Source organism: Rhinolophus sinicus, chromosome 5, assembly GCF_057876585.1.
Source record: "Rhinolophus sinicus isolate RSI-liver-muscle chromosome 5, RSI-T2T, whole genome shotgun sequence".
Lineage (NCBI taxonomy): Eukaryota > Metazoa > Chordata > Mammalia > Chiroptera > Rhinolophidae > Rhinolophus > Rhinolophus sinicus.
Genome location: NC_142505.1, coordinates 21,494,718 through 22,071,433, shown reverse-complemented (window position 1 = coordinate 22,071,433; position 576,716 = coordinate 21,494,718). Strand labels below are relative to the sequence as shown.

General features: G+C 38.2%; 2 protein-coding genes, 2 long non-coding RNA genes and 3 pseudogenes across 36 annotated transcripts; 5 read left to right on the top strand and 2 right to left on the bottom strand.

The window, feature by feature from the left end:
- Positions 1-93,076: 93,076 nt before the first annotated feature.
- LOC141567097 (small ribosomal subunit protein eS8 pseudogene) lies at positions 93,077-93,699 on the top strand (annotated as a pseudogene).
- Positions 93,700-101,046: 7,347 nt separating this feature from the next.
- On the top strand, positions 101,047-105,336 carry LOC148758226 (uncharacterized). Its single transcript, XR_016021433.1, has 2 exons — positions 101,047-101,128; positions 104,402-105,336. It is a non-coding gene; the product is annotated as an uncharacterized LOC148758226 (long non-coding RNA).
- A 73,641-nt stretch (positions 105,337-178,977) lies between these two features.
- Positions 178,978-360,401, bottom strand: NEK10 (NIMA related kinase 10). Of its 7 annotated transcripts, none has more exons than XM_019745290.3 (37): positions 360,197-360,401; positions 346,645-346,756; positions 346,301-346,361; positions 339,485-339,615; positions 337,703-337,801; positions 326,559-326,643; positions 317,703-317,744; positions 316,090-316,168; positions 314,878-314,945; positions 312,810-312,889; positions 310,376-310,462; positions 307,170-307,394; positions 304,001-304,140; positions 302,618-302,679; positions 300,721-300,798; positions 298,829-298,893; positions 297,341-297,443; positions 297,119-297,247; positions 296,453-296,590; positions 293,343-293,388; positions 288,932-289,053; positions 288,696-288,798; positions 275,338-275,413; positions 251,927-252,056; positions 251,313-251,383; positions 242,934-243,147; positions 226,476-226,659; positions 226,295-226,381; positions 224,765-224,819; positions 216,248-216,285; positions 216,008-216,148; positions 205,484-205,584; positions 197,382-197,492; positions 189,534-189,642; positions 187,538-187,590; positions 187,400-187,455; positions 182,140-182,733 (listed from the first exon to the last, which is right to left on the bottom strand). In XM_019745290.3, the coding sequence occupies exons 2-37, from the start codon at positions 346,716-346,718 to the stop codon at positions 182,685-182,687; spliced, it is 3,492 nt and encodes a 1,163-aa protein (XP_019600849.3). In that variant the 5' UTR covers positions 346,719-346,756; positions 360,197-360,401; the 3' UTR covers positions 182,140-182,684. The 7 variants fall into 7 exon arrangements, with proteins under 7 accessions (XP_019600851.3, XP_019600849.3, XP_074168841.2 ...); XM_074312740.2 differs by lacking the exon at positions 360,197-360,401 and adding an exon at positions 360,037-360,134; XM_019745292.3 differs by lacking the exon at positions 216,008-216,148 and having other exon boundaries at positions 178,978-182,733; positions 360,197-360,391.
- A 7,000-nt stretch (positions 360,402-367,401) lies between these two features.
- On the bottom strand, positions 367,402-467,171 carry SLC4A7 (solute carrier family 4 member 7). 25 transcript variants are annotated; one of them, XM_019745246.3, is made up of 27 exons: positions 466,836-467,145; positions 430,739-430,820; positions 426,375-426,521; positions 420,361-420,499; positions 419,642-419,802; positions 417,481-417,630; positions 414,585-414,953; positions 408,013-408,128; positions 406,800-406,859; positions 405,904-406,061; positions 404,402-404,489; positions 401,600-401,746; positions 397,284-397,390; positions 394,815-394,989; positions 391,063-391,196; positions 389,601-389,846; positions 387,528-387,633; positions 385,179-385,340; positions 384,695-384,808; positions 382,043-382,204; positions 381,578-381,829; positions 379,107-379,175; positions 377,563-377,736; positions 373,130-373,261; positions 372,424-372,521; positions 369,578-369,685; positions 367,402-367,633 (listed from the first exon to the last, which is right to left on the bottom strand). In XM_019745246.3, exons 1-27 carry the CDS (start codon positions 466,881-466,883, stop codon positions 367,552-367,554), a joined length of 3,786 nt encoding a protein of 1,261 aa, XP_019600805.3. In that variant the 5' UTR covers positions 466,884-467,145; the 3' UTR covers positions 367,402-367,551. The 25 variants fall into 25 exon arrangements, with proteins under 25 accessions (XP_019600805.3, XP_019600803.3, XP_019600806.3 ...); XM_019745244.3 differs by having other exon boundaries at positions 466,824-467,024; XM_019745247.3 differs by lacking the exon at positions 466,836-467,145 and adding an exon at positions 439,293-439,340.
- On the top strand, positions 410,292-410,676 carry LOC141567189 (ATP synthase F(0) complex subunit g, mitochondrial pseudogene; annotated as a pseudogene).
- Positions 431,477-432,545, top strand: LOC109454519 (dnaJ homolog subfamily C member 9 pseudogene; annotated as a pseudogene).
- Positions 467,172-525,917: 58,746 nt separating the features above from the next.
- LOC141567196 (uncharacterized) lies at positions 525,918-569,413 on the top strand. Of its 3 annotated transcripts, none has more exons than XR_012489639.2 (5): positions 525,918-526,019; positions 530,165-530,242; positions 531,201-531,345; positions 546,361-546,502; positions 561,202-569,413. It is a non-coding gene; the product is annotated as an uncharacterized LOC141567196 (long non-coding RNA). The 3 variants fall into 3 exon arrangements; XR_012489634.2 differs by lacking the exon at positions 561,202-569,413 and adding an exon at positions 547,373-547,619; XR_012489637.2 differs by lacking the exons at positions 531,201-531,345; positions 561,202-569,413 and adding an exon at positions 547,373-547,619.
- The last annotated feature ends 7,303 nt before the right edge of the window (positions 569,414-576,716 follow it).

Genomic DNA, 576,716 nt, shown 5'->3' with positions numbered 1-576,716 from the left:
ATTAATGATTCATTTAAATAAACTGCACATTAAATTGCATGGCTTATGATAGGAGCTTAATAAGTGGTAGGTTGATATGATGATAATGGAGGAAATAACCAGAAGAGCCCTAGTGAAAAAGGGAGACAAGATACATAGGCTCTGGATTTGAGAGTACCGGTATCTCTAGAATGCTTTAACTGATGGATTAAGACGTTGGTTACTATCATACTCATTTTGGTAATGCCAATGCATCTGCTAAGGAGATTGAAATTAATTTGTTGGCTTTTACCCTTAAGGCAGATATACACTCCCATGTTTATTCTACCCATTTGCTCAACAAACCCTTTGGTCCATGGATTTGGTCCAGAGTGAAAAGATAAATTTCAACCTAACCCTCTGGAAACACAGAGAACTGTACACGAGACGATTCCACACCAGTAGTCTGTCTATTATAGGATGAAGCTTTGGTATGGATGATAGTGTCATTTTCTGAGCCAGGGGTAGAGTCCGTATCCTAGGCTGCATTGTTAATGGCAGCATTAAAAAATGTCAAGACTAGACAATCCTGGATCTTGTGCAGCTTTTCTGTAGTAAATCAAAGCCTATTTCTTCTAGGGCTGACAGTGCTACCAGACTATAGACTTCTGGGCTGGGTTTGCTACTAGTAAATTGTTAGCAACTGCAAAGTTAATGACCAGCAGCTCTAGTATCAATACAAAACAGAGTGGTTGGGTTATTAAGACTTTTAAGGTACCAAGGCTCTGTAGAGACTACCGAAGTATAAATAAAAACCTCCCCTGATCACTTCTCCAAAAACCAACCAGCGTTTTCTCTTCTAATCTCATTTCTCCATTTCACAACTGATGGGAGCTTCTTTTCTCTGACCACCAGCTGAAGTGCAGATAAATGAAAAGGATTTCGTTACACTGTTTCCAAGTCCCACCTTTAATTTTATTTTTAAGCTGTCTTTCTTCGCAACTCAAATCCAAATTTACTTCAATTCAGTTTGACAAGTATTTAGTAAACATTTTCAATGCTTCTAGAACTTTGTTGGCCATTGTTGGGAACCAGGATGGTCCAAGGTATGGGGACTGCTATGGTAAATGCACAAAATGCTTCCTGCTAAAAGAAAAATTCAGGTTTAAAGCCTCTAATATAGATCAAAATTGTGATGAAATCTGAAAGATGTCAGGTAGACTGTCTTCACTCAAGACTCCCAAGGGATGGTTGTAACTTGGTCAGTATTTTGAAACATACTTGACAAATTTGATCGTGTCATTTCATTTAATGGTGAACAGGCACTAGGGTATTGATTCTCAAAGATACTATATTCTTTTTGTACCTCCAATATTGTTCTTACAACATTGTTTTGCAACTCTTTTACCTGCTAGGATTTAAGTATAGGAAACCTAGTAATTATCTCTATTCATTATAATTAAATACTAAAGGATTAAATAAAAAGACAAGTGAATAAGTAAGTATCAAAAATGAAGGACTGACAAAATTAGTTGGATAATTTGGACAAAAATCTGTTTTCTTTGAGTGAGTCCCCCAAAGATGTCCACCAAATATAAATATGTGCTTATTCCAGAACCTATGGATACATTATCTTACATGGCAAAAGGTATTTTATAGATGTAATTAAGTTAGGGATTGCTACCATGTTTCCCTGAAAATAAGATCTCACCGGAAAATAAGCCCTAGCATGATTTTTCAGGATGACATCCCCTAAACATAAGCCCTCATGTGTCTTTTGGAGAAAAAATTAATATAAGACCCGGTCTTATTTTCGGGGAAACATGATAGGTGAGAAGGTTATCCTGGATTATTTGATGGGCTGAATATAATCACAAGAATCCTTGTAAGAGGGAGGTAGGAGATCAGTGAGTCATAGAGATGTAACAATGAAAACAAAAGACTTGAGTGATGTAAGAAAGGGGCCATAAGTCAAGAAATGCAGGCAGCTTCTAAAAGCTGAAAAGGGCAAAAAAACAGATTCTGCCCTTAAAGCCTCCCAAAGGAACAAAACCAGCTAACGCCTTGATGTTAATCCCATAAAACTCATTTCAGACTTTTGACCTCCAGAACTGTATGAGAATATATCTGTGATATTTTAAGGTGCTAAAGCGATCCTTTGTTGCAGCAGCAATAAGAAATTATTATAAATTTTATATGCTGAAATGGGGTGCTGTTGTGACAAATGCCTAAAAATGCGGATGTGGCTTTGGAATTGGGAAAAGGTTAAAGGGTGGAAGAATTCTGAGGCACATGAAAGAAACAGCCTACATTCCGTTGAACGGACTACTGGTACAAAGATGGATATTAAAGCTCCTGCTCATGAAGGCTCAGAAGGAAGTAAATAGCATGACACAGAAAACTCATATCATTTTAGAGAGCATCTAAATTGTTATAAAAGACTATTGATAGAAATATGGACATTGAAGGGGCTGCTGCTAAAGGCTTGGAAAGAAATGATATCATGTTATTGAAAACGAGGAGAAGGAACATTGACATTTACTGGTAGAAAGCATAGCTGGATTGTGCTTTCAGTGGAAAGCAGAACCGATAAACAGTGAACAAGCAAATTGTTAAAGATGCATCCCGGTTCACTTTGCTGCCTATAGTGAATGTGAGAGCAAAGAGAGAAAATGAGAGAACTGTTAAGCGAAAAGGAACCAGGACTTGATGATTCAAGAAATGTTTAGCCTGTTCAGATTACAAAAGATACCCAAATTAGGAGATTCACTATCAGGAAGGTATGCTCTGGAGAGAAATCCAAGGGTGTCGCTCTAATCTTTTGCGAGATCCTTGGAAGAGACAAAAGTTCACAATATTCAGTCACACAGAAGCTTTTTGAAGTGATTGGTCATGTGAATTATGGACCCCTTCAGCCCTCCTAGCAGAAGCCAAAATTAGAGATGCGATTATCTAGAAAAGACCCATGGATGAACATATTGTCTAATAAAATAAATCCCTGAGATATAACAGGAGACCCAAAAGTTTTTCGAGGATGTTATATTAGCAGAAACACTATCCATTTGGACTAAAAGGGACTAAAAGATGAATTTAAAGGAAGTTTTTTTACTCTCAAAATTTTACAAGCAGAAAACAGGCTGATATGATTTCTCAGCTTCAAACTCATACTGCCCTTAATAAAAGAAAAAAAAAAAAAAAAGGAGACTTCTGTGGGCAGAACAGCAAGACCAGAGGACAGAACCTTGGGTCCAGAGGTGGACCCATGGACCACAGAAAAAGCAACTGTTTCTGGGCCTTAACACTGAATGGCGTTTACCCAATTGAATTTCAAAATTGCTTGGGATATCCTTTTTTCCTTTCCTCTTCCCCTTTATGAGATGGGAATACATATAACTATTAGTCTATGTCTGTCCCATCATTTTATTTTTGGAGTAGATAACTTGAGTTTTGAATGTCATAGGTACACAGATGGTGAAGAAGTTTGAGCTAGGATGAAATACATCTAGAGTCTCATTCATACCTAATTTAGATGATTTAATGATGAGATTTGGGACTGTAGAACTAATGAGATTTAGATGAGATTTTGAACTTGAGTTAATATTCTAATGAGTTGAGACTTTTGAGGACCTGGGGGTAGGGTGAATTCATTTTATGTGTGGGAAATACATAAATCATTGTTACAGTTGTAATAGGAAATGAACACATTGACTTATTAAAACATTTCAAAAAGACCCTGTATTTCTTGTCAGTTTGCTTTGTTCTGCTTCCAGTTACAACTGTTTGAAAGTGAATGTGGGTAATTCAGGAAGAAATTCTCTTTTCCTTAAGTATTCTAGTAATTGAATGTCTGCTCTGGACTAAAATATTCAGAGAATTATTTTATTTATTGTGTAGGTGTGTGTGTGTGTGTGTGTGTGTGTGTGTGTGTGTGTGTGAAAGAAGTTAGTTCTTCATTCTGACATTGTGATTGAATGTTGCAGTATCAGGAAATCCATACATTGGATTCTTCCCTTTGGGTTAAGACACAGTCCTTCCCAGGTAAATCATTGCCAGAATTTCATGACACACTACCACAACCACTTTTTTTTTTTTTTTTAAAGCATACAGGCACATTTCTCCTTAGCCTATTGTTTTCTAGTCACACATATGAAATGATAGCTTCAATTATGTTTTTGATTGACTAATTATCATAAATCCTCAAACCTAGACAATATCTCAACACAAAGGAAGCTTTCAAGATATGTCAGTCTTATTGATTTTCTGCTGAGAAAATTAAACCCAATAGAGATTTCTCCTCTTGATAACTAAGAGAAAAGCTTCATTATTTCTTCAGGACTGAGATATTACTGATTTAAGCTGATAATTTATTAAACTTTTGTTGTTTTGATACATTTATAAAAATACAACCCAGTCCATAAATAGATACTGAAAATTCCACACTCTATAGTCCAAAGTGCCATCCACTATTCTATTGCGAAGTGTTGTAAGTCATTTATATAGAAAAATATTTAGGGGCCTTCTGCGACCTATAAAAATTACAATGGCCACCTAATATTCAAATTCAAGATACTAGGCCTAGTTCAGTTTTCTGAACTTACAGAGAATTTAATAAAAATTTCCTGAATAATGCAGTGTTGCTACAATGAACTCAAGGATTAAAAAAAAAATGAATTGACTAATTGGTGTCAACGAGATAAAAAAATAATTAATGGCATTTTATTTTTACTTCTCATTCAGGAATTAGGATGTGTTTGTACAGCCAACATACTTCTGGTCAGCCAAGAAAAGGGACTCTGCCTTCAGATGCTCATGGGCTTCAGATTCTCATACCCATTTCTGAATGGCTGGCGGGTGAATCAGGAGGCTTCAAGAGGCAATTACAAAGAAAATGGGGAAGGGGAACATTTTCCTCAGCAATTTGGGGTCCTGTTAGTTTGTGTGGAAGCAGAAAAGCATCGAAAATTTATCTTATTATTTTTTTCCCTAAGAGCGGTCCAGCTTTGTGAAAATAAAAGGAGTTTAATGTTCTATTTATGTATAGAATACTGATCTTGCAAGAAAGAGAGGAAAGAAGAGACTATTACTATGTCTTCTGTTAGCCAATTTTGCTTTTCTGTCCTGTACCCCAAACTTTTTCTTTTCTTTTTTTAAATTTTTTTTTCCTTACAAAAAGAGGTAAAAATAAAAAAAAAAAAAAAAGGAGCTTTTGGCCACAACCTTCTTCTCATCCATCGCCATTCATCTTCGCTTGGACATCTTGTGCTTAAACAGCTTAAATATCAGCTAGACACAAACCATTCGGAAATATAATCTCCAGCCCAAACCACTCTGTTGAACTCCATGCACAGGCCCCCAATTGCTTACTGACAAGCACCACCTGAATGCCACACAGATTTCTCAGATGCAGCAGGCCCCCAAAAGAAATCATCTATTTTTTCTACAAACCTCCCTCCCTCAGGCATTTGCCATCTTGGTTAACAGCACTACCATCTACATAGTTAACAAAAGCAGAAAACTCAACATCAGAGTGGACTTCTGTCTCTCCCTCTCACCTCTCATACCTAATCAATCACTGGGATCTATTCATCCCACATGTGCAATGTATCTTATATTCACACTTTCTTCTCCATTCCCTTTGCCACTGCTGATTGCAACCTCTGGGAAGTTCTCATTTGAAATAACTCATTAGCACTGAAAGATTCTATTAACCTCTGGTCCCACCACCTCTACTCTACCTTTTATATAACCACCAAAATGGATTTTTTTAATTTTTAAATTAGAATTTTGGGGAATGTAAATAAAATTCAAATACAGTCTCATTGAAAAAAAAAATATGGAAATACACATAATAAAGTCGCTCACATTTCCCCACCCCACTTTCACCCCAGAAGTAACCATTATTAACAAATTAATAGTGTCTTACCAGACCTTTTTCTAGACATTCATATAAATATGCACTTATGCACATAATTGTTGTAGTTTGAACATAAATGGAATTACAGTGTCTTGATTTAAAACTGGGTGTGTTAACAATCTCTTAGAGATTATTTCATGTTATGATAATATACACGAAGGGTGCCAAAAAATGTATACACATTTTAAGAAATGAAAAACCTATTAAAATTGTAATACACAATATATACCGATAACAAAAGATGACTACAAGTCATGTTTGACTTCTGCAATTACAAGAGGTGCTCAGAGTGGTTAACATCAGAGTCCACACAGTTCTGGTTACAGCAAACTACTGCTTGAGCAATGTTGACCAAAGTGTCCACTTGTGTACATTTTTTTTGCACCCTGGTATATATAATTCTTATATAAATATAATGATATCTAATATTTATTTAGCAATTATGATGTGCTAAAAACTGTTCTAAATGTTTGCTATGTATTAGCTCACCTAATTATCACACTATGTCTGTGGAGTTAGAACTATTAATAGTATCCCTATTTTACACATCAGAAAATAGAGGCATATACAAGCTAACTAACTACAGATAAAAAAGAGACTTAAACAATAATAAACTAATTTAGCTAAGTTGCAAAATACAAGGTCAATTTCAATTTCCATATACCAGCAACAAACAGAAAATATTAAAATATACAAAAGCATGAAAAAAATCAAGTAACTAAGAATAAATATAACATGTTGCATACGTAAAGTTATAAAATATAATTGTGAGGACTTTTTATATATCTAAATAAATAGATAAATCGTGTTCCAGGAAGATTTGATTTTGTAAAAAAATTAAAATTCTACACAAATTGATCTGCAGAATCAATATAATTCCAATTAAAATCCCACAGGGATGTGTGTGTGTGTGTGTGTGTGTGTGTGTGTATGTTTGTGTGTGTAAATTGGCAAGATGATTTTAAAATTCATATGCAAACACAAAGGACCAAGAATAGCCAAAACAATACTAAAAGAAAGGTCAAGTCTGGAGAACTCTTACAGTTAAATATCAAATTTATTGTAAAAGAATAGGAATTAAGATGCTATGGAGAGCAAAATAGATGTCACAGAACAAATTTCTCAACAAAGGACCCATGTTTTTACAGTCAGTCACTTGATATATGAAAAGGGTGCTACTGCAGAGGAAGTGATAAAGGGTGGTCTTTTCAATAAATGGTGCCAGAACAATGGATATCCCATGAAAAAATAACACACACACACACACACACACGGGAGCTGCACAACACAGGAAAAACACTTTAAAACCACGCTTGTGAGGGGCGTGTGGTAAGGAAGGTCAAAAGGTAGAAGAAGAACTTGCTTTGACAGGATGAAGAATGAAAGAGAAAGCCACAAGGATGGGATAAAAAGAACAGGAAAGTGTATAACATGGTTCTTCCAAGTTTTCATTAAAGTTTTAAAAGTTACAAAGTTGTGAGTATGATTCAATTTCTCATGAGAAACGGCAACAGAACACCTGTCTATTTGCTGGCCTGGGTCTCAAACAATGTGTGCACTGATGCATGAAAGCAAAGTCAGAACAAAATGAGGAAAGAAGTATTGGAAATTATTGGAAGGATTCTGAAATAAAATTACAATTGAGATTAATCAGGTTTGCATGTGCAGGAGGCCATAGCAGATGTTTAGACTATATTCAGATGCCCAGTTCTTATCACATTGGTTGGCATAATGTAGGCACTCAATATATTTATGTTAAATTGAATCACTGCTTGGAAACTGAGGATAAGAGAACATTCCATCCTCTTTTACAGTAATCAGCGGATTCTGGAAAATATCCAAGGGGATGGAATGGACAAATGAACCATCAGTTTACAACCACAAAAAGTTGTTAGATTCCTATTCTAAGCATGACACAGGCTTCTGACAGGCTGATTGAGTGACCCAAGCCCCATCATCACATCAAGGTCCAAGAAAAAGAAGAGAATTTGGGAAAGGGGATAATAAAGTAGAGAGATTTATTATTAAGATTTAAGGATTCTTTCAGAGAGCAGATGTGTGTAGAAAGGAAATTCATTCAGCTTGTGCTACCTAACTTTCCATCAGACATATTCTCAGGGTGCCTTCTGCCTTCTGTTTTCTTCAGCTTGAATGTTTCTGTGTCCATTCATTTTTCTAGCCAATTTCAAGCATTGTGGAATGTAATTAACCATTAAATCAAACATATAAACATGATAAAATGTGTATTTGCAGCTCATTTTTTGGGCTACTCCAGAGAAAATGGCATTGAAAATGACTCTCTAAACTCTTGGGCCATTTATTTATTTTTTCCTTTTACTAACATAGGCTTCCAATCATGTGACTTTTAGGGTATAAAACTGTGCCCTGATAATTTTCGACAAAGGAGCCAAAAACATATAATGGAGAAAAGACAGCCTCTTTAATAAACGGTGCTGGGAGAATTGGAAAGCCACATGCAAAAGAATGATTCTGTGCAATTTTCCCCAAAGAATTATGACCTAACCTATCTGATTTTGAAGTTGAAACAAATAAATTGATTTGTTTTTCCTCATCAAGGATTTCAAATTATGTATAGAAGGCTTCACTTGGCATCCAATACATTTATGTGTAGTCTAAGTATTTATTTCTACAAGGAAAATATTCTCCACCTTGCTCTCACCACTACCCAGAGATGGAATAGAAAGGAAGAAGCTTATAGGTGTGGACTAAGACAGACACCTAGACAGGGCTATCAGTGATACGTGGTGGTGTCAGCTCCTCTGGTGGAAGTCATAAGCCATGGTGGATGGTTCCTGCCCGCCATTCTTGGGAACCTCTCCTGGAGTGCCATATTTAGAACCAGGGTTGGAAGAAACTTGGTATTACCCTGAGTATAAGAAATAACTAGAAAAAAGCTCTCCAAATGTGTCCAAGTTTTGGTATATAGCTGTTAAATTCTATTGCCGAAAGTTTTACCTATGTTAGAGAACAAAATAATCAGGTGTGAATCTTTGGTCCAACCAGGTGGCCACATTTGAAGCAACCAGTATACCAAGGCCTCTGTCAATCACAAGAGAATCTAAACACAGATCATGAATAGACAGAAGATTGAAAGTTATACCAGCAGGCTATTAATTAGGTAGGCAAAACTCTCGGGATGGAGAATGGATTACTAAAGGTAAAAGATGAGCAATCCTGAAATTTTAAAATAATCCAATTCTGATTAATAGATAAACAGCTCATGCTCATGCTAATATATTTCATCGTATCCTAAAACAAGGCTTTAGGGTCTGACAACCTTATTTTCATCAAGAAGGGTTGATACATTACAAATTTCCTTGTTGGGCTAAATAGAATATAAGTTCTTTACTTGGGAAGTTTTAAGGAAATTTGGCAATCTTGGGAATGTTTCTAATGTTTGCCACCCCTTAAAATGGTAAGTAATGGTAGAACAAAATGCTATGGGCTCACAAAAAGATAGGCAAATATCTCCCAAGATATCTGATATCTAAGAATTAGAACAAAAACTGCAATGCTTCCTCCCATATGTTCTGATAGTGTGCCTCCACACATCAAAATTTAGGTTGTTAGTATGTTTGAAGGGAAGTTGAAAATGCAGGTAAGTGTGAAATCTTGTTACATAAGCATAGTTTCTCTTTCTTTATGATACTTATTGAGAATATCTGCCAGGTGCAGAACTGGACCTACCTCCTGGAAGGTCTATTAGGGCAACATTAAATCAATAAATCTCCTAAGGTTCTCCTCGGCACAGCAAAAGACTACTGAAAAGTTAGTTAGGGTACTGATATTAGTATCTATGAAAAATATCATGCAAAATTATTGATTTAAAAAGAGGTGAACATGAAGGAACATGGGGCAATATAATATAATCAATCTAGGTCAGTGACTATGTCTTGCTCACTATTGTATATAAAGCATCAAGTACATGCAGAGTACCTAGTGTTTGCTCAATTACCATTTGTTAAAAGATAAATGAATTAGGGCAGCAGGTTAGCTCAGTTGGTTAGAGCGCAGTGCTCTAAACTACAAGGTTCCTGATTGGATCCCCACATGGGCCACTGTGAGCTGCGCCCTCTACAACTAGACTGAAACAACACTTGACTTGGAGCTGATGGGTCTTGGAAAGACACACTTAAAATAAATTTAAACAAAAAAGATAAATGAATTAATGAGTGAATGAATAAAATGATTATGAAGTCAGACAGCACATGCACAGTTATAAAATGTATAAAATGTAGGCAATGAGACTTGCAAAACTCTCATTACTGAGGGGGGGAGGGTGTTTGGAGAAGGACACAGACAAGCAATACAGATATCAGCTCTAAAATAAAATTAAATATGATTTTTTTCTTTAGTAAACACTGATACATGCAAATTATTTTCTCTTAAATGAAATATAAAAGGAAATAGATGCCAAATGAACGAAAATATAGGATAAAAATGAGCAATAGAGATAAACATGTGCAAATAAAATTATAAAGAAAATGGTTAAACAATAAGGTGATGACATGGCATCCAAGGATAATAAAAGAGTTTCAGTGACAAATCATAAAAGGTCAAGGATCAATAAATAGCTTATTACGTACAGTGGCAATAATTTTAAGTAAGTGCTGGGCTGGCCTGAACAAATGTTTATGTTCCAGTAAATGGACCATTATTGAAAGTAGAATCATTATTTACTAATTTGCTGATTATTGGAATGCATTAGCCAGTTGATAGGTGTTATCAAACAAGAAACAAAGTACTGTGCAGCTAGCAAATTATTGTTAGCAAATTCCTCTGTGGATCTCTAAAACGAAATCAACATAAAGTCAAAAATGCCTTTAAATTACATTTTTAAAGTGTTAGGGACTTCCACTTCCAAGAAGGATGAGTCAAGTCACTAGGTACCGTTGCTTCCATCCTACCACAAACAAGCTAAATAAGCTATAAAATCATAGGGTTTTTTTCCTCAAATATGTCAGAGACCCGAGGATACAAAGACACCCAAAAAATCAACTAATTTCCAGAACATGACAATTCATTCTTAGTAGTGAAGCTACTCATGATCAGTTTCATGCCTTGTGAAGCAGTGAGAAAAAGCAGAATCTCCCCTAAATATGGATAAAGAGACCAAGAACAGTTTTTAACAACCTTTTTTAAGTTGCATGTTGGATGATATGATAAACTGGAATCCTAAGCAGCCCAAACTACAGAGTATCTGGACTCACTCACCAAATATTTCCCCTGAGCCTTCGCTGACTGCCTGGTGGAATAGCATGCTGAAGGAGGGAAGCAGGTAGGAGAGCTGGGATAAACCCTTCCCTCCAACACATCAGGCCTTCTCCGAATGCACTGTGTTCAGCCTTCCAAGGCTAGAGATAGAGCAACAGGATAGATCTTTGTGAAAACAGAAAGACAATGGCAGCAATGGAGAACAAAGAAAATTCCTCCGTTATCCAGAGAGCAGATGACAAAGAACTAAGCTATAATTCAAAGTGCTATGAGTGGTTTAGAAAGCTGGCAGCAGGGCAATAAAACATAAAGTATTTTCTAGAATCTAAAAAGATGCTCAGATCCTAAGCCCTGCTGAAGAGAACGTCCATGTCCTATTATCGAAACATTCTAAACCAATGGTGAACTAAATCTAACGAAAGTTACAACAAAGCCCAGACCTCCCTCAGATACAGATTAGATTAGCCAAGCTCCCAATTCCAGCAGTCCTACAAAAAATGGTGCAAGCCCTTCTTGAAGGAATAGATACTTATTTCTCTATCCACACAAAGATCAACATAAAATCAGAGATTATGAGACACATAATGAATCAAGTAAATGAGACCATGGTAAGGCAAAGATACTCTCAATATAAATAGCTCCAGAGGTAGGCCAGATGTTGAAATCATCAAAAATGTTTTTTTTTTAATAACTGTGAAGACTATATTAAAAGATCTACTGAAAAAGTACACAACCATGCATTAATATATGAAGACTTTTAGCAAGTATGCGGAAATCATAAAAGGAACCAAATGCAAATGTTAATAATAAAAATACAATATCAGAAATGAAAAAGTCACTTAATGGAATAAAGAGCAAATTGGACACAGCAGAAAAAGACTCAAACATCTAAATACAGGCCAAAAGTTTATTCAAACTGAAATACTGTGACAGAAAAAAAAAAAACTGAAAAGAAAACATAATAGAGCAAGATCTGTGAGACAATCTCAAGTCTACATATGAATAATGGAAGAAATAGAACAAGAGAGAAATCAAGCAAAAGAAATATTTGAAGAGATAACTGAGGATTTGTCAAATCTTATCAAAGAAATCAGCACAGAGATGCAAGAAATAATCTCATATAAACTTTAAGCAAGATAAATTACAAGAAAATTACATTAAATCATATCATAGTCAAACTACAGAAAACCAAAGATGAAGAGACTATAGTAACAACAGCCAGGGAAACATGCTGGTTACATACAGGGCACAGTGATTAGAGTGATGGTTTCCTTCCCATCAGAAACAGTGTGGTCCAGATAGAACACCATCTTTTAACATGCTCACAGAAAAGTAATGTTAAACCCAAATTCTACATTCATTAAAAAATAAGATTAAAGAAGGAAGATGAAATAAAGACATTTAAAAATAAATTGCAGCTGAGGAGATTTACCAACAGCAAACCTACACTACAAGAAATATTAAAGTAATTTCTTCCAGCTGAAGTAAAATGATGACTGGTGAACATTTTTGGATCTTCAAGAAGTGATGAAGAACACAATAAAGTGAACTTTTCGTCACTTATATGTTTGTTTGTGTGTGTGTTCACAGGTACAAAAAAATATACTGAGGGTGCCAAAAAAATGTGTACAAGTGGACACTTTGGTCAATGTTGCTCAAACAGGAGTTCGCCATAATCACAAGTGTCTGGACACTGATGGTAACCACTTTGAGCACCTCTTGTAGTTGCAGAAGTCAAACGTGACTTGTATTCATCTTTTGTTATCAGTATATATTTATCGGTATATATTAAGCATTACAATTTTAACACCATTTTTTCCTTCTTAAAATGTGTACACATTTTTTGGCATCCTCTGTATACATGTACACACATATATACTTATATACACATACATTTCTCTAAAATTTCATTGGCTGTTTAAAAAATAGTGATGACATTGCTAGGTTTATAGCACATGTAGAAGTAAATAGGAGACAAGAACAAAAAAGAAGGCAGTAAGTGGAATTGTGATGTTATCATTGCTTGGGAAGTAATATAATTATTATTTAAAAATAGACAATAGTATATTAAAAATACATATTGTAATCTCTAGAGCAATCACTAAATAAATAACACCAGAAACATAATTAAAATATCAATAGAAAATGAAACAAACATTACCAGCAAAAATTATTTTCTCATCCAAAAGACAGCAATAAAAAAGCAACATGGGAATAAATAGATAAGGCAAAAGCAAATACCCACATGGCAGGCTTAACTCCAACCACGTAATTGATTATATTAATTAGAAATGGACTGAACAATCAAATCTATGACATACTAAATAAAAAAATATAAAAAAAAACAATTTCCAGTTATGTTGTTAACATGAAGCATACGTTAAATATGAAGACCCCAGAAATATTAAAAATAAAATAATGGGAAAAGATACACCATGTAAATTCTTTAAAATAAACTGGTGTGTCTATATTTGTATTAGACAAAGTAGACTTCAAGACAAAGGGTAATATTAGAGATAAAGAGGGGAAGTTCATGATAAAAAGGTCAATTCATTAAAAAAGATATAATTTTATGTGTACACCTAATATATACCTAATATAAATCCAAGATTAAGATGCCAGCTGATTTTATTTTTGGTGAGAGCTCCCTTCCTGTCTTGCAGACGGCCACCTTCTCGTTCTGTCCTCATTTAGTGGGGAGAGAGAGAGCATGGGTTCTCTACTGTCTCTTCTTATAAGAACACCAATCCTATAGGATCAGGGCCCAACCATCATGACCTCATTTAACCTTAATTACTTCCATAAATGTCCTATCTCCAAACGCCGCCACATTGGAAGGTGAGAGCTTCAACATATGAATTTGAAGAGGGGAGATGGAAACATTCAGTTGGTAACAAATAGTAATGAATGTTTTCCTTAAAAAAGAAGACTTGAATCCATTGAAGTTGATTTTGGTCATTTTGTTGTTGTTTTTATTTTAAAGACACACTCCCATGGAATATCAAATTAGATAAAATACATGAAAAATAAGTATAATTCTGCACCTGGAAAAGTACCTAGAATGTGCTAAGAGAAGTTATTTATTTTTTGAAGTAATTCTTCCAATTGCAAAACAGGCAATTAATTTAGCAAATGAATAAGTTTATGTAACAGCCTTTAAATTATGAAGATGTGAATCATTCCAAACATTTGTAACAACTCAAAGTATTTCATGAAATAGTATTTTAACACCCTTCCTCAAAACATAGGAGCAAAACAAGCCAATCACCAACTAAACCAAATAAATTTCATTTTAAGAAATATTGAAAAACTTCATGGCCATAATGAAAAATAATGATTTAATCAGATATTGTACTGAAAAAATTCAGAGAAAGAATTCTATACAAAGAATGTTTTGGAAGAAAAATAATCTGAAGTCACATACAGTCTGTTCCTAATTCCTAAAATAGATCTCAATTTCAAGAAGAGAACTGCCTCTTTTTCTAGTATTGTATCTAAGATATTCAGGGCACACACTACAAGGCTGAAACTATGAAAAAGGGACATAGCTCCTGACCTTTCATACTTTCTCAGGAAATGTTTTTGTTTCTTTTTCTTTTTCCTGGTAAATTGCCTAGGATGTAATCCATGATACGAAATAAATATAGGGATATGTACTGAATACAGTATTGCTCTCAGCTAAAATTTGATGTGTCTTATGTATGCATGGTCCATAAGAAATCAGTCTTTTCCAGGTAGATTCTTTGCCCCTCAGCCCCAAAAGCAGCAAGGATTTTTAATTGATTCCCCAGCATATGTTTTGGCCCAACACTAGTGAGGAATTTTCCTTTCCTCCTCTAGTTTATTTGACCCTCAGAACCTGCTTCTATTTATAAGACTTTCTAAGGTTTTTACATTAAAATAAATTCAATATTGGGATCAGCATCATCTTTGATCTTAAATATTGGTTTTCTGGAAATAAAGATGGGATCCAGTTAAGACAAGAGAAAGTTATGATCACATTAAGATACATTTTCAAATAGTCTTGGGAAAAATCTCATAGAATATAAATGAAATCAGTCTTTGCCATGAAACTTGATTCCTGTGCAAAGATTATCTATTTAAAAAATAAATAAATAAAGTTTATTGTTATGGTCTTTAACCAACTGTGGGGCCCACATAGATCATAATCCACATAGTAAACCTAAGGAAGTTAATAATTCATTATGTGTAGTAGATGCCATTGGTGCTCCACCCAAACTCCCTAGCACTTCCCACTCAGTGCAAACCTGATACATTTCCCACTGTGTTCCTGCTTTCCTTGAAGCATTTCCCTGGTTCTTGGAGCTCATTTTGCTGCCTACATGGCAGATTGGAAGTGCCAGGGAGCAGCCCGTTAGAGCCATTGTACGAATGCCCCGCTCACTCACACTTAGGCAGGGATAACTCTGAGGCGTGTTCTACATTGGCTCCATGGTCCCAGAAGGATTAATCTCCACTTACCCACAGTGGTTAATTTGATTGATATTATTCTTTTTACTGGCTGCTTTCCTCCTCTGTCTCACTTCCTCACCCCCTTTCTAGTGTTCTCTGGCATCACCTCCTACATAGGCTTTTATTTCTTTAATGCCTGTCTCCAGGTTTGCTTCTGGAGGACCCAAACAAAGACTTCATGAACCTATTGCTCATTTACGCTCCAATTCTTCAGACATTTAGTTTTCACATATAAAATGAATCAGTACTTTTTGCAGTCAGTTATAAAATTGACACTTTTAGCGGCTGAGCCCAAAAGTCTTAACCAATGAGAATGTGTTGCAAAAGGTCTATAACAGAGCATATTTAATGCAATTTCAGCCTACCATTCACATACAGCCTTTTAATTATGGCACTCCAAATGTCAGTATCCATAGGTTTTTATTGGGGGACCCATTAGTTTCTAGAGAAGAATTCTAGCGTCTCCTTTCTGGGGAATTACAAGCCTTGATTCTGGCATTCTGAGAACTGGGAAGAAGCTTTGCTGAGAGACTGATAATTTAATGTAATCTCCCTGTTTTCTCACCTTTGATTTTACCTATGTTGTGTGTCTAAATCTTCAACTCTCTGTTTCCATTTTTCCTAACAATGAATCTCCACTTTTTTTCAGGGATGGGGGGAGATGCCTATAGAAGATGAGAATGGTAAACACCTTATACATAATTTAACTAACATTCCTTTTTCAGTCTCATGCTGTTATCCATATTCCATTGGTTCTCCAGTTCCTAGGGTATTCTAGGATGGATCAAGGGACACTGATTTTTCCTTAGTATCTATCCTGTAAGCTCTTGTGTTTCCGTTTCCTATGTCAACTGAGGCCGTGCTTCTCTTACTGTTGTTCTCCTCTCCAGTTCCCCTCATCCTTGTAGGCTTATTCCTTTCTTGCTTATTCCTTTTATGTCATTTTACTGGGATTTCAAACAGAGAGAAACATTTAGATTGAAACCACCATGTTTCACAGAAGCTGGAAATTTTTATTTTTTTATTTTTTTCAGAGAAATGTGGGCAAGGTTATCAAAGCACCATGAATCCCACAGTCCTTCCAATTTTGCAAAGAATATGATCTGAGGGTGTGCTGTGCTATGAGCATTCTCTAGAGAGAAGTTTTATTTTTATAAGATGGAAGAATAAAGACTAGAAGGTAAGCGCCTGACTTACTTATTAATACTTTGCTGAAAAATCATGTCGAAACATAGAAGCCCTTTACATTTCTGTGGAAGCTGTGCTTTTTTTCTGAACGAGTAAAAGGTAGTTTCATTTAATCTGCATGAATCTAGAATATTTGGTGCCAAAAGGTTTTGGTGTTTGCCTTAAAGGAAAAGTAAAAATATTAAGAGTTTGAACATCTACTCACAAAATGAGTCTTAAAAAAAGTCACACAGAGTCAGTGGGCTAGATCAACAGTACCATTTTAAAGTCAACGGTTTGAGAAACACTGAGGGCCAAGAAAAAGAACCCGAACAGAGATTTATTAAAAATGATCTAAATTAATGAAAATTAAGATGTGCCTAATGAAGCATGAACCTAGAATGTAAAAGAGGAAAACAATTATTACATTAAAAATAGGGTGACCATATATATATATATATATATATATATATATATATATATATATATACACACACACATATACACATGTATATGTACATATATATATATACATATGTATATACTTATATATGTGTATATGTATATATGTGTATATATAAATATATATACTTATATATGTATATGTGTATATGTATATGTATATATGTGTGTGTATATATATACCTGTATGTCCAGTATAGCTTGCAAACAATGGCAGCGAAGACCCAGGTTGGAAGCCATGCTTTGGAGTACTTTCTTACCACGAAAATCAAAAGTCTACCATGTTTTTATCCAAAAATCTCAATAAAAGTATGTGACTTTGTTCTATATCAAAGGAGAAAATTGCCTATTTTAAATTTGATTCAGATTTGGCATGTCAAAAGAATAAAGAAAGTGTTTCACTTAAAGGAAACATAACGGATTTCAAGAGATATAAATATTAAAATGCAGTTTTAATATTGAAATTTCAGTTGCACTTCCTAAAGATTGCCTGATTCACCAAATATAGAAATATTTAATTTTTCTATCATGAGTGCTGCCACTAAGATCATTAACTCCGGGGGTTTCAGTTGGAGTTTAGTCTTTCACCATGGCATGGATATATTATGGCTACATTAACAGTAACTAAGTGGTACCGTGTGTCATATATGCCAAGGGAATGTGGTTCAATCTTGGTATTCTTATTTTCTTTTTTATTTCTAATTTCTTTTGGTCATCTGAAATACTTGTACAGTGTGGTAATAGGGGAACTAATACAAGTTAACTATTGTGTATAGAGCCTCCAAATAATACATGCTTCATGTTTTATCAGCAATACAGGCAAATTGTGCAAGAAAATATTAGCATATTCTAGCTTCTTCCTTCAATTGCCTGTGCTTGAACTGTAAAATTAGAGAAATAAAAAGGAAGATGCTGTGTTTTACATATTATATTAAAAGAGTCTTAGAATAACAGCAAATACTAAATATTTTACTGAAATATTCAGTTGCAGAGTAAACTGAGGCACTTACCATCAATGAAAAGAAAGGGCAGGTTCATAAGAGATAGATAGATGATAGATATAGGTAGATAGGTAGATAGATGATAGGTAGATAGGCAGGCAGATAGATAGATAGATAGATAGATAGATAGATAGATAGATAGATAGATAGATAGATAGATGGGGAGGGGAGAGAGAGAATGAATATCTCATGTAGTTTATAAATAAATGTTCTCAATAAATCTAAGAATCTAAATAGATAAGTTGTTTAGGGAAATAAAAGGAAGACAAGTCTCCTGTTGTACCTGATTTACTTGATTATTTAAAAAATAAACTCTAAATTCGGCCTAAGTTTCAGTAACTTCAAATGATAGAGATTTATTAAGTATAAAGTTTGGTATACGTGATATGCACCCTTGAATTCTTCCATGAGTTTTTAAGAATTAGAGTTGCCACTCATGGGTAAGGGCCATCTGGTGCTTAAACAAGCCAATGGAAAGAACATATGCCAAGGGGTGACTGGTTAGCTCAGTTGGTTAGAGCATGGTGCTAATAACACAAGGTTGTTGGTTTGATCCCCCATGGGCCATTGTGAGCTACACCCTCCTTAAAAATAAATAAAATAAAATAAGAAACATATGCCAAAAGAAGACCATCACCATCACTGCGACCTGTTAGGAGGTGTGTCTGTCCAATCAGGCAGTGTGGTAATACCAGGGGTCAGACAGCAGATGTGCATGCACGATGCAGAGTTTCAAAAGAAGTTTTTCCCTATGAAGGACCTCAAAGTATATCCAGTAGCATAACGTGTACATGCTATAGTCAAAGATTAAACACCAGCTAAAACTCATGGCAGGGAGCACATTTAGACAGTCAAATTTAGCAAATGTAGCAGATTCATGAGCCTAAATAAATAGTCCTTTTAAACCACTAGATTTTGGAGTGATTAGTTGCACAGCAATAGATAATCAGAGCAGCGACTAATTATCTACCCATGACAATGAATTTAATATGCAGTGTGTGAAAACACTTGGGATCAGAAATGTAGCTTTCAGAATTATTGACATGTTAAAAGATAGCCATAGACTCCATCTCCTCCATAAGTCATCCTTAACCACAACATGAGGAATCCACTGAAATTCCACTTTCAGGTCTAACTCGACTGAGTTTTCTTGACTATTAAAATCCTCAGATGCACACTCATACACACCTACACAGGACTCTAGTGTATTGATGCTCTACAGTTAGGATTTTAAATCTATTTTTCGTGAATCTAGGAATGAAAATTTAAGAGTAACCAATATAAAATTGGTTTTATTATAAAAACAACCTTCAAAATAAGAAATATAATGAAGGGAATAGAAGTTGGAGAATGAAGAAATCTTTATGTGAACAGGAGACAGGAAAGAAGAAAAAAGAAGCAAACAGAAAAGATGGTAACAAAAAATAATATGTGGTTGAAAATAGTTTATTATGTTAAAAATAAAGAATTGTGAAAAAACTCAATTTTTTTCCAGGTATCTGGAAAGAGTTAAAATTCTAATCTATTATAATTTAAGGGACATTCTGGTTCCTTCATAAAGGGAGAGGTATATTTATTTTTCAAGAGTATAGCTTTCCCAGTTTGGACATTGTAGTTCTTTGTAGTCTTCATTTTATATAAAAGATCATTCCATAGACCAATAACCAACTCATTTCATACAGGTCATTGAACAATTAGCCCATAGTAATAATCCTGCATTCTGACTGCCCTTTGCTAAATTTACTTTTCAGAAGAGGCAGGAAGAAACATGTACTATAGTCTCTCTCTTAATCTCAACCTCTCTTCCATCCCGTCCCAGGATGAGATGCCTAATGAATACAATTAAGATATCATTTCTTTCCTAAAAATCATGGCTTTCATTTTTGACCATGTTTCTTTCTGATAGGTCTATACAAAATTTGCTTATAGCAGATACTAACTCAAAAAATTCAAACTCAGAATCACAGTTTCAGGAACTATGTGGTGCCTTGTGGAATTATTTCAAAGATGAGTTCATTACAGCCTACAATGACTAAGGGCATGCAACTACTTATCAATAAAAGTGAAACTAGAGCCCAGGCCTTATAGAATGTATCAGAACTGTGCGTACCTTTTTATAGGCCTATCTCCATAATACTAGAGCAGCCAGTTGAAAAGTAGAGAGATTGCTTTTATCAACTTGTAGTTTTGTCTACATCTGATATAAGCAATATGGCTCCAAGCTACAGTACTATCTGTATAGATGAAATGTAAGTTGCAGATGTTATCTGTGAAGTCTGGTCTCCTCCAGGCAGGAGATGGGGGCTGGGGGTTATAGCCACCTGTCTCCCATTCTTGCACTAAAGAATTTTTAGAAACTTCTATGACATTATCCTTAAGTAAAGTTCAGAGATTTCAACAATAGCTAATCTGTTCATTAACTCCACCTCCTGCAAAATTTTATAAACATTTACCATAATATCAGACTAATAAATTCTCCTGTTTCCATTAACAATTATAAGACATTAGAAGTAGAAGCCATCTTAGAAATCTCCTAGTTCCTCACTGACACGAAGAAACAGAGGCCTAGAGAGGTGAAGTGACTTGCCTGAGGTGTCACAGATAATTCATACCAGATCATTGACCAGAATTCAGATCCTTTAATGTCACTGTAGGGGCCCTTTTACTATTATTGGGTGGGGAAAGAACAAGTTTGGTGTAGGTATTCTGTTTTTCGTTCTTCCACTAAACTATTTTTGATTCAAGTGGTGAGGAACCACTTGACTCAAAAAACACTAGCAATAATGCTTATAATAGAGAGGAAATAATACATTCATTTTAGTCATTCATTGAATAAGTGGTATGTGCTGTTCCAGGAAAGGAGATGGATCCACTCCCTTTATAGAACTTGCATTTTAGGGGGTAGGGAGAAAGCTGGAGACAGAGAGTCTAAAGAAAACAAATAGGCCAATTGAGTTCTTATGGTGATCCATCCAAAGAAGAAAATAAAACAGAATGAAAGGGAGAGGGTGACTACTTTAGATTAAAAAATGTCCCTTTGAGACATCAACTCTTGCACTAAGAACTCTTGCACAAGGAGTCAGCCACGTGAGGATCTGGAGAAGTCCACTCTAGACCATGGATGCAAAGGGTCTAAAGCCAGAACAACTGGCAAAATAATCCAGGAGGAGAAAGGCTAATGTGGCCAGAGTATGTGACTGAAGGAGAGAGTGGAAGGTGGTGAGATCAGAGAGAGATAGAAACCCTATCATGTCCATGATAGCAAGTTTGAATTTCATTTTTAATGTTAAGGGGATCGATGTAAAGATTTTACACAGGGAAACATCCTTCCTCAATTGATTTGTTTAGATCACCATGACTGCATATGTGGAGAGTAGATTACAGTGATGCCACTATAATTTGGTCTATATTTTGTGACATGCAACAGAGTAAAACAACCTAATCAAATATGACAGCAAAAATAACTAGAATTATTTGAACATTATTTTGTCAAACCAACTGGAGAAAGAAAGTTACAGAAAAGGACAGTGGACATCTGAACCCCACACATGTATTTCATAACAAACGAAGGACCCTGACATCTGGTGACACTCAATGCAGTTTAAAAATCCAGAAACACTGAAGATACGTGTTTCCCCAAAAATAATACCTAGCTGGACAATCAGCTCTAATGTGTCTCTTGGAGCAAAAAATTAATATAAGACTGGGTCTTATATATATAATATAATATAATATAATATAATATAATATAACATAACATAACATAACATAACATAACATAACATAACATAACATAACATAACATAACATAACATAATATAATACTGGGTCTTATATTAATTTTTGCTCCAAGAGATGCATTAGAGCTGATTGTCCAGCTAGGTCTTATTTTAGGGAAAACATGGTAGTCATGGTTGTCATGTTTAACTCAGGGTACAAATTATGTGGTCAAGATCAGTCTATTTTGCAAAAGTCATGGTAATGAATCTTAATGAGAACATTAATGTGTTATATTCTCAGTCTATCTTGTTATCACATTCTTTTCTCTTGACTTTGATCATTTATTCATGATCTCTCCTTGAGGGAATGGAGAGGCTTCATAAACCATTTGCCTCATTCCTTCTGGGGACAAAAGTGCTCACCTATTGAAGCACCATTATAAGCGGTAGGTCTGACACCTATAATATATGTGAAAAGACTCCACAGGAGATAAATAGGCAGCATTTGTCAGTAAGGGACTGTGTTAGTGTTTGACATATGCCATCTCATGAATCATAACAATGAAATCATAAGATCGGTATTGTTTTTTTTCATTTTCCTGATAAGAAACTTGCGACTCAAAATGTTTGGTAAATTGTCTTGGGTCATAAAGCCAGTAAATGGCAGAGTTAAGATTTTAATTCAGGATACTATGACCCCAGAGACGAAGACCTTCTCCTTGAGGTAGTCCAGAAAGAATTATTCATGCTGTAAGAGAATCTTAGGTAGAGTTCTGCCTGGCCTTCTAGTAGACTTGTGGAACCAATTCTTGGTCATTATTAATCACTTCTTCATCACTAATGGGAATCTTTCTACATAGTTTTTTAAACATTAGTGATAATTAATTGGATACTAATGGTGATTCAGAAAATTAGTGCAGTGTTATAACAGCTTTAAAGTTGTCCTTTCTGAAACAACTTTAAAAAGGTTGGATGCTGGTGAATTCCTCCCCTACTCCTAGTACAGTTCAGTGATGCAAATTGTTTTCCTTTTGTATGGTAATTTAATGCTCCCTTGAACTGACTCCCATGATTTCAGAAACTGGCCTCCAAATAGTCATGCTTACCGATATAGACTTACAATGAGAAATTTGTTTTCTGCTTGACTTTGTAAGCGAAATTACACTCTGACACCACTCATTTCTGCTGTCACTGAAAGGTATTAATGAAACATGACAGCAGAAATTTATTTGCAAGGTTGTCTCCTATTAGATCTTTTGATCTGAAATGCTTGTTTAGATCCCTGTGATGAGGGGTGGGGGAAGAAGACTCTAAGTGTAGCCAGAAAATCATAGAAATTGTTTGGTCTCCAGATTGAGAAGAAGGCAAATTTTCAGAGATGTCTTAAAATTATATAAGAGAGCTGTTCTCAGATAAAAACTATATAGATGTTTATAGTCTGCTATTGAATCTCAAGCTTGAAGTTGTCTTTAAATAGGATGCTCCTGTTTCTCATATGTCAGAAATTATTAGCCTACCATCCTTCAGAAAGGGAAGTTGTCTTGATAATGACACTCATTGTTCAGGGTATGGTTACAGAAGCAAGCTGTTTAACATCAAGATGAAGTTTCTTGGAATATTTCCCTGTTGACTGACTCCTTATTTTCCCCATTCTGAGAGAACAAAACTGACCATATTTAAGCAGCAGCCTGTTTAGCTACTCTGATCCGAAGACAACTCACTGAAGATTCTTCCAACATCCTGTCCATTTCTTTGCCAATTCACCATGATTTAATAATTACACTGACCTGACCAACATCAGCCACCTTTCTATCCAATCTGTACTCAAAGGTAATCTACACATGCTCCAGAGTAAGCAACTTACAACCACATCCTTGTATCACTATCTTAATAGAATATGATCAGTGGTTTGGTGTCCTGGGTAACCTTGGTTGACAGTTAGTCATGGCCTTCATGGTGATTGCTGTATTCCTAGCAAAAGCACATAGTAGAGAAAGGAAAGATATTTTTTGAGTAAATAAATGAACAAATAATTTTAGGGTAGTTTTTCTTCCAAAGTACAAACCAAGTTAAGCTTCCAGAATCAAAATTATAGAAAGAACCAGACCTTAAATTCAATGACATTTTCTAGGTTCTGTTGGGATTTGAATTAATCTGGTTTTCATTGTCCTTATACTTTTGGTTTTGTTATTTAGTAGTTGCAGGTTTTCCCACAAAGTGTTGACTATTTTTAAAATGCTACCTGAACTTGAATGTAGGCTATTGTTTCGTTCGCTGTAGACTTGTTCTATTGTTAGCTTTAATTTTTACCAGTGGTAAGACTCATAGACCAACTTCACTATGATAGTTCATTAAAAATAATCTGTTTTTCTAAGATCTTTCAAGGGTCATGGTTTTTCCAGTAGCTCTAACATAATGGTTTCCAATTAACTTGCCTTCATCCCCAAGGCTGAGTTAAATGGTCCTTCCCTGGCTTTCTTAGCATCCCTTATCACTGCACTTATTATTACTTTCTGTTAAATTGACTATTCATTTCTCCCACTTGAGACTGTGACCCATTCACTATTTTCTTTTTTCTCCAGAACTCAGCACAGTGATTAAGATATAGCGAAGTCTTAATATCAGTTTGGTGAACAAATGGGTAAAGAAAGAAAGACTACAAGATAGATGATAGATAGATAGATAGATAGATAGATAGATAGATAGATAGATAGATAGATGATAGATAGATAGATAGATAGATAGATAGATAGATAGATAGATAGATATTTGTTTCTGGGGAGATTTGTTTCTGGGAAACTGTCGGGACTCCCTTTGGGCTCTGGTATAAACCTCAACAGACTTTCGCTCCCAATGAATAAATTGATTTGGGAGTCTACACTAAAAACTGATAGCCATTGGCCAGGGCAGTATAATATAAAAAGCAGGAGTCCTGAGGACTGTTTACCAACTTCTCATATACTAAAGACATTCATGTCTAAGACCTAAAATTTCACATGCTTTTTGCCCAAGTTGTAAAGATAAGAAAAGATCCCCTATATCATCAATTCCCTTAATGTGGAATTAGAAGAGTTTGATGGAGTTTATAAGTTTGCACTACTTTTTTAAAACATCTTCTGACATAAGGATATGTAGGCAACAATTGTAACTCCCTCCCTCATGCTCCTAAACAAATTCTATGCTAGAATGGAAAAGGACAGACATTTATTACGTGAATTACTATAAGATATAATGGGGAAGCAGTAATTTCTTCTATCTCAAGTGCCCAGTCTCAGTTCTTACTGCCTGGAGATCATTATTATTAATAATTCTAGACACTGGGCTAAGTGAGACTGGTGGACATTAGCATATTTAATGCTCATGATCACCCAGTGATATTCAGGTCTATTTACATTTTATGGAAATTGAAATCATGCAAATTTTAATTATGCAAATTTGGAATAATTTAATATAAAATGATCAACATATTCTCACTTTATTTACAAAATTTCAAATACAGGAAATGTCTCCCAATTTTAAAGAGTATAAAGAACTGCCTAATTTAAATGACAAGCCTGGAGAATTTTAAATAGTATTTATGCTTTGGTAACATGGGTGTGCCACTTTTGCTGGAAAATAATAATTATTGGAATGAAAGCTAATACGTATTGAACACTAACTAGCACTTCATAGATATCATTCCCTTTATTGTTCACACGCAAAAAAAAAAAGAACATTCCTATGTGGTAGGACTATTATTACGTATTCCCATTTTGCAGATGAGGAAACGGTGAGTAGCAGAAGTAGAATTTAAACTCAGGCAGCCTGGCTCCAGTCTTAATGTATGCCTTGCCTCACTTTTCAGGATTAGTCTTGAATTATGTGCATTTTGAATTAAATATAACCTTTAGGAACTCACTTCTCACATAAAATATGTCTGCATTGTAGGTACTATATTCTCACCTTTGAAAATAAAGCTTTAAAGTGGTGAAGTGACTTGTTCAAGACTTCAAAGCTGATAGATGCCAAACTCATCTGCCAGGAACATTAACTGTATGTCTAGGTAAGGTCACAGACACACCTGGAAGATCAACCTGGGACTTCAAATCTGCTTGTTTTTTTACCTTTGTGAGCTCTCAGCTGTTTGCATAATATTGGGTCAACTTAGCCCTCGCAGTCCTTCATATCTAATCCCTAAACCTCTTTTCCTTCCCCAGGACCATTCAAATACTAACCTCATCCTAAGAAAAATACATGTCCCAAATTCCTGACTACCCTAGCTTATCCTCCAATTAAAGCTCAGAAAAACAACTCCCTGTGTACTTTCTCTAAGTACCCACACTCCTCACAAGGTCTGTTGTGTAATTATAACAGCATCTTGTCCAACAACACTGAGAATCAATACATGTTTGACCCAGACAAACATCAAGGAAGGTAGAGACAGTCTCTATTAACCCCACCACACACTCTTGTTATCAAACTTAGATAGATTTTTGTACTGTATGTCTTACCCAGTGGAAAATATAAGATGCATTCTCTCCAGGTTGGCTTCAGAATTGACAAAAACTGTGACTTATGGAAGTTGAAAATTGAGGACATGTCCTTTTACTGTTCTCTCAACAGAACTCCACAGCCAATAAAGCAAAGCTTTTGTGTGAGGACAAGTTCACAGTCATGAATTGTGTTGCATAACAATGTGCCATTTTAGCATGGGAGGTGCTAAAACGTTCTGCCTTTCGTACTGCGGAATAGAGTTAATATTAATTAACCCAGGTGTATGTGTGTGTGTGCAACAAATGACAAGAAAGAAAAACAGTTTTCTCAAGTAAGGTGACCATAGCCTACTAATTATAAATCCTCTGGCACAAAATAAATTTCTTTTTTCAGAAGAACAAAAGATCCAAGAAATAGCAAAGATCCTAGCCATCATCAGCGTGGGTCATGAGTGGATTTGGGCATTGAACATTGATTTGCAAAAGCATTTGTTTCCAGGCCATCTGGAGGAGCTACTGGAATCAATGAAAACAAAACAAAACAAAAAGTTTCTTCAAACTAAGTGCACAGCCAGTTTCTTCTTTCTTATCATCAGCATCATTATTCAACATTTAAAACTTTCTGGTATGTATAAAGTACTTAACTTATAATACTTTTAATTGTTTAACACAATACACTTATGAGTTCCATGTACAGAGGTTGACATTGGGACTCAGACAGGCTAAATTACTTGTCAAGATCATACAATGGTGGCTCCAAGGCTGAAACCAGGAGCCTACCGCTTGCTCTGTCACATCTGCAGCCTTCCCTCCTGGACTGAATACTTAACACATGAAAAAATTTCCAGATTTCTTCTGATCTTTGCTTCCAAGACCATTCTCTCTCTTCCTGAGCATTATTAAGAAGAAAATGTACAGTATGAAAAAGGGCAGAGGACCATGTGCTCAGAGGAGCCCATGAGGAATAAAGAAATGAAGACAAGTCATCAGCACTTGTGATGGGAGGCAAAGTAGCTGCCTCTCCCTGTCCTCAGACAGGAGTCTGCAGGGAACCTGGGTCTTTGAGGAAATGTCAAGGAAATGAGCTATTTGTTAAAGGTCAAGACTGAATCATTTCAGTTTAGTGTAAAGGAGAGTAGTTGTAATTTTGTAATGACAAAAAAAAAAAAAGGTAGAGAATAAAGCTAGGAAATTTGGAGGCACTGGGACATCTCTGCAGACTGGGCCATGACAAGAATCTCAGGGCAAACAGCTCTCAGTTCTGTGACTAGGACTCAAAGAAAACCCAACCACAGAAACTCTCCAGCTTTCTATGGAAGGACCTTCCATAGGTTTGGGTCACGTGTGGTAACAAATGGCCACCTCAGTACATTAAAAAAAAAAAGGAAAAATCTAAGTTTCCACACATATTCTCAAATATCACATGTATTACATTTTAAAATATACTTTCAAAGTATTTTAGAAGCTATTATTTAATTTGATTCCAACAAACAAACAATATGCAAATAAGTAGATATTGGCATTCTCACTTTTAATGTGAGAAAAGTGAAGCTCAGGGATGCCAAGAGATACGTGTACGGCCAAGTGGTAGTGCCTGCAATGCAAGCCAAGTGCTCTGAGTTCTTAGAGTCACCACTTCCCTCCACTCCATTATATTATACTGATGATGACTTGTCACGTCAGAGAAATAAAAATGGAATTAGGTCACTCCCAGATCGACTAATAAGAGTCTCCATGGGAAGGACCCAGCATTGTGGATTTCTTTTTTCTTAAAGTTTATTGGGGTTGACAACTGTTAGCAAAGTTACATAGATTTCAGGTGTACAATTCTGTAATACATCATCTATATATCACATTGTGTGTTCACTACCCAGGATCAGTTCTCTTTCCATCATCATATATTGGATCCCCTTTACCCTCATCTACCACCCCCTCCCCCCCTTACCCTCTGGTAACCACTAAACTATTGTCTGTGTCTATGAGTTGTATGAGTTGTTTCTTCATTTGTTTGCCTTGTTCTTTTGTTGTTTTCAGTTTTATATACCACATATCAGTGAATTAAAAAGTGCCCCAGGTGATCCTAAAATGCAAAGTTGAGAACCACTGTCCTAAAACATGTATTATTTGAATGTCTAAGGCGAAAAATAACTCTTAAAACTTGAAATGTTAATGGTATGTTCATAATTTTATTGCGTTTTCCATTTAAATGATGCCCTGTTCCAATATGAACTCACATTTATAACTGCCAACTCTGCAAAAGACAACAGTTTGAGGAGAAGTTGGGGTTGCTAGGGGTAATCCAATTTACCAAGGAAACCAGCTGAGCCATGGAACAACACAGAGTGGAGCAGCCCACCGTTAGAATGCTATCTGTGAAAGGGCATACTCTCTTTGTTTTTTAAACACAAATTGGAACACTATTCTTTTATCACTGGAAAAAGAGCATTTCACTCTTTGCTGGAAGATGCATTTATGTAACCAAGACCTGTGTTTTCTGCCTCTGCCTCATAGAACAGTATAGAAGGGGAGCAGCCAGAAATCAGAGGTTGGTCTTTTTGCTTCTCCCTGCTGCCCCTTACTCCACGAAGCATTTCAGTTCTTTTTACTTAAGAAAAAGAGTGTGTGTCACTGGGAAGTTCCTCAGGGAACTGAGCTAGTGTCACTTAGATAACAGATCTGCTCTCAACTCTGATGGAAAATGTCATTCCCAGTTGGATGTGGATAGTAGAATCAGTGTTTTCCCTCTTATGTGCAAAATAGGTAAAGGGAAGAATTCAGTAACAGTAAACAAGGTATTTTTTACTACCTAATCCTTTACAATAATGTACATTATCTTTACAATATGTTTGTGCTTTCAGTGTTGTCATTTGTTGCTTAATGATCATTAATAAGTGATTTAAAAAAGAAACATTTAGGAAATCTATGGTTTTGATCTGAATCTCAACTTCCAATGTATGCTTCAGATCACATACCTAAGATTCCAGATAACATGAGTTATAGTGTGTAGGAGAGAAATGAAACCAAGTGATAAACGTGTGACTCTAAACCAAGTAAAGGTTGATGGCAATTTTATAAATGAATATCCCAGAAATTAGTCATGTCAGTATCTCATCTGTGTAAATACCACAGTTCAAAGGATTTAAATGTGATGATGAACCTAACCCTAACCCTAACCCTAACCCTTATGGTAAAAGGTGTTTTTAAGTTAATTTTGTCTTATGGTAAAAGGTGTTTTTAAGTTAATTTTGTTTTTTGGATGTGTACTTCTCAAAGTTATTGTTCTAGCTAAGTGTACAGATGAGCACACGACCCTTCCTTCATGGCCATGATCAAATCTAAGTCAATTGTTTGCACTTTAATTAGTATCCTTATTTTGCCTGACCAATTCCTAGTCAATATTTGGGTATCTGCTTAGCAACGTCTCCTCCCAGTAGAACCCCACTCCCACTCTCAGTTACAAACTTTTCCAGGGCACTCCATTACACCCAATGCTGACCTTTCCACAGCACTGATGACACTGTACAGACATTTTTCAGTTTAGATTTCAAGTTCTTTGATGCGGAGATTAATTTCATCCATTCATGGGCTCAAAATACATCATTGCCCACTATGTGCCAGGCACTGCCCTAGAACTAGAAGATACATCAAGATAAAAATCTCTGTCCCTATAAAGCTTATGTTTCAGGGAAGACAGAGGGGTATATGAAATGTATGTGTGTGATGGTGATGCCATAGAGGTAAATCCCTGGAGTGGGGACTCAGACCCTGGGCTAAGAAAGTTCTTGGCTTCACATAGGAAAGAATTCAAATGTGAGTCGATACAGAGTTTATAGTGAAAGTAAGTTTATTTAGCAGAGAGTAAGAAGAGAAGGGCCACCCCAGGGACGGAGTGGTAGTCTCTAATCACTAATGGAAGACAGACTCCCTCCGCCCCTTGGGCTAGGGTTTATATGTGTTTCTTGTTTCTGTGGTATTGGTATGGGGAACTTTTCTGTGGTATTTGTATGGGGAAAATTTATTGTTATGGGGAACTTCTGCAAGGTGCAAGAATAGGGGCAGGTTTACCTTTAACTTTTGTAAGGTACAAACGAGCCTGTGGTTAGCTGCTAGTTTGTAATAGGTTTAATTACAGGAATGGCCATAACAGAATCTCTTTGCTCAATAGGTTTCATATGGTCTGTTCTGTGTGATTGATTAACATCTTACCAAGTTCTCTGTCTGGCAGTATGTGGGTAGTAGGCTTCAAATCCAACCTCCTAATTCCTTCTTTTGTAAAAATAGTCCCCATGCCCCTTCCCTATATTAGTCGTGTGTGTGTCAGGGGCAGAGGGCATTTTAGATGGGAGAGCCAGAAAAGGACTCATTGGGAAGGTGATTCTTGAGCGACACCTGAAGGAAGTAAAGGAGTGAGTCAAATGAAATTCTGGGGAGAAAGGGCTCAGGCAGGGGAACAGTATACACTAAGGCTAAGGCTCTGAGGAGGATGCATGGCATGTTCAAAGAGAGGCTAGATGGCCAGCAACTTCCAAGTAGAAAGAGAGAGCAAGATTTGAATATGTTCACTTTGCTGCTGTGCCTAGAATACAGAAGATACTAAGTAACTATTTGTTGAATGATCAACAAATAATAAAATTAATAATAAATTTGGTAGAACACTAGATGATTAATAAACTTATTCTCACTTAATCTAGCATACATTCTGATAAGAAATACTCAGCTGTTCTCTCTGCAAAATGAAGAGATGATCATAGACTCATTCACATTTCTCGGAAATGTGGGGTTTTATGCACCCGATTATCTGAGAGTTGGTGGGCTGTGCTTAATGATAACCAAGTTTTATTCATCAAATTTAACTCATTTCATGGTGGCCTCAATTGTTAAATCAAGCATCACTTTTACTAGTTGAATTTACTCCCCATAGCGCTCATCTTTGGAGCACATCATGGTTTTTGGGTGAGTGCTGACTACTCTTGACTCTCCCTCTTGAGCATTCTTACTCCCCAAAGGTTCATTCGTCTGTGATTCATTTTTTCTGTAGCCCTCTGTCCAGAGCAATGAGTTAAAGAGAGGGTTTCTGGCCACAGCGTGATGAAATCAAGTAATGAATAAAATGTTCCAGCTCAGCGTGTTAGCAGCTTTGACATGTAAAACTAGAAGAGAAAAACAGGCTTCTTCACTCTGCCTCAACAGAACCATTCCAATGGGTATGAAGATGTCAGGGGTATGTGGGATGGGAGGGGGATGATGTATTTCTAAATAACTGCAAATGAAAGGGCAAAATGAGGACACTTTTCATCTGATCCATCTCTCTTGTGCTCAACTGGAGGAAAACAACCTGATGGATTGAGCTGTAAATCCCAATTTATAGCTTTATTGGCCAGGCAATCTTGGGTGAGTCATTTTGTCCTAACTGAAGTTCAGTTTCTTTATAAAAACTGGAATCAGCTCGGTACTACACTTATTGGGGGATCATTTCATAAGTTATATAAATGTCTAATCACTATGCTGCACACCTGAAACTAATACAATATTGAATGTCAACTGTAACTGGAAAATAAAAATTAAAAAGAAAATCTGTATTGCTCATCTCCCAGGATCAGGATGAGGATCAAATGAAATAATATGTATGAAAGTATTAAGAAAATAATGAAGGATTATAAAAAAGGAAAGCATTCTATGGATTGAAATAAATATAATACGGAAAATAAAACAATCTGGTGACAGAAACAGGCAAATATTTTCCTTAAAAATTCCTTTTACTGTTTGGAACATAAAAGATGATGATTGTTCTCAGTTAAACAACAGTTTTCTGGATACCAGATGCTGTCAGCTCTACCTCCAAAATATATCTTCCATCTGTCTGCTGGTTCCCTTTTCCAGGGCTACACAAGCCAGAGCTGAGCAATAGCTCCTGAACTACTACTTCCAAATTCCACTTATTCCTCCTCTTTTAATCCTTTCTCCACAGAGCAGCTAAAGTGATCTCTTAAAATTGTAAATCAGATCCTGACACCTTTCTCTTTAAAATCCTCCAATGGTTTATAATCACACTTAAAATCCCAAATTCGTATCATAGGCTTAGACTCTACACACTCTGGCCTCTGCTGACCCCTCCAGTTACATCCATGACTTTTGTCTCTCTCTTTCATGATACTTTCACCTCATGGGCTTCTTTCTGTTCCTGGAACACACCTGCGCCTTAGGAAACTGAAGTAGGAATTTGCATTGCTGCCTTAAAAAATTGCATTGCTATTTCTTCTGTATGGAAATCTTCTCTAGTTTGTGTTCAAATGGCTTCTTCTTATAATCCTGGCCTCAGCTTAAAGATTCATTTCCTTGGGGAAGCCCCCATGACTGCTTCATCTAATGGTGCCTCCTCTCCCCCTGTCATTCCATCACTCTTTCTTTTTAACACTTAACACTTAAAATTAACTCTTAACACTTCTTAACACTTAACACTTTATTTGTTTACATGTTATTGCCTTATACTTCAATTGAATGTGAGATCCATGAAAGCAGTAGTCTTATTAGCCTTTTCATCAATGAATCCCCTGCGACCAGATATTTACCTAGAACATAACAGGTAGTTAGTGAATATTTGCTGAATGTATGAGTTAGAGAAACTGGAAGTCTTACGAATGGTTATGAAGTGACATTTGAAACGATGAGGTTTCAGATCTTTGGGATGAAATGATCATTTCTGATTTTTTTAGAAGGGATAATGAGGTGAGCGTGCTGAGGATGATGATGGCTTTGTTTTTAGCATGTGTGTGCCATACCAGTTGGAAGCAAGCCAGAAACTTGTAGTTAGCGTTTTACAAGTCTGGGATGTCTACCCCAACTTGAACCGTCATAATAATAAAATCCAACAACAGAATTGGAAGCCTATGTCCTTATTATAACTTCCATTTCAGAGAAAACACATATCCACCCACCAGCTCTGGGTTGGCACAGTACTGATTCATAAGATTTAATCATAAGCATGGTAAGCAGTTAAAATATTAAAAGTGTAAATACTTGTTGAAATGTTAAAAATTGAACGCTAACTTTTCAATAATAATTAACTGGATCTAAAATCCTAGATGATGTTAACAGAATTCTTAAGGTGAGTGGATTAAGATGAAGCTTCCTAATTAAAGCTTTTATCAGAGGATGTCAAGAAAACTATTTTATTGTCTCTAAAAACAGTTTATTTAAGTAAAATTGAAATGTAATAAACTGCATGTGTTTTAAAGGTATAAACTGGGAAGATTGGGCATTTGAATACACGTTTGAAACTGTCACACAATCAAAATAATGAACTATCATCCCCAAATGTTTCCTCATGTATGTTTGTAATTTCAACCTCTACCCCTCCCATCTCCGGGGAACCATTGTACTGCCTACTGTAACTATAGATTAGTTTGCATTTCCTAGACATTTACATGACTAGAATCCTAACATATAAGTCTGTTTGAGATTCATCTATACAGTAGTGTGCATCAATAGTTTATTTTTAAACTAAACATTCAGAATTCTTCCATAGATACAGGGCTGATAATCCCTGCCTTTTAGTTGGAGTGTTTAAAGCATTTACATATAATGTTATTATTTTTATAGTTAAGTTTAAGTCTGTCACCTTACTATTTGTTTTCTATTTGTCCCATCTGTACTATGTTCGCTTTTTAAATGTTTTTCAGTCTTCTTTTGTATTGAGTATGTATCTGTGTCCATCTTGTAGTTTTACTATTCAGAGGCACTTTATTTTCAGCTCTGCCTCTTATAAACAGCATGTAATTATTTTTTTCTTTTAACAGAATACTTAACCTATTTGCACTTATCTTAAGTAATATGTTTGGTTTTCTTGTTATATTTTTACACTTGTTTTTCATTTTCTCTTTTTAAATGGGTTTCGCTTTTTTCTCAAATGATTTTTCTAGTGTTTTTAATTTTACAAATGGCTTTATTTAAATTTTCAAAAGGTATTATTTAATCCATATGTGATATGATTTACATCAGACAAATTTAATGCAAAGTAAATTTCCCTAAACAGGGCAAAGAGAATCATTTTCATCAGGAAAAACAAATCATATTCAAGAATTGTACATGGAAGTTTTGGACCATACTGACCAAGATACAAATATGTACATAGATCCCTGCAGTCTTTACATTAAATTAGGCCCCAAAGCACTACAGATATGGGGGGAGGGGGTGGCATAGGCAACTGCAATACTTGCTCTGTATGAAATTAAATCCCAATGGATTAAATTAATAAAGGCCAAAAATAGAACTATTTAAAAAGAAGCTCTCCCCTGCCAAAAAAAGTATAAGTGAATAATACATCTCAGATTTGGAAAGATTTTCTAAGAATCAAACATAAGAGAAAAATACATAATATTGTCAATAGTTCTAAATAAGAAGACTTTTGGAAAATAATTTATCAATCTGTATAATTAGCTAAAAGCTTATAGCATTTGACTTCATGATTTAACTTCTAGGAATGCTTCTTAAGCAATAATTAAATACTTATGTTCATAAATATTCTCACAATAGCCAAAAAATTAAAAATAGAGTTTAATGTAAAGCAAGAGCTAAATATTTCACTAAAATTTAGTATATCAATAGAGTGCCATGTAACAGATATTTATTAAAATTCTGAACTTAAAAATAATACTTATAAAAATTTAAGTGGAAACAGTAGCGTATAAAACTTTACATATGCATATATAATTTTTATATTATATATACACATATTACAGATAAAAAGAGATACAGAATGAGAACGAGAGATATGAAGAAAATGTAAAAACATCCATTAACTTGTTTGTTGGCAGTAAAGATGGTTTAAAAGGTAGTATCCCTTCTAATTTATAATTTTCTGAAATTTATAAATTTTAAATTTCATAAGAACCAAGCATTTATTAATTTTACAATTAAAAAACATCTCTATGTAGTGTTTCCCTCCAATGTTCCCTTTGTATTTCTTTTTTTCCCATTTAGCTCTTTTATCTCTGAGTTACTACTGTTGCCCTTCAAACTTTGCCTATTGGTTTTCTAGGCCTTCTAAGCTTGGATAAATTTGAAGTGAAAATTCTTATAGAAGCGACACTATATATTCAAGAAAAAATGCAAATCCAAAACAACCTGTGTTTAGGAAACAGAAAGACAAAAAATGGGCCCTAAAAATCAGAGTCATGGTCTACCCAATTTGTCTTGGGACAATATTTAAGGGGAGCCAAAAACAACTCATTAGTCAAGATAAATACTATTTTAATGTATTTTTTAAATGATATTTATCCTGACAAACTTTTTAGCGCCCTCTAATGTTTAGTACTGAAGGTAAGTTCCTGCCTTACCCACCCTGGTTCCAGCAGATCCACCCAGATAAGTAGCCTGATCATTTGTTTGCAAAGGGATTATCTGGCATAAAAATGGCTCTTCTCCTGCCTACCATCCACAGAGTGTGTGGAAACAAATCCCTAGAGATGTCCATGACATTTGTATGTTGTTAAACTAGTAACAATCTGTCATGACCAGAGAGCAGAGAATTGCCAGCCAAGTGCGTACCTTCCAGGCCGCCTCCCTTATAATCACCATCAGTGGCCCACTTTAAACTGCCAATTACAGAGAACCTGGTTAACAACACACAGCCTGTGTTTGGTGTAGAGAGTCAGATGAGAGGGAATTGCCTAGAAATGTCTTTCGATTTTAACCTGATCTTTGGCAAAATTGGCCCCAATGTAAAAGGTCAAAGGAGACCTACCGTCTCACATTTTTAAAAAAATGTTTGTCAGCAAAAAGTGTAAAAGAAGCCAGGCCTTAGTAAAGTTGATTCTTCAAGTAAGACTGAAAGGAAATCAGAATGCAGGAAACCATGTAGTTTTTGTCAGGATTTATACTCGATTTCAAGTCTCCTAACACTCAATCAAAGCAGTCCTTACATGGTGCTATTTCCCAACCATATCTTGGTTAAGAAAATGACCACCCAGCATAGACATACTTTTAGTCATATGTACTTGATTTATTATTTGTAACTAATGAACAAAACAGGGAAAAGGCAGATATATGAACATAGAGAAGAAAGTCAAGTTAGGGCTCTTAGAAAGAAATAAATGTTATTAAATGAATCACCACAATACTTACAGAAAGAACACTAGCAATATCATTACTTTAAAAATATATAGCTTCATAGAGGCCCTATGCATTTTAGGACTTCATAGAGTCCACATGTACTTTAAAACTGTGATAACCAGTGAGATAGTCAATATATGAGTGATATGTTCTCTCCTTGTGCTTGTTTATCGGAGCTCTCACTAACTGATCACAACCATCCCACCTGTCAGGTCTGGATGCAATCAATTATTTTTTTTATTCAACTCCAGGAGCAGACACCAGACAACTCTCTATGAAAAGAAATCCTTTGCTATCCCTGATTTAGCTTGCAGATAAAATAGAAATAAATACATTTTAAAAGCTTTTTATTAAAGTATAATGTATATACATTAAAAAAGTCATAAATGTACTGCTAGAAGAATTTTCAAAATTCCAGCACCCAAATCAAGAAACAGGATATTACTCCAGAAGCCTCCCCTTCATGTTTTCTGCCAATCGTGATGGTTAATTTTAAGTGTCCGCTTGGCTCGGCTATAGTGCTCAACATGCCATCAAACACTAATTTAGGGGTGTTGTGAAGGAGTTTTATGGATGAGGCCAACATCTATGACCCGGTGACTTTACATAAGGGAGATTATTCTCAGTAATGTGGGTAGGCTTCATCCATCAGTTGAAAGGCCTTCAAAGCAAAACTGAGATTTCTTTGAGAAAGAAGAAATTCTGCCCCAAGACAGCAGCATCAACTCATGCCCTAGCAGGGGTGTCAAAACTTTTTTCAACGTTTTTTACCAAGCGCCATATGCGGTAAAATACACAAACAGCCGGGCCACTCATTCGAGGTGAAGTACATATTGACTCACCTGGTTTATTTAAGTAAACTAAATATATTTTTGGAATTTGCTGCGGGCCAATTAACAATAGATCGCTGACCGAAGTTGGCCCGCGGGCCACAGTTTGGACACGCCTGTCCTAGAGTTTCCAGCCTGCTGACCTGTCCTACAGATTTTAGACTACCCAGCTCCCAAAATTATGAGTCAATTCTTTCAACTAAATCTCTTTATATGTATCTGTGTGTGTGTGTGTGTGTATATATACATATATATACACACACACACATAAAATATATAACACACACACACACTCTGACAATTAAGTTCACGAACTCATCCTAGTAAAAGTGCGACATATTTCATTCATTACTAAATATCACTATGGTCACCTTTGAAGTACTCCCCTTGGGAAGTTATGCACCAATGCCAGTGCCTAATCCACCCTTCAAAGCGATTTGGGAATTCTTTTTCTGGAATGGCCATCAGAGATGCCATCGTATTACCCTTGATGTCCAGAATGTCATCAAAATGTCTTCCTTTCAATATTTCCTTTATCTTTGGGTAAAGAAAGTCAGTGGGGGCCAGATCAGGTGAATAGGGAGGGTGTTCCAATACAGTTATTTGTTTACTGGCTAAAAACTCCCTCACAGACAGTGCCATGTGAGCTGGTGCGTTGTCGTGATGCAAGAGCCACGAATTGTTGGCGAAAAGTTAAGGTCATCTAACTTTTTCATGCAGCCTTTTTAGCACTTCCAAATAGTAAACTTGGCTAACTGTTTGTCCACTTGGTACAAATTCATAATGAATAACCCTTCTGATATCAAAAAAGTTTAGCAACATCGTTGCAATAAGTTGGCAAACCTAATTGTCAGATCTTGTATATGTATATTCTTATATAGCTATCCTACTGGTTCTATTTTCCTGGAGAAGCTCATTTATACACAGTCATTACTTCCTGAGAGTAACTTCTTTTCTGACTTCTATAACATAGATTCATTTTATTAAACACATATTTAGAAGAAAATGTGTTAATTTTAGAGGGGATGATTTTAACTATTGATTATTTATGACACCATCTTGGCAGACACTCTGTTAGCCCTTTACATTTTTTATTTAAACCTCATAATTCATGCTTATCCTGTTTGGGTTTTTTTCCTTCTAATTTTGCATAAAATGGAGAAACAGAGAGGTTAAGAAATTTCTCCAAGGTTTTCATAGGGAGTCACTGACTTCATTGCCTCTTTTTTCTATATAGAATAGTTGTACCCAACTTTGTGATGAATGAAAAACCAGCAAAGTAAACTGGTGCAAATATTGCATGAACTCCACTTTACTCACAAGTATGAAATTTAACTTTAAGAACAATTAACAAGTTGTTTCTATTATCCCCACAGATTCTGTTAAATTTAGCCTTTAAAAATGGGGCAAGGATTGTCTAATGCATGTTATATTTTATAATAAAAATGTGCAAAGCAAAAGAAAAAGGGAAGGGGGGGGAAGAAAGCTCTCTCAGTGATCGATTGTTGTCCTAAAGTCCTTAGAATTTCTAAGGTAATAAAATGCAAATAGGATGACACTGATTATCATAGAAGTACAAAATATGAGAGCTGCAAAGGAATTTGCAAATTATTTCACACAATCCTCTATCTGTGCTTCATTATTCAATATATTACTGCACTATAAAAGCAAGAGAAAGGAACAAACATCCTTACTGCATGCCAAGCACTACACTAGGAGTTTTTCAGATGTTAATCTAATGCAATGTTCATATCAGCCACGACATTTTCCATGATGAACAGGGAAGGAACTCAAGGCGTGGATATTTAAATGCTACCTATCTACCAAACTTGCAATGCTTGCCATTCTCATTGACCCCTTCTAAGGTGTCCCCACGGAGGTAGTCACAATTAAGTGGTTTATTCAGCTTAGGTGGCTCCTGTTTCAGAATCTAAATCTAAAATTTGCCCTGGTTAACCAGCACAATTCCTGTTCTCTTCTGAAACAATGATGCTATCCAGAGCAATGGAATGTGCTGATTGGCTGAAGCCCATCACCTGGACAGGGATAAGGAAGCATGCTTGTGGGAACTGTAGCCATTATCCAGTCCCTTTGGTTGAGAAGACACTGTGGAAAGCAGAGAGGTGGGATGGAAATTGGGTCCTGATGTCATTGCTGAGCTACTAAACCAAACCAACCATGAAACATAATCAGTTGTTCATCTAAAATCCCCTTTAGTGAATATACAACTGAAAGCTTAATTTTCTGTCAGTACTAACTAGTACATCAATCCCTTTTAGATCTTATAGGGCAGAGCTGCAGCTGTCTGGTTCCAATATTTGTGTACTTTCGACAACAAAATCCTGCCTTTAGGAGTATTTTAAATGGAAGGAAATGTCCATCTTATAATATTATTCAGTCCATTAGGATCCATGAAACACGCATACAAGAAGTACAGGCTGCCCCTTAGGGGACTTTTAGTTGTGATCTGTACTCCCTTGAACAATTCCTTTCACTCTGTTTCATCTTATCGCTTCACCTTGTCTCATCTCCCAACTCTACAAATCTTGAATTTCCAGCTCTGTGGCCTTCAAACCAGCTGAATTAAAACATGGAGGAATGAGAGGCCAGACTCGGAATGCATGGGCCAGGCCATTCTAAGCATGCAAGACTGAGACACTAACTAGATTCTTCGCAGGGTGGGAGATAGGTGACAGCAGCCATGGCTGCTGACCTGAGGATAACACCACAGAAGTTACTGAGGTCCTTAAGAGTGTACACTCTATTTGATGATGAGGTAGCTACTTCATTCAACCCTGCTACATTGTGTGTGCTAAGTTGCGACTCCTGTGGCCTAAAATGTTATGATGTAAATTATAACATTAACCACAATGAGATTCCAGTTCTAAGATTTTAGGAAAGAAAAGGAGGAACTGAAAATGTTTTCTTGAAACAACAGTTGACCTTAGGAAGTGCCTGGACAGAGATGATTTGATTCTGTTTGAGCCTGTAGTCCTGTCCTTATCTTGGATGCTCTGAATTAGGTTTTGGTGACTCCGTCACCACTCATCTTTCTCTTCATGTCCCAACCTACACTGTTCCATTGTTTTTTGAAGATGGTTTTGCCTCCCATGTCATGGATTATACCAGATGCAAACATCATCAGCATCCTCATCCAACCCACAAAGGTAACCATCTAGGTACCTTTGAGCTTGTAAGGAACAGTGGACCTCTCTTTTATCCAAGCCCTTTCCATTAATCTCTTCAATGGATCCCACAGTTACATCATCCCCTCAAGTTTTACCTGCACTATCTTTAAAGAGAGTATAATTAAACTTACCTATCTCAGCTTAACTTAGTCAAGCATAAAACAAAAAGAGGTCATGCATGGAAAATTATTTCTGGCCACATCAGTCAAGTGATAAACAAATGTAAGAGGTTACCATCACTACATTAAAGCAGACAGACTATATTTACCATAACCCACTCCACCTCCCCTCCCAGAAAAGTTCAGGTAGACTATTCCAAATAAAAATTCTCAAAGCAATATTCCATTTTGACATTATTATTTTAACTTGGTATCATTTTCTCCCTTTTCAATGATGTCTGTTATGTTTCTTGGCCTGAGAAATGTGGGGAAATAGCATTATTATTGTACCAACCACCTTACAGCCATTTTATTGCTCTTTTCAATTCTGTATGTGAGGATTCTCAAAGAGTGAGCGATAAATAATTACTTTATTTCAATAGAATACTCAGATTTCCATCATGACTCCTCTAGGAAACATATTTGCCTAATAGTCATTTGGGACTATCATGCTCTCCAAGTAAAAAAAATAATAATGATAAAGAAAAAAAAGACATCTTTCTAATTTGAAGCTTTTGTACCTTATTAGGAAGAGAAATAGCTTAGCTCCTCTGAAAACTTTCCTAAATGATTAACCTCAAAAATGAATATATGTGTATGTGAATACTATTTGCATTAAGGACATATATTTGCATCACAGAACTTTGAAATGATAGGGTGTTTTTTTCCTTCAGCAATTTATACAAAAAATTTATTTACAATAGGTTTTACATGTATTAAATTATTTGGAATATCTTCCATTGGATACCCTATTAATTAGTAGGAAAAGGTGAAAAGTACTGGTGTTTTAAAATCATAATGTTTAACAAATGTGATGGAAGGAACAGTGAGCGAAGTTGCAGTGAGCATGGGCAAGAAGTGGGTTAGAGTTTTTATCTATACCCATTTTGCCACTTCTGTGAACATCTCCACAAGACGTCTAGACTAGAGTAGTGATGAACAATCCCCTGGTCCCAGCCTGCCTAGCCTGGCAGATACTTTCCAAAATGGCCCATAATTTTATCTACTATACATTAAATAAATATTTATTGAGTACCCTTCCAGCCAGGGACTTAACATATTTTTATATGATTTAACACTCCCCATTCTGTGGGGCAGTTAAAGACACTCCCATTTTACAGATGGGGAAATTGAGGAATATTAAGTCACACTGACATTGCCAAAAGAGAAAGAAGCCAAAGATGGTTCATTCTAAGCAAATGTTTTCTCTGTGCCCACAAACATTTCCCCAAAAAGGAAAACCAAAAACTTAAGTAGAGGATAATTGAATGAGACAGTGCTAAAATAATATAAAGTAGTTAATAAACATAGACCAAATGGACCCACATAGATGCTACAAGTTGAGGGTTCGTAGTTGAGGGTTCATACACCATAAAGTACAGGTGTACAATGAATGTACAGCTAAGAAAGTACAGCAGAAGGGTAGGTGCTCAATCACATGACACCAATGTCCCATGTCCTGTTGGTACTTTCCCTTCCTTTAGCAACGTGACAGACAGTAGTTTGAAAAATATGATACTAATTGAGTTAGGGGAAATTGAGACACTCTAACTTGGCAAGGCATTAATAAATACTGGGAAATGTTTAGAAGGCCACAGGCGAGATCTTTCAGAAAATTTGTCAACAAAGAACTCCCTGAACACTCATACAATTGCTAAAAAGTCTTTCCAAAGGTAAATTCAGTGCTGGCAGGGTGATGAAGGTTCTGAGTGATTTCTGGGACCTCCAGTACTGTTTCTGTTATAATGGGTACTGAACTTATTTCTCTGTGGGGAAAACTAGAACAGCAATAAATTCAGACTCTTTGGTGTTTAGAAACAGATCCGATGCCCACCCCACCTCATTAGTGGTAGCATTTGTCTTGGGAAGGGAGGGCCATAGATTTCCTCTGCCACTGAGATAAGAAACAGGAGTCATTTCAATTGCAGATAGAGTATAAGGAATTACTGAGTTTGAAGGAGTTTTGCTCTGCTGTGTATTTTAGAGGAGTTAGGCAGACTGGATTAAATCCAGTCTATCCCCTACCCACACTAAAGAGGTTTATCACAGCCAATGTTAAGTTAGAACTTAGAGAATGTAATTCAGCTCTAAGAAAGCCATGAAAATAGTCACGAATAGCACTGACCTTAACTGAATACCAGCTAGATAACTGACCCATAAGGAAGATATAAAAAGAGAATAGATTTATGAAGAGGATTTATTTGGAGAGAGAGGTCTTCTGAATACCACTCTCACAGGCTAATAAGAAAGTAGGTATGGAATCTACTAATTGTATGCCTTGTAAAGGGGCTGTAGTGAGTCCCTGGGAAAGCTTTATATGTGTTCTTGCAGTTGGGGAATTACTAGACTTGAGAAGGCTAAGGAAATCTACTACAGCTGAGTCAGGGGCTTCATCTGACAACTAGCTTTAGACCCATCTGTCCATAGAGCAAATATGTCTTATATGCAGAGATCAGATAGGAAACACCAGGAAAGAACATAGGATTGCAGTTGTATTAAAAAATATATTGATCTTGGGAACTCTGTATTTCCTTCTAGTGCCTACCTTTTCCATCTGCCCATTTAATATTTAATATTTATTTATTTACTTACTTACCTCTTAATTCTCATGATAATTTTCCAAAAAGTCTCATCCAAAGCCCCCCACCAGGAGCTGCAAATTCTAATGGCCACCATCCCAAACCCAGGGAGTGAGCAAGAAAAACTGCAAACCAAGCTAACTGATTATGAAGGAGAAATTACTAGGAGGAAAGAATGAATTATTTCACTGTAGAGATTTGGAGGATGAGAATCAGGTTATTTTATCCATCATCTCTACTTATTTCCCTGCTCTCTCCCTCACTCATCCTTCCTCAGCTTCAGGAAAAAGTGTTCACAATATTATATCCATTTTCAGTTTCTGCTCCTAGGTCTGTCCTGAGTTCTCAACAACCTTTGGAGGGAACTGTCCCAGTCCGTCATGTGGAAACCTTCCCTTCTTTCTTCATTTTCCCCCATCTTAGATTTAATTTTTCCCTGACCCAGGAAGGAGGAAAGAGACCTACCTTGGCGTCTTCACCTTAAGATATGTCTTCCCCAGTCCTCACCTTCCTTTACCTACCACTCCCCCTTCACCCACCCATCAAACGTCCAGAATAGCAGCCCAATCAAAAGGAAAGGAACTCATTGCCACTTATGAAGAAAATAGCCTCTGGAGGGAAAAAGGCAGAGCACTCTCTACCATCCTTCTGTAGTATTTCATCTCTTTGTTTTGCTATTGCCCCTTATCCTTGGCTTTACCCATTCTACCTTCAACTTGCATTTTTTCATGTTGGAAAAGCTGTGGAGAGAGGCCAGAGGAGAGACTGCACCTGAATCGAGAGGGGGATGATCAGTGAGGCCCAGCAAGGGAGGTTCCTGAGACTCTACCAAGCACAAGTGGGGAGTCAACTTACAGCGTCACACGGGGCAGGGAGCTCCAGGCTAACTCGGGTACTCAAAACATTTGGCCTCTCTTGCCTCTTCTCCCTCACTCCTCTTCTACCCTAGCCACTGGCAGGGTCAGAATCAATAGCTAGCAAACACAGGAGAAGGTGAGGCTAGGAAAAGACCACATGCTCCACCCTTCACCCTAGTCCTCATGGAAGAAGGGGGATGACCTAACAATCAAGCTCTGTGTTTTGATGATTATTCGGTGCAGACCATTTTTAATTGCTAACATGAGGTGACAATTGTGACTTAAAGTGATCATGAGGTTTTCTATTATCTAAGAGTAACTGGAAAAATCGTGGAGTCGTTCCCTAGCTTCGGCCTAAGTTGTCATCCAGGAGCAGGGAAAGGACCATTCAGACCATTTCCACTGCATACATTTTAAAAGAAGAGTGGGAAACAAAAATAAATGCATTTCCTGTTCACTTATCATGAACTTTTCTTATTTAATGCACTGGCTACAATAATTTCCAGGCCTGATATAGTTGAGCATTATCTACTAAAACATTTTTCCTCCTTTGCACTTAGATTGCTTTAGATTTATATATTTCTGATGGGGGAGGGGTCTTCATTTAAAAAGTATCTCTGGTTGGTTTGCTAAATTACTTAACAGAGTGTTAATTTGACACTTCATCAATATACAAAATGTTCTGTCACGGACGAATGTTATGGGAAAGTGCGGACATTAGAGGTAGACAGCTATTGCTTGTTGATAGACATCAACAAGGGCTGTATACCTATGGATTGATGTTTAACTCAGAAACCAATTGTTTGATTGTCTTTACTTGTCTGCTAATGAAATTAGTCATAATAAGAGTTACACTTGTTCTTTGGGCTTTTCTATATAGTCCAACTGTTTATGATTACTGAACATGGATAAGATAACTGTTAATACTCTCTTTATTGTGTATGTAAATGTTATACTAGAAGCAAAATACAAAAAATTTAAACAGAAGGCAAAACACGGATCATGATAGTTCATAGGATACAATTGATGCAGAGAGTTTTTCACAATGAAGACCATAAGACCTGACTGCCTTCCATTTACCTGCCTTTTCCTTTTGGGAAAATACAACCTCAACTCATATATAATGGTGACAGTATTGCCCTATCCCCGGTGGTCCACTGTTTCAACAAGATGACTTCAATACTAGGCCTTCCTGGAAATGAGCCTTCCTAGAGTTGTGAGACCATACCATCCAACCAAAGGCTGATTGCAATGCATCCTTCGGAATGATCAAAAGAGGGGGTTGTGGATGAAAAAGGGATGCTGTAATGAACCATAAATTCCTAACCCAGAAGGTCATGGTTGGTAGTCACACCCCAGGGCCTATAACTTCTTTCCTGAAAGGTTTTTAAGCAAGCCCTGTCCTTTATCGTTTTGCATCTAGGTTAACATACCTTTGATATACCAAAAATAACAGAGTATTAATTTGGCCCTTCATCAGTACACAAAATGTTCTGTAGCTGGTGAACACTATGGAAGTTTCCTCAAAATGGTTCTGCCCACTCAGCTTGGCCTAAGATGAACGCCTCCCACCAGCCCCTTTTCCTCCCACCATACACAATGTGTACACATGCTCCCAGGCACAGAGAATTTCATTTACTCGCATGTCCACAGCTTGTTCCACAGAAGAGCTCCCAGTTTTGTAGGCATAATTGTTTGTGTATTTTCCCCCTCATTCCCTTGGTCATTGGTAACCACAAAATCTTCATACACTTCATGTCAAAGCCAAAATAAAATTTCAGTTTATTTTTGTTTATTCCAATCATTGTTTTTTGTATTTGTGTCTCTATTTTTCAAATAAAATGTCCCCATCATCTGTAAGGCATTGGAACTCTCTATTCTTCCTCTCCCCTAGCATGGAGATATTAATCCTTTGCCCCCAAGGAGCGGGAACTCTATTGTGACACGAGGACAAAATGTAGTCTCAAGGTCACAAGACGGGGTCATTACAAGAAAGAGTGAAATGTCTATGGCCATACCACCCTGAACACGCCCAATCTCGTTTGATCTCGGAAGCTAAGCAGGGTTGGGCCTGGTTAGTACTTGGATGGGAGACAAAAAAGAGTGAAATAAGTTGTTGTTGTGTTTGTTTTGTATGTATGAGTGAAGTAAAGAGATTAGTTTAAATAGAACAAGATATAATCACAATCTTCTTTTCTTGGGACCTTTTGATTTCTGTGGCTGATGAATGTTATGGGAAGCTTTCCACTTTTCCATGAAGCTGGTTGGAGGGAGGCTGCCCGTGACAGATTTGCCTACCTACCTTCTGCTCCCCACAGGCCAAAAATAAAATAAAATAAAACCAAAAAAAAAACCAGGAATACTCCAAAGGGAACATAGAATTTCTGGTACCAAATAAAGGCTTTGAGTTTTGCTATAGTCAAGATCAGCTCAGCTCAGATGAAGATTTGGGGCTGAGGCGATAAAGAGTGAAAATTTTCCTAGAGTATTTTTTTTGCATGTATTCCCTAGCTGAGGTAGCAGTGATGTGGGTAGGTACTGGTCTAGCATTCGAAGTCAGGGCACTAGCTGTGTATTTACTTGTAACACAGTTTCTTTATATCGTTAAAGACCTGGCCCATTTATTACAAAAAAAAAAAAAATTGTTCCATATCATTAATGCCCAGTGACTATTAGTGGTTATTTTGAGGAGAAAAGAATAGTCAACTGGGTGGATTTCATGACAGAAAATAGAAATAACATATAATATACAGCTATTACATGGTGCCACATTACTAACAGATTTGACCTTGAATCTCATTCAATCCATACAACTTTAATCATGATTCAGTCTCATTGATGTCTCAGGACCTGATGAATTAAATGTATTGATCTGCAAGTTAGTTATTATTACTCTCATTTATCAGACAACATGAAAATTCAAAAAGTGTGACTTGTATGAGGTTATACTTTAATCTCTTCATCATCTTGGACAGTTATGTCTGTGCTGTGAGAAAAATTCAGTCAAAATTCACTTTGTCCATGTTTTGTTTCCTCAACAATTTGTCTAGTAAAATTGGCCAAGCTATAGAGGAAACAGGCAATTGACAAAATAAATGTTTGGTGGTTTTTTTGTTTTTTGTTTTTTTTAATCTAATCTGTTATTGTGGTGTTATATACACAAACAATGCTTGGTATACAAAAGAAAATAAATACGTAATTATTATTGATAAACACATAATACATCTATAAATAATTGTCTGGATTTGTCTTATACAAGTTCTCCCACATATATGATAGTTTTATGATTCCTAGGTTGTCTATGCATTCTTTACTTAAACCATTTTCTTGGGTGTATGAACCCTGAGGTAATTCAAAGCTTATCAATTATACCTTTGGGAGAAAAATGAAAAACTATGCTAGAGTTAGAGACTTTTACACAACACGATAATGGAATTTTTTCTTTTACTTTAATTTCATTCTCAACATATTATTTTCCTTTCTTCATAATTTTTAAAGTTTGTTCTTCATGACCATTTTCCTCTTAATTTAAAGTATAATTATCTTTGGGGCTCAAGGTAGGGATAATTAGGTCAGATACCGAGTAGATGGACACTGAAATCAACATGTCCCATGAGATGGCATTTTGTGACCTCTGTTCTCCTTTCCTTGAACTCCCTCATGTTTATATATAAATTGTAGTTATTGGCCACAAAGCAGGGTGGAAATAGATACACATCAAGATGCTCAATGGCATCCCAATGCTCAGGATCAAAACAAAATGGTACAGACTACTCTGAAATACAAGGCATCGAATTTGAGGAATTTGCAAATATTTAAGGACATATTGGTCAAGAGGTGCTTTCTCCAATTCTTAGCTCACAATTATCACTATGCAAAGTAATAATACCTTATTATATGTTTTTGTTCTCTATAATTTATATGACTGCTTCATATATAGTTACCAAATTTGATCCTTAAAACATCTAGTGAAATAGTCACTATATTTGTATTCCATTTTATAAATAAAGACACTAAGACTCAACCAGCTAGAATGAGCTGCCCAATATTACACAATTGATAGGCTCTAAAGCTGGGACTCAGCTCTAGGTCCTGCTAATCTCATGACCTTTCCAGGAGAGCAATGGCCTGGACAGGTCATGAGACAGGCTGTCTCCTGTCTGTACACATAGCAAACTTCGGTGCCAACATCAATACGCTCACAAAGACAACACTTATTTATTCAACTTCTACTATACAAACAGTGGATGACCCATTTTTAAGGGACCCAACACAAAGTAAATGGGAAATTGAGGCATGTGCCTTTAAGAAACTCATCAATAAAGAAGAGTAATTCTACTTGAAAGTCTCTTTCTGTGCCTAGCAACTTCAGGAAGACCTGGAGAGATGGTCATTATACATTCACTTTTAAGGCTCCTGCTTATTACAAAGAGTGGTCAGACATTACAGGACTCAGGTATCTAGGTAAAGAACACTGATTAATCCTAAAATGCATTCCTAAAAGACAGCGCCACACTCATATTTCAAATATCACTTATGTCTAAATCTTAGCTATTGCATTATAACTAACTTGTATTAACCTGTTTCTATATAAGGGCTGTAGAAGGATTTTCTGATGACCAAAGTGAGAAAAGCATATTGCAAAGTGATGGATGCAAATGGTATAGCCCTGCAAAGATCAAAATGCTTTAGGAAAGCTTAGGAAAATGAGAGTCAGAGACATAATCATGGGTTATGCCCATCCAAACTTTCTACCAGGATGCCAGACTTAAGAAAGGCTAATGCAGTGGGGATATGCAAAGAAGAGATTGGTGCTTAGAGCATGCAGGAATGTTTTTAACATTGGTTTAAGCAGACAAAACCACAGAAAAAACATTTTGATTGAAGTGAGAAGGAAATTAATGTTTACCAAGAGCCTACTATGCTAAATACTTTATATAAACTTTCTGGTATACCATTTTCCCTTAATTCACCACAAATAATGAAAACCCATTTTGCATTAGTGATCACTGGCAACTTCCAATAATTAAACTCTAATTTATTTGTTTATTGAATTGTATTTAATGTATTCATTACGGTATGGGGGAAAGGTAAGCACAGGATTGCTTTGAAGACTTGATCAGAAAGGTAACTAAAAACTACACCCACAAACACAGAAACAAGCTATTTCCTCATTTCCTCATATTCCAGTTGCCTTAGGTATTTGTGATATGTCAAACAATGAATGCTTTGATATCATAAGTAAAGAGAATTGTTTCTTCATATATTCCTTTCAGCAATATAGTGCTGGCAGTGATTCTTAAAGATTTTACTATAACCCACCAAATTTTTATCTCCCCTTTTCTACTCAACAAAGAGAAGGAAAACTAGGAAGGCTTACGGATGACCTCATGCTTTTCTTTCTTTCAATCACTGCTACAAACATAGCCAGGAGAGGAAAATGAATTCAGCTAACACAATGTTATCTCCTTTATTCTTAGAGACTGAGAGAATTCTGAAACTGTACAGAATTTTGCCCCCTGTGGGAGTTCACAAAGAAAACAAGAGCTAGCCTGAAGGATAAAGGTTACATTAGATTACATTTTTGTCTATGCAGCGAATGTACCAGTCAGGGTTCAATAAGGAAAAGAGACATGACTAAATATTTTAAATAGACAGAATTTAATTCATGGAATTGGAGGCACAGGTGATAGAAGACCTGGATGAAAACAGGAGACAATGAGAAAACCAGAGATTAGGAAAATTAGGAAGCCACATGCACCCGTAGGATACAGTGTGGGTGTTGTAGTAGAACTTCAATCCAAGGGCTAGGTCATTCATGGCAAACTGGGGCTATGGTGGGCTCTCCCAGCCTGAGTTGGAGCCATGGAGCAGGTGAAGCCTGATGCAGAGAGAAAGGTAGATAATTATGCTGACTTATCTCCTCTCTCTATCCTCTAGTCTCTGGGAAACACATCCTTGGGGTTCAGTAGAGGAAGGGCAAGGAATGGAGCTAATGGCAAACAGGTCCGAATCAGTAAAAGTACTTAGAAACAGAACTCTTTTGTTATGATGTATTTCACATCATACCTACCAGAACTGAGCTGCACGAGATGCACATTTTGGTGTTGGCCCCATGAAGTTCAACACACTCTCTGAAGCCCAGGCTAACCCCTCTCCAAGATGAGAAGCAGCTACAGGCCTGAAGTGGAATATGTGAGAATTGTTTGTAGACTCATGTCTGACACCTGAAATGCCCTCCCCCTCCAATTTCAAGATTCCAGAAATCGCTGGGTGAGATTAGGCAGCTATAGGGAAAAGGAGTACTAAAGGGTCCCCAAAATTCAAGGAGATGAATTCAGTGAAACTTCAATGATTACTATAAATAGGACCTAGCATTACCTCGAGACTGACAATACGTGGGAAAAGTCAGATTACTTATGCACTTAACTAAAAACATATATGTCAAAGTGTCAGAAGTGATTATCGTGTCAGTACTTTCTGAAAATTCAGATATGGGTATGTGTTACCTCTATTACTTTCTAAGGTTTTGAAAATAAGATATTGTCATTTATTCAATTCAGAATACTTGCTATTTTCTGTTTTCCTGGGTAGGCTTTGACATAGACCCTCTCTGAGTAGTTAGCGTTTGATTATCCTTCTCAAGGCAGTTCAGCAAGGGCCTGTCTTCCAGAGCACTGCTTGCTGTGAGAGGATTGAATTGGCCTCTTGTCCAAACCAGTCATTCATGCTCTGACTCTTGAGCTCCTTTGAAAAGCTCTGATCAAGATGGGTTTAACGGCTTTAATGTTCCCCTCTGCATGACTAAACTTTAGGCAAGTTTCTTCCTGATGGTAAGCCCCTGCCCTCCATTTTCTTAGAACATTTCCTTTAGAAAACTAGTATTTGCAGATTCTGTCTCTGCTGCTTTTGAGATATATAAATATATATATATATATATATATATATATATATATATATATATAGTCCTATATATATACATATAGTCCTATATATATATATATATAGTCCTATATATATATATATAGTCCTATATATATATATATATATAGTCCTATATATATATATATAGTCCTATATATATATATATATATGTCCTTAGAAGCGTTTCTCCAGTTTTGGGACCCAAGAAATGTCTTACATCTTTCGCAAGGACCAGGGAACCATGTCTTTGAAACGTGAAAATAAAAGGAGATAGCTCCCTATCTCACAGGGTGCCTTGTTCTAAGCTGTAAAACTACCTCCTGTCATGCAGATAGGAGAAAGTTTACTTTTTTTCTGTGTAAAGACACTTAGCAAATACAGGTGGCTACAATTTCCCCATCTCAGTTCTTGAAAACCCTCCAGGGAGCAAGGTCTGTGAACTCACGTTTGACACCTGCAACATCCCCATCTCCAGTTGAAGTCAATCTCTCCCCTTTTGCAATAGCCTTGCATAAACTCTTCTTTGCCTGCTTAACTTTTTCAGCATAATTCTTACTTTGACACTTCCTGTTCCCTCCTGGGCTCATCCTATATTTATGAATCACTAATGGCTTTTTAACAAGGGAAAACAGGATTCTCAGTTGACTCTTTCATCTCCCTGGGAAGCTAAGGGAAATCACTTAGATGCATACTCAAAAAGGTCTTACCTAAAGCAAATTGCACTTTGTAAAACAAGTTTCCTTTACTCTCAAAAAGCCTCCAATTAAAAAAAAATGGTATTAGATTCCATTTTCTCCTCTCTCCTTTTTTCTCCCCTCTCTTGTCTCTCTACAAACATACCACACACACACACACACACACACACACACACACACACACACACACACCTTTCTATCTCATTTGAAAAAGTGTGTACCCTTCTCATTTATTTAGAAAAGAAATTCCAGGCCTGGTATAAGTGACAACTACCAGATCCTCCTGCAGTGAAGGATTTGTCACCCAGCTACTGGGAGGGCTGTTGGAGGAAAACCTTCAGCTTCCACCTCCTTCAGCAGTTGCCTCATCCAGAGAGCACTCTTGCGTAAGACCCCTTGTCCTTCAGACACCAGCACCCTCAGTGGCTGACAGATGCAGGAGTATAACAATTTGGGCCTGTTGGCCAGACTCAGGACAATTCTTCAGCATACTGTTCCAGCTCCAGAGTGCCCATGGAATTAACCAAAACTATCACTGGGCCTGCATCATAGTTCAACTTCTCCCTCAGGCCCATCCTGCTTCCTTCCCCCTCTTCCCTCACTGTTGATGCCAAGGATGGTTTTTTTTTTTTTGTTTTTTGTTTGTTTTTGATAGTTCTTAATAAACAACCTGTCTACTCAGATATCTCAGAGTCTGCTTCCCAGGAAATACAACTTGCAACAGGGTTGTTATGAGAATTAAATCAAATGTATGTGACATTTCTGGAGAATCTCGAGTGGAAATCAGTTGAAAGACAAAAATAATGATGACCACTTATTTAGCACGGTGTTAAGCACTTTAATATTATTTAATTCTCACAACAACTTCAAGATAGATATTTTCTCCTTTGCTTCCACATGAGAAAACTAAAGCTCAGAGAAGTCAAAATTTGGTCCAGGTAACCCAGCTAGCTACCAAGTGGCAGTGACGAATTAGACCTGAGGTCTCTGGGACTCCCATTTATCCTGCTGCCTCATAACCTACTACAACCTCATCCTACTTGAGACAGCTTCTTGGTTGTGTGCAGTCTATGGACTTGAAAGCTATGACTTTAAGAAATAAGATGGAAGATAAAAGTTTTTTTTAGATGTGGAGAGTGTATTTGACAACAACCAGTGAAAAGTGTAGCCCCAGCCACTCCAGGATGTGCTCCCTGCTGAGAACAAAGAAAGGTTGTCAGGTCTATTAACCTCCGCAAATGTAAATGGGGACCCAGATGCTCTCATCTAAAACAAAATCCTCCCCAACAGATGGTCATGTTTAACAAGTTGGTATTGAAACTGAAGCTTCCAAACCGCTCATCTGTACAAGAGCAGAATCAAAAAGAACCAAAAAAACTTCTCCCAACATGTTTTCTGGGGATTCGATGTTGGTCCCAGGAATGACCAGCTGCTAAAAGCAGCACAGCACCTCTCACCGATGCCAGTATCCGCAGGGCAGACTAGATTGTTTTATTCTCTGATCAAGGAGGCCTGATGTGGTGACCAGGAGACTATCTAATGTGGGACAACCCTGCAGAAATAAATAATTCACTCCTTTAAACAATGTGTATGGAGCAACTATCATGATTCAAGCACTGACTCCGTGGCTGGGGGTACCAGGTAAGGAAGTAGCAGTACGTGTCATGAAGGAGGCCACGGGCCAGTGAAGATCAAGAACTAAGTAAATGGGCAGTTTTGATCATGTGCTTTAAAAAGGTAGTAGAAATGACAATGGATACAGTGAGAGAACATAGAGGACATCTTCTAAGTAGTTTTTCTCTGTCAAAGCCTGCTCGCCAGAGGAAAAGCCTGAGAGATTGAGACTTAAACAATGAGTAAAAGCCAGCCAGGAAATATTTAAAAGAGGAGAAGGAGAACTCATTATAGGCAGAGGCAACTGTTTTTGCAAGCCTCAAAAAAAAAAGTTAATTGAGAACCATAGACACAGACAATAGTTCAGTGGTTACCAGAGGCTAACGGGGGAGGGAGGATAGAATAAAAGAGTAAAAGGGGTCAAATATATGGTGATGGAAGGAGAACTGACTCTGGGTGGTGAACACACAATGTGATATGTGGATGATGTATTACAGAATTGCACACTTGAAACCTATGCGACTTTACTAACCATTGTCACCCCAATAAATTTTAATTTAAAAAAAAGCATATCTGGAACAGTAATCAGAGTTCATTTTGGATAGTTTTTGAATATTCTTTGAAGAATGTAAAATACTATAATGTATTACTTTATATACTTTATGAAGCATGACAATTCTATGTAATATTCATTCCACAGATATTTACTAAGCTCCTACTAAGTGCCAGGTTCTGTTCTAGGCCTTATACTTACAGTCACCAGTAAAAAGAGCTGACCCCACCACTAATATGGTTTGCACTGAGTGCCTGCCATAAGCTAGAAACTCTAAATATTAGGACAGAGCTATGGTTCTCACTCAGGGTAGAACATTTGAATCACCTTGGGAGATTTTAAATTCTTCCATGCCAAGACCACACTCTATCAATTAAATCTGAATCTCTGGGAAAGAGATACAAGCACCAGTATTACCTACATCTCAGACGATTGCAATGTGCAGCCAAGTTGAAGAACGCGTGGACTGGAGCAGTGGTTCTCCAAGTTTTAGCATGCACCGTAATCACAGAGGACTAATTCAGTAGGTCTGCCTTGCAGAGAAGTTCACAGATGACGCTGATGCTGGTGGCCCAGGGACCAGACTTTGATGAGAATCTGTGCACTGGAGCAGGGGAACTTGTTTGTAGCTATTTATCTTACCAGTAAAAAAACATCTTCCTAATAGACCTACACATGAATGCTCTCTCTCTACTTCAGTAACAGACTCCCCTTTCAAGTGCATTTTGTTCCAAGAGGGGGGTGAGGACACAAACTTGGAGAAAATAAACATCTTCCTAATAGACCTACACATGAATGATATCTCTCTACTTCAGTAACAGACTCCCCTTTCAAGTGCTGATTTTTACATTAAGTCTTCTTTGCTTGGAGAACTTCCAAAGAGGAAGGCACCGTGATGAGACAAAAAAGACAGAGCTCCCTTTGTCTTTGCAACACGATATAGAGGTTAAGAGCAAGGATTTTGGAACCACTGGGGCACATCTCTGCCACCTACCAGCTTTGTGATCTTCAGTGTTATGGATCCTTTCTGGGTCTCAATTTCTTCTGGGTCTCAAGTTCTGGGTCTCAAGAGTTATATAAGCATTGGCTATTACTACTCTCCTGAAATCAGCCCAATACTCTTCTTGATTAGTTTGTGATAATACTGCAAACTGCATAAATCCTTCTTTCTTTCTGACTGCTCCATGGTTTAGCTATCAACCACATCTTCCTAAGATTGTACCAGTGTCATAATATATCCTATGAAGAGACAAAACCCATTCCGAACACCATGTTACAAATGCCAATAACCTTTCTATGCATTCAGTAGGAGCTATGTGGAAAAAGAAGACATAGTATCTATTCCCAAGGAATTTAATCCAAGTAGAAGAAAGAAGGTATTATTTGCAAATAACTATAGCCCCAAAGCAAATTTTATAAAGACATTAAGAAAAAAAAAAATGTGGATCAGAGACGAGAGAGCAGACATCTGGTTGCAACAATAGTGGCCCATGGCTACGACTTCTTGGAGAAAATGACAGTTCACACAGGTCAGGAAGGATGAATAGATGCTCAATATACAGAGATGGTGATGGGAAGGGCACTCCAAGGAGAAGGGATGGCAATGTGCAAAAGAATAAAGGCAGAAACACAACAGCTGTTGTAGTTCATGAAAACATGTAAAAACGTAGTTTCTGCATTAAAAGCTAGAACCAGTCTTACAGCATTTATTTTATCCTTTACAAACTGCAGAAACAGCCCTGCCTTGGTTCCTACTCTAGCAGTTGAATAATTTATCTTAATAATAAGATACTGATGCAAACCAGTGGATAAAATTTCTATTTCTACAGTGAAAAATCAAAGGAATAAGCCATATACTTAAATGTCCAATTGAAGGTGTTTAATTTATGTAAATGGGGTCTGGGACTTTTCCAAAGCAAACCTTAATTGCTTTTCACCTCTTCTGATTGCATATTTAACATATTGACAGAAAACACTGAGGCTGACTTGAATCAAATCATGAGCCTTTATAACTATTGGCCATTTGGAAATTCTCATGTGGTGAGGATAAAAGTAATGACTGTCCCACACACGCTGCATTGTCCAAAGATAGTACTCCACTATCTGTGTTCAAAAAAGACGGGGTGGGAGTAGAATATCATGATACTTTCATAACTCTGCCTGGAATTTGGACCAGAAGTGGGGGAGTGGGGGTGTTCAGAGGACGGTCTGGAAAAGGTCAAAAAGGTCAGGGAATTATATTTCCAGTCCTGAACAAGAGTCGGGTCTGCCCCATTATGTGATTTCTCATTCTCCTCTCTCTCTCTCTCTCTCTCTCTCTCTCTCTCTCTCTCTCTCTCTCTCTCTCTCTCTCTCTCTCTCTGATCACCTGTACACTGTCACTTATGCTTTATTCTACTTATTAAAAATAAGTCACCAAGTCTAGCCCACACTCAGGGTAAGGGGAATTAGGCTCTATTTCTTGAAAGGAAGGGTATCCAAGAGTCTGTAGACATTTGAAAACCACCACACAAGTTTGCCTTTTTAAGAATTTCACATAAATGGAATCATACAGTATGTTATTTTTCATGTCTGACTTCTTTCACTTTGCATAATGTTTGAGATTCATTGTGTGGTTGCCAAGGGTCCATGATTTGTAGCTTTTTATTACTGAGTAGGATTTCATTATACAAATGTGCCACATTTTGTTCATTTATTCACTGTCTGTTCTCCAAGGACAGAATTATCCTATGTTTATGGATAGTCCAGTAGTTTTCTGCAGTGCTTTAATATTATTTACATGAAATAATTTAAGTCAGTATTTTGAGCAATATGTCTTCTACAGAGCAGTTTTCTTAGAAAGGAGCAACTGGTCTTGTCAGGTATTCTTACTTCTTTGTCCCTTCTCACTTTTATTTCTTGACCACTATCTCACATCTACCCTTTTAGCTCATAGACAACAAACAAACAAAAAAGCCCTTTAATTTCACTGCATTTTTTTATTTGAAGTGGTGTTATCTGCCTGACCCATTTCACAAGACATCACTTTTATTGGTCATGCAAAGGTCTCTCTGCCTCTGGGTAATACTCTCCCTAAAGGAAGGGACTCTCATCTAGTTTTAGTATATGTGCTGCCGAAGCGAGCACAGGACTCTCATCTAGAAACTAAATGCACCTTTGAAGGTAACTTGTATATTCACATGACTCTTTGTATACCAGGGGTATTTGTTATACATAGGCTGCCAAAAAAATGTATACACATTTTAAGAAAGGAAAACTGTATTAAAATTGTGATACTCAATATATACCAAGAACAAAAGATGAATACGAGAAGTCACGTTTGACTTCTGCAATTATAAGAGGTGCTCAGAGTGGTTACCATCAGCATCCAGACACTTATGATTACGGCAAACTACTGTTTGAGCAACGTTGACCAAAGTGTCCACTTGTATGCATTGTTCTGCTCCTTCCCCTCCCACTCCCCCGAGTATTTTTGCTGTTGTTTTGGGCATTCCGATAATTGTCAACTGTCAGGATGAGCAAAGCCTGCCTCTTCATCTGGCATTGCTATTTTCTGCCTCTTTTTCATGAGTGGCCGGCCACTTTCCTCTGTTTTCCTTTTCCTTGCATTGCCTGGATACCGCAGCTCACTTGCAAAACTTTTCTAAGGTTATGCATATTAAGAATATTACACTGGCTGGGCCAGTGGCTCAGGTGGTTGGAGAGCCATGCTCTTAACACCTCGGTTGCCAGTTCCATTCCCACATGGGCCAGTGAGCTGCGCCCTCTATAGCTAAGATTGTGAACAACGGCTCTCCCTGGAGCTGGGCTGCCATGAGCAGCTGGAGGTCCCCGTGGGCTGGTACTGCTGCTGTGGGCTACCGGGGGAACACAAGGCTCATAATACTAGCATGGGCCAGGGAGCTGTGTCCTACACAACTAGACTGAGAAACAATGGCTTGAATGGGGGGGGGGGGGGCAGGAGAAAGAAGGGGATAAAACAAAAAAGAATATGACACCAACTCTGAATAACTCTGTGCAGGAGGTAAAGAAAATTATGCAAAATGAGGCTAATTTTAATTGTTTATGTGACAAACAGTGATGACTAGGTAGGGGAACATCATTGTGAAGATAGAGCTTTTTTTTTTTAATTTCAAATTCATCAATAACATTGTGCAGAGGTTAAATAAGTCTGTGTAACTGGGATAAATAAATCATACAGAATACAAAAGAAATTATCTCCACAGTGAAGAGAAGGAGCGATTTTAAGCCTGAGATAGAGAAAAAGGTAGAAATGTGAGCCATAGAAACTTAGGCTGAAATCTCTGCTCCCTTATCTACCGGTTTTATGGCTTTGGGTAAGTCACTTAATCCTTCTGACCTTATAGTCGTTATCAATAAAATGGGACTCATTCCTATTTACTTTGCAGAGAAATGATGTCTGCACTATATTAGCACAGGGCCATGCTTCAGTCAGTGGCAGCTCTGAGTGTTATGGTGCTGGATTTATAACACGAGATAATAATAATACTATCCTCCAAGCTATGCACTTCACTCACATTATATTATTTAATTCTGTCAAGCTCACCCTAAAGAAATGCTGTTAATATAATTTTATAGATGAGAAAACTCAGGCTAACTGGGTACAGTACTTATCAAATGTCACAGAAATGAGAACTAGTACACTCGAGCAGATTTCTCTGGTAGTAGCTTAAAACAGTGCTTTTCAAACATGAACGTGCACACAAACCATGCGTAGATTTTGTTAAAATGCTGATTCTGATTGAGTAGGTCTGGGGTGGGGTCTGAAATTCTACATCTCTAACGAGGATCCAGACGATGCTGCGGCTGCTGCCTGCAGACAGCAGCAAGGATGTGACGTGTTCACAGTGGCGGTGGGGAAGTACAAAATTATTGTGTTTCTCTCTGCCCCACGATTGCCTTTAGAGCGGATCAAGTTAACTTGAGCCAATCAACAGTCTCATAGCTGCTCAGATTAACTAGCCCATCCCACCACCACATTTCAGTAATGCTGACAGAATGCCAACATTTAGAACTTCAGTGAGATAACGATTATTCATATTTCCAGCTGGTATAAAAATAGGTGAAAGCCACAAGTTTCCATGAACTCAGATACTTACAAACTTCACGATAGAACCCCCAAAGACTAAGTTGACTAATCAGTTTATATCCGGCTAGGTTAACATACCTCCCTCATTTGCCACAGCTATAGTTACCCATTTCCTCAAGCTTGGTTTCATGATATTCACACAAGAGTCCCAGTTTCATTCAGCAGAGATCCCGTGGCCCTGCAGAAGGTGTACACCTGAAAATACAACTGAGCTTCCCTGAATCCCTCCCGTAAAGCTCTAGAAAACCCCAACCAATTAGAAATTCTGCTAGCTATTCCAGACAACAATAAAACAATATGATAAAAACCAAAGAGAAGGTCCTTAAATCATCCATGTTGAAACTGTGTCATGGTTATTTCAGCTAACACATATGCTTCTACTAGAGAGAATAAGGAAAACTTATCTTGTATGCAGGGAAATAGGCTCCCCATGAGCTAGAGGGAATGGTAATGAGAAAAACCTTTCTGGGCAATCATGCAACTCATATAAATAAGCCTGAAAGTAAATGTATGGTCTACTTCTGGAAATTCATCATAACCAACTATTGAAAGGGCCCCCAAATATTTATTCATTATGCATTCATTTTCATAATTTAATAATTACATATTTATTTATACATACTATGTATTGTGTATCTATGTTTTGCCATGTACTATTCTGAGTGGTTTTTACTCAGTTTATATTCAAAATGGCAAAAAATAGAGAATGTAAACAAAAAATATATTTTCTTGGTGAAGTGAATTAATAAATACTAAAAGTATTCTAAAACAAAAAGTTCATTTAAAAGACAACATATGAGTCTATGAAAATGATTTGTAGCATAAGTATTTGATGACTCCAGTTGCCACTGCTGTTCCAAGTGCAGTTACCTTACGGGGGCAAATCAGCACTATTCCTGACATCTGTCAACACTGTGTGTTTTTTTCCCTATCCTGAAAAGCAATTGTTTTTCCTGCTGTTTTGAAGTTTACATATGAAAAGAAGGTATATATGGGTGCTGAAGTAACTAATATGGAAGATGGACATACTCAACATGGTTTTTTTTAAAAGCAGGAGCCATGCATTCATTTTTAAGTAAGAAATACTATATGTATTAAATTGCATTTGAAAATACACATACATTTAAACAATAAAAATAATATTTGGAAAACTCCATAATGTAAAATGGAATTGCATTAAAAATAAAAATTCTGTATGTCCCAGAATCTCTTCAGGTTGAGGTTTCCTTATAATATTTGAATTTCACTAAGACGGCGCCATGAATTTCATGAGTCTAAATTCAGAAATGTCTTAAGTGGAGGGAGGACAGAAGCATGCAAGGTATCTGTTTTGCTAATGTGGATATAATAGGTATGGCCTGGCTCTGAACTAGTAGCAGCCACCCTACCTCTGGATTTCAGCTAAGACAGTATAGGCTGTCAAGGGCTTCCTGATTCCAGGACCCAGCGAGAATTGAGAATTGCGTGATACTGGCACAGCGGGTTCTTCCTGAGTGTAACAGAGGTATAGCTGGCCTCCAATGGACTCAGCTCTGTGCTGTTGGCTGGGAGACAGTTATGGAGCCCTGGTCTTTCAGACTGACAATGATTCTGTCAACACCAAATTATCTCTATTAAATCATTTCCTTCTTAAAATGCTAGAGTCATTTTCTGTTATCTTTAACTGAACAATGATTCATAAAAGGGACCAGGGAAAGCGCCAAAACTAAGTGACTAGAACCTTTCTTAAATGCTAAGAATATTTTACAGAATAATATGGTCTTTACCATTTTTAAAATAGATTCCATTCCTAATCTATCTTTCGTTTCTCCTCTTTACTAGACATATTATAGAACTATTTTTTGTACTGCAAGGATAAAGGTCACTGTGCAAACAGGGGGCTAACTGGCATTAGACAACTGGCCTCAGCTTGGGGCATGTGTGGAGCATGGTGTGGACTGTGGAAAACTCACAAGAGAACCCTGAGATGAGAGGTAATGACAAAGGAGGATAAGGGCAGCAGAAGAGGAGGAGGGCAAGTTGACTGCAAAGTAGTGTCCCAGACTGTCACACACAAGATAACATCCTTCCCCGAACTGCTGTGTTTTCTTCTGCACAATAGGCCTCTTCTATTTCACAAGTGAGTATGGCATTGCATTGCACGAGACAATGAAGTAGAATTCATAAGCTGATGTCCTACAGGCTGGACTTACCCCTCAAAATCATTCAGTTTGGCCAAAATCATGTTTAAAAAACTTGAGCTCACATTGCAAAATGAGTAATATGTTCAAAAATATGGATTTCTAGCTTTGCTTAGAAATGAGATCTGATAATTCTGGGAATACTTTCCCACATGACAATGAATAGTTGGAGCTGAATCCAAGGCATTCCCCCACATGACCCATACTTATCTTATTCACACAGATCACACTGAGCTGTGATTATTAATTTGCTCATGTATCTTTCCTATTGGATTATAGAGTGACACTGTTTCTTTTACACCTATACCCCTCCAGCCAGGACTCACATCGTATATACCTGTTAAAAGGTTAATAAGTGTTTATTGAGTGAGTAAATAAATACACATATAAGGAGCCAAGCTATCCACTATTAACTATGTTAAAATAACATTTATTGAATTCCTACTCTGTATGAGGCACTGAGCTGGGAGCTTTTCATGCACCCTCTCATTCATGTAGTAAACACAATGGAAGTGGTACAAAGTAGTTAAGAAAATCAAAGGAAACAAAGTTGAAATTAATCAGATTCCTTCATCAATAATTTGAGATTTCAAGGAAGAAGAAGACTTTAACAGATGAGGTAGGCATGGGGCAGGGTGCTATTCTAAAGAGAAGAACATAACCTTGGTACAAGGTACACCTGAAGAATGATGAACAGATCTGTTGATATAATCAACAGCCTGAAGGAGATAAAGCTGGAACAGGATATAAGGGCTAGATGTTGGGGGCAAAGAAAGGCCTGATTCCAAGGCTCAGATCTGATTCTATATATATTAGATCTACCATTTAAGTAGATAGGATGAAAGATGGGGTAGAAATATTTAGCTAAACACAATTTGTAGAAAACATTACAGATGGAAAAACTGTGGCTTATAAAAGCAGGTGATTTTCAAGTATAGACATATATCAAAGCTTATCAAGTTTTACATTTCAAATGGGTGCAATTTATTGTACCTCAATTATATTTAAATAATGCTGAACAGAAAGCAAGAACACCTTCATAAACATCAAATTCATATTCTCAAAGACTGCAATGTTGTAAGGTCAGAAATGAGCTAATATGTATTAAAATCCTACTAAAAGCACAGCACCATGCTAGGGACGTCATTCAAGCTATCTTAATTAGTCAGCACAACAGCCCTGTGAGTGAGACACCATCACCCCTATTTACAGAAACTGAAATTCAGATACCAGCTCCAAAGACCAAAAAATTAGTACGAGATAGAGTTTAGATTTGAACTCAGCTCTACTTATCTTCAAAGCCCTGCTAATCCAAGTGGTTGCACACACAGTAAATATTAGCATAGAACCTAAACTGGATTCACTGTCTCCTCTGATGACAAGTACCGAGGAAAATTGGTGAAAACATACATAATCCAATTTAAAGACTTAGATCTGTGTTCATCTGGAATATTAGCCTGGGGTTTTTGTTTTTGCCTTGTTCTTATCTAGCCTTGGTATCAGGGTAGTGCTGGCCTCATAAAATGAATTTGGAAGTGTTACCTCCTCTTCGATTTTTTAGAAGTGTTTGAGAGGGATTGGCCTTAATTCTTTAAATATTTGGTAGAATTCACCAGTGAAGCCATCTGGTCTTGGGCTTTTATTTGCTGGGAGATTTTTGATGAGTGATTAAATCGTCTTACTCCTCATTGGTCTATTCAGATTTTCTATTTTTTCATGATTCAGTCTTAATAGGGGTTGGGGGGTGAGGAAATGGGGAGATGCTGGTCAAAGGGTAAAAAGTTTCAGTTGTGCAGGATGAATAAGTTCTGGAGATCAGATGTAAAGCAATGTGACTATAGTTAATAATCCTGTATTATATACTTGAAATTTGATAAGAAAGTAGATCTTAAGTGTTCTCACCACATAAAAGAATGTTGTAACTATGTCAGGTGATGGATATGCTAATTAGCTTGATTGTAGGAATCATTTCACAGAGTATACATATATCAAAACATCACATTGTACACCTTCAATAAACTTTGTCAATTATAACCCAATAAAACTGGAAAAGAAATTAATGACTTAGAAAAATGTACTCCAAAAGCTTGTTTTAAATTTTCAATAGATTTGTCATATCCTAAGACGTTCTTAAACTGACTGGAAATTCAGTGAACTTGAGAGCGAGAGAACAGAAAGAGAAAGAGAAAGAGAAGAGAGAAGGGGGGGGTAGAAAAGGAAAAAAATATATAGAATGATGAAGACCGTGTTTTTCTCTAGATTTTTATGCCTTATTCACACATTATAGAAGTTCTATTAAAAGCCTTAGACAAACCAATCCAATTATCATGAACGCCACCAATTGCACCAATGAGAACTCATTTACAACATCCATTATGCCAATTAATAAGCCAGTAATTTCACCAGTGGACACCCACAGGTTAGTTACCAATGCCTCTGGTGTTGATCAGAAATTAAAATCGCTGCACTGCTGAGTGTGGACTTTCTGATAAGAATACTAGCACACCCTGGGGTGGCCAGTTAGCTCAGCTGATTAGAACGCAGTGCTCTTAACAACAAGGTTGCTGGTTAGATCCCCACATGGGTCACTGTGAGCTGTGCCCCCCACAACTAGATTGAAACAAGTACTTGACATGGAGCTGATGAGTCCTGTAAAAACACACTTAAAAAAATAAAATTAAAAAAAAAAAAAGAACACTAGCACTCTTCCTTGAGTAGAATTCGTCTTAAGGGAACTGACAATACTAATAATGTATCTAAAGTACATATGCACACAAAATATGTGGCTGCCCATGCTGAATATTTAAAAATAATAAAAAGTGTTCCTTAGTTTAAATAAATTAAAAGGTGGCATAATAAAAAATATAAAACACATTGAATAACTCTGGATTTCAACATACTGTCATTGAGTTATGACGTTTAGGCAGGAAGCCATTTTAATTACATAGCTATGATAAGTCAAAACCTGGATTTAATATGCTGTCATTTCTGAATTTTAGGAAGTTTGTTTTTTCATTCTCTTTCATTTGCTCTCAAGTGGTTCAAATTGTTATGGTTCATTGTGGTTGATTTGCCTACAAATTATTGGCTTCTTGAGTCTTACATTGGGGAAGTTTTGTTGATTTTCAATTTGGCACTAATCTCCTAGAATATTTCTCTACTAGACTTCAGCCTCATTGGACCAAATGAGAAACATGTAATGGTGTTGAAAATATTTTTTAATTTGGCTGCTCTCTATTGCTGACATTAATCAAGTATTATGTGCTTCAATATCATCATTTATTTCTCAATTATCTCTTTAAATCAGCATGAATTCCTTCCTATAATAGAGAAGATAATCATTGCTTCTTTACCATTAAGAAAATGAGGCACAGATATATTAAGTGACTCCATTTTCTCCACTAAAAATGCAGACATGAACATTTTGGTTTGATCTGCAATGTCATATCAGGTATACAGTCTTGTCAAACATTATGACACAGACTGAGAATATTCTCTTAGTAATTTTAGTACATAGTAGCATCGTCTTCCCCATTCCCCACAATTAATATTATTTAATATTCTACATTGTGTGCTTAAAAGTCTATGAAGTATGTCAGAAAAAGATTAAGATTATTAATCTCAAAGAATTCTACATCTAGTCTGTACATCTGTGGCACTTCTGGGGGCAGAAAGGGAGACTCATGATACCAAATTTTACAGATAGCAAAATAATAGCAATTCTCATTTAAGCTGGGTTTCTTGTTATATCTCTCATTTCAATCGATCTATAGACATATAGATATATTTTACATCATTCTTAAACAAAGGGGAAATGAAAATGTGACAAACTTTCAAGTTTCTACTTTATTCTTTCCTGAGACACTATTTTAGAGTCCCAAGGCTATATAAGAACATTAAAAAAAAAAAAAAATGCATGCTTTGTTTTAAATTAACACCTTTTCAAGAAAGATGATACATTATTTTTAATTATCATCATTCGAAATGATATTCAGAAGTGAAGATGAGTGGTGCAAGAGCTGATAAGAGAGTTGAACAATGATCTAATTCTGAAACAACTAAATAATTGATTGTGGTATGTCCTTATTAGAAGCCAGTGTCAAAAAATAACTTCCAGGAATGTGATGAGAATATTAGTCAGAATTGAATTAATTTCCCAAAGAATAAAGACCTCTATTTTGTCAACGTACAGTAATTTTATCTTCTCATAAAACTTTTACTGCAGTAAAAAGCATGTGTATCATTGTTAACATTCAACTTTTGCCCAAGATCTGAATAGATATTTCCCATTTTATTCCATTGTTCCTATGCAGGATATCCTGGGCAATTTGTCAATGTACTGAAAATTCCTTTTCCCCTCTGATTTTACCATAGTATAAATTATGTGTATTTTGGCTAATGTTCACCGTTTAAATGAGAACTGCATAAACATTTCCCAAATTGTATTATTGTTCCATTTCAAAGGTTATGTGTAACTCAAATTTTGCAAGGTCAAAAATATACATACTTTATGTACCTAAGGTACATAATGATTCTGGGGTACAAAGTGGAATCTAACAGAACGTGAATGGAGATAAACTCTCCAGAGATCTTGGGAAGCTTAGAGTATGTCAGGAAGGAGCCTCAGGCCTGATCACCACCCAGTCTTTTAACAAGGAGAGGGAGATCATTCAGGATCATGAGAGAAGCCAAAGTATTTGGATACCATCCTCACTTAAAATGCCGTTGACTTCTCTTTTCACTTGCAGCCATGCACCATCTCCACAGTCCTGAATTTCAAAAATCATCAATGATTAGGAATAAACTGTCTTTTTGTGTTATCTACTAATTGCTTGCAATCTCACTTTGAGGCCTTGATTCATGAACCTGACAACTTTGATTTTCTATACATAACACAGTATTGTCTGTTTCTAAAAATTAACAAGCCTCATGGAATAAATTCTACAAGATTTAATTCCTGTGTGTCAAGAGTTTTATGACCAAGAAGCATTCATTGAACTTCCAGAATAATAAGTATAGCTCAACACACACACACACACACACACACACACACACACACACACACAATATAACATATGAGCACACACTTTTAGTGTTAGGTTTGTGTCTGTTAGATTTTTATATTTTATTTGGTGAATTTTTAAATCAGTCTGTGCAAAACATGAAGAGGAGAGAATATTTTGAAAACTATGCTGATCATTTAAACTGCTGTACTTCAGCAATAATATTATGCATAATGTTTAGCAATTGGCAAATATTTATCTAGAAAATATGATTAAATGAAAGAGCAACTAAAATTCAATGTATTAAAAATTATTTTCATTTCCCAGTTAAATCAAGAAAGACATAGTCAATGAATTTAACATGTTCGTATTTCCATTGGTTATTTTACTTTATTCTAAACAGTAAAATTATTCAGTCTTTTTTGCTAACTGTCCTAGTATTCAGATAACCATAACAATAACTGAATAACCCCTTTCCTTATATTTTCAGATGTCTATGTGGAAGACATAGATCTATCAAATTTTTATACAACTTTGACCTCACCGGTAATTTAAACTAGCATTGTTCATGCCCCACATAGTATGAATCAGTATATCAGGTTTCACTCTGGGCCTGTAATTCCTCTGAGGCAATATTGATTGATACACATGTATCTCCACTCTCCTGAAAATGTTTAGAAAGGGGACTGAGAAACGCGAATGGAATGCCTCCAATGCGAACACTAATACCAACGGTAGTACCAAATTTAACACCAACACTGACTCGAATCCTAACAATCGACTTTTACTGTGTGTCAGGCGACTAGGTATATTGATTACATGAAGTATCTCCTTCCCTGCAACAGAAATAGTTCTTATCAATTTCATTTTTCGGATGAAAGAAACTAAAATAAAGAAACCAAGTTTCCATAAGTAGCGGGATGAGAGCCGATTTTGAGTCCATATCTGTCTGAATATGAAAGATTTATGCTTTCCTCTCTACCTCAGACAAAACCAAGCAATCTGTCACTTGACATTTTTTACTACATATTGTTGAGAATACCATCATTATTTTCATTTCAACATGTTTCCATAAACCCTTCGTTTTCTCTTGCAGGGTACTCTAAAACATCTTAGGATAGCAAGGATTCCTGGTTTAAAATATTTGTACCTTAAAAATAAACCTTCATTATATTCTGTAGAACTTTACCGATTTAAATTCCCTGTTTTTATTTCCTGTCTTTTATTCAAATTTTTTTTCATCAATTCCTCACCTTGCTATCCGCTGACATTAGTTAGTTTCTAACTATCGCAGTCCCGACTATCTTCCTCATCTCCTTAATTCCAGTCTACCTTTTAAATTATTATTCCATGGCATTATGTTTTTGGATTATCCAAATACTGATGCTATTTATTTTTGCCTTGACCAGATTTACGCATAGTTTGATCAGTAAGAGTTCTAACATTGTTTTTAAAAACCCGACACATGTATATGTGATCCAAAAGGTTGTTATAACTCCCTCTTATTTTTTAAAAGAGGAAACTCAATAACTATCAGGTAATTAGAAGGTTGGTCATGATCTGTCTTGCAAATGCAGTCACTGTTGGTATTGCACACTTTATGGGTTTGGACATAAGAACACTAATAAAAACTATGGACTTTGGATAATAATGATGTGTCAATATAAGTTTATCAGTTGTGACAAATGACCACTCTTTTGCAAGATGTTGGTAGTCGCAGAAGCTGTGCATGTGTAGGGGTAGGAAGTATATGGGAACTTCTGTACTGCTCATTTTTGCTGTAAACTTAAACTGCTTTAAAAAAATAATAATAAAATCTATTTAAAAGGGAAATAATTAGAAAAGCCCCAGCTTTTTTCTTCTGGGCTATTTTCATTTCAGTCCCTACCACTGGCAACTGAGCCTGAGAGTTTCTTCTGCAGAAAATCTTTTTTGTTTGTTATTTTTCAAACACACTCTAAAATAACCCCACGTAGAGGGAAGATTATTTTCTCCATTAGCAAGTACTTACCTGCCCTTGGAGTCAAAGTGTCTTCATTATTATGTTTTGTAGGACTTCTGATTTCTTTTCTTCTCTATTCCAGATGCCAACTAAAGCCCCCAAAAGCTCTATTAGTCTTGAATGTCTTTGGATACCTGAGGAAAGGTAATAATATAGATTAAATTCCTTTTATTCTGAGGCCCTCTGTGATAGGAGTCGAGGATCAACAATTTTTCCTGTCCTGCCTTACATTTTTAGCTTGCTCTAATACCATCTTTCCTGATAACAGATGATTAATTTTATTCCTCTCAAACAGCAGCAACATTGAAAGAAGGGATGCAAGCAGTTCTCCCTATTTTCAATAACTTTCTTTACACTACGAGACATGTTTTATCAAAAAAAAAAAAAAATCATTGTGTGCTTAGAATATATGAGAATACTATTCTATAAATTTGCAATAGAACTGTATTAAAAATTACAAGGCAGATATGATGAAAATTGATTATAAATGGTTCAAGGCCAAGCAAAGACATCCTCTTGTCCCACATCAATATCTACCAGAATGCCAGTTTTAATAGAACTTAGACTTTATTTACTAGACTTTGCTTTTTCAATAAAAATATGATAATTAGCAGTGACTGTGAGTAATGATAATAAAAGCAGCTCATTTTGACCTTACAAATAAAGGCTTTTATTAACAATTTTTATTCAGGAATACCAGAGAATTATAATTTGGGACATGCAAGTTATGGCCAAACCAGAACAAAGGAAAGTTGTTTCATAAAAGAAAGGGTGAGGAAAGGGGAAATTGGGAAGCTGGAGGAAAAGGGGAGTTTGGAGTATAGTGGCTTTTCATGGGCTGGGTTGTGACAGTCTCTCATTGGCTGAACTGTTGCTGGGGTAGTAGAGTAGAAAACATCTTCCTAGTGGAGATGTAAGACAAAGTCTCTTCCTGTTTGGGGCAAGCAAGGATGAGCAGTAGGGTGTGAGAGCTCCCTCTACAAGCCCTCCTGACTGCAATCTTGGTTGAGGTCTCCTTTATTAATTTTCACAGTCAAGCCTCTCCCTGCTGGCCAGTCAGCACACAACCTTGGGTGGGCTCTCCTGGACTAACAAGGCCCAATTGATGTTTTTGTTTTTCTCTCTGCTTTCCCTTTTCAATGACAGAAAAGCTCCTTTCTTTCCTACCTTGCCACACCCTTACAGCCCTTTAGTGAAAACAGCGTAAGAAAAACAGCAATCATTATTCCTTTTGAGTCAAACAAAATAGAACAAAGTAGGTTGTTTAACTTTGGACTGACTAATAAGTTACTTTCTCTGCGATTCAGCCTTTTCATCTTCAAAGTGAGGAAAGTAATGTCTTCCTCAAATGTTTCACAAATATTCAATAACCCTAGTAAATTCCTTGTTACCTTGTAGAGAACACTGGAGAAATGATCATTTATTATTACTGTACGTGGCTCACTTTACACATGTCAGTTTCTGCCTCCTGCAGCCTTGCCATAGTTAACTGTAATATTTATCAGATATGTGCAGGCACGATCCTGTCCAGTCTTGGAATTAACTAGAGAGACAAACCTACTAGGCTGCAAGTAGCCTCCTCTTCACTAGGAGGTGAAATCTGGAAAGATTTGACCACTGTCCCCACACTGTCCCGCTGCCTGGAGGTGAACGGACATAAGAGCATCTCATCCTTCACAGACATCTCTTCCAACCTTCCTTTTTCCCCGATGGTAGGGTTGCCTGATTTTCCAGTTAGTTCCACTCCCTCCTAGTGTAGACACAGGTCTTTTTCCTGCAAACACTCTCCCTTTTCAATTTTTCTCCCTTTGTCTAGATATATTCTCTTGCTTCCAGACCCACATGGAGGCCTTTAACATCACCCACATTGCTGGTGCTGAACTTAGAGGCAGTCCCTCAAGGGTAATAAACATTCATTGGGCACCCACCATATGCTCCATATTAGTACAAGACTTCCTTTTAGAAAACTGAGGTCACACTCAGTTACTCATACCATATCCTCCAGTCCCCTCCATTACTTCCTTGCATTTTCAAACATGTTTTTGTTTCCTCTGGGGAACCTTTTGTACATATGTGTGTACACACACACACACATACCACAGCAGTATGCACCATGAGGTATCATCTATGAGAAAAACTGCAAGTAGAGACACATCAGCATCTCACTCACTTGAGGTCCATCTCAGGGGACCTGATGTCAGTATAGGTAAGCCCAAATGAGCAGAACAGAAGGAACCCTTTCTCTGACATGAGGACTTAACACAAAGCAAGAACAGCCACACAAGTTGCTCCTGATGGGGAGGCGGAAACACTAAATCACTGGTGCCCAACAGCACAGAGGCTCAGACTCAGCAATATGTGCCTCTCCGACCGCCATCCCTGTGTCTTTATAATTCTCCCCCATCCACATTATTGGACCCAGAACTTGCAAATTAAACTAGTGGCTCAGATGTTAAATCTAGCCAGCAGATGGCCAGAAGGGTGTAATAATGTGCTTTGGATTAGTTGCTAAAAAGAGGAAGGTTAAACATGAAAATCTGAAACTGCAGATTCCCTCCTCAGTCATTTCAGCCTGCCTAGCCCCAGGACGCACTGGACCTTGCAACTCTGATATCACACCAGGCTGCTTCTTAAAGAGAGTTTTTTGTTTGTTTGTTTGTTTGTTTTTAATGCACCCTTATTGGGACTGCCAGGAGTCTCCAAATATAGTCCTTTCTAGCAGTCCTTTAAATGTCATAGCCTTCCCTGGCTGACAAAACGTTTATCACACACAATTCTCCACTTTCCCCAAGCTCAGAGCATGACAAAGTGGGCCGGAAGCAGCTGCCTGGCTTTTACAGGAAGTAGGAGCCAGAGAGAGTCTGGTCTCCTTGCTCCAAACTGCTTCATTAAATAATTCATTTAACAACTCCTGCCAAGACCCTGGTGCTGCTTAATTACTTGCTTGCTTTCTTCTCTCTCTTTTCAACTTTCTTTTAATTGAAAATCCAAGCCAGGCTTGTTGCAGCCTCGGAAGTCGGATCTCTTGGAGAGATCTGACTCTGGCTCATTAGGTGTCCAGCCACTGAAAAATGTACGACAGTTGGAAAGAAGGCAGTAGGAGCAAACAATTACAGAAAAAGCAGATTTACCAAGAATGTCTAATGAGGGAAACAGCACTTTGAAACAGAACTCGGTTTACTATTTAAAAAGCAAAGCAAAAAGTGCAGTCATACAAATGAACTGGAAGCCTAAGAATGATTCCTGGCACTTGAGAGCTGGAGTCCATAATAGGGAAAACAAACAGCAGGGGGTGGACACCGCCAGTAAATCATTGTTGTCTTAAAGGGATGTGAGACCAAATGAGGAGTCTCAACTCTAGGCCTGAAGAACAGGGGAAGGGTGCCCATCGGAGCAATTTAACCAGAAATGGGAACACAGTGTTGTGGTAGTGAAGAGAACACTTTGCTTTACAACCAGACTCATGGGTTTCAGGAGAGCTTCTCAAGATGCACTCTCGGTGGGAATGCCAGAAGTGGCCCAAACACATACGCTTTGCATCCCACGTCCTATGTTATGTTTCCTATATTGAAGGCTGCAAACTATTTTCACAAAAATTAAAAATGAAAGAAGTTTGAAAACAAATGCAAACTCTTAACACATGAGCACACTGAGATGTGGTGTCTGTCTCAAGATTCTGTAGCCCATTTCAGAACTGGAACTTGTATCCTTTATCTTTTATCCCCCATACCATCAGCCTCTCTGAAATGAGCAACTGCACCTTGACCTAGTAGCAGCTGTATGAGCTGAAATTCTGATAGAGAAGCTGTCTCTCTGACCAAAGACTTGTATCTCTCCAGGATCCCATTTTATTTTAAAAGAAAAACAGGAAGAACCCTCGTACTAGGTCCCGTGCTAAATGAATTAATCTTTCGTTTAATTCTCTAAACAATCTTATGAATTACCCATTTTTATGTTGTAAAATTTCAAATTCTGACAGATCGAGTAACTTGCCTAGAATAAAAGAAGTACTGAACAGTGGAGCTTGGATTTAAATCCAGGTCTTTCCAATCCCAAACTGGTGCTGTTTTACTAACCATCAGGTATGTGCTAATTCAAGAGCTTGAAAACGCCCGTAGGTGTTTGGGGAATCTAATTAAGCAGAGCCAGACACAGCACCAAATTTGATCAGTTCATTAAATTTGTTTATCTCAGGTTTTATAATTGACAGAATAATGCCTAGTCACAATTATTAAAAATCTAAGCAGTTTAATGATTCATATTTGTCATGAGGGTACTATTCTTGGCAATGAGATATAGTCTATTAGCAAAACAGAAACAAATCCAACCACTGTCATCTATCTTCTAGGGCATGGATAATGGGGAAAGTAGTAAGATTTTCTATTTACTTTCTGCACCTATTTTCCTATTAGCAAACACAAATTTTCTACTCCCAACAATACTGTGTTTCCCCGAAAATAAGACCTAACCGGACAATCAGCTCTAATACGTCTTTTGGAGCAAAATTAATATAAGACCCGGTCTTATTTTCTATAAGACCAGGTCTAATATAATAATATAATAAATATAATATATAATATAATTAATGTAATATAATATACTGGGTCTTATATTAATTTTTGCTCCAAAAGATGCATTAGAGCTGATTGTCTGGCTAGGTCTTATTCTTGGGGAAACATGGTACTTCTCTCTGTGGCATATAGATCAATCCATGAGCCATTCCCATGAATCTCTCATTAACCTGGGAAAGATTGCCATCAGTAGATAATAAGAGAGGATTTCTAATATAATCTTCTTTTGGGCATATTTCTAATAAGATATTCTCCTCCAGGAATTACCTGGGTAGATGATTTTCCAAATCCTCTCATTTGCACCTTGCTTCCAAATAAATTCAATGGAAAAAAAATAAACAGAAACCTTTACTTTTTTTCCAGACATTAGACTTGAACTATTTCAGAATGTATCAATAATGCTTTTGACAAGACCATGAGAATCTAACCCACCTTACAGTTTTAAAGATTAATATGTGTGCTCAGGAGCAGGTCTCTACATGATTTTTAAATCCTACAGGAAGATTTTAAAAAAACTCCTAAAATTAAATAATAACCCCTGGATTTTAGTAGACCACAAACTTGTTCCAGGGAATGACATCAAAATGATAAAATGACATCCCTCAGCAAATTTCAGTGCTGGCATCAAAAGAGCAAAGACTGACTCACGTCTGTTGATGTGCTAAGTACAATTTGACCTAATTGAGAGATTACTACTTTCTGTACCCAGAGAGTCCAGAAATCAATGTGAGCTCCACATTTCAGTAGCAGAGCAGTGACTGAACTAAGAGATGTTTGGGGCTTTCCTGTTATCATTTTCTTTCATGATAAATTCCAAGGATAAATATAATGTGAGCTTAGTGAGGGGAAAAGCCATCAAAGCCAAACTGTCACAGAACAGACAGCACAATCCCAAAGTGCTATTCTCATTAAGCAGCTTACCGTTTTTGGCAGGGACTTTTTCTACAGCTGTGTACACTCCTTTTATAAAGTAAGGCCTAGCTAATAGTAAGAGAAGTGATCATTAAACCATATACATGATACTGGGGTTGAGTGACCATACTTCCCTAACCTTATAATAAACAATACTGGGACCAAGCAAAAATAACTTAGCTGCTTGCTCCAAGAAACCTGCACCTAAAGTTAAGTTTGATACCCAACCAGACAGCTAAATCATAAAACCTGATGGCTTGTTCATCCAAGCCTCCATCTCACTGTTGCCATCAATCCAAAGACCTACCTTAAAGTCACCCCCCTCAGACTCTAAAACCCTATAATTACCTTCTTGTAATTTCCCATGAGTCTCTAAAGGTAGCATTCTCCCTTGATGTAGTAAACCTGATCGATTTAGTTTTTCTGATCAATAGGTGTTTCTAGTGGTCAACAGTCAAGAATAGCTGCAACCTTGTTGGTTGGGAGTCTATGATACTCCACTATAACAGGCTCTGTGCTTTATACACACTGTTTCCCATCTTTACTATAGCTCTGCAAGGTAATGCTGTTTCTGATGTACAAAGAAACTCAGGGTTGGTAAACTGACCATTACACAAATAGGAAGTGGCAGATCCAAATATCAATCCCAGAGTGTCTGGCTCCAAAAACTTTTGACCCACCAGGTAGGTCACTAGTCATTTGCAAATACAGCATACAAAATTACATCTCTAATTCATTTCTTACACTAAAATTGATTCCAAATGCACCCATGATTAAAATGTAGAGAATTACTATATTATTTCATTCCTTCATTAGATTTTTGTGGTGACTTCAGATAATGATACCATGAATTTTTTACTTATATAAAGTTTTATATAATTTCCAATTTCCCAGGAAAACACAAAAATCCAGGACTCAACTCCACTTACCCTCCGACTTTATGCACTGCTATTGCTGTGAATTTTAATTCTATAAACAGTTTAAACTACGTAAGATAAAGTATTACTGTCATATCTAGCCAATATTTATTTTTATTCACCCACATATTTAACCTTTGCTGTAATTTTCTGCTTCTATCTTGGATAATTTTTCTTCTAATTGAAAAACCCTTTAGGGTTTTCTTTACTCTCAGTCTGCTGGTCACATATTTTTTGTTTTATGTTTGAAAAATCCTTTATTTTGCAGAACATTTTCACTTGTACAATTTGAGGTTAGTAGGTATGTTCTTGTATCAATTTGAAGACATCATTTCATTGCTTTATCTTTCTTCCTATATAGAAGTCAGTCTTATTTTTGCTATTTTGAAGAAAATCTGTCCTTTTCCTCTAGCTGTGTTAAATATTTTCTCTTTGCTCCGAGCATTTTACTGTGATGTACTTAGTTGTGGTTTAATTTTTAATTTATTTCCCTTGGGGTTCACTGTTCCTCTTAAATCTGTAGCTCTTTTTTTTTCTCTTTGCCTTGGGTAAATTTTGACCATTATCTCTTCAATTATTGCTTCTGACCTATTCTCCGTTATTCTTGGTACGCCAACTACACGTCACATGAGTCTCATATACACTTTTCTACACTTTCCATCCTTTCACTTCTTTGTTCTTTACCTTGAATATTTTCTTCTGACTTATCTTCTAGTTAACAAATTGTCTTGTCAGCTGTGGATCTTACATTAAACCCATCATTTGTGTTTGTAATTTTCATTATTACATGTTTTACTTACAGAGTTTTCACTTAATTATTTTGATAATTTCCAAATTTCTGCTGAGAGATGCCTTTTAATTCAGTGAACATATTGATCGTAGTTATTTTAAAGTCCACATCTGTGGGAAATGCAGAGGTTAGGTTTCATATTTATTTGCATTTTAGGACCTAATTTTCATATATTTTTTTTCAAAATTAAATCTGATTTATTTTCTGATTCTATAAATATATTTATGTTTGATTATGTAAATTATACATGGTTTATTGTATAAAGAAAAATCAAGTAATATAAAAGCAGATAAAGAAGAAAATCACCAGAAATCTCACCATCTTGACATAATCACGATTATTTTTTGAAGAATAGTTTTAGAGACTACATGATATAAATATGTGTATTTTTAGAAATTTGGACTATGTTACACATGCTATGTTTACAATATGCTTTTGGCATTAGACAATATAATATAGTTTTCTACTACTGTGGAGTTAACAGTATATGAGTACTATGAGTACTTTAACCTGTCTTCTATTGATTGATAGTTTCTAATTTCTTACATATAATCCCAAACGAACATCTTCTGCACTCTTGCCCATTATCTCCTTAGAATAACTTCCTAGAAATGAGATTTTCAGATGAATCAAAAGGTATCCATGTTTAAAATTGACATATATATATTATCAAATGAGCTTTCATAAAGATTTTTGTAAATTTACATGCAGTCCAGACTGTTTGAGCTATAAGTATTGCCAGAAAAGAATAGTTTCTTGGTGAATGCTGCATGGAAAGAATTCAGGGGTGCACTGAATAAGCCAAGCAAATGGTAAAATTATTAAAAGAAAAGAAGATAGTATACTCCCAAAGAGGTGGGAGCAGGCAAGCCAGGAGAAGAGCAACTACTCAGAAGAATAAAGAGGCTTAGATTTTTATTGGAATGAAGGCTTGAAATATTCAAGATGTAGGGGGTAGTTTTATAGGTGTTCCCAGGTGGGTCCTCACTGACCACTCCTTCTTGTTCGGAGGAAGGATTCTTGTCCTTATTTGGCTCTTGCTGGAAATGTCATGGCGGCACAGGGGGTGGAGATTTTTCCCTGCTTATAATGCTAATATTAGAATCCATTATAATTAGCCAAAGTTCACCCTGAGGGAAATCTGGGATCCTGGATCTATTCTCAGCCACTGAAATCTAGTTCTGGCCAGTCTGGTAGCTGCACCTTTTCTTAAGAATAATCTTATCTCCTCTCTTCTTTGTCTTGCCTTGCTCCTTGCTTCGTCTCCTCCCCCCTCTCTCCCTGTGGCCCTATTTCTGTCTACAGTAACACAAGGGAATGCTTGTTCCCTTCCCCTGACATTTCCTTCCAGCTGAGGTAGCTCAATTAGTGTAATACTTTTGGCTTCTCTCTTCATTTTTTTCTATCTTGAGGAGATTGAACAATTTGTCTGGTTGATGTATTTGAGAAGAATCAACTGGGCATGCTCAGATTTGCTCTATCATTTTTAGTCATGGAAGTCAGCCTTTTCACAGAAAATTGTAAGGGCTAAAAAGAATGAATACTGTTCCCTTTACATTATAAGTTTTTCTATCTGGGCCAATAACCAAATTAACATGGATAGATTAACAGGAGAAAATTAGATGTTTAATACATGCACATGAGGAATTCATATAAGCATGAAAATTCCAAAGACAGGGAGGCAAAATGAGGTTGAAAAGGCTGCGTGAAAAACTTAGGTGACCTGAACTTTTTCCCAACAATTCATGGCTCTTGCATCATGACACTGCGCCAGCTCACAGGGCACTGTCTATGAGGGAGTTTTTAGCCAGTAAACAAATAACTATTGGAACACCCTCCCTACTCACCTGATCTGGCCCCCAATGACTTCTTTCTTTACCCAAAGATAAAGGAAATACTAAAAGGAAGATATTTTGAGGACATTCAGGACATCAAGGGTAATATGACAACATTTCTGATGGCCATTCCACAAAAAGAGTTCCAAAATTGCTTTGAAGGGTGGACTAGGCACTGTCATTGGTGCATAGCTTCCCAAGGGGAGTACTTCGAAGGTGACCGTAATGATATTCAGCAATGAGGTATGCAGCACTTTTTCTAGGATGAGTTTGCAAACTTAACTTTCTGACCTCATATATGCCATTTTGGACAAAGGAGAAAAGGGCAGATGGGATCTTGGATTTCAAAGGGGAAATAAGCAAGCCACAGGTAGCCAAGAAAGTGGCAAACAAATTCTTGCTAGGCAACTCAAAAACAATGAAACAGAGGGGACTCTAGGGCACAGATTTTGCATGGGCCCTTCTTGTCTACCATACTTAATTCATACGCGCTAAAGTGAATATGCTGAGGTGATGGTGCTAAGGTTCTTTTCCTAAAGCAGGTTTGTATATCTGAATCATTTTAGGCAGGAATGGGGGAAGTTGAAAAAAAAAAAAAAAATGCTTCCTGAGTTTGTTGGGCTTTCATTGTTTTCCGCTCAAAATAATCTCTATGCCATGGTGGCATATCCTGGGGGACTTGCTCCTGACCCCTAAACAGTGTTCAGTGTTTAGGTGGAAAGGAAGATGCATACCAGCTGTTCTAAAAAAGAAAAGCAGGTGGTCCCCCCCACCCCCTTTCAGTGAAAACAACCTGAACTTCTAGGAGGAGAGTCTGTGTTGACTCAGAAATGGTTTTATCCAAATCACAACAAGAAACAGCTCTGATTACAGATCTGCTTCCTCAGGTCCTAATGGGTGAACAGAGCATCCCATCCCTACTTCCTGCAACTCTGGGTCCAGCGGGAAGTTGCCCTAAGGAGCCTTGGCAAATGGTGCTGGACTTTGCCTGTGGGATTTCTGCTCTTAGAACAGCCTAAAGGAGAATGAATATTCATGAAAGGAAGAAGCATAATCCAATAATTGGGAACCCTGTCTCTAAATATAGTTAATTTCCATTTAATTGGCCAGTAACTACATTTAAAATAAACACGAGTTGATAATCAAAGACAGGAGGACAAAGAATGAGTTGTGAAGGCAGAATATAATCAAAGTGGGTGTGGGGGCTGAAAAAAATAATAATACTTTTCCTTCTATCTTCTAAATTCTTCCAGCTGAGATAATAATCAAATTGACAGAGACAGATTAACAGGAGAAAATCCAGTTTTTAATATATGTGCATAGGAAATTTACATACTCATGAACATTACAATGACAGAGAGGCAATATTGGGTGTATATGACACTTTGGACAAAGGAGAAAGGGGTGAGGGGATGGGGTATTGAATTTCAGAAGTAAGAATGGGGATTTACAGTAATTGAGGAAGACCAAACATACATGGCAGGTAAATTCTTGCTGGGCAACTCAGAAACAATGGGACACGGGGTATCCAGCTAAAAGATATGTGCCTGATGTCCTCTTATTTATCACACTTAATTCAAATTAGGCTAAGGCAGCATTCTAAGATTTGCTTCCTGAAGCAGGTTTTTCTATCTGGATCTCTTGAGCAGGAAAGGGGGGAGGGTCAAAGGTTCTTTCTGAGTTTTATTTCTTAATAAACAGCTTAAAATCAATATTCCAAAATGGCATCTTCAGAGTGGCAAAACTTTGGTTCCTTTCGAAGCACACATTTTCCCTTGTTCCTCCATGCTGTAATTCATATGCGGAGGCAAGCCCTGGCCATGTGGTGCATGTGTTTAGGTGGGTAAATCAGCTTAGTTCTGAGGTTTAGTATGAGTAAAACCATTTGCTGCACGTACTACACTATATCCTCCAACTGAAACTTTGTCAGAAACCAAGGTAACATTTCAGTCTTCACTCGTCTTACTTTTCTTTTTCAATCTGTTCAGAACCTGAGTAGGGAAGAGATGTGCTACTTATTGGACCTTCTTAAAAAATCCCAACATTAGAAAGCCCAATTTACCACATTCATACCAAACCAGGTTATTACCAACGTTTTCAATTCTTGCTAATTTTATAGGTGAATAATAATATCTCATTATTTTCACTAGACCACTCTCAGTACTCGTGTCATTTTCCATGTTGAGATGTACGTCTTTTTTGCTATTGATTTACAAGAGGTTTTTTTATAATTAAAAATATGAACACTGTTACTGTTACTGTAGGCAGAAAGAACAGGGCCACAGGGGGAGAGGGGGGAGGAAGCAAAGGAGGAAGTGTGGGGAAACAAAGAAAAGAGAGGAGAAGAGATCATTCTTAAGAAAAGGAGTAGCTACAGCTAATTGTACTAGATTATAATACTACGTATTAGCATTGGGGCCAGGGGAAAACATCCACCTCCTGTGTCACCATGACAGTTGCAACAAAGGCCACATAAAAATAAGGGAATCCCAACTCCCCCCAGGAAGGAGTGATCAGCAAAGACCCACTGGGAATGCCTTTGATGTCACACCCTCAGTCAAATAAAATCCTAAATTTCTTTGTTCTTCCATGCAATTGCTCTTTTGCCTGACCTGCCCCTGCCCATTATTTTGGGAGTGTATTCTTTTTTTCTTTAATAAATCCACTTGCTTGCTTGGCTTTGTTCGTGTGGCTTTGTACATCCTGGAATGCCTTCCTGCGAAGATACAAGAACCCTTTTGTTCTCTGGTAACATCATATATTATTATTGCAGTCTAGACTTCTAGATTAACTCAAATACTACATAATGAACATATTTCAATTTATCTTAGGCTACCTTTATACTTCAACCATGACTGGGGGATGCTGCAACCTGGCATTGCATTCATCCTTTTTGGATGCTACCCTGAGACTCTGTCCTACTCTTCCATCTCCTTGGTCCAACAGGTCGGGCCATGATTCAAAAGTCATTATTGACAACACAATTACTGTAATTCCCAACTATCTCAAAGAAAAAACAAAATACTGGTCTATGAATGTATCTAACCCACATACCAAAAGCATGCATAGTAAATGAGGTACAGGTACTGGTTTCATTTTTTTGTATTGACACGACCAAACTATATGGGACTCCTTTAATTATCCCTGACAAAAACATGCTCCAATTTATTAAAGTTGCTAATGAAATCAGGATAATTTTATTTCTAGCTTTTCCGATTCAATTTTATTTTTAATGTAACTTTTTTGACGTATAGCATACATATAGATAAATAAATAAATCACAAGTATAAAGGCCAATGAATTTTAATGAACTGAACCCATACACACATTTTGTGTAATTGGTACCCCAAATAAAAGCAGAATTTTTCTTCAGTACCAGAAGATCATATGTCCCTGCTTTTAGTCATTCTCTCCCAAAGTTCCAAAGTTAACCACAATCCTGATGTCTAACACAATAGATTACCTTTGTCTGTTTTGGGGTTTTATATGAAGAGAATCACTGAGTATGTGCTTTGTAGTACCTAGCTTTGTTACCTCAATATTTTGTTTGTGAGTTTATCAATTGTACTAGTATTTCAATGTCAACTGTGACCTAATTCACTGGGCTCAAAGCATGGGTCTATTTATTTTTTATGTTTGTCACATCCAAGTACCAATGGTTCTATCGTTTTTTTGTTTTTTTTAATAAAATGATCCACCTTTTAAATAAAACTTCATTCTACTCTCTGAAATCTATGAAGCAATGAGGTTTCCTGTGCTAGTTTTATTTTTAATACATTTAAAATAAAAACAAACTATCATTTTAAAAAAATATTTGTATGTGAAACATTTCAGATAATCTCATGCCACACTTTGCACCAACTGTCCAAGAGGCCCAGTTGCAAAAGAATTTCTCTAAAAAAGTACATTTTCTAGAAAATTCATTATATTCCAAAGCAGCTCTTTCACTTGGCTCAGAAAGTCACAAATTCAGATCTTGTCTATATCTCCCAATTGTTCAAATTATAGGAAGTGAATCAAACTGACAAAACTTCCAAGACAACTGTGGAAAGCCAGAATGCCAATTTGAGAACAAGCAATGAAAATTGCAACTGCCAGCCTGCCTGGAAGCTCACATTAGTATGACCAGAACACTCTCTCCCTATAGACAAGCTATTCAGGAGCCAACTAACAACCCTGAGGTTTCTCCTGAGTGAGGAATCCAAACAAGGGAGCTGTGTAATGATAGACAAGCTTCCCTAGCTTGAAAGCAAGCATTCCTGACTCTCTGCAGTGACTTACAAATCACTTCTTCAGCACACAGAAAGTTGACCCCTGCTCTTAGCTGCCAGTAGCATTTCTAAGTGATGGTGGTGTTGGGAGGGGGTGGGGAGGGAAAGGTCAGGGTGGGGGAGGTTGGGGGATGGAATAACGTATTATTAGTTTCATTTGCTTTGAGTGAGGAAACTGACACTCAAAGAAAGCCATTCACCACGCACTTAATAAATGGTGAGGCCACAGTTCTTTCACAGATCTATTTATAAAGTATATGGTTTTTCTGTTATATGGCTTCGCTAACTAGCTATGTCCGCTTCTCCAATCTATTTCAGTTCTCTGGAATTCAGTTTTTAAAGTTGCAAAAAGATGTTGATTTTGTTTTGTTTTGTTTTGTTTTGTTTTGTTTTTCTTGCAGCATCACTTGTTTAGCAGATACAAAACCTGAATCTTTGATAATTCAAAGTTCCAACGTGGAGGCATGAGCCTATGACAGCCCATCCCTTTTGCTGATTACAACTAAAAGTTCTGGACACAACACACCAAAAAACTATCCAAGGATGCTGAAAAATAAACAAAAGCAGGTGGATTTAGGATGGATGTCAAAACAGAGAAGTGACCACACGGCATGAGTTTCTCTGTTTTATTTTGTTTTGCTTTCCCTTTAACAGCTACACCCTAAGATTGAACTCTTAGCACAGAGCTGTGAGGTGGTGGCAGCAGTACAGTAGCTAATACTTGAATAAAAACCTTGTATTTCAGGCCAGAGAAACCAGGGAAAGGAGACCTTGGTGGCTAGGAAATGAGTGGAGGATCCCAGATTGGAGAAGCCAGAGAGGACATCTCCTACTAATTGTGTGTTTGAATCTGCGCAAGTCCTCAGGCTCACTGCCCAACTACACATGTGCCGGCCAGACACAAACCAGCATGGCAAAGCTTAGGGACTGAAACTGGAATTTGAACTGCTTCCTACAGAAGGCAAGACAAAGCTTTCAGTTTGAATCTAACCAGGTTAATTGTCTGCTAAAACAAAAGCATCAACATTCCCCAGAAATTATAACAGGACCCAGAGTCTAAACATCATAACATTCAAAATATCCAAGATACAATCCAGTTACTCAATGTGAAATAAAATATATGTGCACAAAAGTAATAAACAGAAGCCAGCCCCTAGAAGACCCAGATGTTGGAATTATTAGTAAAGCAACTATTACAAGTATGGTCCATGACATAAAGGAAAACATACCTGAAGTGAATAGAAATGTATAAGTTCTTAGCAGAGAAATAGAAATTATAAAAAAAAGAGAAAAGTAGAAATTTCAGTACTAAAAAATAGAATATTGGGAAAAAAAATTTCTCTGAAGCACTGGATGGACTGAACAATGAAGATCACAAAGGAAGTCAATGAACTTTAAGGTGTGTAAATAAAATTATCCAATCTAAAAAACAGGAAAATTAAAAAAAAATTCTCAGAGATCAATGAGATAATATCAAAACATCTAACATGAGTCAATGAAACCTTAGAAGGAGGAGAAAGAGATTGTAGAAAGAAAATATTTGAAGAGATATGGCCAAAAACTTTCCCAAGTTTGGTGAAAGATATAAATTTACAGGTTTAAGAAGGTGTGTTATCCAAAATAGGATAAATTCAGGCAAAACCACAGATAGACAAAATCACAATCAAATAGCTCTAAAACAAAAATAAATAAAAATACCTTGAAAGCACCTTCAAAAAAATGACATATTACACAGAGGGAAACAATGATTTAAATAACTGAATTTTTCATCAGAAAAATATAGAGGCATGAAGACTAGAATAATACCTTAAAAGTACTGAAAGAACTGTCAACTCAGAAATATATATCCAGTGAAAAACACCTTTCAGGAATGATGGCAAAATAAAGACATTCTCAGATGAAGAAAAATTAAAAGAATGTATCCCAGCAAAGGAGCTCTAAATGTTAAAGGAAATTTTTTAGGCTGAAGGAAAATGATATCAAAAGGAAATGATATCAAAATGAGGATCTCCAGGAATGAAGGAAAAAAAAAATGGAAATGATAATTATTTGGGTAAACGTAAAATCATAAAGTAGTAAACATATGACTAGTAAAAGTAAAACTCATAGCATTGTCTAATGAGGTCTTCAACACATATAGATATAATCCATCTGACAACTATAATGTTGAGGTCAATTGTGGAGTGTTATGTGGACCTACATGGTTGCAATTTGTGTACATTTCACTTGATGTGGTGCAATACTAACTCTGAGTAGGGTCTGAAACTATAGATATGTATATTGTATCTCTTAAAAAAATACATATAGACAGAGCCAAAATGTCAAAAGATAAGTTAAAATGGAATACAAAAAAAATATTCAAACATTCTAAATAAAAGCAAGAAGGGAAACAAAGAAACAAGAATCAAGAGTAAGGAAGAAAAAAAATAATAAAATGCTCGATCTAAATCCAACTGTATTAATAATTTCATTAAATACAAATTAAGCAGGACAATTAAAAGATATGTCATCACATTAGATAAATTAGATTTATTATATGTATTAGATAAATATTTATATATTAGATAAATATATATTAGATAAATAATGAAGACCCAACTATACACTGTCTACAAGAAACCCACTTTAAAGATATACATAAATTAAAAGTAATAGGTGAAAAATGATATAGCGTGCAAACACTAATCAAAAGAAAGCTGGTCTGGCTGTAAATAATAGACAAAATAGATCTTAAAATAAATATCTTGAGGGATAAAGAAGCACATTAAACAAGAGTAATTAAAAATATGAATGTTTGCAACTCAACAGAGCTGAAAAATATTGAATCTGAAACTAACAAAAGTAAAAAAAAGAAAATACACCAATCTACAATCATAGTTGGAAATTTCAACATTTTTCTCTCAGCAATCAATATAACAGGTAGACAGAACACTAGTAAAAATAATAGAGTGCTTGAACAACATTAGCCACCAACTTAACGTAATTGACATATACGAGTATGTAACACACCACCCAACAAATGCAGAATATGCCTTCTTTTTCAAGTGAGTACGAAGCAATAACAAAACTAGACAATATTCTGGATCACAACACAAACCATAACAAATTTTAAAAATTAAAATCAGACAAAGTGTGTTCTCTAACCATAACATAATTAATGTAGAAACCACTAACAGAGATATATTAGAAAAAGCACCAAGTAATTGGATTTTAAAGGATTCTAAGTAATACAGGGCTTAAACAAGAATTCACAAGAAAAATAGATAATATTTTTAATTGAAAGAAAATAAAAACACAAAATTTGTGGAATATAGCTTAAAGACACAGGAAATTTTACCAAATTTCAAATTGATTATTGAATTAATAATTTAAATTTCCACCTTATCAAACTGGTACAACTAGAGCAAATTAAACCCAAAGCAAAGAGAAGAAGGAAATAATACAGATAAAAGTAGAAATCAATGAAATTGAAAACAGAAAAACAATAGAATAAATAAATGAAAATGAAAGCTTGTTCTTTGAAAAGATCAAGAAATTTGATAAACTTCTACACATATTTAGGGGAAAAAAGAGAATGAATATAAAAAGATATATCACTACTCACCCTACAGACATTAAAGGATAATAATGAGATATTATAAAAGATTTTGTGCCCAGCAATTTGAAACTAAGATGAAATGTATAACCTGAATAACCCCCATATATTAAGAAATTGAATTCATAGTTAAAACTATTCTACAAAGAAAACTCCAGGCTTTTTTGTAAATTCTACCATACACTGGAAAAAATAATACCAATTCTACACTAACTCTTCCAAAAAGTAGAAGTAAACGTTTCCTAACTTATGTTACGATTTCAGGATCATCGTGGTACCAAATCTAGACAAAGTAATTACAACGAAAAAGAAAATGTTAGCATATTAAATCCAGCTATATTTAAAAAAGATAAAATATCATGATCAAGTGATATTTATCTCATGAATGCAAGGCTTGTTCAACATTAAAACCAATTAGAATGGCTGAATTGTTAAAAACAATTAACAATACCAGCCAGAACTTGTATATGTCACTAATGAGTATGTAAAATGGTACTACTACCTTGGAAAATAGTTTGACAGTTTCTTATAAAGTTACACATATACTTGTTATGTAACCCAGCAATTGCACTTCTTCGTACCCCCAATACAGAAAGATTTATGTTCACACAAAAATCTACAAGCAGATGCTTATAACAACTTCATTAATAATACGCAAAAACAAACAAACAAACAAACAAAACAAAAAAAACAGAAAAATAACAAAGTGTCCTCAGACTTGTGAATGGATAAGCAAACTGTGGTCCATCTATAAGCCAGTATACCAGAATTACTAATGCATGTAACCATGTGGATGGCTCTCAAATTCACTATTTCAAAAAAATGGGATACATAAATGGTTCCCTTTGTATTGCAGTCTGGAAAAGGCAATATTATTGAAATAGAGAACAGATCAGTGGTTGACAAGATCTGGGATAGAGGTGGGGGTTGATTACAAAGGCGTGTGAAGGAGTCTGGGGGACAGGTGGGCGACAAAACTGTTCTGTATCTTGACTGTGACTATTACATGAATGTATGCTTTTGTCAAAACATACACAATGGATTTTATTGTGTATAAATTTTAGTTAAGTTGAAAACAAAAGTAAATGGGTTAGAATAGAAGGATACATATTTGGAGTTGATTGTCCACAGAAACACGAAGAAAAAAACCAAATATTGGAAATTAAGTATTGCTTTTGACGGAGAAGTTTTAACTAACAAATGTTGAGTATTTTTTGACATCACACATTCAAATTGTCTAATTTGGTCATTCCCCAACTCTGGTGCAAGTCCAAGTGTTACTCTTGATTACATTGTCAGTCTGATGATGTTTTCTTTCTTAATATTAATACAGTTTCTAAGCAAAACAAAATAGGTGATTAGGAAAATAAGGAAAAGAAGAAATACAAGGAGAAAAAGAAAAAAGGAAAAGGAAAAAGAAGAAAAAAGACTAGGAGAAGATACTATTTATAACTTTATACCAACAGATTTGACATCTCTAATGAAACGAACACGTTTCTTGAAAATTACAGCTTACCACAATTGAATTGGTTATTGAAACTGCCTCTCCTTACTACACAGACACACATACACATCAAAAACAAAAACTTTCAGGTCCAGATGATTTCACTGGGATATTCTATGAAACACACCAATCTTACCCAAAGTCTTTAAAGAAACAGAGAAGAGTTATGAGGGCAACATAACTCTTGCAAAATCTGACAAGGACATTGCTAAAAAAGAAACAAATATAAGTATCCCTCACAAACATAGGCACAAAAATTCATAACAAAATATTAGTACATGAACTACAAGGTACAAATATTTTCATATATTATGACCAAATATAGTTTGCCCAGGTGTATAAGGTTGGTTTAGCAATTGAAAATCAATATAATGCAATGTGTTAATATAATAAAGTGAAGAAGACAAACTATATGATCATTTCAATAGATGTAGGAAAGAATTTGAACAAATTCAATACCCAATCATAACAAAAACAGCAAGTAATAATATAATAGGGAAATGTTCTGAAAATATTCAAAGAACTATATACATACATGAGATGTTCCTATTATTACTGAATATATCTAGTCTTTAGTCTGCTGAGAGGGAATTTTTTAGTCAATATTGACCTTTATCTGGAGTAGAGTTTTTCTGTCTCTCTTGTAAATACCCTAGTTGAGAAGAAATTTTATTTTAATTTGAAGAAATTTAGCTCCAATTTGTTTGTTTGCTTTGGTAGCTAATGATAGAGAATTAACAATGTGTTTGAAGAAAAACATTCTGGCAACATAGATATTATTTTCTAATACTCAGACTAGCCAACATTTATTCTCTCTCTGTCTCTGTCTCTGTCTCTGTCTCTGTCTCTGTCTCTGTCTCTCCCCCCCATCCCCCACCATTGATAATACCTAGTTGTGGGGAAACAAATAAACCACGAATATAGAAAATTATTTTGTCTTGAAACAGTCTCAGAGACATAGAGGAAAAACTGAGGGTTGCTAGATGGGGGGGGGGAGTGGGGGGGGGATAAGGGGGAAGGTGAAGGGATTAGAAAGCACAATCGGTAACTACAAGATTACCACAGGGATACGAAAGTCAATTTGGGGAATGTATTCAATAATGTTGTAAAGATTTTGTAGGGTATCCGATGGACACTTGTCTCATTAGGGAGACCACCTCAGGGATGATGTTGATGCCTGATCACTGCATTGTAGACCTGAAGCTGAAGCTGAACAATAATGAATGTCAACTACAAGTTTATATATATATATATATATATATATATATATGTCGTGGGGGGCATCCGGTGGGGTCTCTGCTCCCGCTCCCCACATAAGAACTCAGGATATGGTGAGGCCAAAAAGGAACACCCACGGAGCCATAGGTAGAGGAGTCATACCACTATATTCTCTCTGGCGGTTGGTTTGGAGATACAGGAAGCAGGAGCCACACTGTTCGCAACCCTCACTGCTCCGCTTGCAGGCTCAGCCACCATCTTCTTGCTAGCCCCCATTTTCTACTAGCAAAGCCATGGCAGTTATATTAGTGGCCAATGGCTCACTGGTTACAGCTGACGGCCAACTAGCCACAGCTGAGGGCCATCCAATCAGTTGATGGCCATTTACTACCTGAGTGAGCACCTTTCCATGTGAGGCCGAGAGCCTGGAAACTGCTCTTTGGAGCCTGGAAACTGCTTTCTGGGGCTCTGTTCCCACAATATATATATACAAGAAGCAGAGTACAGCATTAGGAATAGAGGCAGTGGAAATGTAATGGCTGTGTGCGATGTCAGAGGGGTAGGAGATAGGAGAAGGGGGGTTATCACTGTATGAGGGAGATAAATGATAAATGTTTAACTAGTACATTATTTTGCACACCTGAAACTAATAAAAAATGTTTAAAAAATTATTTTGTTTTAAATGATAAACATTATTTTGACCTCACTATAAACCCAAAACAGGCAAATCATAAGAAAAACAGCATTTTTTTTTCTGGAAATTAGACACAAAAAAATTTTAATGTTAATACCAACACTGGTAAAGATGCAAGGGAATTTTTTCATTTGCACAGTAATGATAAGGTTGTCAAAACTCATGAGGCAAAGAAAGGACTTGGCAAAACATAGCCATAGACTTGAAACACATTGGTATGTCCCTTACCCAGGAATTCCATTTTTAGAAATTTATCTTAGTAAAGTCTTGAAAATGTGCCCTTTTGTTTTAAAATGTCTTTATTATGGTGTTATTTTTAATGTAAAAAATTAGAAACAGTTTGTATTGAAAGGAACCAAAATTTTGCCACCCTGAAGCTCCTTTTTGGGATATTGATTTCAAGCTGTTTATTATGATACAAGCCTCAGAAAGAACCTTTGCCATCCCCTCATTTCCTGCTCAAGGAACTCAGACAGAAAAACCTGCTTCAGGAAGGAAATCTTAGAGTTCTCCCTTAGTCTAATTTGAATTAAGCAAGGTAAATAAGAGGGCTTCAGGCAGATAAATCCTGCCTCTTAGCTGGATACCCACTGGGTCCCATTTTTTCTAAGTTGCTCAGCAAGAATTTCCTGCCAAATATGTTCCGCTCTTCCTCAAGTACCAGTAAATCGCCCACTCTCACTTTTGAAATCTAATATCCCTTCCCTGCTTCCTTTTCTCCTTTGTTCAAAAAAATGTCCCATATACCTAATATTGCTTATGTGAATTCCCCATGCACATGTATTAATCATTTGATTTTTTTTCCTGTTAATCTCCGTTAATTCGATTATTAGTCCAACTAGAAGAATTTAGAAGGTGGGAGGAAAAGTCTTAACTTTTTTCCCCCTCACTCTATATACTGAAGAATAGAACTGCTTAAATTCTACATGGGTACCTACATCAGTGGATCTCACTCTTCTTTAACAGTCTTGTTGCAGGAAAATGTCTAATGAGATCAGAAAATGCCCAAGATTTACTAAGTGGAGGAAAAATAGGTTACAAAGTGCAATACACACTATTATCCTGCGGTGGGCAGAATAATGCCCCAACCTCACCCAAAGACGTCCATTCTCATCCCCAGGACCTGTGTACATGTTAGTTTATATGGCAATAGGGGCTTTGCAGATGTGATTAAGGTTAAGGATGTTGAGGTGGAGAAATTATCCCGTTTTATCCAGGTGGGCCAGATCTAATCTCATGAGTCCTTAAAAAGGACCTTACTTAGCTATCGTCAAAAAGAGATCTGACCACAGAAGAAGGGTCAGGCAGATGGCCACTTTATTAGCTTTGAAGAAACTAAATGGATTCTCCCTTAGAACCTCCAGAAGGACCGTAGCCCTGCTGAAACTTTGATTTTAGCCCCGTAAGACCAATGTCAGACTTCTGAACTGCAGAACTGTGAGACAATAAATCTGTGTTAAGCCACTAAGTTTGTGATAATTTGTTACATCTGCAATAGAAAATCGAGTCACATACTAATTTTGTTAAACAATATATGCATGTTTTATTTACAAAAAGAGAAGAGGGTTATAATATTTGGCCAAATATTAACAGCGGTTCTCTCAGAAATTGTGGTTATTTTAATTATTCATCATGTATTTCAAAGTTTTTCTGAATTTTTAGAAATAGAATTCTTTAACCTTTATAACCAGAAAACACGTTAAATTATATCTTTTAAAAAAAAGAAAAACAACTTCTATTTAAGTGATAATTGTGAAATATTATTCCTAAAAATATAAGACACATCTTTTCAAATTATTCACTTCCTCTTTCAACAGACACTTACGAAAACCCCCTAAAATGATCTGAATTAAACAAGCATATGTTTTGCTTTCTGAAGGAAAAAAAAAAGGAAAGTGAAATTTCAAGTGAGTCACATAATCTCCATTGTCACTATGAAGGTCCAAAAACTGAGACCTCTGACCAATTTTGAGAACACCAGGCGTTCCAACCTCCTTGGGAGAGGGGAGTGACACCTCAGCCCTGAGGTCTTCCTGGCTTCCCCACAGATCTCTTTCAAGATCAACAAGTAATTGTTCAGGTGGTTGCCTGGGTTAAAAAATAAATGTTTGTTCCAAAAGGACAGTGCAGTCCTGAACAGATACCTCTGATAATAAAAATGATGACATTTTATTGGTGCATTTTCATCTCTAATGTACTTCCACATATAGGTCATGTAATAAGAGTCCAGACACTTCAGACAGCGACAACACATCATAGCACAACTTTGTGCGGGAAATAAGAGTTGAGCATGACCTCATCCTCTCTACCATGTTTGCTTCCAGACCGCAGCAAGGAACTGCACCAAGGAAATCAAACAGATTGGCCTGGCTTGAGAAGGTGGTGAGGAGAAGGGATAGGAAATAATACCTATCAAATGACTACTAAGTATGATGTAGGAACAGGGTGAAGTATTTACTTCTGTTCATTTATTATTATATTTTAAAATTAATAGCTAGGTGTCTTTTATCCCGAGGGCAATATAAGAGGGTAAAATAAATGGCTTTGTATCTTCACTGTTTGATCCTCTGGCTCAGATTTCTGTTACTATGCAAATGTTGCCTGTCTGGGACAGATCTGGCCCCAGGCATCACTTACTGCAGTGGTTCTCAAAGCCCCATCCCTGGACGAGCAGGAGCAGTATTACCAGGGACCCAATAGACGTGCAAAATCTTGGGCCCCAAGAATGCTGATTCAAACCTACTGAATCAGAAACTCAGAGTTGGAACAGAGGAGGTCCATGGTAATCTGTGTTTTTTCCAAGTTCTGCAGGTGGTTTTGATGGGCCTCCAATTTTAAGAAGCCCTGGCAAACAAGATAACATGTTAACAGGCGTGGTGGGATAGTGTTTCTAAAAATATAATCATTAGAATCTGATACTTCTCCATTCCCTTAGTCCTTCTCATCTAAACAGCTAGTTCAGGTTTGCTCTGTTTCAGCAGCAGAATTCCCTGCAATGGAGTCAGGAAGGAGGTGTGCCCAGGAGAAGCTTCAAGGGCTGGGGGAGGTTGCAGAAGCCAAATGGGAATAATCCTGAAGAGGCTGCCTTTAGCCTGGTCTGGCAGGGAGCATGAAAGGTAAATTATTACTCTTTAGAGTTGTCCCCCGCCCCACCCCAGGCAAAGGGGAGGGCTTTCATACTTCCACACCTGTCAGTCATTGCCTAGGGCCTGCCCTAAGGGTGGGGTGGGGAGTAAGGGGATATCAGGGGATTTCCAACTCTCTGCCAGGACAGGCAAAATGGTAGCCTGAGAAAAAGTGGCAGAAAGAGCCACAGATGCGGAAAGCGAAGCACACCAGAGCTTGGGAAGGGAGCACAGAAACTACAAATAGGATCCTTGGGGAAAATGACTCGAGGCCCACACAAAGACTGCCGCAAAAACATGCCAAAGAAGAGGAATTCCTCCCTCCTACCATCTGGCCCCAAGCAAGAAAAGGATTCCCTGGGGAAGAAAATGAGTGGAGGAATGCAGTGAGCAGATAAACGTCGATGGACTCCGAAAAGTGGGGTTCTGCACACGACCCTCTGGGTGTCATTGGCTTGACCTCAGACCTGTGACCTCAGAGTCATACAAATAATAGTGTTAATCACAATGATCATGATAATAACCATAGCTCACCTGTATAAGGCACTTGATGTGTCAGACCCTGTTCTGAGTCCTCTGTATTTATTAGCTCATTTAGCCCTGACAACAACCCTGGAAGGTAGGTACCACTGTTATTCCTGTTTTATACATAAGAATACCAAGACACAGAGCAGTCCAGTGACCTGGGTGAGGGTCACACAGCAAGGAAATGGGTCAGCTGGGATTGGAACCTACGTAGTCTGGAGCCAGAACTCATGGTCATGGTCGTAACCACCTCATTTTACTGTCTGACTCTGAGGTCACATGAATGACTGACTTGCGTAGCATTTAAATATCTATATAATTTTTGGTAGTAACACATAGGAGGAATATGAATAGAAGTTAGAGGAGAAGAAGGAGCAAATAGATTAGTCGAAATCGTAACAAGTAGTACAGCCACTTCTGTGTGGAGACATAAGAAATAGGTAATATGGAAAGTAAATCTGGGGGATGTGGGTTGTGAACTGAGAAGGGCAGAAGGAACAAGTATAAGACATATTACCATGTTTCCCTGAAAATAAGACCTAGCCAGATAATCAGCTCCAATGCGTCTTTTGGAGCAAAAATTAATATAAGACCTGGTCTTATTTTACTATCATTTTACAGGTGAAGCCCAGGCTTCACCTTATTTTACTGTATTTTACTTTAAGACCAGGTCTATATAATATAATATAATATAATATAATATAATATAATATAATATAATATAATATAATATAATATAATATAATGTAATGTAATGTAATATAATATGATACAATACAATACAATACCGGGTCTTATATTAATTTTTGCTCCAAAAGACGCAGTAGAGCTGATTGTCTGGCTAGGTCCTATTTTCGGGGAAACACGGTAATAGCTCAGGACTCTATGTTTTCTCTTTTTGGTCGGCACTAAGCCATGGGTCTCTCTGGGGACAACTGGTACAAGCGCCGCGAGACCAGGGACAAGAGAAAGCCCTACCACAAGAAGCGAAAATAGGAGCTGGGACACCCTGCTGCCAAGGATAAGATTGGTGCCCCCTGCATGCGCACAGTCCGTGTGCGTGGAGGCAAGAAGAAGCACCGTGCATTGAGGCTGGGTGTGGGGAACTTCTCCTGGGGCTCTGAGTGTCCTACGCGCAAACAAAGGTTACTGATGTTGCCTGCAATGCGTGTAACAAGCAACTGGTCCAAGATCCTAGTAAAGAACTGCCGGATGCTCATTGACAGCACACCTGCCCACCGTGGTATCAGTCCCACTGTGCACTGCCCCTGGGCTGCAAGAGGGAGGCCAAGCTGACCCCTGAGGAGGAAGAGATTTTCAAACAAAAAAACAATCAAAGAAAATTCAGAAGACATATCATGAAAGGAAAAAGAACGCCCAAATCAGCAGTTTTCTAGAGGCGCAGTTCCAGCAGGGCACGCTTCTTGCACGCATCGCTTCATGACCAGGCAAACAGGGCGGAGCAGGTGGCTATGTGCTAAGAGGGCAAGAAACTGGAGTTCTAGCTGAGGAAAACCAAGGCCTGGAAAGGCAAATAAATCCTCCTCCCTCCTAGCTTCGTCTGTGTAATACAGGTTTTTGGTGTTCAAAAACAAAACAAAACCAAACAACAACAACAAAACCCACCTAGCTCAGCTTGGCAGTTGTGAGCTGTAGGGAAGAATCCCATCGGTATCTCAGATGAAAACTTCATTAAGTCATTGAAAACCTCAATCAGCTGTATATGTAACCTCCAGAATTATTTGGAAACGGTACCCTAAATACTTTGGTTTAGCATAATTGTTTCGGTAGCTGCTATCATCTTTCAATACACTGAAGATTGAAGATTCTTCAGTGTAGAAATATTTAAGAGAATCCAAGCCATGATACCAATATTGTTTTAAATTTGTGCATATTTGGTGCGTTTGAGTATTTATAATAACTAGAAAAATTTGGTTTATTAAAATAATAGATTAGACTTGCAATTCAAAAATTAATATGTAATTCAGTTATTGGTTTATACATGAACTTTTGAATCTTTTTTACTTGTTAAATCATACCTTTAAAAACTACAAAAGTATATTAACAAATAGTTAACATTCCCACAATTCTTATCCTCTTTTTAATTCTCTACACCACCCTTTTGCATCCTTTGGCGAAAATACTGTTAAAATTGTGTTTATATACTCACAGACTTACAGGTTTAAATTGAAGTCTTGCTAAGTTATTGTAAATCGTTTTAGAACACTAAATAAAACTGAAGACTCGCCATATATAAAATTGAATTATTAGATTAATAGGAAACAGTTAAACACTAATTATTTAGTATTTAAATAATAGAGATGCTTAAGTATCTTATTTAATAGAGATGCTTAAATAAGAGATACTTAAAAGTAGATAGAATATTTAAATTTACAGAGGCAATTTAAAATATTTAAATGAGTTTAATTACCAGAGTTTATAAGTAGGACCAAATAATAATTGTAGTTGAAATAATCTTGTGTTCACTACACTGTTTATCCTTCCTGCAAACTCAGGAAAATTATATCTCCCAGCTCCACTAATAGTTAAGGTAGGATCTTATAACTGAGTTCTTGCCTATGTGAATGTGCCCCTTTGGTCTAAGATGGTTAAGAGCAGAAATGAATGGAAGCGAAGTTCTTCAAAGTGCAAAGTTGCAAAAAGAAAGCCCAAATCCTTGAGTCACCTCAGGAGAGGGATATGCCCAGGAAAACCATCTTACCTGTATCAAGCTGTGATTAAAGTGAGACATACACCTTTCTTGCAATTACTCACAAAGAAAAGTACTCAATATCATTAGTCATAAAAGAAATGCAAATCAAAACCACAATGAGATTCAATTATACACACACCTAAATGGCTCAAATTTTAAAAATTGATAACAAATGTTGATGAGGTTGTAGAGCAAACAGTACTCAAACATCAGCTCAATGCAAAATATGGACCTTGCTTTTTGTAAAAGAAGGAAAAAAATTACCCTGTATCGCCAAAAAGAAGACCTAGCCGGACCATCAGCTTTACCGCATTTTTGGGGGCAAAAATTAATATAAGACCCTGTCTTATAGTAAAATAAGACCCGGTATTATATTATATATTATATTATATTTTATTATACTATACTATACTATACTATACTATACTATACTATACTATACTATACTATATTATATTATATAAGACCCGGTCTTATAACAAAATAAGACTGGGTCTTATTAATTTTTTCCCCAAATGCTGCATTAGAGCTGATTGTCCTGCTAGGTCTTATTTTCAGGGAAACACGGTAATCATGAAACAATCAGAAAAATTTTAATACTGACTAGTAACTTGCTAATATTAAGGAATCATTGATACATTTTTAAGTGTTCATGTTGTGATAATCCTAAAATAAAAAATCATATATTTTTGTAGTATATACCAAAGTATTTGTAGATAAAACTATGTGATATCTGGGAGTTTGTTCAAAATAATCCAGTTATGGGGAGAAGGAAGAATGAGAAGATATAAAAAATATAAGATTGGCCATTTTCGAAGGTGGGGAATGAGTAAATAGAGATTCATCAGCCTATTCTGTCTACATTTGTTTATGTTTTAAAATAAAAACTTAAAACGATTTTAGAAGCAGCCAACAGGAATAGCATGACTTTGCTTCTGAGTATTTGGGGAAAACACCTTTCTGATCAAGATAAAGAGAATAAATATAGAGTTGTGAAATGCTATTAAAACAATTACTATATATTAAAAAAAGTGATTCAGTAAAGCCTCCCCTTAAGCTTTTTCCAGAGGCAATGTTTTGCTTTTTGATTTGGCCCACACAGAAATAGCAGTCAGCGTTTTTGGACCAAAGGACTAGTTAAATTAGATGCCAGGCAAAAAGAAACTACACATTACCCTGTCAAAGCTGCATCTCTGCAGGTGATCAGTGATGGATGTGGAGTGCCTGCATCTGTTCCTCCCAGAGCTTACCCCTAATACACATCCAAATCTGTAGGAGAGATATCCAATGTGTAATTGGAAAACACTGTCAATTCTGGACTCTGCTCTACATCTCATTTTTATGCCTGAAATCTCAACTTTTTTTTCAACTCTTTTTACTTGACATTTTTTTCAATTATTCACTATCCTCTTAGTGAGAAAAGGAATTGTTTTGTTTGTTTAAGTTGGACATTAAATCTGCTCAGCTACAAAAAGAGAGAACACACAGGCAACGGGAATGGATGCTCCTAGTTTATTACAGAGTGGGAAGCATGCAGGTCCTGACTTGCTGGACTAATGGTTACAACAGCATCTTAAGAGGTTTGGTGCATACTCACAGATTAGCTAATTGATGTCTGATGAATTCTATCTCTTTTCCAAAACTAAGCTGGAGGTATTGACTCTCTTCTGACAATTAGATAGATGTTCAGATAAGGAAAACTCACTGCAGGCATTCAGTTCAACACAACACAGATTTCAACTCAAAACATCCCAATCTGTAAATAAGACACCCCACTTTCTTTCTTATTCTGATCCCGATACCCAATGGTTTCAATCTATTTAGGTCAGTGTTTTCTACTTATATCCTTTTATCCTAAGCATCAACCAACTAACAGTAGGCAGTAAAAAAAAAAAATTTTGTTTGAAAATATACAAATTATGTAATCTCACATTCCCTGAAGTGTTTCCCATGAGATGTTTACTGCTCTTAGGAGGGAATAAAAGGGTGGAAAAGCATGCACTCAAATAAATTTAAGAATCTCAATTAAACTACAACAAACAGGTGTTATTTATGGCTGGGCTTCTCAAAGCATTTTATATATAAATGCACCCAGTAAATTGCTGAAAGAGGCATAGATGGTACATTTTCCTAATTTTATTTGACTGCATACCTGTTTATTTTACAGAACAAAATATTTTTTGAAAAACATTGATTTTAATTTGATCCCTTATTTTAGAGGTGATGGAACCAAGGACCAGAGAGATTTCATGTCTTTTCCAAGGACACAGGGCAAAGCCACCGTAGAGCTGGAGCTCCTCACCATTTCTTGAGCCCCATATCAGAGCACTCCCACTACTTGATGCTCATGTCATAACAATAACTGACTCTTGAAAATATTACCTCTTAGGCTTATATACTGATCGTTGAATTTTAGCCTCACCATAACCAAGTTTTAGAGACCTAGGAATTTTATTTTTTCTTACAGGTAAGGGAAAGGAAGCCAGAGAGGGTAACGTCTTCTTCCTCGGTACCCCAGATCTTTAGGTGGAAATCAAGGTAAGGACAATGCTGAGTTCATCACAAGCTACCACTCATAGCAGGCACCTAACCACTGAGGAAAATGACAATTTAATTCCATAAGCCTCTAACTACTTGATGCAGGAGCTCTCTTCTCATGAGTGCTCTCGCAGAGCAAGCAAATTAAGTCATTCTTCCACTCCAACTCCTCCACTAACTGACTGTGGAACCCTGGGCACATTATATAACATCGCTGGGCCTGGATTTCCATATCTGTTAAATAGATGCATAGAGTCTCTGTGATGATTAAATGAACTAATGTATGTAAAGCTGAGAAGAGCTGTCACATACTAAGTATCATAGGTGGTCGCAACTGCTTAGGCACAAAACTGTAGGCTAAACCAGTGAGGGCTGGCCCCCAATTTGCCATGTGATGCCCAAGTAGGCAAAGTGAGAGACCATTTCCATCCAATTGTATAAAATATGCAATATTTACTAAAGGGTCTGTAGAAAATGAGCACCAGCTATCAAAAAGAATTGTCCCAGAAATGTAATAGGCATAGAAGTTAATTATGTGTAAATAATCAAAATGACTCTAGCTCACACATCTTCAGACTGATATGTGAAGTTTATTTTTAATTTTTATCCTGAACGTGTTTTTGGCTGACCTTCATTTTTACCATCTTACAGCCATCTAATTATAAGCCTCCAGCTACTCTTTAGGTCAGTATTTTAAATAAAAATGTTCTACTTGTGCTAGTTATTAAATAGAACAATTAAGAATTACCTGGAGGTTTTTAGGGAATAGTTCTGGCAAGAAGTGGTCTAATGTGTAACTAAATGGGGAGAAAAATCCTAGCCTGCGTTTAATCTGTTTCTGTACCCATTCTAGTCTAGTCCGGGATGGCTGGAAAATTTCACCAGGAGGAAAAACATGATTACTTCTTCAGAAATGTGAGATTAGATAAATAATGTACTGGAAAGAACCTAGAAATCACCGATAGAGTGATTCTCAAACTTGGATGTACATCACAAGTGCCTGGAGAGAAAATGCAGAACCTCAGGTCTCATTCCCAACAATTCTGACTCAGTAGGTCTGGAGTATGATCTTAGAATCTGCATTGTCATAAGGAATTCCTTAGTAATGATTCTGGGTGAAAGCTTGAGGACTATTAATGTGGTCTCCTGTCCTTTCAAAGTCATAAGGAGAGAAACTGAGGCCACACAAGGTAAATCAGTGACAGGATCTGAGCTCAAATTCAGCTCTCTTGATATTCGGATTAACGCTCTTTCCATAACTATAGCTTTGACTTATGGGGTGTCACCAAAACCAAAAGATTCTTGAAGTCTCCTTTCAGAGAGACAAGTGATCATGGAGGTTGGGATAAGCTGAAGATGGTTGAAACCTTGAAAGAAAGATCTCTGGAGGGAGCACATTCGAGTTTGCCTTGTGATTCCATATAGTGGTATTTGACCTGGTTAGACCTGCTTCTGTGCCGACTGTTTAGGGATATTCAGCAGTGGGAAATACCAGTCTTGTTATCTATGAGGATTCACAAACCTGAGGGCTCTGTTCTGAGTTATGGAATGAAGCAAATGACTAGCTTGCCAGAAATATACTCTACCGAATTAAGAACCAGTTACAAACAAAGACAAATAATCTACCTATATATATTTAGATTTCTGCTCCTGCCAGATCTTTCAACACAGTTCTTTCCCCCAACTCCTGTCTGTTATGAGGATTCTAACATCACAAATTGTGAACAAATATCTGGACCCTTCTGCAGTTTGGTCTCTGACCTTGCTCAAGTGACTAGGCCTTTTGATAGTTTAAATTCTGACTCTGTCTTCCTGACGAACTGCATTGTTTGCATTGTCTGTTTCACTACAAAACTTGTTTTACTAGTTTATTTTGCAGATTCCAAGAGAAATTGAGTCACTGGCCACTGCCTTGTGGCCCCCCTGCCCCCTTTGCTGACAACATCTTATGTCTCCAGCTATTGGCCATATCCCGTGACTCTACCTGCTGAACTTGAATCAATCAAAACTACCTATTGTCCATATCTTAAAACCCCACTTGCTGACCGCTGAGTCAGCAGACCCCTGAAAATCCAGTTGCCCTCACCAATTAGAACATGAATAATGTAAGTTTACGGTCTTCTTTCTCTAGCAATCCATCCTTTTGATCAGCAACTCCTTGCAACGCTCACCTTTAAAAAACCATCACCTTTAAAAAACCATCACCTTGGGGCCAGCCTGGTGGCTCAGGCGGTTAGAGCCCCATGCTCCTAACTCCAAAGGCTGCCGGTTCGATACCCCCATGGGATAGTGGGCTCTCAACCACAAGGTTGCTGGTTCAACTCCTCGAGTCCCACGAGGGATGGTGGGCTCCACCCCCTGCAACTAAGATTGAACACAGCACCTTGAGCTGAGCTGCCTCCTGGATGGCTCAGTTGGTTGGAGCACGGGCTCTCAACCACAAGGTTGCCAGTTCAACTCCCGCAAGGGATGGTGGACTGTGCCCCCCTGCAACTAACAATGGCAACTGGACCTGGAGCTGAGCTGCACCCTCCACAACTAAGACTTGAAGCTGAATGGCACCCTCCACAGCTAAGATTGAAAGGACAACAACTTGATTTGGAAAAATGTCCTGGAAGCACACAGTGCTTTAATAAAGCTTTAATAAAGTCCTGTTCCCTTTCCCCAATAAAAACAAACAAACAAACAAACAAACAAAAAGACCATCACCTTATTCTTCCCACCTCAGAGCATGTCTTTGGTTTATACCAAAGGCTACATTCTCTGATTTGCAAGTCATATCAGACTAAAACTCTATTTTATCCCTCAGAAGAGTCCTGTGGAATTTCCACTTACAGTTGTTACAGGGGACCCATGTCAAAGGAGCGTAAGGCCTTTGCCACTCAATAAATTTAGAAATACAATATTTCCTTTCCATGAATAAGAATTATACAACTACACCACTTCTGTTTCTTCACTGGATGTCAGGAAGCTCAGAAACAGATCGGAAACACAATTCAGCAACCATATTGACCACAATGACCGAAACACTAGGTGTTCTTTCATACCTAGGTTCCTGATTTTTCGTTTTCCATTTATTTGTATTTTCTGCTTGATAACATCATCAAATGTACTGTCTGTATTTTTGTTTTAGCTTTTCCAAATTCTCTGTGGACAGAGGCAAAACACAAATACAAATAACTTCCATCATAGTTGGAACTTATTGAACTAGACATGAACTAGTTGAACCAGACAAGTCAATTATGTTCCTACCTTTTTAAAGCTCCTTACAAGGGGACAGGTTTAGGTAACCACCTTGGGTTCCAAGTGGTTTGACCTTCTATTCGAAGATTGCGTTCTATTTTATTTTATTTTATTTTATTTATATTTTTACAGAGCAGGGGTGGGATCCTGATCCAAAAGCAGTCAAGCTTTCAGGGTTATAAGACCCCTTGGAGTGAAAAATCTTTTGCCAAGTAAAGATCCCTTTCGACCATCAGAATCTCATGTCCTGGAATTAAATTGGGGAATCAATGAGAAAATCAAGCAGTTGCCAGTGAAAACTGAATTAAAGGGATTCACACAGAGAAGCCTGTGGAGCCACCGGGGGGAACGTGAGCTGTAGGTATAAATAAACAAGAGTTATAAGGCAATAGAAACTATCAAGAAGCAAGAAGCTACGGGGACAAAAGAGATGCAGAACAGTGAGGATCCAGAAGTCCAGGCCACACAAAAGGGTGAGTAGGTTGTGCCTTGTACCTTGCACCTGGCTTAGGGGGGGAGTCAGGACAAAAATCCAGTGTGCACTCTTCTATCCAAACTGTACCCACTCGGGCGTGGCTGTGCCCACCAGACAAAGGTGAGCACAGTGGTCCTGGCCACAGGCACCAGGAGAAAACACAGAGTGATTCAGAATGAAGCAAAGATCTAACAAAAGCTAAGTACCACTAATGATGTACAAACTCTTCCTGGTGAGGTCCCTAGATCTGCCTTGGTTCTGCACGATCTTTCTGTTTACACTCTTGAGACCTGGGTCTTCTGTGATTCAGATGCTTCTCATGCAGCCTGGATGTTTGGTTTTTAGTAGGGTCCCATGAGACTTGGTGGAGATTCTTATTTTCCTCACTCTATGTGTATGCTTAAAAGAAACCACCAAAACTTATACTGTCAGTTAGCCTGATCCTTCCATTCATTGAGTCTACCTAAAATAAACATCAATGTGAAGTGGTTTGCCTACCCCTCTATGATACTTTGGAATAATATGCTGACGTTACAAATTTCCTTCTGAGATTGAAGTAGTCTTCTGTGGCTGCTGTGACACATGACCACCAATTAGTGGCTTAAAACAACACAAATTTACTATCTTATCGATCTATAGGTAAGAAATCCGACGCAGTTCTCAGGAGGCAAAAATCTAGGCTTCATTTCTTCTGGAGTCTCCAGGGGAGAATCCCTTTGATTTCCTATCCCAGCCACGAGAGGCTGCCTGCAGTCCTTTGCTCTCAGACCCCTTTCCCATCTTCCAAGATGACACTCACATTACCTGAACTCTGCTGCCATCGCCCCTGCCTCTGACTCTCTTGCCTCCACTTTCATTTAGAAGGACCCTTGTGATTACGCCGGCCCTGTCAGATAATCCAGGAGAAAATTCCCTCTCAAGACCCTTAATTTAGTCACATCTGCAAAGTCCCTCTTGCCATGTAAGGTAGTAAATTCACTAATTCCAGACATTAGGATAAAGACATCTCTGGAGAACCATTACTCTGGCTGAGGGGGGAGTTGGAATTACCAGCTTACCAGGGGGATCAAGTAAAAGCCCCTGATACTGGCTCACTTTCTCAAAGGCCTTATTGTGGATGATCAATTAGTCTTTGCATTAAAAAAATGTCCAGAACAAGGAGAAAGACCAAAAGACTTCATATAAAGTTTCCTCTTATTGAGTTTCCTCAGTGGAACTATGAAGTCTCCTGGGTTTGCTTTTTTTTTTCCCAGCATTACATGTTATGAAAATGTTTAAACACAGGAAAGTTGTTGAAAGAATTATACACTAAACACCTTTATACCAATGACAGATTCTATTAACATTTTGCAATATTTGCTTTATCACATAGCTGTCCATCTGTCCATTCCTCTATTCATCAATCTATCTTATTTTTAGCTACATTTCAAAACGAATTGCAGACATCAATATAACCATCCCTAAATAATTCAACATACATATGACTATCACTAACTAAATTTCAATGTTTATTTATACTTTTTAAAGATAAGGTTTATATACAGTGAAATGCACAAATCTTAAACATACCAATCCATAACTTTTGTGATAGCAACACACCTTGTAACCTAAATCCCTATCCAAACACATAACATCATGACCCCCCCTGACAGCTTCCTTACGTGCCTTTCCAGCCAGTCCCTGCCCACTCATAAGCAATGACACTTCTAAGATTTTTCACTACAGATTTGGGTTTGAGTGTTGAAATCACCATATTTAAGACTAGGGAGAGTGAGGTCTTAGTAATCAATTACCAGTTTGGATCTGGTTTGCTTTCCTAGCTTGTCTTTTCTCTGTTGCACTGTCAACAATACCTGTGGCCATTTGCTAATCGGTTGTTACCTGGGACTTTTTTTTTACTGGAACTTTCTATGAATAAAGATTAGGCTTGGTTCATAAACATAAAAATACAAAATAGTAGTAACTCAATATTATCATCTAATATTGACAAAAAAACAAGGAAAACAAAAACAGACTGAGCCTTTCAGGAGGTTTTTTTTTGGGGGGGGGGTGGTTGGGGAGGAGGAGGCAGTGGGAGAGAAATCTTCCACTAGGAATTTATACCCTAGGAGTCCTTATTCAATGCACTGGAAAATTCCTACAGGTCAGTGTAAATGAGTACAGAGTCTGAGAAGGCAGCAACACACACTTGAAACAGTACGAGCTTTGGAGTCGGATAAACCTGTATTTCACATTTAACAGCTGTCTGATTTTGACATTTCATGTAACCTTTCAGAGTCTGGTTATATATCCATAAAATGAAAATAACAATGTCTATTTCCTAATGCTGTGGGAATTTGAGAAAAATCTTTTGCCTAGCCAAAAATCTGGCACACTCTAGCCTCCATACCTCATGGATGTTATTCTACCACATCGTACTACGTGATCGTAATATCAGTGTCATCACGTTATTGTGCCTATTCAAATGAGTTTGGTCAAAGGAGAAAGAAAAATAAATTTACAAAAACTGGAGAATGCCAGCCAATCTCATCCTAATTCCTTTTTGTTCAAGCAAAATTTTTGTTCATTTTGGAATCACAAAGTAATTTCTAAAGTTTCTGGACCACATACGTGAAGAGGAAGACTGAAATTTCAAGAATGGCACAGAGAGCGGGAAGAAGCCATCACTTGCTGCTTGATTTCCTAGAGGTTATTCCAGGACTTATTTCTTGGAACAGGTCTTTTTCCTTTCTCTGAAATGGCAAGAAAAAGCCAAAGATGAAGTCAGCTAGGAGAAAAACTCATCAAAGGAAATGCTGCATGCAATGTTCTGATTATGAGGTTCAGTGGTCTAGAGAGTTTAAGTTGTGATGGTCAAACCTCGGCCTACTTTCTCTTCTTTTATTTCTAAAAGAAAAGTTACCCTTAGGAAGCAGAATCCATGGCAAACATCAGTAGCAGCATCTGATGCAGGGTCCAGTACTAACAATTTGTTTCCTGCCAGTTTCAGCAATAGATCTACATCCTAGCCTCATGCGTAATTAAATACCTATGGGACCTAAAAAGCCTCTGAGATTCACTGACCAGCTACCACTCCTGTCAAAGAGGGAGAATTTTTGCACTGAAAATTATATCTTGCATCCATCCACATGTGTAGCAGATCTTTTTGGTACCCTATACCACATGCCCTCAGGCCACCTCTGATTCTACTAGCTGCCTCTGTGATAAACAGTTTGCTGTACCCTGACAGCATTCCACTTCAAGACTCAGCTATATATTTTCTCATTTTCAGCTCAGGTCCTTCTCAAAAGCTATGGGAGTCTGTCTACTCAGTGTGACTGAATCCAGAAGTGCATGGGAATGAATATTCCAAGGATAAGCCTCCAGAAACGGTGAAAGGAGATCTGGACACACTGTATAAATGCCCCAGCCTCCAGGTGTTTGGATGGACTCTGCTGGGAGACATTCTATCCCTAGAGGTCCCATTGCCTGCAGTAATGACCTTGATATATCTTCATGTTGACTTTTTCTCCTTCCCTCTCTCACTCACCTTGATCTCTCACTTCTGCTTCCTGGGATCACCTCCCAGATAAATCATCTGTACCTGAACGTATCTCAGTCTCAGCTTTTGGGATAAACCAAGGAAGTTAAAATCTTTTTATTGCTATCCCTCCAGCCATTGCCCTCATCTGTGTCCCATTATCCCTTCTGTAGAATACTGTAATAACCTCCTAAGGAACCTGCCTCTTCTACCTCAAATTCATGCTCCATACAGAGATCACAATCATCTTTTTAAGACTTATGATATCACTTCCCGGCTTAAAAGCTTTTAATTACTTCCTTCCTCACCTAGAATAAAACCTAAATGTGTTGCAATGGCCAGTGAAACCTTTGATGTGTAGTCTCAGGCCTAATCTCCAACCCCATCCCACACCACATCCCACACCACACTACGCTCCAGCTGCTATATTATAACCTTCTTCCATGATCGTGTCACAACTTTTGCACTTCCACGGGTTTATACTTACTAATCTCTTAGCCTAAAATTATCAACTCCCTGATATTGGAATGGTGAGTTCTTCATATGACTGGCTCTTTCACATTTTTAAGTTCAGCTTAAACTTCTTTGCAAAGAAGACTCTTTGAAACGAGTCCTTATACCTTGTAAAGTATTATACTCATCAATCCTATGAATTTACTTAATAAACCTTACAACAATACAAAGTTGTTTACTTGTTGGTTTTTCCATCTCTTCCCACCAGGATAAACATTTTTTAAGGGCAAAAACTCCAACCTTTTTTCCCCACTGCACCCAGCAGCACATTACTTGGCACAATAAATGTTTTTCTGAATTAAAAATAACAATGATTAAAATGGATAGAAATAGACAACTTATAAAAGAAGAAACACAACCAAAAAACACTCCAAAAGCATTCCCTTTTTGAGTAACCAAAGAAATGTTATTTAAAATAAGAAGATTTTTATATAATAAATCCAAATAAAGATGTTTCATTCTTAATCATGAGCAAGGGTTTAGTAATTATCTGTAAACAAGTACAAATCTTCTAGAAAGCAATTTGGTAACTTTATCAACAATAATAAAAATGTCCATACCCTTTGACATGGTCAATATTACATTTAAAAATTTATTCTAAGGAAAAGATATAAGTAAATATGTGGAAAAGCTCTATGTTTAAGGATTTTTATTAAGGTATTTGCATAGTACATATTGAGAGCAGATAAATAATTCTATGTTCACTTGTGTAAACAGAGATTAAAAACAATAGTTATGAAGGCAAAGTAGTAGCATGCAGAAATAACCATATTATAAAATTAAATGGAAAAAGATTCCAAAATGCATGTATACTGTGGTTGAAAATATGAAAAAATTATGAAAAAATAAAATATTCAAAGATAATAGCAGAAAAAGCTGATGAGATTAAAACTGTTTATTTAAATTTAGTTTTCCAAATGTTTTGTGTTTTCTTACTTCCATAACAAAAATAAATACCTGTCCTGCCAACCTAAAAAGATTGTTTTGAAAATTAGACAGTTCATGTATCCACTCTTTCAACATTTAGTCCCTGATATATATGTCAGAACCTGCTAAATCCTATGGGTGAATATGCTCATGTTTGTCTTCAAGACCTAAGGATGAGTACAGAGAGAAAAATATACCTAACCACAATGCAAAGTAGGGTCTGAATAGGACTATAAGGATGGCCCCTGTATATAAAGAATACACAATTCCTACTCACTCATCATAAGTTATTTTGTAGCTCTCAATATGTTGCTAATACTGGAAAGTGTATTAGTCAGAGTAGTCTGTTACATGTCCCCAAATCTCAAAAGTTCAATGTAATGTAGATGTTCCTAGTTAGTATCTGTTTGGTAGGGAGATGGGATTTTTTTTTTTTTCAAAGCAATGACTCAGGAATCAAGAGCTTTGTATTTTTTGTTGCTGGCATCTCCCAATATCTCCTGAGGAGGGAGCAAGAACCAGGAGAAAGTCCAGGTGGTTGGGGAAATACCCACCCACCTGTCTAAAACGACATATCACATCCACTCTCTTTCCATTAAATTGTTGAGTCATGTGCCCCGTCCCTAAAATCAAGGTGCTGGAAACTATAGTTCCTGGCTGTCCGATAACTCTGTACTATGGAAGTGGGAAGGGCACATACATGGTCGGCGGTAGCCATCTCTGGAACAGAAAGCAAGGTGAGGGTGAACTCAAGTCAGAACCACTGGGTTCAAATCTCTTCTGTGAAATAAAAAAACAAACCCAGACTTACGTAGGAGAAACTTTATTCTAAATGATATTGAAAGAGGAAGGACAGGGATTACAGCAATAGGTGGAATGCGCCAACCATGAGATCTGCAAGTATCTGAGTTAAGTGTCTGATCACTTTTCTTCTACAGGGAGACAGAAACAAGGTTGGAAAGAAGTGGGAATGGGAAGTGGGATGATTGATTAGTGGGGACAGAGTTTAGCTAATCATTTCTGGGAAAAAAGTGGGAATTTGGAGGGTCTTTGTCTGTCCTTGTCACAGATACACAACGGGCACCTCTGAGTCTTATCTAAGGTCATATTAGGAGAAGTGCTTCTTTGTGAGAAGCCATTTCCCAAAACACAAAAGGGTGGGGGGAGGGGGTACTTCTTAATTGTTACTATTTTCCAGGAGCATAGCACTCAGGTGAAATTCAACATTGTCGCTGCTCTCCTATTTACTAGCATTGTGCTTTTGTAGCAAAGACTTCTAAATTTTCATCAAATTGATTTCCACTTCCTTCTGGTTTGTATTTCCCAGTCATGTGACTAAATTTTAGACAATGGGATGTGAGTAGAAGCAATTTCTAGGATTGGCCCATATAAGCTTCCCACATGTGACCGTTCAATGGCCAAGCCAGGAAGCTACTTGTTAAAAACAGCAGAGCCACAAGGTGGAAAGAGCCACATCCGTAAATCCCCACTCCTCCTGCTTATAAGGAACACTTACTTAGATTTTATAAGGATAAGAAATAAGCTTCAAGTCTGCTAAGCTACTGAGATTATTTCTTGTTTATTTTGTTTTATTTATTACAGAAGCTAACATTGCTTAATCTTTCCAAACCTTGAAAGGTTTTGGTTTAAATATTTACCAGAAACTTCTTCACATTATCCTGGTCCATAGCAAGCCCTCAATAAATGTTAGCTGTCATTATAAATATCATTCAATATTAGGAAAGAAAGGCTTGGCTGAGGAAAGGGCATTTGAGTCATGCTTTGAGATACTGGTAGGATTTTAACTGGCAAGAAGTCTAAGGGACAGCCTTTCAAGTGGGATTTATGATGTATGAAAAGCGAAAGAAAACTAGTCATTCCCATTTTCACTGCACAGTTGGGAAGATGGAAGGATTAATGAAGGATAAGATAGGAAAATTGGTTGCTGCCCAATATGGGAGAGTCTTAAATTAAAACAAACTGAGGCTTGGGTGACATCCAAGCACAGGAAAAAGACTATTAATATGCATATTAAGGGGACTGTGTAGTTTGTCCCAACTCAAGTTTCTAAAGAAAACAAGAAATCTGCTAATAATTGTTGACTTCATTAAGGAAGCTTAGACGTTTGCAAGGTAGGGGAAGTACGAGGTCTGACAATTAAGTTTACGAACTCATTCTAGTAAAAGTGCCACATACCTCATGGCTGAATATCACTACGGTCACCTTCGAAGTACTCCCCTTGGGAAGCTATGCACTGACGCCAGTGCCTAGTCCACCCTTCAAAGCAATTTTGGAACTCTTTTTCTGGAATAGCCATCAGAGCTGTTGCTGTATTATCTTTGATGTCCTGAATGTCACCAAAATGTCTTCCTTTCAATATTTTCTTTATCTTTGGGTAAAGAAAGAAGTCATTGGGGGCCAGATTAAGTGAGTAGGGAGGGTGTCGCAATATGGTTATTTGTTTACTGGCTAAAAACTCCCTCACAGACAGTGTCTTGTGAGCTGGTGCATTGTCGTGATGCAAAACCTCCTTCGGGACCACTTTGAACACACCTTTCTCATGCCAAGATTTTCAGTTAAGATTTTCCTAACTGTTTCTCTATTGATGTTTCCTTGGTCTGCTATGCTTCTCACCGTCAGCCAACAATTTTGCTGCACAATTCGACAAATTTTTGCAATGTTTTTGTCAGTTCTGCTCATTACTGGCCGCCCTGACCTCTCTTCATCAGTGACACATTCTCTCCCCTCAGAAAAATGTTGAATCCATTTGTGCACTGCCATTCTCTTCATGGCATTATCCCCATAAACTCGGACTAACATGTCCCTGATTTCACTTCCACTCTTGCCAAGCTGTTTGTTTATTGCTCTCATTCAAGTTCAGACATTCTCACAATGGCACACAAAAACACGCAACAACAATGAGTGTCACTGAGCAAGACACCGCCACACGTCGACACAAACACAGCTGTGAGACACTGATACACCAGGCTTATGAAACCTTACCGAGCTGTTTGTACAGTGCTGCCAATGTAAGCACACGGTGGCAAGTGCATGAACTGATTTGTCAGACCTCGTAATGCTTAGTTTTCTACTTTGCTTCCTCAGGAACTATAGTATTACCTCTGTCTTTCTTCACTCCCTTAATGAAGAATGTATTGAGTAACTACCCTGAGCCAAACATTTTCCTACGTGCTAGGGATACAGAAGCAAATCAGACATTGTCAGCCCTCAAGAAGCTCCACATGCTAGTGACTTGTCTTCCCTGAACTTAATTCTACTGTCTCAGAAACATTCCCTGAAGCAAGGATCAAGTGTAAGTAGTTTGTTTGGGAAGCACAGGAAGCATTAGCAAGGGAGTGGAGAAGTGCAGCTGATGAGGAAAGGCAGCAAATACGGAATGCTTCACCAATCCTCCTCCGATGGTGGATAAACTGGAGCTTCTTCTCATGGGAAACATCGGGGAAACCATACAACACACACTCTAGGGTTATCCCATGTGAGGGGAAGGAACCTGAGGTTTTTATACACCAGCTTCCCTGAGGGTATTAACTCCCAGCACGCCCAGCCTTCCTTGCCAAGGGGTCTTCTCCAGCTACTGAGAAAGCCATTGAGGGAAGAGATGCAGATGTTGACAGATGGAATATAGCTGAAGAGCACTGAAGTGGAGAGGCCCAAGGGACTCAAGCTAAGCACACGCAGCAATTGCCTTATGTCCTAAAATAAGGAATCCCTCATTCCTCAGCTTTAGGTGGTGGCAGACTCTCCTGAGCCCCATCTAAATGGGAAAAGATCTCTAGCTAAAGGACAAGCCGAGGCAAACTACAGGCTCTATTCTAATGATCACCTCTTTAGTTGACTCTGCAAACATTTTTCCTCATAATGTCCACAAAGTTGTTTAATCCTCAAGGTTTTTTGCAGAGAAGAAACATGGAAGGCAGAGGCAGACCACAAATGTAATAGCTATCATATGTATATTGGGTCCTTCCATGAGTGAAGCATTGGGTTACTTGTTTTCTATGCATTATTATCCTTCAACAACACTGCTACCCTCTTTCCCTGAAAATAAAACCGAGCTGGACAATCAGCTCTAATGCATCTTTTGGTGCAAAATTATATTATGTTAGAAAAGACTTGGTCTTATATTATAGTAAAATAAGACCACATATTATATTATGTTATGTTATATTATATTATATTATATTATATTATATTATATTATATTATAGACCCAGTCTTATATTACAATAAAATAAGACCAGGTCTTATGTTAATTTTTGCTCCAAAAGACTCATTAGAGCTGACTGTCCGGCTCGGTTTTATTTTCGGGGAAACGCAGTAGGTAGGTATTACTATTTCCATGTAAGTCCAGGAAACTGAGGTTCCACAAGGTTAAGTGGCAGATCTGGGACTTGACTCCAGTTAGGTAAAATGCAGAGGAAAACACTCTTAACCATTATGCTAGATTATGCTGTGTTGGAAGGAATGAGTTTAGACCTATGGGTTCAGCCACATTCTCTTTCCATGGCACTGGTCGAGAGGTACAGCTGCCCTCCAGGGGCTGGCAGAGCTGGAAAGACAGAAGTCCAAAAACCTCGTACAGCAGAGAATCCTGGAGTAGGAAGAAGTGAACACACATCAGGGCTTACAACAGGAGAGAGACCCCGCCCCCCAAGACGGCCTTTCTGCTCAACCTGGCCCTTCCTCTGTATCTTGGCTCCTGAAGCTTCAACATCCTGGAAACCACAGGAGCCTGGAACATCCCTCCTCTAGCCAGGGAGAGGCTAATCAACTAATAATGTTATCTGCACTCCTACAAAAGGGCTAGAGTTCTAAGTGATGTGCATTCTTTGAGGCAGCCATCTGTCCCAGCAAGCCCAGCATTATATAACAAAGGCTCCTTCCTCCTCCTTCACCTTTCTCCCTCTTCACTCCTTCACCCTTCAGGTGAATGTCTGATAAGCATTCTTCTCTCCCAGGCTGAGTTTAGACATCTGTGAGAGATGATGAGACAGAAGTACTTTGTTCTTACTGGCCTTTCCAGAGCCCAGAGAGAACCAATATTTTCCTTAAAGGCAGTAGTAGCTATTGAGGACCACCTATGTACCAAGTCTTTACGTATCATCTGCACAGCATTTCATCTATTTATAACAGCACCTGAGGTCCTATGATTCCCATTTTTCAGATGAGGGATATTGGTTTACTCTGACCACGAACTTTCAGTTTGCCTTTTTTGAAGTTTTTCTAAGACTCTTCACAAAATATCCACTCAAGACCTCTCCTAGTGGGCCAGCTTTAGGTGGTTGCAGAATTATCTGACCTTCGGGGAAGAGAACTAAGAATGGACAATGTCCTGGATGAAAATATAACTTCCTAAATCTCTTCTGTGGATGAAAATAGATCACGGATTGAAGTCCTGGGTGTGGAAATTTCTAGGTTAATGGCTTTGTTTTTAGGCAGGCACATTTAGGTAGTTTTCTCTGAGTGCCTCCCTTGGAGGGAGAGTGTGTGTTGAGATTATTAATTAACTTCGCATTACATTGGAGCAGCATCTAATTCCCTTAGCAGTGTTCAGTGAGAGGATAGTAGCAAAAAAGAACCTGGGGAGATATGTGCCCCATATGGAGCCCTAAATTCTGCTTTCTGTGAGCCTTGAATATAAAGAGAAAATGGGGAGCCTTCCTTGTTCCCTAGGGGTTCCTTCCTCTTCCTAGGAGCAACATTAAGATGGTTTTATGTCCCAAAGTGGCAGGAAGAACAGCCTAATTCTCAATTATTGCTCATAGCAGCAACATCCCCTCAAAAAACTCAACTGCAAACGCATACACCCTCGATGGTTCCCCACCATCTGACACTAAAATAAAAAGTGTGTCTCTTTCCTGTTTCCTGAACTTTATCTCCAAATAGAAGTATCTAAGAATCTTTTATTGCTTATCATGCTGCCTGATCCATAATTTATGTCCAATAATGGATGAATGGATGGACAGATGGATTAATGAATGAATGGGAATATGAATAAATGATTGAAAAACTAAGCTCTCTTCTCTATTGAATCATGCATAAAGCATTGACTCGGACACGCTCATCATCCTAGACTCTAGCCTCTTAACAGCTTGGAATGGCTTGCTGATGCTTCGGGAATATTTCAGTTGACAGAACAAATTCAGAATTGCAATGCTTGTCATAGTTCAAGCAACATCGTGAAACCTGATTAAACAGACTGAGCTATTAGGGAAAATGTCAGTCTACATATCAGGAAGGTCGTAGATGTTTGCTTTTGACTCTCAGAGTGTGAAGCAATTGATTGTAGTTTCTCTGTCATTTTCCCCCTAACTCACTTGTCCATATCAACCCCTTTGAACAATTCCTGGGACTTCTACTGGTAAGGATTTAGCATGCTGATTAACTTAGATAACCATCAAATTCATAAGTAATACATTTAGAGAGTAGTTTTCCAAGAACTTGCCCATCTTTTTAACTAATGGTGCAACAGCAATTTGTCATACATCCACTAATCCAGGATGTTAAAGATTTAGGTTACATGCTGCCATTCATTCCCTTCTGTGCCTTGGAGTGTAAACATTTCCCTAGATCCAGATCCTAAAGAGGTTAAGATTTTCTTGATATAATAAGTGGCACTAAAAGGAAAAGCAACATTCTGTTGCTCTTGGCTTCAGATTCATAGCATGTTAGAGATGAAAGAGAATTTAGAGATTATCCAATCTAGCACATAGATTGCTGCTGGTTCGAATCGTTTTTGTATGGAAACTGAACTGTTCTGCTTTCTTCCTTTTCTTTGCAGAATCAAAGGCTCTGTTTTTTTTCCACACCTCCAAGGGAGATTTGAAAATTAAACCTACCCTACCCCCTGAGAACATAGCAACAAGTCATTTAGTTATAATTGCTCTAGGCCCAAATTAAATAAGTTATCAAGCTTTATTGGGAAAGAAGGGGAATGTGCTAAGGAAGTTTCCATTGCAGAAAATGCCAGCTACATAGGAAGAGCTAGGGGACTGGAGCTCACCAAGTTCACTGCATGACTCAAGTGTTGAAGAGCTTCATAGAAGCTGATCTATCATTGCCCACTCCCCAGGCTGTGGAGGTGAACATTTCATCTCAGGTTGGGGTGCTTTTACCAACTCTGCCTTCCAATGGATGCCCAGTAAGGACCTAACTTTGTCAGTAGGTATCACTACCGCAAGGACTGGCCATCAGGAGTGGCATTCAATCATGAACCACAGTCCACTTCTAATTACTTCCTGTGGATAGCCCCTGCAATACAGCAGGAACCTGGGAACTCAAAAGAAGGGGTGGAATCCTATGTCTCAACAGGGATGAAACGAAAATTTCAAGGCCCTCTGAGCTGTGTGACAAATGTTACCTCAGTAATGTTTTATTTCATGTATGGGAAAACAAGTGTTTAGAGAGGGTCTTATGATTTGCCCAAGTCACAGAATCTGGTAAAGACAGAGTCAAACTTAGCATCCAAATTACTTGGGTCCATGGGCCTCAAAGCTTCTTTCACTGAACATAAGTATATGTACATAACTATTGTCACTGGTAGTGCCCATCTTAAAATATTTTCTAATAAATTGGAAAATCACCCAAAAAAGTCAAGGAAGGCAATCCCAAAGTTTGTTTAAGGGACTTGTTGGTGGGCAGGCTCTCTGGAAACACCTGACTCTCCGTTACATGAAACCCTGGGTGAATTCTCTTCCTTCACACTGCCCAGGAGCCAGGCATCCTGGACCTCCCGGTCTCTCATCTTAGACTCTTCCCACAGATCAAACCAGCCTTTCCTAACAATGAATGACCTCTCTGAGGTGACACTGGCCTATTCATAAATTTTAAATTAGGGCCTACAATTTTACTATTCAAGTTAAAAGGCTAGGTACCACGCTCAAGCAGGGACAGCCGTCCCCTCTGAATCACTTTTGTATTTTGTGAGGTCTATTCTTTTTCTATCCCTTTTCTAACAGTCTGAACTGTTCTAATTTTTCCTACAGGTAGGTGTATTCCTGGTCTTTGCAAAAATGCATTCCTTTTTTGTATCCGTTGTCTTTAATCTCTGTCAACTGCTCTCCTCTTTGGTAATTATCAATGAGATAATATCACACATACAGAGTCCTTCTCAGGACAAAAATGCAGAGAAGAGTCCCATAGAGTCATCAGCTAAACTAACTCGTTTTCCAGGCTCTGGTAGATGCACAGGAGCACAGGACTTTGGTCATTGTAGCCGATGTCACAGATCTTTCCCACTTGAAGGGCACAGTCTTGATCTGTTTTTGAAGTACGCCTAGCAGAGTCACACTGAGTTTCTTATGTTCTTTTGTTCTTTTCCTCCAACATCTTTATCTAACCAAGGACACATGGTTGTCAGCTATCAAAAGTCACAGAGCATGGTCACGGACATCGTCGAGTCCAGCAAAAGAACAAACCCATGGCTTTGGAAGACAAAGAATATTGACATTTACTGTGACATGCATTCTCATTTATATTGTTTCCAGGTTTATAAACAGAAAGTCAAAAAAAAAAAAAAAATGCGTATGTATTCATTCAAGCCATACATACAGAGTATCCATTATTTACCATGGATTTGGGGCACATTACAGACAAAACAGATATAATCTCCCTACCACGGGCCTTGCAGTCTGTTCTCTAATGAGTAACTAGAGAAGCAATAAGCAAACCAAATAAAAAGTAATTACAAATCATGGTGGCTTCCATGGAGAAAAAAACCATAGAGGCAAAATAACCTAAGTAGTTCACAAATAGTGGAGGCAGTCTTCCAAACCCATGTGTTTCTGACCCAGAGCCTGTGCCCTTCACAGCTTCTCGTATTTTAATCTAAGGAAGCTGAGCCAAACATCACCAAATTATACATTTCCATGAAAAGAAAGAGTGGATGTGAGATGGTGGAGGATCTGCATGGACTACAGCCTAACAGGCTATTTAATTACAGAAGTTTTTGTATAGATCAATGAGAACTCCCTGCAGGTTTGAGTTGAGTTTGCTTTTTGTGTCACTCAGGTGTCTGCTGACACCACCCTTCAGGATGTAAAGAAAATTGGCTCAAGACCAGTGTCACATATCTTGTGAGTCTTCCCTGGGATAAATTCCCGTTCTTCCTTTATCCATGGTCTCATTTTCACTTCCTCTCCTGTGACTGGTCTAGTCACTTATTTTTTTGCTCCAGGTTTACCCAGATGGGGATTCAGTCCTCTTTCTTAATTACACTCCAAAACTATGATGGTTTGTATGTTGCACATATCCTGGAGGGTACTGATGATAATAATGATTACATTGCAGGGAAATGAGAGATAGGTAGGTAGGTAGACAGACAGACAGGTAGGTAGGTAGGTAGGTAGGTAGGTAGGTAGGTAGGTAGATAGATGATAGATAGATAGATAGATAGATAGATAGATAGATAGATAGATAGATAGAGAGAGACAGATAGACAGATAGATAGCTAGATAGATAGATAGATAGATATAGATGATTGATAGATAGATAGATAGATAGATAGATAGATAGATAGATAGATAGATAGATAGATAGATAATAGATAAATAGATACTAATAATTAAAATTGAACCTTAGACCTCTCAACCCTCTGGCACACTTCAAGGTCTGTTTGGCCACCATCTTACTCCCATCTTATCTTCCTACCATATTGCACAATTTCCTCTCTTCCTCACTTCTGTCTTTTCCCAAATTCTAGTTTGCTTCTTATGCAAAATATTTACATAAGAGCTTGTTTCCTCATAATACTATTGCCTTCCTACTCATTTCCCCCCAGGTTTCGCTTCCTACAACTTAAGTGTTTCATCAAGGCATTTGTCTAAATTGATGTTGCTCTCCCAGGAAGAGAAACTGCTTCCAGTTATTCAAACAATGCTATTTTTCACCCTGCTACATTTGTTTGGAAACTCCAAAGGGTTCTGTTCAGCAACAGAATTCGAAGTCACTTCGTATTTAGAGAATGCAAGAGAAAGAGAAACAAAGTCACAATTCATTCATCCCAACATTCTGAACTGAGGCTCTGTATATGCCAGTGAAAGAAAGGGAGAAAAATATTCCCTCCACCACAGCCTCTCACACAGTGTCAAAGATAACAATCATATCTGGGGGGGGGGGGGGAAGACCAAAAGGCAGGACAAATGTATTCACACCTTTTAATTAGTGTCATTTGACCCTTGTCTCAGTGGAGTAGAAACAGTTGCGAATCCATCCACCAGGGTGGCACTGTCCTTTCAGGGCCACATCAGAAGGGAAAGCAGTAGGCCGTGAATGTCTTTTTAGAAAGCATTGTCCTTCCACGAAAATGGACTCACTACTCCCCCAATTCTTTGGATCAATCATGCAGATTGAACTGCGTAGCTGAGGATTTCAGCACCATACTGCACACTGCACACATCCATTAGACAGACACAATAAATGTCTATCCTGCTTCAGTTCACCTGATAAACTAATAGGCATCTAATCTGTAAACAAAGCAAGGTGCAACCTCAGAAGTGAGTTATTGGAAATACCATTTGGCTGCAGCTATCTGGCTCAAGCTTGGCATTAAGAACATGTCTCACTGGATACCTCATTGCCTTGGGGAACACAGAGAAATCTGCTAAAATTTTTAAGTGCATCACACACATTTTTAAGTGCATCACACACATTTCCCCCCAGGTAGTTTGGCAACATGGTTAAGAACACAAGCTGTTTGGGTCCATGTCCTGTCTTTGCCATTCAAAACCTAAGTGATCCTGGACCACTTGTCTAAATGTATAGGCTTCATTTTCTCATTTGCAATTACAGTATAATTATCATAGCGACCTCAGAGTTGCTGTGAATACATGCACTACACATAGAACAGTATCTGGCCCACAGTGTCAAATATGAGTGACTATCATTATACAGACAAGCAGACCCCTACTATTGCAGGGATAGAAGACCTTACTTCCATAAATTCTTATTTCTAATTGAACTAATGTAATACTGGGGACATGCAGCAGAACGCCAGGAACACTCAAAGGCACCAGACAAATGTAGTTCATCTTTCTGGAATATCAATTTGACTGCTAAGAAGGAATTTAAAGGAATTAAATTAAGAAGCAATTTAATTTGATCTCACCTATCCGTATCAACATGGACAGAAGTCAAAAATGTGGTTTTTGAGTGAAAAAGTCAAGCTGCAGAATTTTCTACAATGTGATATTTATTTTTAAAACATGAAAACATGGCATCTTTTCCAGTATACATAACTGAGTGCAAATCTATAAGGATAAACCACAAATAAGTAGTGAATATTTCTAGGGAGTTGAGAGGAGACAGGGGTTCTTTCTTGGTGGCACTCAAGGGAGACTTCAGTCTATAATGTTCTCTACGATTTTCAAAGTAGGAGAATAGATGTATAAATTACTTGTTTAATAAACTTTTTAAAACGCAATTTAAAACATTATTTCATTTTGCAGCCAGCCCAGATATATAATGGAATAGAAAATGGAATTTGCATAAGCTTTCAAAATAAAACATGATACCTCAAAGAAGGTTTCCAGGTGCAGGGTGAGCTACCTACAGGAGCGTCCCATGACACACACGTTTACTTTGTTTTGTTGCTAAAGGAGATTTGAAAGAAAACTTTGAGGAACACCATATTGATTGGAAGGGATCCTACTCCATTTTGCTCACACGTGGTTGGTAACACAACATTCACCCGCTTCTCCAAGCCAGAAGGTCAGCTAGTCTTGCCTTTCCAATCTCTTCGTGTTCAGCTGATCTCTAAGGCCCACCTCCTAAATTCCTCTAAAACATACCCACTCCTCCTAACTCTCCCATATCTAGGGCACCTTCATCTCTTGCCTGAATTACTATAAAAGGCTTAAGACGGGTTTCCTTCCTGCATTTTCCTGACTCCCTTCCATCCACTGACACACTGATGCTCTCATAATCTTTAAAATACAAATATTATCAGGTGACTCTACTGCTTAGAATTCTTTAGTGGTTCTCCACCATCTACTTGTACAATCCATCTAAGTACCTTGGTAGCAAAGGCAATTCACGGCATGAAAGGGTGGCTAACTAATCAGCAGACTGACCTTGTCTTCATTAACGTAGAGCTTTAGCTCGGAGACAGATGCCCAGAGGAAATTGATTTTGCAGCTCCCCTTGCAACGAGGTGGGGCCAGGTAACACGGTCGGCTGGGTAGAAAGCGAGCTCGCTTGTCACCCTCCCCATTTTCTCTCACAGACATTTCCCCTAATAAAATCTTTACATGTTTACTGTTGTCTCGGTGGTTACTTCTCAGAAACCTGAATTTAAATACAAGATAGTGTGCCAAGCATTTTGTACAAATTATGCAATTCTCAAAAAAAATCTTCTAAAATAGGTACTATTACTGTACAAATATCTAGACTGCGACTTGGAGATACTGAGCAATTTTTCCATCATCGCCTGTCTTCACCTCCCCGTCTGCCTGGTGAACTTCCTTTCACCTTCAAAACTCAACTCAGGGGTCAATACACCCTCTACTTCCTGTGCTTGAAAATGAAACCACTTTATCTCTGTATAAACTCTTCTTTCTTGCTCCTTTTTTTTTTTTTTTCTAAGATGACTGTCCTCCTATTAGACTATGAGCACCTTGATGATTGTGAGGGTCTGTATATCTCAATATTTGCACCACCAGTTTTAGCATAATACTTGCAATAAGCTCAAGAATTGGATTCTGTTGAATTGTGTTGAGTTCAACTGAATTAATTCTGAATCAATATGCTACATGTGAGAAAATAAATTTTGGATGGGTGGATTGAACACAAGAATATTGAAACTGAAGTTTCAAGTAGTTACTAACCTTTCGATAAGTATGAAATTAAAAAGCAAAAATTAGTACCGGAAGAATTTATAAAAGAATTCTGAGGATGGGTTCAATCACTCTTGGACCCCTCAGCCAGATCAAGCCATTTGCATGTGGAGGACAAAGATTTGCAGAAAGATTTCTTTGAAGAGAATGGTTACTCTGCTGTGTGTCCACCCTCCGGGGAAAAGGGTAAACAGTGCTAGTGCCTGGTAAGAGAAGTTTCCATGTGTCTACTTGGAAAAATGAACGTGTGATATTTTCCAACTGGACAAGAATTAGTGAACTGAGATTTTCCTCCTCCCTTCACCCCACCCTCCACACCGCCCCAGGAAACTTACAGCATGAGGAACAAGTTAGCTAACTGCCTTAGTGGTACTGGGAGAAGGCTGCACACTCAGGATCCTTACAGACTCTAAGTTCAGTCAGGGCAAGAAATGCATGAATTCTTCCTGTGATTAAGAAAAGGGTTGGGTAGGGAAAGAGAGACCCAGAATGGAGTTACTCTGGGTTCTTTCCAATAGGGTTCCCTCAAGGCATCACGTCCCCAGCAGCAAAAATACAGAGGTGAATTGCCAGTTCCTAAAAGGTGAGGAAGGAATTCCATAAAATTGCTTGTTATAGAGATGTATCCATCCAGGTTGAGGCAATTATGAAAGTGCAGGATGAAGCCAAAAACCTCCAATGAGTTAATACAAGTGTAACACAAAGGAGAGTTAGGCTTGAACGTCTGCTTGGCCCAAGAGCGCCAAGCCAAGTAAGAACCATCCGGTCCTCTTCATCTCCTCCCACCTCTTTCCTTCCTATCTCACCCAACCCCTTTGGAAACCCAAACAGCATCTGGTGAGGAAAAGTGGAAAGCCCTGGGCTGAGACGTGCAGGGGAGACTATCACACCTCACTCACTTCCTCATCCACAGACTTGTCACCTGCAGCAGAATGAAGCTGAGGGCAGGGCAGAGTAGTGCTCGTTGAAATCAGCTCAGGGCTTTAGGTAGCATCTGGAATGGAACACTTTAGGTACTAAAAACAAATAAACAAACTATCTTTTCACCTGTTAATGGAAATGAACAGAAAAGTCATAGACCTGCCAGAGTTTTCACGTGGAGAGAAAATGATCTCCCATGAATACTGTTGTGCAGGGTGTCATGCGGGGTCTCTGCTCCCGCTCCGTGCACAAGAACGCAGGATGTGGCCCAAAAGGAACACCCACGGAGCCATAGGTAGGGGAGACACACCATTATAGTCTCACTGGAGGCTGGATTTACACAATGTGAGACCTGCTGTCCGCTTTTCTGCCAACCTACCGACTCCCCTCGACTCTGCCGTGCAATCCTTGCCAACCACCATCTTCTTGCTAGCCCCCATTTGCTGCTAGCGTAGCCACAGCAGTTATATTAGTGGCCAATGGCTCACTGGTTACAGCTGACAGCCAACTAGCCACAGCTGATGGCCATGCAATCACAGTTGCTGGCCATTTACTACTGAGCCAGCACCTTTCTATGTGAGGCTGAGAGCCTGGAAACTGCTCTTTGGGGCTCTGTCCCCACAAATACATTAAAATGAGATGGTAGAAACTGAAAATAAATTTGTACTTTGATTTGTGAATGTGAACTTCAGAAGTTCTGGCTATTCCTTATACCAGTTTCATCACTATCAGAACCACTGAGATAATTACAACTCAAGAATTGGGTAAACTCAAGAAACAGGCTTTTCAAGAAAGAGAAATCTGGAGGTGGAAATATCATTCAGGCCCATCCAGGCATGACTATACTTTCTCTTACTGGAAGAAGAGCTAATTTTTATGGTATTGAGTATGATTCAAGAGTCCCAATATTTTTGAACATCCTCTTAAATGAAAGTGCCAAAAATTTTAGTATAGGGCGGACTTTCTTAGGCCCCACCCAGGCTTACTGAATCAGAAAGTAACGGAGTGGGCTCAGCAGTCTGTGTTTAACAAGCCTGTCAGGTGATTTTGATACAGCTAAGTTTTGAGAAACACAGGTATAGAATATTCCAGAATATTGACATAAGGCCATGTATAAAAAGACAGCAATTTAACTAAATCTCAGTTGCTTTTTTTTTTAATTCAGGCAGCAGAACAGTACCTGAACTTGAAGAGGACTGTCCCAAAATATAATGGGGGACATGTAGACAGAGCAGAGGAATGTAGCAACAGAAACCATGCAAGAAATTATGCTCACCTCCTTTGACAAGTGTTTCCTGTGCCAATAAACAGTCAGGCGAGGATAAAGCCACATGCAAAACTGTATTCACTCACCTACATCACCTGAATGTCATGACCATGACTATTATGAATGTGCAGTTGTTTTCAATTATTAATTAGATTCTTCACTGAACACTTCAGGGTCCAGGTAAGGAGCTGGAAGCTTGTGTCTTGCTACATGAATGAGTAACTGAATTGTTTCTCTCTCTCTCTCTCTCTCTCTCTCTCTCTCTCTCTCTCTCTCTCTCTGTGTGTGTGTGTGTGTGTGTCGTGTGTGTGTGTGTCTCTACACACACACACGACACACACACACATCCATTTATTAAAACCTGCACTAATATACAAGTAAGTGCAGAACTACAGCTACAGATCCACCTAATAGAGGATGAAACAAGTCAAGAGTCTCAGGATTTTGAAAGAACAGGTCTGCCCAATATCATTCATTTATTCATCCTGCATTTGTTGGGCATTTTACTACTTGCACCAGCAGCATTATAACTTTCACAGCTAATTTGTAATACACCTTGTTCCATCTCAGGCACATCATGCTTATAGGGATTTTCTCGTTTAATCCTTATGACGATTCACCTTGGGAGTACTATTCCTATTCCCACTCCAGAGAGGAAACTGACCTTAATTAACATCCAAAATCACCAATCAGGGAAGTGGCAGAATCAAGTTGTCAACCCAGGCAGGATACTGTCTGTCCTCTTAACCATTACACTGTATTGCTTCCTACGAAACTGAGAACACTTTATACATCAATCTATAGTAGTATATAGACTGCCTGTTGCACATAGATTATCCATTCTGTGTCTAAAATTTATCAAGCCCTGGTTCTACCATTCACTACTTGTGGTAACTCAGACAAGGTACCTTTTCTCAATGAGCCAAAGTTTTTACCTCTAGCTTCTAAGGCTGTTATAAAGATGATATAAATTATACAGCACACTTGGCACATAGGAGGGCCACAAAATTCTTAGAAACACTTTGAAGAACAAGGGCTCCACCACAACCACAGTCAGAGCCGACTCAATCAAGACCGTCCTGCAAAATCTAAGTGGAGGAGTGGGCCATCCTACATATTTCCAACTTGGAAACTGGTCAGCTTAAGAATGTCTCCTGTGAAAAGGTGGATTTGTATGTTCAATTGAAAAAAAAAAACTCTAAGAAAATCCACATACCCCCCCCCCCCAATCACATAAAGGGGCACACCAAAGCCAGAGGGCCAAAAGCTACTATGGATCAGCTCAGACATTCAGTCATGCTCTGTAACAGGATTCATTTACCTTCCCTTATTTAATCCTCATGACATCATCCTGAGTTTGATACCACATTCTAGATGAGGCATTTAAAGCATAGAGGGTAACGGACTTGTCCATGTCACACACTGGTAGAGCTGGGATTCAGACCCAGGTCAATCTGTGTTTAAAAGTCCATGCTATCGATTTCTGGCCAAGATGGTGGAATAGATAAATGCTGTGCTTGCCTCCTCTCACTACAATATCAGAATTGCAACAAAACTACAGAGCAGCCTTCAGAGAATCTGAAGTCTAGCTGAACAGAAGCCCTACGACTAAAGACATACAGAAGAGGCCACCTCGTCTAAAAATGATGAAATGGAAAGATGATAAAGAATCTTAGTCATTGATAAGCTCAGTCATGGGGGTCACCATTTTTTTGATTTCATGTTATGAGAAACAATCAGAATCTTGTTTATTTATGCTGGTTTTTTTAATTTAATGCAATTGGGGCCCAAAACATCCTATACAATACAATGATCTTGTAGAAACCATTGTAGATTCTGAACTAGCATACTTCTTACACTTAATTGGATATGAATCACCAGGGGAACTTGTTAAAGTGCAGATTTCTGATGCATGCCTGGGATCGGGTCTAAAATTCTGCATTTCTAACAGGCAGGTTTGTTGATGTTTCTGCTCTGCAGCTGATCTGCATTACAGATTGAAGAGCCAGGTGCTAACCCACATGTGGCTACCGTATGACATCGATCAAGTCACATCACTTCTCCAGGCTTCAATATTCTCAGACAATTCTACATCTTATGATTCTAAGTATTATCAGAAGAAAATATATTCATTACCTCCACAAATAAAGACATACACGAAAAGTGAACCGAGGAAGCATGACTGCTGTGATTTATTTTAAGCCTTCTGCCAAATGGTCATTAATCTCATTACTTGATAAAAATTGCATGCAGGACCAGGCCACGTAGGCCAGTACTTGTTTCCATGACTGTTCAACTGCCCCACCTACACAGAAATATTGTGGGAACAGAATGTTAAACTTAGCTCCCTTTGCAGCTTGTCTTTAGAATCTCATTATGTATAATGTGTGTGCTAATAAGAAATTCAATTAATAAAGATTTGAAAAGATTTAGAGCAATCTATCCTCTCTTCCACCCTATTCTCTTTCAATGACAATGAAGAATGAATGTGGTTATTTTAATAACAACAAAAAACATCCATCTGCCTGCAAGAGTGACTGCAGTTTGGTACCCTCTTTCCCAGGTGCCCCTGGAAGCCCACAGACATCTTGGTCCAGCACTGAAACCTGGCTGCTTTTACATCCTAGAGTTTTTCTCTCCCTGTTACAATTACGGTGCTGCAGTTATGCAACCGGTGGAAAATAACCTGCCCTCCTTTGGTACCTTTCAAACCAGAGCCTATGACTTCCCATTTAGTATACCCTGAAACATGTCAGGTGCCTGGAAGGAATGGAGACCAACAGCTCCGTTCTACCATGAGTGTGGAGATGAGAGATAATTTTTTTCTTTTTAATAGATGTATTTCTTAGAGCTGTTTTAGATTTACAGAAAATTTGAGAAGATAGTACAGAGTTCCCATTTACCTCACATTAGCTTCCACTATTTTTAACATCTTCCCTTAATATAGTTGTTGCAAATAATGAACAAATAATAATACATTATTATTATTATCGAAAGTCCATAGTTTATTTAAATTCCTTGGTTTTTATCTAATGTTCTTTTTCTGTTACAATATTCCATTTTACATTTATTCCAATATTACATTTATAGGTATGTCCCTTTAGGCTCCTCTTGGCTGTAACCATTTCTCAGACTTTGGTTAGATGACCTTGAGAGTTTTAAGATGTACCGATCAGATATTTTGTAGGATGCTCCATTGTTAGAATTTGTCTGATATTTTTTATCATAAGATTGGGGTTATGGATTATTAGAAAGAAGGCCAGAGAGATAAAGTGCTGTTTTCATCACATCCTATCAAGCATATATACAATCAACATGATTTATGATCACTGATGTTTGCCTTGACCACCTGGCTAAGGTAGCATTTGTCAGGTTTCTCCAGGATAAAGTTATTCTTTTTGTGCCCTTTCCATGCTGTACACTTTGAAATGAAGTCATGGGCAGTGTCTGCCTAATAAGTGGGAGTTTATGCTTCAACTCTTTGAAGGTGGAGATTTGCATTAACTACTTAGAATTCTTCTGTGTGGGAGACTTGCAAATTCTCCCCCATTCATTAATTTAATCAATCATTTATTTATATCAATATGGGCTCATAGATATTTATTTTTTACTTTGGGTTCAAATCCAATACTACTTTATTTGTTTACTCATTCCAGTTTGGGCCATTGGGAGCTCTTTTGTTGTGCCTATTACTCTTTGGTATATCCTCCCTACTGTGAGCTTTTCTTCCCCCTTAGTTTCTGGTGCTACAAGATGATCCAGGGTTATCTTACATATTTCCTCTCTGTCATGGAATCAGTCATTTCTCCAAGTAGCCCTGGTTATTTTTATTGGAGAATGGTATGAGAAACCAAGATTTGGATTGTAGGTGTTTTCATTGCTAAAGGGGTGTAGCTTCTTTCAGTCCTTCTTTCAGTCCCTCTCAGCTGACAGAGCAAAAAACTATGTGTTTATACTAACCCATGTATATACACATATCTATGAATATTTTCATATGTAAACACCTGTATCTATATTAAGCTAAACATGAGTTCATACTGATGTCTCCAACTCTAATCCATTGCCCCATGGATCATTTTAGCTTGCTCCCCTTATCTGTAACCTCTCACTCATACCATCTGTTATCCATTTAATTAATTTTTTCATTCCAGGATACACGTATGGTAGTATCAGAATTGTTAACTATATCCCCATGGAAACAGCTTTATCAACTAGGTCTTATGTGTAGTCCTTTTGCCTTGAGTCTCACAAACTCCTATTTTCAAAGATACTTAGGTCAACAGCTTTCTCCCGATCTTCAGTGTGGTTGTTTCATACATTTATAACACAGTTAAATTTTTGTCACTGTCTGTATTCCTTCTTGGGATCCCAAGATTCTTTATTTATATGTTTATGTATTTGATGATAATTTGGAGTTCAAAGTGAATAATTCAGTTCAATGTTCTGGAAAAGAACTCTTATTTACACCACTACCCACACAATTTTTCTGCTTTTCATTTCATATCATGGAAGAACTAAATTATAAAATCAGCTATTGGGAAGCTCAGGCGTTTCCTTACCTGTTTAGCCAAGGGAAGGCAGGCCAAATAAATAACATGATTTGTTCGAGGACTCAGGTAGTTAGAGACAAAAGCAGAAATATAATTCCGTCTTCTTGGTTCTCAATCAAAGCCATAATATAGACACATAACATGTAGTAAGAAGAGTGCTTTCTGTAAGAGAAATAAAACCTTGGTTAATTCTGATGCATCTAAGTTCCCAATTCCCAATGACATTGTACTACAGATGAAAACTTGGGCTGGCTGTGTTTTATCTTTTTACACAATATGTTTTCAAGTCAGTTAAATGTTCTTCTTCTTCTATAAGAACATTCATGGCCATCCAGTCCTAATGCATTCACTTTTAGGGGAGTCTCTAAGTACATTCCATTGGACTTAGATTATATTTTCTTTCCCAGTCTTGTGAAAAGGAAGGGGAAGAGGTGGGGCTCTTTTTGGAACAACAAAAATAAGATATCCTTAGTTCTGACTGTTCTGAGCATCATCTCTGACATTGCCTCTTCCTAGAGCCTTCCCTGATTCATTTATCTCTGCCCCAGGGTGTCTTTTTCTCTTTTCTCTGTGTTTCTATAGCATTTTTCACACTATCCTCTGTCATTAGATTGGGAACTCTTGAGGTCTGGGACCATGGTATTTATTTCAATTCCTTCCTCAACTGACTTTAAATGTGGCAAGTGAGACCCATTCAGTTAATATTTGTGTAAGCTAATATGAGCAAAGGATGAATTAAGGGAATGGAAAAGACCATTAAAAATTGGAAACAGGGGCAAGATGAGAAAAAGAGAAAGCCAATATCAGCAGTAAGAAGAACAAGAGAAGGATGAAAAAGAACAGGGTTGAAGTTGCCTTAGCAATTGTAGGACCCAGACAGGAAAGGGGATTGACGCTACCTAGAAAGTTTGTACTTTGCAAACAACATAGATGTGAAATTCTCATTAATGTACAGTCCTTCCAGAATGCTAGCCACCCATGATATTGCTGAAGGATCCTTCTGTGTCTCCAAGGTAGAGGTAGTTCATAGACCCTTAGACTTTAAGGTTGGAAGAAATCCAAAAATTACCTCACCTACCTTTCTCTTGCTCACTTCTCTGCTTCGAACTGCCCTAGCCCTGGGAATAGAAATCAGAGAATCAGAGGGTCCCAGTGAGACACAGATCCCTGATAGGACTAAAGGCTGTGAGAGGCAAAGAATCACACTCCCACTTGAGGCACCTTTTGGCCAAAGGAAAGAAACTGATTTGGGGGTTCAAAGTCAGAGAACTCCAAGGATATTTCCAAAACAGTGACCGGTTCCTTCATAGGGGTAAGAGGAGGGTGACAGTTAGAAGTTGGACTAGGTTCAGATGAAAAAGCTGAATAAAATAAATTTTATGCTATTGATATTGGACCCTGGGGCAAGAAAGGACAAACAGACTGATGCGAGGGACTACTAATTTAAATAACTTCAGAAAAGTGAATAAAACTAACATAGAATGGCTAAGAAAGTCTATAGAATCACATGGACATGGATGCAAATTGGACCACTTCTCACTAACTGAGTGGCTTGTACCTTTCCTAGCTTACCCTCATTTCTTGTAAAATGGGGATTATGTTATTCATCTGGTAAGATTCTCATGAAGGTGAAATATAAAACACTTAACACAAGAGCAGAAACCTAGAGAAAGAAGTCATCATCATTGCCACTCTCATCTTCATCAAATCCATAATCACTAAAATGTATCAAGTCTTCATTATTTGCTAAACGTTGTACTTGGTGTATTACTATAGTTGTCACGGCTCGAATTACTTTTGATTAATCAGTAACATCAGAAGGTGATGGATTTTCCTTCTTACGAGGTCATCAAACCTGAATAGTTTTCTTCTGCCTGGGAGAATCTGTATGCAGCAGCCTAAAGGCAGGAGAATAGCAAAGATTCCCCCCCTGCCCCCTCCCGTCTTTTGCATTCTTACAATTCATGATAAGATGAGACCTCCAGGGCAATGTTGGTTACAAGATAGACAGGAAGAAAGACTGGCATTTGTATGATTGCTCAGTCTTCTGAGGACATCCTTCAACGTCTGCAGCACCCTATTATCAGGCCAAAGAGCTGGTTTCATGAACTGTTTTATTTTTTCCTCAGACTCAGGCAGCTGCTGCTCTGTGTCTCATTAGAGTTAGCCCTCATTGTTAGGGCTGCATTTCTCTGTAAGGGCACTTCTCCATAACTAGTAACAATTTCTTCTAAAGAAAAGGAAAGCAAATTGCCATTAGGAAAAAATAAATAAATAAATAAGACAGAAAAAAAAAAAAAACATGCACAAATTGCAGGAGCATTAATTACTTTGCCTTTAGGCTCCTGGGAATTCATGCTGTCTTTCCATGGTGATTAGCATGATTACATGCTATTTAATTGTATATTTAGGTCTCTACAGAAATTGCAGACATGTTTCAGTTTAGCTAGAGCAGTCTTCAATCAAAATGAGTTAACATACTGTTTCTTTTTTCTAGATTATGGTTAATATATTTACGTTCATTTTAAATGCAGGGTCACATCGTTGTGCTTTTCGATGGGAAATTGTGGATGTCATTATCTGGAAAGCCTTGTGAGATCATTTGGTCTAGGTCCCGACCTTTAGTCCCAGGCTAGTCCAGTGAGTAAATGGCAAAGAGGCCAGGCTGGATCCTTCTCCCTCACCAAGCAGGAAGAATTTGAAGCTAGTGTCCAAATCCAACTGGGTCCTATTTTCTCTGTTCAGATATAATACAGTGAGAATTTCCTGGTCAAGTAAAGGGACAGACCATTCCTGACAAATCTGGAAACTAGACAAGTCTCCTGTCCAGTGCTTTGGTGGCCCTGCTATCTCTTCAAAATGGAGGTATATATTGCTAAAGTCAAGTGAGAAACAGGGGAGTGTGGTAGGTTCCTGATTCCGTAGGGGTGCTTCTTTACTGACCACGACTGTACTCCCCAAACTCAGAGAACATAGGGCTGAATGACAAGAGTCTATAGTAGTAGCGACTGAATGAAAGGCAAGGAAGAGGAAAGAACTCGTTTTGGAAAAGGTCTAATCCACTGATCACTAGATCAGGACTCATCAGCCCACCAGTAGGTACAGTTTGTTGTTTCAGATTTATGACATATTGCCAAAAGAGCTCAACCACCATTCTAAATGACACAGCTCATGTGCCCATTCGTTCGTGTCAGAAAATGAATAACATCCTACATAAGCAGCAAATAATTTATGATTTAAGCCACAATGGAAAATCTATTTCCCCAAGCACCCGAAATTGTTTTTACATCAACTTTCTAAAATAAGTGAATTTTATTTATGTTTTTACTCTTGGAGCTGGTGACAGAAAGCTCAGTCTGGGAAATCCATATTGGTACCAAGAAGTAGGCTCTACAGCAACAGAGAGATTTGCTTTGGTCAAATCTACCGACAATATAGGGACTTTTTGCCCTTGAAGTCTCACCTGACAAAATAGACAACCTCTGCAAGGTAACATGTATTTGTCAGTGATAGGAACGCCTGACAACAGCTAGAAGACCTGGGTCTAATCCTACCTCTACCAATAATTGGATGCATGTACTTCAAGAAAACATAATCTTCCTGGCTTGCAATTCTCTCATCTATGAAATAAAGTAGTTGGACTACATCAGTGTTTCTCAACCCTGGACATATTTCAATCAATTGGGAAGATTTTCAAAAATATGATGCCCAGGCCTTACCCTAGACTAATTGAATCAGATTCTCCTAAGATGGGGCTAATAGAATCAGGTGAGTCTAATGTTCAGCCAGGGCTGAGACCCATGAGGACAGATTATTCCTGAGTCCACACTACATGGACGTTCTGTCATTTTCAGTTTTACATTAACTTTTAAATGTTCCATCATCTCTGAACTTGTTCTCCTGTGGCAGGCAGAATTCAAAGATGATTCCCAATGAGTTATGCCTTTGTATCAACCCCTTCTGAGTGCAGGTGGAACCTGAGACTTGCTTCTGGCCAAGAGAATATGGTAAAGATTTGAAATAATCACTCCCACAATTATGTCATGTATATAACATATAACTATACCTAAAGCAGGCTGGAGTAAGAGTGCTCCTGTAGGCAAAGAAGAAGCAAACTGCCATGTTGAGAAAGGGTCTCTGTTTTAGACTGAATGTTTGTCGCCCCTTCAAATTGATGTGTTGAAATCTAATCCCCAGTGTGGTGGTATTTGGAGGTGGGGCCTTTGGGAAGTAATTAGGTCATAAGAGTGGAGCCTTAGAGAATGGGATTAGTGCCCTCATAAGAAGAGGCCAGAGAGCTAGCTCACTTTCTTTCTATGAGGTGAGAATACATGAGAAGCTAACAGTCTGCAACCCAGAAAAGGGGCCTCACCCCACCATGCTGACATTCCCATCTCAGGTGCCTAGCCTCCAAAACTGTAAGAAAGAAATTTCTGTTTAGAAGCCACCCAGGCTCTGGTACTTTGTTGTAACAACCCAAAAAGACTAAAACAATCCCTGAGGGAGCTAACCACACAGCAAGGAAGTACTGTGCCCTCTAGGAGCTGAGGGTGGGTCCTGGCTGACAACCTGCAAGAAAGTGGGGACCTCAGTCCTATAGAGATAAAGAAATGAATTCTGTACAAAATCATGTAAGCTTAGAAGAGGACCCAGAATAGCAGAAAGCAACAGTATACACTTAGACTGCAGCCTGTGGAACCCTAAGCAGAGTTCCTATGGTCTGTGACTGGTCTCCTGACGCACAGGAACTGTGAGATAATACAGTATATTGTTTTAAGTTGCTAAGTTTGTGGTCATTTGTTACACAGAAATAAAAAATGAATATATCTTCCAAAGGGTGCATCTGTATTTAGCGTGACACAGTGCCTGGTGGTATCTTACAGAAAAGTATGAGGTATGTATTGGAGCAAACCAGGACTTGTAATGCTGAAGAATAAAATGTAGGATTACGCTTTTAAATAAATGAAATGAATACATATCTGAAATGTAAGTTTTAATTTCTCAAGTAGGAGTGCTTAAAACTTTATTTTTAATTCAGGAAAAGTTCTATTATTGACATCTTTACTATTACAAAACGAAGTGGTTTAAGGTTTATTCTTCCCATGTTTTGACCTCACGGCTCCCACTTGTAAAACAGGGCAGGAAGAAAAGTTCCCGTTCAGTTGTCAAGCTCTACAATCCCATTCTCTTAGCATAGTGAGCACATCAGCATAATGACTAAGGGTGTGCAGTTGGAAGTTAGTCTGACCTGAGTTAAAATTCTGGCTCTGCTATTATCAATTAGAGATCTTTGGCCAAGTGATTTAGCAGTCTTTCTAAGCCTCAGTTTTCTTATCTATAAAATGGGAATAATAAACCCCTCAATCTTCTAGCATTTAGGGGTGGGTTTATTATATGAGTCAATGGATATAATGATCTTCATTAAACAATGGACTTAACACATAGTCATGACTCAAAAATGGTAGTGGTGGTGGTTGTGGCTTTAGTTACAAACTTTGTGCTTGACTGTGTTAGGGAAACTTGGTTTATCATCGCCTATTATGAGCCTGCCTAGGAGATCACTCAGAAAACCTGGAAGGTTCATGAGGCACATTTGAAAGCATGAAGTTGGGAGAATGCAGCAGTGATGCAATGTCTGCGGAGAAGGTCAGGGTCCTGCTCCAAAACCAGCAGGTCGTAGAGGCAATCGCCTCTAGGGCCCGTCCTCTATTTTCATGAGGCGAACTTCAATAGCAAGAGGGCTGATGCCAATAGGATGGACATGGCGGAGATTAATAATGCATTCCTAGTTTACCTGGGTTAAAGAAGAAACCATGAATTTTACCCCCTAATCTATTCTTTTTCTTTACACTATTAAAGCTAATCTGTTTCAGGCACTGTTCTGAACTATACTCAGAGACCAGATGTAGTCCTTTTGAAGTCAAAGGATGGGAGGGTATTTGACAGCCTTGAAAGGCCTTTAAAAATTGTGTTTGAGCATCCAGGAAGCTATGGCCAAAAAGCATACTCTTTGCTCGAGCAGAGCTGTAAAAAAAAAAAAAAAAAAAAAAAAAAAAAACGTAAATAAACTACTTTCGAAAGTTTGCTTTTGAGAGTCTCATACTACATGTGGAGAAGAGAACTAGAAAGCTGAGCCCCGACAGAGGCTTTCTGTTGGGCTGTGAAGAGCTTTCAAGAAAGCAGCCTGACAATCCCCAGAACTCACATGTACTTGGCAAAAAGCGGACTGCTTTTAAACTAAGAGAGACAAAACTAAAATGAGAGATAACTTCCCTTCTGTGAAAAAAAAAAAAAATTAAGGATAAACAAAAATTCTTAGAGGATAAGTAAAGGAAATACTAAATTATATTGAAAGTTGAAAGTAAGAACTTAACATTCATTACCAGAAATTTTGCTAAACATCAAGAAGTTTAGATAAATTCATGAATACAAAAACCTTAAGGAATAATCAATTTCAAATCAGAGGTCTTGAAGGTGTTCAGAGAATCTGAAATACACGTCACAAACATCAAGCACACAGTCTCATAAAAGGTCCCTTGGTGATACTGTCAGAAAAGTAATTCATTGCAGATTGACCTCTGTGTTGCATTCTTATTTTCCTGGACACAAAAGAATCGGAGAAAAGAATGACAGGCTTTTTTATGAAACATTTTTATCTAAAGCATACCTACTTTCAGTACCATGGTATTTATTTGAGGCACATTCGAAATACAATTTGCCTTTGTTGAGTTGCTATAATCACTGCAAGCTTAATGATTAAAATCAGAAGCAAATGTCCCATGAGAACCATGTTCAGATGTATGATTGGCCTTTGCTCACACAAAATAGAACATGACTGCTGGCCTCCAGAGATCTTATCTGGTTCGCTCTGTAAATGCAACACTGAAAATAGAGCTGTCTAGAAGGCTAAGGAGGGAGAGAGTAAAAGGATGAAAGAAAGGGAAAAAGAATTTGGAAATTGTGCTCAAGATGGCCTCTTGTCAACTCCTGCTGTGGAAATATCGTGGAAGAAAAAATGAGCTTTAGGACCTACCACACATACTACAAATCCCATTGGGGAGATAGCTTCACATTAAAACCAAAGGCTTGGATCAGGAGGGTTAAATCACATGACTCAAGGGGTAGCGGGTTATGAAGACGATGATTCAAGTATTCGGAATGCTCTCCTGGCAATTCTGGGACTGTATCAAGACACTGTTTCAGCATTTGTCCAGGTCTGACCCTTCTCCAAGCAGTTAGAAATCATTTATGAAACCCTGATCATGCCTTGCATCAAAACAGAATTTAAGGGTGGCCAGATGGCTCAGTTGGTTAGAGCGTGAGCTCTTAACAGCAGGGTTGCCGGTTTGAATCCCACATGGGCCAGTGAGTTGTGCCCTCCACAACTAGATTGAAGGACAACTTGACTTGGAGCTGATGGGCCTTGGAAAAACACACTGTTCCCCAGCATTCCCCAGTTAAAAAATTTAAAAACCAAAACAAAAAACTGAACTTAAAAGAACAACATTAATCACATCTTTCCTTCTTAAACTGCAGAAGATTTAAGAGTAGGAACTGTGACTTATTTGTCCTAGATTCCCACCATTAAGCTGAATGTGTGTTCCACAAATACACCTTGAACATTTATTTTCCCCTTTCAACCATGTCAAATGAGAGTTGTTCATAATTTTCTCCCATAAGTCACAAAAATGGCAGCCAATTAGATGTGGTGTTCTGGATACATGATGATATATAGTGTGAGGCAACGGGGTCAGGTTTTTGCACCTTGTTTCAGTTAGTCACCAGCTGTTAAGAAGAGGCCATAACCTCTCAAGCATCTCCTGGAAATATAGGTTCTGCAGTAGAGAGGAAGTCTCTGGAGAAGGATGCAGCTTTCAGCTCTTATCAGGCAAACTCAGAGTAACTGGGGACAGGTACGTTCATTCTATAAAATGGGACCAACAACATCTGCTACAGCTACTAACTTGTTCCAAAGGGCTATCTCTGTAACACCTCACACAAGCGCCTCCATCTCCCACCACGTATTCCAAATATGCCCTCCAAATAGAAAACAGACATTAAGTAATATGTACTGGAAAAGTGAATGTTAAGTATGTGGAATTCAGAATTTCTCTTTTATGTAGATGCAGTGGGTCCTTGAATATTACATCAGGAAGTGGGAACCTAGGGAGTACACCAGGATATTATAGATAAAGCATCACTCTTTTCTCTTTGAATAGCTCTATAACTATGATGATAAGGCAGATTTTGCTAAACTTTCACAAAATTTCTCCTCTGGGCTAAAATCAAGTGGGATAAATTTCGAGGAGAAAGGATCATTTTTTTTTTTTTTCTAAAGGTTACAGGCCTAAACTATAAACTCACATCAATAAGTTAGACTTCTAAAAATTCTAAAATTAAGGTTGGATAATAAGAGTGCTTTCTCAACCAAAACTACAACCTTGCTTCTGCTGCACTCAGAGAAAGCAGCAGAAACTAATCTTTCCCCTCAAGTGGAAAAATGGGTAATAGAAATCTACCAGCTGCCTTGGATTCTGTGCACTGACAATGTACTTTCATCAATCTCATTTATTTTTGCCTGAAGTGTTGTGTTCAGGCCATTTTCACAATCAGGCCACATCCACCAAATGCTCTGGGGGCAGGAAATGCCTTTTGTTAGCAGGCATGCTCATTTTCTGGTTTTTACCACCCATGATGACAATTGTCCACTGAAGGAAGAAGAGATGTTGGCTCATAGAATCTTAAATAAGCAATTTTGATAGAGGTTTTTGGAAACAGGGAGAGGTCTAGAAGTCTCTGCTACGGTGTTTCCCGAAAATAAGACCTAACCGGAAAATCAGCCTAAGCATGATTTTTCAGGATGACATCCCCTGAACATAAGCCTGAATGCATCTTTTGGAGCAACAATTCATATAAGACCCGGTCTTATTTTTGGGGAAACATGGTAGGTGAACTTTAGACAGGGTATATAGGAGGGCTTTGTCAAAAGGGACGCCGCTTCACCAAATGGAGAGTTGGACCATAAAAAAAGAGAAGAGGGTTCCAGCACCATGGTGATCCAAATGAGATGGGGTGGGAGGCCAAAGTCCTGTCCAGCTGGCTTCTTCCCAAACTCTACCACCTTCAACAAATAACATATATGATTGGGTCATTTGGCTAATTGAATTAATTGAGATAATTGAGGCCAGAAAGGGAAGAGAAATAAAAGGCACACTGCTATACAGCTATCTAGAGAGACAGCCCAAACTAATCCAGAAGTGCAATGTTCTTTCTAAATCATTGTTCAACAATTGATTAACTACAATTTTATTCTTCTCAATCCAGGTGTTATGTGTACATATTTTTAGAACTTTTTCATATAAATTAATTCACAGAATAGCAACAACGACAAGAATATGTTAACAGATTATGTTTTTGATTCGGATTTGGACAATTCAGTTGCCTTCATTTTCTCCGTGTAAGGCTTGCATGGAGGCACACATCTAACAAGATAGTTTTTTGTTTCTAAGCTTCCAATTCCAATTCTTTTTCAATCTCCCCCCACTCCTTCTTTCAGTCTTTCTCTCTCTCTTTCCCTCTATCACCCTCTCTCCTCCTTTTCTTACACTTCAATAGAGTTTGACAGACTAGTTTCTTCCCCTTCTCCCAGGGGCTCACCACAAGCCATCTGGTCATGTGATTGCAGCGGAAGGCTGGTGACACCTCTGGGAGACCCATAGGGTAACAGCAGTCCTTTGAAGATGCCAGCTGTCCTTCCTATTTCGGAGAAATTGAAGGAGACAGCACCACATGCTGACACTTCCTGCCCCGGAGCTGGCTTCGGAAGAGTGAGAGCAGCATGGGTCCTGTGATGCTGGCCTGCAAGCTGACTCCACCGGAGTCAGGAGGAGAGGAGGGGAGAGTATTCATAGTCCTGGGGACTCCTTTCCTGGCTGTGGCTCTTCCAGCTGGCAGGACACAGCAGCTGCCAATGGACAGAAAGATGAATATATTCTAGTTTTCACTTCAAAACCAGAAGTTTCAAGACAGTTATATTCTAATTACTCCACTTAGAACATATCAGGTGAAATCAAGTGAATTGCCAATATTGGACTCCTTTGACTTACAAAAATAGTCAAACCTAATCTCATGTGATTCAACCTGATCTATCCTGTATGATGTCTCTGAATGACAAGGAAATCACAGTAGAAAAAGAAAATCTGTAGAGGGCCTCTATTCATCATTTTGACTGTATAGCAAGCAAAACCCTCTGTAAGGGACTCCTCTCAATAGTATTCATTCCTACTTCCCAGCACCCACCCTGTCCTTTCAACCTCTCCAAACCTTTCTCTCCCTCCACCGCTTAAAATGTCATAGGAGTTTGTGGAAAGTTCCCAACTTTCCTCCAATTTATTTACACATTCAATTTAACCTAAAAGCAAAGGTTAACAGAAATAAGAACTGGAATCAACGTATGATGAAGAAGTTGACATTGTTTTCCAGACCTTGAATAGTTATGTAAAATTGACCTCACAAATTTAAAAGACAATTTTGAATTTCCATTCAAATAGTAACGCATGGCTTGATCGTCAACCAATAAAAGGAGAGATGTGTCAGGAATAAGCCTCAGTCCAGGGGATTCTTTCATAGAGTTGAGGAAACTAACAACTATACATTTGCCAGGACAATATCACCCAGAACCCCTGAGAAGGAAAAATAAACAAATGTTTTCCCAGTACCATAGATGGATCACTCCTGTTGGATCTTCCTCCAGTGATTGGTTTCACGGAAAATTGGCCTTTCTGGCATCATGTCCTTCTAGAATAGTGATGGACTATCTCAAGAATGAGCAAGTCAGTGCCCAACTGACTGTGTTGATAATATTCACACTATAAGGTTATTGGGGCTGGTCAGGAACTGAAAATATGCCCACTACAGAAGCCCAGTGTCCTTGATTGGCTCACTTCCCAGAGTTTCTACAGACCATATTCCCTATGTCGTGCTCTGACCCTGACAATAAGCATGTGGTTTATTTTCTGTGGCATTCCTAATTAGAGCCATTTTATATGATATATTCCCTTCTATCAAAACTGTTACCCCTACCTCTTTGTACCTACCTCTTCTCTTATTTTTTTCTAATAAACACTTTTCTCCTTGATATTTTTTTTTAACTTTCACTTTTTTAACACTGAATCAGGGTTGATGAAAGCCTGGTTTTGTTTCTGTTCCCCCAGAGGTATGATTTGTGCACCTCAAGATGTGGATTGAAGTACAGATAGTCTATCTGGGAGGTGATCTCATCAAACACCTGGAAGGGGATGGGGAAGTGAGACAGGTAAGGGAAGGAGCCAGGAAAGAGTGCAGTGTCAATCAAATTACCCCTGTGGACCATGGGAGCTGAACTCTCTAAGGAACTTCGTGAGCCTGTGTAGGACACATGCTTCAGAGTTACCCCACCTGAGGGCTACAAGGGAAATGGGATGTGTACACCAAGCCCCCTCAAGTCACTGGGGGAGAGCTGCTGGGAAGTGGGGAAATGGTGAATTCCACAGAATTTTCGGCTATCTGGCAGGTGCGCCAAGTAAACTTGGGGGTCAGAGAAAGATGTTAGGAAAAAAAAATCACTGGCAGTTGGAATGTAAAGGGAAGCACAGCTGGGAGTTGGGAAATGAGTACTATTGTCTGCTGCAAAGCTAAAACTCAATTTTAAAAAATGCAAAAAAATAGTTGAAGATGATTAAAGATACCAAGAAAAAGTAGAAAAGTGCCAATGAGACATGGATAATAAATCTCCATGTCTATTGTATTAGAAATTAAAACTTAAAACATTTAATATCAGTGAAGTGGTTTAATATCAGTAAGAAGCAATCTCCATACATGAAGTACTGAAAAATAGTGCCAGTAGGCACTCAACCAGGCTTCAGGTTACTTTCCTGAAGGATGTCCTTAGGTTATCAATTTCCTAGCTAAGCCCAAGACTGCAAAGTCACAAACTTTGGGGAGAAGAACGTGAAGCTGTTTGATTTCCAGAAGCCAGGACACACCATGGACTCCCTGTATGAGACCAAAGCAATTTGACCTCTATTCTCCTAGGGCAGTTGGTGTAACCATAGTAACCACACTTAGTGAGTAGGACCTTTAAGATTATGTATACAAAAAGGCAACTATTTAAGGAATCAGTTTGGTTCTCCCTGCAGTGTCACAGCAATGAAGAGTTTGATGGTCTGAGAAATCGTTTGACAACCTACCCAAATAATAATAAGCACCCTACTAACCCTTTTTCAGAATCCTGGGGTAATATGTTCAGTGTCATTATGACAACTATAGAGAAATGACCAGGATTTGAAAGGTGTAAACTTTAATGATTAAGAACGAAACAAAATTTAATCAAATTCTTTCTAGGCAGTAGAGTAAGTGCTGGGCTAGACAAAGCACACCTGAAAGCGAACACTCATTTTCAGGAGTATGTGCCTGTCGTAGGCTGTTTTTCCAAACAGAGGCTGAGAGGGGTGTTCAGCTGAAAATGATTAATTGAGGGAGTAATAAGGGGAAAACCATAAGAGAGTAAGAGAAGCAGAAAAAGTGTGTATATCATTTTTCTTAAAGAAATATACAATAAATAATAGGTTGGCATACCACACATTCTACCTGCATATAATATATAACATTAGATCATTCTCCAGACACCTGGTGGACCAACAGCTCAGTAAATAGACAGGTAGACAGCTGGACAGCAAGCCAGCAAGCCTGGAAGGAAATGTAGCAAAATGGTAATGTGATATTTTCTGAGATGCTAGATTTACATGTGATATTAATCTTTACTTTGTTTTGCTTACCTGTGTTTTCTAAAATGAATTTGTTTTACTTGTGTAAAAAGAAAAATGTCGTTGCCAAAAATTTCTATTCCTAATAAGATGTATCTATCAAATACCAAGCTAGTCCTAAAAGATTTGCCCTGTGATAGTTGTCACTCAGAGGAGCTGCCCGTTGCAGTGACTCTCTGTAGTAGCTGGAGTTACACCCCCCCCCCGGCCCCCCCGGCCCCCCCAGCCTATGTTGAGGCTTCTGTGCCCTGACCCCTTCCAAGTCACTGCTTGCAGATCTTAGAGCTTTGGCAAAGCTTGTAACTTCCCCACTCTTCTCTTTGTTTATGTATGCAAGGGTTGTTTCCTCCCAGTAGCTCTCTGGCCCATTTTGTTAATTTGGTTCACTGTCCTCAGATTTCAGGCTTCTTGGCACAAAAGCACAATATCAGAACTCCTCAAAGTGGCAGAACTCAGCAAAGGCTGGTTACAACCCATTTGTAGGCATAAGTTTTCCTTCCCCAGGTCCCCCTTCCAATGCTTTCTTTCCTTTAAATTCCACATATTTATATTTCCAATCGGTACCATGTTGCAGGAAATGCCATAGCATGATTTGATTGACAATAGCCCTCATGTGGAAGTTATTCAACTCATAATAGACTTGCAGAAGATGAAAACAGATAAAAAGGAAAGGGTTTTTCAAGTATATATGCTATCATGATTCCATTATGGGTTTTTTTCTTTCTTTCTTTGAACTATTAATAGGAAGAATAATGGCATTCAAAGCATTGAAATATTGAGTTATCCTGGCACTCATGAAATAAAATCCATATGGTTATGATGTCATATGAGTACTAAATTACATTTGCAGTTAGTTTATAAGGAATTTTGCATCACTGTTTATAAGTGAGATTGATCTCTTCTTTTCCTGTCGTCCTATTCAGGGCACTTTTTATCTTTTTTCCTGTTTAATCAGTGACTCGTCATTTAGAGAAAAAAATAAAAAGCTTTTCGTTTTATGTCATCGAAGCAAGGACTGAAACAGGGATTCTGTGTCACGATTTACTGAGACATTTTTTCCCAGGAGAAACCAGTAAGGCTTGGAACGGAAGCAGGAGAGGAAGGGAAAGAAGTTATACCAAGCTCTGGCTTGAGCTGCACTCTAGGCTCCACATAGACCCACAGGGAACGGTGGCACATAATAGAGCTACAAAGCTGACCAGCCTTCAGGGAAGGGGGCTGAGTGTTGTCCCCTCACAGTAGTCAGTTATTTGCTGTGGGCTGCTCGAGGGGAGTGAGCAAAAGCTCTCAGGTATTTCTTGGTGAGGTGGCTCCCAGAGGTCAGGGGCAGTTCTCCTGAGAAGTGTGTGAGACATTAGCAGCCAACGCTCCCAGTAGTTCAGGGATGGGTGCTGCTAGGTGGGGAGCCAACAGCATCGACTATTTCCTAACCTTTCTGTGCTCTGGAACACTTCAAATATACTCAGAATCATCTGTTGCTTAAAGAAGTCAAGAATCAATTAATGGAAAAAGTATTCGTTGAGTGGGAAACTCTTTGAGAGCATGCCCCATTGGGTCCTTGGTAATTGGTCTGCTTAGGTTTTCTGTTTCTTCCAAAGCCAACTTTGGTCATTTGTGTGTTTTTAGATAACCATCTACTTCACCCAGGTTTTCAAAAATGTTATCATAAAGTAATATATCACCATAATTCTTTTGGTTTGTTCCTTTCGCTCGGCTTAATCCTCAAATTGTAGCTGCTGCTGTGTGGCCCCTTTCCTTCTGGTAATTTCTGTCCACTGAATTAAAGGAGTGTCTTCTCCCTTAGGGGTGACCTTCTGATTCTAGAAGAAGTGCCTACTTGACTCCATTTCATGAATTAATTTCCAAGTCCTATTTTTCTTTTTCCTTTCACCAAAGACACCGATTCTACTAGACTCAGTCTGGGATCAAGTGAGCAGAGAAATAATGCCTCTCCCTGAGGTGTGGTTCATATCGATGTGCATCAAAATGGACTGAATTCACTGTTCCAGTTTTCACTCATAACCCTCTCTTTCCCAAGGCCTCAATTAAGCTGGGGCTGGCGTCCGTTAACAGCTTCCTTGCTATGCTCAGAAGCCTCCTAAGGCTTTGTTCATAAAGTGACGACTTTATACTGTGTCAACCATACATTTCCCAGAATCTCTTTTCTTAGGTGGTTCTAGGTTAGCTTTAGCCTCAGAGAAATTTACTTGAGATTGGAAAGTGGAAGTATATTCACAGCAATCTATTAAATTCTGAAGGTTAATGTGGGACTGGATATTGATGCAACTCACACACATTGTCACTGGTCTCCTGGCTCACTATTTGGTGAGGGCCAGCAGCTGGGTTTGCAGTTCATTCAATTGCTACCTGATATTCTCCTTCAGTTTCTCTCTAGTCCTGGATCACATATGTTTCAGCAACATGGAGAAGGGCATCAGCACCTTCTAAATGTCACCTTCATCACTGGGCTTACATGAGGTGAGGGACAGCATGGATCTCAGCTCATTTTTGCAGGTTTCTTCGCTCCTGGTCCCTGCCACTTCATTCCATCTTCCCTTCCCAAGTCTGCCCATGACCAGACAGGGTCACCAACCTTCCATAGAGCACTTAGTAAGCGTCCAAGACTGTGTAAGTTCCAATCCCTTAGAATGTAGGGTGGCCTACTTTCTGGTTGATCTCTGACTGATACAAATAATTAAGCTCATTAGGCCTGGCTCCTTCTTATCATAAGATAAATGTTTATTTGGAAGCTTCCTTAGAGTTCCTAAAATATACTTCTTCTGGGCCAACCCATAAAATTGACAAATGTTAAACCCCACAGTAGACCCACTCTAGTCTTAAACAGAGATCCCCTTGCTATGTATATTGTTTCAACTAAAACTCACAACACTGTGATGCAAGTATTATTTCTCTGAATTTATAAATATAAAAACCAAAGCTCAGAGATTAAGTGATTGGCTTAAGATGACACAGCTGATAGGTGCCAGAGCAGAGATTTGCATCTAGGTCTATCTGAATCTAGGCAGGTCCTATAGCTGCCGTGTCAAGTCCAAAAATCAGTCAAGACACAAGTAAAACAGAGCAAACAACAAGAACAATCCAGAAGTCTACAGGCCAGAAAGATTCCCTCTCCTTAGAAAGAAGGCAGGTGACCAACAGTATTCAAGGAGCTCACTTCTTCCAGACTCTTCTATAGTGCCTTTCCTCCCAACCCCTAACATGTCCCTTTCAGTAGTGTGAGCTTCCAAAATACCCTAATGGGCAAGCAACTAGAATTTGGGAAATGTGGCCTGATGGTTTCAGATACTTCCTTGCCCAGATGAGCATGAACTGGAAATTTTCTTCACCATCTTCTAACTCCACACAGGTTCTAATTTGTTGCTTGGTCCTTGCCCATCGTTTTTAAGTTACGACTCCCTCATCTGACCTTTTGAGTATAACATAGTTTTAGTACAGAAGGTGATCTTAGAGATAGTATCATACAAAACCTCCTTTCATAGGTGAGAACAATGAACCCCAAGAGGGGAAGTGACATTTTCAAGGTCACACCTGGTGATTTGCAGTTAATATTGAGGGAAAACCCATTGTATGATTATTCTTAGAAGCTGAGGGAAATGTACAGCTGTGGAACTGACATGGGTTTAGCACATTAAAAGCTAGATTACCCTACTAACTCCTGACAACGAGAACATCAAACACCTTCAGTCCTGTTATACTGACTGAGCAGAACATTTCGCGTTGTCATACTTGGTTTAATCTCTTTGCCTCCAATACCCACAAGCAGTCAATTTTTTTTTTCCCAGTGTCACAGCCAGCTGTGCTCTAACATTTTAGCAAATTAAAAAGTAATTACCTCAATAATGGATTAGTTGCTGAGTTTAATCACTCTGAAAAAGTACTTGGCTTTTCCATTTATGGAATAATAAAATGTTGCATTTCTGTGTGCCCCATCATTTAGAGGTCCCTGAGAACTTCATGCCTCTGCTGAGGTAGGCTGCCATTAACAACAGAAAAGCAGTAGATGGATAGAGCCAGAGATAATGCAAGAGGAAAAAAAAGGCTGGTAATCAACAATATTCAAGGAGTTGATTCTATAATTATCCAGGTAAAGGGTGACAACAAAGGAACAAAACAAATCTCACATCCTGAGGGTCTTCAATAGACACAATCAAATGAATACGATACAATCAGTGTTTTTATAAATCATAGCCTCATTCTCTCTCCTTCCATCCATCAGGTTTCATCCAATTTCTCCATTTCTGCTTAACCATAGTGAAATTCCCTGCTATTTCTGTTGAGTTCCACCTTAGGCAGAAAGTCATGTTTTCCCTTCATGCCCCAATCCACCCGAGACCCCTAAGTTCCCTGCCATATCTCTACAAGGCTTACAAGTATCCAACACGACGAAACATCAAGTTATCCATAAGTAATATGTTGTCAGGTATATCCATTTAGCCATGCAGTAAAATAAACCACCCCCAAAAATCAGTTTGGATTTAGATAAACAATCATACATTCTATATCTCTGTGAGCTGTGATCTAGCTGATTTAAGCTGGGCTGGGCTGGGCTCACTTACTCACTGGGCGGCTTGCTGGCGGCTGACTGATCTAGGCTGGGTTCAGCTAGTCCTTTCTCCTGGGACTAGTATGTAGTCCAGACATGCTGTTATGGAGATGGCAGAGGACTAGAAGTAGAATGAGCATCAGGAATTAGTCACCCTCATTTTGCTGTGTTAACAAGAACACTTCTTTAAGCGGCTTCTTGGGCAAGAGATGAGGGCAAGTGGAGGCCAGAGTAAGAGCAAAGCATACTTGGGCGGCATTCCTTTGGGATCGCAGCAGATAATGTCCAATTTGAAGAATCATTCAAATAGTAAACTAAGTCATTTAACATTATTGAAATCTTTAAATTAAAGGAATATTTAAAGTAGGATTAACAAAAGATTAATGGTGGCACTTGTTATCTAAATTATTACTCTTTGGTTCATTTTTGATACCTACAAACAAAAGGAGAAACAGGGAGTGAAGTTTAAGAATCATTAACTGTATAATCCAAGTAATTCCAAATATCTGATTTTAGGTAAGTTCATTGAAAAAACAAACAAACAAAATGTACACATTTGAAAAAGAAAAGAGCTTTTCCTTACACGTTTCTTCTCTCATTCATTAATTAATGTTAAAAAATATAAAAATATAACCTGTCACATTTCTCTAAGATTTCAAATAAGATCAGATGTAAATATAGCCACAATAAAGGTAGCATGACTTTTGCTTCTTCCCAAATTCACACATAAAAATAGAGCAACTTGATAGTAATACCAGAAAACATGAACAACACTTGGAGCAAAACTAAGTACCAAGGTATCCCTCAAATATATCCAGGTTCCAGCACTGAAAAGGAAGAAAAGAAATGACAAGCCCAGTAGCAGGGACTATCCCTAGCATCAGATTGTCATCGGAACCAGGAAATGTACAATAAGTCTGATAGTAAGGAAGACATCAAAAACCAATAGGTTCATGTGGAAACAGAGTCATGAGCCAACTTGAAGAAGCTCCCACTGGCCAAATTTGGGACAGTCTGAGCTTCGATAATGATAAGAATTGCAAACTCATCAAATATTTTTAAATCAGTGAAATAATAATGATATAAAATATTGGTCACTTTCAAAGGATGATGAAAAAAATCATTATTTTAAAAACTGACAAATAAAGAAATCAATCATCTAATCTGCCTTTCCTACATGAACTGTACCACTGCGTAGCTAAACAGTAGATGAAGGGAAGTTTCTCCTTAAACGGAAGTGCAATGATAGAATTACAATATCACCATTTTACAATCCCCAAGTGATTAATGGACCGAGGTATCAACTCCTGCTGGAAGGACAGAATATAAAAGAGTGGATATGCACCCCCTGATAAAAGAACACATCACCTAGAGTGTGGCCAAAGGGAGTAAAGTTGAGTCGGATAAAGCTTCATTTTGTTGTAAATTTGCAGAAAATACAGAGGATGTATGTAGTTGAATGGCACCATCATGATTCGATCCATAAAATCCAGGTCAAATGACCTATGTTTTTCTGCAGATAAAATATAAGGAAAAGAAAAGGATGGAAGGGGAACCTGTAGATTTAAAAGGAGACTTTAAAAAATGAAAAAAATAAAATCAATGGGCAAAATTAAACTACTGTATTAAGGAATAAATATTTGGCAGCTGAAACATAAAGACATGCAAGGAAATTATTATTCAAAAGTTAAGATGGCGCTTATTACAACTGGGATGAGGCACATGGAAGCTTTCTGGGGTGTGAGCGACATTCTCTTTGTTGATCTGGATGTGATTGTATAGGTTTCCACCTTGTAATAATTCATTGAGTTGTACGTTTATTTTCTCTGGTTGCCTTTATCTACATTTTCTTTTACAATAAAATAGGTGAGCTAATTACAAAAACAGGGAAGGACAAATAATAGAAATGAAAAACAATATAGTAAGATCACCTTAAATATAAGGCCATCTTTTTTTTTTTTTTTTTTTTTTTTTAAGGAGGTCACAGCTCACAGTGGCCCATGCAGGGATCGAACCTGCAACCTTGGTGTTATTATCACCACTCTTTAACCAACTGAGCTAACTGGCCACCCTAAAGTCATCTTTTAATCGGAACACCAAAGCCAATGATGTGGGGGCAGAAAAAAGGAGCCAATGTCAGCTATTGGCAAAGATGAGACACTGAAGATAGCAAAGTGTCTGAGAGGAAACCGCTGCTGGGAATCTATAGCTCACACCAGACAAAGCACACTGACACCCAGTCCCCAAACACAAAGAAAGTAATCAAATCGATACTTTTTAATATTAAAAAATATGTATCACCAATTAATTTAATCAAGGAGTTGAGAATTTCCCCCTCACTCCACATATCCATATGTATCAAATGGGAAATACAATCCACTAAATGGAAATGTACTTTGTCACCAACTTTTCTGGAATACCTCTGTGTGGGAGGCCTGAATTGCGTTCTGTCAGTCCTCTTACAGATGCCAATCAAACTTTGTAATAAACCCCTCCCCCATAGAGAGCAATAGTGACTCCTCAGTGAGTCAATTTAAAGTGAGTAACACAAATGGGCAATTGAATGTGTCTATCCTATGGCCCTTCAGGATAAAAGGAATTTATATACTGCCCTCTCTTGAAGTATGTTGCTCTTCATGTCACGTCATCCCAAAGGAATGAAACTTGAGTCCTTGACCCAGTGGGCATATGGTAGCGTTATCCAGTCTTCCCACCTAGACATTTCTAAAAGCATGAGATGAGAAGTTGAGAACACAGTAATTGTGGTAGATTGAATAATGACTCCATGCCTTTACCCATCTTTGTATCCACACCGTTTTCCTTGTAACTGAGTAGTTCTTCCTACTAGAATGCAGTGTATTTCCCCTCCAACTTCACATCGATATCGACAATAGCCAAGAATGGAATGGGGCCAAGAGTGGTAGGGTGCCAATTCCAAGCCTAATCCTTAAGAGGCATTACTTGTTTCTGTTCTCTTTCTCGGATTTCTGCCATCAACATGACAAAAGTTTCCCCAAGTTACTGCTGCCCTCTTAGCCTAGGTCCTAGAATGAATATACATGAAAGAGACCAACCAAATGGAGCCCGATATGCAATAAGAAGCAAAGTCCAGGGATACTCACAACCTGAAGCAGAGCTGCCAGCCAAACCCAGTCTCAACCGGGCAACTAACAGACACATAAACAAGACCAAATGATTGTTGTTCTAAGCCCCTGAGTTTGGGGTGCTTTGTTACATAGCAATAACTAGCTGACACACCAACTATGCCAGTGCAATATGTGATCCATCCCCCCCTCCTTAGAATTTCAGCCTTTCCCTGACTTTTTCTATAACCAAAAGCCCACAGTGTATCATTTTCCATATCTCATTCTCCTCTTATTTTTCCCTGTCCCTCACTTCCTTATCTGAAAGAGAGGATAATGCAATCCAGGCTTCAGCAATATAATTCATATTTATTCATTGCAGCCTTCATACCTGGTCTCACCCTTTACGCTTTTCCTTCCTCCCAATTGTGTGATTTTGTGATTTGATCCCACACGTGGCCCATGTGAGTGGAGTGCATGTTATTCCTCACTTCACCTTTTGTCTCTGTGCCTAGATAAAGGTTGGAAGTAGGGGTGGAGGGGAGAAAGAATAAGGAAAAGAAAACCTTGTTATGTTCATGTTCCATTTTAAACTGCATCCCACCTACAGCCCATTTTGTCACTTCTGAACCATCACTCTTACCTATGATTCATTTCTGCATGTTTTGTCATTCCCAATTTTACAGTTTCAAGACACTGCAGAGAAATATGCCAGGCAATAAAGAAGATCCTCATAAGGAGAAAACTAATGCTGTCTTCCACAACCAGATACATTACAAGGAAGGGAAATTTCCAACAATCCTTCTGGAATCAAACAAACAGAAATAAAAAGACATCCATGTAGGATTCCCTTTCATCCTAGGAATCAGTATGAAATGGCAGGTGCCTCACATCCATCCTGGGGTATAAGCCTCCTCCCAAAGGGGAAGCCTCTGGCTACAGAAGGCTGGACCAGCAAGCATCAGCCCCAAGAAAGAGAGTGACCTTGGCAATACGTGCTGCCTTCCCCTAGAAATTTCTCTCCTCCCCCTTTCTGGCTGGGTTACAGCCTGATAGCAGCCCTGGCTGCATTTCACGTTCCTGTGCTCTAGGAATCTCACATATGGAGTATCCTATATTTTTGATTTAGGGAATTCTTTGGATGACACTTTCTTACAAGGACTAAACAAAAGGTTGTATGACTACATTGCCACACCTAGGACCTGCCAGAGAGCACTTACAAGCCAATGTCTTTAAATCTATGCAACTATCCCAGAGATATTTGCTGAGGGAAGGAAACTGAATATTACTTGAGTGCCCACTGTTTGCCAAGTACTTTATATATCTTACTTTATTTAATTCTCAGAACATCCCTATAAGCATGTATGTATTTTTATTCCCATCCTACTGGTGAGAAGGATTAAGGGCCAGGAAGATTCAGTCACCTTACTTAAGGTTCTACCACTGATAAGAGGTAAAAACTACTTGTGGGAACAGCAGGATATCTCGCCAATTTCAGTTGTAGTAAAGAGAAGATTCATTATTCTGAATGATATCACATGGTACTTAGGACTGCAAGATGTGCTAGTCTCTTCCTCCTCATCTCCCAATACCCACTAACTTACAGGACCCTACTCACTCACTCGTTCATTCATTCTTGCACCAAATTCATACTGATACCTTTTCTTTCAGAAACTGTGTGAGCACTCGGAGGCTCTACCCTCCAAGATAGATACAGAAATAAGAAAAAGGTTTATTTTTCTGATTATGCAAAATATACTTTGCAGGAGGCTTTTTGATTAATATGAGCTCAACTCTTGCTAAAGTAACCAGATGAGGCCCAAAACGGAGTCACTTATGCTAACATCAGCAAACCAAAATTCAACTAAATGTCTTTGCTCAGCTTTCCCAGAAAAGGAAGGCCTGGGTCAACCAATCAGTGCTTGCCTGCTGGCACAAGTTACCTAATTCAACTTTGTGACTTCCTTTTGTTCCATCTAAGGAAAGTAACCCGCTTTAACCAATCTGCAAATGTCCGGTATAATACCCTTGTTCCTTCTCACTTTGGTCTATAAAAATCTCTCGCTTTATGGAGGACTTCAGAGTTTCTTTCTATCTGCTAGATTGGATGTTGCCCAGTTCATGAATTACTAAATAAAAGTCTACTAGATCAGTAAATTGTCTGTGGAAAATTTTCTTTTAACACCCTAAATATTGACAACATCATCTGCCAGAATAATTTGCCACTCAGGATTATCCTGGTCTCTCCAATGTGGGTGCCAAACCCAGCTTTCTTTCCTCAGGGCTGGACAAGCTACAATTTCCCCTGGGGGGAAGGGTGATGTGTGTTTGGAAGGGGGATAGATCGGATCCAATCAAGGTCTCCACAGGCTTCAGTTCTTTATGTCATATTGACATGGAAACTTTAATTTGAATTCACCTCTTGTTTGTAATAATAATGATGAGATGCAATCAAGCCTGATACTAGCTCAAATCAGGGGCCTGTTAACTTCCTAATTAGCTCATTGTGTTCACTATGCATATAAAAAGGCAGACCCTAATCATAAGCATTTAAAGTTCACTTTGTCTTGCTCAATTTTAATTATTTGGGTCTTTCTGTTTTCACTTCCATAGCAAACCCTGCTGAAGCCCAGCATGGGCACTGAATCAGAAAGCAGGTTTCAGCTACTCAGGTTATATTACTGATGTCCTACATCTGTAGCACACCTACCCACCTCCAGCACAAGGCCGTAACCACGCTCCTCTCCCTCTTCAAGCTCTAAGAGGCAGTCAGTCGTCTGACCCAAAGCCACTCGGTCACAATCTCAGGCTTATAGCAACTTTCCATTCATTCACGCAGTTCTTCAGCTAACAAGTCTTTATAGAGCATCCACTTGGTGTCAGCTCTATGCTAGACTGTGAGCATAGGAAGAACACATTCCTGCCCTCATGAAATGTTTAGTATAGTTAGAGAAGCAGACAAGTCAACAGGCACTTGTCATACATTATGACAGGAACCATGATAGGGAAAGTAAAGGTGCTATAAGGGCATGCGAGAAGGGGACCTAACCCCGTTCAGGAAGAGCAGAGTATGCTTTCTTGAAGAAGTGACATTCTAATCCTACACCTAAAGGATAATTTCATTCTCACACAAGAGGACTGTGCTTATGGTAGAGAGATGTGCATGAAAATGGGAAATAAAGGAAATTTTAAGAAAATTTAAGAAAATAAAGACATTTTAAGTATAAGGGAGATGTGTATGCAAAAGCCGCAAAAGTAAAAGACAATGGTCCTCTCTAGATATTAAAAAAAAATGTATTCAATATTTTTATTAAAAGATATAGCACTGGACGAGAGTAGACAAGATAATGGTAGAAAAAAGAAAGACTTACTTGGATCTCCTTGCTCCATGTGAAAGAATTTGGACTTAATTATGAGCCAGGATCTCACCATACGGCCTGCTAGAATAACAATGCTTACCTATATTCTACTTTTGGAAGTCTGGTTCACTGCGTTCTGTCCATATGTCCAAAGCCAGTTCAGACAGTGGAGATTATTTTGAAAGCTCTCAACTGAGGCCTTTCTCATCTCTGGTAATATTATAGCAGTTATCGCTGCCTCCACCCTCTCCATATTCCATCACATTGACCCCCCACCTTCAAAGGGCTACCTGTTCTAGTGGGATGGACTAGAGTGTGTACTGTGTAACCCTTATAAACCCTGGTACTCGCGTGATCCAGTCTCAGGGTAATGCCATGAATCAAGAAACAGTGAAACAACTAAAACAAATTTCATCATAAATCAAAGTGTTTCTTAAATTAAACATTGAAACTAAAGTTTCTTCAACACTGAAAACGGGATCCAAAGACAAAGTATATAGAAAAACTTAGTAAGTTTTTCCCTTTATTTACTGTCCACTTGATTTCATGTGCCACAGCTGATCTAGCACTTCTTTTATACACACCACCCTCACGTTCCTCTCCCACTCCTGATTTTGAAAGGTTTCTTTTCTTCATCAAGGAAAAAACCTCTTCACCAGATCTAGCCTGCATGTCTCTTGTTTTCTTTACTCTTCCCTCTTCTCTGTCTCCCTGTTTTTATCTCAGTAGCAGTTTGGATGCTTTGGGATGTGAGTTAACAGAAAATCTGGCTAAAAGTGGTTCAACAATAAAGATACTTAATATCTGTAACAGAATCCAGTAATGTTATACCAAAAAAAAAAAAAAAAAAATGTCCCCCATATTTGGATCACAGCTAGACTGTATCTCCCAGCCTCTCACGCAGTTAGACAGGGGTATCTATAAATTTTCAGTTCTGTCCAATAGAATGTGAGTGGAAGTGAAACATCATATCATGACCTGGCCCATGAAAACCTTCTACTATGTATATCTTCCCATGCTCTTTCTCTTTCCAATCGCTGATGCAAAGGAGAAGGCAGAACAACAAGATGGAAGAAGCCTGGGTCCCTGGATGAGTATGTGGACAAGAATTATCCAAAATGGCTTGGATAACATTATGTGAATAGGAAATTATCCGTGGCCTTAAGCTGCTGAATTTAAGGGGCTTGATATTTTTTAACAGAAAGTTAATTTACCCCAATATATTACTTCACTGTACAAAAGGAAAGAGATGGGGTTCAGTTAGACTCAGTTTCTTCCTACTTTCTCGCTCTGCTCAGCTTGCTCAGTGTGTGGGCAAAATCTCCTACCATATCTGTAAGATATCTGCTGCTGCTTACACCACATCCTCACCCAAATTGTCCAAAAGGAAAACTGAAAGAACTTCTCATATATCTCTTTTATCAGGAAGCAAAACTCTGTCTAAAACCTCTCAGAAAACTCCCCCTGACATCTCATTGGCCAGAACTGGGTCACCTGCTGCCCCTTGGTCATTAGCAAAGGAATTGAGATCACCGTGACTATATAAAGCTAACTCTGATTCATCCCCTAGCACTAGAGAGGGGCCCTCCTTAACTAAGAGCTCTGCTACCTGCTTGATACCTGACTCAAACTCGGTTCTGTTAGCAAAGAATGAACTGGTGTTGCATAGGAAAACAACAATGTGGCCACAACCCCTCCCTTCCAAGCCTCCAAATTCTACATTATGAAGGCCCAGTGAAGTAGTCCACCAATGCTGCAATCCCATTAGGAACTGGGAAACATACACAGGCAAAGGCAAAGTCTCTTTCGCAGAATAGGGCAAGGGCCTGTGACCTCTTATATGTTTATAATGTCTGTTGTGCTATAATTGTAATGCAGGACACACAGTGCTGAATGGTATGGAGGAAATATATATATATATATATATATATATATATATATATATATATATACAAAAGGACTACAGGAGATTAGAAGCAGGAGAGAGAACCTATAATTGAAGAGGTTGGATAGGTCATTTGGAGTAGGCCTTAAGAGTTCACCAATACTAGAGGGAAATATTAAATACAATTGAGAGGAAGAACATAATCAACTTCACAAAAGAAAATTCTGAGAAGAGAGGAGGATGAAGCAGCAGAGAGCTCTAACTTCTTGTGTACCAGGAACGCTGGGAGAGTAAGCACACAGATAGTCATACGAGGATTTCTCAAATACAGTCTTGATCCTGTCACTTGAACCTACTACTTTGCAGCATATACTCAAAGCTCCTCCAAAGTATTGTGAATATGTGACACCTGACTTTGCCCCAATCCTATCATTGACCTTAGCTCTTGAGACTTCACTAGACAGATGTTTCCTGGAAACAAACAAACACACTTTCCATCTCTCCCCCAGACCTAGAGAAGGTTTGCTTCCCCCTTACTCCCCACCTGATATCTGCTATAATTCCTCCATCAGGAAAGCCTGATGCCTCTTGCTTTGAGTCTATAATAAAAATAATGTGCACTGTTTATAGATCTACTTTGCCTTGAGCCCCAACTCAGTATCAAGTACTGTACCAAGATCTTTAGCTACATTATTTCATTTCATCTTTCTCCCAGTGTTATGAGATAGATACTAATATCTTCATTTTACAGATAAGGAAATTTAGATTCCAAAAAGTTAAACAGTCAGCCCATAATCACAGAGTTAGTATGTGGTAGAGCCAGGACTCAAAGCCAGCTGTGTCTCACTCCAAAGTCAGTGATCTTTCCTGAATTGCACACTGCTTTGTTGAGACAATGATGGCCTTAATACATTTTATAAAAGAAATTTTCTTTTTCTCTAACCTTATACGTTTTATGATGATCATATAATGGCAGAAGTTTCAGGAGGCAGTAAGTCACAAAAGGCTTTGAAAACAGAGAAGGAACAAGAAAGAAAAAGAGGAGTTTGACAGAGTCTTAGACAAGGGTTATAAAGATACCAGGAAGAGAAACCCACTTAAAAAAATTCATGAAAAATGGAAGGTTCCATAAGAATCTCATAGAATCCAATTGTAAAAAGCAAAGCTGGGCTCTTGGAAACTGGACTGTCCCCATGTCTCTCTTGCTGAACTTTCATGGTCTAAAGCTCCATTTTGCATTGCCAGTGTGCTTCATTCTTTTCTTCTCCTTCTGCAGGAAAATGTATATGCTCACTCATGTACATCCCAATGTGGCAGCCTCAGTCTTTATGTCAACTGGACATTCAAAATCAACTCCTTAGAGATAAAAGACTCATCCTTCCGGTGTCCCTCTCAGTTGAGTCATAGGGGACACACTCCATTCACCCAGCAATGATGTACGACAACATATGTACAGTGTTATCAACGAGGAAAGCTCACTGGAGCCTTGGTGTTCAAGAATTTTCCTGGCAGGTCAGTCATGTAAGCACGCAACACTCATATGACTGACCTCAGTTACTCACACTCCAGCCCCCCAAAGCAAAAACAGGCATTCGCCATAAATCACACTGTTAGGATAAACTTACCTGGTCCCACTGGTGCAGCGGGGCCCAAACCTTCAGACATACAGAACACTATGATCAGGCAGAATATTCCAAGGGCTCAGAGGTCATCTCTGAGGAGCTGGCCAAGGACCAGTCCTGAAGACCAGCCTTCCTTTGCCGTGTGTAGGGATTGAGCAACTCAAACCTGCTGGGTTCACCCTTTGCCTGCACGACTTGCATCTCCCTGTCTTCCCTGTCTGTGCCAACAGCTACCTCTTCTTTCCAGACAGCCAAGCCAACCTGGGGGTAATTCTTGACACCTCCTTTTTCTCTTTATCCCACATCATATGCATCAGTAAATCTTTTTAGCTCTAGTTACATAATTTATTCAGACTTTCAACCCCTTCTCCCAACCTTCATCCAAGCTACCATTAAGTATCACCTAGGTTATTAGAATAGCCTCTGACCTAATCTCCACAATTACATCCTCATCCGTCTACAGTCCATTCTCAGCACAGCAGCGAGAGTAAACCTCTTATACTGGAAGCTAGATCAGGTTCCCCCTCTGATGAAACTCTCCACTGGCTTCCCGTTTCAGAGGCCCCTCTCAGCATCCTGGATGCCTTCCCTTCCTTCAACCACACTTCTGACCTCATTTCCTCCAGTTCTCTCCTATGATCACTTCTCATCAACGCATAGTGGCCACTTGACTTCTTCAAAAACATACACCATACAACTGCCTCAGAGCCCTTGGACTTGCTATTTTGCTTGTGTAAAATATTTCTTCCCCAGATATCTGCAAGTCTGGGTCACTCTTTCAGGTTTGTGCTCAAATGTCACTATACTGGTGAATTCTATCTTGACCATAGTGTGTAGAACAATATTCTCACCACAACTAGGTGCCGCCCTTCTCCTGCTTTAATTTGTAACGTTACTTATCATGCTACACACCTATTGTACTGCATATTTACTTATTTGTTTATCGTCATCTCTTACAACTAAATATAAGGATTTCGTTTCTTCACTACCATGACCCAGGTCTACAGAAGTACTAGACACACGGTTTAATAAATATCCGTGGAATAAATGAACGTGGTCTGCAGAAAAGCAGCTGTCAGCATCACCAGGGAACTAGTTAAAAATGCAGATCATCAAGCCTTCCCCTGCCCAGTCCTGCTGAATAAGAAACTCTGGGGGCAAAGCCCAGAGATATCAATTTAACAAGCCCTCCAGGTGTGACTGATGCGAATACAGTTTGAGAAGCAGGGCTTTTGCTCGTACTTCGCTTACATATAATGAAGTTTGGAGAGAGGAAATTACTTCCTGCGGTGACACACCTGGATTATAACCACAGGCGTGTCTGGTTCCCGAGGCTGCCCACTTAACCACAATACTGTGACGGTTACGGTTGAGATTATTTTCCTCTCAGAGAAATTTTCATATTTCCCTCATTGGAGGCAGGCTACCTGCACCATTTCCTACTGGGAGGGCACAGTGTGCTCTTTCAGTTGCCAGAATGAGGCAAAGATGAAGACTATGTCAGAAGCTACCTCCCTGAAGGCACAGTTATTCTTGGAAAGTCTGTTACCCCATCAAGACGTGTTCTGCATTTAAAATCAGGTTGGCAGAAAGTCCCTGCCCACCAGCTCTGCAGGGGCACCTATTCAAGCAACTATTCTGGCTGCTTTCATCACCAACCAAGCACATCCACCACTACCATCCAGAACTGATGGTTAAGAGAAACCAATAAAGTGAGCTCTGTGAACTTGGTGATTAAAAGGTCTTGGTGATTAAAATAAAAAAGGCCCACAGCCTCCACTGTCTCTTCCTTCCCCCGCTGTTAGCTGCAATGCTTAGTCCTAGTCCAGGGAGAAGCATGGGTGCTGAAATTACCTGCAAAACTGCGATTGACAAGCATGGGAGCATCTGGCCTCTGTAGCCTGTGGCCTCCTAGCCGCCAGTGGTTTCGTTAGCATAGCACATCCTTTTAAGGGGCTTTCCGATTGCTTAGTCCTTCTCAGCTCCCCACTCTCTTCCCTCTCTCTCCACCATGCTCTCCATCTCTGACTTCTGTAGTAGCCTCTGGCCTTAGTGAATTTTAGTAAGAAGAGGCAGCCTGATTGGCCTAGTGTGGGAACAGAGGCAGGAGTGCAGTTTCCAGGCTCTCGGCCTCATGGGGAAAGGTGCTGACTCAGGTAGTAAATGGCCATCAACTGTGATTGGGTGGCCATCAGCTGTGGCTAGTTGGCCATCAGCTGTAACCAGTGAGCCGTTGGCCACTAATATAACTGCCGTGGCTACACTAACAGCAAATGGGGGTTAGCAAGAAGATGGTGGCTGAGCTGGCAAGCAGCGGAGTGAGGAGAGTCGTCGGTGGGTTGGCAGAAAAGTGGACAGCAGGTCGCACGTCGTGTGAATCCAGCCTCCAGTGAGACTATAGTGGTATGACTCCCCTAGCTATGGCTCCGTGGGTGTTCCTTTTTGGCCTCACCACATCCTGCGTTCTTATGTGGGGAGCGGGAGCAGAGACCACCCCCGCAGGCTGCCCTGCGTGACACCTAGACTCTCCCTGGAGATTAAACAACCAGAAGAACAAATAGAGTTCACGTTCTACCCTACTGTGTTCACACAAGCCACCTGCTTCGTTTCCTCCTTAAAACTCAGTCTCACTTGAAATGTTTCCTGTCCTGTCAGGCAATCTTCTAAGGTTTAAAAATGGCAAGAGGAAATTGGCTGCCGAGACCCAGGAACCTAATTCCTTTATTTATCTAAATGCCAGTGACCACTGCAGCCCAGCAAACCAAGAGAAGAAGGGGTGGGTTGGGGGCTGCTGTCTTGACTACATTCAGGCCTCAGCTAGAAGTGGCAAAGGTGTGGCAAGGGCCACAGAAACTTCATCACAGCTACATATGCAGTTTGAGGTTCTGGAGGTATGCAGGAACATGCATCCTACAGCCACTGGGGCTCAACCAAAGCAATACTATGAGTGTCTTTTGCCATGGACAGTTTCTAGAAAATCAACCACATAAGAAATAAGATGAAAAAGGCATAAAATAAAATAAAATTAGTTAACATAGTGTGCCAAGCTCTTTAAATATGTAAGCTTTTATGCGATGCCCTCCAATTTCCTGCGAGACTATAGTTGAAATGTAAACAAGAGAGCATCAAGCTTGGAAACTAACAGATTTGCATTCAAATGTTCCCTCCCAAACCTACACTTGGCTATTACCTTGAATAAATCAAAATTACTGGGCCTCAAGTGCCAATGTCCCAAAGGGACCACACTGTGCAATGGTTCTCATCCTGAAAAATTTAAATCCCCTGGGAAGCTCAGAAAATACTAAGGTCTTGATCCTGGGGTATAGCCTGGATACTGGAATTTGTTGAAAACTTTCCCGGGTGATTCTCATGCAGTACACGTTAAGTACCACTGAGCATAAAACGTAAATGAGATAATGAATATAAAACCCTGACAGCTGCTTAATAACTGTCTCCACAAATTTTTTTACTGCTCGTCATCTCTTCCATCACAGAAAGAGTCCAAAAAGAGAGCAGAAACATTCTAATTGTCTAGCCATCAGATGTGCAGTTTATTCACATCGAGACAAAAACACTGACGTTAAAACTGCTGGCCAAGCAGATTCTGAGAATTACCTGTAGATTTACATGTTTTTCTAGGTCATCCACCATATCCTGTGACAGACAATTAACTATCTTAAGCAAGAGAGCATGTTATTGAACTTCAAGGTGATGTCAGTAAGATAATCATAAAGGATGACACACATGTGAGGAATTATTATTAGACCTAGTAAGGAATTGGGAATGTGTATTTTCCCCTTTGAGAATGTTGCATATAGATGCCTCTAAAATTAGCCATTGAATTAGCTTAAGAAATAAGTTTAAATCTAGTCATGATGACTACATAACGCATCTCCCAGACAATACCAGGCGATTACAATGTTCTTCAGGTTGGGATCACTACTCCCTAAGGATAGAATCCTAATAGAGTTTAAAATGTTAACGCTGAACTGACAGCTGACACATGTAATTCTTTATTTTCTGTTCCAGACTACACGAATTCTCAATTCTTCTTGGCTTCTCAGTTCCCCATAAAATTTTGTATTCATTCCGAAAAACTAAACAAACCGCCCAAAACATAAACTGAATGTTACAGCATGGTGGCAACCTGAGTTCTTCCTAACGTCATGGCTCTCAAACATATGAATAAATTGGTAATGATAACCTGACGTGATAAATGAACTTAGTCTTCAAAACTCACCTGTGAGAAAGCTAAGCATAAGAAAGTGTTAGGCATACATTAATTTGAAACTGCATTGCATCATTTAAACTTCACTTTAGTAACGTTCAATGCATTTGTGATTTTTAATGAGATGAACTAGATTATGTTTGGTCATTGTGAATAGATGTGCATTTTAGTTCTCTATGATAAAATATCTGTGCCAAGGATGCCCACGTTTGGTACACTTCGCACATCATACCCCCAGGCTGTGTGTGTCTATATGGTGATGGGAGCAAGGAGAGGACAGACAGGGAATACAGGTAGAAAATGAGTACTGAAGACTGATGGGCAAAAAGATAAGGGCTTCCTGGTGGCTCCATGAACCAGTGTAATGCAAAACATGTCCACCTGAGAGCAGACCAAGAGAGAAAGCAGAAGAGGGAACCAGACAATAAATGGGAGTTCAGTTGGGTCCAAGGAGGCATTAATGAGTTGAAACTGAGGGGCATGTGGAAAAATCCTAAAAGAATACTACCAGTAAGGGAACACACACACAAAAGCCCAAAATAAATGCTACCTGGTGCCTTTAGGATTAAGGAATGAACCATGTCTTTTAGCCCCACTTGTTCTATATGCAAGTGTTTCTGAGGACAAGCTCTAATGGTTCCGGTGGACACATATGTATATTCTTCTCTCTCTTGGTAATCATAGCTCAGGAAGGACTGAGAATGGGACATGCTGAAATTTCAATAGCAAAGGATTTATGAACACACGTGCCAGGACTAAATGGAAAACGGTCCAGGAAGATAGGACCAGTCCCCAGAGGCAGGCCCACGAGGGTCAGATGAGTTGCAATAAAAAGAATCACACTAATAGGCAACATGTGCTGACTGTGCCATAGTATTTTAAATGCTTTGTTCTCAGTTAGTACTGCCAATAATGCTACTGGTAAGTTAAGATTCTTTTGGCTGCAAGAAATAGAACGCCTTTACTCAAACTGACTTAATTAGGAACTACAGTATTCTCTCTATGAGAGGAAATCCAGAAGTAGAGCGGATCTCAGGACTGGGTGGATTCGGTGCTTTAACCATGTCACCCAAGAACTAGGTTTTTACCTATGCCCACGCACTTCCATCCTCAGTGGTGGCTGCATCCTCAGAGTGTAGCAAGATAAGAATGGCAGCTCTAGGTTGTCCCACTCAATATCTAGATGGACAAGTGACTCTTCTCATAGCTCTCTCCTAAGGGTCGGGGAGCTGACCAATAGCAGATTTCCCTTCACTTCTCAGTGAACATAATTGGGACATGAAGCAAATGCTAAGAGACTCACTTTCCCTCAGGTGTGTGGCTCTATGGAGGAAGGATGGAGACCTGAACAAAACCGGAGTTCAGCTAGGAAGATACGATGAATCCATGTCTATTACATAGAAGCCTCAGAAAGAGAAAATGGGGCCTAGGGAAAATGTCTTCCCAGGAAGTCTGACCGCAAAGCCCACACTACAGACCCTTAGCCATACTGCTATGCTAAAGAGAGAGGAGAGTTGAAACCAGAAGCAACTATCCATGGATATCTGGCAGTAGTCTTGGGAAGCTGACATGCAACGCCCTAGAGTTTTCAGCATTTGGTCCCTCGTCATCAAGGACTCCAGTCAGTAGCTGTGTCAAAGGGAGCAAAATCCAACCTCCTCAAAGAATTGGGCAAAAAGTATGGCAGAGTCTAGGGCTGCCTACAGGCAAAAACACTGCAGATGGGACAGGGTAAGCTCCACAAGAGAGAAGACTAAGGCCTCCTGATTCACTGAGGGCCCTCCCAAAAATCAAGGTGGCCTGAGGTTGAGTGACACCTACCTCAGGTAAGGGGTGGGACCAACTGGCTCATGAACCTGGAAAGCCAAAGCTGGCTGGGGAAGCCAGGGACTGACTCTGGTTTCCCAGCCCTAGTCAACGTTGAAACCAGCAAAATGGGGGAATCCACAGCCCTGAAAGGACCTTGCAGTTCCTAAGGACTTGCTGAAACCTGCAATAAGCAACCCCTACCCACTTCTCACATCACAAACCTCTAATCGGAAATGGACTATTAAGTAGGTAAAACATCCACAACTGGAGTAATGACAACAGAGTTTAGAAATAATAATAATAATAATGAGGTCACTGCAGGATTTTCTTTCCCCAGTAGGGTGGCTGCCAATTACTCAAACTCTATCCCGTATCTCAATTAAACACACAGAGGTTTCCTTCAGGGACATATTTGAGAATAAACGAGAGTCATCCTTGAAAGACACAGACAATATATTCTCCTTAGGTCCCTATTGGTTTTAGAACATGCTCTTTTTCTCACTGCTTCTCTCAGCCGTGAGGGCCCTCATCAAATTCTCTCTGTTTCTGGGTAGGTGATACCTGAACAACCCACCTTAATACAACCTATGAAAAGATACAAAGTCCCAGTGCTGTTTTCTAAGAATATTCTTCCTGTAGAAAATATCTACATATTTCTCCTCCTGGGTGAAATCAATTATATTCAAATCACGACAAAACAGCTTATGGAATGGAAAGTTGAATGAGAGTCTCACTAATTTAAGTAACAAGGCCCCCATTTCTCGTTAATTATTTGGACAGTTTGCAAACATCTGGGATGGGCGGGAGGTGACTTAATTCTCTGTGTAGCGAGATAAAAAGTTTTAAATTAACCTATGCATTATTCTGCAGTTCAGTCCACCCCTCTACACCCCCCACCTCCACCCCTTCACACAGGGACAAGGATTTCTGTTCTGCCTGCTGCTCTCAGGGTACAGCTGTTACAGCAAAACGCAGAGAAAACGAAAAGGTGGCGGCACAGCCTTGAATTTCAAACTACACTTCTGAGGCCCTTGGCAAAGAAAGTTGTTTTCAAAAGGAAAAGCTTTCTTTGCAAAAACCTGGGTATTTTGAGTAGCAAAAGAAAAAAATGTTTTATGATCAGTAATCGATTTGAGGATGAAGAGCTGGCTCCTCTGATAGAATTCTAGAGCACTGGGAAAGAAGAGACCAGAAAGAGATTGGGGAATGTGACAGAGGGAGCAAGGAGGGTTGTGTGGAAATGCTGGAAGGGACCATGTAACCAGAAGCAGAGTTAGTGTCAGAAGGTTCCTCAGAATCTGCCTGAGAGAGGGGGTCAGTGGGCAGGATCAGGGAGCAGCTCTCAGGAGCTGAGTTGGTATCTAGGGGGCTCTGGTTGCCAGGGGAGGGTGTACGTCCTATTGTCTCCACCAGGTACCAGCTGTCCTTCTCAGAAGAAGACTGAGGACAGGGGCCAGGAGGCCTAGAAAGTTACTGATGTTGGAGATGGGAAAGGCTATACTAGGCTGGTTGCACAGAATTGAGATCCCCTCTTAAGCCCTTCCAAAGGGGAAAGATCCTGCCTTCCTCCTTTCTGCATAGTGGGCGTACAGCTTTGGTCTATCTAGGTCAAGTCCACAATACCAGTTGTGAACCTGAAATGTATCAACAACCCCTCCGTAATATCACCATAATTTCCTTTAGCTACCACAAGTGCTCACAAGATTTGACCTGAAAGACTGAGAGTCTTCCTGTTCCAACACAAGTACAATATGGAGACTCCATTTTCCAACTGAATTCCCTGTGCCCTGTGAATTCCCTGTGGAACTCCGCATGCCACAGCCTCAGAAAACCCCTGTGCACTCCCAAGCCCTTGCCTGTCCGTGAGAGAAAAGCTTTGTAACGTCACAGGCCTCAGATTCCTCCTCTGCCAAATGAAAGGGGGTGGAGGGTGGTCAGAGGGCCTCTCCAGTCACTGATTCTGTGATTTCCAGAGTCCTTGGCTGGACTCCAACAGGAATCTTTCATGTTTATTTATTCCTGTGTCCAAGACTAAAAACTGCGAAGCTATTTGGCAATCACCAACAAAATCGAGAAATTGGTGAAGAAAACCACATCTACACAAACTGCCTGATTCCTCCCTGTCATTGTTAAGGACACAGCCAACAGCTGGAGTTCTGCTGGCATCGGGCACCTATTATTGCCTTGCAGCTCCTTCCACCCCCTGCCTAACGAATGGGTCCTGTGAGAAACAGAGAAAATGGGAATATACACTGGAGAGGAACGTGCTTTGCCAAGTTATCACAGCAGGGTTGACAGATGAGTTGTCATCTTGCATGTAGGCAAGGTCTCAAAAGTTTGATGAGTTCTTCCTTCTGATTCTCCTTGGTCTGGGGCTTATTTATGGTTCCTAGTGACTCTGGCAGATGATGTGATAGACCTAGAATTTCTAAGACCAGAGGTCATAAATAACAGGGTACCACGGGCCAGATATAATAAGGCCTGTGGACATGCTTCTGTGCTAAACAGGCCACATGGGCCTGAATATTTTTAAATTAATTGCAGTATATGACATTTGTTTTGCTGTTCTAGGCCTTTGGGAGCTCAGCCTTAAAAGAAAGAAGAATTGTTAACATCTTTTTACAGATGTGTTGCTTAGGAGCAAACTTCAACAGCTTTCATCAGATTCTTTAGGGGTCTGTCATGCTATCCACCCCAAAAGGGTTAAGAACTCTTCTTTAGTATATTCTTAATGCATTTTAGGGACTATTGCATCTGTGAGCATTAACACCCAGGAAATAAGAGGAATACAGCAGGCCTTTGTTCTGCAAGCCCAGTAATATTCCCAAGAGTTTTAAGAAATGAAACTAAGCAGTTGCCTGTCATCCGTATACGACACCCCAGGACTCTTATTTGGTGTATTTTCCTCTTATTTGGTGTATTTCAGCATTGTACTATCTTCAGATACTAGACTTTGTGTCTTTTTTATTAGGTTTGTGCAAAAGTAATTGTAATTTAAAAGGGTAACAATAATTGCAAAAACGCAATTACTTTTGCACCAACCTAATACTATACGGTATTGTGGGTGGTTTTTTTTCCCTACTAAAATGGTAATGTAACTACATAATCCAAAAGAGACAAAGAGATGTAGAAAAGGACAGAAATAGTAGCATTGTTCGTGGTCCTTGGAGTTAGGAAATCTGGGCTCCTTTGTGGATCTTCTGCTTGGTTTCTGTACCCTTGAGCAAGATATTTGACCTCCTTGTGCCTTTGTCTTCCCCTATAAATTGTGGATAAGCATGCCACATCACAGAATGTTTCTGAGAATTATGCAAAATAATTAATTGGAAGAAGTGTATTATTCTCCTTCTCCTGATCCCATTAGCCAGAAACAAACGCTGGTGTATTTTTATATATTTCTTCCAAATAATTTCCCAATAAATAAACATTTCATAGCACTAAGGAGAGCATAGATATGACTTTTAACGTGCTTTAAAAAAATCTAATTTGAAATAATTTTAGACTTACCAAAACGTTGCAAAAATAGCAGAGTTCCTGTAGACCCTGCATCTATCTAGCTTCTTCTATCGTCAATATCTTACAAGGATAAAAATAGCGCAAGTATAAAAAATAAGATATTAACATTTGTTCAATACTTTAAACTACAGATTTTATTTGAATTTCACCAGGTGGTTTTGTATTGTTCCAGGATCCACTCCAGCAATCCCAGTTTGCAAGTTGTTGTCACATCTCCTTAGTTTCCTTTAACCAGTAAGAGTGTGTCAGTCCCTCTTTGTCTTTCATGAACTTGACACTTTTGAAGAATACAGATCAATTTGTGGTGCATATCCCTCAATTTGAGTTTGTCGGCTGCTTTCTCATAATGAGTCAAAGTTTTGCATTTTGGGCAGGAATACCATGGAAATGATGTGTCCTCATTGCATCATATCAAGGGGTACAAGTGTCAATATGCCATATTACTGGTGACGTCAACCTTATAAAGTTACTACTTTTTACTTTGAAACTGATAAATGCCTTGTGACAGATACTTGAGACCATGCAAATACCTTGTTTCTCTTCAATCTTCTTTCATTAATTTTAGCATCTATTGGTGGACCTTTTCTTGACTGCAAGGAACAATTATTACTAAGGTGTTTAATGATGATTTTCTGTTTCCTTTGTTTTTCTACATTTATTCATTGCAATTATTCTATAAAGAAGAGATTCCTTTCTTCCCATATCTAGTCATTCAATTATTATTCTATAACTATGGGTTCATAGATCTTCATTTTATGATCTACCCTTGTTAACTATTTTGTTGGTCAAATTGTTCCAGCTTTGGCCATTGGGAATTTGTTTAGTTTGACTCTTGTTCCACTTTAACGTGTCCTCATCCTTTTTTGGGCACTACAGAATACTCTAGGCTCAGGTTGTATTCCTGCCCACCCTCAGGGGTTAAAGTGTTCCTTTTTTTTTTGTTTTCTGTTCCTTCCCCATACCCCACCCCCATTGCAATGGGTTTTGCCAGCACCCCAGAGTAATGCTTTCTGTTCCTCCCCTTCCAGATTAAGTATTTATTCCAGAGGGGAAATAGGGAGGGAGCAGGGTCTAAGAAGAGTTTTGTGCCTCTCCTGTAGCTACTGGTTTTTTGTGTTTTCTTTTTTGTCTCTCCTAGGCTTTCGCCAGATATAGGCTTCCTCAGGAATCTTCCCAGTTTTTCCTAGTAAGTTTAGAGAAAAGCCTGCAAGAGGATACAAACGTTCCCTATGTCTGCAGCCCCCACAAGCTTCATACTATCCACCAGCCCATACTTGGCCCTCACCAACGTGTCAACTCTTTCAGCTGAATTCTTCTTGCCGGGGATCTGCTGGGAAACATCTCAGATAAACACCTTGCAGGTGTCTGTCTTGCCCAAGATTTTAGGTCAGTTGGCGGCCCTGTGACTTTAGTTATCTGATGAGTTCAAGAAAAGTCAGAGCCTTGTATTCTCTGTGCCCGTATTCTTGTTGTAAGGGTGGGAGTGATGCACTTCCCGACTCTATTCTGAAGGGAACCCGGGAGACCCAGCATGACTGGGAGCTTACACCCACTGTTCTTGGCAAGTTTCCTTCCACCCAGGTCAGGGACCCTCATTAGCCTAACCTTCTTGTTAGTACTCATCACACAAACACGGCAACTCCCCAAGTGCTATTAGGCTGAACTTGTTATAATTACAAATTTGGTTGACCTTTGCACCGCTCTGTAATTTTTCAATAACTGCTTCTTGCTATGCTGGTTGAAGTCCAGGAAATCTTTGCATAACATTGTTAGTTCTCAGAGAACGTGTCAGTGCAAATAGGGGTTGGGAGAAAACTGATACATTCCAGCCATGTCAGGGTAGAGTGAGGAGTTGAGAAGGGGAAGTCAATCCAAAATTTTTGAGTTCAATAAATATTGGGTGCCTGCTATGCGGCAGGTGCACACGAGGCAAGGGGGCCACGTGGATTGGAATGACATGGGCCTTGCCTCTTCTACCTAACACATAAATAAATAATTGCACTAAATTGCGATAAAGGCTATACCAGAGGTATGCACAAATGTTATAGGACAATAGGTGGGAAGCAATTATATGTCCTGAGGAGTTCTCAGAGAGCCAGAGAGGAGGGAAAGTAGACCTTGAGGCAAGGATATGAGGGTAAGTAATTTATTTTGGAGGTTATCCCAGGAATCACCAGTAGGGAAATGGGAAGAGAGACAGGGAAAGGAAAGCAGTAAGGGGCATATTATCAAGATCAATATTGCTGGAGAATCTGGTGGGGTGGGAGGGGGGTCCATGGGCAACCCACATCTTGGGGTTATTCAGCCCAGAAAGCAATCATGCTGGTTTTTGGTGAGGGCTGCTGAGTCCTGGGAAAGGGACTTGGAGCCAGCACTGCACATGGACAGACCAGACTCCGTGGCCTCTGAGAGCTCTCAGGAAGTCACAGCAACTGGCAGTTGGAAGTCAAATTGACACACGTAGAAAAATGTGCCCTCGGGATATGGGTGGGCTACTGATAGAATCAGCTGTAAGATGTGGCATTTGAATTGAACCTTGAAGGATGAGTAGCACCAAAGAGAGGAGATGCCCATTCTGGGAAGAGGAAATGGCAGGAGTAGTGGATGAGAGACAACCATCTTGCAATGTGTTCAAGAAAACAGTTCAGAGGGCATAGAATGAATGGAAATGATGTAGGAAAAGCCTGAGTGTGGACCACTTGATGGTTACTCTGGAGGCAATAAGAACCATCAGAAAAGAGCAGGTGCGGGAGAAATGGAGAGCTAAGAAAAAGGGGGCATGGTCAAGATGTGTTGTGATGTGTTGTCTCTCTCATATGCCTGTGTCTACTTCCAAATATATTTTCAGATTGCCTCTGTATTATGTCTTACCCTACCTATATCCCCAGGGCACATAGTAGGGCTTAGATTTCAAAGGAAGATAAGGCAAGATCTGGTCCTTGAGGAGCTAACATCACTGAGTTTTCCCTCCTACCAACTTGAAAGAAGAGACTATCTCCTTTTCTTCACTCCCAGAGAGCCCACAGCATGCCTGGCTCAAAGCAGTCTCAATATACATTTGTGGGAGAATGAATTAAAGTATGTCATCACCCCTCAGCAATCAAAGCAGAAAGGAAAAAGCAAGAATCAAATTTCAGTCCTAGCTCTGGCATACACTACTTATAGGGCAACTCTGGGGGATAATAATTAATAATAATAGTAATTAATAGTAGTAACGAACATTAAGTTTTAGTATAGGGAGGTAGGGAAACAAAGCAAATAAGTAGCAGAGCTATCATATAATCCAGGTCTGTTTCTAAAGCCCAGTCACTTATCAATATGCCATGGCTATCTCAACAACATCTTCATTCTTTAATGGAAATTCACCAACAAACTCTGACAGACCAACCAGCAAGTAAACAGACCAAATGCCCCCCACAAGCTCCCTGCTCAGGGCCCCATAGCAGTGAGTCTCAGACACGGAGTGGCCTGGACAGCGTTCCTTTCTGCCTGCTCACCCATCACCTCTCCTGGGAAGTGGACTCAGGCAACTCCATTTGTAGACGCGACTGCAGGGTCAGCACAGCTCCAGCTGCTGCACTGCGTCCCAATCCCCTGAGCTCAACATTCCTACTGGACTGTTTGTCTGCAAGAATTCAAGGGGAAGCATTTCTGTTCCTTGGGCAAACAAAGTCTATTTTTTACAACAGCAAGAAAGGAAATGATTCCTCAAATATTTCCTAATGAAATAGGACCTCTCTCTCTCTCTCTGTATCTAGTAAAAAAAAAAAAAAAAGTTTCTCTCCAGTCTAAATAAACCTTGACAGCATTCCAGAAGCAACTGCAGCCTGTTGAATAAAACAGACAACATTTGAATTCACATTCCTTAGTTCTCTCAGCACGCAATAGTTTTTCTTTTTTCACTGAAAAATGAAAAACAATTTTAATGTGATGTAATCCTTGGTTTCAGTAATCCATGTTTCTTCATTCTTCCAACTGGATTCCGGAGAAAAATTGGTGGAAGCAAACAGCAGGACTTAGGTTGATCTGAAACTGCACGTCTCAAACTTTAATGTGCATAAGAATTACCTGAGGGATCTTGTAAAATGCAGATTATGGTTCCATTGGTCTGGAGTATGGCCTGAGATCCTGCATTTCTAACGAGCACACAGATGATACCATTGCTGCTGGTCCATGGGCCACACTTTGGAATTACTCAGCTGTGCCATTGTAGCTCGAAAGCAGCCAGAGACAATACATAAATGAATAAGCATGCTGTGGTCCCATTAAATTTTAGTATTTACAAAATTAGGCAGTGGCCAGGCTTTGGCCCTCAGGCTATAGTTTGCTGAAACCTGGTATAGATGACGGTTTCCTGGACATATAAAGGTGCCCACTTATCTTGATAAGGGGGGTAAAATGGGTTAGAATCATATATACTATCTTTAAAGAATAATAACAACATATCAGCCTAAATAAAGCTTTGATTGGCAGGATTATAGGTGTTTTACTTTTTTGTGTGCATGTGTTTTGTATTCCTTTTATTCTGGGGGATGTGGGATACCAAAGGGTGTTTTAACTTAAAAAGAAAGATAACACCCTAGAGCGACACTGTCCTGATACATAGGTAACAATGACACTCAAAATCTTCCAGTTTTTGGCCATTGTCATCCAGCTCAGAAGCCGAAAATGTCACATTGTCAACCTCACATTGTCAGGTACAGCAAAAAAAAAACCAACACTAATGTGCATTAATGAAAAAGCCCCATCCAAATCACTTCTAATTCAAGTATGGCCTTTTCAATACATCCATCCACATTCAACTTGAGGGTTCCCCCCAGTCTGTGCTCTTCCATGAGTTTGAAGTCGTGTGTGATATTGGACCGGTTTTATGACCTGCAGAGTGGAGCCCCAGGACGCTTCTCTCCGGGCTTGTCTTGCAATGAAAGTCCACAATTTAGTGATTCTGTGGAGGGACCATTGCTGTTTACAGAGAGTAGTTTCGGTCCATGGATGCCTGTTAAATGTACAATGGTTATAACAAGTAGGACATTGAAAGTCTGAGGCCAGATGCTGCCCACTGAAAAAGCTGTTGAATGTCATTGGTTGTCTACTAAAGCCTGCCGAATGGTGGTCCAGGGACATAGCTATTTTCTATTCATGACCTCAGGTGAGCTCAGGTTGACAGCAGTTTAAATTGAAATGGCATGCCTGCTGAACAGGAACTCTAATTTAATCCACTTTCTATTTAAATTGGAAAGAGAGCCCATCCCAGAGAGAACAGATGAAATTAAACTTGTTGAGGGGTGAGGTTTAGGAGCAAAGCCAAAGTTGTTTAAGGTGCTGCTTATAAGAAACCTCACCATTAAATTTTACTTTCAAAGATATGCCCTTCAGCTCAACATAACTGAGAAACCAGAGGTCTGCACAATTCCTGTCTGGGGCTAGAGCATCTATAGTCCGCAGAAATGTAGCAAAGGAAGTGTGTGGCTGGCAGGCAGGACGATAACTAATGCATGAACATTCTGTCACTTCCAGCGAGTTAAGGGCAAATTGTTCATTATGTGGAGAGCCAGGGTTCTGAGGTAGGAATGACAGGCCTAGCATTTTCACCAAGCATCATTATCCTCCTCTCCTAATCCCAGCCTCCCTTCTAGGCCTCTTGGGGACCTCTAATGAGCTCTCCAAGAAGCGAGATTCTTATTATCAAGAGAATAGGCTCCCAGCTGACCTCTGTGAAACAGCCTACCTTTTCTTCCTGTGCCCCTTCTTCACAGAGCAAGCCTCTCCACAAAATATGCTGTGAGCTAAAAAAGGAACTTTCTGAGGGTACAAAATTGTGTTTGCTTTGTCTAGCTAAGAAATCTGTGTTGGCAAAGAAATTGAGCCGGAAACAGTAAAAGAGGAAGAAAATAAATAGGGGGTGAGGTGGGGAGAGACCTTGTCTCTAAGGTGATGTCCTGGGTACCTTCCATTTTTACTTGGATTGAGCTTCTGCAGGATTGGCGGTTAATCAGTTAGATGTGAAATATCATAAAAAAGTTTTGTTTTCCACTAGGGTTGGGGGATATAGGTTACTGGTTACACCAAAATCACTGGTAATTAGGCAACATATGGTGCGTGTGCGTGCGAATGCAAAGCTGTGCTTATACGGAGCACCTTGGAAAACTGAGTATGGTTCAAAAAAAACAGGCTGAAAAAAAATCAAATAACTGAAATGCTAATCTGAAGCTGGTTCTGGTTCTTTAGCAAGAGACAGGGCAGTGAGTCAAAGGCAAGAGGCAGGGTCAGTGGGTCAAAGACTATAAGGATGGATAATGAGGGGAATGTACCAGGGAAGCCTCAATTGGCAAAGGCGAAAGAGTTTGACCTATTAACTGTCATTTACCAATAACTCGCCAACATTTTGCCTTTCTCTTTTCTAATTATCTAAACTGAAACTTTTGTTTGAAACTTAGATTCAGGTTTTCCTTTATTTAGCATTCAGCAAATATTTACTGAGTTCCTGTATTCCTTATTACTGAAACACTTATATCAGCAACTATATCATCTGAGAGCTTATTAAAAATGAAGAAGCCCAGACCGGATCCCAGCCCTCCTGAATCAGAACCTGCATGTAAATAAGACCCACAGGTAATTGGTATGCATACGAAAGCTTTAGAAGCACTGGGCTCTGTGATGAACATTTGTTGTATGAATAAATAAAAGGGTGAATGAATACTCGTGGCTCAGGAGAGCTTCCCAGTCCGGATAACCCAGCTTTGCTGCATTTGCTTAGGGTGAATTCTCTCAGGGCCATCAGTCATGTGAGCAGGTGTGGCACCCAAACCCACTGGGACCTTTGAAGCAGAGTACAGAGTTATGGTGCGTGAACAGGAAAAGTTGGACCTCTGTAAGCTGAGGGAGTGAGGGCTGTGGCCCAAAACTCATTATCTAAAGGAGCATTGAAAACTTGGGCTTGATATGCATATCATTATCCAAGGGGTTACTCTGTTGTCTGGTGTGTAGCGGGCTGTATATTAGGTTCCAGGTGGTTTGTGTTGGACTCAACCAAATGGGTCAGGGTTGAAGGTCAGGCCAGGGCCTGGGTTATAGTCAGGCAGATAAGCCCGAAAAGAAGGTTCGATGACCAAGATAACAGGGGACACTGTGAGGAATCTAAGAGCTCTATCAGACATACCTGACTGGCCAGCAAGAATAATGCAAGATCCCACTGGTAGTGGGTTAAGGAAGAGGTTTTGTGTGGTTCTGAGCTTCTAGTAATATATTGGTTGCCCCACCAGGATGGGCCCAAGAGTGGGAGGGCCTGAACCTGGAGGTTAACAATCAATGGTGCAGGCTGAGTAGAGTTTGGGGAAAGGTTGGGCATGCTCTGGCCCAATGGAAAAGAGTGGTGGAGAGGAATAAGGATAGCATCCCTGCACAGAAGCCTATGCAAAACCCCTGGAGAACAAAAGAACTGGATGCTGTAAAATTGAAGAACAAGGGATTAGCAGGTATTACTATTAGAAAAGCTGGAAACTGACCACAGGGAAGGATACATCTGTTCTTCCAGCTTGTTCAGTGTTACCAGTCTGCCCACCATTAATTACCCAGTGGGCAATCTGACTAACGAAATGCAAGAGCTATGCAGACTATTGTTCCCCAGGCTTCCTGATTTGCTTTGATTATATTTCTTTCCTGCTGAAATCTTTTGATTAAGAGATGGTTTATCTGAGTACCTGGAAGCAAACTGAGGGGATGGAGTAGTGGGGCAAGAACAATCAGGCCAGAAATTCCTGTCAATGGTCAGATATAAGTGCTTCTTGGTTAGACTAAACCAAGTTTATAAACATTTGCTTTTGTCGCCGAAAACCCACCTCCATGTTATCCTTAGATTCATCATTTCCCCACTATCATTCTTGGATAACTGCTCCTTTATACTCTCAAATCACGGCGTTCCATGTGCTCCTCCACTCTGGGCTCACATTTCCCTGGCCAAGATGATTGGCTAAGGGTTGGGCACATGACCCAGGCCCAAGCCAATTAGCATGTCCCATTATTCTCTATGAACCTGTTACCCAAGTTGATCTACTGAGATTTAATTCCGGAACTTCTGTCAAACTGACAAGAGAATCTTTCTAATGGCCTGGGAACTGGAAGGATGGAATCTTGGTGCTCCTAGGAACCACTGTGGGAAAAGGATCTGCTTGGAAGTAAGGCCATAATGAAGAACAAAACTGAAAAATGAGTATAAGAGAAAAAAAGACAGGGAAAGGTCGAAAGACAATGAGAGAGGGTCCTGTTGCTAGCTTCAGAGCCCTTGAATTTAGTGATGCCTCAAATTTGTCCTATCCTGAATATTCAATTATATGAGCCAATAAATTCCCTTCTATTCTTTGAAACAGTTGGTACTCTACCTCCCACAACCAAGAATTGAAAGGGTGCTGGGATATCAGCAGACCCTTCAGGCACTGTCCCACCGGAACAGGCCATCTTCAGGGTTCTACATCCTCAAGGAGGCAGTGTTGGCTGGGTCACTTTAAAATTAGGAAAGAGACTTAAATGAGCTAGCAGGGTTGCCTTTCAACCTTTGGGAAACTACAGGTTAATAAAACTAATAGTTTCTATTTATTTCATGTTTCCTTGCTCTATGCATTGAACTAATTATTTCTCATATGTGAGCACCTTTAATCCTTCTGATAATACAATAAGAAAAGCACTGATTCTGAATGGCTAAGTCATTCACCTTAGGTCACACAGCCTGTAGTATATCTCTTTTACTTTGTCTCTGAAAGGAGCAGCTTCAGTCCATTGATTTTGTTTTTCATTGACTTTTAAAGCCAACATGCCTGATTGATTTTTGAGCCATTTAATTAGAAAATCTTATTTGAAAACTTACTACATATCAAAAGGTCACATGATCAGGATTATCAAAGCACTTTATGGAAAGTTGGGTCCTAGTGAAAACTTTAAAAAGTGGGATGGATTATGAGTCTTCTGGGGTAGCTCAGGCTCCAGCAGTGGAAGAATTATTAAAATGCTAGTGTAGTCTACATTCGTGCTTTTGAAAAGGATGAGTAGAGCATTTTCCCCATAACTATTTAAGTTGTTCATTAGTGACACATACAAAGCAGCCACTAGGAGCTACAGACAAGATGATTCCATTCAATGGGGCACACAGAGAATTCTAAAAATCCCATAAATTTAGTAATCCTACCCCTACAATATGAACTGAAGATTTTGCTTGGTGGGATAAAAAGAGTATGGGTATTGCAATCATTCAGAAACTAAGTTTTCTCCTGGGGTTCTAGCTTTTTTTTTTTTTTTTTTTTAACCACTAGCTATTGGCTTCTTAACTTCTCTAAACCTCAGTTCTTTTCATCTCTAATAGTGTTAGTTATAACCTCTTCTACAGTAGCTGTTATGGTGACTAAATAAAAATATGGAAAGTGCCTCGCCCAGTATCTGTCACACCTTAGCCAATCAACACATCTTTCCCTTCCCCACAGAAAGTAAAGAAACTGAGAATTTTGAGGTGAGAATTTTAGAAATTATTCTCATGAACTTATTACTCTTGATAAACCTAGTACTATGTAAAATTGATCTGATTAGCCTTTACATGAACAAAAGACTTTCTGGTTCAAATATTATTTTTCAATCTCATTCATTTGTGTGTTTGTTTTTAATCCATGTAGCTCAATAAAGCTTTTTAAAATAAAAATGCTAGTTAAAGATGAGGCCAGAATTTTTTTTCAAAGTTAGCAATTCACATCAATTGTTACTAAGGAAAAAAAAAAACAAAAAAAAACGATGTACTGTAAATACTCTTGAGGTTGTGTTATGAAGTCTATAGGATAAAGTGGGAAAACAAATAATGTTTCCATGACATTTTTTATCCCTTAAAGTATAAAATACACATTACAATATTAAAAATTTAGAAAAAAGTCGGAGAGAAAAGATGACAAGCTTTAATGTTAAGTAATATAAACAGTGTTGACTCCTGAAGTCATTGTGTTATGTAGACTGAGAAATGTTTCCTATTGGACAGAGTCAGCATATAAACCAATACACTCCAAATTCTAGAATAAGAAAAAAAGAATGAGTCAAGTAGATATTTGGAAATGTAGCCTGGTGCTACATCAATTGACTAATGAAAATGCTAATCAATCAGAAAATGACAGGGAAGACTCTGTTTGCCTTCCTAAAAGACTGGTGTGTGTGTGTGTGTGTGTGTGTGTGTGTGTGTGTGTGTGTGTGTGTTGTGCAGGGACAGAGCAAGTATAAGGAGTAGAAGGAGCCAGGAAATGGTTTCTAGTGGCAATTCTTCTATTGATTCCTTTGAGAGCCTGGCCAGGAACCAGAGGTCTCCTCCACTCTGCTCACATACAGGCCCTAGGGGCAAGTAGATTTGAACAACCAACGCCCCCCTGTCTGCATCACTGATTTGAAATACTCTTTCCAAATGAGGACACCTATTGTCAAAATGCTAATGGTGTTACTGCTAAAGCCCTACCTGGCAGATGAGAGGAACAAAATGGCACACGTCAACCTCTGAAAAAAAAATTTCCAATGAAAATAGTTCCTGATGTGTAACTGATCTGAGATGCTGATAAGCATTTGAAGAGAATCAATAGTCATTACATACCTCATGCTCAAAGTTACATGTGTGTCATGAAAATGCATTTTTTGGAAATGCAGAAAATAGGATCATCTAAAAGTTTCACAGGAAGCTTAATCAGCATCATTCAAAAACATTTTTTAATAATTAGCCAACCCTAAGATGCTCATTACTTTGGTTGAGGTTATTTGAAGGAAACACTAGTGAATGACATAAGAGAAAAGCATCCCACCTTTCTTAGAGACCAAAGTAGAGTCGGCCAGCCTTCCCTCCATCCCAGAGAGCAGGGAGGTTTCCCCAAAGCTGAGCTCATTCCATTTGTGTGTGGTTAAATGGAGGCAGGGGATGGCCATTTCCTCCCTGTCTAAGGGCTCTCCTGTGACGTCCTCTCCTTTTCTAGGAATTTTGACCTCACTTGATTTAAAGTATAACAATCATTCGCAGCTGGCTCCCCAAGGACAGGAAGGAATGCTCCAAGCCGTTTTAGGAAGCTAGGGAGGAGCTTTTCCTATGCTGAGCATCCGTTATCCCACTGACAGCCACAAGTAACCACCGACCTGCGGGGTAGGGAGAGGAAGCAGGGAGTGTGGTCCCAAGCCCAGAGCCTAGTGCCTATTTTCAGTCCTGCTTAATGGGAACTCTATACCAGGACACACTACAGTGAGACCAATCAAAGCATCATTTCCTCAGATGCGTGTAGAGATTGTCAATCCACACTCATCACAAAAAGTTTAAGGTAATATTAATTTGGCCCTTTATATTCTGCCAATGCCTTCCATGGGCTCCTGCAGAAGCATGTCCTGAGATGTGGATTGAATTCATCAGGAAGTGTTGACAGGAAAACTGACAGATGAGTGGGGAAATAAGGCAGAGACAAGAAGGAAGGGAAGCTAGGGTACCTTATCAGGCACAGTTCCGGGGCAGGTGACTTTGACTCAGTTCTGGAGGGGAGCAGTGAAGAACACACCGCAGAGCTGTCCCATCAGGCATGAGGAGGTTCGTTCCCCTGAAGATTTCAGTCATTGGTTAATGGCCGCCTCTGAAGGTAGAAATTTCCAGGTGTTACCATTGCCAGCAGGCCAAACCAATTCCCGCAACCTGAGGACAGTTGCCATCAAAGAGCCTCAGATGCAGGCTATTGGGAGAGAAAGTGCCCAGGAGGTCACGTGTACTGAAACAGTTAGAGGACCTGTGGGACCTGGGTAGACACGGGCTAACATTATACTGAGTGCTGTACCTCCATTGCAGTGTTTAATTCTTGCGTCCAGCTTTGGCTCGATACACTTTTAAAGTGGAATCTCTTATTATCTTCATTAGAAGGATGTGGAAGCTAAGCCTCAGAAAGGTTAAATCCTTGGTCTGAGGTCATCCAAGTAGGAATCATGGAGCTGGCATTCCAAACCAAGTCGACATGAGCCAAGGGCCCAAATCCTGAATCATGTTTACTTCTAGTTTAATGTGCAAATAAATTTAGGGAAGTTTAGACTTTAAGTGGTTTGTTTCTTGATCCTTGAACAATTCACGATATGTACCTATATACTCACTAGGGAAACTACAATTAGTTTTCTGGGTTAAATACCGTGTTTCCCCGAACATAAGACCTAGCCGAGCAATCAGCTCTAATGCATCTTTTGGAGTAAACATTAATATAAGACCCGGTTTTATTTTACTATAATATAAGACCCAGTCTTATGTAATATAAGACCGGATCTTATATTAATGTTTGCTCCAAAAGACGCATTAGAGCTGATTGTCCAGCTAGGTCTTATTTTCGGGGAAACACGGTAAACAAAATTTTTTGCACGTACCAAAGATGGTTAAAATGGCTGTGGCAACACTCCATGGCTCACGAGATAAAACCAGTGTGTGCACAAAATTAATTCATGCCATTTTAGTCTTTAAAGTATAAGAGCAAATTAAATCTACATTATAGGGGCAGCTTCATATAAAGCGTAAAATGAATATGAAATTACACTCTCAATCTTGAGGAGAAAGAGAATCTTTCAATTTAGGAGATATTTTCTTTTATTCATTGCTTTTTTTTAAGATTGCAGTTTGTAGCTATATAAAACTATACTCTATAATTCACTTATTTAATTTCTGTTCTTTGCCATATAAACATAATTACTGAGAACAATCAATTTGTTCCCATTTGACAAAGAACTAAATTAAGAATAGCAGATTCTTATTGGAATTCTGGGTTCTGGAAGAATTCTCATTCCTGCTTCTCATGCTAGTGACTGAGGTTTGTCTACTTGCTGTGTTAGATCTGTCTTTCAAATAGCATGTTTGAGATACCTAACTGAATCCTGGGATGGGGAGGGGAAATGTTCTGGAATTTAGGTCCTATAGTCTGAGGTCATTTTCATGAGACTACCTAACACAATTCTTTCTTCTCCAGGTATTTTGATATTTCATATTTCATGGCCTTAATTTTTCAGGTCTACCTATATGTGTTCCCTTTGGTATTGCACTCTGTGGTAGACACACCCTAAAGTGACCCCAAACACCCATTCCTTTGTATAATCCCCTCCCTTTGAGTGTAGGCTGCACCTGTGACTTGCTTATAACCCCTAGAATATGGTGAAGGTGCAGAGATGTCACTCCCTTGATTTGGTTATTTCACCAAACTCTGTCTGAGTCAATGAGAGAGATTGATTTTCCCACTGGCCCTTGAAGAAACAAGCTGCCTTAATATGAACTGTCTGTGGACAGGGCCATGTGGCAGGGGACTACTACAGGTTACATGGAGGTACCGGAGACCTCAGTCCTACAACCATAAGGATCGGAAGTCTGCCAACAATCATAAGAGTTTGGAAGATGATCCCAAGTCCCAGATGAGACCCTAGGCTCCTGCCCATACTTTGATTCCAGCCTATGAGAGGACCCAGTTAAGGCATGTTCCAACTTCTGACCTATAGAAATTGTGAGATTCAAAAATGTGTGTTGTTTCTCATTGCCTAGTTTATAGCAATTTGTTACACAGCAATAAAATAGACTTCCCCACTGGGTATGAATATGTGATCTGCTTTGGCCCAGGAGAATGGGGAAAATGTGACGTAAGCACAGGCTTGACACAGGAGTCTTGCATTTCTGTTTTTCTTCAGCTCTTGCTGCTGCCACAAAAACACATCAGCTAGGTTGCTGGAGGGTTGTCAGAGACACATGGAGGAAGGCTGACTTGTTCCCTCTGTGTCCATTTGAGACCAGCCAGACCCCAGGCAACCTGCCATCTGAGCAGACACACTTTAGGGAACCCAGCTCAGATGAGCAGAACATCACCCCGTTGACCTACAGATTCATGAGAAATAATAAGTGCTTGTCATTTTAAGTCATTAAGTTTTGAGATGCTTCTTTGTGCGCCTTTTTGGTAGCAATAGCTAATTGCTACAGGGACCCACCAATTAAAACTGTGGGACACATTTGAACTTAAACACATATGTGATTGCCTATTTGGAACATATACATATTTTTTAAATCAAAAGACTGAAAAGCTTAAAAGGAGAGAGTCAGGGAGCTAGTGAGAGAAAAGAGATGACCGTTTGCTATGAACTCTTGATAAAAGAGAAATTCTTTTCCAGTAAGATTAAAAATACATTTTTAATTTCCTGTAGCATTTTATACAGCATATTTAAGCAATAACAAAAATAAAGGCTGCTTGCGTTTTTTATATAAATCTTTTATAGAGGCATTTCATTTTTTCCTCTCTTCCGAGGCCTTCCGGTTCATCAGCACGTTAGAGTTTCATTGTGCTTGTGCATAAGTGTTTTGGAGGTTTTGGACGGACAGAAGCATATGCAGAGGAGTCCATCATCCCTCTGCCTTCACATCACACAGTGGTCACAGAACTATCGACGTGTCCTCCAATAACACAGGGGTCTCTGCAGGATACCTGGTAACAGTCTCTTCCTTGGGTAGGAATGGGGAGGGGGTCGTATTCCAGACAGGAGAGAGGCCTGGGGATGGGGCTGGATACTGTCTCAGAGGCAAAGGGGAAAAAAGCAAATTGAAAGTACTTTTCCATTTTGTGGGCACAGACCTTTGTCAGACCTTGGTTGTCCAGATAATAGACGTGCTGGGCAAAGTGAGATTAGGGGCTACATGTCTTTTCAGAGAACAGCTCTATTCCCTTTGATCCTTACGAACTTACCACTGGGGACAATAAAATGCAGGAAGCATTATAATTCAGTTTTGATCCACTAAATGTCAGTAAACAAAATGCACTCAGAGGATTTTCCTTTTAACTGATTTTTGTTTCCCATTTTGGAAGAGAAAAATGATGGAAATCTTTCCACAACCTATCAACTGGTTTGCTTGAAAACAACTCAAATACCTTAAAATGTTTCTTTTCTAATCTAGCTAAGTGTAAGCATATTCAAATCTGCCATCATTTATTTAAGTTCCACATATATTTCTCACAAAATTTGCATTGTCAGATGAAATGGGCCTGAGGCCATGGATGAAAGAAGGGGGAGAAACCACAGCACCCAGACAGAACTGCATTCACTTAATGGCAGATAAGATTGCTTCTTTGAAGAGTTTAATGTCTTTGGAATGCTTCCTAGGGACCCTGTCCTAAGGACTCGACCAACAAGTTACTGAGGAGCTTTAGGGGCCATTCTGGGTGGTCACCTTACTGGTGACAGCACAGAAATAACAGTCCAATGATAACTGCACTCTGGGGAACAATATGAAGCATTCAGGTTTATGGAGTACCTGGTCCCTGGTCAATCACTCACCACTTTGTGACCAGCCTGTTGGGCAATGTCAGACATTGGGGAACCGCTTGCTTTCTACTTTTCCTCCAAATTCTCAAAGCCGTTTTTATTTGGGGGTCATCCCACGTCCTTGCAAGATTCATCTTTCATCTTGAACAAGTTGGGGTTTCACTTCTGAATACTTATATTTATGCACCTCCCTCAATTGAATGTTGGCTTCATACAAATACTTCAGATATTCCTTCTTGACATCTCCTCAAACCGGCTGCATTTCCTTCCAAATTCACTGAAGGACAAGGTAAACACAGAGAACATGGAGGGCAAGGAAAGCTGAAATGTTAAGTCATTTATAAGCCTGATATTCTTTTTCAGATTCCTGACTCAAATGGTGCTTGAAATGCCGAACTAAATCACGAATTAAGAATATTATTGTGTAAGTGACCTTCACAGTCTGACATAAAGGTGCCAAGGCTTTAAGCTATGCGTTCCCCTTGGTTTGTTATTTCTAGTCCGAATCTCTCTCTTCTTGTTTTGTGGGTCCAGTTTGTCACATGATTGTAAACATGTCAGCTAATTTTTCATTTGTGAGCTCTCCAGATTCATTCCAAGCATCCACGTAGATTTGGTGATTACGTGTCAAAACGACAATGATTTTCTATAAAGACAAAACTTCTATCTATGTTCAGAGGAAACAAAGGTAAGCCACTTCCAAATGGCAGCATTTAAAAAAGTAACATATTTGCTATAATATGCTCCTGCTACTTCTAAATACATTTTCTGGGTATAGTGCAGAGCTTTATGGTACCAAACGGGAAAAAGGCAGCTTGTCGTGTTTAGAGGAATAATTTTTAGTTTTCAATTGAGAATAGAATTTTAATTATAATCAAAAACCATATTTAATTTTTTGTATATAATTAGTTAACTGCTGCATATACGTGGTCAAAATAAATCTAGCATACCTCACATACCAAGAATGCTGCTCTGATTTTAGGGTGTGTGATCTTCATTTTTATAAACACTACTGCCCATGGACCCAGAGGGTGTGTAAATTTACAATATCCATCAGTCACCCCATCAAAGTCATAAAATCTTTCCTGTCCCTCTTGCAAATCTCAAAACAACATCCCAGCCAGAATATAATCAACCCTAGCACTTGTATTTACAATGTGCAATTTAACTGTAATGACACACATAAGAATTTCTTTATAACAAAGTTGTTTCCCTGAGACATTTGAGGCTTCCTATCTATATAAAAAACAGCATTCAAGGATAAGCATACTGTTAGCACACTTGAAGTGAAAAAATGTCTCCAAAACGATGCCAATTTCCATCAATGGATGCAATCTGAAAGATATCATAGAGATATATAAAACACACTTATTATCACATTTAATTTTTGAACATGGAGACCTGCGTGTTTACATAGAATTTCACCCAGAGTCAAGTATCGAGGATTCGTTGCTTAGGAGGCCTCCGTGTCTGCCTCTTCAGGGTGCTGAGAAGCTGTTTCAACTCTAGTTGCTTTTCATTGCCTCTCCCATTGATTGCTGAGCTTGTGAATATACATTTAAAAAGTAAAAGGTAAACAATAAAAGTGGCTTATAAAGAAGGATTTTCTGCCTTCAGATAGAAGTTGAAGCTATTTCCAAAGGAATTCAGCATATTTACTATGTACAGAAAAATAGCAATAAATATATTTTGCAATTCAGCGGATCAAAAACAACGATGTGGATTCTATGCATATTAATACTGATAGAATTGACTAAATTATATTGTTGCTCTCACACATCTTAAATATGAGTGGTGATTAATCGAAGACATTGCTGCAATTGCACATAATCAACCAGTCCCGTATCTGTTTTTGAACATCAAAATTCACAGCATTTATTAACTGATAGATGGAACCTCTAGGAAGACCTTAACCCCGAATCAGTTCCATTGTTAGGGTAAACTTCATAACAGTGATTGTTAATTAATTCTGCTTGAGAATGCCAAAAGAGACTGTGCATGCTGCCCAGTGCCGTACAAATATCCGTATTAAACTCAAGCAGCATTTCGCTAGGAGGTTTCTGAAATTCATCCATGAGCGCTGGGTCTGTGTCCATGTTACTATCCCCTAAAGATCTCTAATTAAATCTCGCACATCTGGACGAAGACAAGGTTAACAACCAGTCAGCACACGGGCCTGCTGCAGTCACTTCCCTGAGCATGGGACATTTTGCTTTTAAAACGTGAACTAAGGTTTCACATGCACATATTTAGATAGGGCTGGTGGATCACAACATAATCAACTGAAGTATTTGTAAAAACAAAAGTGATCTGAAAAGACTGATTCATATTCTGTCCCATACCAATATTCAGTGACTGAGAATTAGATGAGTGCACAGGGATTTCATCGTACAACAAATAAAAATTATACAAAAGAAAGAGAAAAATTGTAAATGCAATCAAGGAAAGAATATGAGGTCTATTAAATGCAGGTAACAACTTCTTTGCACTAGAAGACAGTTCAGATAGTTAAAAGAAAATGACCATTCTTGTTTTATTGTAAGGGGGAGGGGACTTGTTTGAAAGTGACGGCTTTTGATAAGTTGACTTCACAATTGGATGTGCCTCCGTGCACAAAATGATTCCCTTATCAGTACCTAACTTTCTCTTAAAGGCGTGGTCTTGCACTGGGAGAATGTTGATTCAGTAACTGGTAGTTTCAGCATGTGTGTATGGGGGGAGGGGGCGGAGGCGGGATTCAAATAGCACACATATATTATTTTGGCAAGAGAATGCATCTCTTGATGGTAGAGTTGATGGGTCTAAAGCTGCCTTTCAAAAGGATGCGTATTTGCTTATTTTTTTAAATTCTCACTGGTTCCTAGCATAACACATGCCATTTGTATGGTCTAAAAAATTTTGTTAGACATCTTTTGCTCCAGTTCTCATCAATAAGATCAATAGACTATGCATTTAAGAACACTTTCAAACAAATAATTTCTCTTTTCCAACCAAGGTGTGACCTCTGAATACTATTCTACTCTATATCATCATTTGGAAAAGAACTTTATTCTTCAGACTTTCACTCCACAGCTTGGTTTGTTTCTAAATACTGGCTTCTACTACAATTAAAATTTGTGTCCCTCTAGGCCTGTGCCTCCTACACAATGAGAAAATGTGCTCATTCCATACATGGAAAGATATAAAAATAATATAGTTCAGGTTCAAATTAAATTGAAATAGGGATAAAATTTTGCCTAGTTTAACAAAATCATAAATTTTGATTTCACATGTAAATTTCACATATGGATGGAATTGGTTTGAAATCTGAAACTAAAATTTTCATCACTGTACTTGCATCTATTATTTTAAATTATAGTATATTTTTATTATTAATTTGGCTTAAAGGCAAAGATTCATTGGCAATTTTCAAAGGTATTAAAGGGAATTTGTGTAACATTTAAATGTTAAACATACTAAATGTAAAAACAGTCTGGATTCACATTAAAAAAATTTTCCTGTACTATACAAAAGGTTATTGGGTTTCAACCACTGTAAATATATATTGAACTAAGCTTTATTCCATCACGCTAAAAATATATCAATGTAAATAAAGATAACAGAATTCAGTGAGAAGTAAATAAAAAGCATAATTTCAGCTTTCAGATTACTAATTATATAGCATTAAAATGCTCTTTAAGTAATTAGAAGTAAAGTCTGATTTGGCAATGAGGGCATTTCTTGACATGCCACCTGTTATAAGAAGCCAGTTGTAGAGATTTTTAGCCCAATAAAAATCTAGAAAATTTTCATCATAAATTCTCCCTACAGAAGAATGAGACACTGTTTGGCATTCTGATTTCTCTTCTTTTAGGGATGTCTCAATGAATAAAGAAGGAACTTATATTTTATTACATAACTTATTTTCATTTCAAATTCCCAAACAATAAAAAGTTTAAAACAATGTAGGTAATTTTAGTAAGGAAGGTCTTAGAACAAGGGATAGTGAATCTCTTTCATAGACTCAAAGTGCTCTAAAAATACTATAAGTCGGATCAGCAGCGAAGCATTAGCCAAATCAAAACCTTCCCCTCTCCCATATACACGAACATATACACACAATGTAAATTAATATCTTCTATTACTGTAACTTAAATCTGACAATTTGACAGTTATTCCCAGACGCTGTGCAAGGTTACAAATACTGTCTACACAGTATCAGGGTTCAAGACCACTAGCACCCAAGTGGTTAAGAGAGAACCAATCCTTTCATTAAAACAAAACAAGCAAAAAAAACAACAACATTCAATTACATATTTTGAATATCTTTTAAGATTTAAAAAATTGGAAGATAACAGTGAATCACCAATATATTATTATTCTGAGTCCTATTAATTTTCTTTGTGTAAAACTATTTTTGTACATGGAAGGCTAGATGCCTTTGAACATAGATTCAGCAACCCTAAGTGTAAAATATTCCTTTGAAAACTATGACAAGGATTTTTCTTTTTTTCTTTTTTTCTTTTTTTTTTTTTACTTGGAGGGAAGTTCTGTGAAGAGTGTATTTTTTTTCCACAGATGAATTTTGTGGTATTTTCTCCCAGGAGCACACTGAGGGCCCTGTCATCCTGTGTATAATGTGTCCTAGGAATGGAGCCTCCAAGCACTGCAGATGTCACATGGCCTAGCACCGGACCTCCAGAAAGAGGTCCTGCAGGCACCACGGCATCTTGGTCTCTTCTCGTCCACATTCTTGTAACAACACCCAATCTCTGGGCATCTTGCTTAACGGCTGAAGTCCAGAACTTGAACTTCACTGGGAAAACCAAGTCCATTCATTAAAATGTAGCATTTTCATCTTTTGGTTGGGTGATTCTTGGTCGCCCATGGATAGGAGTGATACCTAGGAGATTCAGAAGTGGAAAGAGTCCTCTATAGTCACAAATCTTTTCGTTCACACATTCAATTTCAAAAGCAGTAGCTCAGGTATTTAAGTAAATAAATTACAATGAATAAAAAGCTGATTCTAAACATAAGAGAATAGGAACATTTTTAGAAAGCTACCTTTTGCTGAAGTTCAGTGCTAACAGTGTCTTTATCAAACGATGAACTCAATAGGAACTGATAACCCTTCATAGTAGAAAAATTAACACCCATTCGAAGTATCTTGTACATTTAAATGTCTATCTATGCACATTAAATATCTATTTTACATGTTCATCAGTTAATTGGAAAAATCAATGCTAGTTGATTCAATGTTGATTCATTTTTATCTTGTATATCATTATTTATCAACACATGTTTCATCACTACAAAATAAAATATTAATGTGGACTCCTAAGTATATAAGGATGATATGCTTGTCATCCTCTATTCACTCTCAGGACTCTCACAGGACACTATTCACTTCCACAAACAACAATGAGAAAATTAAGGCATGCTAGGCTATATCCTTTGGGTACAACTGAATGTTTATGTGTGTAAAATATGATTAATCATACAACCCTAAAAATGACTAACAATAGAGCTGGTCAAGTCTGTGTTAACCTTGTTTCGTTTTCTTTACCGTGCTTTCTTCCTCTCAAGTCATGCCACCTCCTCTTCCCACAAGCCCAGAAATCAGGAATCCCCTGTTTGATTAGGGCTCCTTGCTGCTATTTCTGTTTCTGTTACCATTTTCTTTAACTAATGCAGCATATTGTGCCTGAGACGTTCTTCCTACCAACTTCCGAAGCAGTCTCCCCATTATTTAAACAGTTCTAGATATCCCCAAAGATTGCCAGTAGCTAGATAATGGCTTTATCCTGAGACTTTCTGTTTGAAAATGGCATCTTTCTATCCCTAACTAAATATAAACTCTAAAATCTAAGTTGAAATATGCCATATTTTGGCTTAATGCTTTAGTTGTTGTCTGGATGCTTTGTAGACATATGCATGGGTTTGAACTGGCAGTCTTAAGTTGTAAACTTGAGTAATGCAGGAATTAGGTATGTCATTCTCTGCCCATGGTGATTAATCAAGATCACTTAATAATATTTTACAATGATGATGATGATGATGATGACAATGGGAACATTAGCAGATCCTGGTAGATATTAGCAGAGGAGTTAAAACAATGTCTCCCATTGTTAACCATATTGCTAGGGCAGCTTTTCTCAACTTGTGTTCCAAGTAATAGCTGAGCAAAAAAGACGCATTAGAGCTGATGGTCCGGCTAGGTCTTATTTTTGGGGAAACACAGTATCTAAAGAAGTGAGAAATTAATAACTGTGTGGCTAAGACACTTTCCCTTTGCTTTCCCACTGGTTCTCAAGAGGAACCATGTTGATCTTGTTGAGTCTGTGTCCACTCATTTAGAGGGAAGAAGAAGCAATTTTTATTTTATTTTCAACCAACATAATTTATCTTTCAATGATATCAAATTCAGTCAGTTATTCCTCCACATCTTTTACACTGGTCTATCCTTTTATAATTCTACTGCATTACACTGTTTAGATATTCATATTCATTTGGATTATTTAAATGGTCCTCTAAGTAATTTTCCTTCCTTTTCTAATGTTATAACAAATTTGACATCCCCCCCAAATTATTTGTGTATATCACCTAATGCTTTTTTAAAAAAAAGATATGCAAAATAAAATCCCAATTCGTTATGCCTCCAATTAAAAAAAAAAAAGTAACAGCTGAGGAATCACTGGGGTAAATAGAATCAACAGATTTCTTTCCTACAGCCCATCTCAGAGTCTTTAATATGGGAATGTGTGTCAACATTCTCCAAAAATGCAAAATTCCATGTTCAGAGTTTCCTAAAGACTGGGGGTGCCAAAAAAATGTACACACATGACTTGTATTCATCTTTTGTTATCGGTATATATTGAGTATATACTGATAATACAATTTTAACACAGTTTTTGCCTTTCTTAAAATGTGTATTCATTTTTTTGGCACCCTCTGTATATTTACATCATTTAATATCTATTAACATCATTGGCTATTCTATGGAAACTATTTGGGAAAATACAATCTACTGATTCTAAACACCTGTCCATGTTCTGTGATATTTAACATCCTCTATCCTGTGATGATGAAAAAAATCAAAACTGTCACAGGTGATCTGATTAGTATTTGAAATTATGCGTGTTTCCAGCTTGTGAAGTAGGAGGTGCTTCTGAGTAGAGCATTACTTATTTCTTGGGGATTAATTTGGGACACCAGCTAACAAGTGATGGCTTTAAGTAAAACCAAGCGTTAGTTTTACCAGTAGATTGCGAAGAGTCTTTCTCCCAAGGTATATTCTATCATTGCAGTTAGAAGTGGAAAAAGGAGTGCTATGGCTCCATGTATTTTTAAGTGGGTGATTCATTTTAATTTGGAGCATTTTAAGAAAATAAATGTCATATCCATCCTATGTTGCTTGAACTTGATCATTTGAATCAAGTCTTCCTAGTCTATTCACAATTCTGAATAAAACTGTGAATAATTTTTTGCTTTTGTTATTAGGCATCTTATTATGTGTTTTTCACAATAAGAGACCTTGCAATGTCTTTTAAAACAGGAATATGTCTTTGAAAGTAGAAGTAATGTGTTTTTTTAGAAGTAATGATTAAAAAAAAAAAACACTTGACAGTAGAACTGAAACAGGAGAACCATAAATCTCAAAATAAGACTGAAATTGTTTTTCAAAAAGGAAAAACAGTTCTTGAAAGTTTCCTAAGTTCCTTACACACCTGTTTTGTTTTTTTAACAGATATTTAGTTGATTGTATGCAAAAATATGAAGACATTCACTGCCCATGATCTTGAGTCTCTGAGATAATGTGGATTAAAAAATGACAAGCATGACTTTTGCCTCCACTTAAGCCAAGGGCACTTGAAATAATAAGATGCTGAGAGTCAATAACAGAGACATTTATACTACCCATGGAAGGTGGGACATTCTCAGTCCATGAGTAGAAAATGAAAATTTTAAATCTTTCCAGGAATGGTGGGAGGAGAGTAATTATGGAGATGGTGATTTCTATTAACAATATACTTTTGTAAAATGAGAATTACTCATCATTTCTCTGCAGTTACAAATCACAACAGAACTAAATTTACAAAGGTGGTATTTTGGAAATAGATTGTCAAACTGAAAGAGCGCAGTTAAATAATCTTATGTGTGATTCATAAGAACAACTCATTGAAACAGAAGGAAGAAAAAAATGTTGGAGACTGAACTAACCTCAGAAAAGAATCTAATTTCCGTATAATGACCTTAACAGAATGTTCTTGAAACCTCTTTCCCTTACCATGGCCAATAGTTATCTTTGGGGAAGACTTCTTGAATAATTTAAATCGTGGTCACAAGATAGCTTCACTGGCTAGAGAGGAAGGCAGTTCATTCCAGGCATAAAAAGCCACTGTGGGAGAACAAACTCCACGGGACTGTGCCTCTTACAGCAACTTTCAGCCATATAGAATGTGTATGTGGTTGCTTGTGAGCAATATACATTCCATATGGCTCCTTGGAAAAGTGGGCTCCCTGGAACAGCCAAGGGGCAACTCTTGTGTAGTAGACACTGTCCATGCCCATAGCCCCTCATCGGTACCACTTCAAAGCGTGCTAGCCTGATTTCCAACTGCCAGTACCTGCATTTCTTTCCCTGAGGATTTCTCTGGCCTCTAGAATCTGCTCTGTGTACCCTACAGAAGGCCAAAATGCCAAGGAACTAACACCCCTTGAGGGAAATGCCGCAAGCAATGACTGATGGAAATTGGAGGATAAATACCCCAGAGGGGAATCAGAGAGGTGCCTATTCTATACTGGAACTCAGATTTCCCCCTCTGGGATCCAGCTCCAGTCACCTCCAATGGTAAATTGCTTGAAAACGAAACCTTTATTATTTCTTCACTCCTCTACCAGTGTTTCCTGGAATTGCCACTCAAATAAATTAATTGTACTCGGGTCTTTATGCCTGACACCATGCCTAAGAGTAAAATTTCAGGAATCCAAAACTGGATGAAATTGATAAAATAGAAGTTTGTTTTTTAAGTACCAATAATGGTTACATGAGAAGATAATATACAGCCCCTCTAAACATATTTCTTATTTAGGGTAAGCAAATGGCAACACATACCAACAAATCCCTCTCTCACAAACATATCTTAAATTCACTGGAAGTGATTCATTCTTTATTTAGTTGCATTTTCCCCTTTGCACTCCATACAAACAATGGGTAGATTTCAGTGATAGAAACCTGATTTCACAGCCCTTCTAGCAGGGAACAAAGAAATGCTTAATTTTAAAAAACAATCTAGAAATGCTTCTCCATTTCATTATGTCCATTTTTTTCCCATGGGAGTAAATTACTACTAAGCGACCATCCTTTCTTTTTCAAAAGAGAATACAGCATCCATAGAAAACACGAGCAACATATATTCTAGGGTCGTATCTAGTCTAAGCAAAGATATTTTACAAAAATGTTTAAAGTAAAAGTTGAAAATAACCCTGCTGGAATCAAGTATAATCTGACCTAACATCCAATGATCTCAATTGATTTTTCAAATTTGAAAGCAAATTCTAGAGCTCACCTGTTAGAAGTAAAATTGTAATAACCACTTTCCTCTAGGACTTCTTCAATCACAGTCTAAAGTGGAAAAAAGTCAGGTTAGTATTGAATTGAAAGCAACAAAAAAAAAAATCATTTAGAGGGACTGCAAAAACCTCACCTGCATCTGCTCATATGTTATTCCCTCCTCCAAATCAAAACTGGTGGGTAGGCCTGAAATAAATTATGGAAAGTCTGACATTTGGTTCACATTTTCTTAGTTAGATTTTATTGGCAATTATGACTCAAGTGCAGCAAAAACAGGTCAATTTCTTAATGATGAGGATGACATAAGCACATTCCAAATTACCTTGGCTTTCAACATTCAAACGCTTTGTTTCTCTTCCTTTAAGAACTGGCTGCTTTTGGGTGGCGATCACAAAATAATACACAAAGATTTAGGCATTGCTTATGGTGTAAGTTATCCCATTAAGCTTGTGTGTGTGTGTGTGTGTGTGTGTGTGTGTGTGTGTTAGGTGAAGAGTGATTCCAAACACAAACTACCAGATAGGTGAGTTTTCTGATTAAGAAAAGTCTCCCTAATCCACAAGGGAAAGAGTAGATATGTGCTAAAAAGAAAATAAATTTTTAGAGGGAGGCAGAAATAGACAGTGAAAGACAACAAAGACATGACCCTCTCCTATGGCTGCCGAGAGGGAAACAAAATACACACATTTAATGCCAGAAGATAGTACTTCTTTTGAGGTTTGTTCTGAGTGTGATATACCAGCACCTTAGCTCACCGCGACCCCACCCAAAGCAGTGGTAACCAGCTTCCACTCAAATCAATCAACCCTGACTTATGTGGAGGCCCAGGAGTGCCCCTGCCACTTTGGGGAGAAAAGAGAGAATGTATTGAAGGTTGAGGGGAGACATGAGGATGTGAGTCCTGGGAATCTGTATTTCAAGCCCAGCTTAGAGGTGTCCCCAGAAGTGCCCTGCAGGCTTTGCTGTCTATTTCTGCCCAGCCTGCTGTGACAAGGGACACACCTGGTCTGCTCTGGGGTAGGGTGTTCAGCTGCCCTGGAAGAGTCTGTCAGCTCTCTCTCTGGCCTCTGAGAGACTTCAGCCAGAGCTCTTCCTATCATCAGAGTTGCTACTGTAAGAAGTCTGGCCTGCAGACAGACTTACCTGCCCTGGGAGGTGCTTTCAATAGCAAATTACTTTAGACAACAGTTTATCTTGACTTTATGGACTTCTCAGGAACTGTTTTAAATGAAATTCTGCTTACACAGGTTAGCTTTATCACAGGAGTCTAAGACGTAGGGGCAGTTTAATAATTAATACATGAAATGATTTGCCTCAATTAGGCAATAACCAAAACACAACAGAAGTGAGTGCTTTTCTAGGCTGAGGAGATGGCAACTATAGTTTATACGAACTCAAAAATTATCTAGGAATTCTCAGAGTACCTTGAAACCCTCTTCAGAGAGTTCAAATATCACAAGAAAAGTTACATCTTGCTGAGGCCCTACTAATGGCCAAGTACTTTTTATACGTTTACACGGATTCTCACTACAACCCTGTGATGCAGCTACATTTTTATCCCCATTTCACAAGTAAGGAAACTAGAATTCAGAAAGGTCAAATAATTTGCCCAAGGTCAGCTACTAAGTGGTTGAGCCAAGATCTGAATCTAGGTTTTGAAAATCTGCATCTATGCTATATTGCTATAATCCCCATGTGAGACTTATGCCAAAAAAAAAAAATTTAAATATGTCAGATGGGGATTCTTCAGGTAAGTTTCACATTTTCTCCATTTTAAGTATTCATTTAGAAATCTTCATTTCTGCTTTTTATCTCCCTGGGTGCATTGGGGCATTTGATTTTCCTTCACCAGGTAAGCAAGAAGAAGAAAAAGGAAATACGACCCACCCACACAGATTCTGCTGTTTGGTTATGGTATTAATAAATGATCAAGGAAGCTGCCACAACTGGGTAAAATCAATCTCAGGGAATTTCTAGATTCCTACCATATGTCCTTTCCAACCACTGCTGCAGATAATCAAAATAAGCTCTATTTTTCTTTTAAATTGAAGATCGTCTTTTAAGGACAGCGGTTGATCCACACAGTATACCTTTGGGAAAGCCAGATTCCCTCAGTTGAAGACCATTACCTGTCGGGTCATTTGGGGATCGTCTGTTTTCACCTGCTGAATGACGCAATAAATGGTAATCTGCGGTGAAAAAGTTGGGCTCGATGGGTTCCGGAGATCCCTGAGATAACTGGAATAGAGAAAGCAATACCACATCTTTTACACTCAGAAGCGAACGGCCTGAGACCTCTGTGTGGGCCTTTCCATTTCCCTATGTCTCTGCACGGAAAATTTAGTGCCCTGTGCTTTTCAATCCCTTGCAAATAGATAAACACACATCTTCTTTCCTCCGAAATAATGTATACATTGGAGGCAGGCAAATTACAATGAAAGCAAGTTAGACAATTCCCTGGTCACATGAAAAAAAAAAAAAAAACAGAAACAAAAAAAAACACTTCATAGCTTTATGAGAACAATATAAAAATGGATAGAAAAATAATGGCATGGGCCTGAGACATCAAAATGTTATTTTCATCAGGCGTAGGAGGAATAAAATCCAATTATTCAACAGAACAACATGTTTAACTCAAATCATCAGCCTTTTTCATGTATCTGCTTGGAACAATGTCTTGTTTGACCAAGGCAAACAAGTTCCTTAATATACTCGTATTTTTCCGAATTACTATTAATTAATTTTAATCTCCAAATATTAATTCCTAGCACTCTGAAAGAAAGAGTAATTCACTAAATGACAGAGTTTATTGAAGCTCCAACTGTTTAAAGCCCTTCTATGCAGCTGAATTTTTTAAATGGAATTTTAGACTATAAACATTTTTCAACCTCCTTTCACCTTTAATTCCTACCAGCACATGGGCTGGCCAAGTTTTAGTGTCTGTGTTAATATAATATACTTTTAAAATGTCAATTCATAAATTAATAAACCAGAAACAAATGGCACAATTTGGACTATGTAACAGTAGTTACCTTGGAATCACATACTCTGCTCATAAATTAAAATACATCATTGTTCAATCACTTGAAAAAACTATTTGGCAGTACATATTAAAATTAAACAACACATGGCTACCTATGGCCCAGCAATCCCACTCTTAAGTATATGAGGTCAGACAATTAAGTTTGCGAACTTGTTGCAACAATATTGCTAACCTTTTTTGATATCAGAGGGAGTATTCATTATGCATTTGTACCAAGTGGACAGTTAACCAAGTTTACTATTTGGAAGTACTAAAAAGACTGCATGAAAAACTTAGACAACCTGAACTTTTCGCCAACATTTCATGGCTCTTGCATCATGACAATGCACCAGCTCACAGGGCACTGTCTCTGAGGGAGTTTTTAGCAGATAAATAAATAACTGTATTGGAACACCCTCCCTACTCACTTGATCTGGCCCCCAATGACTTCTTTCTTTACCCGAAGATAAAGGAAATATTGAAAGGAAGACATTTTAATGACATTCAGAACATCAAGGGTAATACGATGACAGCTCTGATGGCCATTCCAGAAAAAGTGTTCCAAAATTGCTTTGAAGGGTGGACTAGGCACTGGTGTCAGTGCATAGCTTCCCAAGGGGAGTACTTCAAAAGTGACTGTAGTGACATTCAGCAGTGAGGTATGCAGCACTTTTTCTAGGATGAGTTCGTGAACATAATTGTCTGACCTCAGACGTACTACATTCTAGACACATTTGATATTCTTAACTACTTGCTAAGGCAGGCATTATTCCCATAGGAGGAAACTGAGAAGTAAAGTAATTTGCTCAAAGAGTATAGCTAGTAAGTCGCAGAATCAGGGCTAAAATGCAGGGCTGTGATATCAAAGGTCAAGCAAAACCACCGATGCTCCAAAGACTCCTCAGATTTTGATGACCCATGGGAAACATGAAACAAAAGTGGAGCAGTTGAAAATGACTGTGGAGTTTAAAGAATGAGCAGAAGGAAAACTGATGTTCCCAGTGATACTGATGCAGACAAAGGAAGGAAGAAGAAGGTGGGGAGTCCAATTCCGGACATACCAGACGGCACACTAAATGTTCAGCCTGTAGGTGGAAACATGGATGATCCCACAGAACCTTTCAAAGCAGTGGCCCCTGTGGCTGGCTGAGCGATGAGGTGGCTCCACAGTCCTGGGCCAGCACACAGTGGGCCCTTTCTCCCTCATGAACAGTCAGCTCAGAGGGGCACTCCTGTCTTTGGCATGGAAAACCCCCCTTCTGAACTGACATAAAGGGGCTCTCCTGCTCGGCTAAACACCCACAGTTCTAAAATTCAAATGATTCCACACACTTCTGAACTAAATAATATGAAAGAGAACAGACTGTATCACTGTTATCAGCCTCACCCCACCGCCCCAAAAACCACTGATTTGGAATAAGTATTGAGCAATTTTAGCACATCATCAGTCAGCTGAGAATACAGTCAGCACCTAAATGGAAGAAAACAACGAGAAACTACACATACAATCATTATTAAATTCCTCCAACTCTACCTTCTTTTCCGTATCATAAAATAAGGTTGACTTTGCTGTAGAACAAGTACACAGATTATTTGGAATCTAAACAACTGAGGTAGGACTCTATAAAGGACACATTTATGTTTGGAACATAAATGAAATTAGGTGCCAGAAGTGAGAACATTTTCAGCATGTTCCATCACACTTCACGTACGTACCAGTCCTCTCATCTTTTTTCCTCTCGATTTTCCTTGTCCTCTTGACTGAATTACAGCATATTAAGATATAACATATGGCCTTATTTTCCCCCTATTCTAACCTACAGCTCCTTTCTATTAGTTTGTATTAGGTTTTTATAGGCCACTTTGTTAACAGACATGGTCAGTGTTTGTCCTCACTATTTTCCTGTACCTAAGCCCTCACACACAGAGGCGTGTGCCCCTCCATATGCACAGCCCACCACCAGCCCCAGGGAGGCACAACCCCACCCTCACCCCTCTTCTCCCGGAGGTAGCCCTGCTGCTGTGGTGATTACATTTCCACCAAGGAGCGTGTTTCTAACAAAGAATTCCAAAACTGAAAGAAGGCTGGGAAACCACTGTTCTATGCTAATTATGTACAGCCAGGAACTCACCCTCTCAGCACCTCCACTCAGACTCTGAAGGTGGTTATGCAGGCAGAAGGTGAATGGTGGCCTGACCCTGCTGGGCTGGAGGGCCCTGATATAGGGGCTTCTCCACTTCGGCCAAACAGGTTGGTGCTGGGCACTGCTGATTTATGAAGCCTCCATGGGGCCCCGACAAGGGCTAGGCAAATATAAGGCATGAATATGATAGGTATAAAGCCATTAATTAAAGTCCAAGGAGACTAGCAACCTGCTGCTTGGAAAAGAGCCAGAAACCTGGAGTTAGGGGTTAAAGAGACTGCCAGCTGCTGAATTGGGTAAACTTGACTCTGCTGATCTGAGCTGAAGTGTAGATTAGGAACTGAAGAGAAGCGCTGGGAAGGCTCATGCTGACAGGAAGCAGTTCTGGCTAATCTACCCCATAGCACTGAAAATGTCACTGAGTTTGTCTAGGCCTTCTCACCCGAAATGTGCCCTGCAGTATGGCAGCACTGGCAGATCTGGGAGCTGAGGAGAAACGCAGAATCTTAGGCCCGGAATGTAAATGTAATCTGGGTTGATATTTTGGCCTAAAATGGAGAAGTCGTTGATATTTTTCCCTCTCCTATCCTCTCCTGTTTCCTACCTCTCCTCTCCCTGCAATTTATTTATTAAAAAGAAAAAAAAGGTAATTTTTCATGTAAAAATCCCTAGTCTGGATTTTGCTGATTATCCCCCATGTTGTCATTTAACATGTTCTCTTGTCCCTTGTATTTGCTACAAATGGATGGCCAGATCTAGAGCAAAGATTGGCAAACTTTTTCTGTAAAGGGTCACATAGTAAACACTTTCAGATTTGCAGGCCATATAGTCTCTGTTGCAGCTACTCAAATGTGCCTGTGGGGCGAAAGCAACCATAAACAATATATATGTGAATGCAGGTGGCTGTGTTCCAATAAAACTTTATTTACAAAACAGGCTGCAGGTTAGACTGGCTTGGGAACTATAGTTTGGCCATTTCTTACCTAGGGGCTGGTCACATGCACATTCAAGCTTTTAGCAAGTCTACTTCATGGGTGGTGCTGTGCACTTTCACCAGGAGGCATATAATATCTGGTTGCCCCTCCTTTCATGATGTGAGCAGCCATTGGTGATCATGTCTAAATCCATTATTTCATTAGGGGCTATAAAATGGCAATATTTTTTATTTCTTTGGTACTTATTAGCTGAAGTACTTCTACAATGAGAACTTTTCCCCTCATTGATTTAGTTACCCTGAGAGAGAATTCATAGGTGAAAGGTAGAATCAATGTTTGATTCTTTCCTGTTTTAAATAATTTTCAAAATAATAACTTGGTTACTCAACATTCTCCAAAGGTAAAGAATGAGGCATTTCTTCTTTTGACTATCATGAACTCTTAGATTTAAACATTAGTTAATACTTTCAATCCATTGTGGTTATTATTATTGATGCTCTAATTAACCAATAGACAGCCAGTGAGAGCCTTTTCAAGTCGGCTCCCAAGTCCTTTGGACAGACCCTCAGTCCTCTTTGGTGGTATCCTTGCTGTGCGATCAGTTATGTCAAGAATTCCAGTCTAACCTCATTCAGTTCCATTCTATAGCGGCACTCGGCTATAATCCTTTAGCCATGGGTGCTAAGGGAGCTTATTACTGCCTGCTTAGTTTCTGGCAGTTTTAGTGAAAATATTAGAAAATACATACTTTTTTAAAAGATAAGATTGATCATGAATTTATATTCATTCATACTGATACTTCCAATTCAAATTTGAATTAGTATCTTCTGTCTTGTTTCTGTTTCTCCTTTCTCCCATGCTGGAAGTCCCAGTTCCCAAAGACACCTATACAATTTCTCAGGTGCTTTGTTTCCTCCTACAATTCTAGCCAAGGTTGAACAGACCAAACTGAAGACCATCTTACGTAGGTGAGTTATAAATAAGGAGCTTAAAGGGCTTTTCCTTCCTCCCTACCCCCCGACTCTTCTCTATATCCTGCTGGGTCTTAGGCCATTAATAAGAAGCCACAGTGATCCCAGAATGACTCCTTTAAACACGGAGTCCCTAGATTTCAGGAGACGTTTCAGAGGGGAAGGTAGACATCAAATGCGCTTTATGTGCCATCGCCATTTACTGCTTCCATGGCCTCAGTGTGGGTGACCGTGACAGTCGGAGGCTAATTGGTCACTCCTCTATGATTGTACAGGGAATGAAAAATCCATTTCTGAACAAAAATTGTCGCCAACAAGAGATTATACCAAAGGGGGAAAAATCAGAGGTCACAGGCTTTTCTCATTTAGGTTTAGATGATGGCAGGAGGGTTTCGTTCTATTTTCATACAGAAATATATGAATATGTCTATATAGCAATAAAGAATAGAACCGATACAGAACATATTATACGATAAGCACCTACCGTGTGCCATGCACTGCGCAAGACACTGGGAATCAAAGATGAGTAAGACATACTCACTGCCTTTGGGGAAAACAGAAATGTAAGGCAGATAAAAATCTATTTAAAATACAACAATATGCATGACAAAGTGATTGAGGCATGGGGAAAGGAAGATGAATTCTGGACAGGGAAAATGAAGGAAGGTTTTACAGAGGAACTGGCTTCTCAGTTCAATGGGGAAGAATAGAAAAATATGTTAATATCCCAGGCTGAAGATTTCTTTATCACCTAGGAGGGGAGACCTGCCTGCTTGACTGGGAGGGTACACACCAAGGTAGGAACCACCCCAAGCTCATGCTATCAGAGAAGGGGACCAAGGCATTCTTCACAGGAGAATCGAATTTACCTCTCAACCAAGTTGAAAATAAGGATGAGTCGATGCCCCTCTGGGGCCCCTCACCCATGCTCCCTGAACATCCTCTACCACCCCACCCACCCCTGCTTTTACTTCCCCAGACCAAGAACAGAAGGTAGGAGCTTTAATGAGAGATGCCGCCATCAGAAAGAGGAAGGCAGACAAGGTTGGGGGGGGGGGTACAATTTAACAAAAGGAAATCTCTTTTCTGTCAGGAGAGAAAAGAAAAACAGCAAGGAAGAGATGCAAAAGCACAAACCTAAGTAATAGAAGAAAAAATGATTTGCTTTCAGAATAGCATTGATGGAAAATTACTGAGTAGGGGAAGCGTCCCTGCCACCTTTGTGCATCAGACAGTTTGCAACAGGCACTGTCAGCTCACAAATCTAGGATTTCTGTTAAAACAAATTTGTGTACAAGCTGGGTTATTCTGAATATCATTTTAATAGGAATATAAAAACCTAGCAACATATACTCTTTTCATGGGAGAAGTGCACTTTAGTCTTTTAAAAATGTATTTATTGGTATTCAAGCTACAATATAGAAATATCACCAAATAAATATCTGAGGTCTCCTCCACTTCTGTTTTCATCTCCCCTAGTAGTTTTGTTTCTTGGCCTTATCTGCCAACACAACCCATGAAAGGAATTTTACTCTCTAAACTCTGATGAGGTACGGTTTATGTTTTGTTTACCTGCGGCTGTATCTTTTCGTTTTTTTTATGTTTTCCATCTCCTATAAGTGTATGTGCCGACATCACTGATGTGAGGCAACAAAGCAAAAATATACTGTTTGCATTTCTTATCAAAGGACCCATCATAATGCCTGAATAATGAACACGCTTATGCCTAAGATTGGAGACATTAAAGGAAAAAGAAACTTTAAAGAAAAGCATGACTGGGCCAAAGTTTAAGTATATGATGAAACTTTTAAAAATTATATAAACTTGGAGTGGGACCAAGCATCTTTACCCAGGTGGGGCCAAAACTGCTTGGGCCTTGGGTCTTTCAGGGACAGGAGAATGGGAGACTGTGACCACCTCCAAGGCCTATATTAACATGGCTACTGACCAGGACAAAGGGATTTCCTGTCACCAAGTTGTGTTAAACAGAGATAACCAATTTTCTTTCTGTCTGGTTAATTTGCTCTCTTTGTGATTTAGTTTCTTCATGTATGAATAGAAATATTTACTAGTATCTGAAGTCTAGGAGATGGAAGAATGTCAAGACGGAAAGGACCTTACAAATAGTTCATTCCATCCTCATAGGTGGAATGGCCTCAGGTGATTAAGTTACTTATTCATAGTGGCAAAGCTCAATTTAGGGGCTTGTTGCAGAATATTCTTATAACAGATTGCGATAGATTTCTCTAAAAAAAAATATATATATATATATATATATATATATATATATATATATATATATATATATGATATTTATAATATTTAATAACATTTATTCTTAGGAAAACATGCAATAATATGGAAAGAACTTTCTGTTAGTCTTCTGAGGATGATGGCTTCAGAAACAAAGGTGAGGAAATCAGAAGCAAAGACAAATCCTCCCCCCACATTCCTATGTTGAAACCTAATCCCCACGGTGATGGTTTTAGGAGGTGAGACCTTTGGGAGGTGCTCAGGTCATAAGGATGGAGCCCTTACGAGTTCTCCTTTCACAAGTGCTTTTATAACAGAGGCCCGAGAGAACCCCCTTGTTCCCCATGGAAGGACACAATGAGAAGTAGGCAGTGGACAACCTGGAAGAGGTTCCTCACCAACCTGGCCTTACGGGTGCCCTGATCTTGGACTTCCAGCTTCCAGAACTGTGTGCAATAAACTTCTGTTGCTTATAATCTCCCCCAGGGTATGGTATTTTTGTTATAGCAGCCTGATGGACTAAGACAAACAATGATAATATCCTTTTGTAGAGGAGAGAGCTTAAAGCACAAAGCAAAGGAGGTATGAAATTTAACTCTGACGATATGCTTTTGTTAGCCAAAGAAGAATTCCTACATGCAGAATACCGTACCTTTTTAATTTCAGATTTCAAATTGCAAGGGTTACTCTGCTGGCTGAAGAGGGATTTCTTGAATCTCTCTATAACCCTTCTTTTCAAATTGTGGTGCAAAGCTGGAGGAAGCTGCATAAAATGAGAAAACAATCATTATAAGCAAATTGTTCACACTGCACAGGTGACTCCTGGGAAGCATTTACTGAGGGTCAGTGTAACAGTATTCGCTCAACAGCACTAAATAAGAATTTAAATTGTACTGCAAATAGCATGACTTGCTGCTATAATTTTTCATTATAATCCAGAAAAAATATATTACTGTGCTCTCTTTCAAACGGCTGCTTATTTTATCTTACTGGTTTTTTTTCCATGTTATGGCAACCATTTTTCATAGAACAACTAAATGATATATCAAGTGCACATATAAATTGACTTTTGCAAAGAACAGATGACAGGAAGGTTGCATTCTATCAGATGCTTAGGAGTTTGGGTCATGCCCACAAGCTAGTACCATGTTAAACACTCTCCCCCTGGCCCTCGTCCTGAAGGATGTGCTACCTCAGACCAGGAAGCACATATCTGCATTAGTACCTAGTCAGGTGCTTGCCTATGAATGCACTTCAATACACAGCTGGAGAGAAATCAGTCTGTAGGGACCAAGCTTCTGAAGAAGGAGGAGAGAATTAATTAGTATATGTTAGAGCCAGGCCAGGATGAGCTAGATTTAATAAGTAGTAGGAAGTCACGGCAGAATCTTACAAAATATGGTGATTAAATGAAGATGGGGATTTCACAAAACTGATTTTGTAGTTAGTACTTTGCAGATTGAATTTATACAAGGAAATCAAAGGCCCTAAAAGTCAAAGAGGGATAAAGTCAAGTTTGGGAGAAAGATAACAGAGAAAAGAGATAGGGTCAAAATGATAAGGAGTCTCACAGTGGAATGACATTTCGTTTGTTTAAATTATGGAGAGGATTTGGAAGGAGGAAAAAAGGAACCAATAAGAGGAAAAGAAAAAAAAAATGGCTAAGTGGGAAGGAAAATGTAGTAGTAGGCACTCTCAAGATTAAAAAAAAAATTTTAAGAACCCAAGAATATAGTTTAATGTTCAGATGAAAAGAAAGAGAAATGTGGCAGAGACAATTACTACCCCACCCCCACTCCATTTTTCTATCCTCTTACAGTTTTGGTTTGGTGCCATGTGACTACTTGTGGCCAATGAGGATGATGTGTGTCACTCCGAGAATGAGGCCATTCCAAGCCAGTGTGCTACCCCATCCCTCCCCTCCCCCAGGGCCAGGAGCTTGGAGGTCACTGATTCCAGGTGGCAGAGCCACAGACGGAGGACAGCCACCTGACCTGTCCAACTTTAGTTCAGTGAGAAATAAACCTCTATTGTGTCAAGCCAAGAGACTTCAGGGTGTATCTGTTAGTGCAGCATAACTTAACCATATCCTAACCAATACAAGGAACATCTCAGAGGGTGCCAAAAAGAGTATGCACATTTTAAGAAAGGAAAGAAAAAACTATTAAAATTGTAATAATCTATACCGATAACAAAAGATGAATACAAGTCACATTTGACTTCTGCAATTCAAAGAGGTGCTCAAAGTGGTTACCATCAGCGTCCAGACACTTCTGATTATGGCAAACTACTGCTTGAGCAACGTTGACCAAAGTATCCACTTGTGCATATTTTTTTGACACCCCTGGTATTATTCAAGTTTCACGAAACAGGGAGCTTAGACAAAAGGCCATGGTAGGGCAGTAAACAGGGTCTACAGGGGCTTGCTCACAACTGCTGATTTTATAGCGAAGAAAAACTGTTCATAAGCCCCAACACACTAGAATATGGGACCCATTAGAAAGCACTGTAATGATATAAAATAATAACAATGCAACTGAAAAAAGTTTTTAAAATGAATCTTCTAGTCAATCCTTCGACTTTGCTTGAGCCAAAGCAGGTTTAATTACAGAAGAAGTAAGACTGGAGATTCTGCAGCCCCTCAATGTACTTTGAAAGGTTTTGTAGGCTCACAGCATTGAACCTCTACTGATTTCTTTTTATGTCAATATTATGGCTTTCATTTACCTTGATACAGATGTGTTTACTGCCTCCTATCCTCAGCAAACAGTCATAATTAATGTTGTCCTTTCACATGGAATGAAAAGGGGAAATCAAGAAATGAGAGAGAGACAGAGAGAGATTTCCCAGCACTAATGAGCAAATAGTGGAAGACAGAGGAGAAGGAAAATGAATATAAATGATATATGTGTGTGTGTGAGAGATTAGCAAAAGTGGGAGGAATTTAACTCAGAGCCGAACCAGACAATGGAAGGGAGGGGCATGTACACGCTTTCCTAGCAAGCGGATGAGTCGGAGTGGAGAAGGCATGGCCAAAGCACCTGAAGATAACTTTTTGGGGATTGACAATTCCCTACAATTACTCATCAGAAGATGCTACTTCCCTAAATTAAACACCAGAGGGCATCGTTGGCCCAGGACCCTTTCGTGGCTGCCCCACAGGATTCCAACTGCCAGAGAGAAAGGTGGTAAGCTTCTCTCACATACCTCGTCATATACTATGGCAAACTTTTGACGATGTGAAGCATCAGTGGGTCCCCAGATTCCTTCAGAGGCAACTTGCCCAGTGCTGGCAGCTATCAGTATCAGATTACTAATTCAGATACTCTTAAAATCGTTGGGATTTATTTAACTCAATCCTCTAGTTAACTTAGAATTTATTTACTACTCCTGCTGGCTTGAATTAATCCTCATAAAAACTTTCTTGAGTCGGTTAACATTCTGTCAATTTAAGAGTCATGCACAGGGCAATATTCGAAAGCTGTTGCATCTTATTGGAATAACTTATCTCTATTGACAGCACCCCATTTTTAAAGTTTTCAGGGAAGAACACAGAATGATGACTCATGCATAGTTTAACTGCAGATGATGCAAGTACTATATATATTATATATATATATATACACACACTATATTACTAAGAATACAATATTAATGTGTATGATTTATATGTGCCTGGCACTATGATTACTCCTCTATGTGTAGTATGTCATTTTTTTCCCCGACAACAAACTCATAAAGCTGGTACTATTTTATAGGTGAGGAAATCAGAACTTAAAGACATCATGTAACACACAAGGATACTTTCTCAGTTTGTGAGTCTTTTAGAACAACTATTATTCTGGAGCAAACACCAGCACCACTAGTATTATTGTAGCACAGCACTTCATAGTTCAGAAACATTTCACATACTTTATTTTCTTTATCACAATAGTCCCGTAAGCTGCCTAAATGTTACCAATGAAGAAAATTTTACTGATTCTAGAAAAGATAATGAGTCCCTCAATGTCACATGTCTGAAAGCTTGATTTTTGTTACTTTTTACTCTATGCCAAACAAAGTAACGCAAGAAAAAAATGAAATCCAAAATGTATGGTTTATAGTAGGTTTTCTCCAACTTGCATAATATATGGATTCTTTCTAAAGAATGACATTCTCTAGTCTCTCCAAGAACACACTGGCAGACCAGAGGGCTCCATCATAGTGACTTAAAATCTTTTCTATCATAAAAACCCTATTTTGATATATTACTACTTAAGAGATTGCCCTCAGTGCTAAAGTAAAATATTCACATAGTATCATAAAAATAAATATAAAGATGTAAAACTTCTCTTAGAATTTATAAACCCTGAAAACATGAGTAGACTTGAGAAACACAGCTTTACCCTAAATTCTATTTACTCTGTCGCCTTTGTTATTAGAAACCAGGGGGTTCAGATAAGAGGTTATGGATGGTTCTATTTTCATCCATCACCATTGTTGAAAAAAAAACAGTGTGTGTCACTGATGACAGTTAGTAATATAACTTTCATCTGAGGACAGCACATTGCTATTCCTAACCACATATTTTTGTTCTGTTGGCAACAATTATGGTCGTTAAGATGACCATCTGAAGGAGCTCCCACCAAACTGCCTGTCTGTTCTCTAGGAGACAGATGTTTAATTTTCTAAAGTTGCTCTATGCTGATTTTCAAAGCATTTATTTAACAAAGCAATCACATCCTAAGTATAGAGTTAAATCCAAAGCTGAATTCGGCTCTGTGGGTCTTACCTAAGCAATAACACAGAAAGACTCATACGGAAAGGAAACGTGAGTACTTTGGTCATCTGATACGCCCAGAGATCGATTTTGGTTTCCAGCAATGGAAATGAACCACATTGATTTCATTCTCAGCTTGCTGGTCTGAAGATTACCATCTTAGTTTTGATGAAAACAGATGTCAAATCAGTGAAGGCAGGGTAAGGATTTTAACATCCATCCTGCCTTTTAAAAATAGTTGCTTGTAGATTATTTCCACAGATCTGTCTCCATGGAAACCAGATAGAAAAGGCCACCACCAGCCAAAAGTAAGCAGTTTCCCCTATAAGGTCATCAGTTGGTTGTCAGGAGGGGCCTGGCCCTGAAATTCAGGTCAGCTAACACAGCACCAGTCTCATCTGTGAGAGTTTGACTAGTAAATAAATATGTGAACAAGAAAGTGCTTTTGTTATTTCTTGTTTGTTCTGTCATTTCAGTTTTACTTTTAGCGGTTTTCCTTTGCCATTTGCAGAGAGAGAGAAAAAACTGATCTTGGTCTGTAACCTACAGCAAACACTCTAGTTTAATGTTTAGACTTATATTTATCTCCTGCCTTTGAAAGGCACTGACTTTGGTTCGCTCAGTAATTTAGTTTCCCAAAGAGAACTTATTCCTTATTATGTGCAATCCCATAAACTTTAAAGTATTCTGGAAGTACATTTTAAAAACTACAATGGTTATATGTGAGCTTGTAGCATGGAATTCCATCTTGCCCAAAACTGTGAAATCGTTTGTTATGCTGCCAACGTAAGCGCATAATAGTAAGCCATTCACAACAGTTTCATTCTTGCTTTAAAATACTTTGAAATACAATTAAAAAAAAAAGGGAATGTCTCCATTAAAAGGGTGTTCTTTTGTACAAAACTGAGCAAGACAGGCATGTGAACACTGTATTTAAGTTTCAAAGGGTATTTTCTCTCAATTTAGTAGTTAATCATTGAGGAAAGCTATGTAAAGTTATTTCCATAACACTAAAGTGAAGAATGCTTTCTCCATAGTTCCATATCAGTATTTAAATGGAAATGCAATTGTGAATATAATATCTTTACACAATAGAGATAGAGCATATTGTATTTGAACTTATTAGTCAAGTTTCTGGCCCCACCCCCCTATATTTCCTTTTGCCCCTGCACCTAGTTAACCAGGTAGACAATTCTGTGTGATTGCCTAGGAGAAAGGTTGACAGCAGACAATGGAGAAAATGTAATCAATTTCAGACTCTTGAATCTCAAAAGGGTAGCCCTCAGAATAACTGAAAAGAACACGAGATTTGGGGTAACAAAAAAACATGTGACAGGTAAGAGTAAGGCTACTCCCCAGGCTAGAGAGAGATGTCATAAAGGAAGCAATGAGAGAGAATTCAGAGGTGGGTGGGTCCCAGAGAAGGGACTCCCTTGCTTAGCCTGTCGGGCAACGTATGCCAGTGGTCAATTTATTGCCTATCTCCAAATCCATCCTTCATTGCCCTACTTGTGATCCTGAAATATTTCTCCCCTGCCAACTGGCAGGATGTCCAGCTGTATCAGTAGAGGCACTGAAGGACCTTGTCTCTGGTTCCTGGGAAGCTCCTGCCTTGCCCGAGTCCTGCAGCACTGAGCAGTCAGCAGCAATGGGGGCCCCTAGAGATGCTCACCCCCAGCCAGACTCAGTGGCACAAATCCTGCAGGTGGCTCCCCAGAGAGTTCCATGGAGCCACCCCGGCCTGTGGTCAGCTGCTCCTATAAAGGGCACTGCGCATCACAGCACCCCCACGTGCTAATTTCCAGCAAGTTCCACAGCACGACACCTGACCACAGGTGGCTTGCCCCAACCCCCCAGAGGGAAGCTGCCCTACTAGTTTCTCCAGCACAGCACCTCAGCAGAGCTCTCTGACCTTTCCAGTGATGCCTGAACCTCAGCCCGGAAGGTGGGGGTGTCCTCTCCTATTTTGTTCCTTTCTTGGGTGCTATGCCTTAGCCCTGTAAGTAGTGATTTCCCTATCTGCTCTCCCTATGTTCTCTAGATTTCTTTTCCCCTCCTTCGTAGATAATATTGGTTTCAGGTAACAATTCTTCATATTAAACCTTCCCTGTTGAAATTACTGTGTTGTGTCTGTTTCCTGACTGGACTCTCACTGATACAGATTTGGTTCCATGAATGTCCTAGGAGAAAGACCCATATGGATGGGATTTGGGAATTGAATTGATTGTGCCCTTGGAACTGAGCCCAGTGCTAAGGTTTTTGCCAATAGGACATACATAGGCTGCCATGGCATGCGGTGGCATCACAATTAACCAGGTTATCACACTGATGAAGAACCAACTGAAGTGAGTGTCCTGGATGCCCAAGTGGCTGCTGCCCTTGGCCGTTAGGCAGTATGAAGACTACAAGGGCTGTGCTGTGGGTACTTTCCATCCACGGTTGGGAAGCCACCGATGCAGAGGGCACACTGCATGTATTGTTCTGTGCCATTTTATAAAGGGACTTGAGCATCCAGTCCCTGTGGATCCCAAGGGACTGCCGTTAAGTTGTGGTTGTTGTTGTTGTGTGTTTTTTTTGGGGGGGGTATCAAAAGTTTTACATAAATTTTTGACTGCATGAGGGTCAGTGCCCTTAACCCCTGCATTGTTCAAGGCTTAACTGTAGGCCCTCAGCTTGCCACAGCATCCCTAATGTATATAACAGAAAATTCTAGGTCTGGTAGACAAAAACATGAGTTGACTTGCTGTTGCCACAGTGGAGAATCATAGCCTCTCACACAGTTTCCAGGCTTAAGTCAGTTCAAAGATCCAAAGCTGTTTGGTTAGTGGGAAAGCTAGGGCCGCTTGAGAAAGAGCCTTGAAACACTGCTATTAGGGACACACTATAAATTTACCCCCCAAGCCTTCCGTAAAGAGATCTGCAGCCATTTCCTACAGTGACTGTTCACTCGGGAGCAGGAAATACACAGGCTTTCGGGGACATGGGACACTGGACACTGGTTGCAAACTGACACTTATTCTTCGAGTTTTATAATGTCACTGTGGTACACCAATCAAAATGGTTTTCTGTTTGTTTTGTTTGCTTTTTTAGAGGCAGCCACAGATATATTAGCCCAAGTTTGACTTATAATGAACCCAGTTGGTCCACTGATCTGGTGGTATTTCTCTCTAGTACCTGAATGTATAATTGAAATTGCCACAGTTGGCAACTGACAGAATCCCCACATTGGGTAAGATTCTCTGAATCTTTGGGTGAGGGAATGTTTATATGTTTTGCTCACTGATATGTCTCAAATGCCTAGAATAGTGGTTGGCACGTAGTAGGCACCTATGAACGAACTGCATAAGACATGCAATCTTAGATTGCAAAATAATAGTTACTTTCTTGTCCAAATGTCTATACTTCTTTATTTACAAAAAAGTTCTTTGCTCATTAACAGTACACACCTTTGGTAAGTGAACATTCAAGTTAGACACATTTCTATAAACAATAGCTATTTTTAAGCAGTGACTGCTTCCCCAGTACCCAAGAGTCACTGCAGGAAGAGTCACAAAAACGAAGTTTTGCAAACCCTTGATTTTGTGAGCTTTAAGGTTTCATTTCTCTGAGAGGTTCTGGTTTTAACCCAATAATCCCAGGATTTGTGAGTGGACGCTACTTTACCATTCCTTTCCTGTAGTGAAACTGCTTCAAAAGCCCAGCTCTGTCCCCACTTTCATCCCCACACTGAGGTCCATTTGTGTTGAAGTTTGGTTTAGGTTGGGGATTAACAGAGAAAGAGTATGTTTGAGGTCATAGGGAAAACGTGACATATTTGCTTTTTTTACCCTCCTACCTCCCTAACTCTGCTGTTAAGACAAAGTACCCCCAAATATATTTAGTTGGGAGGATAGCAACAAATACTGACTCTAACTGAAAGTTTCGCAAATAAATTATTCAGCAATATTAGCAGCAAACTTGTATTTCATGGGGAGAACTAAAAAGCCAGCACTGACCTGCGTGATGTAGATGATTTTGTGCAGCTGAATTAAGATCTGCTGGATAGGATCACTGATCTGACGAACTTTCCTCTGGGACACAGCAATTCCTGCAGATGCTGTGGGTGATAAATTTTTCAGTTAGTCAAGATCCTGGATTTCTCTCTCAGAAGTTATATGAGTGGAAACTGGGGTAAAATTCTGAAGAAAACAAAAATTAAGCAAAGACTATCATTCTACCAATGAAATGATATACAGAGGCCCCGTAGCACTTTGATACTTTATAATATTGGATGCACAATTCCTTCCCTTTACTTCTCAGATGTCTAAGTAACATAATGATGTTACCTCTCATAATATCTGAAAGTTTCTCTCTCTCTCTCTCTCTCTCTCTCTCTCTCTCTCTCTCTCTCTCTCTCTCACAGAATTTTTGCCTGCAATTACATCAGGCTGCCACAAGGAGGCAGTAGTGCCTTGGATACTGTGGCCATTGAAAAGCTGGGCGTTAGATATGTGCAGTTAAGAGACTATCATGTTTTTAAATTCATTTGACATATTTTAAAATGAATTGATTAAAACTACTAAATGCAAACACTGAATAGACAATCTTACAGGAAAAATAACCCAAAACCAAAAAATTCTAATAAAATTTACTTAGAACTAAGTAACTTTCAAATCCTTAGTCATTACAAATTATAATTTTCACCTGGATTTCTATCTAGGTCTAAACAGGACACATTTATAATTTATCCCAAATTTTCATCATAGAGCTACACCACTTTCACAGTTTTAGGCTAGCTTGGTGTCAACTATTATTTTCCTTATGGATATCTTTCTGAGTTAATTGAGAAATTTACACAAGAAATAATTTAGTTCTCATTCATATGTATTTAATGCTTTGTTTAAATGTTTGAAATTTACAGGATCTATCTTCCCTACGAACTGTGTCTAACTCCTTTTAAACATCAATTACTTGACCCTTAGCAAAGATTTAGTAAATTACTGTTAGGGTAAAAATGTGAAGGTAAATCAGGACAAATTAAGACAGATCTAAAATAGAAAACAGAGAATTGGAGGTGTTGGCTCCAGACTATACAGGTGGCCGACTGTACATATATCATATTTTCTACAATGATGCTTCTTGCAGAAATAATTCTTAAAATGTAACTGTCTGTTTAGACTCATACCTAAAACTAGAGACCATGTAATGTGGCCAAGTGGATGCTGCAACAGGAACATTAACTTGGCATTTTCTGAAACTAAAGGGCTGGGTTTTGATCACTTTATATTGACTAGTTTATGTTTTTGGTACATGGACATTTATAGGGGAATGAGTTAAACTCTCAGCATGGCAGAGCATTCTTAGATTTGTGATGACATTTTGAATGGGATGTCACATGAGTTTGACTCTACCTTGCCACAAGAATGTGTTCATCTGTGGCCCTAGATACAAAAAGGCTAGATGCCTGCCTTCTGAATTACTCAGTTATGCAATGTAACTTAAAATTGCTCTTAAGACCCTTTGACCACGCTCTCTCAATCCCAGGAAATTCTTGACTTTTAAAAATAGTTTTGATGGCTCTTTAAAAAGTAAATTTACAAATGTTTAATTATACAGGCCCCTTGTAAAACCAGCAAACAAACATAAAAAAAACCCTAAATATTGCAAAAGAGGCTAGAGGCTCCCTGGAACCACTACCCATCAGCCTCCTTCTAATCTCTGATATCACCTTCGTGTGTTGCCTTCTAGTCTCTTTTCTATCCATTTACATGCATAAGTGTATTACTTCAGAACAGTATTTTTCAAAATGTGGCTGAGTCCTGAAATCAGTTTAATGGGTCATGAACAGCATTTTGAAAAATGGGATGGAATGAAATGGAACAGGATAGAAAAATGTCAGAGTGCATTGCACGTAGTAAGAATCCACATAGTCAAGATATAAAATGTGTTTCTTATTGAGGGTCATTTCCAAAAGAGTTGAAAAGCTACTATTATAGAAAATCTACAGTATTACCTCATTCTCCCTTTCTCTCTTTTTAAATAAATGGTGACATATCATAAGACTGTTTTACAAATTTTTTCCTCACTCAGTCTGTCATGGACATTCTTTTTGTGTCAATACACAATTTTAGCTCATTTTTTTTATAATCACTATTGAATAGTACTACATGTTCTGCATGCATCATAGTTTACTGAGCCACTTCTGTCTTGATGGGCACTTAGTTTACTTTCAATTTCTCATGATTATAAATGATGCTGCAGTGAGAATACACATGTATGCCTCATTGTGCATAAGTACAAAAGGTATCTTAGGGTAGATAAGGAGAAATTAAATACTAGTTGGGCATCCGGATATACATATTTCTTATTTTAACAAGTAGACTTCAAAGTGACTGAATCAATTTGCCCTCTGATCAGAAGGGAATCCATTTTCTACACCTTGATCAATACCACATATTATCAAACTTTTCAATTGTCAGTCTGATTTTGTTTTATTTTGTGTTCACGAGTATCTGAAGGCTGGTGAGGTTATTGCACTTGTTTGGTGAATTTCCTGTCTGTATCCCATGCTTCTTTTTTCTTATTGATTTGTAAGAGCTCTTGACATAGTCTGAACACTTACGCATTAATTGCATTTTATATATTAGAAGCATTTTCACCTCATCTGTTACTTCTTTTTAATTTAAAGGGCATTTCCCACTCCCATCACCTAGACTAAGGGTAATTTTTAGTCTCGGGTACCACCAGGACAGTCTCTTTGGTACCTGTTGCTGCTGTGTCATGGCAAGATGCCATCACCAGTTCAGCACTCCTGGGATGCTCTGGCAAGATTACTGAGACATGTTGGAGGCATCACATGAGTTAGGATTGGGGAGAAAAGAAACTGTGAGACTGGCAATGATGGGCAGGGAATCTTGCTGTAACATTTGCAAACCCTCTTGATTTCCTGAACAATTTCAGCTAATCCTGAGTATGAGAACTATTATTCCTCCTTTTCTATCTGATCAAATCTTCACAATTTTTTATATCCCCTTACCCTAAAATGTGTATTTATTTAGCCCTTAATCATTTTAAGAAAACAAAAAAAAGGGTAAATATCCAAATAGATAATTTTTAAAATTTTTATTCTTTATTTAAATATTAGTAACTACCAAGATCATGGAAAATGTTAGCCATCATCATTTTGAGTTTTAAAGCATTCTCTCTCAATAAATCTTTCAGATTAGCCCACTAAAAGTACTATATATCCTAACTATTCACACATAGTAAAACGCAACACATATTTACATTGACAATTTTGTCCTAAGAATCATTTTGTTAAAACAATTTTCCCTTAAAAAGACATCAAGAAGTAGATCATATTTCAATGTCATTCATATGGAGTATGCCCATGATTCATATTTATGTGGTTCCTACTGCAAAAGGTAGACAGTATTGGACTTATTAAAATGTAAAATGTAAATAAAATCAAAGTTTAAAATTAGAGTACTTCATATTCCTTTAATAATTTTTAGTGAATTTAGTGTTTTGAAACTTAGAAGGAAAGAAACTAGAAAATTCCCCGTAAGAGGTAATGTACATAAAAGTGTTAAAAAACTAAAATAACTAATAAGTTTTGCTCACTTACTCTGTGGTGAGCATGACACTATAAACAGCTATTTTTCCCCTCAGGGGTGGTACTGGAGGAAGACTAGTGTTTTTTTAGCGGGAACTTGGGTGAGATACTGGGCAGGGATTTATACATTTATTCTCATCTAATCCTCAGAACCATTCTGAAGGATGGATTTTTAATCCCCATTTTATAGATAAGGATACTGAGATTAAGGAAATTGCCCAACCAAGAACACAAAGCAAGTGAGTGCTGGGATGGGAAGCTAGGGGGCCCTAAAACACTACACTGACTCAGTCTACACAGGATTTGAGGGGCTCCCGATTGTCCTCCTAATTTATGATTTGGAGGCTGTGAAATCATGGACAATTCCTCTGATTACCTCATAAAATATTTACACTCCTTCCTAGGCCTGAAATACTATTTCTCTTCTTAAAAGGGTTGCAACTTTTAACACGATGTTCTACCTATTCCTTTGAACATTTAATGGATTAAATATTTTTGGAAATCATATACATGGAATAAACGGGAAGCATTAGGTCTCAGTGTCCTGTGCAGTGCACTCTGTTCTGACTTATTATCTCACGGCACATTGCTACACCAAGTTATTTGTTGCATGTCCCTGTCCTTTGAGACCTGATTTACACCATATATCCTGTCTACTGAAACTACAATTCACAATGTGAGCCCTGAAGCTGTTAATTACTACAAATTGAACAAGAGTTGGATTGCACTGTATTCCCCCATTTGACCAAGATATAGTATCAACCTACTGTTTTTCTGAATTCTCTCTAAGAGTCAGAAATGTTGGAACAACAGGAGAAGATAAAGTTTTGGGGCAGAAGATCCCCACAGAAGTGGAAAATATTTTTCCATTTTGAATGGGGCTAAAACATACATGGGCTTCTCTCTATTGGACCAACTTCCCTGTTGAAAGAAAACACGTTTTTAAGTATGGTGAACAGATTCACTCTCACCTCTTTCCTTTAAGTACATGAAGTGAAGTAACTGAACTATAGTTCAAATCTACAAATGTTCAGTAATCAACCCCTATGCCCAGCAGTGTGGAAGGTGCTAGAAGTTAGACAAAGGATGCTGCACTCACAAGAGGTTCATGGGAGGTTCACCCAGAGAACCATGGGACAGAGGATAGAGAATTGATGGAAAGGTTTCATTTGAGAAGTCCATGAAGAATTACTAGGTCTTCAATAGGCACAGGACGATTTGGTGCGAGGGACTGTATATTTGATTGGCAGCTTCTGAGAAGAAGAAACAGTTCTAGCAAAGTGAGGGCCACCTCTGGAGAACAGCACAGTGTCTAGTTTATCAGGTGTGAAGTACAATAAAAGCTGAAGAGGTAGCCAGGGACTGTAGATGATGGCAAGGAGGCATAAGAGAGACTGTATGTCAGGAAGGGTGATCTCATGAGACGAGGCCTAGAGCTGAAGTCAGAAGGTCGGGACTGGAATAGCAGGTGGTGACTGTGGGAGCAGGAGCTGAAGCTTGGACTCAGTCATTGAGTGAATGACATCCCATGGAAAGGGAGAGGAAAATGAGAGAGAAGATGATGACTGGGGGCTAGGGCATGAAATCCCTCCCAACACAAATCAACAGGAAGTTCCACAATCAGGCAGAAATTGTTAGAAAGGGCCTCGTTCCCCCTAACGCCACATCCCGGCGGAATTTCCTACAGGATGGCAGGAAACTGCATCAAAGCCTCAGCTCCTTTCACTCTCTGAGTGATCAGCCTCCTTTCACTGCCCTTTCATTTGAACCTTCAGATACAAACTCTATAAAGGCAAAAGAAGCAAGGCTACTTTGAAGGCCTTCTCTCTTGTATTCTGGCTCAATCACCTTTACATAATGCATCTCACATCCTGTTCAGGCTGTGTGTGTGTGTGTGTATGTGTGTGTGTGTGTGTGTGTGTGTGTGTGTGTGTGTGTATTAGGGAGAGCTTCTCCCAGTTCCAAACTTGCTATCTCTTTAGCTATTTCTTCGAAGTATGACCTCAGGGTGCTTAAAGTAGAAGTTCTTAGAAATGACTACATAATATACATGGTGAGATGCTGTGTAGAGAATTCACTGTTGCATTATTTCCCACACTTAGTTCTGACTTCATGAGCCTCCTATTGTCAAGCATGCAATGGAGACTTGCATTTCCCCAAGGTGGGGTGGAAGAGAGGAACCAGGGAACGGAGAGAGTACATTCCTGGCCTTTAAAATCAAAAGGCAGAGATTCAAAACAGCTATTGCTGAATAAACTTCTTCCTGCCCCTCCTGGATAAAATAAAGTTTCTCTGAGGAGGGAGGATAAAGAGAAAATGAGAAGCAAGGAAAATCTCAGAAAAGACTCCAATTCTAGCTCGCTTTGGGCAAAGTGTGGGGTGGGAGCAGGCAGGAAGGAAGAGTTGGATGATGGAACTGTCTAAGTTTTGGGATTCAGGAGTGGTAAGGCCATGTGCCCAGTTGCCATGGGGATCTCGGGGAGGCCCTAGTCGTGCAGATGTTCCCTGCACCATACGGCACAGGATCAAGTGAGGCTTCCTGGGGTATCAGAGGCAAAGAGTCTCTACTGAAGTCCCAAATCTCCAGGCCTGGAGAGGTGGGGACCAGCAGGCTAACCTTCCCAGACACCTGACAAGGTGAGCTGACAGCACGAGAGAGCTTGTCCTACCAACGTCTTGCCTTTGTTCTAGGGAACACAGCCACTGGTGGAAACATGGACTGGGAACTGGAAAGCAGGTAGGGCTCTGTCATTTCTTTGGATACCAACGTGGAAGGGTAACCACACTCAATAATCAGATTAGATACCAGCACAGATGGTCTCAAAGCCCCAGGACCATGATGCCAATGAAATCCTTGGAACAAAAATATCACCCAGGGAAGAAGAGAGAGAAGGGCAATCCTTAGTTTGACTGACTTTAAGCCTGATATGATAGAGAAATCACCAAACATGGACATTTACCTTTAAGCTAGTTGATTATGTTTTCTGATAACTGGAAGGGGGTTCAATATAAAAATTAAGTTCAACGTTGGAAAAATATAGAAAGTTAAATTTTTGTTCCTGAATTTGTGATCTAAAACTAGCATATGCATTTGGTCTAGTCCATACAGCCTGACATTTCTCCACTGACTTAGTTATTTCTTACGCAATGCTACAATGACTGACCAAGTCATTCTGGCTTCCTTTATTCCTTTTAGAAGGAACTTTTCTTTTTCTTTCTTTTTCTTTTTTTTTTTTTTTTTGTATGAAAGTCAACTCTATTGCTGAAGCCCAGAATTCTCAGGAATAAAATACTGTGATGTGAAAAACACACTGTTTCAGCACTATGGATGCAAAGGCTAACCAATAAAAAAGAAGTGTACATCATCGCCAGGAAGCATCCTCCTGGAACCTAGTCCACACGCCCCCAGTGACTCCCTTGGCATGAAGAATTCGGAAGCAAATTATCATCGGTAAAATAAATTTGTGTCTCCCACTCCTTCCTCAGCCTGAAGTCTAACATTAAAATATCATTTTTCCCCATTCTTTAAGTAGTCATAAGATTACTTATACAGTTGTTCTCAATAGCAAGGATAAATAAGGATTTATACAGTGGTAAGTCTGCATCAGTTACACAACCAGTAGTTTTCAAGGGCCTTATCTCAGAGCACATATTCAAGATATATGCAAACTTTACTAAAGATGCTTCTAATGTGGTTGGGAAATACAGCTAATTATATCCAAATCCCAATAAACAATATAGAAGAGTATATAATTATATGTTAAATTGCATCTATAGACTGGTACGCATATAAATTTTGATTAAACTCTGGCGAGTACATTTTTATATGCTAAAAGAATTGCTATGCCATAAAATGAGAGAACGCATATACTTAAAATCACTTTGGAAACTATAAAATTTAGTATTACGTACTTTATGTTAGTAACTAATTTGAAAGTAAGCTACTGAAAGTTGCTCATAATAAAGGCAACTAAAATATTAGCTGTGCTCTATGGCATATTTAGATGAGACACTGACTATTTAGATCTGACCTTTACGAACAAAGGACAAGTATAAAAATAGATTCCCTATCATCTAGTAAGAAAATAAAATTAAGAGCCTAGAAGTCATGAAGTGACAATTTCTATTCAAAATGCAGAGCACAAGAATTTCCATACATCAGTTCACAACCTGGGTGTTAGCGACTGGAAAATGAAAAACTAATCAAGGGAAGGAAAAACATCAGTGGCAATCCAGTCAAATTAGGCCATACTCTTAGTTGACATTACATTTGCACTTTAAATTTGGGTTTGACTGATACTCTTAAAAATTTACATTTGACCCACATTGATAACGTCCATGATATTAAAATGTACTCTATATATTTGACAAAGAATACATTTCTTGTAATATGTTTTGGTATGATTTTATTTTCACAAATATAGGACACCATTTCCCCTACTTCAGTAGGAAAGGACTGTTTTTTTATATCAAAAGATCCTAGATTTTTTCTCTTTCATTCAAAATATCTTGTTTGATTAATTCATTTGACTCTATAGCCAACAGAACCAAACAATTATTTTTAAAAATTGAGTTTTCCGAGGCATAGGGTACTTACACACAATATAATTTTACACAGTAAGTAGATTGTGTATGAAAAGTATTCCTTTTTTAATTTTCTTTTCCTTTTACTGATTATATCAAGATTAAGTTTCAGTGTGAAGTAAGTATGACGTCACCATTTCTCAAAGATTAGCTAATGTTCTTTCATAACAAAGAAAACAGAACGCAGGATAAGCAGACAGCAATATCTACTTGGAATTTAGCAATGTTGTCTTGCTTAGATTTGCATTTATTTTTACAGTTGACATCTATTTATGGCAAGTGATACTCTACTGGCTTCCCATTTGTAGCAATAACATAACCTCCTCTTTAAATAAATTTAAGTTGACTAAGTGAGTCAAATTAAAGAAGCATAGATTAGGAGAATGATACAGATGGTACTCAGGTATGGCCAAATTTGTGCAATGGTAATCTACAAGTGACTGAAGTGAGGGAAGTAGAGCTAAAATAATTAACATGTTTAAAATGTTTATTCATTCATTCATGCCACATTAATTACTGTTAACATTTTCATCTGTGCAATATAGAAATTCTTAAATTTTTATTTCTGTTGGCAGAGGACTACAGTCTATTATTTAACCTAAAGAATTTGTATAAAATAAATTATTTACACAATCTAGTTAGTATTAAAAGAACAACAAGACTTTTAATTGTATTAACTTGAAATGGTTCCATGGTTATCTGCTCTACAGGAGTTTGGAGGTACATTAAATACTGCTGTATCATCACAATATCGACCTAGAAGTCCACATTTTAGAAGTACCACAGAGGCAAGATATTATAATACACCCACCGGGCACTCTAAAATAATAGTTGTCACCCTTTGTTCTGCCATAGCATGTGGAAAATGATGTTCACATACTAGATGTAGTCCTCGGGGCATACCCAGGTTTTGACGAAAATCTCCCGTCCCTGACAATTTTTCCCCCAGCATATTTAGGCAATACAGGGCTGTAGCTGTTATTCATACATAATTTCCAGCATGTTCCTTTTTATCCAAGATAAAATTGATTTTATCTAAATCAATTTTTAAATAAATGAAAATATGTTAATATAATCTGATTATTTTTTTTAAATACATCATTTATATGTTTCAGTGCTTTGCCTATTCTGAGTAAGGAATACATAAAGTGTAACTCACAAGTAACCAGACCAACAGTGTCCCATGACACCTTTTTATTCTCTTAGCTAGGATAGAGAAAGGAATTCCTATGATGCATTACAACAGAACTACGAATTGCTTACATACACATACATGTGTGTGTTCCACTCTTGCTGTTATAAAATCAACAATTGCTTTAGCTTTAAGATTATGTTATGAACTTACCTTATGCCACAATAGCAGTAGAGTACAGTCAACATGATAGCTTTGGACATATCAATAACAAAAACCATCTTTTTTTTTTTTTGCATCTATGTTGACAGTGTAAATGGCCCCAAAGTGCCAATAACTCATCCAAAGCAAATTTAATAAATGTAGAGGCATGGGCTAATATTACAGTAAATCAATTCATATCATCTTTGTTCACTATATGTGTTAACTCTACAAAAAAAAATGTGAATTAAAGAAGTTAAAGTGAAAACAGCAGTAGGTAATAATTCCAAATTAACCAAAGTACTAAAATAGAACTTTATACTCAAGAGTCATATTCATACATAAGTTAAAAGCACAATCATTAAACTTCTTCCTGAATTGTCCAGGTTTAACTAATAATTTTACTATTACTGTTGTACTTTGGTCCTCTTTAACAGAAATTAGAAACTGATTAACACATTCTTTTTCCCCAAAAACCATTATAAATATTTATGTTTTAAAAATCCATAATTTTTATGTTATTAAAGAAACAATGTGATATAACATTGTTTTAGTCAAATACAAACAGAAATAACCATAAAGAACTATCTGTGTCAGAGTAAAGGAGATAGAAAAAAGATATGCTCCAGTCTCTTGTATCATATAGATCTAGAGCTTACGTAAATATATGTATACCTATGTACATGTGTATGTTTTACACACATGTAAAACATAGTTACTATTTTTCACTAGTAGGTAAGCAATTTAAGCATCAATAGTTCAACTGGTTAACATTCCCACCAAAGTAGAAATGCACATTTTGGAACATCCTATAATATTCTAATCAAATAAGTGAACACAGAAAAGTATTTCGATACCCTTAAATGCCAAACTAATAATCATGGTAGACAAACAAAACAAAATCTCCCTGCTGCCCGTCCCAAGCATCATTTAGACATTTCAGGCCCAACTACAATCCTGTGTTTGCCCATTGTGTGCTTGACATCAACTTGATCTAATAAGTACTACCATGGTCTTTGAGATTGCGAAGAATCACAGCAGGAAGGCTATGGGACTGCCACCCCATCACTAACTCGGCCTCTAGCTCCTTAATGTGGGCCTTGAGCGTGAGGGGTGGCACTTTCAGAAGCAGGTCAAGAGGCAGCAAAGCTGAAGAAATAAAAGGGGGAAAGATATGAGACTATAACATAAATTACATTGCATTTCAGGGAGGTATGCATTATTTCATTGCTGCCAACACCAAATTACCTGGTCGTGGTCTTGATCCTATTCCCCTGGGGAAGTCCCTGAAAACAGAAGTAGGAGCCGTTAGAAGGCCTGACTCAACTTGGATTCGACCAACACTTACTGACAGCCTACACCTTGCTATGGCTTAGATTATAAAAATAAATAAAGGCTATTTTTCCTCAAAACACTCTCAAGAGTTAAATAAAGAAGGAAATAAACATATTTGAATCCATCATAGCTGTTAATAAGAAGGATTAAGAGTCTAAATCTTAGGGCCTTGAATGATTTTCTTGTTACACTTAAAATAAAATTACTGATTTTATATTAAAAAGAAATATATTTCAAATTTTACATATATTATTTTCTGGTGCTTTGTTCCTGCTGTCTTAAAAAAGCTATAAATCTAAAATTCGATGATTTTTGCATTTCAGAGGATTACATGTACCCTAGTTTTCAGTATTATTAAACACCGCTTGTTTGCCCTGCCCTAAAACTCTAGATTTCCTGATCTTTTTGCAAGTTGGTCTCAGTGCCTTCCACCAGTGGAGGTGGCCTAAGAACCCACCAAGGACAGCCATAAATGACCTTCAACCTTGTTCTTTCCATTAAAATTTAGAGACAATTTCTTAATGGTATTTTTTTGGAATAAAATAAGAAATATCTGTACTCTGACAAGTTATAAGAGCCATACTTCAATTTAATGCAATCCAACAAAAATATACGCAACAACTACGACATACAAGGCACATGACAGTAATTTGCTGAGTGGGAATGAATAAAGGGATTCAAATATAAATAAACATTGTTGATAATTCTCTTACCACAAGCCTTTCATTTTAATTATAGAAATTTTGATACATACATGTAACACATACGTTTTATGAGGCATAACAAAATTGACACTCATTACCTGCTACCTAACGTAAGTACCAGAACAATACTGGAATCTTGGCATCCACTGTGAGTTCCTTCCCTATCCTTTCCCATTCCTCCTAACCACCCACCAACCCAGCCCTCTCTTGATCCCATTATTTTTTCTGTCTCATTCCCAGATCTAGGTTTCCAGACCCTTGAAAAGTAAGTGAAACTCTCCAGCATTACTCGTTAATACACTCTCCCCAGCCCTGGGATAACGGACATGTTTAAAGAAAGAAAAGGGATGGACGCTGACCTCAGAAAGTTGGAAGAGGAGAGTAATCTCAGCAGTGCCTGTATGTGGGCAGGAGGTCTGAGGGCTGAGCTAAGGAGCAGTGCATATGTTCCAGCTCGTCATATCCTTGCACACACACTCTACCCCAGCGAGTGCAATTAAATAACCCTGTCCCTTAGCCTTCCAGACAAGTTCAGCACTGCTCAATAGAAATATAATGCAAACCACAAACATAAGTTTAAATTTTCTGGTAGCCACATTTTTAAATAGTAGAAATAAGGAAGTGAAATTAATTTTAAAAATATATTTTATTTAATCAAATGTATCCAAAATAGTATCATTTCAACACTTAACTAAATAGAAAAATTCATGATATTTTACATTCAGTTTTGCATTTAAATTAATAGTCATATGAAATTTAAAATTCAGTTCCTCAGTCACACGAGCTACATTTCAATTGCTCAAGACTCACATGTGGCCAATGGCCTCCATATTCGACAGTGCTTTCCAGACCCTTCCTTAGAAGGTGCTGGTCATTGTCTTCATAAACATTCTGACTGAGGCTAACAGTCATGCCATATAGCTGCACCCCACAATACCCCACTGTCTTAAAAGTTGAATGAAAATGTAACTGGGGAACATCTTTCACTCAAGAGTTTATGGGAGCTCTTGCTAGCTGATAACTGTTCACATTCTGAGTTAACTAGATGACTATTCCAGTTGTCCTGAAGAACATCAAACTTCAAATATTTTTACTTATTAAAAATGTGCTGGTGGTTGATGTGAAAGAGACCCCCCTGACGACACTGACTTGCTGCCAGCTTTGCCACTCCTTTATATAACTCTACATTCTTCTTTATTAAACTTTAGGGGATCTTTAAAAATAAATTTGTTTATTCAACAAATATTTATTAAGTACGCACTACGTATAGGCACTGTGCTTGACACTAAAGATGGGAGGGTGAAAAGAAACAGTCCCTACAGTCCTGGACCTTACAAGGCTGACTAAGGGTAGCAGAAAAACAGTTAATTTCTCTGGAAATTATATCATGGATCCCAAGAAAACATAGTCAGTTGAAATTTCGAAATAGAACTGACTCATTGTAACTAGCAGGGACAGCTTTTAATTATACAATTGTTGGGTCCACAGATGGACAAAAGATGGAAATTATGCAGAGCCTGAGGGAAGTCTGCCTCTAGAATGAACCAGATTGAATGTTTACGTCCAATAGAACACTGTGGCTGCAGAGGATGGTTTCCCGTGATGGCACAAGCTATAAAATAGAAATGGTTTAACATGAAGAAAGCATTCCAGAAATGTGTTATGGTGGAAAGGCTTAACATAATGATGCTTGTGTCCTCTAAAAGTTCTGAAATGGGCATTGACCAACAGCAACTCAGGCTGACGAAACGGAATCTCAGAGAAATGGAGGTTTCAAAGGTTCTCAAAGGTCATCACTTCCCACTCTCTTCAGATCCGGTGTGACTTCATCCAGAATTCATAAGCCAAAACAGAAGGTGAAGCACTGAATACGAATATTAGCCTACTACTTCCACCCCAAACCACTATAGGTAAGGCAGACATTGGAGGTTGCATTGGCTTTGTAATTTTTAAAATCAACTTCTCACTGAATTAATTCAAGCGCAAGGGTAAATCATTTGGATAATTATTTTGTCAGAAGAGTTCTGGCCATAAAGGAAATGGAGTTCTAGAATTTTATATCTCACAAAAGTCTTTTAAATTTATCTCTGAACCAAGAAAATATTTCCAGTCACTGTAACTGCATCACATAATTTAATTCAATTGTGAAAAGTAGTCAATATTATTTGATGCCGATTAAAAGAAGGAAATGTGTAACCTTATGAAACGAGAGGCTTGGCTTGCAATATTGAGGTAATGCTATCTGTGTCTAATGCTAACTAGGATTTTACTGCTTAAAATCCTCCTTCAGGTGATGACATTCATAAACATGTCCTATGCACATAAGCGACATTATGTTGGGGTTGAGTTCTCCTGTTTCCTAAGAGCTTTTCATCTATCCACAGTGTTAATGGAGTGGGAAAGTGGTATAGTGCTTCTGTGGCTCTCCACTCATACTCTAATAATAGCTAGAAATAAATGGGAAGTAAGCAGGAAAGTTTAGAACTGTCACAGAAAAGAAATAACATGGTCTTACTGACAAAAACTTCAGATTGCTTGATTGTGACATTCACAGACAGGCTGGGTTTATTCTGGCAAAGTAGCGATCAAGCAGTATTTATTCAATTTAAGTAAAACTACATATGGTCTTTCTGACCACATGTATGATACAGGATGGTCACAAACATCCACAGTCATCTTTATATACAAAGACTAGAGTCGGGTGCACAACCGTGAATTCAAGTACACATACGCTGATTTATCAAAGTTGCGAACCACAGGTATCCCTGATGTGGAAAACATCGTCATCTTAAACCAGTCTGCCAATTATGCCCTGTTGCCTTGGCAACAGGACACAAGTGAGTATGGAGAAATCTTGTTGCCTGAGCAACGGAATCTTAAAAAAGGGAGGGTGTGTGTGTGTGTGTGTGTGTGTGTGTGTGTGTGTGTGTGTGTGTGTATATATATATATATATATATATATATATATATATATATATATATATATATATATATATATATATTGAGTGAGACTTTAAAACCCATAGAGGAACTGGTAAAAATCAGCCCATTCTTAATTCTGTCCTAGCAAGTAGTAATAGAGGCAGGAGATTTTAGATCACTTAGATCATGGAAATGATTAAAGTTGGACATTTCAAAGTAAGTCCTAATTGTTGAATTTTTGATTGCCTTTATCTTGGCACAGACATTAACCCAGCTTTTGGCTAATTCTCTCAATGTGCACATAACATCAAAGAAACATTAACAATAAGGATATTTACTTTATATGATTATTTCAAAGTATATGATATCTTGTGAGAGTTTGATTGGGAAAAGTGAATTCCACTCTCCTTCTCATTCCTTATGATGTCAGGGATGCGCACATCAAAAGAGAAGATGATTTCCACAAATACCATCATTCACTTCACCCCTGTCAACAGACACGTGGGGTTCAAATGTCTCACACTGGGAATGTAAAGATGATACAACCACTCCAGTAAACAGTTTGGCAGTTTCTTAAACAGGTAAGCATAAACCTCCCATGCAATCCAACCATTTCACTTCTAAGTATTTTCCCAAGATAACAAAACGTACGTGTTCACCGAAGCTTTATTTGTAATAGCCAAATACTGGAATTCAAGTGTCTATTAATAGATGAATGGCTAAATAAACACTGGTACAGCCCTAGGATGGAATACTACTTAACAATAAAAAGGAATGAACTACGGATACACAAAATAACATAGAAAAATCTCGTAATAATTATGCTGACTGAAAAAGTCAGACAAATAAGAGTACATATTTCCATTTATATAAAATTGTAAAACACAAAACAATTCTATAGTCTGGCAAGCAGATCAATGATTGCCTGGGTTGGGGAGTGAGGAGCAGGAGCGAGAAGCACAAATGGGCACTTTTAGGTGGCTATGCTCACTTTCTAAATTGTGGGATTTACGGGGATATGCACACTCAAAACTTATCAACTTGCACACTTTAAATATGTGCAATTTATTTCATGCGAATTATAGATCATTGAAGCTGTTAAAATAACTTCTCACATTCTCATTCAAGAAAAGTTATTCAACATAGATCATCACATGATCTGTGTGCATTCATTAAAAGCAATACATAAAAAATACACCATTAATTTTCTCCTGCCTTTTGTTACTTACTAGATGGAAGTGAAATGCAGTCAGATTTGGTTATCTCACGGCTCTCCACCTTCAGGAGAGCTAACTACAGAGTTAGCCCTCAACAGAGTATGAGTGGCTGTAGCTAAAGCAGCTCCTGGGTGACGACTCAGATTGCTAAACAGCTATAGGAGTGTCCCAAGGGGCACTCCTTTTTATGACCCTCCAGTAACATGCAAAGGACGAAGATGTAAAATGAAATCTCTATGCTAGTAAACCAAAGACTTAACTAAAAGCAAAGTATGCTAAGTAAGTATACTCATAGCATGAATGGCCTGTTTACTGCTAGGAAATAGGGGTTCTCTGGAAGCTCCCCACTGTCTGCTTCACCTCCAGGTTTACTGGGGGTCCAGGAGAGCCCTGGGAATGACTGCTATGTGGTACCCTGGTGCCTGGAGATTTGGGAATGGGCATTTGATAATTCACCTCTGCTTCACGAATGGCTACATTTCCAGAAGCCAAGGAAAGGGGGTGGGAGCTCTCACCACTCATCTGGTTTCTGAGCTTTGAATTTGGCTTCCAGGACTTTTCGTGGTCTGGGGGTGGAGGGCTGAGATCTGGGGAAGAATTTGGCAAGAAAGGGGGCCCAAAGGACTTATTTGCCAGCTTCACGTGACTTCTGCTAAATACTACATAGAAAGAACATGGACTTCTAAGAGTAGGGGACTGGTTCTCTCCTGGTTTGCCTTTAATTATATTCCTGAAAAAAAAGCTGTATTATTTGATGACGATGGCTTAGACCAACAGGGTGCCTCCCACTTCTAATGTCATGTGACCTTTCTCCAGCCTTGAAACTTTAGTACTTCTCTAAGACAGCAGGGGCTGCCCTTCATAGTTTCGTTTGCTCATGTTTTATCCATTTGCCTGGCCTATTTGCCCAAGAAAAATCTATCTCAGCTTATTAAGGAGGTAACTTGGTTCTACAGCAGGCAATTGGCTTAACTCTAGCCCCTGATACCTTAGGTGACCAAAGCTGAGAGTTTATGCTTCAACTTTCTCTGTATACTATTTAGCCAGGGCCAACTCTGAATTCTAGCCTCTAGAAGCTGTGCTCTGGTCAAGTATGCATGCACTGCTCTGTGGTTTCTCCTCATTGAGACCAACTCCCTTGTTTTAGGAACCAATGAAGGTCTCACTGTAACTGTTTGACCATTTAATATATGACACAGAATAGCCAAAAATCTCTACAGGCTTGATTTTCAATTTATTTTTATTCTATTTTGTAGCTGTGCCATCTTCCTTTAGATTCTAACTTCTCATGTAGCTTCTAATTATTTTGCAGGAGGGGTTTACTTTCACATTTATAAACCAAGAAACCCAGGAAAATCCTAAGCAAATTAGAATGCAAATAACTTTAGCCTTATTTAATGCCTTTTAAAGAATCAGAAATACATATTAGAGTTGTCTCCTTTTAATTCAGAGAAGCTCTGGGGATTAGCTGGAAGTAAAAAAGTTAGTTTCTCTCGTATTTGGCATGAATCATAGGCTGTCTTTTGTCATTTATTTCCTTCTCAAGTCTGCCCTTATCTCCCCGTTACACGGTGAGTCCCTTGAGAGAAGAGAGCTTGTCTAAACCAACCTGTCTCCCCCGATGGCATATCCCACTATATCACACACGGCACAGCTCTGCAAATGTTATTTGAAGTCAGGTCCTAGTCACCTATTCACCTATGTATGTGTCTTTTAACTCATCAACTGTTGCTACCTACCTGATCCCCTCAGGATTTTGCCAGTCAGGGACTTCATTCTGAAATTCATTTCCATTATGCAATTCCCAGCACCCTCAAACCCAGGAATGGATAGTAGTTCCATTTGGACAGCCCAGCACCCTCACCTGCTCACTACAGCAAGGGATCCCTGGCAGACTGGAAGCGTCTATCAATCAAGGAGCTCAGCTCTCCCCACAGCAGTAACTAGGACCCTAATCTAAATCAGGCCAATTTGACACTCTTGCAAGACACTGAATCCTAAGAATGGTGACACAGAGAGAGAGAAAACAGCATTTAGCCTAGTATCAGTGCCTTTGCAAGTCTGCCAGGAGTGCCTCCTCCACAGACGTCAGGGGCTGACCTGGCTCTTATCCGTTCTTAAGCTTGACTCTCTGGGTGCCTAATTGGGTGAGCCCCCCAAAGCCTTCTCATGAACCCCGCTGTTGCATAAGTCGGCCAGGGAGTTTCTTTTGCTTGCATTTGAAATGCCTGGCTGATAAAGCACAGCTGCAGCCTGAGCTTTGAGTCACATGCACACACTCACCCCACAGGCAGGGTCCTGCACCACCAGCCTGCTGATGGGCACCGCCACGTAACGGGCAGTCCCAGCCTCACCTGGTGCCTCAGCCTCAGAGCGCTTGGGCAGTCCTTCTGCCTGCTTCTGCTCAGCTCCTTGCCCATCTCTCTATTGGTTTTTCCTACGTGATCACACTCCTCAAATCTAGACCACATTCTCAGCAGTGACTTTGAACATCACCTAATGAACAGAAACCACCAAGTATAATCTTCTGTAATATCCCTTTTCTTTGATTTTTCTACCTTAATTTTACCTTCGACTCCTGTTCTTCAGACACAGAGAAAGGGTTGTCCCTTCACCTTTCCCAGGCCCACCCTCGGGTTCCAATCTACTCGGTGACTGTGCACCATCAGTTCTCCTTCCCTCTTCAATGTCTCCTTTCCATTGGCTGCTTCTGCGCAGTCCCAAACAACCTGCAGTCATTTATATTCTAGAAGGCCCTTTCCCATCAAACATTCCCCACCAGCTAACTCTCCCAGCTCACTCCTCGCTTTCTTCACTTGTTCCCTCCCCAGCCCTGCCTCTGTAACTTCTAAAACCACCACAGTTAGGCTTCTGCTCACGACAGCCTCACCCAATGACACGGACACTGTTCTCATGAAGGTCACCAGGAACTTGCAGAAGGTCAAGTTGAATAGTTTCGTTTTAGTCCTTAGCCCAGGAAATAACTATTGCAGACACTGTTAGTTGCCCCAAAATAACAATTTCTTCTTCCTTATAAAACAGAATCCCCCAGACGTACTCATCTTCCCTTGCAGCTAGATGTGGTCATATGACTAAGTTCTGGCCCATAGTATATGAACAGAAGGGATGAGCACAATATCTGAGTCATGTCCTAAAAACGGGGTGTGGGTAGTCTCCACTTCCCCTTTCTACTTCCTGCTAGCTGGGATGTGGATGTGATATGGTCCACATTTGTCACAACTGCCATGAGGATAAAACCTATACCCCGGGGAAGTAAAGAAGCAAAGTTTGAGGAGCCAGGACTCCATATGATCTCACGAAGCACAACTGGCTTACCCCCACCCCTGAGCTCAGAAAGACTAACTGACTGGCTGAGGATCACAGAGGTAGACTGGAACCCTGGTCCCAGCGTGGCACTCTTCCCAGTATGCTGTTTGGTAAACTACAATGAGTTCTGGGAAGGTGGGTTCTAGTAGCCTCTATTACCACATGCCTACGGTAACTTCTGGTTATCAGGTTTCAATTTAGTCATCAGTAACTCAACTCTGCAATCTGAAAATATTTCTAGAAGCTCAACGTGTACATACCTTGTTTGGGATCGTCTTTCTCCTCCTGAAGCACTAAAACTTCTCTTTAAAATTCCTAAAACAAGAAAATAAAAATAACTTCACCTTTTCCCACTGCAAATCTTTTATTTATTCATTCATTCATTTGTTTGTTTGTTTTAAAAATGTTGCATTCTACTATCTGAGCAATTGTATGTACTGTAAAGACTGCCTTCATTTGTGAAAGTATCAGCTAAACTATAATGTTGCAAATTACTAGTTACTTGACAGGTTTGTCTAAGGGTCTTCTTCCAAAGAAAAGGTGCTAAGCAAAGAAACTCCTTATTTTTAACAGCTAACAAAAGAACAATAAAATATCTATGTCATAATCATCCAGAAGCCCTTGCCAAGCCAGTTACAAGTTACCACATGCAAATTTAAGGGTCCAACTTTTCCTTCCCCATTTCCCCACAGACCCTCCCCGCCACTGTTACTGGAGATACATAATCCTGAATTCATCTCAAAATAGTCAGTAATTAACTGCTGTACACGTTTATATGTATGAATATTTTTACTGTATAATATTTATGTTTTCCCAATCACAAATCAAGACATTTTACCCATCAACTGGAATTTAAAGAGAAAACAGAGCAGTGTTGAAAATTGGGATTGTCCCAGAAAATCTGGAACATTCAGTTACCATTTTGATGGACCGATTAAGTTAGGAAAAGGCCAAAAAAAAAAGAAAAGAAAAATGAAGCCAAATTCTTAGAGTTCTACTTTTATATTTAGGGAGGCTATTTTAAACCTTCTTTTTTTGAAATAGTCATTGGTGAGAAGTCATTTTCATAGTATAGTCATTGGTGAAAAAGAATTCTTTACACTTAATTTACGTCAGAGCATTTCTATCTATCCTATTTAATAGTCTATCAACTTACTCTTTTAAAAGAGTCATTATTTTCCATTATGATTTTTCTTTCAGTTTCAGATCTGTTGAGTAAATTGAATCCTGTATTTCCTTATAATCTTTATATTTTATCTAAACATTTCTTTTCCGAGGTATGACTATTTTCTTTACTGTTTCAAAATAAGAGTCAAGATTAACATATGGACTGAATTTATATATTTTTTCATAGTTCTAAACAATTAAAATATTTACTTTACTTTAGTGTTTTAAGAATAATATATCCCTTTATATTAATGTAAATAATATACCAACACTGATTTCTTCTTCATGTTTCTACCCTTAATCAACAGATTCATAAAAGGTCACTTCCATGATTCTTGTGGTTATTTAGTGTGTCTCCAAATTACGTATCTCCACTCTCCAGTTAGAATTTGCATTTGCTGGTAGAAATAATGTAATTATTCATTGGACAGCTGAGGCAACAGAAAACTACCGTGCTGGTTGGCTTTTGGGTTCTGTCAGAGTGACAGACACACCTGTCCTAATTAGCATTGCACCTGGAGACAAACCACTGGGTTATGTATATAATGACACTTACTTGACTCCCAAGTATGATTCTCAAATTACTACCTGCTGGAATTCACAAACTGGTAAAGAAAGCTTACTGAATGTAGATTCTTTCAAAGGGCTTGAACTGGAGCTGCTGGAGTTATCTGAAATGTCCAATTCATCGTCTAGCTCTGAATATATATCTGCACATTAATAAAGAAAATGAAAATCAAACAAACCTTGAAACAAGAAGGAGTCAAGAGTGCATTCATGCTGCCACCTTTTCACTAGAAATACCTTTCTCAAAATTTTCCAAGTTGAAGTTATCATCTGACAGGATTTCATCGCAGGTCCTGTCTTCTTCTTTACCAGAGGGGGCCTGGAAACCTTCAGGGGGCAGGTCTGTGCTTTCAGACAGTTCACTTTTCAGGCTGGCTGCCCCACTGCTGCTGCTACTCAAACTTGCTTTCTCAAAGGTTTCCTGAAAGAGAAATTCAATTTTTTACAGCCATTTCTTTCCTTCCTTCTGCAGGACCCATAGTTCATTAGAACACATATTAAAATGCTTAAAATAGCATTACATGTGTGCTGAAGTCACCTTAGTAGTTCCACCTATACCTAGGCTATAGACTCCATTCACTGCGTAACAACAAAAAGTAAGATCGCAAGCTACCATTGGACAAAAAAGAATGGATGTGGCAAGATGCTCAGTAACAAAGGTCTATGCAATCAGGTGAAAAAAATGTAGCACATACAGAGGGTGCCAAAAAAAATGTATATACATTTTCAGAAAGGAAAACTGTATTAAAATTGTAATACTCAATATATACCAATAACGAAAGATGAATACAAGTCACATTTCACTTCTGCAGTTACAAGAGGTGCTCAAAGTGGTTACCATCAGCATTCATACACTTCTGATTATAGCGAACTACTGCTTGAGCAACGTTGACCAAAGTGTCCACTTGTATACATTTGTTGGTACCCCTGGTATAGTATCAATTAAACTGAGATTTCCCTACATTAAGCTATTTAATTGTAAGCGGGCATTTTCCCGCCAAATCGCATCGTAACGCAGGGCTTTTTTGACATTTTCTTGCCAAAAGTAGACTTTCCGTAAAATATTCATATCTTTCAATCTATTTGATATTTTCCTATGAAACTTTCAGTGTTTTAGTTTAAAAAGAGGTCTCTATTTATTTACTTTGCAAAATTTTTGCCGGTTCCAACTAGAGGCGATATGACGAGTTTACTCGTTTCCCGCAAAAAATGTGTTAAAAAAAGTATTTGCTATGAAATCTTCTCAGTACCACAGTGAATAAGTAAAGCTTAGTTTCTCAAAGCTCAAGGGAAATTGGTATCAGACACAGCCAGGCCATGGAAAGAGAGAGATGAGGTCCCCTAAGAGACGAAGAGCTGCAGCTAAAGGGGCTTTCCAACCACTTAGGACCCCACGCCACTGCCTGGCATCCGCTCTCTCCACAGAGCTAGCCACAGGCTCCTCCAGGTTCCACTAAACTGCTGTGGACATTTTTTTATGATAGTGCCAGATTACCCTCTGGCCATGTGAGTCCACATTTCCCTAAACAGTATTATTAGAAACTGCAAGAGTATGTCTGAAGTTTCAATAAAAATAAAGGGGAAAAAAGATCACTCTCATTAAATGCTGCAACTTTTTATTTTCCTAAGAAAAAGACAGAGGGGAAGGAACTACATATGATTCAGCAGAGAAGTATCCCTTGTTTCTTCACTCAAGTAATTCTCAATACCTAACACGTTTATTACATGGGGCAGTTTGCAGCAAGTGTGCAAGACCTCCTTAGGCTGTGGGGCTAAACAGTGTTGAGAAACCTAAGGTATGGACCAAGGAGATGAAAAGACAAAGGAAGAACGGCCATAAAAAAGCAAAGGATAACAGTTGGAGAACATGCGAAGAAAGCAAAAGGCTGCATTTACTGAAAGGGAAAAATATCCACTCATGAAGTGTGCCAGAGATTGTTTAGTCACAAGTCAACTACCTCTTCTTAACTAAAAGGCTCCAATGATGAACGATGTTTGCTAAAGAGACAGGTTAATTTTTTCTTTTTTCAGATGGTTTTTCCTAAAATTAAAGTGACACCCACAGCTTCAAGGAGCAGGTTCCTAAAACTCCATGGTAGTAAAATTTGCAGATGAAAACAATCTAAGACATTATGAATGACTGCAGCGAGAAGTACACCTCTGAAAGCTTTCATTGTTTATGCTCACTAAACAAGGCAAAAATGCAAAGACTACCAAAGACATTTTGTGCATTGTAAAAGAATTTCTGTTATCTCTTTTTCCTGAAAATTGTTTCATTGTTCTTTTCTCAAAATTTCACCAAAAGGCTTGGAGATATTTGTTGTTCCATTGAAGCTAACAGGAAGTTGAAGGAGCATTTTAATTTTTTTGGTCTAGTTCCCCATCCAGTATTCAAAGTCTTCCTGCTTTTGTGACTCAGAATTATTCATTCCTGCTTTTTGGGTCTGCTAAGTTAGAACCTGAAATGAGAAATGCTTTAGATACACTTTGGCAAAGCTGAATGTGTGCTTCTCAAAACATTTTCCAGGGCCTAAGGCTCCTAAGGGACTTCCAATGCCAGTCTCAGTTCTGCCCAAGCCCAGCCTCTGATACCAAACCCAGGAGCTCCTTGTAAGGCTCAAAACTTTCCTATAAAATCCATTCAGCCTCTTACAGGCCCTCCTCCTTTTCCTGTCCCAGCCCACAGATCCTTCTTCCTCCAACTATCCTCAACTGATGTCATTAGAAATTGACATAGAAATAAATGTTCAACTTAAGGTTTTCTCCTCCTTGTAACTTTTTAATTCTAAATAAATCGTCTCCTGCCCTATTATAAAGATCACAACTGGCATTTACAAATCTGTAAGGACTATACACCCAAGAGATGTCAAAGCTATCAATGTTGAGAAAGATAAGAGATCATTTTTGAGTAGAGAAAATTTTTTATCGTGTTGATGCAGTTAGATGCCAGAATTTATGTATCTCTAAAACTAGCAAAACTTCAGCAAAGGCTTTGTTTCTCTTAAGAACAGGCATCGATAAGACATCAGAGGAACATTATTCTTTGAACAAATGCAGAGTAGGGAGAAGCTGTGAGTTCCATACAGGCAATTCTAGACTTAAGGAGGTTTGACTTACCACCAATACCCAGTTGGGTTGCAAATCTAGTCATTTGCAACTGCCAAAATCGCATCCATAGGGTGCTTGCTTAAATTCTAATAAAAGGAATTCCCATTCTGGGACAAATGCTTTTTCAGAATCTATAAGCACGGAAGGTATGATAATGTAGAATGTGTAGTTTGTTTTAGTTTAAAAGCTCTAGTTCTATAATATCTTGGAGAAGTTTTTATTTCAAAAAAAATCTATATAGTTTATGAAGTTGCCATAAACTATATGCCACTGTAGACACACTTTCCCAAGTGTGATTTCCAGAGTTTTTGCTTGAGAATATTTGCATAGCCAAGTTATTATTCAACTCATTCCTTGAAAAACTGGGAGCTATTTCAGTCCCTTTTAAATTCCTCAATACCTTGCACATAGCAAATGCTCAATAAGTAGTGGCTGTGTTGAGATCGAAGGGAAAGAAGGGCTAGAAAAGCAGGTGAATTCCCTTATAGGACAAGTAGACTTTGTAACTTCTGTGTTTTTCATCTTGCCCATGTACCCAGGACCCTCCAGTGTGAAATTTCTGTAAGCATGGAAGGGACTATTTGGTGATGCACCCGTGAATAGGAGCGACCTCTCCCTTCCTTTTTCCCCTTTGCGCTTAGGAAAAGTTGTAAAGTTCACCTGTCTTAGAGATGACCAGCCCAGAAATGACCATACGCCTCTGTGATCCAGCAGACACCGGCCAAAGGCAGCGATGATTGGATGTTTTCAGTATGAGAGTGGAGGCCTTTAAGACATGTTCAAAAGTTGCCTCTGGCAAGTACATAAACCTATTAAAGGCATTAGGGGGAAAAGGTGCAGCCTTGGGGGATGGAATTTGGCTGCTGTCATCATTTTCACTTTCTAATTACTTAGGATTTTTCTAGGAGTAGGAGAGGGAGTTCAAGTTTCTTTGGCCTTTGTATGTCCCAGGAAATGATGGACATATTCCGTGTATTGACATGGCAGCAAGGAGAGGACAATGCAAATCATACGATAAAATCATCATTGATAGGGTCATCATTACCGCTACAGAAGAGGCTTCCTGGCTCCATTGCTGACATGGGCGCACTTATATTTAGCTCGGTTTTGCTCATTATAATGTAATTTTTTATATGTGGAGTAGATCATAATACATTTTGGTTGAACAGCAATTCTACAGTATCAGACTGACATTGCCCAAATTAACAGAGGCAACAGAGAAAGAATTAAGAGAGCCTATTTTATTAAAACTAGTGCAATTTTTATAATTGCCCAGAATGTTAGTTTTATACAGATAGAGAGAAAGAAAAGCAAGCAATAAATATAATGGATAACAGCAGCTATATCCTAGAGAAGCTTTACTTTAGAACCATGAGGAAGGTACTATTTCTATTGTTATAATTACCCATATTCTATTTGTTTAGTTAATAACTGTGACCTTACATACATAAATTGGGGCTATCTGGTGCTTGACAGAAAGTCATCTGCCTGAGGTGATATCTTTTCAGTGGCAAACCAAGTTCTATGCTTTTCCGGAGTGATAGCACAAAGAAAATTCAAAATATTCTATTGTTCATTGGATCATTGACTACATATTATTGTATATAAACTCAGTCCCTAAAATTCAAAGTATTAAAAAATCAGCCGGGGGGGTCAGATGGCTGAAGAGGCCATGTAGACACAGTCCATAGCTGAGTGGACTCTCCACTTCGAGGAAGGCGATGAGAGGCTCCTCTGCAGAACCTCAGTCTGGGACACAGCTTTGCCATCACAGAGAGATGGACTGCTGGAGCAAAGCTGGAGCCTGGTCCCTCATTGAGGTAGATGGAATTCTTTTAGCTCCAAAGTTGTTTGGATGATGTCTTATCTCATTTATAAAATTCAGAAGAATTTCCCTTCTCCCATGTCCCACATATTAAGTAGAAGAGTAATATATTCAATTTAAATTAGGAAAATTAGTGTCTAGGGCCTAGAAAATAGCTAAACTTATAAATATTAACGTGTTTCCCTGAAAATAAGAACTAGCCAGACCATTAGCTCTAATGCGTCTTTTAGAGCAAAACTTAATATAAGACCCGGTAATAATATACTATATTATATTATATTATATTATATTATATTATATTATATTATATTATATTATATTATATTATATTATATTATATTATACTGGGTCTTATATTATATTAAAATAAGACCAGATCTCATATTAATTTTTGCTCCGAAAGACACATTAGATCTGATGGTCCAGCTACATCTTATTTTTGGGGAAACACGGTGTATAATAAAAGGAAATGTTCTCTTTAAGTTTAGATATTAATTATCATTTTGTTTTGAATGTCTTTAAAACGTTCATATAAAGGTAAATATTTTGCTTTAATATAATTAAATGCACATAATTATGACCCCATTATTATAATGGAAACTCTCTTAATTAGAACTTCTTCAAAGCACAAGAACATATTAATGAACTGTCACTAAATTAAGTAAAATTAGAGAATGAATTGATTATAATAATTCAATCTAAAATTCCAGTACCAAATTTACTGTGTCTGGCAATGTTTCACTGCTATCCAATAACTAACCTAGTATTCTAAGGCAGGTTTGCTAGAAGTAATAATACTAATAAAGATGAGGAGCAGAACAGGGTTATAATCTGAAATGTCACTTTTTGAAAACACAGACAATATGGTCTCCATCAACATTTACTGGCCACCATTTTGTTCCAAGACTGCAAACAAACTGATGAAAAGAACTGAGTGTATATGTTAATATTTCCAAAAGCATTTGAAAGAAGCCAGAATTAGGCAACACCACTTAATATATAGAAGAAACAATGCACAGAGTATTATCAAGTGGTCAAGTTTTAAGACATTCTACTTTGGATTGCTCAAAAACAAGAAATACAACTGAAAACCAGCAATGCTTAAAGCACTAAACAGTATGGAGTTAGACATGATGGTATCAATATAGATGAAACCTACAAATGGGAACCCAACTTACTGTTCCATTTTTCACGCAAAATTACGTAAGGAAAGGTCTAATTCTTGTTAAACTGCACACTTAGCACATGACATCAAAATATGTACTAAACTTTTAAGAACAAGTAGACATAGAATCAAAAATCAAGGAAGAGTCACCATCATTTTTTGCCTGGTCCCAGTACAATCTCCTCTAAACCAACCTCCCTGCTTCTACTCCTGGCTCTCAGCACTCTATTGCTACACAGCAGCCAGCTATATATCACTTTAAAGCATGATGTCACCCCTTTCACTAAACTCACACCACTCAAGTCTACACCACGGACTCGAGCCTCCTCACCTCCTACTGTCTTCCCCTGCTTCACTGCACTCTAGCCACACAGGCCTCCCTGCTTGTTCCTTGAACTTGGCAGGAACATTCCCAGCTTAGGGTCCTTGGACTTGCTGTTCCTTCCACCATCAATGTTGCACCTCCAGATATTTGTATTCTGGTTTCTGCTCGAATGTCACATAATTACAGAGGTTTTCCATGACATCTCTTAAAATACCCTGTCTCTCTACATACACCAGTCATTATCTATTACCTTGTCTTCTTATATTTTTTTTGTCCATAGCACTTAAATTTATTTGTTTTTTAGTTTTTATTTGTCTTCCCCTAATATGAAGGTGAGATTATTTGACTGTTCTGTTCACTGTTACAACACCAGGCTAGAATAGTTCCCAGAAGAAAGTAGGTGCTCAATAAATTTTGTTGAATATGAGAAATAAAATATTGATTTTTTTCAGTGTTGAAAAGATCCTCTCCGTGTTAAAACAGGGTAGAAATAAAAAATTTAGCATGATTGTTTTTGAAGAAATTGGCAAACTGATTCTAAAACTAATAAGGACATACAACAGATCTAGAATAACCAAATCAAACTCGACAAAGAACAAAACTGATATTCAAGACAGTGTGGTACTGGCCTAAGAATAGACATATATATCAATGGTACAAAATAGAGTTCAGAAATAGATCCACATATACTGCCAAATGATTTTAACTAAGATGCCTAATAAAATTAATAGGGAAAGACTAGGAATTTTAAGAAATGATCCTAGAAAACTGAATACCCATATACCAGAGGTGCCAAAAATTGTATATACATGACTTGTATTCATCTTTTGTTATTGGTATATATTGAGTATTACAATTTTAACATAGATTTTTTTTCCTTTCTTAAAATGTGTATACATTTTTTTGGCACCCTCTGTAGGAAAAAAAATAAAATTCAATCTCTTCATTATTCTATTAACAAAATTAAATTGAAATGGATCACATACCTAAACCTAGAGCTATAACCGTAAAGAATTTACAAAAAAAAAAACAAAACGAAAAGGTCCATTTTTGCAACCTTGGGATAGGAAACAATTTCTTTAACAGAATGCAAAAAGCCTGAACAACAAAAAACAAACAAAATAACTAAATAAATAAATTGGACTTCAACAAAATTAAAATTTAACAAAAATATCATTAATAAAATATAGTTAAGTCACAGTCTGGGACAATGTTTGCAATACATATGTGTGACAAGAGAGTCATATCTGTAATATATAAAGAACTCCCACAAATCAATAAAAACAAAGAATTCAATAAAATAATGGCCAAAGATTAGAACAGAAAATTCACACAAAGAGATATATGAATGACTGACAAGCACAATTAAGAGTACTCAACAACCATAGTTATCAGGAAAATGCAAACTAACACTTCAAAGAGTACCCTTTTATATCCATTACAAAGGCTAAAATCTAAAAGACTGACAATACCAAAAGTTTACAAGAATGTGGAACAATTGGAACTCTCATACATTGCTCCTTAAAGTGCTAAATAGCACAGTGTTGGAGAACTCTTTGGTAGTGTTTAAGGTTTTAAAGTTAATCATAAACTACCTTATGACCCTGCATTCCTAGGTATTTATCTAAGAGAAATTGAAAATATATCCACAAGAAGAGTTATTCAAGAAAATTCATAGCAGTCTTACTTATAAAACCCAAAATCTAGAAACACCATATAAGTATTCATCAAAAGGAGAATAAACAAATTATGACCTATTCATATAACGTAATACTCTAGCAATATAAACAAATTACTGCTATACACAACAATATAGATGAATCTCACAGACATTATGTCATGTGAAAGAAGTCAGATGTTAAAGAGTGCATATTGTTTGCATTTAGTCAAACAATAGGCAAAAGTCCTCTATAGTGATGGAAATCCTAACAGCTTGCCCAGGGGCAGGGAATTGTATGAAAAGGGGCATGAGGGAACTGTCTGAGGTAATGTAAATGTTCTGAATCTGGTGTTGGGTGGGAGCTACACCTGTGTCAAAAGTTATTAAACTCAGCACTTAAAATTTGTACATTTTACTATATGCAAATTATACCTCAATGAAAATTGGGAGAGAGTTGTAGGGTGGATGTAAGAATTGCATGCGTATCTGTGTGGGAGCCTATAAGGCATTGCTTAGTTTTCTTAAAACACAACAAATATAGAACATTTAAAACAAGTCATGATTGTTCCTGATACTTCTTTCACTGTATCATTACTTGTATTTTCACAGCTTTTGGGGGAAATTCAGTCAACAATTAACCAGACAATAAAAGTAAAGATGTTCAAAAAAATATTGTCCTTTTAAAATGCATCATTTTCTACATGACTTAATTTAATCTTTGAGCAAAGGACCACAGGCACATGCCGTTAGTGGTGTGCTCAGCAATTATAAAAGGCATATGGTATAAGAAAAATAAAGCAACTCAGATAAATAATCAACTTTCCTTTCTTAATTTGCAAGAAAATGAGAATCGGTGCTTGCGTACCTGCTCAATTCTTAAGTGGTCAACTTTAAAGACATTTCAGAACTTAAGAAAAATAGCAAATGCCTGTCAATAAAGTTTGCTAAGAACACATACAGACTGTAGTTGAAAACTCCAATAAGAATTCCACAATAAAGAAGTGAAATTATGAAGGGTTTGTGAATTTAGAAAATAATCTTTCCTCATTAGTACTCTACTAGCTACCCTGTCCCCGAAAACAGGTAAAATTTAAGATGATAATTATGTGCATCATATTTAAATAGTTTGACAATATCAGATTAACATAGAAATTTTTCTTTTTTAATTCACCAAAAGCTTAGAGTAGGTTTCTAGGACTCAATCTATGTACACTTGCCTACCATTTTAAGCATTAGATAATTTATCAAGATCAGATATAAGTTTCTTGAAAGATCATTTAGGTAGGCACATAGAGGATAGATGGCTGAGGAAATGGGATGATTCTAGATTACTTGGGTAGAACAGATTCAATAACTGGGAAGGTCTTCAAAGGAGAACTGACGCTTCTCTAAGATGAAAAAGAAATTACATCTGTGGACAGCAGCTTTAGCCGGTGCCCCAGAGTTCTACCTTGCCTTTCCTGCCAGCCTGCCCTATGGATTTCGTATTTGCCTATCCAGCCCCCACAATCATATAAGCTAATTCCTTGCAAAAAAATCTCTTAATATATAACTCCCACTGGTTCTGATTCACACATTTTGTGTAGGACTGTCCTGCACATGGAATAATATTAGCTTCCCTGATTGCTGCCCCTTAAGTAGCAGCAGTATTCAAAGTCACTGGGATAAAAAAAATGCCACCCCTGACCCCACCCCACCCAACATTTCCTAGTGACCCCTGTGGATAGTGCAGAGGTAATACCCTGAACCACTGCTAGGGGTGAAGAAGAGCGTTGAGGCAAGAGAGTTGGATATTACAATGATCCAATGTGAGATAATGAGAATAAGAACTGAAAGGATAAGATGGGTTTGTCAGACATTCCAAAGATAGGATTGGCAAGAGCTTTGTAATGAAATGCATGTAGGACTTGAAGGAGTTAAGGTTCCAATTAAGGTGACGAGGTGTAGAACAAGGCAGAGTTAAGGGAAGAGAATCCGTTCACTGTCAGACTTGCTGAGTACGAAGTACCTGTTGGATATGCAGGTAAATGTCCAGTACAAAATTTAGGTCTGATACACAGGACAAGCGGAGATTAGACACGCAGTTTTGGAGGTCTTCAGAAAAATGGGTGTGGAAATTGTAAAACACATCCCAGTGAATTTTGCCTTCTTAGAAAATTTTGGGTGCTTTCCTTCCTGCAACGCTTATATTACTGAGACCAGGCCATAAGGATGAGGCTTATAAATCCAAGGGAAGGCTGGGATGAAGAACATAGGCTGGGAAAGTAGGACTGATGGAAGGGCAGTTTCTGGTAGAGGGGACAGGAAACTGGGAAGTCTTCCTGAAGCTCAAAGGAGGACCCTGAGAGGAAGACAGAAGATGAGACGGCAGGTGCAACCATCCATGTTTTTCCTCCTCACACCGCTCTGAGCAGAGGGGAACCTCAGGAGAGGAGTAGGGCAATTGGTAGAAACACACGGAGAACTTGAGCGGGCAATCCAGATGCAGCCAGAAAAGACTGAAAGCTTCAGAAAAGTTTTGTGATCATCATAATACTGTATCTTACGTGGTTTATAAGGGCACTTAAGATAGGCCTCATGAGGGGGGATACTATGTCTGTTTTGTTGATTGTGGTATAACTAGCACCTAGAATAGTGTCTGATATCTAATAGATATTCAATCAATATTTGCTGAATGGATAGGTGAATGACTGGCACCTGGGGTAGAAGAGTAGGGAAGGATGAAGAAAGTACCTGAGCCGGGAGGGCTGATATATTGCCCCCACTCCCAGTTAGTTCTCCATGGGCTGTATGTGCATGAATGGGAACCCACTAGAAGATGGCTGTGGTCCTGGCTGGCGAGTTTACCAGGCCATCACTGCATGGGGTGGGGGGCACAGAGAAGCTAGCTCAAAAAACGATGCAAAGGCAGAGCCCCCAAAGCCACAGAGAAGTGTTCACCTCATCTAAGGTCAGCAGAGGCCAGGAGAAGAAGGCAGCCTGCAGAGCCCCTGGCCCTCTCCCACCTGCACGGCGATGCCTAAGCTTCCTCCTGCACCCACTTGCCACCTTGGGAGGCAGAAATGGAGAGGAGAACCTTTGAAATGGGAAAAAACACTTTTAGGCCAAACGTGACTAATGTAAGTGATAATGGCTACATCCACCATTTCCTGCCATCAGCAGAGACAGGGACTCAAAATAAAGTGATACATGATTATAGAAAATAAAGTATCGATTTGGTACAATTGATTTTTACCCAAATTCATAGGAAATGAAAAACCATGGTGCTGGATGGAGATCACTCAAGGGAAGAACAGGAAGAGAAGCAGAACATCTAAATTTAAGAGGCCAGGGTTGAAAAAGAAAATAATGAAGAGTATTCAGTGAGGTGAGATGGAAACCAGGATAGCGGAGTGAAGTGGAAACCACAGCAAAAAGAAAAAAGAGAAAAAAATTTCATGAACATATAAACAACAAGGAAAAATTAGCCTTCAGTTTAATAATTTGGTTGGTAGGTACTTTGGAGAAATTCAAGGTTTTAGTCTACATTACCCAGGATTGAATCCAAATGGTATTCACAAACTTCTGCCGTCTAGCACCAGTCTGCTTTCCTAGGCTTTTCAAACGATATATAAAAATATTATGCATTGTAAATCAGGAGACACAACTTGCATTTCCAGCTCTGTCACTAACACCTAGCTCAGTGACCTTGGATAAGATTCTTAACTTTTATTGCTTTCCTTTTGCTTGCCTATTAAATTAAAGCATAATAAAATAATACCATTTCCAAAATCTAATTCTTAGTTGTAAATGAGCTAAGCTGTTATAGCTGGAGTTTCTACACTTCTGCTATTTTTCCCATCCAGGAGTGACTTTCTTACCTAGTTTTCAAGGCCCAGTCTTTCACTGTAGGTACTTCCCTGAACCATCACCCACATACGCATATCTCAGTTGGCATTTATCCAAACTGTCTGGAATCATTAGAAATTTCCTCCTGCATATATATCTTGGATTCCCAAATAGATTGTAAGTTACTTCATGACTGAGACCATTGTTTATAGGTTTTTATAACCTTCACAATACCAAGCACAATGCCTCACATTCAGAAGACATTCGGCAAATCCTTGTTTCATCATTCCTTATAGACAGCAAGCATTTTTCATTTTTCTCTTTGTTTCCTTCCCTGATAGCCTTATGGATGTGAAAGTAGTTCTCCAAACTGAACGAACTTACTAAACTAGTAAAAAGAAATCATTACTAAGCTTTAAAATAGGGGCAGTGAAGATAAAAGTACCTACCAAACATCATTGGAAGAGAAGTGGTAAAAGTCTGCAAATCTCATACTGCAAGGACATGCTTCTCCCATGATTACTCTTCAGCCTCCCTGGAACTTTCAACTCAGCTCCATTTGTACATGTAGGAATATGCTCTATCCCCCAATGTGAATAGTAGTCTGAAGCTGGATCCATAAAACCCCAATAACTGAATTCAATTTAAGTTTTCCATTGAGTATCCAGATTTTTCCAGGCTGGATTATTTTTTAACACTCATCCTTGTATTTGTTGGTGAAGATTTAAGCAACACGCTCTTTTGAAGTCTCTGCAACCAAGTCTTCTGTCTGGGCTTCAAGATAATATCTAAAGAGTAATTATTCTGTGTGTTTAACATGTATGCAGTGCCAAAACACGAATCATGATTTTGACTATTACAATGCCATGATACCCTCTAATTGCAATGGCCTTTTATTACTCCGCATTTAAGGGAAAATTGCACCTCATTTTTCTCTGCTGGAGTTTTGGTATTCTTGATTCTGTGCTCTCCTTATGATATCTTATTTTGAACCATATAACTTGGAAAGTTGAACGTTCTTCAAAAGGAAAGTCTTGCTTCTTCCATAGAGGGTAAACCACAGTGCACAGGTGTGAATTTTATTAGTGAAGCCTTCTTTGTTCTTTTGAAATATATATTAATACTTGTATTTACCAGCTCATAATGAAAATTGTCAAGAATTGCCATAGTCAAGAATAAGATAACATGTGAAAGTAAACAGGATGCACCCACGAGATAGGAGCCTTTAATGGTTCGCATTAATTGTGCTTGCCTGCTAATTTGCAACATTTCGGTAATTCACAGTGGATCTTTTTACCAGTGCTGGGAATTCATCAAGTTCTACTGAACCCACTAAATTATTTTTCCTTTGATTATGATTTATCATTAGATTTATGTAACTGCATTATTGATATTAACTGCTCTGGGATAACTTCCCACTGTATTTGAAATGAAACAACCATAGTACCATAATACAAGGCGTGATCAATAAGTACGGTGAATGTTTAAATTAAAAAACAATGTATTACAGTGAAAGACAAATTGCCATTAATCTCCTACAAAATACTCCCCTTGCTTCAAACACACTTATCCCGTCATTCTTGCCACTTTTGGTAGCAGTTCTGGAAGTCCTCTTTTATGTCTTTAGTTGTGCTGTCATAGCTGCCTCGATGACCGGAATCAATTCAAAGTATTTACCTTTCATGGTCATTTTGACTTTGGAGAAGAGCCAGAAGTCACGTGGGGCCAGATCCAGTGAATAAAGTGGATGAGGACACACTGTAATGTTTTTATTTGACAGAAATTGTCATATATCAGAAGCAATATGTGACACAGTGCCTTTCCATTGTGATAAAAAAAATTACCATGAATGCTGCTGCTAAGTGCCATCTAATGGAAAGGCAGGGATCTTCAATACAGGAAGTGGCGTGTTGAACTTTAGTAACAGTGTGTGACAAGTTTCAACTTGTTCTGTGCAGTCAGTTGGGTGTGAACTATGATTGGGAGAAGCTGTGTTTTAAAGTGTGCCGTAAATCATCCTCCATCATGACAATGCTCGGTGTCACACATCGCTTCTGGTATACGGCAATTAACGTCAAATGAAAACATTACGGTGTGTCCTCATCCACCTTATTCACTAGATCTGGCACCATTTGACTTCTGGCTCTTCCCCAAAGTCAAAATGATTCAGGATATTGAGGCAGCCATGACAATGCAACTAAAGACACTCACGAAAGAAGACTTCCAGAACTGCTACAGAAAGTGGCAAGAACGATGGGAAGTATATTTGAAGTAAGGGGGAGTATTTTGAGGGGGATTAATGGCAATGTGTCTTTTACTGGAATAAATTTTTTTATTTAAACATTCATCATATTGTTTGATCACACCTCGTACTGCTTACAAACAAAAAGAAACATGCACTTTTACACTACAGTTTTTCTGCCTGCAATGATTCAGTGGTATGTTTTAAAAAATAATAACTGGTACTTAGTGAGGATAATGTCAATTAATTACATGTTTTCTTTTAATGGAACGTAATCATATTTCCTTCTCAGTTCCTTCATAAAGCTGCATTTTTTTTTCATTTTAGTTAACATTTGATTAATCTTGAAGTGAAAAATTACCAGTATACCTAAAATTGTGCAAAAGAAGATATTTTATGGCACTTTAAAAATACAAAATTTGCTTTTATTAAAGCAAAATTGAAGCATAGTAAAGCACTTCTCTATGGTTTTTATAAGACTGAATGTTCCATGAGGGTGCTGAGACTGGCTAGGAGCAGGTACTTAATATTTATTAATCGCATAAATAACATACATGGATTTAGTACTAATGGATCAGTTAGTACTCGATTAACAAGTTGCATCAACAAATTGTTCTTCAACACAAGCATTGCTCATTTTATATTATTGATGCTATCTTACAATTTACGCCACTTTTTAATTAGCGCAGTACATTCAAACACATTAAGCGTAGGAGCTTCTGAAATAGGTAATATGTTCCCCCTAATGTACGGATGAGTAAAGAACCTCTAGAAACTCAAAACTCCGTCCTTGACTATAGATCTCTCCTTTGTTTTACCTGGTCATGGCCTGAGAGTTAGATTTCTACAGTTAAAATGGCCGCCCAAAAACGTACTGAAATATTGATAGGTGAAACAATAGGTATCTTGGATTTGGAAGGGGTAGTGGGTGGCTATAGAGATGATACATGACTGGCCTAAAGTATCAATTATTGAAACTGGGAAATGGGTACACGAAGTACTCTCTTTACTTCTACAAATATATGAAATTTTCCACAATAGAGAGTTTTTTTAAAAAGCTGAGAAGTAACATTAAATAAATTAATGAAATGGTCCTTCTCAAGGTGTTTTGCTAAAGATAAGAAAATTTCTACTGAAAGATTTCACACTAACTCCACCCGTCAGCTACATGAAGCTAATATAAACTAATTCTTTTATATCCAACTGGAAATTGGCCGAGTAGCTCTGTGATGCAGAACTTAACAGAAATGACTAAATCTCTTGCATTTTAGTTTACTGAAAATGCTATACTCGGAATGCAACATGACGTCCATAGAATAATGTGTTTCTCATTGTTGCCTAGTTTTAACAGCATCTGGTAGCAGAATTACAAGCAAAGTGCACTCTCACTCCCTGTGTATAAGATTTAACTGTGTTCTGCAAGAGCTGTAACTCCAAGTCACAAGCTCCTAAACACAAATCGAGGCCTTAGGTAATCACCGTGGATTGTTCTCTGAAATTGCAGCTGGGCTCAGCCTTTAAGACAATGAAGATGAAAGAGATTCCCCCACAAAGAAACCTATATCGAACTGCGGGTTCCAAGTGTGTCAAGACAAACCCACTGAACAGTAGCGTTTTCCCTCTAAAAAGAAAGGAGTTTGCTGGATATGCTGTTATTTGAGAAATCAGAACATCTTATATAAGAGACCAACGTCTTATATAAGTTTCCCAGCTGAAGCAGAGCAGGTCCTTAGGATCCCGGAAAGGAATTTAATGAACAGGTACCCTGATCAAGTATCCTGATCAAGAATGAGTGTTATGACCCTATTGCCTTGGAAGCCAGCCCCCCCAAGGGAGAAAAAGAACGCTTAGGGATTGAACGGCCCCTTACTAGGTCCCTGCTCAGGGGAGCCCAGAGCACAAGCAAAGGATGGGCCATTGGTCATGATGCAACAGGCACATAACTGACACGACCACTTGCACACATGGACATTTGTCACTTTGGCATCCCTTTTTCAAGGTATGCTCAGAAATAAACACCCAAATAATTGAAAGGTTACTGGAAAGAAAAATAAAAGCACATATTCCAATTTGAAGGATAGCAACGTTATTACCACCACAAACAGGAATGAAAGCAATTACACAGATTAACAAGAAAAATATTTTAAGGCAAATATTGTTTCCTTCTCTCAATAACACATGACATTTTCATCCATATGCCCAAAATCAGATGGCTGAAAAAATTAAATATAAGCATTCACTGCTATTTATACAAAGATCAATATATAAACTTAAAGAATTGCTAAGAGATCCTTTTGCTACCTCTGGTTTTGTAATACATACAATAAATTATGGGTTACTCCTTTGGGAAATCAGTTATATTGAATTACTTTAATTATAAGATACAGACAGGGATGCAAGTATGTAACTATAACAGTGAAATATTACATGTAGCATTTGATATTTTCCTAACTTAGGATGAATTTCCCTTAAGACCAGTACGGACAACCTCAGACGACCTTGTTAGAGGGTATCACGAAGAGACTGAAAGGTTCACACTTACGTGAGACAGCAGAGCCAGCTCATGGTGACATGTGACGGCGTTGCGGTTGGCTTCCATAAAATATCTCTGTGTGCGCCTCCGTTCCCGTTCCAGTTTCTTTTCCAAGGCCAGCTGGGATATAGATAAGCTGTCTAAATACTTCATCATGACATCTGAGATCATGGAGCTGACTTGTACAATATCTGGGCGGCCTTCTGCATCAGGAGTGAGGCACCTAAGAGAAGAGAAGAGAATTACACTCTGCTCAATGTCAGGGCCAGGCCGCAGGTGTGGAGGGTCAAAGATAAATTCCACTGTATGTCCACCAAGGTGTTTGCACCCATGGGGTAAGACAGACATCAAGCTCAGTTTTAAATCCAAGACTTCTCAAAAGGCATTTGAAAAGTTTGGGAAAGAGAGAATGGCAGCACTGTTCTCTTTGCAACTGGACTGGCAGGCAAGGGTTCCAGACTGAGCGGAAGCTGCTCCTTGGGTCAGGATAGGCGGGTGGTGTTATCTTCTCCTGTGTGAATTGGTTAATTTCTAAAATCACTGCCAACTCACTGGTCAGTGAATCAAAAAGGGACACGAATGATATAGGCCCTGATGATCACCCCTGATGCACCAAAAGGAAGAAAGTTTTCTGAGGCGGGAGTGTCACAATTTATTGGCTTTTTCCAGCTGCACAGCGGCAATATCAAACGCATCCTGATCAGTGAGTGTCTCACAAAACACCAAGTCACAAAAATAAAATGCAACCCAGTTACTTAGAGGTTTAAGATATTTGTAGTAATTTTTTCTTTTAAAGTAGCTAATTTGACACATTACATGCTAATATTTTCTATGATTTTGGGGGGATAGGAATTATCAATCAGCCTGCTACAGAGAGTATTGTTCATATCACAGCCAGACACTCATAGAAGGCTCTTCTAGATGCCCATGGGATCAATTCTCGAGACCATTGGTTTGCATGTGTTACATACTACTGGCACTCACTACATTTTCTCTATTTTTTACTCTAACTTCACTGCAGTCCTGTGTGTTTTTCAGTAAAATTGAACTTGTTTGCACTTTGAGAAAAAGGTCTAATTTTCACATCTTGTATTTGATTTAGCAACCCCCAGTTAAAATAACTCTATACTGATGTCTCCAGGCAAGATTTAAGAGTTATTACACATAATTATTCTTCAAAACAAGTCAAACTCAGACTCTAACTTGTTGAGATGCTAATTATTCTTTCTTATTGAGGTTTTTAGCCATGAGTAAAATACAAACGTCTTAATCAGATTTTAAGACATTACTTTATCATGTCATGCTTTACCTTTACACTACTTCTTTTTAAGTTCTAAGGCAATAGGCTTAATACTATGATTATGACGAACACATATATACATCTTCTGAATTCTTAGATAACAAAGTTCAGCCTATGCATTTATTATATACAAAGTAAGGCAAGAGATTGTGGAGATAGAGCCAGCTATATAATTTGTTGGGCGCCCAGTACAAAATGAAAATGTGGGGCCTCCACAGAGTGGAAAAGTCAATCTCCCCTTTCCATAGTCCAGCATCCTAATTGATGGTAGAAGAGAGACCCCAAAAAGTTGCACCCTCCATACCCACAGGATATAAGAGGCCTCCACTGAATCGACCAGCAAACACACTATGGTGCTGCCAGCCTGGTCAGGGATGGCTTCTTCTTGGCCCCGCCGCAAGACAGAGTGGGGCACATACTGCCCCCTGACCCTCTCCTCACCTACAGATACACCCCATGGGGGAGGAGGGTAAACGTGGAAACAGGCCTCCCCTGTTGACACACCCAATCACCATACTAGGTAAAGGGCAGCAGCAATGATGGAACAGGGACACGTAGATAAAACTGGAGGCCAGGTGGGGGCAAAAGGGGCTGGGAGTAGATGGCTGAGAATCTATGCCAGAGAAGCAGGGAGCTGGAGGGACCAAAAATGAGCTGAGGCTCCAAGCCCCCAACACACATGCTCCTTGTCCCATCAGACTTCACTTCCCAAACACAAATTCAAAGATAAAATTAAGTTCAAGACCTTGAACACAGAGTCTTAGACCCAGACCACAGGACCCCTGTCAGTGTGGAGGCCCCAGGCATAGTCATAAACATGTGAAGCCAGCCTGTGTGGCAATAACATATTTGTATTCAAGTGTCTTACCTTTACTCATAATCACAAAAGAATCTAAGTGTTGAATTTCACCTTCTAATTAAATCAAGTTCTTCATCTACTCTCATTTAATTAGCAAAAGGGATTAAAGCTGATAAAAATGTTTGCTTGACCTAATGTTGGTTATGACTACCATGTGAGCAAAAAAGCCAAAAAAATAAACAAAACTTCTAGCATCTAAGCTTTTCATTAGTGCAGATATTCTAAATTCTTAGTCTGCAGATACACAAACTGATTTTCATGGTAATATTAGCAGTTGAATTATCAGCTGAGTTTTGTTTTTTAATCAAAAAGGCAACATAAGCTAGTTTTACAAATTTATGGTTATATATTATGGTAAATGAGAACCAGAATGGCCTCTGTTCTGGCAGTTAGTCATCTCCTCCTCTCCCAAAGTTATTCCTCATCCTGTATTTGCCAGTTCTGGAAAAGGAACCACCTGGGAGATACAGTTTAGCATCATAACTAGGCCTACAGGCTCTAGGTCACATTGCTGGGCTTTAAATCCTGGCTCACCCTTTGTTAACTCTGATCTTGAGCAAGACTTAGTTGCTAAGCTTCAGACAGCCCGTCTATAAAATGGGGTGATCACAGTATTTACCTCACCAAGCTGGTATGGTGATTACATAAAGCCACGTTTGCAAAGTGCTGACACATTATGAAAGCTCAATAAATTTAAAAGAAAATCCACCATTGTATTTCTCCTCCATCCCCTCCTACACTCAACCAAAACCAAGTCCTGTGGCTTCCACCTCCTAAATATGTTTTGAATTCACATCCTCCCCCTCTAATCCCATGGCCATTGGCCTATTGCATCATCACTTGCTGAGACTACTGAAATGGTGTCCTAAGTTGCACGCTCCTCACTTGTTCACTTGTTCACCTCTGATCCATGTTGTAAACTTCTACCAGAATAATATTCCAAAACTGATTACATCACTCCTGTGCTCAGAATTCCTCAGAGTTCCTCCCTGGCCTCTCATTGACCCAATGGGACAAAATTAAAATTCCTAGCGTGCCATACAAGGCCCCTCTTGACCTGGCCCTTAACTCCCTCCATAGCTTCAGCTCCTCTTCCCCCCTCTCCCTTCCCCAAGCAACGCAACAAATGCTCCTACCTGTACTTTCCCAACAACCCATGGCTCTCCTATGCCACCATTTCTTTGCTCATTTTATCCCTTCTGTTTGAATCTGGGGTGTTTTTTTTTTTGCTGATGATACCGACCCTTTCCCAAACCATATTCCTTAACTGCCTGCCAAAATCCCACTTTTCCAAGTCTCCATTAGGAAGACTTCTTGGACCACCCTCAGATAGACTTACTATCCCCCTTTTATATGTTCTCATTGTACTGTCTATAGCTAAGTACTCAAAACTACCATAATTATTGTATTGTGATGACCTGTTTCACCACTAGAACCTGGAAACTTCTCGAGAGGAGGGACATGTGTCCCCTTTACCATGATCTCCCCACCAAATAAAATGGAATCTGGGTCCTAACAGGTACTCAGCAAATGAACAAACGAATGAACAAAGAAACAAACTTAGCCTAACATCTAAGAATTTATCTGTTCATAACCCAAAATATTTGGCTACAGAGTTTTGGATTCCCAGGAACATCTACTAAAAGCTCCAGTTTAGCCTCATTGCTCTGAAATACCTCCTTGCTTAGATATTTCAGAGAAATCATTTTTTCACAGCTTTAATTTGTGTTATTTTTTTTACTTTTTGAACACATGGATTTTATTTTATTTTTATTTTTTTCAATTACAGTTGACATTCAATATTATTTTATATTAGCTTCAGGTGCATAGCATAGTGGTTAGGTATTTAAATAACTTACAAAGTAATACCCCCACTAAGTCTAGTACCCATTTGGTACCATACAAAGTTATTACAATATTATTGACTGTATTCCCTATGCTGTATTTTACATCCCCATGACTATTAAGAGCAACTGAATGTTCCAATAATCTTTAATCAAATAATGCTCTAATCAGATAACCATAAAATCATGTTCTAGAAATAAATCTGGGATGCTCCACTCACCCCACCTACTTTGTCCCTACTCTTCTCTGAGAGACCAGATGAAAAGAATTATAGGACACAATGTTCAATTGTGTTCATTTCATGTTTTAAGAAACAAAGAGTTGAAGGTAGGGTGGAAAATGTAATGACCCACTTGTCCTTAGTACTAGCTGAAAGTACTAACTTTGTTAGTCTCATGATTGACTCTGAAACAAAAAGCGCCAACCAGCTTACGCAACCAGGCACAGAGAGAGAAAAATAAGGCAACTGGAATATTTTGTGCACAGGAGGCAGCATTCTGCCTTTTTAGAAAGTAAACAGACAATAATCTCTTAATAGTGTACTGGAAGGGAAAAAAATAGTAATGCTGGTACTGGGCAGAGCAACGAAATGTATTTCTTTTCTGCCCCAAACTGCTCAGGCTTCCTAAGACAGTCTCCCAATCTAAAAGCCTGTTAGGAAAGAAAGCTCCCAGTGACAAAATGTGCTTATGCCCCCCATGAACAAATAGGAAAAAGGAAAGATGCCGTGCATTAGAAACACAAAGTGTATGAGCTCTACCTGACAAAATGTAGAAAGTAAACGTGAGGAGACGGTACAGATGAAGGAAGAAGACACACGTGATTGGAAACAACGCCTGGTCTAAAATTAAGAATGAGTCTGGTGAACGTTTCCATCAAGGGTTCGCTTATATTTCAAAAGCTCTACAACATTACTACTGACTGGCTCTGAGCCTGGTTTGCTGAGTCACAAATGATTAAGGACACTTTTGCCTTCATGTGTCCCTTGTATCCATTTCCTGAAGAAAATAGGAAATTGGATTTGTTCCCTAATTCTTTTGGAACTTAATTTTTAAAGACTACAAATCCAAAGCAAATTAAATATGCAATTGCATGCAACTCATGACTGATTTTGTTTTTTTATGTCAAATTTTCTAAAGATAAAACTTTATGTGCGATGTGAACCCAGACAATGAGTCTCGAATAACTTTAAATCAAAACAACATCTGTTACAGAATGCACACTGCAATCTTAATTTATAGTCAGTTATAAAATTAATGGTCAGTTCTTACTTATTATGGCATCTTATTATTTCAAATAAAAAGTATTCTCAAAAATATTTCATCTAGAGTCCCTTAATAGTGATCATTCATCCTCTTAAACATTCTGGTGACAGGGAACTCACTACCCCTCTAGCAGCCTGCTCCACTGTGTAGCTCCAATTCTGACACACACTTCCTAACGGTGAGCTGACCTTGGCCTCCTTGGAACTTGCACTCCATGATCTGGGCTCCATTTTCAAAAGTGCCACAGAATAAATCCAATTTTTTTCATATTTTCAGTGCCATTCCATTGTCCCAGTGAACGAAAGCAGTTTTTAATCCTCTTATGATCGTGCCCCAAAATTTGTTGACTCAATTTCCACCCCACAGTGAAAAAACCCTACTTCTCTCCATCAACACCAACACCAATGCAGTCAAAGCCGCCATCATCTCTCAGTGGACAGCTGGACCTCCCTCTCCCTCCCACTCTCATTCCCTCTAGTCCATCCCCCATAGAATAGCCAGCATGATCTTTGCTAAAGAGGAAATTTTCACCACGTCCCAGCTTGTGAATAGCCCTTTACTCCTCATACTCGAGATAAAAATTCAAAACACTCTGTGGCCTATAGGACATGGCCAATCCGGCCCCTGTCGGCCTCCCCAGGCCCTAATGATTCGCTGGCTACTCTCTCCCTTACTTAACATACTACAGCACCAATTTCTTTCAGTTCCTCAAACTAACAAGCTCTTTCCCTCAGGAAAGCCTTCACAGATGTTGGTCTATGAATTCTTACTACGCTCTGTTTACTATTTGAGAATTAGTGATTGTTCAGGCCTCAGATTACATGTCCATTCTTCATAGAAACTTCCCAAATTCCCAGAGTATGCCAAGTCCTTCTGTAATTTCTTCTTGCTCCCTTTCCTCTCTTTCACTGAATTTATCATAATTTCCTTTATATACTTAATTCCATAAGTGATAATATTATTAGTAACAATACTTAGTTTTATTGAGGACTCACTACATGCTGGGCACTGTGCTAAGAGCATCGGATTTAGGCTTTGACACAAGCTCATGAGTAATTACTGTTGTTACCATACATCACAGATGAGGCAAATGGGGCCTGGGGATGTTAAAGTGAGTAGAAGAATTAGAATCCAGTTGATTCTAGAACCTACTGATGTTCTTAACCTTTACACGACAACTTATATCTGACTCTGCCACAAGCCTCTTAGCCCCAAGAGGCATGGATACCAATAGGCAGGGAGCCTGTCAGAAGCAAATTATGGTCCTGTTTGCCCAGTGACACAAAATCAGAATAACATCTCCGTTCTTCTTCTCTGCACTATGCCTCCCCTGTTCTTTGTGGCAATCAAATACCTATGAAACGGAGAAATGAAATGAGTAAATCTGGTACTCTTGCCTTGACATCTCTGGAGACTTCTTGAATTTTTAAGGCACTTCACAGAAAACAAATAGAGAACAGGAACAAATCATGGAGATGAGCAGTTTAAATACATCTGTCTGGATTCATTAGCAATAGGGCATGATCCAGCATACGCAGAATTCAGATGATTTGGAAGGCGTTTTCAGCTCATTTCCCGTAATATTAACAATGACAACGGCCAGCGTTGCTCAAGATTGACCATGTGCCAAGCCCATGCTAAATGATTTGCATAGGTAGGTACTTTGTATAAAAATCACACCAGCCTGATGAGTTTGGTACTATTAGGATCCCCATTTTACTGAATGAGGAAACAGATGCAGAAAAGAGTGGTCCAATTGTTTGTTTAGAGTCCACTGTTAGTGAAACTTAGCCCCAGCTGGCCTGAGGGCAGCATTGTGCTGAAGGAGGAAAGATATAATCCTATAAACACGTGAGGAGGACCAATTAGTGCAAAACAATGGGCTGGGAGGGGAAACCAACGAGAAAGGGGCATGCCATGGTAATATGTCTATGATATCCCATCAGAGATAGTGCAAAGTGCTAAAATAGATACAGAATCAAGTTTAAGGAAATTGGGCAGGGGAATGGAGAAAGATTCTATCTGGACTGACTCTAGGGTTTCCAGTGGGGCAGAGAAGTAATCTCGGGCCAATTTAAGTGTATAAAATGATCCAGAAATAGCAATCAACCAGATAAATGACTCATTTATTCATACAATCAGTATTTGTTAAGGGTCTACTTCATGCCAGGCATTGCTCCGGGCACTGAACCGCTATGAGCTAAACTGAAGAAGTCCCACTCTTGTGGAGTTTTCATTCTGGTGGGAAGAGAGGGAATAAAAAAACAAGTCTGCATACGCAAGCATAACATGTCAGGGTGATGGGTGCTGTGAGCTTTATAAAGCAGGCAAGGGGGCAAGAGTGAGAGGCTGTGGGGGCATCAGGGTGCTTTCTGACGTGGAGACATTTCAGTAGAAAACTTTGGGAAGTGATGGCCTGTGCCAGGAGTGTATCAGAGAAAAGAGAGTTCCAGGAAGAGCAAGGACAAAGGTCCAGAGGGAAGGTGCAGGCCAGGACGATCAGGCAACTTTCCTTCCCTGGAGGCAGGGAAAAGAGGGAAGGTGGGAAGGGATGGGGTGCGAGGTCAGCTGGGACAAGCCCTGCGAGGTCAGAACTTAGGGAGGGGATAATGACTTTCATTACTCCTACTACAGTGATAGCTGGAAAACTTTTCTGACTTTCTTTGAAAATTTATTACACAATATAACATTACTGATTTAAAAACAGCAATGAAAAATGCTTACAGGTGTATCACCTAACACAGCCTTTTGCAGTTTCTTATGTTCTTGTCCAGCTTTTTCCCACATTCATGCATATTTTCACGTTTTTGGTCATCGTTATAAATAGCTTCACATCCTGTTTGCACTTAGCGTCATATTGTACCTGTTTTATAGGTTGATACAGAGCCTTTTACATCCAGCATTCTAGTGGTTGTATAATATTTCAAGTAAATGTACCGCTTCCTCTTGGACACTTCATGGCTTCCAATGGTCATTATTACTGATGGTGCACCAACATTTTTCTAGGTTTGAATTATTTTGAAGCCCTTCCTCTCAATGAATATTTGCATAGTGAATGTTTATACACATGAGGTATTGCTTGATAATTTCTGCATGGTCAACGCTGTGAGACTAATTACCTTCTGATGGTATCTGTCACTTTTTCAGAGTAGATGCCTTCTGGCACTGGTTCGTATACCGCCTCCACTATCTGCAAAACAAACAGAGTGGAATGACGGAAATAAAGGGGCCATTGATATTTTTGAGCAGTAACACTTGGCCACAACATGAGAGTTACTCAATAAGCATTATAACTTTGTGCACAAATTTTAATCATAAACAAAAATGTCCAACAAATGAAAAACTAACATCAATTAAACAGTTCTTGGACTTGGTGTTGTATTCGTCAAGATGAGCTAAAGTTAACCTCGGATTCATATTAATGACGTGAAGGATAATAAAATACGCTGGATTGTGAGTAATCCAAACTACAATCAAGAATAACAGACCAAAATTAATTTGTTATATTTATTTCATAATTTTCTATGATAATAAATGAAGACCATTATAGAAAAAAATGTGCCATAACACATTTAGAAAAGGGAGAAAATAAACTGGATCATGCAGTTAATAAAACAATGCCTCATTTTAATTGATAACTTTTTAAAAAAATCACTAAGGTTTTATTCAAGGAAAAGAGGGATGGTGTTTTTAGCAGCATGAGACCCTTTTGACCTCTCTCAAAGCTTCTTACTTTTGTAGCCAGGGAAAGCATGTTGGTGCTGCAGAAGGGAGGATTCAGAGTGGCCATCTGATAAAGGATGCAGCCTGCTGCCCAGACGTCAGCCTTCTCCCCATATGGCTCACTCTTCAGTACCTCAGGGCTGAATGAAAATAAAAATGTTAATAGACACTGAAAAGGGAGAAGAGTCAGCACAGAAAGAAATCCAATTTGCAAGCTATAGTTGGAGATACAAGAAAAAAATTGAAACTCTGTATCACTATTTCAAGTAAACATATTGAAAAGTATCTTTGATCAAATATATGGTGATGGAAGGAGAACTGACTCTGGGTGGTGAACACACAAGAGGATTTATAGATGATGTAATACAGAATTGTACACCTGAAATCTATGTAACTTTGCTAACAATTGTCACCCCAATAAACGTTAATTAAAACAAAAAAGTATCTTTTAATTCTCCCAGAGTCAGATGAATCAAGAAGCACAATTAAGCAATTCCAGGTTAGGCACTAAGTATCAATGAACCATATAAGCATGGCCTATTAAATGTCCAAGGAAATCTTTGTTTCCATAAATAACCACCTCTCTGTGGTGGATGGAATTGTTGGCCTGAATTCTTTACTATTCTGGTGATTTTGTACATCTCACCCTTGCCTCTTAGTGGACAGTTAGTTATTACCCACTCTTGCCTTTGGTTGTAATTGAGTTGTCTTGCTTTGGCCAATGGAATGTGGAAGGGACAGTGCACTAGATCATAACAAGTATTGAATGCTTCCATTTGTCCCTCTAGGAGCTTCTGTCCATTACCAACAGGAGAACATAATCCCAAGTAGATGCTGCCCCCCTCCTGCCTGGGTCCATAGTAAGATACCTGGAGAAGATCTGCCCCCAGATAACCCATAAACCTGCAGCTTAAAGGAGAACCAGCCCAGAAGATCCACTGACCTGAGAGTGAAAATAAATGCTTATGGTTGAATGCCATTGAGATTTTGTGGTGGTTCCTATGCAGCATTATTATGGGAAAGACTGAGTGATATGATACAGCAATTTCCTTTGGTATTCAACTCTAATGTATAAAGTAGGGGAAAGCCCATATTTAAATATGTTGTAGGAAATGACAATATCCATCATGTCCAGTCTGAACAAGGATGCTATCAGCCTTTAAATGAAGTTAAGCTGTGAGGGAAGAATTTGACTTTTTTTTTTTTTTTTTTTTTTTTAATGCGGAGGAGAGTTTGTCATCCCCTTGGATATTTTGGACTAATAGAAGTTTCCTCTATCACGTTTGTAGAATGAAACTCATCAAAGTGTTAAAAGCACTCAATACCCACACACTCCAAATTAAGTAATTCAATAATTCAGTTCTATAGTATGTACTTAAGACTGCATAGCCCTCTCAATAAATGGAGTGGGAATTAATGGTTAACTTGGACAGTGGACTAAAATATAAAGAAACTGATAAATCAATGTCAGAACAGAGAAGGTATAATTCAGTATTGACTGTTAAAAATAAACAAGGAGTTGCTATTACTGTGAGATTATGGAGAATTCCTGGTTTAAGATTTACCTTATGTATTTGTAGAGGAAAATATGATTTCTAGGTCTCTCAGTTAAGCATTTTCATATTTGGTGTTTCTGAGTTCAGTGACATGGCAATGGGGGAGTTTGGGGTAAACGTCCCAGGGTTCTGCTGGTCCTAAGTATACAAAACATGTCTCCTCTCAAAACCTGATCAGCTGCTCACATTTAATAAATGCCTAAAGAAATAATGTCCTTGAGAGAGAAAAAATGTCCTTGGCTCCCAACAGACAAATTTCTCATGCTTTAACCTACTGAGAACTCAGAAGATTTGTTTCATATTTCCAAAAGCTCATGCAGCAGATGCTCTGAGTACTCCACCCATAGCCCTACAGATCCTTTTTCTATTTCCTCTTCCCAGTGTATTTTCACTCTTACCAGCCAGCATCTGTATTTCTTTGGAGAATAACCTTCATTTTTTCTCAACATAAACATATAATTACTCAATGTGGGGGAAAACACTTATAAGTTTACTCAACTTATTTTTCTCATCATTATGTCTCCTCTTCCTTCTCAACAGAGAACACAAACCCCTTTCCTTTCCACAGGCATGCCCCTTTGCAATGTGGCTTTGCAGTTCTCCCATCAAGATATGGAATTTACTTTTCTACCCTTTGAATCTGGGCTTGACCATATGACTTGCTTTGGCCAAGGAGACATCAGCAGAACTGAAGAAAGGAGAAACTTGAGAAGCACTTACACTTTGGGGCTCACTCTCTCTTTCTGCTATTTAAAACGTTATGAACACAACCAAATGATTGAGTTCAGGCTTGCCTGCTGGATGACGAGCAACATATGGTTCAATTACCCCTGTCATTTCTAACCACAGCCAATCAACCACCAGACCTGTGACTGAAGCCATTGAAAACCAGGTGACTACACTGGTCAAGATGGCAGAGTAGGTAAACACTGTACTTGACTCTTCTCGTGACCACATCTAAACTGCAACTAAACTACAGAACAGTCATCATTGAGAATCGCCTGATGTCTAGCTGAACAGAAGTCCTACAACTAAGGATACACAGAAGAAGCCACCTAGAGACTGGTAGAAGGGGCAGAGACATGGAGTGGACTGGTCCCACACCCACATGTGAGGGATCAGGAGGGATAGCTCAGGTGTGGAGGTCCCCCTGAAGAGCAAAGGGTCCCAGCCCCACACTAGAACTCCCTGGGGTTCTAGTGCAGGGGAGACAAGTCCCCATAGCTTCTGGCTGTGAAAATCAGTGGAGATTGTGGCTGGGTGAGATGGAGGGTGGCTAGAGTCCCAAGTATTCCTCTTAAAGGGCCTGTGCATGGACTTACTTGCTGATGGTCTCACTCACTCTGAGCGCCAGTGCTGGGACAGTGGCTCAAGGGGTGCCAGGGACATACAGGGAGGAATTGAGTTGTCTGGCAAGAGCTGGAGGGGCAGTTTTCTCCCAGACATATATGCTGGCAGAATCCATTGTTTCTTTGTTGAGCCCTCCCCACTCCCAGAATGCACACATAGGCAGCCACTGTAGCTTAGTCTCCATCAACCTGGCTAACACTCTTCATCCCACTCTGGTGATTCCCTGAGACCCCACCCTACTCAACTTGTGGGCCCACCCAAGCCGCTTCCAGTGGCTTTTCCATACAAATGGCCTATCTTGGTTCATGCTATGGACTTTCCTATAATCTCCCAAAAGTTCACAAAACCCAAACAAGCAGTATCTGGCCTCAGCATGCCCCATATTTCATGCTGAGCTGCACCAAGCCTGGCACTAGTGGTAGCCAGACTTGGTTTGTGGCTTGGCCTCTCCCAAGCACCTCCAAGTCCAGCTCAGGTGGCTGCCATCGGCAAACTGCTTTGTGGATCATTCTAGGTGATCTGGGGCAGGGCACAGCCTGCAGCTGAATTTGGCCTATGGTGGCACCCCTCCGAGGAGGCTCCAAGGTTGGTATGTCTGATGGGTGGCTTCAAACAAGCTGGAACACCACCAGGCTGCTTCCTCAGATGGCATACCCAAAGGGCACACTGGACAGGCATCAGAGCCCTGCTAAAGTGAATGCTGCTCCATAAGGTCAGCCTCTGCATAACAGGTCCTCCACTGTAGTCACGGACAGTCCTTACAACCAATCAGCCTGAGGGTCAATCCCTCCCACTGATGTGCAAACAGCAACCAAGACTCAACTATAACAGAAGGGCACACACAAACCACACAAGGGACACACCTGGAGTACCAGGCTCAGATGACCAGGGAGATTGTGCCACTGGGTCCCATAGGACACCTACTACAAAGTGACTCTAAGACCAGGAGACGTAGAAGCCCTACCTAACACAGAAAGGCAGCCAAAATGGGGAGAAAAAGAATCATGTCCTAAAGGAAAAAACAGAACAAAGTTCCAAAACCTGAACTCAACAAAATGGAGACAAGCAATCTATCAGATGCAGAGTTGAGAACACTGGTTATAAGGATGCTCAATGATCTCAGGGAGAAATTCAACAAAGAGATAGAAAACATTAAAATGGAGACAGAAAACATAAAGATCCAGTCAGTAATGAAGAATACAATGACTGAAATAAAGAATGTATTAGAGAGAATCAATAGTAGATTAGATGAAGCAGAGGATCGAATCATTGACTTAGAACATAAGGTAGCAGAAAACACACAGTCAGAACAGCTAAAAGAAAAAAGAATCCAGAAAAATGAGGAAGTTTAAGGGGCCTTTGAGACAACAAGCATACCAACATTTGCATCATGGAAGTACCAGAAGGAGAAGAAAGAAAGCAAGGAATCGAAAACCTATTTGAAGAAATAATGACAGAAAACTTCCCTAACCTGGCGAAGAAAATAGATATCCAAGCCCAGGAAGCACAGAGTCCCAAACAAGATGAACTCAAAGAAGCCCACACAAGACACATCATATTTAAAATGCCAAAGGTTAAAGACAGAGAAGCAGCAAGAGAAAAGCAGTTAGTTACATTCAAGGGAACACCCATAAGGCTGTCAGCTGATTTCTCTACAGAAACTTTGCAGGCCAGAAGGGATTGGCAGGAAATGTTCAAAGTGATGAAAAGCAAGGACCTACAACCAAGATTACTCTCCCGAGCAAAGTTATTATTTAGAATCGGAGGACAGAGAGAGAGCTTCCCAGACAAGAAAAAGTTAAAAGAGTTCATCACCACCAAATCAGTATTACAAGGAATGTTAAAGGGACTTCGAGGAGAAGAAGAGAAGCACTGTTCTACCTACTTGGAATACATCAACAGACAAAGACACCTGCCCTCATGGAGCCTACCTTCCAGTAAAGGATGGGGGGGGGCAGGGGCAGAGAAGATATAAAATACAATAAAACAATTTAAAAGTAAATTATACAGTATTTTAGTAGGTGATAAATGCTACAGGAAGTAGAAAACTTGAATTAGAGTAAAGGATGCTGGGAGTGAATGTGGGGAGGCAGGTTGCAATATTAGAAAGGATGGTCCCTTCCTCCCTCTCAAATCCCATATGATGATACTTCTTTCCTTAATCCACATGTTAAATGATGCTTTTCTTCTCAGTCTTCATGTTCTCCTTCGATAATTTCATTCACACCAAGGAGTCCATTAATACCATATGCAAACAATTCCCAGATCCAATCTCCATCCACTTGTCCCTCTTTCCCGACAGAACGCCCCATCCTGTGGTGGGCTCTGTCACAAACCATGGGTTCTTTGTTAGGGCTACAGTGCTGCACTCTGTGAATGATTTGGCTATTTTATAAATCAGAGCTGAGGCCATATCTGATGTTCACAACTCTCACACTCTGTTCAATTTCCTGGGTTGTTTTTAAGGTGTCACAAGAGGGCTGGGGCATCTCTGCAGACAAAGGCCAGAGCTGCTGCACCCGAGAGAGAGTCAGCTCCAGCGTGGTATCTCCAACCCCAGAGCTTCTGTTCTTCGTAATTTGTGGTGGGACCCGTGACTGTCTTTGCCCCCACAATACCTCCTGAAGCAAATGTTTCTCTTCATTTTTCTAGTTCCATCTCTGCTGCCACTTGCACTTCAAGCATTCCTTCAGCTTTTAAACATGTGTGTAGTTGTGCATGGGTGTGTTCGTGGGCTCACAGGTAAGCTTTTTCTTAATCTGAATCTGGGGCTGGCTACTCTGCATCCTATTGCCCCTTTCTGATGTAAGATCCAGCGTTCCCAAGGCATCTGCCACTTGAGTAATTCCTGGTGTGTGCCCGATATCATCCTAGGGAACCAGAGTTAAATTTAACCTTGCAAATGCTAGTACTTTACAGAGAAGATAAAATTAATTTATTTGTTTACATATACCACTAATGAGCAGAAAGAAATACTAGGGCTGAGGCATATTTATTTGTTGAATGGTTTGTGAAATTGAAGAAATTAAAACTTTGAAAGAAATTGAAAAATTATCACAGAAAAAGTGTCTCATTGGCAATATAACGATATAGTATCTTGAAAGTGGCATTTGGAGATATCATAAAAGAAAATTTTTCCTTAGCATATCTTAGACAATACTAATAAAAGGATCTTCAGAAGTTTGGGATATAGTGAAGGCTAAATGTTTGGAGACATATTTCTCTTATTGAAATAATTCACTCAGTAATATTCGCTTCACTGCGTAAAGATAGAAAAGGGATTTTTGCATCCCACTGCAATGTATTAATTCTGAGTCTATTAAAAAGTACATTTAGTTCTTAGGTTCTGGCTATCAAACTTCTATCTCCCTAGACTGCCTTTTTTACAAAAAAAAAAAAAAAAAAAAAAAAAGGAAAAAGAAAACTAACTTATCATTGTTGAATAAAAAAGAAACAAAAATGTAAACTTTTAAAGAATATAAACCATCTGTCTGAGGACACAAGATCTACAATTTTCTCAATCAAGGAGGCAAACATCCATAGGAACTCCCGAGGATGAAAATCTGACCTGATGTGACATAATTAAGTCTATAAGCCAATAACTATAGTTTATGTGGACTGAAAGGCAAATTATGTCGTATCTTGGAATGATTCAAAATGTAGGACACTTAGCAGTATAGGATTGCTAAAACACACACATACATACAGCGCATGTGCATATGTGTGTGTGTGTGTGTGTGCATGCACACGCCTGTCAGTACATGTTTGTGGTTGCTAGAGGTGGGTAAATTTTTCCAAGAAATGGCTCAGAAAACAGTCATTATGGTGGGATGGGAGTTACTAAGAATTAAAGGGGATGAGGTAAATTGGGAGAACTCCAGGGAAATAAGTGGCTCGGTGCATTTTCTGAAGGAGAGTGAGCCATATGATACCCAGATACTCAATGAGATGAGCAGAATTTAGCAGAAAGGACTCTGGGCAGAATGACGAATGTGGTTGCAAGATCCATCCATGTTCTGATCTTTTTCAATGAGCCCCTACTTATTGTAAGTACCAAAAGGCACTGGTAGAATATGGTCTAGTCCCACTACAGCGACAGAAGTTAAAAGGTACTGTATTGTGATCAGCTCAGTGGTGTGCTCCATTATGGATGGGTGAGGGGATTGAGCTGGAGGAGAAACAGAAAGGCAGGGCGAGTCTTCACTAATGACATGGTCAAGGAAATGAGGGAAAGAGGAAATCCACAGGACTGACTGCACATGGGAAGGAGGATGAGGAAGGGAAGACCCCCTTACCTTCCAGGCTCCCAAGCTTCTGGCTTGGGTGGCAGGATGGATATCAGTCTCTTTTACATACATACAGGGGGAGCAGGTAGAAGGGAAGAAACTAGATCAATTTGGAAGACATTAATTCAAGCCTGTGAGATCCACAATTAGGGATATCCAGAGGGTAACACCATTCTCTTGAAGGCTTATCCTCAAAGGTTCTGTAACCTGGCAGCAAAGAAATATTCTCAGCTCACAGATGCCAGCTGCCATTAAGCAAATAATTCAAAAGATTTTATATCTAAGCAGCTCTAAGTTTGCTCTCAACATGAAGTTCTTACAGAGAGAAAAGAGAATTAGATGACATACTGAAGAGCCATGGGATAATATACTATTCTGCTGAAGGAAACTGGTCACACCTTTATCACAAATCTTAGCGCCTGCCTGGACCTAGGTTGCATCTATGGTTGGCAGCTTTGGCCAATAAAAATCCAGGACATCCAGTTAAATTTCAACTACTAAAAAACTAACATGTGAGACATATTTATACTTAAAAAAAAAAAAACAATATTTGGGACACACACTGAAAAACTATTATTTTTCTGCAATTCAAATTTCCTTGGACGTCCTATGTTTTATCCGAGTTGCAATGTTATTTGCTTACTCTGCTTTATTAGTGCTCAAGTCATCCTTCTTGTAGAAAGGCACACAGAAAGCTACTTAGGCATTAAATATGGTTTTCTGTACTCTCTTTAGAAAAAAGGAACAATAGCAGTGTATTTATATGGGGCATTTGGGACATTTCTCTAAAAGCATCACATTTCTCTAAAAGCATCACATTTCTCTCATTTATAGGAAGGCATGTATTCACATGTCTTAACACCAATGAAATCAATGATTAGAAAGTTCTTTTAAGTATAAAAAGTATCTTAAAGTACAAAACACATATGAATATATAAAATATTAAGTCCAGGCTCTATTTTTTTCAGCAATTAGCATATATTATCTGTCAACATTTTAGCTAAATAAACAAACTATGATCCATTAGAATAGCCTCATTTAGTTCCATAGGTCGAGGTGGGCCATGACTGATTTCTAAACGCCAAACCTTGCCATTGGATCACCTGCCTCAAGTGGATTGGGTTTTGGAAGATGTTATGATTCAGTCCCCTAAGTAACATTTTATGAACTAGAGTGGCAAGATACTCTGCTGGAAGAATTATCAACATATTTTCCATGAAAAAGTGGTAGATGACTCCTAAAACTAAAACTGCCCATTATTTCTTCAATATAAAACTTCTTTAAGCTACGGAAGCATTTTATATATATATATCTATATATATATATATATATATATATATATATATATATATATATATATATATATATATATACATACATATATGTATGTAAAACCTCATGATAGTAAAAAGAATAGATTGACACTGTCTTATGCAAACCAGTATCTGTGATTATCAGTGTGACTACTAATCGACTTTTTAAGGATGTGTTGTTTTAACTGGAAAATGAAAAGTCAAGTTAGACTCAATTTTCATCTCCCCACTAGGACCAGTGAACGTTGCCCAGATGGCACAATTGATTTCAGATCATTTTATATGACAGTGCAATTTATTTAAAAAATCTGTTCATGAGATCATATATGTGCAAGTGCCATGAGAAATACTAAGTGCTATACAAATACAAAGTGGCATTATTATTATAGAGAGAGATCCGTCACCTTTCATGGGGATTGTGACAGTAAGTGGGTTAGATAAAAAACTGGCAGCACGATAGACATAGTAGTGAAGATGGGACTGTCATATTCCTGAATGAGAATTCCTGAATTCCTAAATATTTGATCTTTAGTCTATTCAAGTCAAAGTCTTTACCACCCTCAGTGAAAAAAGTTGGTAGTGGTAACAGAGGTGTGGGGCCATCTTTTCCAGCAGATCCAGTTGGAGATAAATATGTGTGCTCTCCAATGTGATATATAGATGATATATTACAGAAGTGTACACTTGGAACCTATGTAATTTTACTAACCATTGTCACCCAATAAATTTTAATTAAAAAAAAATGTGTGATCTCAAAACACTAGTGGCAGCCTACTCTCATCCTGTCCCACCCATGTCAACCTCCCTGCTGATTTTTGCCCCTAGATCATGGCAACCCTTATCTAGCATGTTCACTCCCTTCATCCCCGAGCAATACCATCCTTTAACGTCTGCATCACATTCTACCTATTGGGTGAAACTTTCCCTTACCGAGCCAGCAAACACAGATGATCTGACACCAAATTCTGAAAACACTACAGCCTGTTTTGTTTTGGAGTGATATTTCATTAAGTGTTTTAGTCATAAATGGATGTTGTATCTTGTCAAACACTTTTTCTGCATCTATTGATATAATCATATTATTTTTGTCCTTTATTTTGTTTATGTAGTATATCGCATTGATGTATTTGGGTATGTTGAACCACACTTGTGCCCCTGGGATGAACCCCACTTGGTGGTGAAGTATAATCTTTTTAATGCATTGCTGCACTTGATTTGTTAGAATTTTGTTTAGGATTTTTATATCCGTATTCATCAGAGATATTGGTCTGTGATTTTCTTTTTTTGTGTTGTTCTTACCAGGTTTTGGTAGCAAAGTAATACTGGCCTCATAAAATGAGTTAGGGAGTATTCTCTCTTTTTCAATTTTTTGGAAGAGTTTGAGTAGGCCTGGTATTAGATCCTCTTTGAATGTTTGGTAGAATTCACTTCCATCTGGTCCCAGACTTTTGCTTTCCAGAAGGTTTCGGATAACTGATTCAATTTCCTTATTGGTGATCAGTCTATTTAGATTTTCCAATTCTTCATGATTCAGCCTAGGAAGGCTATATATTTCTAAGAACTTGTCCATTTCTTCAAGGTTACTGAATTTGGTGGCATATAGTCCTTCATAGTATTCTTGGATGATCCTTTGTATTTCTAAGGCATCCGTGGTAACGTCCCCTCCTTCATTTCTGATTTTGTTTGTGTCTTTTCTCTTTATATCTTAGTGAGTCTAGCCAAAGATTTGTCAATTTTATTAAGAACCAGCTATTTGTAGCATTAATTTTTTTCTCTATTTTTTTCTCTATTTTTCTCTATTGTCGTTTTGTTCTCTATTTTATTTAGTTCTGCTTTTATTATTATTATTTCCTTCTATCTGCTGACTTTGGGTTTCATTTGACTTCTTTTTCTAGTTCTTAAAGGTATAACATGAGGTTATTTTTCTGGGATTTTTCTTGTTTCTTGAGATAGGCCTGTAATGATATAAATTTCCCTCTTAAAACTGCTTTCACTGCATCCCAAAAATTTTTGGTAGGCTATATTTTCATTCTCATTTGTTTCTATGTATCTTTTTACCTCTCTTATTTCTTCTTTGACCCAGTCGTTCTTTAAAAGCATGTTGTTTAATCTCCACATATTTGTGGTTTTTCTTGCTTTCTTTTTGCAGCTGATATCCAATGTCAAAGCCTTATAATCAAAAAGTATGCTTGGTATGTTCTCAGTCTTCTTAAATTTGCTGAGGCTAGTTTAATGTCTCAATATATAGTCTATCCTTGAGAATGTTCTATGTACACTAATGAAAAAAATGTATAGTCTGATGTTTTAGGATGAAGTGCTCTGTAAATGTCAATTATGTCCATTTCATCTAATGTGTCATTTAGGGCTGCTATTTCGTTATTTATTTTCTGTTTGGATGATCTATCCATTGCTGTCAATGATGTATTTAGGTCCCCTACTATAATTGTGTTTTAGTTTGTTTCTGCCTTTAGTTCTGTTAGTAGTTGCTTGGTATATTTCAGTGCTCCCTGATTGGGGCCATAAATATTGATGACTGTTATGTCTTCTTGTTGTATAGTCCCCTTTATCATTATGAAATGTCCATCTTTGTTTCTTGTTACCTTTGTCATCCTGAAGTCTGTTTCATCTGATATCAGTATGGATACACCTGCTTTTGTCTGGATTCCATTTGCTTGGAGTGTCAATCATATTTTAATTTATTCAATAAATATGTATTGACCACCTACTTACTATGTTGTCAGGCACTGTTGTAGTGAACAAAACAGTGAACACAGCAGTGAACAAAACACACCAAAAAATCCCCGACCTCGTGGAATTTACATTCTACTAGTGGAGGCAACCAGCATATAAATAAATAAAGTTCTTAAGTGCTACAAACAAAACAGATTAGTAATTTAAAAGAAATAGCGAATCTCATGAGGTAGCATCTAACGGCTCTGAAGCATTAAGCAGCTTTTTGACCTTTGAAGGTTCTCTTATTTCTATAAGAAAGAGAGATTTATAAAATATATTCCTGTTCTGGAATGCTGTATCCATCAATTAAGGTTCAAAACATCTTAATGACAGATATACACAGTTTTAAAAGGAAGATTAAATTCATTTTTCCATAGATTTTTAAAATCAGTGATGAGAAATATTTATTTATAGTAATTTCATTATTTTGACTACACTGTCTCCACAACCAATTTACTTTCAGTCAAATTCTTTCTAAACCGCCTGAAGCCTAACTGTTGTAGGGAAGCTCCAGAGAGAGTCACTGTGGGGAAGGAGGAAAGGAAGAGAAGACAGACTGGACAATCTTTTGGAGACATTCAGAATTTAAATTTGTTTCATCAGTCCTGAAGTAAATCAACCCCAATGTGAAGAAAATACATATATTTGAGTTAAAATGCAGCACTAAAATTGTACTTTTAGAAAGGAACTCAGATTCCTCCTCATCAGATGAATTCATGTGACTTTCCCAAGGTATCAGAAGGGTTTGTATGAGTTGTGTTTTTGTAGGACAGCTAGAAGTTTGAATTAAAGGGTTAGAACCATGAAGAAAGAGAAAAGAGTTAAAAGATCCTTTCACTGGGAAGAATAAGTAAAGGGTGGGTATTGACCAGCTGCTTTGTAGTCACCAAACTCCGAAAAGAACTTCAAGTCATAAGAGCAGGACTTCAATTAGACATCCAAACATTTGATTTTTTGTTATGTTTGGTTTGGTTTGGTTTGGTTTTCTGGCTACAGAAATGTTCATAGGCCCAAAACAATGAAAAGAATTTATCAATCACCTTCCTTGGAGACTTTTTTCCCCTTAACCAGTCATGAAGATGGTGAAAAATGAAACAGATAAGCACTTGTTCAGTCTTGGCTTCAAGAAAGGACACAAATTAAATGTTCTTTATTGGCCTACCGACAAGTGCCAAGTCTGGGCAAACCATGTATGGCCAAGGAGGCAAGATCTCTAAGGCAATGGAACTTACTAAACCACACACTTGGAGTAGAGTGAGGGAAAGAAATCTTTTCCTAAAGAATAAAGCTGTTGCTCCCGCATAATAACAGCTATTTATTAAATCTGTGCTATACTCCAGATGCTACTGCTATCTAGCTGTTTTTTCTTTCTTCTTTCCTTCCTTCCTTTCCTTTCCTTTCCTTTCCTTTCCTTTCCTTTCCTTTCCTTTCCTTTCCTTTCCTTTCCTTTCCTTTCCTTTCTATCAGTCTTTTTGATCCTCATAACAACTTTATGAAGTAGGAACTATCATTATCACCATCTACTGCAACATTTCAGATAAGAAAATTGAGGCCCAGAAAGGTGCAGTCACTTGCCCAAAGTCAAACAGGAAGATGAGAGCCAGGATTAAACCCAGGCTGTTCAGTTCTACCGTCTGAACTGGGTCATGTTGGCTCCCAAGGGGAGCCACAGCCCTACAGGCAAAACCACTGACATCTCATTACTTCTTTCACTATTGCCATTTGGTGCACTGTTTGCTAAGTTTATGAATAAAGCAGACTGTTATAAAAATTGGAAATGAATTCAGACAAAATAAGGTGAGGGAAGCTGGGTAGACTGAGAGGCAAATGCTTTCTTGGGAATAAAGCCCTCTTGAAAGCCTAGAGCACTAAGATGACATTAGGTAATTTATACATAAAATCCTCAAAATTTAACCACCAAATGTGTGGATCCTGGAAGTATCACTTTCTGAGAAAAAGAAGGTTTTGAAATGGTCGAGTGTTGCCAATGTGTATCAAAATTATATACAGCTCACATTTTCAAATTTTTATGTTGACATTTTATTACAGACTATAGTATTGTCACAGATTGACAGTTTATTGTTTTGTTTTTATGTATTTTTTTTTATAAAATCCTTCCCCCAAGGGCAGCTTGAATTTCAAAGTATTGGATGTGTAACTATTATCCTACTGTTTTAGAGAAAACATCATCTGACACTTCAAAAAAGGTTTTCTTTTTTTGGTGTTGTGCTACTGCCTCTCCTAGGATTGTTATGAGCATTCCAAAATTCAAAATTAAAAAATTAATCATTAAAATTAAGTTTAAAAAAATTAGTAATGTAGAATATTAAAATTAGCTAAATAAATTATGATAGAAATTGATGTAAAGGGAAATGTGACGGGTAAGGTCATTTGGGGTAACATTCATAAGAATAAGACAAGTTGACTGTAGCTCTGCAAAATAACTAAAATGTTTCTTTAATTCCTTTAGCCCTGATATGGTAATTTGGCCTTCATATTTTCCCATTATTTAAACCCTCTAACTTCCCCTACTCTTTCCTTTCCCTGTTGACCCTCATCACTGTTATCTCTTTTCTTGTTCACTTTTGACTTGTTACCATTTTATCAGTCATCCAGATTCACTTCCAAGCAAGTTCCGTCATAATGGCTGACTAGGAGGAAGATGTAAGTCACTTTGCATAATGCTTACCTAGTACATAGAATATGATACCCACCCCATCCCCACCGGCCTTTCCTTCAAATTCTGTAGTACTAGAAGGTCCCTGTTCTACCCCTGGCTTTCTGTATTGTATCTGGGCACTTTCTATATGCACCTGATCACGGCTCTTCAAGCTTTGTCTGGAAAAGGACTTAAGTCACCAACTCCTGACAAGTGCTGGGACAGCTACTACATAAGGGACAGGGAAAATGGTAAATGCATACATCCCTCTTCCATTCCATTTTCCCGTTTTTATTCTGTGAATTTTCCAAAAAACAGCACTTCCATTAAGTAACTGTCAGGCTCAGAGATACTCTATAATGGTATGAGATGTTCTATAAACACCAAGAGGAAAATTCCATGTCTCCCATAATTTCAACATACATCCCAACCCCACCACACCATAGCTCCTGCTGTCCCCTAACTATGCTCAGTCTTTCAGAATTGAAGTGAAGGATGATTTCATTTTCACAACTCTGAGATGTACCAAAGCTGGAAGCACAGAGAAATGTAATACCTATTGTGTGGAAGAAATAAAGCACTGACCGCGTCATGGCAGTATGTAGCTGTATTCAGGTGTGCTGGGTCAAACCCTACCAACTTAATGCTTCCTAGCTTCTAATGCACTCTTCAGTAAACAATGGCTTTCCTTGAAGTATTTCTCCTTTAAAGTGAGCACCATGCTAAGCTTTCTCTGTAGATTGTGTTAGAGGGACAATACCACCAGCAATTGAAGGAAGAGACTTCCTGAAATGTCTGGCTGGGCCAGGGTAGGCAGTACAGGGGCAAGACTATACAGAGGAGCCTGCCCAGTCACAGGCCAAATCGCTGTCCCTCTGCAACCTGCAGCCTCCGGCTGGTGATCACCTTTCTGCAGCCCCTAAACACAGAAGTCAGCGTCCAGGCACAGTCTGCACCCTCTGAAGTTCTCAGGCTTGTGCAATACCTGGACTTGACCCCATTCCTCCCTCCCTGTGGCCCTCAAACGCTGAAGGCCTTGTACCCTCCTGCCGCATGCCCCAGCCATGGAGTGAGTGCTGACTGCCTACTCACCCACCTGTCCTGCAGAGGGTTGCTTCCTGCTTGCCCAGCAGCCCCAGACCAGCACCAGCCCGGCCCATCCAGCCGATTTCCCTGCTGGCAAGTGGGCTGAATCACACCTTCTGCAGTGAGGTCTTAACCTCTTCCAAGTTTGTCCTTCCCTGGATGCTCTCCCTTAGCCTGAAGGTACCATGCACAGTTCCCTTATACATTCTAGCTACTCCTTTATCATAGCTAATCATTCTTTATTAAACTTCCCGTTTAACCCACCAAGCCATTTATGTCTCCTGATTGGATCCAGACTGTTCCACTTTACTCTGAGCAGATTTAGGGCTGAAGTGCCAGCTGTTCATGTTTAAAACAGTTGTTTCTTTGTATCACAGTTCTTAAATTCTGAAGCCACATAGGGTCTTATGATTATTTTTGACTGGACTACAGTGCTATATTATGGTTTATTGAATACAGCCACAAACTCTGTACAGCTCCTTCCAACCAGAAGTAACTGTACTTCTTGGCCTATCTCTTGAATTTCGGCTGGCCTCAACTTGTTTGTGGTAGGAGGGATGTTAAGTGATGGCCGAGGCTAGCCCTTAAAGGACCTTGCAGCTTCCACTGTTTGCCCTCTTGGAATGCTGCTCCAGCACAGTCATGTAAACAAAAGGCTGCCTGGAGGAGACTCAAGGAGCCCTAGCCAAGAGTCAACACCCACTGCCAGATACGGGAACTCATGTTCGACCTCCTAGCTGAGCCAATAAGTAGCTGAATGTGTCCACACGAGTTAGTCCAGGGGAACCAACAGGGGAACTGCCTAATGAACCCACACAAACTGTTGTTGTTTTAAGTAAGTACATTTGGGGATGATTCATTCGATAGCAATAGAGGACCAAAATATACATCTTCCCATCATCAAATAATTCTTTTAATTTCTTAATTATTTAACAAATTGATTTGTGTTAAATATATAAGGGCATTTATTTTGACGAGATCACCATCCCTCTCACAAAATCATTTTATTGTAGTAAGATGTCTGACCATTCTGTGATCCCTCTCACACCTCCTTCCAAGGGGAAATGTGGAATGTATTACATAAAGACTTGGGTATCAAATGTTTAAAGTGACAAACCTAGGACAAGTAAATAAATATGGAGAAAGAAATCCATTGTTTACAGACCCGTATTTACTCGTAAAACTAAAGACTATGAAAAGGTAAGGAGGGGCAGCTGGTTGGCTCAGTTGGTTAGAGCGCAGTGCTCATAACACCCAAGTTGCTGGTTCGATTCCCACAAGGGCCAGTGAGCTGTGCCCTCCACAACTAGATAGAAAAAAACAACAACTTGACTTGGAGTTGATGGGTCCTGGAAAAACACACTGTTCCCGAATATTCCCCAATAAAAATTAAAAAAAATAATAAAATAAAGGTAAGGAAATTAAGATATAGACATTGAAGACAAGTGATTTGGAATAACCAGTTGATAAAGCAGCAAGGGCTTCCACTGACAAAATCAATCAGCAGAGAGCCCCGTTCTTGCCGTTTGGACAGTTCAGAACAAAGCAGACTCTGAAAAATCCATAATGTACGTGGCATCATGCATCTATATTTAGACTTTTAATCTTGGCTAAGCCAAGTATTTAGCAATGCCAGAGACACACAAAATGAAAACTAGCCATATCCTAACTATATACTATAAACTGTATTTTTCCCCCCACCTATACACTTCCCACGCTGTCAGTAGATTCAAAACATACTACAAATGTCAAAATTATATGAGGCTATAAATGTTATTAACTTGGAATTGCTATTTTTTTATTTTCTAGAAAGTCTATAACTTTTCCGTTTTAATTCCAAAAGGTTTTCTGGACATTATTAAGTCTGCTGTTAGTATTCAAAACCTATCTAAAATGTATTTATAAAGTGTTGAATGACGAGAAATCTGTGGAAATCAGGAAAACATTTTAAACAAGAATTTTCAGTTGAATAAAAGTAAAATTCGGCAAATAAATGTACGATAAACATTACCTGGAATGCAGGCGTTCTAAAGAACAAATCACAATGTCCCTGAAACAGCCATCAACCACAGTGCGACATTTCTAGTTTTTCACATATCAGTGGAATCTACCAGTGATTTCCTACTCAGTTAGCAGGCAGCCTAGCAGAGCGGTTAAGAACACACACCTCCAGGTCAGGCTGCCTGACTTGGATGTTTACATCCACGTTCCTCCACTTCCTAGCTGTGTGATGTTGGGTTAAGATCACTTAACCTCCCAAAAGGTTACTTAAGATAATCACACCTGTCTTAAAGGAGGTTGGAGAATTAAATGACTTAATATTTAGTGTAGTTACAACAGTGCCTGCCACCTAGTCAACTCTTTACACGTGTTTGATAAACAAAAATAAGTAAAAATATGTGGTTAGCAACATGAGTCAAGACATTATGGGGTAGAACATCATTAACATATGCTCTCTGGTAGTTTCTATTTAGCAGCTTCTATGTTAATTTCCCAAGACCATGTGACCTGTTCCACTGAGTCATTAAGATGTATTTAAAGTTCAATGTGTGCAAGAAATCCTGAGTTCACTCAAAAGTCCGACCTACCTCACCTAAACAGATAATGTAATAAAACAATTCTGAGTGTGTATGTGTTGTATGTATTTATAGAGCCTTGGGTGAAGGGAGGGGTAATATTATTCAGGTAAATCTTATCCTGCTAGGCTACGGAGAAGCCATAAATAAAAGCAATTACAGGCAAAAGCATCCTTGCATCCCACCTGTTCAAGGAACCACTTTAGAAAATTCTGTACCTCCAGGTTCCCCGTCTTTGCATGCTAATAAGCTCATATTCCTTCCCTTTTATACTCCTCAGCTGCTTGGGCCTGGCTGCTAGAAAAATCCTCATCCCTGCTAGTAACCAAAGCAGCCAGCCAGGGAACAAATGTAGAGACAGGCAGGGAGACGGAGCTATAAATAAACACAGCACAAGTAACTCTCCTCTATTGTGATTATTAAAAAATGAATCTGATTCTTAGACACAATACAATCTATACATCCAAATGAGCACAGTCTTTTCAAATTTTAGACTAACAGCAAACAACAATCACTATTATCTAGTGAGCGCTTACCACATGCCAGGCCATACCCAGCATTCGACGTGCACACCTCATTTACTCTCACAACAATCTTTGAAGGTAGACACTATTAATATTCCTCATCTGTAGCTGAGGAAACTGAGGAACAGAGAAGTTCAATAATTGATAACTCTCAGCAGCAGACCTAGGACTTAAACCCAGGCAGTCTAATCCCAGAGACTGTACTCTTATAACCCACCATGTCTGTCAATATTACGTTCTTTTTCCAATTACGCTCTTAGTTTTGAAAATTCCTTTTTAGCATCTTCCCTCAGGGCCAATTTATCGATCACAAAAGAATGCTTGTCTCAATAATTTATAATAGTTCCACGTTATTTTTAAAAACTGATAACCTACTTGATCCCATTATTCACTCTTCCAGTAACTATGGAAAATATAAAGTAAATAAATGGGAAAAAATAAAATAAAATAAAACAGACCTTGGCACCAAGGTACTGACTGTTTCCAACTGAAAACACTTACTCTGAGCTTCTCTGAGGCAAAAGTCATAAAAGCTCAAAGACTTGTTAGTTCTTTAAAGCCTGATAAAAATGCACGTGGATTTTTTAATCACATTCAAATAAAGAATGTAAGCAATATCATTCGGCCATAAAAATAAGGAAACCCAGCTATTTGCAACAACATGGATGAATCTGGAGGTCATTATGCTAAGTGAAACAAGCCAGGCAAAAAAAAAAAAAAAAAGTAGATTTCATAGAAACAGAGAATAGAATGGTGGTTGCCAGGAGCTGGGAGGAAGGAGAAATGGGGTGATGAAGGTCAAAGGGTACAGATTTTCAGTTATAAGAAGAATAAGTTCTGATGATCTAACGTACAACATGGTGAAACTATAGTTAATAATATGGTGCTGTATACTTGAAATTTGCTGAGAGTAGATCTTAAGCATTCTCTCAACAACAACAATAACCAATAAGAGTTAACTATGTGAGGTGATGGGTATGTTCATTGTCCTGATCTTGGTAACCGTCGCACATTGTCTGTCTATCAAATCATTGCATTATACATTTTAAATATACATAATTATATTTGTCAATTTTTCCCAATTACTCCTCAATATTTTTTAAAGACATTTTCAGACAAACCAAAAAACAAAAACAAAAAACAAAAACAATAAAAACCCAGAATTATTTATTTTCACTGTAATAATTCAAAAGATGTTTTAGGATTCTGTCCATCTGCTCCTCTAGGCCCCAGGGAAACAACAGTGAACAAAACAGACAACAGCCCTACTTTCATGGAATTTCTGTTTTAGTGGGAGAGACACACGATAAACCAATTAAAAACAACCTAATGTCAGATAGAGGCCAGTGCTACGAAAAAATAAAGCAAGATAAAGAGATAGAGTCTGAAGAAGGTTGCTATTTGGGGCAGATGATCAGAAAAACCTCTCTACAAAGTGGCATGTAAGCAGACACCAGAGGGAAGTAAGGAAGTAAACTGCAGCTACCTGGAGGAAAAGCATCCAGGTCAGAGCATTTGGGAGATCTGAAGGAACAGCAAAGGGGGACAGTGACAGGGGATGAAAAATGTGTTACAGCGAAAGGAGCAATTTTCTTTATAGTTCATTATTTTAGGTACTGTTCACAATCATGCAAGTATTAGATCATTCATATAGTAAATATTTCTTAGGATGCAAAACTCTGGGCTCATCACTGGGGACAGTGATGAGCAAAATCATGATGGCCTATCACAAAACACTTCAACTTTGAGAAGAAAAAGTGCATAAAGTGTACAGGGAAGGGGAAACGTTCCCTGTTTAGGGAAGGTTCGTCTGAGAAGGCTACCTTGCAGCTGAAAGGCCAAGGATGAGAAAGAGCTAACCAGATGACAAGTGGGAAAAAAGAGTATTCCAGGCAGTGGAAACAGCATGTGCAAAAAGCCCTGTGGTCAGAGGGAACATAGAGGGAACAGCTAAGCGTTGCTAGAGTTAAGTGTGGGTGAGGTAAAGCTGGATGACTTCACAGAGGCTGGAACACGTAGGGTTGTCTGCTTGTAGCTCCCTTGGAAGTTACTGAAGTGGTTTAAGTCATTTAACAGTTTCAGAGTTCTGAGTATATTATAGCTTTCTTAAGAACTTACGAGGTACAGTCAATAGTTCAGCATGCTTCATTTTGACTCTACTTGTCCTGGTTTACCTACAGGTTTATTTTGATCCATCCACTGAAAACTACACCAGCTTTTCTTTTAATTATCTAATGTCATAACATGAATGGGATTATGCTAAGCAATAAAGTCTCAAAGAATTCTCATTCTAGGATTAGTCAAAGTTTTCCATTTTTATTAGATCATATTTGCTTATTATCCAGCAATCCCAAATATGTGTTTTGTGAAGAACTAGCCTGACATGTTTCTCAGAGCTTCAAACTCTAAAATCTGAATCTGAAAATGCAGTTGAAAATAACGTACAGCTTTGGTCTCTGGAATTGGAGTAGGACATAGAGATTTTTAAAAATCAAACCAAACACCATATTTGGAGAATATTTCCAAAGACCAGCCTAATAATGAATCAAACCAGAGGAAGAAAAGGAGGTGGAAATGACCTTCTGTTCTAGCACAATCAGTCCAGTACTCACACCCCATTTACCCAGCAGCTGAGATACAGAATAAAGAATGCTCTGAGGCACTTCCTACAAGAACTGATAAAGAGAACTTTCTTCCACTAAGTAAGTCACTATTCAAGGAAGCAAAGACAAAAGACAAGAGCAAAAGGACATGGGAACATCAAGCCCATCAAACTCTGGGGACCCTGAAGGGCAGGGACAGGCGTCCCAGATCCACATCAATAGGCTCAGAGAAGCTCAGAAGGATGGATCACACAAAGATTACAGAATGTGGAGGGACATACCCTGCGGATGACTACAGGGGCGATTCAAGAAAAGGCATGAAGGTGTGAGGCTCAGACTAGCGACTATGAAAGATACCTTGTTCTATTTTTGTCCAATTTACAAACTCAGAGAAAACCCAAAAATAAGGATACGGAAAATTCAAAAGGAACCGGACAGATTAAACAATTTATTGGGAAACACCTTAAATTTGGAACAATTAGAACTTGAGAGATTATGACAGCTGACAGTGTCAGGACCCTGGCCAGGTCCCCTCCTACTGACATGCCCAATGCAAGCCTTTGGCATCATACTGTTAAGCAATGTCCCAGGAGTCTCTGCCCAAGGGCTTTCTCCCAGCCCACCCCAGGCAGGCCAGAGTACCTGGGGGGGTTCACTTCCCAACGCAGCCCTCGCCAATGACAAGTGTTCCCACTTACGATTGGAAAAAAAATTAAAAAATAAAGTACGTACTACAACCTTTCTTTCGGCATAAAGGACAACGCTGAAACATCTACACTATATCCCAGATAATAATCTATGAGTCTGATTATTAACGTTCCCTGTTCTGGCTGTTTTCTCTTCTCTGTCTCATTTCCTCACTCCTCGACCAGTGTTTCTTGGAACCACCTCCCAAATAAAGGATTTCACTTGAATCCTTGTCAGCTGGAGAATCCCAAAGTAAGAAAGCAATAGAATATAATTTAGGACTGAGTTCTCTTAACTCCAGGCTCAGCTGAAGACATCAAAAACGAGAGGGAAAAAATGGCTTGTGAGCCCAATGTCATGGTACAGCCCATCATACAAGGGCCATTTCTAACAACTAGGGGACAGGGGACGTAGGAGAAGGAAGTAGAAATAACTTTTTACAGCAATTTAAAAAAATGAAAAGCTTGATACAAAGACGAATGGTAATAAGATATACTGTACATGTTATAGAATAATTGTGATATACCTAAATGAAATAATAGATTAACTACATTAGGAGGTTCACTTTTCCTAAATGCTCAGTTAATTTAAAACTTAAAGGACAAGGTGAATCTGTCTGTGGGCTAATAAAGCAAAATACTTGTCAGGTTTTAGATTTCTTCCTATATCCTCTAGAGATTTCTCCCTCCCACCCAACACACACACACACACACACACACACACACACACAGAGTAATATTAGCAATTCTAAAATTCTAAAATTGGGAATAAATCTGCCTATCGTAAGTATGATCGACTGAAATTTGAGTTTGTATTTTATTTGTTGTGTAATTTTGATTGACAAACAAATCTGTTCAGGAATATATGATCACACTTTTGTGATTAAAGTTTCATTTTATCTGAAAAAGAATGCAAAGTGAAACAAAAGAAAAATTATTCATCTAGCAGAAGTAATGGGTGAGTCAGCCATGTTGTTAATAGATTAAGTGTACAGATAAACTTGCAGTTTTCAAGGTACAATATTAGCATGGTCACCAACCTCTGTATCTTCTAAGTTAGTTTCAAGAACAAATATGTAAGAAATTTCTAGTAAAATAAATGAAAATTCACCCTCTAAAGCACCATTCGGAACATTTTTTTATGAAAGGAGTTTTTTAAATGAGGCTGTTATATTTACAGACAATCTCTACCCTCCCCTAAGAAGATTCATTCTGAATTCTATCCCTAGGACTCAACTGCACAATAATAGACGAGATTTAAAAAGAAGATGGACGTGTCTTGATTGTTTGACCTGATGAATGATACTTCAAACACTTTCCTTGAAAGCTGCTATTTCTATTTACTATAGCTATTTGTTAATTTTAACAGATTCAGACAAATGTGATGTGATCAGCAAAAGAAGATTCTCGCTTCAAAATAATTAATGGATTGCAAAGCAATCCTCAATGCATGCTAAAGAAGCTACAAGTGTCTTGATGCATCAAAATATAAACACTCATTTATCCGTAAAGCAACCAACCTTGTAAACGTGTCTAAGTATATATGTCATCATTTATTCACTCACACAATAAAATTTATGAAGCACCTACTATTCGCCAGATGCTGGAAAATACATATAAAGTCATAAAGACCCTTCCCCTGCCCTTGAATGTTTATAGGCAGAAAGAAAGAAAAAGAATCTTATAAACCACAGGTGCAATAAAATGTTCCAAGTGCCATGTTGGGTAGCAAATCAACTAGCGCATTCACAGCTTCATTCAACAACTACTGCACACCTACAACGTGCCAAGGATCATTTCAATTTATAGGTAATAAAAGTAGTCCACATGAGGAGCAGAATTACCCTAGAGGAATGAGAATTGGTTGTTGTTTTATACACACATAATGATACATAATTCTATACACATATATTACCTAAGTAATTGGGGAAAACTTACTAAATACACTTCTTTTCCTAAAATTGTCTTTCCTTTGTGAGCCAAGAAAAGAAATGAAAGTCCAAACCAGTTAAGCATGATGTTTGAGAGCCATAAAATAAGTGTCCTTACCAGGAATACAGGATTGTTCCAACAACAGATGTGAGTTTACTGTTTTCTTGTTTTTGCTTTGCCAGGCCAAAGTCAGCTACAATTCACAAAACAAAATAATGTTACTATATTTTCCCAGCATTAGCATCATTCCTTAAGTTTTACAATAACTGTTACAGTTCACAACTGAAAGCTTTCCTTCTATTTTTTTTTTTTACCTTCTGTCAGAATGTCCTATGTACCAATCTTCCATACCACTCACAGCCTTAATGAATGGCATACATATAATACGACATTATGCTACATATTTTGACATAATAAGGTTTATCGTTAAAAAAACTAAAGTCTTGCTGACTGAAACATAGGACAAAGTACTCATTGAACTTGTGATTTCACTTTTTACATTATCTTTCATAATGTCAAATTAATAGAATGAACTTAATATTGTGGCATATGGCAATCATGACCTCATCTGTCCAAAAAATAAATAAATATATAAACATAAGGTAAGCGTGAATAACCACCATGAACATCTAAAAACCTGAACTAAATGTAATCTATTGGTACCAAATCACACTATGATGTTCAAAATCACCTCAAAATATTTACATACCAATATAAATATGAATTCGGGTTTATACCGACATAAATTCGGATTTTTAATTTAGAACACCAAATACTTATATTTATTTAATATTAGCACTAGCTGTACATTTCAAATCACCTACAGATACTCTTCTTTTTTAAATCGCTTAACACTTAGGGCAAGGTGGTAGAAACTTACCCTTCATATCCTCACTGTACAGATTTACCAACATTTCAAGAGACTTAATTACCATGATTACGCAAAAACACAGCGCTGAACCCGACCAGCCCTGGAGAACGAGAGGCTGAGTCCCAGCCAAAAGCCAGAACTAATTGCCAGCCATGTGCGTGAGCCTCTTGCAAGAGGGAGTGCAGGCTGCAGATGACGCAGCCCTAGTTAACAGCTTGACTAAAGCCTCCTGAGAGACCCTGAGTCAGAACCACCCAGCCATGCTGCTCCTGAATTCCTGATGCTCGGAAATGGTGATCACATAAATGTTTGTTGTTTTCAGCTGCTAAGTTTCACAGGAATTTGTGCCACAGCAATGGATACTTAATACAACCGCTAACACCCTAGTCCAAGCCCCCGTGAAGTCTCAACTACGTTACTGAACTACACTTCCTCAACAGCCTCCCTGCTTCCACCACTCCCTCCAAAACATCACTCGCCATTCCAGAGCCTAAAGGAACTTTGAAAAACCTAGAGCACACATCCACACTTAAGGAGGTTAAAATTCTACAAAGACTTCTGATAAATACTAAGAACCAAGGCTAAATGCCTAATACGCATATAAGGCCATACATACATTACCTAGGTTTTCAGAAAGTTTTTCTTGACCATACTATAAAAAATGTGTTCCCTTCCTGAACACCCTTCTATTACATTTACTTAATTCTTGACACCTATCATTATCTGAACTTGTTTTCATTTATTTAATATTCATTTATACGTTTAAGGTCTGTCATTCCTAACTAGTATGCAAGATCCAGGACAGCAAGGACTTGATGTCATTTATCACTATAGATTGACAGATAGCTTTTGATAAATATATAGATATATATAGTCATATGGATGTGTCTATCTATTATCTATCTATCTACCTACCTCAAACCAGTAGTGCTCTTAACAAATGGGAAATGTTAGAGGGCTAAATTATATGAAGTGTTGTTAAGACCCATTCACGAGCAAGATGGCTTGCTACAACCTTTCTATTCCTCTATTCTGTAACGGAGAAAATTACTATTAATAGAAATAGTAGAGTATTTTAATATTTCTAGAGGCTCACTATAATCTTAGCACTCATAAACCTTGACCAATTTGCAATCTAAAATAATACTTTAACTTTTAGTTCTAATTCTACATAGAAATTATCTTGTTTTTCTAAAAATGGCATTGATTTTGAAAGGCAGAAACTAAGGAGTGGTACTCAACAATGATTCTACTCACTCCAGTTAATTTAGATAAATGGCAGAAACTCAGACTGATGTCTGCAAAAACACAGATGGTTGAGAAGTATTCTTAAAGAGAGTAAAAGCTAATATTGTTTGGCCATTTGGAAGATTTTGGTAGCAGCAGTAATGTTTCTATTACTCTTTTCTCATTTGTGATCATATTTGGAGTAGAGGAAATGGTTTTATTTCAGGCACTGTGGTCATAAAAGCATTCATGAGCTATAACAGATATTCAAAAGCAGCAACAGAAAACATTTTTGTTTTTCCCTGTGCGTTACATATAGCACGTTATGCAAAAAAAGAATTAGGATTAAAAAAAACCAAACATCTCCTTTGATGGAACAAATGATATAGGAAATGTTAAAGGCTGTAGCATGTTTCTGCTACAGCCTGCAGCTGTTAACCTTCAGATGGAAAAGGTGTGTGGTCTCTGGTTGAGTTCTCAGATTCTTACTCTGTCATTTACTACTGGTGTGACACTGGACAAATCGCTCAGCTACTCTGCTCAAAAATGGCCTATAAGGGCCGGCCCGGTGGCTCAGGCGGTTAGAGCTCCAAGCTCCCAACTCCAAAGGCTGCCGGTTCGATTCCCGCATGGGCCAGTGGGCTCTCCACCACAAGATTGCAAGTTCGATTCCTCGACTCCTGCAAGGGATGGTGGGCAGCGCACCCTGCAACTAAGATTGAACACGGCACCTTGAGCTGAGCTGCCGCTGAGCTCCCAGATGGCTCAGTTGGTTGGAGGGCGTCCTCTCAACCACAAGGTTGCCGGTTTGACTCCGCAAGGGATAGTGGGCTGCACCCCCTGCAACTAGCAATGGCAACTGAACCTGGAGCTGAGCTGCACCCTCCACAACTAAGACTGAAAGGAAAACAACTTGAAGCTGAATGGCACCCTTCACAACTAAGATTGAAAGGACAACAACTTGACTTGGAAAAAAGGCCTAGAAGTACACACTGTTCCCCAATAAAGTCCTGATCCCCTTCCCCGATAAAAATCTTTAAAAAAAAATAAACAAGAAAAAAAAGAAAGCATTTCCTTCTTATCCATTTTACATGGTATGTAACAATCTGCCAACCTTTGTCTTCAACACAACAGGACCCTATATAAGCACCAGAAGGTCTCCTGATTGCTATTCTTCATAAAGATTACAGCTGCCCTATCTGGTCTTTGAGACTGTCCATTTATTCATTGATTCACTCATTTGCCCAACAAAAATAGGGAGGGTGCCAAAAAATGTATACACATTTTAACAAATGAAAAAACTTTTAAAATTGTAATACACGATATATACTGATAACAAAGGATGAACACAAGTCACATTTGACTTCTGCAAATACAAAAGGTGCTCAAAGTAGTTACCATCAGCATCCAGACACTTCTAATTATGGCGAACTACTGCTTGAGCAATGTTGACCAAAGTGTATACTTGTTGTATACATTTATTTGGCACCCCCAGTATATACTAAGCATCTACTATATTCTAGGTACTGGGCTACGTACTAAAGATAAAATGGCAAACTCATCAGAAATCATCCACAATGACATAGCCCTTAGAGACCAGTGGTAGAGATACATTAAACAAAGAATCACATGTATAAGTGTAAATTTGAAGTTGTGATAAGATCATTAAAGAACAAGTAAATATATGATGTTATGAAAGGCTATAGGGAACACAGCTGATCATGAAAAGCTTCCATGACAAAATGGTGATAGAGTAAATATGTAAAGGAGAACAGGAGTTAACTAGGTAAGAAAGGAACGTGGAGAAGAGACTTCCAGGTTGAGGAAGCCGCACATGCAAAGGTCCTGTGATCAAGTCAGTACGGTCTATTGAGGAACTGAGAAAAGGCCAGTCTGACTGGAGGGTAGAAAACAGAGGGTGTGGCCAGGTGATACAGGACTCCACAGGCTGTGTACGGATGACCGACCTCTGTTTTCATTGGCCAACTTAAAATGTCCATTTCAACAAAGCTCAGCACTTGATAATGAGCACCTTGGTGCCCTCATACATGCCTGTTTCTTTACCTGAAATTCCTTTCTTAAGGGAATACTATTAAGATACATAGATGAGTGACGAACTGTAGAGGAAGACGTGGTTCATCCCTGGCACTGTCACCTATTATTTGGGTGATTTAAGCAAGTTTCCTTACCTCTCTAAGCCTTTTTATTATCTGTAAATATGGAAATATGCCTCAGATACGGCATGAGCTGATGACTATAAGACTTTTACCCTGTAGTACATGCTCAAGAGATACAGCTATAGTGGTTGCTTCTTTCCTTCGAAGCATAGCTAACATTTTTGAAATCTTAAGGATGTCTTCTCTAAGTGAAAGCAAGGAATGACTGACAATTTCAGGAAAGGATCAGTTGAAACCTCTATAATGCTAGTCGATAACAGAGGAGTCTATTTGAGCACAACTGTGTAAGGGGCCAGAAGGAAGATATCCACCTTGCAACCCTATCTTGTCTACAGTTTCGCTCTTTCCTTCTGCCTCAGTAAATGGAGTGACCAGCCTCCAACTTCCATAGCAAAAGGGTCACCAGTAATGCTCTCTGTCCAGGGCTCCATGGGGGATATGAAGGGGTTTCCCAGAAAGGTGCTCAGAGTTTTCCCTCAACAAACCCATCTCACTGGCACTTCCTCCTCTGAAGGCCACTCAGATTTCTAATCCCTGCCACCAAAACTTCTCCTTGACCTTCTTCCAATTGAAGTTCAGCTGTTACTAACTATATTAGTTCTAATTCAACAAGTTGAATGCTAATTAAGTCTAAAATGAAAAATTTAAAACAGGGGAAGGAGGAAGGGATTTAACTTTGGTATACCGGGGCGCTCTTCCCCCCTGCCGCTTCCCACTCTTGCAAAGCTCCCTTCCCCAGTGCAGACCCTACCCATGAGGCAGAGTGAAGATATTTCTTTTTATCAGCAGCATCACTATTTTACTGTTTTCTATTGATGGAGTTGTTATGACTGAGAGCTTCAGGATAAAAAATTCAACACCTGACACAAGCGTGCTTTCTGAATTCTAGGTAACTCCATGTCTACAGCACACTGGATTTTGGGAGAAACTAATGTCCTTACTAAATGTAGGCTCTTTAAAATCATTTTTAATGTGGGGTTTGTTTCTGGTTACTATTATTTGGAATAATGAAACTACACACATAGTTGTAATATTAAGTAGGAGTGCTAAGAGTCAGATTCTTATAAAAACAGGTCAGGCTCTCTCTCGCGCTCTCTCTCTCTCTCTCTCTCTCTCTCTCTCTCTCTCTGTCTCTCTCTGTCTCTCTGTCTCTCTCACTCTTTGTGGTAACATTTTAAAGTCCAAAAGGCTCCAATGTTTCAGTCCACGAAATCAGATGTGTAGTACAGTGTACTGATGAAATTTGTCTGTAAAAATAGACTTTCCCACCTACTCACCATGCTGCTTCAGAGAACACACTTTGGGAAAACTCACAGAATGAAAACACATCCAGAATACATCAGAGTGTGCCCTATACATTACAACTTTTTCAGAGGACTAACCCATATCCCAATATGCCGATATGAAAGCACACACTAAAATAAACTCTGTTATCTTTCATTTTTGGTACTTATACAGCCATATAAACTTATATAGCCTTATAAACCCAACATTGGAAAGTTTCCATTTCCAATGTTTTCCTAAGGTGGTAAAGATTTGATGCTCCCATATTCTCCCACCCAGTCCACTGTCTCTCCAGAAGAGCATAACAACTATCTGGCCCAGGGTTAGGAACAGGCTCTTACTTTCCCAGGACTGCCATTCTCAACTTTTCCTCCGAGCCAAGTACTATTCAAAGCTCAGAATTGCAGAATAACCCACCAACATTGTGAGATGATGATGATTATTATTATTATTTTAGAAATAGGATTTGACTGAATTTGCTTCACTGTCTCATTTTACATGACCCAATGGCAATATAAAGAAACTGTGGTGGACTTCACAGAAAATATTCTTGCTCTCTTAGCAAGAAAGGCAATATGTTGACTGAGAGACTTTCTAGAAATCCCATGGCTACCTTTCCCACACAGATGTATGAGAGTATGCAACACAAGTGACTCAATGTTCTGTCGTCTTTTAAGAGCACTCAAAGTTCTGTGTCAGCTCAAATTCAAATAGACACTATATGTGGTTAATGGGAAGTAAACCACAGATTTAGTTCAAAGTAAGGTAAGTCAAGAGACCTACAAAACCCATAAGTAGAGTCATTATATACATATTTGACCAGGAGATTTTACAGGTATATGAGATCATATGCATATAAGGATTTTGAGTTACCAAAAGAAGTGCAATACTAATTCGTTTTTCTATTAATGACAAACATTTCTCAGAAGCCGTCAAGACAACTAATAGCAATTAAATCTTCTAATTCTCTAGAAACAATTAAAATGCCAAGGATTCTGGCAATATAAGACAGATCTGACTTGTTTTCTCAAACTTTGGAGGCATTCAAGAAAGTAAAATCTTTCCTTTCACACCTTTGGGTTACACTGTTTGCTGAGATGACAGTGGGAACCTATTAAATCTCTCTCCAGTTATGCACACGATTTCCACCTTAATCCTTGGTTCCTCTCGTATCAAGCACTCTTTCCAGGAAATCTTGGCTATCACATCAAAATCTCAGACTCACGAAATCTCACATGCAAAAATCTCATTATTGCCTATTTGTAACTGGCTTCTGAATATTTCCACTGAGATGTGTTTTCATTCATTAGTTCATTTATTCATTCACGTGTTCATTCATTCTTCTATCCATTTATTCAATAAACATTGATTAAGTGATTTCAGAGGAACAAAGTCAAGGCAAGTGGTTTCCCTTACCTCGAGGAGGAGATGACCATAAACCAACATCCTCTGTGCTATGAGAGAGGCAAGCCCAATGGACTAAGGGAGCCCAGAACCAGAACGTATCAGAGGCTGGCATCAAAGATGTCATCTGGAGGAATGATGTCTGAATTAAGTAGCAGGAGTGAGGAAGTGTGCTCCAGGCAGAGAGAGTGACATGTGTGAAGTCACAGAAGCACACAACCACAGCCTGGTCAGTTCAGAAAAAAGCAATCTGACCCATGAGGCCAGAGCAAAGGGCATGGGGGAGATCGTAAAGAAAGGGCCTTGGGTGCCCTAAGGAATCGAAACTTGATCTTAAACATAATAGGGAGCTACCTGACGGAGTTTAACCAGGAAAAGGATATAATCAGATTTCTAACTCAATATGTCCAAAATCTTACACCTCAAATCTCCTCCCCCAATTCTCTGCCAATGGTATCACAATCTCAAAACTCTGATTCTTTCTCAACTGTTCACACACCTCATTAACTGGCCACCAAATCTTATTAATTCTGGGTCCCAAATAACTGCTGAATCTAGTCCCTCCACCCTATCATCTTCTCCTGCTGCCATAGGAAAATGCACATCATCTTTCCTGGACAATTGCAAGAGTCTTTAGTGGCAAATACTGGGGCTAGCTCTCCAAAAGCCATGGGCCACCCCCCTCTCCCTTTCTCATCTCCAACTACTAAGGCTGGAAACTCACTTAGCAGTCCCCCTTAGAGTTAGGGTGGTCACGGGACTTGGGATGGGCTAACACAATGTAAGAAGTCTAATAGGGACCTTCTGTGAAAGAGTTTCTTTAATGATAAAAGGAGATAGCCATTTGAAGAACAGATTTTTTTTTTCATCCTAGCTGCCACTTGCTTCCTGTCTTTGAATAATGATGCCTGGAGCTCTGGTCAATCTGTTGAGGATAATGGAGAAAAAAGATGGAAAAGCCTAGATCGTGGCTGACCTCTTGAGTTGCTGAACCAGCTCTGGAACTGCCAACTTCCAGACCCCTGGTTCTGAGATAACTGCGTGTCCTCATGGATTAGGCCACTGGTAGACTGGCTTGTTGCATCCAAACATCCTAACTGATACATCTCTAAAACTGGGATCTGTCTCCAGTCAGACCCTGGTGTGCCCTCACCTGCATTACAATTCTCCTCTATAATCCAAACCTGATTGCATAATTTCCGATCTGAAATCTCTGAAGATAAGTCTCTGACCAAAGGTCAAGTCCAAGGTCCTCACCCACCAAAGTCTCTATTGTCATGATGTATTCAGTATCGTACAAGTCCATAGGCACACTGTACTGCTTCAGATCTCTAATCCTTCCTATTGGCTGTGCTGCCTTCCTGCAATGCATTTAACTCTCCTATTTAACTCCTTACTTGAAGACCCTATAGGCAGAATTAGTCACAGTTTTTCCTGTGTGTGGTAGTTGTGAAAAGAACTGTTCACCCATAGTCTTTCCAGGGGAGGAATATATTATTATTACCAGTAGCAACAGCCAAATATCATTTGAGTAACATCTAGAAATACACACAGCCTGTTTTACTGCAGAATGAACATGTGACCTCATGCACTGAAGCCCGTGTCTGAATTCTATCACCTATAAGTGAATGTGTTGTTGCTTTTTTTTTCTTTTTTCCTTTTTCCTTCTTTTCTACTTTGGAGCAGAGAGTAAAGGGGGCATGTAAGGTTTACATTAAAAAGCGAGTATTTGTAAAAGCCAAGACATGTGAAATGCTGGGGTGGAAGGCAAGTGCTTTTCAGCAGATTCCCTCCTGCAGAGTCGTTCTCTATGGGATGGCACAACATGGATCTTACATGGCAGGTTAAAGCATTTTGGGGCCAACTTTGACCATATGTGGCCCACCAAGCCTAAATCCGCTGAGCCCAACGTGCCACTGAGTCAGGGTCTGTTTCCTTGTGTCGCCTCCAAGGCTGCAAATAAATGCAGGGGCAAGGCCTAGACATGCTTCATGGCACAAGTCATTAAAAGATGCAGTCTCTTAAGCAGAAATATATTTAGACATTAAAATTAGATACCATTTGTAAAACTGTGCATACCTAAATATGTTAGTACTTTCTACTCTGCTGCTGCATGAAGGCAAGCTCAAGCCAGAATGCTCACTATAAATAACTGCAAACCAACCTCAATCTTAAAACATCTAATTCACCTATAGTGAGAAAAAAAAAAGAAGAGGGAAATTTTAGTTTTTCTAAAGCTTTGTTCTGGTCACATTTGCAATACAGTTTGTCTCATGCATCTTAAACATCACTTGGCAACTCTCTGCTTCTTTTCTGGGAGTAAATAAACCTTCTAGCACAAGAAAAGAGAAAAATACAATATGACAAGGCTGCCCCTTTGTGGTAACATGCTTTCTTGCTCTCTCTGTCTCTGTCTCTCTGTCTTTCTCTTTCTCTTTCTTTCTCTCTCTCTCTCTCTCTCTCTCTCTCTCTCTCTCTCTCTCTCTCGCTCTCTCTCTCTCTCTCTCTCACACACACACACACACACACACACCCCCCACAGTCTATTTTTATAGACTCTATGAATTGTAGCTTTATTTAAACCTCCTAAAATTTGGGAATCTTATATATTTGGTTTCAAATTAATGCTGTAAGATTTTAATTTAACCATAACACCTCTTAAAAATAAGAGTCTCTAATGTCAATATTTATATCAATAATGATAGACACTGAAAAACAGAAAAACATATCACTATTTTATTTTGTAATTTTAGTCATAAAATCATTTTATAGTCATTTGAAATAATGGTAGCACATCAATGCCTTGTCCATATAATTCCTTTAATGGAGAGAAACTGAATTAGGAGAAAATTCTGTTTTGAGATTGATCACTGCTTCTTTATTCGAAAGTAGAAAAATAATGCCTCATGAAAAGCTAAAAAGTCTTGAAAATGGAAAATCATTTTTTTAAATTAATAACTCCTAAGTGTAAGCTTAATAAATATTAGTTAGAATAAGTTTAGGCAATGAGGGGCAGAACAGAGAAAAACAAAACAAAAGTTTGCTTACTCTTATAAAACAAAGTAACTTTTCTAGAAAGTCCTTTACAATATGAGTATAAGCAACAACAAAAAATATATTTCTTATTAAAGTTAGAGACTAAACATGAAAGTGGTATATTGTGTTAAGTCTAATGTGGAGACATAATAATGTAACTAGCCTGCCTATTCTGAGTTAAAAGGTGGATTGATCATATGTGTTTATCTCCTTCAGCTCTCAAAACATTGCTAACATGAAGGGGGAAAAGTATCTTTGTAAATTTACTAACCCACAGGGATGATCAGAATGGGCTTGAAGACAACAGAGGTTGCGAGAGTCCAATGAAGTTTTGGAAAATGTAAAGTAGATGGAGGACGGCACAGAGCATGAGTCCCAACCCACGTGGCTGAGCATATAAGGGCAAAGCCTGCAGAGCCTGGGCACCGACCAAGGGACAACTGAACGTGGCCTCCCTAAGCTGCCTTTACCCATGTGACTCGCAGAAGGACAGCAGACAGACAGACATTGCCTCTGGCAAGGTAATGAAGGTGCATTCTCTACCAAAATTTAAGTAATGACTTTGGGGGTCTTCAAGGAAAGGCTCCTTTGGGCTCTAATGAAGTCCACCAGATGACAGGCTTAACTGAAACTCACAGAGCTTCTAAAAGCCTTTTACTTAGTGACTTTCCTGAATGTATTAAGGACCAGTCCAGGTTCAACAGACATTTGAGGAAAGTCTCCAACAGGAAACAGAGATCAAACTAAACAGAAAAAAAGAATATAGAAAAGATAGGCCTAGAAGATGTAGAAACAATGCAGGGTGCTGGAGGGGAAAAAAATCTATATGTGTATATTATCCTGAGAGAGAATAAAAGCAGGATTCCATGAAAATGGAATAAAGAACAAGATGAAAGTTGGGGAAATTAAAAATATGATAAAGTTATTCAATAGAAGCACAAGAAAATAAAGTTGCAGAAATAACTCTAAAATAGAACAAAGAGACAAAGAGCTGTAAACTAAGAAGAATTACTTTTAAAATTAGTAGATTATTTAGTATAAACATTTAAGACTTATAGGCATTCTAATAGGGGAAACAGAAAGCAGATGGGAGCAAAGCTGTGAAGAAATAATGTAGGAAATTTTCTCAGAACTAAAGTTATAATCTCCAGATTGAAGAGCACACCTCCTTCCATACACACTGAATGAAAAGAGACCCGTCCAAAGCAGAGGGTAAAGGGAACATCCTAAAAGTTTCCAGAGAAGTGAAACAGTTCATGTATCAAGCAATTGGAATCAGAACACATTGGATTTCCTAACAGTGAAACTGGATACCAGAAGATTAAAATAACACCTTCAACTTTGGAAGGATAATGACTTTCCTCTGAGAATACTACACCCAGCCAAATTACCAATAAAGTACGAGGGCCCCATAAAAATATATTGTGACATTCAAACATCGAAAAATTATAACTTCTGAAGGACTTTCTTAGGAAAGTACTGGAAGATACACTTCGGCAAAACAGAGGAGTTAAACAAGAAAGAGAAAGACGTAGGATGTAAGAAACAGAGACTCCAACCAGAGAAGCAGCAAATGAAAGTTCCAGAACAATGCCTGTGTAGCAGACTAAATTCAAATCTGGTCTATATTACAGCAAGTAGCTATGGGAGTTGGATGGTCAGGAAAACAAAATTGAGAGTAATTGCCATGTTTGCCCATGTGTAAGTAGTACAGAGAGGGCTTTCATGATGCTTTTGAAAGATCTGGGAAAAAGAAACAATAGCTACACAAAAAACTAGAAAAACAAAGAAAACAGAAGAACAAGAAAAACAAAAAGATCAACAAGAAAGGAAAGGTAATCAACATTGAATGATAATCACACAATAGTAATAATGTAAACATTAAATATTGATTTAACCCCAAATTGTGCTATAAGTGTATTGGCAGGATGGTAGATGGAATAAGAAAAATTAAATCCTCAGCTGTCACAGTGGAAAATCAAATACCAGAAAAAAAAAAACTAAACAGAATTAAAACTTTAGGAAAAGAGAGCTAGGAGCTGCATAGGGGGAAGAAGTTTTCCTTTATAAGGTTTTTAGCACTATTTCATTTTGTGAACTATTATAATGTATGGTGCTAATTAAAGAAAATAAATATAAAAATTAATTAAAATAAATTTAGAAAGAAAAGAAATCAGGCTACTATAACAACAGATGAGCCTTTATGTATTTTAATGTAACCAAAGAAAATGATCATAGCTAATCTTAGTAAGAAAATGAAATGCAGGATTAACTATCATTTAGGAAATATGACTTGAATAGCCATCTAAGAAGGATGAAACAGATTTTTTCATGTATATGTGTGTGTATATTATATATATATATGTATACATATATACATATATATATATAATATACCATATAGAACAAATCTGGTTGACAGTATTTAATAATTATATGTATATATGTGTGTATATACACACGTATATAGTATTTGCTACAAAATTCAAATATACAACTTATTATAATCCTTTTTAACTTATAAATTGAAATACCTGCATGTATATAAATAGTAAAAAATAATTAAGGAAACATTTTATAAAAAGAAAAATGTAAAAAGCTTATGGTAAACAAAATTATAATTCATTTCAAAAGACTAAGCAAATGTGTGCCCAAGATGAAGATTCACAATTATTTGGTCTCACTTTATATTTTACAAAGCACTAGCTTAAAATATTTCCAAGTAATTTTTCACTGAAGGTTATCTATGAGTTTCTGTATTAGGTTGCTTTTATTTTTTAAATATAAGATGCTCTACTTGCAAAAATCTAGACAGTGTATCTAATCATTGTTAGTGAAGACATATGGTTTTGGAAATGTATACATTTGGAATTGCCTTCACAGAGAACTAGACTGCTCTACAACTAAGAATTCAGCTTCAAAATGTTGTTATGTAGTTCTTACATCTATAACATTTAGAGCAGTGACCTCCAAAGCTGGGTGCCTAAGGCAATCCACTGAGAGGCAGGAACAAATATTAAAATACTCACTTTGATTTTTTAATGTACCTTTACATTTTATTCCTGTGGACTTCATGCACTATGGAATAATTTTACAGTGACATATATATAGAATTTACAATAAACGTACATATAATGGCAGTGTATTACCAAAAACATTTTTTGACGGATGGAAAATGATCAAAAATATTTGGAAACCAATTTTTTAGAAATGTCTCCCTACTTATAGGTGCTGAACCATTATTAGTCCGTGATAGTAGCACAAACGTTCATGAGTGAAGAAGGCAGGAAAAAAGCTAATATATTTTCTAGCTACATTTCTGTGCCCAATAGTCACATGTGGCTAGCGGCTACCATACTGGATAGGGTACATACAGAACATTCCCATCAGTGCAGTTAAGTACTATGGAGGTAGCTCTGCTCTAAAATAATATTCAGAAATTCTTAAATTAAAAATTTTAATATTTTTATACTTACTAATTGTTACTTTGTCCTTATCCCCCAACATAATGTTGTTCGGCGTCAGGTCTCTATGGACAATCCTCTTCTCCTTGTGTAAGTACCGGAGAGCTAAGCACAGCTTGAAACAGCAAAGAAAAGCAAATTTTATTGCCCCCAACATACATATAACCACTGATGACTACTATGTCTCTAAGAAATCAGCTCGGATCTTTACCATTTTACAGAAAAAATTAATGAAAGTAAAAGTGTACCTGAATAAATATTTTCCATAGTCTTTCTTCTGTAAAATGATGTTGTTTTTCCTTCAAAGAACTGAAATGTTCTCCAAGAGGGACCCCTTCTATGAGCTCCATAACTATATACAACCTATCATCTATATTTAAAAAAAAAAATAGAAATTTAAACTCAATAAAGACATCTTGAAAACACGAATTAGAATCCAAGCTTCCCAATGGGTGTGCAGGGAACAGCACTAAACAGTTAGAGATGCACTATGATAATGGATCCACTCAGCCCTGGAAGGGGTGGGTGTGGGTGGCCTTGGGGCAACTGGAGCCCACCAACAATCTCCTCCAGCTCCAGGCTACCTCCTAGCATAAGTTTACGCTGGCAAATATTATCATTTTCTGTATATGCTGCAATGTGGAATGGTTGTGAGGTGCCAAAGTGAACAAGCTAATGATCCCAAGTCTTGAAGGACTCCCTGAAAAACATGTAAATCCACCTTTCCTCTCAATAGTTTAACATTTACCCTTTAATCAAGTTAGACATTTAGAGAATTGCATTTTAAGCTGCACTGTTTTGTAGCCTCACAGATTTACCTTACAGAGTTTTACAATGGAATCATGCCATGGTCTTGCAATGAACGACACAACTGAAAACACCTCCCGTGACAGAAATTTCTGCTACGCCCCTCAAGACCAGAGAAAGCTGGGCTTCTCCTGGTTTTATCTTATAGATACTGGGGAATTTCATAACTGATTGTGTTTGTCTCTTTGCTTTGGATGCCAAGAAACAAGTATTGTTTTCTCCTCCAAAATCAGTATGAAACTCTCAACAATGGTATGTGAAATATCTTTTGTGATGTTTCGTATGTATGAGAAATATGTATGTACATAATATTTACAAAAAGGAAATCATACTATACATGTTCTGCAACTGAAGTTTTTTTTGTTCAACATTCCTGTTGGTTACATGGTATTCCATAACACAGTTGGATCATAATTTATTTAATCATTCTCCTAAGGACAGACATTTATATTGCTTCTAATTTTTTTATAATCCCAAGAAATATTTATTGTAGATACTAACTTTACCTCTGGCTTTATTTTTAATTTCTCACCTTTTATTTCCTTTTATGACAATTTTATAATCTATTTTATTATTTTTTATGTATTTTAAAGCCACTTCCAATTCTCTTTTGGAAGAATTCAGGTTTTAAAAAAGCGGTTTTTGTTGTTTTTATTTTTAACTAAGACAAGTTGTGTCACTTCATTAGAAGTTAGAGGCCAATCTAGATCTCTTTATGATAGAATATGCACCAAATTACAGGATATTATCCTAATATCAAGAACAAACAGCCAAGGGTGTATTATTTACTGGAGAGTTTCAGCACTGAGTTCCTCTGAGTCATCTAGGGAGAGGGAGATGGGTAAAATCATAATGTTTCAAAGTACACAACAGGTTTTCAGAATAATAGCACCCATAAAGAGGCAGTGAGGAAGCCCCAATCTTTGCCTGTATTTCTTAAATCTTCCTTCAAATGCAGGTTTATTTTGAAAGTTCCTATGTGACACATATCATTACAGTCTATCAATACTTATATTTTTCAGTTAGCTTTGGCTTTATCTCAGTGTTTTGATTCCGTATTCCATCAACCTTGCAGAAAGAGGTTGCCTGCCTGCAGAATCAGCCAGGGCTCCATCGCCACCTTGTGGCAATTACTTGAACTTCAAGCAAAAGAAATCGGAAAGACCTAGCCCCCTCCCAATGTATTTTGGAGGTGAAAAATGTCATCTAATTCAACAAAACAACTTTTTATTTTTTCTAACACAAGTCACTATATTTTAGTTTTCTTCTCTCCTGATCTTACTCAGTGGTGTGTGTGTGTGTGTGTGTGTGTGTGTGTGTGTGTGTGTGTGTGTGTGTGAAAATAGCTTTAATAACTATTTTGGTTTGTTCATTCAGTGTCTCGCAAATGGGAGTCAGGTATTTTATATGTAACTATCTTTAGGTCATTGATTATATCACTGTTTCATTGATCAAGAAAGTGATGCAATGGGCTCTGAATCTGGTGCAGGAAGGGCTTTGGAACTTCAGAAGCTATCCACATCCCCCACAGAGGTGGTGCCCTATGACCCAGGCGAACTGTTCACAGAAGAGAAGCCCGCCTTCCAGGGAATCCCCCCATTCTGTGAGAAGCCGAAATAGTACAGAGAAAATATAACACTACAGTGTGAGAGAGAATAAAAGGCTGCATTTGGAGACAAAATAAAACATTCTACCAACACCTACTGGAAAACAAAACAAAGACATCTTTCTATCAGTCTGTTGCAGAACCTACTCCTGTAGATATCTAGGAAGAGAAAAAATAAATCATTAATTGCCATGAATAACCAAGGCAACAAGACAGTTCAGAAAGAAAGTGAAAAGTCTCCAGAAAAGGAACTTAAACACATGTAAATGTGTGAATTAAATGACAGAGAACTCAAGATTGCAGTTCTTAAAAAACTCAACGCAATGCAAGAAAACACAGACAGGCAGTTTAATGAACTCAGAAACACAATCAAAGAACAAAATGAATATTTTACCAAAGAGATTGAAATTTTAAAAAAGATCCACATAGAATTTCTGGAGATTAAGAACTCAACAAAAGAAATGAAGGATGAAATAGCCAGCTTAGGTAGTAGAGTTGACCAGATGGAGGAAAGAGTCAGTGACATCGAAGATAGAAATCTGGAAATGACATGGATGGAAAAAGAAAGAGACTTGAGACTTAAAAGAAATGAAAGAACTCTACAAGAACTTTCTTACTCCATCAGAAAGAGCAATATAAGAATAAAGGGCATACCAGAAAGAGAAGGGAGAAGGAAACAGAGAATATATTCAAATAAATAGTCGATGACAACTTCCTAAACTTGTAGAAAGAACTGGATCCTCGAATCCAAGAAGCAAATAGAACACCTAGTTACCTCAATCCCTATAGGCCTTCTCCAAGGCACATTGTATTGAAGCTGTCAAAAATTAATGACAAAGAAAGAATCCTCAAGGCAGCCAGGGAAAAGAAGACTGTAACCTACAATAGAAAGTCCATTAGATTATCATCAGATTTTTCAGCAGAAACTCTACAAGACAGGAGGGAGTGGAATCAAATATTCAAACTATTGAAAGAGAAATTATGAGCCAAGAATAATATATCCAGCAAAGATATCCTTTAGATATGGAGGAAGACCTTTCCAGATATACAGAAGCTGAGGGAATTTTCTAACACATGACCTGCACTACAAGAAACACTGAAGGAGGATAGTCAACCAGCATCAATAGGGATAATTTGTGGCAAGCAAAACATAAAAGGGGGGAGAGTAAAGGCCTGAACTGGAATATGGGAATGGAGAAAGTAAGCATGCTGAAGAAAATGGAATACTCTAAATATGAAACTTTCTTTTACATAAACTTAATGGTAACCACTCAAACAAAATCCAGAACTGAAATATATAATGTAATAAAAGAAGAAACAGAGGGGAAAATCATAGAATACCACCACACATAAATAATAGACAACAACAAAAAGGCAAAGAAACAATGGAGACACAGTCTTACCAGAAAACCAGATACAATGATAAGAAATCCTCACATATCAATAATCATCCTAATGTAAATGGACTGAATTCACCAATAAAAAGGCACAGAGTAGCAGATTGGATCAAAAAACTAAACCCAACCATATGCTGCCTCCAAGAGACACATCTTAGCTACAAGGACAAACATAGACTCAAAGTGAAAGGGTGGAAATTGACACTCCAAGCAAATGGTATCCAGAGAAAATCAGGTGTAGCCATATTGATGTCAGATGAAACAGTCTTCAGGATATATACACAATGGAATACTATTCGGCGGTAAGAAAAGATGAAATAGGACCATTTGTGACAACATTGATGGATCTTGAGATTATAATGCTAAGCGAAATAAGTCAAACAGAAAAAGTAGAGAACCATATGATTTCACTGATATGTGATATACAAAACTGAAAACAACAAAAACAAAAGAATAAGACAAACAAATGAAGGAACAAAAATTCATAGACACAGACAATAGTTCAGGGGTTACCAGAGAGTTAGGGTGGAGGGGGACTCTAGAAGAGGGTAAACGGGGTCTAATATACGGTGATGGAAAGAGAACTGACTCTGGGTGGTTAACACACAATGTGAGAATGTGAGATATAGATATTACAGAATTGTACACCTGAATTCTTTGTAACTTTACTAACAATTGTCACCCCAATAAACTTTAATTTAAAAAAAAGTGATGCACAAGATTGTCCAGTCATATAAAAAACAGAGTGAAGAAAATTGTTGATTAAGCTTATTTTTTGACATTCTAATATAAAATATGTAACAAAGATACTTTTCCTTAATTAGAAATATCATGAAAATTTGTACTTACTTTCAAGAAATGTTTTGTGATAGCGTACAACATTGGGATGATAAAGCTATAAGAAAATAAACAACAAACATTACACTACTTCAAAATGCAAACTTATTTTCACAGACAATTTAGTTGGATTTCATATTTGAAAACAGCAAAGACATTGTGTTTATATTTATTTATAAAACTAAGAATTTTAAGATATCATCTAATTGAGATTTTTTTCATGATTCTTTTTATTTGCTATTTACAGAACTTTTCTGAAAGTAGCAATCTCTTATATAGCCTTATCAAATAAAATTAAAAACTGATTTTGCTCTACCACCTAATTTAACTAAAGTCGAGAATTGTAGAACTAGAAGAAACCTTAAGAATCTATGTAGCACTCCCACCTCAAAACCACACACAGACTGCAGAGAGGAGAAAACAAAAATAAAGCAATTTATGTTGAATACATACATCATTTCTCTTTATCTCTCCTCACCACTTTAATATTTACATACACTGTTTATGTCTATTGACACTATTTGTTGTGTTTTTATGTCCTCCAAAATGATTAGTATAAAATTAAAATAACCTAAGAGTTATTAACTCTGTTTAAATTATAATAGTTGACAAGAACTATTTCCTTGACCAAACTTTACTCAGGCTTCTCTGAGCCCTTTTTTGACTAGGCCTCATCCTTGGCCTGCCTGGTTTTAGCAAGAATTCCAATAAGCCAGTTTAGCAAGAATCTCCCCTCTTGATAGCCAATCAAATTCCTCACCTGGCCCATATTTTTATCATCTAATCCAGTTTCTCTTCCCCCAACCTTGATACCTAACCAAGTTTCTATAAGTAATTTTCCATCCACTGACCCTTCACCTCACCTTTTGGTTGGAATTCCCCAGCTATCCCTACTATTGTATTCAGAGTTGAGTTCAGTCTCTCTCCCTTACTGCAATAGTTTGACCCCTATAAAGGTAGTCTTGAATAAAGTCTTCCTTGCCATTTAAAAGTTCTCATCACAAGAAAAACAAATATTTATTACTATGTGTGGTGATGAATGTTAACTAGACTTATTGTGGTGATCATTTCACAATATATACAAATATTGAACCATTATGTTGTACACCTGAAACTAATATATTATACGTCAATTGTATCTCAATTTTTAAAAAGTAGCTAGTACAATATTTCTTTAACATAGTTTATCTTAGTATGTAACATGACATTATGTTTTTTAAAGTCATTTTCTACAAAAATACTAAAAAGTTTATAGTTGTTTATAATTTTAATTTCTAGGTAAATTGAAATTTTTTTTATCTCAGAATAGCAGTCATTACATCTATAAATGGCTTGCATCTGTTTTTGGCATTCCGTCTTGCCTTTTTGAAGGCAAGCTTTCCACCGAAGACCTGCTCTCTCAGTCCTCCATCGCAACAGCGCTGTAGTAGGACATGGCCTCCCAGTCAGAGATCACATCTCAGCCTGTCTTGCAACCAGGAGTGGGCCTAACACTCAGTCTCACCAATGGAGTGTGAGGGAACCATGTGTACTCCTGTGTCTGAACCATAAACATTAAGAGTGGCACCCCCTTTGTGCCCTTCCCTTCCCACCTTGGATATGAATGGCCTATGGCAATTCCAACCATCCAGATGAAGACAATGTCCTAGAAGGTGACAGAGTAATAAGAGAGACAGAACCGACATCCATAAACATCTGCATGGAGCAGAGAACACGACCAACCTGGTCTGTTCACTTTGGGATGGTTACGTGAAAGAGAAATAATAGCCCACTGTATTGTGAGGCCTCTTCTCTCAGCCCCTGTATCATAGAGTCTCTTTGTTACAGCAGCTTAATCTTAACAAATAACACTCTACCATTCTAGTCCCATTTCTGTTGCTTCTGTCTGCCAATGCTTCCTCCTTTTAAGCCTCGATATCAGTATCCTTTCCATCAGTTCAGTCCTCCGGTGAGAGTCTAGTTGTACGATTTTGAGTTATCTCAAAACCCAAGCAGATGCCTCTTATATGGCCGCAGCCTGATATTTTCTCTTCTTAGGAAATGGGCTAAAACAAATAGTCTACCTCATCAGCTAGCAAGCAGCCAGCAGATTTTGAACAATATGGGACCAGGTAAACAACCAGAACCATACTCTAGACCCAGCCCACTGACTAGGATTACATTCCGATTTCAGTTCAAAAGAAGATAGTGGACCATGTTCTAGCCTGTGTCATAATGAAGCAGCACTCTGCAGGAGGCTAGGTTATCCTAAGCATGAGCAAACACAAATTTTTAAAAATCTAATCTATTACTATATAAAAACCAACCACAAAATAAGCTATTAATGATACTACTTACTGTAATTTAGAAATTGGAATAGAACTATGGATTTTGAGGAATTAAGATCATCATATTCATGACCATTGTATCCCAGCACAAATACTGTGCAAATTGAACTGCTAGAGACCGAAGCCCAGTGAAGTTGATAGCTCTTCACAGGAATTATAAATGGACAGTGTTCATAATGAATGTACAAATAAGGAAACCTATAAAAGAAACCAGTGTGTCCTTGGATCACAAAAAGAAATCCCATTTCTCTTCTGGCATGTTTATTCTTTCTCTCCAAACAAAGCTTCATAATGATAGTTAATTGAGTTGTTACATTATGTTAGAATATTCTGCTCATGCCAATAAATAATGACCCATCTGGAAAATCCACATTTTAGATGTAATAAGCCATATTTGAAGAATGTTAACAGCTTGGTTCCACTTGACAAAAATTAGGGAACTCTGAGTCATATTCTTATGCATGTAACTAAGTAACAAAATAGTCTGCAATACGAGGAGAAGGAAATGGATATGCCTAAAATGAAAAGAGAAGGGTTTTTCGTATCGAATGCACTCTGTGCTATAAACTCTGTTGTTCTGCACCCCTGGCCCTGACATAAACTCCATAAAGTGTTTTTAAGGTTCAATGTCAAGCCTTCAGAAAAAAGCTGGCTAAAATATCCCAACCTTAACGTCAATTATTTTAAGCAGAACCAGTTCTTAAACAGTATGGACAAGAATAGCATAAGAACACTACTTTCTTTTGATGACATTTATTTAAGGAAAACACCCTCATAAACAAGAAAAACCTTTACCTGCTCTTTAATTATGGTTAATTCAGAAACAATATTCTTCACACTGCTGTCTCGATCTTTTTTATCCTTTCCAAATGCTGGGTTATGTAAATTGACCTCTTTCATTGCTAAAAGATTTTGACCACTACGTTTTCTAACCTAATAAGGAAGACAAAAAGAAAAAGAAAATAAATGAGATGGGGGTAGAAAGGAAGAAAGAGATAGGTTAACAAAGTCACATGTTTAAACAAAGTCTTTTAAATAAGTCAGGGAACTTTAAAACTTCTATCTGTATTTACACTAAGCTCAGCTAAAAAAAACCAGTATCTCCTGGAGTAATCTGCAATATTCAGTAAGATTTTACTTGGTAAACACAGAAACACTAGTGTGAATTTAGAGAAGGTGTCATGCAATGGGACAAGCCATTTTTACTATTTTTTTGTGAGAGATTAATGACAGCTTTTGTCTTCAAAGGTCAGTGACCAATTTCTAGAGCTGAAAGCTCTAGTGCAGCTATCTGATGAACAAAAACAATCCTTCAAATTTTCGTAACTATTTTTCACTACTTTTCAACAAGGACTTTCAAGGTCCTTTCAAGAGGACTCCAATTCAACTGCGTGTGACTGTGCAAGTGTGGCATCTGCTTTGCTTGGGGGTATCAGAAATGTTCCCCAAGGGCACAGTCACCTTGTAAACACAGCCAAAAGCTCCACTTCCAAGATGATCCAAAATCGCATAGTTGCCTATGTATTTCGAAGGAGCTTTATTCTGATTAATGCTTTCAATGTTTTCAGCAATTTGCTTCAGCTCATCGTCCTAACCAAAAAATACAAAGGAAACGGGTTACTATGATAAAGCCCATCCTGACCACATGGCAGCCTGCCAAGATACTTAAAACTCAGGACTTACCATTAATAAATTCAGCTTGGATACCAACTCTTCATAAGCACTGATGTCACGAACATAATGTCCTATATCAATGAAGACCTCAAACAAGTCAGTGGGGAAGAGCCTACAGGGAAAAAGGCACACGTGTGTGTCATGCAGGACTCGGAAACTGTTGTTCATTCCCTCCCTTTTGGATCTAGCTCATTCACAGATTAATTATAGCAAACAAATTTAACTTCCTTAGGTTATCAACAAGCTGGTGGACATAATACCCACCAGTTGATCTCTCAAAAGTGAACTGTAGCTGCATTTCATAAGCGTAAGGAAAAACAAATGGAAAGTTCTAGGGATCTGCTGTATAATATTCTGCTTATAGCTAACAGCGCTGTACTGTACACTTAAACATCTATTAAGAGGGTAGATATTGTGTTATGGGTTTTTTACAACAATAAAAAAATAGATATGATGCAGATTGTACAAAGACCTTATTTGTAAAGTATTTGTGGATATAGGTATTAAACATTTTGGGAAGGAATGTTTACTGGGTGCTTACTGAGCACTTTCATAAATGCTATTTGATTCAGTCCTTATGTTTACTCGAGGAGGCAACTATTAACCTAATTTTAAATGTTTTATGAAAATCAAATAAAAATACAGGTAAATGGGGGGGGAGGGGATGGAGAGATTTGTGCATCATTTCCAAGGTACTGGCTTTGAGGCTTATTAAAATACTTAGGTCCACTAAAATGGACGAATTAGGGCCTTGAACAAAAAAGGTTCTGATGAATAACTAATTTTACGTCCTTTTCTTTCCCTAAATTCAAGCGTCATATAGAAATAAAGTAACAACATAAAATGTTCCGCTGCTGAATAAAAGATGTTACTAAAACTCAAGGTGTTATTTCTATTCTTTCTGCCTTGTCGATACAATTCCTGTAGGAACTTGAGCCTATGGTTTTGGCTCACCCTACCCAACTAAATTGCATGCAGACCACACATGTAGGTAACTAGCATCTCCTTGTCAAGGTGGTGATTTTTCTGTCACACTCAACCAGCATAGCCAACCTCCTGACCCTAGAACATCCAGCCTCCTCCCCTTCAAATGAGCTTTTACACTATGGAGGATATCCAGACAAATACTTTTTTTTCTGTTGATTAAGAAGAAATGACTAGATCAATTTTGGAATTTCTGAATGGGCAAAAACAAGGACATATTTCGATGTCATCCACTTAAAATGTTAATGTCTAAAAAAGAGAAAGAAAGAAAAAACGAATACCATAGCAGTCGCATGTAATTAAGAAGAGTTATATTGATATCGTGATTGCTGTTCTTTCATCATTTTGTTAAGATATCACCAGGGTAGCTCAGTTTTATCTGTGAATTCTAAGAAATCAGAAGACACCTGTTTTTCATGCTGATTCATTCTTCTTTTACTGTTACTAAATCAGGCATGTGAAAACAGTTCAATTTAGTGACTGCTGGTTACTTAAATAGCTCTAAGCCCATACCTTTTAAAGAGTGGTCTGTTTCTTTCCATACTGAAGAGAAACCTCAAGGCTCTGAAAGCATAACACTGGTAAATAAAAGGAGAAGTGATTCTCAAATGGTAGCTCAACAAATTAGAACATTTTCAGGACAGAATTATCACGAAGTGAATATTAACGTGGCTTGATTGTGAGGGTGGCTGGTCTACATCGGAACCAAAGCTTGTGACTGAAAACAAAAACCATCAACACCTGGGGTAGTTCTTGTACTTAAAAATCGTTTATGCTATAGAAATGCTAGGGACCTTGGCCTTGTTTCACTCAGTAGTTGTCCTTAATTCCTTTCTAGAAAATACAAAATGAGCAAAAAGACAAGAAATAAAATGCCTATGCTGAGAAAACCAAATGTCCAGAGATTTCCAGGAGCTCAAGGTTTATTTTGTTTCTAGCCTGCTATGTATGCCTCAATATTTACATGGTTTCTGTGAGAAAATAAACACTAGAAATGATGACATGTAAAAATAGCCACAGGCACACTGGACTCAAGCTTGACAAATTGGTCTCTTGAGTAAAGAGGCCTAAGCATTCCCTGAATAGAAAAATCTACAGTACCTCCTGTGAACGCTCAGAAAGAGGCCTGTGAGACCTTAAGGAAGAAAAATAAACATCTGACATTTTGCAATGCTGAGGAAAAAAAAAGGAAAAAGAAAAAACAGCCCCCAGCCTGCAGATGTACCTGCACAATAAGCCACCACTGGGGTGATCGGGGTCTGCTGAGTTCAAATCCAGAATTGTTTCATAATATTAGTGACCTGAATATAGAAGAAGGGTCACACACAGAATTGCCCAGAGAAGCCAGGCAGACAACAAAATGAAGGAGCCTGGTAAGAGAGTAGTGGCGACTGTGAGAGAGTGGAGAACATGCATGTATGTTCCTCGAAAGCCATTGCAACATGGATTTTTAAAAACCCTCTGCTGCCTAACAAAACGCATCTGCTGGATGGATTTGACTTTGCCTGTGTCCCAGTATAGTGTCATACACATAGCGGGGCACTAGGGAAATGAAGCCCCTCCCTTGGATGTTCTCATCTGTAGCTCTCCACAACCTGTGGCTGCCAGTCCACAGATACCACCCGAAATTCTCTGCTAGGGTTGACCATCATTCTGGGTGATAGCTCTTAAATCAGATTGAGGCAAAGGTGGTTTCGCACTTTCTTTTCTAAGCGACTTGAAGAAAAGGTGAGCCACCACTACGGCAAAGGCAAACTTCAAATCTGATGTTATCATCCCAATTTGGGGACTCTGGCCCCTAGTGCCCAACTCCTCAGAAAAGCACCTATTGTGTCCCCCTCTTACCTGTGAGGCCTCATCTCCTGAGGCACCCCGTCCCCTCAACGCACACCCCAGCCCCACTAAGCTGTCAGGCTCCCATACTTTGCAGGTGTTGTTCCGTGTGGAATGGCCTTCCACCCTGATACACTGGTGCCCCACTCATATCCCTTTATCCGTTTGGCAAGTCCCTTCTCATCCATCAAGACTGATTTTACAGGCTTTCCTTTGTCAAGGTGAAATGTTAGTGGCTGTGGGCCATGCTTAAATATGGCATAGAATTTTCCTGTTATCATTTTCCGATACACAAGCAATACATGTCTTTTTTAAAAGCAGAACTTATTGATAAGCAAAGAAACATCTAAATAAAATGGCCTAATTCCCTCCCATAGAGAAACCACTGTCAAGCTTTTTACGTTGTAGCAGCATTTGCTTCCATGCCAGCCTCCCTCACTAGGTATTTTTCCTTCACAGTCAGTACAGGATCATAGCTAACTTAAAAATTCTGAAAATCATAGATTATATTATCAAAGTTTCCCCAGATTTCAGTAACTTGATATTGAAGAACAATGGACATGTTTATTTACCTGTAATAGATTAGTCTTTGCTGCATTCTTTTGTTTGTTTGGTAAGATTAATTTTGCTATTGTATATACACCATTTTCCTGGAAGAATAAAGGGGCCATGTTATGACAATGCCAAAGAGCTACATAAGCATAAAAAAACAGCTAAACAACCTCAAAAATTAATATTAAGAAAAAAACGTTAGCATAATCTTCGAACTTTAAATATGACAGGACAATACCTAAAATGTGACAGGACAATACTAAAAATGAATGTAGGTATAACACTTTTATACACTAAAGACTATAACCACAATCTTAAAATTTCAACTGTCTTTAAAGATTATAAATAATAAAGTATATCAATTTAAAGTGATTCAAAAACTTAAAAACAGTGTGGGGGACAGCATAAAGAGATCCAAATATCTTTATAATCTTTGCACATTATATTTTAAATATAATGAAATATAACTATGAAATATAATTTCTCCCTTTATAGTTTTGTGAAACACTACAGATAAATTATTGAAGAAAAGAAAATAGAAAAAGAAACAAGAATAGATTAAAATAGAAAACAAATATTACTCATGAAAACAGTTAATATAGTTCTAGACTTATGCTCATACAAATATATACGTGGAAGAATGAAAAGAATTACTAACTTATTGCTACTTTTCCATTATCTATTAAATGTATAACTTACTAAAGTCTACTATATGTGGATGTTTATATTATAACTAAAGAACTTTACCCACCTTATTGCATTTAGTCTTTATAGTTATTTGTGAATTAGTCTATAATTTTCCTGTTTTATACATGATAAAACCAAAACTTAGAGAGGCTAAGTCATTTTTCCAGGGGCCAAGCAGCAGTAATGATAGGAATTGTTTTAACAGGATTTGTTTCCAGGCCAGCCTCCCTCATCAGATATTTTTCCCTCACAAGTCAGTACAGGGACTAGTGCTAACCTAAATATTCTAAAAATCATAGATATTATCAAAATTTCCCTAGATTTCAGTTGCTGTACCAACTACCCCCTGATTTGCACAACGTCCCCGAGGGACTCTAGTCACTGGTAAGTAACTTGATCCATTACTAACTTTTATCTATTTACGGATTTTGAAGTTGGATATATTGTATTGAAAAAAAAAGTTTTCTCTTTAAAATTCAATGAGCAGAAAATAACTTTTATAATAGGAACCCATGTGAGGGTTGTATACATACATGTGTATTTAGGTATAATTCTGATGTATATACTTGAATTTGAGAGTACATACTTGATATATTCTTAAAGTGACTGCTACCCTTAACTCATGGAAGCCTATATGCCCAGAATTAAAACAGTTCAGAATAGCTTTTAAAAAGAGAGAGAGAGAGAGCGAGAGAGAGAGAGAGAGAGAGAGAGAGAGAGAGAGAGAGAGAGAGAAAGGAAAGAAAGGAAAGAAAGGAAAGAAAGGAAAGAAAGGAAAGGGAAGAAAGGGAAGAAAGGGAAGAAAGGGAAGAAAGGGAAGAAAGGGAAGAAAGGGAAGAAAGGGAAGAAAGGGAAGAAAGGGAAGAAAGGGAAGAAAGGGAAGAAAGGGAAGAAAGGAAGAAAGGAAGAAAGGAAGAAAGGAAGAAAGGAAGAAAGAAAGAAAGAAAGAAAGAAAGAAAGAAAGAAAGAAAGAAAGAAAGAAAGAAAGAAAGAAAGAAAGAAAGAAAGAAAAGGACCACACATAATATAGGGAAGAAACATCATCAATTAACCACATGGCACTTCTTTTCAAGCCACGTGAGTTAAAAGAGGAAGGACAAGAATGTAAAATGAAATCCTCTAAGTTAAATAAGAAACACTGAAATGTGGGATACAGAGTTGGGTGTGAGGTGGGGTCAATCAGTGGTGACCTGCTTATGCAGCCCCCACCCTGGGGAGCGGGATGCTCACCTGAACCACCTGGTGGGCGTTGGTGTCGTTGAGCACGAGCTCGGTGAGGGCAGCACAGCAGGCTGGAACGAAAATCACCACACGATCAGGTCTGTCACCATGTGCCCGCGCTACTGCTCTTACATCAATACTCGAACTCCACGGGGAATTTGATTAGCAGAGTCACTCAGAAACACTAATTGTCCTTCTGGCGTGGTTCTGGGACAAGGAAACTGTCTCTTCTCTTCATGTGATTAGTGCGTGTACACCCCACAGCAGCTTCTATTGAGTACTTACCGGTACCATATACCCGGAAGCAGGGACTGCATCCGTCTGGTTCATTGTAATGCCCAGTGCCCAACCATTGAGCAGGCACTCAATAAATACATCTACAATGGCTGGCTAAATGAGAGAGAGCTCTATATATAGAATCCAAATTAACCTTTATATTCAGAGTATGCACTGTGATGACCTGTTTGACCAGTGGGAAAACCAAGACTCAGAGAGGTTATGAGATGAAGCCACAGCACTAGTAAGTGGCAGGGGCCAGAAGTCTGACCCTAGTCTGCCAAGTGTAACATCCTGGGCCCTGAGCACTACCCTTCCTGCCTTTTATAGCCACTGGGGCAGCGTCTGGTGGCATTCCGTACTGAGTTGCTGCTTGGCCTTTTCCGTCCCCCAGCCATGTCTGCTCTTCCCCTCTGAGGACCTACCGGACCTTCTGCTGGCCCACCTGGTGCCTCTCTGCTCCCTTTCTGTGGGTCACTGCAGGGCACCCAGCTTGGTCAACAACACTGTGGCCCTGCTTGCCACAAAGGCCAGGTGCCCTCATGCAAGGCAGTGGCTACAGAACTATTCAAGATTGTGCAAAGTGCCAAAAAAGTGCATGCATATGTCCCTGCTCCCCGCAATGCTTCTGTGTGGAAATCCCACAGAGGGCAGCATCTCTGTCTTCTCTTCAGGTGCTCACGAGGTGTGAGGAAGGCACTCCCTTGTTCCCAGTAGAACGGGTACCTGCATTGTAGAATGTCCCTAAAGGAGGGTGTCCGAGGTCTAGAAAATAATAGGAACCACAATCTGTGCACAGAGCAAGCTGCATTCCCTAACCCGGCTTTATGAGTAATAAAGCTCATATTCTGCTCTCTTTATGTCTGACTCCTATTGTTGACTTCTTCATGTGTTCAGAACATGGAAGGGAGGGGAAAGTTTGTGGTATCGTTAACCTGCAAGTCCAACCCTGGTACCAACAAGTTTCGGGCATCCATATAGATTTAACTTCACATTTTTTAAAACTTATAAATTGTGCCTAATCAATGTCATCATACTAATTTTATAACAGAATAATAAGACAATATAATATTAAACAATATAAAATAGTAAAACATAATAATATGATATAAATACCTGCTTGAAGAGAGAAAGTATTTTCTTGTATTTCCCGAGGGCTTAAATCTTCTGACAAATGAAGCTGCTGAATTCGGCCTGCTGCATTTGCACTAGACAGGCTTCCAATGGAAGACCGATCAGAAACAAAATTTCTATCTCTGAAAAATAAAAGTTAATGCACAGATTGAATCTATCAATTTTCCTTCCTGGTCAGTGTTTTCTGAGTCCTTTTTAAAGAAATCTTTGCTTCACCCAGATCACGAAGTTTTCTGCTGTGTTATCTTTATTGTTTCACCTTCCAATCCACCTAGAATGGATTTTGTATATGGTGTGAGGTAGGAATCTTTCCTTCTTTCTTTCTTTCCTTCCTTCCTTCCTTCCTTCCTTCCTTCCTTCCTTCCTTCCTTCCATCCTGTTCTCTCTCTCTCTCTCTCTCTCTCTCTCTCTCTCTCTCTCTCTCTCTCTCTCTCTTCTTTTTAATATGGTTACTGAACTGGCTCAGCACTATTTATTGACAAGGCTGTCCTTCCCCCACTGCTCCACACAGCCACCTTTGTTTTGACCTCTAGTCTGCTGCAATCAAGTCACCTTAATACATGTCAGTCTTCATCATTTTGTTTACTTTTTCCATGAAATTCCAATCTTGCTTTATTTTAGGAAAGTTCTCTTCTATTATATCTTTAATTTTTTTTTTTAATTCCTTTTGTTGTTTTCTCTAACTCAGGGATATCAATTATCCAAAAACCTGTCTTCTGCTGGCCATAGCTTTCATTTTCTAATTGCTCGTATTTCTTTGTCTTTCTCCTCTACATTACGTGTAATTTATCTTTCAATCTTGCCCTTCCTTTTTCTAATTCCAGTTTCTAGTGAACTTATCAGTTCTGTGTATGTTATTCCGTTCCTGTCTTCTTTCTTAGCTCTGCAATCTCTCTCCTCCCTTTTTTATTATCCTCTCATCTTTAATCTTATTTCATAAATTTCATGTTCTATTTAATGTCTTCGATAAAAATAAAGCATTTGTTTTTCTGTTTACTTAATGGAACCTCTTCCACAAGAGATTCTTCATGTCTTTTGTCTATTTTGTTCCTTTTTGTTTTACTTTGTTACCATATTTTATCATTTATTTTTTTTATGCCAGCAGCTCTATCTGGATTTCTATGTGCCTAAATATAACATGGACTTGGCTTTCTTCCCACCTCATCTGGACCCACTAGTGTCCCTCCTTCACTGAGCATGGGGAAGGTAATGGAGCTGGGCCTAGCGATAGTCATAATTGGTGATATTATCTGTCAACATAATTACGTTAAAACTTGAATTTCAGTGATCATTCCACATGATCAAGAGTATATAGCCCTCTAGGAACCACTTTTGAGTTTGCGGGTGCAAGAGACTGGGTATGCACAGGTTTCCTGGAAACTGCCCTGACAACAATGCCTGTTCATAATCAAGCCAGCAGACAACCTGGCAGCCTCCAGCCATCGAACCCACTCCAGGCAATTCAGGGGCGGGCACAAGCTCTGAAAGGATACTATTTACCCAGCTGGGATAATAAATTCTCCTAGAGCACAGTGACATATTTAACATGGAATAAGTGTTGACATCTATCACCTTCCCAGGAAAGAGTTTCCTAACATTGCACCATAGAAACATACTAGGAAAATGACTCTTTAGACATGTAAGAACTCTTTTCCATCAAGGATTGTTATAGCTTGAGCAAAAGAGGAAAATGGTGCCTTGTATTAAACTCAAATTATATGTAAATTATATGTAAAAAGTATATTTTGTCTTTAAAGTATACTTTGTCTTTGAAGTATTGCTTAACTATTATAGAATTTAATTTTATCATCTAAATAAATAAATAAATAATAATTGCTCTCCAAGAAGACAACCCTGTTGTCACAGGCATATTGACAAATAATAACCACCACCACCACCAGCAGCATTGCCATCACCATCCGACAACTTAAGCAAAAACGAACCTTTGTCAAATGCGATTATTTTGACCAAGGGGCTAGCTTATTATGCCACTGTACTGATGAAAGATTTGTAATTTAAAATTTAATGTATTTGAGATTTTTAAGTGATACTTATAAAAGCAAGTGGAGAGTAAACAGTCTATGTATATTTTTCTCTTTTTTTCTTTTTTTATGATAACAGAAATCGTTAACAGAGCTACAGTTCCTATCTCTGCAGTCTGTTCTTATGCTTTGGAATGTCCCCTCAGAGAAAATGAAGTTGATAATACATAGTTCTGCAATATCCCTGGAGGTATAATAAGCATAAAGTCCCAATAATATTGATTTGATAATATCTAGTCATATTAAAATTGATAAGTCATGGCTTTTATTAGCATGAGTTTTATTTATGTACCACAGATAATAAACGTGAGCCCTCTGAGGCAGACATACTCCTTTTCAACTTTGGTTAAAAATATATAGGGCTGAATTATGCTTTATAACAATTTTCGGTAATAAAACCTTCCCACGGATGGTACAAAAGATGTTTTTATTCAATACTTCAATATATCTACTATGTGCAATATAGTAGTTATTGCAACATGAAGAGAATTTCAATTCGAAAGTATTTTTAAAAACCATTCCTTCCTCATATCATGGCTTTGAATGCCATTGGAATTCTACTTTTAAAAGAGAGATAATAGGTGTTAACTCATCTTCTAGCACCACAACAAAGATTAGAGAGAAAGAAAGAGCAACTGGATCAGGGTCAGTAACATGAAAATCATTTCATTAATGATACCTTCTCCTATTTTGACTAAGGATTATATATCTGTCCCTTTAACATAGACATTGCTTTCTCTTTACAGATGAATGACAGGTACGCATACACAGACATTTTGGTAAAATAGTAGTAATTATTGTATTCATTCAAGAAATAAGGTGGCAAGACAAATGTTTTCCTTGGGTTATTGGGTTTCCATTCCTGGCACTGTACTGGAGGCTGGTGATGCAAAGATAAACATATCAGGGCTCCCAAGGAGCTTGAAAGACAAATGCCCCCGACAGGAATTTAGAGCATGCTTGCAACAAGTATAAATGACTCTGCAAAACATGAATGACCGAAGAGCAGGAGGGAGGGAGTTGAACGTGTGCCCAATCTGCCATCGCATGGCAGAATCCCCAGCCTGCAATGACTGGGGTGAAATGAGCCAAAGCCCACCCCAACTCACCCTCGTAAAATATGTAGCAGCTGCTTGATGCCTCCCCAGATGCGGATTTCCACACTGGTCTCGGGGTCTTCACACACCTGCACCAGGATCCAGACGACACTCCAGAGCAGCTTCAGGTGGTCAGAGTGCAGCAGACTGAGGAGGATGGGGACCCCCTCATAGAGCTTCACCTGCTCTTTCACTTGGGGCTCAGCACACAGCAGGCGCAGCAACTCAGCAGTTAGTCTGGAAGGGGACGGGAAGGGTGAGGATGAGAATCACAGCACAGTGGGTCGCTGACTTTACATTTAGACTAGAGCTGTCACCACTGCATGGACTACAACTCTAACATTTTCTCAGTCACAGGTCAGCATACGTTTCCGGCAAAGGGCTGAACCACAACCAAATGTTTTCGGCTTTGCTGGCCTTACGGGCTCCATCACAGCTACCCAACCATGCCAACATGTGCAAAAGCACCCATAGACAACACCAAAAAACAAATGGGCTTGGCTGTGTCCCAATAAATCTTTATTTACAAATACAGGCAGGGAGCCACATTTATCCCCCAGGTTACAATTGGCTGACTGGTGTTCTAAGTCATATGCTCATTGTACCTCCACTGGTCTGACTAAAAACCTACTAACCAGCAAATAGGTGTCAAGTACCTACAATGAGACCTGCTGTAGGCTCAAGATAAAAGAATTATGAAAGCTTTACCGTAGTCTTCAGAAACTTACTCTAGTGGTTGCAAAAGCAAGACATTAATACAAAATGGCAAAAATACTACAGTGCAGGGGGATTACATGTAAAGTGTCCAGTGACTGCCTGGAGAGTAATATGAAGCACGATGGCATAAGTCACAGGGTTCAGCTGAGCTCCAAAACATTATGATGACGAACATTTCACGGAACCATCCTTAATCTTCTAGTCGCACACTCTAAACACTCTCCCTGGACGGTATCGACCATCCCCACGGCTCAGGCACTCCCTGTAACCCGGTACTGTGAGCTCGGCCCAGGCAACACTCCCAACCTCTAGAAGTTCTAGCCACATGGCTGTTCCACAGGTACTCACCCCACTTGTCTAAACTCAAAGTCATTATTCTCCTCCCCCAAATCGTCTCTTCCTCATATAACTCTGATCTTGACTCATAGCACCAGTCTTTTCAATTTTCCAAGCCAGGGGACTGGGAATCATTCAACACACTTTCTTCTCCTTTCCCAACCTGCACTGCCAATCAAGGATCTTCAGAGCCCCTGATTTCCTGGGCAATTGCTGGGATGTATTCTCTTGAAAGTCGTGCAGCCAGCTAACCACCCCCTACCCTGCTCATCCCCTTCCTGTGATACTTGATCGTGTGCAAGATGCAAGCCCCTGTTATCTACCTCTCCAATATTCTCATTCCCGTACTGCTTCACAATTGCTTTCCCCGCAGCCAATTTTCCATGGTGCCTCTCCCGCTCAAACTGTTATACTCTGACGTTCAGAACACGTTCTTTGGTAAACAGTGTTCTTCACCTTCTCAAACTTCCTACACAAAACAGTCAGTCCCTCCTTGTTATATGTGGATCCTGTTGTGTGGCTACCGTCCCCACATCACCGTCCCCACACACCGCCATCAGAAGAATGTTACCCCCAGATGAATCTGATCAGGTCTAAAATCTCTCTGTGAGTCCCCGTAAAGTTCATGATAAAAACTCCCCTCCTTATTAAGCACCGTGAGCCTATCGCGACCCAGCTAGAGGTCTTGTCTCAGCTGTAACACATGGAAGCGAACAGGGTTATTCTGACAATCAAATGAGTAAACACACAGATGTGCTCAGAGCAGGGCCTGATGTATAGAAAGCCTGACAAAATTAGTTCTATGTTTAACCTATTGTTAACTGACTAGTCTAGTTTTCTGGTACTTTCTCTCCTCTACTCTTTGCTCCAGCTGTGCCCAACCATGCAAGATCTTCTAACATATACCATTTCATGCCCCCATGCGGGAGCATATTCTGTTTTCACTTGTTCTCTCCCTCTGTCTAGATAACTCCTCCTTTCTTCGGGAAACTTGGCATGACCCCTTCCCCTGTTGGGAGGTTCTGCTCCATGCCCCAGATTACCTTGTGCTTTCATCGACCACACCACTTAGTGTTATGATGAAACTGCTGCTTTGTGAGCCTGTCCACTCTCCTACACTATACACTCATATCTCATTCACCTTCAGTTTGTCAACACTTGTGCAGAGGCTGTTCATTGGATGAATGGGTTCATGTAGCCAAGTCTATGAGTGTAGTATGTTAAATTGCCTTTAAGTCCAGGGGGACTTATTACTAGTTAAGGGTCAGGGTTTCACTACTTGACTTTCAGTTGTTTACTTTGCCACTTTAGAAAGTTATTTATTCAACTAAATATCAAATGATGTTGATTGCAACACCATTTAAAAACAACCTAATTGGGCCGGCCCGGTGGCTCAGGTGGTTAGAGCTCCATGCTCCTAACTCCGAAGGCTGACGGTTCGATTCCCGGTTTTGACTCCCACAAGGGATGGTGGGCTGTGCCCCTTGCAACTAGCAACGGCAACTGGACCTGGAGCTGAGCTGTACCCTCCACAACGAAGACTGAAAGGACAACAACTTGACTTGGAAAAAAGTCCTGGAAGTACAGACTGTTCCCCAATAAAGTCCTGTTCCCCTTCCCCAATAAAATCTTTAAAAAAAAAAACCTAATTACTATCTGGATACAGTAACTCTTTAGAGCAATATGTAGTCTAATTGAAAATGATTTCATTTTATTCCAGATTCTGTTTTGAGTTATAGCAACAGGTGGTCATGAAACAAGTCAGTACCTATTTTAATTTATTTTACTGGCCTTAAGGAAACTAGATTTTGGCAATCTAGTCAAGTATTCAGCATACAATCTGAAATTACTAAAAACAGACCCACCTCAGAGTTTCTTTCCTTAAAGAGACAGGATGTAAATAAATACAATAAACAAAAATATTAAAAATATGATCCTAAGATTTATATAATTTGATTCCATGCCCAGATCTAGAAGTAATTCAGGGCCAAAGATAAACTGATATACCGCTGTGCTCTATTTTCTTTATGTAAACTTTAAAAGGAAATAAATGCCAAATTGACTCATGATATGTCAACAATATAAATAACATGACATAAAAGAAATAATAACCATCATTTTCACCAAATATAAGATATTTTCTTTCTCCTTTTTAGCAACCCTACCTTTTGGAGAGTAAATCATATTCATGTAAAATCATCAGCAGATTTTCTACAACGTTGAGTTCACTTATCTTCTCCCTACATTCTGGGCTACAAATTAAAAGCTATTAGTAACTACTAAAAACGTAGTTTACCATATCCATTTATTTAATATCCTAGTTCTCATAGTATCTTAAGATGAGAATCAAAATGGAACATAGTTCTATGAAGCAAGGTTATATCAAATTCCAACATTAGATAAATATTATGTCATAAATTTAAATTTGTTTAGTAACAGTATGATGATAACATAATTCCCTTACTACAAAGGAAATCATATGCTGTTCACATAAAAAATTAATGATCAGTATTATTCCCAACAGCCAAATGTGGAAATGAGATATATCTATCTATCTATCTATCTATCTATCTATCTATCTATCTATCTATCCTTTGACAGATGAATGAATAAAGAAAATATATGAGGTCTGACAATTAAGTTCTCGAACTCATCCTAGAAAAAGTTCTACATACCTCATTGCTGAATATCACTACGGTCACCTTCGAAGTACTCCCCTTGGGAATCTATGAACTGATGCCAGTGCCTAGTCCACCCTTCAAAGCAATTTTGGAACTCTTTCTGGAATGGCCATCAGAGCTGTCATCGTGTTACCCTTGATGTCCTGAATGTCATCAAAATGTCTTCCTTTAAATATTTCCTTTATGTTCTGGTAAAGAAGTCATCGGGGGCCAGATCAGGTGAGTAGGGTAGGTGTTCCAATACAGTTAATTGCTTACTGGCTAAAAACTCCCTCATTGACAGTGCCCTGTGAGCTGATGCACTGTCATGATACTAGAGCTCCTCTCGGACAATTTTCGCACACACCTTTCTCATGCCAAGATTTGCAGTTAAGATTCTCCTGTTTCTCTATCGATGTCTACTTGCTTCTTAACATTAACAGTAAGCAGACTTACTGTCTGCTATGCTTCCCATAGCCAGCCAATGATTTTGACGCACAATATGACGAATTTTTGCTCTTCACTGGCTGCCCTGACCTCTCTTCATCAGTGACGTGTTCTCTCCCCTCAGAAAAACGTTTAACCCATTTGTACACTGCCATTTTCTTCATGGCATTATCCCCATAAAGTTGGACTAACATGTCCCTGATTTCACTTCCACTCTTGCCAAGTTTGACAAGAAATTTAATGTTTGCTCGTTGCTCTAATTCAAGCTCAGACATTCTCACCACGGCACACAAAAACACGCAACAGTAATAATGAATGCCACTCAGCAAGACACTGCCACATGTTGACACGAGCACAGCTGTGAGACACTGATATACCAGGGTTATGAAACCTTACCGAGCTGTTTGTACAGTGCTCCCAATGTAAGCGCATGGTGGCAAGTTTGCAAACTTAATTGTCAGACCTCATATGTATACACAACTGAATGTTATTCAGCCATTAAAAAAAAGGAAATCTTGTCATTTGTGATAACGTGGATGAACCTGGAGGGCATTATGCTAAGTGAAACAAGCCAGAGAAAACCAAATACCAGTTATATGTGGAATGTAAAAACAAAAACAAACAAACGAAAAAAAGGAAAAACTGATTACACAGAAACAAAGAATAGAATGGTGGGTGGTCGCCAGGGGCTGGGAAGAGGGGAAAATAGGAAGGCATAGGTTAAAGGATATAAACTTTCAGTTAGTTATAAGAAGAATAAAAGCTGAGGATCTAATGTATCTATAGTGACTATAGTTAATAATACAGTATTGTATACATGCAAGTTGTTGAGAGTAGATCTTAAATGTTCTTATAACATAGACACAAGAGTTAACTATGTGAAGTGATTGACACATGAATTATCTTGATCTTGGTAATCATTCTACAATGTATATTGAATCATCATGTTATACACTTTAAATATATTAAATTATATTTGTCAATTTTCGACAAAGTTGGGGAAAAAACAAAAACAAAGCAAAGCAATGATCCACTGATTGACACAAAAACATATTTAAAGCTCTTTTATTTAAAATATTTATGAACATCTATAAAGGGACAAGTTACCTAGATTTTTTAAGGGTAAAAGTGTTTGAAAATGTTTTATATGTTAAAATAAATACACAGAAGAGAATGGAAAAAGACGGTCAGGGAGATTCAATTATCAAAGAAATATTGTGGTAATTTGGAAGTAGCAGTAACTGAGGGCTGGATGCAAGACTAGGTAATATTTCTGTTCAGAAAAAAAAAAAGAAAATTTTAAACTGTGATTTGCCTTTCCAACTTAAGTTTTAACATGATGCTTTTGCATCCAGGATCCTCTTCACTATATTAACAGTATGCCATGCTTAGTTTTCTAAGTAGGTAACAAAGTAACTAGAGAAACTAATCTCGTTTGTATCTCTCTCACCTAAACTGCTACCACAGCAGAACTGCAACGCATACTACTTACCTTTCAGCTAAACTAGCCAGGGCCAGAAGGGCGCCCAACAGAACATTAGTATCTCGGGCACCGAGTAAATTCACTAATGTCTGAAAAAATGAAGTAAAAGAAAGTTTAATCACGTAAGTACCACAAGCTTCTTGAACAGTTTAATGCTTCCTTCTAAAGATCATAGAGGCTTAACCTCAAAAGAGTTCTGTTACACATTCACAACATCCAGTTCTTTACAGCGAGCAGGCGTCAATCCCCTCCTTCTTTGGAACTTTTGACACTAGCATCCTGTAGCCATTCTTTGCCCAGGACAGAAAGGGAAAGGGACAAAGCTACATGGCCAACCTGGTACTCACACTGCCTTTATGTCCAGGTGCCCAAGAGGGCTGCTTTGCCTCTTCTGACCCCTCCCCAAGGAGAAGTGGGCAGATTTATGACAGAAACAATGGTCATAATAACTAAGTACATACATATAATACTGGTAGTGACCAGTCACTAAGAACACATTCTGAGTCTAGCGTTGTGCTAGGTACTTTCCAAATTATGGAACTATTTTTCACCAAAATGTTGAAAACTGTCATTTTTTTCCCAAACTAAGCAAGCTATGTCAATACTACCAAGCACTCTATTTGCCTCTCAGATTTCCAATTACTGTCAAAAGAACATGAATTAATGCTCCCAGGAACCATCATAAGTAGCATGACTTAGCTTTGAGTCTCCTGTATCTTATCAGTTGCCTTCTCTGAATTCCTATTAATGCAAATGCATTTCTCTTCTCTCTACATTTCTAGAACTCAGAGTTCCCCCAGAAGTACACACCCAAAGACATTCTAAGCCATAGCGGCAACAGTGGCCAGGATGATTTTTTGATTTCCATGTAGATTCCCCTCCTAGACCCCCCACCCCCCATATGATTTCATGCATTTTTTATGAAGCTATCATTATCTGTATTTCTCTGATCCTTTTCTCTTTTTTCATCTCCCACTTCCTCTCTGTCTTGTCACATGATGTTTTCCAAACTTCAGTCACTGACATATCATTTTCACAATTTTAACCATGTCTACCTAACACCTCAACACTATTAAAAAATGTTCTTCAGTTTCTAAGAAATAATACCAGTGAAACATATAGCTATTTAAATGAAAATGTTGACCTGTATTATCACCTAGACTCATCCCCTATACATGAGCAGCACCTTGGGCCACCTTGCTAGAAAGTAGCTCCCTGGGATATAAGAACACAGCAGATTATTGAAGCTTGGCTCTAGGCAGCTACCACCTGAATTGTTTTTGCTATAAATATAAATGTAGTCTGTTTTGGTTAAGTCTGCATTCAACCACCTTGAAATGTACATTTGACCCATATGCTTATGTGATTATATAGGTTGATTATAAGATTGAACCATGTGAAATTGGCCTATGGACCATGGCAATACCATGTGGTTCAAACCAATATAACCCTGAAACTCTTTTTTGGGGAATGGAAAATAAATCTTTTTTGAAATTGGAATGTTCCAAATTTTATATGGTAGCTATTGTTATTAATCCAACTTTATAGATGAAACCTGAAGACCTTCTGGCATTTTCATAGAAATTAAATGAGCCAAAAAAATACTTTTTACCAAAATCTGCTGTTATGGAAGTCTCTCTGGCATTAAATAAAGTAAGCTCACACTCAGTGAAACTCTTAAACATGAAATTGGGCTTTTCAAGATAAGAGAATATAAGACTTCCTTCTGGTGCCATATGGATTATATGTATATGTGTACATACATTGTATTTGTAAACACACATCTAAGGCCAGTTTCTGTATAGTCAAGGTTTTTCAAGCAACATTTACACTAAGCAGTAGATTTAGCTGGTATTAAGTGGCACAAGAAAAAATAAAAACGAGTTTCAGAAAACCCCTATGTGCTATTTCTGTATTTACTCCTTGGGTTGATAAACAATATAAAAAGGCTGGGAGATATTTACAATCCGAGGCCAGGTTAGATTTGTGAATTATAACGACAGGGGTCTGGACCACGAAGGCTCTGAACACCACTGCACAAGGAGCTGAAGTCGTACCTCTTCCCAGGGCCACTCACCTTGTGGACTCCACTTGTGGTGACCCATTCTCTTTGGTCTTTGACAGCAGCAAGTTTTTGAAAAATATCTACAAAAGAAGAAAATAACTCAAAGAGGGATGTGGAGCTTGAAGGGGGCAGTACTCATGGAACCTCAGGTCTGAAGCAGGGCCGGGCAAGCAGAGAAAGGGCAAATGGGCAAACAGATAACACAGGAGGAACAGTGGCGGGAGGAGGGACAGGGTTACGTGTTTCACTCCAAGAATTACCTCCTGAGCTCAACCAGTATTTATTGTGTGTTACCATTATAATAACGAGATATGGAGATAGCAAAAAAGGCACAATGCTCCTTTTACATCAAGTTAAATGAGTTCCTTCACAAGCATTACTTACAAGCTCAAAGTGAAATCGATTCTTCAAAGATCCTCCCTGTAAAGATTTCAACTTTATAAAGAGAAGAGGGAAGGTCAGAAAATGTGATGGAACTGGAGAGGTTCCTCAGCTGAGGGAAACAGCTGTTCTCAAAGAACCTTCCTGGTGCTTAGGCCACATACTCTTCTCTCCCTGTAACTGAGGGTCAGTGTGCTCTCCTGTAAACAAATACAGGAAACGAGCCTATTCACAAAGAACACGGGCTAGCATCCCACAACAGCAGGAAGTCTCTGGCTCATCAGACCTGAGGAGGATGGAAAGTAGGGCTGGGAAGTCTCCAAAGAGAGAAGACTCAGTGAGGAGAGAATAGCTCTCCCACACAGATCAATATTTTTCATTATTGTCATCCCATTAGGATGGTTTTTCTTTTCTTTTTTCATTTTTATGTCTGGAATGTTCCACATTTTTTGAGGTAGATATTATTATTAACCTAACTTAATAGATGAAAACTGAACAGCCTGTGACATTTTAATAGAAATTAAAGGAGGCAAACAATATTTTTAACAAAATCTGCTGTTATGGAAGTTTCTCTTGCATTAAATAAAAATAGCTTGCACTCAATGCACATCTTCTTAAACATGAAACTGGGCTAACAAACTAGGTAACAATTGTGATCTAAAAGTCTTCCTTCTGGGTATATTTTGGCACTGAATATAACAATTGGCATGGACTCTCCACACCATAACTGTATGGACACACTCATAAACATTTAAAGTACGTATCCCTTTTCCTGCTGCAAACACCATACTGCTTATTCTAGCAAGTCCAGACAGTAGGCTGTGTCTCCACAACAACACTTACACGTCATGTTGACCAGCTTGTCCACACTGTGTTGCTCTTCTCCGTAGCCCAGGTACTCATTAGCCACACTCTCCATGTACTGCGGGAGGGACCAAACCAACAAGAAAGTCAGAAGAGAAGACACCAAAAGCACACAGGCACGTGAGAGACAAGATTGTGCACTTCTGAAAATGAGCTGTAGGTGGCGCAACAGATTCACCAAATAATACTCAGTGTTTCTGGGCCCGTTTTACTCAAGGGCAACAGGTGGTTTAGGTTTCTGGATTCTTTGCCCTCTCTTGCATGCCCTGAAGTAGAGGAGGGACCGTGTAAAACTGTATAAGCTCTCAAAAGTCCCAAAATGACTTGTAAATGAATGAGTTGGCGGTAATTTAGTTTGGTGTAATTTAGTTTCCAAATATAAGATACAAATAAGATGCATAATATTAAGTTGGTGCAAAAGTAACTGTGGTTTCAAAACATAAAAAAAAAAAAAAAAAAAAAAAATTGCAAAAACCGCAATTACTTTTGCACCAACCTAATACATAGTACACAGAATTTTAATTATTCAACATACCTTTTTAGTAGAATTTTTATAACACACTGATTGATATATTTTGTTGATCTTGTGTTTTATAATATCCTAAGTTATAGCTAACCAGCATACAAGCAGATAGCAAAAATCAGAATAAAATGGGTAAGAGTTACTCTGATAATCTCTAGTTGTGGATAACTGATTATAATAAGAAATAGGTTCAGAGAAACATAAATTTCTGACAGGATAATGGATTTTAAAGTAGATAAGAAGCTCCTTTATAAATTTTTGAAAGTCTATTTCATTAAACGAGATAAATCTCCAGCCAATTTAAAAAAAAATCTTACAAACGAAAGCCAGATTATGTTGTATCAATTTCCCAAGAATTAAAATAAAATAGATGTAACATTAAATTGCCATTAAACTTAATCTTCCCTTAATAATTCAGAATGAGTTTGTAGGGCCACGGGCTTCCTATGAAAACCATTCTTTCCGTACATGCTATAGGTTTTAGGTGAACAGACTACTCCATCTCAGTGCCATGCCATGTTTCATCATATTAATAAACCCAAACATTTGATTGGCTCAGCATATATATTCACCTGCTTACCTTCCCTCTATAATTACCAAAGCAGAAAAATGAAGTCAATCAAGATCCTTCCTCACATTTTCATTTAGCTGTTAATATTTTAGTGGGCATGGTAATTATTTTTCATTTTGTGAGAAAGTTATGGACATCTTCATAACCAATATTTTCTCCCATCATTTGGTACGTGCAGTGCTGAGAACTTGGGCCAGCCAGCCAAGGCCTATCTCTTTTCATTACTAAGTAAAGACATGTGACCTTTTATAGCACTTTCTCGTTTCAACAGGCTGGGTAAAGTGAGCCCAATTAACCAGAACAAAATGTCATGGGTCCCGCCCTGTTCTGTGAGGATCCTGCCCCACACTCACAGGTATTAACCCTGCCTGCTCCTCCCCTTAGCAGGCAGCCTAAGGTAAAAAAAAACCATCTTCTGTTACACACCTATGTTATCCTTGCCCAGAGCCATGGCACAAAATGGAAACGCAAGACCAGCCACCGCAAAAGGAATCTTACCTGAGCTAGGTTTTCAATCCCACCCAAGTTATGAAGTATTTCCTAATAAAATAAAAACAACAGAACACACATAAAAGATGAGGGTGGAAGGAAACATGTATTTTGCATGCGATTTCTTTATTAAATCATGAGATTTATAACTATTTTTTGAAGGTCCACATTCTAACATAAATATGGAAACCTTGAATGCTTGTCATTCATACTACATTTAAGATAAACTGTTAATAAAAATGAAAGTTGGATTGAGATTCAGAGAATGTAAATGCATTCAGAACTACAGACTGGCTTCCTCATTCTTTTTACTTCCTCCCATGTCATCATAGAATGTCAGAGCTGGAAAGTACTGTTAGCTATCGCTCCCTTCAACCCCCTCATGTTGCACATTAGGAAAACTTTTTTTTTTTAACTTTTATATATTTAGGTGTGTTTTTCCAGGACCCATCAGCTCCAAGTCCAGTAGTTGATTCAATCTTGTTGTGGAGGGCGCAGCTCACAGTGTCCCATGTGGGGATCGAACCGGCAATCTTGTTGTTAAGAGCACTGTGCTCTAACCAGCTGAGCTAACCGGCCACCCCCCTGGAAAACTATTAATAAGACCCAAAAAGATAAACCATTTTGCCTAAGCAACAAGCCGGAATAAGAATCCATTGCCACCAATTTCTAAATTCACTTCACACAGAATGAGGAAAGCCTGACCCAGGAGGCCCTGAGAACCTTCCTCTCGGCCTCTGCCTAGTGTGGTCTGGACCGGCAGCACCAGCCTCACCTGGGAGCTGACTGGACCTGTGGAATCTCCTACTCACCCCAGACCTGCTGAATCACTCTGAATTTCAACAAGATCCCTAGATAATTCGCATGCACTGTAAAGTTTGAGAAGCATGGCTATAGTAGACTAGACTGCAGGGCTCCTCCTTAAAATGATTAGGCTAATGGTCTTCTTAAAATCATACTCTAAACCAATATAAGGATAATCATTGCAACAAGTCTCCTGATACAGGTCTTTAAATCCAATTCCCGACAAGAAGGCATTTCATTCCTTTTCTGAAGCTGACCTAAAAGTGCTAACTGGGGACTGATGAGAAGGGGTGGGAGGCTGGAGTCGTGCAAGGGACTGGCTTGGAACTCTGAATAATAGTACATCTTCTCAGGTTATCCAAACTGACGTATTTCAGGTGGCCCTAACCTGTTTAATTAAAGCTATATTGACGTCTCTCTTCTTATTTAACATGCATACAAGGAAATTTTTTGAGATATAAACATGAGCCATCGTTCCAATTCTGGGAAATGCATGGGGATGAGTATGTGAGTTTGAGCGACAACAATCTAGTTCCACCAGGAAGCCGACTGAGTGGGCCGCCAGGAGAAAGGCTCGGGACCTCAGGGCCTCCTAGGTCAAGGTCTCCTCAGTCTGTGTGAAGTGAATTTGGAAACACTAAACACATCCATGTTTAAATTAAGAACAAACGGACATTTATAACTCGATTAAAAATAATTTTGTGACTACCTACTAATTCCAATTCTCATCATTGCTATTCATTCTAGAAAAGCTGCAATTAAAGAACATAAGAATATTGTATACATTAACCCTAGTTATGGTAGGATATTTTATACCTATAAAAATAACCTTTTAAAACAAATATTTATTCAACAAATATTTTTTTCATTGCTGTTACATGAAAACCCTGAGACAGGCTCTGAAGAGGACACAAATATGTAGATGACAGAGACCGACTTCACTGAGCTTTAGGCAAGCATATGGCAGATATACAAATAAATGGAATTTAAGATACAATTTGGTCAGTGTTATATATGCTACAATACCCCAGAGGAGGGACACATCATTTCCTGTTGAGCAAAGTAAAGAAAACTTCATAAGGGCGGGGGCCTGTGAATGGGCTTAGAAAGATGGATAGATGTGCTGAGAAGAAATGTGGGGAAAGGGGAAGACAAAGGAGATTTCAAGCACTGACAACAGGAGGCTCGAAGGCACACAGAAGGTGTGTAGAAAGAACACCAAGTTCTATAACTGCGAAGCACTTCCATAACTCCAGGAAAGGCTTGGTTGGAAACAACGGTAGAAAAGTGGCGTGGGATCAGTCCGTGGGAGGACTTACAGACGATCCTGAATTTGAACTTTATCACGCAGACCATAAAACCCAATGGAAATGTGTGAACAAGGGATAGATCAGAATCAGCTGTAAGGAGTTTTAGAATGAACTGGAGAAGAAAAGTGTCAACTGGAAGCCCGGCTGGTTGGCAGTAGCAGCAGGAAGGCAAATGGGAGGTGAGACTAGTCTCTGGAGTGATATAGTCAACTAAACAGGAAGACACATGGGAAGAAAGGGAACAAAGTTGAAGACATCACCAAATTTGAGGCTGGGTGACTAGGGGACAGTGACATGATTAACAAATACAAGGAAGGAGAAAAGAATAGACTAGGTTACAGGAGAAGGCTCAGTTTGGACATGTTGGGTTGTTGATGGGATATGCAGGTTAAAAAACGAAAAAGCACAACAGGCCAAGAAAAATGAGATAAGGGCAAAAGGTTAAAATCTGAGAGTCGTCGCCATGAAAGAGATTTAAATTTGAAGCTTGGGAGTGAGAGGACACCAAGGGACGGAAATAATGTTTAAATGATTGTTCATGGTCATGGTCATTTTTAAATATTCACCTTGACGAGAAATATATCTATCCAATAATCAATATTAACAATATGGGACTAAGTCAGTGTTTCCCAGACTATGGTGTGGGAATAATCATTATATTCTGTGCAGAGGGTGGTATTAGACGGTATAGCAAAAAAAAAAAGAAGAAGAAGAAAAGAAAAACAGAAAAATTTCATGATCAAGTTCAAATTAGCTTGGGAAATGCTAGGTTAACCGGAGTTTAACAAATTACTTTATCGGAGGACTCCTCAGAGCTTTTAATCTGCTGCGTGCACTATCAGTCTCCAATGGGAGAACTAGCATGGAGATTTTTCTAAGCATCAGTAATCAAAGCACACGTCTTTTCACAGTACGCTTATTAACTCCTGTGGCACACAGTTTGAGAAGCACTGTTATAAAGTATAAAAAGGACAAAGAGGCTTTGTTACTCTCAGATAATTTTGTTACTATGTACTCTTTAGAATTTACCCTTCATTTATGAAATAAACACTTCCCCACATACTCCTATGGAGACTGGAGTGAGGCCAGGAGATTGCTCACAGACCCATGGTCTCTCTTGTATTTCCTTTGGTTGTACAAATGAGTTGCTCTAACCTGAGAGTATCAACTGGAGAAAAGAAAGACCACAGGTATGCACATACTTGGGTTTAACAGTTCTGGTTACTAATCTGAAAAGCAAATATGACTGCATGCTTAGATTACAGCTATGCCTCCCCTGTGCCCTTTCAGACCTCAGCGTTTTCTCCCTGGTCTCAGGCCAGAAGGTCACAAGACTGCATTCTGTACTTCTGAGCCTAATGACCTGGAGACGTTCTCTTAGTCAATCTGACCTACAGTTCAACATGCAAAATGTGAACAACGTCCTTGCTCTGCCTAGTCCCTTAGTTTTTCCTTTAAAAAAAAAATTAATAGAATAATATAATACAGATAATAATTATGTCTGAAAAAATAGCGCACACTGCAATGCTAATATGGGTGTCATCAGGACACCGTTATTTTTACCACCGCTGAAAATGTCAGCACTATTAGATACTCTCGTCCTAAACCTATTCAGCCACTAAATCAATGCTGAACACACTGCAGTGAGCCTTTGATACTGAATCACTAACATGATCATTTTACTCCTCTGTTCAAAACTCGTCAGTGGTTCCACACTGCTTATTCCTCCATCACAATTTTAAGGCCCCTCTCGGCATTGCCGAGATAAGTGAAGACTTATCCTTCCAGGTGTAATAGCAAATACTCTTCTAAGAGGCTGGGCATATTATACAGAGGGTGACAAAAAAAAAAAATGTATACACACTTGAAGGAAAACTGTACTAAAATTGTAATACTCAATGTATACCGATAACAAAAGATAAACATAAGTCACGTTTGACTTCTGCAATTACAAGAGGTGGTCAAAATGGTTACCATCAGCGTCCAGACATTTCTGCTTACAGCGAACTACTGCTTGAGCAACGCTGACCAAAGTGTCCACTTGTATACGTTGTTTTGACACCCCCAGTATTTGTAGGGGTGAGTAAAAGTTTTCTACCCTGGAGTCTGGAGGAAAGATGGTGCCAATTAGGGTTTCCAGGTGGGAATTCCTGCCCGTGTTCTCAGGAGGTTTTTTTTTGTTTGTTTTGTTTTGTTTGTTTGTTTTTGTTTTGTTTTTTTTTTTGCTTTCCCGTTCCCAAATCCCGAGATATAAACTGTTTTCTGTTCTCCACGATGAATCGTTTCCACAAAGTGACGGCCGATACTACCAACCACCTGGTTTCAAGGAGCTGATTTTCCCGATTTTCTGACCAACTTTTCTTGGGATTTGGGAACAAAAAAGTGAAAAAAAAAACTCCCAAGAACAGGCGGGAATTCCCGCCCAGAAACCCTAGCAATAAATAGGAAAAATGTCTAAGAGATACATAGTTAGTAGTACGTTTATTTCCCATTGTGGGTATTACCGGGTTCAAGGAGCCAATTTTCCCAATTTCCCAACTAACTTTTCTCAGGATTCGGGAACAGGAAAGCAAAAAAAAAAAAAACAACTCCTGAGAACGGGCAGGGATTCCCACCTGGAAACCCTAATGCTAAAAAAGCATTAGGAATTGATTCTCAATATTCAAGGTGAGCAGAACAACGGAAGAGGTCCACTTTCAAATTATTGAGTGTGATGTGCTACAACAGTAGTTCTCATACTCTTTGGTCTCTGTACCCCTTTACATTCTTAAACATCACTCAGAACCCGAAAGAGCTTTTGTTTATATGGGTTATGTCTATTTATTTTTACCATATTGAAACTAAAAGTGAGGAATTTTTAAGACACAAGAGTATCCAAGCACATTTCCCATCAGCCTTCAGAGCCATGATGTCATCCCAGTTCCTGTAGTTTCTGGAAAACTCCACTGCATACTTATAAGAGAGTGAGAGCAAAAAGGCAAATAACATCTTAGCATTGTTTTGCAGACAGTTCTGACTCTGTGGAACCCCTAAAAGGGTTTCAGAGAACTATAAGCAGTTCCCAGACTGCACTTTGAGAATCGTTATGCTATCATGTCATCGAGACGGCTGTCCAATATACCCCTGGAAATCAGGGAGACTTAGATTAAATGAAAAGTTTGAGAATGGAGTTGTGTATTTGTGAGCAAAGAATAACAGCAGTGGCAACAACAACAAAAATGATCATTGAAGCCAAGAGTTTGGAAGATAGGAAAGAATATGGTAAAGAAAATAACTTTGGGAAGGTTAACACTTAGGGAAGCAGAATTTTTTTTAAAAAAAAGAGCAAGTAAATATTATAATATAGAAAAGCAAAAAATGCTGAGGAAGAGCTAGGGGTTCTCAGAGTCTGAATGCAAACAGAAAATGCGGTAAAGGTGTGTGCTGCTAAAGAGAGGTTGGGGAATGCAAACACTAAGATAAGGCCACTCGGCTTGATTATCTTTTTTATTGTTGTTTCTAAGGTAATTGTAGTTTAGGAGCTTTTAAATTGCCTTATCTTTGATAAGTAATGGGATGTGGGTTCCCTATAATGAGTTCAGGTGGGCATTTATCTTTATCCTGCTGGGACTCTAACTATATCTGAAATCTCAGAACACATGTCTTCCTTTAATTATGGAAAACTCTAAGCAATTATGTCTTCAAAAATGCTTCTCTTCCATTCCATCCAGTCTTTTCTTGCTGGACTCTCCATTAAGCATATATTGACGCCTCTGTATACTGGCAGGAAGATCCAATCTACAAGCCACCAGTTTGCAGCCTCTGGGTCAAGGAATGATGACTGAACCGTGACACACAATGGTCTATATGAATGGCTTCCAGAGAGAACCTTGTACACAGAATTCAATTCAAAGTTATGTAATACATCAGTTCCAGATAGAAAGGAACTGGATTTAAAAAAAAATACATCCTGACCTTTCAAAAAAATGTAGTAATGAAGGTAAGATAGAAGATTTGAGGGGATATCTGGCTCAAGAAAAAGGCATTTTTATATATTTATATTTATAACGGAAAATAGAAAGGGAGCCACTGACACCATAAGAGAGAGAACAGATGGAAGAGTAAGCCTTGGCAAGGAGGAGAGATATTTCTCTGGAAACAAGAAGTACAGTTGCATGATAATTCAAATATTTCAAGGAACAAAGAAGAGAAAACAAGAGAGCCCTGGCTGGGATGGCTTCAGTTTTCCCTGTAAAACAGATGATGTAATTTGATGAGAATGACTGGGGGGGGGGGGGGGGGTGAGGACGTGGAGATGGTTTGGAACAGCAGCTGTAGATCGTGCAATGCTATTTCAACAAGGGAGGAAAGGAATGTCTAGCTATGTTGCAGGCTTGCTGAAATTCACTGTCATAAATTGTCGTAAATGCCTGCATAGCTTTGTGACTTCAGCCAACAATTCTTGGCAACTTAAGATGTTAAACAACTGCCTGAGCACATGCTTTTCTTTGTGGAAAGAGATCCAGGAGGAGAGAGTCAGAGAGCATCCCCTTCTATGGAAAGACAAGCAATCAGTTGGAGATATAATGGAATGTGTGTTTTGGTCAGAAAATCCCATAAACAAAGAGGTCATTGAATTCTTTCCTTTAGAGAGCAGTATAGTCAACCCTGTTCCAATCAGTCAAGAACTAGATTAAGAGAGACAATACTTTAGATGGAGATCAGCAGAGCATGACACAATTGTCATTAATTTTCTGAACACACAGGACATCTCTAAGGCAAGTTTTTTTGCTAACTTCTTTCTGTAAGTCAAAAAACTAGATTTCCTGCTAAAAAATCCACCTTCCTCCTTGGCACTTTCATTAATATTATATATAATGGGCAGCCGGATGGCTCCGTTGGGCTCCGTTGGTTAAAACGTGAGCTCTGAACGACAGGGTTGCCGGTTTGATTCCCACATGGGCCAGTGAGCTGCACCCTCCACAACTAGATTGAAGACAACCTGCTGCTGCTGAGCTTCCGGAGCAGTGGCTGGATGGCTCAGTTGGTTAGAGCGGGAGCTCTCAACAACAAGGTCGCCAGTTCAATTCCTGCAAGGGATGGTGGGCTGTGCCCTCCCCCCACTGCAACTAAGATTGAAAACAGCGACTGTACTTGGAGCTGAGCTGCGCCCTCCACAACTAGATTGAAGGACAACGACTTGGAGCTGATGGGCACTGGAGAAACACACTGCTCCCCAGTATTCCCCAATAAAATTTATATATATATATATATATATATATATATATATATATATATATATATATATATATATAATGTTCTCATCCAAACTGACACATGCTGGACAGTAAAACAGGGTGCTATAAATAATAAAGTAGGAATAGTGAGCACAGTGGGACAGATGCAGGCAAAGTGGACATATGGTCCATCCTTATTATATATGACCACACAGAATTGCAAATGGCAGCTCAGAAATGCACAGAATACACAGTTTTGTATGGTTGGTCATGAGGGAAACAGAAAGCTGTGAGTGACCAAGACAGAACACCATCAGGGTATGCTCTAAGTCCATATGTTCAAATGATTGTGGTTAAAGTATAATAGCACAAAGCCAGCTTAGAATACAGAAGAAGAAAGTGGGTGATTCTCCTAAAGGAAAGATGTGAAGCCACCATGACTCTCAGACGACTCAAATCAGAGCAGGTTCTACGATAGCTGGCTAGTACCCAAACAATTGTTTCTAAGTGCGAAGTTTGGAAAGATGGTTATTGGGATAATGAAAGAAAACACATTTGACTCAAATAATAGGTCATCAATAGAATCAAACACAAAATCAAAGATCTTCAGAGTGAGCTGAGCTTCCTAGTAGCTTATCAGTTGTTTATCAGGGCATAAAAGGAAATACTTCTTAGGGAAAAAATAATCTGTGAAAATTACTGAAGCACGTATGAGTAATAAGAATGGTCTTCAGATATTGAACATTGGCGAGCAGCAACAATAATGATTAATAAGCAACCTTGAGGCTTTGGGGCTATGGTTCTCAAACTGGGGTCCCCCAACTAGCAGCATCAGCATCACCAGGAAACTTGCTAGAGATGCAGAATCTCAGGCCTCAGTGTAACTGACTGAATCAGAATCTGCATTTCCAAGGTCCCCAGGTGATTTGTCTGTACACGAAAGTTTGGAAGGCACTAAACTAGAGGCCGCACATTCAACTAAGTAGTGGGAGGAGGAAAACATTCTTGACCTGAGAAGCCTCCCCTGAGACAAGTGGGAGGCCCTTCCACACCTCCGACTCAGCGGCTTAGGCTGGCCATTGGGAAACACGTGGACTCTGGAGCAGCTGCTGAAGCTGCAGGCCCTGCCTTTCCCCTGGCTGCCTCTGAAGGCCCCTGAGGAGGCCCCACTTGTCAATGTTGACTTGGACCTAGTGACCTGCTTAACCTTGAGCACACCTAAAGGTGTGGCCAAGTGTACACCTCTCTGAATTGCCTATTGGTTTAAAATGCTAGGTAAGAATGCTAGTCATCCATTTAACCCCACAGGTAATACAGTAAAAATGTACAGATTTTTTTTGTGCCCATTAAATCACTTCTATCTTTTTAAATAGCAGATGATATTCCCCAAATTTGGAAGCTATTGAGTTGTGAGAGAAAAGAAAATTAACATGGTCTGATTCAAACAAAAGCCCACTTGTTTTTTTTTTGTTTTTTTTTTTAATTTCAACTTCATTACAAGTAAAATACATTTTTTTTTATTTTTTCCAACCAACCTGATAACATGGATCCCGCATTAGTAGTCTCAGACAAATTAACACTCTCAGAAAATGAATAGATGGGGCATGATTAACCCACTCTCTGAAAGAAACAAGAGAGAACATGTTTTTTCATGTATAAAAGACCAATGTGACCGTTCATGAACAATGCAAGAGTATGAAGGAGAATGAGGAACACATAATGGAATAGCATTAGTTTATTTCAAACTTAATTTGCAATGAAGACTGTTATTTGGGACTTGAACACTTCATCCATTTTTTGCAAAACACATATAAATCATATAAAGCATCATCATCACTGTGAAATAGAGGCCCCCAAAATTATGTGGTTCATAGTGCCCTTACGGATTCCAGGCAGCCCCTGACCAAAAGAAATAGCTAGAAGGTCCAATAATTAGGTTCAACTTAATCAGAATGCAAGCCCTAATAAATCAGCATCCATTTGAAAAAAAGAATACACATCCATTAAAAGAAACACATTTGCATTTTATACTTTAATAACCACATTTACTTATGAATGGGGTGTGTGCACCTGTGGACACTAAACAACTTCTCGTGCCTTGGAATCAGACTGGGCATCACCATCTTTGTGTCATTTTCCATCTGCTTTTCATCATAGCAGCCACGGAAAGCCCAGCTTCAGAAAGATATGCCGTCATCTAAAGGAAGGTAGCATAAGCTTAACGTGGAAATCATAAGCTACCTTGAGTAGTTTGAACTGTGTCTAACGGATGTCATTATCGCTGTTGTCCTTGAAAATATAAGAGCACTTGACACCCCTGCGGGTTCTCTAAAGCCCCCAGGGCACTTCAGTGGGCAGTTTGGGTGCCCATGCTTTGGGTGTTGCCAGGCCAGCCTTTTTGTGGCTTTTTTTTACCTGGAACCTCCCAGAGAACTAGAAAGATGTTCTCCATTGTGACATGAGGCCAGCCACATGCAACTGTTCTAACCAAAGTGTATGTCGTGGACCAGAAGTCACCAACACAGCACAGCCTGGATCCTGAGGTAAGAGGAAAGGAGGGCTGAGCACTAGAACTTGCTATTGTATGCACTGCCCAAATCGTCCATGGAAGGCGGTCCCGCCAGTGGATACTCGTCTCACACTGTCCTCTAAGCTAGTCCAACAGTGGAACAAAAACCCAAAATAAAATGTGCCTGCTATTCCATACTTAGCCAAGAAACTCTGCGGAAGATAACGGGAGCTATTCCAGCTTAGAATCCGCATAATTTCTCCCACCCTCTCCCACCTCTACAGCTGAGCTGCTTGTGCACCCCGCAAGGTTAGGATACTTTAAAGACCTGCCCCTCCGTCAAGTGGAGGATTTACTTGAGCTATGATCTTAAGCCAAGCCTAGTATGGCTTGTCCCATATTAATCCTTAGTGGTAGAATTCAGCTGTCTCCTCTACAGTTCTGAGAAGCTCAACTCCGCCCCCAAACCTGCACATCTCAAACCCAAGTGCACAAATCCCACCCTCTTTAAAGGCAGAACGAACAACTGTGGTTATTGACACTGGAGTTGTCACCCCCACCCTCTTCCACTTCCACTCCACCCCAAGCCACTCACCATTCCTTCCATCTATGAAGACTTAGCTCATGGGAAGTAGGTTGGTAAATACGCTTTTCCCACAGCCTTAGATTCCCAGGGATGTCGGAGTGTTCCTTTTAGATTCGAGCCCCCAGCAGAGGCCTGTGTTGGTGGGGAGAAGCTGAGTAAGCTGTGCCAGAGCATTGCTGGCTGAGGATTATTCTTCCTGCCATCACCAAGGCTCCTGGAAGGAGCTACCCATCACAGCAAATGTCAGCACCATGGCCCTTTCTCCAGCCCAGGCACATGACAGTAACACCTTTGCTATGAAGGCAAAAATCGGTTTCTTCTGAAAATAAGGGTGGGACTCAACCCCCCCCCCCCCCCCCAGGGCTACCAGCTGGGCAGAACCATCCAAGGCCACACTGGGAAGCTGCACGCACTGCAGTTCATCCTGACTTCCCCGCGTGGAGAAAAATAAGGCAAATTTGAAATATACTTTGAATTTAAAACCATCGCTTATAGGAACACTTGTAAGGATGTGGCTATTCTGAGGCTTCTATTAACAGAGAGAACACCTTCAATCTTTATAAATAGGGAGATGACACAGGACTACTTTCCCTTGCAGGTGCTGGGGACGGTTAAAGATAGCATGTAGCCTAAACTGTAGTGCAAAGACACTACACCCCAAAGACCTAACAGAAATAATGATCAAGTTGCAACAGTTGCTGGCAACCTAACAAGGTTTAATGCTGATTGCTTTACATTAAAGAGGAAAAGGCATGGGACATACTATGATTCGCAGTACAAATACGTGTGCACTTGGTATTTTTCCTAATTGTTACAATCTTCATGAAAAAAGTTCACAGCCTTTCCAAGTGCTTTTCATATTAAAATAAAGATGAAAAGTTTTTTGTTTACTCTCCCCTCTAAAAAAAAAAAAAAAAAGAAAGAAAGAAAGAAAGAAAAGAGAAGAACATTCCAGAATAGGTTTCATGTTTAACTATTAAAGGAGTGTAAATAAATGAAGAGTTCCAGAAAAGTCTCAGAGTTGAAAGCGCTATGCCAAGCAAACGGCTTTTTTTTTTTTTTTGCAGTTTTGGGACAGAAGCCCAAAGCTATTAATATTTCTACATGATTCTGGCCTCTGCTGTTGTAAATGTAAATAGAATTCCTGGTGTCTGAGTCCTCTGGCTTCTCCGCTCTGAAGGAGCAGTTGTTCCTTCCCTGGCTCCCCGCCCTTAACCCCCACAAGAACGTGGCACCGTGCATGGAGCTCTGATATTCAAGGGGAATGGCGTGTTCTGTAAGATGATCTATATCTCTGTTTGCCAAGAGTTGGGGGACTAGGAAACACACAACTTAGCGCAACCAAGAATTACAGAGAAAAAAAAGTGACAAGATTGTAAAGCGGGGTGCCTTGATTTTACTGAGGCAGCAGCTGTGGCCTGCAGAGCTGAGTGACTGCCCAACGGCTGCCCATAAGTGCAGAGCTGGTGCCTGACTCCCGGTCACTGCTGTGCCTTCCCTCACTTCCTCTTGGGTCCTACACGAGGGGAACAGTCACGAGAAAGGGACTCTTCAAGTCTGTTACTATGGCAGCCCGAGTTTTCAGCACAGTGGCGAGGGGGTCCTTTGAGGCGGCTCTGAAAAACTTGTCTGTCTGCAAAGATAGTGTTTCCCTGGGGGATATGTCCCAATATAGCAGCCACACAGCCGCAGATTCATAAGCAGGCAAATATTCTTCCCCTCTTGTGACTGAACTTTTGCCACTGCCTTCACAGGACTATTAATACATGGCAGTGTGATCAGCTCCCGTGGCCTTTGTCTGTGACCACCTGCCATAACGCTGTCAGCATCAGATGCCACTTCCTGCTATCAACATAAAAAGAGAAGAAAAATGGTAGCACCAGAGACACGGTATTTGGAAAGAGAAAGGGTAGCTAAGGTTTCACTCTGCACCGGGGAAGAAACCAGTTCTGTGATGTGCGAGCTCCCTGTAAAAATCAATCATGAAGCTGTGGTGTAGAATGTTGAATAAAGCTGCGAGTACCAAGATAAATGAGAGCGCCTACTGGGTGGGGGTTAACTGAACCCAGGGGCTGTTGCAAATGCCAGAGGTTACAACCTATCCCCCCCATTCGTAACATGCTTCCCTCTGACTCTCACTCAGAATAAGCAGCGACTTCATAATAGGGTGTTATTTAGAGTTCCCTTTTCACGTTGTAGTTCTGTTTTCACTAACACAAAAAAACCACCACCAACAACAAAACTGCCACCTTTAACTCAAAATTTTAAAGTGGAACAATTCAAGCCTGTTTCAAGTTAAATACTACTTCAAATTCATAAGACAGAGCCCTACTTTTTATATAGTTGAAAAGTAAAATTAACATCAAAATAGACATGTAAACCTTGGTAATAAGAAGAAATTAATTATAAATGAATATTCAAGGACTCTTCACTGACTTGTGCCACTATTCTTCATGGGTCTTTGTTCTCCCTCTGTGTCTCTCACTAAACCTAGTCCAGAATAGGCACCCAGTCAGAAGTCCACCCAATGAATCATGGTCCCCAAGCTTAGAGACTATCTTCCGGTTGTTGTTTCTTCTACATAGTTGATGAAAGTTTCAGAGGTAGAATGCTTCCAAATATTTACTCATCACCTACTAGGAGCCAGGTACTGTTACGTGCCTAGGGACACAGCATGGGACAAAAGCATGGACTTGTGTTCATGGAGAGTACCCGCTAAGGGAGAAGACCAGTAACACACACACACACACACACACACACACACACACACACACACACCGGTATATACATCAGGTGGTGACCAGTGAACAACAACAAAGCTTAAGGGTTTGGGGAGTACTGAGGATGCTATTTCAGGACAGTCAGAGTTCTGTGGTAAGATTAGCACCTGAGTGAATTGAGGAGAGAGTCTAGGTTAAGTAGACAGGCCCTAGGCAGGCACATGGTGTTTTGTGCAAGGAACGGCAAAGAAGCCCACGGGGGCGGAGCAGGCTCAGCAAAGACAGAGTGATAGGAGCTGAAGACTCCAGAGACGGAAGAGCCAGATCTGCAGGGCTTCGTAGAATACGAATAGGGACTTTGGACTTTTCATTCTGGAAAGTCACCGAAGGCTTTAAGCAGAGGACTGACATGATCTGCCAGAGATTTTGAAAGGAACCTCTTCCATACATGGCGTTGAGAGTAGTATAGGAAGTCAAGGATCCATCAGGGGGCCCAGTTAGCCTACTGCAATGGGCCCAGCAAGAGACGAAGGCAGCTGGGACGAGGTTACGAGATGGGGAAGACTGAAGCTGAGGGGAAGGCAAGTAGAGTGAGAGAAATAAAAAATCCTGTTGCACACGTTAACTTTGAGATGCCCAAGGAAGAAGGCCACCAATCAACACGCGAGACAAAAGATGAACTGACAGCCAGTGAGACGTATACTTACAAGGCACAGACTCGCAAAGCAAAGCTGACAGAGTAGTTAAGGGATGGGAGGACTTTCGTAAGTGGGAGTGTCTGGGGACCGCTTGATTTTAGCCGTGAGAATGTGGTTATTGGAACGTACGTGTCTGTCGCTTATTGCCTGGCTCTCAGAAGCTCGTGTACCTATGGGAAACTGTCATTTATTGATTTGGCCAAGTTAAAACTGGTTCTGGTGGTTACATGTGGCCAAAGAACAAGCAGTCCTTTCCCGGGACGGTGGGAACACTTTAATTTCATGCCTATTACACATACAAGTGAAAGAGTTTCACAAGAAGCAGTAGTAAATCGTAAAAAAGACAGGACATGATTGAAGCGGTAATTTTCTGTGGTTCAAAACTGGAAACAAATATTAAATGTTTGGATTAATGAAGAATCAGGAAATCAGCAAGGCGCAGGAGAAAATAATACCATTCAAGATTTGCTTCAGAACTGTGGACTTGTCCCCAACCTCTCAGCTGCCTCATCTACCAAAGGAGGCCGCACTGGATTTTTCTTTCAGGATCCATTCCACCTCTGTAATTGCATGCCTTTTTATACACAGGGGGTGCCAAACAATGTATACAAGTGGACACTTTGGTCAACGTTGCTCAAGCAGGAGTTCACCACAATCATAAGTGTCTGGACGCTGACGGTACCCACTTTGAGCACCTCTTATAATTGCAGAAGTCAAACGTGACTTGTATTCATCTTTTGTTCTCGGTATATATGGAGTATTACAATTTTAATACAGTTTTCCTTTCTTAAAATGTGTACATATTTTTTTGGCACCCTCTGTGTGTGTGTGTGTATGTGTACACACACACACATACTTTAAGTTTGGAACAAACTCTAAATAACATTTCTGGAGAAATAAAAATGTAAGTTAGATATTTGTTCCAAGTTAGGTGATAGAAAGAAGAGAAATCATTGTTCTTGCTTGAGGATTACATGAAATCCTAGGTTCTTGAAGCTTATTTTCTTCCTTTCTACATTTAAGGTTCTAAAACTTCAAGCAAAAAAGAGACAACAAGACAAAATCATAAAGGATCCTCGGCCAATGATCCAGTTCTTTTAGAAAATCTACTCTGAATAAAAGCAGAATACAATTTTGTATGTGCATAGTAATCTCTCATGTAAGTGAAGAAAAAAGCATAGAATTAAAAAAAATATTAGAAGGAAATATAACAGTTAATGTACTTATTTCTAAGAGTGGTATAAAGACTAAATTTTCATTTTTTATAATTTTCTGTGTTCTTCAAATTTTTACAGTGATTGAAATAATTTAACGCAAAGAAATTGCACTTCCATACCCTCCTAAAACCAACATCAATAGCTTGAGTTGGGGATACCAGATCCAAGTCCCGTTCTCCAGGACTTGTAGTGGGGCAGAACATGGGCCCAGGGCCACAGGAAGAAGTGGAGGGGCAGGCCAGTTGAGGGGCCAAACTCCCGCAAGGGAATGAAGTGGGGCAGCAGGCCTCAGGCACGGATGACAATAGGCCAAGGCTCAGAAGTGAGATTAATAACTTTACAAGAACAATGAGTAGTTCACTCTGACCTTGGTGAGCCCAAAGGATGCAACAGGAAGAATCAAGAGAAGAGGCGAGGTAGGAACGCGATCTCAGAGAACTCTGTGGACCAGCTAAGGAAGTGGAGTTTTACCCTGGCCATTACAAGGTTTTCTGAAGTACCTAAAGACCCAAACCTGAGACTCTGGGGACCTTAATGAAACTGTATCCAATTTCTGGGGCTGACTTGGAGACCTCTCTAAGGAGGCATGCACTGTCTTACAGACCAAGGTGACCAGGCGTCTCTTCTCGTAGACAACTAGGAAGCTTTCATAGGCCCCTTCTTGGCCTTTCTACCACCTGGTCAGGCAAAAATCACAGAAAAAGCATCTCTCCATCAACTTCATATATTTTAAGAACTTAAGACAATGAAGAGATTGTGGCTGCCTCCTAATTTCTGGTTCTCTCCTCTCAACTCCCTGGGACAGGGACCAGATGGCCAATGCTGGGGGGATCAGGTCAATTTCAAAAGAAGAGTCACTTGCATCGGACGTGGGCCCAAGCATGGACATGGACAGAAAAGATCTGATTGGTAAACAGATAACTATGTAGGTCCTCTTGGTTAGAGGTTTCTGTGCAGCTCCCAGAACACTTTCAAAAGCATTTCTAATAAGATTGTAATGGTTTGGGCCAAATGTTTTCCCCTAATTCAAGCAGTTCTTGAGCTCTTGTATAGCGTGTAAATATCTTCCTACAAACTCTTCCAAAACATTTCAAATTTGCAGCAGATATTTCAGGAAATGTGATGAAAAATAATGATACCAACTTGTTCTTATCAGAAAAGCGACTGCCTTTTTGGACAAAGAGCGCCATGCTAAATAGATTAGTTGGTTCTCTTTTAACTGCAATTAGACAACCTGGGGCATAGTCTCTTCTATGAAAGTAACACGTGGGGAAAGAAGGGATATCCTGGCAATTGTAGGATAATTTTACCAGAAAGAGGCCAATTATGTGAACCCACTTTAAAACAAAACCAAGTTTCATATTAAGTAGCAGGGGCAAGATTCGATTTAAATATTATCTTTATAATATGAATTATGAAACTAAGATATACTGTATCTTACATTGACAAGATTTAAGTTAATAACTAGATTTGACAAGATTTAAGTTAATAACACTAACCTAATAACTAGAACAAAGCAAGAATGGATTCTGCTGACATTTTTTGGCATGCTTTTTCTGACAAAATCATACAACATGATCCAATATCCAGAAATTCACTTTTGACTTTTGCAGCATAAAGAGGTTCATTTTTCCAAATACAGTAGAAAAATTTATCAATTCTTCCTAATGTCCTCTCCTAATCTTTGTTATTCAAAAGATGCTTTTTTGAAGTCCCATCTTATCAGCTTCCTTGTTAATACTCTCTTCTTCAATTCAAACTTACTTTTAGTAACTTCATAAAATTCTACATCTTTAACCAAATTCACAAGTTCATTTCACAAGTAGATTATATTATATTTGCATTGTATTATAGAATCTTCACATCATTGGCAATCATCAAGGAATGTACTAACAGAGAGGGAGCTCAGAGGAACAGATACACAGAAGAGATACTTGAGTAGAGTTCTGTTTTATAGATGGTCAGTTAATTGGGAGATATGACAATTTTGTGACTTTTACCTCTCTACAGAACCTCATGACAACCTCCTCTTGGATACCAGGCACTTTCTTTGTGATTTCCTCCAGATGAGAGGAAAAAGTGGTGGATTTATTTTCTAACTGCAGACTCTCCTATAATCAAACGATGTTATGGCAGAAAGAAAAGTTGAAAGATCAAAATTTTCTTCCATACTCTGACACATATCAAGATTCATTACCAAGTGTAACCAGGAGTGACCTCGGATTCAGAGGCAATACGTTTTTTCACTTGCCCTTTGAGATCTACCATGAGGTATTTGCAGTGTTACCTTATCTGACTCTGGATTAACAAGTCCTGTTTCGTTTCAGATGCTGCCTGGCAATCTCATTTCTGAGAACAAGGGAGTAATCACAGGTCAATCTCAGGAAAAAAACTCAGGAAGGAGGTATCCAGAAGTGTGGTTCAGGGGAAGACTGCATTTGAGTAGAGTGAAATAGAATAGGAACAATAAGAACAACATCTATTGGGCATACACATCAAGACAGGAGTTAGAAGGGATTCCCACTTCACAGATGAGACTACATTCCCAATTGGCCATACGCTCAGGGAAAGATTGAACGGCATAACATCCTGAATATGCCCATCTTGTCTACAACCAGAATCGGACCAAAGACCAAAGTCCACACACCCCAATATCATCCAGCCTTTGGCAGTCTTAATATAGTTTATATTTACCACATTTTCCCTTATTTTGGGATAGTGGGTAACTATTTGGCTGACCAGAGGAGGCTCTAGTAGAGACCCGAGAAAGAAAGGAACCACATGTCCTACTCATATGCGTATTTTCACCCATTCACTCTTCCTTCTCAACCATTTGCTCGCTCTTTCTCTCTTTTTCGCACATAGTAGATGCTCAACAATTGGTTTACTGAATTGAATCCAAGCCTTCCCGCCAACATTAACTCTGATGCTCACAAAGAAAGGGGATAGGAAGCCACACCAGAAAAGATGCTGAGATGTACTTCTTCTATAAGTCTAAAGTCAGAGGGGGGAAAAACATGTGGTTCAGCCAAGTTAGCAAGGTTATGTGGGGTGAGAAACAATGGAAGACCTTCAGACTTAAGCCATCTTTTACCCAACTCTGCTTTTAGAATAGAACTGAACATACCAATCTGTCAGCAGTCAAAGGATGACATAAAAGGATGCTCTTGATGTTCGACATTCCTGAATTCCTTCGCATACTAGGAAAGCAAAGAGATCTATAATCATCTCTTCCTGGACTGAAGATTTCCAGGGACTGCTCATATTGCAAGCCAGTAATTCCATCCAATAGAAATGCCTCATTAATCACTAAGATTTGAAAAGGTTCTGACAAGAGATCTCTTGACTTCAGAATTGTTAAGATCTTTTTCAACTATTGGATGCCAGCCCTTGCCCAATTATTTTCCCTAACAATATCTGCATCTAGTGCCCTTTGTGTAGGGACATAGCGAGGTGTCTACATCTTTAATACAGGAAATCTGCTTCCTTCCCCAAAGTACCAACCTGACAAATAGCCTACTGAATATCCTTGAAGAGCCATGATAGCTATCTTCAAAACACATGAAAGAACTTCATTTTCTAATACATTTCAGGCATAATTATTCTGCTACTAACCATTGTTCCACTCTGTTCAAGCTCAAGGAGAAACAGACCAGGACAACTTTGGGTCCCTCGCAACAATGTTCATTAATCTTTCAACAATCTTTGCATGTATCATCAAGAACTGAGCATGGACCCAGTTACATAACCTTGGCAAAGAGTCTGTGCTTCTTATATCAGCTGAGCTAGTCTAATAATCCTCCACTCAAACCAAGTACAGAGGGATGACAGATGCAGTCCCATTTCTGGATTGCTTTAAACTAAACCAACATATTTTGCTGTCACTGTCCAGTACTTAAATACGCAATACTAAGTAACCCCATCCAAAAGATCAAATCATTAGGTCACCCCTTAGGCTGCACTGAGTAGCTGATTCATCATGGAGGACCCATCCAGATGATGGTCACTTAAAGTCAGTTATTGCTCTGGGCCAACGCAGAGTTTTATTTCAGTCAAGGCATTAAATTATTATTACTTCTCCTATTTTCCAAACGAGGAGTGATTTTTGTCTCATCTCACTGGGACAGAATTCAGATAAGTGGTGGGGAAGCGTCAAGGTTTTCATAGGCCTCTTTTCAGCGGGTGCTTGTGGGGGGAGAATGTGGGCCCCTTGGGAAGAGGAGAAAGCCAGGCCCTACTATAAAGAATGGTGGGAGCCTCCTTTGTATCTGGCAGCAGGAGAGCCCGCTCTCGCTTTAAGCCGACCAGAATGGACCAGAAAATTCAATCCTGACTGCAATCCAGCAGCAGTCAATGCTCACTGAAAACCCCTGATAGTGGTGAGAGAGAATCTAAAGGACTTGCTAACTAATTCTTCTCTACAGTCCCACTCTACACCTGTGTTAAAACAAAGGCGAGCAAAGAAAATAACGTTTGCTTTGGTCCTGAGGTGAAATGTCGTTATCAGGCTATGACTGAGTGGCACATATTCATCATTTCCTCAAGGTCCAGGCTGGGCAGTCCATTTAATAAGTCTTTGTATCGACTACAAAAGTGTACTGTGAGGATGTTGTCATGTGTTACCCAATATCTTTCTCATAAGGACCCACATAATAAACTCCTCCTGAGTATCTAAACTCAAAATAAGGAAAACAGTGTAACTTGGGTGTTTTCTCATTTTACCTTATTTATCATAAAATTCAGCTAAATTCGGTACCAAACCAGAGTAATTTTAACGAGATCATCTGTAATGCCTATTCATTCACATCCTTCTAAATGGCTTTTTCTGTTTTATCCTTTAAGTACATTGTATTCAATCTTGTAAACCGCTTCAAACCATATGCAATAGATATATAAAATATGCCATTCTTGGGTAAATGTATGTTTGGTCTTTCCTGGGACACTCTTACCTGCATATGAGTCTATTTTTCACCAAGGCTGTAAAGATTTCCTGAAATAGTTTATGCTGGGGATGTTTGCTGAAATTCCTCTCATTCTTGTAGCTTATACTGAGATGAAACAAATAGAAAAAATTATTTAGGCTACCTCAAAGTTACCAATGTAGAGAAAGATCATCTGTATTCATGCAAATATTGAAGGATTCCTGGATTTTAACACAAGTATATTGCTAAAGGTGAGTATCAATTGTTAAACTAGAAAACAGAAATTCAGTTATAAATATTAAAGATTATAGTCTATGAGTTTTTGTGTCTTCACTTGTTGGTCTTGTTCCTTTGTTGTTTTCAGTTTTGTCACCCCAGTAAACTTTAATTAAAAACAAAGTTGGGAAATTTAAAAAAAATATTACAGTCAAGCATATACTTCATTTTACCATATTAACTAAATTATGCCCTATAAACACATCACAGCTAAAACTGGTCAGAGGGTATGTGGAGGGAAAGAATGACTGGGGCTCATTTTCCAGACAGCTGGGCAATCGGCAGAGGATCCCCCTTCCCTTTTCTACTCCCCAGTGGCTGCTATAACTATTAACACCAGTGGTTGTCATACATATTTCCTTGTAGACAATAGAGATTTATGAAACACAGCCTGTGTGTAACAAAGTCTTCAGATAGGGCTTCAGCTTCTTTTTTCTGATATTACAGCCATCAAAGAGGTTAAAAATACCTCAAAACATTTCACTTTAAAACTAGGAAAGGATAAGTGATAACGAACAAAAGGGTCACCCTGCTATAGATACATGATACAACACTTTTGTGCATATTAAAGTAAACCAATTTTAAGATCTAAACCAAATAAGCTGGAATTACATGAACATACGACTTCAAAGACAATGTCTGCAGCCTAATACTGCCATCGGTACTTTTCTGGCTTCGCAGATGTCATTGGACAGTGTGTCCCTACCCTAGCAAGGTGAAGGCCATAACAGTTTCTAAGTACGTGGACACTGTAGACTGAATATGTAACAATTTTTAAAGAATTTAGTGTTCCTCACTAAAATATACAGTTTAAAAATATGAACTCATGTAACATGTGACTTTTGTGAACTATTAAATTCATTATAAAATGACAGGGAAACAAAATCTAGGCCAAATAAATAAATAAAAGATCATTCTAGAATATTCATATTGATATTTCATGTCATTCATTATTTACATGGCACTTTATGCCAAATGACCTTAGCGCATTGTAAAACTGACAGAACCAGCTCCTGGAAGGGGAGTGGCGCATAAGAATGTACAGCTTCTAGAAGGTCTACATGGCGACAGGAGAGATAAATATGGGCCGACCCTTTCAATGTTAAAGATGAGGTGCAATCCCTCCAACTGAAAACCTCTGTTGCTTTGACAACCCCAGTCTTTACTCCCATACCTACTTTCAGGCCTCCTCATTGCTGGCATGGTATGGACAGACCAAAAGCTGAAGACAAAGGCTGGAGTCAGCTAGGCAGGTCAACAACGTGGAACCACTTCCTCATGGAGCAAATGCCAAATGTATGTCAGCAAGGCATCCTGAAACTCCCAGGTCAGTTTCACCCGCAGCCACTTAAGACTGTTACTACGCACTGTTTCTGGGAATGGGTTAAGTACTAACTAAAATTATTAAATTAAGAATCCCCATGGTAAAATTTGAAGCAGGCTTTACATTTTAGCTCCTGTGATAAACTTAAATAAAGCTTTGGGCTAATTAGAATAGGTTGCTCAAGGCAAGGGAGATACTGGGTTTCTTACCTGAAATTTTCAAGTTCAACAGCTTCTGTGGACTCGTGCCACTGACGTGGAGCTCTGTGTCCAACCTCCTTGATGGCAGGCTCAGACTTCGTCATGCTATTTTGGGCACTATCAAAGTTAATGGCTGGAAGCTACAGAAACAGAAGCACAGAATACATGAAGATAACAATTCGGCACAGGATAAAGAAAGGAATAAAATGGGTGTGTGTGTGTGGGGGGGGGGGGATATGGGATGAAGGGAACGAGTATTTTTCCCAACCAATAGTTAATGTGATAGCTATGTCAAATGTAGGGCTTTTCCAAGATTTAAACACCTTTGATTTTTATTCTCTCTGTCTTAGGCTGCTTCATTTTTCTTCATAGCTTATAACACTACCCGTCACATATTATAGTTATTTATATATTTTCAGTCTCCCTTGATCGAAGTGTCAGCTGGACATGAGCAGGAATTCGGCTCTTTCTGTTCCGTGCTGTATCCTCAGAACCTCAAACAGTCCTGGGCATACAGGTATGGGTGGGGCCTGGGCATTAGGAGATTTTGAAGTGTCTCAGGTGATTCCAATAGGCAACCAGATTAGAGAGTTTCAGGATCCAGCTAGACTACTTACTCTGTTATAGGGTAGAGCCCCAAACTGAGAAGGAGTCATTATTCATTCATTCCATCATTCCTTCATTCTTCAGCATTTACCAATCATACACACTGCTTTCCAGGTGTTAGGGATACAAAGGTAAAGAAGATTCTATCACTTTTAATTAGTCTGAACATCCTAATTATTCAATCATATTTATAAAAGTCATGAAAATAGATTATAGAATTCACCATAAGAAAAGTAAAATTTGCTTAAATCAATTACAACTTGAGCATGCCCCATTTACAATGTGAACTGGTAATTACTTACATAATAAATTCTCAAGTTACCAGCATTCAAATAGTTTCACTTACCAATATGTGTCTATCATTGGGAAAACCCTGAGAATTATTTCTTGTACCACAGTAAAGTTAAGCATAGTGCAAACAAATAGTCTATTCTTTCCAGAGTACAAACAAGAGGTGTTCCCTAATTAGCTAAATTATCACAGATGAGGTAAGTAGAGCATAAATATAACAAAATAAAGGATCTAATTTTCAGTAAATTATTCCATTCTACATATTATAATTGTCCAATAAAGCTACAATATGTTGTACTTGTTGTCTTATTTCACTGAAGCATTTGATAGAAATCTGCATAAATACACCATTTCTTTACCCAAAGAGAATCTGTCTTACTTTCCCTAAGGCAGTCAACTCATAGAATGATGCATTATAGTAAGGATATTATTCAATAGCTATCAAAAACAAAACAAAATTCTTCTTCATTGTACGCCAGTCACAGTTCAATTCTCACAAAATATTAATAATAAATCTTCCATCCTGTAAAACAGGATGTTGTGTTGTGGTGGTTGTGGATTGGCCCAGTGAGCTAAACACCATTTTATAGATGAGAAAACTGAGGCACAGAGGGACCAAGTGACTTGCCTAAGGGTCATGCAGCTAGCAAGGGGCAGCGCTGGGATTCAAATCCAGACACTGTCCCTCCCTCTCCAACACTCTCGATCCTCCAACATGTATTTATGTATCTCCAATGATGAGAAACACATGCTTAAGTCAGCCGGACCATTTCCTTTTCAGAGTTCTACTCTTACCCAAGGTTTTCTTCATAGTAAGATGAAAATATGTCTCCCTGTGTTGTGTCTCTATCTTCTAGTCCAGCATCATCGCCTTCCACAATACTTGAAAGGACTAAACTGTTTCTTTGAACATGTTCAGTGACTAGTTCTGGAGACACCCCCCCGACTCCACACTGTGAGGATAAACAACCCTGTGGGAAATCTTCTACCAACAAACAGCACCAGCTTGCCAGCCTTGAGGAGTGAGCCACCTTAGAAGTGGACACGCCAGCCCCAGTTGATGTTGGCAGGACCACAGCCTCGCTCTCACCTGATCAGAAACCTGAGCCAGAATCATCCAGGCAAGCTGCTCTGAATTCTTGACTCACAGAATGGGTGAGAGACAATAAATGATCATTGTTGCTTTAAACCACTAAGTTTTGGAATGATTTGCTATGCAGTATTTGATAACAAATCTACCAAAGAATAAAATAAGAATCCACAAGTCCTTACAATATAAATAAATACATGAATAGACAAAAAATGTAGGGTGAATAAAAAACCACACCCCAAGTTCTGGCTGCATTGAACTGGTCACACACCCCAGAAACCACCACAGTGTTTGGCCACCCATGCCTGGGCATATGCTACAGGCTATGACTCCTGATCACGTTTAAGGGCTCAGCTCAAACAGCCTCCCTGTGAGCACCTGCCCACGCCTTCCTGGTGGGGCTGTCCTCTAGCTCCCTGGTGGCAGGACTGCACTGATCTCTCTTATAGCACTTTTCACAGTCTAGTACAATGTCCAGTTTACACATCAGCCGCTTTCCCTTGAATTTGGCCACCCTGAGGGCAGCGTCACAGCTGTCTATCTTTGTGTTCTTAGCACCTCTCACAGAGCCTGGCACATAGTAGGTGTTCAAATAGGAATGAACTGTTGGATAAATGCTCACTCTGTCCCCTGTCTCTTTGCTAAACTGATTCATTTGGTAAATTACCTCCAGATGAGTTCATCCCTTCAGCACGTTTGTAGCAGGCACATTATTTGCCAGACATTGTGTGAGATACTGGGTATATATACAGTAAGCAGGATGGCCATGGCCTCTGCCTTCAAGTTCACAAACCCATGGGGGTGGGTCTGTAAACTAGCATAAGAACATTTAAGACCCATGGCATGGGGTCTTAAACTAGCGTGGGAATGTGCTGCAAAATTAGTGAACAAGGGTTTGTTGTGATGGAAAGATGATAGGGTGGGTCTTGGACCAAGATGCCAGGAGTAATCCAGAGTATTCCGGGCACATTTGCACGCAAGCAGGAAGGCAGAGAAAAACTATGTGTGCTCTAGAAACTGGAAGGCGCCTGAGCAGCTTGAATAACATGAGTCGAAAAAAAGAGACTAGAGAATGAAGCACAGGGTCTTCCCGAAATTTTGATTTTATCACCTCTGCATGGAAAGTTCAACATTCCCTATTGCTTATCGGATCAAGTAGAAAATTTGTAGATGGGCGATCAGACACTGCACAATTTCTTCCAGCTTTGTTTATCACTATTTCCAACATAAATGTCTAGTCACCATTTTGTTTCAATGCTTGTTATTTTCTTTCCTTCAGATATCTCATTATTTTATTCACTTCACCTAGAATGCCTTTCCCATCAATTCCACTGATGGAAAACCACCCTATTTTTCAAGAACCATCTCCTTGCCTGGGACTCAAGCTAAAAGCGGCTTCCTCATTCTCCTCAAAATCCATATCCCCACTGTTTGTACCATTCATCCAGGATTCATGTCTCTTAATCATGTACCGAATTGTCTTTCCTATGCCTGGTCTCTCAGACCACAAGAACCATGTGCAATATTTTTTCTCTCCATACCATCTATCAAAAACTCTTTTATTTCAACGGCATTTAAATGGGCCTGTAATAAATTAATTTTTTTTCTTTCTCCTTATTTTTTTTAATTGCAAACCAATTTCTCAGCTCTTTATGGCTTTAAATGTAGGAGGAAAAAAATCAGAATTCCAGCTCTAGGCAGATGACTTCAAGATTTATGGAAACCTCTGGTGAAGTCTCCAACCAACTTCATAATTTGCCTTTGCTTTAACAAGCCTGGAGCAATTTTTTTCTTGAATTATTTGGTTTCACTGGGTTCTGAGTATTCTAATCCTGCTTATGACGAAGTGGGGGGCCTCAGTGTATGTCTACCCCCACTTCAGTCAGACTGTGGGTCTGTCCTCCAGAACAGCAGACTCTAATGTGGTGAAAAAAGATACACAGAGACACACCGAGCAAACAGGACAAAGAGCAAACATAAAATCCTGGAACATAAGCAAACAGGGAGGGAAATGCCTTGGCTCATTAGGCGCTGAGATGAAGGACACTTAGTTCTGGTAATTCTCCACCCAAACCGACCAAGTAGATTCCTCCGATACCAGTTAATCAGCCATCTTGGCCCATTTGCAAAGAACAGGCCAGGACTTGTGAGAACAGAAATTCGGGTGAATGGGCCTTAATCCCAGGTTTCCTTTTTAAATTGAGGGCTAACAGTCTCAGAACCTATGCACAGCCCACTTGCATGTTTTGATGGACATTTCTGCCTAACTCTGAGTCTACTTCATTCCCAACCTTTGTTTTTCTTTCTTCCTTAGCCTTGGTTTTAATTTACGTATCCGCAATATTTTATGTATCTTTATAAGCCTCTTTAGAGTCTTTCTGGAACAAGCAAGGTATCCACAAGTTCTTGATTTATTCTCCCCAATATCCTTCTTCCCCTATAATTGTCTCCACAATACTTTATGGAAAGGAGAAGAGGGTATTCAGAATAGCATTTATTATTTCAAAGTTGCAAGTGCATAAAAGTTTTATAACCAGAATTAGAAATGAATTTTGTGAGCCTCGGGAACTTCACATAGTTGAGCACAGTTATTTTCGTTTTTTTCTTGGAACCATCTACTTTCTAAATAATTCAAGCATTACAAATACACATTTTTGTACGTGTGAAATATTTTACAAAAAGATATGCCATAGGAACCTGTTGGGCAACAGAGTGCAAATTCCAAAATGGGTTAAGTGGGGAGGAAATTATTAAACTCACTTTAATTAAGCCGACCAGGTGTTAGCAAGGAAGTGGTGTTGAAAGGAGACACGATAGATCTAGTGAGCATGGGCTTCAAAGTTGGAAAATGACAGCTAAAACCCACCAGTGGTATTTCTTTTACCCTGGCTGGAGGGTTATGCACACTCATGTGGTAACCGAATTCTTAAGATACAACTCAATTTGGCAAAAAACTAACCACGAGCTTGCTGAACAGAGATACAATGAACCAGAGGCAAAAGTCAAAATTGCTGGCATTGGGAAATACATCATCCTGCCAGGAAATTAGCCATGTAGACTAGTGTTTCCAAAACAAGTGGGAATACAGGGCTACAACCGTGAAACAAGGTGCTTTGAGAAGAGAGAAATTCTCTTCTAGAATGGAGAATAAAGGAAAGTTGTTTGGTGGAAGTGGTGTCATTAGATTTGAGTCTTGGAAATAAGTCAGATTTTATAGGAAATAAAACTTGGGAGAAGGGAACAGTACTAGTAAAAGCAAAAAGTAGAAGTCTGACATTGTGGTTAGCTCTTACAGTGAGAAAGAATGGAAACTACAACCAAAACTGTGTGCTGAGTCATCCTGCTAACCTGACTAAGAAAGAACGGACTTAATTCGGGGCAATCATTCATGCAGGCTTGTGAGCAGTGAACCAGAAAGATAAGTGAGCGTGTAGAGATAGACAAAAGGTTAGCGTGACTGCTGAAACAGGAGGATAAGAAGAAAGGATTTCCTGGGGAGGGGGTGGCATGAATAACAGAGAAGAAGGAACTGATAGGAAAAATTATATTTTAAGGCAGTGTTTAGTCCAAATTAATGTTCAATTATTTTTTGTCCTGTATGTAATTTAATTTCCCAAGTCATTTAAAAGACATTTCAGTGGTTAGAGGCACACGCTGCAGAGATGGAGTGTTTGGGTTCAGATCTGTATTCTACCATTAGCTGTCTGTATGATTTTGGGAAAGTCACTTAACCTCTCCGTGCTTCAGGTTCCTAATATGTAAAAGTGGGAGCTTTGCTTATTAAACAGGGTAATGCAGGTAGAGTGCCAGGCATATAGCAAATGTTCCCTAAAGATGAACCATCATTCTTTGGCCTTTATATGCCATCAAATGATTAGAAAGTCATTCTCCACTATAAATAAATAAATAAATTAAAACGTTGTAGTTCTCTGGTAAGTTTGGTTGATATAACAAAGGCCATCAGGGCTGAGCTACTACCACATAAGCTCTTAAACAAATTAAACAAGAAAAGCATAATAGACCTTGGAGCCATGCCACCAGGGTTCCAGTCCCATCCCTGCCATTTACTGGTTGACAGTGCTAAATAAGTGTCTGTTGTTGTTGCTGCTGCTGTTGTTGTTAGATTAGTCTTAGTATTAGTATTAGTATTTATTAGTATTAGTATTAGTATTAGTATTAGTATTAGTATTAGTATTGCTGTATTGTTTCCCAAACTTCCATGAATGGCCTTGAATCTCATGGCTCTCCAAAGTCTTACAGAAACAAATCCAAAAAGAAATGTTTAGAGATCAAATCAAGCAGAGGTACCATTCTTTCTCTGTCTAGTAAACATATAAAAATGCTATTATAAAAATGGCCAAAACTCAGTCCTTCCCCCGCTTTTTGGTGAGATACAATGTGCAGCAAGCCTCACGAGTGGTACTGTAGCAAGTGGGCAGCATGAGGAGGGGTGAAGGGGAGAAGAAGGGAAATGTGGTAAACAGTGTTTTGGAAAAAAAAAAATCAGGTGCCCTAAAGCTCTGAAGACTTGAACATCAGACATTCAATAGAAGAGCATGCTGTTTCTAGACTGAAGAGCTCTGGGAATTAGGACACGTGGTGAGAAGCATAGGATAAAGTGGGAGCCAGGCATGAGAGCAGAAGGATGAAAAGGCTGTGGATGCCAAGTCTTGGCAGAACCTGAACCAGGTAGGAGAGAAACAGCTGGATGAAGAAAGACAAAACATGTGAAAGAACAAAGAGAAGTAGACACATCGTTCATAAGATATTAAACAGATCCCTTTGGAAAGGTGTAATTTCTCTTTTATTGATGTCTGCACAGGCTTTGAAAACACTACCTGTTGTTTGCTTGATTGAACGTTCAAAAGGCACCGAAGTCTTTTAAGATCTGAATAGTCCCTAGAAGAAAGAAGAACACAACATCAACCAACAGAAGATTCCAGAAGAACTAGTCATGTTACCCACTGATGGCACTGCCACTTGGAGGCCTGTTTTTATAGGCTGAAACCTGTGCACACTAAACACTGCCTTTGGAACTCTAGAAATGATCAAACATTTCAGGAAACACTGTAACCCAGTGTAGCATCTGTCAAAGGCCTATTCTATTTCTCAAAAAGCCATTAAACCTGGTTGCTGGCCACTGCCTGAGTTAATCATTAGCAGAGACTCAGTATGGGGTTACCTGGTGGTGATCCCTTGCTGTTTTTTATCGGTTGTTTTTTCTGTGGTCTTCACCTTTTTGTCTGGATCAGGCATTGTAAAACGTCAATGCCCCAGAATTAACATTGCATTCCCTTCAAAGTAAACCAGAGGGAAAAACTTTAGTTGGGTTGTGTGCTCCAAAACATTCTCGATCAATGTAGGCAAAAGTCACTTATAACATTCATTTACATACTCAAAAACTAACATTTATTTCTAACACAACAATAAAAATGTGAATATAAATGCCATTTACTATTATCATCCAAAGGCCTTTGGATACATTTAGGGCATGGTTTATAATTATAGTAGCCCGTGGGTCTATATTTTCTGAGTCATCCTTGATTTCAAATATTCTGACTCATTGCCCCAACAAGTATTGCTCTGCATATCAGCAAATGTGCCCTCATTTGGGATGTCCAAAATATATATCGATAAGCAAATACCTGAAGCCCAACTGATGCTTTTGTACTTTCTTACTTGTCTTTCTTGACAAGTATCCTTAACTGTATGCTGCTAGTTCAGGGGGTTCTGCCCTCATCATGAGTCATGCCCCTAGGAGTCCCCGAGAAAGCCCCGTCCACTTGCAAATAAACATTACAGTGTTGAGGGCAACACTCAAAGTGTCATTAGAGTTCCAGAATTCCTAAAGCTTTCAAGCAGTCACCTGAAGGCCCATGTGGATCAATTCCAGTCATAAGCTCTCCTGCAACAATTGGGTCAGTCTTGCACAGCCTCTGAACTCACCCAACCATCCTGTTAAACCAAGACAATAGGCCCAAAATGGAGTCGCTTATGCTAAACTCCATGCCACTAAACCAAGACTTAATTTCATTTTCAGCTCTCCCAGAGATGGAAACTTAAACTAGCCAATCAGGAATCACCTGATCAGCATTAGTTAGGTAATCTATCTGATAAACCCAACTCATCCCCTTTTGGTAATTTTGCAATAACCGACCTGCTTTTTGCCTAATATAACTTCCCTGTTTCTATTCCCTTCTGCCGATAGAAGTCTTTCATTTTGTACAGCAACTCAGAGCTCCTTGCTATCTGCTAGATTGGCTGCTGCCCGATTTATGAATTTCTGAATAAAGCCAATAAGATCTTTAAAATTTACTCAGTTGAATTTTGTTTAACAAGCAGAATAGTGAGGCTGCCAGCCTCGGCAAACAACCCAACCGGCATTTCAATCATCTGAATTAAGCTTTGTGGTCAATGTAATCACCCTTCCTAGAATAAATTTTAATACTATTTCCTACCCCCACTCAAAATATAAATATGGGCAGAGTAATAGACAGAGCAATTTATTTGTTTGCTTTTTTTTCCTTTAATAAATTTTTTTATTCATTTGCTTAGTTTCCAGACTAGAAATAAAAAGTTGAAGATACCCACACTTTCAATTACATAGCAAATACAAAATTAAATATACTATTGGTTTAACTTGATTGTACGTAAAATTTTCCATTGTGCTTCAATGCCACAGCTTGACTTCAGTGTGTTTTTCAGGCATGAAAAAGCACGCATTATTGTCTTATAATTGCATGCCTCAATGTATTGTGAAATCGATGGTCAACATCCAAGTGTTTCAGAGGCATTTAAAAAGGAATTGCCAGTGGGTGTTTCACTGCAACAGAATCTAGTGAAATTTAATTTTGTGAAATGTACAAAGACAATTTAAGGACATAAAAATGATTTTCCCAATATACTCGTCATATTTGTGACGAAGAGTTGAGCTGGAATTCAGAGTTGGGGATCAAGGCTCTCACCACAGATGCACACCAAGAAAAGCACATTATTAACATTTTAGGATTCTGCCTAGTACATGACACCATGGACTCATCCATTCAACAAATATTTAATGAACATTTACTATGCCCAATCTCAAACTGAAAATGGCTACAGGTAAAAGAGGCTACCACAGGTATGTAATTCTCCCACAAACAAAGAAAAACCCACTTAGGAATTTTAAAACACACGTTGTGTATTCAGATAGAGATTTGACTTAGCATCAGTTTTACTCAAAAGAAGGAAGAAAGGAAGGAGGAAGGGAGGTAAAGAGGGAGGTTGGATGATGATCCGTAAATTATTCTTTAAAAGACCCAAGTACTTTTTATAACAAGATATTAAAATATCCCCAAAAGTTCTAAAATAAATGGAAAGTCAGTCAAAATAAATAGAATCTAATTTTACTTTTCCCTCAAGGACAGAGGGAAAATTCCACAGACACACTAGCCCAATGGCTTCAAATTCCTGCCCAAACCATAGCTGCAGACGGTCTGAGAAGTAGGAAATGAAATCCACAATGATTAACACATGAAAAGTGTAAAGGCTCACAGGCTTCTTTTGCTAAACACCCTGCCTTATCCCTTGTTTAATCTCCATAATTTTATTGACCCAGTATGTGAACAGGAAACAATCATCTAATAGTTTTATCCGTTTAAGATTAACGTCTACTCTGTGAGCTGGAAGAACGAAAATAAATAACTCTCTGGAAATGTTTCACTTAATTAAACAGTAAATAAATTCACCAGAATCAGTAGAAACAGAAAATTGCCTTTAAGATAAAAAAACAAAATCCTTTCCGCTTGATGGCTGTTAACATGGAAATTATTCTGAAAAACAAATTTTTTTTGAGAATTTGGGAATGCTTTACATATTTAATCCAATCTCATTTTAAAATAATGATGACACTATACCAATGGTTATCATCTAAAATGGGGGCACAGTGTGTGGTGGCCAGGCGGGCAGTTCTGGTCTTAAGTCAGGTTGCCCAGGGGAAGACACTTATTGAGGAAATGTTCCCAAGATCAGGTCAGACAAGGGTGCCACCTGAGGCAAGAGCTCTCCAGGGGGTAGCTTCCGTGTGATTCCAAGGGGAGCGCTGGATATATAGATTATGCCTCAGAGCTGTCTAAACCTGAGGGGGCAGGGGAAGCTGGGCTTTCGTGCTCCTGTCACCACCAGTCATTGGTTAAGGGCCACCATGGGAGGTCATAACTCCCAAGGCACTTCTGACTGGGAGGCAAGGAGATTCCAGGAGCTTGGGGGGAGTCCTCCAAAAAGAGAGCTACAGGAATTGGCTGTTAGAAGTAAAAGAACATTGACACCAATACCTGGAACAAACAGCCATAAGGGATGGCAGAGGCTCTGGGTGGAATGCCCATGTGATCCCTTGTGATCACCGACTCCAGTGCAGGAGCTGTGGGTGATGAGGGTACAAGAATCTTCGCTGTGGATACACACTGAGCAGGGCCTACTGCAGTAGCTTTCAACTACTGAGTACAATTTCCCTTTGCCTTTGCTTGACCTCTCCAGAAGCCAGCATGATCCCACGGCCTAGCAGTTAGCTTGGTCTTTGGCCCTCCTCTCCTCTCTATCTAACCCCTCTCCCTGAGGGAGCCCTTACAGTCCCATGGCTTTACGTATCATCCATAATTCCAAATTTAAGTGTTCAACCCTAACCCCATCCTGACCTCCTCAATGCAAGTCACCACCTGGGTGTCTAATGGGCATCCCAAACCTAACACTCCCCACACAAAACTCTAGATTCCCACCCCCAGTACCAAATTCCCCTAGTGCTCCCCATCTCAGGCACTGGCACCACCCAGCTAATCTAGACAAGGATCCCTAGGTGCCTAGGTCAAGGATCCCTGTCCTTGACCTCCCATATTCAAGCCCGTCAGTCAGCTGTCCCTTGCCTCCAGCCCCACTGCTATCACTCTATACTCCGAGCCATCACACCGTATCTCTTGCCTGGACCACTGTCACCACCTTCTCACTAGTCTCTGCTTCTGCTCTTGCTCCTCTATATTCACAGGAGCCCATGGGATTAATTTAAAATTTGACTCAGATCGAGCCACTCTGTGGTGCACAGCACAACCTTCCTGCGGCCTCCTACCGCATTTGGCTTGTAACCATGACTTTCACCTCTCGGAACGCCTCGAGCCGCTCCCTTTTGCTTATTCCACTTAAGCCACGCTGGCTTTCTCCCGGGCCCATAAACATGCCAGCCTCATTCCTGCCTGAAAGTCTCCACACTTGCCACTCACTGCTTCCGTCTCACATTCCCAGGCCGGCTCTTTCGTGTCACTCAGGTCTCAGCTCAGAGTCTCCTCCTCAGTGAGGGCGCCTCTGATGAACCTCTGCACCATATTTACCCCCACGTACTCATGTCAACCACCTCACCCTGTTTTATTTCCTTCCTGAGCTCATCAGTGTCGCGAATCCTCTTGTCCATTTATTGGTTTCCTTGCACTAGATCCTAAGCCCCGTGTGGACAGGGATTGTGTCTTGTTTTATCCACCAGATATATCCCCAGCACATAGAACAGCTCTTAGAACAGTGCACACAGCAAGGTGTAAACACAGCATAAAAACTCAAAAAATGTTTGCGGCACAATCTCTATGGAGTGACTTAATACTTTTTTAGCAACATTTGTGAATGATTTGCTTTTACCCACATCACCAAGCCTATGCTCCTCTTTGGTGCCCAAGAAAGTCTGTCCTCCCCACGTTGCAATCCCATGCATGAAATCCTGCGACTGCCTGATGACCGCATAAGGTCAGGGACTGGACCTCCCTTATTCACTGGACACCTGGGAGGCAAACAATAAATACTCATTGAATAAAAAAATGAAAAAATGGATAAAAAATTATTTTAAAAAAACTGTCATTATTCTTTTAGTTCAAAAAAAAAAAAAAACCTCTCATAAACCATCCTTATAAATCAAATCAACTGATCAGTATTTGTAATGTTCTAATAACCTTGAACACACTCAGGAATTATCTCACTTATTCAGACTTTAGGAGGGAAATCAGAGTTCTCTAGTAGCTAATATTCATGAACAGTGCTACTCAAACTATCTATGAAGCTTTTTTTTTTATTTCAAATCTATTAAGGGCTAGTATTTTTGGTCCATATCCTATTCAGCAAGATAAGTCCACTTATCTATGTGCTTAGATACCACAGCAATGTTGAATTGCTGTAAACATTTCTAAATGCTTCTTCTCAATTTTATACTTATCACTCACGGACCAGTAACATTTCAGTCTGAAGACCACCTAAATACTATAACTAGCACTGTCTTAGGTAATTGAAGTCTCTCTTTTCAAATAAGAATATTGTTTTCACAGCAACCCTGGAAGATTCTCTGAGACCCACTACCCTAATTCCACAGCCTGAGGGGACTGAGTAGTTGTCAATTCCAGGACAACCAGGAGGAGGGAGTGAAACTGGAAAGAGAGAGCTATGGGTACGTTGTTAGGGCTGAATGTGGGCTCCCCACTTAAACCCAAGCATGTCTCTGGGGTTCCATGTACAGTTTCATTTGAGAAAAGGATTCCACTACTAAAAATACAAATAGAAAACCACTCATTTTCTAACATTTATTTTAAAGATGAGATGAGGTCAAGGAGATTACAATACTTGCTATACAAACACTTGAGCTCACGTGGATTTTCCTTTGATTCTAAAGGGAAAAGTTGAAATTTAATACTTTTTCTTAAAAAATGGGAGTGGGCACAGAAGTGAAAGTTTATATATAAAATCCAAATGCATATACTTTAAGAACAGAAACTCTTGGTATCTTTCCTTCGTACATCTCAGTCATGGGATCCAAATACTATCTCTGATGGGAGAAAAAAAGATCTTTCCATACCCCCCAGGACAGCCAAATGTGTTTGGTGTTTACAGCCCTCCTCAAGCACAGAAATCATCATAGTTCTGATTCACTGTTGAATTTTTTAATCCATTTTTTAAAAAGAAACTCTTGAAAGTAATTCCTGTCTTTACTGAAATTTGGGTTAATGCTACCAGAAGTCCCCAGAGACACACACCTCATTGCTTGTGATCACTTGGTAATTGCAGGTAAACACATATGACAGAGAAAGATATCCAAGCCATGGTAAAATCACCTAATTGACTGTAATTAATGTAAATTGTACAATATAAACCCACTAACTAAGTAATATGGTGAGTATTTGTGATATGGTTTTCAGATTCTCTACCTGGAAATTCTTTTTATTCTACAGTTGACTTTACTGCTCAAAAGAGCTTTAAACGGCCTCATCTTTGCTAAAGACAAAACAAAATCAGTTGATTCATTATGGGAAATAGCTTCAAATCCCACAAATACATTTTTCTCCCAAGCACTTAGATTGCATCTTTGTAAACATTTTTATTTACTACATTTACTAATGGTTGAAAACAAAACAAAACAATGCAACACTTGGAAAATAATAACAGTAAGAGAATTTGGCATGACTAAAGTTAATTACCACTTTGGCTACATCAGGGTTATTATTTTGAAAAAGTACTAAAACAAACTGCCATGAACCCTACCACAAAAGGAAGTTAGAACTTCCTCATTCCAACAACAGTCCTCATTTCCGTTGATGAATTATGGTTAATCTCCATATTAGATGACAAGTGGCAGAGGTGTTGCTGCTCAAGTGGACATTAAAGAAACTTAGTGAACTTGCAGCCCCATAGCTAGCTGGCGCTGCAAAATGAAAAATCATTTCTCCAATTCCTTTGCTGTATATGTGTTTTTCTTAAAATTCCTTTAATAAAGGTTCTTTGAAAAAAAAAGTGGTTAAAATAAGATATAATTCACATAAAGCAACCAAAAAAAAATTGTGTTAAAATGCATTGGCTAAATGTTATTTTATTAATCTTGCTAATTGTACCATGTGATGTAAGATGCTAACATTAGGGGAAACTGAGTAAAAGGTATATAGGAACTTGCTGTACTACTTTTGCAGCTTTTATGTAAGTCTAAAATTGTTTCAAAATACACCCTTAAAAATGAGCTAGCCACTGAAGCAGTTTATTTAAGTAAAGTGCTTGAGAATAGAGAAAGGGTTTCTTTCTACAAAGAATAATTGCACTTAAGCTCACAGCTATAGAGGTACTTAGTCTTCCAAATTATTTGTGTTTTAGAAAATTATGTACCCTGAACAGAAAGTGTCAACTTAAATTGGACAAATTACTGGAAAATGAGACACACACACACACACACATTTTAAAAGCAAAGTGATCAAAAAGTCAAGGAACTCCTATATGAAACATGACTTGCTTATACCTATTATAGCTCAAAAAGGTCGTCTGGTTCTCTAAACTGTAGGTTTGATTTTACTCCTGACATTACATTATTATTGTTCTTTGATGGGAGATATGTGTGGAACCAGCAGAATAGAGACAGTTCAAGAAAGAACCTTACAGAACATCAGGGGTCTAACATTTTCCAGGCCCAGGAACAGAATGTAAATGAATGACAGGTATAGAGTAGATGACAGAGTGGCAGGACTTTAGTTAAATTTGAGAAGGCATACCTTGCCTAAAGGGATTCAAAACCACATTAAAAATGAAGCAAAACGAATTGAAACATCTGCACAGGACACACAAAACAGATCTACAATCATCCGTTGCAGGTCACGATTCAGTGCCCTCCATCTAACACATGAAGATACGGAGGCCCAAAGAGGTAAAATGTGCCTAAGAGTAGAAGGAAAACAGACGCCATTTCACCTTCAGGGTCTAAATCTTAATGGCAAACTCTGGAGTAGACGGGAAAGAGAGAATCTGTTGACATTGGCCCTTTGCTGAGGGCAAAGAGTGGTATAATAACACCTGATGCTTGCATAACTTCCCTTCCGGGACCCTGGAGTGCTTACAAACATCCATTCATTCATCCTGGTTCACTCAGGTGAAATGGATAGGTGGTGTATTGTGTTATCATCATCGTAGGAGAAAACAAAGATGTGGTTGCTACAGAACCTCCATTGGCGGGAGTGTGTCTGTCGCCAGCTATGGGCAGGAATTATCATGGCCCTACTTCTGAGTCAACAGCCTTGATACTCTCCTTGTGTAAATAGTTTATACTTTACACAACTTTCTATTTTTTATTTAAACAAGCACTTGGGGGTAAAAAGAATAAAAGAATCTAATAGTATTCTGACTGTCTCCCTCTCTTTCCAAATATTTACTGGCCATCGACTGTATGTTAGAAACTCCTTTAAGAGTTTGCCTTCATTTTCCTCTCGCTGCTTCTAACCCAAGTTGGTCTGAGAGAGCTGCTCCAAAACCCACTAGAATATGTGGCAACAAATACCATTATAATATTCCTATTTTCAATCTTTAATCCCATTCAAATTCATATCTTTGGTAAATACCTTCAGGCATGAATGTCATTTCTGTGGATTCCTTCAATTGCCACTGCATGAAGTTTACTCATGACATGTCTGTGTTCATGTCTTGTGTGGCTGCTAACCCGAGTCTACTCGTGACAGAGTTTATACTGTGCCTGTGTCAGAACAAATGAACCTGAGACCCATATATTAAGTAGTGATGTTGAAAAGAGAAAAAAAAAAGGGTCCAGAAGATATGAAGGAAGAATTTATATTCATCAGTCAATGAACATAATTAAAGTAGCTCACCAATTTCCCATTAGCCCCAAACATAGAAAAATTACATCTATTCCCTGTTTCTGTGAGAGAGAAAGGTGACAATGATATTCATTCATTCCTTCAAAAAATAATTATTGATCCTCTCATATATGCCAGGCACTGAGAATACTGCACTGAATAAGACATGGCCCGAAATGTCTTCCTCAGAAGGTTAACCAGCATGGTGACAAGTCATGATAATAAGTGTGTCATGGGTTAGCTATAATCCATGGATTCAGCCCGACCCCCTAGACTTTTTAAGAGTGACGAGAACATTGGATAAACACATTGATGCTCATAACAATTGGCAGCACTGCAAGAAACCAGAAGTACTTTCTGAGCGATTACATTAAATTAAATTTCATCGACTAACATTTGCTTTTAAACGCATTTTTTTTATTTACTCTGCTCTGACTGTGCACAAGACACACTATTGGGCACTGCAAAAAAAAAAAAAAATCCACCCACAATTCAGTGTGTGTGAGAAATCACAAATATGCAGTTAAACAATATGAAACTGCTGATATTGGGCCCTTAAAAAAAAAAGGGGCAAGTTCTTATAGTTCAACCTAAAACAGAAATGTCAGAAAGCAGAGAAAATTAATTTCCAAAGGAGATTACAAGTTGAATGAATTCCGGGGAAAGAAAAACCACCATGGGCCGGAGAGTTATAGAAAGACTCATGAACTGGGGACTAGAAGAAGGTCCATAAGAATGGGCAGGGTGGTGTCATGTGGGGCGGCCTGCGGGGTCTCTGGTCCCACTCCCCACAAAAGAACGCAGGACATGGTGAGGTCAAAAAGGAACACCCACGGAGCCATAGATAGGGGAGTCATACCACTATATTCTCGCTGGCGACTGGGCTGGAGACACAGGAGGCAGGAGCCACACTATCCGCAACCCGCCATCCACTTGTCTCTGCCAAACAATCTCACTTGCTAGCAATCCACTTCTCTGCAACCTGCAATCCACACTCTGCCGCTTGCTAGCTCAGCCACCATCTTCTTGCTAGCCCCCATTTTCTGCTAGCATAGCCACAGCAGCTATATTATTGGCCAATGGCTCAATGGTTACAGCTGACAGCCAACTAGCCACAGCTGATGGCCATCCAATCACAGCTGATGGCCATTTACTACCCGAGTGAGCACCTTTCCAGGTGAGGCCGAGAGCCTGGAAACTGCACTCCTGGCTCTGTCCCCACAGTGGGTGAAGAATATTCCAGTGGAGAAAACAAGGGATGGAGCAAACCAAGATCCTGAGAGTGGGTTTGGGAGGTGGTGAGGAGACAAGTGGAACTGGAGCTGAGAAATCCGGAAATAGGTGACTGATGGGTACATGAATAGTGTTGACCTGCAAGGCTACAGCTTATTTATGGAATAAAATAGTCTCAAATAAAGAATAGCCCTTTGGCAAGAACCTCAGAAAAATGACACCTCCCTCTTCGCCCCTCCCTTGCTCATTTCGTCACTAAATCCTGACTGTTTCTACTCCATATGGTCCCTCTCTGTTCACCTCTCTCCACGCTCACTGCCATAACCCTAGGGTACATCATCACCTGAACTAGCTGAACACCGTACTAATCACTTCCTAAGGTGCCCCATTTTCCAATTTCTCCCTCCTCCCAAAAAACAAGAAATCTGTTCTCCACACAGCAACGAAAGTGCCCCCTTTTATGGTACAGATTTAACCAATTAAACCTTTATGGGCTTCCCATTCCTCTTAGGATGAAAACCAAAATTACTAAGGCCTGTCAGGTGTTCCATGAATGGGACCTCTGCCCCTCAGCCAGCTCCACTCATACCTGGGCCCTGACTCCTTGTTCCAGACTTGCTGCTCCAGGACACCCAAGGACATTTACTCCTGGACTCGGGGGGCCATATTGGTGCAGAACACCCTGGCAGGCTCACCCATCATACCCATTCTTTAAGGAACTTTTCACTGACCTTAATGGGTCACAACCCCACCATGCTCTGCCTTGCCGCTCTTAGTAAAGGGGCAGATTCAGGCAATAATTCAATAAATATGCATGTGTGTCTCCTTTGTTTATTATAAACTAATCAGGGATAGAAATGACAGCCACTTTTCTCATCTCCAGCATCCAGCACAGCATTGCTAGTTTACAGCAAAAGAAATATTCAATAAATGATGGATGGATGGATGGATGGATGGATGGATGGATGGATGGATGGATGGATGAATGGAAATCCCATGAAACATGATTGGGAACCTCCGAGTATAATTGGAGTATCATTGTTTAGATATGGAGAATAAAGATAATGAAAAAAAAAACTATCAGCAAACACTAAGTTTGCCCCAGCTGACCAGTATCCTATTATAGAATTTTGGTTTGACAAAAATCTCTTTATAAACACAAGGAAGCCACAAAGTAGGTAAGATAATTCATGTTAAATATGGACTAGCTCAAGTGTACACGAACAGGACAATAAAATTTCCTGAAGAAAAGGTGTTATTCACATTTATGTCAAGTGTAACATACACATGCATATTATATAAATGCCATTTTTTCCTTTCTTAAAATGTGTATACATTTTTTTGGCACCCTCTGTAGTTTGATCAAGCAGTAGGATGATGTGCTAGAAACTGCACTTGACTGAATTAAAAGATTGATTTTTACCTTTTGTGAGCTAACCATGGAAATTTCACAATTCTAACTTTCAATGTGTTTCTTTTTCTTGCTTTTTTTTTTTAGATTTTATTTTTTAGGGCAGTTTTAGGTTTACAACAAATTTGACAGGAAGGTACAGAGATTTCCCAAATACCTCCTGCCCCCACACCTGCATAGCTTCCCCTATCATCAGTATTATTCATCAGAATGGTACACTTTATATCAAGGGTGAACATATATTAACACATCATCATCACCCAAAATCCACAGTTTATCTTAAGATTCACTCTGCATTTAGTTCATAGACGTTAGGGTGTACATTCAATGAGTTTGGACAAATGTGTAATGACATATATCCATCATTATGAAATCACACGGTATTTTCACTGCCCTAAAAATCTTCTGTTCTCTGTCTATTCATTTCTTCCCCACCCTTAACCCCTGGCAACCACTGATCTTTAAATTGTTTCCACAGTTTTGCCTTTTCCAGAATGTCATATTGCTGAAATCATATAGTATGTAGTCTTTTCAGATTGGTTTCTTTCACTTAATAATATGCTTTTAAGGTTCCTCCATGTCTGTTCATGGTGTCACACCTCACTTCTTTTTAGCACTGATAAATACTCCATTGTCTAGAAGTATCACAGTTTATGTATCCATTCACCCACTGAAGGATATCTTGGTTGTTTGCAGGTATTGGCAATTGTGAATAAAGCTGCTACAAACATCCATGTGAATGTTTCTGTTTTTAAAACATGTGAAAATGAACTAAGTATAAGGCACTTGATATGGATTATGTGCATTTTGTCTTTAAAACAGTCCTGTGAGGTAGGTGTTAATATTATTCCATTGTACAGATAAAGAAGCTATAACAATTAGAGGCTAATTTGCTTTGGGCCTCAGAGCTAAAATGCTGGAGCCATATATGTTTGATCAACCCACGTACAAGTATCTGACTCTGAAGTGTATCTCTTGCAAACAGTGATGTACTCTCTCTGTTTTCCATTTTAAATTTATGGCATATAATAACAGCTACCATCATAATGACTATGCCTTGAAATACAGACTATGAATTGACATAGGGGTCTTAAAATCAAAGTAAAACCTGTAAATTCAACATTCAGCTTTTATAAACAAAAGCTTCATTGGCTGGAAGTTATTTCTGACTTTTCGGAAACTAATAAGGATGCCATTAAAAAGAATAATTTCTCATTTTGGAGACTCATTCATCTAACCAGTAACTGTTGAGCCCCTGCTATGTGCATGGTACTGTGACAGATACAACACATGGTGGGGAAAACAAACATGGTCTCTTGCCTGAAGTCTAGGGGAGGAAGCAGAACAGTACTCAGGCAACAGAGAATGACTGGGGAGTGAGAGCAGAGCTGGGGATGGTGCAAAAAGTGGAGTCCATTGCAAGCAGTGTGAGAGGAGGTGAAATTACCACACACATGTGAGAATGTGGCACGATATGGCAACAAACAAGACAGAACTGCGGACAGAGTTTGTATTTGAACAATGGGGAATCTTTGCAAGAAGTGAAACACCCTTACATGGGTTTTTTTTTTTTTTCTTTTTTCTTTTTTTCTTTTTCTTTTTTCTTTTTTTTTTTTTTTTAGAAAGATCAGTCTAACAATAGTGGGGGGGAAATGGATTGGATAGAGCCAGACTGGAATCAGGGAAGCTGGATGGGTGTTGAATTTAACTAGGGGACTGGTGGAAACTGCAATAGACTGAGAATGGAGACGGTGATGTGGGAATTGATTTGACAGCTATTAAGGTATAACTTTGATAATTGATGGAAACGCACAAGAAGAGGTGGTAGTGTCAAAGATATTGCCCAGAAAGTGTTCTTGGTAACTGAATAGATGGTGGTGCCCAAGACAGGGAATCTAAGGGAGAGACAGTCTGATGGGAGTGGGGGTAGATGCGTTTAGGGTTGCTCATGTGTGGTTAACCGGCAGTTGGATTTGGGGGTCTGGAGCTTAGTGGAGCCTGCTAAGCGGAATTGGAAGCTTTCCAGTCATCAGCAGACATATGGTGCCTGAGGCATGTTAGTGGACAGGCTCACCCACGTGCAACAGAAAAGCTTAGGGCCAGTCAGGGCATCATCATATAGAGGAACGAAAAAGAGCGAGGCCCATCAGGGTTTTATGACTGAGTCTCCAGAGATGTGTGAACAGTTTGAAGCTCCAGGTGACCAGAATAATTGCTTCGTCGAACAAACATCGTTGAAGGCACTTTCCCACCATCCGTTCGTCCAACACCAACCCATCTGCTATGAGACAATCTCATGGTGACTCACCTACCACAACAGCCCTCACTGTCGTGTCCCTGCCGCATGTCAGTGAAGCTGACGCCCAAGGCTTCGGGGTTGCTCCAAAAGGAAACTGTGGGCATCTCCCTGGAGACCCTGCCTTACACCGCGCGGGGCCCGGAGGAACGCCCGCTCCTGCCCTACTCACCGCGCCGGAGGGAGGGTCCCTCCTTAAGGCCAATCTCTAAATCGCCCTTCTCATTGTCACCGCTGCTGTCATCCGCTGCTCCGGATAGGAGGGACCGTCCCGCCCTCCCGGCAGCCCACTTCAGGTCCCCTCAACTTCGGGGGGCACCACGGCCAGCTGCACCGTTGGTTTTTCAATCAAATCCTCCTCTAGGCTGTCAACCGGCGTCGGCTGAGCCAATGCCAACACTCCTTCTTCCGCCTCACCGGGGCTCCGCAGCCAATCAGAACCCACCGCGCTGCCGCGTGCCGAGCGCTATAGTCACAGGTGACGCCTGCCTCAGTGTTGCCATAGTAACCAGAGAACGCGCAGCTTCCAGCCCCAAGGCTGCAAGCTGGAGAGGAGCGAGATGGTGCTTACAGGTGGCTTTGCAGGAACTTCACCCCGATCGAGAGCTACTTGCCTGTGTTGTTTTCCAAAACGCTGTGGATTTTTCTAGACTTAGTGTGCCTAATCTTTAACATTTGAAATAAAATGGGTGTAAACGAGCAGCTTCCTTCATCTTAGGGTGTTTAGTTTCAAGAATTGCTATGGACTAAAAATCAATTTTTTCAAAGCAAACATTTAGTTTAAAAAGGATCAATGGTACATGTTAAATAGCTTTCATATAGCATGAAAATAGTTACTCAAACGCACTGCGTATTTCAGGCAATGAGAATATGGTGGCGGGAAAGAGTGACCTGAGATTCAAAGGATCTGTATGGTACACCTAATACTGGTTCTTTTTCTGGCTTTGGGCAAGTCTCTTCACATTTTATGAAAATCTGAAGCTTCTTCTTGAAAAATATTGTAATTGCATTAGATAAAGCTTTAAAAAGACTTAACAGTATTGAGCTTTAAAAAATGAAACATATTGAGTGATCATTCTATGCTAGGCACTATTCCAAATTCTTCCTCTTTATTTCACTTACGTTTCACAACATCATCTGTTAGTTGTTATTCTTCATCCCAGTTTGCAGTTATAAAATGCAGGCACAAGAAGTTTCCTAAGTTGCCCAACATGTCAGAGCTAGTTAAGTGATGAGGTAGGGTTGAACCTACAGTTAGAATCTAGAGTGCAGTCTGAACCAATTGTCAAGTGATGTTCCCATGAGAATTTCTTCAAGTATAGGATCTAGTCAATCCCATCTTAATATCGCTCCAAATACCCACTAGTGTCTCAATTACTATGGTGATTAAATCTCCCAAAACTTAAGTTTAAAATGAAGTGAACCCTCCCCTTATGTTTTCTGCTTTGAATAATAATGAAAAGTAGGCACAATGGAATAACATGTGGCTTTTGGTAACTGAAAACTTATTTTTTAAACTAAAATACTAAGGTCCCATTTTGGAAATATAGAAAGGTGAGACAAAAGCAAAACTCAGGTAAATATAGCAGAACTAATTAAAATTTAAACTTCAGAGATCATAAAACCAGAGGGATTAATGTTACTAATAAAAATTTTTTAAAAGCTGATGGGGACAGGCAAACTTATGCTGAGTAGGAAAAGTATTCTCTACATTTAAATTAAGCAGTGAGACGAAATGACTCCACTGTACTTTTCTTCATCAGAATACTGAATGTGCTTCCCCCTCCCCCCTTCTCAACAAAATATTAAACTCATGTTTTCGCCTTCCCTGAATATAGCTGAAAGTTGCATAGCAGATTAAGAGGCATGAAAGACACTGGCTTCTGGGGGAGAGGTGCACTTGTTCTCCACTTAGAAAGGGGCAACATTGTCCTCTGTAACGTGATAAAGATACATGACCACAGAGGAATCATGCTTGCACCAAGCTTATGGTTTCTGTGGTAGAGCACAGATCTGTAAGACCTAACATCCCCCTTTTATGTTTTCTAATATATTTTTACTATCCTGAAATGAATTCAGATAATATAAATTACATAGTTCAAACGTAAAACACTATATATAACTATAACATAAATAAAAGTAATATATAGGTATTAAAACAGAAAAATATTCAGGTTCAACTTGGCAAAAAGATGAAAACACTTCCCCCAAATTTTAAAATACCCCTAGACCACTGGTATACTTACACCAAATCACCAGAAGGGGGGGGGGAAGGCGGAGGGGGGGATTTAAACACACACACACACACACACACACACACACACTCTTTCAGTGGAGGAATGAGAATGATCTTATAGGCTGAGCACAATTTGAAGAAAAAGCAGAACTTACATTGAGCTTTGAAAGAATAGCAGAGAATTAGAAAGGAAGGTTTTCCAAACAGGAATGTTTTCATTAAAAGCACAGAGGTAGGAATGTAAATAAAGTTCAACCACAGAAAGAACTGACACTCAAGAGATCAGATATGCCTTAATGAACAAGATCCAAAAAAAAAAAAAAAAAAAGTGAGAAACTATTTCCTTTCTTTTATCCCCCTCCTCCTACAAAAAACAAACAAACAAACAAACACTCAAAGTTCTGAAGATGGAACTAAACAAAAATATTTTTTCCTAAAATAAATGTAAGCAAAATGTTCAAATGAAATTTCCAAAGCCATAAGCACCTTTCTCCATCTCATTCCCAAAGGTTATCTAGTGCAGAACACACAGACAGTAGTACCTATAGAGGGTGCCAAAAAAAAGTACACACATTTTAAGAAAGGAAAACACTTAAAATTGTAATACTCAATATAAGTTTGACTTCTGCAATTACAAGAGGTGCTCAGAATGGCTACCATCAGCGCCCAGACACTTGTGATTACAGCAAACTACTGCTTGAGCAATGCTGACCAAAGTGTCTACTTGTATACATTTTTTGGCACCCCTGGTATATGTCAAATGGAAAACAAACCAAGACCTGTCATTTGCTATTATTATTTTTTTAAAGTTCATAATTAGCCATTAAATAAAAACAAGCCTTGAGTCTGAGAGTTCAGTATTTACATGCTCATTATACATCATGTAATGATGCTCATTACATATCACATTGCAAAATTCTATCCTAAATAGATATGTCTTAAAATAGGGAAAATAATAGACCAGCCTATCTAAAGGGCTTTAATTTCAGTATTTCTTAACTATCAAAAAGTCACTGTGAACATATGCTATTCTGTTTCATCTTCTTTTCTCACTGTTTTCCTCTTTTCTGTCTCCTTACTGAAGCATATGCCTAGTAGGAGGCAGGAAATAGAAATCACTAATATCCCCAACCCTTCTTCCTGAGAAAGATATGCAGCTCTTCTAATAATCAAAGTGCAAAGTCAAGACAACATCCAACAACTAATTCAGTAGACTTTTATTGCTCTTTCAACTTCAGTAAGATCTCCAAAATATAGTTTCTTCTAACAATTATGAACAAATTTGAAAGGCAGGATCATTCACATTATAGACTTGGTAGAGACCTGTACTTCATATAAATGAAAAATATCAGTTCTATAATTTAAATGTTTAATTTACTTTGGATTTTATTACAAAAGAAAATATCATTGTAATTATAAAAGCCATAAAAATTAGAACTGTACTGTAAAATTATACCAAGCTATCAAATATTATGTAAATGAACAAAATTCAATTTCTATTTACTTAAACATAGTCAACACTGGAAGATAATCTCCCCTACAAAACAAAACAATAAAATTTAATATTAAAGCAACAGAAGAAAAGCCACAACAATCAATGCACAAAAATCTGATAAAAAAACAACAACTGGGGTTTAACAATTTTTCTATGTCAATTGTAGAATATGTGCTAATTAAATTTTTTTCAATGACCTTTAGATGATTTCCAACTAGGTTTTCCTATTATTGATATTTATATTACCTTTTACAAAGTTAAAAAAAGAACCAACTTTACATTCAAATTGCCAAATTTTGAATTTTGAACACTATTTTAGATTTTGAATGTCCTTAAAGTCTTTAAGTTTACTTTCTAAAAAATAAATAATTGTTGGACTAAACCAAGACACTTCACATATTTGAACTGCATACGATAACAAGGATGTGAGCTACATAAAATAAATTTAAAATATTAAACATTTCTGAATTACAATGTTATATCAATGGCATACATGTCTGAAATCTGAGCACTTTAAAACAGGATTCACATGTAAAATTGTGGAGCACATATACAGAACTGATGAACATGATATAATCCTTAAACAGCAAGTTCTGGTGTCATACTTCAGTTTCTGAAACCATTTTTCTTTTTACAGAATTTTTAACCTGTCTTTGCAAAAGCAAAAAAAGTTAGAAAGCTATTATATACATACATAAATTTTAAGTGTGTGGAAAAAACAGAAATGTTTTTTGGATGAAAAAACAAAAGTTGATTTTGAGTAGAAAAGAAATCTGCTTTATAAATACATGCATTAGCTCATAAAAATGTTGTCCTACATTTTTTACAGAAGACTTGGCAAAAGTGGATATTGATACTCCACAGCTTTTTTGAACAACTTAAGATTTAAGATTTGATAAATCATTTACACACACACACACACACACACACACACACACAACCATTAGAAAGACTGTGTGCTTCATTTCGGCGTATCTAATATTATTAGAGAATATACAGAATCATCCTTTTATCATAAGGAAGTTCATTCATTGTTTTCTCAAAAGCTATTTTAAAGTGAAATAGCATTAAAAAAAAGGTTAATTTCAGATGGTCAACATCAGGATTTCTTATAGTCTTTGTAAACAGACATCTATAAATAAATAAAATTGGGTGGAGAGAAGAATAGAATATCCTGAGGTGGCACTGTGGCCAGGGTATTCAGTAGCACTAAGCTCCATCCTGGAAACCAAGGCATCTAAGAAAGTGCAAGGCTGTTTATATGAATTTATTTTGCAAATGGAGTATGTACAGGTTTTATTCTTTTGCACCTTGAGGTAAATCAGTACACAGCAATTACTACTGCTCATTTCCACCTATTTAAGGCAACATTTAAAATCAATATATGTAGTAAATTATATTTTTCACTGTCTTGCAATGAATACTATGCATGATTGTTATTTTTTGAAAATAGTGGAATAATATCATAACCACATAAAACAAGCAGTTAATTACTTAAACATGAGTTACCTTTGCTCTTCAATGGAGTAGTCATATGAAATCATTTTGTACGTCAAGTAGTCAAAGAAAGCAGAAACCATAAACAATTAAAAACACACTAAAAACATTTTGAGTGCAAAGTATTTTGCAAGTCATGGTTTTTCTGGCACTGGACAATTACTATACATAATTAAATAAAATCACAGAAACACTATGATCCCAGGTAGTTCTCAGTTTAAATTTTAAAATCACTTCCTATAAAATAAGCACATTTGTTATCCCTATGATGTCCAGACCCAAGGAAACGATGTGAGGAAATCCTCCTGTTCAGGAACATCAGGGGAGTTTACAAAATAATAGCAGCAAATACTGGGGTCTTTGGAAATGATTACGCTGCTATGAATAAAAAGGAATCACTTCAATGGAAGCTCATAAATAGTAACAAGCACCACGGTGATACTCTATTATCAATTATCAATAGAGTCTCTTTTCTTAGGCAGTACCAAATGATGCCAGCATTATTTTCTAAATACAAGTAGCTACAGTTGTAACCTCCCATCTGAGGCAGAAGTTGAATCTGTTATTTTAACTAGAATCGGAAAATATGGTCTCAGATGGGGAAATTACATTATTTATTAGGTTGTTTAGAATGGATTAAAAACATTTCAGAATTGCTAAAATATCAATGTTTGTCATTTCTCATGATCCTCTATCAGAGCAATTCTTCATACTTTTGTACTTTAACTACAAATGATTATAGGGAGCCCTGGAATTTTCATCCTAATATTCATGTCACTATTTTAAATATTTCTGTGGCTTCTCAATATTCATTTCATTTCAATTAAATTATCCCCTTGCCAAATTAGTTTCACAACCCCACATATCCAGTCCTACAGGCTTAACAAGAACAACATTTATTTATTTCATGTGGAGCTAAGAGTATATAAAAGATGACTGAAAAAAAAAAAATTGCTAGAAGTTAAAGACAGCTCAGAAAAACAAAAGCTAAATAACAAATACTAACACAAAATAGAAAGAATGCCATCAATCTGAGCTATACATAAAATGTCTAAATTCTGTTTAAAATACAAATATGGCAGTGCTTTATATCAAAGATGTAAAATCTGTCAACTGCTTTCAGATAATAAACCATAAATGCAAGTGAGCACCAACTATGTACATTAACAGTTTACTCTATATTCGTTGCCTCTTCAAATGTTTATATAATATTTAAGCATCACAACAATTAAAATAAATAAAATATTTCAAAATGAGATCACAGATACAATTAAATATTATCTATACAATAGAAAGAATAACGTAAACAGAAAATGAAAGTAATTAATAGAATAAAGTAATACTGATCATAAATCCATTTAAGAGAATTCTGACTCCTGATTATTTAATCGTACTACTTATAACAGAAAAATAATCAAACACTTGAACCTGATACAAACTAAACCACATTTTAAGTATAAGACAGCAAGGCAGAATGGGCATTCTGGACTCCAATAAAGTATTAGATTTCATAAAAAATGTCTACAAAGGCAACAAAATTTAATTATTGTAAATTGGCGTTTTATAGCTTCTAAAATTCACAAAATTATGACTGGTATGGGGGTTAAATTATAAAATCATCTGCAATTTTACTTGTCTGTCTGAATGGTAACTTAGATGTGGAGGTTTTTAAGATTTAAAATAAATTTTTTACACAAAAAAGTCAAAACTATAGTTCTTATCTAGAAAGTTTCCATTGTTCTACCTCTGTAGCTAAAAAATTTCCATCACTTGTTAAACCTGACGGTCAGCTACGTAAATGAATCACACACAAAGGAAAGCCATGACATGTTATCATTTGTTCCAAAGCACTGGCTTAACGACTCCCTGTTCTTTCCATATAGTACTAACAGAAGTGAAATAATATGGGAAAGTGTTTAGAAACTCAAATTAAAATTATAAATATATGAATAAAGCACATATCACTTAAGGTTGGTATGAATTGTCACTGATGAACAGATTTAAAGTAGATTGAACGCATATCTCCACAAATTTCTATTTCAGAACAGAAAAAATTGTTTTCAACAGAATAAATATTTGAATAGTAAGAACCATGTACCTCACTTCTAAAAGACCATTCCATTATACACACAGGCTCCATGGAGCTCCTAACAAACTTCAGACACTACTTAAAAAAACCCAGTGGTCACGCATAAATAGCATGACATACAATATTGTTATATATAGTGACATGAAATACACACATTTTATATATATATGTATCTGTATATCTATATATAAAATTCCTCTTGGTTCAATTCTATAATGAAGTTTCAGCATCCATGTATTTCTTTGTTGATTCATCTTCGATATTTATTTTCACACTCACAGGTTTTTCAGGGCTATTTAAAACAAAGAATCAGAATAAATGATTTTGAAATGGATAGATATTACATTCTAAACGTGGCCAACAATAAGTATTCATAATGAGCCTTTGAGATGACTATTAATACTATAGACATGTCTGGGTATTATCTTACTGCTTTCTTTTCCTATCAGTAAACTGAATGGGAAAGGCAAATGTTAAAAATTCTTAGTTTTGTTTTTTCCAATGGATATTTTTCCCACTGAAATTCATGTTTTTCTTACAACTGAAGACAACTCCTTAAAATTGGTCAGTATATGACTATGTTTGATTTATTAGTTTTACTTTATATATGAACATTTATAGCACTGGACTTTTATTTCACTGACGAATCCATTAAAAAATTAATCTTTGTTACTACAGGTAAGCATCAAACAAATTTCCTTAAAAATATAACAAATTTACAAGACTTCTCTCACCAAATTTGGCTCACAAATATAAGAGCAAAATACATATTCTATATTTTCAAAAGGTTATATCAAATACAGTAATTCCACGTATACAGATTTAATTGACTTAATTGTAACACATGAATAGCTGTGTTTTGAAATTTTTTTCAAAAAATAAAAACACATATGCTTTGCTGCCTTCTCCAGACAAAACTGAAGAAAGTCTCCCCCCAAAAAATTTTTCTTTTAAACAACATAACCCAAACATTCTCTTTCTTCCCATTTGATTCTGAATTGAGGGACAACCTAAAAAAAGACAGAAGTATAAAAATACTATAATATTATTGCAAGGTCTTTATATTTATCATAAAACTACACTGACAATCTGGGCCAAGAGTGCTGACAAAGTATGAAAAGTTAAGAGTAAAAGAGTACTTAGTGAAATTCTGGCTGCACGGAATAATCCAAAGTGACAAAAGTGTTTAACTTAAAAACATTTAAGATCAAGATAGACATGAAGAAAGGAAATCGTCCAACTTAGAAAGTGGAACTCAAGAAATGATGATTAAAATAAACAAACAAAAATGACAGAGATTAAACAGGAGCAAGGTTCTAAAAGGAGGTAGGGAATGAATGACAAAACCTAGTCAATTATCATCAAAAGACAGAGGCAAGAAAAACTAATTAAACAGAAATAGCTATGTGATTGCTTGCCTGGAAAAGTTCTGATCTGATGCCCAAGCACAGTATGCTGACACCCAACACAGTGTCTGGCATAAAGCATACATAAAGTAAATATTTGTTAAATATGAATGACTGAGTACCCTAAAAGACAATACCTCATTTCTCCACAGACCTAAGGGATTAAAGTACTAATGATTATCACACTGGAATCCCTGAGGTTCAGGCCTTGAAATGAGGACAAAAGAAAGAAAAAGGGGTTATATAACAAAAGTATAAGAAAGTTATGTGATGTATGGTCCATTATAAAACTGAGTGGCCTTTATATCCATGGATTAAATTTCTTCCAAATATCTTCAAAAAGAAAGTTTACCTCACCTGGAGAAACTATAGGCTAAAACAATAACAACAACAACAAAAACAAAAAAAAAGGAGAACAATCATGTTTTTCTTTTTTTCTTGCGCCACCAGAGGCATGATTGAGGTAGAGTGTATTTAATCCCTAGTAATTATCTTTCTTTATACGGCTTCTGATCTCTTATATATTTATTTCACATTACCATAGTTATATATTCCATCTGTATTATAGAATAGCTCAAATTTTTTTGGAATAGGGAACTATAAATTTAAAAAACAAAACCATCAGTATCTATAGCTGGTTCCAGGATACAGAAAAATAATGGATAGATTGATAGATAAAAGGAAGGAAGAAGAGAAAAGAAACTTGGTTTTAAGTAAGGAAAATATAAATTATGTAAATTGAGTTAAATTTAATGGTTTTATTGAACAGCTACCCATAAGCAAATTAAAAATTGGTTACAGTTAGAAAATTCATAAATAGTTACAGCTACCTCGTGTTAGATCTGGTTACTTTGGCATTCTCAGTATTCATGGAAAGTGCCTTCCACTGTGCAGTTTTGGCCATTTCATCTGATATGTTAACAACTGAGGGATCAACACTGAAGAACAAACACACTTTTTGGTTAGTATCCAGTACTTGCAAAAGCATTAATAATGTCATTCTTATTACCTATGTAATATTTGCTTTCATCAACTTAAAATTGAGAAAACACTTTGCCATGCACATAAACCAAGTTCTAGCAGGTATCAGAATACTGGAGTTCTGTTATAAAGGTCTCATGAGGAAATGCATCTTTCTTTATAATCAAAACTAGGAATAAGGTCAATTGGCAATGATGCCTAAGAAGATCATCTTGGTTATATATAAATACATATACTGTTGAGCTAAGATAAAGAATATACAGTATTAACGTGCTCATAAAAACAATACTGCCTCAAGTCAATTAGAAAACTTTTATAATTGCCACAAATTTTAATCTCATCGAGTAAATATCCAAAGTAGGTAAGGGTAAACTAAAACTATTTATAGCTCTCAAAAAATATTTAAACGAATGCTGGGAAAGAAGACACTTTAAGACTAAGCACAGTGCTTTGAAAATATAGCAACAGAATAAAAACAGGTTTATATATATTGCTTTTCACTGGCATTCACATTTTTAGTATCGAAGTGTTATTATAGTCAATTAATCAAAATGAAAATCAAAAGAACAAAATAATGTTCCTTTCACTGTAAGGGACAAATATAACCATTCCGTGTCTCTCTGAAATACTGCAAAAATTACTTCAAGACCCAAATCTAATAATGGTATCTATAAACAATTTTGGGCTCAACTTTGTGAGTCACATGTAATATGAAAAGTACTACAAAGTTAAAAGAAATATACTTGCAAGCCCTTTTTCTTCAGCAAAAGAAAAACATTTCATGCAAAAAAGCGATAGATACAAATGTCAAATTAGATATTAAATGAACAATGTGATGGCAGCCAGGTTATAAATAAGTAGCAGTCATTTAAAAAGTGCTAGCTTTGTTCCCTCTTTAAATCCGAATATCGTTTAAAATATAAGATGGTAGAAAAGTGTGACATGGGCACTAGAGTCTTTAGGAATGGGACTTCACCAAGTCAATTTTTTAAAAGTGCACAAAATTTGAATATCCAAATTCACAATGGCACAGCCACACAACTTGAAACACTGCCTATCCTGAGTAAATGTTTCTTTGCTTGATTGCCAACTTCAAATAACTGAAGAGATAAATTCCTGAAGCACCTTCTCATTTCTAAAATATCCTAAGTAAGAACTATTTCATTACTGGAAATTAAGCCTATGTACATTTTGTTTTTCCACCAAATAAAACTGGATGGGAAAAATTTGCATACATTAAATAAATTATTTTCACATTTTATAGGGCTTTACAGTTTCCAAATGCTTTCATGCATTATCTCATTGATTCTCCTGGCAAGTAATCCAAAAATACTTAAAATTTAAAATTCTGGCAGATAAAGAGATCAGCCAATTTCTGGCATTCTTGGTGTTCAAATTTCAAGCAAAGCAGCATTAATCCTGGCTGAAGTCATCACTTAAAAAATAAAAGTAACTATATAGATACCCACTCTTTTTGTTAAATATCAGACAGTGTAAGTATAGACTCCACCTAAATTTGTCAAGGCCCATATGTAATCACACTGAGAAAGTGCTAATATGACTTATAGAAATTAACTGGTAAATAATCTCTACAAATTGGTGTCACTAATAACCATCATGGCATTTCCTAAATTTTTTAAAAGTACAACCAACAAAGTTAATATATTAATTCATTTAACAAACATTTACAGAATCTAGCGAAGCAGAGCACCACAGTTGGGTATATTAAGACGGCTATATGTAGTGTTTAAAATGTGTAACGATATGAGGGAAGATCATGAAAGGTGACACAGAATAATACCAATGACAAAAATTAGTCACAAAAAGTAGAGAAGAATTACTTAACAAATTCATTTATCAAAACTAACCAACATTTACAAGTCCAAATGTGATCTCTGTTAAAAGCTGTAAAGATTAGTTAAAAATTAAAAAAGGTTGTAGCAAGTCAATTAAATACCAACAAACACTTTTCATTAAGTGTCACAGAAGAATTCTATATACTTTCTTAAACTGATTTTTCTACTATAAATAGCTAATCAGAAATGAAATAAATGTGTAGAAACAGAAATCAGAGGTGTGCACAAAAAACATAGGTTTTTAATCTTTTAAAACTACAAAAAAAAGTTGACATTTCCCAACCTTCACTTTTAGTTCATATTTTAAAATATAAATCACAAACATCATTCATGACAAACAATATACAAAATTTAATTTTTCTGTAATAGGACTTAAAGTAGTCAAATCATACCTGGAAACCAGGAGAGTTCCAGGGCTTCTAAACATAATTACGCATTGGAAGGTTATTAGAAAATGGATTACAAATGTTTACTTTCTAGCACATACTGACCGAAGGGCAGAGAGGAAAGAGCTGCACTACTGAAAGAATGGGAATATTATTCGTAGGCATGTGCACTGATTTTAAACTTTACTACAACAGAAAGGGTGAGGAAAAACAAAGAAATCTTGTCTGCCTGGCATGGAGATTAAACGCTCTGCTTCAAGACTAGCTTTTTCTTCAGGTCTGCCTAGGAGGGGAAGGAGCGGGAGAATTGCACGAAACCCTGATATACCAGATGCAGGTTTTATCACCTTTTTAAAAATAGATATCACTATTTTAAAGAAGAATTACATGGCTTGTTCATGCACTCTTGACATACATAGAAAACACATTTCACAGGATCAAGTTTTATCTCACCTATATTTTAGGGCCTTCACTGGAATTTGCAAGAGACTTCCCCCTTCAAATGGAAGATGCACTGTATCGTCATCAGCCTGAAGCATTCGTTCAGCTTCCTTTAGAGCACACACACCAAGAGATTACTTTTTCCAGAATATTTCAAATCAACTTCCATGTTACAAGCCAAGTAATGGTACAGAATTTTGCATATAAAGACTAAAGTTTTATTTAATTTTTGTAAAAAAAAAAAAGAATTTACTATATAAGTCCTTTTCATCGTGATGTATACCAGATTATTAAAATGCTGTTAAAATACACACTAAAATGTACTACATATTTAAGATTAAATTAGATGGTAGACTATGGTGTAGAATTATTCTGTGTTACCTGGGTCTTCATACTGCTAAATTGTTCTGACAGGTGATTAAATACACACATGACATGTAATGTTTAAAAAGTATTTTTGTGTCAGGGCTATAAAGGGGCAACTTGGTACAATGGGTAAGAAATACATTTGGGACAAGTTACCTAACTAACCTCTCTCAGCCTCAGTTTCCTTATTTGCACACTGGGGATAATAAAGTACTTACACTTTATAATAATAATGTTCTTAGGATGTATTAAAGGAGTTGATTCCTGTAAAGTGAATGTAATAGTGCCTGCTACTTGGTACAGAAATACAAACAAGTGATTGGTGCAAATTTAAAATTCTTGTCTTTTTTACCTCTTTCTCTTTTTTCTTTTTGTCATCTTCCTTCTTTTTCTTACTTTCTGGCATGAGATCATCAAGCCAACTAAGTTCTCTCTTTGTGAAACACAGATCCATGAGTTTACGTACAAAGACCAATGCAAGAACCTTAAAAAAAGGGGGGGTGGGGGGAGAATATTAAGTCACATCTAACAATATATAAATTGTATCACTTGAAGAGAGAAAAAATATTTATTAAATCACAAATAACAAAACAGTACTTCATATATTTTATTTAAAAATGATTTCATGCACCATCTTATTTCAAAGGAACTGAGTCATCTATTTATCTTTCTGAACTTGCTGCTCAAAGATACCTTTTCCTATATAAATCCCTTGCACTCTGCATAAAATTATAAAGCAGAAAAAGTATGATGTCTTCACAATAAAAGATTATTAATTTTTATGATGAATTTGCATTATATACATTATATAAGTAGAGATAATGAAAAAAAAATCTCTTATGCAATGCATTAAAGAACCAATTTTCCAGGATTAGGTTTTAACTTTCCAATCATACTTGTGAAAGAGACACGTTATAACCTTAACTTGCTTTTCTTTAACTGTTACGAAGGTTGAAGATATTTTCAAATGTTCACTGGCAATCTGGATTTTCTCTTCTTTTCTTACTGTTTCCTATCCTTTACCTGTTTTGCAATTGGTTTTTATGACTTGTTCATGAATTATAAGAGTTCTGTGTCGTTTTCAATAAAAACACATTATCTGCCTTATGTTACAAATATTTTCTCCTAGCTCTCAATCTGATTTTACCATGGATATATAAAACATTTTTTTAGCATGTGGTCAAATATATCTATCTTTTTTTTATACAGTTGGGTTTCCCTGTCTTCTTTGAAAAGTTATTTTCAATGACTGGAGTATACTACATATTTTTTGAAATTCTCCACTAGTATTATTTTAACATTTAAATCCTGAATTCATTTATGAATTCTTTCAGAATATGGTATCAGGTAAGGAAAGCAAGCTTATTTTACTCCCAGTATATAGTCAAATCTTCTAATGCTATATACCATGTTTCCCTGAAAATAAGACCTAGCCAGACTATCAGCTCTAATGCGTCTTTTGGAGCAAAAATTAATATAAGACCCAGTATTATATTATATTATTATATTATATTATACCCGGTCTTACATTAAAATAAGACCAGGTCTTATATTAATTTTTGCTCCAAAAGACATATTAGAGCTGATGGTCCAGCTAGGTCTTATTTTCAGGAAAACACAGCACTAAATTTTTCCACATAAATGAATTACCACCTTTAATGAAATAATCTGCTTATGGTATTCAACGGGTAAATTCTCATGTATTCTGATAAATTTCTGAACTCCTTAAGTCTATTTTCCTCATCTATTTGTCTTTTCCTATGTTAATTCCATATTGTGTTAGCTACACTGACTTGACAGTAATTTTTAATTATTTAATTATAAAAACAGTATAGTATCAGTACAGGAACAGTCAAGTCCCTCAACCTACAGCTAGCCAGGAATTCTTAATTATAATTATCATTGTTTTGTTATTCTGTGGTATTTATTACACCTTTTATTTTCTGATATACAATTTACATATTGTAAAACAGAAAAATAGCATGTGTACAGTTTGATGATTTTGACAAATGCACGAGTTCCTTGTTGTTTCAGAAAAAAAACATGCAAATAAAACTCTAGTAAAATTCATACTTGGGAGTGACATTTTTATACTAAGTCTGCAAAACAAAAAACATGCTATATTTGTATTTGTTCAGGCCTTAAATTTTATGTCCTTCAATATTGTTATGGGTTGAATTGTATCTCCTAAGAAGGATAAATATTTAAGTCCTAACCCCCAGTACTTCAGAATATGACTTTATTTGGATAGATTTGTTGTTGATGTAATTAATTAAAATGAGGTCATACTATAGTAGGGTGGGCTCCTACTATAATATGTCTGGTGTCCTCATAAAAATAGTGACACACAGGGAGTACACCACGTAATGATGAACGCAGATAGGAGTTATGCAGTTGCTAGGTAAGGAATGCCAAAGATTGTCAGCAAATCACCAGAAGTTAGGATAAGGCAAAGAAGGATTCACCCACAGGTTTCATAAGGAGCATGGCCCTGTCCACACCTTGATTTCTGACTTCTCGCCTCCAGAACTATGAAACAATTTCTGGTGCTTTAAGCCAATGAGTTTGTGGAACTTTGTTGAAGCATCCCTAAAAAACTAATACAAATACTATTGTAAAATTCATTTTTTTCTTTAAATAGGTCTTTCCTTTTAAATTTGGCCATAAGTATTTTATAGTTTTTGGTCACTGTTATTACTATGATTTTTTTCCATTCCCGTTTTTAGCATTATTACTAAGAAAGAGCCAATAATATATCAATTCTCATATTTTATATCTAGCCCCCAAACAAAATTCTTATTAATTCTATTAGGGCTTTTAGTCTTTTTTGCTTGAGTCATTTGGATTAATAGCATCAACATTATGGACAGATATTATTATCTCCTCTTTATACCAATTATTATATTATCTTATATCACAGTTAAAACCTTCAATTCAATATCAAATAACAAAAGTTAACATTGTGGGCTTTCCTATATTAAAACTCATTTATAGATTTTTGTTCACAATGACTGAATTTTAACTTACTTATATTAATTCTTGATAAAGAATTATCAATGTTTATCTATTTAATCATGATATATTACTTACAGAAACACTGTACATTTATTTGTTAACATCTTTAAGATGTTTGTACTTATATTAGCCAGTGAGAAGGCATCGTAATTCTTTTGTACAACTTTATTAGGCTTTGGTATTAAGATCTTGCTAGCGTTTCATGAGGAAAGTGCAGAAGTTTCCACCTTTTCCTTTGGTTGAAAATAACTGTCTTTTTTAATTCAGCTGTTAATACACCTGGGCCTGATAATCTAAGGGGAGATCTTTAATCATCTTTCCAGTTTATTCTATGCAATGGAGTTATAAATATACCTAGGTTTTATACTTCTCTTTGGATCAATTCTGGAAATGTATATATAGTATGGAAACCACCTATTTCCTCTAGGTAGGGGGTAGACAAACTGCAGCCCACGGGTTAAATTTGATCCACCACCTGTTTTGATACACCTATAAGCTAAGAAAAGCTTTTACAGATAAACATTTGGAATTGATTTAATGATTGAGAACACTCTCTGAGCCCCAATTAAGTGAAATATCCCAAATGAAAAAGAATTCCATTCTTCTCATTATTAGATTTTCATTTTTTTAAAAAACTGTGTAATACTTTCTGAATTTCATCAATAAGAAACTGCAAATTTCTCTCGTTACATAAGTGCCTCCATAATATTCTTTTGGCCTATAAAGATTAAAATATGTACTATCTGACCCTTTACAGAAAAGTGTCAAACTCTACTTTAGATGCTCAAATTTACTGTTACAGATTTATGTAACATTTTTCTTAAAACCCTTCAAATCTCTTCCATAACTGTAGTTATGTATCTTTTCTCTGTCGTAATCTTGTATGTTTTGCTCTCTCATTTTCTTCTTTACTCAGGCTTGGAAGGAATTTATCTACTATTGATCTTTACAAACAAAAAATCTTGTTTCATTTTTAAAATTTTCTTGATTAAAGCAAGGAAGGGAATATGTTTTCCTACAAGTATAACTTTAGCTGTATCCCACAGACTTTGTTAAAAGTTCTCCATTTCAATACCTCCACAATAATTTTATAACTCAGTTTTTCACCCAGAGATTATTTCAGCATTTAATTTGCTAAACTCTTATTTTAGTGACTTTTCATTATTCATTTGTAATTTATTTGTAATGAGGGAATATGACGTAAAATTTTTATAGCTTTTTAATTTTTTTATAGATTTCCTTTGTAGCCATGTATAGCACCAATTTTTTAATATGGTATTTACAAAAGAATGAATAATCTCTATTTGCAAAATACAATATCCTGTGATAATTTAATTACTTATATTGGTTGTCTTATTAATATCACTATAATCTTTATTACTTTTTAACTTCTAGATCTATTAATTTCTGAAAAAAAGAAGTATTTAAATATTCTATTAAAGAACCATGCTGTTCTGGTGGCTTTGCTTTTTACATTTGGTTATCATATTTGTTCCACAAATGTGCTAACCTCTTAAGTTATTCAAAATTACAAAACAGTATTCTACAGCCCAAAAACTAAAAAAACAAAACAAACAATTTAGAAAATGACAAACAAATTATGTTTCAGAATGATTGGTTTAATAGCTAGAAAGGAGTAATTCACATTTCAAAATACCTAAGGTACTTAACACGGGCTGTTCTTCTCAAGTCAATCATAAATACTAATAATTACTATCCATACACAGAAAAATATTATTAATTAATGACAAAGTCTGAAAAAATACTTACCATCATGGGGAAAACTACTGCAGCAGCTGAAGCTTTTATCACCCACAAAAGAACCAAACAAGTAAGCTGAACGACTGTGAAAATATGGACCTTCCAGAGAGGCACATAGCGGAGGTATATCAGATCAGGCTGATGCTTAGCAGGCATTCCAAATAATTTTATACGGTCAAAAAACTATGTATGGAATGAAAAACAAAACAAGAAAAAGTTTTCAATAAAAATATCATTTCTGATACTTAGGAAAAGAAATTATATTAACTTTATGGTTCTGTGATTTAAACTATAACTTTCTTAACATGTTCTGATAGTATAAGAGAATGTTTCATATAGAACATCTGGATCCAAGGAGGGGGGAAAAAAAAAATCAAGGAAATCATTTGAACTAATGTAATGAATTTAATCAAAAAACTCAAGCCAAAATGATTTGATTTGTGGGATTAAAATAATCTGGTATAATCAAATATACAAGTTATTTAATCTCTTTCAACTTGTGTCTAATATGTACAATAAAAGAGTAACAATCTTACAAGGTTCTTTCCATATCTAATTTTCAGTTCTATAAAAATAACCTTAAGTAACAATTACCAATTCTGCACCCATTGAAAAGGAAACTATGAGCAAATTCCTTGGTCTTTTTGAACTTTAATTTCCTCATTTATAAATTGGGAAAAAGATCAGCGCTACCTCAAACTTGCCAAAAACGAGTTAATGAGATCATTTCTTGACCAGTGGAGAGTAGATCCTAGACTGTGTTGAAAAAAATCAAAATGCCGCCTCTGAGAAGTCCTGCCAGCCACTAGCTAGCAACGTTAGACAACATGCTTTTCATGATAAGAGACGGTCATGCATGCAGTGCTAAGTATTCTTTATGAGCTACATATTTTACACTAATATGGACTGATACAAATCTTAATAAATTTTATCAGGTTGTTTTCCAGAAAGTGTTATAAGTAAGACAAAACAGAGCAGTGAAATCACTGGATTCTGGCCTTGGCTCCATTGCCTACTTAGCTAAGAAACTTCAGTAGGTCTCTCTATTTCTATTTCCTGATTTACAAGATTAGTATTACTCGTATCTCTTCCTTTCCTGCTTTCCTTACGTTGTTTTCAGGACAACAGAAAATAATCTATATACTAGCTTTATAAACTGTATGGCCCATACAAATGGCAGGTATTACCATTTTTATAGAAAACTGGTATCTGCCTTTTCTTTTTAAGCACTGAAATTGTTTTTCTACATGTCAGAAACAGTACTTTTTTCCCATTCGAATTCTTTTAATTTTCCTTGTACTACACTAGTCTTTAATAATAAAGGGACTTTCAATGGCTTCAACTGGAAACAGGTAGGACCATATCAATTCGTTATCTCATTGCCAGGGGGAAAAAATGTGGAGTAAGCTAATAATCACTCAGAAAGTGTTAACATACCCTCAAAATATTACAGTTGAGAATAAATCACACTACCATCATCAAAATAATCTTTGCAAATTTAAAAAAAAATGTTTCAAGTGTTTCTACAAAATCATTACATAGTTAAGACTTACCTGGATTCCCTTTAATGAGGAAACTCCCATATAAAGGAAAACACCATACAGAACAGGCATTGGAATAAACTGTAAGTAAAATGACCACAATTAGAATCCATGCTACTAAAATCATTTCACAGTAATACACAAAAACATGGTCAATGAGTATTTACTGAGATAGAATTAAAAGATCTTTCAATGACGAGATCTAACTTTTCCGTAAGAAAAACGCTAGTAAACAAGAACCTCTTTAAAAAATGTTTGTCTTCTACATGTTCCTTCCTCCCTAAAAGGGGAGTACGTTCCATGATTAAGAGCATGAACACTACAATCAGAATACTTGGTTAAAAAAACCCAGTTAACTTCTTATTAACTTCTAAACCTCTTTATGCTTTAGTTTCCTGTATCAGTTTGCCATGAAGATTAAAGGATTTCAAATAAACAAAATACTCAAAAAAACAAAAAAGCACATGGTACATATTCACTCAAAAATATGAGCCATTATTACTACTGTCACTACCCCTATGTAACTATTATACAGTACCATTTCCTGAGTATAATAATTGAACTCCACTCCCTCCAAAAAGTTCTTATTAGTTTGGCAGTCAGGAGGATCCCAAACCGTCTACCGAGTCCTATAGAAAAGCTATTAACAGGCCCCGTCGATTTACTCAAAAACCACATCAGCACTCTTACCCAAGGAAGAGAGCTGTGAGGAAAAAAGACCTAAGAGTTACAGAGAAATTCTACTGAATAACCTAGTGTGTCATTCTTAAGGACCCTGGAGAAAAAAAAATAACTCAGGAAGAGAAAAAAATATATGTTAAAAGTCTAATCAACATACTCTGATTTTCAAGAAACTATTTTATCCTAAAGCAACTTCAGAATGCTAGGGAAAGTAAATAAATAGAATGAAAAAGCTCCTGGAAATCAAAGCTATAATTATCAAAATGATTTTTTTTTAAATGTTGTAATAATGACTTAGATGACACTGAAGAAATCAATATAATGATAAAGAGAAAGGAGGAAATTTTCTTTAATAGTGACAAAGATTGGGAGACAAAAATGTGAAATCACACCCAGAAGGTCTAACATCTGTCTAACTGGAGTTGAAGAAATATCTAACAGAGACAATAGAGAAAAGGAAATAAACAATGGAAGAAAATTCCCACAGTTAAAGAGGCCCAAGTTTCCAAAGTAATATGAACCACAGAGAGACAAGTAGGGTAAATAAAAAGTCCCTGTCTACCCAAATATCCCAGCAACATCTCAGACTACCGGGAATAAAAAGCATATTTGGGTAGTTCTAGGAAGAAAAAAAAAAAGTATCTGAAGTCACAAAATACAAATAGATAACAGATTTCTTATTAGGACTACTGATCTCTAGGAAACAATAACTTTAAGACTCAAAGAAAAATAATTTCTGATGTTCAAATGTATATCCAACTATCAATCAAATGTGAGGGTAATTTTGAAACATATAAGGACACTGGAAATTTACCACCCATGGCACAGCATGTGAAAAAATTAGTCAAGGAATTCTTTTAGCAATCCAAAACTTAAGAAATATAAGAAAAAGGAGAACTTGTATACATAATTTTTTTTTAAGTAAGGGACGTTAATAGATATTAAAACTTAGCAGGTCTTAAAGCTTGGGCTGTTATTCTTCAAGCAGCAGGAGCTTAGTAAAATAGTGATAAAGAGGGTATATTTCTACTTCACATATACAGTATACATTCCAAGCTTGTACCCTAATTTATAACTAGTATATAACTCTTTACTTAGTAATTTTACTACAAAAATAACTAAAACAACAAGGAAAAAATGAAGTTGAGTTCTAGGATAAACAGAAAATTTCAGATTAGATACTTAGCTAAATTTGCTATGGTTATTGTTATATTTTTTTAAATTACTAGATTCAATAGTATGTGTAGAGCAAAAATCAGGTGTGACTAAAAGATATTGGTGCAAAAGTAATTGTTTTTTGCAATCATTTTTAACCTTTTAAACCAAAATTACTTTTGCACCAAACTAAAACTTTCTTACATGCCTCATTTATATTAACTGTTTATGTTTTTCTACTAAGTGCTACTACTTTTGTTTCATTTAGTTCAACAGAAAGAATGCATTGATTTAATTAATAGCAATATTATTTTTACATTTTGGTCAAATAACTAAGTTTCACCCATCTTTCACTATTTCAATATAAAATCCTCTGGATATATTCTTCTTTTAGATCACTTCTAAGTCATGGGTTAATTCCTTCCAAAAGTGTTCTTCATACTACCCTTTTAGAACTGTTTTTAAAATGGATACATCTAATACTGAAATGCCTATTATACTAAACACCATACCAAAATGTTATTTGCCAAGTAAAGTCTAGCTAATGAAAATAATTTTAGACATTTTTATTGCTTCATTTTCACACCACCAAGTATAAATTTTAGGATAAAGAAGATTTTAAAACATTGCAATAAAGAGATTTTTACCTTTAGTGCTGAAGTCATAAACACAGACAGGCCCATTAGAATAAAAATCATTAGCCCCGTGACCCGCTGTTCACGAATTCCCAAAAACTTGGGTTGTTCCCCTGGAGCAGAACATTCAGATTCAAGTTTTAAGCTGTTGACATGGCTTATTGACAACACCGTTGCAGCCACAAACCATGGAAGCCCCATGACAGAGCAAACTCCCAACATAACACCAACCACGAGCAAGTCAAGGTGATAGCCAGCTCCTTTCTGAGAAGGGAAACGAACAGGCATTATTTATAAGTCTAACTCGTTCTCTTAAGTAAAAATTCTGTACTGCTTATGAAGTGGATTATATTAATAAAAGCATAACTAATGTTAAGATGAAATTGTCATCTTACATCCTTTAATGTTCGAATTATGATGAAAACACCTCAAACTCTTGAAGAAATTATCATACTTGAGACAAAATTTTCAAGTTACCTTCAATTTGTGCTCCTTTCTGTTTATAATTACAGCTGTGATTTGTTGATCCATAAAGATGAGGATGGTACAAAGCAGAGCTGGAACAGCAGCTATTAACAAAGTCCACCAAGGATTCTCTCCCAATGGGCTTATGATCCAGCCCCTGTTTGGATCAGTAGGCTGTTAAAAAATGAAAAAAGAATGGAAAAAAGTGTTCTTCTCCCACTGCACAAAATTCCCGCAGCACCAACTGTGTCTATTCCAAGAAATGCCAAGGGATCAGAAAGAACAAGATTACATCTTGGGATGTATGGTAAATTATTTGCAAAGATAGCCACACGGATTCTTTCCATCTCTATACACAGGTCCCATGTCCTTGTGATTTAGCCACTCTTTATAGAGGTGGAGTTTACTTCCTCCCTCTGATACTGGAATGATCTTATAGTTTACTTTAACCAACAGGAGAAGGCCAACGTGACAATGTGTGATTTCTGAGTCTTGATCTGAAGGGACCTTAGCAGCTTCTTTTCTAACCCTCGTAGAACCCTGACATTAAGCTGTTGACTATGCCTGGATAAGCTTTCTTGAGGATGAGACACAATGTAGAGAAAGAGAGGGACAGGAGACAACTACCCTTGCTGTTTCAGCCTTCTGAAGTCCCAAGCATGTGAATGAGGTGACACTACTCCCCCATCAAGGCAACAAGATCACTGCGACAACATGAAAGCTCCCAAACAAGGGACCAGACCACTACCCAGTGAAACGTTGTCCCAACTGCCACAGATTTATGAACAAATAAAAGGTAGCTGTTTAAAGGCAGTATGTTTATTTTTTTTGCGGGGGGAGTTGTTATGTAGGAACGATTAGTGAAACAGAGTGTCATTTCAACATGCTACTACTTATTTCATATAATTCAAAATCAATCTACCTACTAGCTCAACTCCTAAACTAAACTGCCTTCCAGATCCTGCAGACTAGTGATCTTGGCAGGGTCTGTGCTAAGAATCAGGCCTCAGGACACTATTTTTCCAAAGTATCTAATGACACAAATCTGACACTTTATTAGATGCTAATACATTTCAATGCTGTAACATAAAATTTGTTTTATAGCAAAAACTTTTTAAAAGATCGCAAGAGAGTTTAGTATTCTTGGAAGATATCAGATATACTAAAATCTAAACATGTTTTCATTACCTAGACTTCATATTAAGCCTTTCTTTGATTCATGAAAACATTTGTCCATACAAAAAGGAAATTTAATATTTTCTAATTCAAGTATTCCAGTTTTCCTACACTGATACACATTAAACTAATTCATATTCAATACTGCACATGAATAATATTTTATCTATACAATGCATACAGTCCTTTTTTTTTTTTTTTTTTTTTAAGGAGGGCACAGCTCACAGTGGCTCATGTGGGGATGGAACCAGCAACCTTGGTGTTATTAGCACCACACTCTAACCAACTGAGCTAATCGGCCACCCCAATGCATACATTCTTAAGTGCTCCTTAATTTGTCTCCCCAAATGTATTTATAAATGTCCCTGGAAATCAGTCTGCTACCTGAAAGCTAGATCAATAAATGAGTAACAAGGATATAGTTAGGAACCAAAAGAAGGAAATGGGGCCAGGACTATAAGAAATTACATCAATACTTTCACCCAATATTAATTATCAGTTTCATTTATTTGTTAAGATTTGGTAAAAATAGACTTTTATATAGTTATCTCTTAATGACCTAAAATCTTTAGTGGCTCAATATCTATGCTTTTACACAAAGTTCTCTCCAAACTTTTTTATTACATACCCTTAGAAGTAAAAATATTATTTTTTTATTATTTTTAAAATGTTATTTTTTTATCCCAGTGAAAGATAAAACAGACAAAAATTATCTTCATTATATTCCTTATTTCTAATCCCCTTTAAACCTTCTGCTTCTAAAAGAAGTCATTTAATCTGCTAAACGTAAATATAAGCATTGACACAAATACTCTACTAAGAAAATTCCCAAAGCTATTCAAAAGCTACCACCTCCAACTTGGAAGGGGAAATAATAATATTAGGTACATATGTATACTGTATACAAAAGAACTATAGTTTGCTAATGAAAACAAAGGGTTCCTGGATGATCAGATTAAGTATCATTTTTCTGCTGAAAGAATACATTTGATTCTCTCCTGATTCTGATGGAGAATGTTACATGGAGCTTTCCAATTACCATCAGATACACTATCTTTCTAGAAATTTAACTAGGATGTTCTTGCTACTCTCATAAATTCAAGTTTGAGTTACATCTTTTTAAAGGAATAAAGAATGTTTCTTTTGCCTGGAAAGTACATCATGAACTCCAGCATGAGAGTAAGGTCAGATTTTTTAAATGTCTCCCAACTCTTCACCATGGATGTTTTCATTCCTTCTCCCTGATGGACTAGTTTTGATACCTTCTTGCTTATCGCCTAAATAGGTTCACGTGTCACTTTGCATCTTGTCATTTTTCATATGTGTGAGAAATGTGTGTGTGTGTGTGTATAAAATTTATCCTTTCAAAGCATCAGCTCTTCAGAGAGACTATGTGTATTTTTAAAATAACTACCTAGGAGGCAGAATCTCCCTTTAAAGTAGTTTGGAATGCTCAAGTAACAAATATCCAAGTGCTTTAATCCTTACCTCAAATTTTTCAGGAACGTGAAGTTTAGGAGATGGAACTCCTACAAGGTAGTCAATTGCAACCATTATTAGTATCGTGAGAAATATAGCAAAGTCACTGATTGTCGATCGCACCTATGTTAAAGGGATTACGTTAATACAAACACAGAAATATTATGTATCTTTCCTACATAATCTTTCACAGATTAAGGTATGCCATTAGAAAGTGTGAATGAGGATTTTACTTATGTCAGTGAAATACATTACAGCTAATATCTTTTTCAAAAGATAAGGAACACATTTCACAACTAACCTACCATCTCTCATGGTACCATTATTTTCCTACTGCTAGCTGAGGCATGTAATATACATTTTTCACTATGAATAATTTCTTTATAACTATTTAACCTCAAACAATATATTACCATTTTGAAATAAACCAAGGAAATAAATGAAAACTGAAAACACGACTATTACCAGAACTCCAAAACCACACCCCAATTACCTTGGTAGGAAAATAGCGCTTGGTCTTAAATTGCTTGAGGAATGAAGACAGAAAAAATGTTGTGAAAAATAAGATCACACACCAAAAGAGCACATCTGGAATATAAGGTCCATGAAGACCACAAGCTGTTCCTACAAATTCACCATGAAAGGTTTTACATTCCTAGAAAAAAAGAGAAATAGGAAGGGCTGAAGTAGATTCTCAGATATTCAATAAATTACTCATAAACTTCACTAACTCTAAGATCCTACTGATTGTAAGACACCCACTGTTTTATGTTTCATTTAGAAAGAAAAAACACTGTCAGGTCAACTTTAACACACCATCAGCTGTTAAGACTCATCCTGAGTTCAGAGATGTTATGGTTTGAAAACTATGCGCACCTTAAATCAGTGAACTGAAATATACTATTTTGCAAGTTACATACTCCTTTCTTTCAATTCCATATTCCCTTTAGTGCAAGGCTTATAGTGAATATGAATTCCCAAAGGTTTGCCTAGTTCACAGTTTACTGGTCCACAATTCGATTATGCTTCCTTTACACCTGAACACGTTGCTTAAAACAAAAGCAACTGAGAGAAAATTACTATTACACCTTTTTATGATGTTAAATCAGAACTGACTGTAGTACTAACTTCCAATCAGTAATAAAAACTGTCACTGGCTTTTCTGACTTGACTCGAGGCTGTGAGATTAAAGCATGGGACTACGAACAGTAACGGACCATTAAAATAATATTTCCATTCATAAAAATCAGTAATATAATCAATGACGTAGCATAATATAATAGCATTATAGAAATCTATTGACTTGATTTTCCTTTTAGGGGAAAAAGGAACTGAAAGGCAACCAGAGATGAACAAAGGCACGTGCTACTAAAGTCCTTTATCCCTTCTTTATATTTTAATGAGACTCATTTTACACAACTACAACTCAGGTTTACCAAAAATAGTCAGAGGTTCCATTACTCTCGATTTGTATTTGCTGAAATTAGAAAACCTAAAATTTACATGGATCATGAAAATAAAAGCTACAATTACCAAAAAAACACACAAACAAACAAAAATAACTAACATGGCCCTTTGGGATATCAAGAAAACACACTGAAAAGACCTGTATTTACAATATTGAGACATCCTGTTTGTCATGAAATGAGTTTTTTAACAAATCACTTTCATTTAAGCATCTCTATTAATTTTACCTCTTTCATAACAAAAGTGACTTTTTAAATATGATACAGCAAAGCATTATTCTAAGTTGATTACTGACCTATGCCTTATATCAGCAGTGTCCAACAGAATTTTCTGTGATGGAAATGTTATGTATCTACACTTTCCAAGACAGCAACCAGTAGTCATGTGAGGTGACTGAGCACTTGATATGTGGCTAGTACAACTGAGAAACTGAACTATTAATTCATTTTGTTTAATTTTAATTTATATAAAAATAAATTTAAAATACATTTAAATAGATACAAGTGGCTGGTAAGTACTATATTGGACAGCACAGACTTAAATTATCAATGGGATAAAATTTCAGATGATATCCGTTCAATTACATAGTTAACAACTATCACCTTTAGGGAGAAAAAAAAAAAAGACTTACAATTGCTTACATGATGCAAAAAGCACCCGGGAAGCTCAGGGGATCTTGGTTTTAATTGATACTACTAGTATCACTTTACGTTTTTATTCCTAAATCCCAACCTGGGAAGTGTCCAAAATGGATATTCTAGGGCCAGGGCTAGGACAACATTTCCCAAGAGAATACAAGAATATGTAATAACGTTCAGGACACAGTAGGTGCTGATTCCATGTTTTCGTCCTTTTTCCTTTATCTCCTTTAATGCTTAAGTCAGACTGGTCTCCTCAAGTTAAACAAGGTTCAGTTTGACATTCAGGATATTGGCAGAGCACTGACAGTCTTCTAAACGAGTGGTTCAGGAAGCAGATAAACCAATAAACAGAAAGTAGGACAAGTGGAGACGGGCTGTTGTAACTGTCAAGTCTAGTACGTGCGACCATAGTCCTCTAGTAAACACTTCCTTTGAATTTATCAGTCCAAGTTGCATGAGAAACAAGAAGTGTGTTCACCCTTTTTTAATAATTCCATCTTATAAGTCAAATATATCCCATCTTTTTCTCCCTTACCAGCTTCATTCTTTTCAGCATGTATTGTGTAGTGCATGATACATAAAAAATGTGGTAACTCCTACTTGGTCAACATAACACTATATCCTGAATACATACTATTATAACCATGAATAAAAAAGAAAATGTAGGTGAACGCATAAAAAGCTTAAGCACTAAATTAATATTTGCAAAATCCTTTATTTCATAATATACTCACAGAAACAGTGAGATTCCCCCAGGAAATATCGTGTGCTGTTATATTATTTTTCTCCCACGTGTTTAGAGTTTCATTGCTAGGGTTAGGAGGTTCAATACATACACATCTGAGAAAGATACAATAGGGCAAAATTTTAAGGATCCTGTATTTCATGTTTACATTTGATTAACTCGATCACACAATGCAGTAGTTTTTAACTGTTTTTCATGTTGCAAAACATGGGAAGTGAAAACACATCATAAAAAATGGAATGAAGTAAGGTTTGCCTTATAAATAAAATGTAACAATATAAATGCCAGTAAAATGGTTTACTTAATAAAACTGATTAGATATATCCCTCTGGGGGATACTAATTTCTTTTAAAATCTGAGAAGACACCACCACGTTTAGCAAGGTCACTCTCGACTGAATCCTGTGTACTTGATCTCCACAGGAGCCGCTGCTACCTCCCCACCCACACACACCATGCAGATTCCCAATAAAGGTGTACTACTCGTAATTCTTTGTACTCTTACAAGCCCTATCTACTCATCCTTTATTGATCTTAAGATTCATTCTTAAAGAAATAAATAACAATACAGTTTTTCATCAGGACGAGACTAGGAAAGTCATTAGGAGATTGGAGAGTTTAGTTCATATCCAGAACTCACTCACTTGCCTAAAAAAGCTAGATACACACACACACACACACACACACACACACAGAAATCTTTAAATGTGGATTTTAAAAATGAAAACAAACAGGAATATTCCAAATTAGATTATGAGCTATTTGAGAAGAGGCAAGAGGCTGGACTTTGGATTCAATCCAGGCTCTAGTATTTACTAGCTGACTCAAGGCAAGTGTCACCTCCACAGGCCTGTTTCTTCATACATATGAATAAGTAACACTATGATATGAATTATGCAACACTCCTAACACAGTGCTTGCAAGTGCTCACAGAAAGTTAGTTGAACAAATGCTGTTCACAGGTAATTACTCGGTTAATCAGAAGGAAACACTGTTCTAACTCACTGGCACAAGTAGAAAAGCCATGCTTCATAAAGGTTAAAGGAGCAGTAAAAGAAGACAAAAAATAACATTAAAATAATTGACTAGCTTAAGAGCAAAGAAGACAGCACAAAAAAGATTTGGCAACAAAGTGTCACTAATATTTTCTAACAGATCAATGTCTTAAAGAAATTTTCATACCCTCCCAACTCTGTCCATCAAAGTTGAGAGTGTGCAAAGAAGGCGAGAGAAGGAGGAAGGAGGAGAGGCACAGAGGGAAAGAAAAGAGTACAGGTATTTCAGCCTTAGGTGGGAAGGAGGAGGAAGTTATATAGGTCTTGTTTTTTGTTAACCGCATTTCTCCATATACGTCAATCAAATGCAGAACCACAATTTTTACACCAAGCATGACTGTTAAAGAAAACAAAATACAGGCATCTACCTAGCTATGTCTAATTTTAATAACCTATTAGACTTTTTATTGAATATATTTTCCAAACTTTTTTGACTATTATAATTACTTTTCAAACCCTATTTTGTTCTAGAGTCTTAAAATATTTTCATTTCATGCTTATCACAAAGAAAATATTCCACTAAATAGCATATGAGAATGTACTGAAGTTATTCTTTAAAACAAGTTCCAATAAAAATCATCAGGCTTCAAAAATGTTAAAGAAAATGCAAAACATGAGGAATATATAAGAATAAAAAATATTATATCCTGCATCCAGGATTTGGTGAAAGAATACAAAACTCAATATAATTGCCTGGTTCAAATATATGGTGGTTAGTTGCCACACAATTGAATTTAAACTAGCCAACCCGGTTCAAACAGAAGACCAAAATATACACACTTAAATACGTAATTTCAGTGAATAAAAATGATTGCATTTGTTCAACTGTATTTAGGTCCATTGAATGCTTTGGTAAAATCTCATCTGTAACAAACAAGTCAAGCTCCATATAGCCAGTGGGGTCCTTATAGCTAAATATACAGTGAGTATCACATCACAAAAGAATCCATTTTCCTGGTCTCAGACATCTGTGCAAAAATAAATTTTAGGGGAAACAGAAACACTTACGAGTAGCTGGTCAGTTCATCTAAATTGTTGTGCATATTAAATGCGTATATTTCTCCTAAATGAAAGAGCTTCTCCAGAGCCTCGTAGATGAATATGATACAAATGAGCGCTGCAAAAGCCTCCTCTGTAAACCGAGTAATGTAACACACAAGGCTGCTTGCATCTGTTGCAACCAAAACAATGCACAAGAAAGAAGTCCACAGACCAATACTGGTTCTTAAAGACATATAAGAAAGTTGATAATCTCTGTTTAGAAAGAAAAATTTGAACATGATCAACATATACATATGGAATAATATTTGTACTTAAAATTTTCATAACAAGCAATAAGAACAGTATAACAACATAATACTCCTAAAAAGAGAGTAAATTACAGAATAATTGACTGAAAAGTTCTATGTATTTTTCTGCTTCAACTGAAGACTAGCTTCTTATTAACAGTTAATGATTATACGTTACTTATATAAAAGATCTGCAGTGAAAATCTACGAGGCAATAAATAGTTCAAAAACAAAGACCTCACTTCAGAAACCAGGTCTGAGGAGTAAATAGCAGATAAGCAGTCTACAGAAGAACTGAATATGGCTCTCTCAGACGACCCAGGTGTTCCAGTGTGTTGCTAAGGTAATCATACTACTGCCCCAAGGTCACTGCCATCACCACCACCATCTCCTCTACAGTCAGTATCACCACAGAAAGTGACTTCATTTTTTTATTCAATTTCAAATAAGAAATTACTACCACAGAGTCAAAAACACATCAGGTCATTGCATTCTCTACTAGTCTATGTGGCATGCCAGATCAGAATCAGAATCAGCTTGTTCACCAAAGAATCAGAGTAAGAGGAGTTAGAGAAATCAAATATTTAATAGCATCAAGTTGTTTCAGGCTAAACTATTCAATTGCATTTATCTCACAAAAGGCACAGTGCTGGCCAGATCAAATTCCCAGTCCACTGGCTACAGAACGCTGTGCTGAGGGCCACACTGGGAACAACCCTGCCGGTGGAAACTGACACCTTACGCCAACTGTGGAAATTCCCCCGTTAAACAAGACGGATAGGTAAAGGCGGCTTGAGCCTTTAAGACCCTCCCCTTTCTAAACTTCCTTTGTTAAGACCAATATGCCATCTAACAAACAATTCAGATGAATACCTTCTTACCGGGTGGAAATTTGCTTGCTCAAAGGATTTGTATTGCCCCTCAAAGGATTTGCTTACCAGTACTAAAATCCATTGATTTTATTCTCTAGGTAATTGGGGCAGAGCTAATGATAGGGGCCAGAGTAACACAAAAATATTAAATACATATATATATATATATAGAGAGAGAGAGAGAGAGAGATCAGATCTTCTTTTTCAGCTATTAAATATATAATGTACTTTTACCTAAAGTTAATAAACAATGATATATAATTATATACATATGCAAACACATGTGACAAGTATGTAACTATTACGTACCTGCAGAATTTAAATAAAATTTTTTCAAACACTAAAACTGGACCTGTACTCCCCAATATTGTTAAAGGTTGCCCAGCAAACAACGAATAGGCAATCCCAGTTAGTGATGCTCCAAAAAGAGATTCTATTGCACTCTGTTTAAGGGAAAAAGAAATGAATAAAAGCAATACATCATAAACATATCTCTAACCTATTATAATACATGTAATAGACATCTGGAAAATAAAAATACTAATCAAGTAGTTAAACTGTAAAACCACCACAACTTTGAGTCTCACATTTACATTTTAAATATGGAAAATTACAAATACATTTTAAATACATAAGGAAAATTGCTGTGTTTTTGCATATTAAAAGTAAACTTTTACAGTCAACCATAATTCAAACCTCAATACAGTGAAAGGAAAGGAAGAGGGAGTAAATGGAAGACAGGCATAGAGGCTTCAATTCTATCTATAGATGTTTTATTTCTTAGCCTGTGGTGAGTACAAAGATGTATACATTATGTTGAATATTTTCATACATCTGAAATAGTTCACTTAAAAAATAGGAAACATTAAATACTCAATATTGTGTGTTAGAAAAAGACTCCTTCGAACAGGTACGTGAGATATTAGCAAGTGATCCTATTGCTTTCAAATTGATTTCTAAAGAGCAATTTTCCACACATTTTAAAGACATTAACATGATAGGTTTAACCCATAGATTTCAAAAATGAAATGCTGAACATAAATAAAACGGAAGGAAAATCTCTTTTAAAAAACTCACAGCAACCATAAAGGAGGAAGTATCTTATTACGAACATGATTCAAGATTGGTAACAAAGGATAAAAATGGGAAAATGAAAAGACGCAGCAATTGTAAATCAAAGCTAGTAAGCCAATTTTATACCACCACCACCATTATACTCTCACTAGGTTATTGGATAGTAAGGTACAGGCTAAGCCATGGACAGAGAGGAGTGATCAGCAAGGAAAGGAAAGAACAGTCTACCACTCACACATAGAAGGCCAACTGGAGTGCTCTATCAGGAAAGGTAAAACCCTTCATGGGCTCAGGCCGGGAGAAGGCGCTTGTGACAGCCCTCCAGGAAAGGGGACGCAGCCAAGAGCAGGGCTTGAGAACCAGGTTGTCCTACTAGGTGTTAAGCCATGGACATACCTATAACTTTTGGAGCCCAGCCTTTCTCATTTTTAAATGGGGCTGATGATGGCCAGGAGAACTTAATGAAGCAGTATCTGTGAAACCACCTAGCAAGGCTGGAATCTGACATACAGAATGCACTCAATCAAATGGTAGCAAATCTCATCTATCAGCAATAACAGCATCTTCCACAACCAAAATCACAAAACAATAGTATGCAGTAAAAGTTGTGTTCAACTATTAGTAAAAAAGTTGGATCAAACCCGCATACAAACTTGACATCTGGCAAAATGCAAAAGTGTTCATATTAACAATATATTCGTTAATTGTAAGAGAGCAATCTGTCTTCCGGGCCGTAGACAAAGTTTGTCCTAAAAGACACGGCTAAGCCATTATAAAATCCTTTTATTCAGACAGAATGTTAATATTTAAGAATGAATTTAGGCAGAGCTCAAGCCAAAGGAAAAAATGTCTAAACGGTATCTCGAGATAGAAAGCAGAACACTGAGAAAAAGAGCAGAGATGAAATAGACGCTAACAGGGGACAGATGGAAACAAAATTACGTTTCCCTCTCCAACTGTTCTATGGAAAAAGCAGAAACAGCCACATGAAGACCTTCCTTTCACCATCCCTCAAACTCTTATTGCCACATTTACTAGGTCCTTTACCCAAACCTATTTTTTCTTCTAATTTTGAAAGTGTTTCTATGTTCGTTCAGAAACTGAACCATGTCTTTCCCTAAAGAGATGACAGCCCCACTACCTGCCTTTCCTACCCCACATTCAGGAGTTTCCTTTTCACCCATCACAAGCACTCCTCTTATCTCCCCCATGTACTTCTCCACACACTGCACGGCACTGAACACTCCCTGCCAGTCTTTCCTCCTTCTCAAAACGTATTTTGGTTTTTGCAATATTACATCATCCTGATTCTTCTTTCAGAGCTCTGACTGTGCCTGTGTCTAATTTGCTGGGCCATTCTCCCCTTCATTCTCATCCCTCCTCCAGTTCATAAATGTAACTTCCCATTTTCTTCTTCTCCCTATAAATGATCTCCTTTGTTAACCTCATCTATTCTGGTTCAACCCCCACTTGCATGTGAACCATTCCCAATCTATTCATTTCTTCCTTAACAGTATAAACTCTGCAACTCCACCTCCTAATGCCTCCTTTTCTACTTGAAGTTCCAATAAAGCATCTGAAAACAAACACATCATTTCCGTATCATTTTCCTCCATAACACTCTTGAGTTGCCTATTACTTCAGCTCTTCCCTTTATCTCCCTCCTGTGGTACAGCACCCTATGACATAGTAACTACGTATATACTATCTTATCTTTTCTTTCTTAGGTTAGGATTCCTCAGGACAGAAGACACATGCTCGTGTTACACTTGTCTATACGCCTCCAGTGCCTAAAGTAGTATCACATGCACAAGGCATTAAATAGCAGGGTGAGACAGGCAGGCAGTGAGTAATAGTCCAAAAGCAAAGCAGCATTTCCATGATGGTAACAGCTAAGACACATTTCCACAAGGACCAGCAGAGTCAGATGTACGACCTACGACAGCACATAAAGCAACTTACAAAAAATATGTACCTTTGATACAGTAATTACAGAATAAGGTAAAAGAATCTAATCAATCAGAAATAAGTTGGAGTTGAAAGGAAATTTCAAGTGTCAGGTTTATCTCATGTTCAGCTCATGAAATATTTTAATTAAATAATTATCACTACTTAACTTTGGCTATTGTTTAACATTTTATCTGTTAAAAAATAAATTTCTCCCAAGAGTAAATGTAATTAAATAAAATACAGGTAAGAATTACAAATCATCTCATTTAAATCCATTATAATATATATAAACAAACAAGAAAGTCTTCCAGATTTTACAAAGCACTATTTGGTTATACCTCCCACAGCACCTAGTACATTACCAAGAAAAAGCATAACTTTCATTTTAGTCATATTGAATTATGGATACAGTTTTCCGTTATACTTGCCAATGAAAGCTTTAACTACTTCCACATTAATTTAATAACAAAATTAAAGTAAGCACCACTTCAGAAATCCGTCATTGTCCACAATTACGTTCTCTTCTTCCAAATAGTGCAGTCCAGGCCTACCCTCCAGGGCTGAGGGGTTAATATTAATCACATGGCTCTAACTAATCCTATGATGCCTTACAGGGTATGAAGTAGCCCCGGTGATAAATTCCCCCACCCCTGACCCACACAGAATCAGTTCATTTGGTCTCCCCCAACCCGACCCCTCTCCCCCACATAGACAATACAAGCCTTTTACTCAAATGTATAAAACCATTCATCCAGCAAGCCGGGATAAACTTTTGTTTTTCTTTTTTTCTTTCTTTTCTTCTTCTTCTTTTTTTTTTTTTTTTTTTTTTTTTTTACCTCAACTGTGCATCTTCTCCTGTTCATATGGCTTCCCCATGTTTTCCATAGCAATTACCTCTGGGGGAAGTCTGCTTTGGGACTGGTTAATCATGCTGTGGGTAGACTCTTCAAATAAAAGTATGAATAGTGAGACAAATGCACACAGACACTTGCCTCTGAAGAGCTAAGAGCCTGGCCGCTACCAATCTTTGTACTCACTATTCTGCCTTCTGTAGCTTCTCCAAGCAGCCCTCCAAAAGTGATTACAGGAGACATACAGGCACAGTATAGGAAAAGAATCGAGGCCAGGCACTGCAGACTTAATGCATCCTTGAAGTCACTCAAGAAAAAAGGTGCTTTCCTTTTGATGTCAAGTATCAAACCACCAAAAAGCCTAAATAGGTGAGATGAAACTCGTCAAACTGTACACTAGAGGATTCTAGCTATTTCAAACTAAAACTATGGGCTACATAAAACTGCTGGTGACTAGTGTTTTGTAAACAAAATTAATATCCTATTTAAATCATGGTATAAATTATAGAAGAGACACTCATTTAATCTAATCCATTGGTAAAGGAAAGGCAGATCTCATTCAGTTAAAAGAGACATAAACATCTGTATTTTATGGACTATATACTGAAAACACTGCAGACAAATGATTTTATATGAGTAAATGTAATTTCAGACACAATGTAATTTAAGACAATGCTTGCACCTGGCAATATTTCTATTCTTTATTTCAAAAATGAACAACTTCAACAATTTTTCCAACTATGTTTCCAGAGATCATTACCACAGTGCAAGGAAATGTACATTAAAAATAAATAATACCTAACAACCCACTCATAAAAATGTACATAAGCAATTCTACTTATTATCTACATGACAAATCTTAAAGGCAAGAGTCAGAAATACCAGGAAGGCAATTATAATATAAATCATGAGCTCCCAAATACCGTTTAGTATGAATAGAGTATGCTGTACTTAGATGCACTCAGTAGTGAATTAAGTAATTTTAATTATTTTTAAAATTAGTACTTTAATCACATAAATATTTCTGGTCCAGGAAAAAAGCCTAAAAACTACTTAGTGTATGTAATTTACTGTATATATAAGCAAACTAGTGTGCATATTAATAAAAGAGGTTTTAATTAGAAAATTTAAAACTATCTGTGCACATCAAAGCTGTATCATTTCAGTGTTTCGTTTTGTTTTTAATCCGACTTTTGGGTATCTAACTTGAAAGCCTTCCACTAAAATTAAGCTCTGTGAGGGGCAGACTTTTTCTTGTTCACTGCCATCATCTCCAGTGTGTCGAATACTACCTGAGACAAAGTTGGGACTCAATAAATACTGGTGACAAATCAATAATTCAAAAAGGTTTTGTTGACTCAAAAACATATAATCATTCAAATCCCTACTATAGAAAACACACCAAAAAGTTAACCTTATGTTTTCAAATGCTTTGGCTGTTTTTAAAGCTTTATCATTCTCATTTTTTTAGGTTAATATTGAAATAGATCCTAAACGCACATTGACAAGTAGAAGTTATCCTGTAAATACTCTGACAGCAGGGGGAATCAACTTGCAATAAAAGAGGTGCCAATTATGATAGAGAAAATGAAACTACATCATCAAACCAGTAATTGATTATTTAACAGTTTACATATGAGGCTCTCAGGGGATGGTGAGATCAACGGTGACTTTGGTACTTCTCAGTGACCAACCCTATTTCAGTTTGAAGTTTGAGAAAATAATAATAACAATATCTACTATCAGACCAGCACCTTGCACACAGGTACAGAGTCTTATTCTCTCTTATATTCACAGAGACTAATATATTGGTAAATAAATTAACTGTGAGTTTAAGCTTCTCTAAAATTTACATTCAGTATGCCAATTGTTATTTAACTTCTATATAGTGTTCTTTAGGCGTGTCATTAATATCTCTAATAGAGTGGTTTTTTTAAACAAACATTTAAGATTCAAGACTTTTGCTTCCACAGCGACAACCAGTGGACGAAACAGTATCAATATCCACATGATTTTCTACAATATAAAGATACCATAACATTTCTCTAGTTCTACAAAAATATTTTAAAACAATGTTTGCACCTCGCAATATTTCTATTCTTTATTTCTAAAATGAAGAACTTCAATAATTTTTCTAAATAGGTTTCCGGAGATCATTACCACGGTTTAAGTATATTGATCTAATTTTACATTATCTCATGATACAATGCTCATTTAAGAGTTTTAAGTCTGCACACATAAAACACCTTGGTTATAACTCCTCTCTATTCCCATAATTCTCCAACTTCACATGGAGAATTGTAATCAGACTCCACACTTTCTTCAAGAACCTTCTTGTAAATTAATGTAAATTAACCTACTATATAACTGTGCAATACTCTTAACGTGTGGTGCCTAACATTTTCATTTTAAATTAAAGTTTGACATGCAGAACCCAAGTGTATACTAGTAAAATTACTTTAAGATGCATATTAATTTTCCTTAGTATCATATCCCTATATACCACAAGGTACATCTTTTTAAATATGAAAAAAAGAATACTGTATAAGATTAGGTTCCAAATATTTGCCAAGAAAAAGACTGTTTATGCCTTTTTCATCAAATCAACCCCTAGTCTCAAACAGACACCCACACGGTATCAGGATGTGTACCCACCGTCCAGTCCTCTGGAGCTCAGGCCCAGCATGATGAGCAGCTTCTTTAGAAATCTCACCCGAACTGGGGGCGGACCCATTGGGAAATACAGGAATCTTTCTCTTTTCCTGCATTTCATGAGAAAAAAAAAAAAAAAGAAAACCTTTCAGAATTCTGTTTTAAGAAAGCTGAGATGGCATCTTCAATTAGAGGAAACACGAGCTCTCACGCTGGATATATATTTAATTATTGCTCCTAGAAAAAAATGCTTCCTAAAGTAAATGTCAACTTTAAATACACTGTACTTTAGAACAGAATCTAATATTCATCTCTATAAATAAATTGAAACATTTTAAATTTATGATTGGCTTTTTCCATTTTATATTCTAATACCAAATATACCATAAAACACATGCATACACACCATTTCAAATTACTCTTCAACATAGGAACATAAATATCCAATAAAGCATCTTACCAACCAGAATTTTTAAAATATTTCTCATGTTAACTACTGAAAATGTACTTTACATTAAGAAAAAGTAAATGTGATTTTTCTTTTCCCTTAAAATATAAGTAGCTTAACAGTTGTTTGTTAAACATATTTTAATAAAAATCAATTTCCCATTATATTTTATTATAAATTCAAGAGTATTATTCTCATGATAAAGGATTCTGCCCCCTCACTTGAAGAGAAAGAAGTGAGCTTTTAATTTGTTACTTCCAGAAGTCAGAGGTTGCTGGGCCAAAAAGGAGAGGGAGAGGAGAGAGGAGGGGAGGGGAGGGGAAGAGAAGGGAGAAGAGGAGAGGAGAGGAGAGGAGAGGGAGGGGAGAGGAGGGGAGGGGAGGGGAGGGGAGGGGAGGGGAGGGGAGGGGAGGGGAGGGGAGGGGAGGGGAAGAGAAGGGAGGAGAGGAGAGGAGAGGAGAGGAGAGGAGAGGAGAGGGAGGGGAGAGGAGGGGAGGGGAGGGGAGGGGAGGGGAGGGGAGGGGAGGGGAGGGGAGGGGAGGGGAAGAGAAGGGAGGAGAGGAGAGGAGAGGGGAGGGGAGGGGAGGGGAGGGAAAGGGAGGGAAGGGGAGGGGAGGGGAGGGGAGGGGAGGGGAGGGGAGGGGAGGGGAGGGGAGGGGAGGGGAGGGGAGGGGAGGGGAGCAGGGAGAAAAAGATGACAGTGGGGGATTGTTCATCCCAGAAGGTCCCCTGTGTCAAAGGCTCTGGATGAACTATAAACATACACTATCTGGTTTATATGTTCAATATTTATACAGTAGAAAGACTTATCTATAATCATAAGATTACCATTTGAATATACCAAAATTAAAAATTAAATTGCATCTTAGCTCATTGCAGAAAGAGAAAATAAAAATTATAGAATTCCTAGAAAACAAACATAATGGAAAATACTATATATCACAATCTATGTGATGCAACAAAAGCATCATTCAAGAAAATTAAGCACTTATATTTAAAAAAATGACAGAATAAAAGTGAATGAATTAAGCATCTAACACAGGAACTGTGAAAACAAACAACAGTAACAAAAATCTTTCCTGAAGGAAAGTGAAAGGAATGAAATAAAACAGCTAAGTTAAGAAATTAAGTTAGAAAACCAAATAGTTTTTAAAAAGGAGAACTAAATAAATTTTAAAAGCTGTTCTATTTGAAAAATACGATAGGCCATTAGCTAATACATAGCAAAAGCTATGCCAAAGAGGAACTTCACAAACCACAACTGAAGGAAATTTTGTATATATGTGTGTGTGTGTGTGTATACATATACATATATATATATATATATATATACACACACATATACATACAAATTTTGTATATATATGATATATATGTGTGTGTGTGTGTGTGTGTATATATATATATATATATATATATATATATATATATCATATAAAGAGAGACTATACTGTACATCCTATGAAAATAAAATTTAAAACCTTGGTGAAATGGGTAACATACTAGGAAAACATAATTTCCCAAAACTGACACCAGAAAAGAGGGAAATAATAATTTTCTAGGAAAATGTAACTTACCAAAACTGACCCCAGGAAACATAAGAAGCTTACATAAACCAATTTCCATGGAAGAAATAAGCAAGTTGTAGAAGCCTACCATCCAACAAAAGATTCAAGCTCAGAATTCTTTAAAAAAGAATTCTTCCAACTTTTAGAACCAAATTATTCCAAGCCATTTAAAGTTTTAAGATCACAGAAAAAGGAAAACTTAACATTTCTTTTTATGAAACAAATGTAACAATGATATCAAAACATGAAGACTGCACAAAAATCTATAGACCAATCAACTTACAGAGATGGAAACAACTTAAATAAACTACTAGACATAGATTACCAGCACTTCAAAGCACAAGTTGGGTTTATTCCAACAATGCAAGAGTGTTTTCATATTAAAGAATCTATTAATGTTTTACTCTGATAAATAAAACTCATATGATCACAAAAATGCCCTTTGACAAAACTCAATGTCCACTTACATTAAAAATTTCATATAAATAGAAATTAGGGTACTTTCCTAACATGATAAAATGTGTATTTTGGTTCCAGTGTCAGAAACTTAATGAGAGAAACACTAGACACTTGACTACAGTTAGAAACAGATAAGAAATGCCCATTTAAAGTCACCTACTACTTAACACTATTAGAGATTTTAGTCAATACGATTAGACAACAGAATACATAGAGGTATACAAATTTAAAAAGGAAGGATAAAATTATCTCTTACTGCAGATATGACTGAAAATATATGCAATAAATAAATTAAGAAAGATAGTAGGATAAAAAAGAAATATACAGTAACAAAAGGCCTTCATATATATAAAGTAACAAACAGAAGATGTAATGGAACAAAGACTTCATTTACAATAGCAACAATAAAGACAAAATACTTATGAATACACACACTCACCAAGAAGCATGGAAAGTGTAGATAAGGAGAACTTTATATAATATTCCTTAAGGACACAAAAACTGAGTTGAAATAGGAAAACAACTGGGGAAAGGTATACCATGTTCTGGAATAGATTCAATGTTACAAAAATGTCAAGTTTCCCTCAGTTCACTTAGAAATTTAACTGCCGTCACAATTTTTTTTAATCAGGTTTTATTTCTGTAAATAGAAAGCTGATTTTAAAGCTTACATAGAAAAATAAATATGCAAAGATGGCCAAGGAAATTCAGAAAAACAGTAAGAGAGGGGTCAAGAATGAATCTAGACCTGCCGGATACTAAGATATGCCAGAAAGCCTCAAAAATTAAAGTATGGAATTGGTCCATGAATAGAATACACCAATGGAAAAGAAATTCCACAAAAGACCTGCATGCATATGGAAATTTAGTAAATGAGAAAGGCAACATCACCATTCAAAGGGAGTAATGCTTAATTTTGTAATAAATTGAGACAGACAACAATTTAGAAAAAAAGATAAAGCTGAATGCATACTCCACATAATATACCATAATATACATGATGCATTTCAAAGGATCAACGATCAATTTAAATGTTAAAAACAAAAAAAAAATGTGGTAGAGGGCAATGAACAAAAAATGTTCAGGAATAGTCAACCTTATTAATTACAAAAATGCAAATTAAAACCCATATTAAACTACCCAATATAGTAAGATAAAGATATCTACCAGATTGACAAATACTAAACAGTTTGACAACATATTGTGTTAGTAAGTCTGTAGGGACATAAGAACATACATCACTGTGGGAGTCCAAAATAGTTCATCGTGATTAAAAAGAGATTCTGGTAATATCTACGAAAATTATAAATTCCCATGTGAGCCAGCATTCCTATTTTTGGGAACCTACCCTAGAGATACATCTGCACAAGACTAATATGGCATATGAATACTATGATAGGGTTTGTAATAGCAAAAGACTGCAAACAACCTGAGCCCAGGAATAGAATAAACTATGATATACCCATAAACGGAATACAACAAAGCTATGAGAAAAAGAATAAGAAATATTTCTATTATTTCTTATAATCAGATCTCCAAGATATATTGTTTTATGATTAAAGCAAGGTGCAGAACAATACATGTAGTATGTCAACGTTTGCTAAGAGGAGGAAATAAGACTATATATTCCTATTTCTTTGTACTGAATAAAAACTAAAAGGATAAACGAAAAACGAGTAACAAATGGCAACCCACAAGCGGTAGGTATAGGGATAAAAATGTAAAGGGGACATGCTGGGGTACAACTTCCCTGACTGTACCTCTTTCTATAGTTTTCATTTTTGAAAATGTATAAAGTATTCAAAATATTTTTTTAAGTAACTCAAAGAATTGTACATTCTTACCTGAGAAGGAACACTTTTTGGTGGCTCTATGCGTATAGAAGGATCCCACTCTCCTGGAGGTAGGACAGTTACTTGGTCTAAAAATTCATCAATTCCAGATAAGAGGTCATTTCTGTCTTTTGCTTTATAAGCTACATCATGAAATATCTAAAGAAAAAAAAATGAGTAAAAGGACTTTAAAGTTGAAAGAAAACTCTACATAGTAAATCCACTTTAGATATCATAGATAAGTCTGCAATAAAGATAATTACCTAACCTCTTACCCAAACAGGTCTCTATCCCACCCCGAACAGCAACTATAAAAAATAACCCACTATCAGTATCATTAGATAAATTAACAGTAACAATCAAACAACAAAAGAAAATAGTGATGTAAGACAAAACAATTTTTTAAAAGAGAAACTTTTTAAAAGAGAAATTTTTAAAAAGAGAAATAGTATTATACTCAGTAATTCATTACAAAATAAAATATAATAGCATATCAGTTCACTTATGGGATATAGTAATGTCATTTATCCTAAAGTTTGCAATCATGGATATGCAAACAGTTTTACTTAAATAATTAATTTATTTGATCACTTATATATACTGGACGCCTACTATTTGCCAGGCACAAATCCAAGCACCGTGTGTATAGGGCAATGGACGCTGCACTCAAGAACCAAGGTGAAAGACAGTGAAACAAGTTAATCACATGTATACATCTGCAGGTAACAATAAACGCTCTGATAAAAATAAAGCAAGGCAAAGGAAGGTCTCTTAGAGGAGGTAACTGGGAGAAATCTGAAAGAAATGAGGGACAAACACATGCATTGGGTAGTGGAGTGAGGTGGAGATGGTGGAAGAGCACTCAGGCAAAGGAAACAGCAGTTGTAAATGTCCAGAGGTAGAAATAATCATAACACATCTGAGCAACGAAGAGAAAGCTAATGTGCCCAGAGCAAAATGGGGAAAGAGGGGTGAAGAGTAGTAGTAGGATGTAGGTTTTGAGAAGTACTAGGTGTGATAAAAAAATACGATGAATGCTTACATTAAAAAAAAATTTATTATAGTAAAAAACACATTGGCATTAATCCCCCTCAAAATACTCCCTCTCGTTTAGAACACACTTACCCCCCTCATTCTTGCCACTTTCTGAAGCAGTTCTGGAAGTCCTCTTTCCTGAGTGTCTTTAGTTGTGCTGTCGTGACTGCCGCAGTGTCCTGAATCGATTCAAAACATTTTCCTTTCAGGGTCATTTTGACTTTGGGAAAGAGCCAGAAGTCATGTGGTACCTGATCCAGTGAATAAGGTGGATGAGGACACACCATAATGTTTTTATTTGACAGAAATTGCCGTATACCAGAAGCGATGTGTGACACAGAGCCTTTCTGTTGTGATCAAAATATATGGTGAATGCTGTTCCTGAGCACCATTCAACGGAAAGGCAGGGATCTTCAATACGGCAAGTGGGATGTCAAACCTTAGTAACAGTGTGTGACAAGTTTCAACTTGTTTGGTGCAGTCAGTCGGGTGTGAGCTACAGTTGAGAGTGGTGTATTTTAAAGCGTGCCGTAAATCATCCTCCATCATGACAATGCTCCGTGTCACTTATGGTACAGCAACTTCTGGTACGGCAACTTCTGTCAAATAAAAATATTACCATGGGTCCACATCCACCTTATTCATCAGATCTGGCACCATGAGACTTCTGGCTCTCCCCCAAAGTCAAAATGATTCAGGACATCAAGGCAGCCATGACAGCACAACTAAAGACATTCATGAAAGAGGACTTCCAGAACTGCTTCAGAAAGTGGCAAGAACAATGGGTAAGTGTGTTCAAAGTGAGGGGGAGTATTTAGAGGGAGATTAATGGCAAAGTGTCTTTCACTGTAATAATTTTTTTTTTTATTTAAACATTCACCGTATTGTCTGATCGTATGTAGAGGCTAGATTAGATAGACCCTATTAACACAATGATAAAGTGTTTAAGTTTAAACATAAATAGGTGTATAACAGGATGTCACCGACACACCTGGATCAAAGATATGATATATTCAGATCTGCATGTTATGGATAGTGTAGAGGAAAATACTATAAGAGATAGACCCATAAAAAAAATCCATTTTAATCACCAAAGGGAAGAAGGTAAGAGAGTCTAAACCAGAGAATTAGCACGGACATGGAAGGAGATGACAGATTAAGTGCAAAGCACACTGAAGAGGTAAAATCAGTAAAGGTTGTGACTAACTGGTTGAAACAGAATAGAAAAAAGAGGGCATATCCAGATATGTGGGGTTTCAGATCCCTCAGGGACTCATGGCAGAGATGTCTGTTACCTTATTATAAACCTCGTCCCCCAGAGAGAAAAGTCCTGATCCGCATAGATCACGGTCACAGATGAAGTTCACAAACAGAAGAGAGAAAAAAGGGCAAAAGATAAAAGTCCTGAGAAAATCCAAAAGAAATGATATCCTAAAATCCAGGATGGAGAGAATTTCAAGAAAGTGGTCAATAATTTCAAACGTTGGAGAAAGGTGAGAGACCAAAGAGTTTATCTATCTGTTGATTCTGACAGGAAGGTCTTCAAGATCTTAACAAAGGTAAATGGTTGGAGAGTGAATATGAGCTATAATAGTACAGACAGCAAGGACATTTGTTTAAGCTTTACTATGAAAGAAAGGAGCACCGTAATTTAGTATATACATTATAAGCTTCATAAGCAGTGTCCATTTCAAAGAGATTTGAAACTCCACTTCAAAGGGATTTCAGATATTATATGCTTCATAACCAAGTGTCCACTTCAAAGGGTATTTTAATTACCTCATCCGTCATGAGAGTGGCTATTGATCTTCCAATTTCATGGTACTGTGGTGCTTTGCCTGCTGGACCCAGTAACAGAAATAAAAACCTAAGGAAACATTAAAATACATAGATTTAAACATGAACAACATACACACAAAAATCTCAGCAATCACAAAAAAATCATTCAAATGTAAACACAAAAGTAACACTTGGACCTCTTTTCCATCCTCCCACATCTGTCACTGAAAAAAAGATGGCAGTTCTACTCAGATGAAAGCAGATCACAAAACTAAGAAAGGCATTCATAATTAACTTTCTACCAAGTTATTATTTCCCATCCTCCTTAGGGAAGACAGTAATTAAGGAATTTAATGTTTTACAGTAATATTTCCCATCTTCTATATTCTTTTGAATTTGGGTGAACAATTTTTTCTGGTCTGTATGGACAAAAAATAATATTATAAAAAATAATAAAATTAGTGAATACCAATCCCACTTAAGTACTTAAAAGTAGGGTTTGTCTAATAAAATAGTTAAGGAATATACACAAAAAATCCACAATCCCTCAAAATACAGTGTAGATAAAGACACTAATACGGTAAATAAAGGACTAATTCCTTTGGGAGGAAAAATAATTTTTATCTACAACTCCAAATTTAACATCACACTTCATATTATTTGATTTTTTAAATCTATTTACAGTCACTAAATAAAAAGTATTTAACTTCCTACTTAGTTATGTCCTTATTAACACTACAGTAAAACAGTAATATGCACACTTATCCAAATGGGAAGTATTCATCGTCCTGCTTTATGAGAACTTCAGTATGACTCTATGGAACTGCTTTTCTCATTTATCTTAATACTGTGCAATTAGTGCACCTCCAGTAAAGCATGTTAAAAACAGGTTCATACATTTCAATCAAGTTACAATTAATTCTACAGTTTTAGTATTACAAAAATAATTTTAAAACTTTTAAAAATTATTCATTTAAAATTAAATTTATACAGTTGAAGATTTTGATCAGGTCAGGACAAAGTATTTTCCCTAATTCAGAGGCATTATCATATTTAATCAATCCTGTGAGGTATTATATTATACTCATTTTACCAAGGAATCTTAGAAAATTTAAGTCAGGCTTGACTTTCCCACAAAAAGTGGCAGAACAAGGATTCAATTCCGTTTTCTCTGACTCCAGTGCCTGCACAGCACATAATAGGTCTAAAATGATGAACTGTTTTTTAAACCAAAGTTCCTGCAATACTGAACTTCTTACAAAGGTATAAAAGCAAAGCATTTTTTTAAAAAAGGGATGCTTTGTTTTCTTTTTCATTTTTAGATCTAGAAGTAAAGATCATTTTTTTTATCCTCTAATAGTCAAAGCATTTGGTACAAAGACAATATGAACAATTAAAAGACCTTTTATTACATAAAACAACACGTTCCTTTAGGAGATAAAAATGTTTAGATTGTGGACCTTCTGGGACCTCATTGGACCTGATTGGTACTAACTCTTTACCTGGTAGGAACAGGGACCTCAGTCAACCCTGATAGGAGAACAGCAGGAGCCAGTCTCACAAATGCAATTATAGGTCTTTCCAAAAAGTCTACTTCTCCCACCAGAACATTGGATGCCTCGGCTCCCGAAGGAATTTTTTTCATGAAATTCATATCAACCTATTGACAAATAAATAACAATTAAAAATAAAATCTGCATGGTATTTAAGACTATTTAAAGGGGAAAAGGAAAGAAAAGAGGCTTTTAAGACTAGTATTTGTTCATCAAAACTAGTGATCTAACGAATGTATAAATGCCAAAATTCTCACAAGTACAAAGAATGGAGTAGACAAATACAAAAAAGCAAGCAAAACACATCTATCAAACAATACTCCCAACTGGTTTAACTGTCATGATCTTACTACTTCAGAGATCTAAATTATCAAACATACAAAGTAGAGAAAATTTTCAATGAATAAAACACTATTCATTAAAAACTATTAAGGACAAAAATATAGTTCACAAACTAACAATGGCTCATGAAATTATACACAGTGCTAAAAAAAATATTCATTTCATGATTATCTACTATTTAATTGTAGAAATGCAGTTTAGTCCCTTTATATTTTTTGTTAAGTCCTTTTTATTTTAAAGAACGCTGGGCACTCCCCCAGGCTTTCATTAAGTGGGGGGGAAAAAGTTTTTATTTTTATTCAAAACTCAAATAAATAGCCATTATTGATATAGGTATATGGCAGTGCTACATAATCAAATTTAGTTGTCTGTGTATAATTGCAAAGAAAAGGTTACAAACATATTGTCAAAGTATGGGAACTTCTTCATTTATACGCAGTTTCACACAAGTCACTAAACAACCACTTACAAGGCTATCTATTAAAAATAAAACCAGCACTTACAGCGGGCCTCTTGAGTCCCACACCCAGTGTGCCACAACTACAGTGCCAGGAGGCAGACTCCTGCCCAACAGGAGACAAGGAGGTGTACACAAGGATAGGCCAAGTAAAAAAAAGTAAAACTGTGACAGAGGAGCAAAAATAAACGGCATCTGCCATGTCTAGAGGAGATCTATAATGTAAATTATATTAATTTATTCATTTAACAAGAATAAACTGCAATTTAATTACTGAACACTTTGTACTCATCTGGAGTAATAGGAGCAGCAATAAAAATACGATCAAGTTATAACAGAAGTAAAAGTACAATAGCCTTTCTATGCAATCAATGTCCCATATGCAAGGCTTTGTAAAATTTTAGAGCATGAAACTCGGCAAGTTATATAAAGCAAATCATTTAAACTCCTTTTCTACAAAATGTGATTTACACTTTGTATCACAAAATAAAAGGATTTTGAGAAATTAATCTTAACTTGAAAGGATCACATTAAGTGCCTGACATTGGATAAGTAGAGAGTATCATCATCCTATAGCAAATAAATATCATTAAATTACAATGTCCACAAGAATCGATTATTCAGAAGTAGTAATCATAAAGTACTTTTTAAATTCAACTGTAATTTGAACTTAAGGTTTTTGCCCTGTTTTTTTGAAATTTCTTTTTCTATTTCAGCTCAATACTCATCTACCAAAATTAAAAAATTATACTTGAGATAAGTGAATTGTTTTTAAATTCATGCCTTTACCTACCCATGGGGAAGCACCGATGTTTCCCAGTGACAATCCAGAAAGTACTGACACCATAAGACAGTAATTCTGGGATCGCATTACAGCCCAGAAAAGGCCGAATCACTACTACTGCTGTAACATCATTCCCAGAATTAATCTTTCTAGTGGTGGTAGTTCCAGAACAAATGACTGTAATTCAAAAGGTACTGAAGTTTCATGATATCTATGGGTAGGTATAGATGAAAATACTATATTATTCACATATTCTTTTGTCAGAACTTCTAAAACCAATAAGACATAAAGTTACTCAAGTGCTATGAGATTATCTTTCTCACAACAGCTGATCTTAAATTAACTTATCACAAGCATCACATGCCGGTTTGCAAGCACCTGTCTATTTATTATAATCAATATTAATAAAGGCACATTGCTAGTGATTTTCTCAGTAAGAATGATTATGAAAACGTATAGTTAATGATAGAATTACCTTGCTGAAGTCTACAGTACTATTTTCTCTGCTGCCTCCACTTCCATTACCTTTGGTCTCTCCACTTTTACTATTGTCCAAGTTTCCAGGTGCAGACTGTGGAGAGGCTAAAACACCTGCATTTAAGAGGAAACAAATTCCAAATTAATAAGGAGAAAATTCACTTTGCAACCTGACTCTCCTCATAGCCTGAAAGTGATAGTTTATGAAAAGCAAATGTGCAAAGTAAAAAAAAAAAAAAAAAAGTGCCAAGTATTAGTACCACACCAGCAAGACTAGAATAACATTTTAAGCAATAATAAAGCTATACATTTTTACATTTTAAATAATATAATTGGAATTTACAAAAATGGTGGCCTTTGCAAAAAGAAAAAAGTGACCAGGTGCGGAACCACAGAAGATGGAAGACCCGACAGTCTGATTACCACTACAAATACTTAGGGATTAGACTTGCAATGTATCTAACATACATGAGAACTGTAGAGGTTAACGATGCCTAACTACAGTTAGCATGCTTACCCAAAAAACAACATAAATGTTCTGATAAACCCTTAGTGTAACTCAGAAAATTAAAGACCTACATTAACTAAATGCAGTTTAAATGTACCATAATATTCCATGATCCCAACAGTTTCCTCAAGAATTTCCATTTCTGTTAGGTAGTTAGTATTTATGAGCTGCCTACTGTCATTATTCCTAAGAAATACAACCTCATAATAGCAATGCTTTTACAACATGAATACAAAGAGTACGGATTATATAATTAAACAGATCTGTGTTGAAATGAGCACTTTCTGCCACTTTGTACCTATGTGACTTGAAGTAACTCACTCAACCTCTAAGATCCAGGCAAACCTATGAGTTTGTTTGGATTAAAAATGATAGACACATGTTCTATAAAATTAGCTTGTTTGGATAACAAATGATAGATACATGTCCCCGTATTCATATACTCCTTTCAAGTGACATTCAGCAGCAACATTTCACAACAGTAATATAACCTAAAGTCACCCTGTAGTATATGACCAACTGCTACCACCATGAATTTTGCAAAAGTTCAAATCTCAAAAATTTTAAAGTACATCACAGATTTCTACCATTAAATGTATTGCATTTTTTTCAAAACACCCAAAATTGTCCAGCTCAAGAATATAGATTAATATTACCCAAAACGCTGAGTATCACTGGAGAGAAGGCACTAAACTGAACTACAACAGACTTTACTTTCAGTTTTGACTCTACCACTCACGTCAATCTAGTGAACTACAGAAACGCAAACTGTTTGTGGTTACCTCCTTATAAATCTTGAAGTTAATATTGGTAATTAAATTCCAGAATTTTAAGCACGTCAATTATTTCATGTATCTAAGAAAGTTTCCATTTTTCTAGAATACAACATACTATAACGAATAACTGGAATGTAGTCACTTGAGTTTATTGCTTAAACTCAATGACAGACGTTTGTGATACCCACTTCTCTGTTAAATACCTAAATGAGGCTGTCACTGGGCCCCCAAAATCTCAATATAAAAAGCATATGCAATCTATTCAGCCATGTGCTCATTCTCTGGAAGTGTTGACAATTCTGAAACAAAACATCTCCTAAAACTTAACTCATTATTCACCATTTTAGCTCAGCACAGAAACATTATTAAGATTCCTCTTCTTTGACCTTTGTTTCTAAACTTCCAGAATAGAGCTCATTCTTTTATTAAAATACATATTAAGGTCCTGGCAGCAAGTGCAACAAAGCACCAATAGATACACTTGTGACTACTAACATATTCAATATGCAGACGTAGAATCAAAATACATATGCACAGTTTCCCAAAATAGTCCCAGCCAACAGATTTTGGGAAGAAGAATGGAATGGTGAGAAAGCTATGAGGGGAAGTAAGGAGAGAGACGGAATGATAAGAAGAAATGATGTGGAACTCAATACTGACAAAAGTAGATGGTATAACCTTAAGTCACTTAGCTAACCTGGTCATCTTGAACCTGTTAAAATTGCCATGCCAAGTACATGATTTCCACCATTATATTCTCTCTTCAGTCCTTCCCAATCTCAGCTAAGCTAAAGCTGTTTCCTCAATCAGTAAAGAAAGTCTCCCTGCTCCTACATTTCTAGTTCTCAGAATTAAATGAGTAAACTCCCCCAAGTTAAAAGTATCATTGGTACAGGTAACTCAGAAGGCCTGTATTTCCTTAAGAAAAAAACAGCTTCCAGGGGGTGACATTCAGCCGGCCGTTTGAGGCCACAGGCTGTCCATCCTAGAACCATGGCCCAGTTTGCCCATCACCTCGGCGAGAAGGCCCCGGTGCTGGTCAACGCTGCTGTCACTCGAAGCCTCAGGTGGCCACATTCTGGCACTATGCCAAGGTGGAGCTGGTTCCTCCAACCCTTGCTGAGATCTCCACAGCTATTCAGAGCTTGAAATAAAAACAGTCAATAATGGTCAGACTGGTAGCTTCCAAACAGCTCACAGTAACGAAGCTCTGCTGAATGGTTTGGGGGCCACTGAGGTGTGGATGTGGTTTTATGTTGGCAAGATCAGAGGCAAGTGTGGCATCACTGTTGGAAGCCCAATCGTTAACATCTGTTTCTTTTGGGTTTATTATTTGAATGTTCTTGGACCATGTGTGACCAGATTGGTCTTCGAGTAAAATGTGTCGAAATCAATATTTTCTGTATCAAACACTGTATGGAAGGTCACATTTTCTCTTGACGTTAAGTTGGATTGTCTTTTGCTTTAATGATGTTAATATAGCTCTAAATGCATATCTTTGTTTAGCTTGAAATTAAAAAGGATATATGTGAGTATACCAACATGTTACATATATTTATGAGGATAACATTTTAATTTGAAGGTTGGAAATAATGTATTTTACTTCCAGAAAAGTTTGGGGAAAGGCCTTGAGAAAACTAGAGCTTGCTACAGTAGGAGAAATAGTAATACCACGTACCAAAATTAAATCCTGTCAGTAGAATAAAGAATAATATTTGGATGATTTCTCTTTGCTAAAATCAGAGAAAGACTTTTTGACAACACTTACATCTGTAAATGCTGGTATTCTATGTATCTTTATAACATCTTTAATGCCAGGACAGAGTGAATGAGAGCCATGACAATTTTTAATCTAATTTTGATATGTATATTATTAATCTATCTGGTTTTATGATATTTAGAACCTATCTTTGCAAAAATAAAACACCCTATGGATATTTAAACAGGATTATAACTCAGTATCATCCATGGGTCTAAATAGCATATTATGTGCTGAAATAAACAGAAGTGATTGGTTAAAAAATAAAATAAAATAAAATAAAATAAAATAAAATAAAATAAAATAAAATAAAATAAAATAAAATAAAATAAAATAAAATAAAATAAAATAAAATAAAATGTTGAATATTGGCATATATGAAATCAATACTGAGATTTAAAAATCATATTCTGGTGTATTTATTGTTTTGTCCTTGTATATTTTTTTCCAAATAGCAAATCTAGCTAGAGAAAGATAAATCAAAGACATGAGAGAGTTTGCTGTCTTACACATTTTGAAGTAGAATTAGTTGGAGCCATGGTTAGCAAACTGGGAAGATTTTTGTCCCTGAAGAGACACTTGGCTATGTCTAGAAACATTTTTGGATGTCACAACTGGGGAGTGCTATACTGGCAGCGAGTGAAAACAGGCCAGGGAAGCTGCCAAACATCCTGCAGTGCACAGGACAGCCCCCTACAACAAAGGGGGGCCCCCAGCCCAAAATATCAACACTGCCGAGCATGAGAAACATTGAGTTAGAAGATCGCCACAAATACTAGAAACGAGTTTACCTCTTTTACATATAATGATTCTCAAAAAAATAACTATGGGAAACACCACCCTCTTTTTCACTGTGGGTATGCACAAATCACGACCCCATGACACAAAAATCTATGGCACTGGTCTCTCCAAAATTATATTGAGGCCACCTTCCTCCTCTAACATAACATCAGACTTCAAGGAAGCTCAACTAGAGTTTCTAGGTGCTTTAAGCACTAAAGATAATTAAACAGGGAATAATATATAGCCACCCCCATTATTTTAATTACATAACTTCTACAGATGTCTTCTTAAACAGTAATTACGAGCTTTTTCTGTCTTTAGAAACTCCCTCTCTTCCCTCCACTCGAATTTCTATTTTTCAGAAAGGTTGATAAATCTCAAGACATACTTAAAGCAGAGGAGAGGAAAAAATTGTGTCCCTTAAGTCTCAGTTGAATTGCTCCTTTTATCCCTTAACAACATGGCCTCACAAGTCATTGTGGCCCATATGTATGTCCCTTCCATCCTATATAAAATTTATAATCCCTTATTATTAATAACATAGAAGCTGGTAAAACAAAAAATATACAGTGCTACTAGTAAGTATAGGTGAAAACAAATTCAAAGAAGTACCTTTAAAATCATTTTTGTTCAAGGAAAATAGTAAATCTTGTTGGTTCTAATTACCGTGTTTCCCCAAAAATAAGACCTAGCCGGAGAATCAGCTCTAATGCATCTTTTGGAGCAAAAATTAATATAAGACCCGGTCTTATTTTATTATAATATAAGACCGGGTCTTATATATAAGCCTAGAAATAATTATTCAAAATAATTGTTCTTATATTATAGTAAATAAGACCGGGTCTTACATTAATATAATGTAATATAAGACCAGGTCTTATATTAATTTTTGCTCCAAAAGACGCATTAGAGCTGATTCTCCGGCTAGGTCTTATTTTCAGGGAAACACGGTAAGAGTGTGATTATTTTTGAATAATTATTTCTAGGTTTATTTTTTCTCATTTTAGTTCAGTTACTTCATTATTACACTATAGCTTTTTCACAAAGTAGTAAAATTTACAATGAAATACTATACTACAGATTTTGTTACAGGTAGATCTGAGTTCAATTCCTTGCTCTGGTTCGTTTACAGTTTGATCTTAATATCTCTATGTCTTAATTTTCTTCACTTGTAAAATAGGGATAATGCCATGAACCTCACCTAATTGTTAGAAGAATTAAAAACACGCTATTTGAAAAGAACATATCACTATATGTAAAACAAGCTATAAAACAACAGTAGCTGTAACTACAATTATAGTATTACAATGATTTAGCCATAAAACTTCCATTTTTTTACTTCTAAAAGAATATCATTTTTTTGGGCAACTACAACTAGCTTTAATTAAATGCATCTGGATATAGCCAACAGAGAGAGAGGCTTGTCAGATATTAGGGACACAAGGATTTTTTTTAGTCAGAGGATTCAGGCTGCCACTTACTAGCTGTATGATCCAGGGGAAATTATTTAACCTTTCTGAGTGAGTTTCTGAAAATGAAACTCACTTAACTCCACCTAACTTACACAAATGTTTATACCAATTAAACAGGCTCATTTAATAACTATAAACTACCATTGAAGTGTTAGATATTATCAGTATTATAGAGAAATGTGATACCGTGTTTCCCCGGAAATAAGACCTAGCCGGACAGTCAGCTCTAATGCATCTTTTGGAGCAAAACTTAATATAAGACCCAGTATTATTTTACTATAATATAAGACTGGGTCTTATATAATATAGTGTAATATAAGACTGGGTCTCATATTAATTTTTGCTCCAAAAGACGCGTTAGAGCTGACTGTCCGGCTAGGTCTTATTTCTGGGGAAACATAGTAGTATTTATATGATTAAAATCACTAATTAGCATTTGTGTATGTCACATTGATGCGTGGCCACCAGTAAAATAGTCACTAAAGAATATTTCTTTATACAAAATCGGCAAAAATACATATACAAATGCACATATAATTAAAGTAAAAGAACCAAAATTTTCATAATATAAAACCCTTATATTAGTTATAAAACACTCATCCACTAAGAAATAAGTTTTCTAATTCACATACAAAAATATATCCTAAATGTCAAGGTGAATTTGGAGTAAAGGTAATATGGCACTGAATAAAAGACAACTAAAATCTATTCCAAAATATAATACTAGTCTTGAAATAATGATTTCAGGCAATCACTAGAGACCATCAATCTTCTCAGAAAAAGAACATTCGGTCCTATTATTGCTAGGAAGGTTAAAACATCCTGCATTCTTTGGACAAAAGCACTAAACAATAGATAAAAAGCACAACACCTCATTATAATTTATGCATAATATGTTATATACTCATTTACCTTATGAATGAAATACACAAGAAAAGCCACCATTTTTTTTAATCATGGCAAATTAAAAGATTACTTATAAAAACATCTATGTTTTCCTAAACCATTTAAATGCCCTGACCTGTAAAATCTCACTGGCAATTTTTGAAAGAGCTTAAATTATGTGTAGTGTTCTTTGTAGTCTCTTTATAACTTAAAATTTTTAATAATTCTATTCTTGTCTACAACATAAAGAAAAAAAAACATGCAGAAGTCAAAATAAATTCCAAGCATTATCTGCAAATGCTGCTAAAGCTATGTGCTAAAAGGCATTCCAAGTGCAAGTGATCCAGAGGCAGAAAGCACCACACATGGAGGATTGTGAATAGTTGCCTGGAGTTATGTCAACATTTTCCTCATTCTTCTGCTCCTGGCCTTTCAGTGCTTCTAAGTCTTCCTCAGGCGGATGAATTACTACTGTGGGAATATCATCACTGGCAGGAGAAACCAGTAGTGCTGGGGCCTGAAGCTGACTCTGTTGGGAACTTCTGGAGGTCAGGCGACTGAGGCTAGGGCTGGAAGGAGGACTGTTTTGAGGGGTGGGAACTGGGGTTGTACACCTTGAGCCTGCAGGGGTTCCAGCTCTTGAAGAAGGAAGAAGATGACTGAGAAGAAGAGATAAAGGCGATTCTCCTCTCAATGAAAGGTTTGAGGCAGACAGACCTGTTCGCAAAGAATGGCGGGAGGCTGAAAGGCCTTCCCCTGAGATAAAACAAATGAAATATGATGAAGTTCACTGCAGAAGGCAAAGAGAAACACAAAAACATCAATTTACACTGTAAATGGCAAGCTGTGAAGGCCCAAAATTTCAAATTCGTGCTTATTGGAGTCAGCATGGCAATCAAATTTTTAAATGTTAGAAAGTCATTGAAAACTTGCTTAAGCTATATTTAGTTCCCTGGTGTATCAAAAATAAATAAATAAACAAGAAAATAAAAAACGATGTTAATGAGAGATGGTGGGGAAAAATATTCTGTTAGTAATTAGAATGTCCAATAGTGAGGCTTTAAAAAAAAAAAAAATCAAAGCAGAGTTGTTGCTTAAATAAGTGATAAATAACAAATTAGATAATACAAAAATCATCTAAGAAATAGAACACAAACAAAACTTACCAGCACTGACAGCTTCTAGTTAGTATATATTTCCTACACTGTCCGAACCACTACAGATTATTATCTCTCACAAGAAAAGTCCACATTAACATTATCTAGTAATTTCTAGCTTAAAATTGATATCAAATCTTTATAACATTAAGTCAATAGGGCATCACCTATTGGTAGTACCCCCATGTAATATTTAAAAATATAAGACTAGTCATAGAAAATTTTAAAAAGAAATATAAATTGTAAAGAATTTCTTGAGCTCTCTAAAGATATTAATCAGATATGCTTCCATTGTAATACAGCAGATAAATTTAAACAAATGCATACAGTCTTTAATTTAGCTAGATAAGAATAAAGTATTTCTCACCAACAGCAATAATGAAGTAACTAGCATATTTCAAAAGGTGAAATATACTTACAATTCAAACACCTAGTCTATGAAGTGTGCTTAATGGAATGACATTGTCGTTTAGGAAAACGAGCAATATAAAAATCCCGTATGATCTAAGTCTATGTAATCAAAGCTATGTGCTAAAGAGATATTAAAAATAAAGATTAACCTTCAATCCATAAAAAAAAAACACCATTTAGTTTAAAAATAAGCTGCATGCAGGAAAACTGTTAAATTATAATACAAATAACAATTCCCATGCATTTAAAATGGTATTTAAAAGAAAAAAGCCACTGTCTTATGATTAAAAGGAACAAATTTACAACTGGAGAATAATCAGGAAGCACTGCACATGAGAAACAGAGATTTAATAGGGTCTCTGGGTAAATGAGTTCATTTCACTCAAGTAAAGAATATATAATACATGAAAGATGAAAAGGAGAAATACAATGTGACATAGATGGTGTGCTTTCAAATTGAACTTATGACAAGAAGAGCTTTCTTTTTTACTTAAGCTTCCTTAAATATACAAAAGCATAATTTTAAATAGAAAAGACTCTTAGTGGTCATAGGTTCAGAAGGAAATGGACTCAAGTATTTTACACTGCCTGAGCTGCAAAAAGTGATTACTGTCAACTTTAGATTTTTAAACCCTATCACCTATGGCTGGTTTGCTTATAAAACACTTAAAAGCCATTATTTCAGTGATAGAAAAGATGAGCAGGAAGACATTGTGGCCCATCCTCCACTCCTCTTCACTGCAATCCTCATAAGCTTTGGGTAATGGGAGCAGCCAGAGGCAACAGTGACCCTCATAAGCAACTCCAAGCCTTTGAACCTGGGTTTTCCAGAGTCGCTGACATCAAAGCTCTTTTTGAGAGCCAAAATAGAACCCCAGTGATGTAATCCTCTGCTTTAGAAAGAGGAAAGGCAAGCCCTCCAAGTGTCCCTCCAAGACAGTGACAGAGGTAAACAGCTACCAAAACATACAACTCGCGCGCACTGCTAGACCGTGAGTGAGAGTGGAGAGCTGGAATATGTGGGTCTGCGCCATTCTCAATGGCTTGGAAGACATCGGCTAAGGTAATTTCTAGCATAAGATAGGAATGGTCATAAAAACCTTTCACAAATTGTATAAATAAAAGGGAATGAAATCAGCAAACCAATCCCAAAACACTTGTTTATGCTCGGTAAAATATATTCAGGAGACCAAAGAAACAAAAGAATCACTAGGAAAAATCTAATATAGACAATAAAGGTTCAAACCAAAAATTTAGAATTAAAAAAATTAAACTAAACTTATAGGTCATAATTATGCCTCTTTAATTATACAAGAATTCTTGAACAGAAACAAAAAAAAAAACAGGAAGGAGAAGTAACGCAGGGTTTGGTATATTGATAGTGCATAAATATTACCGATACTTAAGTGTGCCATGATAAGAGAATGAATGGTTAAGTCTTTTACCTAAATGATTTCTACACATAATTCTGTCATGTTGTAAAGAAAGACATTTTAGCTTTTTTTAAATACACAAATAACACTTTTTTTTTTTTTTAAGAATAAAAAAGATGAAATGAGTTATGTAATAATTATCTGGAAAAAATATCTTTCTTTCCCCAAATGATAATTGTAACATAGTACAATGCTGTTAGAGTAGAAGTGTTAGCAAAAATTGGATGCCACAACTTATCTCACCATTCCTTTCAAGCAAGTGAGGGTCAGAATGTTTCTTGCCTATATCTGCAAAAGATCGAACAAGGGGAATCCGACTGGTGAATCTTTTCTCATTCTGATGATGATGTCTCTTAAGAAGAGCTTCTCTGACATTCTCTCTAATGGACTCATCCAATTGGCCAGAGGCTATCATGTTGTCCAAAACCATATCTATTCAAAGAAAAAGAAAGTTGCTTTTATTAAATAACAGTTGGATGACTATAACATACGATAAACTGTAAGTGAAACCCTACTAGAAAAATAAGATCTTTAAATAGCTCTAGAAAGTATTATTCTTATCTAATATTGAATAACGCATGCATAAAGTATGAACATTATCCAACAAAAATGAACGAATTACAAAGACACCCTTATTTTAATAAGTACTATTATTCATAAAGAGGCTACTGTTATACACTAATAGCCTCCCTAGAGTTGAAAGTGCTTTCCTGATATGGATATAAGAAATTCTATTAAACTGAATATTCAATAATATTTGCTTCCTGAGAAGTGTAGGTTTTTTATTGCTTCACCTCATACTTTTCCCAAAAACTGTAGATGAATATCTGGACTCATTCACTTAATCATTAACTATTTACCAAGTACAGATTATGTGTTGGGAATACAGCAGTTAACTAAGCAGATCAATTTTCTGCTCTCCCTTGTCCAGAGGTAGAACCACCAATGAGCAAACAGGTAAAATATCATGAAGCAATAAGTTCTAAGAAGATGAATATATCACACTGTAAGGAGAGGTGGGGGTATAAAGAATGGGGAGATTGATGGTAATGTCATTTTATACATTTTTGTGGTGATTGGAATATTTTTTATTTTATAGAGTATACTTGTATATAACTATTTTTAAAGTAGTGGCACTAACTTGAGATAAGAGTCAAGTTTTCAAACTTATAAGGTTATTCCAAAAGAGAACTGGAAAGGATCAACCTACCAGATTCACTACAACATTAACAAAATGACTACAGGCTACCATACTCGGTACTAATGAATGATGGATTATACAACATTTACTAAAATATTACATTGTTTTATGTGATGATTGCAAAGCCAAAGTAAGTCCCGCATGTCCAAATTCAATATTCATAACCCTAACTCAATTTTAAGTCATTCATAAAAGACAAGAAAGTAAGAACTTTGATAATTTAAACATTTGCAGCATGTGGTCAAATCTAACAATATAATAATATCAAAGTAATTTCTAGCCTGAGAAATTCTAATAATTTGTGGTTCTCTTGAAGATCAAATACTACAGATTTTTTTTTCCCATGGGAGCAATCTATAAAGGTAGTCACACTATCAAATCCATTTTCACAGCTATCTTTTTCCACTTTCTAACCCACAGAATCCTTTAAGCTTCTCTCTCCTTCATTTCCACTGCTACTACCTACGACAGTACAGGTCATCATCACTTCTTACTTAGACTATTCCAAGAGAATAACTGGCCGAACTTGCTTCCCACCTCTTCCTAATCCAAAGCCACCCTATATGCTCTTGCCAGGAAGATTCCTGACACACATTAGATCACACTATTCTCCAACTTAGAAGTCACCAAGAGCCAAAATGCCTACCAAATCAATTCCAATTTCTTAATCCCGTAATTCAAGGCTAGTCACAATCTATCTCTGATTTATTTTCCAAACATATCTTCTATTACTATTCAAGAAATCTGTATACTTACAGGAATCTGGATTTCCTGAGATTCATACCTATCTATACTTTCTAGACTTTTCTTCCTTGTCTGCCACCTCAGAATACTTTCTTTTCTCCTGTACCACCTGCTCCTTGTTCCGTGTTCAACTTCTATGAATAAGTTGTACAGTTAATGTACTCTGTAGATCTTCCCCAGATACCTTGGTCCAGAAAATAAAGAAACAAAATGCTCCTTCCTCTTTATTTCCAGAGAACGTACTCCTTATCTGGCTTATGGTATAGGCACTTTCTTCTTGATACTGTAGTTATGTCTGTCTAAATTAATCTCCTAAACTCTAAACGTATCAGAGGCAAAAAGAGTTATTTGTATGTCTACTCCTCATACTGCCCTGCACAGAATGGAAGCTCAACTTATAACTGTTAAATCAATAGCCTAAAATTCCACTTTATTTCGCTATTTAAATCTCTCTAATTTCCGTACAATTTAAATATAAAAACGTTAATTTGCTATAACCTGCTATTTCATCTAGAGTGCTTGCTCTCATATCCAGCATGACTGTTCCATTTAGGATGCAACTTCTTAGTTCAAAAAGACTGTGCAAAGAGAGAGTTGCCACATAAGGTTTACTCCATCGGTCACCGCCGTCTTCAACATCCTCTTCAAATTTCAGCCATCTAAAATGTATAAAATGTAAAAATATTTTATAAAGAATGACGATTTCATTTGCTGATTTTAACATGATACACATAAACTTGTTCTTTTAAAGAGAAACAACGATAACCACCACTAAAACATAACTTGGCTAACAAACCCATTTTTATAAATTAGGCTAAAGAGCTACCGTATCTATAGTCACAAGTCATCTTTGTAGTTACTTTCTATTCTAGCTATCTCAATAAGAAGTCGACAAACTATGGCACTTCGTACTTTCCACTTCTAATCCTCTTTTAAACTTAAAATGTGCAAGATTTTGACTTTCAAATGTGTTTCTCTAATTAAGGACTTGAAAATGTACGATAATTCCTTTTGTGTCGTGTTAAAGTATTAAGAATTATATAAGGAAACAAATTTTGAGAATAAAGAGGAAAACTAAAGACATAATTTCCAGACACGAGGAAATTCTCCGTTCATTGTTTTAAGCACTGGGTAGCTCATCATTTCAATTTTATACTCTCATTACAAAAAGAAATCATGTTAAAGCCAGTCAAACACTGAGACTGAGTATTTATTACCTGGCAGTTTCTTTCCATTCGTACTCTTCCCCATCTCTGTAACACAGTTCATCCATTTCCGTGAAGAGGTCATGGGGGATATGCTCCTCATCATCATCCTCAGTACCAAGGATGAACTGAACTCTCTGGGATGGTGTATCTTGACAAAATAAGAATTCAAATACACTCAAAATTTTCCTCAATTCATTCAAAGATAAATTCACAGATTTGAAAGTGAAATCCTTTTGTTATAAATAAACATATTCCCTCAAAACTCTTTTATTATATTTCTTCTTGTCAGCAACCCCTATATTTAATGAAGATAACTAGCTTTTACTACTTTTATTATTAAAATGCTGTAATTTGGGAAAGAAACAAGGATCAACAATCCAGGGGAAAAAAAAAAAAGACTATCACAGACAGATCACATGCACGGACAAAAAAGGAAAAATTATGTTAAAAATAAACAAGACTAATCTTATAACTGATGTAAAAACAAACAAATAAAAACAAGCAACATCCAAAAACATGCAACACTATGTTCAAAGGCTCCTCACTAAAAATGTGGAAATGTTAGATAAAATAGGACATTAAATAAAATGTAGTTAATATATAGCTAAATTCAAGACTGAAAACAGAAAATCCTCCCAGTTCCAAAAAATATGAGAAAACTCAAAGCAAGGAGTACGCAGAAACTGACTTTTCCTACTATCGTGGAAAAGTAAAACTCGGTCAGCTGACGTAAGGGAGGTAGGGCAGTCAATGTAAGAAACAGGTATCTCACTCATAGCATCTGAATTTAAACTACCTATTTGGTAGAGAATCCCCAAAGACAGAAATTAACATAAATTCTAGTCCAGACGAGTTGAAAGCCCTAGGGCCTCAGTATGAACACACAAGCAAACAACCACAAGGATCAATTAAAAAATTCAAATTCTGCTGAACATGAGATGAGGTCACACTCAAAATCTACAGTTAAGTGAACAAACCTCCATGCACTTGTAATGCAAAACACAGGGATATTAGAACAGGTTAAAGAGTAAATAAGAAGGAATTATTAAAGGAAAAGACAGATCTGAGGAAATCAGACAGAATGTATCAATGACAAATAAGACGAAAAACACAAGGAGATGCAGAGAACAGAATAAGAAAGTCAAACAGGAAAAATGCCAGAAAGAGGAAAATATAAAGAATTGGGGGAAAGGCAATAGAAAACCATATCTGAAAATTTTCCAGTATGTATGTGACATAGGTCTGCATATTGAAGGAATACCCTGAGACCTACACAGGACAAACAAAAACATTAATAGAAGTTATTGAACTTCTTAACGTTTTGAACATTTCAATATTTAGGTCTTATACTTAAGTACTATTTTTGGTGTTCCTGTAAGTGGTATTTTTAATTTCCATTTCTGATTGTTCATTGCTACTATATAGAAATATGGTTTTGTATCCTGCAACCTTGAGAAACTCACTCAGTTCTGCAGTTTCGTAGATTGCTTCGGATTTGCTACATACATGATCCTGTATCTGTGAATAAAGACAATTTTACTTCTCCCTTTGCTACCTGTATGCCTTTAGTTTCTTTCTTGCCTTATTACACCGGATAGCTGTTCCAGTGGCATGTTGTACAGAAGTGGCGAGACAGGACATCCTTGCCTTTTTCCAAATCATAAGGAGAAAGCATTCAGTCTTTTATCACTAAGTGTGATGCTGACTACAGGTTTATTGTAGATGCTCCATATAACGCTGAGGAAGCTTTCTTCTATTCCTGGTTAGTTGAGAGTTTTATTATCAATGGGGGTAGGATTTTGTCAAAGGTTTTTTTCTGCACCTATAGAGATGATTATGTTTTTTCTCCTTTATATTGTTAATGTGCTTATTTACATTGATAGATGTTTAAATGATACACCAACCCTGAATTTCCACTTGGCTATTATATTAATTTCCTATTGTTGCTGTAACAAAACAACCACAAAGTTTGGGGCTTAAACAACATGAATTTATTCTCTTACAGTTCTGGAGACCAGAAATTCAAAATGCATTATAGGACTAATATCATGGGACTGGTTCCTCCTGAGGCTCTAGGGGAAAATCTATTTCCTTGTCTCTTTTAGCTTCTGGAAGCTGCCTACATTTTTCAGGTCTGGATCCCATCCTTGGATCACTATAACTACTTGGCTTCTGTTGTCACATCTACTTCCTCTCTGATTTTCTGACTAAAGACCCCCTGTGATTACATCTGGCCCACCTGAACAGGCCAGTATAATCTCCCCATCTGAAAATCCTTAACTTAATCACAACTGTAAATTCGAGTTTGCCATATACTAACATTCACAGGTTCTGGGCATTAGGAATATGGACATCTTGGGGGCCATTATTCAGCCTACCATAGTTATGATATCCTTTTTAAATATTGCTGGGTAAGATAAGTTTTTATTTTGTTAAGGATTTCTGAATCTATATTCAGGAGACATATATAGAATGTAGTTTGATTCTCTTGTAAACATCTTTATCTAGTTTTGGTATCAGGGTAATGCTGGATTCATAAAATGAACTAGGAAGTATTCCTTCATCTTCAATTTTCTGGTAAAGTCTATGTAATTTCTTCCTTACATGTTTGATTGAATTCATCCATAATGCCACTTGGGAGTAAATTTTAATGTGGGAGTGTTTTAGACTACAAGTTCAATTTCTTTATATATACAGGGTAATTCAGGTTATCCATTTCTGTTTAGCTTTTATTTTTAAGGAATTTCCTCATTTCATCTGAATTATCAATTTTGTTGGCATAAAATCAATCATAATATTCCCTCATTAGTCTTTTAATGTCTGTAGGATCTGTACTGAAAGTTTCCAATACTGGTAATTTGTATCATTTTTGTTTTCCCTGATGAATCTGGAAATAGGTTCATAATTTTATTAATATTTTCAAAGAACTAGATTTCAGTCTGATTGATTTTTTGCTACTGTTTTTCCAATTTTTATTTTATTCATTTCTGCTTTGGTTTTGTTTCCTTTCTTTTCCTTACATTGGTCTAATATGCTTTATTTTCCCCTAGTTTCTTGAATCAGAAGCTTAAATCATTGTTTTAAGATATTTCTTCTTTTCTATTACAAGGATTACAAATTTTCCTCTAAGCACTCCTTTAGCTGTATATTTAGCTGCAAGTTTTTCTGCAACCTTCTTTCTGGCACTCCAATTATATATATGTTAGACTACCTGAAATTGTCCTACAAGTTACTCATCCTCTGTTTATTCGTTTTCAGTCATTTTTCCCTCTCTTTTATTTTGGAGTTTCTATCAGTCTTCAAAATCATTGATTATTTTTTTCTTTCTGCAGTCTCAAACCTTCTCTTAATCTTATCCAATGTATGTTTCATTTCAGATATTATATTGTTAATCTCTAGAAGTTCCATCTGGGGCTTTCTTATATTTCAATTTCTTCATCACAGTCATATTTTTCTCTATCCTCTTGAGCATATAAAACATATTTGTTACAGTTTCTTTAACACGCTTGTTCTCTAATTCCATCAAACTCTCATTTCTGGATCTGTTTCTATTGATTTATTTTTCTCTTGGCTACGACTCATATAGTCCCACTTGTTTATATTTTAAATAATTTGTGGATATCAGATATTGTGAATTTTACAGAGTTCGGTGTTTGGTTTCACTGCATTTCTTTTAGCAGTGTTACACTTTGTTCTGGCATGCAGATATTTGAAATCAGTTTAATTCTTTCAACAACTGTTTTTAAGAATTTTCAGAGCAGATCCACTGTTGTCTTTAGTGTAAAACTAATTAAGACCCACTGCTAAGGCAATACCCTTTTATGAACTCTACCCACTGTACTGTATGTCACAAGGCTTTCCCACTCTGACTGATGGGAAAACACCCTATTCCCAATCTTTTGTAAAATCCAGGAATTGTTTTGCCTAGTGTTTCCTGGTGGTTATTTCCGACGCCTCCAGTAGTTTCCTTTGGCTTAGACCAGTACTCGGCCAAAGATTCAAAAGGACCCTTCTTCAGACCTTTGGAACCCTCTGTGTGTAGCTCTCTACTTTCTGGCACTCTGCATCTCAAATACTTTCACATCCCCAAATTCCAATCTCTGTCTGCTTCAACTCTGAGAGACTGCTAAGCTCTGCTCAGATTCCTTTCCCTGTGCTGTGGCCTAGAAACTATCTCTAGGCAATAAGGTCAGGCAATCATAAAGTTCATCTAACTTGCTTCCCTGCTCTCAGAAGTCAGAGGCCTGTGCTGCCTGTATTGTCCAATGTCTGAAAATTACTGCTTCATATATTTTATCCATTTTTCTGTTTAAAATGGGAGGGCAAATTCAATTCCTGTTAGGCCATCATGTCCAGAAGCAATAGTCCTCTATAATCTCACTTTAGAGAGTGAAGGAAAGAAAAAAGGGACTTCATTCATAATTTCTAGGATATATATTGGCAGTTAAAACCAAAATAAACCAACTTCAGTGACATAAAATTATTCTAGGGATAGCTACTCCATTAAAAAGTCACAAATATTTCCTCCACCAAACTTATTTTCAAACCACTATATTTAAACTTCAAATATCATACCTTAGCTTGAAACATCAAACCAACTACCCAGGTGACTATATAAACATACTTAATTACAATTAAGTAAATAGCATTTCTATAAAAATATTGTGTGCCATTTTATTCAATATGAATTAGAGACACGTACTGATCCACTGACAGAATCACCTAAGATATCCTAAACTGGATGGATACATGATATGGAACAGCAAAACACCTCTAAATTACTAAATATCATCAAAGTGTACTACTGATCCTTTCTAAAATTAGTGTTGGTTTTTCCTTTGCTAGCTACATGACGCTGTTAACTATATGAACACTTAATATTTTGCCAGGCCATCAGTATCTTTTAGCACAGGTTGTTAAGAGATTCCCACCGTTTAGACTCCCTAAGCTGAAGTTTCTCCATCTATACAATGAAAACAGTAAGACCTATATTAAAAAAAAAAAAAAAAAAAAAAGGCAGAAGAGTAAATCAAAGAGTGTATGTGAAGGACTTGTGGAATGCTTAGCACAGAACTGGCACTTGATATTTTACTGGGCCATCAGTATTTTCTTTCTCATGTTCATACTGTAGCTGTATTATACACAGTAGTTCTTTTTCCCTTTACCTCTTCACAAAACTTTCCTTTAGCTGAGCACAGGAGCCTATAGGGGCGCAGCTCATGCAGCTTTGCTAGAATGCACACACTAGGACCCATAGTGTAAAGATTGGCCACGTGGGCTTGTGTTGTCCTAAAAAAACCAATGACTCCCTATACGTCAAGTAAGTGTTGTGTCTGAGAGTTCTCCTCAGGCTGCACAGCTCGTTTTTCTGGCTTTTCCCTTTCCCACTTCTCAGGGCCACTCAAATCAGCACTATCAATGTTTATTATCAGATAACATTCTCTTTCCTGTACTATATTCAAATGCCTTTATTCTTTCTGATTTTCTCTGTCTATTGGGCACTTCTATATTTCTCTGCTTTCAAACACAAATCCTGTCCTATAAACCATACTACCAAATCAGTGCACTCTTTTTTGCATAGAATACCAAGTAATGCAGCTTAATAGATAAGATCTTCTGCCCATAATGTGTTTAAAAACAAAACAAAATATTCAACCTCTTTCAGGAGCCTGAGGATTCCAGATATTTGTTCACTGCATATGGAAATAATAAAATATGTAATAGAGAAAGGGAAATAAAACCCTACTAAATTGAAATTTAAGATGCAACTTTTTGAATTCCAAGGCTAGAAAACAAAGCCTCTTACTTTTGTTACTTATCGATGTAGATCTTAATCTATAACTAAATATTTTCCTTGTAGAAAAAAACATTCTTACTTCGATTAGTATTCCTCAATGGATATAATGTGTCTAAATTATTTCAGACATACAATTTTAAAAAGGAAATACTCAATTAAAAAAAAAAAAAAAGCTTTCCAAGAAATAACTTTAAACTGTTAACGGAGATCTACTGTTTCCTTTTACCATAAGAAGGAGATTCCCGTCCATCTTCTTTATCTGATTCTTTATCTTTTCTTTTCCGGTGGTGATGTTTGTGTCCACGGTGCTTATGACGGCGACGACTCTCTTTACTAAACGGGACATGAACACCAATATATACAGCTCGATGACCTGACAAAAGATTCAGAAACGTATTACTGGTTTTCCAAACTGGGAAAAAAAAGTGATATACACAAAAGTACAACGAAATTTACTTTGATAAAAAAGAATTACATATAAGTAATTCTTTTAAGCTCACATATAAGTTCACATAATTAAAAATGCTAGTCTCCTATTACGTCTCTTATTGTACAGAGCTCTAGACAGAATGTTATACCAAGGACTAATATCATCAACTGATAAATACACTAGATATACAGGTTACCTGTGTAAGCATTAGTTTGCAAGTCTAAAAAGATTATTTTTGGAAAGCAGAGCTTGGCCTTCTTAAAATCATATAGACATAAATTTATTCTATCTACATTTATGGCCAACCCTAGTTAGCAAAGATCCTTCGCATGAGAGATAGGCTTTAACGATGATTAAATACTTTATAATCAATATTCATAAATGGGTATTTGTACGTATTTACTCATTTTTTTAAGTTTTGAAAAATCTCAGATCATCAAGGTCCAAATTACTGAGGACTGCACTAAATGTAAATGGTTCAAATACTCCAATTAAAGGGTAGAAAATATCAGATTGGGGAAAACAAAGCAATACAGTAAGGTTATCTGCTATCATCTACTTTTAGAACAGAAAAAAACTACTAGATGTTACATTATCCTAGGTTTGTATTCTGACCAACAAAACAGTTATGAAAGGCAGTCTCTGCTTTTGCCCACTAAATGAAACTGAATCAGGGAGGCAGACAGCTAATAGCACTATGTCAAGTACTGAGAAGCATGAAATTGATTTCTTAAATAGTTCTAATGAGGTTCCTATTTAAGCTGTGCTGAGTGAAAGGGGTCATGGGCTACAAGTTTAACTAATTTGCAACTAGGCAAAAATCATCTGGCCTAGAGCTGTTTTTATGCCTTCGTGTAGAACATAAAAAAGTACTGTGCTAAAATATGTGCTGTTAATGACATTCCTTTCCTAACAAATTCCGTAAGATGGTAAGAAAATAAATACCTCAAGAAACTCGAGATCTTCACCTTTAGATGAGATTTAAAAATACAGTCAATCCTCATTATTCATGGAATCTGTATTTGAAAATTTGCCGACTCACTAAAACTTATTTGTAACCCCAAACTCATGGCGATTTCATAATCATTTATAAACATGCACAGAGCAGCAAAAAGTTTGAGTTGCCTGACGTACATGTTCCCAGCTACAGTTGAAAACAGTGACATTCTGATTTCTTGTTTCAGTTGCCAACATATTAATGTCAATAAAATAAATAATCACCTTTTAACTTAAAAGACTAGACCTATTGAAACATATTGAATGAAAAGTGTTTAAATATCTCCTGGCACCCAGCACTCTGGCTAGTACAGGCTCAGCACGAGATAAAGAACTGTGGAAATTAAATATCAATTGTTTTTAAATATTTTACCAGAAAATTCTAAATTTAAAAACCAATTATATAAGCTTTATTTTGGAATGATGGAAAAGTTCTGGAATTAGAGTTGTGGTGGCTACACAACATAGTGAATATACTAAAAAACAATAAACTATATACTTTAAAATGATGATTTGTGTTATGTGAATGCTATCTCAGTAAGAAAAGTAAAAAAAAAAAAAAAAAGGAAGGAAGAAAAGCATAACTAAACTCGTGATCTTACAATTTTATTTTAGTATAAAACTATTTTCTTCTCAACATCAAAGAAAAGTGGAAATTAAAGAGTCAATTCTCATCATTGTGCACTGGGAATTACAACATTGTTACTCCAATTAGTACTAATGGGTTTTGGCACACAATCCCAAATGTACAAAGACAAAAATAAATTTTATGAGTTTGCAATTTAGAAACACTAGATAAAATCAGTAAGACTATGCTACAATTCAAAGGTGAGATCAAGTCTTCGTTTTTTTCTGTTTTTGTTATTGCCCTCTCAGTGTTCTCAGTTATAATTTTTTATTTCTTTGTTCTTTCACCTTTATTTCATCAAAGGCCTATTCAAACTCTGAGACAAACTTGATCTTTCCCTCAAACTTGATACCGAAATTTAGATCTGTACAAAGCATGCAAAGTTAATGGGCCCTGTGGTAAACAAGGAAAGTCAATGAACATAGTCAAGTTCCTCTCTTTAAGTTCTAGGTCATATATATGTGTATTTGAGGAATGTCATTAAATGGCAAGTGATGGATTAAATGTATCATCGTACATTTGAGTTAATAAAATTATTGCTAAAAATTTTAACTTCCCTAGTCCCAGAATCTAACCACAACCTTCTAGGTAACTGAGATTCTTTCTAGAAGCCCTAGTAAGTCTGGACTTTTAAAGTCAATTTTGAAAGACAGGGTTTTTTTTCATTTCCATCTCAGAAAGTAAACGTGGGGAGCACTTATTGGTGTCTCTTTCCATCTCCTTTTTCAAAGCAACAGATTAAGGTTTCTTACGGATGGTAGCAATTTTCACAGACGACTTTAACTTAATGAGAATGTAGTTCTCAAAAAGACCCAAAAATAAGGCTATCAAAACATTTGTCACAAATACCACCTTAACCAAGTGTTCGGGATTAACATCACCAACAAATCATATGTCAACAGATTTGTTACACTAAGAAGAACTCGTCACGGGGCCGGCCCAGTGGCTCAGGTGGTTAGAGCTCCATGCTCCTAACTCCAAAGGCTGCAGGTTCGATTCCCACATGGGCCAGTGGGCTCTCAACCACAAGGTTGCCAGTTTAACTCCTTGAGTCCCGCAAGGGATGGTGGGCTCCACCCCCTGCAACTAAGATTGAACACGGCACCTTGAACTGAGCTGCCGCTGAGCTCCCGAATGGCTCAGTTGGTTGGAGCGCATCCTCTCAACCACAAAGTTACCAGTTCGATTCCTCGACTCCCGCAAGGGATGGTGGGCTGTGTCCCCTGCAACTAGAAAATGGCAACTGGACCTGGAGCTGAGCTGCGCCCTCCACAACTAAGATTGAAAGGACAACAACTTGACTTGGAAAAAAGGCCTGAAAATACACACTGTTCCCCAATAAAGTCCTGTTCCCCCCTTCCCCAATAAAATCTTTAAAAAAAAAAAAAAAAAAACGAAGAACTGGTCACTTCTGTGGTATGCTCCCCAAATATCCATTGTCTCAGTCTGTTCAGATGGTAACATTAGACAAACCCAAATTTAGAGACATTCTACAAAGTATCTAACTACTCACTCCTCTTCAAAAATGTCAAGTTCATGAAAAACAAGGAATGACCAAAACTTATAGATTAGATGAGACTAAGGAAACACAAAAAGTACTACTGGATCCTAAACTATTCAACTGGATTCTTGAATAAAGGACATCAGTGGAAGAACTGGTGAAACCTGAATAAAATCTGTAGTTTAGTTAACAGTATTGTACCAATGTTAATGTCTTCATTTTCATAAACTTATGATGGTTATATAAAATGTTAACATTAGAAAAAGCTGGATGAAGGGTATATAGAAACACTCTGTACTATCTTTGCAACTCTTCTGTAAATCTAAATTTATTTCAAAAGAAAATTTAAAAAAAAAGAGAAAGAAAATATTGCTTCCTGCTCAGGGAAGAAAGACTGGCAAATAATTCATTTGCTCCACAATGCTCTGCCGAGGTTCTTATAGCATTTTAGAAGGCTGATGTAACAGACCTATAAAATGAGCACTTAGATGACTAGTGATAACTGTGGCTTTTATTAGTCTAGCATTCTAGTTTGTTCATAATACAAATTACTCAACCTGCTAGAAATGAAAAAAAATAAAAGTATTAACTGATTTTATAACTGGCATTTCAATTTGTCAAGTAATAGTAACTATCAGTGAAGTTTGATAAGCATTATGAAATCTATGTCATGCCAATACTTTCAACAAAGAGTAATTAATAATCAGGGAATGTTCTATTTGCAGATACGGATAGTGGTTACACAGGTGTTTTGCTGTATGACTCTTTAAATCATATTTAGAAAACTGTTGAACACCCCCTTTAAATGTACACTATACCTCACAACAATAACTAAAACTACTTCAACAAACAGTAGGTAAAGGGGCAACCCAGTTTTGGGTACCTCCTCTCGTAAGAGAGCTGTATTTTCACTCTAATAAAAATCTTTGCTCCTCTAAAAGAAAAAAAAAGAAAAAAGTAGGTAAAAGTTAAAAGGAGATTAACATTCATTAGTAATTTATCCTGCTAAGCATACGTGATTTTAAACAAACTTACTCTCTAGTTCTTCTTTTTCAAACTTGGTGTTGACAGTTGAGCTGGTTTTGCCAAGATCCACAACAGCTTCTTCATCAGGACCCTAAAAAGAAATTATTCTCATTGGCTCATGAAATCAATATACAGTGAGGACCTGTTACTAGGTGAATCATTTGAGATATCAAAAACAAGATGTCATTCTTCTCAAAGAACTGAATTCTTATTACAGCTAACTGCATTCTTTTTAAAGTAGGCTTACAGGCTTACCTGTAAGACCATTCAAAAATCTCATGGTAAGAATTGAAGTGGCAAAGATTTTTAATTGGTTGTCTCTGGAAGTTACTAAGTAACTGGTACGTATACTCACAGAAAAACCCTCCAGATCAGAAATTAAAGAAAATCTGAGGTAAGGGGAACCCTTAGATATCAATATAGAATGCTTTCTTTCTTGTTCTTTCCTCTTTGGTCCTCTAATTAAAAGGAAACATTTACCACAGTTATTAGATTGAATTACGGTTAAACATAAAATTGTCAAAAATGAGTCTACAGACTTAACATGCAATACCACTTTCATGGGCAAATTAACTAAGAGCCAATCAAAGTTCTAAGAACTTTGTATTTTTCTAGACAAAAGAGAAGCCATGCTAAAATTTAACCTCCAAGGAGATTCTGGCTTTAAGTCGTGAAAGTCTACCTTCATGATTTTGTTCCCTTCTTCAGCTCAACAAAAAGACTAAATGTACTTACTGTAAAATAAGTATGCATAGTGTATTTTCAAAAAAATAAAATTTTCGCTTTCCTTCCCTTCTCAACTTACAACTTTCAGAGGCGCATTATAATCATCAACTACCATGTGCTTACTATGCCCAAGTTTCTATGCCATAGATGAACCAAATCCCTTCCCTCAAAAAGTTTTCAATTGAGCTGTAGCCCACTCTGCAGCCTTGCCCAGGATGGACATGCTGGATCTGCGGAAGTAAACACTCAGCCGTGCAGACCTTTAACCTTGCTGGGTGGCATGAGGGCTTGAACCTCGTCCAACGCAACTATCACGAGGTATCTCAACAGGTGCACCCAGCCTGGGTAGGTAAGGGTGACAAGGAGGATGCCATGCCATCCACCGCTTCCTCGTCCTCAGGAAAGTCTATTCCATTTTATGTGACAAAGACTAGACAGCAGTGTACAACGAGCAGGAACAGTGGACAAGGAATCCGCTGTGCTCAGCTAAGCCCAGGACGGGGAGACATATTAAAGGGGATATCCAAGCTTTTGGAAAGATATACAAAGGTCCTGAGGACGAGTTGGCTGATATCAAACAGGCCTATCTGAATTGCAAGGGTGACACGGATCAGCTCACGGAGTCTGTGCTGTGTGTGCAGAGGAGGAGCCTAGAGGAGGGAACCTCATCCAGTAAGCCCTTCCCACCAGAGAGGTCCCATCCTATAATGCCTTTGTCAAAGAATCAAAGCAAAAGATGAATGCATGAAAAGGATGGCCCAGGAAGAGGCTAAAAGCAGAAATGAACAAACAGGAAGGGGTTGGGGCTTGAAGGGGGGATGACCTGTACCCAGTCGTTCAGAGAAGGCAAAGGATGGGCAACGGGAAATGGGCCAAGTCCTGGCTCCCAGGGAAGCCAGTTACTACAAACCTTCAAAGCAGGAGAGGAAACAAACAGCTTTCAGGAAGGAAAATAAATAATCTAACTTGTTCTCTTATGCTTTAACTGGTACTTTCGTTAGGCAACAGAGACAACTACAGATGACAGAATTAAGTAATATTAACACTAATTACAACACTGTTAATATTCCATTGAAAGCATTCTTCTAGAATGAAATTATATTTTTATCCATCTGATTATAGCGTTTTTTGAATTTTGTAAGACAAACTTTCAACCATTCCTATTTCCTTTGTGGTTGCTGCTACTGCCCAGTATCTCCTCTAGCACTTAGAACAATAAACCAAAGTAGCACGTACTGTATTTACCTTCTTACCACCTTCAGTGTTCCAACATAAACTGGGAGGACCAGTTTGTTTTAGAAAGGATCAAACAGGAGGTTGGGTAAATGACCTTTTAAAGTTTCCTCCAACTTTTGATCTAAAGTTATTGCACTTTTGTGTATAGCTTTTCTACAAAGTAGATTCATATGCAATGTTCCATGCTATCCAAACTCTCAGTATCCAAATTCTCCTATCTTAAAACTCAGGAACTGAACCAATTTGATTCCATTTTAAAATTTCCCTGCTATCCAAACTCTGGTACTCAAAATTCAGTACCAGACACAGTAAATCAAGAAAAGGTATATCTCTTGATAGCCAAACTACAGAATCGAATAGATATGGATATCAAGATGTACATGACTCTAAAGGATTGCTATTCAACTTTATATAGGAAACTCACAGAAGGCAAATGACTTGCCCAGGCTCCGTATTTAAAGAAGTACGAAGCAGGCTGTGTAGACTGTGAGACATTCTCATATAATGGACTCAGAAAGAAGACAGACAACAGTATGAAGGTTAATCAAACTGCCTCGTGGCAATCATACACCCTTAGAAATGAGGAAAGGCTAAATTTAAAGTAGGAAACAAACAAAAGCCCACACACAAAAAAGTTCAAGAATGAATAATAATTACCATCCATTAAGCATGTCATACTCTGAAACCTGTATTTAGCTTTCCTCTAATGATTTCATGCCATGTAGGTCCTAAACATGCACAGGTACAAAGAAACAAGCTGTCTCCTAAATAAAAGGTGTGGAAGTTGGATTATCCTAAGAGGCAGCATACCATGTATTCTAAAAGGGATTAACTGCTCCCATTCTAAACTTTCACTTAGTGGGAACAATTGCCAAGATAGGAAACAAAACAATGCCGTTATCTCTCTCCCCTAAACAACAACAATAACAACAACAACACACTTTTATTCCAGTGCAGAAATACTTATGAGCTGAGATGAACTAACACTAATCAGTGAACACTCAAAAATAGCTAAACTAGGCAATCTTACAATATTTACTTATTTGAAGGACACCTACTCTTTGACCTCTAAACATCTATCATAAAAATAAAACTTCCCATATGGACAAAAAGCAGCATGCTAAAAAAAAGGATGCCCATGAGCACGTCCTGTCATGGTCCCTCCCAGCTTGTACCCATTAGACACTATCTGTAAAGCCTTCAGTCACTTAAAACCACATGAGATTATTTTACTGTTATTGCTTGGGTTTTCAATGGGAATGTTTTTATGTTTAACCTGTAGAACAAACTCAAGTTAAAATTTTAAAGTCTAAAAAACAACTTGTACATTAGCAATGTAAAAGAAAAGGGGGGGGGGGCACCTGCATTTCTCCCTTCTCTTAAAAACATGACCTAGCTTTGCAATGCCTGTGAAACAGGAATCAGAAAGGCCGTCTGCTATAAGTGCAAATCCTAAAGAGGCCACACAAATTGGCCATTTTGACATATTACAAGTATGTAATTCACCCAAATATTCAGGGTGCATAGGACTATATATTAAAAATCCCTTAGATAGCCACAGATGTTTCAAGGGGGCGATACATTTCTGAAAAAAGTATACTGTATTTTAAATCCTATCATTTTAGCATAATGCTTTAAGCCATATTTCTTAATATAAAGTAAGTGAATACACTAGAGGGGACATTTTTATATGTGTTTTTTTAAAGTATATACAAAAAAATATATGTAATATTAAATATGTGGAAGGCTAAATATCAAACTGCTAACTAACACAGTTGCACTCTGAGGTTGGGAAAGCAGCAGGGGATGACAAAGAGACAGACAGTCATGTCGTGTTTAATTTTTGTTATAGCAAATATGTTTTATTTTTAGTATTTTAAAAAAAGAATGAATTCAAATTTCAATCTGCTAATATGTCAGTTATTTTTAAATTTGCATCTAGAAAAAAAACTCTTCCTCATATTTTCACTCCAAGAATATAGTGGAAAACTAAAAATAGCAACAGCAAAGAGCAACCCTTGACATCAAAATGTTTTCCTTCTTAACCTCAGATAAGTGACACAATCCAGTGCTTATAACACCTACCTAAAATAAAATAAAGTCAAGGCACTGGGAAATCTCAACTACATCAGAGACTAAAAAGGCCAAATTATATCAATGCAAGATTGATCACTCTAATCTTAAGAAAATTATTTTGCCTTGGTTTCAAATTTCCATTTACAAAATAAGGAAGCTATTTAGATTACAACTGCTCTATAACAAAGAAGACAACAGATTTGATAATTATCCATATAAGATCATAAATCAAGTTTAAATTCTCCGCATATGACTTGGCACATGTACAAGGTTATTTATTGCAGCTTTAACAGACAAAGACTGGAAGCAATCCAAGGGTCCCTTAATAGAGGAATGATTATACACCCAATGGAATACCAAGCTACTGAAGAAAATGAAGACCCTCTCTTGTACTGGCATGAAAAATATCTAAGGCCTATTATAAAATGAAATACGAGGGAGAGAACCACAATATATAGTATGTCACTACGTAAGAAAGTCCTTATATGTAAGAAAGTCCCCAGAATTGGAATATTTGAATTTGTGTAATGAAACACTGGAAGGACAGACAAAAAATAGTAAAACTGGACCCTTTGGCAGTAGAGGCAGACTTCAGGATTTATTATTTTTTATACTGCTTTAATTTATTTTAACTGTAAATACAGAGGTAGACTTAAGTACGCAGTCTTTTGAAAGCCACTTCACCTATCTTGGTCCTCACCTACAAATAAGAATAATGCATGGCACATAGTATGCACTCAGTAAACATTTGTTGAGTGAATGGATGAGTTCCTTAATAGTTAGGTCCCGCCTGAAAGAGTTGTGGGATGAGATGCTATGTGAAAGTGCCCAAGCATTAGTGCTAACCCACAGAAGATGCTCACATTGTTACTGAATCTGAATAAGAAAACTATTCCATTTTTCCATAAAAATGCTGTCTCTTCTAACACATAACTAGATTAATTAGAGAAGTTTTACAAGTACAGAAACAAACACCTATTTGTCTAATTAAAACTGATATGAAGATTTAAAATGTATCCTAAAATAGTATGATGGTTGCATAACGAGAATTACTCATAGGAGACGCATACATAACTATCTAGGATGAAATGCCAAGATGCTGCAACTCAGCTTCATAAGGATCTAAAACTGTATTACTTTCAGAGACTTTATGATATATTATAAATTCAGACACACCTACAAAGCTTGTTGAAATTCAGCTTCCCCTGCCCTATGCTAGAGATGCTGGTTCAATAGGTTAAGGTGGAGCCCAGTCACCTGCACTTTTAATAACTCTCTGTGTGATTCTGGTACACACCGAAGTTTGAACATATCCTTGGATTATATTAAAGACTTAAGTTCCACATATTTAAATAAATCTTTGAGGCTACTTCATGCCCTTAATCATTTTAATATGTGTCTTGGGACCACTGACACTCCATTTACATTGTTTTAACCACTCAGAAAAGGAAATGTGCATTGTAGTTCACAGGAAAAGACTATAAAGTTACTATACACTTTCACTAATACGAGCAACCCTACAAGTCTACAGTGTTCTCAAAGTTGATTTGTATGTTAGAATATTTTCCCCAAGATGCCTAGGGCAATCTATCAAAATATATATAAATAACAAAGCCGCCCCCCAAATACCAACTTCCTCCAAATAACCCCAATTCCCAACCCTATCCCCATCTATCACCAAGAGTTGAACTTAAATATTAGAAAGCTTTCAATGTATGGGCAAAAGCTTAAGAGTAAGGCAATAATCTTTACTAATCCAGTTAAAGGGAGAAATCATCAATGACTACTGTTTCATAAAATGGAAAGCTAAAGAATGATATTCACAGTTTCTAAAGAACTCACTTGACATTTTTGGATCCATTTATTAACTCTAAAATAAGATGAAAGAGACGTAGAAGGAATATGGAAAATTGCAAGTTTTAAATTGCAAATTATTTAAACTTAGTCAATCATGTGATTCCCACAGAAAAAAAAATTTTAAAGCCTTAGGAAAAATGCTTTGCCACCAGACAGTAGGAAAACTGGATAGATTCAAACATTTGAACAAAAAGCTTCAGAAATTTTTATTTCAAATACCATGGTTAAAACTAAAGACAATTTAAGTTTTAAGAAAGTTTCAAAGATCAAAGGTAAAGATATCAAAGAATGGAAGAGAGAGAAATCAAAGAGGTATGAGGCATAAAAATTGGCAAGTAATGCCAGGAGTGTTAGTGACACATTTTCTTATCAGATGCTTCGTTATAAGGCACAAGCATCGTGGACAATGTAATGCCTCATCAGGGTTCCTACCTGAAATTATAAATCATAAATACTTATTATACTACTTCTCTGAGGAGATGCATTCATTCCAAATTCTAATTCAGTATACACACACACACACACACACACACCAAAAAACACAGAAATCACTTATTTTAAAGGTTGTCAAGTATGTATGTTTATTAGCAGAAATGAAAATAATAAAATCTATTTCCAAAATGGACTTAAATATATATATATTTAAATATATGTGTGTATATACATATATATACATATGTATATATATGTATATACACACACACTCATATGTAAACTTTATTAGTAATTAAAATGTACCAAAACATCATAGGCATTCCACACAGAACACACACACACACACACACACACACACATACACATCCAGTAGATGCTTTTCATCATAAGAAGGTCCAGTAGGTACTCTGTCAAGATTCCCCACCTGCAGTCAGCATGGGGTTATCATTAGCTAGGTATTTTTAGGGTTCAACTGCATGTTAGTACTGAAAAGAAATAGGAGAGAGCTAGGGAATCCCTCAGCAATAGGGTCTGTTTGCCTGTTCTTCCCCTTGGATAATATCCCTGCTCCCCATGAATCAACAGACCACAAAAAGTCTCATTTCCTCAAAGACTAGTTATTAAGGAACTCATCCATTCACTCAACAAATATTTGCTGAGTGCATACTATGTGCCCAACATTATTCCACGTACTGGGACTACTTCAGTGAATGAAAAACTGTAATATAATCAAATTCCCAGTTTATCATTTAATTTACAGGAAAGATATGACTCCCCATGATGAGAAATCCAGAGGTAAATGAATTATCCTTTCTATTCCTAATGAAGAAATGAGGCCTCACAAACTCATTAGTGTGGATGGGTTTTACTTTTCCAGTTCAATTTTCTCATTTTACAGCATGTGCGCTCTCGTGCTCGCTCTCTCATTCTCTCTCTCTCTCTCCCCCCCTCCCTAATATGTATATGGGGGAGAGGAGGGAGAACATAAGTATATGTGCACATGTACACACAAAGCTTAAGATCACACTGTTAGCTGGTGAAAGAACTAAAATTAAAAGTCAGGCATCTAGAGTCCCAGTTACATGGGTTATTTAACACTAGACAAGAAACCAGGGTCACTGTAATACATGCTGTGAACACACCGTACTTTTTCTTTATAGTATTTTTCAAAAATTGTAATTACATATTGATGTAAGTATTTCCTTAACTGTCTCCCAGCCTGAACAGTAAGTTTCAAGAAGAGGGTAATTATGTCTGTTCTGCTTACCACTGTGTCTTCACCATCAGGCAGTGCCTGGCCCTTGGTAAATTCTCTAATAAATATTTGTTGATTGTTAAAGTATGTTTCAAAGGACAAGACACTCAGCTGAAAATTCATATTGAATCCACTTAAGGACTCCTTATGAACCCAATTAAAGCTCAAATATAGAAAGTTACTCAATATTTTTAAATTTAATAAATCAGCTTACAAAAAAAGCCCAGCATCAGCACATGATAAAATAAAAATGCAATTCACAAGTGGGAAAATCAAACAAATCTAGTTTTGTCTGAAACAGATTTTATAACAACATACTGCATTGTACTAATTCTCTCATAGTCATTTATCCTGCCTGAAAAGCAAAATCCCTAATTTGTACTTTCTTCGTCAAATTTTCAAAAATGGGACTTTAACATGCCAAAGGCACATTAGGGGGGGAAAGGGGTTAAAAGATTATTTAATAACATATTCACATAAACATTCTAATACCCTTTTTTGATACCTCAGGTTTACAAAACCCATTAAAACAGCAACAGAAGAACCTTATCACAAATGAATTTCTTCATTAGATAAGACATATAGCTATAGCCCAAAAGTAACACCTCCCATAAATTATGATTATTAACCATTTTAGTTGTCAAAAACTTCAGTTTAGCTTCAAAACACACTTAGCCATTATGACAAAGATTTTTCTTTCCTAGTCTCTTAGCCAATTAGAATTTTTAAAGCCTCATTCAAGTAGTATTAACTAATCAAAAAACTAATTGTACAGAATAATAAAGATGTACAGACATTGCTAACTTTACACAAGGATTTACTCTTTTCAGCGATGACTTCCACAGTCAAGGACACAGAGGATGATACTATTCTAAGCCAGTGCTAATAAGCCTGACATTTCTTCAAGCTTCAGTGTTCAACTCTGCAAGATTCAAATTTGTTTGTAAGTAAAACAGAAGATCAGAACTAAGTACATACAGGTAGCTTCTTCTCCAGGCGAAGTCTTTCCATAGTAATATATAAATGCCTTGTTTTTGATAATGTAATGCAGTAAGTCCCCTGAAGATTCCAGGGACAGTGAGCACGTATCTGATTTAGGTCACTGTGCTTTGCACAGATGAACTCTTCTAAGTTGCTTTTACGGTACAGCCAATCACCGTCGTCTAAGTTACCTAATCTTCCAAGCTAAAGTAATATACACATAAACCTTTCTGTAACATTATAGAAAGAGCAAACCCTAAGGATATGTGCATGTATATACACATAGTGTGTGTGTGTGTATATACATATATCTTAGAGAATAAATTTTCAACAACAGTCGGTTAAATCTAGCCCTTCCACTTAATTTCAGGAAAGAGCCAAAGATGTTTTCATCGGAAGAGTTTTGCCTTTTTACTATTGCTATATTTATACCAATTTATTGTAACTATATTAAGAACAAAATTAGTAAACCCTATTATGGTTTATAATTACAATTTTAACCAAAAATTTCATATTCATATGGATAACAGCTAAAGGGGAAAAGGAAATGAGCAGTGCTCCTCCAACTTTTGGGCTCAAGATCTCTTTACACTCTTTAAAAAATTATTGAAGACCCTCAAAGGGCCTTGGTTTATAAAAGCGTAATATCTATATTTACCTATTGAAAGTAAAACTGAGAAAACTTTAAAATACTTTTCATTTTTAAAAATAATAAAGCCATTACATGTTAATATAAATAGCATTTGGAAAACACAAGTTTTCCAAAATTCTAATTGTTTGGGAAAAATAACCTAAGGCTTATCATTATTGGTAACAAATACGACCAGTTGTTTTTCTTCAAGTGACAGGCTCATTTCATTTCTTTCTGAGGAAATAACTGTCAAATGCAAAGTCTGACTAACCCCAGTTAGTCTGCCAGTTATTCTTCAAGCAAAAATGGTGTTTCATGAAAACAGCAGCTAGTTGAGCTCACAATGCAAGCAATTGGACCCTGGCTTTTTCTCCAGACACCACTGTACTCCGGTATGTATAAATGTTTTTGTGCACACTTCCTATTTTGTCATTCAGAATATTAAAGCAATGTGTACTCTAAAGTTCAGATTTACCAAAATCGTTTTTACTACTTCATCAAGAACATTCTTAAATGAAAATTTTTGTTTTGTTTTGTTTTTTAAACTTGGAGTGACTACTAGTGCTGTTTGGTGCCTCTGCCTTGTTTTGTGGTAAGGCACCAGCGATTTCACCCATCATTGCTTCTGCACCATCAATACAAATTTCAATACAGTGAAAAAGGCAAATAATGTATGTCTTAGAATTACTATGAAAATAGTTTTGACCTTGCAGATCCCCTGAAAGGATCTCAGGGACTGGCAGGGGTCCATGGAAAGAACTACTGCAAAAAACTATAGGTTTAAAATGTAGAATTAAAGAGTTATGAGTGAATTATATTCTTTTTATATTCTCTATAATGTTGTTTGTTCAACAAACATTTTAATGTGTATAGAAAGAGAGAAGTACCAACGCTATGCTAAACACGATCATATGTAACACATTTAACTTTCAAATATTTCATTTAATCCTCTCAACTCTAAAGCTCAGAGAGGTTAAATCACTTCTCCAAAGTCACACAGCTAGTAAGCAATAAGCTTAGGATTCAAACCCAGTCTTCCTCAATCCATTCTTTTCCTCTACTCCAACAATATAAAAGGAATTTAAGCAAAAAAGAAATCCAACTATGATTGATTAAAACAAAATTTTAACTGAACATGAATGAAAAAAATTGTGTAACAAATTCACATAAAATGCAACTGAAATTAAACTAAAAATATATTCATTGTATACACAAATATGCTTCCTGGTACCATCAAAGTCTGTATTTTAACAAAGCAAATAAACGATATTTTCTATAGAAATAGCTATCTCCCAAAAGTGGTCTTACTACCTGCTAATCCTATAGAATTCATTGATGACGTGTACCATATAAATAACAAAATAAGAAATTTAAAACTGAAATAATGTATTAAAAAGAAAAAACACTTTCTTTTAATCTTCCACTGCTCTACATGTGACTGTTGATACCAAGCAAAAGACATGCCGTAGCCTTCAAATCCAACTAAAGTTTCCTGTGTATTAAACTTCTCTAATCAGAAACCCCAATGACATCAACAGTTATAATAAAGTATATAATTAATCACATTTTTTAAATCTTCAAAACTTTCTATGATTTACACTTGGCAAATGAACATAAATCTGAAGAAACAAACAGAAAAGATGTATGTTATTCCCTGATTGTAAAAATTCTCACTACATCAAGCTCAGAACAAAGAACATCTGCAAACCATCAGGTTCAACAAGCAATTTCTACAATGACCTCTTGAAATTTACCTCCGGTAGAAAATTTTGGCCCTCCCACGAGTATTTAAGAGCTTAAACTCCTGGTCATGCATGTCTCTCCCCCACTGGATTATAAAAACCCAGAGCATAGGGATTTAGGTGGGAGGAAGGGAGGGAAAGAGGAAAAGCTTATGTGAGGCTCCAGAGGGAAAAGAAAGAATTAGGTGCATACATATTTTTAATTTCCCCAAACTGCAAAACGAAATATTATTTTTCATCAAAACACAAAAGATGCATTGCTCCAACATGTCATCTGTTGTGACACTCTCCTGGGCACTACTAAGCCAATATTCAAAGAAAACTTTAGAAATCAAGTTTTACAGATTAAATAGAAAGGTAAATTTTAGTCTATTGTACTACTTTCTTGATAAAATAAACAGGTATTAACACATAAACTCAGGAAATTTAATCTTGTTAGCTCTTTAAAGATTTCATTTTTATTTATTTAATAGCAATACTTATTTTTTAAACCAATCTATTGAAGTATGATTGACATGTAAAGAGCTATGCGTATTTAATATGTAAAACTCAATGAGTTGATAAATACACACCTGTGAAACCATCACCACCATCAAGGCCATAGACATATCTGTTACCTGCTGGCTTCCTCCCACCCCCTTTATTTAAAACAATTTTTTAATTAACATCTAAAGCTGGTAAAGATAGGAAGACACAGATATTCTCATACTTCCTAGTGGGAATATAAATTGCTCAAAACTTTCTGGAGAGTAAGCTAGTGAGACTGCATTTAAAAAATTTTTAAGAATGCCCTTTGTGCAGCAATATACCTTTGGGTATCTATTCCATAGAAATAAAGCACAAAAATATAAAGATAAGGTCAAGCATGTTTCTCATCCAAACTGGCAAAAACAGAAGACAACTTGAAAGTAAATAAATAGCAGAATGCCTGATTACCAAGTAATATTATGAAGATATAAAGAATTAGAACCTTGTACAAGATCCCTCTCACTAGATATTGATAACACATTTTTAAGAAAAAGCAAGTTGTGGAGCTGTATGTTTCTGATCACATTCTTATGTTTTACAAAGGATAAAACATTATTTGTGAGTATGTTTACATGAACATATAGACAAAGTGTAGAAGGATATATAGGTTGGTCTAGGAGTATGTTTCAACAAAAATCATGATTCTCAAAGATGTTAAGAATGTATTAGTTCAACATATAGTGTAAGATATAAGATTAAATATAATTGTTAAGAAGTCACTAACGGTGAAAAATTATCATTTTAGTCAATTCTTAAAACTATGATCAATTCATGTTTTAATAGGTACAACTTTGATTACAAAGCAAGTAATATTTTTGAAAGCACATTTTACAAGGTCAGAAGATGGTTCAAAATTTTCCTCAATACATTCCCATTTTCTAAAAATATCTTTGTAGGCACAGTGAAAAGAAACTAACTTTTTTTTTTCAGCTTCACAGTCAGACAATGATATAATCACATAAACAATTTTTTTTTTATCTTAAATTCAGGAAAAAGAAATACTAAAAAGTTTAGAATTTTAATTGTGCATTTCAATCAGCCAAAGGGGGTGGAGGGAATCTACAAATGCTAAGTTAAGTTAGGTGGAGAATTGTACAGGATTTAAAATGATTAAGAAAGCAAAAGTAGTAACCACGTTAAGTTCCCTTTACAGATGTGAAGTCACTTTTCCAGTATAAGAACATAATACAGGGTACAACTGCTAATGTAGATGGAGCTGCTGACATAAAGCAAAGGACCCATAAAAGTTTCTCTTTATTTGACCAAAATAAGGAGTGGTGAAGGTACACTGCGATGCATTATTTTCTTAATTAAGAGAAAACATGTTTTGAATTCTTTAATTTAAAATTACTTCCCTTATATTTTCCTAAACTCTTTAAGAAATAGAAGTATGCATGGGAAGAACAATCTCTTTTAATATCAATAGGTAAGGAAGTTAGTTCTATTCTTATTATACATAGACAAATACTGTGGTTATTTACTAGCTTTTATGGTATCAGAAAATACTAATAATAGATATAATGTATTAAAACTTCCTATATGCTTTACACATCTTCTTTCATTTACTACCCTAAACAATTCAAGGAGTAGGTATTACCATCCCAAATATAAAAAAGAAACTCAGGCTCTAAAAAATTAAGTAATTTTCTCAAAGTCCCGTAGATTGTACTTGGAGAAGCAAGAATTTTAAATCATGCCCTTTGCCTCTAGGGACCTTTCACTTTTCAGTAGGCCACTTAACAAACTTTTTTTTCTTTACCCCTAAATTCTTCAGTTTTTATTTTCTGAGAGTAATAAAATTTTCTTGTATAAACATAACACAGTTATCAAATCAGATATAATACAGTGAGTTAATTTAACAAAGCCAATTTTTATTTATAAATTGCACCAATTATGTCAAGAATATCCATTATATACTAAGTACTACTCTGGCCCAGAGTTCAATCCAGGATCTCGTATTACATTTGGTTATTATGTCTTTTTTTTCCTTTTATGATCCCATTTTTTGTTTTTATTTTTGTTTTTCAATTACAATTAACATTTTTAATTCTCACAAGAACTCTGAAAGTAACATAGCTGATCATTTTCCAACCCAGGGCTGTCTGACTTCAAAACTTATGTTCTTTCCAATAGGCCACATACCTTCCCCTAAGTTAAACTACATATAGCTTTATTTGCTCTACATACAATCTTATTTGCTCCTTATTTATGGAATTTTAAGTTAAATATAAATATTTCAATTATAATAATGTTCACCTAATACTTTTTAAATACTTTAAATCTATTAGAAAATCAGTAAGAGCTAATAAAATAACTAGCATAAAAGCAAAAACTTTAACACTAAATCAGCATCCATATTATAATAAACATATGGAGATGTTATTTTAATTTGGTTTCCACAGATAAATTGAAGCAAATAGCCAAGAAAAAAAAAAAAGGAAGAACTCCCATAAATACAAATGAAAATCTGTCTCATTTTAAAACATGTTTTCGAGAGGAGCACAGCCAATCCACACCTTTCACCACTGCTAAGTATCACTGCTGAGTACATGTTGTTTAATTGGGGCAACCAATTCAGTTTTCACCACTTATTACTAGTCTCAGCAACATATAAGATCGCCATCTGGTGGCTATCATTAGACATGAGGAATACTTTTCTCTTACGGGGTGCTTATGGTGAAGGGAATCAAACTAGACGCCTGTTCCAGGCAAAGAAATTCAGGGTTTGAAGTTTCCCTGACAGCTGCTTTAACAAACCTGGACATTTAATTTCATTCAGAAAAACTCAAATATTAAGAGGGTAAATAACTACTGAATAAATATTCCGTTTTTATATCAGGATATTTAGGATACAGTACAGCTATATTTTTCATATAGGCATTTTATATGCACCACTGAATAATCAATGTGTTACAGTGAAGTACATTTACAGTCTCTTTTTTTTTTAAGTTGTTTCAAGTACCCATAACATTTTAGGAATTTTGTTTTTAAGCATATTTTGAGGTACAGCTATAGTTTCATGAGAATTAAATAGTTGAATCCAGTTCATAAATAAAATGCAGTTCACAATAGGGTAAAAATTGCCTTTTTATCAGAAACCTTCCAGTTACAAAAAGTTACGACTGTACTCGACAAAGCACATCTCTTTTTCTTAATAATACTCCACTCTAAATACTGGAGATAAAGATACAGTTCAATTTACATTTGAATTGAGAAAAATATTAATTTAGTTGTACTATTCCTAAATATTACAAAAAATTTTTCATTCTTGTAGGTTTTATCTTGGGCTACTGTTAGCTAAAAAAAATTATCAAAGAAATTGAAAAATAATCTGATTGGTGTAACAATTAAAAACATAACCAGAAACTGGTTAAACCTTTTCAGTTTGTTGATTTTTCTCAACTACCAGGCCGCTTATTTCCATTCTGTAATGCTCATGGCCTTATTTCCTGGAGCTCCTCTATATGTGAATTCTTAAATGTAGATGTTCATGTCTGACTTACCAAAGTCGAAATATGGTTTAATATAGTCAAGTCAGATATATTTAAACTCAGGCTTTCCGTGGAAGTGAACTTCTCTCTCACTTCCTCTAAGGCATTCAAAACTGGTGGCGAGTAATTTCTCTAACTCCAAAAACTTAAGTCTTCTCTATTTTGAACCTTTTTATCTGTTTGTTCTATGATCCTGGATTCTACAGAAGAGAGCTTCTCACTTTTGGCACTGCTGACATTTTGGGCTGGACACTTCCCTGTTGCAAAGGGACGTCCTCTGCACTGCAGATGTTCAGTAGCATAACTGGCTTCTACCTATTAGATGCCAGTAGCACACACATCCTCTCTCCTCAGTTGTGACAAGCAAAAGTATCTCCAGGAATTGCCAAGTGTCCCATAAGAGGCAAAAGCACACCCTAACACATAACCCCCCAGAGAACCACTGCTATAGTAAAATAACTGGGAGCTACTACTGATTTCCTGTACTCTAAGATCCTGTAAAAGAAAAGAAACCAAAAAACTATCACGTTCTTCCTCAAAAGTATGTTGGCACGAACATGCACATAGGCAAACACAAAGTAAAGCTTTGACCCTTTATAAAAGCTGCACTTAGGGGGCAGCTGGTTAGCCCAGTTGGTTAGAGCGCGGTGCTCTTAACAAGGTTGCTGGTTCGATCCGCACATGGGCCACTGTGAGCTGCGCCCTCCACAACTAGATTAAAACAACTACTTGACTTGGAGTTGATTGGTTCCTGGAAAAACACACTTAAAGAAATAAAAGTTTGAAAAAATAAAAATAAAAAAAGCTGCACTTAGCAATGAATTCTCCGCATCTTGCACTTGAATTTAAAAGTTTTATTGAAAGCTACCTGTTTTCTGTGTATGAACCTCAACGATGGCATAGGGATAATTTTACTCTATAAAAATATTCCTATTGTAGTTTTAATATAACACTTTTAGATAAATAAAGGCAGGATGGAAATCTTTTTATATATGCATACTTTTAAACATTATAAAACAAGTCCTCAGGCCTTAAGCCTAAACCTTCACATTTCAAAGTGGCTTGTGAAATGCAGAGACCTCTACATTAAGTGATCCAAGACTAACTGAACACACTACAGAATCATTATATCCTGTCCCTGAATGCGTTTCACCACAATGCAGTTTTTTGGTTAATCTGCTAAATTAAAATTCAGTCCTAACCTTGCTTTAAAAGATCCAGACTAGATACTGTCAGCTTGACAGCTAAAAAAAAATAGGGGAAATTAAAGCTGATGCAGATAAAAAATATGATTTCAAGTGGTATCTGCCAGAGAAGCCGTATGTCCGAGATGGGAAAGATGAAGATCAGGGGGAGCTGTTCTCTAACGCTCTCGCTCCCCTTTCTGAAACTTTCGTGCAGCTTTTCCGGGATCCCAGCAAAAACTCTATAGACTTAATCTATATCTCTCTAACTACAGAGAGTTTAAATATATTTGTGATTCCGGGCAACCAAAAGAACCCTGCCTGGAGCACTCAGGCAATTCCTTCTATTTGTTTTTACTTACTGAAGTAAAAGTTGTCAATTAGGAAATAGAAAGTTCAAGAATTTAAGATTAAAATATTGCCAAATTTAACTGTTATGCAGGTAAACTGGCAGGTCTTTACCAATTACAACAAATGCTGTCGTCATTTACTTTGATACTAGTTCCTTTCTAAAGATTCAAAATAATATTTACCTTTCAAATTACCTAAATTTGAATGAATATTAATCCATCAGGCAATTACCTTCATGCTCAATAGCACATAATCTAACTGCAAGTACTTTTAGTATCTAATTGAATTGAATTCAAAGAAACACTATGATCATTTTATTTCGCATTCTCCCAGTATTTTCCGCATTTGTTCTCTAAGGGGAGACACATTTTCATTGTGAATAAAAATAAAGTCTCCTTACCATAGTAACTCACTTTAATGCTTACATAAAGTGAGGGGCAGGGGAGCAAAGAAAAACAACTTGGAGGTCCATCAAGGAACATGATAGATCAAAAATTAGGGTTTGAGTTTATCTGTTCTCTTTCCCAATATTCACTAACATGATAGTAATTTTTTAAAGGATAAGCTGACAAGGACAAAGAGAATAGAAGAAACCACAGCAAATGAGAAATAACATAAAATCTTTGAAAGCTATAAAGTGGATGTAGGAATAGTTATCTCATTTGGAAAATAAACAGCAACCTTAAAATAGGTGGCTATGAAAGAAATAAAATAGGACTCAGGGACCGGCCGGTGGCTCAGGTGGTTAGAGCGCCGTGCTCCTATTGCCAAGGTCGCCAGTTCGATTCCCACGAGGCAGTGAGCTGCGCCCTCTATTGCTAAGACTGTGAACAACAGCTCTCCCTGGAGCTGGGCTGCTCTGTGCTGCCAGGAATGGCCAGTGGCCAGTGTGAGAGTCCGGCAGCCATCATGAGCTGCCGTGGGCTGCCGTAGGCTGTTGTGTGCTGCCGTGGGCTACCGTGAGCTGCCATGAGCGGCTGGTGACCAGCACAAGTGGCCAGCAGCCAGCATGAGTGGCCGGCAGCCATCATGAGTGGCTGGCAGCCGGTGAGAGCTGCTGTGAGCAGCCGACCGGCGACCAACTGCCTCAGCCGGGAGGAGCACAAGGCTCATAACACCAGCATGGGCCAGGGAGCTGTGTCCTACACAACTAGACTGAGAAGCAACGGCTTGAACCGGAGTGGGGTGGGTGGAAGTCGGAAGATGTGAGGGGAAAAAAAGGACTCAGAAACCAAATCATGTTTAAATAATGAAACACTGCATGAAATGTTATTAAGTGATTAAGATAATTGACATATATTTGAGCAACAGCTTCTAATTAATGATCTAATCCAAGAAATTATCTCCACAAATTATATTAGCATAAAATTAAGACTAGATACTACTGAAAACTGTACCTATACATATATAATGCAATTTGTCAACCAGTTTATTTTGGCTGAAGATAAAACATTGTTTTAATGAGTACAGATTCTAGAGTCAGATAGCCTGACTTCAAACCTTAGCTCTGCTACACACCAGATAGATATGCAAGTTACTTAATCTCACTGGCTCTCAGTGTTCTCATCTGTAGATGAGGATAGTAACAGTACTTACAACTGACAGGTTGTAAAAATTAAACAAGACAATGAATGCAATGAGCGTAGAAAAGTTCCCACTAACACAAAATAAACACTGAATTAAATATTAGATATTAGTACCACCCTACCATACGATCATTTCTATTGGTCATACCGTCTTAATTTTACATTTTATACTTAGGTGAAATTTAATTAATTCTGCTCGTATTCAAAATCATATTGAAATGATTTCCCAATTCATTTCAAGTTCCTTGAAGATATAATTTTCTTTATGCAGAATGTTAACTCTGTATGTTTCTTAGTGATAAAAACAAAATACAATATTCCATGCTAAATAGGTACAAAGCAAGTCACAAATAGGTTTTATTTGCTTTCAAAATACTGTTAATTTGAAAGGTTAAAAAAGAAATTGGTCTGAGCATAGGGAAGATTACTGTCACTTGCCTTTTCAGCTGTGATAATGGTTTCATACTCATTTAAGTCACTTCCTCATGAATCCTAGGAGACCGAGTAAGCAGTCAAGAATGTAACCATGAAATAACATTCAAACCTGAATCTAAGGAGATTTAGCACCAGCCTTTATATCAAAGGCTTCGTCAATGCAAACGATTTCCATTCATTATATACAAATTTACATTTTACTAAAAATATAGTAAGCACTATCCTAAATACCCAAGTTGCCTTTGCATTATCAACTAATTCTTCAATTGAATAAAAAAACCTAAGTGTCTTTTTTCACTACCGGAATCATTTGGATATCTACATATATTTTTCAAAGATTTTTATACCTTTCCTTCTACTACAAGACACTTTCATTTGTTACTTTATTCACTTAATCATCTAACAGATATCTGTCAACGGCTTACTATGTGCCAGGTACTGTGCTAGGAGTAGAGGTATAATATGTCCAGACCCAGAGATGAGAAAATGTTCAAGTAACTAAAATCAGCTGACTATGGTTGAAATGCAGAATAAGAGAGATGAGCAGTAGAGACAGAAAAAGATGGAGAAGGGAAAATGAGCCAGACCTTACAGGGCCTACATAAGTTTTAGACTCATCCTGAAAGCAATGGGGATTATAACCAGTGGCACAAAGATCATGCTAGCGAGGCAACACTGTACAGAATTATATGCAGGAACTGGTGACAAAGACTCTCTCCTTTGACCAAACTTGAATGAGGCTCAGAGCAGGCCTCTCTGTCCTCGTAGAATCCAGTTTGAGCAAGAATGCTGTTAAGTCAGTTGAAGGAAAATCCCTAACCCTTGCTATCTGACCTAGCCTAGATATTTTATCACCCTGTCTGTCCTGCCTTCAGCAATTCTGCTGAGTTGGTCTAATAAGAATCTCCCATACCTGTTGTTTCCTCTTAGTAACTTTCCACCCACTCACCCCCACCCCCACCCCCACCCTGCTCCTTGAATATAAATGCCCACTTGTCCTTGTTAAGAGTCCGAGCTGAGTCCAATCTCTCCCCAACTGTAGTGGTCTCTACACCCATCAGAATGTCCTCCCTTAAACAAAGTCTGCTTTATCATTCTTTAGTAAGTGTCACTGAATAATTTTTTCTTTAACAGTCAAAATAATATTTTTGTTTCTGGTAACACTGGAAGCCAACTAGAAAGGCACTACATTATTCCAGGCAAAAGAAAATAGAGGCAAGAGCTATGCGGTCAAAGAAGTATGGCGACAAGTCAATTGATTCGAGATAAGGATGCTGAATCCACTGGATTTGGTGTTTGGGTAGAGGGAAAGAAAAGTCCTGGATAATGCTCACATTTTCAAATGTGAGCCAGAGTGGTGCCACATTCACTGAGATAAGAAATGAGGAAAGAAGAGAAGGTTTGATTAAGATCTACTTACGACATGTCAAGTTTCAGCTGAGTCACCCAAATAGACACACCAATGGATGGAGCTCCCTTCTGGTATCTTCTACTGACTATGAAGAAAGTAGCAACATTTGCTGGGATACAAGGGTGAGAGGATACAGTCTGAAGAGAGCAGAGAATGTTCAGTGTGGCCACTGTAGAGAAGAGGAGATAATTAGCAAGACTTAGAAAGAGTATTTTCTATGTTTGAAGAATCGGAGGGAAACACAGGGGTACCAATGCACAGGGGTACCAATCTATAAGGCTAAGTGAGTTAATTTTTCCCGCTGTTCAACAGAGAGGCTGAAGGTAAACTGCATAGAGAAGTGGAGGCAGTGAACCAAGAAAATAAAAAGTGGGATAAGAGACTAGAGCGCCTCAAAGAATGAAAATTATGGAGTAGAACAAGAGAGCTAAGGAAAAAACAAAAGGAGATTATAGTCAGACGTGAATATTTACATTTAAGAATTCACATATAGAGGAGCTCCAGGAAATAAGGCCATGAGCATTACAGAATGGAAATACGTGTCCTGGTAGTTGAGAAAAATCAACAAACTGAAAAGGTCACCCCATTTTGCACTCTCAACCTAAAATGATATCAGACCTTATCAGAAGAGACCTTTAGGAAGACTGTGAATCAGGTGTCAACTTTTTCAATGTATGATGTGCAGTGAAAATTAGTAGGTAACCAGAAGAAAGATACAGGGTGATACAGCTACGTAGCATAAGCTTCAAAAGAGCAGGAATTCACCTGTTCGAGACATATACTAAAGTAACAAAAATGTTCTTTTAATCAGTTCTCTCAGCAGAGAAAGGGAGAGAAGTGGCTAAAAACCAACAAGGACCACCACCACCTTTTCACTTTTAGAAAGATGTAGGCCATATTCTGGTAAAATGATAGCCACACCTAAATACACTTACACTCATCAAGAGCCTAAACCTCAATCATATGTACGTAATTTTCACTACAACAATCTTCACAGCTAAAAACTGAACACAAAGGGCAATAATTAAAGCCACTGCTAAGGTGCTAAGATGTTGATCCAGTTGACAGTCTCAGGAAAAAGAAAATGACCATTTTGTTCAATCCCTGAAAAATAATTTAACTCTCAGAGATACTCATTCTACTGATCTGTGTTGGAAATGGCTATAATAGCTTCAGATACTTAAAAATATTTTTATTACGAAAATAATGTATGCTCTTTTGGGAAAATTTTGAAAACTAAATATAATAATCTATTTACTTTTAAATTCCACCTCCAAGAGACAGTCAATAATAACCTTTGATCATTTCAATATTCAATATTAATTTTAATATTAAATTTCCTTCCATTAAATACTCAAAAAGAAAAATGGAATCATATAGGGACATACTCCGCTTTTTTCACTTTCAGATACTTAATCTGCTAATATATTGAGTTTTAAATTATAGCTTACCAAATAGAATCACTCATTGCTTTCCACATCAAAAAACTACTGAACCAAATGGAATCTCTTTCAGATATCTCTAAAAAAAAAAAAAAAACCTGTCTCTAGGATTATTCTACATAATACTTATCTTCTGTCAAGCACTCTATGTATCTACTACATACACATAAAACAAGAATTACAGTTCAATGTCATTAAGCATTCCATGCTTCTCATCCTGCTTCTTATAAAATCTCAAAGCAATTAATGTACAGTAATAGAGTGCTGATTCAGTTGCTACAGTACGAAAGGTAACACTTTCTCTGTAGTTTTCCATATAAGTAGTTTTCAAATGATCATCTCATTAAAAATATTGCAATATTTCAGGTACTTCTGGGTCAAACAACGTCTTTCTCATTGTAGGTTAATCACTAATGAGTCACAACCTGTAGTTTGGAAAACAGTGAGAAGATTCAGAGCATGAATATTTGGGATAACCCTTCCTCAACTCTATTTAACAATAACTACTTTAAAAGCTGAACAAGCAGACGCTACTAGTCAGGGTTTTACTCCGTAGCTACTTTGAGTAATGGAGGACCAAGGGGGGAAAGAGCAACGTTAAAACTTTAATCCCCAATCGACACCATGAATAAAAGTTCTGATTTAAAGCCCTAGACCTGCACTCTATAAACTATTTTTTCAAACAAACTAAAGCAAGAGCTGTGACTCGATTGTGATTTAAGGCATTAAACAGTCAACAACCCCTACCCAACAGGCCCAACCAAAATTAGCCAACTGATGCTCATTTATGATAATGCATGTGCCATTTTTCTTGAGGCAGCTTTGAAAATAAAGCTGAAATATCATTTTGGCTTTCTATAAAAATTTTCTCAATGAACATGATGTACTTTTCCAAACAGATACCCCGGCCTATTGCAGAGGCAGGGAGATACAGCAATCCCCAATGATCTAAAATTCACAGCCACCAAACTATAATCTCAAACTGTCCCTAACTATTTGAAGGTCACAACCATAACTGAGAAAGCACTGACACTATAAGCATAAAATAATACCCTGTGGCTAATCCACTCAATATTCATCATTTAACCTTTTAAATGTAAACCCACTTATTGCTAAATCAATGTAATTAGGTGATGGTAGCAAAATAAGTTAACATCTAAAAATTGAGTCTAATTGCAATTATGTAAAACATGCAATTGGCATTTTTCAACTGTGATGTGAAAACAAAATTTAACCTGAAAATCCTTTCCTTCCTCTCCTTTATGATCTTATCTCTCACCTCTCCCCGTCACACTTCAATATAAATTCTAATTCTGGGGGGTCCATACTTTGCTATAAGATCATTATATTAACATACTGTTTTAATTTCTAATCAATAAAATTACTTTTATTTATATCTTATTTCTATCAAAATTTTTTTTAAAAAGAGTTGAAATAGCTTGAAAAACAGAGGTAAGAAAACATCTCAAAAAAAATGCAGTCAACTTAATATAAGTCCATATATGTCCTCCTTAAAACGAACTGCATTATCTTAAAATTAATGACCTTTTTGAGAAATCATGTTTAGAAAATAGAACGGCAGCTTGGCTATTATAACCCATTAAATTCAATGCTACATAGGTAATCTGAAAATTCCTAAATATCTCTAAGTTGTTTAATGATGCAATGATTCAAATAAATATGAGTATATACTCACATATATAAAATGAGTGGGGGCCTGTGTGCATATATATGGATATATGGATATATGTCTGTGCAAAACAAAATTCAAAAGACTCACTTTATCCAATAAAATACACGGTAATTCTTATTTCAGATTACAGGGAAAAAAATAACATAAATGACAATTAAATGTAAGGTGAAATTAATGAACTCTTTATAATACAATTCTTATCATCAGGCCTCAGCAGAATAACAACTAGGAACTATCTTTTACCTATCCTTCCAAGTAGAATACTCTTCTGGGTTGCAATACTCCGCAGACTAAATTCTGAAAGGCTAACAGTAACAAAAAGATACAGTAAGATCTCATCAAAAAAGAATTAAGCTATCTAGTAATCGCAGCTCTCTACAAGCCAAGAACCAGAAGACCGTCTTAGGAAGTAAAATTTGTATGACAGAGACAAAACAGAAGATACCTCCCTGATCCTCACTTAATAACTATGCAATTTCATTTCTTATCTATTACAGATAAGAAATTCAATGACAAAAGAAAATAATTAAAATGAGGTAAGATTAAGAACACCCACAATAATCTAAAGCTTAGTCAGCGATTAGTACTCCGTTTTTTAAAGGACATACATCACTTTTTAAATGTTCTGTCAAATGGTTAAAATTAAATGAAAATATTATGCTTTAAACTTCTAAATATTCTATCAAAATATATTCTTTGAAATGTGATGCTAAGGCAATAAACCACTATCTAACCTGTGCGGTGACAGTAAAAAAGAATACATATATATATGGGTTTCTGCCCCTGGTTCCTGGCACAGAGCTCCTAAATCCCTTGCAGCAGTATTTTTGTTCTAATGTGGGTGGGCTCCTGGATGGGCTGGTCACCAGAAAGACCAAGCCATGATTAATCAGAAACTAGGAATTTTCAACCCCATCTTTCCTTGTCCAGAGAGGGGAGAAGGGCTGGAAATGGAGTTAATGATTCTCATGCCTACTGATGAGCCTCCATAAAAATCCTGAAAATACAAGGTTCTGAGTTCTTCTGGGTGACTGCACACGTGGAGGTGCTATGAGAGTGGCCTGCTTGGTTGAAGGCATGGAAGTTCCAGGCCCATTCCCACATACCATATTTTGCCATGTATAATGTGCACTTTTTTGCCCAAATCTGTATAATCTGGAAAAATAAGGATGTGCATTATACATGGGTAGTACTAATTCCGAATCTATATAAATGTTTTTAATTCTTTCATTTATGCTTATGAGTTAAAAGTGTAACTCTAGAAATCAACAATATCCGCATGCAAAATAATACCTTGGAATACGATAATCAGTTTTGTTGAACTTACCACGAACTTGCAACAATGAAAAAGTTCTTGGCCTTCTATAGCGAGTAAATATCGTAAATTTGTTACAGGTACATAAAATTTATTTTATCTTGTATCTGTTCTTATGTTTTGTAATTATTTGTTACATAAAATTCTTGTACCATAACACGTTAAAAAATGTTAAAATCCTTTATAATACAAAAAAAAAGTACCTAAATGTAAACGAATGAAAATTTGAATTAAAAAATTAAAATGAAATATTTTTTCCCCTGAAAGTTTGGGCCAAAATGTGGGTGCATATTGTACATGGTAAAATATGGTACCTTGCCCCTCTGCATCTCTTCCATCTGCATGTTCATCTGTATCCTTTATCATATCCTTTTAGAATAAACTGGCAAACAGTAAGTAAACTGTTTTCCTGAGTTCTGTGAGCCACTCTAGCAAATTAATAGAGTCCGAGAAGGGGATGTTAGGAGTCTCTGATTTACAGCTAATTGGTCAGAAGCACAGGTGACAACCTGGACTTGCAATTGGCACCTGAAGAGGGGCAGCTTTATGAGACTGACCCCTTAACCCACTGGATCTACTACTACTGTGTTTCCCCCAAAATAAGACCAGGTCTTATATATTAATTTTTGCCCCAAAAGATGCATTAGGGCTTATGTTCAGGGGATGTCATCCTGAAAAATCATGCTAGGGTTTATTTTCCAGTTAGGTCTTATTTTCAGGGAAACACGGCATCTCCAGGTAGATAGTATGAGAATTGAGTTGAATTGTGTAGGACACCCAGCTGGTTCACAGAACTGCTTGATGTGGGGTGAGAAACCCACACAGCTAGTGTCAGAAGTGTTGTGAGTGTGGTAGTAGTGTTAAAGGAGAAACACGGGAGGAAGACCGAGTTTTTCCTAATACCTAACCCCTCCCCAGAGAGCTATCCACAATACCTCAAGGCCAGTATTTAAGGACTCTCGAGACTTTCTATTTGCTAGTTCTTCAATGAATATGTACACTCTTTTAGAATTTTGTTACATAAGAACACAGGATGGCTATTGATAACAAGTTTCCAAGGGTACATTTAGCATTTGATACAGTATATGTTTTTCCCTGATCCTGAAAAAGCCCTACAAGTATTATAATTTCAATTTTATAGATGAGAAAAGAAATTCAAAGATGTTAGTTGCCCAAGGCCACCTGGTGGCAGATTAGGGCTAGGGAACTGAGGTGTGTCAAACACAAACATGTACTTGTTACACCAGGGACTTACCTCCAAATTTTATCTTGTTTTGAAAATGATGTTTTGTATTTCTGGTTATTTAGTGAATTTCCTATTACTGAACAAAACAGTTCAATACAATAAAATGAGAGACCAAGTAAAGGCCAATACAGTCTGAATGAACCCCTTATTCCTAAAAAAAGGAGACCAACTTGCCCAGATATAAACAGGCTCATAAGAGAACCGTATCCTGATGATACTGCTAATGGCATGTGCAAAAATGGATAAGGAAGTTCTTCCTGAACATATTGGGTCATTTGGGAACAATTATAAGCAAAACAAAAATAAATACAGAGTATTACTGAAAGGACTCTACTGAGTCAGAGCACCGGGTAGTTATATATAGCACCTGGACAAACAGGGAGGCAGAGCTCAGGAAGGAAGAGGGTCTATGACCCTCAAAACCATAAAATTAAATGGCAATGGACAGAAAAAAAAATTCTATTATGTAAGTAACAATTCTAAAGAATTAATACAAATAGCGCAATTTCAAACCAATCGACATAACAGCTGGCATAGTATCTGGGGTTTGAAATTCCTTTTCTTGCCATTGGTCCTTTTATAATCATAAACAGTAAAAGTCAAGTCAAAAGATTTCATAAAGCAAATATTACGCAAGTATTCATACATAAGTAAAATACCCACTATTTTTTATCAATAAATTTAAATGCATTTAAAACTTGTGAAAATATCATAAGAATCATAAAATGTTCACTTTCATGGTGCTTAATACCCACTTGGCCTAATATGCTCTCAGGTTAAAAAAAAAAAAAATGTTATGTTCTTTTACTCTGAAATCAATCTAAACTGTATTTACCCATTATCCTGCCTCAGTAGAACCAAGGCAAGAAATATTCTCTTCTACTAGCAGTTATAGCAAGCAAAGTAGGGTCTTTTTCTTAATGGTAACATCGCAAATAAATACTATATAACTTATTAATTGACTGATTAAATAATTAACTAGAAGCATATTCAACTTCGATCTTACGAGTTCATGATATGCTAACGTTTATTCACTGAATGAGTATTCACTGAATGCTTTCTATGTATTAAACTTTAGAATAGATGTAATCGAAAATTTACCAATAATCCAGAAAAATTCTATCCCAGCTCTCAGAGAATCTGGAGGCAAAGAGGCAAATTTCACTGAAATATTTAATTTCTATAATATTAGCAACAAATTCGCGAAAGTTTTTAAATATAGAAAACTATAGTTAACTCAATTGTCTGAGGCAAATAGAGCTTTTAAATATCAGACAAACAAAATTATCTGATAGGCTTAATGTTGAATGGTATTGACAACAGGATCTTTGATTCCTCCAGAAGAATTAGAAATGGAAGATGAAGGGATGAGCAGTTATTTGGCACCCACCATGGGTTCAAATCTCAACTTAGCCGTTTACTAACTGTATGGCCTGGGAAATTTTAGAAAACCTCTCTGCCCATGAGTTTGCATCTGTAACAAGAATAATAAGTGCTTAAACGATGCCTAATAAAATGCATGGCCCAAAGCAGGCTTTCTCTAAGAAGTTAGTTACCTGTTCTTCATTAACTTCCCCCCAGCAAAGGACAAAACCCTACATCCTAAATTAGTGATTCACATCAATGTAAGAAACATGACATTCTTTTTCCCTCCCAGTGTTATGGTCATTATTTCATTTGAGGTGCTATAAAGTCTCAGAATACCACTGAGGTTTACACCCAAATATAAATATACAAATGACTTTCAAGAGCGGAAAAACACGATTATGTTTTCCAAGTACTGGCTTCTAATGACTGGTTTAATGGGAATCGTTCCTTTAGTCTTATTTTTAACTGATATTTTTAAATGTAGGGATGGAAATTTCACATTATTTCTATAATGACATGAGAAATCTGCAGTCACAGTTATGCCTTCCCACAGTAATGCAATGTTGCACAACTCCAGGAGAAACCAGTTACACTGTTCTAAAGGTAAATGGTGCCTTCTGGAGCAAAACCAGAAAAACAATGCGAATAGTGAATGCCCCCTGCAACTGTGCCACTGCAATCTCAACAATTAATTGTAATTGACCTGGATAATTTTTTAGTAGTGATTATCCTCAATCAATGGTAAATATAAAAATGACAAAGGAAAACTCTAAGTTTAAAAACATATACCAGGGCGGGCCCAGTGGCTTAGGTAGTTGGAGCGCCATGCTCCTAGCGCGGAGGTCGTGGGTTCGATTCCCACATGGGCCAGTGAGCTGCACCCTCTACAGCTAAGATTATGAATAACAGCTCTCCCTGGAGCTGGGCTGCCGTGAGCAGCCGGAGGTTGGCGTGGGCTGCCGAGGGCTACCGTGTGCCGGCTCACGGCTGGTGGCCAGCGCGAGTGGCAGGCAGCCAGCACGAGCTGCCGTGTGCTGCCATGAGTGACCAGCAGCCACCGTGAGCAGCCCACCAACAACTAGCGACCGACTGCCTCAGTGGCGGGGGGGGGGGGGGGGGGGGGGGGGGGAGGCGGAGCGCAAGGCTCATAATAACACCAGCATGGGCCAAGGAGCTGTGTCCTACACAACTAGACATAAACAACGGCTTGAACCGGAGTGGGGAGGGGGAGGAAGACGTGGGGGGGGGGGGCAAACATGTGCCAAGCAGTTATTTCCTTGTGCCTCAGGCATTTCATTTACAACAGCAGCATTCGCAGTCTCTTCCGCACCTGCCTTCTATTTATTCCTCACTAATCTAAATCCCTGCATAGAAAGGAGTTGAAAGTGAGGATCAGGTAATCAGCAGCATGCAAACTCCAAATTTCCAATGGACTCGTGCATTCAATATAATTAGGCATGAAGTATGTGATTTTACCAAAAGACATGTATGTATTAATAACTTTGGAATGTATGTGGTACCTTTATAACATGAAAAAATTAAGTAGTTCACAGTATATTAGACTATATCAACAATAATACACCACTCAGGATATAGCTGGATACGTAAACCTATGACATAAAGCAATGTAAGAAATCATCCCTCTATTTTACTGAACAGGTATGTTTGCACAGTTCTAAAATCAAAACTGTATAGAAAGGTATACACTGAAGTTTTACTCCCATTCCTGTCTCAATTTCTGTTCCCGCACACCCTCTATGGCAACCGTTTTTATTAGTTTTTTAATTTATCTTTCCAGTATATTTATACAAATACTAGTAAATACAAATATACTTCCCTATTCCTCCCCTTAGGGAAAAGGCACCAAAGGGCACCCTCTGTCCCACACCTTGCCTTTTTACGTCAATTTAAACTAGAGATCTCTCCACTTCAGTACAAAGATCTTCCTCATTCCTCTTTTATAGCTGCAGGATCCTACCGTGTGGATATACCATAATTTATTTAACTAGTGCCCTATCAGGTTGCTTCCAAAGCATCTTCTTAAGTGAAACATTTTCAAATCTCCCCTGCTACTGAAACAAAGTGAATTAGCAACATCACAGGATTCGCTTTCTGAAACTTACGATAATACAACATACTTGTGACCTACTGTTCATAATTTCTAAGAACCATCAGAAATTTCCACCTCACATGACTGCATTCTCTCCCCATCAAAGTTTAATGTAATTATTATAGCATTTCTCAGAGCTTGTAATATAAAGTTATGCATTGTGAATCTCCAAAAAGTATAGTGTGTAACATTTCCCAAATGTATTTAGCTACAGAATGGTTCTATGGCAAAACCTCCTACAGACATAGTATTCTGCAGAACAAACTTTAGCAAATACTTGGGTGGATGTGATCAGTACTGTCATCTATTTAAGTAAAATATAAGATTATGAACTTTTAAGGAAGACATGAAAGCAAGCTGAGCTGATTTTTGGACTAGGCATTCCTTACTTAGTTAGTTGTTTGTTTAATTATAAACCCCTATGAGATCTGAATGTAAAGCTACTTGATCCTCTTCTAGAAAGGATGTATACAAGCATAAAATTTTTCAGTTTCTGGGGATTCTGGACCCTAAGGCCCATCCACTGTCCCCATGGTCATATCTATTTTAAAAGCAATTTTAAATAGACAGTGCTATATTATCTATGGCAATAGTAATACTCCAAAAGCTAGGATAAAACCCAAAGGACTTTTCATACAAAGCTAATGAAAAAAACAGCAGAGCATGGTACAAAGCAAATAAATCATACTCAAAGGGATCATTATTTAGCAATTAATGATATCAAGCAAAGCAAATTCTATTAAACAACTGTGGGAACTGTTACACAGGCTTGTAGTATGATTTTTATACAGGTGCCTCTCATTTTAAATAAATAAATTAGATTTTTACAGGATTAAGAAAGTTGGTATTTTACTGATCTTACACAAAATAAAATCTTAGCATCCAGGAGTTTTAAAATCCAATACGTTTCACACTAGACAGCAGTATCTACTAGAAATATAATTCTGCTGCAAATTTGAATGTGACAATGTGAATGCCCAGGGGAAAGATATAAAAATTCTGGGACTTTTAAATGTAGATCAAAAAATCCCCAAGCGTGATTATAGTCTCGCAGACGAAATGATGAGGAAAGAGGCATTAAATTGAACAGTGAAACACGCAGGTCTACCATATCTGATTTGGGGTGGTACTCTACCTATACAAGGGCATTCAAAGGACAGCAGGCCAGTGGGGGTAAGGCCCAGCCCAGGCTCCTCTCATCAAACCTTGTGGTAAAGTTTGAGTCTGCTGCTAAAGGGGCATCCTGTTGTAACTCAGACAAACACAGTCGTTTAACGCCCTCCTTTCCTCCCTTCCCTAACACTTCCTCCCCCCAATAAGCCCACCCACACATATATTAAATATTAAAAAGTACAAAAATTTTGAAAAAGATATTTTGTAGATCAAGATACTATCCCAGTGGCCAAAGTATAACAGAATGGAAATTTCTAATTTAAAGTCTTATCAAAAATGTATTTCTTGGGCCAGCCCAATGGCTCAGGAGGTTGGAGCACCGTGCTCCTAACACGGAGGTCGAGGGTTCCATTCCCACATGGGCCAGTGAGCTGCGCCCTCTACAGCTAAGATTGTGAACAACAGTCTCCCTGGAGCTGGGCTGCCCTGAGCAGCCGGAGGTCCACCTGGGCTGCTGTGCTGCTGTGGGCCACCATGTGCTGCCAGGAGCAGCCAGCAGCCAGCATGAGCGGCCATGGGCTGCTGTGTGCTGCCAGGAGCGGCTGGCAGCCAGCGTGAGCGGCCATGGGCTGCTATTGCTGCCAGGAGCGGCTGGCAGCCAGCGTGAGTGGCCGGCAGCCGGCGAAAGCTGCTGTGAGCTGCCGTGAGCAGCCGACCGACAACAGGCACCAGAACTGCCTCAGCCCACGGGAGCATAAGGCTCATAACACCACCAGCATGGGCCCGGGAGCTGTGTCCTACACAACTAGATCAAGAAACAATGGCTTGAACTGGAGTGGGGGGGGAGGGGCGGATGCGGAAGAAGGGGGGGAAAATGTATTTCTTAAGAGGATTGTTTTTAACAAAAACATCTCCAACGTTACCATGAACTCCATAAGAAGAGAGTCCACTATCCATGAATCTGCCTTATTCCTTTTTGGTTGAATACATCAATTCCTCAGGTAAGAGGGGTTCTGCCTAAGTAGTTTCAGTATTTTTCCAAAATAAAGGATGATACTAAGCTGAAAACATCCTGTATATGAAAGAACATACACCACACACAAAAGTACCAAGTGTTAATTACAGTTGATCAACACCACGAGTTTGAACTGTGCAGGTCCACTTGTACATGGATGTTCTCAATAAATACGTGCAGTCCTATAAATATCACCCTTATGATTCTCTTAATAACATTTTCTTTTCTCTAGCTTACTTTATTGTAAGAATACAGTATGTAATACATACAACATACACAATATGTGTTAATCGACTGTTTATGTTACTGGTAAGTCTTCGGGTGAACAGCAGGATATCAGAGTTAAGTTTTGGGGGAGTCAAAAGTAGTACAGGAATTTTTGACTGCAGAGGTTGGCATGCCTTTCCCCTGTATTGTTGAAGCTCAACTGTATATGTTATGGCAAATTATGAGAAAAAAAGATTATAAGTATCATCTTTTCCCTTCTCAAGCTCTTGCTCTTTTGAGAAACCATTCCACATTCCTTTCTATAATAAAATAGCGTATAGGCATTTTGCTCTGTTAATCCATTTTCAAAGGTATATCTACTTCCCAAGTTTCTAATCAGAGATGATATATAACTCAACAGCTTCTCCAAATCAGGCAATCTGACAAAAAAAAAAGAAGAAGCAATACAGTCCTGGAATCCAGATAGAGAGGACAATTCTATACTGTCTGACATGTGAACAGAATGAGAACCAAATGACACCAGTCCACATAACATTCTCTACAAATGAAAAAGGATATTTAAAATAGTAAAGCATCTTTTCTATTTCATTATGAAATGTGAATTGTGCTTTACCAATGACTTGACTATCGTCAAAACAAAAAAACTGCTTAAATGAACTTACTAAAATCCAAACTTTGGCTTAAGAAAAATCAAAATATTTAAAAATATTCTTTTTGGAGGAAATTCTTGAAAGTCTGCTTAAAATAGCCATGCTAGAACCTTTCTGTATTGGCTTATCAGCTTCAGATAAAAATGCTAATCTATGCCATAATCACATTATCTTCCTAGGCTGCACTGAAAAAGTATTTGGCCACTCTCACAGCATTCACTTAAAAATGTCCAGCCCATGGAAGCAGAGTCACTAATTTAGAAATCTAGCAATCCAGTCTGCTAGCTCTCTTCCCCGGGAAGACTATTAACAGCGGTATTTCCAAACACCGTAACAATATGCCAACCACAGACCTCTTCATGGTTTATTATCATTACAATTCAAATAATCCTAAATTTCCCCAGGTTGTAAAATTCAATGTGTACCACTAAACAAAATACACAGTATTGTCTGCTAAACAAAAGCAGAGGCAAGCTTCCTTATAAGCTAGAATGTTGGAATAGCTACCTGTTTTTTATAGGATCAAAAATTCTCTCTTCAAAAGGGGGGTGGGGGTTGACTAACTGAACTTTTAGATATCTAAACACTTTATTACTGATACACACTGCAAAACTGAAGATACAGTATGCATTAAAAGTAACAACTAGAAGAATCTATAATCAATAAGATAAAACTATAGTAGTTAATCAAAAGCCACACTGACTAAGCTGTAACAGTAACCCTATGAATCATATGTATGTTCCTTTACATAAATGGCCCATTTTGTCAGTTGCAGATCCTATCCACTTTAAGATCATATTTGTGGTAAAATTCAGTAAGAAGGGAAGGAAAGAGGGAGAAAAACAACCCATTACAGGATGTTGACACGTGTTAACTACCAAGGTTTTAGACTGTATTGGTTAGCACACCACATACCACTAAAATAATATACCAGGTTCCTCCAACACCAGGTTACTTTGGCTTTCGATTTGAACCTACTCAAGTAACAGAAGTCTAGTGTAACAGAATACTCTAATTTTCATACCCTAAGCTCTCTTAGAAGAAAACCTGGGTACTTCCCAGTCTCAATTACCAAACAATTCTTCAATCCAACTCAATTGTTCTACAGTTTCATTTGCACAAATAACAGATTTGCTGTCTCTCCCTTTATTACAACTCCAGGAACTGTGGCCCAGAGATACCAATTATAAAGCACAAAGGTAACAAAAATCCTGACATTATGCCTGGGGTCCATATTATCTCTAGAGCTATCAATACCTAACCACAGATCCCCAAAGAGAATACTTACAGACCTAACAAAAAAACCTCCTACTTGCCAATCACCAGTGAACTCACACTGGGTTGTTAGTATCTTTAATCCTAATGACTACTTTTTTTCAGTCTTTTTAACAGACTTATGGAAATGTTTTAACTGGAGCTCACAGATCCAATTAGCAATAATGCAAATGTTATCTTTGTGTTCGCTACACACGCCAAAATAAACTCAGTGAGGTGAGGATTCTGTGTACCTTGTTTGCCCATAACCTTGTGCCTGCCACCTGATACATAATACCCATAAAATGAATGAAAGTATATAGCAAAATTACGGAACAAACCCAAAATTTCAGTGGTAACAGAAATGTGTTAAATCATGTACTGCTTAAAAGAAAGAACATTTGCTAAAATTTGGAAACCTTCTAAACAGTGCTATTTATTTGTTGTAACAGGATTTTACCTTTCCAGAAAAATAATGACAGTTCAAATCTATTCTGAGGCCTACAGGGATGAGTTTTTGTAACAAAAGCAAACAAAAATTGCATTTTTGTAAAGATAAATAACTTTTCTCTCTATCTCAAAACCATGATCAATGAAAATTAGAGAATTTTAGGAGGAAAGAAACCTTTGAGTCTAATTATGAAACAGATGGGCTCCAATTTCAGAACAATATAAACTGCCACCAATTTATTCCAAAACTTTTGCATAATTACATATCTACGAATAGTGTTTTATGAATTGCATTCTACTTTTTTGGCTAAGCTAAGAAGTTGGCTGGAGTTAAAGAAGTTATGACTGATGAGTAGCATAATCTTCCATTTACCAGGGAAAAAATCAGTGAGGAAAGATTTAACTGTCACTGAAAATAGTCCTCTCTTCCCAGTTTTCAAGTTAGTATTCTCTACTGCTTTAACCAACAGTTTTCCCTGTTCTCTCATCCTATTTTTTGACTGTATAACAGCTTATTATATTTGAGTTTTATTTTTTACTTTTTTACTGATTTGTATGTTTACTGTAGCCAAGTCTTATTTTCCCAGATTTAGGAGGTGTACCCTTCCAAAGTGCTTCCCTGCCATGCCATGAATAACAGTGTTTGATAATTTCTGTGATTTGAAAGTAAGTACTATTAGAGGAGAGGTGGTTCTGTCTCGGTGGAGTTCTACAGAATAGGTTCTAAGTGTTACTACAATGAATAAATGAATGATTTGAAAGGCAATGGCATTATTCTATGCTTCTTTGCTAGCTAAGTTGGCAATATCTGAGATATTGTTTCTGTCCAGCTTTACAAACACTTGGATGCTCTTTAGAGCTCTAAATTGAATATTTGCAAATAAATTTAAGAGCAAACAACACTATTTGACACACACAATTAGAGAAGGTGCTAAAAAACACACCCAGAACAGTTTATTCAAAGGGCACACAATTACAGAAGATTCCTTAGGACGAGTTTCCAGTATTCCATTACTATTACTACGAATGATCTTCCCAAAAACCACTGCTAAATGACTTCACTGTCTGGAGACTCAGTTTTTCTCCATGTTTCAAGAATTTGTAAGTGAAAATACTGAACTAATTAATGACTACTTTCCAGGGCCTTAGAATAATCTTAAAAAAGATTGGGGGGGGTTAGGAGTTGTTAAGGAAACCTCTACTAAACACACGTGAAAAGCAATTTTCCTGTTAGTTGTGAAACACTGGAAAATTTTCACTGCAACCTCCCTCTTTTGCTGGTCATAGAGTAAGAATTGGAAGTCGGAAAATTTATAACACCTCCATGCCCTTTGAGTCAGGAACTACGAAGGAAGAAGAGAATCACAACTGTGGGGGCACATGTAGTCTACATGAAAGCAGGAAGTCCGTTTCTTGAGCAGGGGCTGCCGGTCCAGCATCCCAAATGGGAACATCGGCCTTGTGAAAGCCCACCGCACTCCCGTCTAACCCTGAGGCCAAAGCCAGCCTCACCGGGAAACGCGATTTTACTAGGCTGATGGAAAGGAGCAGCAAGGAGGCTCCGGACACCTTCCTCTTTCTACTTGGCCTGCGGCAGGAGGATACTCGGGTTCTCGCCAAAAGAGGAGGAGGCGGGCCAGACAGTCAGCAGCGACTAGAAGCCTTGGCCTCGAAGGAACGCCGCTCGTCCACGCGGCCGAAGAACTCACCGAACAAAGCACAGCGCGGACCGGGTGGGGAGACAGGAAAGAAGGGGAAAGATTCACCCCAGCTCTTCACCACTGCCTGGAGCTAGAGACAGGTGGAGCCGTGTGCTTCTCTTTATAGGGAGAAGGAAGATGGGTTTTCGAGGGGCTTATCTGAACCCCAGCGCCAAGGCAACCGGAACTGAGACCCCGGCCGGGGAGAACGCCCAGCGATAAGGGGGGCGAGCGCTGCGGAGAGAAAGGAAGAGATGGTCGGGGTCACGGGCGGACGGGCGGGCCCTGCGGGGGTGCCGGCGTCTCGCCCCAGCTGTGCAGAGCATGAGGGTGGCGAGGATGCGCGTGGCGCGCTGCCCGCCGCCCCAACTCGGGCCTCCTCGGCGCCACGGCCGCCCGCCCCCTCGCACCCGCGCCCTGGGCAGCCACACAAAGGGGATGGCGAGGCGCGCCGGCCGCGGGGCGGTGAAAGGGCACCGGGTCCCGGACCAGGTAGCTGGACCGCGACGCCCGCCGCGCCCCCGCCTTTGTCTGCCTCGCTCCGCGCCCCCAGCCGTGGAGCCCGGCGGCTCGTGGCGCCCTCACCCTGCTCGTTACCCGGGTGAGTAGCGGTCTCATCTGCTCGCCGGCCCCATCTGCCTCCATGGCCAGCTGGCCAGCCCGCCGCGGCCGCTACGGTGCTGCCCTGCGCGATCTGCCTGCCGCCGCTGCCGCCGCCGCCGCCGCCGAGGCACGAGCGCGCGAGGAGAAACGAACGTGTCCGTGCGCGAGATGCGCGCGCGTGGGGAGATCCGGGTGCGCGAGATGAGGGGCGTACGTGTCCGCGCACGAGCCGCGGGGCTGCCTCTCGCAGGACAGCGAGGCCACAGCTTGGAACGTGGAGTGGGAACTGAGCGAGCTCCCGGACGAGGCGGAGGAGGAGGAGGGAGTAACATAGGGGTCCGGGGGCGGGGCCGCAGGCCGTGACGGGCGCACAGCCCTGGCCCCACCCCGACACGCCCCCCGACACGCCTCCATGCTTCACGCCCTCTGCCAGTTTGGCACCGCCAGCCTCCGCAGAGCGCCCGCGGGGCCGGCCGCGAGGCCACCCGGAGGTGGGGCGGGAGAGAGGCGGGACGGGCATTGATCCCAGCCAATTGACGGCTCGCAGAATCGCTCACGAGCCCCACCCCCTGCCTCCACCGCCTCCTCTAGAGGCCCCGCCCCTCTTTGTAAAATCCTAACTGACTGAAACTGAATGTCTAACTCGTTTTTCCGGTCGGAGGTTCCCCTGAGGTTCGGAAGTGGGGTGGGGGTCACCACCGCCCCTAGCTTCTAACCAATATCTTTAAAGGCAAGAGGGAAGGAGGACGCCACCCTTTTCAAGGACGCTCATGGGACCCCAAAGGAACTAACTAACGGGTCTTCAGGACTCCTGCAATTTTTTTTCCCCCTCAGGTTGGTAGGCATGAACCCCAACTCCGGGCCTGTGAAAGAGGGAGTACTACTATCCAGGTATCCTCGTGTGCTTGCCCCCTGACTGGGCGCCAACCCGGCTCACACTCTCTTGAATCCACCCTCTAGGGCTCCGCTCACATACTCACAGCTCTACTGGGGATGATGATGGTACCTGCCACACATGGCCACTGAAGGATTAAGCGAATTTCTATCCATAAATGTGCCTAACACATAGCATTATTGTAACAAAGTTATCTTGTGTATTTAAAAAAGATAATAAAATAGTTGAGAGCTAAATCAGGGCTATGGAAGGACCTGGTATTACTGGGTCCTATTTATCTCCAACAGGATATTAGTAAAGCCTTTGTCAGAAATAGTTAAGACTGCTGGGTGACTCGTTCCTGGTTTGGGTCCTAGTCCCCTTTTGTTCTCAATTTCTCTGAGTTACTTCGAGACTGGCACACATTATTCTCTTATATTAATATAAGAGCAGATGTACTTCTGTTATAAAATAGCTACCATGTAAAGAGGCCTACAGTTAGAGACTGACATTTCGCAAACATGCTTCATCTCTAATCCTCACAACCCTACAAAATATGTTTTATTATCTCTGTTTTACAGATGAGGAAGCTGAAGCTCACGCAGATACACAGATAATTGGTTTTAGGTCTTAGTTACTGGAACTGCTCTATTGTACTATTCTAATGCCTCATTAAAGAGAGTTGACCAATAGGAAAAGGGAAGAAAAGGCCAACATCCTTTAGGACCTAAGAGCATTCTGGGTGACAGCTGAGGATGTGGCCAGAGTAGGAACAGGAACAAAGTAGGAGCCAAGACCTTTTGGTGCCAGAGTCGAAAGAGCTAAGTAGTCAATTTCAAGAAGGATTGAAAATATATGCTTGGGAGACCATGCTAGCAAATGAGTTTCTCTTAATTCATTTTGCAAAAGGAGAAAAATAAGCCCTTGGTTTATTTAGTCCACAGTTATTTTTTGAGTAACTTCTGTGTTGCCATGCACTTTTTCCACACTCCTCAAATCATTCCAGCTGCTAGAAAAATAATGCAAAAATCTGAATTATAGAATTTATTACTCTCAATTGCCCACTTAATTCAGGCTCAGCCAGAGTTCATCCTGAGGTGAATTGAAGGTTGTAGTGAGTAAAGAAGATAATGTGTTAATATTGCTTTCATGGAAATGGAGATGGCTATAAAATGTTCCAAGGTGCTGAAAGGCAAATTGTTCTCTTAAGTATTTTAAATATCCATCCAAAATGTAGCTGGGAAACATTTGCTAAACAAAGGAGAATGTGAACCTAAGTTCACTGACAGTGAACTTGTAGCACCTAAAATTGACATTTAGCTGTATCCCAAATTCAGGACACTTCCTGGGTTTCTGGAACACTAGGAAATACTAGCAGGGACTTGGATACAACCTCTTGGCAAGATCTTTATCCTGGAAGGCAATAATCTTCCCCCAGCAGTTCTTCATGAGTCAGGGCATATTTTGTAAAGACAAATAGCAGTTTCTTTGTCATTTTGAAAAGCCTGGAACCATCCTTAACCTTTAGCAGAGGATCCTTTGACAATTTCTTCATGGCCTTTTCTTAGTCAGAGCCAAAATTTAAATGTTCCCAATTATCTGATGCTATAACGAAAACTAAAATCCTTGGAATAGTGTTTACAAGAGCACCAGGCTGCCTCAATGAGTAAAAGACAAAAGGAAAAGGATTGAAAAAAGTGTCACCCTTTATTTCTGTAAACAAAGCCAACAGAAAAAATTTTTAAAAGAGAAAACAACAATAAGCAAACAAAAGACCTTGTCTCTGATTTCATAGAGTTCTAAGTGGAAGGCACTGATATATAAACAAATGCCAACAAAGCAATGTGTACAGCTCTAATACAGCTGCGGGAATCTCAGTGAAAGAGAATGGGGTAGTTTTTGCCAGAGGTGGGAGGGAATGGGGAGTTGCCACCTGTGGGAAAAGGATGTACATGAAAGTGTTTGAAAAAGCCACAGAGAAAGAGTGGATTTAAACTGAGTCATGAATGAAAATAGTATAATTTCATGAAATGCGAGGGGGGGATGGGACGAGGGGCATTATAGGCAGAGGTAATAGCAAGATCGATGGTATTGATGTGAAGAAGCAGGGTTGCCCAATGGTGACGTATTCTCCCCACCCCCTCTGGAGGCAAACTGCCTGGGGCTAATTGCCTTGCTGCTAGTTTTTGTGCCTTTAGGCAAATTACCTCCCCTTGCCAGACTCTTTGAAAGTGTAAATTGGGGATATTAGTGGTAGTCTCCTGATGGCTTTGCAAATAAAGATTAAAGGAGATTACCAAGCATACTACCTAACAGATAGCAAATACTCATTATATGTTTTATTTTTATCTGATTGAGACACCATGAGGTGGGACAAAGGTAGGCTCAAGCTCATAAAAAAGGAAGAGCCTTGTATACCAGGTTCCTGAGGCACTTATATTTCCATTAGAATGAAAACTCCTCAGGTGCAAGGACTATATATATCTGCCTTGTCACAGGGGACATTCTGGAGTTCCTAGTCTTGGTGGCCACTTAAAAAAATATAGAACGAATGAGTGAAAGCTGAGATAATTGAACTCTTTTCTACATACTCGTACAATTGCAGACCCACCATCAGAGGGTATTAAGCAGGGAAGTGATGTGACTATATAATAGATTCAACTATGTGAAAGATAGAATGGAAAGGAGAAATGCCAAGAACAAGGAGATATTTCCAAACTGCGCTGCTCTATGTTGACTATGAAGCACTTGAAATATGGCTAATTTTAATTGAGAGGTGCTGCAAGTTTAAAAGATTTGACACACACAGAGAGAATGTAATCTCGTTAATCTTACATAAATTACATGTTGAAATGATAAAATTTTGATATATTGGGTTAAATAAACATTATTAAAATGAATTTCACTTATTTCTTTTTACGTTTTTTTAATGTGGCTACTAAAAACTTTTAAATTACATATGTGGCTTACATTATATTTCCATTGGATGGCCCTGGGCTATGAAGCATGGACTAAGGTAATGATAGAGGAAATGGAAAACGTAAGTCAGATATAAGAGATAGTTTGGAAGTAAAATTAATAGAACATAGTGACTCCTTAGATATAGAAGCTGCAGAAAGAACAATGAAAGACGACCCCATGTCCATGGACAGGTTGAATTGGATGTCCTCAGGGCTATCCAGCTGGAGATTAAGAATAAACATATCTGGAACTGAAAGCTGAGCTCTGAGCTAGTGGTACATAGTCAAGAAATGTTTTTGTCTCTACTGAAGCAACAAAATCCCTAGGCCAGGATCCTCCCAGGGAGACATTGAGGGGCCATTATTACTCAAGGAGTCATCCAGAGAAGAGGGGAAAAAAAGGATATAGATCACTAAGATCAAGCTAAATATGACAGTGAGTCTATGTATACATATTCAGTTAATCTACAATGTAACAGTAACATCACCATCATTCCTCTGGGTACCTCTTCCTTGATAGGGACACTTCCCCTTAAAGACTTAAAAAGCATTTTAAGGGAAAGATTATTTGCAAATGACACATGTGATAAAAAGTTGTTATATAAAATATATAAAGAACTCTTAGAACTCTCAATAAGAAAAAAACAGTTTAAAAAGGAGGTTGGCTGCCCGGTGGCTCAGGTGGTTGGAGCGCTGTGCTCCTAACACTGAGGTAGCGGGTTCCATTCCCACATGGGCCAGTGAGCTGTGCCCTCTACAGCTAAGATTGTGAACAACAACTCTCCCTGGAGCTGGGCTGCCATGAGCAGCTGGAGGTTGGTGTGAGCTGCCATGGGCTGCTGTGCGATGCCATGGGCTACCATGTGCTGCCATGGGCTATCGTGTGCCGCCATGAGCAGCCAGTGGCCAGCATGAGCTTCTGTGAGTTGCCGAATGGCGACCAACAGCCTCAGCGGGTGGGGGCATGGGGGGGAGAGTGCAAGGTTCATAATACCAGCATGGGCCAGGGAGCTGTGTCCTACACAACTAGACTGAGAAACAATGGCTTGAACAGGAGTGGGGGGAAGGGAAGAAGAGGAAGGGGGGGGAAGGGAAGAAGAGGAAGGGGGGGGAAGTGGGTCAAAGACCAAAAAAGATATACAGGTGGGAGTTAAGCATATGAAAAAAATGTTCTATATCACATGTCATCAAGGAAATGCAAATTAAAACAACAATGAGATACCACTACACACCTAATAGAATGGCCAATATCTGAAACACTGACACCACCAAATGCTGGTGAGTACGTGGAGCAACAGGAACGCTCATTCACTGCTGGTGGGAATGCAAGATGCCACAGCCACTTTAAAATACAGTTTGGCAGGTGCTTACAAAAAACATACTCTTACCATACAATCCAGCAATTACAGTCCTTGGTATTTCTCCAGAGGAGTTGAAAAGTAGTGTCCACACACAAACCTGCACACACAGATATTTGTAGCAGCTTTATAATTGCCAAAACTTGGAAACAACCAAAACGTCCTTTAGTAGGTGATCAAATAAACTGCGATACATCCAGACAATGGAATATTATTCAGCACTAAAAAGAAATGAGCTATAAAGCCATGAAAAGACACTGACAAACCTTAAACGCATATTACTAAGTGAAAGAAGCCAATCTGAAAAGGCTATATAATGTGTGATTACAACTATTGACATTCTGGAAAAACAGAATTATGAACACAGTAAAAGATTAATGGTTGCCAGGAACTGGTGGGGGTAGAGGGATGAATAGGTGAGCACAAGGATTTTTTAGGACTTTGAAAATACTCTGTGTGAAACCATAATGATGGATATATGTCATATATATTTGTCTAAGCCCACAGTATACACAACACCACGAGTAAACCATGTGTAAACTATGGATTTTGAGCGATTATGATGTGTCATTTTAGGTTCATCAATTGTAACAAATGTACTCCTCTAGTGGGGGATGTTGGTAATGGGGGTGGCAATGCGTGCGTGTGGGCACTTCCTCCTCAATTTTGCTGTGAACCTAAAACTGGCTTCAAAAACTAAAGTCTTAATAATTAAGAAAGAAAAAAAAATCCTAAGGAATACAGTTCAAGTTGGTGCTATAGGGGAAAAAAATAAAAGCATTTTAACCTGCTTTCCCTAATAAAAACCAGTGGGTAGAGTACATATATGTTCAGGTATGTTCTCTGAAATGTTTGTGATAGAAAAAACAAAACTGGCAATAATCACACTTAAGTAAAATACATTTTCTTATTATTCCAATAATATGTAACATCATCTTGCAATACCAATTTAGGCAAAGTACTTTCTTTGGTTTAAGTTTCAAAGATAATTGTATCAGTCATTCCCCATTTCTGTTTGTACAGATACAATGTCATTAAATGTGATAAATTAATGGAGTGATGTTAGAGAAAGAAATAAAGTCCTACTTCTGAGTATTTACCCAAGAGAAATGAAACTATATTCACAGAAAAAATCCTATACACAAATATTTATAGTAACTTTCAATAATGGCTGAACTAGAAACAATGGTAATGTCCTTTAATGAGAAATATGAATAAATAAGAGTCACAGTTATATCAGAGTGAATAGATAAACTGTGGCATATCCATATAATGGAATACCAGTTTACAACAAAAAGAAAAAAGCTACCAACAACAATACATACCAACAATATAGATGAATCCAAAAATGAATTTTGTTAAAGTGAAAGAAGCCAGCCTCAAAAGGTTACATTCTGTCTGATTCCAATTATATGACATTCTCGAGAAAAGCAAAAGAAACAGACAAGAAATCAATGGTTGCCAGGTTTTAGGGGTGGGTATTGGGTATTGAATACAAAGGCACATGAGGGAACTTTTGGGAGTGACGAAAGGGTTGTATTTCTTGATCATGATGGTAGTTACACAACTGTATGTATGCATTAGTCAAAACTCAGTACACTAGAAAGGATGAGTTTTATGTAACATGCATGTACATAGTACCCCAACAAACAACATAAAACAGAAAAGAAACATATGTACTACATTATATACACACACATTTTACAATCTGGGATTCGTGGATTGTTTTTTCATCAACCTTATTTTACATATTTATGATTATACATTAGGTCTATATTGTGATTTAAAGAGTATATCACAGCATCCTTAATAGAATATTAATTTTAGAGCTTCAATTGATTCTTTTTTATTTATTTTGGCTTTTTATTAATACATACAAAACTATTTGTGTGTCTGTTTCTGAATTCTTTTATGCATGCATATATATATATATATATATATATATATATATATATCCATAAGGAACTACAATTATTGAAACAAAAGGCTAAGCACCATCATGGTCAAATAACACAGCAAGTTAGGAAGGGTCTTGCAACTGAATTCTAGACTGGCTAACACTCAGCTCGTTGTTTCTTTAACAATGCTGATTTTTTCTGAGTCAATTAAAAGTCATTGACTATGTAATTTGCTCAGGCATTGGCTGGAATTCTGTAATCTACTGTTGAGTAACAAGTGGCAAGTGAGTACAGAATAGTGTGCTTCGAGTTGTACCAGCAAAGTTATTTTAAAGATTGTTTTGACTTAGGCAGTGTTCTTTAAAAGTCAGAGTCCACCTGCATACACCTGGGTGTGGTTTATGTTTTGGTTGCTCTCCAAAGACTGTTCCTCTTAGTACTTGGGATAACACTGAAAGATCCTTCTTGATCATTTTTTTTTTCTTCTCTTCTCAGGACCACTCTTTACATATAGTTAAATTTTAACAAACACTCCTTTTATGAAAATGATCCCTTCCACCAGGTCCATGACTGAAACTACAATGTATTTTGAAAAAGAGCTCATCTGAACCAAATGGGGACATCTAAAATCCCAACGTCCCATTTTGAGAAACACAAAGACATACTAGAATTTAGGGAGGTCGAGATGGAAGAAAACATTTCTTGCCATGGAATCAAAATTCCCAAAACAAAGTGTTACCATGCATGGATATTAAATAAGGACTTGGATTGGTGTGGGTCATCTTGGAACATTCATAATCATCCCATTTTGATTACGTAAGATAACATAAAACTGACAGGAAAAAGGAGACTTAGGTTCTGCATGACCTTGGACATGTCGGTTAATGCTGATGGACTTCCGTTTCCTAGTCTGTCAAATGAGGATAATTGAGGCAATAATCCCTTATCCTCAATTGCAAAATCCATAAATCTCTGAAAAACTAATGTTTTTTTAGAACTCTTTTGGCTGCAAAAACCTAACCTAAACTGACATGAGGCTGTTTATTGTCTTTATCTCCTATTGTGACTATCCATACGAGTATGTCTAATTACCAAAATATGAATATATCTGATAACAAGATGTTGTCCTAGACCTTGCTGAGGGTGTTTCCTAGCATACGTAATATACGTTGTATCACTTCTCTAAATTCTGAAAAATTCTGAAATCTAAACTACCTGGCCCTAAGAGTTCACATAAAGGACTGCAGACATGTTCTGTTTATGTAAAAGATGTTGCAAGGGCCAACTAAAGTAACAGATAAGAAAATACTTGACAAAATGGAGGCTGTACCTACTCTAACTATAGGCAGCCCTGGGGGATTCTACTTTCTAGACCTCCTTCGGTGTAGAGACTCTCTCCTCCTGTTCTAGAAGCAGCATTCAGCTTCTGTCTTCCAGCTTCTTTTCCTGTCCCACACCCATGCTCTCCCTTAAACATCTCTCTTAAAAACAGCTATCTGTGATTTGGGGTTCATTCCCATCCATGGTCAGTCTGCAGGGGGTCTCTTGTTCTGTAGCTTTGCTAAACTCAGCATAGTAATGAGTTGCCAAAAGAGAGTGGAGAGAAATCAGATCAAGTGTAAATATAAGCACTTGGGGTGCTTCCAAATGCTCTATATGCATCCTAGAGACCTGTAATCTTCAATGCTTGAAGCCAGAAGCCATGTATATGGTATAACATGTGCTTGTATGTGAAACAGTACATCTACTTTCTTTTCTCTGTCTTTGTCTCTCATACATACACACACACACACACACACACACACACACACACACACACACACAAACAAGAAACATAAGCCCTCGTCTATTCAAATAAATTATGGTTTCTTCCTCATACCAACTGATTCATTTGGTGGGAATAGCAAGTTCATCACATTTCACTGGCCCATGTGACAACTGCACTGAAATATAATAAGTGTGTCCCTGTAACTTAGAGTCAACTAGGACTGAGAAGTGGTAAGCTTTCCTTTTACTTGTTTTTCCTGGCTGAGGTCACTAAGACATTATGCACCATTGAAAGTTGAGAGTGGGGAGGAAAAGATGAAAAAGATATTTTACAAAATATGAAGCTACAAGCACCAGTATTTCATCTTTGCTTTAAAACAATTAACCAGAAAAAGCACTATGAATTTGGAATAGTTTCCATTTGAGGACTGAGAATATATCCCCTGCAAATGGAGTAAATACTAGCATTATTATCCATCAATGACTCACTGGCTGTGTTTCCCCTTTAAATGCCAACTAACAATACTGCTTACTTATGAGTAGAGATACAGACCATGGTTCCAGTCATAAGGTGCCCTTTGTATAGAAAGATGGTATGATTACTCACTATCAGTAACACGTGTTCTTTAAGACAGCAGTGCAATGGCAGGCTTCCGTTGACATGGCTCTTTAAATGTCCAACCTATGATATTCACTTGTGAAAATATATTGTCAGAGTTAGGAATACAAGTCTAGGACCACAGAACAAAAGGAGGCTAATTGGTGCATCCATAAATCACATCTATTTCCTAGTGCTTATTGGTCCCAGTGGATCCCTCTAGTCAAGAATAATTTCTAGTCTCTCCCTCTAAAGATACTTTTCTGGGCCTAAATTGGTATAATCTTTCTGAAAAGCAATTTGACAACGTGTATTAACAATCTCAAAGAGGAACATGTCCTTTAACCCAGTAATTTTATGTCTAGGACTATCTTCTGTGTCATAGATATGGACATAGATTTATATACACAGGGATTTGTGCCAATGTTGTGTATAAAAGTGAAAAATGAAAACCCATCTAAAATTGAAGCATCAAAAAAATTACTAAATTAATGATTGCATATCCATATGATGGTATACAATGTACTCATCAAAAAGATATGCTAAATTTTAATGGAAAATGCTCATGGTGTCAAGTTTTATAAAAAGATCTGGATGAAAATTTGATATAGAGTATAATCCTTGTTACAATCTATCTATGAAAGAAATATATTTAAAATTAACAAACAAATGATTAGAAGGAAAAGGTGAAAATGTTAACAGTTGTTAGTGCTGGGTAATAGGATTACAGCTAATTTTAACATTTTATTCTTTAGAGGTTGCTACAAATTTCTACAATGAATAAATTACTTTTATATTGAGGAAAAAATCTGTAAACATTATTTTTAAGACAAAATAGACTAAAATACCAATGGAAAATTTTATGATGTTTTACAATAGTAATATTTCAAAGTTAAATACCACTTTAAAGAAGCCAAACACATTAAAAGTCACTAAAACTAAACAGTGTAATTACAACATAAGGCTCTTCATAACCTGTTAAGAGGTACCACTTCAAATCAAAAACAGAATGGATTAAACTAAAGCCTGCCATGAAGTCTGTTGAGTAAGCTGTGGGGGTCCAAAATGAGAGGAATGTTAAGTTGTTAAATATCTCAAGGCTTCTTTTCTAGATTAGAAAAAATATGTATACACACACACACACACACACACACACACACACACATTTCTTTTTTTTTTTCTTTTTTTTTAACAAAGAGAAAGAAACCTGCAGGAGTTTCTGAAGGTCTCATGTTTAGGAAACTAAACCCATTTGGTAGAGTGGCCCATTGCCTAGCAACAGAACGAAGGTTTCATAAAGGTGGCATTGAAGTCCATAGGTCATCAGCATCAGCAAACACAAATTTGAATTGAAAGTTTTCTGCCAATTATTATAACAAGTCTTCAAAGACCTGCCAAATAACCCTTCCTTGAAATGAACTCTTCTAAAATTACTGCCTGATTGGAAGCTAGAGTTTTTGTCTTTGTTTTAAATTCTGTTGGACCAGGGTTTCTTAAATTTGCTTGTTCGTAAGAATTGTCTGGGGTACTTTTGAAATATATGGATTTTGCTACAGATTATGATTCAGCAGACTTGGGATGGGGCCAAGGAATGCATAATTTTAACAAAGTCCCTAGATGATTCTTATGACCAGCAAGTTTGAAAAACATTATTATAAACTTTCATTTCCTTTCTAGCACTTCTTGCTAGTTCTAATTGTATGCTGTCCTTACCTGTTTGATGACTTGTTTAATGTCTGCCTCTACTACCTATCAGTTCTATGAGAACAGAGAGGGTGTTTATTTATTTTTGCACCTCCATGGACCAGTGTAGTATCTGGCATATATGATTAGAAGCTGAGTAAATATTTCTTGACTCAATCAATCAATGAATCAAAATTCCTTTTGTTGTATCTAACAAGAGCCCAATTTAAGTCTGAATCATCCAGAGTTAAATTATAAGAAAAAGCCCGCTTCTGGCAAACACACTTTGAATGGGGAATATGTTATACTCTGGCAGGGACCTTTTGCTATCTCAAGGAGGGTGTGCATGCAAAACTGGAAGAGTATTGCAAAAGAGGGCATGCTAACTGCCAGGCACATTAAGACATCAAATTCTCAGAAAAAAACAAACATCCTGTCCATATCTACATATCTATCTAGATAATATCTATTACTTAGGCAAACATATTGCATGCTAATCTGATATGAAAATAATAATAATAATAATAACTTCCTGGCTCCTTTGAGGTCACTCTGAAGGAAGCGATTGCCAAGCAAGTCAAGGGCCGGTGTAACTGAATAGGGTTCCACTTTCCTGAATATTTAGGCTCACCAAGAACTATAAAGGCAAAGAATGGTATAGAACTCTGAGGCCTTCAACACCCCCCACCCAAAACACTTTTCTCTAGTTTTTAAAAGATTAGAGATGGCTACTGAATATTAACTGGTTCCATAAAGCACTTGGGTAGGTACAGAGACTATCCAACAGGCCTACTGTGAAAGTACAGTGTTCCTTTGCATACATAGGTACCGAGCAGGTGTTTATAAAGTGCTTCTGAATCAATTTGCCAGGACAAAACTAATTCTGGAGAATGAAATACATGGAGTTCTCCAGTTGTAGCATACTTGCTCTACCACCTCCACCAGCCCCAGCTGCACTGTCCATGGAGATGCCACTTCTGCCTTCCCTTTGGGATATCATATCCCTAGAAGCCTGTTCCTACTGTGACCTGAGCTTCAGATGAACTGAGGTCGCTCTTGCTCCACTCTTTTGATACCAGGCTAAGCTTTCACCAGCCATTCGCACTTAACCCCATAAGAAAGGCGTAGATGGTCAGCAAATGAACTGCCCATGGGCCAAATCTGACCAACTACCTATTTTTATAAATAACGGTTTATCGGAACACAGTCATACCCATTCATTTATATGTGGCCAAAGGCTGATGTTGGCACTACAACAGACTTGAGTACTTAGAGGTCATCTGACACGTAAAGGCTTAAATATCTACTATCTGGCCTACTAGAGAAAAAGTTTGCCTACCTCAGCCTAGAGGCATAGGGCCAGATAATAATAATTATTATAAATAAAATTATTCTGTGGCATTTACCACGTGCCAAGTAGTATTCTAAGGACTTTGCATAGTTAATTCATTTCATCCTTACTATAATCCAATCAATCAGGAAACTGAGGCACAAAGACTTTATGATAACACAGCTAATAGATAGGTATTGTAAATAAATACCTATAGAAATATCAATAGGAGAGGTAGTGTATAAATAGGTTATCACAGGGTTCCAAAAATTATAAACAAAATTGTCATTTAGAAGCTCTAAATCTTGGTGGAGATTATAGAAACAGTATGATCATAAGCAGGTTATTACTAATAACCACATTCTGACCAGCTGCAGTTTCCTTTTGTGTATGAAATTAGATTAAAAAGTAATGTTGGAGGAAAACAAAAACAAACAAAAAATAGAAAGTATAAAAAAATGCTTTCTTAAAAAAATGTTTTACTCCAGAACATCTGTATTTAAATTGTATTTTCTGCTTTAAGGTAGTCACTTGGGATACTCTTCATTTACTAAAAGTATTTCAAAATGTCTTTGGAACTTATATTTGGAAATTATCTTTAGCACCAGTTTACTCACATAAGGAACCCAATATCTTTAATTTCTCGTTCCATAGTTATAAAGTTTATTTTAGTCCCAAGCGCTATTATTGAGATTATTTCATTTTATGGTCCACTTTATTCACCAGATGTGGTTCCCAGAAATTTTTGACTTCTTTAAAAAAGTAAATCCACCCCAGAGCAATTCTAAGGATAAATATTGTCCACAGCCTTACCTGAGTAGTTCACTGCTATACACCAGAACCTGGTCCACAGTAAGTGCTCAAAAAATATTTTTTGAACAAATGTTTGACTTCTTAATAAAAAGTTCCAACAACGTTTTAGGAAATAACACTCCATAGGTGACTACTTTGAAGAAACATGTATTGGTTCATCAAATTTCTTTGATTCATCTACTCAACAAATATTCATTGAGAGCCAGGGGTAGCTACAAAACTTGTGAGGCCCAGTACAAAACGACAATGCAGGGTGCCTTGTTCAAAAAGCAGGAAAAAGGTATTTTCCTTTCTTATGTGTCCCCTTCTCAACCTGTCATTGTGTTTTTTATTTGTTACCCAGCACTGTACCCCCTCGGGCACCGCAGAGAGAGTGCAGACCCTCACACACACACACTTCAGACTCTGTGCAGAACTCCACAAATGGACACAAGAACCTGACCTATCCCTCCCCCAGGCCCAATCCATCCCTGCTCCTGCACTGAAGCAGGGTGGGTGGTGGAGGGGAATGGTGGAGGGAGGGCCATGGTGGTTACTGGGTGGAGGTAGAGAAGCATCCCAACGAGGCTAGGCTCCAAGCTCTGGTGCATGCTCCATTGTTCCACTGAACTTCACTTACAAAACCTAAATCCAAGGACAAATCATTAAGAAGTTCAAGACAGCAGCTGACAAGCATTAAACCCCAAATGCACAGCTCCCTCCCAAGTGTTCATGATGGTGGCCCTAGGGAGAACCTCCGGTGTGCCAGACCCTCAGTGAACAAGAACAGACAGTGCCTGCTCCATGAACCATTTTTGTCTAACAAGGAGAGCAGACAAGGAAAAAGGAAATTACCCTGCAGTGTTTAAGAGCGATGATATGAACAGGCAGAGCCTAGTAGCTTCAGTCCCAGGGTCAAGGAAGGATTCCCAAATACAGAGACTGCTAAGTGAGACATACTAATGTATAAGAAGAATAGAACCAGAGGCAGCGTGCAGACAGAGGACCCAGCATTCAAACAACTGCGGGTGGAGAGCACTGCGCATTCCAGGACATAAAGAGGCTGGCTAGAGCGAGAACACACATTTCAGGTCTGGCAAGTGGGGAGTGGGGACCTTCCCCATGATGTTAGGGAGTTCCAACATCTTCTGAGGACAATGGGGAGCCATTTAGAGGGATTTAAGACAGAGAGTGACTTGATCAGACCTGTGTTGTGTAAAATCACTTAAGTTGCAGTGGAAAAACGAAATGTTCCAAAACGTGGGAAGTTTAATAGGGAGAGCAGTCAAGATCAAAGGAGAGGAAGCAGAGGGCAGTTTGGGGGTGTATGGGAGGGTACTAGATAACTACAGGGGCTCGCACTGGGGTGAGAAAGACCTAGGAACCAAAGACTGAGGTGTGTAGAATTCATTTAAATATTCATCTGGTACGTGGGGACCAGATGTATCAAACAGAGCAGGCTGAAGCCTGCATTGAGTGTGCTTCTTTGACAGGCCTCAATTAGCAGCAGGCTCTTACTACTCAATGTTCTACAATTGTTACGTGGCACTGAGGCCTGAGAGTTGCTCTGGAGCCCATGATCACTTCTCAGTTCAATGCCCTTCCTTAGAAAAGAACTTACTCTGCAAAGCAAATATAATAACCCTAAGGGAACACGTTATCAGAGCAATTCCATAAATGGACCAGAGGTAAACTACGGACCCATGTTTCATCCCCTTTAAAGAATACAGGATATGTGCCTATGATTAATCATTAGGCCTGTGCACATAGAACAGCATCATGGGCTGGTAAATGTTGGGAGGGTCATGTCTCAACACATTCAATTTGCCCTATAACTTTTTGAGTACAAGAAGTGTCTCCCATATTTAAGGAATCCCTAGTTTGTCTGCCAGGTACTATAAGAAAAGTGATTGATAATTTCAAAGGTAATTTTGCAGTCATGAATCTGATTTGCTGAGCTTTGTGACAACTGCTGTAGGGGATACAAGAACTGTTCAGAAGAGTCTGTGAGACACGCAGAATCCTGGGTATTTGTACACAAAGTTTAGGAAACACAGCTCTTAAGATCTTCTTCCTGGCCTTAAGAAGGTTATCCTTTCAGTTAGGAAAGCCATGGGAATCCATTGAGAGCAGAATTTTTAAAAACTGCTAAATAATGTGCCGTGAAATATAAAGGCCATAAGGTTTGAGAAGAGAAGGGCTATCGGCACCATTAATGTTCTCATATATCAGAGCACACTATTCCATTTCACATTGGGTTGTGATCAATTGCTTCCAGGCCTTCTGTGTTGAAAACAAGTGAGTTCCATAAAAACTAGGGCCCACTCATTCTTTGCCTCCCTCTCAGCACTCTGTTCATTGTACATAAAGTACACAAAGATTTGTTAAGTAAATGAATAAATTCAATATATTCCTTTGGTAATATGATCCTGGCTGAGTTTTTTACAGATTAAATTTGTAGGGGGGATTTTCTTAGTAAAACCATAAGAGAATGTTCCGGGTCAGGACATTTCTTGTTCTAGTCTTGTTCTAGTCATTGCAATGTATTGGGAGTAGGAATTGCTCTTCATCTCTCTGTGGGAGGAGAGAGAAAAGCTGTCCCTGATCACATAACAGTAATCTGAGTCAAGGACATGAAACCAGCCCTTCAGGAAGTGAGCCGATTAAATGTTATTTCCTCAGATATGAAGTTAATAAACAAAATTTAGTTCAAGAATCAAAACACTTTAGATTCTTACATTCCCTAAAGTGGTAGAAATCATGTATATCCTGTGATAAAAATAAACGAGGGCCATGGGAAAATGTTCTCTGTCTTCCCCATCACTTTGGCTCATCTTTCACGCCTTACACACAATGTGATGTGCAAATCAGCAGAAGAGCGTTTCTCTTTCTTCCCCCTTTTGTTGGGTGGTAAATACCAGCTGGAGCTTTGTGAGCAGTGAGTAACACACCTGGCACAGGACCAAGGTAACTGCCACCTGAAAACTTTCCACTCTGCTATTATTCTCTAACTCGGGAGTCTTGTGGTCCAAATGGATGAATGGAGGACACTGCCCGTGTAGGCTCTCTTTTACAGGAGTTTTCCTATAGCATTGAGTGTCTGGTTAAGCTACTTTCCACTCCCAGTTTTCCTCCTGTGTGCCCAGCCCACACTCAAATATTTAATCTCAGAATGGTTTCCCCTTCTTTCCCAGCACACATCTGGGTTGTCTCTGCCTCGGCCACAACTTGACTCATTCTTGGGGATGGAAACCATCACAAGAAAAATACATTCAGGATTGTCAATATAGCAGAGGGCACACTGACAGGTCCCTGCACAGGTCCCTCATGCTTTATTTTCAGGCTTCCAACTCTCAGTATCTGCTTCTCTGTCCCTGAGGCTATTTCCATGAGCCCAGGGATGCTGTTCTACCTGTGCACAAAGCAGGCCTGAAGTTCAGGAGAACCAACAGCCCAGGACCAGCCATTAACGATGACCAACAAGCATTAGTGATTCATATCCCAGCTTCCATTGCCCATCAGTTGAGATAATTCTAAAGTGTCTGTTGTATATTTCACTACCGGGTTAAGCTCCTAAAATACCTATGATTCGCGCCATTCTCAGTCACTGTATCCTGCTACCGTACTAACATTTCCTGCAACTCCCAAATAGACTACTAGCCCTTGAATCTGTCACAGAGTCAAGTTCTGGGGAAACCCAAACCAACCTGGTCAACAGGCTCCTCCTGAAACTCCAGAGCCAAACATATGTAATTTCTTAATCATCCATAGGCTAATTAAAAGTTGACAATTCATAGATAAGCAAAGACTCAAGTTCCTAAATTTAAGTTTCTTCACTCACACCATCAATATTCATCAAGCTTGCTTCTTCACGCTCTGAAAGTATTCTGACTGAATGACCTACCTCTGCTGGTAAATAGTTTAACAGCATGCATTTCAAATCATTTTAATGTGCTTTGAAGGTTAGGACACAAACCTCTGAATCATGATTCACAGGTGTTTTCTGAAACTCTAATTCTGATGTACCAAGCGACCTTGACCCTTTTGATGCCTCTGTTCAACTGGAACGCTGTGTTGCGGAATCATAGTCAGTGGTTGGTACACATAGATTTTGTTCTTTAACTTTATTTAATTTTTGATCACTGTTCTTTATTTCCCCATTTACCCTAAATACTAGTTTGTTATTTTTCTTCTCTTCCCTTTTTACTCACATTTCTTCCTGTGTTTCTTTCTAGACTGTCATGGTTCTTTTTAGGACAAAATGATACAAGCCCACGTAATATGCATACAGTGGTTGCTATCTGCCCAACAGATCCCGCTTGGATCAAGGAACCCTGAATTTGGAACAACTCCGAAGGACCATCCCAGCTCCGAAGCGCTGTGTAGCATCAGCTGAGGCTTCTTAGCCCAGTCCTGCTTTCCTTAGTCTTTGCGAGCATTGTTCCCAAGGGTACCCCTAATTAAACTTCTGCACAAAAATCTCAGAATCTCAGAGTCTGTTTCCCAGGAACCTGACCTACGTATGACAAATAAAATTAGAATATCAAGTGGGGGTAAAAATGTGTTCATTTAAATTTATTATCATCTGTGCACTCTGCCTACTATATGTAAAATGGTGTAATAAAAACTTGGAAGATGTCAGTATATATTTGTATATTCTACTACTAAAAGTGTATGGAAAAATAAAGTGAATAGATTGGGTTGAACCACAGAAAACAAGTGTAACAGCACCTGATACACGGCAAGAGCTCAACAAATATTGCCTGAATCTTTGACTGAGTTTTCTTACAATAAAACATGATTTACACTCATCTCATAATTAAGTACTTCAAAGATTGTGCATTTTTAATTGTAAATAATTTTGTTTTTAATAAAAATGTTCACATTTTAATCTATACCCAGGTAGGTAAAACAATGAAAATAAATTATTTCTTTAACTGCAGAAATTATTGGATCAGAATTTCATCAAGTAGGCATTCTGTATCAGTTTCTTCACCTGAACCCTCACTAAGTTACTGTCATTATCATATATCATAAAATCAAAATCCCCAAAAATCATCAAGAAAAAAAGACATTATATAAATAAGAAGGCTCATGCTATCTACCTGGTTGTTCTATCTACCTGCTATACCTACAATGACTTTTTGACAACTGAAATGGGTAGGTGGAATGTAAACAGTGTTAATTTTGCTGAATGAGAATTTCAAAACTTAGCATACCTGAAAATAATCCACCATTGTCCCTAATGGATCACTGGTCCTTTCTCACCATCATCGTAATGGAAACAGTTCAAATACCATGAATGCCCCTTAGGCCCTCTCGTTAATCACCACACTTCTCCTCACCAAGCTCCCATCACTCCCTTCTTCCTCGGAGGATTTATGAAAATCTTTTCTGGTAGCTTTTTTCAAACTCAGTCGTATTTGGCGTGTGGGGAGTGGGTGTGTGGGACAAGGTTTAATGAAGAGATATCACTGCCAATAAGTGAATTAAAACATAAAAACAGAGATTGAACCAATGATAAATTAACGCTGAGAAAGGAAAAAAAGGGGAAAGGATTATGTTTCTAAAATGGTGTTTCCCGAGCATTTAGCGAAGGCCCATCTGTTGGTGCTGCTTCCTTTAACTGCAGTCCTTCACTTGCTAGCGACTCAAATGTCTTATTAGTGAGGGTCATGCTAGCAGCTGCAATAACTAGACCTCAAAATGTCTAGTATTCAAGCCTAATAAAAGTTTATTTCTTGCTCACATAAGTTATTTCTGGGTGGTGGACGGCTCTCCTTCATACTCAGGCCCCTCTGTATTGTGTTGTTTTCTCAAGTGGCTCCCCCTTCCCTGAGGCCTCACTTTTCATCAGCATCCAACCAGTAAAGGAAGAAACAGTGCAAGGAGGAGACATACCTATTTCATAAAAGGCTTGGCGCAGAAATGGCATAAATCACTTCTGCACATGCTCCACTGGTTTGAATTCAGTCTCGTGGCCACAAATAACTGCAAAGGAGACTGGGAAATGTAGTCTAGCTGTAAGCCCAGGAAGAAGGGAAAACACATTTTTGCTGAACAGCTGACAGACCCAGACACAGAGCCCTTGTGCAGCTTAAGGAAACAAGCGAATGCCAAGCTACTCAAACCATACCAGGGGGATCTTAGAGGCTCCAGCTGGCTGACTCCTAGAGCCAGTCAAATGGGAGTCCACCTTCTTCAGCTCTTCTCAAAGTGCCTGAAACTCAATATCTAAAAATAATTCTAATCTTTCAGTAATCGTGGTACCAGTACACCAAAGGAAGCCCCACAGTAAAGCACTTTGTCTCTCCAAGACAGGGTAGATGGCCTCTTAGGAACTGACTGGAGAATTAAGTTGGTCTTTATCCCCCTCCTCCTTCTAATGAAACAGTCACATTGTTTCAAAAGGTTTCTGAGATCATTATCATGTGCCTCACCACTCTGACACCACTATTTCTGGCACTAGACTTTCAATCAAGAAGCCCTGTGAAACTTAACCAGTTCATTTTCTTAACATTTTGTCAACAAATGAAATACACTCTTTTCCTAAAAGGACAGTTAAAAAAAAATCATTTCTCTTGACCCATTCATACAAGAAAACAGTGAATCTTTCATTCGACATTCAAGCCAGAGATGAGCATTTTATTTGAAGAAGATGACAACTTTGTGATTAATGATATTCTTTTTGTACTTACTCGCTCTTCCAGATGAATGACAGAGAACAGTCGGTCATTCTGAAGATGGCTTTAGAAGGGAAGAGCTTGCGACCCATACTGTATTTCTTTTTTTTTTTTTTTTTTTTTTTTTTTTTAAGTTCAAAAAGGACATTCCTGAGGGGAAATGTGATCAGGTTTATATGAGTCAAATGAAACCGTCTGTGTGGGAGGCTTTTGCTTTGTAGCTTAAATGGTTAACTCAGGCGTGTCTACACATGGAACAGCCGAATAATAATTAAGAACTGTCAGTGAACACCACCACACTAGATATTATCTGTGTTTACCAGTAGTGTCTGCTCATATTTACAAATCACTTTATAATGTTCACGAAAGTATCTTACCTCAATTATTTATTTGTAACTAGTCATATAGCATGCATGGATAATCTTTTTTTTTAATTGCTGCTTCATCCCCTAAAGCAAAACCAACCTTGTAATTAATAGAGAGTTGTTTTTCCTTAAAGAAATATTAAGCATCAAAATTACTTCTTTTTTCACCTAAGAAAGCAAACATGCTTACAAAAATACTTGAAAATATGCTTTATGTCCACACTGTAACCAGTTTAGAGAGAAGGGAACAAATAGGGAAAGAAGAAGAGGTGGGAGCAAAGTGTGGGAAATAAAGACAGGAAGGTGAGTAGACATAAAAAGGGAAAGGAAAACATGAATGATGAAAAACATGTGGGAAGAAAGCAGGGACGAGAATGGGAAAGAAAAACGGGGGAAAAAATAGTAACAAAATGGTTTTTTTAATAGGAGTAGGGGACATTTGGACAAAGTGAAGACCCTCCCTACCAGGGAAGGGAATTGGAGAAAAGGCTTTCTCCCGTATTCTAGCCATTATGAACAAAGCAACACTCAGGTCACGTGAGATCAAGGTAGGTCTAGCTGTGCGTAGACATTTCCTACATTTGCTATAAACTCTATGAACAGCCATGTGTCTCTAGTCAGAAAGATATTCTCACTTAAGTGACTCCTCACAATTCACTTCTTTATGAATTTTATAGATTCCTAGATTATTTTTTTAATTAACATATCATTTACAAACCATCAAATTCACTTTTTAAAAGTGTACAGTTCAGGGCTTTTGGTAAATTCACAAGGTTATACAATCATCACCGCTACTTAATTCAAGAATATTTCCATCATCCTTAAAAGAAACTGCATACACATTAGCAATAACTCCCCATTCTCTCTTCCTACTAGCCTCTATGTAACAAAAATCTCCTTTATGTCTCTATTGATTTGCATATTTTGGAAATTTCTTATAAATGGAATCCTACAATATATGGCCTTTTGTGTGTACCTTGTTCACTTGGCGTGTTTTTAAGGTTTATCCATGTTGCAGCATGTATAGCACTTTTCCTTTTTAGAGTTAAATAATATTCCATTGTACAGACATGTCACATTTTCTTTATCCATTTATCAGTTGGATAATTGAATTGTGCCCGTTTCTTAGCTGTTGTGAACAATGTTGCTTGGAACATTCCTGAGCATGTTTTTATGTGAATACGTGTTTTCAATTTTCTTGAGTGTATGCCTCAGAGTGGAATTGCTGTGTGATATGGTAACTCTGTTTAAACTTTTGAGGAATTACCAGACTGTTTTCCAAAGTGGCTGCACCATTTTATTCACCCCAGCAATCTATAAGTGTACCACATTCCCCACAACCTCAACAACACTTGTTATCGTTTAACTTTTTTATTCTAGCCATCCTAGGGGGTGTGAAATAGTTCTCACTGAGGTTTCGATTTGTTGTTTTTATATGACTAATAATGTTGAACATCTTTTCATGTGCTTATTGCTCATTTGTGTATGTTTTTGGAGCAATAGCTAATCAAAACCTTTGCCTATTTTTTAATTGTGTTATTTTGTCATTTATTATTGAGTTATAGTGTTTTTCTGGATCCCAAACCCTTATCACAAGTATAATTTGCAAATGTTTTTCTCTCATTCTATGGGTTGTCTTTTCACTTTCTTGACACATAAACATTTTTAATTTTTATAAAGTCCACTTCGTCTATGTTTTCTTTGGTGAATTATAATCTAGGTGCCATATCTATGAAATCATTGCTTAATTCAAGGTCATGAAGATTTACACCTATGCTTCCTCTAAGAGTTTTATAGATTTAGCTCTTACATTTAAGTCTTTGATCCATTTTGAGTTAATTTTTGTATACAGTATGAGTTAAGTGACTAACTTCATTCTTTTGTGAGTGGAAACAAGTAGACCTAGCACCATTTGTTGAACTGGACTCTTCTGTCCTCATTGAATTTTCCATGGCACTCTAGAGATTTGTCCATTTCATCTAGGTTATCTTACTTGTTGGCATACAATTTTTCATAGTATTCCCTTATATCCTTGTTTTTTCTGTAAGGTTGGTAATAATATCACCTCTTTCATTTTTGGTTTTAGTCTCTCTGAGTTCTCTCCCCTTTTTTCTGTGTCATTCTATGTAAATGTTGTCAATTTTATTGATGCCTTCAAAGAACCAAATGTTGATTTTTTAAATCTTTTCTCTATTGTTCTTCTATTCTCTATTTCATTTATTCCTGCTGTAATTTTTATTATTTCCTTCCTTCTGCTTTAGGTTTAGTTTTTATTTCTTCTTCTTCTTTTTCTAGTTTCGTAAGATGAAATGGTAGGTTATTGATTTTAGAGCTTTACTCTTTTTTTAATATAGGCATTTAGAACTTTAACTTAATTTTATCTTAAAGTCCATTTTTCTGATATTAGTATATACACTCCATCTCTCTTTTGGTTGCGATTTGAATGGTATATCTTTTTCTATCATTTTACTTTTAACCTATTTGTGTCTTAAATCAAAAGTGCATTGCTTGTAGACAACAAACACTTGGATAATTTTTAAAAATTAATTCTACCAATCTCTGCCTGTTAATTAAAGTGTTTAATCATTTACACTTAATGTAATTGCTGATATAGTAGGATTTACATTTGCCATTTGGGGTTGTTTTTTTTCCTACATGTCTTATGACTTTTTTATTTATTTTCCTCTATACTGCCTTCTTTGTGTTTATATCAGGTTTTTCCACCATAAGTAATGTTAATTTTGATTATTTGACAACTAAGAAATATCAACTACTGTGAGGTTACCCAGCTGACTTCAAGTCTCATTTGTGACATTGATTGTTCTTCATTATTCCAATAAATCCAAGTCATAAGAAAGATTTCATGATATGGTTTAGGGTTTAGTCACTGTTTAATTGAATAATTCAACATACTATGAACGACAATAGAATATTTTGAACAGTTTTTTTTTTTTTTTTTTTTTTGGTCTTAAATCCTTTCATATTTATTTACACACAAGATATTAAGTGCCTACTTTAGGCTAGGGAATGATTTAGGCACTGGGAAAACAACAGTGAATAAGAAAGACAAGGTTCCTGTCCTATTGAAGCTTGAGTTATAGTGAGAGAGACAGTCAATGAGTGAGTGAACAAATACCTTCTGAAAAATATAGAAAGATAAGTTCTAGGAAGACAACATGGTAAGAGAAAGATGTAGTGATATATAGTGGAGCAAGTCTTAGATTGTGGGATTCTGAGAAGTGCTCTTTGAGGAAGTGACATTTGAGCAGACATCTAAATGAAGAAAGGGTTCAAGTCATAAGGATCTGCTGGGGTAGTGTTTGAAGTGGAGAAAATAGCAGATACAATGACCCTCAGGCAGAAGGGTGGTTGACATGACCGAGGAGCAGCAAAGATTCCCGTGTAGCTGAAAAGGAATAACAAGGGGAAGACTGGTGAAAAATGAAGCAAATGAGGTAGTCAGTGATCAAATATGCATGATCTCATAGGCCTTCTTCTAAGCCAGTAGAAGGGTGTAAGCAAGAGAATGACATTGTTAGTTTTACATTGTAAAAGGATCATTCTGGCTACTGTATGGAGAAGAAACTGTAGGAGGGTGTGAGTGGAAGTTGGAAGACCAATGTGGTAGACACACTTTAAGTTGACCTCTAATGAGTTACGCCCTTGTATAGTACTCTGCCTTGAATGCGGGCAGAACCTATGACTTGCTGCTGTTTCTTCTTCTCTTCTTCTTCTCTTCTTCTTCTTCTTCTTCTTCTTCTTCTTCTTCTTCTTCTTCTTCTTCATGACTTGCTTCTAATGAACAGAATGTGGCAAAGGTGATGGGATGTCACTCTCATGATTATGTTTTGTTATATAAGACTTCATCTTAGCAGACTGGAACATGAGAAATTTTCCTGACTATGTTGAAGAAACAAACAACCTAATGCCTATGGAACGGGCCATGTGTCAGGGAACTATGAGACCTCTAAGACCTAAGGGCCATCCTCAACCAAGAGCCACAAAGAAGCAGGATCCTCAGTTTTATAACCACAAGGAAATGAATTTCGCCAACAATTAGAGTGAACCTGGAGGTGGATTCTTCCTTAGTCGAACCTCCAAATGAGAATGCAGCATGTTAACATTTGATTACAGATAGTCAGACACTGAGCAGAATATTCAATTAAGCCATTTCCAGGCTCCTGACCTATGGAAACTGTGAGATAACAAATGTGTGTTGTTTAAAGCCACTAAGTTTATGGCAATTTGTTACACAGCAACAGAAAACCAATACAACCAACTAAGATGTTTTTGTATTAGTCCAGGCAAGAGATGATGGTGACTTGGTCCTGGCTAGTAGCCGTGGAGATGGGGATAAATTGTCTGATTTAGGATGTGTTTTTAACATAGAGTCTATAGGTTTTACCAATAACATTTGTCAATAGCTTGGATATTGTGTGAGAAAGAGAAGAGTCCAAAATGACTCCAAGAATGGCTCCATAAATACCAATACCCAGCTTATAAAAATCCATTGATTTATATTTGGTCCATCTTGTAAATCAAATCTGGTCGATCCCTGCTGACATGCTATCGCACCTCTTCCAAAAATGTACTTGACCCTTTTCTAGTATATGTGCTGCGGAAGCGAGCACAACTTGACCTTCTTCTGAGCCAGGCTAGTTCTGCTCATACTTCAAGGTTCAGATGAAATGTTTCCTTTCTGTGAAACCTCCCTCACTCAGTATAGTTTCTTCATTTTTGCTCCCTGTCTTAATTGGTTTGGGCTGCTATAACAGCATTCCATACACTGGCTGGCTTATATAAACAACAGAAATTTATTTCTCACAGTTCTAGAGGCTGGGAACTCCAAGGTCAAGGCACTGGCAGCTTTGATGTCTGGTTCATTGATTGCTGTCTTATTGTGTCCTCACATGAGGGAAAGGACAAGGAAGCTCTGTGGGGGTCTCTCTTATAAGTGTACTAATCCCATTCATGAAGACTCCCCCCACCATGACCTAAACGCTTCCCAAATGTACCCCCACCCCAAAAACCATGACTATGGGATTAGATTTCAACATATGGATTTGGGGGGAGTAGAGAGGAAAGAAACATTCAGTCTCTATAGCACTCCCCTAGCACATTGCTCAAAAACTTCCTGCAGCGTTTGTTTCATGAGATACAATTTATATTTATACTTCTGTCTCCTACACAGATACCTCATGTTTTTCATCTTTTCATTCCAAAAGCCTAGAACAGAGTCTGAGACATCTAGGAAATATTCAAAAGTTTGATGAACAAATAATTGCAGCTATTCTGAAAACATTTGAAATCATCAGATTCACTGTATTTTATCTGATACTGTCCTCTCATATCAACATTGTTCATCTCACTATATGATCAACTAAAGTAGCAAAGATGCATACTCATATATCACCTATGTAATAGACTGCAATGAGGTCATTTGACAGTGTTAGGTCCACAAATAATATTACTCATATTACATATACTGTGTGTATGTGTGCATGTGCATGTGCGTGTGCGTGTGTGTGTGTGTGTGTGTGTGTGTGTGTGTGTGAGAGAGAGAGAGAGAGAGAGAGAGAGGATTCTGTCAGCTGAATTTTTTTATCCAATTTGAAATGCAGATTCAGCATTTACCTTCTTGATTTGTTTTCTGGCCTTGTAAAAAGATAAAAGTAAAGTTTTTCAAAAGACTTTTGAGACTGATATTTTAACTACTCAAGAATGTGAAAAAGGGATAAGATAGTACTGGGTCCCTTTAAAAAAGAAAGGAATGTTCCAACATAAAAAAAATATATATATATGGGATTCATGGGCTACGGTTTGTTCAAACACACTGGCGTGACTTTCCAGGCTTCAGTCCAATTGTATGATGCATTCAGAAGCCCTGTGCCTACTCATAAAAATGTCTCAGATCAAAGACATTAAAAATTGTTTAGGAGTTTTAACTATCTTGAGTGCAGCAATTTTGTCCATTTCATTTTGGGACCAGAGGTTCAATGTTGAACCTGACAGACCAATGATTATAGTTTCTCTAATTCCAACACACACATACACACACACACACACACACACACACACACACACACACACACACACGCACACCCCTCCTGAGAGGGCAAGTAATGTCAAAGAATTAGAGGAGCCACTCTGAGTCATTTTACCATTTGTCTTAAAGTGTTCATATTCTTACTCATCATTCTGGGACACCCAAACTCTCCCATAAATCACAAATGCAGAATTGCTATCACTTGGGAAATTTTTTGTAAGACTTACAGCCTGAAGCATGATATAATTTCTATCTGTTCAATTAAAAATGATGCTCATAGCAGCCCATTATTTTAGTTCGAATTATTCACAGATTAGAACCAAATATGAAATGTCACGCCCAGAAGAAAACCAGACCTAAAAACAACTGAAAGAGTTTTCCATGGACAAAATTAAGAAGTAGAACGAATTTAGGATATTCAACAGGGTACTTAAACTAAACTTAGTTCTTAGACAAGGATGGAATACCAATTGATAGTGACTGATATGCCTTTACCAGTATGGGTCAAAGCAATCCAAGAGACTCTACCGAATGATCAGTCTCAAAATCTGATGCCTTATAAATATTCAAACAACTCTCAATGCTGGAAATGGATAAGAATTAGAATCTATTTTTGGAAAACATATTTAGTATATTCACTAAGCTCCTCAGGCTCTATCAGTGACTCTGCTAAGGGAGTATACCATTCAGAGTCATAAAGAATACCATTTAGAATACACATGTTGTGAAATGGGGGGAGGGGAAAATTTGTAGGTAGAGAAATATTTGTTCTGTGGTTACAAAACCACATTTCAGAGCCAGAAAACACACATAAGACTTTTCCTTTGGAGAAAATCACATAATTTCCAGATTATAATACATACATACATACATACATACATACATACATACATACATATGTACAGCAATGTATATTAGTAATCCAATATAGTCTATAAGTCAGTGAACTACACTAAATTCTGTACAGAAGTTTCCATGAATATGTTCTTACACTGAAAGGAGATATTTTGAAACCAGAATTATATAGCCCTTACATAGCACTTGGTTTGCCCTTAATAACTGTTAATTTTTTTTTAATTTCTTGGGGTGACAATTGTTAGTAAAATTACATAGATTTCAGGTGTACAATTCTGTATTACATCCTCTATAAATCCCATTGTGTGTTCACCACCCAGAGACAGTTCTCCTTCCATCACCATATATTTGATATAACTGTTAAATATAAAATGATTATGTTTTTAAATTGCCTGGCAAACCAAATTTCTAACTTATCTTTGTTTCAGATTTGATAATTTTTAAACATAATATTTTCAGGTTTCCTATCTTTCAATGTTCATGACGTGATTTCTTGTACTTTTGTGAGAGCTAACTTACATGGTTTTATGTTCCTTAGAACGAAATGACTACCTAACTTAAGTAATTCTGGGTTAAATAATTTGATAGGAATTCGGTAGTGGATTTTTTTGTTTGTTTGTTTTTTGATGGTTAACCTAGCTTCAATTTTATTCAGGGAAATTCTTTAGAGATATACGATTTTCAGTATTCAGAGTAAAATGAAGCCTTTACTTCTTTAATTACTTCATTAATTCTTCTTTGTTTTATGCTCATCTTGCCACTCCATACTTTGTTCTAATGTAACTGAAATATCATAACTGACTTTTCTTCCCTCAAATTTTAAGTTAAAGATAGACATAATAGGAAAGAACCATTGATTTGGACTCAGAAGATACGGGTTTGCATCTTGAAGTAGCTGCGCGATAGCAGACCTAATTTTTTCATCTGTAAAATAGAGATGTCTTCTTGCCTCTCAAGATATGGTGAAGGTAATAGAACCTAATGGCTTCTATATAAAGATGGTGATTGAACATGTTCCTCCTAAAACCTGACTGCAACATCAATAAAAGTAATTTTATAAAGCATAAATCTATATGGAGCAGGGAAGGGAACTATAGAAACAGAATTTTCTATAGAGACATGAAGACAAACAGACAAGTGGCAATCAAATTATCAAACTGAAGAAAGCTGAATCTTAAACCAATATTGGGGAAAGCTAGCTTAAGATTCATCAAAAGGTTCAGAAATTGATGAAACCCTCTGAAAGTGGAGGGTGAAGAGAATGTTGATACAAGAAGGACTGGTTGAAGGATATTTGAAAGGCAGTTGGGTCCCCATATCCCCTCTCCCTCTCTGTGCATAGGCAAGCTGCCTATCCCCTACCCTGGTAGAAGTATGGGAGTTTATTCTCTGGAGAGAATAAAACATGGGGTCTCTTTATTTGAGTGATATTACTCACAGCTGTGCAGACAGGATCCATGACAAACAAACACACAAACAAACATGATTAAGTGAAGGAATTCACAGTATTCTATGCCTTTCCCCACCCACCTATCTAACCCTCTACCCAGGAACATTGGCAATTAGACCGGTACCTTCCTCTGGGCAGGTGACTGAAGGGATCTTTTTTTGGAGATATCTGACCAACTTAATAGAAAAGAACAAATATACTGACCACAGAGGTTCTCTAATCTGCAGCCCAAGCAGATCACCACACACATTCAGAACTTCTGATCAGCTTTAGAGTCTCCCATTATTAAACATAAATGGAAAAATCAATGACAATAAACATCCAAGGAAATCTCTAATATAAAGAATACGGAAAACAATAACAACACATGGGAGGGGAAGCCACTTAGAGGAAACAGAGCTATGCAGGAAGGAGAAAACTTCAAATTAATACTATTAATATCCTTAGACCATAAGAAAATATATTACATCTATGAAACATGAATGAGATGCTGTTTAAGAGAGAATACAAACAAAATGAAAAGATCTTTTGCAAAAATAATAACATTATATAGCAGAAATGAAAAACTTGATAGAGGAGTTAAAAGATAAAATTGAACAATACTCCCAGAGCTAAAATACAGAGAAGAAAAACAGAAAATGAAACATAGTAAAAGGAGAAGATAAGTCATGGATATCCAACAACTAATTAATAGGAGTTCCAGAAAGAGAGAACATGGAAAATAAAAGAGAGGAAATTTTCAAAGTAATTCAAGACTACATCCCAGAAGTAAAGCACACTAATTTCCAGATTGAGAGATCCTACCAAGAGCCAGGAAAATAAATGGGGGGAGAGGGGTGAACAACAACCTCATGCCAATTCAGATTACTGTGAAATTTCATAATATTGAGAAGATACAGAAGATATTAAAGACTTTCAGAATATAAAAGTAGGTAATATACAAAGTGTTGGTTTTCAGATAGCAGTGGATATCCCAACAGAACACTAGAATCTAGAAGATAATGGATCAATGTCTTCAAAATTCTGAAAGAAAATTAGTTCCAATCAGAATTCTATACCTAGGCAAACAATTAATCAACTCTGAAGCTAGAATACATACATTTCTGACTATGCGAAGCCTCAACGCTACTGGAGAATATGCACCACTAAAATAAGGCAGTAAAACCAAGAAAGAGGAATACATGAGATTCAAGAAACTAGAGATCCAACATAGGAGAGGGGTGAAGGTAATCTCTGAGAGGATGATGAAGGGAGATCCTAGGACATTAGCTCTCAAGTCTAGAGCACAACCAGTCCAGATTAGCGCACACGCAGAGAGGGTACTAGTAGCAATCATTCTAAAATAAAAAGTTGAATTTGAAAGATTATCTGATACGAGTACACTTGAACATAGTCACAGAAGACGTATTCTTCTCAAAGATAAATTAATATAGGTTACATAGAAATGTAAGCCAATACGAAAGTGAGATAATAATTAAATCCAGAGAAAGCAAGAAGTTATTCAGGCAAGAAAATCTAGTCAGCACAGTACAGAACTCAGCTGTGGATACTATTACGTAATCAACTGAATATCAATCTCACCAAAATCCATGCCTTAATTAGGATGTCAGAGAGGAAGTATCTGTGTGTTGTAGTAGAGGTAGAGAGTTAATTCCTTATCTTTCACATTAGGAAGTCAATGGATTATCTCTAAAAGTGAAAAATCAAAGAACAGCAGGGTATGCCTGTTACCTGGACATATAGTGGAAAAATACTGGAACAGCTGAAAGGGTAAATGTGGTTGCCTTTGGGGAGTGGGATTTGGGGAAGAGAAGGGCTAAAAGTAGAGGATTGCTATTTTCCATAGTAAGCGTCATTTGACTTTTAAAACAATGTATGTATGCAACCTTAAAAAAAAATTAAAACTTGTAAAAAAAAAATTAAATGACATACTGTGCCTCAAAATTATCTATTAGAGTACCTGGTTTATAATAAACAGTGAATAATTTTTTCATTTGTCTTTAAATTAAATAAGAGTAGGAATATTAGATGTTTGCTGTGGTCCTTCCACATAAGAGGAAGGCAGTGACCTTGAACATGGAACCTAGGAGCACACTGTCCAAGAGCACATGATGACATCACTTCTTTTGAAATTATGTGGACTTTATTGGGTAGTACTCAGGCCCAGCAAGGGAACAATGATATATTTGTCTTTATTGGCCCATCAAGTGTATTGAAACACAAATCAATGAAGCCATTTGAGCAGAGACCTTGTGTGCTCTTCATGTGTAGTAAATACATTCACTTGTTCTAAAGAGAAGTATCAGATAAGTCAGAATTAGGAGACAAATTAAGAGATTTGCTCCATGAAATAGATCAGGTTCTCTACCTTGGTTACACACTAGATTCATTTAGGGAGATTTTTAAAAATCCTGGTGCCCATCACATCCTAGAACAATTAAGTCAGAATCTTCCTCAAAATACCTCAAATGATTTCAGTGTGTAGCAAAGGTAGAGAATCATAACCCTAAGGTGTGAGTTCACGAGACTGGGCTATCTGCCATTTCCCATATCTCATCAGAGTCAAGGGAAAGGTAGAGAGACACCCAACCAATGGGGAGAGAAGTTGGCTATTCTTCCCTATACCAGGTCCAACCTGCACTTCTAATTAATCCATACCTTTAATTGGTACAGTTATATGAATATGTCTTCTGGGTAATCTTAGGGCATGTACCCTCAACAAGGTCTCATCTTCCCTTCCCTCATCCTCACTCACCAGAAAAGGAGTTCCGATTGGTCAAAATCTGAGACACTGACGGGAAGTGTGCCTTGAAGGCTGAGGCCAGGCTCCATCTTTTCCCCCTTTATTCCTAACATTCAGGTGAAATGGCTCATTTTCCTGTTTCTAGGCCACGGGTCTTTACTGGTTGGGCGCAGACAGACTGGTCCCCTCTGGGGTCTGTCATAAAAATCCAGTGAGTGGGAGTAGGACACTGTTTTTATATATTGGGGCTGCCACAACAAAATGTCGTAGGTTGGTGGCTTAAAAAAACAGAAATCTTTAATTGGTACAGTTATATGAATATGTCTTGTTTCAGTTCTAGAGGCTGGAAGTCTGAGATCGGAGTGCCAGCCTGGTTGGGTTCTGGTGAGAGCTCTCTTCCTGGCTTGCAGACTGCCACCTTCCTGCTGTGTCCTCACATGACCTCTTCTTTGTGTGCAGGTGGGGAAAGAGGAAGTGGGACAGAGAGTGAGACAGAGTGAGAGTGAGAGAGAAAGAGAGCGAGGGAGGGAGAGAGAGCGAAGGCTCTGTGGTGTCTCTTCTTATAAGGGTACTAATCTCATCACGAGGCCCCACTTGGGACCTCAGCTAAACTTAACGATCTTCCAAAGACCCTATCTTACATCATCACATCGGAAGTTAGGGTTTTCACATAGGAATTTGGGGAAAATACAAACATTCAGTCCATAACAGATGTGTTAGGCCTCAAGCTGGGACCATGCTTTTGGCTAGCTCTCCATAACTGGAGGAGTCTTTTGTTCCCCGACCAGGCATGGATTTTTGTGTGTGCCCTCCCTCAGGTCAGAACCTCAAAGGAAGTGTACGAGAGAATCTGAGTTTTAAATCCTCTCCTAGAAAACACTCAACTATAGTTGTAGGAAACCCCAAGCTGGTCCCCCACTACCCTAAAGGCCTAAAAAAAGCAGCTGGAGTTTTCCATTCTTCTCCTCAATTAATCAGTAGATGCATTTCAAATATACCACAGGATATTATGCTAAGTACTGTATGAAACTAAGAAGGAAGACACTCCCCTAGCTCACAAAGCAGGGGTGAAATTCAAATATTTAACAATGGTGGAGGCATAGGCAATGACTATTTGCAAACCAGTAGGGGAGCATTTCAATATATTAACAATATGCATGGTAATATGACTGTATTCCAGCTAAATATTAGCCTTGTCCCAATGTGCTTATGAGAGCTTTGCCACATGTGTATTCATGGATTCAGGAACGTAACGAGGGGGTGCAAAAGGTACAGAAGCAAATTCACACTGGGACCCCCCACTCTACACCCCTCCCTTGCCCCTTTCTTTAACGAACTTGGGATGTCTCCACCTGGGGAGGCCCAGAGGCAGAGCCCAGAGTCAGTTATAAGCCCAAATCAGCCTTCCCTACCAGACAGATCCTGGCTTGGGAAATAGAGAAGTGAAAAGAAAAAAGTGGTCCTTCATTCAATTCAACTGGAGACCAGGAGGGTCACAAGCAGAATGAAGAGGAGGCGCTTCATTCAAGTTGCCTCAAATTACATTTGTCCTCACACGCATGCAAAATGCTGCTTAAAAAATAAATGAGGCAGTTTCTTCTCATGGATTCCCTTTCATCTCAGGGTTTCAAAGTTCGTTGCCACAAAAGATCCTCATCTTCACTTGTTTTTAATCTAAATATAAACTGAGGGCCCTCCAGGTTAAAGTTTGGTAAAGCACTTTGAAATTTTGAAAGAAAAAATACTAAAGAAAGAAAGAAAGAAAAAAAAATATATATATATATATATCATTAAAGATCCAAGCGGCCCCACCAAGGACCACACAGCCAGAAAACTCCAGTTCTGAAGAAAGGCCACGCCTCCACTCAGAGGACAGGCTTGCTAATTAAAATCACAAAACCAGCCTGGGAGATGCAGAATGGTGACTAACTGCCCTTACCCCAGAAACAGAAACACTCATGATTGACTCATACAGGACACATCAGATTTTCTCCAACAGGCATTTGGAAAAAAGAAAAGAAATCCGAGTTCTGGCCACCTTCCATCCATTGACCCAGTAAACTCCACATCTGGGTACATGACAAATCCCTGACTGGCTACCACCTCAGCGGAGTCTCAGGGGCAGGAAGAGCCAAACGTGGCCTCTTAAGGATGGAATGTTGTTTGCATATGCATTTTTCAGCAAAGGAGAGTCTCAGAATCTCCCTGGTTCCTGCAAGTGAGTCATTGGAGGGGGTTTGTGTTTTGGGTTTTGGGTTTGAGTCAGCACACCTTCCTGCTGTTGGTCTTCTCAATCCTTCTTAACCACTGAAAAGAGATTATTAGAAATGCCTCTGATGCTTAAGAGTGGGCACCTGAAAGCTGGTCAGTTGGCAATTGTATCAGCAGTTAATGTTAAAGAAACTTCTTTTCTCAGTAAACAAGAATCTACAACTTTATAAATAACAGTGTGAAAGAGGAAGGAGGGGAAGGAAGAGAAATAAGTCTATAAAGGATGTGATTGAGGTAAACGGAAGTAGCATCTAGTCAAAGTAAAAATAGACAGCTGTCTGTTTGTCAGTTAGAGGAGGGATGAGGCTGCTGATGGTAACCAAAATCTGCATGTTGTCTCCTGGCACTATTCCTCCTTGGCCTCGGAGTTTGGGTGGGGAGAGGGTGGGGTGGGTTAATGGGGCTGCCGGTATCCTTAAACAATTCTGGAATCTGAAAGACCATCTTAACTTTGAAAGGACATCTTCTTGATGTCCCTCCCATCAGTGTTATGCCTGGCGCCATTTATTCCTGGAAAGGACCTCAAGACGCCCCATAATTCTACAGTGGGATATTGTACAAGGTCCCAATGCCATGCTGAGACCAGGTAACAAAAAACACCAGTTTAAAAAACAGTAATCTGACAGTTGGGGGCATCCCTGCAGCTAATTTTTATTTCAGTGACATTGGCCAAAAAATCAAGCCCCTTAAGATAGTTGGGGGAAAAAAAAAAGTGATCACAAAATAAACAAACAAACAAACAGGTTTGAGCTCATGGACAGCTGAACTGGATTTGGCCCAGGGAAAGTATTTAACCACAGGCATGTCAGTTTCCGTTTTACAAATCGGAGGAGATGGAAAAGAGTTTCAACTTTTCAACTGGTTTGAATGTGGAAGTCAAAGCTGGACCTTTTTTAAACAGTAGGAGACTGGATACAATGTTTCATTTCTAGTATATATAATTAAAAAATACATGGCTGCCCACACATTGTGGCTACATTAGGGACTTTACAAAGCTTAGAAAAACAGAGCTCCTTCCCTTGCACTCTGAATCTTAGTCAATCTATATAAATCTTTGGCAGAAAAGTTAAGATAATGAAAACTAACTCTGCTGTCGCCCCACGTCCAATCACAATGGAAGGAAGAAGTATTATTTCATTCAAAGCCTTCTCATTAGGGGAGAAAAAATTATAATGCACGTAACCTCCAAATGGAAAACAAAGATTATGAACTTGGAGCTGTTTTCCTGGGACCTTGACATATTACATTAATGTCTCAGTTTCTTGTTTTAAAGGTAATTATCTGTAGCTATCACAGAACTTCCTAAACTACCCATTTGGTATAGGCACATACATTTAAAAGATGCCTGAGGCCTATTCCAAAACAAAACAACACACACCCCTGATTGTGACTTTATGCTTAACTAACCTGTTATTTATGGCACAGATTTAAAATTATCTAAAAAAAAAAAAAAAAAAAAAAAATGAAGCCCTGGGATTTGACTCTGGCAGACAGAGATATTAAACTTTTTCAGAATAATTCTCCTCTTAGCCTGCTCAGTCTTGGGTACCACTTCTTGGAAATGGGGCTGGTGAGATGTTCTCAGAACTTATGTCTACCCATCAAATCACTTCCATGCCCAAATTGAGCTGGCTGCCCAGCTGAGACTAAAAAGTAGGCTCCCAGCAATCATGTCTTTTCTGTTAACCTCATTCTGTAGCTATAGATTGTCAAGATCGGGTTAGATACCTGACCCAAGCCAAGACAATTGGAGGGCTTGCTGCCTTGGAATTTTTCACACTGAAGTGTGGTAAAGGATCCCATGTTCTCTTGTATGAGAACACAGGCTGCGAAATTTGGAGGTGTGGTGTTCCTTACCGTAGAGAGGAAGCCAATCTTCAGAGGGATAAAAAATGAGCTGACACCTAGAGAAGTAAGACAAAGTGCTGGGTGCATTTGAGTTTTGGGTGCTATTTGTCCCTAAGGTCATTCAGCTTGTCTTAAGGCATAAGATACTGCAGAATATTTTAACAATTTTATTACTACCACCTCTAACCCCCTGCTTATGGTCTAAGCTACTTAAGTTTCTAACACACCAAAGAAGAGTCCTACTAAATACATTGACTGAGTTGACTGTGAAAAAATGAATCAATATTTTTTTCTCAAAATTTGATCCAGGGGACTATACAGAGATCCTTATTTACATTGTTAAGGATCTTTCATTAAATGTGTGGACAGCACACATGTAGGATGCCACCTTATAAGGCCATAGGACCAGGGATGTCATCTGCACCCTTCTAGGAGTTTAGTCTTGTCTGAGACATAGTTAGCTTTATTTTTATGAGATCTAATGCTTCCTGTTTACTGTGTGTTCCCCACCCCCTACTAGAACACGAACTACACAGTCAGGGATATTGTTTTTGTTCACTGATGTATCCAAGTTCTCAAACCAGTGCTTTGCACATAGTAGGTCCTCAAGAAAAATTTACTAAATGAATGAACTAAGTTTTGCCTGTGTCCTAATCCTGTTAGATGTGTTAGTTCTTCAAGAATGCTAAGCTTAGAGATAGATAGAACAATGAAATTGAAATAAGGGAAGATAGACACTAAGGTACTTGGGACAAAAAGCAGGCTTTAAGGTCAAAAGAAAACTATTTTTCAATTTAACATTTGGAAAATGTGTGCTAACATTTCTGTTTCAGCAATGGATCAATAGATGAAGCAAACATGTCTCTCTCAATGCCACCTTTATTTAATCTCTATTTTACTTACTTCTGGTTATACCATTGTGCATTCTTTCTTTCCTTTAGTAATAAGATCACTTCAGTTTTAGCTAAACAATGGCAGCCCAACCAAGTACCACATTTCCAGCCTCTCTTGTAGCTAGGTAAGACCATGTGACTAAGTTTTGACCAATAGAATGTCCAATTGGGATACTGTACGTCCCTGGCCTAGAACATTAAACTTCTCTGGAGTAGACACATGACCTAAGAAGAGCCAATCAGAGTCACTTGAGGAGATGAATAGGGTGCAGAGAAGGGACTATTTTCTCTTCTCTACAGTTGGTAGCTTTGAACACAGAATTAATTTAGCTCTGCCATGACACCACTGCTGTTACAGAGCAGACTGCTGAAGAAGTAAGCCAATTTGGAAGTATGAAGAGCCATGAGGGGAGGAAAGAGGGCCCTGTGGAGAGTTTGAATCCTTAGTACCAACTGTGCCTGAGGCAAAACTCCCTTCCACCTTGGACTTTCCAGTTACAAGAGCCAATCAGTTGCTTTTGTGTTTCAGCTGTGTTGTATTTCTGTCACTTGCAACTGAACGACACCTGACTAAGGCAGGAGTTGCCAAAGAAAGATTAAAAAGTAGATATAGTTGTGTTGTGGTGGCCCTAAATGCTAGACAACAAAGTTGGGACTTGTTTTTGAAGACTGCAAGACGAGCCATTTAAATTAAGAGGCTGTTAAGATGGTACAGTGTGGTTCAGTGGAAAGAGCATACCCAGGTGCAACTTCCAGGCCTATCATTTCCTGGCAATGAACCACATGCAAATCCTGAGCCACTGTTTTCTCATCTGCAAAGTGGGGGTAATTCTTGCCGGTGGCTGTGAGGATTACATTAAATAATATACTAAGCACTTAATACAATGTCTGGCATGAGAACTTCTTATAGTGATAGTGGTAGTTGTGATGGTGATAGAAGATGAAGGAGGAAGGGGAGGAAGAAGAGAAGAATCAGAGGGCTATTCTTGGACTAGGTTGGTAGGAGTGGAAATGAATACGAAGACTAGTTATGAGAGCCGTTGGCAAACAGCAGCAGGAGGGTATGCAGCCTAGAAATGAGAAGTGAGGAAAGGGAAAAAGTCAGTTACGATTTAAACAGAAGTTTAAAATATCTGTTGAATTGACTGATTCTTGAAGTTTTCCTTCTTTTGCATCCACACCACCAAAGGTAGGGTAAAAAACAAAGGAAAACAACACTGTGGGGGGGGGGTGTGTGTGTGTGCGTGTGTGTGTGTGTGTGTGTGTGTGTGTGTGTGTGTGTAAGAAGAAGCTTCAATTTCATTGAATATTTCTCCTATCCAGTGCCAGCCACATAATCTGCAGGGCCCTGTGCAAAATGAAAATTCAGGCCCTTTGTTCTAAAAATCAGGAAAATCGTTTTTTCCTTTCTTCCCTTGTCTCTCTCTTAATGTGTTATGTTTTTGTTGTTTGTTTGTTTGTTTGTTTTTGCTAGTTAGTGTCACATTACCTCAAGCATAAAGCTACTCACAGCACCAGCAGAAACCCTCCATGTACCTGGAGCCCTGCCCTGCAGTTTGGTTAGTACTCCACCCTGATCCTTTCCACGCTTGTTGTCATTGCGCAGGGATGTGGAAACAGGCAGATGGGAACTGATCTCCCGAAGCAGAGAGGTGGCGAATGAGTTGAGGTTCTAAGACCTCAGCACATGCTCCGATGTCTCCTTGGACTTACATTAGAAACTACAAATTCAAAGATAAGATTCTTAAAAATTTCCAGATGGTGACCACAGAGTATTAAACGCCAAGCATGTGGTCCCCTTATGTGATGGTTAATTTTATGTGTCAACGTGAATGGACCCGGGGGCGCCCAGATATTTGGTCAAACATTATTCTTTCAGTTTCTGTGAGGGGATTTTTAGATGAAGTTAACATTTGAATCATAGGCTACGTAAAGCAGACTTGCCCTCCCCAGCATGGATGGATCTTTGTGTGCTGAATAAAACAAAAAGACTGATCCTCCCCCATGTAAGAGAGAATTTTTCCTGGTCTCAGCTCAAACTGAAAATATCAGCTCTTCCTGGGACTCAAGTGTGCTGGCTTTCGGACTGGAACTTACACCATTGGCTCCCCTGGTTCTCAGGCGTCCAGACTCAGACTGAAACTACACCATCAGCTTTCCTGGGTCTGCAGTTCTCCAACTCACACTGCAGATCTTGGGACTTGCCAGACTGTATAATCACATACGCCAATTCCTTATAATAAAGCACTTTCTCTAGCTCTCTATCTGTATACATAGTATGCATCCTATTGGTTCTGTTTCTCTGGAGAACTCATATACTTTCTGAGTGCTAGGGCCTTGTGTGACTACACTGGTTACATATCCATGAAGCTGGCCCTGTTCTTATCCCCCCACCCCCTTGCCACGGGGGGGGGGGGGAGAGAGAGAAAGAGAGAAGGCAAGGGGAGGGGAGGGGAGGGGAGGGGAGAGGAGAGGAGATTGGTTAGTGAGAAGAAGAAATTACTTTGGTTTTAATAAGCTATCAGGAATGTCTTGCTGTCATTATAAAGTACAAATAAATTTTTACATATGAGAATAAAAGTATAGACCCATAAAACAGCTTACAAATTTCTAGTGTCCCAAGATCATGTATTAAAACCTATTGATCTAGAAAAATATTAATTTCATATGCTAAAGGGTGAGACTTTAGAAATAATAACTGAACCAAGGTCCATCCTTTGTACGTTAGCTCAGCTCTTCACCCTTTGCACGATCAATGTTATGTTTTGTACTGTAGAACCACAAGTTCTTATCCAAAACTGGAGCCAGATGTCAGAATTATCTTGGATTTTTAGAAAAGTATTACAGTGTAAGAACTATATATTATTTACACTCCCAATAGACTCTGGGACAGCACTCTGTACTGAAATACATTAACATTTCTGCAGTAAAACGTGAATATGTATGCAAGTTGGTCAAAGACTGTAACAGCCTCATGTCAGTCGAGGTTAAGATTTTGCTTTCACATGAGTTCAGGTGAGGTCAGATTTTGCTGCCAAATGAGTTACAAAACTTCAGTCTGTAGAGCTTTCTGGATTTTGGAAACTCAGGGGAGGGTTAGTGGACCTGCAGTTCTGTTTCCGTGGTGGGCCTCTCCTTGCCTTCACATTCACATCTGACTGCAATGAACTCTGAACAAAATGAAGGAGGAGAGCTTGAGCAGGGAGCATCCTGGGACACACAGGAAGGAAAGGCTGAGAGGAAGGCTTAGAGCTTAGCTTTGTAATTGCCTTCCACACCTTTTGGCCCAGATAACTGAAAGATACGTGAGCCTAGAAAATGAATCAGAATCAGGGTTGCAGGAGACAAAAATCCCCACAGCCTCTCCTGGTGTTGTTCCCTCACGCACTGTAGCACACCCACAGAAACTTCCTCCTAAGGCATCCCAATGGTGGCTGTCAGCACTCAGGGCTCCAAACCGGGAAAAGTCATGCAGCCCTTTAAGGAGTATTAATGTCTATCATCTGTGGGGCTGATGGTACTTAAACTAGGGGAAGAGCTTCAAGAGACTGTCTCCAGCATCCAGTCACAGGAAAATTATTTGCAAGCATTACCTTCAAATACATATATTAATATACTAAACCATTATAGGTGGCTATCACATACACAGATAACTCCCTACTCTATATTTTCTCAGCATATCTCTAGTCATGCTCTCAATTCAGTTGGTGTCTTAAAATTTACTTAGAGGCCTCATTAGCATTTTATGGCACCATCTTGGAAATTCTCAGATGTGTGGCCATTGTATGACATGGTTCAAGGTCTTCTTTAGAGGATGTAATTTTCAAGCAATTGAATGTTGTTCCTGTTAACGGTGAAGGAAGGCTTTGCCTCTACAGGGACCCTCCTGCATGGCAGTGCACTCTCATCTGTCTTGGAATCGTACCTACCCTTGAAGGTCCCAGATCAATGTCACCACATCTACAAAAACCAGGAAGACAGTCTTACCTGTTTCATCCAGTTGAAAGGGAATTCATTTACATCGTCTGAGTTCTCACTGAACTTTTTCTGTGCCTCTTATGTAGCATCAATTACTTTTTATCTTATCTCTAAATAAGACTTTTCTTTCTGGAATGCACTCATTTTTACACCTGCAACTGCTCCCAGGCTAAAACCTTAAATGGAACTAAATACTTAATAATGTTCTTAATAAATGAATAATTTTGGACTTAAATTAATTTTATCTGTAGCAATTTAAGTTAAAAATTCCCAGTAGTCTAGTAATGTTTGCATTTTCCAGCAGATGCTCGAAAAATATATTAAATTATGTAACCAACTGTGTGTTAAAGATTTTTCCCTTCTTTGTTGCCAATATCTTATGATATTGCTTGTTGTTATGACACTCGTGCACTTAACTTTATCAGTACTGGTTTCCTTCTTAGTCCACTGGAAAAAAAAATTCTATCTTTAAAAAGATCTATGATAGATATTGGTGAAACTGAATTACAAAGACAAAGTGCATTTATTAAAAAGCAAATCAGATTACTCATTAATTACTCAACATCAGTCACTACAAATTATGCAATAATGAAAGTAAAATTTAAAAACAAGAGACTTGAACAGGAGTCAGCAAATTTGACTACAAATAGAATGTGTAAAAGGATTAGGAGTTAGTCATTTTAAGGGTCACAGCTGTCCCTCTGAACTTATCCAACCACAGTGGTCAGAGCACTAGGCAGTGTCAAGGATTGCATGTTATGTCGCTTCACATTAAGTCAGAGCACCGAAGCACTGAAGTTCGACTAAGAAAACTGCACAATCCCCACTGTTTAAATAAAGAGGGAGAGAAGCAATTTCTTCAACATCAGTAACATGGTCATTCAGTATATGGACATGCTAAAGCAATAAATAATCTAAGACTTGGGTTTGATAAAATTAGCATTTATCTCTTAGACATGCAGAAAGAGGTATTAAATTAGCAAGTAAGGGTGTCAGATAAACTATACAATGCCCAGTTAAATTTGTATTTATGGTAAACAACAAATAATTTTTTAATATAAGTATATCCCAAATAATTCATGGATGGTTGCAATTGGTGTCTCAGCTCTGAATCTTTGTCACCTTCTAATGTCATATTCATTCATGCATCTGCTGATTCAACATTGATTTATTTAGGGCCTTACTGTGTGTCGCGTATTGTGCATAGTATTGACCACACAGTGGTGGGCAAAACTGACTGATCTAGACAAGTAAAAAGGCAGTCCTGCTATAATGTGATAAATGCCATAATTCAGTTTGTTCATTAGAGGGGCAATTAGCCCAGCCTTGGGTCAGAAAAAGACTCCCAGAGGAAGTGATATCTAGATTATTCTAAAGTCAAAAGGTTGGGAGAGTGAAGGGAGGTTCTTATCAAAGAGTATTTACTACAAGGTCAAAGTGTAGAGGACAAGAGATATCACTGGACACCTGAGAAATTGAAAATGTGAATATTTAGTAGGGTTGAATCATAGACCAGAAGGCTATGAGTATCAAGACATGCAACTGGAGAGGTATACCATGGCTAGATCGCCAGGGGCCTTGTTGAAGCCCCTATGAATGATCCACACAGCAAAATGACATAATCATATTTACAAGTTAGGAAGCTCCCTCTAGAAGTAGCGGGGAGAATGGGCTGCAGGTTAGGACAGTGTTATTGTGGACTTGGAATGAGTATGGAGAAAAGTAGATGGCAAGAGCTACTCAATAGATCACTCAAAACTCTTGTTCTTTGGATGAGTACAAAATCTTTGACCCTGTCCTCTACCTTTGCTTTGATGTTACACATTGCATAACAAGGCCCTGTTGCCTTAGTTTTTCAGGGCAGGTTTGCCTCAGCCATTGCTGTCAATGCCAACTCAGCTAGAAAGAAATGGGTGTCTCATAAAGGGATGACAAACAAGATGTGTGTAATTATTTGTATTAACATGTTTAGTAAAGTATTCATAATTTACCCATAGTGCCGTTTTGATTGACCTGGAGTTACTGGAGAACCAGACCAGAAATGGACATTTTTCCAGGGCAATGGACAGAAATGACCATGGGTCTTGCTTGAATAACTGCCTAAGAAAGTCAGCAGTTATACAAACTATCGATGCAAACAGCTCTTATTAGTACAGGAATGTTTTAACTTTTTCATGAGGATGAACTATACCTAGTCATAATGAAAGAAATAATTCAAAAAGGAAACCAGAAAGATAAGCCAATGATATGCAAAGGAATCCAGACCAGTGATAAGAGTGGGGAAGAAGCAAAAGTATCATCAACTAAAGCAAATAACCCAACACAGCCACACTTACCCTTTATTGAAAGTTGACTATGGGCCATGAACTATTTTAGTATAGTACATACATGATCTCATTTAAGTCCCTCAAACATACTACAGAATTCAGAATTCATCACTGCTCCTATTTTCCAGATGAGAAAAATTGTGACACAGCATGTTTAAGTGATTCTCCCAAAATCACATAGCATGTAAGTTCTGGAACCAATATTTGCACCCCAGGTTTCTCTACCTTGAAAGATAATTGTATTGCTCATAGCCTCTGGTACAGCATAAAGGAAAAGATACTTTTCTGATGGAGGGTCAACCTGGCATTTCTTAAGCAATGCCCGTCCATGCTGAACAGAACAAGGACAACTCATAGGCACCATTAAGTTTATGGAATGCTGGGCCCTCCCTTGCTGAGAGGTCCAAAAGCATCCATGCATACATAGGGCTACCAAAGTTAACAAAGACATGTTCTATAATTTGTGGAGAAGTTATTCCAGATTCCGGATATTCATCAATTATTTCTTAGTTCTACTAATTTAAATAAGGACAGAAAAATATATTATTTACGGTTGATTTATAAATATTTAAAAAAACAGCAACATTCATTTGGATCTCGTGCTAGGAGCTATGTTCTCCAACGTCAAGTCACGTCAGACTCATCTCATTTCCATCTTATGTCTATGATATTCTGTTGAACTAAAAGATCAGGGGATTCCATAAAAATACTCAATCTTGATTGCATCCAAGTTCTTAGAAGAATATTTTATGATGTCATTGTGAACGAGTGTGAGATTGGTAAGTTAAATGCTAGTTCAACTAAATAGAGGTGTAGCAATTTAAATAATTGCATCCTAAAAGAATCAATGTTGACTGGGTATATCGAAGGATATACTATAAATCATCATAATTAGGCTTGTCTTTCTCAACATATTTTTAATGACTTGGAGAATATGATCTATCTTCTGAGTTTCAGCTTCATAATGAAATTGTTGCTGGAAATTTTCATGTGGATGTCCAAAGCAACTCAACTTAACATGTGCCAAACCCACTCATTTTCCTCTCTGTCAAACTTGTCTCTACTCCTCCCCAACTCAATTAATGAAATGCCATACTAGTCAAAACTCTCAGGTGCAAGTGCCTGAACACTCAACTTGAATTAGCTTAAGCAACACAAAGAATGTATCATCTCGGGAAATCCAAGGAAAGTTGTACAACCAAATTGTAGAAAGGAAAGGGATGCAAGTGGGCCCCAGGGACAACTGGAACCAGGGTCACAAACATTATTAGGATTCTCTCTGTTTCTCCTTGACCATTGGCTCCATTCGCAGACTGACTCTTTCTATATGGTGGAAAACCTAGCTGCTGGCTCCATTATTTTAGTATATTTTGAAATGTTGTCTTAGTTCAGGATGCTATAACAAAAATACCACAGATTGGGTGGCTTCAATAACAAATAAACTGTGAGAAATATCTCATAGTTCTAGAAGCTGAGAAGTTCAAAATCAAGGGGCTGGGAGATCTAGTGTCTGGTGAGTACTCACTTCCTGGCTTGTAGACAGTCGCTTTCTCTCTGTATCTTCATAAGCTGATAGAGAGAGCACCTCTCTCATGTCACTTCTTATAAGGGCACTAATTCCATTCATGAGGCTCAATTCTCATGACCTAATTATCTCCCAAAGGCTGACTTCAAAATACCATCACTTTGGAAATTAGGCTTTAACTTATAAATTAGGGGGTCAAGTCCAAAATAACACTGTCAAGTCCGTAATAACTTCTATCCCTAAAAAGGGGCTGACTGAAGCTTGCTTTAGTTCCTGTTTCAAAATTCTAGACAAGAACTCTGACTGACTTGGTTCAAATCAGTTGCCCTCTCTGTATCTATCACATGCTGCCAGTGGGTTGAGGTTCTACCTACAGGTGAGGTAGCTTCCTGGACTAACCTGATAAGGGAGCAAAATTATGGGAAAAGCAATTACATTTCCCTTGAAGTAAATTGTTAAACAGTGTTCAGAAGAAAAGGTATAATTTTTTCAGTAAAAAACACAGGGTGCTAGGTCGACAAAGCCACAGGGGTCAACCATGTTCACTGCAAATCTATCCACTTCAATCAGTGAGAGAGTCATCCTAGATTCCTCTCCCTCTTGAATTATCTTAGCCAAACCAGCCAGAAAACTCCCAAATGTATTAAATTGGTCCCGCCCAATTTTTTCCAGCTACATTCCACTTTCTTACTTCAGATCCTCCTCATTTCTTGCCTGAAAAATTGGCAGCAGTTTTACCTGGTGGCACTGTCTTCTGTTTTCCCCATCCTCCATGTGACCAACAGAATGGACTTCCTGAAACACAAATATGATCATACTTCCCAAGTTCTCCATTACCCAAAGAGTAAAGTTCCAAACCTAAAATGTAAGGCAAGGTCCTTTCTAATTAAACTTGATGCTACTTCTCCAGTCCCATCTCCATTGACACTGAATTTATTCATATTCCAGAAGTTTCACTTGCTTCTTCTGGAATTTCACCCAGATATCTCACTCAGCAAATATATGAAACATCTACCTAACTGTAGCGCTTAGAAGTTAGCAAGATAATTCTGAAGACCTCCTTCTTTAGCTGTTGATGGGAACCTGATCTTACATAGAACCTAAGAAGGAAGCAGATGGAGAGACACTCCAGTTCACCCTTCCTTTATTTTTACAGATGAGATATCGAGTCCGAACAGAATAAAGTGAGTTTATCTGTGTGCTGCTAAGCAAGAGCCCAAGTCCTCTGATTTCCATTCCAGTTCCCAAAATTGAGTAAGAAGTTAAAACAGGTATTAGGAACAGGAGAATCAACAAGGGAGGAAGGGAATATAATCACATGGAGAAAAGATTCAGGAAAGCAGGAGGCAGTGTCTTCATTTTACTACATCATCCCTCACCCCAAGATGTAAAAGTAACAGGAAAAGCTTATGAAGGCTAGGGAGAAGAGGGACACTACACACAGGAAGTGGAGGCATAAGAAAAGAAGAAAGGGAGCAATGGCTAGCTTAAGAAATGGGGTGGGTCCAGGGCCGGGAATAAAGGGCTCATATGGTTTTAATGACCAGACTCTGCCTCTTGCCTTTCATCTGACCGCGACAGGAACTGCCACCAGTGACAGGCCGAACCTGTTAGTGGTCTGCCTCACAGGCTCCCACTGGTGCCTTGGAAGTTTTTCACTGAGTCTGGGATACTCTCCCATTCCCCAAACCTCATACTAAGAAGCCTGCTTACCCACGTGCAGTACGGCTCCAGTATTTAGGACTGGTGGAATTTATAAGGTGGATAAATCTGTTGGAAGGATTGGTCCTGTCCATCATTTACTTTAAAATGCAGTACATGTTGGGATATGATTTCTGGATTATCTCAACCTCCTTGATAAAGCAAGAATTGTTAACATTTATGAGAAATACAAAAATACCAACCAATGTGTGGCCAAAAAGAATACTTTGAATACATTTGACTCTGATGAAAAGAATTGATAAAATTGATCTAGAAATAATTCTCCTCTCTTTCCTTCTTGTTACCTTCCTCCAATAAAAGTTGAAATATTAAGAGATCCCAATGTTAAAATTACCCACAAATACCAACATATTCATAAAAAACTTTACCCCATAATAGCAAAGCAGAAAAGTAATTCCAGGAGTTCTAAAGTGAATCAGTGGCCATCCATAAACCCACCTAAAATCCTGTTCCAACACGTGAGTTAATATCAGTATCATGAGATCCCAGACTCTGTTCTTCTTTTTGTTATTTTGGAAAGAATGACTAATCCCTATGTACTATTCTTGGACTCTGTTATTTTGGCCAACTTGAAGAATAGACTAATACTAATAATATCCAACGTTTATAGCACTTTCACAGTTTACAAAGACTTTTTCCATGTAATCCTCACAGCAATTCCCAGATGAAGTGACTTGCCCGGGCTTACCCGTAACTAAGTGGCAGAGCTAGGAAATAAACACAGGTCTTCTGAATCCAGACTTCAGTTTTAATTATGCACTAGACAGAGTAAATAATGGTAGCTTCGGTAACTAAGAACCTTCATGTTTCAGTGGATGGAACACAGTAACATTTTTTCTTATTCTTGTCACAGCAGTGTGGGTTGCTGGGGCTGGGAATTCTGTTCCATATAGTCACGCAGGGACTCATGTTCCATCCACCTGTGTATCACTATCTTCCATATGTGGTCTTCAAAGCTACTAGCGGGTGGGAAATGACAAATGGGAGGTTTTTATGAGCCAGGTTTGGAAGTGGTGTACAGCACTTTGGCTCAGATTCTTTTGGCTAGAATACCATCTCGGCAAGAGTGGCTGAGATGTAATTCAGATGTTTGCCGAGATCCACAAGCCTTGGGAAAGTGGATTTGAGAGCTTTGCCCTTCGTGCTTTGGTTTACCAAGCCTCCATGAAGTCCCTTCTTCTGGGGAGGCCATGTTGAACAATCTCCGGAAGTGATTTCTCCTTCCCATCCTTTTTCCTCCTTCAAACTCCCAGAACATCTGTATATTCCTATTCACTTTAAACCCTTTCTCAGAAGCTGTTTGAGATCTATTCTGTTCTCATTTTCTTTTAACTTTTCACCTGCATACTTGTCTTTCCCTCCATGAGTCATAAGCTCTTTAAAGACAAAAATGTGTCTGTCACAATACTGTGACCTACATCCCTTCCATCCTCCTTCATCAGCCCTCCACTTTCATACTAATAAACTCAATTCTGCCCTATTATGTACAAGGTACTGTGCTTGGTGCCATGAGGAGAAACAAAGAGGAATTAGGCTGGGGTCTTAAGCAGCTTATAAAATAAGGCTAAATGTGGCAGTGCAATAAGGAATAGAGAAATACAGTGCTAAGGATACAGAAGCAAGACATTGATTCAGAATTGATGGGAAGGGGACTGGAATATACTTTGGAGGAGAAATAATTATCATAACAATAGTAGCTAACACACTGAATTTGTGTGCTACAAATTCGGGAACTGAATTTGTGCCAGGCGCTGACATTAAAGTGCCTACATGTATCATCCCATCTCATTCTCATAACAACTTTATGAGATGGCACTGTTATTGTTCCCATTAGCCAGCCACAGAGGGAGAATATGCTATAAAGGATATTATTGGAACCACTGGTAAAATGTCAATATGGCCTGCAGATTCGATTGATAATAGTACTATATGAATACTAGCTTTCTTGATTTTGATACTTGTTTGTGGTTATACAGGAGAATGTCCTTGTTCATAGGAATTTCACTCTGAGGATTAAGAATAAAGGGGCATGAGGTTGTACACTACCTGTCAAATATTTCAGAAAATAGTAATTGTGTGGTGTGTGTGTGTGTGTGTGTGTGTGTGTGTGTGTGTGTGTGTGTAGAGGGAGCGTGGTGGGAGAGAATGACAAAAGAAATGCAGCAAAATGTTAACAATTGGTAAATATGGGTGACAGGTATACTGGAGGTTTTGAAGTTTTCTCTAAGTGTGAAATTATTTCAAAATGAAAAGGTTAAAAAGAGAAAAAGAAGAAGGCACACTGGCACAGAGCAATTATGTGAATTGCCCAGCTCATACAGCTTATGAACGGTGGAAAATGGTCTTCTCCAGAATCCACTCACATTGCCATGTGGGCACCGTAAAGGACCCTGTGAGCCTCCACAGACCTGCTGGCACTTCAAGGTGCTTCTCTCCCCCCATGGTTGTACCCTGTGGCTGATCAAGCAAACACTCTTCTCCCCCAACTTCAGGATTTGGATGAAACATCCTGCTGCCAGGCATGGGATTGGATGGAAGAAAGGAATAGATGACACACCCAGGAGTGCAGGGTAGTCTCTGCCTCCGGGGAAGTGGAGACTGGCTTTCCCCAATTCCCTCTCTCCCATGGGAAACCTCAACATGAGAGAAGTCCTGTGTGCTAAGCAGACACACCTGCCTGAAAATGTGTGTTCAACACAGTAAAACATCACTTCATGTTGTTCCACATCTTCCCTTGCCTCACTGCACTTTCTCCTCATCTTAGCTGCCGTTGATGTGACCTACCAGGAAGCAGCAGCACTGCAGTCCTTGCCTCCGGCTCTGTTCCCTAGAGTAGGAAGGCGAGAAAAACTACATTATACTGACCCTAAGTTGAGTGGGGTCTGAGAGATAGATGGGCAATCGCTTCACAGCCAGAAGACTAAGATAAAGGCAGGACAAAGAAGAAGGAGTGGGTTTCAAGAAAGCATGATGATCAAGGTAAATAGTTTGGTGGGGTAGTTGGGTGGTAACGGGGGTGCAGAGAATGGAATTAAGATGTAATAAAAGATGATAGGCTTGAATGCCTACTGTAGAGTTTAGGCCCTAATATCTATAGGCCCTAATGTGAGCCAAAAGGACTTTTTGAGGTAAGATGTGTAAAATAAAAATAACTAATGTTTATTAAACACTTACTGTTTGCTAACCTTTGCACTAAGCATTTTTCATAAACTACTTTATTTAATCCTAACAATGATCCTATGAAACGGCTACTGTTATTATTCCCCACATCTTAGAAAAATAAATAAACTTGCTCAAGGTCACACAGATTTTGAACACAAAAATTCCATGCTCTTTGGCACCAGAGCTGGATTTAGGAACACAGTGTTGGGGGGAAGTGTGAAAGACTAATGCGTGGCGAAAGATATTAGAGATAGGGTTGCTCCTAGTTGAGGATTTTTCCAACTTTTGCAAAAAAAGATGGGAAGAAGTGTGAAACACATCTTTCCCTCTCCATATATGCTTATTTCAGTTTATTTATTCAGTATATTAATAAAGACAGCATAACAGGAACTAATTTTAAAGTTGGGGATTGGGTCGTGGATGAAACAGACTTTTCTGTCCTCATGCAACTTGCAGGTTAGTGGGGAAAACAGCAATTCATGAAAGAATGACATATATATCATTGCAAACTGCCATGTCTCTGAAGAAAAAAGCATAGGGTGTGAAGAGGGCGTATTCTAGGGAAATGATCTGCTTTGGCAGCCATGGATTCCACTTCAGAAAATAATCACTGTGAGAATCTGGGTAGCTGATGAAAAACGGCCAACCAATGGAAACAGTGTGTTCTAAGACCTTTTGAAACTCAGAAGTCTGTGACTATGCTCCCGATTGCTTCCCTACACTTAACTTTCCTCCAGCTTTTCTCCTCTTCTCAGTTAATGGAGACACCATTTTCCACGTAGTCTCAGGCCAACACATTGCAATCATCTTTGACTCCTCTCTTTTTCTCATTACTCAGATGGAATTCATCAGCAGATGTGGCTGGCTTCATCTCTAAAACGCATAGAATGTGTCCCATCACATGCTATTGTCACTACTGCTACCACCCTAGTCCAAGCCACCCACCATTTCTCAGTGGAACTACTGTGATAGCCTCCCTCACTGGCCTCCTTACTTCCACTCTTGCTCCCCACAGTCTGTTCTCAACAGTGATGCTGTTAAAACGTCAGCCACATCATGTCACCTCTGTGCTCCGAACCCTCCACCAACTTCTCATTCAGAGGAAAACCTGACTCCTTATAATGACCCACAGGCTCTTCGAGACTCAAAGCCCTTCCCTAACCTCTCTGCTCACCTCTTGGGCTTCTCCTGCAAGTATTCTCTGCTTCTTTTATTCTATTCCAGTCACATGGGCCTGCTTGCTGTTCTTTAAACACCCCAGACCTACTCCCACCTCAAGGTCTTTGCACGTACTATTCCTTCTGCCTGGAAATCCTCACTCCCACTCCCTCCCCAACTAGCACTTCCCATTCTCCCTTCCTGTTCCACAGTAATCCTTACCATCTAAAGTACCATATCTTCTAGTCAGTTCTTTTTTTTATGATCTATACCCCATGACCTCTATAATGTCAGCACTACAGTGCTGATTCGTGGTCGTGATGTTGTAGCATTGAAAACAGTGTCTGCCATGGGGTAGAAACTCAATAATTACTTGTCAAATAAATTAATTTAAAAAACTTTTTGAGGGCTTTTTCTGCAAGGCAAACTGCCACTGCATAAGCTCAAGATGAAGAAGAGAGGAGATCCTGGAGGCACAGGACCCTGTGGGTTTCCTTGCATGGCAGCAAAGCACCTAAATGAGTACATTACCTCTGGGGTGGACATTGTGATGCTTAGCGCACATCACTCTTCAGGAATGATGGTTTTATTTTTTCAGCTCAGCCCCTTTTGGGGATTACCTCAGCTGAAGAGGGCTGCCTCACCCAACATCACACCTCCCTCCCAGAGCCATCCAAACCCAATGACTGATCCAGGTGAGGTATAGAGGCCCTGCCCTCTTGCCTTAATCCAGAAGGATCTAAAGGATCCTCCCATCTTCAGAGTTCCCTGTGGGGTTGGCTGAGGCCTTCACTGAATCTGCCGGACTGTTCACCTTCCCCCTCTGCCTGATCGTGCTTCACTTCTTTTCCTTCCCCAGGTGTGGATCACAGGAACACGTCCCAGTCAGCCTCCGGCACCCTAATTCCATCTCAGAATCTGCTTCCCAGGAGATCCAATCTGTGACAATGCTCCCCTCCCCCCCCCCCCCAAATCAAGAGGCATCTCTGGTTCTAATATTGAGACTTAAATAGTGACCCTTCATCCTAACAGGCAAAACAAGGTTGTCTCCTAGAAAAGACAAATGGCTTCATAAGACCATCAGGTCTTTCACCTCTGAACTCACAAAATCAATGGCATGCCATTAAGGAGGAAATATAAAACACATCCAATCAGCTCTAAAGAAAGCGCATGCTATCACTGTGACTTTGGGAATTTAGTGCCATGCCCGGGTAACACAGATGCTTTTAACTGGGACCTCCTGTAGATAGTTCCTACCCCTTTATGAGGATGCTGGGAAGTCTGTGGTCTTCTCTGTACCTTGACATCCAAAAATAATAAGGGTTAATGGAATCTAACTTTCAGGAAGACTGAGGTTGGGAGGAGTAAAGCGGGGCAGTCAGGTTTTTACGCATACTTCCAAGTTGTTTCAACATCTCAGGAGAAAATACTTAGGTTTACTTGTCCAAATGAACAAAACACCTAAAAGACTATAAAGTAAAATACACACCTACGTAATGTCTTTGAAACTGGGAGATGCAAGAGTCTACCCATTGGTGATCCCTCTTCCTTGCTACCTACCTGCTGCTGTTCCCTACAAAACAGATCTGAGCATGTCTGGCACCATCTTAGATGCTGCTTCTAGGTACTTTTTGCTGATAACATAAAGACCAAACTCCTTACCACAATACTGAATACCTTTCATAATCAAACCACAACCAAACACTCTAGGCTCCATAGAACACTTTCCCTCCTCCCTGCCCCCAGCTTTCAGAATCACTTCCTGTTTCCTAAAGGAGCTGGGCCTTTCCCAGACCTTTGTTTTGGCATGTGCTAATTCCCCCTTCCCTCTTCCTCTAATTCCATCCCAGCTTCAATGTCACCTGTGTACCAACCTCTGACTCTCCCTAACTGCAGGCATAATTCATTGCTTCCACTTTTAGTCTCCTGCAGTACTTTGTCTCATCACTCTTCTAGCTTTTTTCTTTATCTTTAAAAAACAATATTAATATGTGTTTAGATATGAATATTGTAAAACATAAAAGTACGTAGAGTGGCAAGTATAAATCCCTTCACCCATGTTTGGATTCATAAGTTGGTTGGTGGAGGTGGGAGAGACATACAGTGTTCATTGTGTTATTCTATATACCTTCTTCTATCTGGACTATTTCATTAAAATGTGACAGTCTTTCCCTTTTTTTTTGCTACTCATCCTCTTTGTCAAAAAAAAACCCAAAAACACACTACTGTTTACAGTTTATTGTGTATTCATTTCCTAGACCTTTTGCTATGTTTCCAAATATAAATATTCACTGTCAACCTAACAAACGTCCAAGCCTGTAGAGAATTTTTATGAGTCAATATGAGCAAAATAGACAACATATACCAGGGAGCAAGACCCCAGATGCTCTGGAGAATAACAATTTTGCAGTTTCTTTTATGCATTTGAAATCAAGAAGGGAGCATAAGGAAGATTAACCAAAGGTGGGAGAAAGCAACAGGGGGTTGGATTACAGAGTAAAGATTATGTGCTCCCTTGTGGGTGGTCCTGCTTTAAAAGAAGGGGTCTGAAAGCGTGGTCACATATTAGGAGGAGGGGTCTGAAAGGTTGGTCATCCTTAAATCTACATCTATCTCCTTTTTTTCAACAGCTATGTAAGTATTTCATAGAAGCATGATTATACAAACTTCTTTATCCTTTTCCTTCCTGGTGGACACATAGGTTTTTTTCAAAGTTTCTAATTGTCCATTTATGTACCTTTGACTCCCGCTAAACTTTGTACTTCTTAACCATAAAACATGGTGTTCAACAAACAGCATTGCTTCTGTCCACAAAGAAGAACTATATACACAAGAAGAGGGTGGTGGTAACTCAAAGCAAGAAGAGGGAAGGGTCCTACAAGTGATGGCAGAGGAATTTAGAGGAGGGAGGCCGTTGCAGGCTGGGAACAAGCTAGTCAACAAAGATTGAAACTGAGCCTTGAAAGGGTAGGTAAGGATTAGGAGGATTGGGGGATTTGGGTCCTTTCCGCTTCCAAAATAAAGAAGCAACGTCAGCCTGCTGGTGCTGGCAGCACTGCTCAGCAGCCAGGTGCCTGGAAACATGCCCACACTGCTGGCTGCAGCCTTCCCCATCTGCCTGGCTTCAGCCTGGGAGAGCACGGAAAGGAAAGACCGAATCATTACTAAAGAGGACTTCCTAAGAACATGGATGGATGCGAATGGTGAGACTCCCAGGCAGGCCCAAGCCAAAAAAGGCAAGGAGGCCAGGCCTTCAGGAACTCTTGTTTCAAAAATATTCTTTGCTTGTGGAAACCAAGTAAATGCAAAGGGATTCATGGGATGATTGCCTGACTGCTCTTGGGGCTGCATCTCACAGCATCTCTTACCTCCTCTGATGTAGAATGTGTCAAGGTACATTCTATCTTCCCCTTTCACACTGACTGTTCTTGTGCTCAAGGGCCACGTCTTAGCCACCTTAATTTCTCCTGTAACACCTACCACCCCCAATCACCCTTGGTGTTGGTTGCTAAATGACTACATGAAGGAATAGTATTAGAAGCTATCTTGCCTAATTTGAGTTCCCCCAAAAGCATGCCCTGAAACAAAGATTCCAGTGCAAGTAGTTTATTTGGCAAGTATCCTCAGGGACATCTATGGTGGAGAGGGGAAGTGAGATGTCGAAGGAAAGCAACCAACAAAGGGTGTGTTATCAAGTTATCTCTGTGGGCAACTGGAGCCTTATCTCCCAGGGAAACTCTGGGAATAGATACATGTCCTGAGGGTGTAATAATTTCCTAGCTCCTCAAGCTTGCCACACATAGGACCACAGGGTGACCTTCTACAGTTCCAGAAAAATCTCTCGGTCTCCGAGGAGCAGATAGATGCTGGAAGGTGGAAGTTAGCCAAAGCATATTGACGTGGTGAAGTCTGAGGGCTGTGGGCTAGTGGGACATTTGCTACACCACCTTCCAGGGAAAATATCCACAGGTGATTTCAATTTCCATCAGGAATTTGTGACAAGTGGTTGTCCCAATTCTCACCCCCATACCTGAAGTGACAGGAAACTTGGCACGTCCTGGGCAAGTGATTTCACTCTTGGCAATCTCAAGGGTTAGATGTGCTTCCCCATTTTTTCTAAATCTCCCCATCTCCAAATTTCCCGTGGGCTGCTAGTTGAGCCCTCTGAAGCTGCTCAGAACACCTAATGCTTGTTCCACATGTCAGCCCTTCAAATATCTGAAAAGAGACATTTCCAATTCTTTCAACATATTTCTCACACGATGTGGTTTTGAGTCCCTAGCCATTCCTCATACTCCCACCTAAACAAAATTTAAAAAAAAAAAAAGGAAAATAAATTATCTATTAAGGACTATGGACAAAGAGACTTCTACACGTGGCAGCCCTTCAGCCCATGTTTTTAAAATATGTCATGACCACACAGTAAGAGGTGAGGTTGGGCCTTCCGTAGGGAGATGGGAATGGATGAAGGTTGACAGGAGCCTGGCCTCCCTCCTCCTGTGGAACAAAATCCAGCTCTTGTAAATACAGTAAAACAGAAGCCCTGTAAGTAATTGTTGCCCCTTCTCCAACAGGAAGACCAAGGGTTTGGGTTCCCATTCCCTACCCCTACCCCACATTGTTCATGAACCTCTTTCTTCCAACCACAGAGAGTACTTTTCCCCAGCACACTGGGCAAACACTATTTTCACCATCAGGTTACATTTCTAGCGCTGTCGTACTGAGACCCGTGTAGATGATTCTCCTTCACAGTAGTTGCCTAGCTTTCCTGCCGGCCTTCATGGTATTCTGTGATCCTCAGTGTGCCTTTAGGAAAGGAGTATTCTCCTTATCACATAGAAGAGAAAACGGAGGCTCAGAGAAGGGAAGACGTGTGCCCAAGCCTACACAAGCCTGGGAGTAGAACCGAGGTCCACCTGATTCTGAACTACCTGTGTTGGTTTTTCTCTGTTCAGGATCCATTTCTCTTTCTTCTGGTAACAGTGCCTACATTTCTTTTCTGGAAACTATTCTTCTGCCCTCGATCTTTGTTGTTCAGGTAAAGATGTCTCCATCCATAGTTTCATAGGAGCTCACATTATCCAGGTACAAGCCAATCACTGTATGTTCTCCCCTTGGTTCAAAGATGGACACATGACCCAAGTCAGATTCATATTTCAATCAGATGAAAGAGAATAAGGAGCTCCTGTTTCCATTGGGAACAGCAGTTATAAGGGTGTTGTGAGCCTGAATCCACCAGCAGCCATTATGGAGATTCTAATAATGGAGGCATCAAAGAGGAAACTGAGATAAGGAGGAGAGAGGACGAGCCAGATGCCATCACTTGAGTTCCTAGATCCAGCCAAACCTGAAGACTATTATCTCTGGACTGTTCAGTTACAGGATAAATAAATCTTAATCTCTCCACTTCTTCTTCTCTACCTCTCTCCTTCCCTCCCTCCCTTCCTCGTTTCTAAGTAAGTATGACTTGGGATTTATTATTTGCAATAGAACAACCAAAAAAAAATCCTTAAAAATTTGGACTCCTCTATCCAAGCTCTTCCCATGATACTACACAGCCTACATTTTGTTATAGAAACACACGCACATATACACACACAAAATCATTTATTTTTGTAGAGTATTTCATAAAGCACCTTCTGATCCATTTGCTCTGCCAGCCGCTGAGAGAAGACAGATAGATATTAAATTGCCATAATCATTTTTACAAACAAGGAAAGCAAAACTCAGAGAGGCTAAATGACTTATCTAAATCACACAGCTAACCAGTGGGTGACAGACCTGATATAAGGACCCAGATCTGTCAATGTTTTTTCCACTATATCTTGTTGGAGTCCTGGGTTCTTGACCCGTCTTGGTGATAATCAAGCTGTGTGACCTTCCAAATAAATTCACCTCTCTGGGCTTCAGTTCCCATCTGTACTATGAGGGGGTTGGCAACTATAATTTCTAAGGGCCCTTCCAAAACTTGCAATCTGGTGGTCTATGGTTTTGCTTCATTACTGTACCTAGGATTGGCTGGGTTGATGCTAAGTCAAAGACCCTGCTGGGAGAATGTCCCATCAGAGACCTTCTTATCGGGCACGCACATGCACAAGCACACACACACACACACACACACACACACACCTGTCTGATGACAGGAACATTTCTGATGGTTCTGTTCTCAGCAGGAGCAAACACCAGCAATAAACCAAGAGTAATAAAATAATTGTGTCGATGCCCGGTTCCCCATCTGCTCTATTCCTGTTTAAAAAAATAATGCCATGTGCTGTCACTCTTTTGTCTTTCAGCCTCAAACAAAATGAAACAAAGGAGGCTTCGTGTTGTTGTATTCCCCTTGACAATGACAACATGCTCTGCCCTGGCCCTGAGTCTCTCACAAGGCTTTGTATTGGGGGTGACGGGGGTGGAGGTGGGGGGTGGAAGGACACGGGGCAGCTGAAAACTGAAAAGTACGTGTGCTTACAAGGTTCAGACACAGCTCCTAGGCCACCCACGTGCTCTCCCAGCTGGGGCCTATGGCTTCTCAAGGCCTCAGACCGGGAAGCAGGGTTAGCACACAGAGATGTTTTACTGAGAATTTCAAACCCGCTCAGACTACCTGCCTGTGGGCCCCCCACGGACTTCATTAGCTTTGCAGATTCTCTTAATCATTCTCGGACTTTTCTTCTTCCTGGATCCTGTTTCAAAGTGTTTCTAAAAGGAAGGAGGGCACCTAGGCTGTTTGCCTTGCTGTACATCATCGAATCCCAACACACTCCTTCCCGGTGACCTGCAACAAAGTGGCTTCTGAGAGAGCCGGGACCATGTCAACCAAGGAACGTTTCTTCAGGGTACCGGCTCTCCTCCCCGGGCAGAGCTCCCCTCACAATCCTTGTTCCAGTTGCTTCATTTGTAAGCGAGACATTGTGACCTGACAAGTCAGCTCACGTCCTGTACTCTGTCTGTTCTTTGGAAAATTAATATGACACAGTCATGTGATCATCCTTTCGTGTCCCAGATGTTATTTCTGAATTCGGAATTCGTTCTAGTTGGTACGACTTTAAGTGTTTTTGCTGGGGTGGGAGGGTGGGGTGAGTACGGAGGAGTGGCGAGGCATATTTCAAAACCCTGAATCCAACAAAATAACACCAGAACCTCAATTCATTGTGTAATTTATAATAAGGTGGGGCATAGCTCCCTGTGTGAAGGCAGAAAGGCACTTGGTGTAATTCTTACTTTCTTAGGGGTTTGGGGTTTCCAGATTGACCTATTATTGATTTCCAAGCTTCCTCAGAGAGAATCTTAGTGACAGCCCTATATTTTGAGCAATATGCACACGTAATACATTAGAACAAAGAGTGATAAGCCTCCAAGATTGAGTCCCAGCTGCACACACTGACAAGTCTCCAAGAGAGTTCCCCTGGTGTAGCCATAAAAAACTGGAGTGTTATGCTCCTGTAAGAATATCTCTGTCTTGGCATTCATTCGTAGAAGCCCTGCCCTGGATCTTAAGCGCCTCTGGTTAGATGAAGGGCAATCCCTTGACAAGAACACCAGATACTTCATTCTTGGACCACTGGGGTTGGGGAGAACAGACCAGGAGTACTCACAGCATAATTGGCTCCAAAGCAATGCCTCCTATTAAATTCTACGTAACCACAAGACCAGTTTGCTGTTCTCTGATCAGGCATAGACCCAGGTTTGTTTAAGTCTCCTAAAATAACTCCCTGGTGTAATCCAACCTCTCCAATCCCTTAAGGGTTAGCTCAAACCCCATTATCACCTCTTCCATGAAGCCATTCCCAATTGCCTGTGTAACCACGTCTGCAGTTAAGCTGTCCTACTTCCTCGTGACAGCCAGAATCCAGTTCAACACCCCCACACACACACTTCCCAGCCTTGTTCTTACTCTATACTTTGAAGCATTTTGCCTCTTTCTGGCTTTTCCTCTTCTTCCTAACCTGCTTCTAGTCTCTGGGGCTCTGGTCCTGGTGTTTCATCTCCTGCATCTCTGGCCTCACACTTGTCCCTTGGATCTGAGACCGATTTGGGTTCTCTGAAAATGACCAGAGTTCTCTTCTTTGGCTCCAATATTGGTACCTGCCCTTTGGATTTTGTCTGGAAGGTCTGGGTACAGTCCCTGAGTCATTTCAGTTCCTGGAACCTACCCCGGGAATGACCCCCATGGTCAGCTAATTTCTGGTCCTGTCCGAAAGAAACTAGACAGCCATAGCAAGTCTTTTCTCCCACACCTTACCCCACCCATGGGGGGGCAGTTACTCTCCTGAGACAGAACACAAGTCACAGAACAAGCAAGGCCTGTACTCATAGGCTTTGAGGTCAGATGTATCTGAGTTCTAACTCTAGCTTGCCATTGACTTCGTTCACTTAGTATATAAACTTGGGCAAGTAATGAGCCTCCCTCACCCTCAGTTTCCTCACTCCCAGTTGAATGGGAATTATAGCAAGAGTTCCTACTTCATAGGATGGATGTGAGGATTAACTGCACGGTAGGGTGAAACTTTGAAATATTAACTAACTCTTTCTGGACTAGTACAAACTCTTGTTCCTGGTCCCAGGATGGTGTGGAACTGTGTGTACTTGGCTCAGAATCCTCAGAGAGCCCTGGGGATCTGTGCTACGACACACCAGTTGGCACATAGCAAGCACTCAATAAATGTAAGCTTAGAAAAGAAAAACAGTAGAGGATTGGGAATCAACAGATGGATGACCAATCCTGCTAGGTCATAAACACAGGCTGGAGCAAAGGGCAGTTGCTATGCTTACTTTATCGATTTTCCAGGGTTTAAGTCCACTGTGTGCAAGACTCAGATTTCCCCTTTGGATGACGGTCCCCTGTTCTTGACTGGAAGGACCTAGCTTCTCGATACACGTAAAGATATGTTGGTAAGCCCCTAATTTTCTAGACCTGTTTGTGTGTCAACCCTGAGATATGTTATCTTTCATGTAATCGCTGTTTAAAATTGCGTTGTTCCCTGAGGTTTGAGCCAAGCTCTTGACTGTGGGACCCAAACAACTTAAAGGTTGTACTCTATATTGATGGTCAGCAAACTAGAGCCTACAGGCCAAATCTGGGCCATTGATAGTTTTTGTAAATAAAGTTTAATCAGAACACAGCCGTACCCACTCATTTATGCATCGTCTCAGGCTGCTTTCTCAATAAAATGGCAGAGTTAAGAAATTGCAGCAGAGACCACATAACATTTGCAGTTATGAAATTGCAGCAGAGACCACATGCAAAGCCTAAAACATTTACTCTCTGGACCTTAGAAAATGTGTGCTGACCCCTGCTCTATATCACACATGCTAAGACCCCAAAAATGTCAATTTATAAATATTATATGTTCTCTTGTATGTTTCACCATTTAAGTTTCATCTCTGTTACAAAAAGCATAGTCTTGAGGGCAAAGATCAATCGTCCACGTCTTGTGGATTTCCCACAGATGTTTCTAAACATGACAGACGCCTTTTCTATCAGGCAGCAACTGCTTCTGCAGCCTAAAGCCTCTCGCTTTCCTCCTTTCCTACTCCAGGTAAGTCAATCAGTCCTCTTGCCCTTCCCTCCCTGGTAATCTCTTTGTCAAAATCTGGCTGCACTTGCAAGTGCCTTATCTCAAGCCCCTTAGCTCTCACATATCTTTCCTGATTCCCAATCAGAAGGCATCTCTCCCTCCTTTGAAGCCTGTCAATAGGCTTCGTTTGCATTTCCTGAATCATAATATGGAGACTACTTCATTCCCTAGGTGGTGAGTCTCCCCAGACAAGTAGTGAAAGCTGGAGGGCAGGTACTGTGTCCTGTGGTGCTGTCTATTGCCTCCGCCCTTCCGCACTTCATTAACCACCTTGTTAGGAGAGGTGATTGTGGAGGTTGGTATGTCTTGGCTGGCCATAGTACAAATTTAGACTTAACTGCTTATATAAAAGCTGTGCAAACAAGAATCAGTTTACATGTTACTGCTTTGCATGAGGGGGAGGGCATTCCAAGAGGAAGTTTAGTGCGGCAAGATGGAGAGAGTGGCATGATTTTTGCTACCAAAGTTGGGCCCCGGGGATTCAGGTGGGCTCTGGGGAGAGTAGGAGCTGTTGCCAAAGCAGGAGGGCCAGATTCTTGAGGGGTTTTGTAGCTCTCAGGGCATTAGCAGTACTGCTCTCAGGCCAGGTGATGGTGTAGTATAGAGTTGGGGGTCCCTCTCCCCATTTCTGCATGCATTCCTCATGGTTCCTACAAAGGAGGACCGAAAGGAATATGGCACTGTTTTGCTACCTGTCGGGTTTCCAGTTTTAGGAGAGCTGGGAGATAGCATCTTAGCCTGGGTCTCAGGTTTTCAGCAAAAGCCTTGTTTTAAAATATAGGTTTTATTGTTCAGATATAATGAGGCCAAAAGATCAGGACACAATTGCCATTGGAAAGATAGTTGGTTACTCATAGTTCCCAACAGGAGGGGCATGGCATGTCATTCAGGACCATTCGGAAAGCACTAGGGTCAGTCAGGAGGTAGGGGGGTGGGAAGAGCCTTTACTGTGGTTTCTGTGAGAAGGAATGGGTGAGACAGGGTAAGCAGGCTTAGACGCAGCTAATTTGAATAATTGCAGCTGTCTGGGGTATAGGGGCTGTCCATAGTTGTCTGGTCCTGGATCCGGGGTGATTAGGCAGGGGCTTAGTGACTCTGAGTGGGAAAGCCCAATTATGTAAAGAAAGTGATGGGATAAGAGATTTGGATTGGTTGGTTTCCATATACGCGCTTATAGGTTTGCATAAGGCACACTTGTGGGTGAGTCCTTCACTATTTCTAGGAACTGGCTAGACCTTGGAGGGACAGTTCTTCCAGGATCAGCAAGGCCCCAAGATGTCAAAACATCAGAAACACGTGGATAACACAAGTCTCAGCAATCATGGTCATGGTCAGGAACTGTATGAGTTGGCTAGGGCTACAATAACAAAATAGCAGTGACTGGTGTGTTAAACAACAGAAATTTATTTTCGCACAGTTTTGGAGGTGAGAAGTCCAAGGTCAAAGTGTCAGCAGGGTTGACTTCATTCTGAGGCCTCCCTCCTGGCCTTACAGATAGCTGCCTTCTCCCTGTGTCCTTACATGGTCTTTTCTCTGTGCAAGCACATCCCTCATGGCTCTTTATATGTCCAAATTTCCTCTTTTTATAATGATATTAGTCAGATTGGATTTGAGCCCATCCTAATAACCTTATTTTAAATTAATCACCTCTTTAAAGGCCCTACATCCAAATCCAGTCACATTCTGAGGTAGTGGGGGTTAGGGCTTCCACATATGAATTTTGGAGGCTTAAATAATTCAGTCCATAACAGAGATGTAGCTTGTGGGATGGCTGGGACTGAAGAACATCAGAGGGCTGTCATTGAGGAGACATCTGAAAATCACCTGAGAATAAGGACATGGACTTGGTAGAGAGCAGGAAGACACAGGTGAGGACTATGAGCCAGTGAAATTTTTATGTAAATAGTATGCAAATAGTATGTAAATATGACCTCATTTATATCTGTGAGCTTTGGGGTCTTTAACAAATTTGAAGTACAGAGATCGTTGCCCCTGTGAAAGATTATCAATGAATCCAAGTTAAGTCAGAATTCCACCGACACAAAAAGCCAGTGTCTATAAGCCCGGGGGTATCAAAGAGCACCGTGATTATTTACTGGTCTTAATGGTTAACAACCTAACAGTACAGAGTCTGGGTCTTCTCTTTGACCACAGAAGATCCCTCAAACAGTGCAGGGAAAAATAGCGTCAACAGATTTGATTGTCTGAAAGAAAGTACACAATGTCTGGTTTTTAAAAGTTTACCAGATAACAAGTTGGTCATTCATTTCCTTTTCCTATGTCCTTCTCAGGAGAGTCTAGCACAGGCCATCTTGCTCCCTTCTCTAAAGTGTGTGTGTGTGCTTACGCCCTTCAACACCCACTCTTCTAGTTAGCCAGATTTGAAGACTCTACCTAACCACCATGAAAAAAATTCTGCAGAAATATTTTTATATACCCTGCTCTTTGCTTGAAGAAGTGGTTGGAAATAGCTGGCAGGAGCCAGGCTGCTTGCCTCTGAACTTGTTTCCATATCCTTCTTTCTCATAGGAAGTATGAAACTTTATTACTACTAGACTCACCCCACCTTTAAAAAAGAGCATGGGTCATGCCAGGAACTCTGGCTTCAGCTCTTAAGAAGGTGGGGATCCAGATTTGTCAATCACCATGGTGTTTCTAGTGGGAGCAGAATTAACCAAACTGCAGGCCTGAGGGAAGACAGACTAGACAAAGTGTTCTGAAAAGCTTTGTATCAATCAAAGTTGTTGGTTGCAGGCAACAGACAACTCTGGGTGAAACATAAGCAAAAAGAGGATTTCTTGAAGGATATCAGGAAGTGACTCACAGAATTGACCAGAGGCAGGGGCTTAGATGGCAGTGTACGGAAACTTCAGAAAATAGGTAGGAACTGAGGGGTTTCAGAAATTGTCACAGGAACAATTTGACCAGGTTTTTCATTCTCTGGCTGAATGCCAATCCTCAGCTGGACACCTCAAAAAAAAAAAACAAAAAAAAAGCCCCCCCCCCCCCCCCAATGGACACTGTTGAAACTGTAGAAGTGAACACCGGCAGGTCCCATGCTTTTGCACTATACTTTGAAGATTCAAAGTAGCAAGGGAGATCATTTGATTGATTGGTAAAATCTAGTTCCCTTGCTTGAATCCTTACTGCTGGAGGCAAGGGAAAAGGAGGATACCCTCACCCTTCCTCTCCTTTATTTTAGGAAGTTGAGGGGGACTACGTGCCATAATAATAGGCACATTGGTGGAATCGTCCAAAATAAGAAGGGAGATTGAACAGTAGGAATTTTTTTTTAATTGATAAGTGTCTATCACAACTATGATGGCAACCATGAACATTTTGAAAGCTATGTCAATAAAAAGAACATGGTATCTAGAAATTTGTATGTGCACCAGCGCCTGGTTAGTGAGGCAGAAATAGCTAGATGTCCACCAAAACTCTGTGCTCTTCCTTCTATAGGACAGACCTCTCAAAGGGAAGTGACTTCTCGTCGAGGGACTATATTAGCCACCACACCCAAGTGACTTTGTGGAATATGTAAGTAACACATGCCACTTCCAGGCTTAGTTTAGAAAACGTCTCCATTTAGTGATCCTCCATGCTATTTCCCTCTCTGGCTGTCTGGAATGAAGATGACATCCAAAGTGACATTATGTTAAAGCTACTGTGTGAAAGATGACAAAGCCTCTGACACCTTGGCCCCTAAATGACTACAAGGTGGAAAGTCTCTCGCCAACCTGTTCACCTGTCCAATGGTCTCAGAGGAACAAGAAATAATTTTTGTTTGGACTTTGGTTATTATGCATTGTTAGGTCCATTTGTTACTGATACACTTAGCTTGTTCCCTTGTTTATTCTGAGTGAGACATAGTTGAAACAACATAGGCTTTAGAATGAGACTGATGTGAGTTCGAATCCACTCTCTAGTGCTTATGCCCTGGGAGCCCTTATTAGTCTCTGTTGTATAACATGAGATTAATCGTATCTACAACAAAGGATATGTGTAAGGATTAAATGAAATGGTGAATGTAAAATACCTAGTATGATGATTGGCACATGGTAGGTACTTAATAGATGGTAGACTATGGGCAGAGTATGGTGGATATGGTGGGAATAGGTGTATAAACTGGAAGTTAAGAGACTGGAGTTCTCATTCTAGGACTGCGGCTTCCTGTATAACCTTGGGGGAAATCCTTTCCCCTCCCTGAACGTTGCTTTGCTTACTTATAAGGCAACAGAGTTCGATGACACTTGGGGTTTCCACACTGTTCCCTGTGGAAACTCTTGGCTCTGCAAAATTCCTCAGGCTGAATAGAACCAAGCAGACTCTGCTCCCTGCCTCTCTGCCAAACAGAGAAGCTACTATTTGGTTTGTTGACATGTTGGGCTTCCAGAAAAGAATTTGTTTTATGAAAAAGTATCATTGCTCTTGTGAAAAAATTTCACATCAAGGTACTCCAAGGTCTTCCAAATCCTGCCCCATTCTAATATTCTAGGATTCCGTGACAGTCTGAGCAAAGATGGCTTTGTCCACCGAGTCATCTTGGAAGAGGCTTTGACCTTCCTCCCCCACCTGACCAGTTTGCAAGAAGCCAAGGGTGACCTGCAATTTCCAAGAGTGGCCAGGCATAAAGTACTCAGGTGGGGCAGAATCATGACTGTGAATAAGATCTAAAAATGCAACCAACAGGTACAGCCCCTGGCACTGGGGCATGAGGGAAGGGCGGGCGCACACTGTTCCCGTTGGAAAATGCTTAAATTAGGTACTTGACTGGGCATGTCCTTTCTGACCAGTAAGCTGAGGATAAGAAAGCAAGCCCACTTACAGGCAAAAGTAACTGGCTCCTGGTCAGGGCCTCAGCATTCCAATATGGCTTTCTTCCCCAATATACCACAAGAAGTGTGGCCTTATAACACACAAATGTCACAAAGAGGGGGGTTGGCCAAAGGCTACATATTTTGCTGGTATTACGACTTTTGCTTACCCAGTCCAGAAATATTTATTATGGTAAATGTGCTGGAATCTGTTTTAGGTGCTGGGGAAAGAGACCAATTTCTCTATTCTGTATTCTGGTCTGGGGAGACAATATAAAATAATAAGCATATCATTATATGTCAGCTGGCAATAACTGTTAAATAAAGAGGACAAAAATAGAAGGGGATGCTATTTTAGAGAAGTTCTTCCAGGAAGATTTAATGAAAGGTTGACATTCAAGAGGAGACAGTAAGGAAGTGGCGGGGGAGAGACTTTGGCTCTCTGGGCAAGAGTGGCTCAGGCAGAGGGATGAGTAACTGAGAAGGTGTTAAAGGCCGACCAGCAAGAGGAGCAGCGTGGCTGGAGTGCAGTGAACAAAGAGAAGAGCGAAAGGAGCCGAGACTTGGGAAGTAGCAAGGGGTTGCATTGTTTAGAGCCTCATAGTCTACTGTGAGGAATTTGGAATTTATTCTGAAGCCGTTGAAGGATTGTGAGCAGAGGAGTAATTTAACTTTTAAAAGGGTCATTCTGGTTGACATGGTAACTTTATAGAGACAAAAGTGGAATGAGAGTGATCAGTTAGGACGTCACAATTTAGGCAACAGATGGTGGTGAGTTAAATAAACTATGGCAGTAGCAATGGAGGTGGTAAGAAGTCAGATTCTGGATACACTGAAGGTAGAATCAACCAGCTCAATGAAACGACCAGGATATCACCAATACCATTATTTTTACTACATGCTCTTCCCCAATCCTGTCCCTTTCCTCTACCTAGCAGAGGGAATTTCCTCTTGAGCAAAGAGGGGAAAGAAAGCAAAGTGAAGAGATAGAAAACAGGATTACATCGGAGTAAGAAAACAAAAAGAAGATATGAAGGCAGCAGAAGAATAAAAATTGAAGAAGCAAGAAATGGACATCCACAAGAGAAAAAACAAGCAAGAAAGAGCAAGACAGAAATGCTGTCCATCCTTATAGCTTTCTCATCTCTTTCCTTCTCTGCTGATTACATAACAGTAAACATGAGCTTGATTTCCTCTATAGGCAAAAGACTGCTTGGGAAATATTGGCAACTGTTTTGTTCTCCATGGACATGTACACAATGCCAGGTTGAAGGAGGAAAAAATAAATACATTTTCTGTCAAGAAAAATGAAAAGCAGTGCTGGAGGGTGAGCTGCATGCTCCAAGATATAAATTCAGTCATCACTTCTGATAAAGCCCAGTCTCCCTGCACAGGAGTAGGTGCTGGCCTAGAATATTATTTCCTCTGCCATTTTCCAGAAGAGAACAATTTCATTTCCAAAGAGAGAGAAATTCACCATCTCTACTAGGTCCTCTTCAAGAAATGCAGAGCTGGTTTTATGAAGTAGTGTTTCATGAAGTCACAGTACCCCTGGGGGTAACCAGAAACTATTGTTTTCACAAGGGGACAAAAAGCAACCGGAAGTCACAACTTCCACTTGAGAATATAATCATATCCCCTTGCCGGTGTGGGTGAGAACATTCTCTGGCCATTGTAACTTTTTGATACTGTCAGTGAAGGAAATGTTGGTCATCCATCTTGATGAAAGATTACAGGAGCCATTTCCGCCTTGGAGAATTGCAATGTGTTCAAGTGTTTAACATAATCTTAAAATGCAATAAGAACCTTTCTCTGATTTAATCTTCAGTCTTTAGCTGTCAACACAGATGCATTAAGTTGGTAAACAGCAAAGGAAAAAAATAAAGAAGTGGTTGTGCAGAGACCAAAGATACTTTCATTTCCCTTAAAGCTTGGCTTAATCAACAGTTTCAGGGAGGCAAATAGCAGTCTGTTTATATGAAATTCTGCCAGAAAGAGTTAAGCTGAAAAAGAGTATTTTCCCTTTAGAACTCGCAAAGTTCCAACTGAGACATTTTATATACTATTCCAACTCTCTACTGTGAACATACTTTTATATAACTCGCTTCAATAAATGAAAATAAAAAAAATAAAAAAGGAAAGAAAAGAAAGGCAGGACAAGTCCAACATTGGCACACTTCAATTTTGCTCTCAGAATGTTTTCTGCACTCTCTTCCTCTTTGTTCCTTATTCTCTCCATACTTTCACTTTCCTGTCCCACCAAACCCCAAGCAACCAGAGGCATTTTAACATTGAGTCATAAAAGATAATCACTATAACACATATGATTCCAGGCCTGTTCTCACTTTCCACCATAATACAGTCTTAAGAACAGTTATTTTCCAGCCTGGGATTTTGCATTAAGTTTTCTTGTCTTCACCTCCTCAGACAGACAGGGTGTTAATGGCTTGTAGACTACTAGGTAAAACTTCTACCTGGGCTGAGGAGAGGGTTTTTGAAGGAAGACCAATAGCCTCCATGCCTTCATCAAGTCCTAAAAACAGTATGAAATCCTTCATCATTCCAATCAAGGTTCTCTCTCTCTCTCTCTCTCTCTCTCTCTCTCTCTCTCTCTCTCTCTCTCTCAGACACACACACACACACACACATTGTCTACTGGGAGAAAGTCATTGCATTTTATCAGTAATTTTGACTGAAAACTAAGCAACTATCATTTTGGCAGGGATACACTTAGAAGTTGAAGGTCAATATGCAGCTGCTGCCTTCTTACAAATGAAGTGTTCCAGTAACTTCTCATTTTTTATCTCCTCCTGGAGCAGAATCCAGCTGAGTACATTAGATGTAACACCAAAGCCCAGTAGCCATTGACTTTGAATCATCAATTCCCCACTAGTCCACTTTCATATCTCAGAAAGAAATTGGTGACAGCCAGTCAAGGTAAGGAAGCCATGGGAAACACATAAATCATTGGGCAATTATGTCAGAAGAAAGAGCTGGGTGGAATGTCAGCATTAGAAGGATAGAGTCATTTACACCCTCTTTAATTGCACTACAAAATAAATTACATTAATTCATATAATGAGTAATACTGGACAGCCATAGGTTTTGCAACTTCTAAAAATCATACCCTTCTTCATCCTCCTCCCTAACTGCATGAACTGTTTTACTTCCTGGAGGCATTCCTCAGGGATAGGAACATGTCAGGAAGCCCCAGAGAAGTGAAAATCTTAAATGACAAAAAGATTGAAAATGAAAATTCCACTTCAATGGACACTTCTGTGAGATTATTTTAATAAGACAATCATTTAAATGTGGTTCCTTCACAATTTGCAAATAACACAAGCTTGCTCGAAAGTGAGGACAAATCTCTTCATTAAAAAGCTCACTTATGGACAGCCAGTTGGCTCACTGGTTAGAGCGAAGTGCTCATAACACCAAGGTGGCCGGTTCGATTCCCACATGGGCCAGTGAGCTGCCCCCTCCACAACTAGATTGAAAACAACGACTTGACATGGAGCCAATGGGTCCTAGAAAAAGACACTGTTCCCCAATATTCCCTAATTAAAAAAAAAAAAAAAAGCTCGCTTACATTTGGGAGCAGTCACTAAATATTATGTAATTTTCTTGCTATTAATTATAACAATGCTGGAAAAAATATGGTTTCCATTTTCCAGTATTATTTATTATTCACTCAGATTTCCAATATTTATTGTTCATGTACTTAGTTAAAATATTCACAAAAGCTAATATATCCAGTTAATAATCTAAATTTCAGTTAATATTCTAAATTTTTCCTGCAAAAATATACTTATAAATATAATTTTATAAATGTATAATACATAATATACATATACATGTGTGTGTGTATATATATATATATATATATATATATATATAGTTGGGCACAACCTAAGGAAAAGCCTTGAAGAGCTACGCCTTTTTTGGGGGGGGGAACAATGTGTTTTTCCAGGACCCATCAGTCATTGTCCTTCAATAGTTGTGGAGGGAGCAGCTCAGCTCTAAGTTCAGTTGACGTTGTCAACCTTTAGTTGCAGGGGACACAGCCCACCATCCCATGTGGGAATTGAACTGGCAACCTTGTTGTTGAGAGCTCCTGCTCTAACCAACTGAGCCATCTGGCCACCCCTCTGGCAGCTCAGCGGTAGCTCATTGTCTTCAATCTAGTTGTGGAGGGTGCAGCTCACTGGCCCATATGGGAATCGAACCGGCAATCCTATTGTTAAGAGCTTGTGCTCTAACCAACTGAGCCATCCGGCCGCCCCGAAGAGCTCCTCCTTTTAAGCCACAAAGACATTGGGGAAAAATATAAACATTTCTGCCAGTTGAAGTATTTCCATGGTACCTCCGGCAGGTACTGCTCATTGGCTAACATAATACTCATTCTTCTTTTCCTTGTTCCCTTCCTGTCACTATATACTTGCTTTCTCAGTATCCTTTGCTGTGGAAGAAGCAACTGTTCAAGTTCTGTCCAAGAACAGAGAATGAAAAATCTGCTGAAGAGATCATAGATAATAAGCTTTTGCTTTTCCCACAAAAGAGGCAGATGGTATTAGCACCATCCCTTCTCTTTTCTTTCTCCCTTAGATGTGGATGTGACGCCTTGAAATGTAGTAGCCATCTTATCCCCACAGGATAATTAATATGAGTATGAAAGGCAACACACTAAAGACAGCAGAGCATCAAGAAAGAAAGAAAAATCCTGAATCCTAGTTATTATTATCCAGCCATTCCACCAACTGTTCCCATCCAGAATTCCCTGAAAGACAAATGAAGCTTATTTATTTAAGCTGCTTTAGTCTTCATTGTTGTTGTTGTTTATTGTTGTGATTGTGTTACTTGTACCCAAAAACGTTCCTAACTGATATAAAGTCTATAACCCTAGACAGACACTGAAACAATATAAACTCAAGCTCTCCAAGGTGAATACAAGTAATGACAAGATAGAAAGTGACCGATTAAGAGAAAAGGAAAAGTAATCAAACACTGTCTAACTGGCTTAGTATGACAGGAACCCAAAAGAGCCTCAGGGGACCTCACAGCACTTTGATTTGACCTGCTTTTAAGAGTAAAAGAAGACTGGAAAAAAAGAGTCTTCAAAATATTGCACTTTGTCAAGGGGGACAGCCTGAGCAATTGGCCAAGTCATTTAAAAGCAAAACCAACAATCAGCCTTATTAGCCCACTATTCAAAAAATGGCTTCAAGGAAAACAGGAAAAACAGAACAGAAAGCAGAAATGAAGGGAGGAAAAGAAGAAAAGAAAGAAGGAAGGAAGGTCCATCTTTGTCACATCAAATGCCCTAAAAGAGAAGCCTGCTACTAGATGTACGTATGTTGGTGCTTCACCAATATCCTCTCGGATTCCTTTACCATTTTCATACACACTACATTTTTTCATGCACACAGATTCCCACGGTGCTTTCACTCACAACAGGTGGAACTTAGGTCTGTTTGTCAGAGGACTGTCCTCTGTATCAGAGCTCCTTTTGGTTGCATGCACACAGAGCTATGAGAGAGTCTAGGAATCTGTGACTCTTGAGACAGACTTTAACCATTGATTGATGGGCATAAATACTTCATCTCCCTCATCCGTGTTGGAGGCAACTACCTTCTCCAGAGTTCCTCTGCAGGTTTGAAGCAATCCTGCCTGAGACTGTGCTTGACACTGCCTCCTGACCTGCTCCCTTCTTTCCAGATCAAACTTCCCGACTCCTTATTTGTTTCTTCCCAGGAATTCTTCCTCATAAAGCACTTGAGCATAAATCTTGGTCTCTGGGTCTGCTTCTGGTAACCCCCACCTAAAACTGCATTTCTCTGGACTATAAATAAAATTGCTCACCCATGGCCAGTGGAGCATAAAAGCAAAAAAAGAAAAGAAAACGAGAAGAGATTCAACAAAAGCCAAAAAAACAAACCACAATTTTTTGGGCTGTTCACTCTGGCCTGATTGTTGCTAGAGGAAAGCAGCAGTATTTTCCCCAAAAGTACAAAATACATTTGATATCCTACTAAACATCAAGCCATTTGTAACACTTGAATACAAATCAAATAATAATGTCAGTAATAATAATTAGATGCTTATATTTAGCTAGGGGGGATTGACTAAGAAGAGGGCAGAATTATTACTAAAGCATAGCTGGAAAGTGTTTCCGAGCCTGGCCCTGGCCCTCTCCCTTTTATGGAACACAGAGCGGAAATGCACAGCTCTCTTCATTTATTCAGGAATTTTCCCATCCCAGCTGGGTGGCTAGCTGAAACGTTGAATTAAACAGCAGTTTTTTATCTTTCTTGTTAAGGAACTAATCTCTAGTGACGTGAAGCTGCAATCTCATCACAACAAGAAACCCAGACCACGGTTCTGATGACTTGGTGATTCATGTGTCTTAATGACTGGTCCTGCTTGCTGCATGGGGGCTAATTTTAGCTTGAAAATACCAGGTCAGTCATCCTGGAGCCAACTTGGTTACATCAAACAACCAAAGGATTAGTATCTGAGGCTCTGGGAAGACAGGGTTTGAGGCAAAGACCGAAACTTTTTTTTCCTTTTTCCTTTTTAATTAATTAAAGAATCTGAGAAACAACAGGCCAAGAGAAAGAAAACCATTAAGTGAAACATGGATATTGATGTACCTAATAGGTTGATTCCTAATTCATTACTTTAGGGGAGAAAAAAAATGTGCTCCCTTGACAGAAATGAACAACTTCTAAAAAAGTTTCACCCCAAAATGAATAATAACACCTTTATTAACTCAAAATTCTAATTGACCAATAGGTATCACCCGAATTGAACAGTCATTCCCAAAATCAATGCTATTCCCATTACTAAAATAGAAACTACACTTAGGATTAAAAAAACAAAAAAAACAAAAAAAACAAAAAAAAACAACATGGAATGATTCAACAGAATACAGACGAACTTTGGACTTTTCTGCAAGGTACTTTTAGCTCAAATGATGACAGTTTGTGATTAGTCCACAAGATGAATTAATTTTAAATTAGACCATATTAAGGAGATTAGACAAGTTGAGTAAGGTCAAGAGTTTACTTTTTATGGCTATAATAGCTTACTTTACTTTTTATATTTTAATTTTTTACTGAAGTATAAATTACATCCAGTAAAACACACAGGTCTTAAGTTTGCACTTAGACGAGCTTCGACAATTGTGTACATCTATGTAACCATCACCAGCATCACAACTGAGAACATTTTCTACACCCCAGCAAGTTTTCTCAGGCTCCTTTCCAGTCAACCTCTCGTGTCCCAGAGTCAACCACTCTTGGTTTCTTCTATCACCTATTTTCAGTCTTTTTATAAATGCTCTCAGTCAGTATGTACTCTTTTGTGTCTACCTTCCTTTGCTCAGCATAATATTCTTGAAATTCACCCACATTGTCATGTGTAACATTAATTTTTCATTTTTACTGCTCAGTGGTAACATTCAGTTGTACAAATGTATTACAATAAGTTTATCTATTCACTTGCTAATGGAGATTTGGACTGTTTTCAGTACTTGGCTGTTACGAATAAGGCTTCTGTGAGCATGTTTATCCAGGTTTTTTGGTGTGTGGGGATGTTTTCATTTCTCTTGGAGAATATCTAGAAGTAGAATGTTGGACAGGTGTAGACTTAACTATATAAGAAACTTCCAACAGTTTTCCCAAGTGGTTGCACCAATTTTCCATCACCCCAACAATACAGGAAGTTTCCAGTTGGTCTATATCCTTCCTAACATTTGGTAATATCAGTCTGTATAAATTTAACTATAGAGTGGATTACTATAGATAGAAATAGTTTTGAAATAACAAAATAGATTCAGATCTCAGTTACTGTCCGTTCCAGTTTGCAGGGTATTCTTTCACCTTTGTAATTTATCCTGACATCACCTAATTTGCACTAATTACTTCATTTTTTGGCCACCAAGAGTAAGTTATTGCTTCAAGGGACTATAGAATAAACTGTTCCAAAATAGATGAAGTAAATGTTTTTCAAAATTCCTATTGTTTTGTATTATTTCTACCTCTTTATTCCTTCATTGGCATTGAAGCAGAAATAGCATCAGATTGTTTTATTGAATACAAAGGCTCATGTTAGCACCTCTTCTCAAAACAAGAAATGCTTTAATGGAAGAAGTTAATTTCCAAGTGATATAGATAGATAGATCATAAATTTCTATCACATTAGTTCCTCAAGAGTTATAGTGAGAGAGGGTTTCAAGGACCTATTTTCATTGAGATAGCACTTATTCGTTCATATTCAAGCCACATGGAGGGGGTCACATTAGATATAAGTAATCTCAAAATAAACCTTAGAAGTTAAAATCTTCATCAGCTAACCAGGCAGATTGTTATGGTTGACTGGTTGATTAGTATGGTTGAATGGTAGGGTCATAGGGTCAGTAGGAGCATTGTGTTATGAAGGATTTATCTATTTGTTACAGTGAGGTAAGAGGCAATATAGCAGGGGATTAAGATTATACACATAGATGTAGACAACACAAGTCCTAACTCTGGTTCCATCCTTACCAGTTGGGTGGTCGTCTTCAACAAGTTGTTTAACTCATTCTTCCTTAACTTACTCATATATAAAATAGGCATCATAATATTATCTACATCCAAGAGATTATGAGGAATAAAAGAGTTAATATGTGGTAAATGTTTAGAATTGTGTTGGGCACATTTTAAAAGCTATATGAAGGCCCTATTACATCCCTTTGACAGGTGTTTAATAAATGCCTTGTGCCTTTAAATGCTGAAGATATAAGGGTGTTATTTATCCTTATGGGGTCACATTCAGATATAGGTAAAAAGTGCAGCAATTGATAAGTGATGTCTGGCATGGGTGAATAAGATACATGTGTCGTGTGGAGAGAGGATGATTAAATGGCAATATACATGCCAGGTATTGGTTACTTTGAGGCACTCGGATTTGTAATTGCTTCTGGTAAAAATCACGTATCTAATGTGAAACCATGCTCATCCTCATATGAAGCCAGAGGTTGTATACTCAGGGTCTAGACATTGGCTGCATGAATTTTGGGTGTCCTTGGATGGGGTGTACACACCCCAGGTCTCACAGTCACCAATTCCCCATTTATACATTTTGTTGCCTGCATGTAGGCATTTCTGTTTGTGGCCCATGTACTAAGTAAATAGTGACTAACCTGGTGATTGGCATATAATAGATGGTGAATAAAGATTTTCTAAATGAACTGAATAAATAAATAATAAATAAACATTTCTATACTTCTTTGCTGTTCACTACTTAATCATTCTCCCTCTCTATAAATTGGAAATTAGTGTTAGGTTCTAGATGTACCTTATATCCAGGGAAAAGCAAGGCCTAGCAGAGTGCTATCTATGCAAAGAGTAGGTATTAAATAAATGTTTGTTGAAATAAATTGAGTACTTCCTCTCATAATGCACAATAAATTTATCAGACAATAGATTAGCAACAATCTAGTAGACAACAGTTGGTAAGAAGATTTCGTTATGGGCAGACCCAGGTTTATGCTTCAGCTCTGCCACTCTACTATGTAAATATAGGTAAGTTAGCTGATTTCTCCGTTTTTTTCATCAGTAAAATGGAAAGTATAATTCCTACCACAGAAGATGTGGTAAGGCTTGAATGAACATAACGGGCACTCAATAAATGTTAGTTCCTTTTTTCTTCACTATGTTTGTCAAAAACTAAAACTAATGTAAGAGTAGCAAAATGGACATTAGTAGTGGTCTCTCTCCCACTGGGCAGCAGCTATGATCCTCTAGCATAGAGACAATTCAGTCAACTGCACCCAGGTGCAGGTGTGGATCCCATTTGTTGAGCCCAATCTCATCCCCCTTGTTTAGTGATCGGTTCTTGGTTTGGATGGCAATCAACACATGGAATTTCCCCAGTGCAGAAAATGACTCAGGAATGGACATGTAACCAAATTATGGACAATGATACATGAGATGATTTTCTTAGAGGTTTGGAGAAATACATTTCCTTGTTGTCATGGTAGATCTCCCAGAAGCTGCTTCTCTCTCTCTGAATATGGAAGAGGAAGCATGAAGAACTGGTGGCAGCCATAAAATGGACCTGACCCACCAGGGCTTAATGGAAATAAATTGAGCTCTGCTGAGTCAGAAACAAGTCAGCCTTAAAACCCGAATTACCTCTAGACCTCTAGACACTTGGCTTGAGTGAGTCTTGAAATTACCTGCATTGTTTAAGACACTTTGATCTTAAACCTAATAATGTCTGTGACCTAATGTAGGAACCAATATGGGAAAGAAGATCACATTCCATGCCTAGAGCTGGTCCTGGGCCAACGTGTAAAGCCAGTTAAGTTTGCCCCTAGGGTCATCTAAGCATCTCCCACCTTCCTGCTGGTTTTCTATTGGAATCCCCCTTCCTTTCCCCTCTCTGTCACCCCTCCAGTTCTGTTCTCATTTTCTAACGCTTTCTCCCTCTTCTCTCTCTTATTTAAAGCAAAGTACAAAGCACACCCTCTCAACATACTCTTAGTTGAGAAAAAAAGGGAATCCTGATTCACACTAAAGGCTTGGTGATCGATGTATTTCCATGTAACAGAAGTAAAGCTGTGACACAGTCCAGTGATTCTGATAATGATGGGGTTGCTGACATTGTCCATAGCAAATCAATGGGCAATGCTGTTCTTGAAGCCTCTCAGATCAAAATGTGAAGGCAGCTCCCATTTACACCTCCACAATTAATGTGTCGATCACTCCACCTCCCCTAGTGTTTATTTTAGTCCTGCTCTTGGGCAGCCTCTGGAATAAGGCCATGGTATCTCTATTCTGTTGAGATTGTGGAAACTATAAATAACAAAAGAAGTGAGCAACTGAAAGGCATCGCATCATTAAATATTCAGGAACCAGAGCTTGTCTGACTGTGTCACCTCACCAAGTCTCTGCTCTTCAGAAGTCTGCGGGATCAGAGCTGCGTGTGCCAGAGGGATGAGACAAATACAAACAACTGCGCTCCTCACTCCTTTTATTTAGACTGACCCGCTTCGGCTAGAAGGTGCTAATACATTAGGTAGGATGGCTGTGAATTTTAACTTCCTGACAAAATGTCCCGCATTCTCACATTTTAACCTCCAGGAACAGCCCGCACTTTCCTTTTTCTCTCTTTGCGGAGAGAGTCTAATTCTTTGGTCAACTACATTGTTACATTTCCACTTTCTAGGGATGGATTCTTGTCCTATAAAAATGTATAAAATTTGACATATGATTCAAATCCCTGAATCCTACCTAGCCTCTAGGAGTATGGACTGTTCAGGGAAGACCCTGTATCTTGGGAAATTTAGCACTTGGTCATAACATTGCTCTAGGCTGGGTTTCCTGCTTTGACTACATTCTTCTCAATTCAATCCACCCATTTTGATTAGATTTCCAAATCCCGTCAAGCAAAGCCCCAAAGGGTTCTTTTCCATATGAACTATGTAACCAATAGACATCTGATTCCCTCATGTCTTCTTTGGCCTCTAACACGACTGTCTTTTTTTTCTGTGTTGTACGCTTTGTATAAGCCATGGGACTAAAACCACACGTCTTTGAGCCTGTGTGATTGGGCTAACTTCTTGGTCAGGAAACCTTCCTACAGTTAACTGAAGTCACTCTTGCTATACCTCCAGCCTGATTTCTATTCTGACTGAGCTCCTCCAAGCCTTTATAGTTGCATATGTGAGCAGCAAGTGTCGACTGTGGTTTAAAATAGCCTCGTATTAAAAGCAGCACAACCAGCTGCAGGATGCTGCAGAATCTATTTGATAATGGAAAATCCAGATTCGGGCTGATGGATGTTATATTTGGAGGAAATGCCATCACATGACCAAAGTTCCTGCACCAAGGGGAGAACATACAGATATTCACACAGTGGGGAAGTCATGGTGCTTCCAAATGAGCACTTTATTATTTCCCATCCTTCACAATCCTAAAGCCATAGAAAAACTCAGGCAATCCAAAGGAAATGAGGCTCATTAGCAAGGAAACAAGCTTTCTCTGTACCTTAAGCAATAAATTTTCCTTTCTCTATATGTTTTACAACCATGGAGCAAAAGGAGAATAGTTTCTATTTAATGCTTACTAATAATGACCTTCACTGCAGATGTGAAGGCACTGGGCACAATCCAGTTCCAGAAATATAGTCATTGGATCAAAATTTGAGTACTGGAAATGTTGTGGACATCTAGGAGATGATGGTAGGTGACAAACAGCCAGAAAAATTTGCAAAATACAAGGAAACAAAACTGGCCAATCTCAGACACACCAGTCAAACAGAAACCAAGAAGGGAAATTGTCAGAAAGGTTGGTGGGTATGAGCCCAGAAGGCACACAATGGGAAGCCATTTTCTTGTTATGGTCCTTTCGGACAATGGTTCTCAACCAAGGGCAAGTTTGCTTCCCAGAGAAGTGGCCATGTCTAGAGATATTTTTGGTTATCTCAGCTTGGAGGGATGGGTACTGCTCTTGGCATCTACTGAGCCGAGGCTAGTGGTGCTGTTAAACATCCTACAATTCACAGGATCGCCCTTCACAACAAAGAACTATCCAACCTAAAATGTCAATAATGCTAACGTTGAGAAGCCCTGCTCTAGAGAGTAATGACCAACATCAATGCTTTATCCTATTTCCTGCCATTTTTCTGATTGTAAAAAGTAATCAGTCACATGTAAAAAACAATATATATTTCATCTGGAACATTTTATCAATAGATTAAAGTTTTATCATCATTCCATCAATTCAGCCATAGATCTTCATAGTCTATTTTTTTCGCCCTCACAGCCAGTGGTTGTGAACTCAAACATCAAATGAAACTTAACTGCTGCCAAACGTCAAAGCACATTATGAAGTCCATAGTTTCTGCAGTGGTTTACACCAACAGGAAATACTTCGACGTTATTTTTATAGAAAAAAATAATTGTGGCCAAACTCTTCCCAGGAAAAAGCCATTTAACATGTTGAAAGGAGAGTAACATTTCTTGAAATGTTGAAATAAAATGAAATCTGTTTCAAATGAAAAGCTGGGGTCTGGAGAGCCTGCACCTGGTGCCTACAACGCAGTATCCACTGCAGGGCCGTGAATGGCGCATAATCAGCGGTAAGATCCGGAGTGCCATTAAGAGAAAATTGCAGGAATTAGGAGCTGATGGGGATGAAAAGCGTCCTGATTACATTATGGTGATGGAGGCTGAGAAAAGTCAGGACGACAAAGGACCTCCTACATGAAGGAATAATTTGGTCCGCTTTCATGTGTTTCCAGATGTCTGCCACACAGACCAACATGCAGGCATTATGTCCAAAAAGAGTAGCTGGTGTCTGTTAGGAGAGATGGCTGATACTGCACCAAGTTGAATGGCACAGACTCGGGAGATGGGCTGCCTGGATTTGAATCTTTATTTTCCACCTACTAGCTATGTGACCAGAGCAAATTACTTAACCTCCTGTGCTTCATCTGGAACATGGGTTTTTTTCTTGTAAATCTTTGCAGGAGATGTTGTTAGTGTTCTGGCCAGATCTCCCTGCATCCCTTGAATATTTTCTGTGCACCCCTGTTCTGGCTTCTCTGTGCTTTTGCGTCCGCCTGACCATGAACACCTACAACTCTCTTGGGAGGCCTTCTCAGCATCCTGGAGCTGCTCACCGGAGGGGGCACAGAGCCTGAGGATTTATGTTACCAGGGGCCTCAATATGAAAGAAAGCTCAGCAACCAAGACAGAACTTATATGCCACAGCTCCCCTGTGAGATCCAGCAGAAGCCACCTTTTGTGGTATTTTTCCTGAAATTGTACTTAGTATGCTGTTTTGTTTCCTGCTCCCCTCACTTCCTTCCAAGTTAAGGATCACTGTCTTTAAACATCACTTGCACTTGGGTCTTCTCTCAGGGACCTTCTCTCAAGGAGCTAACACACGCAAATGATTTAGAACAATCCCTGGAACATAATAAGAACTTAATAAATATTATTGACATAAGAATGTCCAGATCTGTAGAACATTTTTATAAGAGGTGATTAGAGTTCATTTGAGCCCAATAGTGGACGCACCTGGCAGCAAGATTGTGACAGACTGAGAATGTTCCAGCCAACGGCAGTTTTGCAATTTCTTTTGTACATTTGGAGTTTGAGGAGGGAAGAAATGTAAGGAAAATTACATGAAGGTGGAAGAAAGCAAGGTGGGGAAAGCTCTATGATTGGATTACTGGATAGTTTGCTCCCTCAACGGTGGTTATGAAGGAGGTGTTTGAAAAAATAACTCTGGCATTTCAAAGGTGTGTTAACCTAGATGCATAAGAACAATGGACAGGGCTGGCTTAAGGCAAAGATAAACTTTTTTATGGCGTAGGGTGTGACTACGCACCATGACCACCCCAGTTAGGAATTTTATGATCAGAGTACCCTGTGAGGTTCCTTTTGGTCAGATTTATTACAGAGCTCCCGTTGCATGCACAATGTTGACAGCTATTCCACTTATGATTCTCCTTATTAAGTGCTTACTTTGTGCCAAGTACTATGTCACTTACACTCATTTTATCATTTAATCTTCTCCAAATGTGTCTTTCATTCACAAGGGAAGGCAAAGCCAAGAGAAATAAGCCAAGCTTGAGCTGACAGGAGACAAGAGAGGAATCAATACCAGAGTTAAGAATTCTGTATCCAAAGAATTGTGGAAGCGTTGACAAGGGGAAGGAGGACTAGCAAGTCTCAAATAATGGTGGTGCTCGTAGCTTGAATTTAGAAGTGGGATAGGGTGTGGGTGAATCCATGGGTGAGCTGGTAACAACCTGCTCAACTAAAGTTATTCTCTCTCCCTTTGACAGGTGAGAAAACAAAGTCCCAAGAGGCGAAGTTACTTGCTAAAGGCCATCCAGCCAGAGAGAGCTCTGACTAAGGAGATCAAAGCTCTGATGTCACTCCCTCTTCCTGATAATGGGCTCTTAGCTTGCCTTGGACATATTATAGGTAAGCACTGGCCACTGCTAATGTCCCTACAAGGAAATGAAAGGCACTTACGAAATAAGCACAATGGTGTAACACATTCTCAGAAGCAGGGAGCCATCATCGCTCAGGCTTGCACCAAACAGATCTGGCAATTATTTAGGGCCTAATACTTTTTTTTTTCTTCCTGCTTCAGTGATGAAGGGGAGCAGAATATGCCACCCCAAAATATGTCGCTTTGGCAGATTGATTATTTTGAGCCGTAAGCCCTTGAAAAACAGCAAATGCAGGAAGAAGATTTCTTTGAACTCCCTTTATCTGCTTAAAGTCAGATCCTCCCAGGGGAACTCAATCATCACAAATCCCCTCCCTGGGAGTTTTATCACCAGGGAAGATTGAGTCTTATCACAGGAGAGGAGACCTGAAGTAGACACCACACCCAGACAAACGTTGTCACAAACTCTATCTCCCATATGTTCTTCTAAGAGCCCATTCATCTAAAAATCATTTCCTCTCCCCTAGGAGGTCTATATCGTCCTTTCCTTCTCCTACTAAGATGCTATTAATCTGAATTCTAATTAAGCCACCTGGAGAAGTTATTCAGTTTTCCTGGGTATCTGCATGTATACATGAGGTATACATGTTAATAAACTTCTGGGGTTTTTTTTGTTGTTGTTGTTGTTGTTGTTAATCTGTCTTTTATTATATTACTGGGGTCTCAGCTAAGAACTCAAGAGGATAAAGGGAAAATCATCTTTCCTCTCATACAATGTCGTGTCTTTACAGCTAGATGAGCTGTTCTATAAAGGGAGTGTTAAGCCATATGTAGGCCAGGAGCAGAAACCTTTTCTTAAAAGCCATCTTGTCTTGATCCTGTCTTGCTTTATCTCCTAGGGGCCTGGGCAGGCCTGGGCATCCAGACTGCAACCTGGGGCCAGGGGATGGAGCTGGAGGGCTTGGTCAAGCCCTGAAACCCTTTGTCAATGAAAACCCCCTAAAGCATTGAAGGGGGAACAGCCTCATTTACTCCCTCCTATAAAATTCCATACCCCTCTTTGCTCAGAGAGGTTATGACCTTTTCCCTTTGCTCTAGCCTGACCTCCCGCAGCTCAAACATCCCAAATAAATTCTAATAGACCAATCTTGGTCTCCCACGACTCATTCCTCTGGCCGTGCCTAACAGGGAAAGACTATATTTTGCTTCTTTGAAACCTCCCTATAGTACGTAACACTGGGTCTTCTGTACAGTGGGTTCTCAACAGTGTTTAAGTGAGTTTCATTGTATGCATTCACTCTATACAAACATAACCATGAAAAAAAAAGCCACTGTGAATTGACAGTGTTTAATTACGATGTGATAACAAAAAACACATTTCATCACCCTGATCTTCAGCTCCCAATTCTTAACTCCTCTCTGTCCTTCTTAGATTTCAAACAGGATATTTATAGTCTTTCTGTCTCCTCAAAGTGTTTGCATACTTGTTATACCAAGAAAACAAAAGCAGCTTGCATCTGCCCATCTCCCCACCCTCCCTCCTTCCATCCCTGCCAATAACCTAAGTGGCTACATCGAAAGCTGTTTCTGCCTGGGGCCAATGAAGTGCCAATATCGTGTGTTAGAAAAGAACACTGAGCTGGTCATTGCTTTAGACTAAATGTTTGTGACACCCTCCCCCCAAAAAATTCGTATGTTAAAACCTAAAGCTGAATGTGATTGTACTTGGAGGTAAAGCCTTTCAAAAGTGATTAGATCATAAAGGCAGAACCCTCATGAATGGGATTACTGGCCTTATAAAAGGAACCCAGAGAGCTCTCTCTTCCCCTTGTGTCAGATGTCACTGTGAAAGAACAGCCGTCTATGAATCAGGAATGGGTCCTTCCCCAATACTTGATCATGCTGGCATCCTGAACCTTCCAGCCTCCAGAACTGTGAAAATAAATGCCAGTTTTTTAGAGGCCACCCAGTTTATGGTTTTTGTTATAGCAGCCTGAACAGACTAAGACAGCAAGCAGTGATTTTTTATGCTTTGCTCTGCCTCTCACAAACTGTGTGATCTTGTACAGGTCACTGATGCCTCTGAGACTCATTGGTGAAATGAAGGGATTCAACTAGATCTTCACTATGTAATAATTAGCACCAGAACCTATGACTATTAACATTTAAATAAATTAGATCTATTAAAAAAGAATTGAGAGTTTCTGGTCAAGATGGCAGCGTAGGTAAACATTATGCTCACTTCCTCCCATGACCACCTCAAAAGTACAACTAAACTACAAAATAGTCATCACTGAGAACTGCCTGAAGTCTAGCTGAACAGAAGTCCTATTACTAAGGATAGATAGAAGCCACTTTGAGACTGGTAAGAGGGGTGAAGTTGCAGAAATGGCTGGGCCCACACGCACATGTGACAGTTAAAAATCAGGAAGGACGTCTTGGCTTCAGAGGTCTCCCTTGAGGAGTGAGAGGTCCTCCCCACACCAGGCTCCCCAGACCAGGGTTCCAATATGAGGAACAGAAGTCTACAACTTCTCGCTGTGAAAGCCAGCAGAGATTTTGGCTGAGTAAGACAGGGTTGCTGAAGTCCCAGGTGCTCTTCTTAAAGGGCCTGCTCACAGACTTACTCACTGATGGTCTCACTTGCTCTGAGCTCCAGCACTGCGGCAGCAGCTTGAAAGGCACTAGAACTATGGGAAAGAACTGAATTGTCTGGCTTTTGGATGAGGGCAGGAGGGGCAGCTTTCTCCCAGACAGAAGTGCTGGCAGAAGCCATTGTACTTTTGTTGAGCCCTCCCCCAACCTTGTGCACATGCAGGTAGGGACCATATCTGAATCTCCATTAACCTGGGTAATAGCATTCACCCCACCGTGGTGATTCCCTGAGGCCCTCCCCCACCCAACTTGCAGGCCTACCCAAGCTGTTTCCAGTAGATTTTCCATACAGCCTGTCTTGGCTCATGCTGCAGACTTTCCTAAAATCTCTCACAGGTTCACAAACCCCAAACAAGCAGCATCCGCCCTTGGCATACCCTGTACCTCTTGCTAAGCAGCCCCAAACCTGGCACTAGCAGCAGTAGGCCTCAGTTAACAACTTAGCATCTCCCAGGCACCTCCAAGCCCAGCAAAAGTGTCAACCATCTATAGATTACTTTATAGCTTATAGTAAGTGGCTCTGTGCAGGGCACAGGCAGAGGCTGACCTTGACCTGCACCAGACACTTCCCCCGCACCCCAGAGAACCCAGAACCAACATACCTGGTGGCCAGCTTCAGAGCACACTAGAGCACCACCCAACCACTTCCACAAATGACATACCCAAAGGGCAGACTGGGCAGGAAACAGAGCCCTGCTAAAAAGTACCCTGATCCCTAGGGTCAGCATCTGCACACAACTCCTTCACTGTAGTCATGGCCAGTCCTCACAACCAATCTCCTGAGGATCAATCCCTGCCACTGACATGTCAACAGGAACCAAGTTTCAACTGCAGTAGGAAGGTACACAAAACCTACACGAGTGACACACCTGGAGCACCCAGACCAGGGAAACTGTACCACTAGGTCCCACAGGAGACCTACTACATAAGGCCACTCTACCAAGACCAGGAGACATAGCTGCTCTACCTAATACACAGAAACAAATAAGGAGAGGCAGCCAAAATTAGGAAACAAAGAAATATTTCCCAAATAAAAGGTCAGGACAAAGCTCCAGATAAAGAACTAAACAAAATGGAGACAAGCAATCTACCAGATGCAGAGTTCAAAACACTGGTTATAAGGATGCTCAGTGATCTCAGTGAGAACTTTAACAAATTGGAAACATAAAAATGGAGATAAAAAGCATAAAAAAGAATTAATCAGAAATGAAGAATACAATAACTGAAATGAAGACTACATTAGAAGGAGTCAACAGTAGATTAGATGAAACGGAGGATCTAATCAGTGATTTGGAAGATAAAGTAGAAGAAAACATCCAATCTGAACAGCAAAAAGAAAAAAGAATCCCCCAAAATGAGGATAGTTTAAGGGACCTCAGGGACATCAAGTGTAACAATATTCATAGGGGTACCAGGAAAAGAGAGAGAGAGAGCAAGGAACTGAGAATCTCTTTGAAGAAATAATGACAGAAAATTCCCTAACCTGGTGAAGAAAACAGACATACCAGCCGAGGAAGCACAGAGAGTCCCAAACAAGATGAACCCAAAGAGGCCCACACCAAGACACATCATAATTAAAATGTGAAAGGTTAAATACAGAGAGAATCGTAAAACCAGCAAGAAAAAAGCAATTACCTACAAAGACACTCACATAAGACTATCAACTGATTTCTCAACAGAAATTTTGCAGGCCAGGAGGGATTGGTATGAAATATATGAAGTGATGGGAAGCAAGGACCTACAACCAAGATTACTCTACCCAGCAAAGCTATCATTTAGAATCAAATGATAGATAAAGAGCTTCCCAGACAAGAAAACCTAAAGGAGTTCATCACCACAAAGCCAATATTACAAGAAAAGTTAAAGGGACTTTTTTAAAAAGAAAGAAAAGAAAAAGGTGAAAAATATGAAAAATGAAATGGCAATAACTACATCTCTATCAACAATTACTTTAAATATAAAGAGATTAAATACTCCAATCAAAAGTCGTAGGGTGCCTAAATGGATAAGAAGACAAGACCCTTACATACACTGTCTACAAGAGACTCACTTTAGATCAAATGACACACACAATCTGAAAGTAAAGGGATGGAAAAAAAATATTTCATGAAAGTGAAAAATAAAAAGTTGGGGTAGCTATACTTATACCAGACAAAATAGACTTTAAAACAAAGGCTATAGAGACAAAGAATGACTCAGTAATCCCATTTCTGGATATTTTTCCGAAGACACCCAAAACAGTACTTTGAATGGACACGTGCATCCATACATTAATTGCAGCACTATTTATAATAGCCAAGATATAGAAGCAACCTAAGTGTCTATCAATAGATGAATGGATAAAGAGGAGATGGTACAAATATATACAGTAGAATATTACCCAGCCATAAAAAAGAATAAAATCTTGCCATCTGCAACAACATGGATGGACCTAGAAGGTATTACGCTGGGTGAAATAAATCAGAGAGAGAAAGTCAAGTACCAAATAATTTCACTTATATGTGGAATCTAAAAAATGAAAGAACAAACAAAAAAGAAACAAACTCATAGATACAGAAAATATTTTGATGGTTGCCAAATGGAAGGGGGATTGAGGGATGGTTTGGAGGGGAGGGATTGAGAGGTACAAATTGGCAGTTACAGAATAGTCATGGGGATGTAGAATATAGCACAGGGAATATAGTCAATAATATTGTAATAACTATGTATGGTGTCAGATAGGTACTAGATTTATCAGGGTGATCACTTCATAAGTTGTATAAATGTCTAATCACTATATTGTACACCTGAAACTAATATAATACTACACATCAATGGTAATTGAAAAATTAAAAAGTATTTTTAAAAAATTTTAATTGATTAAAATTAAATTTAAGAATTCCATTTCTCAATTATATGAGCCACATTTGAAGAGCTCAATAGCTACCTATCCAGTGACTAACACACTAAACAGTGCAGATATAGGACAGTCCTATCCTTGCAGATAGTTCTATTAGACCCAGACTGATGCACTCACAGGTCTTTTTCAGATCTAAGACTCAAAGACTCTACCTAGGGTAAGAAAATGAGCTCATCATAGGCTGAGAAGATGAGCAAATGAATGAATCTGTGCAAGATTTAGCATAACTCTGGAGAGAGAAGTAAAATGGCCACGTATTGTTAAGAGGTCCAGATACACTAAACATAAAACAAAACAAAGAACTATGGGGTACTAGTGATTTGTAGAGTTTTATTCTGTCTGGAATGACCTTGAAAGCAAGAACATTTAGCTCTAACGTGGCACTGTCAATATCCTGGCTGAGTGCTGATGAGACATAATGTTTGATGTCTGCATTGGGTTGTATTTGGCTGCTTTCCCTGCACCTCATATCTACACAGCTGTGGCCAGTTTATCAGTGTCTCCCTGGCTGGCTGGTACTAGAAACAGAAACATCTCCTCTGAGGCAGCACCCAGTAACACTGTCCAAGACCAGGCACAACCCAGGCCAGAAATTCCCCTCCGGGCATCTGAGGTCACACTGCCTCCATTGTCTGGAGCAAGGCTTCTGAAACAGAGTGTGGTGATGTGCTCTTCGTCATGATCCTTTGTGAGGAGTGTTGGCAATATGTTCCTAGTAATATAGTACCAATGCCTGCATACTATTTTTTGTTGTGCTATCATTATTTACTAACAATAGCAATGTGTATTTATTGAGTGTTAATGATGTCCCAGGGACTGTGTTCAATAGTATGTATCTCATAGCTCACTCATTCCTCAAAGCAACCCTAAGAGTGAATGTGGCTGTATTTTACCACTGCCCTGGCTCTGAGTGTCTACAACGCCAGCCTCATCACAGAGCAGAGAGTTTCGGAGTGGTATGGGTCATGTGGAATATGTCACATGAGTACTACAAATGTTGAGGCCCGATACACATCACTTCTGCTAGATGGTTATTAGGCAATAGCATCTTGCTGGCTGCTGAGGCTGGGCTGTCTTCCCAGGACTCCAAGAGGCGGGATGACTAGTGCAGCTCCTTAGAAAAGGCAATACTTCTCACTACAATGGAAGCTGGAGGCTCCATGGCACTAAGAGCCCATACAGCTTCCTGGTACCAGCAGCAGATGGTGCTCATGCTGGCTGGTGGAGGCTGCAGGACTCAGGGTCTCTACATGGACCACCTAGATCTGATCCTTCCATTCCGGGACCCATTGGCCTATTCCTCCAAGCCATAGCAATGGTAAAACATACCCCCACAAAGTCTAATTTCATAGGGCGATTTTGAAGAATGAATGAGATATGAGATCTATCTCCTTTTGTGTGGTGCTTGGCATGTAGCAAACATTCAATCCATAACAACTGCTATTATATCGTTGTTGCTAATAATAGTAATGGTAGTAATAGTAATGACGATGATAATACAAATATTGGCATTTGATTGTTAGTAACTTATTCTTTGCAACTCAGGAATCTGATCCAGTCTGTGTATGTGAGCGTTGTGAAAAAGTTGAGATAAATATTTGCTCCGACCAATCATGCCTTCTTCCATGCCATGACCCCACCTCACCTCAAAGCATATATATTTCAATTACATTTTATACATGTGGAAACTGAGGCTCAGAGAGTTTAAGGAAGTTGTCCAAATGGATACCTCTAGTAACATCAGCCTTACTCTTTGATTTGCCATACACATTCTTGAACGGGAAAGAGAGGGATGAGGGTGACCCCTGGGAGTAGCACACCACCCAAAGGTAGCTCATGGCAGTGTGCTGGGCATGTGGATGTATGCGACACAGCTGAAAAATAAGGTTTCTGGAAATGGAATGTGTCACTATCAAGAATGGCTCACAGGCAGTGATGATGTGGCGTCCTGATGGCTGAGGAACAAAAAAAATCACCCAACCAGCAGTCATATAGTCAGAAAAGACAGTGACATGAGATCAGGGTGGCTCGTCTCTGGAATCCAGTTGTTTGCTTTGGTTTACATAAACCCAGCTTGAAAGCCACAACCAGATAATTCACTTAATGAATAGAGGAATGTGGAGTCAGGATCTGTGATAGTTATCTAACAAATACCCCTCAGGGTGGAAGGCCAGTATGGACTTTGGGCTTCCCTTGTCCTCCTAAGACCTTGGATCAACTCCAAAATGATTTCTGGTGTGTAGGCCTCACCCCAGGGCTTATTCTTCATTCTGTCATTTTTATTGAACTGTTTGTATTGCTTTTCTTCATGGACAGGCCAAGGGCTACTTTCCTTGTCACTAAGGACACAGTGATAAAGTTCAGCCTTCATGTGCCTAAAGCGTACATTTCTTGTAAGAGCAGAGAGAGCCAGAGGGTGTGGCTTTCTCAAGAGTCATTAGGGTGCAAAACTTAACAGCTCGAACTCTTGGGTCAGCAGACCAGGGTATGAATCCAGTCCCATTTTTCCTTAGCTGTGTGATATGGGACAAGTCATTCAAACTCTGTAAGCCTCAGTTTCTCTCTGTGTTAGGTTGGAGTAATAAGAGTATTCATCTTCCAGAGGGGCTGGGAGGTTTTAATGAGCAAAGGTCTTTAAGATACTTGGCACAGTACCCGGCATGCGGTAAAGCAGGGTTGCCATCAGCAGTCCTCAACTATCCAAATAGACAGTTGTCAAAATATGTAACAACTGCAGGAGAGGACATGGACTCAGGAGAATGGGTGCTGTTTTACTCAGCGTTCATTCTAATTGGTTGATACTAATACTGTTTCGGTTGTTACATATTCTGTATGCCACTTTTAGTGTTAATCATGCAATAAGTGTTAACTCTGATTATTATTACTGTTGTTCTCACAAGCAAGGGGATCAGGAATTCACAGGGCAGAGTGTCCTGTACAATATGTACCCATACATTGTATGTTGTATTCCTGAGTCTCCCATCCCTACCTCTTCCTTGTTGCTAGGGGGAGACAACTTCGCCATAGCAAACAGCATTCACATGTCATCCATCAAACTCTTCAATGTGTCACCTACAGTGTAGCAGATGAGAAAAATCCTTCAGTCCCATAACTGAATGCTTCCAAAAGTACAGAACTTCATTACTAAAAAAAAATGATTATGTATCTTCATCAAAGAAAGGCACTTTTTCCTGTCCTTTTCATGCTCAATGGGAAAATGATGAGATCAAGAACATAGAAGACAGAACTAGCATGTGAGAAGGCAGAAAAAAGTGATGGGTAATCCCTCCCATTTATTAGAATAAAAGTTGAAGTAATAATGCCACCTCGTATTCAAACAATGGATTTATTCATTAAAATCTTACAATGGCCTGGCATGGGAAATAAGATTATTTCCTTCATCATTTGCACCAAAAATGGTCTGTTGATTCTCCTCCAATGATTCCTTGCATTATCTGATTTATTGGAGTTTAACGGTAACAACTGCTTTGCTCCTCTGTCAGTTTTTAATGTGAGTTCTATGAAGTACACTAAAAATACACACAAGCGCAGATGACACGAGAGGTTAAAAAATGCATTAGATGTATATGAATCTTATTTTTCCTAAGACCATTAAAAAGCATCATTTTATACTTTTTCTGTGAGGTTGGGAGTGACAGAGCCCCCCCTGCCCCTTCCACAGAGAATCAGAGCCTTAAAAACAACTTCACTGTAGCACATTTTCAAGTCTCCGAGGTCAGATTTTTCTCTTTGAACTGGCTATTTCATTATTATATTTAAATGTGTTATCATTTGTCCTGGAATTGAGCTAAACATCACTATTGTCAGTCTATTCATATAAACCTTCTCTTAACAAATAAAGAGGGAAAGCCAGGTTCCAAGGCAGATGCAAACTGTGGGAGACAGAGCCTAGAGTGGCTCCAGTGGATGCCCTGCGTCATGGTCTTTCCTCGAATGTGGGAGGAACATATTACTTGCCAGTATCTAACCAATAGAATATATACTTCTGAGATTATAATATGTGTGGTTTTAAGCCCCACATATTTATGATAATTTGATACATAGCAATAGAAAACCAATACGTTAATTTCTTCAGTCAGCAGCTATCAGATGATTTCATTTGTGCCTAGTACTGTGGCAAATTGCATGGTAGTTATGACAGAAATATATGACCTTTTTTCTGCTTAGCAACTAGTTGGAGAGAGAGAATCCCAGATAGATGGAGGAGGTGACATATTTTATGATTTCCCTGAATCTCTCAGATGAACACACAAAGTAGTTAGGCCACCAAAATCAAACACCCATAGGCAACATCTACCATAAAACTACACGGCAAGGTATCCTCACAAACTCCAAACACAGGTGGGTGAGGACAAACTACTCAAATCTTCAAGACCCATGGAATAAGGAACTGTATGAGACGACACGGAGGTAAGGCAACTGGGCTTCTGACAGCCCTTAAGTCACCGACAGGCATTTGCCAGAAAGCACAGTGCATCAATCTGAGAATAGCCAATAAAAATGGAAGGGGATCCCACATGATCCAATTAAGGGGTACATTCTAGACGGTAGCAAAGCAATAGGGTTTGACAGTGCTAGAGCCACCTGGGCCCTGAAAACTCAGGAAAACTAACAGACAGACAGGAACTCCCTTCCCAGGCAAAGCCCAGCAGTGAGGAGAAACTGCTGGTTATAGAATTCAAACCGAGCAGGACTGAGATCATGGGGACAAAGGGAATATAAAAAGTGTTCAGATATTAGTAAGGAAAGAAGTAATCCAGATATATGCGATTTCTAAATTTTTTTTTAAATTAAAGTTTATTGGGGTGACAACTGTTAGTCAAATTACATAGATTTCAGGTGTACAATTCTGTATTACATCATCTATAAATCCCATTGTGTGTTCACCACCCGGAGTCAGTTCTCCTTCCATCACCATATATATGATTTCTAAATAATTTTTTAATCAAAGAATAAATGACAAGGATATACTAGAAAAACATTTTCAACTGAATGATAATTAAAAATATGTCAAAACGTGTAAGGTGCAGCTAAAGCATGGCTTAGAGAAAAACATTTAAAGCTTTAAATGCCTATATTACCAAAGAAGAAAGTTTAAAATCAATCATTTCAATTTCTATTTTAGGAAGTTAAGAAAAAATAATTAAATGTATAGAAAGAAAAAAATAAAATTGTTCTTTATAAATCTACTGCTTTGGATTTTTCTTATTTTTTCTCACCAGTGTTTAGTAGTTTTCATTGTAATGGCTTTGCACAAAGAACAGAAATCAATGAGATAGAAAACACACAAAACCCAGAAATTTAAAAATCATAAATGTGGTTATTTGAAAAGATTAAAAAATGTGAACAGTGCTGTATGTACTGTTAATTGGGTGCAAACTCTTAAAAACTTCCCACAAAAAATGTTCCAAGGCCAAATGATTTCATGAATGAATTCTACCAAACATTGAAGTAAAAAAATAATACTAACACAAACCAACTTTTAGGAAAGAGAGGACAAGTTAATGTATCCATCTCATTTTCAGACTGGTATAACTCATATCAAAATCTTACAAAGACATTGTAAGAAAATTACTGACCTCCTAATGAATATATATACAATATATATACAAAAAATATTAGCAATTCAAATCCAGCAATAAGTAAAAAGGATAATCTATCATGACCAAGTGGGATTTATTCCAAGAATGCATGATTGAGTTGACATCTAAACATCAGTGTAATTTATGAAATTAACAAAATAAAGGAGAAAAATCACATAAGCATTTTAATAGATGCATAAAAAGTATTTGAAAAAAACACCCACTCATAATAAACTCTGTCAGCAAATTAAAAAGACAACTTTCAGGATGGCTCAGCTGGTTAGAGCGCGAGCTCTGGACAACAGGGTTGCCGGTTCAATTCCCACATGGACCAGTGAGCTGCGCCCTCCACAACTAGATTGAAGACAACAAGCTGCCACTGAGCTTCCAGAGACGCAGCAGGATGGCTCAGTTGTTTAGAGCACAAGCTCCCAACAACAAGGTTGCCAGTTCAATTCCCGCATGGGATGGTGGGCTGCGCCCCCTGCAACTAAAAATTGAAAATGGTGACTGGCCTTGTAGCTGAGCTGCGCCCTCCACAGCTAGATTGAAGGACAATGACTTAGAGCTGATGGGCCCTGAAGAAACACACTGTTCCCCAATATTCCCCAATAAAATTAAAAAAAAAAAAGACAACTTTCTAAATCCAATAAACAGCATATTTAAAAAACCTACAGCTAACAATATACTTAATGATGAAAGAGTAAATCTTTTCCTCTCTAAGGCTGGAAACAAGGCAAGCTTGTACATTCTTATCATTTCTTGTCAACAGAGAACAGGAGGTACTGGCCCCCCAAAAGGGCAATAAGTAAAAAATTTAAAGACATCGGCTTGGAAAAGAAAGGGGAAAAGAATTCTCTATTTACAAGAAACATGACTGTCTACATAGCAAATCCCAAGCAAGCTATAAAAAAAAAATACTAGAATTAATAAATGACTTTATCAAGCCTTTACGATACAAGGTCAATTGAATACCTATTTGCTAGCAACAAACAATTGGGAAATGAATTGTAAAATATATTATTTATAATATTTACAATACCATCAAATCATAAATGACTTAGAAATAAATTTATTGAGAGATGTGCACAATCATTACATTGAAAACTGCTAAGTATTGTTGAGAAAAATTAAGGACAATCTAAATAAATTGAGAGACATACTATATTTGTGGGTTGGAAGGCTCAATATTGTTAGGAAGTCCAATGTCCCTAAATTGTTCTATAGATTCAATGCAATTCCAATTGACAATCAGCAGTTTTGTTTTGTTTTTTTAAAGTAATAATGTGTTTATTTTAAAATTTATATGAAAATACAAAGGATTTTAAATAGCCAAAACAATTTTGGAAGATAATAATGTTGGATGGTGTGTTGGCTTTGTAATGTGCCAATTTGTCTAGGTTGAACTACATTTTCCAGAATTCCCTTCCTTGCATGTTTTCAGGGCCTCAAGAAACATGATTTTGTAGGTAAGATTTGGAGGGCAGAAGTGACACAGCAGGCATATCAGGGCAGACATTTTTATAGCTCATGCACTTAGTTATTTACTGTTGATCTGTGCGATGGGAACGTGCAGCAACTAGGCCGGCACCTTCTCCCGGATCCTCCTGTAGTTTCTCTGAGTCCTGGGCCAGGTATGTGTTTTACTCCATGATGAAGATACCAGCTTCTCTTGCAGGCATATACTTCATCACGATTATTGTATACAGTGAGAACTAACACAGGGTTCCAATTCATACTGATGGGTTCCAGCTTGTCTGGCTCTTCACTACTTTAAATCTATTTTCCCTTTCTGACTGCTTGCCCCATGGACACCAAGCTCCAGATTCTGACATTAAGACAACAGTCTTACAGAGCTTGTCTAACCAGTTACCATAATCACATACAATCCAATCCTGTAACAAACATCTTATTAATTTTATATAAACTTTAAGTGGTTCTGTTTCTATGAGTGAACCCTAATACAGAGAACTTATACCAAATAATTTCAAGACTCACTGCAAAACCTCAGTTATCAAGGGAGCAAATGGATCAGCGCAATAAAATAGAGTCCAGATATAGACCTACAAATCTATGGTCAACTGAGTTTTGATAAAGGGATTAATGCATTTCAATGGAGGAAAAGATAGTCTTTTAACAAATGCTGGAGAACTGGATATACGTAAGAAAAAAATGAACTTCCATCTCTATATCACACCGTACACTCGAATTTGTTCAAAATGGATCACACACTAAAGCATAAGAGTAAAATCATACAACTTCTAGAAGAAAACATAGAATAAAAATCTTTGTGAATTTGGGATAGGGAAAATTTTTTTAGATAGGACACAAAAAAGCATTATGCATAAAAGGAAAAATGATACACCTGAATTCATTGAAATTAAAACTTTCTGTTCTTTGAAAGTATTAATGAAAAAATAAGCCACAGACTGGGAGAAAGTCTTCACAACACATATATCTGACAAAGGATTTATAGCCAGAATATATAAAGAACTTTTATAATTCAATTACGAAACAAACAACTCAATTTAAAAATGGTCAAGTCAAAATAATTATAATTTTAAGATCTCTTTTTTCCAGGTGTTTGTTGTCTGTTGTTTATTCTAATATGGTAAGAAATTGGTCAGTTATAAGTAGGGAAATGATAATTTACACAAGTTAACTTTTTTCTATTTCCTGCAACTCCTACATCAGTGCTGGCACATTATTGAATAAATTAACAAATTAGTTCATCGATTGTTAAAAAATGGTAAAAAATCTTACACACTTCACACACACAGATACAAACATATATGTGGCCAAATAGCACATGTTAAAGTGTTCATAAAAGAAATGTAAATTAAAACCACCGTGAACTTTCACTTCATGCTGAATATAATGGCTAAATGAAAATTCCGGTAATACTAAATGTTGACAGGGATAGGAAGCAACTGTAACATTCATAAATTTTTTATTGGGAGTATTAAATAGCACAACTACTTTGGAAGACATTTTGACAGTTTTTTATAAAGCTAAACTTTATACACATACCAAATGATCCAGCAGTTCTATTTCTATGTATTTATCCAAGATCAATAAAAATATATGCTCAGTAATATATTTGTATGCAGATATTCATAGCTTTATTCATAATAGCCCCAAACTGGAAAGAAATCAAACATATCCATCAATGGGTAAAGAAATAAGCAAATTATAGCATATTTGCACATTGGGGCTCTACCCAGCAATAGAAATGAATGGATTATTTATATACACAGCATCATGGATGACTCTCAAAAATATGTTGAACAAAAGAGATCAGACTCAAAAGAATACATAGAGGATGACTGAATTTATATGAACTTATATGCGTCACAAACAATGTACAGTGATATAAGTCAGATCAGTGATTGTCTAAGGGAAAGAGGGAATTTACCAAACAGCACAGGACATTTTTTATATCTTGATTGGAGTGCTGTGTGTATAGTATAAACTTTGTCAAAGGTCTTTACCTATATTCTTGAAATTTGTGAATATTGTATATAAATTATACTTCAATAAAGTTGATTTAAAAGAAATTTATATTTCCTAGGTCTGTCCACTGAAAAGGCCTAGCAACAGTGACCAACCCACGACCAATGCGTAGCCCTAGCATCCAGACTGGGAGGCCTCGGAGAAATGGCCAATTCCAATCAGAAACATTATATATTTCTCTCTATAAAAGGACTCCACCACAATTTGTCATGCCAAAAAGCAAGGTAGCTCTAAAGACAACTAGGGTGGTGTCAAATGATAGATGCCTTGAACGCGTGCCCGGCCACTCCCCACATCCGGAAAGAACCCTCATGCTTTCTGCAGTGAGGTACTTCTATCCTTGACAGTTTACTAAGTGACATCAGCTTCATGGCAGAGGGAGAATCTCCTTTTGTTTCTCCGTTTCAATCTACAAGGAGTGGAACATCTATAACTCAACAAAGGTTTCTCTCCTCTATACACCAGGATGCAAAGAGATCCACTCATCTATCTGTATATGTGAAGACGGATGGATTGGAGCACATAGAGGAGTCAGAACTCAGGGAAGAGTGGAGGCAGTGCTTGCATCCCGGCAGCCTGGCCTAAATGGCTAAGCCCACAGCCCCAGAAAATCCAGTAGCAGCAGTGGAGGGGCCAGTGAAACCAGTGTCCCCTCAACACCGCCCCTACAAAAAAAAAAAAAAGAAAAAAAGAAAAAGGCAACAGCGACATAGGCACCGACTCCAGCTGCTCCCCCACCAGCTGCAGAGAGACGTATCTGTACTCCCAGAGAACCCAGTAGCAGCAGCTGGAAGCAGCACACACAACCCCAGGTTCCCCTGTTGCAGTGGCATCTGTGACCCCGGCTCCTCCACTCACAGCAGTGGCACCTGTAAGCCCGAACACCTCAAATGCAGTGAAGGCACCACTGACCCCAGCTTTCCACCCGGATTCCCTCCACAGGGCTGTGCCCGCGCCCCTAGATGGAGCATTGGTGCTGCACACCCCAGTGACCTCAGAGGCAACGACCATGACTGCAGCAACAGCGATAGCAGCAAGACAGCAACAGACCTCTGGGACACAGACAACAAGGAGGGTCCCTCCCGGGTGGCAACCCAGGCATAGGCATCTGAGTGTGGAAAATGCTGGCTCTCAAATATAGCCCCAGGAAACACAGGTAAGTGAAACCAAAATCTTGTGCTATAGCACCACCTACTGTAAAACAAAAGAAACACTTCTAATTACCAACTTGAACTGTTAGAATCAAAGTAAACAAAGCTTTACCCAAATAAGAAAAGTGTTCACTACTTCAAATGTGTCCGCAGAGGAAAAACTCATGAAGCACCATGAAAAATCATGGTGACACAGTATCACAAAAAGAAAATGGCAATTTTCAAAAAGCCCAAATTTAAAGTCATGGAAGATTGTGATCTGACAGAAAATTCAAAATAGCTGTCATGACGAAACTAAACAAACTACAAGAAAACTCAGAAAGGCAGTTCAATGAACTCAGAAATAGCTTTAAAAACACAGACAAAAATTTTGGAGCTGAACAGCTCAATAAATGAGATGAAGAATATACTAGAATGAATTGGAAATAGAGCAGATCACATGGAAGAGAGAATTAGTGATCTCAAAGATAGAAATCTAAAAGTAATTCAGGTGGAAGTGGACAAAGAACTAAGATTTTTTTAAAAATGAAGAAACTCTATTAGAAAAAGTAACATAAGGATAATGACCATCCCAGAAGGAGAACAGAGGGAGAAAGGAGCAGAGAGCTTCTCTGGAGAAATAATAGCTGAAAACTTTCCAAACCTGAAGGAGAAACTAGACATACAAGTCAATGAAGCTAATAAAATACCTAATTATCTCAACACAAAAAGATTTTCTCTGAGACAAATTATATTAAAACTGTCAAAAGTCAGTGATAAAGAATTGTAAAGGCAGCCAGGAGGAAAAGACAGTAACCTACAAAAGAATACCCATTAGGCTATCAGATTTCTCAGCAGAAACTGTATTGGCCAGGAAAGAGTGAGGGAGAGAGACAGAGAGAGAGAGAATGGAATACTATTCAGCCATAAAAAAGATGAAGTCTTGTTATTTGTGACAACATGAATGGACCTTGAGGGTATTGTGCCTAGTGAAATAAGTCAGAAGGAGAAAGACAAATACCATATGATTTCATTCATATGTGGAATATAAGAAACAAAACAAAACAAATGAACAAACAAACTCATAGAAGCAGACAACAGATTGGTGGTTACCAGAAAGGAAGGAGGTGGGGAAGGGAGAAATGGGTAAAGGGGGTCAATTGTATGGTGACAAATGGAAACTTGACCTTTGGTGTATACAGATGTCGAATTGCGTAATGTTGTATACCTGATACTTGCATGATGTTTTAAACCAATGTAACCTCAATAAAAGTAAAATTTACTATTAACCAAACAAAAAAAGGCAAACACCATACTGAAGTTCCCACAGTTCAAAGATGGAGCAAATTAAGCATCAATAATGAATTAAAATTCAGAGATATGTTTAAATCCACAGTTCATTATGATAATTAAAAAAATATATCAAATCAACTTAATGAATCCCTTTAAGAATGCTAGAGAAATACTTCATTATTTTTTAAACTGGCAAATAAAGAATCAAATTTTTATTCTGCCTTTACTATGGAAAAAATAACTCAATAGTTGCCAAGGGAAATTTTTCTTTATAAAAAAAATCACAGCTAATAAATAAAGAATGAGTGATAGAGTTAGAATATTACCATGAGTTACTGGATCAAGGCAATGATCACTAAGAGTTGATAACATCACAAAAAGGGAGAGGGCAGACATTACATACCTCCCCGGAGAAACAAACAGTACCACCTATGATGTAGTTTTGCCCCCCCAAAAAATAATAATTAAGGCTAAAACTGATCAAGCCTCTGGTCTGACAACACATTTACCGGAAATACAGGCACAGAGAAATGTGTTAAATGACACCATGGGGACGCAGTCATCAGAATCCACACAGTAGGAAACTTCAAATCAACTCAAGCTACTTCAAAAAAATTGCAAGGAGAAAAGAAAGAAAGAGAGACATTAGAGGAATCTATAAGTCAAAAGAGGTAAGACAGATCAAACAATCACAATTCTATGGACATTATTTTGATCCAGAATAAAAGAAAAAAAATGTACAAACAATGTAAAACAAAAAGGTGATCATTGAATATTTAATTATGTTAAGGAATTGCTACATGGTTTGAAAGTGTTTGAAAATGGTGTTATGGTGTTTTGGGTATTTTTGTGATATTAATAGATGAAGTGATATGATACCTGACATTTGCCTCAAAATAATCAGGGTGGGGGGACTGGGTGGTAAAAAGATTGGCTAATATTGATTATTGTTGATGCTGGATGATAAGTATATTTGATTCATCAAGCTAGTGTCTCTATTTTTTGTACATGTTTAAGAATTTCCATCATAAAAAGTGGAAAATAAAAATAATTATTTGGGTGGAAGACAACATCTGAGACACTTGGCAAATCATGCCATTAAATGTTGGGACATGTATAAATAGTTATACAGGCTCAAATACAAAGCAAAAATCTATCCCCTAAATTATGTTTCAGAAAATGAGGGGGTGACCTTAAATTCCAGTCCTAATAGGTCTTTCTCATTATGGGGCTGTGTCTCAATGATTTCATTTTGAACAACAAAGTATTAGTGGGGAACAACATATTAATTAACCTGCAACCACTTCAGTTAATACTAGCTTGAGGTTTATAGATATCAGGTAAGGAAACTGTTTTAAAAGGAATATAGAGATTTAACAAAGATACAGTAATTATTCTGAAAGCTATGGCCTCTCAGTTGCAAATGTCCATTATTATAAAGAAATTAGTTTAAAACAAGATCATTTCTTAAAAGCAATTCAGTGGTTACATTGAGGAAATCACAAATGTGAGCAAACAGTCCTGCTATTATGTAAATAGCCACATGTAGCTTGGAATAAATTCGCTAGCATTAGCCCCATAAAAAACTTCAAGACGGACTTATTTGGAAGTAAAGAATGCAGCTGGAAGTGAAGATGAAAACATCTAGACACTGCCGTTTGATGACTCAAAACGTAGCCCTAGTGATGACTAAGAATTCAGCTGCAATGAGTTTCAATAAAACTGTCTCATGAAATGTGAGATAAGACCAAAAGGCAGTATTTCTAAACCAAGATATGATTTTATATAAAAAGGAATGTTTAAAACTTTTGTGTATTTAACAAATTAAACATGTTAAGTAGACATTTCATCTACATCACCAAACGTTTATCAATTTAAATTCGCCAAAACTCGTTTTCTTGTGGCAGGGGCAGTTTCTCATTGGGAAAAGGAATGATTGCTTACGATCTGGGGTTGTCTGTATTCTGTCAGCTACGGTAAACTAAAGGTGCTGTCAGTTATTATAGAATACAGATCATGTGGGCGGTTACAGTCAAGGAAGGCCTCATGAAGAAAGGTAGGATGAAGATGGGTAGGTTCTGTATTAATAGAATGGAGAGCTTTCCAGATGTGCAAAAGAGGTGAATAAAGACACATGAACAAAAGAAAGCTTGACCTGGGACTCTCCCCCAAATAATAGTTAGAAAAGAACCAGCTTGACATAGAGGGTGCAAGCAGAAGAAAATTAGGAATAGGCTTTACATGCAGAGTGAGGCCATGTTGGGGAAGACCTTGATCGTCAGCCAGAGGGCTTTGGATGAATTCCAAGGCCCATTCTCAGATTACAGTCAGGGCTACATTATGACTTTCATGGGCCCTAGGCACTTTTGCCTTCATGGATCCCTTCCTTCATAAAAACACATTAAAAATTATATTATGACCATATTAATATAAAGGTGAATATAATGCAGTATGCATGTATTATATTTATATTATAGTTATTTGTTTCTTCTTATTTTAAAATTAAAAGATTTCCGTGGGACTCTCAAAGTATCATGGGTCTTAGGCACTGTGCCTGCCATGCCTAATGGATAAGTTGGCTCTGATTAATGTTTGCTAGTTTGTGTATACGTTACAGATATTTTATGGTTAAGGAAGTGTTACGGCCATTTTATACAAATGAACACAACCATTTTCTGTATATGGAGAGGTAGGTCTCACCAGGATCAGAAAATGCTTTCATGTGGGCAAACCTGGCTCAGGAAGGATGAGCTCATTTGTTGTGTCTGCCATTTGGCCATGGCCATGAAATACCCTCCAGCTGGAAAGCGGGACTTAGTGGGAAAATACAGTGTGTCTGAAAGACTTATATCTGGGTCTACTTGTTGGGGAAACATCTTTCAGGACACTAGAAATAAGATGGTGCTCATAATGGAAGTTGGAGTTGGAAAAGACAGTCAGATCATCTTCTGAAAAATTACACCAGGCTTTCAGGATGGAGTGCATTGTCTTAAGATCAGATAGTTGAATTTGACTACCATAATGTCCTTGAGAATTTCTATCACTACTTCCTTTTTGTGCTAAGTATAACCAAGAGAGAGGGCTTTGGCCATTCCCAGGTGAGGGTTTTAAAGCAGCAGCAGAGAATCCTTTGGGACTGGTGTGATACTGGCAGCAGAAATCACAGCTAGAAAAAGACAGCCCAGAGAAGGGGGAGTTTCAGAGAAGATTACCAGGTTTACTTGTTCAGCAGGCCTTTTCCAGAAGAGTCAACAAGTCAGTGCTTGCCTCCTCAACTGTTGGGGGGCCCTGAGTGTCTCTCTCTCTCGAAAGGAAGTTGATTGATTCCTTACTGAAAGAACCAGGACAGTACTTAGGAAACATTTATCTGCCAGTGGGATCCAGGAAGGGTTGGAAGAGCCAATGATGAGGTTAGAATTGAGAGTAGAATGTGGAGATGTGAGGACAGAATAGGCTAGGACCTTGCTACTCAAAGTGTGATCCCTGGACCAACAAGATCTGAACCAGAATACATATATTTTAACAAACTCCCCAGGAGTTTTGACAGTATAATTGAAATTTCAGAAGCACTGGGCTAGGATGTTAGCTGAGAGACTGAGGAGAGAATGGTAGATTTGAAAAGCATATGAAGGTGACAATTAGCAGGCCTTGGTATCTTGATATTTTTTTGGGGGGAAGGGGAACAGATTTTTTATTGGGAAAGGGGAACAGGACTTTATTGGGGAACAGTGTGTACTTCCAGGACTTTTTTCCAAGTCAAGTTGTTGTCCTTTCAGTCTTAGCTGTGGAGGGCGCAGCTCAGATCCAGGTCTAGTTGCTGTTGCTAGTTGCAGGGGGCACAGCTCACCATCCCTTGTGGGAGTCGAGGAATCAAACTGGCAACCTTGTGGTTGAGAGCCCGTGCTCCTACCAACTGAGCCATCTGGGAGGCAGGTCAGCTCAAGGTGCCGTGTTCAATATTAGTTGCAGGGCGGAGACCACCATCCCTTGCGGGACTCGAGGAGTTGAACCGGCAACCTTGTGGTTGAGAGCCCATTGGCTTGTGTGGGAATCTAACAGGCAGCCTTCGGAGTTAGGAGCACGGACCTCTAACCACCTGAGCCACTGGGCCGGCCCTCTTGATATTTTTAGAGACAGAGACGATTCAAATATGACTCTGAGAATACAGATTTGGGAGATTAAAGAAAACTAGTAATTTTCTAACAGTCATTAACCTACAGATAATTAATAGTCTAATTAAAAATCATATCTATCAATTAAAGCAATAGACCCACTGTCAGATCACGTTTTGTTTTGTTTGCTATGTTTGATGTACTCATTAGCATTATTTTCATGCATGTAAGAATAATCAAATTCTTTGTTTGCCCAATAAGTCAAACTCAGGTTGTACCTACTCATATCCATTTCCCTCTTCATTATTTAATAGATTTCCTTTCTATGCATGTTTTATGTAACCTTGGACATTGCTAATTATTAGGTCCATTGCAAACAGTGGGCCAGCTATGTAACCTATTCAGCTATGATTAGATAGCATGAGGGTTACACACACATACTCTAAATATGAGCCCCATCAGATGTTACTTAGTTTAGGAGACCAGTAAGAATGGTCTGACACCCTAGGGCTATGAAAGGGATAGAACAGCTTCCATGGGTCCCTTATTTATAGTCCAGGAATACTACATTGAGTGTCTCTGGAATCCTTTGTTGGATGAAAGAACCAAGAAAGGAAGAAAAAGGCACTGCATCTGTTAAGTGGAAACAGCACCCTCACAATACTCATATGCCAGGCATGTATCCAAAGGCTGACAGGTTCCGTGATTCATCCAGATTTTGACTACATGATATCAGCCTCATGGATATTTGCAAACATCTGTATAATTGAATACCTCTTTCCATTTCCAGCCCATAATTTTCTTTTACCATATAAGAAATGTACCTCTTGTCCTTTCTCTCCCAAATGCAGTGATGGGGGGAGAGGGGGAGTACCAGTGAACACATAACCCACCACTCTCAACTTCTCCTCACCTAGCTACTTCCAAGTTAGAATTTCTAATCTGAACCAAGGAAAACAATGCTCTCTGAATCTTTTTCTCCTGGATAAAAGGAAATTGCGCTGAGTGGAGTATATCAGACAGAGAAAGACAGATGCAATATGATTTCACTTATATGTAGAATCTAAGAACAAAATTAACAAACAAAGCAGAAAAAACTCATAGACACAGAGAATAATTTGATGGTTGCCAGATGGGAGGATTTGAGGGGGTGGGTGAAAAAGAGGAAGGGATTAAGAAGTACAAATTGGTTGTCACAAAGTAGGCATGGGGGTGTAGTGTATAACACAAGGAATATAGTCAACAATATTGTAATAACTATGTATGGTGTCAGATGGGTACTAGATTTATTGGGTGATAAATGGGAGGAGGTTTTGGGGAAAGGGTGCAAAAGGTGAAGGGATTAAGAAGTACAAATTAGTAGTTACAAAATAGTCATGGGGATGTAAAGAAAAGCATAGGGAATATAGTCAATAGTATGGTAATAACTGTATAATGCCAGGTGGATACTAGACTAGTCAGAGGGGTCACTTGTTAAATTATACAAATGTTTAACCACTGTGCTGTACACCTGAAATTAATACAAAATAATATCGAATATTAACTGTAATTGAAAAATTTAAAAAGGGGGGAAAAGTGAAGGGCAATAAAAGGTTCAAATTTCCAGGTATAAAACAAATAAGTCATGGGGATTTAACATACAGCATAGGGAATATAGTTAATAATATTGTGATAGCATAGTACAGTGTCAGATGGTTGCTGGACTTATAGTAATCACTTCTTTAGGTATATGAATGTTGAACAACCATGGTGTACACCTGAAACTGACATAATGTTGTATGTTAGCTATATGTTTAAATAAAAATCTTTTTTTAAAAATAAAGAAATTTCACATTCCCTGTATGACAAAGATCAGCTGGAACTGACAATGACTACACTACCATTACCAACTACTTCTCTGACTTTGAGGATGAGTGCCTGTGAGATAATAGAAACAATGTATATTGTTGTCTGCCCTACTTCCTGGCACAGAAGCTCCTAAAACCCTTGTGATTTCCTAAGTGATAAGCGTACTAAGAGCATCTTTTGTTCTAGTATTTGGTCTTTAATCCCAGTTCAGTTGTGTTATATAGGAAATGTAATGGTATTCCTTGGTTTCTGCCTTTCTGGGAGAAAACCTGCTCTTAGCTCAGACCTCAATCAGGAAATAATTCTTCATGTTAAAAGCAGCAGAGTAAAGACCTCTCCGATCCTCCCACAGACCCGTAACACAGCACACTAAAAGAGATTGCTAATTGTCATAGTCAGTTTGGGCTGCAGACTGGGTGGTTCTTAAATAACAGAAATTTATTTCTCACAGTTCTAGAGGCTGGAAGTCTGAAGTCAGAGTGCCAGCATGGTACGGTCCTGGTGAGAGCTCTCTTCCAGGTTGCAGACTGCCAACTTCTCACTGTTTCTACCCCTGGTGGAGAGCAGAGAGAAGGAAGCAACAAGCTCCTCAAGACTCGTGTAAGAACACGAATTCATTCATGAGGGCTCCACCCTCATGACCTCATCTAACCCTAATTACCTCCCAAAAGCCCCACCTTCTAATACAATTATATTGGGGGATGAGGTTTCAACATATGAATTTGGGGAGGACACAAACGTTCAGTTCATAACACTGACCCCTGCCCAGGGTAGCAAGCAGAGCTGCATTGCAGCATCTTGTAAACAGACAGAAGATAAATCTACCTAGGACAATATGTATAACAGCAGCTCAGATTTTTAGAGCACATCTGTAGGTCCCCACTTGTGAAGAAAGCATGAGACAAAGGTAAGAAAACAACGTGAACATTAAGTAAGTGCATAAGCAGACCTTGGAGCTGGGATATTGCACAGTAGACAGAGAGAAGAAAATTTGTAGAACCTTAAAGAAGAACAATCTAGACCATAGCAGAACAGAGGTGATTCCCTCAGCCAAAACCTGTTGTCTACCCATTAACTTCCAGCAACAGTTGTTTAGCAGAAGGAATCAGAAATTACTATAGATTGTTCACAATGGGGTGCCTGTAGGAGAGGAAAGGATATACTTTTTTGTTCTTTTGGGAGGGTGTGGGGGCAGGGCAGTGAGAATAGCCAGCATTTTTTAAATTCAGGGAAGAGTCTTCAGGCCTTAGGGGCAAAGGGGATGGGGAGGTGTCCATTGCTCTGGACCCTGCCCCTTACAGAGCTAGTCTCTGAGGGAGAGTTAGACACATTTTGTAGGGATAAAGTAGCCTGCTGGGACAGGAGGGACTGAAAAGCCCAACTCCAACTCTTTTGAGGGTCCACACTTTGAGAATGTCTCTTAGATTTAGATAGGTCCACTGACAGCTGCTATCCAGAGAAATCCTCAAAGAGGAGCTCAGTGTGAGGGAAGGGAATGTTGGGGCTGGTAAACGGTGGTCACCACAGTTGGAGAAGGTGTGGGGGAGGGTTCTACTGGCACAGCAGGCAGCTGAGGTTAAATTCCCCAGGGCAGTAGCAAATCGTAGGGACCATGTGAAGCACATGAGGGTTAATGATAAGGCTTATAACCTTGGATCAGTCCCAAGCTGGGGCACTGCTGGCCCAGGCATCGTTTGACCAGTAAGGGACTCACTGTCATGGTGGATAAGTGATTCCCAGCCTATGTGGGATCAGATGCAACAGCCATGCCCACAGTCGAGGCAACAGTGATACTAGACCAATGAGGCACTTTTCAACGCTCTCCATTTGGTCTGAGTAAGTCCCTGATGTCCATAGTCAATTCAAGGAGTGAGGAGCTGGTTCTTGAGAGAGATGCTATGCTTTGTGATAGTAAGGGTAGGTTGGACTCCACTTGAGCCGATCAACTGGGCCATATGAATTACACGGTCTAGGGAAAATGTAAAGACGAAATGCATATGGTTATCACCCCACTGCATAGATTCAGTCTTTCTTTACAAAATTCCTGGCTGTTTTCACGTGACTCTGGGTTAAAGGAAAAGAGATCTCTGGACAAGGAGGACCCAATGTGGCAATTGCAAATAAGAATCTGGGGCTGGGCATGGACGAATCAGGTGATTAGCCCTGCCTTATTAATAGCTTCCTTAATGAGCTTTATTTCTACCTGGCTGTATAGCGTTGTTCACTTGCTCATGTATATGAGGTGGGGGTGGGGAGGGGCTGAAGGTGAGTGGCAATAGGAAAAAAATGTTTACCTTCCATAAGGGAGGTGGCGACTTGGATGCCAGAGGGTGGGGGTTATTACCTGCAGCAGGTACATTGCTTGCACCTACTCAAGACAAGCCCTGAGCAAGGCTGGGGGTGGGGTAGGGGGAATGTGTCAGCCTGTTGGGTTATCCTTACCCTGAAGATGAGCTTTGAGGCACATAAGTCTACACAGGAGTCAGGGCTGACTCCTCTCAACCCACCACTTCAAACTGGGAGCCCTGGGCTTGGGAAACATGCCGCCATTCTGGTGAACCTTGGGAGGTTTCAGCATGTTCTGAGGTTTAACAATCAAGTTAGTGCATACCAGCACAGCTTGAAATGGCAGATATTAAGCATTAATCTCCCTAATAAATTCATTAGTCAGCTATATGGTCTTGAAAGAGGTTTGTACACTCAGATCATAAATTAAGCCCTGGTTAGACATTAACCTTCTCTGACTTTGCTCAGCAAATCTCCCGGTAGCTCTAATGGGATCAAAAGTTTCTTCAGCCTTCCTAAGATCCTGCTTTCCTTTGACTAATTACACTGATACAAAGTTTCACAGAACATTTTTATGATATAGTTAGAAAGAAAAAAAGGCAATGCCTAATCTAACTTCTATGAGTTTATTTACTGAAAAAAAGAATGACAAGGTACAGTCATTCAGGATCCTGGGCTCCTGGGTACAAATTTTCCCAGGCCATCTTTGCAGTGAGATTAGAAGCACTATCTAGCACTCACCTATCACTTTATGCCTAGGGCAGCGGCCTCTTGGTCTGTAAGGTTGGCCCTAAGTCCCATTGTCTTTTTCTCTGCTGTTCCAACTCCTGTTTCCTGGGCATACTGCAATATCTCCCTGATATGGTATCTTTAATCTTAATTATGTATTATCTATCCAATGCTTTGCATTCCCTGTATACACAGCACTATGGACTAGCAAAACTTAGACACCAGAAACTCCTGAAAAAGTGGCTTTCAAGACCCTGCCAATGACTCCTCTCTCTGGATCTCCAGTCTTATTTTTCCATCCTCTCTGCCTTGTGCTGCCTGTTCAATGAAGAAAACTCTATTTTGCTCCCCAACTCTCTTTCCTCTCCACTCTGAATCACTGGGCCCAGGTTCAGAAGGCTCACCTCCTCGGATTCCCACCCATCTCAACCCTAACCCCGAACCCCTATCCCTTCAAACTCTGTCACCAAACTCTGCTATTTACTAAAATCTTTCCAGATGATCCCTTGTACTTTGTCATTCCCTCATCTACTTCTCTCATTACTCGGCACTTGTAGATATAACAGAAGTTGGCTTTCAAATAATTCAGAATTTAAACCTTCCAGGCAGCCGATCTCTACCACCAATTAGCAAGTGGGAGCCAAGGCAACATGCTCAGTGTCTGGGACAGACGTAATTATAGGTTCCTGGGAATATGGAGGTGGACAAAACAGAAAATACCCTTACTTCCTCAAGCTGACATCCTGGTGGTACAACCTATTGGTTTCTTTAACTGTTGACTGCTGCCAAATCTCAGGGTTTTTATTGAAGTTCCTTTAGAGTAATACAGCAAGACTTTGTATTTATAAACACATATTTTAAAAATAAGGTCAAGAGAGTTTTCCAATAAGTTTTGATGTATTCTTGATGAGAATACATGGACAGGTATTCTAATGAGACTATAATTTTCAACGAAAGGAAGATTAACGAATGTTTACATCATTAATGGTACCCTGCTGACGGACTTGCCCTCCCAATGAGTTTTTAATACAAGCTAAGTACCCCCTCACCTGGAATACTATCTTATTTTACACAGATAAATACATTTGTCTGTGTATTTCTTATTGTTTTCAAAATTTTCATATGCATTTATTTTTCCGTATTATGAATGCAAAATGTAAGTTTTTAAAGGCAGGGGACAGAAGAGAATATGGGCATATTTTCAGTTCTTTGTTCTGCAGGTTGCGTGAGTTCAAAGGTGATAGTCGAATATTTAAGAAAATGTATAGGCAAGCCCTGACGACTCATAACAAGTGTAGCTATTTCGGCACGTAGCTGCTCTAACTATAAGTCCCCAAGTGACCCCAGGAAACTGTCTCCTCTCAATTAAAGGGGAACCGATTAGATTAGACTGAACATTCACATCCTAGTTGTCTGCAGACAGATATGAACTCTGAAGTATTTTGTTTTGTTCAGCTTTTGGCCAGCCCAGTATTATTGAAAATTAGAGTGTACATTCTCCAGTTTACCACAGACCTCACCACTCTCTATCGTGTTTTCACAATTGTTGCACATACATGTATATATATACAAGCAGCCATGATGCCTGCTTGGCCCATGATGGCCTCTGAGTTTGCAGTCCCTGAATTGAAAGCTTTCCTAGGTCCCTGTTTTGTTTGGGGTGGAAAACTCTGCCCAGAGACTGAGTTTGTCTTTGCTGGTAATTTATTTAACATAGGTTCTCTGTGGGAATTTCACTATCCAATAGTATACAGGATAATAATGCCTCTTAATAAACCAATAAAGAAATAACATACTCCAAAGTAATGATAGATTAATTACACTATTGTTTCAGGCAAGGGGAGAGGAAAGAAAATAAAGTCCAACTTTAGTTGAGGTGTACCTTTTCTGTGAGGCTGATTCTTGGGAGAGACAGCTTAACCAATTGCCAACTGACTTCCAGGTGCCAGCACAGAAAAAAAAAAGTCCCTCGTTGCTAGAGCACATTGCTAGGGAACGATGGTGCTGGTATTGGAGGGCCTTCTTGGGTCATCTGCTGCACTTTTAGCACTACCCATAAGAGGGTTCCTTTACTATGGCAGGAACTAATAGCCCAGAGGTCTTCAGAGAGGTGTTAGATCAGCAGAGGGTCACCTTTGCCCAGACCAAACACTCTTGAATGATCCTCACAAATTCTCAGTATTTATAGTCTAAATGCCCGCTTGCCATAGTTGCTTCTCCACATCTTTTATTTGCTAAGACACCAGTAGCTGAGCTACTGAGTGTTTATCAAGGACAACAGATAAGAGGATGGCATCCTGACATACTTATCTCACTCTTATATCAAAACCATTTACTCTTAGAAACTTCATTTTTGTCATCCACAAGTGGACTTGAAATCATATCAAACCAATACATAACAATCTCCCTTTCAGCTCTGACCTTTCTGATTCTAGTTCTTTGTTACTATCCTCTTAGCATTGTGCTGCTTCACCAGGACTCAGTAAGTGCCGAGGGAGACAAGAATTAGATCTATTACGTTTAGATGCCTCCTAAACTTTGTCCTTGCTTCTTCCTTCCCATGATTTGGGTTCTGGGTTCTGTTTAATTTTATTCGTGTGGGGTGAGAAAGACAGTGACAGATTTTTAAACAGATTTCCTTAGTAAAGGAAATATGGACACAGAAAATTTTCCTTTCCTTATCCATCCAGAGAACTTGGATTTGCTTGTGACTGGTTAGATCCAGCGGTCCCTGGACGGCTGTGTAACGTGTCCTTCTAAGACATAAGGCAGAACTCAACTGTGGAATCTCAATGAATTGCTCGTCTGGTTTGGCTCACTTCTTAGGGTACAGTTTTGGGCACTGGGGATGAAAAGAGAAAGGGAAAATCATCTAGCTTCATAGCATTTAGAACCCTGTTGTCGTGGCTTGAGCCACCACACTGGGGCAGCCCAAGGTCATCCTCAAATTAAAACCATGTTTCTCAAAGCGTATTTCCTGGCCCACCTGCAATGGTGTATTAAGTTGCAGGCTCCTATTATTGAGGCTCTACCTCAATCCCCATGACCCAACTCAGAGCTTGCCTGAAGCTCTGATGGATGGTTAGTTCCCTGCTTTAATCCCTCAACTCTTCTGCCTAAGGGCCTTCTCTGGCTTCAAATGAGTTTGTAAGAGCCAAAGAATTCATGCCCAGCAAGACAACTCTCAACCAATAAGGGAAAGGAGTGTGAGTAAATACCCCAGTTTTTCTTGACTTTAGTAGGGCAGTTGTAAGGCATGTTCTGTTTGCTTCCTTAGAGAGTCCCCTGGTTGCCCATGGCAACAACCTGCTCTTTAATGTATACTTGCCCTGCCTCACTTTCTGCTCCCTTGTTTGTGCTTCTGGGACCACCACCCCAACAAACTGCTTACATCTACATTACATTTTAGAGTGTCCTTTTGAAGAACTCAGCTGAAGGAGACTCATCCCAGACAAGTGGCAACAGAGGTGCCGTGGGTAAGAGGCTTTGGAGCGAACTTCCTGGGTACCCATCCAGGCTCCACCACTAACTAGTTAATAACCTGTTATGAAAGACAACTAGCTAACTAGTTATTAACCGTTCAGACCTTCAGCTTTCTCATCTGTAGAATAACAATAGTAGCTACCTCATACTGTTGTTGCAAGGATTAAATGAGTTCATACAAGTAAAGTGCTTATAATAGTGCTTGGCACATAGTAAATGTGTCATAAATAGTTGCTATTATTATCTAATAAATCAAAGTCTCTTGGGTGGGGCCCAGAAATGTGCTTTTAAAATACGCTCACCAAGTGATTCTCTCATGCATGATAAAATTTGAGAACCGCTGAAACAGAGACACACCCTTTGGCGTTCCTGTACACAAAGAAAACATTTGAGGAAGTCGATTCTCCTCCAGCAGATAAGCAGTCAAACATACCTTTTGCAGGGGAAGCCTGCAGGTAAAATAAAGAGCTATGTCAGTGTTCAGAGCACTGGAGAAAACATGACAGGTGATTGCACCCTGGGGCTCACCAGAGGGCTGAATTCATTCCTTTTTCATCCCTTGGTTTTACAATTCCCACATTAGGTAAAGTCCTAAACCACATTAGTTCTTTGAAGCCAGTGGTACCCAAAGTATGGTCAGACCGGCCCCATCAGCATCACCTGGGAGTTCACTTGAAATGCAATTCTCAGAT

Bases quoted from the DNA above. Each gene is read 5' to 3' on its own strand.
- NEK10 (XM_019745290.3), bottom strand. From the start codon at position 346,718: ATGCCTGATCCAGACAAAAAGGTGAAGACCACAGAAAAAACAACCGAT. The intron at 337,802-339,484 runs GTAAGAAACCCA...GTTTCATCTCAG, and splicing joins GTTGAACTTGAAAATTTCAG to TATAAGCTACAAGAATGAGA. The intron at 243,148-251,312 runs GTAATTAGTCTC...CTCTTCTCTTAG, and splicing joins GTGACAGATACCATCAGAAG to GTGCCTCACTCCTGATGCAG.
- SLC4A7 (XM_019745244.3), bottom strand. From the start codon at position 466,883: ATGGAGGCAGATGGGGCCGGCGAGCAGATGAGACCGCTACTCACCCGG. The intron at 406,860-408,012 runs GTAATTCTATCA...CCTGTTGGGCAG, and splicing joins GTACTGTAGACTTCAGCAAG to GAGTCTGCCTCCTGGCACTG. The intron at 394,990-397,283 runs GTGGGTACACAT...TCACCTATTTAG, and splicing joins GAGCTCCAGAGGACTGGACG to GCTTTTTGGTGGTTTGATAC.